The sequence below is a fragment of the Mauremys mutica genome, chromosome 2 (genome assembly GCF_020497125.1).
Source record: "Mauremys mutica isolate MM-2020 ecotype Southern chromosome 2, ASM2049712v1, whole genome shotgun sequence".
In the NCBI taxonomy this organism is placed as follows: domain Eukaryota; kingdom Metazoa; phylum Chordata; order Testudines; family Geoemydidae; genus Mauremys; species Mauremys mutica.
In genome coordinates this window covers 192,325,394-192,902,109 of record NC_059073.1, presented here as the reverse complement: position 1 = coordinate 192,902,109, position 576,716 = coordinate 192,325,394, and the positions used below count along the sequence as shown (strand labels likewise).

The 576,716-nt window shown below is 41.8% G+C and overlaps 1 protein-coding gene and 2 long non-coding RNA genes across 3 annotated transcripts; all 3 read right to left on the bottom strand.

Moving 5' to 3' along the window:
* Nucleotides 1–126,733: 126,733 nt before the first annotated feature.
* On the bottom strand, nucleotides 126,734–200,492 carry LOC123364706. The gene is made up of 3 exons (XR_006577237.1): nucleotides 200,411–200,492; nucleotides 154,307–154,442; nucleotides 126,734–126,864 (listed from the first exon to the last, which is right to left on the bottom strand). It is a non-coding gene; the product is annotated as an uncharacterized LOC123364706 (long non-coding RNA).
* Nucleotides 200,493–210,421: 9,929 nt separating this feature from the next.
* TNS3 (tensin 3) lies at nucleotides 210,422–565,748 on the bottom strand. Its single transcript, XM_045003918.1, has 33 exons — nucleotides 565,729–565,748; nucleotides 503,261–503,305; nucleotides 473,438–473,549; nucleotides 447,932–447,969; nucleotides 418,320–418,358; nucleotides 398,031–398,072; nucleotides 379,534–379,586; nucleotides 377,348–377,519; nucleotides 373,604–373,654; nucleotides 371,852–371,974; nucleotides 368,378–368,442; nucleotides 362,499–362,582; nucleotides 358,603–358,715; nucleotides 356,773–356,833; nucleotides 356,549–356,624; nucleotides 348,230–348,359; nucleotides 347,371–347,436; nucleotides 344,685–344,789; nucleotides 310,823–312,082; nucleotides 285,802–285,971; nucleotides 285,283–285,409; nucleotides 285,102–285,185; nucleotides 239,811–239,982; nucleotides 237,074–237,726; nucleotides 236,288–236,374; nucleotides 232,647–232,778; nucleotides 229,761–229,856; nucleotides 225,148–225,225; nucleotides 223,305–223,382; nucleotides 217,479–217,647; nucleotides 215,819–215,887; nucleotides 215,672–215,698; nucleotides 210,422–214,290 (listed from the first exon to the last, which is right to left on the bottom strand). The coding sequence occupies exons 1-33, from the start codon at nucleotides 565,735–565,737 to the stop codon at nucleotides 214,146–214,148; spliced, it is 4,731 nt and encodes a 1,576-aa protein (XP_044859853.1). The 5' UTR covers nucleotides 565,738–565,748; the 3' UTR covers nucleotides 210,422–214,145.
* On the bottom strand, nucleotides 514,855–515,893 carry LOC123363118. Its single transcript, XR_006576710.1, has 3 exons — nucleotides 515,699–515,893; nucleotides 515,117–515,176; nucleotides 514,855–514,991 (listed from the first exon to the last, which is right to left on the bottom strand). It is a non-coding gene; the product is annotated as an uncharacterized LOC123363118 (long non-coding RNA).
* Nucleotides 565,749–576,716: the final 10,968 nt, after the last annotated feature.

The following is a 576,716-nucleotide window of genomic DNA, read 5'->3' as shown; positions in this document are numbered from 1 at the left end:
AAAATACAACATTCACATTGTGACCATGCTGTTGATTTAGAATTTACAGCAATCCACAAGACAACTAGAAAAATCAGCAAATACTGACAATTTAAACTACATTCACTGTGCTTAATTTAACTTGGCACTCTTCTGGGATAGAACTTGATTATAAACAATTGCAGGCAGAAGAAGAGAGATGTTCTTTATTTGGTGATCTCAGCTTGCTTCGATGCACTCTTCCTAAACAAAATCAAGGAGTCTTACTTTAAAAACAGCTCCCCTGCCTTGAGCAAATTTTGTTTTAACTAAAACACAATACCGTTAGTGTCTCATATGCTTCTTTAATAAAGAACACATTCTACCATTGTGCCCACTGTACATTTAAAGAAACAGCACAAGATAGCATCCATCACTCTTGACAGTATGATTTTTAGCCAAAAGTAAAATTCCGTTGGTATGAATTTAAAAATTAGAGGTTTTTTTTCTCCATTTACAAATTAAGCCCCCAGTCCTTCATTGAACCCTACATGGTCAGACTCTTGGTTTCACGTGAGTGAACGAGTCTGATGGTATGGAGATCATTGCAGGACAGGAGCCTAAATCTAACTACACTCAGCAATGCTGCACTGAAGAAATGGGAAGCGAAATTGCTTATGTACAGCAAAGTTCAGCCTTCAAAATGTTTTCCAGTCATGACTGTTATATGGTGTTAGAGACTTAAAGTGAGTTGTACTTAGACTTTCATTGGTAATTAATAATGATACTTTGTACTTACACAGCAACAGCCATCTAATGCGCTTGGCAAGTATTAGTTAATTAAATCTCACATCATCCCAGTGAGGTAAATTAAGCATACTGCTCAACAGAAAGTTTAAAGATAGGTACAGTAAACAGACACAGATCTGCCAGAGATCATTCAATAGCAGAGCCAGGAACAGAATCCAGGGAAGAATCTGATGACATAATTAAAGTCATGAGAGCCTGGTTCTTATCTCCCCTACACTGGTTTATGAACTGGCACAAACCATTTAGTCCGGTAGAATTGCTTCTGATTTACCGCATGTAAAAACAGGATCAGGCCCAGAAAGAGCAACTCACCATATGGAAGTAAAGATGGGGGAATCTCACAAATTATTCTTCAGATGTTTTGAAGTTTGCTTATCAAGGTTGCATTTTGTGAAAATCTGAACTATTGTGGCCTGGCTAACCCTGGCTCCCATCAGAAAGGGAAGTGAAAATGAGAAGTATACTTCTTTGTTCCTAGGAGGAGGGGAGCTGTCGGCATCCCACAAAGCCCCTTTTCACCATAATTGGCCATGGGCTCCCCTTTATTTGTGAAGTCTTTGTGGAGGTCTGTAGCTTACCTCATCTCCTCTGCTGGCTTCCCTCTGGTTGCTCCCTCCCTCTATCTTCCATTCTCAGGCACCTACGGAGAAGGCTTATTGCCTTCATTGCAATCCAAGGAGGGGATCAGATGGATGGAGAAGGAAGAAAAAGTTCTTCTCTCATGAGCACTTTAACTCCGTGCTTAATTTATGCCAGGGCTTACCAGGGCTCAGCCCTGGCACCTCTAGCCGCTTGACAGTTCAGATCCCCGGCACCTCCAGGCTTGCTGTATCAGTTATGAAAGTTAAAAAAATTACTTGATCCCCAGCATCTCTCTCATTCCAAATTAAGCACTGCTCTAACTTGCCAGCATAGCTTTCCTGTTAGCTCCCCGGCATAGAGTATAGGGGGGAGGGTACGTGTGGTGTTCTGTCAAGGCCTAAATGAGTCACAAACTTCAAAAGGTTTGAATTCTGCTCCTACTTCTCTCTTTCACTCACACACTCACACCTTTGAGTCGGTTCAAAATCAGGCCCACTAAGACCCCCCCCCATGCTATTCATAAGACTGGCACAGACAGGAGAACTGCTTACAGCAACTGCTTTATCACTTTTGTCATTTGACTCCTCAGTCTTCTCTATCATCATATTATTTGGTTGTGATACCAGCCATTACATTTTATCAATCATTTATTTCTCCAAAATGTTCTCTCTCCACTTAGTGACATTACAAATGGCTCTCACACCTCCAGCTATCAAATGAATTCATTTTTAAAAACCTAACAGAGGTACTGAGTGGTGCAATGGCAATTTACCCAGATTACAAAACAGCCAGACAAATTAAGGTTTTTCCTACCCTTGTTAGCATACTGCCATAACTGAACTGGGCTGAAATTTCCTTTCAGTCATACCACTTTTGTACTGGTATAACTCCATCCTCAGTGGAGTTGCTCCTGATTTGCACTTTGAGAAGTAAGAGGAGAATCAGGCCCCCTTGTCACTTTGATTAAGTCACAGTTGACTTCCCTTACTGTGGCTTCTGTGTCTAAGTATATGAATGTACTGAGCCACCTATAACCCTAACATAAAGAAAAAATACTTTAAAAAGTTATGGTAACAGCTGCTAAGCAATGTAAAAATTCATAAAGTTATTTCAATGTAGTAATATTGCTTTATACAGTACCATTTTCCAAATTAGCAATATTTTGGCTCAAACTCCTTTGCATATTCTTCAAACAAGTTCTTAAACTGAGTTGGCTGATTTTAACCATTTGTTCCAAATTGTCATGTGACTGCATAGAATGATCTCAACTGTGAAAATGTCTCCTGCAGTTTGCTCTTTTGGAACATTCTTGGCCAAGTGTCAAGATCATTCCAACTGGGACAGAGCAAGAAAAAAATGCCCATTGTCTTGGCTACGTTTACAAAGCGAGATGGTCCAATGTATTTTGAACATTGTGAATGTCAAAAATGATAGAAAGATCCTATCTAAATTAAACACAATTAGGCAATATTAGTGTTTAAATTATTAAGAGGGGCAGCATGGTCAGGGCACTGGACTGAGACTCATGAGATGAGTGTTGTATTCCTGGCTCAGCCATGGAACTGTGTGTGACCTCAGACAAGTCATTTAATCTCTCTGTGCTTTTGTTTTGCCACCTACCCTTTGTCTCTCTTGTCTATTGACAGTGATTCTTCAGGGTAGGGACTGGCTTTCAATGTGTGTGTATGTGAATTATAGCGTATTGATCTCCGCTGGAACCGCTAAGTACCACTATAATGCACATATTAGTAAAAATATCCTGTGTCACTTGGTAGCATGTTGCTCTAAATTATAAACAGCTAGGCCACTCCTGGGCACAAGTTAAACCTGACATCATTATGCAGAAGGTCTCTTTGGAAGAAGGGATTTTTATATATTACTTAAGGAAGGAGAAAATACTATACAATATGCCACATTTATGTTTATGCTTAAGACTCCTTAAAGTTCCTTCCTGGTCCTCAGCCAGATACAGGAAAGGGCTGTGGGGAGGCAGCGAAGTCAGTGACACTCCCTTAGGCCTGATTTCCACTTGAACACCACCTAGCAAGTAACCTGGAGAGCCCATGTCAGCCTGGGATAGTAATCAGCTGAATATGCCCAACATCAACATTTTCATAGGCTGTAGGACAAGGGGGAGACAGTGTAACACACTGGGGTGTCGGGTGAACAAAGGGGATAGGAAGTACTTCTTGGAACTATTCTCTTTACTGCAAGAATAAGTACGGTCTGAAACACAAAATAGAATATCACCTCTCCTTATCCAGTAACTGCTATCATGAAGGATTCAGTGAAGGGATGATTAAGAAAGATTTTCTGCAAACAGCAGTAACTGTTGGAAAGTTCTCTACAAGTTTCTCACCTCCCTTACCCGCACCAGTTGTCCACTGATGCCAGCCTCATCTATCCATTTGTCACCCAATCTTCTCCTTGCCTTCTCCCACACGCCCCTTTGCAGCAAGGAATGCTACCTCTGAGCTCATCCAAGAGGCCACTACCTTCTCTGTAGGCACATTGCTCCTGAAGGGCTACTTCTGCTGTGATAACTATGGGAAACTAGCTGAGGAATAGTGGCAAGTTTGAGGGGTAATTGGGAATAGTTTGCATACCCTTAAACATGAGCATAAGCTTATATTACCAAGTCATGGCTAATCAATACCTTAACCCTTATACCTATATGTTGTAACCCTTCCCCTCTCTTTGTCTATGATGAGTTTTTTCCTGCTGAGAATGCACCGAGCATTGTATGTAGTGGGCATTATCTGAAATAAACAATACATTTGCTCTTTTGATAGGTAGCAATCTTTCCAGTTACTCAAAAGCACAAACGTGTAAATATTGGATCTGCACCAACAGGAGCTAAAAAAAGCGTTAAAGTTATTAATATACCAGTTCCTGTTCTATTTTGGTTCTATGTTTGAGGAAATCGTGAGGGGAAATAGGGGCTACCCCTTTCTACTTCTTTGAAAAGTGTCCTTTGATTTCACCTTCCCTCCAGTAGACAGCATATACGTTTGTTTGATTTCTTAAGCATTCCTGCAATCAAAAGGATAACACTAGAGGAGTTGAGATGGCTGCTGTTATAATAAACATATCTATAGAAGGTTTATGTGGTTTCTTTACATTTACATAAAAGTTGCAAATTTAGCCAAGACCCAGCACTTTTGTAACTCTCCTTCAGCCTTGTAGCTAAATTCAGCTTCTCTTTGGCAGAACTGTTTTTAATGTTGCAAAATGCAAATGTGCAAACTGAAAAGTATTTCATATGTATTCATACTATTTCATTAAGCACTGACATCTCTAATGCATATGTCGCCATAAAGAATTTACTTAAAGGGAGAAAAACTGGATAAAACTTTGCAGTTTAGATTCATAAGGATCTGTGCAAATCCTTCCCCTCCCCCTTTTTTTTTTTTTGATAGTTTCAGTTCATGTGGGTTGCATCCCTTGAGTTTTGCTTACATGAATTAAGAAAGCAGGATTCTGTAGGTTCAGCTGACCTGTGCTGGGCAGAGGGCCAGGAAAAGTGATTTCATGACACCCTTGCATCACTCTAATTCTTGGGTTAGCTAGAGCCTGATTCACCTCCCTGCACAACTTATAATAGCCTAAGGCTGTTCTAAATTGCACCTTGCTGCGCACAGCCCCATGAGGCCCTACTGTATGAATTTAGATGGCATAAAGGGGCCCAAAGAGTCAAAAATGTGAACGTGTTACTGCCTCTGTCCAACATTAAAGAGAGTGTTAAACAAGTTTCAGGGTTTGGTAGGCCAAGACCTCAGCCTGCTTAGTAAAAGGCAAACAATTAAACATTATTTTAACCTTTTATTAAGGATACAGAAAAGGAGGAAAAACAGGTAAAGTGTTTAGAATATAAAGTATTCGGTAAGGATTTTGTTTCAACAACATCTCTTGCTTCCTTCTCCCTTTAGCTGCAAAGAGGTTTTAAGGATAGTAATAACTGTCACTTTGGGGAAAGAGAAAAAAAAGTTAGTTCAGAGGGGCTGGAACTGTTACTAGGAAGGCCGATTCCATTTGCCACAAGACAAATACACACAGAAGGGGAAAGAAAAGAACAGACAAAATACAAAAATGCAGCTTCTGTCTGTCACATGCAACCTCACTTCTAGAATGACACAGGCACAGCACATGGTTTTATCTGCTGCTGCAAGATCTGGCAGATTTGTACCAGCATTGGGCCGTTTAGGGCATTGCTTATAATTGCTTTTCCGGTCACAGGCAGTGTTGCAAAATATACGGTCTTGGCCAGCTAAGCCAGACTGCTATTAAAAATAAGGCAAAAGGAGAGGGATAGGAAAGAGAAGATATAAGATGGGGAAGGAAAAGGATACAAAGGCAGGTGAGGTGTGGGCAGGATGAGAGAGAGTCCACATCAGGTATTCAGGATTTAGCCAGAGCCTGTGGAGATGGCAATATCTTCTGGCTTCCTTGCTCTGGCCCAGTCTGGTCAGGACCTCTCTCAGGATTAGGACAAAAAAGGCACAATGGTGACACACTGCATCCTGGGGCTCCAGTAGTTGATGGTGTGGCAGCCACGATGAAGCTCACTCCTTCGCTTTCTCTCATCTTTCAGTCAGCCAGCATTCACATCTATTTGTCCTGCAAAGTTTTTAAGGACCCCAAAAGGGAGTGATGGGCAGAATATTCCATTATCTTATATTTTGTACACCAATTAAGTCTAATTTTGAACACACCAACTTTGGTTCACTGATTTCCAGGCCCACACTTCTCTTATTTACCAGGCATGATTGCTACACCAGTGGTTCTCAAAGCCGGTCCGCCGCTTGTTCAGGGAAAGCCCCTGGTGGGCCAGGCCGGTTTCTTTTACCTGCCACATCCGCAGGTTCGGCTGATCGCAGCTCCTACTAGCCGTGGTTCGCCGCTCCAGACCAATGGGGGCTGCGGGCAGGAGCGCCGGCAGCCTTTTTGGCGCCCTAGGCGGCAGAAGGTCCTGCCCCCGAAATGGCACCCCCGACGGAGGCGGTGGAAGGTCCCGCCCCCAAAATACTGACGACAACTGGGGCGACCGAACATCCGGCCGCCGCGGTCGCTGCCCCCCAAATGTTAGCGCCCAAGGCAACCACCTAGGTCACCTAATGGGTTGCACCGGCCCTGGCTGTGGGAAGCGGCGCGGGCCGAGGGATGTGCTGGCCACCCTTCCCGCAGCCCCCATTGGCCTAGGGCAGTGAACTGTGGCCAGTGGGATTTCAGGGAAAGCCCCTGGTGGCCCAGCCCGGCCCGCCAGGGGCTTTCCCTGAACAAGTGGTGGACTGGCTCTGAGAACCACTGCTCTACACAATCCTTGAGTTATATCAGGAGGCCCTTTTGTCTGCACTAATTCAGTTTTCTGTCCATTTGCACCTTTTCCCATCAACATTTATTGTTATAGATTATTGTGACACTTAACTGTCATCCACTTTTTAGCTCACAATTAGTGTAAATTCACAGGCCAATCATCACTATAGGCTATGCTTTCGGTTTGCCAGAGCACAGGGTCTGTTGGCTTCAATCTCATTATGCCTCAGTGTGCCCATCTGTAAAATGGATATATCAATACCAATTTCTCAGGTTGGAGGGTTGTAAGATTAATTTATAATAGTCAAGTATTTGCTATGTGAAAATTATGAATACACCATAATGAGTACCACAGTCAGAAAAAGATCCTATTAATGGCATGAAAAAATTATAGACCATTTGGAAAGTAATCTTATAATGCCCAATGGGGGTTTTCTATGTTGTATAAAGACAAGATTCTGCTATGTTTTTTTTCTTAATAAAGGCACAGAAAGTGCTTATATTTGCATGTTTTTCTATCACCTGCATTAGCATGGAACCAAAGATCATCATGAAGGGCCAAATCATGCTTCCCCAGAAGATTTCCACTGTCTTCAGTGGAAGCTGGATTGGCCCATAGTTACCGACAGCTGTTACTTTTCATATTTAGTAGTTAGCCCCTTTGCTCTGTTTTTCTTGACAACCAAACATCAAGAACATAAATCCAGAGTTATTGTTGCTGAGAATCACACTCTAAATATTATGCTTTACTGTCGAATTAATAAAGTGTGAATGGAACATAGAATGGAATCTAGATATGCTAAATATATAATGTAAATAATGCCATGACTGGCTTTTTAACAAGGGAGGAAAACTAAGTCTATTCTATCTGCAGACCTGCTGACTCACAGGACATTATGTACCCGCTCTTGCAGACAACTTTCCAAAAATGGCACAAAAATGTCCAAACTAGCCGAGAAATGATGTTTTAAAGAATGAAAACAGAGAGTAATTCAAAAAGAAACTTATTTCTATCAAGTGAGAACCATCATGGAGAACCAAGGTTTAAAGTTAAAATACATATCACAACTGAGTCCAGGAACAGTTGGAATTGCCACTTCTATTTTAAACCAAGTTTTTTTGAATTGGTAGGTTTATTAAGAAAATTTGTACAATGCTTAATATGGAACAGGACCTGGACCTGTAGATCTTTGCTTAGGCACAACTCACAGCTGACATTGGAAATTGCTCTGGTGCAACTGTATGGAGAGCTTGGAAGAGACAACTAAGAGGGGTTATGATAGAGGTCTATAGAATCATGACTGATGTGGAGAAAGTAAATAAGGAAGTGTTTATTTACTCCTTCTCATTACACAAGAACTAGGGGTCACCAAGTGAAAGTAATAGGCAGCAGGTTTAAACAAACAGAAGGAAGTATTTTTTCACACAAAGCACAGTCAATCTGAGGAACTCCTTGCCAGAGGATGTTGTGAAGGGCAAGACTACAGCAGTGTTCAAAAAAAGAACTAGATAAATTTATGGAAGATAGATCCATCAATGGCCATTAGCCAGGATGGGCAAGGATGGTCCCTAGCCTCTGTTTGCCAGAAGCTGGGAATGGGCAACAGAGGATGGATCACTTGATGATTACCTGTTCTGTTCATTTCCTCTGGGGCACCTGGCATTGGCCATTGTTGGAAGACAGGATTCTGAGCTAGATGGACCTTTGGTCTGACCCAGTACGGCCATTCTTATGTTGTTCCTAAGAGCTGAGGGATCAAGGCTAGTTTTTCAACAGTAACCTGTTGCAACAGCATAATCCTCAAGTGCACAAAAAAGCAAAACTTAACACTTGGAACAGAAAAAAGATGGTAAAAGGAAAGAACCTTCATATTTATTGTGCCAAATTCTGTTACCATTTTCATGCCAGTAAAGTAATTCCATGGGAAAGGACAGATCCTCAGCAAGTTAAAAATGGTGCAACTCCATCAAAGAGAATGCAGCTCTTTCAATTAACTACAGCTGAGGATCTGTCCCCCATTGTTTAAGATGTTTCCCTTCTTATCCAACTAATAGATAAACTATTTCCATATATGAAGCAGCATAAAAGTTTTGTTCTGTGCTCTGGATATCATCTGCCCCTAACCTGAAGCGTGAATTAGGTGAACATCTTTGTAATGCTATTCAAATCATTCATCTTGCTATTCTAAATGCTATTTGTGATCTTGAGAAATAGGATTTCCTCACCTAATCCATCTTTTTTGCACCACTTAGATGATGTGATGGTACTAGGGACATGTGGCTGGAATATGCTGTACTCCAGCTATACTGGTTTGGTAGATGGCAATAGCGAGAAGGTGTAAAACACAGAAGTCAACAGGCAGGGGCTGGTGCAGAACAGGCACTGGGATATGGCAGACATAATTGGCTTCTTTGTTCCTACTCTGGGTGCAGCGGAGAATCTGGCCCATAGTTCATGCAACTACATTGTCATTCAGTACAGAAGACAGAAGCAGCTTATACTTCCATTATTTTTTTAAATCTCACTCATAATTATCCCAAAAGTCTGTTAATAGATCTTCAGTAAAAAAAAACTGATGGGTTCTCCTTCTCCAACTTGTCCCTTTGGGGTGGCAGTGGGTGAAAAAGTTTAATATTGATTTTATTGATAACCACCAGGTTACATTGAAAACATCATGATTTATCTGAAACCTTAATTATCCAGAAATATTTAATATGCTTTATAGAGGTGGAAGAATATTGCCAACAATTATGCAAGAACACTAGTTTGAAAACAAAACAAAAACCCTACAAGTTTACTTGGATGTCATCTATGGTCCTTTTAATTAGTTTTTGGTGAGAAAATACCCGTCTCTTGAACATTTGTACAAGAATATTTTTATCAAGCAAAAGTTTTTTTTTGACTATTCATAAGAAAATGTCTTGCCCCTAAAATTTGCTCATTGCTATTATGAGATCTCTGATTTGCTCTTCACTTGTTAATATCATTTTCAGTCATTTAGTTAGGCAGCAGATATAATATAGGTGAACAATCATGCACCACAAATAATATATCTAATTGATGGTCATTGTTCTCATACTGGGCCCATTAGCATGGTAGCTGAAAACTTATGAATAGGCAAATAAACAGATATTTAAACACTGGTCTTGTAAACACTTGTCTTGCTATTGTTAATGCAATTTGTAAAGTAGCCTTGTAATTTTGAGATATGGGATTCTCCAGTGCACTAGAATTTATACTCTTCTGCTGTGGACTAATGCAGCATGTAGATGAGCCCTCACTTCCACCAGTGCAAACCAGGAATCATTGACTTCATTGAAGTTAATGAAATTACATCTGAGTAAAACCAGATTGAGATCAGAATCAGGCCACAGATCTTTGAGTCTTCAAATATTTTTGTTTTTTCTCCATTCCTATTCATTTTGTTGCCTATTCCCTGTTTTTAATCTTTGACTACTGGATTCTGGACTTTTGATATTGTTGTCCCCTGGCGTTTTTAATGTTTTCCATATTGTTTCCTTCTTTTTCCCCCTGAAACAAATTTCAAACTTGGCCAAAAGTAACTTGTGGCAGAAATTAATATAATTTGTAGGCCTAATATTCATTCATTCCAAATGTCTTTGAAGAAGTGAGTGGATCTCCATCACTGAGACAGTTCATTTTATGAAGCTTGTATACTGCGCATACTTGTATCCACATCTGTACATCTTTAAAATTATCCTTCTCAAATTCTGCAGTCCTTGCTAATGTGAAAAGTCTTCACTGCATGTGAACTTTGAAACTTTTTTCCACCTGCTTTTCTTACCAAAGCTTGGGATCACACACTTGTGGTTGAAAAAAAATTGCTAAACATGAAAATGTTTTCCAAATCACATTGAACTATCAGAATAGAAAGAGAAAGAACAGCAGCACAAGTTAATAGCAACAACTAGAGGTGCTGCTAACCCACTGGAGGCCCTACACAGGAATATTTTGGGGAGGAGGCCTATACACACCACACTTAAGACAGACCATAGGGAGCCCCCTTGAGCTGCTCAGGGCCCTAAGCAATTGTTTAATCTGCTTATGCCTAGTGCTGGTTTTGCCAACAAGTTCTACATTATGGAAAAAACAGCTAAAAATATTTGTCCAAATCTGTACTCAGATCAGCCATTTAAAAAAAAAAAGGATAAAACAGATTTCAGACAGTTTTTGATTATGTTAGCTTGTCTCTTGGTTCCTTAAATCTTCAGATTTCCTTGGGAGCAGGACACAAAATCTGTGGGCATCCTGAAGTGAGTCAAGGAATAAGACAGCTTAATGTCTAAATTTTCCTTTTTAACCTAGAAAATGTATAAATACAGAAGAAGTAATTTTGCAACAGTGGTAAAAAACAGCTGTTTATTCCCAAGGATGTTGCAAATGTATGCTCCAGTTTAGTCTCTAGCTCCTTCTTAGAATCATGTAGTTACTTAACAAATCTGTATGGGACAGATTCTGCTGCCGTTACGTACATCAAACGGTATTTTATGCCACCAGGAATCTTACTGAAATTAACAGAACTCCTCATGTAGTAAGGCACTAGAGTTTACTTGAGGAATAGTGTCAGAATGTGGTGTGGCAAAGCACCTCCTCCATCTTGCTGGGCTCAGCACTTCCTCCTCCGGCGCGGGCATCATTTTCCCAATTGGGATTTATTTCTCACTCTTTTCCAGGAAGACTTTGGGGCAGGCCCCAGGTGTATTCCTCCACCAAACAAAGAAAAATTCACAACCCAAAACAAAGGGGAATACTTTTTCCTACCCCCGTCTCTGGGGGAGGCCTTGTTATTGGCTCTGGGGTGCCAGTCCTTCCTCTAACCAGACGGTCAAGTTGCTTTCCCTTTAGCGAAGAGAGCAGCCTCCCATCCTGGAGAAGCCTTTCTCCCTGCTGCCACCAGCCCTTCAGCAGCTTGTCTCTCCTCCTCCTCTCTCACCAGGTCTCAGCTGGCCCTTAATTGGACTCAAGTGTCCCTAGATGACCTGAGGTAGCCCCTTGTCAGCTTATAGGGAAAAGAGCCTTCATCATTCTAGGGCAGTGGTCCCCAAACTTTTGAGGGTTACATCCCCCAACCCCTGTCCACACCCACCCACCCCCAGGGCCAGGAGCAGGGACATGACTTGGGGGGGGGGGATAGGGAGAGTGGACAGGGATAAGGGGGTTGAGACTGGGGTCACAGCTGGGGCAGGAGCGGAGCTGCACCCGGACTGCACTGCGGGGCCGTCAGCCAGGCCCATGGCCAGGTCTGGCTCTGCTCCTGCTCTGGGCCGAAAATGGAGCTGTGGCCAGCAACTGAGACTGGGGGCAGGGCCAGGAGTGGAGCTGGAATGTAGAGGGGCTGGGTGGTGCTCCCTCCCCACCCCTTCTGGGGCTGGCCCGGGTCCCACCACTCCCCCTCCTCCCACAGTTGGGAGACCTCTGTTCTAGGGCTAATATACCTGCCTTCCACCACTCTTACAGTTGTTAAGTAATAGCTACTATGACAAAAATCAGGCTTATGTTTTATAATTATACTCTTTTGTATTGTAACATGGGTGCCTGTTCACAGGTAACTAAACAAAGACCAACTGATTTCACATTGGCTACTAAAGAGCTGTCAGATGGTAACTTTGGGTCAGTAACTAGTTTATACTGGATTTGAATAGGTTACTAAGAAAGAAAGTCTCTGTATTCTCTTATCACTCCTCAAAGCCATCCAGGGCCCTAATATTGTGATACACAACGAGGTGTATTGTAATGCAAAACTAGGACAGCAATAAGAAGTATCACCTCAGTGTGTTTAAATCAGGCATCTTTTATTCCAATTCAATATGATATGAAACTATTTAGGAAAAAAACAACCTATTTCTAAGTATTTATTGGAAAAGGCAGTTACTTACATCTCAAGTAGTAAAACAACTGTTGGCTTTTCTAAATCAAAATGCTGCAAAATGTCAGGTTTTTTTGTAAACTGATATCATTACCACCATTCACTTGCAGTTGAAAGTAGAAACAGTAGGGATAATATTTTCCAAAGTGACTTGGGAGCCTAGATCTCAGTAGGTTCTAAGACTTAGGACCAGATATTTAACGGTATTTAGATGCCTAAAGATGCAGGTAGGCACCTAGTGGAATTTACAAGAGCACTTGCAAAGAAATCAGAAAGATTCAAAATCCAAGTAGGCATCTATAGGTTCCTAGGTACTTCTAAAAATCTGGCCCTTTTAACATATTTATCCTAGACGCATTATGAAAGAAATGCTTGCTACAGCATGTGCTAGGCAGAAACTTGAAAATCATATCAACATTATGGAGAATAGTTTCCAAGGCTCTATTTTCTGAAGTGCTGAGCACCAACAGCTCCCACTGATTTCCTCTGAGGTTGTGGAGCCTCAGCACTTATGACACTCAGGCCCCAAACATATGCATTGTTTACATTTACTTTATCATTTTATTTTAACTGACTTTACGGCAAAATATTGGATTGTGTGGAAATAATCAAAGACCATTTGCTCCTTTCCCTTTCTAATTAAAGAGAGCATTTGTTAATATAGTCAGTTATTCTGTTTTGGAATTCAAAAGGCTGAAAGAAATAAAAAGGTGCTTCTTTGACTGTGATATGGGAGATCAGTTCCTATTGCCAGTTTTGTGTTGACCAAATGTATTGAAAATCCAAGCCACAAAAGGTTAAAGATTTTCCCCACAAAAGCTTAAAAATTAAGACTGAATGTTCATCTTCATTTCTCTCCTTTGCAGCTCATGTGAGACTATTTCTGAGCAGAAGAGCACGCAAGGTGGAGCTGGAGGTTCAGCCACTAAGGTAACAGAGGCTGGAGGCATTCTGCCATCTCAGAGCACAAGAAAGGAAGGATGGCAGTAGGGACACAGACAGCGCCAAGGCAGAGCTTACTTCACCTTTCAAAATGGGCAGCATGAATGGCACTGTCCAGAAACACCCTCTCAGTGCTACCAAGTACATGGGAAGGAGGAGAGTCATGGCCTTGGTTTAGAATACAAGGGTTGGAAGTCATCTAGTCCAACCCCCTGCTCAAAGTAGGACCAATCCCCAGACAGATTTTTGCCTCAGATCCCTAAATGGCCCCCTCAAGGATTGAACTCACTGTTTAGCAGGCCAATACTCAAATCACTGAGCTCTCTCTCCTGCCTGGGCTTCCCTTTGTGAAGAAAAGCATCATCAGCCTCACTAGCCAGCCTACTCCTTTTCCCTCAGAGGGTGTTGGCAACAACTTTCTAGCTGTCTTGTGTGTGGATACACTACAGGGGGGCAGGACAGAGACTCCCTGAAACCTCAACCCCCACTACACACCTAAAAGGGCAGCCGCAATATGTTGTATGGTGTGCAAGAAAGAACAGCCTCTGTGTTACTTTCAGCCCCTTTCCAGTCTCTCATCGCAATAAGCAGAGATTAATGCAGAGGAACACATTTATCCCTGACCTCAGTAGCGTTAAAAGGGGAGACATTTTGCCAAGGGTCTGGATTTTTTTTTTTTGCGCATTCCCCTTTTTTGTGTGTGAAAAACAAGCCAGTATAGTGAAGTGCACCTAAACTTGCATGGTATCCAAGCAGTAAAATAATAAAACAACAAGAATAGACCATAAAGCCCTTGACAGTTGTAACAATCAAAGGAGCTGCCTAAGAATAAAAATATTTCACCTTTCCAAAACATCATGGAAATTGAAGCTGACCCGGAACTGGAATTCCCATTGTATGGGAAATTCCAACATTAAAAAAAAAAATCCAAAAAGAGCTGAAAAAGAAAAAAACAAAGGAAATCAGCTGTTGCCACCAGCTAACTAAACAACATATGTACAAACCTCTTAGGGCACCACAAATCCAATCCTGTTCTTAAAAAAACGTAAATTTTATTAAAAACAAAAAGAAAGAAAATACCTCTGGAACTTAGGCTTTTGCTAGATTTTAAAAGAGCAATTTCAAAAACTGAGCACCCAAAATAGCTTTTTTGAGGGTTCAGCTTAAAAATTACAAGCAAACAAAAGCATCTGGGGTTAGCACAGAAGAGTCCACTAGCCATAACAAATAAACAGAAATAAACCTAATCATGTCTTTCTAAACATTTCTGATCTACTTACACATCTGGGGGTTCCAAATAAGTAGTTCTAGGTATGAGCTGATGATCTATGATCAGACCTGGCTTAAAGCTTCTCATAGCATTACTACTCCCTGTTCCCCTCTTTCCTGGAGAGCAACAACAGAGACAAAGGGGAAGTTTTTTTTCCCCATTTTAAAAAGTTCTAGCCTTCCCACTGGCTCTTTTGGTCAGATGCCCATTCTCTTTCCTTTACCTGGGGCACTTTGTTAACCCTTTACAGATAAAGCAAGCAGAGAATAGCCACCAAGAGGGACTTTATAGCTAGCTGGCTGTCCATAAAAGGGAACTGCTCTTCCCCACTGCCGTTCATTTATCACAAGTGTAAATGGTGAATTCTCTGTAACGTGAAGTCTTTAAACCATGATTTGAGGACTTCAGTAACTCAGCCAGCAGTTAGGAGTCTGTTACAGGAGTGGGTGAAGTTCTGTGGCCTGCAATGTGCAGGACAACAACCTAGATGTCACGATAGTCCCTTCTGACATTGAAGTCTGTGAATCTATATCACTGAAGAACCACCTTTCCTTTTTAGGGCATTGTAGTCAATGTACATAACAGAATGGCATTATTTAAAAATTACTCAAGTAAAAAATTGTAGCACATTTCCAAGCTCTCTGGCATTTTGAAGACTGGTTGAAAAAGATGTAGACAAATAGACAGAGTGTGACATTCTTGGAGATATTTCCTCAAAATTCTACATTTGAAAGGAATGTGTTATTTTGTTTTATTGGTGCATAGTATCTTGGTTTGATAAAACCAGGGTTATACAGTACAAACACTCAACATTTCTACCATTTTGACAGTTTACCAGGATTCCTCATTATGAGCTAGATTTTGACTAGCCCTAAATGATCCAAACACACAGGACTGAAGCATCAACCCACAGCCGTGCAGCCGCATAGAGGTTACTTGCTAGTGTGGCGTGCAGGGACTGTATTCCAAATCCTAATAGGTGGAGAGAGGATAGAAAGGGACAAAATATGGGTGGAGCCATGGCTGCTTCTCTCTCCTTCGTTTATGTGCTGGCCCCCACAGCTGGCTGGCCCCACAATGGGGAAATATACTGTAAACTTGCATAAATTGATTCCTCCTTCCTCACTAACTCAGAACAAGAAGGGATCACAGGAAGAACTGTAATTCTCTATATCACTGGGGTCTTCCTGAGGCAGTGCAAGTACACACCACTCCTTATGCAGGGCTACATTCAGAAAAAAATATTAAAGGTATAGGAAATCTCTCACACTGGTAAAAAAAATCATTAAGTACGAGAAACCACTATGGATAGGATTTAGATAGAGACTCAGCACATTTATATACAGGCCCGCACCAGAACACTGGGGAGAATTTTGCCCATAAGCAAAGGCCAGTAAATGTGTGTTCTGGCTTGAGATATAATGGCTCATCCCCAATATAATCAGCCAAGCATCAGTCACACTAGGGACCTTGTCCTGAGAAAACCAATCAGATCCTTACACAACTGAATCAGTATTTGATCAAGTCCTTCAAGAATCAAGAACCACAGCTGTTAAATCTTTAAGTAGAAAAAGGAGAAAGAGGAGGTCAGTTAACATGCATCTGTGCAAAATGCAGCGTTGTTTGGTTTTGGCTTGTTCCTTAAGACAGCACAATTAAATCATATGATAAGGCTATGTGTTAAATTCTAAATCTCTTCAGGATGTTTTTGCCCATTAGACTCATTTTAAGATACCAGTAAAAAGATTTATTTTTTCCCTACCTATTCAAAAGGGGAACTACCTGAAAACTGACTATACAACTGACCTCAAAATGCATTACTTTCTGTTATGAGGAGGCTGAACTCCAAGGTCTCAAGTCACTGGTAGCTGCAGATGACTTTTATATAAGGAGCAGCTTCTGTTGCTATACTCTACTTCTGACAGTTCTTGCTTTTCTATGTGGAGAATATTGGCTTTCCTTAGGCTCTCATGCCCCCGTATGTTAAGCTTTAGAATGTCAGCTTTGTATACTCCCTTAGTCTTTATTGTACTTGGAAATATTAGTGCTATAATATTTTATCAGTTAGTAGAGACATCTAAAACTTCAGCACCATAAGAGACTATTTATTGACATACAGTACTTTTTGCTGGGGATGAAACTAATTCTATGGGACTGATCTCATATATCAGCTTTAACATCAATAACTCCACTGGCTTCTGTGGAGTTCCTCCTGAGTTACACCTGAGAGCAGAATCTGGCTCTATTGGAACGGTGATCTTCCTTTCCTTTCCTTTCAATGAGATAGTCCAAACACACCTGTATTGATGAGAAGTTTTAGTCTGGATTTCAACTTGGGATTTCAACTGCCTACTATTTCTACAGTGAATTGAATCAAAGCTACCTGATAAAAACACCTCCAAATATTGGGGGGTAAAGTTTGGACTTTGCAGGTTGGGCCCATCTCTATTTTCAATTACTTGAAGCAGGGCCATCCTGAGGCATACGCAGCATACACAGCTGCATAGGGCACCTGAAAATGTGGGGCACCCCTGGGTCTTAGGGCTGGTCTACACTGGGGGCGGGGGGCTAAATGTAAGATACGCAACTTCAGCTACGAGAATAGCGTAGCTCACAGCATGGGATCAACTGCCGCGGTGCCCCCGTAGACTCCGCTCCCGCCTCTCGCCCTGGTGGAGTTCTGGAGTCAACAGGGAGTGCAGCGGGGATCGATTTATCGTGTCTATACAAGACACGATAAATCGATCCCTGATAGATCGATTGGTACCCACCGATCTGATGGGTAGTGTGGACGTACCCTTAGTCTCCACCCTCCCTCCTCTTCCTACCCTGTTCTAATCTGACCCTTCCTGCAGGCTCCCACCACAGCTGGCTGCTGCAGCCTGGTGAGTCTTCCTCTGGAGGGGATCTAGTACTTAAAAGTGAAAAAGCCTTCCAGCCTGCCAGACCTATTAGCACAACATTGAAACTGTTAAAGAGCCATTCAAGTGGTAATGAAGCCATTTAACAGGCATTTGCCAACCCTCAAGCATATACTATCAGCTTCTGAATTTACTGACAAAGACAGTTGTGCATTACTGTAATATTTACTCAGAACATGTTAGTCTACAGGACTTCAGTTTAAAATTTGCTTTAAAAATATTTCATATGGTGTTGAAGATTATAAAAATACATCTCTAAAAAAATCCTTGCATATATTTTTAGATGCACAAGCTGAGTATTCATCTTTAGTCTTAAATGATTGCATCTTCAGACAGTTTTTTTAAATAAATCCTTCAAAAGACCAGCCTTATCTAAAATATACATGTGACCCCAGGCTGCCATCAGGCATAGGGGCACCAGTTTAATAATACTGCATAAATCCTAAAGATGGTCCTGACTTCAAGGCACTTTTCCATAATGATTCATTTTTCTGTGATCTGCCTTATTGCACAGGGAATCCTCCTGTTTCTGGCAGCCAAGACTCAAAATTGTGACCATCACAGAAGTTCACCTTTGGTCTACTCCAGGGTCAGCAACCTTTCAGAAGTGCTGTGCCGAGTCTTCATTTATTCACTCTGATTTAAGGTTACACGTGCCAGTAACACATTTTAACGTTTTTAGAAGGTCTCTTTCTATAAGTCTATAATATAACACTAAACTATTGTTGTATGTAAAGTAAGTAAGGCTTCTAAAATGTTTAAGAAGCTTAATTTAAAATTAAATTAAAATGCAGAGCTCCCCAGACCAGTGGCCAGGACCCGGGCAGTGTGTGTGCCAATGAAAAATCAGCTCGCGTGCCGCCTTCCGCACATGTGCCATTGGTTACCTACCCTGGTCTACTCCATTACTCAACTATCACTGGCATTTTCAATACCCAACCTCAGTTACCAAATCCTGTCTAATAATCAGGCAGTAGAAAATGAGATTAAACTCCTTGGGCCATGTACAAGGATACTAGCAATAACCAGGGCAGTAATTTACATTGTTTGACCTTAATCAACAGCTGTTTCAATCAGCCCCGGAAAAAACTAAGCAATTTGGGACGTAGGCAGCCCATCTTTTGATCCCACAATGTTCTGCAGGCTGAGCCTCTACAACCCTATGCAACCACCACTGCTACATTACATCCAGTGAAGAGGCTTGATGATGTTAGAACCACAAATCCAGTAGCATTATTTTAATGTCGAAAATCCTCCACAACAGCCGCTCATGGCATATCACACAGTAACGCCAATGAACATAGTGGTGCCACATTTTTATGATGGTCTATTTAAGAAATTCATATTTAAGATAAAGGACCAGGGAACAGGGTTCTACATCTCAGAGGATTTGCACCACAGAACTTCTGGCTGTATTAATGTCTGAGAAAAATCCTCATGAAGTTGGTGGGCAGGTCAATGAGTGTACCTCCAGGTCCCACCCCAGGCATGGATCCTTGACCTCAGAGAGTCCTCTTCCTGAGGTCCAGGACAACAGGGTTTGTGCTGTGGAGGTAGTTGAACCCCTCTTCTCATACGGCATGGGAAAACCTTTATGCAAAGGATCTCTTCATATGCAGTCCCAGGGGAACAGCACATGCTGTTTGGCCTTACTCTCATTGGAACACAGGAGGCTTCACAAAAGGTTGTGAAATTGCAAAAGGAGTAAAGTGCTAGAGAGTATTTTACACTGATGTAGGCTTCTGAATCAAGGCAACACAATCTAAGGCCTAGATTGTGTTTTCAGCATTATTAAAGGATAGTGCAGCAGTGCACTGCCCCAAAGCAAGCACCTGGAGGCATTGTGATTTAAAGATGCTTATTGCCTCTAAGGCCTCCCCCATTGCATTGGGTGGTGGGAACAATTTTCTTCACCTGTGTAAAAGTTGTAGTGGCAAATGTGCCCCAGCATGTCTAGCCCTATCCACTGGCTGGCACTTAGGGGGGAGCCACTGCTTTGCCTTCTCCTTGTCTACTCTATCCAGTTACTCCTAATGAGAAGCACAACCTCTATTATCCCCAGAGTGCTGTGGCTGCAAGCATAGCCAGGCCTAAGATAGGGGAAGGGAAGGTCCTAACTCCATACTACTCTTTTGTACAGCTACGTAAGGGTAGGGCACAACCTAGCCCTAAATTTGTTTCTGGAGGGAATGGCATTAAAGGGTATGGTAAAAAAGCAGGAAGGTAAAGCATGAAGAGAGCAAGTATGTCAGACCAAGCTGTCTTCCTCTATTCCCATAATGGCTTGTATGTTTTATTATGATAGATTGTAAGGTCATGCCAAAGTTAATTTGTGTCACCGCTGAAACCCTAAAGCCTCAAGTCTTTCACTAATATAAAGGATCTCTACAGAAACTCCAAGGGACAGAACACTTTCCTTGGTTGGGACCAGCTGTGCCAGGCCCAAGGAGCCAATAAAAAAGAAATAGTTCCTGTCTGAATGCAAAGTCAGTGGAGACAGCTGCAAGTGTGCAACCATTGGGGCTGGGTGGGGAGAAGGAAGGACATGACCTGCACTTTTAGACTTGCATAGAGTGCGGGGGGTGGGGGAGGAAAGAGTGGAGAAACAAGATGGAGAGAGAAACCTGAAGAAACATGTAAAAAGAGAAATACTTTTGAAAGGTCAGGGATAAAAAACAAACAGCAATGTGTGACTAAAAAATGCCATCAAGCAGGTAGTGTTAACTATCTCTTGTCCTTTCCTGGAAGAATTCATACTTAAGAACTTTAGACTGAAAGGTACACACAACATTTGAAAGTGAAACTCAACAAATACAAGAGCCTGTGTATGGTAAAAAATAGCAGGCTAACAATTGATGTTGGGAGAAGATAAGGATGAATAGAGGGAGAGATTCTGATCTCAGTTACCTTAGATTTACACTGGTGTAATTCTCCTAAATCAATGCAGTTACAATGGTGTAACTGAAATCAGAATCTGCTCTACTTTTGTTTCAAACTAATTTCCTGTGGCCTACTAGAAGTTTGAAGGTTGCAGACATTCTCCCTTGTTTAGCTTCATATTCCACATGATGCATACAGCGTACAATCTAAGGGAATAAAACATTAACTGCTCTTGGATGCTTCAAACTTCTCATACTGTAGCTTTCATTATGTAACTAAGCCTATAACCTAAGAGCAGCTGCTCTGTAAAATCCATCTGCAGCCTCATGTAGTGAAATACTACAAATTTAAGCTGCAGGCATCTTTTGATGGACCAATTGCAGCCCTTTCAACATCTTATCAGCTTACAGCAGAGGCATTGTATCTCACTGATGAATAGACTGAATATGTTGTGGAATATTTGTATATGCGTTTCAGACTTTCAGGCTATAGTGTTACCTAGCTGCAACATGGCAGTGTAATGTTTTCCCTCCCAGGGGTATTGCAAACCACATGATATCATTTAGACACATGCTGATACTTATGGCTAAGACCATATGTTTGCCCAGGAGGTCAGAAGGTCAAATCTGTTTCCAATATCCTGTTGGTGTAATTGTATTTGAAATAGAATTAAATAAATTGAGTAGCGAACTAGTACAAGAAAAAAATGCCAATAGTTGAACAACATGAAGTTCTTTCAATATGGTTATCCTATGCTGAATATGCCTCAAATATTTTTGCCTTTAGAAGTTGTAAATACTCTTTTATAATTGTTACATATTTTATTAAGAAAATATTAATAGAAGACTGACAAAAATACTATTATATACATAATATTATGTAACAATGTAGCCAGTAATATTTTAAGTGTGTGGGGGGGGGAAGCTGTGTTAGTCTGTATCCACAAAAACAACGAGGAGTCTGGTGGCACCTTAAAGACTAACAGATTTATTTGAGCATAAGCTTTCATGGGTAAAAAAAACCCACTTCTTCAGATGCATGGAGTGAAAGTTACAGATGGCGAGTGTTTTGATCAAAAAATTCGCCATCTGTAATTTTCACTCCATGCATCTGAAGAAGTGGGGGTTTTACCCACAAAAGCTTATGCCCAAATAAATCTGTTAGTCTTTAAGGTGCCACCGGACTCCTCTTTGTTTAAGTAATATTTTAGTCTAATTTTTGTTGTTGGTGCTGTTGGTTGCCTATGATATACAGGAAGTCAGATTAGTTGATCTTGTGGTCACTTTTAGCCTAAACTACATTGCCAAAAAAAAAAGTCAGAGGGTCAGAGCCCAGGTCAGCTGACTCAGGTTCATGCCATGTATCTAACAAGAGCAATGTAGAGTTTCTACTCAAGCTGGAGCCTGGGCACTGAGACCCTCCCCAATTTCAGAGCCCAGACTCCAGCCCAGCAGGATCATCTACTCTGCTAGGGTTAGCTCCATACCAGTTCACCTGGGTTCTGAGACTCGCTGCTTCAGGGTTGTTGGGGGGCGGGGGGAGGAAGGGGGTTGGGTCAGTTTAGACAGACCCTAGTACTCTATATTGAAATACTAAACTAAGGAACAAATTAAAAATGAAACAGAAGTTTGTTGGAATAAATTATATTAGATTCAAAGCAACTCATTGGAAAACGAGTGATCACAAGATACTAAAGGTAGCATTGTGAGTTAAAGTCCTTAAGTGATCATAAAGATATGATCACTTGTCAATCCATCTTAGTTTATCGCTTTAAATCTCATTTCCAGGAAACGTATGAGCCAAGAATAATAATAAAAAAATACACAGTTGTTATAACAATAGAGATGTACTAACTTTGAAACAGTCCTCTCTACTGGGCCTAATCACATGCAGTTTTTCAATAATTCAACACGTATTGCATGAGATTTTCCAAATACGAACAGAAATTGAAAAAAAAATCATAAATACTTTAATACTTCAAAGAAAGTAAATGTACATAACTTGAAATTTTTCCCTCCTAGGTTACACAGCTTTGTTAACTACTATGGCCAAGACTTAAGAATGTGTGCCTAAAATTAGGTCCCTAAATCCTTATTTAGGTACCTCAGTAAATAGACTGACTTTCAAAAGCACTCCAAAGCTCCACTGACTTCGAAGAGAGTTTCTCAATGATTAGCACTGTTGGGAATTGGGGCACTGTTTTTAGAATATAAATATGGATTAGGAGCCTAACATTAGGCACCCAGCTTTTGTTTTCAGTTTCCATGTACAACAGATATAGTTAAGGCTACTGTCATTTCCCCATTCGGCGAATCAAAGACCCAAACCTGCCAACAGTTACTGCTGCTCATGGCATTACACAGTTGTAGGTGTTTGCAACATTAGACTTTATATCAATGCAGCAAAAGAATACATTTAGATCTGCAGCAGTGGGAAAGGTAAAACAAAAAACAACAGGAACCACATGTGATATTCCCCTCCGGTGTTATCCAGACCGGTGATCTGCTAGGTCACCCCAATCCTTGACTCTGGGAGCTAGCCTTACCCCGCTCTGCTGTGAGTACCCCCACTCCTGGGCTGTTTGTGCACAGCCTCTGGCATGTAAGCTGTTCCTTGGATTGTGCAACCGAATGACAGTAGCCAATATCTCTAGTCCCAGACACAACCCAAGGAACTCCCATCTTGCAGTGTCCAGTTATGTCCACTGGATGGTGCAAGCTTATGTAAGTTCATCAATTTCACAAAGAAATTGATATGTACCAGGCTTGTTATCCCAAGGGGAATCTCTGACATGCTTCAAACCAAAACACACTGCTTCAGGCAGAATAAATAAACTGATTTACTAACTATAGAGATAGATTTTAAGTGATTATAAGTCAAAGCACAACAAGTGAGATTTGATCAAATGAAATAAAAGTGAAACGCATTCTAAGCTGATCTTAACACTTTCAGTGCCCTTACAAACTTAGGCCTGGTCCACACTAGGACTTTAATTCGAATTTAGCAGCGTTAATTCGAATTAACCGTGCACCCGTCCACACCAGGAAGCCATTTAATTCGACCTAGAGGGCTCTTTAGTTCAAATTCGGTACTCCACCCCGACGAGGGGAGTAGCGCTAAATTTGACATGGCTATGTCGAATAGGCTAGGTGTGGATGCAAATCGAACTTACTAGCTCCGGGAGCTATCCCACACTGCACCACTCTGTTGACGCTCTGGACAGCAGTCCGAGCTCAGATGTTCTGATCAGCCATACAGGAAAAGCACCGGGAAAATTTGAATTCCTTTTCCTGTCTGGCCAGTTTGAATCTCATTTCCTGTGTGGACGTCGTGGCGAGCTCAGCAGCACTGGCAGCGATGCAGAGCTCTCCAGCAGAGGAGTCCATGCAATCTCAGAGTAGAAAGAGGGCCCCAGCATGGACTGACCGGGAAGTCTTGGATCTGATCGCTGTGTGGGGCGATGAGTCTGTGCTTTCGGAGCTGCGCTCCAAAAAACGGAATGCAAAGACCTACGAGAAGGTCTCCAAAGCCATGGCACTCAGAGGATACAGCCAGGATGCAACGCAGTGCCGCGTGAAAATCAAGGACCTGAGACAAGGCTAACAAAAAATCAAAGCGGCAAACGGACGCTCCGGAGCCCAGCCCCAGACATGCCGCTTCTACGAGGCACTGCATGCCATTCTCGGTGGGTCTGCCACCACTGCCCCACCAGTGACCGTGGACCCTGAGGATGGGATAGTGTCGAGGGGCAGTTTCTCGGCGATGTTCGCCGATGGGGAAGATGAGGAAGGGTTTGTGGAGGACGAGGCAGGCGACAGCGGTTACAATACTGCTTTCCCCGACAGCCAGGATCTCTTCATCACCCTCACAGAGATCCCCTACCAACCCTCCCCGGCCGTTAACCCGGACTCCGAATCAGGGGAAGGATCAGTCGGTAAGTGCTATAAACATGTAAACATTTATTTCTTAACAAAACAGGAATAAAAACTATATAAAAAGAAGGTCAATGCATATAGGGATCGAACAGAAATCCTCTTGGGACAGTTCTACGAAGCTCTCTGAGAGGTACTCGAAAAGCCTCCGCAGGAGGTTCCTGGGGAGAGGTGCCTTGTTGGGTGCTCCGTGGAAGCACACTCTTCCGCGCCAGGCCATCCTGAGGTATAATGGGAGCATCGCCTCGACCAGCATGGCAGCATAGGGCCCTGGTCTGTGCAGGGATTCACGCAGCATTCGCTCTCTGTTTCTCCTGGAGACCCGCCTCAGGGTGATCTCACTCGGCGACTGCTGCATCTAATTAGGGGAATTATTTTAATGTTACTATTGTGAATGCTTGACTTTTCCTTTGCATAACAATGACCGTCGTTTAACAGCCACGTGTTGTAGGCTGCAGAGGAAAAGCATACAGGGATCTTTCCCGGGGACAGCCGCGAGGGGCTGGAACAGGGTCAGACTTTATGCTTTCCAGATTGCCTGCAGCAGGAGGGCACTGCTATCCATTAACTGTTAAGCAGCCTAAAGTTTACGGCTTACCAGGCCTGGCTGCTACACGGATTCTGCTGTCCTGCCCCGCTTGTCCGATCTCCAGTGCAAGACCCCAGGCAATGAAAGCAAATGCCGAAAATTCGAATTTGTCCTGAGAGCACATGAGATTAGGTGCCCTGTATGGTCTTGTTCACAGAAACTGAGTAGACTGTGTTCAGTGTTCGCAAACATGTATCTTTAGAAGGAAATCACTTCCTTTTTCCCATCACACAGCTGCGGCTCTTTCCCGAACTGCCCCGGCATCCCCCTCACAGAGGCTGGCGCAGATTAGGCGGTGAAAGAAAAAGACTCGGGACGAGATGTTCGCTGAACTGATGGCCTGCTCCAGAGCCGAGGCGGCCCAGCAGAGCCAGTGGAGGGAGACCCTCTCTCAGCAGCAGCGCTCACACAGCGAACGGGAGGACAGGTGGCGGCAGGAAGACCAGCAGGCGACTCAAACGCTGCGTGGACTAATGAGGGAGCAAACGGACACACTCCGGCGCCTTGTGGATGTTCTGCAGGACCGCAGGCAGGAGCAGAGAGCCCCCCTGAACTGTATCTGCAACTGCCCTCCCCCGCCACAAAGTCCTGTCCCCCCCTCACCCAAAATCACAAGAAGGAGGGGCGCTAGGGGCCGTGAAAACTGTCACTCCACCCCAGCAGAGCGCTCATGTACCAAACAGCTCTCATTCCCTAAAGTATGAGAATTGCTTGCCTTCCTGGCTCACCCAATCCCAAATCCCAGTTTCATCCCCCAACTGTGTAGTTGAGTATTAAAAATAGTTTGCTGTTCATTACTGTTTCCGTCATGTTTCTTTGCAGAAGACTTTGTGTGAAGGGGGGGGAGGGGTTTGTTAATTGCATAGGACAGCCACCATTAACAGGGTACAGACATGGGGGCAGGATCAACAGCAGGTCACACACAGAGTGCAGTCACTAGGCACCCGGGTCACTCTGCGAGGTGTCTGCTGCCCCAGGTCAGTCTGGGAGGTGTATGTTGCCCCAGGGTCCGAGCGCCTGGCATCCACAAATGGCAAGGCAGACTGCCCTTACCATGCCCTTCCACCCTAGCCATGAACCTCTCCGATGCCCTGAGCCCCAGCCAGAGCCATCATCCCCCCACACCTACTCACCCTTCCCACACACCCCTCACCCCTTCCTGCAAACCCACCCCTTCCTGCACACCCTCCGGTAACCGTCCTCCCCCCAGAGACCGCTGTAGGAGCAGGAGCCTGTCAGTCCTCGAGTGTAGAAGCGGTCTGTACATCACTGCACACCGTACCCACCACAGTCTGTGTCCCTGTTGGAACCCTTGAACGAGAATTCGTTAGTAAAGAAAACTTTGTTAATTAAAAATGTTCCAATAACTTTATTGTTAAACGTCTGTTGGAAGGGGGGAAACCTGATGAACGGGGTATGTAACCGCTGAAAAAAGTCAATAGTAACTGAAACAGGGGCAGGTTCAGCTTCTCTGTAAAGAGACTGGACAGTCATAGGTTACCCTGCTCTCTGAGGAACTTAGCTTTCAAAGCCTCCCGGATGCACAGCGCTTCCCGCTGGGCTCTTCTAATCGCACGGGTGTCTGGCTGAGCGTAATCAGCAGCCATGCGATTTGCCTCAACCTCCCATCCCGCCATAAAGGTCTCCCCCTTGCTCTCACAGAGATTGTGGAGCACACAGCAAGCTGCAATAACAATGGGGATATTGGTTTCGCTGAGATCCGAGCGAGTGAGTAAGCTCCTCCATCTCCCCTTGAGACGTCCGAAAGCACACTCCACCACCATTCTGCACTTGCTCAGCCGGTAGTTGAAGAGCTCCTTGTCACTGTCCAGGGCGCCTGTATAGGGCTTCATGAGCCAGGGCATTAGCGGGTAGGCTGGGTCCCCGAGGATCACTGTAGGCATCTGCACATCCCCAACACTTACTTTGTGGTCCGGGAAGAAACTACCTTCCTGCAGGCGTCTAAACAGACCAGAGTTCCTGAACACATGCGTGTCATGAACCTTGCCCGGCCACCCGACGTAGATGTTGGTAAAACGTCCCCTATGGTCCACCAGTGCTTGCAGCACCATTGAAAAGTAGCCCTTTCAGTTAATATACTGGCTGGCCTGGTGGGCCGGTCCCAGGATAGGGATGTGAGTGCCATCTATAGCCCCACCGCAGTTTGGGAATCCCATCGCGGCGAAGCCATCTATGACGACCTGGACGTTTCCCAGGGTCACTACCTTCGAGAGCAGTAGGTCAACGATTGCATGGGCTACTTGCATCACAGCAACCCCCACGGTAGATTTGCCCACGCCAAAGTGGTTCGCTACTGACCGGTAGCTGTCTGGCGTTGCAAGTTTCCAGAGGGCTATGGCCACTCGCTTCTGCACACTCAGGGCTGCTCGCATCCGGGTGTCCTGGCGCTTCAGGGCAGGGGCCAGCAAGTCACACAGTTCAAGGAAAGTGCCCTTACGCATCCTGAAGTTTCGCAGCCACTGTGATTCATCCCAGACCTGCAGCACTATGCGGTCCCACCAGTCCGTGCTTGTTTCCCGGGCCCAGAATCGCCGTCCCATAGCATGAACGTGACCCATTGCCACCATAATATCCACGGCGCGGCGTACCGTGCTTTGTGAGAGGTCTGTGCCACTCTCACACTTCACGTCCTCACCGCGCTGCCGGAGCCTCCTCGCCCGATTTCTCACCAGCTGACTTTGGAAGAGGTGTTCGATAAGGTGCGAGGAGTTGACAACGGCCATAAGTGCAGCGATGATCGCAGCGGGCTCCATGCTCGCAGTGCTGTGGCGTCCGCGCTGTCACTGACCAGAAAAGTGCGCGAACAGAGTTCCCGCCGGCGCTTTCAAGGAGAGAGGGCGGGAGTGACGGTTGAATGATGACAGTTACCCAAAACCACCCTCGACACATTTTTCCCCCAGAAGGCATTGGGGGCTCTACCCAGCATTCCAATGGGAAGCAGGGACTGCGGGAACTGTGGGATAGCTGCCCAGAATGCACCGCTTCCAATGTCGACGCTTGCCCCGTTAGTGTGGACTCACAAAGTCGAATTAGTGTCCTTAGTGTGGATACACAAATTCGAATTCATCAGGTCGAATCCACAAATTCGACCTAAGTTAAATCGAACTACTCTTGTAGTGTAGACATACCCTTAGATGCTTCTCACCATAGGCTGGCTAGTTGCTTTTCAGCCAGGCTCTCTCCCTTGATCAGCGCTTCAGTTGCTTGGTGTGGTGTCTGTAGGTGTAGGTGGAAAAGAGAAGAAAGCCTAGCAAAAGTCTCTTCCTTTTATCATGTCCTTTCCTCCCTCTTGGCTTTGCCCCCCACCCCCTTCAGAGTCAGGTGAGCATTACTGAGTCGCTCCAAGCAAAGTTGAGCAATACCCCTGGTGTGGCCTCATGCAGGTGAGTCATTGCATTGTAGCTCCCTTGCTGGACAATGGCTGTTGATGGGTTGTTTGACACCCCGCCCAGGAGTTGGTTACTTTCCTTGATGTTGCCTCTGGGGAGCTAATATCTGGCTGATTTCCCCAATTTACAGCATGTTTTAGTGACAATCATATGACACAATTCTCATAACTTCATAGGCATTAATGATACACATATATGAATAGAGAAATGACTTTCAGCAGATAATAACCTTTCCCCGATACCTTACAAGACATGCTTTATACGTAAGATCACGATTATATGAAAATGAGGAATATGGGGGTTACAGCATACTCCCCCAAGGTTTAGAATGTCACACCACATACAAGGCTGAGGAATCCACCGAAAGATTCTACTTCCCCCTTAGTTGATTTTTACATGTGGGAAGATGGTTAACCACTCTGTGCATCAGTTTCCCCATCTATAAACCAGGGATAATGCACACTTACCTACTTTACAGCAATGTATTGAGGCTCAGTGAATTAAGCCTAAATTATCTGTTGGCCAAGCTCTTTTAAAATGTTCAGATGAAAGGTTCTATGTGAGTATAAAACACTGTGCTAATCCCTAATCTGTACTCTTACTGATTCAGCTCTCTCTCTCCTGTTGTTTTTTTTCTCTAGTGCACCCTCTCTCTCCTCCCTATGCCCTCATTATGGTTTCCCCCACATTTCTCTATTCTTTCTCATCTCTCTTGCATTCCACCTGGCAGCAAAATGCAACTGAGTAGAACTGTAGTTTCTGCTGAACCAGTAGACAAAACTTCAGAGCTCATAATCCTATTTGGTTTCACTTCACCAGATGAACATGAAAAGAAAGAAGTGAAACACACTAGTATTGCACTGAAACAGCATATCCCAGTGCTCCAGAGGGAGAAATTGTAATCCATTTCACTCAGCTGGCAGTGTGTCAGATACCATGCACTGTCCAAAGCCAGCTTTCCGACTTGCTTTCTCAGTACCCATCAGCATTCAGTGCCTTATTTTGAGGCTTTATTGGTCATTTATTCAGAGAGTTACTCTACCTGCTTTAATCCACATCTGTACAGTATGCAACCCAAACACTACACATTTCTCTGCAGCTGTACAAATATTTTTATCTCTGTAACTTAAAGACACCTACCTATAGGATCAGAAACAGTTGCTCTGCACCTTGTGTTGTCATTTACACATTTACTACACTGAGCGTGTAAAGTAGGTGTAAATTGTTGCCATTCTGATTTTGTAACATTTTATTTCCCCTCCATTCTTTGCACTACATAAGGTGAAGGCCACCAGAGAATATGACCCACAAAATGTTCAACAGGCTTCTGAAACAAGGAATGCACAAGAAACTGTAACACGTTTAAAACACCAAGCAACATTTAAGAAAGTTCAGAATTTACATCATTTTATGTACATTGGCTATCCTCCTCAAAACACTACCACGTTGAAACCCCTTTATGCTTCAATATGATCTTCTGGTAGAAATAAGTTAAATCATGTCGTACTTTTTCTGAACTAATCAGTTTTCATTCTTGACCCGTGTGCATCAAACTCTTAAAAAGTTAGTCACAAGACCAGGAACAGCCTACAGCTCAATGGTATCACATCACAGGGGTTGGTGAGAATTTTTATGTTTAGTTTTACTTCTTGTGGGGTCATACCCACTTTTGAGTTTGAATTACCTAAAATTTCAAAACGATAAGTTCTTTGAGGCAGGGACTGTCCTTCACTTCTGTGTTTGTACAGCACCTGGTATTATGGGGTCCTCAGAGTTTAAGGTCAGAAGGGACCACTAGATCATCTAGTCTGACCTCTTGTATAGATCACAGGCCGCCGCCGCCACCACCTGCACATGAAACCCAATAACCAAAATGAGAGCCACAGGAGAATAGACTAACGTGCTACCGGCAGAGATAGGAGGGACCAAGGCGAATAAGTGCTTGAGACCCCTGAAATTGCAGGAAAATGACAGAATGAAATAGACCCAAGTGACCCGCAACCACATGCTGCAGAGGAGATCCATGACTGAGAGTCACATGCGCTACAGTAATATAAATAAACAACAAACATTATACGCTCAGCCTAAGCCACCAAGTTTCACTTGGTGTCCACCTGAGAACACAAATAGGTAGATTTTCATAGGAACCTTGGAGATCTGTGAATATTTTGGAGAATCTGGCCCAAGTTTCAGGTTTCATATTTTCCCTGGATTCAAGTCTCCAGTTTTAGCCTTACTGTTCTGGCCAAATTCCTTAAATGTCACTAGGACTCTTTATTTATTGAATTTACACTGTAGGAAAACTTGAACTTTTGTTCCAAGTATATCTCCAGTGTTTGGATTTCCCCCTGCCCCCACTGTTACATATTTGGTAATTTACATGTGTGCGTTTCTTTTAAAATCTTCATGTCAGATTGCTGATACTCAAGTATGAGAAAGTCAATGAATTAGCACTTTATAATGAAAAGTGTTGCATCCATTAGGTTTGTGTCTAGTGTAGAAGTTCTCAAACTGTGGGTCAGGACCCCAAAGTGAGCCGCAACCCCATTTTAATTGGGTCACCAGGGCTAGCATTAGACTTACTGGGGCCCAGAGCTGAAGCTGAAGCTGAAGCTCAAGCCCCACCGTCCAGGTCCCTGGCCCAGGGCTGAAGCCCTTTGGTTTTGGCTTTGGACCCCTTGCCAAGGGCAGCAGGGCTCAGGCTTCGGTTCCCCACTCCTGGGGTCATGTAAGAATTTTTGTTGTCAGAAAGGAAGTCGTGGTGCAATGAAGTTTGAGAACCCCCCATTTCATGGGATATGAAATTTCCAGTTCCTAATTTCAAAGACGTTTACAGGAAAAATTCATCATAATTGGATCTTTACAGGGACCCTAGGTAAAACTTCCTACATGAGAACTTTTTATGCTGCATCTGTGGCTTTTTAGAAGTGTATTATCTTATTCCTACTGTTCAAATCCAGTTGAAGATTAGACTGGTTCATTTAAATAGCAGGAGACAGTGATTATTATTTATTTTCATATATGGTACAGTTCATCTGAGTTTAGTTTAAATCTTTCAGTCAAAGTCTAGACCATCTTTAGCTCTGCAAATATACTGAAATTAAAAAATAACCACATTATACATGTAACTTTTCCAAGGAGCATAGAAGGAATGGCTTTTAAACTCAGAACACTGTAAAGATCTTTTTGAAAAGAATAGCTGGATTGAATTAAATTCAGATTGGGTGAACAAGTTACAGTTAAATAAGAACTGAACCTGTAAATCCAAATAATAGTCAATTTCAAGGGAAGACTGATCTCTCGAGACTCCTATCCTGATCTCCAGACCAAAGCATCTGATAATCTGGATTTTATCCAAACCAAGCACCTGATCCTGCATCACTGATGTTAATGAGAAATGTCATTACATTGGAAGCAGGATTGGATCCTAAACCTCTGCACCTTCTCAGGAATACTGATTCTTATAACACAGTACAAGCAAAGCCTTTGGACACACCTGCAATGTGTCTATAATTTATTTGATTGTGGCATTCCTTATTGCTTATACAGTGACTAGCACAATGAAGCCTCAAACCTGAGTGGATAGAATGGTACTGCAATATAGATGCTAAATAGTAGCTTAGTAGCTGGCTAATAATAGTTTGAGGATTTCTTGATGGTTGATAAAGGATAAAGCACAAGCTAGACACTTCCCTCCAGCAAAAAACAAAAACAAAAAACAATTTATAGTACTTCTCCCAAAGTTGTGCAGCTTTTTAAAACACATTGGTCCCCTTGGTGGGATGACAGCTGAACAGAACAAAATGGGGGTGAACCCAGTATTCTTCATGTCTCTTGGAAGTGTACAGGACTACACATGGAATCTCAGACTGTACCCAAGGATTCCACTGCTTCCAAACCATTTTTGAACCTCATAACAAAGGGAGCATGGCTCTCAAAGGTGTCATACTGTTACTGGCTGTCTCCCTCACATCCCATCACCAGCATGCTGCCAAACTTCCTCATGGTGAAAGCCACAACAGGGGAGTTACTGCTGCCCATGGCAGAAAGAACATATAATGAAAGTTGATTCACATTATGAATCATTTCTGGGAGAACATGCTGCTATGAGTGCCTATTCTTCCCTCTGTTCCTCCCTGCTTTGTCTATTTACACTTAACCATAAAGAGGCACATTCCAAAAGGAAGTCTACAGACCGCTACATCCCAGAAAGAGTACTACCAGATAACTGTCCTTGCCTCTACATACCCCTGAAAAACCCAACAAAACCCATTTGCGCCACTCTATGGCCACATATTGTTTACATTGCTAGCTTTGTGCGTGTGGAGCCACAGATTGTTGCCCTCAATCCCCCTAACATCCATACGCAAGCCTTGAGACATGTGACTGTGGGTACATTGAACTCCAGCTGGTATGCTTGTCATGGGTTGTCATGGGTCAGAGCACATTCTGATCTGTAATCTGCTTCCCCCTTCTTCCCCTCCGCCTACCCACTTTACGGGTTGGAGGTAGCAAGTCTAGATAGTCACCCGCTGCTATTCCCACTAGACCCTGTATGTTCTGAGTTCTCTGCCTACTCACGTTCCACTCACTCTCTGATGTTCAGTATGGTACACATGTCTCACACCCACTGTCATCATTCTACAAAATTCATGAGAACATTGTTTCAGCTAAGTGAAAATACACTTCAACAGCTCATTTAAGATAAGTAAACCAGAGAGAAATGACAATGTAACCTTGCTCAGAAATCAGTAACTGAGTACTTCATGTACATCATCATCTAGGATGGCATTCTTCTCAATTCCACAGAAGGGGCCATACTGAAACACCTACTTCATACCTCAAAACCCTTCATGATTGCCACAGAGAAATTCAGCACTGAAAAAGCATAATTAAACCAGGTCTTCTACGCATTCTCCTGTTGAAGAAAGAACTGGACAAAATGAGGGAAAATTCAGCCAGATCCTTCCTTACATCATAAGAACATAAGAACGGCCGTACCGGGTCAGACCAAAGGTCCATCTAGCCCAGTATCTGTCTACTGACAGTGGCCAATGCCAGGTGCCCCAGAGGGAGTGAACCTAACAGGCAATGATCAAGTGATCTCTCTCCTGCCATCCATCTCCATCCTCTGACGAACAGAGGCTAGGGACACCATTCTTACCCATCCTAGCTAATAGCCATTTATGCACTTAGCCACCATGAATTTATCCAGTCCCCTTTTAAACATTGTTATAGTCCTAGCCTTCACAACCTCCTCAGGTAAGGAGTTCCACAAGTTGACTGTGCGCTGCGTGAAGAAGAACTTCCTTTTATTTGTTTTAAACCTGCTGCCTATTAATTTCATTTGGTGACCCCTAGTTCTTGTATTATGGGAATAAGTAAAAACTTTTCCTTATCCACTTTCTCAACATCACTCATGATTTTATATACCTCTATCATATCCCCCCTTAGTCTTCTCTTTTCCAAGCTGAAGAGTCCTAGCCTCTTTAATCTTTCCTCGTATGGGACCCTCTCTAAACCCCTAATCATTTGAGTTGCCCTTTTCTGAACCTTTTTTAGTGCAGGAATATCTTTTTTGAGGTGAGGAGACCACATCTGTACACAGTATTCGAGATGTGCGCGTACCATGGATTTATATAAGGGCAATAATATATTCTCAGTCTTATTCTCTATCCCCTTTTTAATGATTCCTAACATCCTGTTTGCTTTTTTGACCGCCTCTGCACACTGCGTGGACATCTTCAGAGAACTATCCACGATAACTCCAAGATCTTTTTCCTGACTCGTTGTAGCTAAATTAGCCCCCATCATGTTGTATGTATAGTTGGGGTTATTTTTTCCAATGTGCATTACTTTATATTTATCCACATTAAATTTCATTTGCCATTTTGTTGCCCAATCACTTAGTTTTGTGAGATCTTTTTGAAGTTCTTCACAATCTGCTTTGGTCTTAACTATCTTGAGCAGTTTAGTATCATCTGCAAACTTTGCCACCTCACTGTTTACCCCTTTCTCCAGATCATTTATGAATAAATTGAATAGGATTGGTCCTAGGACTGACCCTGGGGGAACACCACTAGTTACCCCTCTCCATTCTGAGAATTTACAATTGTCTTTGTATATTTGTCAACAGTGAGATCTTTTCCCTGCAGGGGAAGAATCTCAAAAAATACTTACAGCTTATTCCCCACTTCCCAGACAACCATTACCCACAGATATAGAAGGTTACAGACAATTTGTAATTGGTGAAAGACATTTGTGCTGTCAATTGACCAGTCTTTTAATAAAAGTAATGCAGGGACACTACAGGAATAAAGCCCCATTTGGCATCTTCTTTAGCAGATAAGATGACCATACTGTACAACCAGGCCTTGGCAGACATAGAAAACATTGTTAACACTAATTTCCTCAGTGATCTTTGAGGCCAATTAACTGGAACAGTAATGTATTGTTCAGCTTCCATGGTGGACAATTACTGAGTAGAAAAGATCATTGGCATAAAAAAAGTCTATTGTTAGGCTAGCATTCCATGGAAACAATCTCTTTAATACCTGCAGTTATAGACATTAAGTAGCATGGCTCTACGTTCTCTACAGACTTTTTGGAAACACAGTTTAGTTGTGTAAGGAATGTGAGCCTTGCAAAACCATACTCTGCAGCTTTATCTATTTTAAGAAAAACGGAACAATGCCCGTTTTTCAGATCTAATCTTGGGTAAATTAATAAATGCAAAAGATTTCCTGAATTTGCTTTTGGTGTCTGAATTTTAAAATGTATTTTAACTGAATGAAAGAATACACATATTAAACATTCTGAGAGGAGATGGGGGCTCTCCAATATTTCCAATCTGTACTGTGGAATAAAAGACTGAGATCCCATCATGGATGCCTCTTCTTCCCACCAATCAATCACTCGAACCCAATACTGCTTAGATCTCAACAGGTTTCCTTCTGAATAGCAGAAAGGAGGGATCTGAAGTCAACTGGTGATGCATTGATCAGAGTTTAAAAAAAGACCAGTGTAAATTGCAAGAGTGATTTTCAGAGTCTTTAGGGACAAAATCTCCATATGGAAAACTTAGATTTAAGAAAAGATGCCCCATTCTTTAACTCTGATTGTTGCAGAATTAATCAAGGAAATGTAACACCAAATCTGACAGCATAAAAGTAAAGGAGATGAAGGATGACAAGTGCATGGCACTAATGTTGCTAATGTCTTTGGCCCAGTGTTAACGTGTATATGATGACACTGTAGGATAAACATTAAAGCAGTTTTTCTCTTTTCTTTATTAATCATGGACTTATAGCAAGATATTTAAAATCACCATCAGCAAAATTTGTCAATGCGAGGCCAAGGATTCAGTACTGAAATAAAGGCCTATATCCTGGGTGAAACCCCATGACGGTATAGAACAGACTAAGAACTTATTAGCTACATCTATTGCCCGTGACTTAATTCTCAGCCAGAGAGAAGTACGAAGAGGCATTAGGGATGACTTAATAAACACCTGAGTCTCTCAAAAGGGAGAGAGCTTAGTGTGAGAGGAAGAACCACAGGGACTTTTGTGAAGGGGCCTAAGACAGAGTCTGCAGGAGAACAGACACCTCAGGAAGACTTGGTCTGAGGGCTCAGAGCTCCATATCAGAGCTGTAGAAGAAGACTCCAGCAAAGCTGAGAAAGGAGAAAGCTGGGCTCTGAGAAAGACAGAGCCCAGAGGAAGGACTGGTTTGATGAGACATTCTGGACATTAAGCTTGAACTACCATTACCCCAACAAGGATCTGAACTAGATACTTCACCAGGGGACTGATCTGCGTTCACAGCACAGCCTACAGGGGGTGCTGGAGATGCAACATTGCACCCTGCAACATCAAACCCTGATGCAAAGGGGTGCTCTGGTGGTCATCATAGCCTCAAAATAAGAAAGGACAATAAATCCATGAAACAATAGTTGATGCCAAAAGGGCTCAACAAACCAGAAAGTTAACATTTCTTAATATTCATGCCTGTCTCTGACTTATAATGGGAACAATTTTTAAATGTTAGGCATGTACGTTTTTCTTCACTTAGGGACCAAATCAAATGAAGGCACCAGCAGGTTAACTGTGGATCATTTCTAATGCTAACATGTAAAAGCAGGATTTCAGTGGAAGCCAGATGTACTGTGATGAAAAAAGTGTGAACATTCAGGAAAGCTGTACACAGTAATTCTACCCTCAGATGTGAGAGTCTGGCAACTAGTGGAGTCACTGAAATTTGCCTACATGCATCTAAGAGCATAACTTCATGAGAGCCTTTTCTATAGATATGTTCAAAGTGGCCAATTTAAAGTTTACATAGGAGATTAAGTTTTTACATTTCCACACTTGTCAGTTTTTTTACTATCTATTCTTAGATAGTATCTAGATACAAAATTACTTTAATTTAGGATCATAAGAGAGACTGGTTCCATAACAGCCATAAGAACCTCAACATACTATATCCAAGAATTCGTAAGAACTGCTCTGTATGCAGAGGGACAAAACTGACCAAAACAATTCATAGTTCGGTTTGAAGGGCTTTTTGTTGGTTGGTTTTTGTAGCCTAGTGTTACAAGTAACGACTAAGAGTACTAGAACTGAAAGATTAGAGGACAAAATTGCAGAATTGAAGAGTGGTGGCCTGAGTTAGGTCCGAGTCCCGGAAAAAGTCTTCTATGTGTGCTTAACTGTATGCACAGTGAGTAGTCCCATTAAAATCAATTGACTTATTTTGTGCATAACATTAAGCATGTGCATTAGCTTTTGCAGCTTTTCTGTTTGTGGATAGGTCAGGGTAGGGGGTCTCCAACACAGCATCATATGAGAGAGAGAGAGAGAGAGAGAGAGACATTAGCAAAACAGGAAAATGTGTCTGTAAAACCAAAGAAGTGGCAGGAAGATGCAGGGGCCAATGTACAATATGATCTTTCATATATTTACAGAAAGAGATTTTAGTAGCTTTTCATGCATTAGAAAAATCTTCACCTGCCCCCCACATGCTAAGTCAAAGTTAAAGAAATTCTATTAAAATTCCTTTGGGAAGGATTTATTTGATTGTAAATTCTATTTTCATAAAATGGTAACATTCTTCCGTATTTTGGAGCGGGTTTTTCCTCCTTCTTAAAATTTTCATTAAATTGATAACATCCTGCCCATGAGGAACAAATTTCATCTTGTGGTTACTTGTAAATTGCGGATAGATGTGTTCCTTCACAAATATCTATCAAATAAATACCAGGCATTATTTCACGGTACATAGCAATGTACACAGCCTGTCTGAAAATTCACCTTCCATGGATTACAGTTCTCTCCCTTGTAAACCAAGAGACACAAAGTCTGAAGAGAACGATATTCATGGATTTTTCACCTCCAGGAACTCCATTTTGTTGTCTTTTTCAAATACAGAGGGATAATATTTCTCTTTTTTAAAATGGCTGTTTCATATTTTCCAGAAGAAATGATAACTAAGTGAACACGAATCGATCACTTTATGGGCTACTTGTAATTTATGCATTCCCCCAAACCTTAGGCAAATTAGATCATCCGTGACCTTTACAAAAGAGAACTTTGATCAAGCAGTGTTTGAATAACAGTAGTTCACAACATTAGATATTCATGCCTATTTTGGGAAAGAAGAGAGTATATCAATTTCACACTCTAATTTAACCCACCTGGAAAAAATGACTGAGCGGATCACTGCAGACTACACAGCTCTGAGAAGGATAAATGAGTTTGGGGGACAAGTGGTGTTCTCATCCATCCTCCCTGTTGAAGGAATAGGCCCTGGCAGGAACCATCGAATAGTAGAAGTAAACACGTGGTTACGTAGGTAGTGTTGGCAAGAGGGCTTTGGCTTTTTCAACAACAAGCTCATGTTCCAGGAAACAGGATTACTGTGCTGGGATGAGCTCCATCTGTCAAATACTGAGAAGTGCATCTTTGAACATTCTCTGGCTAAGGAGAGCTAGAAACTAGGTTCTGTTGAGGATGGTGACAAAAACCTAGCCAATGCATATCTAGGCTCAAATAATGAAGACAAGGGGATGGGGATAAATTCTGGAGAAGGGACTAGAAACCACAACTGCATTAAAGAGGCAAGAAGAAAAACAGGGCAGTCTGCAAAAATATCTTTGATGCCTGTATACCAATGCAAGCAGTTTGAGGAATAAGCAGGTTGAACTGAAAGTCAAGTTATATGAAGAAAATTATTCCTTAATTGATATTACAGAGAGACTTGGTGGGACAACCCCCATGATTGGTGTACCAGCACTGAGGGATATAGCTTGTTCCGGAAAGATAGGTATGGGGGGAAAAGGAGGAGGAGTTGCGCTGTATATCAAGAATGTACACTTGCTCCGAGGTCCAAGAAGAAGTGAGCAGCAAACCTACTGGTAGTATCTGGGTGAGGGAAAAAAGGAAAAAGAATAGTAGTGATGTTATGGTGGGGGTCTATTATAGACTACCAAATCAAGAAGAGGAAGTGTATGAGGTATTCTTCATGCAGGTAACAAGATTAACTAACACATGAGCTGGTATTAATGGGGAATTTTAACTTCTTTGATATCTGTAGGAAGACTAATACAGCAAAACATAATATAATATAGCACGAGCCTGCAGGGACAAAATCAGGACAGTCGGACAAAGAATGAATTTCAACCAGCAAGGAATGTTAGAGACAACAAAAAGGGGTTCTACAGATATGTCAGACAAAAGAAAGATGAGGGGTAGTGTGGGTCCACTGCTCAATAGAGAAGGTGAGCTAGTAGCAGAAGATGATAGGAAGGCAGAGCTGCTTAATGCTCACTTTGCTTCAGTCTTCTCACAGAAAACAACATGTGATCAGACAACCAACACAGTTATCATGGACAATTAAAGGGGAAGGGATGCACATCAGGACAAGTAAAGAACATGTCAAAGATCTTCTGACTAATCTGAATGAATTCAAGTAAGCAGGGCCTGATGCTATTCACCCGAGGATACTGAAGGAATTAGCTGAAGAAATCTCAGAGCCACTAGCAATAATATTTGCAAACTCATGGACAGAGGAAAGGTTCTGGAACGTAATACCCACCTTTGAGAAGTGAAAAGAGAGGAGCAGAATTGTAGACTAGTCCGCCTGGGAAGGTATTAGAGCAATGTATAACACATTCAATTTGCAAGACACCTGTAGGATGAAGGTGTGATCACTAGCAGCCAGCATGGATTTACTAAGAACAAATCATTCAGCTTGGCAGTAGATGTGTTGGCAGTAATTTGCAGTAAGATAGCTCCCCAAAAAATGCAGTATGACACTCAGCATCAAATGATATTTTCGCACTTCAGAAAGCAGGATATGGAATACACGTAGCTATTTATTTTTTTAAATATAAATATATGTTTTTTGAAGAACTTCATATCAGCTGATCTGAAATAAATGCCAAAGTCAAGTCCAGGGTGAAGCTCAAGCATCATGGTTATCTGCCAAAATAAACATGGAATATTTAAAACTGCACTTCCTATAACCAGCCGCTTAAAATATATTTGTATACACTATGGACCTTCCAAAAAATAAAAGAAATCCTGAATTTCTCACAAGGGGTTTTTGCTTTGTGCTGGGAATATCATGTACATTACAAGCAAATGGGAAGGTGATAAATTTGGCATCCAATGTCTGTTCCTTGTCCTTTGAGCAACACAGGCCAAAATATGGCTCAGCTTAAAGGAAAGTTATTGAATATTTCATAAACTAATTTTCAACTAAATTACCCCAAAGCAAATTAGCCAGATTTTGAGAAGAGCTCATCTCTCATTTTATACATGTGATGAAGTGGACATTTTTTCTACAGTGTCCAATACCCAACAGTTCCACTGTTCTCAGTGGCAGCTTATACAAGCTGAACAATGTTGAAGACCTGCCCACTTCATTTAGATGCCTAAACAAGAGCTGTTGGGTGCCGCTGCTGCTTTCTATTGGAAATCTGGTGTGTGGTTTCTTCAACATTTCTAATAGAAATCAGAGATTCCTAAAAAACAGTAATGAACATGAAACACAAATTAGTCAGTGCTGGGGCAGAAGGCTGGGTTTTGATTTTAAGCTATTAGCCTGACTAGTCTGAGCCAGTTCTATGCATCTCCTGAAGCACCAAGAGCTGTAAGAGCTGTAAGAGAGAAATCTTGCATAATTCTTGATTTTAAAAAAATATTGCTTTTAAAGTATGTTTTTATTGTGGAAGACATGCACAAAATTGGGAGAGGTTTACAATGATTAAAAGGTACAGAAAATTGTAAGCATAATAGACTGACAGAATTCTAGGCCACTCTAGTTTGGGGTTTCAAAACAAAAATCTCCTTCCCAGGTTAGTGTTTGCGTATAAATAGATTCATAAATAGACTGCAGTTTTCAAGTTCTTGGTTATGACCAAATATGCAATTTTGGGTACTCAATGACAGAGACCACGTTGAGGCCTCTTTGAAGAGTTGGCCTTCAGTGTAGCTCCAAAATAACAAATAGGTGCCAGCACCATTGACTATCCCAATGGAGAAATTTCAGTTAGTGTCCTGGACTCAATTCTGTCCTCCCTTAGCCAATAGGGGCTGGAAGCACTGAGGAGAACACCGAGATTGAAGGAGAAGGAAGGGAGTTCCTGTGCTTGGCCTCTAGTGACTGCCTTCAGTCATCTGAGGAGAGGCATTGAAGAGCTCTGAAAAGGGACCACATAGCATGCTGCAGCCAAAAGGAAGGGTTTCCTTTGAAGGTGATGTGTGGCAAAGTCAGTGATTGTGCAGCTGGAGTGAAACTTTGCCAGAGGCTCAGGTCAAACAAAAATTCAAAACCACACCCTTTCTGGGGTGGCCAGGTTTATTTTACAAGGCTCTGGTTCAACCAAAAGAACACACACACACCCCAAAAAATTCTCTGTATGACCACATTTTTCTTATGCATCTTAAATACTGAAACTCAAAAACAAATTCATCTACAAATACAAAACAATATAAAGAAAGCATTTTTCTGCCACTAGCACTCTATTCTGCCTACTAGAGAGTAAATTCCCTTTCCCTGGGAAATATGAAGATAGCCCAGTCCATTTTTAAAGTTCTGAGCCTAACTATGCTCAGCTGTATTTGATTAATTCATCCCAGGGAGGTATTCCCAGCAGGGACTTTGAAACCTCCCAGAGGAGGTAACTCAATACACACATACACTGCTGCTTAGCAGGATATCCCTCCTCACACCCTCCACCTGAGGGAACAATGACAGTGTTCATCATGATGATGAGGGTACAGAAAAAACTCATCATATGGGATAAAAAGAGGAAATGTGGATCCCAAAGGATTTCCCCAAATCCTCCCCCATCACACACACTCAGCTTTATAGGACTATAATTAACCATTGGTTGTCATTCTGGAGAAATGTTTAGTGTAAAACAAATATTAAAGCTCTCCATCAAGCTTTATTTCATAATTTTCCAGGGTCACTACATAATTTGGCAGCACTTAGTATTACCACTAAATATTTAAATACTGTAATATTTTTAAATACAGTCTGATGGGACGTTTGAAGAGTACAGGTGGAAAGGAATACAAGAAAAGGGGAAGAAATAGACACAAATGTCATCATAGAAACTTTGCGTATTTATATGGGTCAATTGCTAAATACTATTCCTCTTCCTTTTGTGATTTTTTACATCGACATTTGATATCAAACTTTCGAGTTTATATAGGAAACGAAATGGGCTGAAAAGTTTTGGTGGGATTGCAAGCACCAAGTATATTGTAGGTTCAGTACATTAAGAGTCAGGTCACATTTTAGGAGCAAATTGTAGTGTCTGTTACAGTATGGTCAAGGTGATGACATTAAGATGCAAGTAATAGAAACAGGCATGTTCTCCTCAAGGGAGCTTCTGAGCCCCCACACTCCACATTTAATATGTGCATAAATTCCTTTATGATATTTGTTTGGCTGGATTTTGAACGCTAAAAAATGTTAAATAATTAAAATTAACTTTACATTGAATCTTGCAGCCTGTATCTAAGGCAGAGTCTTAATAGCTCTATGCAGCATTTTGAAGAGGTAAAGGGCTATGTAAGCAAAGTATTATTAAAATCATCTTTATCAAAAATGTTGATTGGAGAAAATTTTTCCCAAAAGATATATTATTTTCTCATTTTCTTGTACATATTCCCAAAATATGGTGAAAATAATGACACCAAGAAATCAATCCAGCAAATACTTATACATCATCTTAACTTTAAGCAAACAGTCCCTTTGATGCCTCACTTTTCTCAATAGGACTACTCACGTGCTAAATACTAGCATGCATAAATGCAAGATTCAAAGCCCAGTGAAGTCAATGGAGAGACTCCCATTCATTTCAATGGGCTTAGGGTCTAGCGCTTAATTTGCGGAAATTTTAATATGTTTCTATGATTTGTTTACTCTGTGGAAATTGTAACTCATTTTCCCTCCAATGTATATTTTTCGCCAATTGATTTTGTTTGATTTTAATCATAGAATCATAGAATCTCAGGGTTTGAAGGGACCTCAGGAGGTCATCTAGTCCAACCCCCTGCTCAAAGCAGGACCAAACCCAACTAAATCATCCCAGCCAGGGCTTTGTCAAGCCTGACCTTAAGTAGGAGATTCCACTACCTCCCATTCCAGTTCTTCACCACCCTACTAGTGAAAAAGTTTTTCCTAATATCCAACCTAAACCTCCCCCTCTGCAACTTGAGACCATTACTCCTTGTTCTGTCATCTTCTACCACTGAGAACAGTCTAGATCCATCCTCTTTGGAACCCCCTTTCAGGTAGTTGAAAGCAGCTATCAAATCCCCCCTCATTCTTCTCTTCTGCAGACTAAACAATCCCAGTTCCCTCAGTCTCTCCTCATAAGTCATGTGCTCCAGACCCCTAATCATTTTTGTTGCCCTCCGCTGGACTCTCTCCAATTTATCCACATCCTTCTTGTAGTGTGGGGCCCAAAACTGGACACAGTACTCCAAATGAGGCCTCACCAGTGCTGAGTAGAGGGGAATGATCACATCCCTTGACCTGCTGGAAATGCCCCTACTTATACAACCCAAAATGCCATTAGCCTTCTTGGCAACAAGGGCACATTGTTGACTCATATTCAGCTTTTCGTCCACCGTAACCCCTAGGTCCTTTTCTGCAGAACTGCTGCCCAGCCATTCGGTCCCTAGTCTGTAGCAGTGCATGGGATTCTTCCGTCCTAAGTGCAGGACTCTGCACTTGTCCTTGTTGAACCTCATCATATTTCTTTTGGCCCAATCCTCTAATTTGTCTAGGTCCCTCTGTATCCTATCCCTACCCTCCAGCGTATCAACCACTCCTCCCAGTTTAGTGTCATCTGCAAACTTGCTAAAGGTGCAGTCCACACCATCCTCCAGATCGTTAATGAAGATATTGAACAAAATCAGCCCCAGCACCGACACTGGGGGCACTCCACTTGAGTGATAATGATAATCCTCAGCCTTTATATATCACTTCAAGTATATATTTACTGTAATTAACCCTCACAACAGTTGCATGAGGTTGGTAAGTATAGTATTTTGTACATTTTTACCCAGCATCTCTCTCATAGAAAGAGCATAGACCATGTCTTGTATTAAAATTATGTGGAAAAGATTTTAAACCAGTGTCAATAAAAATAGAAATAATTTATATATGAAAATTGCAGTAGAGAGAAACTAAAGGTAAGTCAGATTTCTCCCTGCTACAATTCCAGTAGCTTCAGTGAAGTTACTTCATTGATCAACTTGGCCTACTATTAAAATTTAAGTATTAGGTTAATTAAGTTTTAGTTACAATGTGATGTATTGTGATTACTACTTGGCTCACATGCAATATTATGAAATTGTTTTGCTTATCTCTGAAACAGCACGTCATAAGTCATATGGGAAGTAAAGTAACATATCAGATGGACCTTCTGGGCCTGATTCAACCCCCAATGAAGTCAGTGAAAAGACTTCTGTTAACTTTAAGGGACATTGGATCATGGCCTCTGACTATACCAATGGGAAATTCCCTTTGTTTTAGAATAGGTGATAGTCAAATTCTACATATCATTAGATACTTGTACCAGAAAAGACAACTACAGAGTGTTGGACCCAAGCCAACTTGTATTCATTTGCATAATGTTCTAAATTGCCAATATTTCAGCCTTCTAAGTCTATAAGATTAGGCAAGCCCTCATTTACCTCTAAGTGTCAATAATTTTGGAACCCTACAGACAACTATATACAAGAAACCCATGGATCACTGGACTTAACCTCCACAGATCCACTGGACTTAACCACCCGGAATCACCATGTAATCAGTTAACTACATACAGCCAGGCACTCAGATATTACAGAATTTGCTCCAAGGAGAAAGTGCAGGATACACACCTAAACACGCTTGAAACTGCCCTCCCCGGACAGACACTCCAGAAAAATCCATCACAACATGGAATGGGCCATCAAAATATCCTGGGAGAACCCTGCTTTGATAAAGGGAAAAAAATGTAATTTTACAGACCTAGTTATAAACCTAACACCCCTCATTAGAACCCATATGGAACAAACAAACAAACAAACAAACTACAACCCATACTTGATGGGTACTACATCCTTCCTGAACCCTCCTCTTCTGTCCTCCAAACAAACTTCCAACCTCACCAAGCTTATCATCAGAACATAGCTCCCCACAAACCAGGACACATCAACACACAGCTGCACCAGATCCTGCCAGAACAACAATACACAAACCCTGCAGACATATCTCCACTCCTATGATGATTAACACCCATCCCCATGACACCTTCCAAGATCCATGGGTCCTACACATGCCTGTGACATGTAAATACCTCATACAATGCATCAAATGCCCTGACAGCTATGTAAGGGTGAAGACAGTCAATCACTGTGATCTTGAATGAACTCTCATAGGAATAAAGACAAACACACAGTCACCCACGGGTGAACACTTTTCAGAAAGCTATCACTCCATATCTGATCTCTCAGGCCTCATCCTGAAAGAAAGCCTGAACAACACCTTCAGCCTGGGAACTTAAATTCATAATTCTGCTGGACACCAAAAACCATGGGCTTAACAGAGATGCTGATTTTATGGCTCTTTACAGCAATTTGTCACACGCTACTGCCTGCTAACCCTTAATTGCTCATTTCAAGTGGTCTTCTAAAGGCTTCACACATGCCCATATGCTTAACCATCAGTCCCACTTTGTATTTAGCTTGGACACTCCAGTTACCTTCTCCAAACATGAGGAAGAGCTCCTGGAAGCTCAAAAGCTTGTCCTGTCCAACAGATGTCAGTCCAATAGGAGATATAGCCTCATGTACCCTCTCTCTCCAGTAACTAAGGGTTTTTTTTGTCTGCCAACTAACTATTTAAATGATAAAGTGTAAATGGATTTATATTTAAACTCTTTCAGACCCAAATGGGCTTTGTTTGGACCATGCAAGCACAGTGTGAAAAGGCAGTATCATGGATGCAATTTTATGCTGTGTGCTTTGGAAGACTTTAGTATTGGTGCACAGTAAATGGAAACATCAATTGAACAATATGTGCAGCAGGACAATCTTCTACACAGTCTGTCTCAGGGCATTTGCAATATCTACAACGAGGCTTCTCTGAGCTCTCACCACAGCACTGAGGCCCTGTTTCAGAACTCAGAGCCAGAGAGGTTTGTGATTCTTTGCCCTAACCCTTAATAAAACTTTTTAATACTATGACTTAATTACAGTGAAACAGATTTACTGGTGGAAATACTTCATCCTTTGCAGGAATTTCTGACATTCCAGGTTTCTGATCTTCCACAGACAGTTTTAAGTAATAAGTAGTAGCTGGTAGGATTTGCAAAACAAAATGCCATCTTCAATATAAGACTATTTCAAGATTTCAGCTGCAAGCTGCACTCTGAACAATATAAGAAAAACATGGCTGTTCACTAGCTGCCCTCCCCAAAATAGTAACCAGTTTGGCAGCCATTGGATCCTGGCTAATCTTGCACCAAAGTATGCATTATCACAGCTAGCCTAATAACTGGCTAGACTTCCTGTGTGCACAGGACACACAACCACCACCCCCGGCAATTGACAAACCCCTGATAAAAGTGAACCGGCCAGCTGAATACTGAATATCAAGTAACCCAGCATCTGAAATATGGCTCAAACAAAAGGCTAAAGACAGATTTTTAAAGTAAAACTATTGTAATTAATGGCTGATACGTGCTTTATAAATACCAGATTGCACATCTCAGTTTTGTGGTATATTGACCCACAGTTTTGATCTGACCCAATTTCTGATAAATGTCAAGTACTGTAATTAAGTAACGTACTCTGCATTATTGTTCATTTGTCCCATAGTAGGGCCTAGAGGGCCTAGATAAGATATCCATTGTGCTAGGTGCTATGCCTATTCATAGCAAGAGACAGTCCCTCTCCGAATTATACCTTGTTTTGTCATCAGCCTGGCTTGTCAAAAGGTGGGGTAGATCACTAAACATTCTCTCTTCTATAATCAAAATACATAAACAATATGGTAATTTAACTACATCTACATGTCTGGTAGTGAGAGAGTCAAAACAACACAAACTGGCAAGTAGCAGGGTGAAGACAACTGAACTAGATACAGAGCCAGGAATGGTCATTCACTCACTTCTACGTGCCAATTTATTCACATTGTTTCCATGTTCATGGATGTCAATGTTCTTTTGCTGCAACAGAGCAAGAAATGATATTACAACATTGGCAGCAAAAGGCAAAACAGAACCAAATCTCAGTCCTCCATCCCAGGGGGAAAAAAAAAACAGAGGGGGAGATATATGAAGCAACTGTCAGTACAACAACATTCTCTGTGGGCTAGATTCTGATACTACTACAACATATCACCTCACTCCATGAATAAGTGCATTGACTTCAGTGGGACTATTCATAGAGAGGTACTATTAAACTGGAGTCCGGGCATCAGAATTAGCCCCTTGGCAATGTAACCGTGTCGTTGTTTTTCAACATTATCCTATTGAGATACATCTTTGGGGATTGTTTGCTTGTGTGTTTTTGGAAGGGAATTGGGGGAAGAAGGGAGGTTAAGTAGAGATGGGTGGGAAGTGGTTTTCACATCCTCTGTGAATTTGAGATTTCAAAAAGTAAAAGTTTCCTGTCCCAAATTAGGACAAATTCAAAATATTGAGAATTTTTGTGAACTGATTTTTTAAAAAAATTTGAATCAATCAAAACATTTCATTGAAATAATTCCCAAAGGTTTCATTTCAATTTTGCTTTTTTTAGTCTAAATTTACTTTAAAAAATTTAAAAGGTTTAGACTTGAAAAACTGAACCTTTGTCAAAATGGAGTTGGTTGACAAATTTCAAAAATTTTTGAAAAATTTTGGAGTCAGGAGATTTGTTGAAACTGGCTGTTTCTTGAACAGTTTCATTTTCAACAAATTGCCCTTTTTTTTTTTTGGTGGAAAAAAATTGTTGGTTGAAAAATTCCCAACCAGATCTAAGATAAGCAATCAAACTTTATACTTCTTGATTTCTTCAACATGAAATCACTGGACAGGGTAATTATCTAACACTACCACAACAAATGTTGGAATTACAAATGTAGGGCTATTTAATGACTTAATTGTACATGTGTATCTCACTGAGGTCAATGAGAGTTGAGCAAACAACAAGGGTAGCACATGGCCTCAACAGTTCAGTTGGGCTAAGCAGTCTCAGCACTTTTGATAAAGAGTGGGGAATTAAGAGGAATGAAAAGAATTAACTTGAATCATATAACAAGAGGTGGATTTTATAATTTTGTATCGTTTTAGGAAATTGAAACAATTTGGGTGAAGTATGCAAAGCTGAAATACCCAAAAATGTTTTGGTATAAAAAATGTCTTCAAAGAGAATTTCATGCAGCTATTTAATGAGCTGTTGAATTACAAAGACATGTCAGCACCAAGGACGACGTTAGATTTATTACTGTGGAACAGCTAAAAGACAGTGCTATCATTGCTCATGTATTTTCCTTTTTTATTTTCCTCCCATAACAGTCCTAAGCAATTATGTAAATCCCTGTACTGAAACAAATTTTTAATTTTCCAGCAGCCAATCATTAAGTGGCTCCTGAGAGTGTTAAGTCAGTTCCATACAGGGTTGTTTTCATTAAACTAATCCCCGACAAAAATAAAGCAGCAAAATAGAACCATCTGGAAAGACTGCTTTAATTGCATTAAAGCAGCGGTGGGCAACCTGCGGCCCATCAGGGTAATCCACTGGCACGCCACCAGACAGTTTGTTTACATTTGCACAGCTGGCTGCAGCTCCCAGTGGCCACAGTTCACCATTCCCGGCCAATGAGAGCTGCAGGAAGTGGTGCAGGCTTCAAGGACTTGCTGGCCACTGCTTCCAGCCATTTTAAATGATACAAGGTTAACTATTTACATATATACAGCGTCTGTCAAGATGTTTTCACATCACCCACCCAACAGAATTTTATTCCCACACAAATCTCTTTGGGGCTTCTCTTTCCCTGGATTTCCCTTCTGTGTGCTTCTGAGGTATGTCTATTGTTTTGGTGGAATTTGCTGCCTGAGGCAGACTCTGCCCATTCTGTTGAGTGGCAGACTTATTACTGTCACAACTTTCCCAGCCTGAACTTCCATTGTCAGATTCAGGGAGCAGGTAAACTGAAATTCAGTCCTCTGATATCTTCTCAAAATGATCTTTATGGGTAATTTTGGGTTTACTCCTGGCACCCAACTGTATCCTGTACACCACTTCATTGATTTTGGGCCTGTACTGTGTAGGTAGACTTGGAGAATTAATTAGATTGTCTTTTGTTTTAGCTTGTGAATTTTCCCTGTGCTAAGAGGGAGGTTTATTCCTGATTTTGTAACTTTGAAGTTGAGCCTAGAGGGGAATCCTCTGTGTTTTAAATCTTATTACCCTGTAAAATTACCTTCCATCCTGATTTTACAGAGGTGCTGTTTTTATTTTTTTCTTTATTATAAAGTTCTGCTTTTAAGAACCTGATCAGTTTTTAATGTCCTAAAAACCCAAGGGTCTGGTCTGTGCTCACGTTGTTAACCTATTGGTTGATATGTGATTCTCAAGCCACCCCAGGAAAGGGGATGAAGGGGTTTGGGGGAATATTTTGGGGAAATATCCCACCTTTTCCTGAATCTTTGTCTAAATCACTTGGTGGTGGCAGCAATACCGCCCAAGGACAAGGAAAGGATTTTAAAGGGAAGTTTTTAACCTAAGCTGGTAGAAATAAGCTTAGAGGGTCCCCACATCTGTACCCCAGAGTTCAGAGTGAGGAGGGAACCCTGATACATCCCTCTTTTAAAAGTTGAGGCATATGACCATACATCATGTAGACTCTGGCAAAATGAAAAGGCTAACAAATTTTCCTTAGCAAAGGTGTGAACTTATTCAGGTTTGGATTGTAGGGTTTCTCCATAGTCCAAATGGTTGAAAGGCCTTTGTTCCCCTTCAGGAATTCCATACAGGTTTGCTGGTGGTTTTGGCTCATACACAAATGCAAGGAGTGCTGGGGAACACTTTGTGCTCTCATTGACTGTTGTTCTATAAGTCATCCAAATGACTAGGATATGCTGGTCCCAGTCCCTTTGGGGCTTATCCTACAAATGTAGCTAGCTGAACCCCTAGAGTCCTATTGAAACTTTCTACCATTCCATCAGATTGTGGGTATACTGGGCTGGTGATAGTTTTGTGGATCCCTCGACTCTCAAACCCATTGAACATTTTAGATTCAAAGTTTCTTCTTTGATGTGTGTGTAACTCACCAAGGACCTCAAATCTTGTGAAGAATTCTTCATTAAGAATGAACTAAGAATTCATACATTCATTCACACTTGCTACTATCACAGCCTTTTGATTTCTTATTGGGTAAGCCTCAGGTCATTTCATGAAGTAATCCATAGCCACTAGCACATATTGATTGCCAACTTCTGTCTCAGGCAAGGGCCCAAGAACATCAATGGCAATGCACTCCACTGATGCCCCCACAAGATATTGTTGCAAGGGGTTCATTCAGTTTTGGGGGGACCTTCTTTGCAATGCGAGCACCATATTTCCTGCAACAATCTTCAACATCCTGCCTGATTTTTACCCAATGGAAGTTTTCCCTTAGCTTAGTTAAGGTTTTTGCAGCCCCAGAATGTCCAGCAGTTTTAAGATCATGACCACCTCAAAACCTCCTATACTGGGTACAAACAGCTGGTACCTGTACCCATCACCTCATGGTTTCTACCAGCTCCTATGCAGTAATTCATCTTTATACTCCAAGCTTTCCCACTGAGACCAGAAAGCTTTTACTGTGGTATGTGAGGGGACATTATATTCCAGGCAGGGCCGGCTCCAAACACCAGCCCAGCAAGCAGCTGCTTGGGGCTGCAAGTCCAGGTCTTCGGTGGCAATCCGGCGGTGGGTCCCTCTCCCCATCTCGGAGCGAAGGACCAGCCGCTGAATTGCCGCCAAAGACTGAAGCGGCGGCGGTAGAGCTGATTGCAATCGCGGCTTTTTATTTTTTCTTATTGCTGCTTGGGGCAGCAAAAACCCTGGAGCCGGCCCTGATTCCAGGGTGGCTGTTTGCCCATTGATTTTCCAGTCACACTCTATCTTGATATTAGAATCCTCTCATTGGGAAGGTTTTAGTTGCTCAGAAGCCCTCCTCCCTTGGACCGGTGGATTAGCCAGGAACATGAGTACTTCTGCACAGTAGAGGAAGAGGCACAGCCATCCCCTTGAGTAACTAATTCCTTACTCTCCTGCTTGGGGCAGTGTTTACAACTGCCTTCCCAACATGGCCATCTGCCACACTGATAGCCAGGCCTGTATGTGATGGAGAAACTACAATGCTATGATTTCACAAACCATCTGGCAAGCTGTCCCTCAAGATTCCTGGAGCCATCGAAGGGAAGGATGGCCTGCCCACACCATAAATGTCCTCCAATACAAATAGCAGTGATAATGTTCTATAGATTTAACCACTGCCAGGAGTTCCTTTCCGGTGGTGCAATAATTTCTCAGGTAATTTAGACTTTTACTATAATAATCTATCAACCTCTCAAGTCCCTTGTGTTAGTATTGCCATTAAAAACTGTAAGCCCTACTGTTTGTGTTCAGTATGAAAGGGGTTTTGAAAATTGGATAGGCCAAGACAAGAGTGGGCACAAGAGCCTTTTTTAACTCTGAAAATGCTACATTTCATTCTTTTGACCACTGAAATGGTTTTCCTTTCTCACCCAAGCTATGCAGGGGTTTTGCAATATTGTCAAACCTACAAATGAATCCAATAGAGCAGTGAGCTCCCAAACTTGTTCCGCCGCTTGTACAGGGAAAGCCCCTGGCAGGCCAGGCCAGTTTGTTTACCTACCACGTCCGCAGGTTCAGCCGATTGCGGCTCCCCCTGGCCATGGTTCGCTGCTCCAGACCAATGGGAGCTGCTGGAAGCAGCGGCCAGTACGTTCCTCGGCCCGTGCCGCTTCCAGCAGCTCCCATTGGTCTGGAGCGGCGAACCACGGCCATTGGGAGCTGCGATTGGCCGAACCTGCGGACGTGGCAGGTAAACAAACTGGCCTGGCCCGCCAGGGGCTTTCCCTGCACAAGCGGTGGAACAAGTTTGGGAACCACTGTAGTAGAGCTCTATAAAACTCTAAACATCTGAGTGTGTCTGGGGAGTTGGCGAGCTCCACACAGCCTCAAATTTTCTTTTTGTCAGTGGAAATACCCTCCTTCCTAACTGTGTGCATAAGGTAGTTTACCACTGGTCTGAACTATTTAATAGAAGAAAAAGCCTCTGATCTATGCAGTTAGGTTGCTCATCATCTCTTTGAACTGTCTTGCCATTCCAGCCCAGGAGCTTTGCAGCTGGGCTTCCCAATACATCTGGACACTTTATAGTCTGCTCCAACAGATGTCTGGCCTCCACCTGCACAACCCTAACCATTTTCTTAGAATCCTCCAGATGCTGCTTTAGTTCCTTTTGCAAAGCCTCCCAGTTCCTGTTCTAATTCCTGTTTCAATTTATTTTCACCATCTTTGATTTCCGCAAACATTGCCATCCGTTGCTCCAGCTTGGCTCAACAGGAATAGCAGTTCACAAGTTCTGTCCCTGGAAACTGGATCCCGCTGCTCACACCACTCTTGCCCTTTTTGACCTGAGTGGCTAGTCGGGGACTGCAGATATTCCAATGGGAATTAGAAATTGATCGATTCTGGTATTTATTTTTGATGGGGTTTTGTTTATATACAAAGACTGTACAAAGTCCTGTGTCTCTGAACACAGAAAATTAATAGGACACAGCTTCTTTTGTTCACAGCACCATAAGCACAGTTTTCAGCCTGTTTCTCTGACCCAAAAACTTCTCTCCAGATTTCTTTCAGATTCAGCCTTGTACTTTCACTTTCTCTTTTATGTTCTGCCTTTCCCACATGCCCTACCCAAAATACCAGCGGGAATGGGAACAAACTTTCCTTTTGTCTTAGGTGGGGGGGATTTACTCAACCCATAACAAAGTTCCACCCAGCTCGTAATATTTAAGTTTCCAATAAGGTGCATGTAAGCTGGTAGAAATCCCTCCCTGTCCCAAAAAACCTACACGTTTCCTTTTCCAAGAGAGCCACTCCTACTTTAGAAAGTGGAATCTGACGAACCTAGCCTGTCTCAGTGAGTCAGCAAAAACAAGATCCCAACACCGGCTAGAGGGATAGAGTGGCTGGAGAATCCTACTACTCTGCCACAGTGCCTTCTAAACATTGCATCCTGAATTTATCTACCACCCCCCAGCAAGGGAGTTTCGGGCAGACCCACCCCCAAAACCATCAGGTCTATTTGGCCTTTCCCCCTCCTCCCCACACCTGTGTACATACTGACTGTTTGCCCAACCCTTTCAGCAGCTGCAATACCACTAAGTTACAGCCTCCCCTCTTCTAAACTTCTGCAGATGAGTCCCAGGCAGCAAGGAGTCCCACACTCCATACTGTTGCCCTCCACAAATACTATTTTATTTGCTCGAGGGTGCTCCACCCCCCTGTTCTGCACCAGGCCCTGCCCCCACTCCACCCCTTCTCCCAATCCCTCACCCTCACCCCAACTCTTCCCACACCCTCTCTGCCTCTTCCCACTCCATTCTGCCCCCTCCCCTCAGCCCCTCCCTCTTTCCCTCAGTGACTCCTGCATGCCGCTGAACAGCTGACCACTGGCGGGCGGGAGGGAGGAGCTGATCAGTGAGGCCCACCATCAGGCAAGATGCACTATGGGGGAGGGGGAGGAACTGATCAGAGGGGCTGGTGGTGGATGCATAGACACCCCCCCCCCGGAGTTGGCATCTATGGTTCTAATTAATAAAACAGACACCGAAATGAGAAACTAAGACAACCACAAAAAGGGGCAAGATGGTAGAGGAAAGCATAGCTTTTGGCTTCTTTATCTGGCCTCAGGATTAATACAAAGAATGGTGGACATCTCTGGAATCTATCTGTAGATTTTATCCTGCCATCCATCACCATAGTATCTGAATGCCCTCCATGTACACTCAGTAGCAATAACAAAGTTTCTTCATGGAAACTTCATGGAGTCTCTGGCACTTCTCCCTTTTCAGAATGAAACCTCTATTTGTGGTAGGGGTTTTGTCTTTGATACTTTAGACTCAAGTTATTTTTTTTGTTTCTTTAGGCTGTTTTGTTATAGGGTAATTTTTGGAGGCAGGGTATGGGTGTGGGGGAAAGGATGGGGGTGGGGAGTTGGGTAGAAGACCGTATCATTCTTATGGAGGAAATCATTATTTTGCTGGAAGCATTATTGCATATCCTGAGGAAAAAGTAGACAGGGAGGGAGATCAGCAATTTATAGAATTTATATACAAAATCAACTGGTCTCAGGATTTAATTTTATAATTTTTCATAACTGAAGTTATATCAAATTAACATTCAATATTAAAAGCCACAATTGAAAAACTCAAATATTTTAAGAAAAAATTCTCACATGAGTCTTCTGTCATGAGTATAGGGAGCTAAATAGATTTAAGAAATTATTCATAGAACCCTCTGGAATATAGAATTAATTAATATATGTCTCTTACCTTTTTGGTCTTTAGGTACCATGTAAGCACCATTATTCCACACAAGTTGTTGCCTTGGATATAAAAACACACATGGCATTGTCCATAGCAACCCATGCCTATAACAGTCAGTTATGCTGCCTTGTTAGCATCTAACTCTAGCTGAACTGTAATTAGTTACATAGCAGTTTGGAACCCAAAATAGACCTGGGGATGGATTGATGCCATCTCTGATTTTATAGAATGTGTTAATATTTTTGTAAATGTTGCAAGGTTTTAATGTTTTAAATACTTTTTAAAAAATCCTTTTAACTTTTAAATAATTTTTTGTGTCAGAGGAGAACAAAGTTTCCCATGCCGAAAACCATAGTCAATATTGGGAATAAAACATGGCAAGTGAAAAAAAGTGCCTCCTGAGCTCCAGAAAAGGTGGTCAGCTACTCCCAAGCACAATATTGACTAATAACATTCCATGTAGTCATCCAATTTTTGTTCAAACAAATACATATTGATTCCACCACTTCAGCAGGAAGTTCATTCCGCTTCTGTAAAATAATTTTTCCTCGAATATTTCTTATGTATTTTTCCCCTTAACTTAGATTTATGGAGTGAATTCCTGGCCCCACTGAAGTCATTAGGAGTTTTGCCATTGTGTTCAGTGGTGCCAGGAATTCATGCGTATCCTCTAGTCCTGGTCTAGCTAATGTGCTCAATGAGATAATTAAGCATATCTTTACAACAACTTCGCTGCCGTAGCTTAAATACTGCAGTATCCTTCTCCCAAACATGGTGTTTTACAGCTTGCATAATGATCTTAAGGTGAATATAGGCCAATTCATACCAAATGGACTCTCATATGATGCTGATGGGTCCATACACATACCTAGAGGAGAAAAAGATCCCAACACACTCTACAAACTTATCCTTATATACCAAACATAAGCAGCCAAAATATATCACCCCATAGGATGGTGTGTGAATGCTAAATGAAGACATCTCTGTATAACAGCACACAGCATAACTACACATCAGTTTAAAGTAGGGCTGTCAAGCAATTAAAAAAATTAAAGGCAATTAATCACACTTAAACAATAAATGATTCTATTTAAATATTTCTGGATATTTTCTGTTTTCAAATATATAGATTTAAATTACAACATGTAATACAAAGTATACAGTGCTCACTTTATATTATTTTTATTACAAACATTTGCATTGTAAAAATAGTATTTTTCAATTCATCTAATACAAGTATTGTAGTGCAATATTTATCATGAAAGTTGAACTTACAAATGTAGAATTATGTACCAAAAACTATTCAAAAATAAAACAATGTAAAACTTTAGAGCCTACAAGTCCAGTCAGTTCTACTTCTTGTTCAGCCAATCGCTCAAACAAGTTTGTTTGCATTTGCAGGAGATAATGCTGCCCGCTTCTTGTTTACAATGTCACCCGAAAGTAAGAACAGAAGTTTGCATGGCACTGTTGTAGCTGGCATCACAATATATTTACGTGCCAGATGGACTAGAGATTCATATGTTCCTTCATGCTTCAACCACCATTCCAGAGGACAGGCATCCAAGCCAATGACGGGTTCTGCTCAATAACTATCCAAAGTGGTGCGGACCGATGCATATTCATTTTCATTATCTGAGTCAGATGCCACCAGCAGAAGGTTGATTTTCTTTTTTGATGGTTCGGGTTCTGAAGTTTCTGCTTCAGAGTGTTGTTCTTTTAAGTCTTCTGAAAGCACGCTCCATACCTCCTCCCTCTCAGATTTGGAAAGGCACTTCAGATTCTTAAACCTTGGGTTGAGTGCTGTAGCTATTTTTAGAAATCTCATATTGGTATCTTCTTTGTGTTTTGTCAAATCTGCAGTGAAAGTGTTCTTAAAACGAACAACATGTGCTGGGTCATCATTGAAGACTGCTATAACATGAAATATAAGGCAGAATGCAGGTAAAACAAAGCAGGAGTCATGGAATTCTCCCATAAAGAGTTCAGTCACAAATTTAATTAACACATTTTTTTTTGAATGAGCATCATCAGCATGGAAGCATGTCTTCTGGAATGGTGGGTGAAGCATGAAGGGGCATACAAATGTTTAGCTTATCTGGCATGTAAATACCTTGCAATGCCAGCTACAAAAGTGCCATGCAAACGCGTGTTCTCACTTTCAGGTGACATTGTAAATAAGTGGGCAGCATTATCTCCTGTAAATGTAAACAAACTTGTTTTTGTAAGCGATTGGCTGAACAAAAATAGGATTGAGTGAACTTGTAAGTTCTAAAGTTTTACATTGTTTTGTTTTTGAGTGCAGTTATGCAACAAAAAGGTCTACATTTGTAAGTTGCACTTTCATGATGAAGAGATTGCACTACAGTATTTGTATGAGGTGAATTGAAAAATACTATTTTTTATTTTTTACAGTGCAAATATTTGTAATAAAACAAAGTGAGCACTGTACACTGTGCATTTTGTGTTGCAATTGAAATCAACATATTTGAAAAGGTAGAAAAATATCCAAAATATTTAATAATTTTCAGGTGGTATTTTATTGTTTAACAATGAATTAAAACTGTGATTATTTTTTTTTACTTAATCGTGAGAGTTAAGTGTGATTAATCAACATCCCTAGTTTAAAGTAACAATTTAAGCATGCTATAGCTAATTGAGATGTTAGACACATTAGCAATAAGCAGTATATTGTTGTCTCTTGGCCCAGGTGCCTTAACCCAATATTCAGGGGCTTGCTGGATTGTTTCCCTCAGAAGGAGAAATTCATTAAGTGAGACAGGTATATTCTTTGGTACAATCCTGTGTATTTACAAAGATACACTAAGTCCTGTTTCCTTGAACACAGTAAGAACAAACAGCAGACAGTTTCCTGGCTCATAATATCCAAGTCCACCCTTCCAGCCAGTTCTGTGCCCCAATGAGCTCTCTTTGCTCCCTCAGGACCCAACTCATGACTGCTTCTCATGGCCTGCCTGCTTTCTAGTTGTTCTTGGCTTCTGAGATGCACACACACACACACAGCTGCAACAATTCATGCCCCAGCCATTGAATTTGCAATCAGCCCCAACCTCTGCCTAGGCCTTGCATGTGGCTTAGTGACTTGGGTGGTAGCTTCCACTGTCTCCAGCTATCCTTCCATAAAGGAGTTTAATTGCTTCTTCTAGTTAGCATGAATGAATGGTAGCTAGCATGCCCATCAGCTTTAATAAGGTCTGTGATTGCCTATAGATCAAAGACATATTTGTGGCATACTTGATCTTTAGCAGTAGACATCAGGGTTAAAATCAGGGGCTGTTGTAGGTATTTTGCCGCCCCAAGCATGGCAGGCAGGCAGCCTTCGGCGGCATGCCTGCGGGAGGTCCCCAGTCCCGCGAATTCGGCGGCGTGCCTGCGGGAGGTCTGCCAAAGCCGCGGGACCAGCGGACCCTCCGCAGGCGTGCCACCGAAGGCAGCCTGCCTGCTGCCATTGCTGTGACCGGCAGAGCGCCCCCCGTGGTTTGCCGCCCCAGGCACGCGCTTGGCGTGCTGGTGCCTGGAGCCGCCCCTGGTTAAAATGCCTACCCTAAGAAATAATGGCCTGAATCTGCTCTCAGTTATAGCAATGTAGTTGTAGAATACATTCATTAAAGTGAAATTTGTACAAAAATAGTATGCAGGATATATAATGTGGACTCAATTGTGTCTTTACCATGAACCACGAGCAAGGGGCAGCATGTTGTTGCACTGCTTCTTAAGATGATTCAGAGTCACAGTCTGACTTTAGTAGTCACCATCTATAATTTGGGTCCTCCCTTGGAGCAGGGAGACTATCCAGAGTCAAGTCTATACTGGGGCAACATACTTTCCCTAGTGGGTTTCCTCTGCCCACTCTCTACTCCATTATGCCCACTTGTAGAGAGGAGGAAGAGCACAACAGCCCTTTGGAGGCTACTTTTCCTCCAGTCCTCAATTCTGGTAGCACACACAAGCAAGGTCACAATCTGGCCCTGTACATGTAGAGTAGAGTGCCTGATGATAAACCCACACAATTTAGGTGGCTAATTTACTGCAAGGGGAAATGCACACACACAAGTTTTACAAGGAATCTTAAAGGAAGCAGGACAAGAAGTTTCAGCTACACCAGTTTAAATCCAGGATCTTCGTTTAACTTCAGATTATCTCCGATTTACACTTAAGTAAATTAGATCTGAATTTGGGTATATGTATGTATTACTTATCTCAAAAATATATTAGAATTGGACAAACCCCAGAGAAGGGCAACACAATTAGGGATATGGAACAGCTTCCATATAAGGAGAGATTAAAAAGATTGTGACTCTTCATTTTACAGAAGAGATAACTAAGGGGAGGATGTCATAGAGGTCTAGAAAATCATGAATGATGTAAAGAAAGTCATTAAGGATGTGTTCTTTACTCCTTCACATAAGACATGGGTCACCCACTTAAATTATCAGCAGCAGGTTTACCAGACATAAGGAAGTATTTCTTCACACATTGTACTGTCAGCCTCTGGAACTTGTTGACAACAGATGTTGAAGGCCAAAAGTATAACTACTTTTTAAAAAAAGAATTAAATAAGTTCATGAAGGTAGGTCCATCAATAGCTATAAGCCAAGATGGTCAGGGACACAACCCCATGCCCTGGGTATCACTCTGCCTGCTAGAAGATGGGACTGGACAACAAGAGGTGGATCACTTGATAGTTGCCCTGTTCTGTTCACTCCCTCTGAAGCATTTGGCACTAGCCACTGTAAGACGACAGGACACTGGGCTAGATGGACCATTGGTCTTACTCAGTATGGCCATTTAGCTGTATGGCAACTAAAATGATTAGGGGTTTGGAACGGGCCCCATATGAGGAGAGATTAAAGAGGCTAGGATTTTTCAGCTTGGAAAAGAGGAGACTAAGGGGGGGATAAGTTAGAAGTATATAAAATCATGAGTGGTGTGGAGAAAGTGAATAAGTGAAAGTTATTTACTTGTTCCCATAATTTAAGAACTAGGGGCCACCAACTGAAATTAATGGGAAGCAGGTTTAAAACAAATAAAAGGAAGTTCTTCACACAGCGCACAGTCAACCTGTGGAACTCCTTGCATGAGGAGGTTGTGAAGGCTAGAACTATAACAGGGTTTAAAAGAGAACTAGATAAATTCATGGAGGTTAAGTCCATTAATGGCTATTAGCCAGGATGGGTAAGGAATGGTGTCCCTAGCCTCTGTTTTTCAGAGGGTGGAGATGGTTGGCAGGAGAGAGATCACTGGATCATTACCTGTTAGAGTCACTCCCTCTGGGGCACCTGGCATTGGCCACTGTTGGTAGACAGGATATTGGACTAGATGGACCTTTGGTCTGACCCAGGATGGCCATTCTTATGTAGACTCATCTGTTACCACAGGTCGTTGAAATAGGCGGTTTGGAGGGGAATTATAAAAAGGTAGGAGTTTGCTGGAAAGAGGATGTAAAATTTGACATGCCTGGGTTTCAAGTGGCTGGTTACACTGCAATCTGCTGTTGTAATTGAGTTATGCTTCGGTATCAGGTTTTTTTTTTGTATTGTTAAGTAATGGGAAGGGCTTCTAGAGAGGTCTGGAATTATGGCTGGAAGTTTCACAAGAACTGGTTTTCTCATGGGATTTCCAGTACTCTGTGGTTTCTTTAAGCCAAACATAGAACAAGAATAATATTTCTTAAGGTATTTAAGTATATCTGCTTCCAGTCCTGGTCAAAACCAGGAAGGAAAGAGCCACAAGAAGAAATTAAATACAAACAAAACAGCCCTATAATGAACTTCACACAAACATGAAATTGAACTCAAACATTTTTTTTAGGAAGATTCAAGTTGGTTCTTGATTTTTCCAAACCAGTTTATGTACATCTATATCTAATAAAAATGATGTACAACAATGCACAAGATTTCCAAAATGATCAGTGATTTTTGGAGCCTAACTTAAGATACCTGAAAGGGATATCTATTGACCAAGCAGTGACCCAGGGCAGCAAGTCTCTAATCCCAGGTTGACAGACTCAAGCTTGCAGAGCTTGTGCTGCTGTCCTAAAAATGGTTGTATAGACAGTACTTTTCAGTTTCAGATCAGGCTGGAGCTTGGGCTTTGAAGCCCACCTCCCTCCATAGGCTTCAGAGCGGCGATCGATGCAGTGAGGGTCGATTTACCGGGTCTTCATTAGATCCGCTAAATCAACTGCAGAGCACTCTGATTGATTCCCATACTCCACTGGAATGAGACGTTTAAGGTAAATTTATTAGGAGAGCATCTACCGTCGATGCAGCATGGTGCAGACACTGCAGTAAGTCGACCTAAGCTATGTCGACTCCAACTACATTATTCACTTAAGTCAACTTACCACAGTAGTGTGGACAAGGCCTGACCCATAACATCTACACAGCTATTTTTAGTGTGGTAGCGTGAGCCCAAGTCTGTCATCCTGGACTTGGAGGTTCACTGCCACCGGCTATGTAGGTGTACCAAAGAGGCCTTATTTATATGAAATGCTGAGCACTCATTCTCTGAAAATCAATCCCCTTTAAATTGGTTCAAATTGGAGCATCCTAAAATGGAGGCACTCAAAAGTGTTTAGACACTTTTTAAAAAACTCGACCTATAGCTATAGGTCAAAATTTTCAAGAGCACATAAGCAACTCAAAAGCACAAAATCCAGTTGGAGGGACTTGTACTCTTAAGTCACTTACAGTCAGATTTTTAAAGTTATTTAGGAGCCTTAGTGGGATTTTCTAAGAACACCTAGATGCTTTACGTCCATTGCTTTCATTGGGAGTCAGGTGCCTAGGCCTGGTGCATATCTGCATTTTTAGGTATCTAAAAACCTTTAAAAATCTGGCCAACAGTCACTTTTGAAAATGTACAGCTGCAGTATAGATATATTGGTATTACCTGCATATGAGTACATAAAGCTTTTCAAAAGGGAAAGTGGTAAGGTGTGGATTTGAAAAATATCTTTAGAATCAGGATAGCAAACAAGAGAAAGATTGCTTCTGAGTTATAATAGTAAGGGCACCAGGGAACAGGAAAGTGTTACAATGATCATGTGCCCAAAACACCTGTGGGAGAAAAAATAGTGTTAAATATGCAAACCAAAAAGGAAAAAAAAATGAATCTTCATAAATAAATTTACTCACTTCATTGAGAAACTAAGAGTGCTGCCCATTTCCTCTCACCATTGGCCTGCTAATTGATGGTTATGAAGCAATGAAGGTCTCCTTGTGTTTCATGGTACACAGAGAAGCTCATTTTTTCTGAAACTCTTAGACTGAAGGAAATATATTTCCTGTTTGGTCTTGGTGGAATGTAACAAAAAGTGCTGGCAAGAGCTTAGTTATGCCAGGAATTACATCTGTTTAACAGGGTTTTAAGAAGTTGCAGATGCTAAAGTGTTTTGTTATTGTATAGCTGGACCTTGGCAGTGATGATAAATTTAACAGCTAAATAAAGATGTAAATTCTGTAAAATTGGCATTTCCTTTACTATCTGACATACCAGAAAGTTTTATACATTTTCCTCCTAAGGTTTTTTAAAGCATCGGTATTGTAGCAAACAGCTCTTTTTAAAATAAATCACACTACAGCATTAAAAAAAGAGGGCTTGAACAACAAAAGATTAATGCACACAATATGATAAACTAATAGCTGTTTTCAAAACCCATCACTACGGTATATTTAGAAACACCATCGTTTTCTTTGACCCTCACACAAATCTATTCTAATTTTAGTTTAATTTCCTCTAAGATCCCTTATAGCATACAAGTGTGTGTGTGTGCGTGTGCGCGCGCGCACACACACGGGCGTGCACGCACACACTTCTCCATAAGTTTATATTATAAAGTTCAGGCACAAAGATCTACACAGAGCTCATTGCAGAATCACGGCCTAAACTGCATGTATGTAGGTCCTGATTCAGCGAATACTTACCATTAAATGCATGAGTATGAGAGTAGTTCCATTCAAATCAATGGGATTATTGTGTTTAAAGGGTAAGCACTTTTGTAAACATTTGCACAGTCAGGGCTTTATACTGTAAAGTACTCTGCACATGCATGATGCATACTGTAACTGTAATTCTGAAAAGGGTTTTGCATATTAAGTTCCTGACCAAGAATATTCTCAATAGACTAGCCAAGGAATAAAATAGAGAAAAAAAACTATTGATTTATTGCTTAACACAATACAGCATATTAATAAAAAAATCTAGCAACAATGTGGTGAGAATTAAAATGTTGATATTTACCATATGAAAACAATTAACATTCCCTGGTTTTGTAAAATCTACACAGATATGCAAAAGAAAACCTTTGACTTTGCAGTTAGAAAATTTGTCTCTGGGTATAGGAACATCAATTCTTTTTCCAGCTAAACTCTCTATGGTCACAGAACAAAAACAAAGCAAGTGTTTAATTTCAATTGCACTGTCATTTCTGGTTTCCCTCTAGTCAAAAAGGATTAGTGATGAGGTAATTTGGACACTTTCTAGCATACTTATTGCTTTTAAATTTTATTCTTCCTGAATTTCATTAAACCTTTTGGATATTAACCGTACTGTTGCTCTTGTTGTAAAGTACTATAGTTGTACTTTTCTAATATATATATTTTATAGTATAATTTATTATTAAATAGACAATCATACATTAAAATTTTAGTACTGTATACAAATTGAATTCTTTGCTCAGTTTACTTTTTATCTCAATGTCTATATCAAAAGTCTCATTGAAGTAATGTGTTTTCAAAATATAAATGGACAGTTTCTGCCACCTTTACTCATGCAGAGTATGTCTGGCCCTGACGCTGCAAAGACTTATGTGCATGCTTAATTTTACACACTGAGTAGTTCTGTCGACTTCCTGAGCTTACTCACAATACATAAAGTTTAAAATAGGAATAAGGCCAACTCTACACTAAAAAGTTACATGGACCCACCTATGTAACTCAGGAGTGTGAAAAATCCACACCCCTGAGCAGTGTAGTTAAGCTAACTTAATACCCAGTGTAGACCGCGCTAGGTTGACCTCAGGGAGGTGGATTACATTTGCTACTATAGAGTTTCAAGTGTAGATAAGCCCCGAATCTTTGTAGGATCAAGGACCTGCTGTGCCATCTGTCCCATTGATTCCAATGGAACTAGTTGTATATGAAGGTTCTACTCAATATGCTCTCCTTACTTGCAGTTGGCCCACATGGAATAGGGAGAGAAAGTGGGCCAGGATGAGGGGGAAGAAAAGCAGGGTGAAGTGTAGCGAATATCTCCAATACAGCACTAACTGTAATTACTTTAAGTGGGTAAAACTCTATTGAAGAATTATGATTCTGAAACAATAGTTTAGTAGGTATAAAAAAATGGTATGAGCTCTTGAATCCTGCTAGGCTTTTTAAAAGAAAATATTGATTGGTATATAAAAATATCAAATACACACATTTATATATATATATTCTATTATTATATTTTCTGTGTATACATATATATCTATTTACCTAGGAGGAGAACAAAGCAATGGGTACCATTCTTAAATATACTATGAAAAGCATTACATCTTATTCAGGAATCAAAGAGCTAAGTTCCTGGTCTTCTAAACCCTTATGCATGTGCTTAACTTTAAACATATAAATACAATGGGATACAAATACAATACTACTCTCCTGATTAAAGTTAAATTTATGCATAAGTGTTTGCATGATTGGGACCTAAATCTACAGTAATGGAACCATTAACAGGATACAATATCAAAGATCTATCCATAATAAAAAAGGTGTTGTTTCTCTCCATTTCTTCTGAACAAAGGCTCATGGAGTGGGGTAAGGAAAGAGTTTGCTTTTTGGTCATGTGTGGTGGTGTTGTTTATCAGCATCATTCCTGAGTAAGGCTCCCTTAAAAAGGTTGTCCTATACCTGGCTCTAATCAGTTGTACTTGCATTCCACTAGATCTCTTCTGGAAAGGCATTCAAGAGGCAGACTTAGTCAGAACTGGTAGAAGGTCTTCCAAATATCCAAGGAAACATTTTGTCAAAAACATGATTGAAGAGTGTGAAACATGATGAAAATCTGAAGATTTTTCAACCAGATCTAGACAGAGTTCTGCCGCCAAGAACACTCTTTGAATATTTGATAGTATAGACTTCAGTTTCTCCAGCTGCTTTGTCCCTGCAGAGCAAAGCTCTCTTACAGAGTTGTGGAGTTTAAGGGTGTCTGAAGTAGCCAAGTTTCAGTGCATTGTAGATTAAGACCAGCAATTTATGTTCTGTTCAGAAATGAAAGGAGATTCAGTGATGGGATGACTGAAAATTGAAAAGGAAAAAGAGAAAAACAATTAAGCAGAGACTGAAAGGTGCTTATTAAGGTGTTGTTCCATATCAGAAGTCTGTATCTTGATGCTAACAAAGTGAGGACAGAATAGTTTAAAAAGTGTAATGACTCGTATCGAAAATTATCAACATAAACTGTAGCATGAAGTGGTTCCAAGAGTTAACTTTCAGGTAAAAGCACTATTAGGATAAAACTTACGATGTGATATCACCCAGAAACTCTGCTCTCTTGTTTCTGATCCTCCTCTCACTCCCTGCACTCTGCCAGACTCCCACCAAATGTCAACACACTCTACAGACCCTTCTCCCACTTCAAGCTGTCTTCCATTCTGCCTTGTATGAAGCAGTCTGCTCTTTCTCACGTATCAGACAGCCATCCTCTCTTCATTCAAATAGCTCTTTAAAACATTCTGCTGCAAAACCTTTCAACAACAATCTAGAGAATTTTTTTGTAATTGTTCAGCTTAGAGATATTGCCACTACATCTACTAAACCCATACAGCATGAAGCCAAATCTTCCAGCCCAGGTAAGTGCCAGAGAAGTTTTTGAACATATTGCACCCATCATTGGTTCTCTGCCTATGATAGAGGATTTTTAAATACAAAGACATTTCCCACACAAATTGTCACATAATTTTGACTTATTTCTCACTGTTCGAAATTGCATGATGAATTATTTTTGCAAATATATACATGAGGATTGCTCACAAACATTTGAGAAGTGAGTATTCAGTCAGTCGTTTGAAATTCAAAACTCATTGGTCAAACTTTGAGACCTGGGATTGTTTCCATCGTTTGATTAGATGGTGGAACTTTCATGATCTACTACTACTTCCATTTGAAATATATTTGGTTTTATCGTTAAATGAAGTTTATTGCTTGATTCAACAAATCCCAGTGATGGGCTCAAAAATTCACTTTCTGCCAATGTTTGTATACAAAAACCTCCAGTCATGCAAAGCAAACAAACACAGATTTGAAACAGGCAGAAATACAAACTCAGTTTCCAATTTGGCAAATTGTTTATCAACAGGTTGTTTCACTATTCAGTCATTTCTAGTTATGAACCTAAACCTCAGATTTAAGTTCCACCAGGTTCTCAAACTGGACAGAGTTTCACTCAGGTTGTGAGTACTGGAGGGGCTTTATATCTTTATGTCAACCTAAACAAGAAACTCAAGGTTTCTGCTGAGTTTTGTCTTCAGCTTATGGAAAATAGAAATAAGAAAGACTTCTGATTTCCTAGTTCATCCCCCTGCCACTGTTGGTTTAACAGTAACAGCAGTAGTTTTCATGTGTTATACTAAAACTTTCTCCTACAGTATATGTTGAGTAATAGGTATCTTGCTAACAGTAACATCAGGAATTCATATTAACAATAATTCAGGAAGTGGACAATCTGGTCAGCAAACAATTGGCTGTCCAAATTCTTCTAAATGCTGCCTGGAAGAAAAATCTTTGCCATCTGAACAGCAGCATGTATTTTAATTAGACGGGGTGTGTTCCTTTCATTTCAGTGAGCCACAACCATTGCATTATGTAGAACATGCGACACCTCTACCTCGATATAACGCGACCCAATATAACACGAATTTGGATATAACGAGGTAAAGCAGTGCTCTTTGGGGGGGGGGCTGCGCACTCCGGTGGATCAAAGCAAGTTCAATATAACGCGATTTTACCTATAACATGGTAAGATTTTTTGGCTCTTGAGGACAGCATTATATTGAGGTAGAGGTGTATTATAGAACACAAAAGCAATGCAGTACTATATAATTAACCCAGATGTGATGGATTTCATCCAATAATGCTGATTCAGCACACTAAGGGCACGTCATCAGGCAATACTGAACCTGTATTCAGGCCCAGATTAAAGAATTTTGGGGACTTGTGTACTATGGAAATTGAGCCCCCCACTTCTTTAAAGCACCATACCCCAACACCCCTCCTATCCCCCCATACCTCAACACTCCACCAGCCTCCACTTATCCTGACAGACACACATCCCAGCAGCTCTGACATACATCCCACTCACCACAGCTCCTAACACCTCAGCCCTACTGGACACAGCTCCCAACACCCTGGTCCCCAGCATCCTCCACTTGCCCCCCAACTTCTCACCCCACTGCACTCCCCATTCACTCCATAGCCCACCAGCAACTCTCCCTGAGGCCTCACCCACCACCCACAGGACCTTCCTGGCCACACACCACTGCCTGCCCCTCACCCAGGTTAAGGCACCTTCTCCCAATCCCAGCCACCCAGCTCCATTCACCCCATGTGAGCCAACGTGCTTAGGGTAGCCCACACTGAAAATGCAAAGGTCAGGGCAGGCTGCAAAAGGAGCATATTCTTCCAAAACCGGTGGTTAACATTGTAGTTAGATTCAACAACAAGTCACAAAATGTGGTCCTAATCCCCCAGAGTGGTTATCAAGAAGCTAGAAAAAAAGAAATCACACAGCTCCCTTTATTTCATTTCAGTTCTCTGGCTCTCAATCAGCAAATCGGTCCAGTAAGGTGAGAAGTTATTTAAAAACTCTGCTCACTATGCAAAATGTTCTTCTGATCCCCAAAGGGCCACGTTACTTGATCAGTAGTTTGCATCTTACCCTAAACAACACTGCCAGCCAATCCTTTAGTATTGGAAACTAAAAGGTTTTATTTAAAAAAAAAAAGAAAAAAGCAGAGAAGAGTTGTTAAATGGTCAAAGCAGTCAGATACATACGTATGTTCTTCAGAGTTCATATATCCGGTTCTTAGCAGCACATTGGTAAGTTTGCTGGCTTGTAGGGTCTCTCTGGAACACATCCAAAGCCTGGATAGGTCTGTGAGTCCTTTGTTCAAAGTTTCAGTTTGTAAAGAACTTACTCCAGAAGTGAGAAACAGGATTGAAGACAAAATGGAGAAAATGCAACTTCCTTTTATATCCTTTGCCATGTGACTTGTACATCCTTTGTCCCAAACACAAGCTCAAAGCACATGGACATGAAAAAGCACTTGAAGTCCCCTGTCCATAGGCATGTCCCTACATGTCCCTATGACTCATAGGTGTAGCCCCAGGCTTCTTTCAATGGGTTCATTGTATAGCTGGCTTCCCTCAATAGGCCAATAAGCAGGCTGGATAGTGCTGATGCCAATCTGTCTGGGGGTGTCACTCAAACACAGCACAAGTTTGACATACAAATATACCACACATTTATAACTCACAACACAAAGATGATACATACATATACACGACTGTCATATTTAGCAAATATGAACTTTTCCACTGATACCTTACATAGCATATCTTGTAAGATTCATTGCAATTTTGTAATATTGGTAACAATATTGTAAGTGGTCACCCATATTCCATACAGCGTCACACCCCGATCACATGACAAGGGGGCGGCCAGGCCAAATTTGAGTGACTGGTTTTGTGACCTAGTTTGCAGGGTTACAGCACCAGTACTTCGGTTTATTGCTGGTTTTTTGTTTGTTTGTTTTGGTTTTTTTGAGTGGACAAGAGCCATGTGCAAGGGCACCGAATGCACCATGGTTAATCCAGGCCTGCCTGTATCCCTTATGTTCGTAGTTAGTTGTATACCCCAATGTGCTTTATACCCAACATTTATAATATACTACTTTATTTTGTATTAGAAACACAGACTTTCATTTGCAGTTTGAATGTGAAATTCTATATTAAAATTCTCAATGCATCTGGTTTATTAAAATATATGTTCCTTGAAATGATGGGGGAAAGGATTGGACAGTTTGAAGGAAGAAAGGTTCTCAAAGAAAAAAAGATGCACATTTTAAATCTTTGTTTTTGGCCTACGTATTTTTCAGTTTCTTTAAATACACTAGATAGCAAATGGAAAAGCTGCAAAACTAAATCAAAGTCCTCACCAAACGGCTGCCAGAAGTACCAGTTACAGCTGTACAAGTCAGAATAACTTCTTGCATCACTTCAAGCTGTTTACAGGGACACAATTCATTATTGTGCATTTGTGTTCAATGTTTCCAATTATGTTTGATACATTCTCTCCTCTAAAGCTCTCAAATTGGCCACAAGTTCTCTAATGTTTTCAATACATCTCACATAGTAAAAAAGAGTACAGTCAAGTGTGTCATAGAATACCAGGGTTGGAAGGACCTCAGAAGGTCATCTAGTCCAACCCCCTGCTCAAAGTGGGACCAAATCCAGACAGATTTTTACCCCAGTTCCCTAAATGGCCCCCTCAAGGATTGAGCTCACAACCCTGGGTTTAGCAGGCCAATGCTCAAACCACTCAGCTATCCCAAGTCATAAATCAAGACCCAGAAACACAGTAAAAATAGTTTGCATTGGTGTTCATGGAATCTTGGGTCTTTCCCCTCCTAAGTCTCAGAATGCACACGGTACGATATAACCCAAATCTCAAGAATTTGAAACAAATGTAGAGATAATGGGTATTAAAAACTGAACACAACGGCAACGAGAGCTAGAAAACAAAATAATAAAAGATAAGAGGGCAAACAGAGTAATTGAAACCCCTCAACCTCCACAATGAGCACTTCTATGTAGTAAGCCACTGCTCAAGGCTTTCTGTGTTTCTCAGAAATGTGTCAGATCCTCAGCTGGTGGAAATGGAGATCAATGGAGATACCTCATCTTACATCAAGTGAGGATCAGTGCCATAAAACTTGTCTTTTATGACTACTAGGTGTTATAGGGCCTCAGACAGGCCACCAACCCCAAACCTGTCCAATGCTGCCATAGCATTGCCACTCACGCATTAATATGGATCCCAGACTCATGGTGGGAGCAACTTCCTGAAACGTCTTCCATGGGAAATGAGTAGTAGAAACTTAGTGTTCTGATCAATAGCCAGAATATGCCAAGATCAAGGAGTATGCTACATTTTAACAAACTCCACAGCCAGCTGAGTGTCTCCAGGGGACCAGGTTGGTAACATTCACCATATAAGCCTCCACTTGATCGCCATCCAAAACCATCCTGCTTTCCTCTATAACTCCTCACTCCATAAACTAAATGTTCACGAAAGAATTCAAGGCAATGTCTCTAATGAGCTCAGCTGTTCAGCTGAAGGAGATTTGCCCCCTTTCCCCAATTTAAAATGCAACATGCTGGGTTCATGTTTGTTTGTTTTTCCGCTGATTATTTTGGCTGAAAAATATTACAGATATATTCTGTTTCTCAGTTTCTTATTCTGTTTGGACATCTTATGACTGATCCAACATCTCTCCAATAATATGGGTAACATCAGGTAGAAGATATAAGAATTACAGCCACATATATCATCTAGCTATAAGTTTTATCTGGAAGCTAACTCAAAACACCAGAAATTTGTTAAGGTTTCCTTATCCATAATTACCCATAATTCCCTGGGATATAGATATATATTTTAAGATTCGCTACAAACTAGAGATTTTTCCTCAATCTGAATGCTTCCCATGCCACCAGCACACAAACAAGGCTCCACCCTTCCTATCTTTTGTGCTGGTTGTAAAATTGGCTACTGTATTATGTTTCTACATTTAACATTTTAAATGTATTTAACTTTTTTTTTTATGAGGATAGGTCATAGACCTATCATTCAACCCCCAACTTGGAGCACCAGTGGACTGCTTTTTTTTTTGTGATCTCTGCTTTTTGATTTGTCTAGCTTGGATGATTTTACCATGAGTTAAACATCCTGCTTGCCGTACTGTTGGGGTCATTTGAACACTCGAGCTTTCCCACCATGTCAAGGTGCAGACCCCAGGGAATATCTTTAGAACAGCTAAAACTTAACGTCACAGTTAACGTCATAGCCAAGGATTTTTAGAAAATGGTTAGAGAGTAAAATGCATTCAATATTATTTCACTGATGCATAAAATCTCTCTCAATGTGTCATGGTGCATATATGAAATGTAATAAATACACACATCCAATAAGCAAAAGGGCAAAGAATGTTCCACAAAATGCAATCCCAAACCTTCCCCGCAAGCAAACACTTGAGGAAGACAGACCATGCAATGTGCCCTAAAGGTCAGACTTTGGGCATTGAAAGATTCCTGCCACCAGGTCCTAGACATTTAAAACTAAGTCTGAGTCTCTTACCCCAGTGCCCCATCTTACTTTCCCTGCTGATGCAACAAGTGGAGACAGAGAGATGGCCTTCTTGAGAGCTAGAACCCACCTCACTATGTAGGGAAAATAAATAAAATCCTATAGTTAGAAAGTAATATGGGCCTGAAAGAGTCCCTTTGACTTTGGATTGGACTCTAGAATTGTAAGTACCTGGCATCAAGGTCTATTTATATTAAGGAACGTGTCCTGTAAGTTAGTGATGGTATAAGGTGGCAGAAACATATATGTATAGGATACGATTTTTAAAGACTCAAGCGTGGTTTGGTCACCCAACCCCATTAACTTATATTGTAAGTTCACATGAAAGCCTGTGCCAGGTATCCTGCGTCTCAATCCTTAACCACAAAAGCATCTTTCTTGCTTCCCCACTGCTTAGGTTATTCACACCAAAGCAGAGGTGAAAGTAAGCCGGTCCGGTCTGGTACGGTGTACCAGGAAGAGCCAGTACACCATGCCAGACCGCATCAGCTTCTGCGGCAGGGATTTAAAGGGCTCTGCGGGGAGCCCCGAGGCCTTTAAATCCCGGCCCGCAGCTCCGGCGGCCGGGCTGGGGCCGGCATTTAAAGCACTCCTCCGAGCTTCCCACTGCGGCGGGGAGCCTGGAAGAGCCCTTTAAACCCCGGCCTTGGCCAGTTCCGGCGGCCAGGCCAGGCAGCGGGGAACTCAGAGGAGCCCTTTTAATCCCAGCCCCGGCCCACAGCTCTGGCGGCCGGGCTGGGTCCGGCATTTAAATGGCTCCTCCAAGCTCCCCACCGCAGTGGGGAGCTCGGAGGAGCCCTTTAAATCCCGCCTGCAGCTTTGGCAGCTGGGCTGGGGCTGGCATTTAAAGGGCTCTTTAGTTTGCCCCAGGGGCTACCAGCCACCTCTGCAGCTGGGAGCCCCCTGGGTGATTTAAAGGCCACAGCTGGTGCCCCGGGGCCTTTAAATCTTGAGGCTCCACCTCTTCAGTTGAGGCCATGCCTCTTCCAGACTCCAGCCATACCGGTAAGTCCTGTGAGTTACTTTCACCTCTGCCCCAAAGTCTCCCACATTGGGATGGGAGCTAGTGTGAGGTCCATTGCTGAACATATACCACAAATAATATATTATAATAATAAGAAGACTAGTCTACAACTGGAAAAAATAATCAATGTTATCAGCAAGAAGGACAAGCAGTCAGTTGTCATGAGATTAGCAAGTGCTATTCAAATGCACTTTTAAGGGTGCTTCCTATTCCACTGAAATGAAGATGAAAAGATTGATCAAAACACCATGAGTTCTGCAAGTTGATGTTGTGCAATTAATCAAAGTATTAAAACAACACTTTGTACGCATGCCATACCTGAGGAATGTCAGATCCAAAGTAAATGTATCAGTTTTTAATCCAAATAGCAACACTTTACTCACACCAGGAAGACATATTTTACCTGACCGATGACTTTCTCTGTAAAGAATATTTTAGCATAAAACTTCTGGAATATGTCACTAAACCAGTCAGATCCCAAGTGAGGCAGTTAACGAAAGGCTAACAGAAATATTTCAATTATCCCAGTTAAAAATTTTAATTTACTCTTTTTAATAACACTATTCTGAATGTTGCCAAATACACTGAAACCTGACACGCCTCTATATAAATAGATTAATTGTTCCCTTGATAGCCAACTACGCTAACAAACAGAGCAATTCATAAAAGCAGCTGGAAGACCATGTTGTATTTGAATGCTTAAAATAAATTCTAAAACCCAGACAAGCTTGATCCAAAAATAATCTTTTAATAATAATCAATATTTTGTTTGCTACAGTCTACTGACTTACACCAAATTTGATCTTAGTAATTGTACAGCTGTTCCTAACTATTTTATACAGATTTCAGCATAGACAAGTGGAACTCCATTTGCAGTTTCAGTGTGAAAAATATCTTTCTGGGCGCTTCCTATTTAAAAAATAAATTGATGCACATAACATTTATTCCACCCATGCAACATATTTCAACTGGCTTGAATTTCTGTCCAGCACGTAAACATTTCCAATTAAAAAGCGACAGAGTACTGTGGCACTAACAGACATATTGGAGCATAAGTGAATACCCACTTTGTCAGATGAATAGCTCAGTAGTTTGAGCATTGGCCTGCTAAACCCAGAGTTGTGAGTTCAATCCTTGAAGGGGCCACTTAGGGATCTGGGGCAAAAATTGGTCCTGCTAGTGAAGGCAGGGGGCTGGACTCAATGACCTTTCAAGGTCCCTTCCAGTTCTAGGAGATTGGTATATCTCCAATTATTAACTTTAAAGTGGGTATTCACCCACAAAAGCTCATGCTCCAATATGTCTGTTAGTCTATAAGGTGCCACAGGACTGTCATTTTTTACAGATCCAGACTAACGCGACTACCCCTCTGATACTTGATTTCCAATTAGGGCTCCAGAACAAGCATCATTGAATTAAAAGAGCCACACTGTACACATGCCATTTTTTGTAATGGAGTAAGACAGCCTAATCTTTAACTGTGTCTTTCCTAACTTTGTCTTTTCTTTGTTAGATGCTTTATAAATGTCCTATAAGTCCCTGAGTACCTAAAATTGCTTCACCTCCACTTTCGTTTTACTTGCAAGTAATAAATATTTCAAAGATTCAGATAGGCAAGCAAACAAGAGGATTCAGTAGTGGTGACAGAGCAAAAATCCACTCCCCCCTCCCTTCATAAAAAGGTTAGGTATCAATATAGGCTGTAGAGCATACCGTACATATGAGCAATACATTACATTAAAACAGACATGGACTAAGTTAATTTCTTCATGGCCATTTTCAAAAGAGTTGAATGCCTAAATCACAATGACCTCAGTTAAATTTGGACACCTAACTGCTTTAGGCTCCTGTGACAATCCTACCCAAATTCTCCTAATTTTACCTTAATTGCAGACTAGTAGGCAAAATGGTCCAGTGGGTACAGCATTGATCTGGGACTTGGGAGACGCTGTCCCTAGTTCTGCTACTGACCAACTGTTGATTTTGAGTAAGTCACTTCCCCCTCTCTGTGCCTCAGTTTCTTCTCTTTTTTTAATCTGCCCTATTTAAGATTTTAAGCTCTTCACTGCAAGTATTGTCTCACACAATGTACTTCAAGCTCCTTGCACTGTGGGGACTTAACCATGTAATACAAAATTGCCATCTAATTAGAGCAATTGATGGGTATATGGTTAATGGGGGCTGGGGGTTAAGTTAAAAGGCTTCACAGACTATAAATGTTTCCAGGGTAGACCAATGGGGCTGGATCACAAATGTCAACCATCTGAGGATCTAGTCCCTAATTTATTTTGCCTTGAAAGTACAGTGTTCTTTCCATTGGCTTAGTGTTAGGGATTTTGCTTTGTCCATTCCAGGAAGGGAAGTGTCTTTGCATCTCTTCAATGTCCCTTTAACATGCTCTTGAACTGTATTTCTATGGAAGTGGTAAATGTAGCCTCATCTGAACCTAGGAGTCTGAGTAATTCAGTAATTCTTTCAGTGAGTAATTAGATGGGGACAAATATTCCTTCTCACAAAATACATCATTAGTACTGTTTCTCTGATACAAAATGATAGGGAGAAGTTGGTGTCGAGAAGTTGGTGTCTAGAAGTCCCAGCATACCATGCTGCTAAGATCACTTGAGACTCGTGTGGTAGGATCCCTTTTAAATTTAAAAAAATTCTTCCCATGAATAATATTGGAATTTAATCCTATTTCTGTGTGTCTGGTATTAGGTTCTCACCTTCTAGAGGTTTTAGCCAAGAAAAGAAATGTGCTGGAACAATGTTTCTTGTAAGAGATTCCAATCAACTCTTAAACACAAGGAAGTAGCCCAGACTAAATGGCTTCCTGCCTGATTTCCACTAACACCAATGCTATATGAGAGCATACAAAAATATTTAGTTAGCAGCTCACTGTCACAACCAGTAGCCTCTTAATGTTCCTCCTAGAAAGGGTTACCAGCAGGGCTCCTCCCTTTGTCATTATATCAATTCATTGTAATTAATTCCAGAGCAACAAGCCATAATTTTTGGCGCCTTCATTCTTGGACATCCAGGTTTAGACACTTTAAAGGGGGCGAGATTTTCAGAGGATAGGAGCTGAGGACTTTTTGAAAATCAGGCCCCTTTATAACATCTCAAGTTGGGTATGCAAAGTCACTAGTCACTTTCTCCTTTATTATGACCAGGAGTTTCAGAGTTTCTCCAGTATCTCGATATCCCTTAACAAACCTGAAATACAAACATTCCTGGTATTCCCATAACGCTCACTCCCTCCAATTCACCCATCTAGAAGAATTCAGTCTTATAAAACTCATAGAAGAAGTCAAAAAAGCTATACCACATTTCCCACCTTCAAGTCCAATTTGATAAATCCCAACTGCTGGCCCCATTGGAACCTTGCAATATGACCAGCTGACCACTCATCCATTCCAAGATTTTGAAATCCTCACAATAGCTGGCCTTAAACTCAAACGAAATATGTACATGATTCCCACTATTCAAACTATCATTAATAAATACAGAGATATTAACAATAGCCGCTAAAAATGTTGGAGTCAAACACCCCATTTACTGACATTTAAATAGATGCCTATTTAGAATCTCAGATTACATCCATCAAGGGCTCAATACTACAAGCTCCAGCTTAGGGGCAGTGACGATACATACTATCCCAAGACCAGACCATAGATCAAGTTGTTAGAGTCACCATTTGGTCCCTTGTTATCCACCTTGCTACAAGCATAAAGCTGTGCCAGCCCTTTTTCTGCTGCAGAGCATTTCTCCCTCCATATATGGTGGTGAGAAGGTCAAAGCTTCCACCCACTTCCCCACTTTTATGGGATGGAGAAGTAATGGCTCCAGGGAGGCTTCTATTCCCCTGAAGTGTAACTAATGATGTGGGTACATCCCCTAACTCCCCTGTACAGGCTTATAGGATAAACCACAATTTCCCCATAATGGATCATCCCTATCATTACAAAATTAAGTACTTGTAGAATATATGTGGCTCAGAAGAATAAAAACTGGAAGAAAAATGAGAAGAAAGGACCAAATTATTTTCCAAATTATACCAGTATAAATCTGAATAAGATTACTGGCCTGATTCTGATGTCGGACCATTTTTATAATGATTTCAAATGCAGTTACTCCAAATTTACACTGCTTTGGACATAACATTAGCAGTAGGATAACATACAGCAAAATTTGGTCTGTATTAGATTAACAACAGAGTTATTAAAGAAAAGGTGAAAGGATTAAGAATAATGGATAACTTATAAATGTTTACTTTCTGCAACTCATATTGCCTCAGAATTGCCATATTCTCCTATTCTCTATAGTTATGACCTCTTTATTCCACTTATTTAAAAAAAACCCCGCTTGTCCTCTCAACACAAATGTTTACTTTTAATACAGAATTAGTAAATAAAAGATTTGCCCATGGAGAGACTGAACAAGCCATTTTGTTTCTGTGCTGTGGCCTGTAGTACTGTTACAGCATGTGTCACCAGGTGTCACTGTAACACAGCCTTCCAAGTTTTTTTTTTCCCTTTTAGTGTGCAAACAAATGTTCAGTCTTGGGAAGACCTGATGTGTTTTTGTTACAAACTTCCCTGGGGAATGCACCTTCATGTAATAGAAAGGTTTGTGTGTTCCTATGACCCAGAGAGCTATGCTGGGAGAATTTTTAACTCCTGATAAAGCCACTCAAGTCAGACAGGTCAAAGAGTAGGGATCAGACAAAAAGCAGTCTACTGGTTCTCCACCCTGGGAGTTGACAGAGAGGCAAACAATCCCTAGCCTCATAAAAAAAAATTAAGTTATAACACAACTAGGTAGCCATTCCAGTAAACTAGGGTGGTGGAGTTTTCTTCATGCTTTTCCTGATGGTACAGAAAGGAAGGATTCAGATTTAGATTTGTTATGTAAGGTTTTAGTAGATGCAGTGGTCCCAGGAGAACTATGTGAATAGCAGGACAGCTTGCTCTCTGCCTTGGTCTCTCATTAAAATCAATTGTGGAGACTGAGCTGCTCTCTGGGAACCAGGCACTGGTATTGGGCTGAGATTCCTAAAGGAAAGCATTACCCTGCCTGTTTGTGTCCAGCTCCATTCTGGGACTGGTGTATGCGTGTAATTAAAGCAAGTTACACTTGAAGCGTACCCAAACTATGTCACTGATTTCTCTGGTAGGAAGCCAACCTGCAAGGCCCTGGACATCTGCTACTGCATGGCAGAAGGTCAATGCTGGTGTCAGAAATGGACACTGGTGTCACAAAGGGCAAATATATTGAAACAAATCTTCTGAAGCCATGTGCAAAACCTATGGAAAAATTCTCCTGCTGACTTCAACTCTTTTAACCATCCTCTCAACCCAGTAGGGTCTTTCAGCTTGATCTGAATGGACAGAATTCCCTTCATATCTTTCAGCAGCACTAGGCTGTTTTGGTTTTTTAAGTTAAAATATGCATGGTGGGAAGGGAAGTAGGATTCCTGGCAAATTAATGGTTGTATATTATACTAAGCTACAGTCACTGATCATCTGTGTCAAATACACCAATACTGGCTAATACTGGCATTTTCTTTCCATTTTTCCTTACTCAGCAAAAAAAATATTCACAAGATCTTCTCTTCAGGTGAAGTTTTATGAGGGCTGGGTGGACATGGAATAATCACTCTGAACCTTGCTGAAAACCTTAAACTCACAGGAACTTGCTGAGGGGAAAAAATGATTTTTTTTTCTTTCTAGTCTGTTTCATTTTTGTTCATCCCTCCTCTTTAGGATTCTGAGAGGGGGAAAAAACTGTTCTTCCAAGATTTCCAGCCACAGCAGAAGCAGGAACCACCATCAACCTTAAGACAGGGCTAATTTTTATATGGATTTCCAGTACAAATGTGTAGACCCAAGATAAGCTTTGGATAAACATGCAAAACTTGTATGTGCTTATCCAGACTGAACCTCAGAGGTAGTGGCACTAGATACACCAACAGCTGCAACAGTAGACCAGCTGTAGCAGCAACAGCTTGTTTCTACCACTGTCCAGTTTCCGTGCAGGGATTCTGGCAAGCACAGTAGCAGCTTTCTTGTCCACTAAGCTGATTCTATCCTGGACTTTTTAGCATTGCTGTAGCTGACATGAATCACACAAAATCCCACAAACAGAAGTTATCTCTAGTGACAAGTGCACCCAAAAGGAAAAACAGATCCATTTGTTTGTGTCACTTTTTTCCTTCATTTTCAATTACTGCTACTCAACTTCACTTCAGTAACCGAAAACTGTACAGACAAACAAACAGGAACTGCTCTTCCAATCAAAAGGAGTTACCTGAAAGCACTGTCATTTTTCACTCCAGGGTAAAAATTCTAAAGGTTTTGTTCAAAGCAGCATCCAAAAGCACTGATGCTTAGTCAGTCTAAAGATAGGCTTGAATCACAATGTTCACATACAGGTCCAGATTTTTCTGAAAGTTCAGCGGTGTTAGGTGATCCAGTGTTCTAATTCTGACTTATTTCTAAAGCAAATGCCTTGAGTCCGCAAACTTGGACTAGAAATGTTGTGAGAAAAAGCTCTCACAAAATGCCTGATGCTTCTTGCTGGTTTAGAAGTACAGTCAGAACAGTCTCTTACTCAATGTCTGAAGTTGCACTTTTGGTCACAGATGAAATTCAAAAGTACAGAAACATGTAAAAATAAGAGATGGAGTGTGTAAGTGCCTAGGTGCAATAATCCAAACTTTGAGCCATAAAGTTTCAATTAATGTTCGGGGTGAAGGTTAGAGAGGAAATTTTTATTTTATTAGAACCAGTTTGACCATCAGTAAGATTTGCCCTTGACACAGCTTTTTCTCCCTTTAAATGATTCTCGTACAGGCTTCCATGGAGAATGGCTGACATCTGCAGATCATTTCAACTTTATCGGGAGATTTAAAGCAGGGATGAACAGGTGAAAGTACACAGTCTGCAAGCTAGTAAACCTCTCAAATTTACCATGGTTCAGTCACTATTTATTAACCATTCAGTTCTTGTCTAGTTCTGTTTTACTGCATCAAAAGGAATCAGAAAATAAGGGGGAAATTAAAAAAAAATTAGCCAAGCTGTCTCTTCCTGAGCAGAACACGCTGTACATTTCTTGGTCCCTTGCTTCTCCCATTCATTCCCTACTTTCAACTGCCCTTGTCCATTGTTTCCAAGTCTCCTTATTTAACAGCAACTTGAACTCACATTTGCTTTCATGTGTTTTTCCTTTCTCCAATCTTCACAAACAATTGTTGGCACCAGCAGTCTGCACTTGCAGCAAAGAGAGAGAAAGAAATAACCCAACACTCCAGTCACTCAGTCCACAAAAGGGGTTAAGCCAAAGTGCTTCACATGCCTCTTCCCAAGAGGGTGCTCAAGCATTGAGAACACACAGCTAAAAATTTCACACATTGATCAGTCAGACTGCAATGGATCAACTGCTACAATGTTCAATTCATGCCCAGACAGGTGTTGAGTGGTGGCAGGTTTTTAGGCCATAGAAATGTTTTCTTTGGCATTGACCCACACATTCTTAATTCCATCCAGCTTGTTTTCATTTGGAACAGAACAATAACATGCTGCACCAAGCAGCCAGCTAGCTAGCCATGAAGGGCTGCATTTACTAGGAAAGCAAAACATCTTTATCACATATTACACTGCTCCTATATCCAGGTCGCGGGGGGGGAGGGTAGATATTGTCTAATGTTTTTTTCCTATTGTCCAGCATGTTTGCTTAGAGAGCTGTTGGCTCATTTGTTCTTACACTGGATATCTGCAGTGAGTCTATTCAGGGCCAGCCCACAACCTTTTGACACCTGAGGCAGGGAGCAAAAATGACGCCATCGATGCTCCCTCGCTTGGGCAAAATTTTGAAAGGTCTCAATTCTGCCTTCTTCATGTTCTAAGCCTCTCATGGTAATGCTCTACTACCTACCCCAATAAAGGAGAACTAACATCCTATAATGCCTTGTTCAAAAATTTTAAGCAACACTTAGCTTTCAAACGCCTGAACAGCAAATGTAACTTTTCTTGTCTTGCATAGTAAACACTGGCATTTTTATCTGTTGGAATAATCAAAGTGGTACTTTCCGTGCCTTCTTGGTTGCAAATATTTGAACTTCTTCCTGCTGAAGATCCACAGTCTGGGCCAGTTCATACTCTATTGAGATGGTTGCAAGGCCGACCAGCCTCTCCTGTGTCACTGTGGAGCGTAGATGTGTTTTTATTAACTTCAGCTTGAAGAAGCTGCGTTCTCTACTGGCAACTATTACAGGAAGCGTTAGAAGTATGCGCAGAGCAACAAAAGCATTTGGAAAGAGGGCGGTCATCTTATTTGTGCACATATATTCCAGAACAGCCTTTGGAGTTGATCCTGCTGAAATGCATCTTGAAAGAGCTTTCAGTTCATCACCTAAATCACTCGCATCAATATCGCGCATGTCATTGTGTGTCAACAATGTCTCTAGTGCCCTGCATTGCTGGTGTAGGTCTTCTTCAGGCATACTGAGGAGTTTTGGAATATCATACAACATCCTAAATATACTGCTGTGTTCCTTGAGCTGCATGAAATGTTCTTCAACTGACTGTATTGCACAATCTAGCACCTGGTTAAAGAATTTAACTTTGAATTGTTGTTTGGGGTCTCTTATGGGATTATCCCGTGCCTCGTAATCAAAATGTCTTCTTCTTCGATGACTCTTGTATTCTTGAATGGGTGGGAAAATAGCTTCAGTGTGAAGTTCCTCTGCCAACTTCTGTGCCCTCTTCAGAACATTTTGAAATTCCTCATCTGACCAGTAAGACTGTAGGTATGACTTTGCTTTGTCCAGTTGTTCCATTGCTGCAGATATCAAGGTCAACACCTTGGAGTCTCTTGCTTACAACATTTATTTCAAACACTACGTCATGCCACAACACTAAGCCACACAGAAATTTGAAGTTATGTATGTTTCTGGTGATTCCATTTCCCTCTGCCACTGTTCTTCCACGAACAGTTCCTGTCACAGCATTATCCTCCATAATGGCAACTATGGCATCATCTATCTTCCCAATTTGGTGTTTCATAGGCTTTATCGCCTCCACTCGACTTTCCCATCATGTGGCACTCAATGGTTTCAGTGTCAGAGAGGATGCTCCCAAATGTTGCTTCAAAATTTGCCATTGATGAGTTGATGCAGAGAAAAATACATAGATGCTTTGAATTACATAAAAAAATTCAGCAGCCTCACTAGAAGCTGATGCTGCATCACTGACCACCAAGTTCAATGAATGAGAACTGCATGGAACAAAAAAAAGCTTGAGGGTTGAAATCTCGGATCTGTGTCTGCACTCTCCTCTGTTCTTTCCTGTCATGTTGGCACCATTAGCGTAGCCCTGACCTCTCATGTCAGCTATCGCAATTCCCGTATCTTTCAGCTTTTTAAAAAGCACATTTGTCATAGCAGCTCCTGTAGTATCGTCAATGTAAATATTCTAGAAAATACTCTGACAGTCACCATTGCAGGGACATTTTCACTAGGTTCTGTTGTTGTTATAAAATGGACCATTAAAGTCATTTGTTCCGTATGACTGATGTCAGGTGTACAGTCCAGAATAAAAGAGTAATATCATGCTGACTTCAGATCTGTCACAATCTTCTGTTTGACTTTCATTGCCAGTAACTCTATGCTCTCATTTTGAATTGTTTTTTCCAAGGTAGTGGTGTGTGTACATTTCTTGGGTGGGGACTCTTCTTAGATGCTCCTGGAGTACAGCATTAAACTCAGCCATCAGCTCCACAATTTTAAGGAAGTTTCCATTGTTTGGCACATATAGCTGATCTGAAGTGCCACACAGTGCTAGGTTTTGGGTAGCAAGCTCTCTCACAATGGCAATGAGCCTTTTCAGAACATTTTGCCTGTAAAGAGACTCTGATGCAATCTTCTTTTGATGCTGATCATCTATGGAGGCCTTTAACCTTAGTCTCATCTCAAGCTCTTTCCACCTATGGAATGGTCTCTGGTGATTTGCTGCCTTCTCATGGCATGCCAGATTTTTTGCCAGATTTTTCCAGTCCTTCATTCCTGTAGAACCCAATGTGGCTGGAATATTAGACTGGAAGAGTTTGCAACAAAAACAGTATGCAGCATTCTGGGTTTTTGAGTACATAAGCCATGGCCTCTCCACTTCATCAGCTTTGGGGATTTCACACCAGTAATGTGTTGGATGGAAACTTCTATTTTCATTGTCTTTGGGGAACATGAAGTTTTTCACTTACTGTGGCCCCTACAGTACAAGGAAGCCCTTCAGGCTACTACTCAAGTGGGTCCACAGTCCTGGATCATCTAGACTTAAGGAACTAAACTCAACAGCAGCTGTTTCTTGTGCCTCCACCACACCCTTATCTGATCTACACTTTTCTTCAGGAACGTGCAAGGTTACATCCATCTGAGATGGAGATATGGATGCTGCAGTAGCTGCCAGGTCACCTGCACTCCAACTAACTGGAAGATCAGGCATCTCCTCATCACTCACATCCTCACTGGGGCCGGAAGGCTCCCTGTGAACATTTGTGTCTATATCTCAGGAGAGCTCTTTCCTGCTTAGATAGAAAAGCTTCCTTTGCTTTCTTTTTTTTTCTGAATGCTGCCCCAGAGGGGCGTTTTCTTCTTTCACTCATGACTGCTGTTCTGCGCCAGCTATAGTGACTCAACACTCAATTGAAGGGGACAAATAAGCAGGCTGATAGCAGGGCCTGAGTGAAGGAAGATATCAGTGTCTTAAGGGCCTAACTGGCTCCTACTACTTCAGCTGACTGCCTGTTCTCCTCAAGTGGGTTCAGGGAAGCAGTAGGAAACAGGAAGCTCCCTGAGAAGCTGGTGTAAATCAGTCCAGGCTCCTGGGGGATGCTAGAGAGGTACATAAGAGACTCCCCCTCCTCTCTCTCCCTACAGCTCCTGCTGCTTTCTGTTATTCCCTCTCACCTTTTCTCCTGCCTGCCAGTTATGTCTCTTGTGCCCTCCTTCCTCCAGCACAGCACTCCACCATCTCTGTGCATCTAGAGCAGAGAGAATACATATGCACCAGCAGCAGACACAATTTTCTACACTCTGGGTCCTAGTGGTGCCCCCCCACCCACAGTCTGGCACCTGAGGCAGCCGTCTCAGTTCGCCTCATGGTAAGGCCAGCCCTGAATCAGTGCTGTCTTGTTCCAGAAGAGCTTGGATTCTAGGTTATCACTTCAAATAATAGGACTCCAAAAAAAACAAAAAACAAATGGTCAGTGTACTGAGCCTGCCAAGTGATAGACAGACATTAGAGAAGACAGTTGTGCTGGACTCACTGTGGAGGCATCCTGTACACTCAAAGCAAAATCCTCACAGGCAGCAGCAGAACATTTACTGGGTGAACCAAAGGTGCACTGTCCTCTGGATAAATCTATGAGCCCAGAGCTCAGCATATTTCAGGAGAAAGTTGGTCTTTGGGAGTCTTACAGACCAGTGTTTCTCAACCTTTCTGATACCAAAGGACAGACTTGCTGCCTTCCTAAACTGTGTCAGGAAGATCTCAGGGACAAGTGCCAGTCCATGGACCAGCCGTTGAAACACACTGTTCTAGACTGCAGTTGGAGTCAGTGTCAGAGCCAAGATTATGACTCTCAAGTTCCTGGCTTCCAAGTCTTGCACTCAGGCCACTAGATAACACCTCTTCCATAGCCAGAGATACACCCCCCAGCCCCACACACAGAGTAAGTGCAAATAATGCCCCCCTTTCTCCACATATGTAGAGGGCCTCTTGGCAGCAAAACCAGTATAGATGGGTTTTGTGGGGCACACACAGGCTCAGTCTGCACAGTTTCAAGCCTCATGTCTCAGGGAGCACACAGAGGGCACATCAAGCACAGACCTGAATGGGGGGTGCTGCGTAGCTACTTTGTCTTAAGGAGGGGATTCCTCCTCCTGCATGCATTTTCTCAACTCAGTTCTTTGGGCAGAGCAGCAAGCTAAGGATGTGTCCGAATTGGGGGTGAGGGAAGGAAACAAGACATTTGCAAGAGCATTGAAATGGTCTCAACTAGACTTTGAAAAATCACACACCTTCTAGGCAAAAAGGGGGTGGGTTCCAATTGTTACTATCACTGTTTGGCTGGAGGACATTTTCTAAACCATTCTTGTTATAATGGCCATATTTTTGTCACACAGAAAAGATAGGGGGTTTTAAAATGAAATCTTGGAGTTTCAAGAAATACCGTCGAATGCCAGTCATGCACAGAGACCCAAGATTTTTGGCAAGAAGAGATCAGAAAGGCCACAAACTTCAGAGCTTTCAGCACAAAATGCAAGATAGCCTTCCCTCAAAAGCCCAGCAGAACAGAGGAAAAAAAAGAGAAAAAAGAGAAGGGTAGTGATCATGGTGCACAGATATCACAGTAAGACCTTTAAAGACTTTAAGTGTCTTAAATTCTCTGAATCTATAAATAATGGAAGCTGGGGAAAGAACAGGAGAGTCTGCACATTAACTGCATGCAGGCTACGGTGTCTCAGAGAGGTGAGCACAATGAGCTTCATTCTGTCTCACATGTGTATAAATTAGGCACTACTCCACAGAAGTCAGTGGGGTTATATTAGTGTAAGGAGGATCAGAATCAGGGCCAGTATCTTTGGGAGAGGTGAAGGAATACGCCAGCAGTGACATTTGTGCGCCCCTTTTACAGGGTGCAGAATGCATTCTCCCCACCCCAACTGGTGCCAGCCTCACTGCACTGGCTGTGACAAAGAAAGACTGAGGCTACACGTTTCTCTAACATGCTCCAATTACAAGGTTTCTAGCACTGCTGTTAGCATTAGTGTCCCTTGATTAACACACAGCAGGAGCATGCTGTACAGGGCAAGGCCCCTTCTTGCCTGATACCTTTTAAGCACAGCAAAAACAATAGTTGATTCTTAAATAAACATAGCACAGCTGCTAGGGAGTGAGTGTAATAGGCTGAAAATGTCATTCTGGTCATATGAATCCTTTCCAAATCAAGCATTTAGCCCAAATGCCAACCCCAACTAATGAAGAAAAAATTGATCAGGATTAGATTATAACAACACACACACTAAAATGCACAGGCCATAATTTGATTTTTGAAATTAGCTACAAAGCCTCCAAAATGCTTCCCAAAATTTGGCAGAACCTAAACCTGGAGTCAGGAACTTCTCAGTATTGCCCCACCTAGCACTGGATGAATGGCACACTTCATAGACTTCCAGGGAGCAAACACCCCGCTTCCTGCTCCCGCTTACTGAGAATATGGACATTGGGAAGGGCTCTCAAGGCGGTGAGCAACGGTCTTCTTGTTGAAGGTCTCCTTTCCAGGGAAAGAAAGACTTATAGTGTAACTTGCTTGCTTTATGTTAACACGAATTTATGGTATTACATCTGAAGAGACAACCAGAATTGGCAGTGACTATAGGCAGGGCCGGCTCCAGACCCCAGCGCGCCAAGCGCGCGCGTGGGGCGGCATTTTGCCGGCAGACGGCTCCGGCGGACCTTCCACAGTCATGCCTGTGGGAGGTCCACCGGAGCCCCCGGAGCAGCAGACCTCCCACAGGCATTACTGCGGAGGGTCCGCTGGTCCCGAGGCTCGGGTGGACCTCCCGCAGGCATGACTGCGGAAGGTCCGCCGGAGCCGCCTGCCGCCCTCCCAGCGCACCCTCCGCAGGCGCGTCTGCAAGAGGTCCCCCGGAGCCGCGGGACCGGCAGCGCGCCCCCTGCGGCATGCCACCCTGCTTGGGGCGGCCAAATTCCTAGAGCCGCCCCTGACTATAGGTGGCTTATTTTTCCAGTTTCTATATCTATGCCTTTCTCTACACATAATGCACACCATTATTGATCATTTCTTTATCTGGGGCAAGTGCACAACAACATGTGCATTGTAGGATCCAAGACATACAATTTGAATCCAGATTTGAAATCTCCATATTTGGATCCAAGGTTTTTGAACCTATCTTTAGTGGGAAAAATGTGCTCTGGTGTGATGTGATTCTTCATTATCATCTAAAGATCACCCTGCTAGGGCACTCTCTTTTCTCCTCAAATGCTTAAGGTTGCTCTCAAAAAAAGTTAGCTTTAGCATATAAACTTGCTTTTCCCTTCACACCCACACAAACCAAACAATTGAGAAACTTTACACTCAGCAACAAGATAATATCTCAAAACCACTGGGTCATGGCATCCCCTTCTTCCAACACATTGTCCTCCCCATGGTTTTATGAGCACATAAGAAATGACAAGATTCTCTGCAACAAAGAAAAGTTTTTCAAAGTTCTCAGAATTGCTTCAACCTTCACAGTGAGTGCTTGAGTCATCGGAAGGGGTTTGTGTTCACAAGTGTCATGACTGTACTTACCAAAGATCAATCATACCTAAACAGGGAAATAAGATCCCCTGTGCATTCACCCCCCAACTCAGAGCATGTGGACAGAGAGCAGGCAGGGAAGAGTTGGGAGAGGATGGAACCTTGGTTAGAGGAGTGTGTAGAGCTGGCCGGAAGACAATTCCATTTCACAACAATGTTTGAGGTTTTCAAATTGACTTTTGCTCCATGTTGGAATGAAACCAACACCTTCTCTTTCAATGAAGAGACCTCAGAAACCTTCCCATCAAAGCCCCATATCCCATCTCTGCAAAACGTTTCAGCATTGCCAGCACATTTTGGCCAAAAACATCTTGTAAAAATTTTTCCGACCAACTCTAGAGCTCAGCTGGTAAGGAAGTAATTTCCCCTTAGGAAAGGGGAGGCATAGATTACTTCTTTTGGGAGCAAGCTGGGATGGAACTGTGACTATGAGTAGGCAGCAGGTTTGTCAGGGTGGTAAAAATGTCATTCTTTGTATTTGTGACTTTAATAAGAACGCCCATACCAGAGGGAACGAACAGAACAGGCAATTATCGAGTGATCCATCCCCTGTCATCCAGTCCCGGCTTCTGGAAGTCGAGGTTAGGGACACCCAAAGCATGGGGCTGAATCAATGACCATCTTTGCTAATAGCCATGGATGGACCTATCCACCATTAATTTATCTAGGGGTTTGTTCGTTTTGGACCCAGTTATAGTTTTAGCCTTCACAACATCCCCTGGCAACAATTTCCAGAGGTTGACAGCATGCTGTGTGAAGAAGCACTTCCTTCTGTTTGTTTTAGCCCTGCTGCCTATTAATTTCATTGGGTGACCCATGGTTCTTGTGTTATGTAAAGGGGTAAGTAACCCTACCTTATTCACTTCCTCCAAGCTATTCATGATTTTATAGACCTCCCCCCATCCCGTCATCCCCATGCTCCAAACTGAATAGTCCTAGACTTTTTAAACTCTCCTCAGATGGAAGCTGTTCCACACCCTTCATTTTTGCAGCCCTTCTCTGTACCTTTTCCAAACAGTGTGTTGCCGGCCCAATGCAGAAGGGAGGTTCCAAGGAGAGGAAGCTGGAGAATAAGCCTGCCCTGGCCCACTGTGGAGGGTAGGCCCTGAAGGGTGGTGGGGGTGGAGATCAAGCCTGCCATGTACTCCCCCTGCAGCAGTGGCTACCAGCTCATAGGGCTGGGCCCGCCTCCCAGTGCAGGAGGCTGCAACTTGGCATATGGGGGGGTCACAGTACCACTCAGATTGGGCCCAGTGCTGTGGCCTCATGCACTAGGTTGTAACACCTGGAACGAAGAGCTGGGCCCAGCTCTGCATGACAGAAGCCACCAATATTGGGGTGTGTGCAGGGCAGGCTTACTGTCCTGTCTTCACCCCAGCATGGCCACCCCATTTAAATGGTATTCTCATGGCTTTACCCACCATTTCCCCCTAAACTTGTGACTTTTACTAAATTTATTGTGAGTGCTCGATGATTTGATTAAAAAAATGCCATGACAAATCTGTATCCCTAACTATGAGTCTGAATTGCAATTCCCTTCTCAGGACTCTTCCTGGCATGGTGCAACTAATCACGATCCATTAGAAGCAGAGGTTCAGGCTAGCTCAAAGTGTATGAAATTTGAACAATGCACATTATCCAGCTGAGGATGGGAACATTACTAAACAGTGTATTTACATCCCAGTACCTTGCATGCACAGAATAGCAGATCTTGATAAGTTTTTATACCTCTTTACCAATAATGCGCTGTTTTCCCACAACAAGCCCTGGAAGATCATGTGAAATCAAGTTACTGAAAAGGTCAGAAAAATGTCAGTTGAATGTGCAACCATCTTTACATATGGCTTAAAGATTCTTCCTTGCTTCTGATGTGGGCACAATGTTGTTTACCTCAGGGATTCTCAACCTTTTTTCTTTCTGAGCCACCCCTCAACATGCTGTAAAAAGTCCATGGCCCATCTGGTTTTCTGCATCTAAAAGTCAGGGCCAGAATTCAGGGGGAGCAAGCAGGGTTATTGCCTGGGGCCTCATGCCGCAGAGGCCCCCACCAAGCTACATTGCTCAGGCTTAGACTTCAGCCCCAGGTGGCTGGGCTCAGAGGCCTGGGCTTCAGCCCCATGAGGCAGGGCTTTGGCTTTCTGCCCTGGGCCCCACCAAGTGTAATGGCAGCCCTGCCTGGGGACTCCCCTGAAACCTCTGGTTCAGAACCACTAGTTTAGCTATTGTATAAAAAATAAGATGCTATTTGAAAAACAGCATGTGCCCTTTGAAGCTGTGAGCATCAGTCACTCCATCCTAAAGGGGAGTTTTAGGTATGTTAAAATTGGGCATGTATACCTAATTTGAAAAAGGCAGGTGTACACAAGGAAGCGATGTGACAATAATGTTAAAAACAGCCCTCTCACCTAGCTATCTCGGAATTTCAACAAAAAACAAATTCAAACTTAATGGAGTGAGTCCAAGGCAAGTTTACTCAGCTTTTCATGAGAATTTATAAGGCATCTTGCCTAACAATATAAAGCAATTTTTCCTCACTTTACTAATTCCATTCAGGTACATCAAGTAAAGATAGGTGAATCTTCTTAAGGGGGTGAGGGGTTAGGAGCTAAATCTCATTTTCAAAAAGAATTTAAGGAGTTTAATCTCATTAACTGTTGATGGGATTTAGATTAAGTGCCTAAATCCCTTTTGAAGGGAGAGTTAGGCTCCTAAATAAATTATCTATTACAGTGTTGAATGCAGCAACACAAATACCTTTAAAAACCTGGACCCAAGTGACTTAGGAGGAAAAGTCTGACTGAGAGCCAATGAGACCTTTCCTCCTAAGTCTCTTGGGGCCACATTTTCTAAAGGAAGTTGGGGGGGAAAGCACATTGTAGGTTACATGCCTAATTCCCATAGAAATCAACGTGAATTAGGCATCTAACTTGGTTAGGCACTTTTGACAATCCCTAACCAGCTGCATCATTAGGGGTCTAAATGCTTTTGAAAAACTGCACTTTAACCCTTTAGAAATCCCCACCCTGTATTTTTAGAATTCAGTTCAGTGGCTACTCCTGTTAACTTTCTACTTAGCCATTTCTTAGATGAACAGCAACAAATGCTAATCCCTTTGGTGACCCATGTCTCCAGACTGTATGTGGAAGAATGTAGCCATAAAAAGAAAAGCTGACTTGACTGATTGCCAGCACACTTGCAAGAACTATGGTATTCATGCCAAAATAAGAGAATTTTCCTCTCTCGTTCACTCCAGTTTTATTATTGTGCAAAGATGGCACCTGTTTAAACAAGTTCCATTTTATATTTCCTTATTTGATATTTGGCTCCAACAGGAATGCAATTAATACTAAGAATGTCAGTATCACTTTGTTCTAATAGTGTTAAGCCAATTATTATTATTATTAGAACAATCAAAATATTCCTGTATAAGTGTGTTTGTTTATTTCTCTTTCTACATGAATCACTTTGTGATTTGAAGAAAACCTCCATTTTAGGATCAAGATTCTCCTATAATTTGCACCAGTGTAAGTGACAGCACAATCAAACCCTCCATCCCAGCACAGTTTAAGATCTGTAAACATGGTAGGGGAACTCAAGCCTGCCCTGTACTCAGGGTTCCAGTCCAGGGCCCTGTAGCAAGCAGTTACGGTCTGCAGCTACATCTACCTTACAGCTCTTGCCCTTGGACTACTTCCTACTGTGCTTCTCCAAGCTTTTTTGTTCTCCAGCCCTCCTAGTCAGACCCTTCTCCCTTAGACCTACTAGGTAAACTCTTTCTCATGGGTGCGTATCTCCCCCTTCCTCATCTCATGGAGAAACTCTGCAAGCTTCTTCCCTGCAGCCTCCCCATTACCAGCCTCCTAACTTTATAGAAGCCCCACCTGTTCCCTTACAAGTGAGCTTCCTCCTAATTAGCAACCTCTACACAGCCTAAATCTCCTGTTTGCAACTTAATTGGCTGATTGGACCCATCTGGTCTAATTTAACTCTTTCAAGAACCCTTTAGGGAGTATATCCGATCACATGTGGGTAGTCGGATCTGCCCTTTATCAAGTAATTAGTTAAGTGTTGTAGGATTAAAGGCTGGGATTTTCAAAGCAACCTAAGGGAGTTAGGTTCCCAAATTCCGCTGAAATTTAATATGATTTAGGCAGCCAACTCTTAGTATCCTTTGAAAATCCCACCTTCAATGGACGTCACTATCTAAAATTTTAAGTACTATGAGCAATAAACATTATTTGCTTCAGTTTCAAGGGAGTTCAACTTTCTATATCTCTCTATTATTAATGTTTGTGTTAGCCCAATACATCACTCATATATGGCAATTAAACAAGAAAATACTTTCAATAGCTTTTTTTGCTTGTCTAAGTATGTTCTCCTTTTCAAATGGCTTAGTTTTGTTTACTTTGAATAAATGTATTTTAGTAAATTTTATTTTTTTCATAAATCACAACAGTTTGCAAATCTGTTCCAATTATAAAATTAGACAGCCAGCCAAATACTTGGAAAACATATAAAGGGTCTGACTCCCCATCTCCCAGTCCCTGACCACTGCTCCACACACCCAATAAGCAAATAGTCCCATGATGCAGAGATATTTTTTAACTACTCACACTTCATACAGAAATACAAGCAGTCACATGACACAGGGTACTTAATGAAGAGGACCAATGCAGTAATTAACCTGGAAATAGTATCAATGAAATCTTTGAACATTGTGTGTGTGTGCAGGGTTTTCAGTCACAGTGTGAAGAAATGTAAAAGCTTTGATTAAAAGTCAAGGCTAACTGGAGCCACAGAAAACCCACCATTAAAAGTGCAGTTCTATTTTGAAAATTGACCATAATGGTAATAATGGCACCTTCTTACTCAATGGATCAGTTCCCTGCATATATTCAGGATCATATCTGCTTATTTCTCAAACCAAAAAAAAGTGTTTACTTCCTTTTTACTCCTCTTAACATAGCACTGCTAAGGGAGAGTGAGCTGGATTGAAGCAGGAAGGGTGATGCAGTGGTTAGGTTACTTACATGGGAATGTGGGCTCAATTCCTCACTCTACCACAGACTTCTCATGTAACTTTGGTCAAGACACTTAGTCTTTATGTGCCTCAGTTCCCTGTCTGTAAAATGGGGCCATAAAAATCCTGAAATATCTTCTCTGAAAAAGTTCTATTCTTCCTCATGAATCATCAACAGAATTTTTAACTGAGTCCCTGTTGTAGAATCTGTGCTAGTCTATGTCTTCACTAGAAACACTGCAGCTGAGCTTCACGGCAGCTACCACTCCAGTGTAGATACTCAGTACAGTGACAGGAGGGGTTCTCCTGTTGCTGTGTAATTAATCCACCACCCCCAGATGTGGAATTCTTCCATCAACCTAGCACTTTCTACACAGTGGGCTTAATCATTTTAACTATGTCTTTCCAGGGTGCAGATTTTTTACATCCCTGAGCATTGCAGCTGGGGCAATCTAACTTTTTAATGTAAACCTGGCACTAGCTATGATGAAGCACATGCCAGAAAGATTTTCACTTAAATCCCATGTTCATTTTGCATGGAGAGTGGTTAGAAAAAAACCCAAAAAACACAACCATCTTTTTTCCTCTAAACTAAACAAATTCAGTGTGGAAGTCTTTGAAAGACAGTCATGGGATCCTGCAGGACCAATCCCTAGGAAGTCATCTCTCAAAGTTTAACTGCACTTTAAACAGTCATGGAAGAGCCCTTAAACAATATAATTAACAATAAAAGATGTAAAATAACTTGGGAAAATGCCTATAGGCTTGGCTGCAGTGAGAAATAAACCATTCTAATGCAGGGAAGAGTGACTGATTATGGGCTATACTGTTTCAGTCTCGAAAAATCAGTGCTCAGAGTTCAGCAACCATTTCACCCATGATCACAAAGACCGCGGTGGTCTAGCACCAAAAGCAGCTTCACATATTCTAACAGCTACTGTCTGCCCCCATTCTGCACTGGCCAATGAAACTCACCTGGCCACCTTGGGGGCCTGCCTCCTGCTCTAGCAAGCAGTGTCATAAGGCGCTTAGAAGCATTCTGAATTTGTAAGAAAAAGTACCTCTAAGTCTCCATTTGAAGCACATATGGACATCAGAAATCTGATTGTGTTTCTCTGGCTAACAAATTTGAAACAATAGCACCTCAAAATGGAGTAACCAGAACATCACCCAAGTTTTTTTATATATATATATATATATATATATATATATATATATATATACACACACACACACACACACACACAATTTTCTACACAGACAGCAGACTTGTTTTCCTCCTTTCTTTATGAGAAATTACTGAGAAAAGAAAAGAAATGAAAAGGGCTGTGCAATTCCTTTTGGGTGCAAGTTTAAAAAGCACTTCAACACTCTGTAATATGTGCCTTCAGTTAACTGGAAAACCATATTCGCATCCTAAGTTTACCAGTGTGCATTTATTAGAGCCACAAAAAACCTCTGCAATTGCTCTTTGTAAACGTTTGTGTGAAAAATTTCAGAGAGTTTGATTCATGAGCGTGCCCCTCTCAAATTTGTTTTGATTTTCAGGTTCAAACAAACTCAAAATATCAAAGTAAATCTCAGTCAGAACAATAGAATGTCACTTTTGTTTGTTTGTTTGTTTGTTTTGGGGAGAGGCGTTTGGATTTGAAACCACTTTGGACCCAAATTATACAAACTCTACCCAGGCTAACTTAAAACTATGTCCATGTGTGCTCAAAAAATGTCACAAACCTTAGCAAAATGTTGATGAATCTGATCTGAATGCTACATTTGTAAATAAACTCAAATCCAAGTGAGGTTCAGATTGTTTTTCAGGTTTTCCTACAAATATGAGACAATATAATTCACAGTGTCTAAATGCATTAGAAATTCAGAGAAAGAAGAATAAGAGAGTATGGGGGAGAAGGAGAGAGAGGAATCTGTTTCAAATGGAACTTTTGTGGGTAGGAATCTGTGACTTAAATAACTCGAATTAAATCAGGGTGGAATCGGTGAAGTCTAACTTGTCAAAGTATTAACCTGACTGTTATACTTTATTTGGTATTTTAAAAAAATATCATATAAAAGAAAGCCGATAAAAACATCAGGATTGTTCACTCTACCTCCTCTGCAGTATAAAAGAAATTTTCTGCCATACAGTCTAAAATCCCATGATAAAGCATGAATGGGATGTTAATGAGGACAGTATGTTTTGGCTTTTTAATATGGGAGGATATTTCCATGTCCAGAATAAAATATATTGCAAATCTGTTTTTTGAAACTCAGCTTTCCTTAAGTTTGTCTAGGAATCAGAGTCTTAAGTGTATGATTCAGAATATTAGTAACACCAGGTTCAGGCTGTATCAGTATTCAGGAGCTCTTCTTTATATTTCCTGGAATGCTTAAATTAAAGCCAGACACAAAAAGGCTAAGCAATGACTCAACACACAAGGGGCTACCATAGAGATTGCACAGCACTTGAGGCTGGGGCTACATTCCTGGCACAGGTGAAGGGCCAAGAAACACAAGTCCATTTCCAGTGAGATGTCCAGATACTGACATGCTAAGCAAGAAAAGTAGACAAAATGCACAGACTGAATTGGGAAACTGGAAAAGATGACATTGCCAGCATTCTTGGCAGAGTCCCAGCGGAAAGCCATTTCAAATAAGCAGTGGGTATTAGAGTAATATTTCTATCACTGGGAACATCAGCAACAGCAGCAAAGCCAAAACAAGAAAAGGAAAAATATAACAGAATTTTAATAATGTAAAAAAAAAAAATCACTGTGTATTAGCTTCATGCTGATGTTATTTCCCATATAACTTTCATGTGCAGGGATCATGAGGCTGTTTGTTGGAGTTTTGTTTTTTTTTAAGATTATTATTGATAAACTTAAATGGCACTTTTGCAATACAAAATATGCCTGCTCGAAATAACTGTAAGCAATAATTTATAGTGCCTTCAACAGAGGCTCTCAAAGCATTTTACAAATATTAGGCCCTAAATTTAACTTTACGTCAGCATGTGCTTCAGAGTTTTACTGAATCAGGGCCTTAATCCAGGCCAGATTTTCAGAAGTGCCTAAGAAACTATGACAAACATCCATTGGCTTTTACTCTCGAAATTTGGGCATTGAAAATCCCTCCCATAAGCTGCACAAACGATAAATATCATCCCCATTGTGCCAATGGAGAAACAGATGTAGAGAGAGGTTAAGTAATTTGACCAAGGTAATACAGGAAATCTGTGGCAGAGCTAGAGACAGATTATTTTTAATGTGTTACAGTTATGTTCATTTCTCCAAGATCCTGAGACATATCTTGGAATAAGTGGCTGTCACACTGTTTCCTTTATTCCCACATTAATGACTTTTTAAAAAATGTATTCAGATGTGAGTAGTGGTAACTGACCCACAACAAGTATTGCTTTGGAGAGGTTAAAAAAAATCTCAATAATCTAAAAGAACTGTCTTCTTATGAGACAATAGGAGCTTTTCGGGTTACCCAATGGCAGCTTTCAGAATGATGAAAGCACTGTAAAAATGATAGAGGTTATAGGACTCATTTCTGCTCCTCATTGGTGTACATCCAGACTAAATCCACCAGCCTACTAAAAACTTCCCATTACTTCTGGCTAATAGGTGTTATATTTCCCCTTTATTTTTACTTCAGTTACTCCAAATGTACAGTGGTGAAACTGAGGGGGGAATTTAGTCCACTGATTGCCAGAGTGGTGCAGGCCACAGTACTTTGTTGATTTCTGACCCAATTACACCTGGCTGACAATTAACAACACCATTTATGTCTGCACTGAATTTGGCCTAGTGAATTTCACTGCCCACATACTCCTGGCTGAATTTGGCTCAAAGAGTATGAATGACTTTGAGGGAAACCTAGCTTTGTTTCTAGAGGAGACAACAGAGGAAGACAAAAGCAGAACAACCGTCCTGTGGTTAAAGCACTAGCCTAGAACTCAGGAGCTCTGGGATGAGTCCCATCCTGTGCCGCAGACTTTCTGTGACATACCGGGTGTGACAGAATATACCCCTGTGTTTGCACCCTACACGCTATTGTAATAATTTTTGTACAAAGTATGCCTTGTAAAATAGCATTTGAAAACTCAACTTGCTGGTCATTACTGTTCAGGTAAAATATGTGCGACAACATTGTATGTGAAGTTCTAAGATTCCCCGGTATGGTGTTATTAACACATGTTCCAAACCCCACAGCCCTGCCAAAACATAAGTTGGCAAACTGGTCTGTCCTAAACAAAGGAGTGTTTTCTCTGCTTAATTTTTATTTAAGCAGTAAACAGAGTCATCAAGCAGGAAGAGAAGACAAAGAAAGTTCAAACGGGTGAAAAAGAAAAAGCAGGGAATATCCTTCCACATAGACTCTACCATTTCTGACTTTTATGCCTCATTACTTGTACTCACTTAAAATCTCTCTTGTAGTTAATAAATTTTACTGTTTTATCTAATGCAGTGTGTTTAAATTGAAGTGTCTGAATAACTATTTGAAATAATAAGCTGGTATATTATTCCCTTTAAGGGAGTAACTGACAGGGGCGGCTTCAGGCCCCAGCACGCCAAGCGTATGCTTGGGACGGCATGCCGCGGGGGGCGCTCTGCTGGTCGCCGGGAGGTCCACTGGAGCCGCCTGCCGCCCTTCCGGTGACCAGCAGAGTGCCTCCCGCGGCATGCCGCCCTGCTTGGGGCAGCAAAATGTCTAGAGCCGCCCCTGGTAACTGATTTAAAATACTTGTACTGTCCAGGAGAGGGCTGAGCAGCACTAAACAAACATTTCTGGGGAAACATCTGAGAATGGGGTGCGTTGGGGTGACCCTGTAGTATAACTAAGGCTGGTGAGAGCCAAAGTGTAACCCAGGTATAGCTGGCAAGCTGCAGTTATACACAGACAACCAGGGTGTAGCTTGAGCTAATTCAGCAAGGCATTGCAGGGCACCCAAGGTTGCAGGAAAGGGGTGACAGTACCCCACTGTCTGGACTGTACCCTGGCAGGTCACAGTGGCACAGTAAACTAGGGTTCATTCACGGCTTGTTATTTTAAATGAAGTTTACACTTTAAGCACTGGTCTCGACTGTACCCTGGTATGTCACACTGGACAAGTCACATGGGCCCAGATCCTCAAAGGTATTTAGGCACTCAACTCATTGATTGCAATTGGAGTTAGGCACCTAAATACCTTTGAGAATCTATGACATGATCTCTTTCTTGAGGTCAGACTACAGGATTACAGTGGTCTCTCTCGGCCCTTAAAATCTCTCAATACCGGAGGAGGGGGGGAACACCCACACATGTAGACTGGGTGAGGGAATGGAGAGGGATGGTCAAACTAGTTTGTATAAAGTAAGAACTACCTTGAAGCTTTCCCCCTTCCCTTGAAAGGAGAACTCAACCTTCTGTGGTTCAAAGGTTCAGTACATTTTTTAAAAAATTGTGTGTGCTTCAGATTTTTCTGCTTTCAGCCAGGACAGTGAGAAGGAATGCGTGAATACCACAAGAAAGGCTATTTTTGCATTATTTCCAGTGCAGCCAAATCCAAGAAGTACTGGAAATCTCATGACAAATCTTGTTCTCACAAAATTTCCTGCCCAATTTCCAAATCAAAGAGGTTCACATAAACCTGTCTGAACTTTGGATTAACATTCCTACTTTGACTCTTTGTCCAAACAAACCTCCAAATAATTTGCCTATCTCACTAGCTAATATGAAGTAAAGATTGCCAAGGACCAGGTAGGTGAATTCAAAATCTTATGCTACCAGCCAGTTATTAACAATGTGTCGACCTGAGCTGACGATCTCCTCACAGACCCTTCAACCCTTCAAACTTTAATTGTTTTCTGGGAGGGGTTGATGACCTGACATCCCCTCCTATTCTTTTCTGGAGTCTTTATGGAATGTAGTGTGGCCACTTCTGCTACCTCTTAGTTTCAGTAGATTTGGCGGATGAGGACATCAAGAACAAGTAAAATCTCCTAGATCCTGCAACCACCAGTTGCTAAAATAAGAGCTGTGGCTCACAATCTCCCTAACAGCACTTGAGCTACAGAACCACTAGAGAGTTGTTAGCAACTGTATAATAAGGATTATGGAGAGACCCAACTATGAGTGTGCAGTCGCTAGGAAACTCACTGTGACTCCCTAGCTATCACACTATCTGCACAACCCAAACTTCCTACTTTCTCAACAGCACAGTTTGATGTGACTTTGGAAGTACAGTACACAGCTAAGTAGGGTAAAAATACAACCCTCAGCTAAGTGGGATGGATCAACAAGAATTTGTTCAGACTTGCGGGATGAGCAGATCAAATTCCAGTGGCCATCTTGGGCACCCAGGTGAGAGCAGAAAATATCCACTCCCACTTGGGGGAAAAAATGCAAACGATTTGTCTGGCAGGTTGAAAAATAACTAATTTGTGTTTCCAGATGTTGTTTTATTACTTTTATAAGCATCCCAAATCACTAAGAAAAGCTTAGCATAGTCCACTGCTAGCAAATAGGGCCACGATGAGCTTAAAAGAAACCCAACCAGACACAGAGCTCTCAACATTCCCATGTTGGTACCAGTCCACAAAAAAAATGGACAAGATGCCCAAATCCTGAAATGTGTGATATTAGCAACAGATTTCTATTCAGTTTTAGGAAGAAGAGCTTGTTTTAAAGTTTTAGCATTTTCCCCTCAGATTTACGATGTTATCCAAGTCTTCTTACAGCATCCAGACATCGGCATATTAATGTTTGCATAATTCTAATAGACTAATCATGAGACAACCAAATTCTCAATCTTGTCTAGTGACTTCTATGAAAGGTCTACTTACTTATTCCAGGCTGAATTTGTCCCAAGCTATTCATGTCCCCTAGGTTTCCATGTATTTCCTTCCAAAGATAAGAAATGCTACTAGTAAAGTAACAGATGCTCCATTTTAAACTCAGAATGGAAGAGAAAATATGGTAGTGGTTGGATAAACCAAGAGCAACAAAAGCAAATAGGAAATAGCCATTCATTAAAAATAAGTCATTTTCTATTTGGTCAGCATACTGCGGATTTCTGTGGCAATCAAGTGCCCTATAAATCCTGTATTGCATCTTTGGGTCCATCTACTGGTCATATGTGTTATTACATGCAGTACTATACTAGGTACAGTACTTAATAAAATTATCTTTAAAGTCAGCTGGTGAATATGTTTGTGATGAAATAACCAAGTGACCGAGGTAATAGTCATGAGTTTGTGATCTCTTATATGCAAATTCTTATGTAGCTCACACCGCTAGTACATATGTCTGATTAATGAAAGCCACTAGCTACATGAAAGATTTTGGGCTAAGCTTTTTCATTTATACCCATGCAACTCTGCCGATTGTCGCTGGAATGTACCAATAAAACAACACAGAATTTTTGGCCCATCATTTCTGTTATGCTTATAATTCAGATGCTATCTCCAAAAATTGACGGCCAGGTAGATATAGCATCCAATACACTCAGAACAGCTAAAGTGTTCGCACCAGGATGATCAGCCATGTTTGCTTCATTCCTAACATTTTATGGAATCCCACCGCATGCTGACAAAATTTCACATACCATTTTAGGGTGCAGCTATTGCTCCTTCAGCAATTATACAGAAATTCTGTCAATGGAAACTATCTTTAATCCAATAAGAACTCTTCACCTTTTCTCCACTGTTGTGTCCACTTCAGGCTGGATTTATTTAATGTATTGGATTTATTCAAATTGTGTATTAAAAATGTTAACAGATTCAAAAATACACCCCCTACCCCGCACACACACAAAAACCATTTAACAATCAAAACCAATATACTGAAATGACCTGCAGAAAAGATAGGAGGAAAAGGATCTGATTCTGATCTCATCCCAGTCATGTCACTCTCTCTCAGTTCTCTATAATGTTCATTATTGTCATACCTAAGCTGATTTAAGTAAAGTGACTCCTAATTTACATCTGTGTAAGCAAGTTTCTAACCCAACAAAACCAAACACCCTTGCCCTGCCTCTTCTCCGAGGCCCCACCCACTCCATCCCCCATCTCTACACCTCACTCACTTGCTCATTTTCACTGGGCTGGGGAGGGTCCCTTTTCAACCAGATGTTCCAGTTGAAAACCAGACACCTGTAACCGGTAGGAGGGATGAGGAAGAGCTCTATCCACATGTAAAATCTGTACTTACAACCAGAAAAGAGCATGAAAAATAATTTCTGTATTTTTCTAACATATAATGTATCATAATGCTTTGTACTAAGTATACATATATATTTGTCTGTGAAGAAACCTTGCCAGGAGTCTAATATTGAGATTGGAGAAATAACCAGCAAGATTCATTTTTGCAAACTTTGTCAGAAACCAGTATGGATCAGCTTTATAAAGTTGCTCCAAAAAGTTGTATTATTATCATTGAACATTCATAGTGGGGTATGCATCTGGAGGCTAGTCTTCTGAGATACATATGCAAATAATGTTGTCAGAAGGCATTGATACTAGAGCAAAAGTGCAGATAACCAGCAGGAATGTTACAGACATTCACAGATCTGATGCAACCACAGAGTGTATATTGCATTATCAGATTACATACAACAAATCATGTTCTAGCTCCACCTTTTAGTCCCAGCTTACATACTGGAGGAACATTTTCCCTGTGTGTATCTGCAGGAAATACTCCCAGTTGCTAGCTACAGAAAACAAGGTATGTATTCCATTCCATGCTGGATAATATAACCTCAACCAGCATTAAATTGCACTAGAATTTGACTCCGAGTTTTTATGCCACTTTCCAAGATTTTCTGAATGATTGCAAAGAGCTTTGAGATCTTTGAAAGAAAGGATTGTTATTTTCATTTCATTTCCCACACCATATATGCATCAGTGTGGCCACATCAACTAATGAAAGGGAATGTGAGATCAGCTTTTCAGAGTTCCAAGATGTATACAAACAGTATCATATCTTGTATGTACAGAGATGATTTTGACTGAGTACTTATAATTTTTATGCTGATCTTATGAAAAAAGCTATTTTCAAAGATGCTAGTGCCAGGACAAATAATAGCAAAAAGAGAACAGAAAGCCTTGTTTATTGTCTCTAGGAATGAAAATGTTTGATAACAACCCCATTCACACTAAGACTGAGATAATGTCAAAAATATACATATCCTCTTCCCTATGATACAGCCCCTGCCACTTAATCATGAGAGTTGCTGAATGCTAAATGACAGTGGATGGAAATCAAAGATATCATAGATTATAGATTATTAGGGTTGGAAGGGACCTCAGGAGATCATCTAGTCCAGGGGTCGGCAATCTTTCAGAAGTGGTGTGCCAAGTCTTCCTTTATTCGCTCTAATTTAAGGTTGTGTGTGCCGGTAATACATTTTAACGTTTTAGAAGGTCTCTTTTTATAAGTCTATAATATATAACTAAACTATTGTATGTAGAATAAATAAGGTTTTTAAAATGTTTAAGAAGCTTCATTTAAAATTAAATTAAAATGCAGAGCCCTCCGGACTAGTGGCCAGGACCCTGGCAGTGTGAATGCCACTGAAAATCAGCTCATGTGCCACGTTTGGCACGCGTGCCATAGGTTGCCTACACCGATCTAGTCCAACCCCCTGCTTAAATCAGGACCAATCCCCAAATCCCTAAATGGCCCCCTCAAGGATTGAACTCACAACCCTAGGTTTAGCAGGCTAATGCTCAAACTCATTTAACTTTGGACTACCACATAGAATTTTCTTGTGCATTATATAGTCCTAAAGTTCATAAATTCGGATGTACTGAAGAAAGACAATGCTGTAAGGAGATTTTTGTAGGGCAGTGCCAATGCAGACAGATCTGACCGCACTCCAAAGCTATACAGTTTGGTTCCCTGGTTGCAAGGTCCAAGTTTGAGGATGTGACCTCTGCTTCAAACTTCTATGGTCAACTGCTACAAGTCAACTAAGAGAAAGGGGTTCTGTGTTTGTGGAGTGAGTTAGGTGACCCAGCTCTCAACGTGCAACCTTTACCTCATCTCTGAAAGTGTCACCACTCCTGAATTCATAGGAGTTAAATCAGCCATGGATGTTCCCTCATTGGTATTAAATTGTCCCAGCAGCTTTCCAATTACTAACCGAGCAGCAAAACCTGGATGTGACTGTTATGAGTGAGGACAAAGAACTTCCAGAACTGAACCTAGAAATAGGAAGTCAGAACACCTTCCCAATTAATGTTCAGCACCCCTGTTTGACATTGGAAATTAAATGTCCTCACAGAATTTAGGGCATGGCCTAGTTGTCAAAATACTGTTAAGTAAACAATAATGAAGGTTCTCACTATAGGAAGTGCTTAGAAAATATTTCAAGGAGTGCTTAGAAAATCCAAATTCAACATTCCCCCTTTCCCTAATGTTTGACCAACTTCAGTATATTGTTTTTAAATAGTGGGCAACATTCTATGAGCTTTCTGTTTTGAAATTAGGAAGAATTAGAGGGTTTTTTGGGGGGTGCTGAAGGGTGGTTAATGAACTTCATTCGCTTAGACTGAAGGAACAAACTAATGACTAAGAATAAACCCTTTCCTTAGGAGGTGTGGTTAAATAAATTAAGAAAAATTATGTTAGAACAACGTACAAGATCATAAAAAAGCCTGGAAAAGAATACCATTAGACTAGATGACCTCACACGGTCCCTTCAAAGTCCTATGATTCTATGATTATTTTAGATAACTATTTTGTAGAAGAATTTGATGGTTCAGGGAATTATCAAAAGTCCTCGAGGCTGCAATTTCAGATTCAGACCATGTTATCAGTCACTGGGAATTTTTAACATCTGTTGTCTAGTGTACAGCCTCTATGTTTTGGTGGTCTCTGTCCAGCTCTGAGTGAATAAGTATCCACATCACTAATTGTCAGTATCAACAGAGATTCTCCAGAATCTCAAAGAGACCAAGGGCTAAAGGCTAAATGACCCTAGGCCACTACCATACTTGGAGCTGGTACCTTCCAGTTCAGACTTCAGGTGCACTGACAGAACACGGTGGATAACATACACTGTCACTTCTTGTGCTGTATTAGTGTTGGTGATAAACAGAGATTGCATGGGGGTACATAGGCAGGTTACTGCACATAGGTCTACATTCTCAAAAATGGCTGCTTACATTTTCCTAGCAAAACTGGTAATGGCTTGTGCAACTCGGTTTTATATGCACAGTTGCTACCTGTTTTTTTGAAAATGAAGCCAAAAATGGGAAGGACAGTTTATGACCAAAAACATTTCTGTACTTTCAAACACTTTCCAATGCATACAGTAACAAGAAACTTGAACTGTTAGATTTAAAAGATGAAAGTGAGTGTGAATGCACAGTGATATACTACTACTGAACTTTTATTAACACATTGTGGGCCAATTCTGCTTTAACTTTTACTAGGATAAACCTGGAGTAATACTATTGAGGTCAGTGGAGTCACACTCCAAATTTACATCAGTGTACAGCAGCTGAAAGTGGAACTTGGCTCTGTGAGTGTGAAATCTTTATTAAAGCCTTGATCCTGCAAAGAATTATGCACATGTACCTTTACTGACATGAGCAGTCTCATTGAAGTCTGTGGAGCACTCAGCCAGACATTTGAAGCCTTAGTTATCAGCTTGCACTTTAAAAACAAAAGTATGAGGGATAAATTGTACAGGTGTATAACTTTTGTGCAAGACAAAACTGTGTTGAACAGCAACATTTATTGCAAATTCTACAATTGCTTCTTATACTGATTCCTGTCATCCAACAGGACTTTGACCTACATGCCCTTAAAATAAATAAATGAATTAAATACATCAAAAGCTGACTAAAGTCTTTAAAATCCTGTTGCTAACAGCTCCTTTTGAACATTTGTATGTAAATCTCAACATGCATACGTCTGCTTAATTTCAGATATTTGCCATTTACAATGCACTTGTGTTACATGACATATAGAAGTTGTTGGGCTCCACATTCTTTGCTTACACTCCTAAAACTTAATGGGAATGTACTATTTACATTCTGTTCACATTGCTCCATTCAGCTGGTCTGGTTGAAAAACTGTATGTGGCACTTGTTTCATTTCGGGTATGTGTATGGGAAGGAGGGGTGAAAGGTAGAGATCAAAGTGCAATAGACAGCCTGTTCATTGGTCAAGAAAAACAGACAGACAATCTCATATGCTCTAGGATCTCCCAATCATATGCTGCATAAGTGCCTGAATGCTTTTCAGTCCTAAGATAAGGTGACTGAAGTAGGGGCTAGGAAAGCAAGCGAGACTAGCAGTAAGGGGCTTATGTGTTTCCCTCTCCCCATTGTATGTTTCTATATTTGCTGAAGAAAAGGGTGCACAGGAACACTATCTCTTTTCATGTTGCCTGCAATTACCCATTGCACTCACATTCCAATACTTATATCACACCACTGCGCATTCGCCCAGTCATACCCACTTATTCTCCCAGTCATTATGCATCTGCTCCCTGTATACAAGAACTTTTACATCAAAATTAGTAATGGCAGCATCCTTATCCTCTTTAAATCCCTCATTACAAATCTACTTCAGTTGTGACCTCTACTGTGGCGCCTCCATGTGGCTTATCTGGGGATTAGCTCACCCCTAGTTTGACACCTCCTCTTGAAATTTCTTGGGCCCCGTGTTCCAATCTCTCACTCAGTGGCTTTTCTCACACACCATGAGCTGCAGCATTTCCTTTTCATGGTTTGGCCTCCGGCCAGGTCACTACAGCTTCCTCCTCTCCACCTCCCCCACCCCCAGCACTTTTCAAAGTCCACTGCCCTATCCAGGCCACTCCCGCAGTGGCTGGTAGGAGAACCCAGGCCCACCCTCTACATTGTGTTCCAGCCTAGGGTCACGGCAATCAGCAACTAAGGTCCATGAGGTCTCACCCCTACTACTGTTTTTGCCAGGCTGCTTCCTACTCCTTGCTCTCAAGCCTGAGAGTGACTGTTGACTCTCTCTCCTTGCATCTTCTTACTGCTCTCCTCTCCCTGGCTTTATACAAACCCAGCCTCTTCCTACCCAGCTAGGCTTCAGGTTCAGTTATGGCGGCATATCCAGCCTATACCTCAGGTGTAGCTCACCCTGTCAAGTAACCCCTTCTGAGATGTTTTAACCCCTTTCAGGGATGGTGTGGGCTGCACATCTCATCACATACCCTCCCACTCAAGTCTACAACCCTCAGAGGTATGGATGTCTCCTGCCCTGCATTTGCCTAAGCTGGGCCCGTGGGCAGATCATCCTTTTACTGCGCCAGGTCACCCACCAAGAGAAGCCGTTTACTCTTTTCTTCCATGTCATCCCAATACTTTTTTTCAGGAACAGCTGCTAGTAAAGCCTGCTCTGTGGCTACCAATTTTTGATATAGTCCTTTTCCATGTTCTCCAGACTCTCCCAGCACCCCTTCCCCCAGGGTCTGAGTTTCTACTGTCTCCTGGTTAGTATCTGTATTTATCCCAGTATGTTTTAATTTTATTTTATGGGAGTCTTTGTTCCTTCCAGATTCTCTCCTCCTTCCACCATTATAGTCCCTTTGGCCTTCTCCACCACCTTTGTGCCCAGGTAACAGGCTTCTGGCATTTCTCCCCATTCCTTTTGCTCAGTCTGGCCCTTCCTCTGAGGGCCACACCTCTTTACATTTCCTATTTCTCTGCAGGAAAAACATGCACATCCCCTTCCTGCTCTCGTAGCAGGTGGGATCCTTCTGGGCTGCCTTGCTTCCCTCTCTTCAGGACAAACTTTCTTATTGTGAGTCATATAGGGGCATTCCCTTATCACGTGTCCCCTGCTCCCACAGCTGTAATACTTTCTTGGCCAGGCCTCAGGCCTCCTAGCCATGAACCCTCTTCCCCATTTTTGGCCTCCGCAACCTCTACTAATCTCTGCCCAGAAGATCCTCAGCTACCGCTGTTTTTTGGCCAACTCTCTCAATAATCTCCCAGGTATAGCTGCATTTCTCAGTGTCTTTGCTGCCACAGTACGGCCTGAAACCATTCCTGTTGTTTATCAGCCCCCTTTAATGGGAGCAGCAACTCTTGAGTCCAGCCTGGGAAGCTATAACTGCCCTCTGCAAATAAGCTTCCATGCAAGGCGGCTTCATAGTCCTTCTTCCCTGTTCTTTGCTACTTTTCCTGGTTTCCTCACTACCTGAGTCTCTTCACTCCCCTTCTATCCATTAACTAATGTCTCACACCCTTGCATTGGACGTGATCAAGTGCACAGTCTCTCACACTCCCCTTGTTTCAAGGGTGACCATCATGCCAGTTTTCTCCACCAAATGGTCCCGGGGTTCGCTCCACGCACTGTTGTGGCGCATCCTTGTAGCTCATCTGCGGGTTGGTTCACCATTGGTTTGATGTCTCCTTTTGCAGTTTCTTGATCCCCATGTCCCACCCCTTCACTCGATGGCCCTTCTCAGACTCTGCAAGCTGCAGCACTTCCTCTTCATGGTTTGGCCTTCCAGCCAGATCACTAGAGCTTCCCTCCCTTTTGGGGGTATCAAAGTCTCTAAACAAACCCCTCAGGCAGTCTGCAAGGTCCACTTTCCAGTCCATGCCACTTCCCCAGTGGCTCATCAGGGAACCCAGGCGCACCCTCTACTCTGGGTTCCAGCCTAGGAACACTACAATCAACAGCTAAGGTCCATACGGTCTCAGCCTTGCTGCTATTTTCCCTAGGCTTCTTCCGGCTCCTTGCTCTCAAGCCTGAGAACCACTGCTGACACACACTCCCTGCAGCCCCTTGCTGCTCTCCTCTCCCTGGCTTTATACAGACCCAGCCTCTCCCGGCCCAGCTGGGCTTCAGGTTCAAATTAGGGATGTATATCCAGCCTACACCTCACCCAGGTGTACCCCATCCTCTCAATTTGACCCTTCTGAGCCATTTTAACCCCTTTCACCGGATCACACCTACCTACAAAGCATCTGCCAGTCCTATGACATGGTGACCTAGGGTTATCTTCAGCACTGAGGTTTGCACACACTCATCTTTTCTAGTACCTTTGTCCCTTAAATGTTCCAAAAACCAATTAAGAACAAAATGGAATGTATGCATGAATTTTAATTAGTGTATCCCTCATTGCACAGCAGCTTAATCAAATCAAATTATTTGTTTTGTTTTAGTGTAGCAACCAAAAAGTGGGAAGAAAATAGAGATTTTTCTTAGAGAGATTTTTCATAGATTTTAAGGCTAGAAGCTACCACTGTAAGCAATTAACACTGAAAAGATAAGATTTTTTTTTCCTGGAAATGAAGTAAAGTTAAAACTTTAAGGGAACAAAAAAGCACAGAAGATTTCTCAGAGATCTTAAAACTGTTGAACCTCAATGATTAGCTTAAAAACTTCTGAAGAGGGTTTTCACCTCCAAATACACCATAGAAAGTGTTCTTGGTGGCATCTCTTAGATTTTATTTTCTATGTTCACCCCCTTCTCTACCACAGCTGTTCAAAAATCATAAGATTTTCCTCCTCTTTTTAGTGTGAAAATTTTGCCATCCCACCACCACCACCATTTCATTTCTTCATGAAATTTCAGGAGGTTAGTTATTCAGATAAAATGTGAAAAGGCAGTACCAGCAGTACCTTAGCGAAAAAAAGAAAATGAGAGGAAAAGCAAAACTGGTTCTTTTCCAGTATGGAACTCCTGCAAAATTAAGTTTATGATATGTGCAAAGAAAGGTACATAGACAAAGCCATCATCTTGCATAGCAGGCACCATATTATCCTCAAAGTCTGAGGTCGTGAGCACAGGGAAGAAAAAGAAGATGGTCAACCACTCATCTACCACCTCCCTCAGCTTCTGCAATAGACTATGTGGCAGTATGTGATTTTTTGAAAATGCCTATGCACTGTGGCATCTTGCTGGTGGTGCCAGCTGCTGCAACAATACAGGTGCTCCCTCCCAATGTAAAGCTGATCCAATAATTACTCACATATAAGCTGTCAGTCATCAAACAGCTGGTGACCACCAACTGGTGACCTATGACTGGCCCAATAAGTCTGTCGTGTCTGTGCTGGAATAATCTTTCTCGTCCCTCTACCCCAAAAATGGGGTAAAAGGGTGGCAACATTTTTGTCAACTCGAGATTCAACAAGAGGGGTATATGAAGTGGATAGAATGAATTTAAGCCAGGCAGAATGAACACAGAGAACAGCAGCATTATTCTGCAGAAATAATCAGAAGCAGCAGATGCAACAGGATCAAAGGACAGACAGAGCAAGAAAGTATTATGCACAACTGCACACTTGGAATAGCTGGAGCAGTGGCAGCAGAGCCTCAATTTTGTCTCCGAGCAGCATGACAAAAGTAATGAATCTGACCTGCACAGAGTGCATACAGTCACGTGACTAAAGATGAGCATGCCACTCCTCCCAGCTGCTTTTGTGATCTCAGTGATAGGGGTGAAAAAGAGAAAGCAAAGAAAAAGCAATGTCTGTAGGAGTAGTTTGGGGCATATGATGCTGCTGCAGTGCTCTCTGAGCAATGGAGACACTTACCATAACATGGTGCCAATGGGGAGGTGGATTTTACTCCACCCACATCCTTTTTCTGGCCACTAATGCTGGATCACCATTTCTCATCAGTACCATAGTATCAGACCTCCTGACCATTAGCCACTACACCTCCCTATCACTAGCAATCTTGGGGTCTGCAGCAACATGATGATCTTTTCCAGATGAATAGACAACAGAAGAATCTTCCTCTCCAGATCTGATAGCATTGGCACTGCCAGAGCAATAAATCGGGACATCTGAATATTATTAATAATGCTATTTTAGACCAAGGTGTTTATTAGAACACTGTAAGACGTGTAGCAGGAGGAAAGAGTTTGAGGAGGGCACCAAGAAGTTAGTCTGTGTGCAAACAGCTGGAATGCTAGATGCAGTTGCAGCATCTCTGTAAATAGTTTTCTTAATAAGCAACACATTTGGTTTTAGAAACATGGAGTCCTCTCATGTTATTACCGAGAACGCAGTACATGAAACAACAAAGCAACAGTTCCTAAAAAATGAAGTATACCAATCCATAAGATGTATCCCAAAGAGATACACAAAATACAAGGTGGGTTTTGTTTTCTCTTTTTCTTGTATTAAACAAAGAGCCTCAGAAGGATAAACCCCTCAGCGCTTTTACTTGCTTTCTACCTGGTCCTAATATCTAAGCAGCCACATTCTTCCTGTTTGCTCTCTTTTCTGTTCTCCCCAGGATAGTCAAGTGAGTCTACATCTATGGCTTCTAGACTCTACTTTTATCCCAGTGTGCTCTAGAGTTTGTTACATAATGAGAAATACCATGCTGTGTCCTCCCCTTCCCTAATATCAGAGTAGCTCGGGGAAGCACTAAGTGGCTTATTTTTCCACATACTGGCCTGAAAGGCTAGGCTACTCTGCTCCACAAGCTTAGAGAAAGGCTAAGAGGAGCTTTGATCTCCCCACCTCACAAAGTTCTGTTCTGAAGGCTCTAGCAAAACACATATTTAGAAAAACAAGACTAGCTTGTTAACAAGCACTGTGTTCTCCTGAGTCTCCTAAACTTCAGTGATAACTTGTCCTGTCACATCTCATCTGCCCTGGTAATAACCTGCACCCCATCTACTGAGCTGTGCCTCCTTTGCAAAATGAGCATAATTATTATATTCCTTATACCAGTTTTGTAGGACTCAGTTAATTCATGTTCCTAAAATGCTTTGAAGTACTGAGATGAAAAATCCTGTATATATGTGCAAAGTATTATTAAATGTACAAGATTATGGCATGAAACTAGACATTTCTAGATAACGTTTTTGTGATTGCATATAAAAAGGTATATTTATTTAAATTACATGATAAATATGTAATGATGTCCATAACACACATTTTCTGTGACAAAAAAATTGAACTGTATGTCATGTACATTTTTTATATGCAGTGACATATTTGGACAAATGTATAGGATTCTCTCCACCCCGCTCCCTGATGAATCTAACCTGGTAATACTAATTTTGCTGAATATTTTCCAACCACAGTCATTTAGGCAGACAAAAAATAAACACCTATTTCGTGTAGTGAGCTGGAGTAATGTACATCCTGTACTCATAGTAAAGGGGACACTTTGGAGCCCAGTTGTTTTTCCTTTCAGTAAAAGTTTACCACTTCATCACTTACACAAGGTTAATATAGGCTCTATACACCAAAATATACTGTAGTGTCCATAATTTGCATGTGTCAACAGATGCATCATACAAGAGCCTCCAAGAGCAATTAGTCTATTTCCCAAAAGTTCTTACCTCGCAGTCACTGGCAGGCCTGGGAACCATGGCTTTAAACAAACGTGAACTACATTTGTGGAGTTTAAATAACAAATCGATTTATTTTTGGCTTGTGCAGCACAGCCGCTAAGTAAAATTTAGCATCTGTAAATGGCCTCTGTGTCCAAGACCCAACTTAAGGGGAGGAAGCTTTATGGTTGGCCTTTCTCCAGAGTTTGAGGCTTCAGGCTACATTCCTGGGATTTGCTGTCCATGGACCCTTTTTTGCTCTGATTAGGTAGGTCTCTGTTAGAACTCATGGCAGCAAATCAATGTCCTTTTCATATTACTTGCTTTGCTTTTTTAACCTGTCAAAGCTCAAAAGCCAGAGAGGGCCATGTTTCATTCCAGCTATATATCATACTGGTAATTTCCCGTCGATTAACAAATATGCTACTAGTGTTTACTAGTGGTCCTACCCTAATCCTTAAGTTCATTCACCACTTCCTGCCTGGCAGAGATGGCTGTGTGATCTGTCCAGGGAGCAGACCAGACATGTGCTCGTGGGTCAGCTAACTCTGGCAATTGTAAGACATAAGTACAAGGGGATAAAAATAGTACCATGCTGGGAAAACTCTTCAAACTATGCAGCAGCTAATGTACCTTCCTAAGGAATAAAATAATCAGGTATTTCTTTTTGTGCAGAAGGCTTCCCAGTCTTTGAGCAGAAACTTGCAAAAGCAATTGATTTGTCTGCAGAGCAAAGCAATATCCAATACCGCACTGAATAGGCACACTGAATTGCTTTTTATGAAACAGAGTAATGAAAAATAAAATAACCATTCATTCCTTAAGGGTTTGAGGGCAGTGGTATAGCGTCTCCACGTGGGTGTAAGGTGATTTCACTTGTGTGCCAGGAGTAGAGGGGCTTGTATAAACTCTTCTAAAACAGTAAGTAGAAAGTGTTACACAAGGCAGAAGTGAGCTACTTTAAAAAAAACCCAGTATGTCTGAGAATTACTTAGAGTTGTTCAAATGGGTATTAAAATGGGAATAAATTGGACATGAATAAATTTAGGCTGGAAATTAGAAGACTGTTTCTAGCAATCAGAGGAGTTAGGTTGTGGAACAGCCTTTCAATAAGGCTACTACTCCGAACTAGTTTTATAATGGAGTTTGAAAACTTTATGAATAGGATTGTATGATGGGATTGTGTGCAATAGGAAGCTGGACTCAATGACCTTGGAGGTCTCTTCCAGTTCTACATAGCAGTTTTAGGATCTGATCTTACAAAGGATCCTGTACCTGTAACCCACAGGTGAGCGTGTGTTACAAGTCCCCCTCCATGCTCAATCAGCACAGGATATGAGACCATTACACCACTAGCTAGAGAGCTTTTGCTCAAGCTGTAGTAGCTCACGCTTTTAGCTCTGGAGGTGTCCAGTTATGTTCCCAGTGTGTCAGCCAGGATGGCAGCCATTATGCACACACTAAACATTACACGTGTGAGTGGTCTAATTGGGATTATGTAATGTATAAAGTTAAGCCAATATGAATAGTTTTGCAGGATCAGGGCCCCATTTTGAAGAGTTGTGCCTGTAATTATTGAAGAATTAAGAACCCAGAGGCACAAGACATGTTTTAAACCTTAAAAAGTTAGAAGTAAGAATAGCATAACACAATGGGTCATGCCATGGTTCCAGAAGGATTCGCTGAATTACAGAGATAAGATAACAATTAGCTTGTTATTCATTATTAGTTCACACATCTCAGGCTAAGACTGCTATAAGCAACAACCTCCAGAACACATGGGCAGGACTTAACTTCCTCCTAGCTCATCTTTGCCATCAAGACAACAGCATAATATCAAAACAAGACAACTTAACACTAAAGATTCAGCAACACTTGCTGATGGAAGTGCTGTCTGCACTGATCATTACTTTTAGTTTTTAGAGGTGGCCTGATTTTCACAGGGTAGCAGGATTCTTCTGTTGATTCATATTACTAGCAGTATTTAAACCTTCCATATAAAGTAAACCTGTTGAAGTCCTGCTGGTTCATTATAGTAGGTAAGCGCTCACTAACTCAACTGTGACATAAGGGAAATAGAAGTGACTCAACAGAATGAACTCAGGGGCTAGTACAGAGGTACTGACGTGAAAATTTAGGGATAGCCAAACTCAGAAAGGAAGCTTAGACGGAGGCTTATGTTGCATTATTGTTTTTTATTTACAAAAGCAAGCTACAGAAAGGAGTTGAGTTTGGGCCCTAAATCAGAGTCTTTATGCTCTGTTGAGGAGACTCAGCCCATGCAAATATAATACATCTCTTGTGTATACAGCACCCAAACATTACAATGGCTAGAAATGAACAAAATTCAAAATATTTATTTCGCAATATTTGGAGTGAAAATTTGAAACATTCATGTCAGTGAGCCATCAGTTCATTGTTAATTGAAATAATTGATATGTTGCCATTAATATTAGTGAAATTCTCAGTCTAGGGTTACCAACCCTCCAGGATTGCCCTGGAGTCTCCAGGCATTAAAGATTAATATTTAATTAAAGATTATGTCATGTGAGGAAACCACCAGGAATAAGTCCAAGCAAAATTGGCAATCCTAGCTCAATCACCTGGAGCCTGCAATCAGTGCTCAACGGGAGCCCTCAGCCAGCATACAGATCTTCAAACAACAAAACACTCTCATTGTAATCTACAGGAAAATCTTGCACAAGAAAAACACCTCGCTTAAGAAGAAAACAGCTGGAGCCTTTGAGTCAAGGATATTGTCCTCTGATATTTTCCTGTCATTATCTGCAGTAAGGGAGATGAAAAGCCACTGCATAGGCTGACATAGGAATCTAATCAAGAAAAAAAGATGGCTTTTTGAAGCACACTATAGGCCTGATTTTCAGAATCACTGAGCATCTACAGCTCTCACTGGTTTAAATTGGATTTGTAGGAGCTCAGCAGGTCTGAAAATCAAGGCCCATCATTCACATTAACTGTTGGCTCCCTCTCCCCAAATCTTCTTAGCAAAGATTTGATAACAGAGTGCTATAGTGAAGTGTTATTTTTGAATGCATGTAACTGATAGCAGTTAACTTTTAAAGCATTTCAACCCGTTAGCTAGTCTACTGCTAGCTGACACAGCTGATATTTTTCATCTGGGGGAGTATTTTGTGTGAAAACTGTCAGTTCAAAACATTACACAAGTGTTTGCTATTATTTTATCAATTTTGCCATTCCTTCTCCCCTCCTCACCCTCAAAAAACAAAAAAAAAGTTTTGAACCTAGAACACCTGTTTTTCTTTTGGCATTTGTCATGGGGGGGGGGCGGGAGGGATTATCCAATAGGACAGCAGATAGTTACCTCAATGTCTCTAAGGGTCTTTAGCGTCAGGTGGTGTTCAATAGTGTAGCAGAAGAGGGTTCAAGAAACAGTGCCCCTCAAAGATAAAATGAAAGATTCTAAGTGGGAGAGATCATTTTTCCCTGTCTCACCAATTTTTTTTTTTGTGGTGCTCCATTCCCATTAGTAGCTGCTATGTGCCAGTGGAGAAGGGCCATGGAATGCACCTTAATGGCAGGGGTTGCCTGCCAACATGTGAAGCAAAGACGCTCTTTCCTGGCTATTTATGAATGAATGAGGGAGGGGCTGGTGGGTGCAGCTCCTAGGTCAGAGCAAAAGGGGCTTCTTATTTAGCCCTTTGCATTAGATCAGACTGCAGAACGCTGCCCCACAGTTTACACTCTTTTTAACTTCCTCTTGCCACATATTTCCTTCTTCCATGCAGTGTCAAGCCCCTTTTACTTACAGTACTGTGTAAACAGCAACATGAGACCCCTGATTGTCCCTAACTGACTTAACTGTCATCCAGTCAACCAGTAGGGCAAACAGGATTTAAAAGGAGTCTACATGGTGGGAACTAGTGGGGCAAAAAATCTTTGGCTAGACAGCAAGAAGGGTTCTATCTATTTATCTAGTTAATTATATGGTCTCCATCACTGTAGTATCTCAGCACGACCCAAATATTTCAAAATAGAAATAAAAATAACACACTTTCTCTTATTTTTTCTTCCTACTCAGCATGTAAGAGAAATAGCTTGACTAATTTATGGGGGGAGGGGAGGGGGGAGAGAGAGAGAGAGAGAGAGAGAGAGAGAGAGAGAGTGTGTGTGTGTGTGTGTGTGTGTGTGTGTGTGTGTGTGTGTGTGTGTGTAAAAATGATTGAGGGTAAGCTAGGTCAAACAATTGAGTTTTTTTATTTAATTCTGAAAGTGGTTAGCTCCATGATTGTTTTTCTAACTGAAGTTACATCCATACACCTCCTGCAAGTCAGAGTAACAATGCATATTTCCAAGATGTGGCTTCATAGTCTGGGTCCAGTTGTGTGAACATTCTTGTCTCTTGCACTCCCAATCCTCCCCCACATCAGGTCTACAGTTTCATTATTCTAGAGGAAAGCAGCTGTCGTGGCTGCCACTGAGGGCTTTTCATATCAGGACTGGGACCTTGAACAGGACTCTGTGCTCAGTGGGGACCCAGTGCAAAGAGTAGAGTATTGGGGTGATTTGCATAAAACCGCCTCAGTTGCGAAGTAGATGCCAGCTTGTAAAAGTTGGAGCTTTTTCAAGGTGTGTTCCATCTTCCATAGATATAGTCTATTGCAATAAGCAAGCCTGCTTGGATCACAATGACCCATTTTGCATCTGCTAGTTTGGGGCTCAATCTTCTGGCTATTTGCAGATGGAAGTGAGTGGGAGATTGGGGTTGCCACTGTGTTATCTGAGTGTCCAATAACCATGAGGTGTTGAAAAGGACCTGAAGTCCTCCGGTTGATTTAACAGTTTGAGGCTGGGCGTCCTCAAGACCTCATTGTGATAAAGGACACAAATTCTTCAAAGAGATTCCTCTCTTCCTACCAGCATCTCATCAGTCTTGCTTGGGTTCACTTTTAGACAACTGCTCTCTTAATCCAGGAATTTATTTTGGCTGAACAATGAGGGAGATGGTGCTGTTTATGACTGATGTAAAGGAGATACGGAGCTGAGTGTCAGCTATGTACTCCTGCCATTTTGTCTCATGTTGTCTAACATTACTTTTACTATGGCTTCATACAGCTGTTGTATAATAAGGGACAGTCTGAGCCTTAGGGAACTCTGTATGTGGAGGAACAGTTGCTCATAATGACCTTCTAAGTCCACTCTGAGAAGGGCCTGAGGCATTTCAGAGCATTTCCATTCCCTCCTACAGATTCTGGGAGATGGGGACTATCCATAGTATCAAATGCCACTGAGTTCCAGCCGGATGAGTATAGGCACGCTATAGCCAGTAGGAGATTATTCAGAGAAGCAAGTGCTATACGAGTGCCATGCCCTGGCCTACCAGTCCCTGGGATAATACTGAGACTGAAAGAGTGATTCAGATCTTTGTTCACCATGTTAGTCAGTGTCCTTCTATAAAGTGATCAAAGGCAATACCATATCTAATCTAACACTCCCTCCTCCCCCAAGATTGTGTTGGTTCAGATAAAATGGAAACTGGATCTTAATTATTTTGGGTTTGCAAGGGTTTCACTTTTATTAATCTCATTTTAGTCTCACACTTGCAGTAACAATGATATATTGCTGTATTATTCTAAGTGTTGCCATAGTAATGTGACTTTTTGAAAAACTGTTTCTGATTAGAAATTCCTTGATTAAAACAGAGTTAAAGGATTGGTGCTGCTACTCTCCAAGTATGGTGTATTTAGACTACATTACTATTCACTATTCTTGATTCATCATTACTTTTCTGCTTCTCCAGGCACTGGTGAAAATAAATATTTGTACATCCCCCCCAAATTTTTCCTCTCCTAAATGGAGTACTAAGAAAATGGTTTTCAGTAGCAGCTGAATGCATCTTAATATGCATGACTGCACCAACTGCTTATTCTTGTTTTTTCCCCTTTAAGGTGTTTAACATGGCTACAGCTGTCAAGCAATTGCTTTGCCAGCCAATTGCTTTGCTGTTTTGTTGTTGTTGTTGTTTTTTAATTATGGATTTTTGTACACTATCGAAAAACCCTGTTAAATTAAAATAGGGTGGGATGGAGAAAAGAGGAGTCTCTCAAAAAACTAAGAGGACAATGTTTTCACATTGAAATCTCCTAATATATATTATTAATGTGTTTTAACAACATTGATGTGAACTGATGGTGTAATAAAGTGATCTCCATTCAAAGGGAACTGTTTCAGAATAAGCTGATTTCATTAGGACAATAATGTTAGGACTATAATGTAAGTCCTATGATAAGAAGTACTCTGTTAATGGAAAGCACTGCAGCAATACAAGTCACTGCCCCTGAGTAGGTCTATTGTATACCTGCAAGCTCTAAACCTGACCACAGGAGTCAACTGAAAGATGTTCCGTTGACTTCAATGGTGTTTAGATGAGGCCCCAATGGGAAATTTAATTTTGTTCTTTTTGAAGCTAAACAGGATTCAATACTTGAAGGCGAGCCAAGACACTGGATTCCCTTCATTCTGAGTTCCTTAATATATGATGTCAAGTATCAGAGAGGTAGCAGTGTTAGTCTGGATCTGTAAAAGCAGCAAAGAATCCTGTGGCACCTTATAGACTAACAGACGTTTTGCAGCATGAGCTTTCGTTGGTGAATACATCCGACGAAGTAGGTATTCACCCACGAAAGCTCATGCTGCAAAACGTCTGTTAGTCTATAAGGTGCCACAGGATTCTTTGCTGCTTTTAAAATATGATACAATGTGTTGATTCATTTGTTGTTTTAAGTTAGGGAGAAAAATTATTACAGTGGTAAAAAAAATAATTTGTCCAGAAGGACTCTAGATATTGTCTCTTTTTATCTGAGGTTTAGCTCCAAAATAATAATTTTTGGATTCTTGGGTAAGGAATGCCACCTACTGGACAAAATAAGTTTCTTTTGGAAAATGGAGAATCCTCTACTTGGAGTCTTCCATCACCCGGGGAAACTGATCACAAACATGTAGCGGTTTTTCAAAATTCTTTGAAAAGGTACAATGTGTCCAGAGCATTTATTTATGTCCCGCCTCAAAATCCAGAGTCAAAACAATTAAAGTCTTTACACAAAGCAACTAAGCTTGGGCTACTGTAGTCTCCTCCCTCTTTATTCTTCTGTCCAGAGAACAATATACTACATAACTGGACAGAGAAAGGTCTGTTTTACAGAGGATTTTGATATTTCAGAATTTGGGTTCATTCTTATTTGGAACAAAACCCCAACATTTTGAAATTCTCCAAGAAAGGGAATGGAGCCCCGGCTTCACAGTAGTCCATGAGATCATAGAATACCAGGGTTGGAAGGAACCTCAGGAGGTCAGCTAGTCCAACCCTCTGCTCAAAGCAAGACCAATCCCCAGACAGATTTTTGCCCCAGATCCCTAAATGGCCCCTCAAGGATTGAACTCACAACCCTGTGTTTAGCAGGCCAATGCTCAAACAACTGAGCTATCCCTCCCCTAAAAGAGAAGACCTCGTAGCCTAGGTTCCCTGACTCTAAGGCAGTCTGCCTGGCAGACTGCCCTGGATCTGTGGACCTTTGTAGCTCTGAGGTCCCAAGCAGCCAGGTGCCAATTCTGATATGCAAAGCCCTCAGTGGCAACCATGAACTGCTGTGGAACCAAGCAGGCAAGCTGAAACCAGGCACGTTTCCTGGTCACTGTCAGAATTTCAGCCAAGATCAAATCATTCTGCAAAGACCATTCACAATTTAAATGTTTCATCTTAATTTTTTCAGTCAGCTCTAATACTACATAACATTCAAATTATAAAACAAAGACCAAAGCAGTCAATATAAGGCACCAAATTCATCTGTGAGGTAATCTTCATTTACTTCAATGGCGTTAGAACCAGCAATTAATTCCAAGTCCCTTCCCTAGTCTGTCTGATCCCCGGGTCTACATTTTCATAACCTTCCACCCAAATAATGTATTTTTGCACTTTTCTATATATATCACTGTGGCTTGCATTTTTATTTACTAATATATGTTTTATGGCTATACACCGATAGTCTTTACATTGGTTTGCAGCTTCAATACTCATATGGTGCTTCTGCAACCCTTCTAGAAATTTCACAGCTATATCAATGATGTCAAGCATTTTATTCCCATTGTAATATGACGTCTCTTGAACGGAAAACTGAACTTGGCATGTCAGTAATGCACCAAAGCAGCTCAGTCATGCAGCATCTATGACTGAATCTATTTTGGCTGGTACCCTTGGAATGATACTCATAAAAACAGAATGCAATCCACTTATGTAATATACACCTTGGTTTCCATTCTCAAGGTTCTGAACGAACAAGTGCCGTCACATTCTTCTGCACTGAATTTAATGATCCATTATTATTGAATTAAACTACATCCACCAGGATGTCCCTTTGCAAGCATAACTGTTTATGATAAACCAATTACTGTGGAAGGTTAAAATTCATTTTCCTGACTCTTGGTTTCATGTGGGAACTACCAAAACAAGGGGTACTTTGTAGGTTCTTAAATGAAAGCTAGTAGTCCTTATCACTATAATCTCAAAACCCTTTTCTTACAACATGAAGACTTATAATAAACAAATGATGAATGACCATTTAAAAAAAAAGCACAACTTAAAAAAAGAGACGTCCTTATGATGTTAACTAGGCTATATGATCTATAAATGAACAGTTTTATATAAATCTCATTTTGACTACATTACAATGATCAACTCCAGTCTCTTTCAGTAAAAATATATTGTGCCAAATTCTGCTCTCACTTACATCATGAGAGTCTGGCATGGTGCTGTTGAGTTATGAACACTACATCTTCCTACATCTGAAGGACCTTTGCTACAAACTGAAGCTCTGAACAATGGACTGAATGACCCATCCAAGCTGTGGGCGTTTTCCAGAGACTTGACTTAAGCCAGCATTTTATTCCATCACTGCTACAAGCCTGAACCAAGAACTTTGCCATTACTGTATGTAATTGATTCCTTTAACCAATTTTAACTCTCACCTTTCTTTCTTTCTTTTTATAAATAAACCATTAGATTTTAGATACTAAAGCAGGGGTGGGCAAACTATGGCCTGCAGGCCGGATCCGGCCCACCAGCCATTTTAATCCAGCCCTTGAGCTCCTCTCGGGAGTGGAATTTGGGACTTGCTCGGCTCCAGCCGGGGAGGAGGGTCAGGGGCTGCTTCGCACAGCTCCCAGAAGCAGCGGCATGTCTCCCCTCTGGCTCCTATGCATAGTGGCAGCCAGCAGACTCTACTCAGCATGCTGGCCCTACCCCAAGCGCTGCCCCTGCAACTCCCATTGGTCAGGAACCATGGCCAAAGGGAGCTGCAGGGGCAGCGCCTGCAGATGGGGCAGCATGCAGCAGAGCCGCTTGGCCGTGTCTCCATGTAGGAGCCGGAGGAGGGACATGCCGCTGCTTCTGGGAGCCACTTGCGGTAAGCACCGCCTTGAGCCTGCACCCCTGAGCCACGCCCCAATCCCCTGCCCCAGGCCTGATTCCCCCTCCCACCCTCTGAACCCCTTGGTCCCAGCCCAGAGCACCCTCCTACACCCCAAACCCCTCATCCCCAGGCCTACCCAGAGCCCACACACCCCAGCCAGAGCCCTCACCCCCCCGCCGTACCCCACCCCTCCTGCCTCAGCCCAGAGCCCCCTCCTGCACCCTGAATTCCTCATTTCTGGCCCCACCCCAGATCCCACACCCCAACCAGAACCCTCACCTTGTCCCAACCCCCAACCCCGATTTCGTGAGCATTCAGGGCCTGCCATACAATTTCTAAAGCCAGATGTGGCCCTCAGGCCAAAAAGTTTGCCCACCCCTGTACTAAAGGATTGGCACGAGCATGATTTTTGCGTAAGATCTAAGTTATATATTGACCTGGGTGTGTGGCTGGTCCTTTGGGATCAGAAGAACGTATTATCTGATAAGAATGGTTGTAAAGAACCACTCATCTCTGAATCCAGTGCTTTTGGTGGTGATATAAGAACTAGAATGCCTGAGGAAACTGCCTTTATGTTTTCTTGTTAGCCAGTGTGGTGAAACAGGAGTTTATTTTTGTGTCTGGTTTGGTATATCTTATAAAAGAATAATCACCACTTTTGGGTTGTGTTTGCCCTATTTCTCAGCAGTTCATCCTGAATTTGGCATTCTCTGTTATGACCCACTAAGGCACGGTTACATAAAATGTACTATGTTATTCTAAAGTTATGTCTCAAAAAACTGTAGCAACATTCTTGTAAAGTTGCACTGCTTTGGGCTGTAACTATAGGGTTGTTTTTTTGTTGGTTTCTTTTTTTTGGAGGGGGGGGAGAGTATTTAAAAAAAACCAACAACAACAATGGACTAGATTGTTCCAATATGGGCCACTGGGTAGAATACAGCCCTCTCTGATACCACTTCATTCTGAATTTTAACTGGCTGAATCAGAGGTGGAAATGGAGGCCACCTTTTGTAAACAAATTCTCACAGAGAAAGGAAAAATGTAGGATGGATGGGAAGAAGGTGCTTCTTCTCTCGTCATCCTTGGGAAGCAAGATGAAGGTGGGATTCTCTTAGATTTGTAAGCAAGGTCTGAATGAATGCTTCCCTGACAGCCAGCTGGGGGTGGGAAAGAGACTCTAGGGTGTGCTTATGTAAATACAGTTTGCTCCTGCCTTGCTTAAATTTGCTTGATATGCAGCTGATGGAGCAGTGTTTTGCTCATTTTGCTCAACTTGGCTGGTGTTGGGTCACAAATTATGTTAGTACTGAATGTGAGGGTAGTGAAATTATGGTTATCAATGTTTGTAATTATTGTGAGACAACAGAAAAGGAGGACTGTGCTTAACCTGTCCCAAAGGAGGGAGTCACTTTCAATTGAAAGAACCTTGGTAAAACAAGGGCTCAAATGTCCGAACCCTATGAAAGGAAGAGTGGTGGAGGCAGGAATACCAGCCAGGAGGTTGCACATCCTCAAGGGTCCTCCCTAGGCTGGTTTAACCTATTTCATTCACCCTCACCCAGAAAGAACAGAGCTAAATAGGCTTCATTAGGAGCTACTTTTATGATGTTAAATTGTTCACTGAGAGCTGAAATTAGTTGTGGTGAGACTGTTTCTGTACAGAGGTGAAATCACTAAGATCCCGCCGGCGGAAGCAGTGAGCAGGCTGCCAGTGGGAGTGGCCAGAGATGAGCGGCCAGCAGGGCGCCAGTGGAGAGGTGTGACAAGTGGCCAGCAGGGCAGTGGCAGAGAGACTGACGAGCATGTAAGATGCCTCTTACCCCTCCGCTTTGCTCCCCCACCCAGGGTGGGAGGTGAACTCTGCAGATGCACCTCTGAACTCTGGGTCTGCACTGACCAAGGGCAGTGAGTGGGGTGCAGAGAAGGGTCGGCCTGTGAAGGGGACTTTTAGGTTGCTGGACTTAAGAACCTGAGGAGAAAAAGACACTGCCCAACCTACTTGGGGTAGGCCTTTTACTTATGGTTTATGTTTATGAACCTTGTTTGTGGTGTTTTCCCAAATTAATGCCAAGTTACTTCCTTCCTTTTATTAAAAGTTTCTTTTCTACACCCGGTCTCTGTTCTTGCAAGCGGGGAAGTATTGCCTCTCGGAGGCACCCGGGGCAATGTGTAAATTTCCCAGGTTACTGGGTGGGGGCTCATGCTGGTTCTGTGTTGGATTGATGGACAGGAACTCCTAGATATTGAACCCAGCCCTAGTTGCTGCCGGGTCCACCTGCCAGAAGGGCTACAGATTTATGAAACAACCAGGATATTATTCTCTCCTCCTCTATAATGTGCTTGCTCACCACATGTTGAGAGAAGAAACAGGGCCTTGCATCTGAAATATTTTTAATTGCTCTTCCTGGTCTTACTTTCCAGAGCCAAAGACAGCCAGAGTGCCAACAAGGATGCACAGCTGCACTCTGGACCCTTAGTGTCACTCAACTCCCCAGCATTACTCATGTTTACCTAAACCAAAATGTTACTATTATTGTTGGTATTTGGAGATTGTTGGTATTGTATTGTTGGTATTTCTAACACAGCTCTCATTGTGGTACCTGAGTACAACTCCATTAGAGTCATACTATTCTGTTGCCCTGTATTATACCAGGTATTATACCTTAACATTGCAGTTGTCTCTAATGGTTCTGTATTATTTGGTCAAGTTTATCAAACTTATCTACAATCCCTTTCTGCAACAGGTCTAGGGTGACCAGACAGCAAGTGTGAAAAATTGGGATGGGGTAGAGGGGTAATAAGAGCCTATATAAGAAAAAGGCCCAAAAATAGGGACTGTCCCTATAAAATCGGGACATCTGGTCACCCTAAACAGGTCTCCCCCACTCCCACAAAAGATACTTGACAGGAATGCACCTACCAGCAGGCGCTCTCAACAAATTCAGCAGAAGTATGCCCACTCTGCTCACCCTAAAGACACTGAAGGAGAACTAAGAAAAAGTCCATTGGCTCTTTCCCCCAGAATATGGGTAAAAGGTTAGGGAGAACCCAGCATTTTGGAAGGAGTCCTATGGAGAGAGGAAAATTGAGAGAGAGCCCAATTTGGCCCCCCAAAAAACCCAAGATAGCATCAAATCCAGACCAAAACCTCCCCCTATGTTCACCCAAAAGATCCTTGGTAAGATTCAGGTTCACCACAAAATTCTACTCGCAAAGGCAATCTCCAAAGTTATGAAACAGTAGTTTCTCTTCTCACTGGTCTCATTTCATGTTCCTGGCAGGGGTTCTCAAACTATTCCATGGTATGGAAAATATTTTAATTAATGCAGACAGACCACCTGTTCTCTCTATCCATGATCACGTGGACCACCTCCCCACCCACATTCATTATTGAATGAAATTCCTGTGGCAACTATGGTAATTCCTGCAATGTTATCAATGACCTGGAATAAAACATAAAATCATCACTGATAAAGTTTGCAGATGACATAAAAAAATGGGGGAGTAGTAAATACCAGAGAACAGGTCACTTTTACAGAATGATCTGGATTGCTTGGTAAACTGGGTGCAAGCAAATAAAATGTGTATTTTAATATGGCTAAATACAAACGTATATCTCTAAGAACAAAGAATGTAGGCCATATTTATAGGATGAGGGACTTCATACTTAAAGTGGTGACTATCAACCAGTGTCCCCAGGTATTTTTCAATCAGCTGTACATGATCTCCTGATGCAATATTGTGACCAAAAGGCTATTGGCTATTCTTAGAATCATATAATCATAGGAGTGGAAAGGACCTCAAGAGGACATCTAATCCAGTTCCCTGTACTCACGGAAGGACAAATTATTATCTTGGTTGCATAAACAGGGGAATCTCAAGTAGGAGTAGAGAGGATATTTTACCTCTCTATTTTGCCATAGTGCAATCACTGCTGGAATATTGTGTCCACAATTCAAGAAGGATATTAATAAATTGGAGAGGGTTCAGAGAAGAGCCAGGAGAATGATTAAAGGATTAGAAAACATGCCTTGTAGTAAGGGACTCAAGGAGCTCAATCTATTTAGCGTTTCAAAGAAAAGGTTAAAGGGTGATTTGATTACAGTCAATAATGGGGAACAAATATTTAATAATGGTCTCTTCAATCTAGCAGAGAAAGGTATAAAACAATCTAATGGCTAAAAGTTAAAGCTAGAGAGATTCAGACTGGAAATAAAGCACACATTGAGAGTAATTACCCACTGGTACAATTTACTAAGGGTCATGGTGGATTCTCCATCACTGACGATTTTTAGGACATCCTATGGCCTGTATTATATAGGATATCAGACTAAATGATCACAGTGATCTCTTCTGGCCTTAGAATCTATGACTCTTTAATAGCTTATGTGGAACAGTAATATTAGGAAAATATTTAATACATTTTAACTGTCTTTTAATGTTTTTTTTTTAGGTGGAGCTAACTACATGACCTGCTGGCAAGTGTTCCAAAGATCACCAACAGTGGTCTATGGACCACAATTTGAGAACCTCTACAGCAGTATTGAGGAGACAATACTTATTCCACATCAAGCAGCTATTTTATCAGATAAACATTCACCTTTAATATAGAATTGATCAGATTCCCAGGCACTTCACGGTTACTCACTGACCTACAGCAAGTTAAAAGATAAGGATTACACTCCCAGAGATTGCATTAAAAATAGTATTTTCAGGTTTAAAATGAATTTTTCAGTCATCTCTCAGTGAAAAACAGTTTTTCCCCAGATAATAGTTATAGACTCTTGGTTATCATAAATATGATAAATGGCTTTGTAATTTTGTTAATAAACATTTGTGGTAACTTAGTTGAAATGCATTTGTGAATAATGGCTATTCAGTTGCTATTTTTTTAATGTTGTTGTGCAAGGAGGAAAGCAACATCCTGGATAATCTCACTCAACTCTTGTTAGCAGATAATATTTCATTCATTTTGACTTAGTTCTTTCTGGAAGACAGAAATAATAAAATACCAGATCTGTTCCCAGCTGATGTACTATGGATGGTCACACATGAAAAACAAACACTAATTTAGAGGGAGGAGATATGCAATGATATCCAGTGAAACACTCCATGGAGAGGGGGTTGTTTGAGAACAGTAGAGGAGGTTGTATCAAACTGAATTTCCCTTATGGAGTGACCATGTGGAGAAACCACAACCAAACAGCTCAAGTTTCCATTTTTTTTTTTTATTAAAGGTGATTCATTTGTGCAGCATAAAATGCTTACTACTGTCGTTTTCCAACCCGACCCCACTGGATTTCAGATATTTCCATTTAGGCTTTGGTTTCCTACAAGAATACAGAGTGTTGGGGCACTGTTAGAGACCTGGAAAACTATTCATCAGATATTCCAGTGGAATATTTCATATTGCAAAGTAATAGATTTCCAGCTCTGATAAGAAGTGTTGAAATGTCTGTCATTTACACCAAACCAAATCAGAGTCTTTTCTTCACTTGGACAAGTCATCTTGAGATAATCTGCTTCCCCTACGATATCCAAAAAAAATGGACTGAGCAGTGATTGACAAGCTATTGAGTAACTTGGTCATTTCTTTTATAACCGTATGTATTTTTCAAGAGATTGAGTAGAGATGCTGCTTTTTCCAATAAACGAAATGCTGTATTCCAACAGTTTACTTTTACATGTTTTCTCACTGTTAACATGAAGAGCTCATTTATTAACCATTTTATATATTAGTTATAAATGTACACCTAACATCAAGTGTGACTGCTATGGTTTCAGAATCACAACTGAAAGATTGTCTCGTAAACATAATCCTAGCAACACCTATGCTGTTATGAACATTCCTTGTATTGGCAGTAAGGAAGTTATTATACAGTAGCTGAGTGTAAGGCTCACAACAAAGGCAGCTGAAGAGACTGTTATCCCTATCAAAAAGAGCAACATTTTGAATCCAAAGATGGAGGAATCCAAAGAAGTCCGAGCAACATTACTGTATATTTGTAGAAAAAAAGAAGAAAGCAATTGCAGGAAATATGGCAAAGATGACTTTTAGAATTTCATGTAATAATTAATAAATAACAGTAAAGTATGCCACTGGGAGAAGAGCACTGACACTCCTCAAACCTACAAAGCCACCACAACCACTAACATAACCTAAATGTCCAAGAAAGGAGCAAATATGTCTGATTCGATTCATACAGAAAACCACCCTCAGTGTTTTTCTGGCTTAGAGTACTGATTCCTCCTCTGTGCCTCCTACTGTATCTCCACAACAGAATCATCATCCTTATAAATGTATGGTGCACCGTCTCAGTTTCTTTTATGAACTCACATCTTGGATCCTCAACCTTTAGCAAAAAAATGCTTCTCTCTAACCATGCCTCAATCACCATCCATCAGTTGAAGAGTCAGTTGCCAGGGACCGTCAGCATTGTACAAAATATTTTTTATTAAGAGTCAACCAGCATCTTCAACCTTTAAAACAGTGCATAGACTACTAGTTATTCTTTTAAATCCACCTGTCCATCTACCTGACCCTAAAAATAAAGACAGGGGAAACTTTTCCTACCCATTTTCATAGATTACAGGGCCAGAAGGGGTCATTGTGATCATCTAGTCTGGCCTCCTGTATAATACAGGCCATAGAACTTCCCCAAAATAATCTCTAGAGCACATCTTTTAGAAAAACACTCAATCTTGATTTAAAAATTGTCAGTGACAGAGGAAGTACCCTTCATAAATTGTTCCAATAGTTAATTCCTCTCACCGTTAAAAACGTATACCTTATTTCCAGTCCAAATGTGTCTAGCTTCAAGTTCCTGACATTAGATCTTGTTATATTTCTCTTTGCTAGATTGAATAGCCCATTATTAAATATTCATTTCCCATATAGATACTTATAGACCGCAGTCGTCACCCCTTAACTTTCTCTTCATTCAGCTAAACAGACCGAGCTCTTTGAATCTAATGCTAAGGCACTCAACAGAAAATTTAAAATCTTTACTTCACTTAAACCAAATAAAAATCACAATGAGAAATCTTATTCAGGATATACAAGCCAGAGAGAACATTATCTTTATCAGAAAGCTGCCTTCACATAGTAGTAAAATACTGTCTCTCCTGTCAGACTGCATCTGAAAAGCAGGGGTCAGTCTTCTGGCCAGTCACAAATGATATTGGAGGACCGAAACCACCACTAACTCTGAGGGTACGTCTACACTACCCGTTGGTTGGTGGGTAGTGATTGATCTACCAGGGATCGATTCATCACGTCTAGTGTAAACATGATAAAATCGATCCCTGCTCTGCCGTTGACTCCAGAACTCCACCACGGTGAGAGGCGGAGGCGGAGTCAACAGGGGAGTGGCAGCGGTCGACTCACCGCCGTCCTCGCAGCCAGGTAAATCAACCTAAGATAAGCCGACTTCAGCTATGCTGAGAAATCCAAAAGTTGTGACTTAAGACCAGTGTCATCTGAGGGCAAATGCCCTCAGTAGTGGAGAATGTTATGAAGGACATATTCCTCGAGGCACTTACCTCCTCCTCACGGTATCACTTCAGTCTTGCCGGGGGTGGGGAGGAGGATCAGCTTCAATAGTTTCATCTTCATAGCTACGTGAGGAATCTGAGATGGTGCTGTTTATATTGCAGTGTTGTTTGCTTTTAAATGCCTTCTGGTAGAGACAAAGAGAGAAAGAATATTGAAGAGTTTTGAATTATGGTGATATCTTATTTTTCTTTTACTTAACATAGAAACTGGGGGTAAAATTCTGACCCCATTGTAGTCAATAGGAGTTTTGCCATTAACTTCAGTGAGGCCAAGATTTCACCCTGTGTGTTTGGGGGATATTGATTACCTCTATCAAAGAGCAGGAAGGAAAGTGAGAGAGATAAATGGATGCTTAGGGCTGCTTGCCTAATACAAAACCAGTGATATGCACCCTGAAAATAATTATATTACAAGTCAAACTGTCCAAAAGATATTACACAGATGTGTCACCGATGGACTGAAATGGACATTTAGGACAGTCTTGAATAACAAGACTGAATGTGCCATCAGCACAACATTCAGTATGAAATAAAAATAGAGTGACCAAGTTTGTTTGTGGTGTCTGTGGGGGTTCAGCCTGATAGGGTTGCCAACTTTCTAATCAAACAAAACCGAACACCCTTGCCCCCCCCACCCCATCACACCTGCCCTGCCCCTTCTCTGAGGTCCTGCCCCCACTCACTTCACACACCCCCTTCATCACTCGCTCTCCCCCACCCTCACTCAGTTTCACTGGGCTGGGGTGGGGGTTGGGGTGCTGGAGGGGGTCAGGACTACAGTTGCGGGGGTGCAGGCTTCGAGGTGGGGCCAGAAATGAGTGGCTCTGAGTGTGGGAGGGAATGAGGACTCCAGCTGGGGGTGCAGGCTCTGGGACGGAGCAAAGAATGAGTGGTTTGGGGTGCTGGAGGGGGCTTTGGGCTGGAGCCAAGGGGTTCAGATTGTGGGAGTGGGCTCAGGGCTGGGGCAGGGGGTTGGGGTGCGAGCTCTGGGAGGCACTTTTGGGTGCAGGAGGGGGCTCAGGCTGGGGCAGGGGTCGGGGGTGGGAGAGGGTGGGGGGTGTGGACTCCAGCTGGGTGGTACTTACCTCAGGCAGCTCCCAATCAGCAGCGCAGTGGGGTTAAGGGGTCCAGCTCCTAGATGTAAAGGCAGCTAGGGGACTCTCTGTGCAGTGCACACTGCCCATAGGCACCACCCCCACACCTCCCATTGGCCACAGGTCCCGGCCAATGGGAGCTGCAGAGCCAGCACTCAGGGCAGGGGCAATGCGCTGAGCCTCCCTGGCTGCCCCGGCACCTAGGGGCCACAGGGACATACCAGCCGCTTCCGGGAGCCATGTGGAGCCAGGGCAGGCAGGGGGCCTACCTTAGCCCTGCTGCACCACCAACCAGACATTTAATGGCCCGCCAGGGTCCTTTTTCGACCAGACATTACAGTTGAAAATTGGATGCCTGGCAACCCTACCTGATGATGTTGCACTGTCTTGGGGGGGGAAAGTGAGGAACTAATTCAACCTTTGACCCAGATCTAGCTGTTGACCAGGCAAAGAAATTGTTTGATGTAGAAATATGGGCTGATCTGTAATGATTCAAACCACTGCCCTCCTTGCAAGTATACACTGCAACATGAGGAACTAACATTGTGGCAGAAGGGAAAATGAATAGCTTTTATTGTTTATTTTCTTTAACTGTCACTTCCAGTAAACTCTATTATTTTGTTCTAAACAGAAATGTATGAACTGACTGAAATAAAGTAAGATGCAACCTGATCTTATATCCAAAACCTGAATCAAACCTTTTGGGATTCAAAAGAGTTCAGATAACTTCTCCATCCCTTTTATTATTTTTATTTTTGGCATGCTCTGCACTTCCTGGCTCCAGCTGGAATGGACTGGAAGTAATAGTACAGTACAGGATGTTTCAAGAGATATCCTGTTCTCACAAGACTTTCAGTATGGGCAACTCTTCCAGACTTGAGGTTAAGATAATTCTTCTAATAAGGTTCAGAAAAGTATCTCAGCTTTTGGAACCTCTTTGAAGTTCATCCACCACAAGTGATCATGCAAGTAGGCTCTGATTTTTTAGTAAGAAACTTAGGCACATTCAGTGCTCATGTGTTTAAAGTTAAGCACATACTTTGCTAATTGATGCCATGAACAGTAAATGTTTATTTTGTTTTCAGATACCCACTAGAAACAAACTTCACCGATTTTCCTTAGTTTGCAACCTACCCCACCATCACCTCTGCTCTTGACAAAGATTTTCTAAAATATGAGTCTAAAGTTAAGCTCTTAAACTCATATTTAGGCATTTAAGTGTCCTAATGTTCAAATGTTCTAAGCAATCAGCAGCTGCAACTGACTTCATTGGCAATTACTGGGGCTCAGCACTTTTAAAAGTAAGTCCACTTATTAACATGCCTACTTTTGGGTTTGGGTTTGGGTTCCTAACTTTAGACTCCTACTTTCACAAATCTTGGTCCCTGTATGTTAGAAAACGATGATACATCAGGCATTATGTCACTCTGATGGGCAGTAATACATCCTCTGTCCATAGACTGTTACACATTTTTTAGTGTATAAAGAGTTATTCATAGAGCTAAAAGAGCACCCTACAAGGTTGCATCTCTCAACCAGCCTACATCCAAGCAGTCAGGGGCAATGATTGGAGGTCTGAGTGCAATATCTGACTTTGGTTCTGAGATATCATGTCTACTCAGATCAGGAGATGGAAAGGAAAACAGTTTCAGGGAAACTGAAAGGACATTCGCAAGAGGACCAACAACCAGAATTGTCTAGGCCAATATGGAGCTGTCATATGAAAGGCACATAAAAATCTTAGCAAGCACTATAATAGAAATGCATCTGATGAAGAACTCTTTGGAGCAGAAGTTTGGACATTTGTTGTCTTCTGTGGTGACTAGCTCTATTGTGAGAGTCACGCATTGGCAAAATATTGGTTCTCTAATGGGCTTTTGCAGTGGTTGGTTGCTGCATGCCTGCTTAACAAGTCTGCCAGGTTGTTGCTGGCTTCTAAAAGGAGGATGCTGCATGGTAATGACATCAAGTCTCTCATAGAAGAGAAAGGATGACTGAACATCTCCTTGTTTGTTTATATAATTCATCACAGATGTGTGAGGTCCAGGATGTTCATACATAGCTTCAAATAAAGATGGTTCAGGTGGGCACCCCAAGCCATCCTTAAGCTATGTGTGTCACCGCTGAGGAGGAGGCACAGAAGAGAATCATCTTTCACACATTCTCAGGGACCAGCCACAAAGGGAGTTCTCAAAGGACTTGGGGCAGCACTGCAACTCTTGTTCATGTGATATTAGGATGGGGAGTTCAGCAACCCCAGCCATAGTTATAAAGGTTACAGATGGAGACTGACGAGTAGTGTCACATTTATACAAGAGGTATCACGTACATACATGCCTAGTAGCCCCACACATTCACAACATCGGCTTTGATTGCAGGTAGTTTGTCATTGGTTGGTGAGATCAGAAGCTGTGTTCTGGGAGGTAAGATCTTGCTGATTGAGAGTCTATCTTGGCTCCTATGAACACTATCATAGATGGTAGTATAATAGGTAACTTCTCATAGATCACAAGGTGTCCTAATTGCGACTGTTTGCAGCCTCCTACTGCGACCAGCTTTACTGATAGCTAGTCATCCAGGTACAGGTAGACATGGATGCCCAATGAGGGCAGACCATAATAAGTTCAATAGGGCCACACCATCATGACATATAGATATGGCTGGCTTATCTCATACTAACCAGTCCAGTGCCATTCCTGATGTGATAATGGCTGAGCCCTATAGAGCCCGCTGGTCTGTCTACAGTGTCAGCCATGGATCTCGGGGGAGAGTGGTTTCTGCTCGAGGAAGGCAAGAATGTGTGCCCCGGTGATGGAGAGGAGTAGATCTGTATAGGCACCAAGGTATCCATCATTCTGGGATCCCAGTACTAAAGCCATTTCCAATTCTGCCAGGGGCACACTGGATGGCATTGGGTTCATTGCAGATGTTAGTGTCAAAGGATGTTTCGCTGATACCAGGGTCAGAGCTATGAAGTTTTTACTAGGTGCCACGGTGGTAGGCTAGCCGCAGTGTGATGTGGGCTTAGTGGTTTCCTGCCCAAAGGGTTTGGGTTCTGTCCCTGCTGGAAGGAACTGAGCTCCATCTAAAGCAGGGGTCGGCAACCGGTGGCTCGCGGCTCGCCAGGGTAAGCACCCTGGCAGGCCGGCCCGGTTTGTTTATCTGCCGTGTCGGCAAGTTCGGCCGATCGCGGCTCCCACTGGCTGCGGTTCGCGGTCCCAGGCCAATGCGGGAGGCAGGAAGCGGCGCGAGCCGAGGGATGTTCTGGCCGCGGCTTCCTGCCTCCCGCATTGGCCTGGGACCGCAAACCGTGGGAGTCGCGATCAGCCGAACTTGCCGACGTGGCAGATAAACAAACCGGGCCGGCCCGCCAGTGTGCTTACCCTGGCGAGCCGGGAGCCACCGGTTGGCGACCCCTGATCTAGAGTATCTACCTTTATGTTTGTGGGGGACCTACTTTCAGTGCCAAGCTTCATTACTAGCATTGATTTTAGTGCTGATGTTGCTGGTTTCAGTGCCAGAGGTGAAAATGTTGGTGTGTCTTTTCTCCATTGGTCTTCAGCACTGAGTGTCTGCTAGCCAGGGTGCTTGACAAAGTCAGAAGTTAGTTTATTTGGTTCCTGACTTCTGATGCCAGTCTTCTTCGGATCTGAAGAGCCTTTTGTAGATCACTGCAGTAGATGAAGTTTCATCTGGGCATCTCGTAATTTGCACATCCTCGATGAAAACGACCAGCATAGCAAGCACTTATCTGATATATGGGTATCTCCATTGCAGGAAGGGCCAGGCTTGAAACCTGCAGATTTAGAAACAGCCAGGTTAAGGTGCCCAGTACAGGAGGATATATACAGGGGATCTGAGTGTCAAAATTCAGTCCAGATAAGGAATTGTCATGAATGAAATTGGACTATCGGTGGATAAGAGAGTTCTGGAGGTTTTGAAAAAAATTATGAAGTTTTAGCCAGAACTAGTGGCTCAGATGTTCACCATGCTCCGTTTTGCTGCCACAAAAGGAAGTGCAAGAAGGAACTGAGGGAAAGTCCCAGATACTCTGTCCTTTATGCCTTGGCATGGGAGCACAAGGAAACAGGGTATATGCATGGCCCCATCAGATATGGCAGTACAAAATATTCCAATCACATGCACATAAATATGCACACCTACTGTAGGATACGCACTAACACCTTTTTGAAAAATTATTATTTACTACCTACTTGAAAACATGTCAACCACCTCTCTAAATTATTTCATATCACTCCACTGTTCCAGACTCTTAATGGATCATTATCATCACAGCAAAGTTATGGAGTAAATATTAACCCATTTTCCATCCTGGAGGCATTCCTGAAGTGAGCAGTTCCTGAAAGTTCAGAAAAGGGAGTCTATATAATGTAAGGAGATGATAGATATGAAAAGCTAAATCCTACTACTGAGAGTTTTTCAAGTAGACTTGTTATTGAACAAGCAGGAGGGTTCACAATTATGTGATTAGTCATGTGAAAGCACCCATCTAAACCAGGAACTGTCAGATAGAAATACAGTAATGACTTCTAAGCCTATTAGACATGAACATGAAAGAAAGTCTTGATAACTTTCCCTGTAAAAGGAGCATCAAGTGAACCTATTCCCTGGTAATGAAAAGTCTTCTGAGTAGCCCAGTTACCTTTTTTAGGATTAAAATTAATCCTACAGCAATAAACTCGACAGAGAGAAGCAGTGTAAAGAAAGAGCCATGGGGAAATGCAAAGAAATCCTGGATCACAAGAAAGAGCCATGGGGAAATGCAAAGAAATCCTGGATCACAAGGAAAGCAGAGACAGAAATAAAATAAAATATGTAATGACACTCTCACAGAAAGAAAGGTATTAGTGGATGCCAAAAAGAATGATAAATGGACCTGATTCTGTTCACACTTCCATTTGCTCTTGTAAATCAGGAATAATTCCACTCAAGTCAGTGGAGTTACATCTGTGCCAGGAGGATGCAATGGAGATCAGAATCCAACTCTGTCTCCTATTGTAGTCACCTCAAATTTAGCTATCGTCACCATAATGGATAGTGTCTCTTTGTAGTTGAGTATCAGAGGGGTAGCCGTGTTTGCCGCTTTTAAAGATCCAGACTAAGAGTTCTGAGGCACCTTATAGACTAACAAACGTATTGGAGCATGAGCTTTCATGGGTAAAAACATGCATCCAACGAAGTGGGTATTTACCCACGAAAGCTCATGCTCTAATATATTTGTTAGTCTATAAGGTGCCACAGAACGCTTTGTAGTTGATACCCGTACTATTTGTATCTGGATTAATTAAATTTGTATCTGGGTAAATCCTTTGTATTTAATGAAAGATTGGCACACTTGACAGCAAATTATGAAAGACTTTCAATCTTATATATTTCAACAGCTTAAGTTTTCTATTTATAGAAGTGAACTTGTGCCCACATTTGCAACTGTATGTTGATGTCTGCATTGCCAAAAAACACAGAATCTTTGCAGCGTATGAGTATTCATTGTTGCCGCAATTAAGTCAAGGTAGCAACTTCAGAGAAGATTGTGATTCCTGACCTAATTTGTTTATCCTTCCAAGTTAATTGACTCAGTTACATCCATTAATTTCACCTTTGCGTCTCATCAGGATGGATAATTAGGTTTTCAGTTCCCAGCCAAACCTTACCTAAATTGCTTATGGTCATTTAATTCTGGTAGTTTACTTGGACTACACATTTCCACAACGTTGGATCTGGCAATGAGGAGATATTACAATATTTGGCAGTGCAAAGTTCCTGATAACTTTTAGGCACCATCTGAGCTAGATTAAAAGGAGTATGGGGCCACAGAATTTTTATTATCACAATGATGAAAAATATAGATCATTTGAATTTGGAGATCCAGAGAGGAGGAAATGACAGTTAATTTAGTGCATTCTTGAAAAATGTGACCAAGTGTTTTTTACAAGCCAATGAGTTAGACATTGGCAGTATAGTGACTATGTAGACAAATATATACATAAAATAATTATATTTCATCTGACTGACAAAGGGCACCAATCCATAAACATTTTATCATTCAGATTCTGATTTGTTTAACAGATTTATTTAGCAAAGAGTGAAGAACTTATCTGCAAGTTCATTTTTCAGCTGTCTGGAATAACAGATGTGGAATGGGTTTCTTAATCCTCATTTTGACCATTACTAATGGATTTCAAGCCCCATGAAAAAGGGTGAAAGGGTTATTAAAACAAGCAGATGTCTAAGCATGTCTAATGGATTTAAGCCACCAAGCTGAGAAGCACTGTAGCTGGGTCTCTGAGCATCACTAATGTCTTGTAGCCATTTCAAGTTTGGACATTTTCCAAAGACACCCTTCACTTCAGAATTTAGCTCTAATTTTCAGAGATGGTTAATTTTCTAGGTAAGATGTTTTGTCAGCTTGCTGATTTTATAATAATTGTGATTAGTAAAGTCTCCTTCACAGTCTGTTCTACCACAAGCTGAAGACTAACTGGGGGGAGGGAAGCACTAAAAAAAAGCTCTTGCTGTGACACTGACGCAGTGCCTGGTCCAACAGAGATCACCACCACACTGCTGCAGTTTTGTTTTCACTTACTTTTCCTTTTAGTTTTGCTGTTCTGCACATAATCTGGCCATGTGGCAGTAATTAGAGCTGTGGTGAACCCTAAAACTTATTCCTTACCAATTTCTTGCCAGAGGACTCAATATCTTTGCTTAATTGGGTCAGCTTACATTTGCCAGCCCTCCTCCCACCAACAAAGGTACTTGGAGCCAGATCTTCCAGCTCAAGTAAGGGCAACGGAAGAGCTTGGAAGAAGCTCCATGGAGCAAGAAGGCAAGACTCCACAGGAAGGTTCAACTGCAGTCGCAAGTAAAGGGAACTTTGGGATAGGGCAAGGGTATTGCCAATGGATCCATAACTATACACATCCACCAGTCAATTCCTTCCTTTCCTGCATGATTCAGAGCAAACATGGAGATTACTGAGGAACATGAGCTTAGGAGACAGACAAAGAGTGAGGGGGCAAGGGGAAGATATGATTATTTTGTTCCCCCTTCCGTCCTTCGGACCCAGCTCTTTTACACTGGCTTTTCCCCGTTATTGATGGTGAATCAACATGGTGCTTCAAGATGTACAAGAATGGTGGTTAAAATATGATTTTTTCCCCTCAAGTATTTAGGAACTCTACTATTTAAGAGAGAGAAGATAAGTGTCTGTCTGTCTGTCTTTGGGGAACTCACCACCTGAATGCACCTCCCAGCAAGACCTGACATTACAACAACTCTGCTCTGTTTCCCTCTTTGGCTCAGGTGGACTGTTCTGTTGATTTGACCCTCTGGCCAAGCCAAATTCAACTCGGTCCTGTTTAGGGGCGAAGGGATGGAGGTGTAAGCAAAGAGGCCAACAAAACAATCTTCATATTCAGCGTAAGCCAAAATAGTTTCCCATCACTAGTGGGCTCAATGCTCAGTCCTTTTTTTGTGGACTCTCAGGCTTCTTCCTCTCTCAGAGTCCAAACTTAGTCAACACACAATGGGCACCTGCTTCCCACCAGGCACAGCCATCCGACTTTCAGGGTCTGCTCTACCTCAGCTCCAGCTCCAGACCAAGGGTGGGTGGGCGGGCAGTCAAGCTCCTGTTGTGCGTGTCCCCCTTCCCCCCTTCCCTCTCACATGCACCTTGTAGCTCTTCTCTTACCACCTAACCTCCCTCAGACTTATGTACAATCCACACAGCTTCCTCCCAGCAAAGCCCACAAATGAACCCAACCCAGCTAGTTCCCAGCTAATCAATATCATCCAGAGGAGGCAGCTGAGCTGACACAGGGGTGGCTGAACCTGATTAACCTTAAAGGGCGTGACAGCCAATGACGATCATTTTTTTGCTTTTAGTATTAAGATGCCTTTTAAACGTCTGTCATAAAGGACGATGTTTCAAATTTGCTAAAGCCAGACAAAGACAGCTACCTTGAGCACTGTCTCACATTTGAAGCTTTTCCTTCAGCAATCCCAGCAACTACCAGCCAATTTAATTTAGTTGCATGGTGAGACTGAGAGGAGGGAATAGTTTTGCAATCAGAACATTTCAAAACCAGAATTTGTCAATTTCAAAATCAAAAGTTCCATTTTTAAAAATTTCCATATCTAAAAATGGGGAGGAAATTGTTCAAGAAATGCTCACTGAACTTGCACATGCCCTCTGGCACGTTCAGTGTTTTTCAGTAATACGGGACACCATCTATTTAAATCCTATATGCCTCAGTCAATTAACTGATAAACACAGATGAAACACCCCAATACAAAAAAAGTGAAACTAGTGCCTATCCAATAAACATCAGAAAACCACCAGAAATGGTTACTTGTATATAAGGGCTTGTCTCATGCAGCAGTAACAGACTATGGGGATGTGATTTCCAAAGCACGCTAACATGTTGCACATTAATTGGTCTGTGCAAACCAGATGGTGTGCACTAAAAATTCCCTAGTGCAGTGGTTCTCCACCCAGAGTATGTGTTCCCCTTGTGGTATGCAGAGGTCTTCCAGGGGTACATCAACTCAACTAGATATTTGCCTCGTTTTACAACAGGCTACATAAAAAACATTAGCGAAGTCAGCGCAAACAAAGATTTCATACAGACAATGACTTGTTTATACCTCTCTATATACTTACTAGACACGGAATATAAATATTGTACTTGCATTTCAAATTAATTTATTTTATTATATGGTAAAAATGAGAGAGTAAACAATTGTTCAGTAACAGTGTGCTGTGAGGCTTTTGTATTTTTATGTCAGAGTTTGTAAGCAAGTCATTTTTAAGTGAGGTGAAATTTGGGGTGCACAAGATAAATCAGACTGCTGAAAGGTATACAGTAATCTAGAAAGGTGAAGAGCCACTGTCCTAGTGCACTTTAACATAGTGCTGTTTGAAACAGTACTACGTTAAAGCGCACTAGGCAACATTACAAAGAGATTACTCATTGCAGTATATATAAAGAGAAATCCCCCCCGTCCCCAGACTCCAGACTTTTGGTCAGCTATATAAAAGTCAGATGAGTGAACCTGAGTGCCTGGTATTAAATTATGATATTGATATAATAGGCATCACATAAAATTGGAACAATGATAAGCAGCGGGACACAGTAATAACCGAATACAAAATATATATATAGGAATGAAAATAGGTTGTGTTGGTGGGGAAGTGGCAATATATGTGAAAGAAAGTAGAGAGTCAAATATAGTAAAAATCTTAAATGAATCAAACTGTGCTATAGAATATGGTTAGAAATTCCATGCTTGAATAACAAGAGTATAGCAGTAGGAATGTATCACTGACCAGGATGGTGATGGTGACTGTGAAATGCTGAGGGGGACGTCAGAGGCTACAGAAACAGAAAACTCAGTAATAATGGCGGATTTCAACTATCCTCATATTGACTGCATATATGTCACCTCAGGACAGGATGCTGATAAAATTTCTAGACATTAACGACCAGGGGCGGCGCTAGCTTTTTTGCCGCCCCAAGCACAGCAGGCAGGCTGCCTTCGGCGGCTTGCCTGCGGGAGGTCCGCTGGTCCTGCGGCTTCGTCCTACCCGCCACCGAATTGCCACCAAATCCACAGGACCAGCAGCCCTCCTGCAGGCATGCCACTGAAGGCTGCCTGACTGCCACCCTTGCAGGGACCGGCAGGGCGCCCCCCGCAGCTTGCCGCCCCAGGCACGCACTTGGAGCACTGGTGCCTGGAGCTGCCGCTGTTAATGACTGCTTCTTGAAGCAGATAATCTTGGAACCCCAAAAGGCAGAGACAATGCGTGATTTAATCCTAAGTGGAGCACAGGCTCTGGTCCAAGAAGTAAATTACACAAAAATAAGAAAGCTAGTTAAATGGAAAGGAAAAGGAAAAGTTACAAGAGTGAAATGCCTGCAAATTTCATGGAAATATTTTAAAATCATCCTAATAAAGACTCAAACTAAATGTGTATCCCAAATTAAAAAAAACAACAACACAGGACCAAAAAATGCAGAATGGCTAAACAGCTAAGTAAAAGAGGAAGTGAGAGGCAAAAAGACATCCTTTAAAAATTGGAAGTCAAATTCTACTGAGGAAAATAGAAAATACTTTGTCACATGCTCAAGGTCTCCCTAAACATCTGACGGCCAGAAGCTGGGACTAGACAACAAAGGATGGATAATTTGACAATTGCCCTGTTCTGTTCATTCCCTTTGAAGCCTCTGGCATTAGCCACTGTTGAGAGACAGGATCTGGGGCTAGATCGACCATTTGTCTTATCCTGCATAGCCATTACTTATGTTCTTAACATTTTAACGGTCACTCAGTAGTTGCAGAACGGTAGTCAAGTGTGCATTTGGCTGTTTGAAAGGTGACTGGCACTGTTTATGGACTAGGTTGGAAGGTGCCAGAAGAAAAAAAAAACATTTCAGGCATTATAATTGCATGTGTTTTTTAAAATGTCTGTGAGAGCAAAGGGGAAAGCCTCACTGATGGGTAGGAGGCTGCAAAGTCTTGCTCAGAGGTTCAAGCAGCCAGCAAGGCATCCCGTTCAGAGCACAAATATGAGGGTGAATGCTATCAGGGATGCTTATTGTTCATATTTTGAGTTCCATGCCTGAGCTTGGTAGAGGGAGTATTATGAGCACAGAGGTATGGTGTGTAGCTGGTTAAAGTTTAATGTTCCCTATGTGCAACTGTAAAACCCTATGAATGATTTCAGCTTTATTTAAAGGATTTTCTGTGTTAAATGCCATGATGACCCACAATGGATGTGTTATAAATAGATTTATTATGAGAGAGCAATAAAAACCCAATAAAGTTTTAATGAAACCAATGGAAAAATATCTTTGTATCTGGAAATACATTTAACAAACAAATTATGGGACTGCAGGTCCTGCTGACCTAGTAAGTAATATTTTGCAGGATGGCATTTTGGCTCAGGACAGTGTTCATGAGTTGCCTTCACATCTCTGTCTTTTTCCGTGCTCTCCTTTGCCATGGTGATGCTGTTGCTGGCCACCGCCACACTTTCTCTGGCCACTGTGACCCTGTCCTTGGCCACTTCCCTGAGCTGCTTTTCTTTCTCCCTCTGGGTCCTCATAGCCAGCCTCTCAGCCAGCCTGGTTTTCCACAGGGACTCTGTCATGAGTTCTGCAAACGTCTCATCCCAAGTCTTCTTTTTTCTGCCCCTCAGGTTGGCCAACCTGTCAGCAGTACAGAGACCCTGTCCTTGATGGTCTGGCTGTTGCAAATGCTGTGACTGTGGGAGTAGGGGAAAGAACAGTCATTTACTGTTCACATCCCAGATAAGTCGTGATAGAAGAAAAAAAACACACCTTAAAAACTGTGTGTATGTACATTTACCTCCTTGAGATGCCTATTCGCGCAGGTAACCTCAGAAATGGTAAGTGGTCTGCATGTACGGTAGGTGCTAGCTGTATTTGGATTTCAGTCATCTTTGCCTGCTTTCAGAGTGTTACAGATGATTTTGGGTGGTTGGAGCTATGTTCCAGGTTTGTTTTTTGCAGTTTGGTTTATGCGCTGGAGATGCCACTATGGTGTCAGAGGTGTAAAGGGAGAGTTATGGGGGACCTAGACAGCAAGCTGGATAGTAATCCTCTCTACATCCCAACTATATGTCTAAAATGATGGGGTCTAAATTAGCTGTTACCACTCAAGAAAGATCTTGGAGTCACTGTGGAGAGTTCTCTGCAAATATCCACTCAATGTGCAGGGGCAGTCAAAAAGGCTAACAGAAGGTTGGGAATCATTAAGTAAGGGATAAAGACAAAATATCATATTGCCTCTATATAAATCCATGGTATGCCCACATCTTGAATACTTTACTCCTCATAACACAAGAACTAGGGGTCACCAAATTAAATTAATAGGCAGCAGGTTTAAAACAAACAAATCACACACTGGAAAAGCTACAACAGCGGTGTTACGTGGATCTCATGGCAGATTTTATGCTGCTGTGTGCATGGTGCATTTCTGAGTGGGTGAGGAGCAACCCACAGTCAACAGGGCAAAAAGGTCAACAGGCAGATGGCAATTTAAGTTCTGTTAAGGGACCAGCTGAGGTGTCCCCCACAGGAAAAAAAAAGTCTGCTTTTGAAATTTAACTTATATTAGTTTAGTTATTTGACAAAAAGGCATAGTCTGAGCTCAGGACTCAGAACTACCTAGTCCTGGGTCTGCAACCGTGGCCAGAACACTTAAGCATTCTGCCTCTGTTTTCCTATTAATAAAAACAGGGATAACAAATACATGCTCCAGTGAATGTTGTGATCTTGATAAGTGTGGAATACCAATAACTTTCACTCCCCCACAGACAGCTGGGCTTATCACTACTAATAGCCTGTGATTTCAATAGGAACTGCAGAAGCCATGCATATTTCATATTTAAGTATATTTTAAAGATGAAACTACTATATAAACTTGGTTTTAAGTACCATGCACAATTCAAACTAGGTATGATATTCAAAAGAAAATTCAAAAGATTTGTTCCCTTTGAAGCTAATGATAAAACACTCATTGACTTCTTTGGAAGCAGAGTTAGGCCAACATTGTGTGCTTTTAAAAATCATGCCCTATATTAATAACAGGAAGTTAAAGTTGAAATAACATTATGTTCTTTATTCTCCACTCAATTCACCCTGCCTAATTATGACCTATAATTTATTAGCTGTTCTCACCTCAGCAAGATCTTCTTTGGACTTAGCCTGACAAAGCCAATGCCACCTCATTTTTAGTCTCAAAATGTTGCATGATGTTTGCCAGTGAACATTCTCATTGTCAGTATAAAGCTATTTGTATCTCAACTCCATCATGATTAGCAAGGCACGCACTCAGGCCCTGTATTTCTCACTGCAGTCGGTGCTGAGCCTTCACAAGCACTCCAGTCAAGTTAGTGATGCACCTGAGGTGGCATGGGGAGAGGCAGACATAAATTCTGTCTTCTCTGAATGAAGGTTTCATCCTCTTCTCTGAATACTGTTAAATGATCCTAAAAAACATGCTAGCCCTCAGAGGCTCATAAACAATGTTTCTGAGAGCCCATTTTTTAGCTAAGGAATAATACTGAGTACAGAAAGTGTCCAAAAACCCCAAAGAACCTCTCCGATGTACTAATAGGTCCTCTGTTCCCATTCCTTCCTCCATATAAAATTACATAAATTTAACACAGCTAAATTATAAATATACTTCGCATATTTTAGTTACAAAGTATAGGCTTTTCCAATCTAAATTTGTTTGCCAAAATGGTGTTGGTTATGGGAAAACATTTTTATTTAAGGGGGAGAACAAGTTAATAGATTCTTGTGTCCCACCCCATGATCCTGATTCAGCACTATACTTAAGAATGTAAAGTCCAAGGGATTTGAACAAGGGCTTAAGTGTTTTGCTGAACCGAGTCATATGAGCACATGCACATACGCCCTGTGACCAGTATACGGAATGTATTATAGGTTAAGGGATGGGGAGGGGAAGAAAGAATTTTTATGGGAACCTGTGTGACAGGCTGACAATTTTCTGTCATATCTTGAACCACATCTTATGGAACTGAGATAAAGTTTACTGAATTAAGTAATACCCTATTGAATTAAGGTTAATACCTTTGGGATACATTGTATTAAAAATGCAACTATGTGTGTGTTATTGCGGAATTGTATGTCTCCTTCCACGGGAAGGATCAATAGGAGAACAAGAGGGGATGAATAGGCAAATTCACTTGGGCTGTAATGTTTTGAAAGAAGCTGCCCCCTTGTGAAGTCTGCATATACTAGTTCAAATTCAGTTTTCCAGAGACCAACAACAAAAGGGTTTTTGAAGAGCCATTTTAAAAAGGCTCAGAGACTTCTTCCTAATCCAGCAAATGGGCAGGATCTCTGGTCCATGGAGGGCCCCAATCCTGAGGGTACAGTTGGAAGGACTGGGCCTAAGACCCCAAAAGACTTGGTGCTTGTTCTGAGCTGAAGTTGTGATGAACTTCCCTTAGGGTGGAGATTTGAAGGACTGCTCCTGCCAAAGCCAATGTTAGGGTTGGGGTTAATTCCAGTAAGCTTATTAGCATTCATGTAGGTTCTTTTATTGTTTTGAATATGTTTTCTCTGTAATGTTTTTTACCGCAAGAATAAAGTAGGCTTTCACAGGAAGTGCTGTGTGGTACCTCATAACTGTAGGAATTACACATGTTAATTATCTCTAAGGAGAAGGCAAGCAGGTTTGGCATGGGCAGCCTATCTTTGTTGGGGAAAACACAGTTTAGGCAATGAACCATGCAGCCTGAAACTGCCCCAGCCATAAGGGAGAGGGAGGCATGTCTCCACCCAGAGAGGCAACAATTGAGGACCTGGACACCTGAAAATAGGTGCCCTTGCTGGACCACCAAGGGGAAATATAGTTGCAGTTGCCCTAAATTGTGACACCCTGTTATATTATGGGCAGCACAAGAATGAGTGAAGTCCTAGGGCTGTTAAGTGTAAGATGCTCCTATTTGTCTTGTGTATTTAATGAGGCCCTTGGCCTTCCTCTAAATTCTCTGATTGTAAAGAACCCAACTGCTCGTGTATGTGATACTCATGAAAATGAGTTCAGTAACTGAGATTTCCCCTTGAGCATTCTGCATTCCCTTGTCCCCCACCTCCTTGGTAGCATTATGCTTGAGTTTCATTTCCACTTATGATAAAAACAAGTGCACTACCATCAGCAAAACAAAAAGGCTGGGATTTACCTTTGAATGAAGGGAAAGAGCAAAATTTCACTGGGTTTTGCTGTAACATGGTATTTTCTTCATGGCTCCATGCAAATTTACTGTATCTAAATTTTGCTAATCCAACACCATCTTTAATAGCTTGGTAAGCACAACAATGTTCCAAGAATAGGCTTTCAACTTTAATATGCAAGAAGGTCATTATCATAAATCAACTGGTTCCAGCATTAAAATTTTGTTCAAACTTCTGCAAAGAGAACAGCAAATGGAATTATGTAAAGATTCCTGGAAGCAGGGGAGTTGGAAAATCTATAATAAAAGAGTGGGGAATGGTTCAAATCAATTAGTTAATCATTAAGATTAAAATGTTTGCCTGACATTGCAATGAATTTTGATTAGCTTAATCTTAGCTACCACAGCGCCAAGTGAAGATGCCAACACATGGGCCTTGGCATAGTTTTCTCACAGTTGTTGTTCCTAGCTTTGGCCGCACAGCCAGCAATGATCTTTATGTCTTTCTTCCACCCTCTTCCTCATCGACCCAACATCCCCATCTTCCTTTTGTACATTGAAGGTTCTCACTTGAGACCAAAGATTTCATTTTAAATCCATTTCTTGAGAACCATGAGGTATCTGTGGTCTCTTCTCATCTGACGCCTATTAGGTCTTTGGCTGCCTCAAAAAATGCAATAACTAATTCTTGCATATAAAATGTAGTTGTGTGTCCCTTAACATTTTTTAATCATTCTGTACAGTTAAAAGTTATTTAACGGCTGAGTACAATAGACAGCCAATTATGTTCTCTAGCATTTCTAGATATCTCAAAAAGTCCTATCATAATCTGGGTGTTATCTAAAGATATGCTACTGATGCTTTATCAAGGGGCTCCCCGCAAAAATATGCTACTTAGCCTGTGATAAATTCCATACCTAGGGTGCATGTTCTAATAAAAAGGAAGGTGAGAGACGGAGAAATATTTTCTCTATTTAAATAAAAATGTTCTTGTTTATCTATAAGTAAAAAGGAGGTCGAGCCTCTTGGCAAACAAACTTTTATTAAATGCCTCAATATATTTTGCCTGAAAAATTATAAACACACTGTAAGCGTGCGGACTCACCCTGTGGCACCTCCTGCTGGTCTCTCAGGGAATTAGCTTGATTTCCAGCCCGGAGCACCCTCTGCAGGCTGGTGATCCACTACCGCTCGGCCCCTCGTGTCCCTCTCTGGACTCCAGTACCCTGTTAGCTGGCATGCTGCCCCCTGGCAGTAACCCCTTGCTCTCAGGGTCTCCCCTCCCCGGGGAACCCCCACCCATTATCCCCACCTTACCTCAGTATAAGGCTACTGCCAGTCATCGTCTAGCCCCACACCCTGGGGTAGACTGCAGTATCAGCCTACTCATCACTGGCAAGGTTGGGTTTGGACCTGCTGCCTTTGCCTACCCCTGGGCTGCTCTGTGCAACCCCCAGTAGCTGTTGGCCTTATACTAGGCCGCAGCCTGGGGCTTTCCAGGCTGGAGCTCCCCAGCTTCTCTACCTTTCCCCAGCCCTGCTCCACTCAGGTACCCTGTCTCTAGCTCCCTGCAGAGGGAGACTGTTTGGGCTCCTGGCTGACAGCCTTTTTATACAGCCAGCTGTGGCCTGATTAGGGTGTGGCCCAGCTATGGCTGCTTCCCCAATCAGCCCAGCTTTTAGAGCCCTCCCAGGCAGGAGCAGGTGTCCACCCCGCTACACACACACACACACACACGTTTCCCTTCTTTCTGAGGCAAATAATCAAACCCATGCCCCAATACTTCTTTCAGACAATAATTTCAAACTATTCAGATAAATGCTCTGACATTTACATCCATTCAATCATTAGTAATTCCACTGAAGTAAAACTGGACCAAAGAAAATCTAGTGAGAGGATCAAACCCTATCTGAATGCTAAGGGTTATAAAAAGCATGACAGACAAAACAGAAATAGAGTAAAGCTCTATAGCATATCACACTCAGATTTCAAAGCCATGAAGTATACATACTAACTTCTTGTTCACGCAAACCACCACAAAAATACTGTAAGAGGGAAAGTTGGTGTCCTGAATCCCTAGCCGCTGCTTCTTTAATTAGCAGAACCTTATGGAAAATGCACACAGCTTACTGAGTATTGATGACATCTACTTTGCACTGCACAACTTTGAAGTTCTTTAAAACCTCCTTGTAGAAAAGTGGATCTTTATTTCCCAAACTACAGTCTACTGTTCCACAAATGGCTTGTTTTAATAACATTTATATCCATATGCTAATTAGTCACATTCGCTGTTTTGCAACATAGCCTTTTGGGTTTTTTCAGAACATAAGAACAGCCATACTGGTCAGACCAAAGGTATATCTAGCCCAGTATCCTGTCTTCCAACAGTTGCCAATGCCAGGTGCCCCAGAGGGAATGAACAGAACAGGTAATCATCGAGTGATCCATCCCCTATCACCCATTCCCAGGTTCTGGCAAATAGAGGCTAGGGACACCATCCCTGCCCATCCTGGCTAATAGCCATTGATGGACCTAGTCTCCATGAACTTATTTAGTTCTTTTTTCAGAGTCTAAAATGGCTAAAAGTAAGCATGCAATTTCTGAACTTTTTCATATTAATTTTTACTACTTCATAATAAATTTGTGTCTTTTTTTAAACACCAGGAAAAAAAGCCATATTATTTTCATGTTTGGGTGATTCAACTCGTCTTAAGGGTTTTTGCAGCTCCTCAGACACAGAAAGCTGTCATATAAGCTTCCCTATAGTAACCTTACCTTGACTTTTACTGCTTTTTCTCTCCTGACAATAATAGATGGTCCTTCCTCCAGAACTCTTCATGCTGGCCCTACCCATCTCTCACCAACTAAGCAATGGAAGACTTCAAGGATCTCCTGGATGCAGAGATGGTCTGCTTGTTCCTCTCGATATTTCCACACCTAACTTCCCTATTTGAGCCTCAGCAACTCCTACACAATTACAGACTAACCCAAAACAAGAGAAGTGGGTGATGCTTTAAGCATCGACAGCCCTGAAAGCCTTTCTCCCAATGGCTCTCCATATTGGGCTTGAGAATGGAGCTGCCTTTTGAGTCACCCACCCAGACACCTGAATGCTCCCTTAATCTTTCCAAGATGGAGCTAATAACCCCAACACCTATCCACGCTGGCCCAGGGAGTGGGGAGCCTTGTCCTTCCCAATCTGCAAGGCTCCTTCTGGTCACGCTAACGTAAAGGGCCAGTACACCATTAGAGACACAAATTTCTCCTGAGTGAACAAAAACTTAGATTGTAGTCTCATTCTGATCTGTATTGTCTCAGATGAACTAGACCAAAGAGTCCATGCTCCATCTTCCCTCGAAAAATATATTGAGATTTCTAAAGATAAATAGTTACCGATAAAAACAAACAAAAAACCAGGAGCAAATCATTGAAAAACTATAACACACAAATGTCAGCAGATCTGGTGGACATGAATTCTAGTTTGCCAAAAGAATAACTAAATAACTGACCATTGTTTTTTCAAAGGGAATACTGTGAAGATACCAAAATAATGAAATCTACCAAAGAAATGGAAAAAAGTAAAATGTGGTACAGATCTTCAAAATAAGAAAGAAGACTGAACCTGGCAATTAGCACCCAGTAAGTCTGACCAGAATCCTCCATAAAATCATGGAACAAATATTAAGAGAAAAATCACTCTTACGATAATTTATATTGTACCCAAAGTTTGCTAGGGGCTTCACAAACAAGCAGAGAGACAAAGAGGGCAATTTAGCTCTCAGTTACAGGGTGTAAAACTGGAATAAGTCATCGGATGTTAATGGAGTTGCTTTAGATTAACACCAGTGTAGCTGAAAGCTGGATTTAGCCTAAAGTCCCTGTTCTGGGGAGTTCACTTACCTGGAGGCTAACAGAACGGTGATCAATAGGCAACAAGAATTTACACATAAAAACACATCTAGTGGATTAAAGGAGCACACTAGGTATAATATGAAATACATGACTTTATAACATTTGAAACAGTGTCACACAAAATTTAATTTGCAACTCTAATTCAGATTGGCTTGGATACGACACTGACTATACTGAAAACTAACTAAATGATAATTTAATAGATTTCAGAGTTTAACACCAGAAGGAACCATTAGATCATCTAGTTTGACCTCTAGCATATCACAGGCTACTTAATTTCACCCAGATACTCCTATATTGAACCCAATAAGGCTAGTTAGACTAAAGAATTTTAGTCCTCGGGAGACTAAACTATTGTGTGCCACAGGCAGAGAACAGCAGAGACCAAGACGCTACCAATGCCCGAGGTTCTTGCATAGGCAAGAATAGATGAGGTGAAGTATGCCTTAGATATACGCAACCCCACTCCCATGTCTCTGTCAATCTGACATGGGGAAAATTCCCTCCTGAGCCCCAGATTGGTGCTTAGTTTGACTGAGCAAGACACACCAGCCAGGCATCTACAAAGAGGATCTCTGTATCGCCTCAGAGCACTGGTCCATTCTACCCAGTGTCCCATCTCCAGCAGTGGCCAATTTCTCATGTTTCAGAGGAAAGCAGAAAAAAAAAATACATCCAGCCAATCATGCATGGGAGAAAAAAAATCCTTCCTACCTACTGCAGGTGACTGAGTGAAGCCCCGGAGCATGAGATTTGATTACAGTCATGTCTTCATGCTGCCAGTCACATCAAAGCTGCAAGTATTAAGAGCACGTTGAGGGCAGTGCAAGCAATCCTGTTTTCTAAAGGAAGGGGATGGACTGGGAAAGTCATGTTCACAGATAATGAGAAGCGATATATTAGATAGGAAGGTGATTGGGTACCAGCTAGCTTTATTTAACATCTTCACTAATGACCAGGAAGTGGTCACATTAAATCATTTTGCTGATGACACAAACTGGGATATGTTGTAAAGAGAGACAATTTATACAATGGAAGTTGAAAATATGGGTAGAAAATAATAAGATTAGGGAAAAAAGATAAGCTAATATAGAGGAAAATCTAGGGGAAAGTCATCTGATAAAAATAGTCATTAGGTAGAAGAAACCTGGGAAAGGGGAAGCCCCTCCAAAAAAGAGGTTGGACTTGTTTATATAAACAGTAGCACCTTGGAACTCCAATCAAGATTCTCATGTGCTAGGCACTGTACAGATAAGGGCATAACATAAGAATGGCCATATTGGGTCAGACTAAAGGTCAGTCTAGCCCAGCATTCTGTCTTCCGACAGTGGCCAATGTCAGATGCTTCAGAGGGAATGAACAGAACAGGCAATCACCAATTGATCCAACCCCTTTTGTCCACTCCTAGCTCCTGGCAAACAGAGGCTAGGGACACTCAGCCCTGGTTTACACTATGGTGTTTGGTCAAATTTAGTCGCATTAGGTCGATTTTAAAATGAATGCATCTATATAACCAACCCCGTTCTGTTGACCTAAAAGGCTCTTAACATCAATTTCTGTACTCCTCCCCGGCGAGGGGACTAGCACTAAAATCAACCTTGCTAGGTTAAATTTGGGGTAGTGCAGACACAATTCGATGATATTGGCCTCTGGGAGCTATCCCAGAGTGCTCCAATGTGACCACTCCGGTCAGCACTTTGAACTCTGATGCACTAGCCAGGTACAAAGGAAAAGCCCTGGGAAAGTTTGAATTTCATTTCCTGTTTGGTCAGCTTGGCGAGCTCAGCAGCACAGGAGACCATGCAGTCCCAGAATCACAAACGAGCTCCAGCATGGACCAAAAGGGAGACACTGGATCTGATTGCTGTACGGGGAGAAGAATCTGTGCAGGACACACTCCGATCAAAAAGAAGAAATGCAAATATATATGCCAAAATCGCACAGGGCATGTTGGACAGAGGCTACAACAGGGACACACAGCAGTGCCACATGAAAGTTAAGGAGCTCAGGCAAACCTACCAAAAGACAAAGGAGGCAAATGGTGGCTCCGGGTCAGAGCCCCATACATGCTGCTTCTATGATCAGCTGCATGGCATTCTAGGGGGAGACTCTACCCCACCACTGCCCATGGACACCTGCAAGGGGGGAGCCTCATGCAACAGGGAGGAGGATTTTGTGGATGAGGAACAGGAGAAGGATGAGGAGGCGAATGCACAGCAGGCAAGACCTTTTCATCACCCTGGAGCCAATGCCCTCCCAAGGTGGGATCCCCAACCCTGAAGCTGGAGAAGGCACCTCTGGTGAGTGCACATTTGTAACTATAGTACAGGGTTTAAAAGCAATAGTGTTTAATGTTTGTTTTGCCCTGAAGCACTGGGCTGCATTTGCGGTCAGTAAAGCTGGAAAAGTCTGTTAATGTGTCTGGGGATGAGCGGGAATCCTCCAGGGACATCTCCATGAAGCTCTCCTAGGGGTACTCTGAAAGCCTTTGCAGAAGGTTTCTGGGGAGGGCTGCCTTATTTCATCCTTCACGGTAGGACACTTTACCATGCCAAGCCAGTAGCAAGTGGTCTGGAATCATTGCAGCACAAAGCATGGTAGTGAATGGCCCTGGGTTTTGGTTGCATTCAAGCAGCATTCGGTCTGTATCTTTCTGTGTTAGCCTCGGGAGAGTGATACCATTCATGGTCACCTGGTTGAAATAGGGGAATTTTTGTAAGGGAACAGTAAAAGGACCCCACTTATGCTGGGCTGTTTGCACTTGGCTAAAAGGGATCATCCCGGAGAATAGCCACGTGGAAGAGTGAGGGGGAAGTGTGTGCTGCACATCCACCCGAAAACCACAGCCCCTCCTTTTAAATGTGAAACCCAACCAGCATGGCTTGCTATGGGAAAGGAGGGCGCTGCAGTTTGAAACCATTCCCACATGTTATGAAGGCGTTAGAAGCCAATCCCGTATACCCTTTGGCTTACCATGGCTGACTAGAAACCAAATTCTGTTGCCCAGCCATGTGTGATGTGTCACCATACCAACAGGCACTCAATATAAAAGGCAAAATGTGACCTTGTACCTAAAACACATGTGCAGTCTGCTGTGAATTGCTTGATTCACTATGAAAGAGTCTCCCTTTTGTTCTCAGGAACATATCTTAAATTTTAATCTCCCTTTTTATCCCCCCCCCGCAGGTGCAAATGTTTCTATGCTCCCCCTATCATCTCCGTCCCTGAGGTTATTGCAGATTAGAAGGCAAAAAAAAACTCACGATGACATGTTTTCCAAGCTTATGCAATCCTCCAGCACTGATATGGCACAGCTTAATGCATGGAGACATTCAGTGGCAGAGGCCAGGAAAGCATTAAGTGAGCATGATTAGCAGAGGCAGGAGGAGATGCTGAGGCTAATGGGGGAGCAAACGGACATGATGAGGCATCTGGTGGAGCTGCAGGAAAGCCACAAGACCAAGGACTCCCCCTGCATCTACTGTATAACCATCTGCCCTCCTCCCCAAGTTCCATATCATCAGGGGCGGCTCTAGTAATTTCGCCGCCCCAAGAACGGCGGCACTCCGCGGGGGGCACTCTGGCGGTCGCCGGTCCTGCGGCTCCAGTGGACCTCCTGCAGATGTGCCTGCGGAGGGTCCGCTGGTCCTGTGGCTCCGGTGGAGCATCCGCAGGCACACCTGCGGGAGGTCCACCGGAGCTGCCTGCCGCCCTCCCGGCGACAGGCAGAGCGCCCCCCGCGGCATGCCGCCCCAAGCACACGCTTGGCGCGCTGGGGTCTGGAGCTGGCCTTGCATATCGTCCTCACCCAGATGCCCAAGAACGCGGGGAGGAGAAGGGGAGGATCCGGGCACCCAGCCACTCAACACCAGAGGATGGCCCAAGCAACAGAAGGCTGTCATTCAAACAGTTTTGATTTGTAGTGTGGCTACAACAAACAATGTTGCCTTGTCCTTCTCTCCTCCCCCACCCCACCCAGGCTACCTTGTCAGTTATGTTACTTTTTTTTTTAATTAAGAAAGAAAGAATGAATGGTTTCAAAACAATAGTTACTTTATTTCCTTTGCCAGCTGTGATTGAAGGGTGGTTGGCATACAGGGAATTAAAAGCAACAAAGGGGGTGGGTTTGCATCCAGGAGAAACACACACAACTGTCACATTGAAGCCTGGCCAGTCATGAAAATAGTTTTCAAAGCCTCTCTGATGCGCAGCACGCCTAGCTGTGCTCTTCTAATCGCCCTACTGTGTGGCTGCTCAAAATCGGCCACCAGGCGATTTGCCTCAACCTCCCACCCCACCATAAATGTCTCCCACTTACTCTCACAGATATTATGGAGTACACAGCAAGCAGCAATAACAATGGGAATGTTGGTTGCGCCAAGGTCTAACCTAGTCAGCAAACAGTGCCAGTGAGCTTTTAAACTTCCAAAGGCACATTCTACCAGCATTCTGCACTTGCTCAGCCTATAGTTGAACTGTGCCTTACTACTGTCCAGGCTGCCTGTGTACGGCTTCATGAGCCATGGAAGCAAGGGGTAGGCTGGGTCCCCAAGGATAGCTATTGGCATTTTAACATCCCCATCGGTAATTTTCTGGTCTGGAAAGAAAGTCCCTTCTTGCAGCTGCTCGAACAGCCCAGAGTTCCTAAAGATGAAAGCGTCATGCACCTTTCCCGGCCATCCCACACTGATGTCAGTGAAATGACCCTTGTGATCCACCGGTGCTTGCAGCACCATTGAGATGTACCCCTTGCAGTTTACGTACTGGTTGGCAAGGTGGTCCGGTGCCAAGATAGGGATATGCGTTCCGTTTATTGCCCCACCACAGTTAGGGAACCCCATTGCAGCAAAGCCATCCAGTATGACCTGCACATTTCCCAGAGTCACTGTCCTTGATAACAGAACATCAGTGATTGCATTGGCTACTTGGATCATAGCAGTCTCCACAGTAGATCTGCCCACTCCAAATTGATTCCCGGCTGACTGGTAGCAGTCAGGCATTGCAAGTTTCCACAGGGCTATCGCCACTTGCTTTTCAACTGTCAAGGCAGTTCTCATCTTGGTATTCCTGCGCTTTAGGGCAGAAGAAAGCAACTCACTAAGTTCAAGGAAAGTGCCCTTACGCATGTGAAAGTTTCGCAGCCACTGGGAATCATCCCATACCTGCAACACAATGCAGTCCCACTAGTCTGTGCTTGTTTTCTGGGCCCGGAATCGGTGTTCCACTGTATCAACCAGCGCCACTGCCACCATGATATCCCAATTGCCACAGTCTGTACTTTCAGGAATGTCTGTGTCCATGTCCTCCTCACAATCGTCTTCATGCTGGCTTCTCTTAGCCAGGTTCTGTACATACTGCAGGATAATGCATGAGGTGTTTACAATACTCACAACAGCAGCAGTGAGCTGAGTGGGCTCCATGCTTGCCATGCTATGGCGTCTGCATGGGTAACCCAGGAAAATAGGTGCAAAACGATTGTCTGCCGTTGCTTTCATGGAGGGAGGGAGAGAGGGAAGGGAGAATGATGACATGTACCCAAAACCACCCACAACAATGGGCAGCACAGACTGTGGGAACTGTGAGACAGCTACCCACAGTGCACCACTCCGTGAGTCGATGCTAGCCACGGTATTGAGGACATACTCAGTGAACTTAATGCACTTAGTGGGGATGTACGCAATCGACTGTATAAAATCGATTTCTAAAGATCGACTTTTATAAAATCGACCTAATTTCGTAGTGTACACATACCCTCAGAGTATGGTGTTGCATTCGTGCCTATCCTGGCTATTAGCCATTGATGGACCTATCCTCCAGGCACTTATCTAGTTGTTTTGTTTTTGTTTTTGTTTTTTTTAACTCTGTTATAGTTTTGGCCTTCCTAACATCCCATGACAAAAAGTCCCACAGGTTGACTGTGCATTATTTGAAGTAATTCCATTTTTGTTTGTTTTAGCCTGCTGCCTATTAATTTCATTGGGTGATCCCTAGTTCTTGTGTTATGTGAAGGAGTAAATAATATTTCCTTATTCACTTTCTTCACACCAGTAAAGATTTTATAGTTATCTAGTTGTTTTGTTTTTGTTTTTGTTTTTTTTAACTCTGTTATAGTTTTGGCCTTCCTAACATCCCATGACAAAAAGTCCCACAGGTTGACTGTGCATTATTTGAAGTAATTCCATTTTTGTTTGTTTTAGCCTGCTGCCTATTAATTTCATTGGGTGATCCCTAGTTCTTGTGTTATGTGAAGGAGTAAATAATATTTCCTTATTCACTTTCTTCACACCAGTAAAGATTTTATAGATTGCTATGATATCTCCCCTTAGATAAGTAATAAAGGCACCAATCCCTACCCCAGAGAATTTACATTCCAGCTGTCAGATAGAACACAACTAAGAGATTAAACAAAGAAGTGTCGGAAGGTTAGGAGCATGACATAATATGACATGTAATACATAAGCAATAAATGACCCTTATAATTATGGACCGTATATAGAGATATCATGTCAAACAGCAGGAAGGAAATAGTCTCACTATATGGCTCAGCTAAGGAAGAACCAGAAGATTTAGGTTAACTATTGATGGGGTAGGGGGGCTTTGATAGCTGAGATCTCTTAATTCGTAGCATACAGAAGGAAAGCAGTAGAAACTCTGAAGCACTAGAAAAATGAATAGTAATAAATCATTCTGCACTGACAACGGTGTAGGCTGGAAGACTTACAGCATCTACATTGACTTTATTATGGCATTTCCTATATTTAGAATGGAAATTGTGCTGAAGTATTTATACTCTACCACAGTAAATGTTTTTGCTTTGTTCTTTTGGTGCCTAGGGTACTACAAATTAGAGATGGAAAATACATTAGTCTGTTCTTTCGCAGCGTGTTTCAGGAAGACAAAGACTCCTTTTCCATTGGTTCTTCCCACATTCCAAATGACTTGCCTAGAATTTCACAAGTGGCCTGTTGGCACCTACTGTGCTAGCCAATGTGGATGAAGTTACCAGGGACCTATCCCAAAACTAGATCAGTCATTGTCAGACTTGAAGCTGCTGACCCGTCAACATAAGGTATCACCTTAGACTTGCGTCAAAACCAAGTAGCTGCCAATCAGTATTGCCCAGATCCCACCAATATTTTGCAATACATTACTGACCCGGACTCAATCTGATATTTATCACAAGGTGTTATTTTTCCTTATTATCCCACATGCGTCAGATGCCTGCTCCTTTTCTGTAATCATGTTTTTCAATAGAGGGTTTTGAAGCAATCATCTATTTTTTCCCCTGCCCCTTGTGTTTTAGGGCAAGGCATTAAATCAGTGACCAATCTATAGCCAGATGTAATATAGCACATTATTTGTGGGGGAAAGTATGCCCAAAACCACAGCTTTCTAGGAACTTCAGTCACTATTCCAGGAATAATATTCACGTTATATACCATACTGAAACCATGACTGCTAGGGGCTACATTTCTTCACATATGCTCACAGCACAGACTGCACTTCTGAGGTTTTTTTAAAGCTGTGCATAATTAGATCCAGTCTGTTCTCCCACTTAGTAAATCATTTTTATGACTGGCATCAACCATAACTGCCCATTGAAAAGCAGCCTTGCTTGTCTGCCCTCTGACACGCACTAGTTCCAGGAGATGACTCCCTGTTTATGATACCTCATTGTGTCAATAAGTCACCCCTACAAAAGGCTGATATTTCGCTAAATCTTGGGAAAATTAGCTATTCAGTAATGACAAGATAAAAAGGTACAAGAAAAATGAAGAGAAAGATTGAGAAATATTTGTAATCCCTTCATACCTCATCAGCATTGCACGCAAGGTTAGGATGTAATTCTTTGGTGGGTTCGGTAATTCAAAGTGAATCTGATCCCACTGAAAGGAAGGCTTGCCTATGATTCCTCCATTCAGCATTCTTGGTCCTTTTTAGCCATATTCTGAAGAGCCAAAGGAAATTGTTTTTGATTACATCTTTGTTAAATTGAACCGAGAGAGCACCCATTCAAAATCCATCTGTCTACTTACTGGATATGGTATCCAAATGACACCAAACCATTTAATGACTTTATTTTCCACAATGCTTTCGTAAAGTAGAGAACAATTATGAACCCCATTTTACATATGTGAAACCAAGATGCAGAGAGAACTTGCACAGGGGCACATAGGAAGTTCATGGCAGAACTGGCAACTGAACCCAGATTTCCTGAGTTGCAGTTTAGTGTCTTAACCACAAGATCATCCTTCCAGTTACCACTTATAGCTGAGAGGCTATTGTGTTTATAGACATAATATTTTACAATACTTGGGACAGAACCTGGCCTCCCCTCTGTCCTCTTGGTTCAACCATAGCACAAAGGGGACAAAATTAAGTAGCCAAGTCTAGGGAATACTCAAAGTGACATAATTAACTATTTCAGACGTTCTTGGGTAGAAATGTGCAGTCAAAACTGTAGTGTATTGTGGTACTGTCTCTCCAAAATGGGCCTTCCACCAGAGAGCCTTCCACTGTGATGCGTCTCTCATGTCATGCAGGCACACTCAGGGTCTGCATGCTCAGACTCTGTAGGCGTAATCTTGTCATGTAACTAACAGAGTGTCCTTGTTATATGCCTGGTCTCACAATGAGTTCCTGAAGTACAAAGGCTGCAGCATACTCACAAGTAACACACTTTTGGCTGCCTGACAACGTAAGAAAACACAACAAAAGCTGCTCTAACTTTTGCTAGGTTTCGAACTTGCTCCCATCTGCCTCGAGAACTGAGTGAGGGAAAGGCGGCAGAAGCAACCATGTCCATGTACACTGAGCACAACTTGGGAACACTTGAAGATCTGCCCCTGTTAATGAGAAATTGGAAACAAGATTTTATAAACAAAAACTTCTCTAACATTACCTCTGTACCATGTTAGAACAAAGCATTCTTCAGAGGCAAGATGAAACGGAGCTTAACGTGTATTTTGCTGCCTAATGTGCAACAGCAAATCTGTGTAACTACATAAAGAAAAGTGAGTAGGAGAAGAACATGCAAAACCATCCATTAAGCAAATCAGGCAAAAATTAGTGCCTAACCTTTGAACAAAGTAGAAAGAAAGCAGAGATTGCATTAAGCTATGGATCAATCTGCCATCAGGCCAAGAACGTAATGACAAACCTACAGAGATCAAACCCCCAATAAAACGTGTTCTCCTAATTTGGATAGACTGTACCTACCCCGACAGATAGCTGAATACTTTCCTGTTTTACACTTCCACATTTGTAATTCAAAAATTAAATAAAATGTAGTCAGTGTCACGGAGATTAGACACAATCCACTTAAATATATTGAACTCAAGGGAGTTTGCTCATACATTGCCTGCTCCTTTCAAACCCACTCCTACAAACTTTATCGGCAACTTTCAGAAGTCAATACAAAACCCCTCTTCTTTCCAAACTGCCTTCTCTCTGTCAGCAAATCCACACTCACAACAAAGGGAGCACAGAGCCAAATGACAGCCTAGTGTTCATCAAACAGAACCTTTATAAGAGTTTCCTCTATCTCAAAAGCTCTTCTCTTGTGTATCGTGACAGGTTTCAGTGTGATAGCCATGTTAGCCTGTGTCAGCAAAAACAACGAGGAGCCCTTGTGGCACCTTAGAGACTAACAAATTTATCTGGTTTATTACAAAACCTAAACCTATTTTCCCCAATACTAATTTCCCCCTACTGTTATTCACACCTTCTTGTCAACTGTCTGAAATGGACCATTCTCATTATCACTTCAAAAGTTATCTTTCCTCCCTTGGTATCCTGCTGTTAAGTGAATTGTCTCGTTAGACTGACCTCACACTTGGTAAGGCAACTCCCATCCTTTCACGTATTTATACCTGCTCCTGTATTTTCCACTTTGTGCATCTGGTGAAGTGGGTTCTAGCCCACAAAAGCTTATGCCTAAATAAATTTGTTAGTCTTTAAGGTGCCACAAGGACTCCTCCTCGTTTTTTCTCTTGTGTATGTATTTCCATCTCTCATGGTAGCTGTTTCAGTTGGTCTCCATCTCTGCAGCTGGCAGAATCAAGAGGGAGTATTAGGCAGGAATTTTGTTTTTAACTTTAAAGTGTGGTTTCTTTTAAAAAGTTTTGTTATTTTCAAAATATTTTTATAAGAGCTATTGGTGGGGGATTGTCTGTAAGGAAATTTCTGCTTTCTTAAATGCTTCACACCACTAGCTGCCAGAAAGTGGGGGTGGAGAGGGAGGAGCACAGCTGGCAAAAATATGTACCATGGAAAAATATTTTCAGCAAATTATTAAATGATTTTTTAAGAATGCAGTTTTTTATCTTGGGGAAGGACTCAGCACTTTTTTTATTCTCAGACATATTAGTAATATCCTGGAAAGAGCCCTTCCCATATTCTAGATTGAAACAGCACTACGTTAATGAGCACTAGAGAACTTTTAATTTTTGCCAGCAGGGTCTACTCAGGACTGTTAGTGTGCAACATGTTGGTATGCTTTAGAAATTACACATCATTGCATTACCATGTAGACAAGCCTTAGATCTTTGGCATAACTGAAGGAGAGACAGTCCCTCAAAACTGGGATGGAGTTTTACACAAGAATGAGCACTTGCTGGGACAGGACTTTGAGAGTTTTAGGCCCTGCTGCTATAATGAACTCCATGGGCACAGACCCTGCATGCACATGGGAGGAAGGATGCTCTTCACTAGGACTCAAGAGACCTAGGTTCAATTCCTGGCTCTGTCACACTCTACATGCATGGTTCTGTGTGAGTCAATTAATCTATCATCTGCCTCAGTTCCCCACCTGCCCAATGAGGATACAACTTCCCTATTTCAGTAGGGCATTCTGAAGATAAAAACTGTTAGTGATTGTGGGATGCTCAGATACTGCTGTGATAAGAGCTAAAGGGATAGATAAATTGCCCCACTGATGTGTGCTGAGCATAACTCGGTGCAGGATCTGGGCGTCAGTTCCCTATGGCAGGATAGCATGTACACAGTAAAGCTGTGAACTATTTATTTTACTACCAAATCTTAGTGACTTAAATAATAGCTGTCAGAAGCCAGCAATATATTTTACCTGCCATCAGATAATAATCAAGCTAACTATGTCATCCAGATTCTAAACAACTTATCTTTGTAAAAATCCACCTTATGAATAATAGAATAGCGTGATTGTAGGTTGCACACTTGAGAACAATTCTGGAGTTGTATTAGCAACTCCACAGCTAAAGTTGTATTTTCCAGTAGAATGCTGATTTTGCCCAACTTCCCACAAATTCTTAATATAAAGGTCATTTTTGCATGAAATATTGAATATATAGTCTCCTGAAAGTAGAGACTAAGACTGTTTGAGTTACATGATGTACTCAGTACATTTCTACTTTCAAATGTTTGGCCTTATCAGAACACATTTTGGCTGGTGCAAAAGCCATTTATTTGGCAGGGTTTTATGGAAGGTTGAGGGGTTTTAAAATAAATTCTAATAGCTAGTCCTGGCCCTGCTTGCTGCCTAGGGAGCTCTGTAGGGCAGTGTGCAACTCAGAGTCATTCTGGAAAGACCCAGCCTAGAACAAGGTGAGGTAAATTGTGCCTATGTGCTTTAAGGAGCAGCCTGCTTTGTCTCTCTCTTTTTGGTTATTGTTTGTTACCTTTCTGGATTTTAAGCAAAAAGTAGTGATACGCTGCTTTCAGCAAGAGTGTTTTATGTTTTTATCTAACTTTTCTGTGTGTATGCTGTGAACACAATTATTTTGATTGAAATATTAATCAAGGGTTACTGTAGGTTTATATATCGTAGATTCGTAGACTTTAAGGTCAGAAGGGACCATCATGATCATCTAATGTGACATTGCAGGCCACAGAACCTCACCCACTTACTCCTGTAATAGACCCCTCTGGCTGAGTTACTGAAGTCCTCAAATCATGATTTTAAGACTTCAAGTTACTGAGAAGCTATCATTTACAACTAGTTTAAACCTGCAAATGACCCATATACCATGCTTCAAAGGAAGGCAAACCCCCCTCTCCCCCCCCCCAAAACACACACACACACACACACACACACACACAAAACTCCCAGGGGCTCTGCCAATCTGACTCAAGATGATTAGCCTTTTCTTCAGTGAACACTGCTTTGTTCTCCAATTTGAAGGATACAACCCTGACATTGATTGTATTTGCCATTCATTTAATTTTTGTGCAGTAGTCATTCTACAAACAAGGAGATCTGTGTCATTGTCTTACTGTTCTCCAGGCTATGGATGCTTGCAGCTGAATTGGGAAACATTATTCCATTTGTGCCTAGGGCACATTTCACCAAATACTGGAAAATACTTTGGCTCATGTTTTTGACCACATGTAGTGCCTGAGAATTTTTTCCTGTCAGAAAACCCTCCTCTTCCACCTCCTTTTAAACCATTTTATTATTTTGATTTCCTTCATTTCCAGTTTGTTCATTTAGAAAAAAATGCCACATGAACTAACTCCTCATTCTGCACTGGCTCTATGGTTCCACTCCTGCAGTGAGCTCACAGACTTCAGTGGCACTTGGAAAGGCCCTGGGGTCTGTCTTCGCAAAGTTCTTTGCAGAATCAGGGCCTTGGAACCTGAATCTGAATTTCCCTACTTTTGCTGGCTCCTTAAATTTCTATAACTCAAAGTAAGAGTAAATCTGTTTCCCCACAGCAATTTACACCTCACATAGCCACTCTGTTCCACATAGAAGCCTACTTTATTGACAAGTCAGTTTATAATACTATAGATCCATAAATTTACATTTGAGCAGGAAGTTGGTTACATATGCACTAACTGGTTCACATAGTATTTGATAGTGAAGAAAAAGCAACTCTCTTTCAAAATTCAGACTATTTTCAGAGGCTATAGTACCCCAAAGGTATCCATAAAATGTGGGCCAAATCTGTTTTATCATCTTTACCATACTATGTATGCACTGAATGACTCCAATACTGCTGAGGCTGCCAAGTAGATAAACTTTGCTTGTCTTTAGGTGCTTTCCCTGGAAATTTGCATCGAGGAAAATTCAAATTATTGCTTAAATTGATGCCAATTTTCTTTTAAATCCACCAGACACATAGGGAGTACATGCACCATCTTTGGTTCACAATAAATTCTGATAGGATATAATGTTTAGTAATCACGAAGGAGGGTAGGTTGGCTGAAGAGACGGTACAGCACTTTTATTACCTGCACAAGCAGACAGCCCAACAGAGCCTTTTGGACAAAACTAGGTTATAGCCAGAGGTTAAGCAGATATTAATGCAGTCACTCCCATGCTTGTAACTGTCCTTAGTAATTTTTAAAAACATTCTACTCGCAGGGAAAATTTAGCAATATCCATTTTTTATATGCACATCTTGCATCCACGAACCACAGCTACTGGCATTGCAAGATACTGAAAATACTTTCAAGCATCACTTAAATATTTTCAGTTGATGTTAAAATGTATACCCTGGTTGTTTGCATTGTTTGAGGTAGCTTTTGTCACAAAATGCGAACCTTTAAATCATGACCTGGCCGTTGAGGGAGAATAGCCCCCGTCCCCTCCCCTTGTACCCAAGGCCCCGTCCCCTCCCCCTGCAGGAGCCCAGAGCACGCCCACCACAGCTCCCAGCCCCAGCACCATGCGGAGCATCTGGTTTTCACTAACCACTCACTATATTAGACTTAGCTGTCTAGATGGGACTCAAGGGCTGGGATGCTTAAAGAGGACTGTATTTGCCTTCTTAGTAACCAGTGTGCTATTACAGAAGCTGTTTGGTTATTGGCTTGGTGAATCTAATGACAGAATAAACCACCAGTGTGGGGGACTGTCTGCCCTATTCTTTGCAGTTTGCCCTGGATACATATTCTCAGTGTGGCCCCTCCAGGAACCCAGTCACAGCATCTTAGAAACATCTGTTTAACATATTGCTGTGAAAATTGTGAAATACCAGAAATGTTCATTAAAACTAATAAGCTTGTAGCAAAGCTATAGACCCTCTGTCTCAGCCCTCCTCTGAGCCATGTGGATGCTTAAGTATCAACAAAATGGGCTCGATTTGCATGCACAGACTGAGCCATGTTGTAACAAGGCACAGTGCATACCATTTTTGCAGTTATCCCCTTCTCTCAGAAGCAAACGTGTTACAAAATTCAGGGTCACCAATTCTATGGTCTGACGAGGTGCCACAGGTTGGCAGAAATGTCAGTTGAAATGCTCTACCAATTGAAAAGCATAGTTGTCCTTGATAATCTTCACCATTTAAACAATTCTAACTTCAGTTTGTTCTTGGGGGGGGGGGGATTTTAATTAGTTTTCTGCTGTATTTGCAGCAGCAAGCCATTTCTTCGAACAATAACTATTAATTATTATTTTTAAGTACTGAGAGCAGACATGTCCCTCTGCAAGGCACGGAAAAAGAAATGGCCCCTGTCCTGAGAAGATTACAAGGTAAAGAACAATGCTCACAAAAGAGAGTTAGAGACAGATTTTTTCAAAAAGTATTTAGGTACCTAAAGATGCAGATAAACACTTACTGGGATATTCAAAAGAACCTAGATGCCTAACTCCTAATCTGGACCTTAGTTTTTATCCTTGACTTGTCTTCTCTCAGCCACATACACCAGGTTTCCTGACTTGCCTCTTCAGCCTGGTGTATTGCCCACTTGTGGTGGTGTTTATCTAATGCAGACTGTAAGACCCTTGGATCAGGACTCTGTAAAGTAGCAGGCACACCAATAATGGTCTATACACAGTGAGTACAATCAAGTCCTTTCCATTTGTAGAGATATTACTTGTTCTAAGGGTATTCTACATTTTCAGTGCAGGGAATATCCCTAAACCTCTAAAACTGGAAGGAAAAATAGATGCCCCCGCTCTGTGTTTGTGGTCTATAGATCTATAATTTGCAAGACTGAATGTCTGACACACACAGAAACCTCAAAAGCAGGCATCTATTTTTCCCATAGACAGTGCAGTGCAAATGATATACTCCATATAGCCTAGGATTCCAGATATTGTGTAAGCCTATGCCATGATGTAAGCACTTATAACTAATGAGGCATTAGTAAATAATGAGTAACACAACAACATGTTATATGCTCCAGGATCCTGCATTTTGGGTGCATTGAGAGGAATTAAGGCAAAGGGTGAATGCCTTTAACTGTCCTTGAATTACCTGTTATAGGATTAGACATTTATATGGACAATGAGACTATCTACATTCACATTAGGTAGGATAATATTTTTTAGAAGGTACTTAAACACTCTCCTGCTCCAAGGCATAAGCCAACCACTTGCTCTGAGGTGTTAGGAAGAAACTTTTCCTATCCTATAAATGTCTACAGTCGGGCTCCTTCCCGCCTTTCTCTGAAGCACGGCCAGCCCACAACATTTTGGCACCTGAGGCAGGGAGCTCAAATGAGGCCCCTGTGCCCTCTTGCTTGGTCTCAATTCTGCCTTCTTCCTGTTCTACTCCTCTCATAGTACTGCTCTACCACCTACCCCAATAAAGGAGAACTAACAATTTAAAATGCCTTGTTCAAAAATTTTAACTTAACTTTCAAACGCCTGAACAGCAAATGTCACCTTTCTTGTCTGCATAGTAAACATTGGCATTTTTAGCTGTTGGAATAATCAAAGTGGTACTTTCCGTGCCTTCTTGGTTGCAAAGATTTGAACTTCTTCCTGCTGAAGATCCACAGTCTGGGCCAGTTCATGCTCTATTGAGATGGTTGCAAGGCCGACCAGCCTCTCCTGTGTCGTTGTGGAGCATAGATGTGTTTCTATTAACTTCAGCTTGGAGAAGCTGCGTTCTCCACTGGCAACTGTTACAGGAAGTGTTAGAAGCATACGCAGAGCAACAAAAGCATTTGGAAAGAGGGTGGTCATCTTATTTGTGCACATATATTCCAGAACAGCCTTTGGAGTTGATCCTGCTGAAACGCATCTTGAAAGGGCTTTCAGATTATCACCTAAATCACTCGCATCAATATCACGCATGTCATCATGTGTCAACAATGTCTCTAGTGCCCTGCATTGCTAGTGTAGGTCTTCTTCAGGTATAGTGAGGATATCTCAAATATACTCCTGTGATTCTTGAGCTGCATGAAACTTTCAAGTGATTGCAGCAAAGAGTCTTGTGGCACCTTATAGACTAACAGATGTTTTGGAGCATGAGCTTCCGTGGGTGAATACCCACTTCATCGGTTGCATCCAACCAAGTGGGTATTCACCCACGAAAGCTCATGCTCCAAAACATCTGTTAGTCTATAACGTGCCACAAGACTCTTTGCTGCTTTTACAGATCCAGACTAACACGGCTACCCCTCTGATACTTTCAAGTGATTGTATTGCACAATCTAGCACCTGGTTAAAGAATTCAACTTTTTGAATTGTTGTTTGGGGTCTCTTATGGGATTATCCCGTGCCTCGTAATCAAAATGTCTTCTTCATTGGTGACTCTTGTATTCTTGAAGGGTGGGAAAATAGCTTCAGTATGAAGTTCCTCTGCCAACTTTTGTGCACTCTTCAGAACGTTTTGAAATCCCTCATCTGACCGGTAAGACTGTAGGTATGACTTTGCTTTGTCCAGTTGTTCCATTGCTCCAAATATATCAAGGTCAACACCTTGGAGTCTCTTGCTTACAACATTTATTTCAAACACTATGTCATGCCACAACACTAAGCCACACAGAAATTTGAAGTTATGTATGTTTCTGGTGATTCCATTTCCCTCTGCCACTGTTCTCCCACGAACAGTTCCTGTCATAGCATTATCCTTCATAATGGCAACTATGGCATCATCTATCTTCCCTATTTGGTGTTTGATAGGCTTTATCGCCTCCACTTGACTTTCCCATCATGTGGCACTCAATGGTTTCAGTGTCAGAGAGGATGCTCCCAGATGTTGCTTCAAAATTTGCCATTGATGAGTTGATGCAGAGAAAAATACATAGATGCTTTGAATTACATTAAAAAATTCAGCAGCCTCACTAGAAGCTGATGCTGCATCACTGACCACCAAGTTCAACGAATGAGAACTGCATGGGACAAAAAAAGCTCGAGGGTTTAACTCTCGGATCCATGTCTGCACTCCTCTGTTCTTTCCTGTCATGTTGGCACCATTATCATAGCCCTGACCTCTCATGTCAGCTATCGCAATTCCCGTATCTTCCAGCTTTTTAAAAAGCACATTTGTCATATCAGTTCCTGTAGTATCACTAATGTCAATAAATTTTCACTAGGTTCTGTTGTTACAAAACGCACCATTAAAGTCATTTGCTCCATATGGCTGATGTCAGGTGTACAGTCCAGAATAAAAGAGTAATATCATGCTGACTTCAGATCTGCCACAATCTTCTGTTTGACTTTTGTTGCTAGTAACTGTATGATCTCATTTTGAATTGTTTTTCCAAGGTAGTGGTGTATGTACATTTCTTGGGTGGTGATTCTTCTTAGATGCTCCTGGAGTACAGCATCAAACTCCGTTATCAGCTCCACAATTTTAAGGAAGTTTCCATTGTTTGGTACATACAGCTGATCTGAAGTGTTATGCAGTGCTAGGTTTTGGATAGCAAGCACTCTCACAATGGCAATGAGCCTTTTCAGACCATTTTGCCAGTAAAGGGACTCTGATGCAATCTTCTCTTGATGCTGATCATCTATGGTGGCCTTTAACCGTAGTCTCATCTCAAACTCTTTCCACCTATGGAATGCTCTCTGGTGATTTGCTGCCTTCCCATGGCATGCCAGATTTCTAGCCAGTTTTTTCCAGTCTTTTGTTCCTGGCTGAAACATTAGACTGGAACAGTTTGCAACAAAAACAGTACACAGCATTCTGGGTTTTTCAGTACATAAGCCATGGCCTCTCCACTTTGTCACCACTGGGGATTTCATGCCAGTAATGTGTTGGATGGAAACTTCTATTTTCATTGTCTTTGGAGAACATGACATTTTTCACTTGCTGTGTCCCATGCAGTACAAGGAAGTCCCTCAGGCTACTACTCAAGTGGGTCCACAGTCCTGGATCATCCAGACTTAAAGAACTAAACTCAGCAACAGCTGTTTCTTGTGCCTCCACCACACCCTTCTCTGATCTATACTTTTCTTCAGGAATGTGCAGGGTTACATCCATTTGAGATGGAGATATGGATGCTGCAGTAGCTGCCAGGTCACCGGCACTCTAACTGGAAGATCAGGCATCTCCTCATCACTCACATCCTCACGGGGGCCGGAAGGCTCACTGTGAACATTTGTGTCTATGTATCTCAAGAGAGCTCCCTCCTGCTTAGACAGGAAAGCTTCCTTTGCTTTCTTTCTTTTTCTGAATGCTGCCCCAGAGGGGCGTTTTCTTCTTTCACTCATGACTGCTGTTCTGTGCCAGCTATAGTGGCTCAACACTCAATTGAAGGGGACAAATAAGCAGGCTGGTAGCAGGGCCTGAGTGAGGGATGGCATCAGCGTCTTAAGGGCCTCACTGGCTCCTACTACTTCAGTTGACTTCCTGTTCTCCTCAAGGGGGTTCAGGGAAGCAGTAGGAAACAGGAAGCTCCCTGAGAAGCTGGTGTTAATCAGTCCAGGCTAATGGGGGTGCTAGAGAGGTACATAAGAGGCTCCTCCTCCTCTCTCCCTGCAGCTCCTGCTGCTTTCTGTTATTCCCTCTCACCTTTTCTCCTGCCTGCCTGTTATGTCTCTTGTGCCCTCCTTCCTCCAGCACAGCACTCCACCACCTCTGTGCATCTAGAGCAGAGAGAATACATATACACCAGCAGCAAACACAATTTTCTACACTCTGGCTCCTAGTGGCACCTCCCCACACACAGTCTGGCACCTGAGGCAGCTGCCTCAGTTCGCCTCATGGTAAGGCCAGCCCTGATCTGAAGCATCTGTTACTGGCCAGCAACAGTGGAAGGACACTTGACCAGATGGATGACTACTCTGATCTGATACAGCAATGTTTATGTTCCTACATACCTGCATACAACTTCAAGAAGAAGAGTTATCAGGCATAGCTATTTATTTTTACACTATTTTATTAAAGACATCTTTCTTCAAGATGAATCAGTCACCTTCATTAGTATTTTGATGAAAAAAGAATCTAATATTCTCCTTGATAGCGCTTTTCAAAAGCATGTTAGGTTTCTTTTCCTTCTTATCCACTAGGTGGTACTGCTGCCCTTAAAAATTGAGCTATTGTGGTCAAAGAATACAAACAGTGCTGGATTTTTATGGAATTTTTATAGTTATTCACTAATTTCCTCTTTCTTACAATTAATTTCCATATCCAAGACAAATAAAAAGGAACCTTTAAAAAGAGATTTAATGTTTTCGTGACTATTCCATTACTGGAGGGCAAAACTAACTTGTTAGAAGCAGGATTGAACATGAACCATAAAGTTCAGATCTAGAGCCAAACTTGCCCAAAGTTCATGCCGTTCACAGCTTGGTTGACTGGGGGTGTCCTTGTTCCCCCAAGAAGAGACTCAGGGATCTTAGAATAGCCCTCCTATTATTTACTTCCGTGTTCCCAAGATGTTGACCTGTTAATCTGTTCCTGCAAGGTGAAAGGAGGGGGCCTGCCCTAGTCAAATTGCCAAGGTTTACAAGGATCTCCCTGTGCCCTTCAGGAAACTCCCCAAAACAGACTAGATCTGTTCATCCTTATACAGCCCTCCACTCAAAGGAGTAATACCCAGGCAGCACTTTTCCAAAACAAAGTGTTTTCTTTATTTAGCGTAACCAACCTTTCCTAATACAATTATTCTAAACCTAAATTAAAACAAACACAAATCCCTTAGCACAAGGATACAAGCTTAAAGTACCCAAGACCGTAATGTCATACAGTTGGAATGGCTTAAGTGATTATGCTCTGCACATGGTGATCAGTCATACACAGGACACGGACAGCAAATCTTAATAAACCCTAAAGTTTATACATACAGAACAATGAAAGATCCATTACACGAACACACATCTTTATTAACCCAAGCATACACATTCATTAACCCTATTTCTATTCTATAGTCTATACTATGGCTGGCATGCTTACTCTCCGTCAGCTTCTCTCCCTCTGTTCTGTCAGCGTCTTTCTGCTCTGTGCCAGCAGCCCCACTACTGCTGCGGGTTTTGCTGCTACTTCTTTGCTCTTTTAGGCTTCTTCTGGTTCTCCTTCTCCTGCTCCTGACTTGACTGACTTTTGCCTGCTGGCTCTCTGCCTTATATACAGGTTTTTGCCTATTTTGATAGGCTTGTTTTTCAATCCTAGCACTGGCATATCTATCTTCTAACCTTCAGACCCTCTCTGATTAGTCGTTACTTATAGACCAATCACAACTACTAAATCTGTCTGTCAATCAAAGCTGTTACACAAGTCTTAGCATTATGGAATGTTGACTATTATGGGCTAGTGATCCTTACCTAGTTTTGGATTGAGTATGCCTGACTGACCCTTCCCTGCAGTTTTGGAGTGACCTTTACCTGACCACTGTTCACACCCTGCCCAGCAACATACCAGCCATAGGCTAACCTGCTTCAACTGCCAATTCATTGTCCTTGGCTGTATGCCAACATTGTACGCCCATTTACAATTATGAGACTTTTAAACTATAATCCACCACCTCATTTCTTTAATATATATCTTAATTGATAACTTATGCATCGTAATGTTAAGGTCCACTGCTGCTACCCTCCCTTCCCAATTTAATTAATTTTATTTTGGTTTTCCCTTTATTTTCAGTTAATAGTGGCAAAGCAATGACTTTCAATGCTGTGCTTAAGAAACAAAATAGAGCAGCTCAAAATCCTTTTCATATGATCATAGATTAGGACATTATGGAGGTGGGGAAGATGGCTGCAAAGTTGCTTATTTGGCTAGTGGGTAGAGTCAAGCAGCTCCAAAGTGGATATAATGTGGTGGCTAGTGCACTCACCAACCTAGCCTGGGTCAAATGAGACCAGAGGTTGATCCCCACTTCTGCCACAGACTCCCCCCTGCGTGCAGCAAGTTTCAGCGCCGTAAAGTGCCAGTGTAGAAAGTGGGCTCCCAGTGCTGGTAGCTATGCCCCTTGTGGAGGTGGGTTTTTTAGAGCACTGGGACTGCTCTCTCCCAGTGCTGTGCCGCGACTACACAAGCCATGTTCAAGCGCTGCTGTGGCAGCACTTTTACATTGCCAGGGTAGACTAGCCCTTAGGAACACATCAGGGGAGAGGGGAGAGCGAATGTGCTAATTAATTAGAGTGGTTACAGAGAAGGGTAAGTATTTTGTTCTGCTGCCTAGATTTTGATGTTTGACTGTGTGGCTTATCATAGTGGAATGGTAAGTAGTATTTGTGGACCATGTATTGGCTAAAATGTGCCGATACGTAAGAGGATGGTAAATTGGAAGAGGGGCTGTGGTTGAATTGGTCCCTCCTACAGTAGAAGAGTAGTTTTTACATTTAAATGGTATATTAGAGTCAGGATATACAGCTATTTAGATAAAGCCCATGAGTGCCAAGAAGGAGTTATTGGGGTAACATATTATGTGATATTAGGAATACCGATGCATGCTGAGATATTCAAAGCACTAAGGAATTTAATTATTTTCCAGTAGGAGTTGTGTAACTAAATCTCTTGGTTCACTTTGAAAATTTCAACCATAATATTTTACATTAGTAGAGGATGGTTGGGGTTATGGGTGAGAGCCTGAGTTACCATTGTTTCTGGAACCTCTTATGCCCTTGAAGTGTGAAAACTAGATGTTGATGGAGTCACTAATTTGGAACAGAGAAAACATGGGTTTGCAGCTACTGCAAATCTTATAAACTCCCTGTAGAATGTCTAAATTACATGAGATTTATTTCAGAGTACATATGCTCTGTGCGAGTTCCTGTGGTAGCTGCAAGATTTGTGAAAGTCTGCGCATTGAGCCACCAGAGTTTGTACTGCTGCAAGCCATTCAGGGGAAAAGAGATGCTCAGACAACATATCAGAGGGGTAGCCGTGTTAGTCTGGTTCTGTAAAAGCAGCAAAGAATCCTGTGGCACCAACATAGTCTGTATAAATCTATTACACTCTCCTTCTTTCCACACCTCAGCTTAACTCTTTGTTAAAGCACAGGCCAGAGTTCTCTTTTCAGGACTTTTCAAAAAGCGTTACATAGAAGTTATGCCATGCCTCTGTAGCACTTCAGTGTGGACACGCACAACAGCGATGGGAGAGGTTCTCCTGCCATTGTAGTTCATTCACCTCCCTGGAAGGTGGTAACTAGGTCAACGGAAGAAATCTTCCGTCAACCTAAAGCTGTCTATACCAGTGGTTAGGGCAGCTTAGCTATGTTTCTCGAGGGTGGGATTTTTTTTTACATCCCCAAGAGACGTAGCTATGGGCATGTATGTTTTCAGCGTAGAGCATCCCAGAGCTACCCGTCAAGGCTATTGTACGTAAAACTCTGACAGATGCACATTAACTGTTCCCAGCCAATTTTTAAGAGAATACCTAGAGCAAATGCAAAAATCAAAATAAAGCAAAAAACTCTTCTTCCCTTTCTATTGCCCCCACCCCAGCCCTTCTCATCTGCGAGGAGCGTGGGGATGTGTTCAGTGTGTGGAGTGATACGACTGAGAGGCAGAAGCGTGTGGGCGCTCACAGAAGTGTGTGGGTGGCAGTGGTGGCTCTGGCTCCAGTGGCCAGGCAAAGGGGACACAGATAACAAGCGAGATAGATGGGCACTGACTCTGCCACTCAGAGCTGCCACTTGAAGACTGAGGTGAAGCTGAGACCAGTGAAGCATCCTCTCTTCTCTGATCCCTGGGCAGCCAAGCAGCAGCAGCCAGCTCTCTGCCCCAAAAGGGGCAGCTCCCCCCAGAGTGGGGTGCAGCTTCAGCCTCTCACCAAGCCTGAGGGAACAGGAGAGCCCGTGAAGGAGGCAAGCAGGGGAGGGAGAATATAAGCGGGATAGGGGAGTGGTCCCTGGGACTAATGGGAGGTTCAATGGCAGAGGAGGAATGTATAAGAGGTGGTGCCTGGGAAGGGGTCCATGGGGATATAGAGAGGAGGATTGGTGGGGGTGCTGGAAAATGAAGTAGTAGGGATTGGGAATATCCATTGTGTCACTGAATGGCAAACGGGTTTTTTTTTGTTTACATTTCAACGTGGGAACCTAAGAAGCTGTCCAGGGTATTTTGGGGTGGCTAATTGTGGTAGGGATTGATGATAATCTCAAGGCAGGTTTGCACCTATGCAAATGTTTTTATACTGTGAGTGGTTCAATACCTCGTGGAAATTCAGTTTGCCACTAGAGATGCATGGTTTTAAAATGCCTAAGTCACCTGTTACAATTAAATGTCATAGCAATGAATCTGAGCATGAGGGGATGTATGTTGCTGTTATTTCATGGCTCAGGTAGCTAATGATTAGGGTAGATTCTGAACTTTTTATTTCCTCTGAAACATACATTGATTGTAAGCAACAGAGAAACCAAAAAAGTGTAGAGTACTGTTTTAAGCTTGTTTTTTCATTCCAGAAAGCTTTTAGTACCAGTGCATAATGCTTAATTTAAAAAAGTATTACAGAGAAACTGGAATTTATACCTGTTTTATTTATATATGGTCATTTGAGATATTTCATTAATGTAAATATAATAAAAATAAAACATTTTAAAGGGATAAAATGAAAACACAAATTTCCCAAACAAAAAACAGTTATAAAAGAAGAATTTCATGAGACTCTAAGAATAACATATGCTTTCTTAGTAAAGCAAACATTTAATGCACACAAAACACATTGTAAATTGCATACAACATTGTAAATAGTGTTTGGAAAACTCTGAATATCTATTAAACACAAGCTATTAAACAATGAATCTACCCAAGTTCCTTATACACATTTTCCCATTTCATTTTTGTTACAAACATTCAGTGTAAGGTTTCAACATAACATTTTCTATACTTCAGCACACACATCAAAACACATTCCCCTCTGATCTTCTCTCAGAGGTGATTTCTCAGTCTTTATAGTGTGACCTAATATATACTAAGTGTCACCTGTTCTCTTCAGAGCTTGAGAAATGTCATCATCTCAGTCCTTTCAAATACTTCAGAACCCTATGAGCAAATAGCCTGGGGACTCTCCACAGCTAGCAGCTTTCCAGCTCTCAGGTTAATGGTTGACTAGGCATCAGTTGCTGGTGAAACCAAAGTCTGTAGCTTGTATCTAAAGAGGCACAGGGATTGGAATCAGTATATGGGCCGCTATAAGGCTTTTAGCATTTCTCAAATGTGGCTACTGTGGCTGCATGCGGCCAATAGGGGCTTTTCTTGCAGCGGTCTCCTGAGCTGTGATGGGATGGGGGGGGGGGAGGGGAAACGACAAAGTAGCACCTCTTCTCCCTCCCTGTTGCTTCTGGACACACAACCTTGGTGTTGATTACTGGGGCCACCAGCAGGGGTTGGGCCCTGCCCAGCTCTGGAGACACCTGGAGCACCAGGCTGTAGGTGCAGGCAGATGGTGAGGTCCCCACCTTCCCAGGGGCAGTGGGACTCAGGCTTTGGGCTTCAGCCCTGGCGCGGCAGGATGGCAGGCTCTGGCCACAGGGCTTCAGGCTCCAGCCCTGGGCCCTGTCCTCTGGCCGCAAAGCTTTGTGCTATGGGTGCTGGGCTTCAGGCTCTAGCCCCCTGCTGCTTCCTCCAACCCTCCATCCAGGGCGTAATTTGTCCCCAGGCTTGCCAGGGCTGAGTAAGTCTGCTGTGAAAAGTGATACTTGCATGTTTATTAATATCACTTTTCACAGCAGTCGTACTAGCTAGCAATTAAATTACAATGATTTGGACGTGTAAATGTGCATATTTATTTGGTTTTCCTAAAGGTAATAAAGTATTTTAGGAAAAAGTGTGTGAGCAGCCACCAAAAAATTGGTCCTGAGAACCCCTAGGGCACCACCGTGCCCCCATAAGCACAGCTAATTCAGACAAAAATTCACAAACCCTCACTTCACTGAACTCTGCCTCATTCTTTCTTTAATTGCAGGAGAATCCCAGTGGAGAGCAGTTAGCTGACGGCCAAATGTAAGTTCCACAGGCTCTGTAGCCTCTAAGGGTGATAAATGTTTCCCCCCGCCCATCGATCAAACGTAATCATAAATCGCAAAGAGCTTCCCTAGTAAATAAACCTGGAGTAGCACTCACTTGTATCCAAGATGGTACAAGGAGCAGGGCAGAGCCCACACAGTACACACAATTTTTGGTCCAAAGGGCTGTTTTTAACTCCTCTATGATTGGCTGAGCTCTCAGAAGGTGACTATTGTTCGACCTTTCAGGTATGCTGCCCACAATGAAAACTTCCTATACTACTGAGTGTCTCTGGTAACTACCACACCCTGTTCTGGAAGTTGCCCTGCCCAGCAGCCCTGCTCTCTGCACTTATGCAAAGGTATGGATTATCCAACTAATATTCACGTCTCCTCCCCTCTGCTTCTCTGAAAGTCAAATGCTGCACTATCATAGGCGTGGGAAGTAGTGGTGCGGGGGATGCTGCAGCACCCCCAAATTTTATGTGGGGCCACTGGCCCTGCACCCAGGGCTCCACTCCCTAGCTCGGGTCCTGCGCCCCGCTCCCCAGCCGCTGGCTCTGCGCCCGGGGCCTTGCTCCCAGCTCTTCGCCCTGGACTCCGCTCCCCGTCCCTGCACCTGGGGCTCGGGTCCTGACCACAAGCCCCGTTCCCCGAATGCTGGCCCCACGCCCTGCACTCCACTCCCCAACCCTGCATGCAGGGCTTGGGTCCCGGCCGCCAGCTCCACTCCCTTGCCCTGTGCCCGGCAGGCCACCCAGAGGATTCAGGGGGCCTGGGGCAAAACAATTTTGGGGGCCCCTTCCATAAAAAAAAGTTGCAATACTATAGAATACTATATTCTCGTGGGGGCCCCTGTGGGGCCCAGGGCAATTGCCCCACTTGCCCCCCCCCGGCAGCCCTGGTGCCTGGGGCCCACGCCTAGGGCCCCACTCCGGGCCCGAGTCTCTGCTCCTGGGGCCCTGGCCACCGACCCCACTTCCCGCTCCCAGGCCTCCGCTCCCAGTGCCCCATGCCCAGCCCCCCGCTCTCAGGGCTCCACTCCCGGAGGCCCGTGCCTGGCCCCACAGTCGAGGCTCTGCTCCTGGCCTCATATGTGGGGTCCCAGCTGCTGTCCCCTGCTCAGGGCTCCGCCCCTGGCCCCACGCCCACCCCCAGCTGTGGCCACAGCCTTATCCCCCTTACCCCTGTCTGGGTTCCCCCCTCCTGGAAACACAGCCCTGCTCCCAGCATCAGCTTAGGGGTGGGAGACAGACAGGGTAAGGGGGCTGGCTTTCCACTACTAAATGTTCCAGCGCCACTGTGCACTACCAAGCATATAGGTTATACAGGCTTTCCAGTGGAGGTTGCTAGTATTGAAAGAGATCCTGTTATTGTCCCTCACATGGATATTCCCGAGTACTGGTTGTCCTTAATCCTTCTTAAAGCCTTCAGCTGTGGACATCTTTAAACATATTTTGACCTGGCTCCAGTATGAACTTGGCTTCCTGTAATCCATGTGTTATATCCTTGGGGCAGCCGGTGTAGGAAGCAATCACTTGAGGCCAGAGAGCAGACAGCTAACCAAAACCTCCATTTTATTTACAGACACAGAGAGCTCACTCAGCCGGTTGAAACCGGCTGAGCTATCCCTTAATAGTCTAACTCAGTTGCCATAGTAACAAAACCCATGACAACCAAATACACAACATATTCCTCCCCCCCTAATAAGAACATCCCCAAAATAAAACACACACTAAACTAGAGAAGGAGGGTAGACTGCCTCCATTCCCGGCTAAACCCTGGGGATTATTTTGCCCCATAACCATGGGTTCGCCCTAACTAAAGATCCAGCCGATGAGGAGGCCTTCTGTCTCTAGGTGGATTACGGCGAACTTCTGGTGTTGTTGCACCCGAAAGTACTAGGGGCTCAGGGTCCGCAGCACGAATAGGTGAGGAGGTGGTATCAGCTCGTGCTGGGCAAAGGGGTATCTCAGCTGCCGGTGGTAATGGAGGAGAACAGTCAGGAACAGGTGACTCATGATTCGGTGTCTCACCAGGAGGGGTGAAGTCAGACCCCTCAACTGCAGATGCGTCCTGAAGACTGGCATGACCTGGCAACAGCTGATCTACATGTCGCCGCCAGGTAAGATTCTCTGCAGTCTGGACTGTATAGGAAACAGGTCCTGTTTGAGTGATGACTGTGGCCGGGACCCATTTAGCTCTGTAAGTATAATTCCGAGCCAAAACTGGCTGTCCTGGGCTAAAGGTTCGGTCTTTTGCTCTGGGTGCCCGTCTGATGACTTGATATTGCTGCTGATGTTGCACAGTTTGTCTGGGTTCAGAAGGTTTCAGCAGATCAAAGCAAGTGCGCAGCTGTCGTCCCATCATTAGAAAGGCTGGGGAAGCCTGGGTCGTAGCATGAGGTGTGTTTCTATAGGAAAGTAAGAAGGTATCCAGACGCTTTTGAATGGAGTGTTGTCCCTTTGCTGATTTCAAAGCGTTTTTCATTGTCTGCACAAATCTTTCAGCTAATCCGTTGGTGGATGGATGATATGGTGCTGACGTGATGTGGTGTATCCCATTTGCCTTCATAAAATTTTGAAACTCCTGAGAGACGAACTGCGGTCCGTTGTCGCTCACAAGTTGTTCTGGCAGACCAAAACGACTAAAGAGTCCTCGTAATTTTTGAATAGTACTCTCTGCAGTAGTGGACTGCATTATAGAGACTTCTGGCCATTTAGAATGGGCATCTACTGCCACCAAGAACATACTTCCTTCAAGGGGGCCAGCAAAGTACGTGAATACGTTGCCACGGGTTTTCAGGCCAGTCCCATGGGTGTAGGGGTGCCAACTGGGGTGCATTTCTTACACCCTGACATGACATACAAGCTTTTGCCTTCTCTTCAATAGCACTGTCCAATCTAGGCCACCAAAAATAGCTTCGTGCAATTTCCTTCATGCGCACTATTCCACAGTGACCGGAATGTAGCTGTTCTAACATCTGTGATCTCAGGGGTGGTGGAATAATGACACGCCTCCCCCACAACAAACAACCAGATTGGACCGATAACTCCGTCCGCCTGGACATGTAGGGAACAAGGTCGGGTGAGACCGGAGAGGTTTGTCGAGATTTTCCATGCATCACCAGGTCCATAACTTGGGATAATACTGGGTCAACGCGGGTTGCCTTCTTTATCTGAGTAGCAGTGATGGGTGTATTCTCTACCTGTTCAAAGTAGAAGATTTCCTTTTGGGCACTATCTTGATGTTTGACCGGCAAAGGCAACCTTGAGAGGCCATCTGCATTGCCGTGCAGAGTGGATTTCCGATATTTGATTTCATATGTGTGCGCAGAAAGTATCAATGCCCAACGTTGCATACGACTAGCAGCTAATGGGGGAATGCCTGTGTAGGGTCCAAAAATTGATGTCAGAGGTCGATGGTCTGTAAGAAGAGTAAACTTTCGCCCAAACAGGTACTGATGAAACTTCCTAATTCCAAAAACAATTCCTAATGCCTCACGTTCGATTTGGGCGTAGTTAGTTTCTGCTTTGCTTAGAGTGCGTGAAGCAAAAGCAATAGGTCTTTCTTCTCCCGAAGGCATAATGTGTGACACGACCGCTCCCACTCCATAAGGGGAAGCATCGCAGGCCAATTGCAGGGGTAAGGATGGATCAAAGTGCGTTAGAACTTCAGAATTTAACAATGCATCCTTAGCTTTGTTAAATGCAACATCACAGGCTTCAGTCCACTTCCAGGCCTTGTTCTGCCCAAGGAGCTCATGAAGTGGTTTTAGCAGTGTGGCTAACTGTGAGATGAACTTTCCATAATAGTTCAGTAGTCCTAGAAATGAGCGCAGCTGGCTTACATTTCGAGATGGGGGAGCCTCCACAATAGCTTTAACTTTTGCAGGGGCCTTATGAAGACCTGCAGAATCGATGATGTGTCCCAAATATTCAACAGAGGGCTTGAAGAATTCACACTTGTCTTTGCGAACTCGTAAGGCCATACTCTTCCAGTCTTTGTAGGGTAGCCTCTAAATTCTTTAAGTGATCCTCTTCATTTCTTCCAGTGACCAGGATATCATCCAGATAGCACTGAACTCCTGACAAGCCACACAAGATCTGGTCCATAGCCCTCTGGAACAGGGCGGGAGCCGATGTGATTCCGAAGGGTAGGCGACAGTATCGATAAAGCCCCTTATGAGTCACAAATAGTCAACAGCTCTTGGGACTTTTCATCGACGTGCATCTGTAAATATGCTTGACTCAGATCAATCTTACTGAACTTTTGTCCCCCAGCCAGGCATGCGAAGAGGTCATCGATGCGGGGAAGCGGGTATTGCTCTGCACACAACACTGGGTTGACAGTGACTTTAAAATCACCGCAAATCCGGAGAGAGCCATCTTTCTTCACTATTGGAACGATAGGAGTGGCCCATGAGCTATGGGTAACTGGTATTAGGACTCCATTGGTGACCAGGCGCTCCAGGTCTGCTTCAACTTTTGGCCTGATGGCATATGGCACAGTTCGGGCTTTCAGATATTTTGGTGGACTGCCAGGTTTAATGTTCAATGTCACAGTGATTCCCTTCATACTTCCCAAATCATCTCCAAAAACAGCAGCATGTTTCCTTAGTATAGGGGTTAGACTGGTTTCTTCTTTAGTCATCCGGTGCACTTCTGCCCAGTTCAGCTGAATCTTCCCAAGCCGAGACCTACCCATTAAGGCTGGGTAGTTACCTCTCACCACAAACAGTGGCAATTTAGCCGCCCGTCCATTGAGCTCCACCTTAACATCAATAGTGCCCAACATGGGCACAGCTTCACCTGTATACGTCTTCAGAACAGTTTTTGTTGCCTTAAGCGGAAGATGCTGTAGCTTTTCCTTATACAGTGTCTCAGGAACCAGCGAGACGGCTGCACCGGTGTCTAGTTCCATGCATATAGGTTTGCCCTCCAATAAGGGGGTTACCCAGTATTCATGTGAGCCCGCTGCCAAAGACAAAACATGCAGTGGCACTTCCTCTTGTGAGGCGGTGTCACCTTGATCATCCTGGGTCTGCTCTAGGGTATGCAAGGTTCCTCTTTTTGTCGGCCAGACCACAGGCCTCTTTTTCTTTTGTTTACAGGCACACTCAATGTGTCCCTTTTTGCCACAGTGTCGACACACCAGGTCCTTACACCAGCATTCTGATGCCTGGTGTCCTGGCTTACCACAGCGGTAACATTCTTGACTCTGCACAGTTTTGTGGGTCGGTTCTTGTGACACTTTTTGCACCCTAGGGGGTGCACCGATGTATTGTGCCTCCCTTGTAGCCAGTTCCATGGAGACAGCAATATCAACAGCCTTCTGTAAGGTAAGCTGAGCCTCTGTCAGTAGGCGCTTCCGTATAGCTTCACTGCAGAGGCCACACACTAACCTGTCACGCAGGGCATCATTTAACATCTCTTTAAATTCACAGTGTTCTGCTAGCTTTTTTTAAAATGGCTACAAATTGTACAACTGTTTCATCTTCCTTTTGGTCTCTTTTGTGGAACCTATATCTTTCAGCAATTACCAGTGGTTTTGGGGAGAAATGAGACCCCAGGATTTCCACATTGTCACTGTAAGATTTAGTCTCAGGCTTAACAGGGTGTAGTAAGCTGCGTAGCAGAGAGTAGGTTTTAGCCCCTACAACAGTTAAGAATATTGGCACCTTCTTCGCTTCTGTAATGTCATTTGCAATACCAAAAAGCTCAAAACGCTCAGTATACACATGCCACTGCTCTGTATTCTCATCAAAAGGCTCCAGGGGCCTGGTCAGAGTAGCCATGATTTTTAGTTTCACTTTCACAGTCAGTGCAAACAAGCAGCTTTTTTTCTTTGTTTGGTCTTTACCTTGACATCTACTTCCTTCTGTTACTGGAGCAGCACCAGGATCTCATCCTCGTCGCCAGTGTTATATCCTTGGGGCAGCCGGTGTAGGAAGCAATCACTTGAGGCCAGAGAGCAGACAGCTAACCAAAACCTCCATTTTATTTACAGACACAGAGAGCTCACTCAGCCGGTTGAAACCGGCTGAGCTATCCCTTAATAGTCTAACTCAGTTGCCATAGTAACAAAACCCATGACAACCAAATACACAACACCATGCACGACTATTTGCAAACTTTACAAACTCACAGCTTGACAGAGTTCACAGCTATGGAGAAAAGGTGTCTTCAAGAAAGAATAATTGAAACTGGAACAGATGCTGAGAAGGGGCTATTAGGATGGTCAGAGGAATGAACGTGCCTATGTGACATGAGGAGACTAAAAAAGCTTGGCCTGGTCAGCCTAGCAATACGAAGGCTGAGAAGTGATATGAATGCTCTATACAAATACATTGCGGGTAAGCACCAGAAAGGGAGAAGAACTATTTGAGCTAAAGCTTGATGTTGGCACAATAGTAAATGGATCTGTACTGCCATGAATAAATGTAAGCTGGAAATTAGACAATTTCTAGCCATCAGAGGAATGGAAAAAACCTTCCAATTAGAGTAGTGGGGGGTTTTAACTAGTTTTAAGATGGAGCCTAATAAATTTATTAAAAGGATTATATGATGGCACTGCCTGGACTTGATGATCCAGGACATCCCTATTGTGGTGTTTAGATGTTGCTTGTAATTATTAGAACTGGGAGCACTGGCTGCTGGAAGTCTGAAAGGCTGCTGGAAGTCTGAGGAGGCTGAGTGCAAGTTACAGAGAGTGCAGCAGCAGCTTGGTACAGAGGTTTCCACTGTAAAACTAAAGTCCTGTTGAAGTTGTTAGTACCTTGCTTGGTTGATACACCACCTGTGTCAAATTACTCCAAAAACTTACAATCACACTTTTCCAAGATGGTTGAGCGCCATGCTTCACAGAAGCAGAATAATATCAGAATTATAGCTAACCCTTCCTTATAAACAAGAGTAAAATTTCTGGACCAAACTGTTTTTGAGATATGAGGTGAAGGGAAAAACTAGGAAACTTCTGGAAAAGTAAATAATCCTCATTTTTACACTCTCATCCTTCTCAAATGCTTTGCCCAGTTAAGTTCAAACTTTCCAGAAATACCTTCCCCGGGGGAAAATATCATGTGTGAAAATTAAGGATTAGTGTAAAACTAAAGGGGTCCCAAATGAAAAAGCAGACCAAATTTATTAAATGCTGGTTGCATGAAGGCAGGCTCCTAAATTTATAGTTAGGAACCTAAAAAAAAAATCCTGATTTTCAAGCGTGCTGAGCATGCACTAAATACACTGAGGTCAGTGACAGCTGCAGGTGCTCAGCATTTCTTATCATCGAATCTAAATGTAGATTTAAGAGCCTAATTTTAGGCCATCATGGGTTAAAAGATTGGGCCTACACATTAACCTTAACTATGGAGAGATTACTGTGATCATGCAGAAAATGATACCTAATATTCAGACGTTCATCTACTGAACGTTCACAGAAGTGTCATCCATTCAGGACTGACAGCTAAACATAGAGAGTACATCCCTTTGAAATATGTCAGCCACAGGGCAGTTTATGGTCTTCTTGAGGATACATTTAGCCATTGGGCATTATGGTATTTCTGTCTAGCTTTCCTTTAAACACAGATTCTGAATCTTTTACTGATACCCTTTTTATGTAGTTAAAGCAATGCCTAACTATATACATCATTAATTCATGCTTACCCTTAAACGGCTTCCATATATTTGGGATAGAGTCTGATCCCAAAACCCTTGAAGTTCAGGGTCATTTTTCCATTTACTGTAATGTAAGGCCCAGAGTTTCCATATGTTATGTAATGTATTAACAAAAGAGCTTGTGTCCTGGTACTATTTTAAAAAAAACAAACCAACCCTGTTTTGTGTGAATTTAAATTCTCAAATCCCTTTTTTCAATGTTTTAAGTATTTTGAAAGCTGCTCACAAATCTCCACCCTGAATATGTTTATTTTTCTATTGCTTCTGATAATTATCTCCAAAATATTATTATAAATGACATGCTCGTGTAGACTTTGCCAGAAAAGTTTCAACATACAGTTAACAAAAAGTTTAAATCTTTCTCAGGACATAGTGGATAGTACTTTCCAAATCTCTTATTTATGGAACATATTAGTTTTTTCCAGGCTCCAGAATTTTCAATCAATCTATCACACTCAAGACATACACTTAACATCCATCTTTAATTATGAAGTTGAAGTAAACATCAAGTGATGCCAGGTCTGTATGGATGTATGCAGTTCCATTCCTGCACTGTGCAAACAAGACAAAGGGGGGATGGGGATGAAATCACATCACTACCTTATTAGGAGTGCCAACAGAGTGACAAATTGTCAAAATTCATACTCTGTGATCAGGAATTACAATGGAAAAGAATTAAACGTTCCCTTTCTGATGTTTAATTTACCATAAAATGACAGAACCAAGCAGACTGTACCATCATTACTATTATTAATCTCTATTACCATAGAGACTGTAACTTGGCCCGCCGCATCCTATGAGGCACTTTGTGGTCTTGGAACATGCTAAAAGCAGCCTGCCTCAGTTTCCCCTCTCGGATTGTTCAATAAACTCTAAAACACTTTTGTCCTTTCCTATCCCTTTTTGGGTTCTGCTTTAATAAAATAACAAACATTCAAAATAAAGTTTTCAAGTCCATCCAAAAGTCACAAAACCAATGTTTCTCTTCCTCCATCCAGACCTTCCTGCCTGGGGCCTTTCCCCCTGTCTGGCCACTCCCAGGCTCTACCTCCCTGGATTCTCAGCCCTAATGCTCAGGACTCTCTGCTAGAGCCTGCTCACTCCTAGCAGTCTTTAATCGCTGAGCATTCGAACCCCCCACCCCACACCTTCACTGCGACTCTTTAGAGGGCAATCACCCTGAACTCTCTCAAAGTATGTTTCATTGTGTACTCAGAGTTGGCTAGGCACTCTGTGATAGAGCCCAGTCATGGACCAGAACCCCATCGTACTCATTTCTGATGAGATACATATTCATCAAATTGATGCACTGACAGTTGTTCCCACTTAACCTTGGAAGGAAGCAACCAACGCCTAGCGCCATATGTACTCAATATTTGTCTTTATTGTGTAATAAGTACTTTGCTCTGAGCCAGTATTGTTCAGTTTGTATTTCATTTAATAACAAAAATAGATCAGAATAAATGTTCTGGGGCTAGATTCACAAAGAGGACTCCCCTCAGCATTGCAAAGCCTAACTTTAGGCCCCCTGTTAGCTAACAGAATCCACAACCCTGAGTTAGGTGCCTAGGCTCCCTATACAATGCCCAGGAGAGTTAGGCACCTAAAAATGGGATTCACTAAAGCCAGCAAGTTAAGCAGGAAAGCTGCCTAAATTAACCAATAGGCCTATTCATTTAAGCCCTGCCCCTCTAAGGGACTTAAGTCCAGGTCAGAGGGAGGTGCCTATGTCTACTGGAGTTAGCTCAGCACTTTCTCAAGATGAACCCAAAAGGTGGTGGTGGTGGTACTGAACCCATGTCTCCTGCCTCCCAGGAAAGTTCCCTATCCATGGACTAGGGCATATTCTGGAACAGATTTCTCTTGGGCTATGTCTGCACTGCCAGCTAAGAGTGTGAGTCCTCTGCTCACGTACACATGCTCATGCTAGCCACGATAGCACTAGCGGAGGCACAGCTGACAGTGCTGATTACGTACTTGTCTGAAACTGGTGGGCATGTACTTGGCACAGCTCAGTTGTGCCTCCCCTGCCACGGCTCAGCCATTCCTCCACTGCCCCTACCAGTGCTACCCCGGCTACAGTCCTATTTATTCTTGTGCTAGTGCAAATACGTGTATACAAGTAGGGATATCACACCCCTAGACCTAGCCTCACTATCTTGTTTCATTTTTTATTAAATACTTAGATATTCATTGGAGCAAGGAGTGGAACCTAGGTCTCCTTCTTCCCTAGGTAGGTGTCCTAACCACCAGGGTATGGAGAGAGGGAGAGAGAGAGACTCTCTTTCTCTCTCACTCTCATATGTTGCAGAGACTGGCAGGAGCCAGGCCCTACGTGAAGAAAATGTACTTCCAACATTACAGTTACTAGTGAGTCTTCATTAGGCTCTGTAAATATGTTTGCGTTTTTCTGGATTTACTCAAAATTTATTCTTGTATTGTTTTATTACTGTATTTATATTTCCTTTATTAGACAGATCTAGAAATAAAGGCCTGACTTTCTTCTCTCACCAGAGCCCAGGCACCCACTTTCCCTTGTGTCTGGGGGTGCTCTCCCCCAGGCTCCATCCCTTTCTTCAAGGCCACACCCCTGCCATGCCCCACCCCTTCCCACCCCGCCTCGTCCCACCTCGTTCTTCTCCCTCCCCAGAGCGTGCCTTGTCCTCACTCCTACCCCAGGCTCCTGCATCCCATGAAACAGCTGATTGCGGCTGACAGGAGGCGCAGGGAGGGAAGGAGGAGGTGCTGATCAGCAGGGCCCGCCGGGGGGGCAGAAGGCGTTGTGCGAAGGGGGAAGTGCTGATGAGGGGCTGCCGGTGGGTGCTCAGCACCATCATATTTTCCCTGTGGGTGCTCCAGCCCCAGAGCACCCACGGAGTCAGCGCCTATGCACCAGAGTGTTATGTAGTGATAGTTTAAAAAAAAAAAAAAGAGTCACATACTCCTGACATTGATCAAATAAGGAAAACTTTATCACTAAATACTATAATTTAATAATAAGGCATTCCATCTCCTTCTCTGCTTCACTTTAAGGTACGTTTACACTTACGGTGATGTGTACAGACATCACATGCCTTGCTAGCACAGGTATGAATAGCAGTGTAGACCGTGAGACACAGCTCAGGTGAGCAGAGTAGACTAGAGAGCCCTACATGCCTGAACCCTAGGGCATGTACCCTACACAGCTCTCTACGCATCCAAACAGTGCATCCCATAGCTACACTGCAATTTTTATCAGTGTAGTGTCTTGTTTATAACATCTGTTAATCATGTATTAACAATGGATATACCACATATATAAATGGAACCTTAGTAGGTGTGACCAAGTTTTTTTTCCAGAATTTCCTTTATTAATGTGCTATACATACTATACACATGACTAAATGGGATAAGCAAATACCTCAACAGTTTCCAGAAAAAAATTCCCAAATAAAACAACATCTGAATTTACTTCGACTGGGTCCATGCACCTTTTGTGAATATTGTCACCAATGAGTTTACTAGCAAGAATGCTCAGCAAGTTTCAAGGAAATTAAGACTATTCACAGAAAACTAATTTTGAACACAAATGGAAACCTGATTTGAAAGTATTACACCTATCTAGTCAAGGAACTGAAACATACCATGCATCCTCTAGATCCAATCCAAAGTAACCATCACAGCTTATATTTTTTATTTTAAATATCAAGCCCTCACTAAGAATTGCTCACCAACAATCTAAAGACAAAGTTATTTGACAAATTATTTCAAACAAGTATATTTAAGAAAATTGATTTGTTTGTGGACACTTCATAAACAGAAAGCTAATAAGTAGGTCCAATAATTATACTTTGCTCTGTCTTCACAATTGTTCATTCTTAGAAAGTCTGACTGAGGTAAGTATTATCACTACTATTTTACAGAAAGGTAAATTAAGGCAGAAGGTTTATTTAATTTGCCGGAGGCTACGGGGGAAGCAGGGTCAGCAATGATATTAGAAAATTTAGCTCCCAGGTTGGCACACAGATCACTATATCACAGCAAACAGATATTCTTGAAAGCCTCATCCAAAGCCTATTGAAGTCAACTGGAATCTTTCCAATGGAGTCATAGCTGGAAAGCAGTTTGTGAAAAGTGGCTTTAGCCATACAAAATGGAGAAAGCTGGAGTACCTCCAGTATAAGAAACTGCTTGGCCTGGTTGTCGGAGAAACATACAGTATATGTACTTCATAGTCCACAAGCCAAATTTGTTGAGATCAAAACAATGGGGTTATTCAGGAATCAATTAGATCCAGTTCTGTGGGAAATATCGACATAGGGCTAAAACCTTAGAGGGCAACATGCCAAATGACCTTCTGGATCCTAACACTTGTTGCTATGCTCTCTTTCTGTAGGCAAGAACAAGGCGTTGCGGTGGAGATACACAGAATATATTTCAGCTTTACTGATTGCAGTAAATATGAGCATGAAACATTAAACTGTGATGTAAACAAATGACAGGAAAATTATCAAATGTACTCTCTGTGTTGGCTATTTTAGTTAAATGGTTTTGTTTTGTTTTTTTATTTCTGGTAGGGCTAGACTCTGACTGGCCCCACACATAGGGTTGCTAGGTGTCCGGTTTTTTACCAGAACGCCCGGTCAGAAAGGGATCCTGGTGGTTCCGGTCAGCAGCGCCAACCGGTCTGTTAAAAGTCTGGGAGGTGGTGCTGTGGATCTAAGGCAGCCTAGTCCCTGACTGTCCTGGCTCCACGCTGTGACTCGGAAGATGCCAGCAGATCCGGCTCGCCCGGGAGGGGCATGGGGGGGCACAGGGCTCTGTGCACTGCCCCCGCCCCAAACACCGGCTCTGCTTTCTGTGAGGGCGGTGCCTGTGGGTGAGAGCAGCGCACAGAGCCTCCTGGCCCCTCCCCCCCACGCCTAGGAATCAGACCTGGTGGCCACTTCCGGGGTACAGCACAGAGCCAGGAAAGGCAGGGAGCCTGACTTCGCCCCACTGCACTGCTGACCAGGAGCCACCCGAGGTAAGCCCCCTCCTGCACCCTAAGCCCCTCATCCCCAGCTACACCCCAGAGCCTGCAGCCACAGCTAGAGCCCTCTCTCCCCCCTGCACCCAACCCCCTGCCCCAACCCAGAGCCCCCTCCCATCCCCTGAACCCCTCAGCCCACACTGTCAGCCCAGAGCTCATACCCCTTCCCACACCCCAACTCCCTACCCCAGCCCGGAGCCCCCTACTGCATCCCCAAACCCTCATTCCTGGCCCCACCCCAGAGCCTACACCCCCAACTGGAGCCCTCACCCCCTTCCCCTGCCCCAGCCCAATAAAAGCAAGTGAGGGTGGGGAAGAGCAAGCCACTGAGGGAGGAGGAACGTAGTGAGCGAGGGGCAGGGTCCAGGGGAAGAGGTGGGGAAGGGGTGTGGCCTCAGGGAAGGGGAAAGGCTAGGGTGTTCGTTTTTTGTGCAATTAGGAAGTTGGCAACCTTAGTCCTAATGTATATATAATATAAGAATTTGGTGATGAGAAGCTCTTACAAAGATGCAACAAAGTGCAAATAAAAATAGTTGGGGGGGTTACATTTTGAGCTACATTTAGCCAAATCAGAAAAAATGTTGGGGATTTTCATAAATATTAGTCCAGTCCTTAAGAGACACAAATACACCATTTTACTGTCATGTTTGGCTTTGGCACATATTGGAAACTTTTATGCAACTCCAACAACTCTGACAAACTTCACTAGTTTGAACTAAGTGGCACCCACATCTATTAAATCACCCTTCTTTATGCATTTTAAAGATAGGACCAAATAACAAATCCTTTCATTTAAAGCACTTCTCCACAACCAGAAACATGTATATATGTACACATATGGAAGGAGAGAGAAGAGGGAACATACACAAACCACAAGCAATATTTCTGCATCAGGTTTTTAATTCCAAATTAAACATTGAGGATCTTGAGCCAATGAGAGACTATTCTCTGTCTGATGCCTGCACATAGCTACTAATATTAAAAAGGAGAAATATGTTTTGAGGCTGTCCTGGCTTCCATGGACTACCAGCTCCATAAACTTCTAACACATTTCTGTAACAACTCTCAATGTTGTTGTAACAAGAGCCAGGCAGTATTGGCATATGCAAATAGCAACATCATATGAATGTTAATTTTAAAGACAAAAGAAAAAGGACAGCTGGAGAAACACAAAGGAAATTCAAAGCTTTCAACTAAAATTTAGATGGAGACGGAGACGCAGTCAAGATATAACAAATGAGGGCTCATCAAGGAAGTAATTACAGGCAGGCCCTACTTTGCGTAATTGTTGGAGGAGCCTTTAATTTGAATTTCTCTGCTCTTATTACTTTATAGCCAATACACTGCAATACTTTTTGCTAAGTGAACTCATCTATTTTTTCCATACATAAACAACAAAGTAATTCAAGGATATCACATAGATAAATTAAGTACTAATACAAAGCATTCAATTGAGGAGTTAAAGAGTGTCAGGAAATTCCTTCTATAACTAGACTCAAAAAAATAAGCATGTTTATAGTATCTGAGGTTAACCAATTAGGTCAAAGGATTAAAGAAATTGGGAAAATGACAAGATCCAATTATTATATAAAGAACTATACTTTGTACATTTTCAAACTAGATATCAGGGCCAATACATTTCTGCCATCTGCTGGAAAAGAAGAATAAACTTTAAAATATTAGCAAACAACTTTAAGGCAATGGTATCTATTTGATAGCAAGTCACTTTTTTAAAAGGAGTTTAAAGTAGTTTTGGCTTCTAGATCCCCCTACCAGTTCTTAGGGTTGTACAATTATGGCTTCTTTTTTTTTTCTTTTTTTTTAATTTATTTAAAGTCTCTCTTATTTGTGTTGTTGGGTAAAAGATACCCAAACAAGTGAAACTGGCAGATGCCTGTAAAAGTAAAAAATAGTGAATATGACTATGCACAAAGTGCTGTCAAATGTGAAAAAAAAACTGGAAAAAAAAATCAATCATTTTTGTCGCTAGGCTCTCAGCTATAGTAAGCTTTGGTGTTCCTTATAAAAACAATGTTTTTGTTCGAAAGACATTAGCCAGAAAAGTGTAATGTAAAACCATGGAGCTAGTGCCATAATAAATAAAATAAAATAAATAATAACAACAACAAATACCCAACTCTTACTGCTTTATTTCAGCAGATCTCAAAGCACTTATAAAGGAGGTCAGTATCATTATCCCCATTTTACAGATGGGGAAACTGATGTACAGAGGGGTGAAGTAATTTGCTCAAAGTCACCCAGCAGGCTAGTAGAAAAGCCAGAATAGACGGAGTAGGACTAGAACGAAGATGTTAATCTGTCTGTCTGTCACCCCTCCACACACAGAAATGGACAGAACAATTGATCCCTCTGTGTCTGAGATATTTAAATGTATTTCATACATTGTACAGTATAACACATAATCCAATGTGCATGATGCAGTGTCTTTCACACTAGTGAATGCACTACATATACATATGATGTCCCACATGCACAACTATTACTTTACCCCATTCTCTCACTTTCCTGTGTGTTTTCCTTCTGATATTACTGCTACATGGTATACACCTACTAAAGATGGACAATTCATCCATGTGCTCACATTTTCTACTTTCATTTGGATCAGACAATATGGGAAAATATGCTAACCATTGGACACATTTGTAGTGTGTGGTCCATCATGGTATGAAAAGGTTGGTGAAAAGTATCATTCCGCTGCAAAAACACCAAAGAGGAGGATTCCCCCCCCCGTCCGTTTGAATAGCTTTATGAGTAATGCAATTAAATAGGGCATTTGAAAGAGACAAGTCTGACAATTAGACAAAATAAGGAATTTTTCAGTTCAGTGAAAATTTTGAAAAGTCAGAAGAAATTGTTTTGGATCAAACAAAATGTTTTGTTCAAACTGAAATAAAATGTTTCAGTTCAATTTTGAGTAAAACATTTTGATTATTCAGAATTTTGTTTTGTTTCTAAAGAATTAGATGAAACCAAATTGAATTCACAAAACATTTTGGTGTCTCCAAATCTGACTTTTTCCACCAAAAAAGTTTCAATTGAAAATTTTCACCCAGTTCTCTGGACATCCAGTTGCTAAGAGGCTAATACATTAAAAGCTCAGATCAATGAACAGTAACCCTGGAGGAAATCAGTCCAACACAGATTACAACTGTTCATAGATTTATAGATTAAGGCCAGAAGGGATCATTATGAATATCTAATGTGACCTCCTGCATAATCCAGGCCAACACACTAAAAATAATTCCTACAGCAGATTTTTTAGAAAAATAATTTGACTTTGAAATTGTCTCTGATGGAGATTCCACCACAACCCCTGGAAAAATATCCTACCGAGAAGTACAAACTGAAATAGAGAATTCAATAAAACATGACATTTCTGAAAACATGTCTGGGAACAGAGACATCAGAAATAGGTCTGTATGAAAATGAGAGGTCATTCCTGGGGAAAGCTGCCTTCTGACATAACAAAAACCATGAACACTCAAGGTTAAACCACCAAATGTTTTGAATTTCTCCAGCCTAAACAGAGATGGTCTATTCATTTGGGCATCACATGTTGAAAGATATTCTGTGTTCTTTGCTACAATGACAGAATTATGGGGACCATTAGGACCTGTTTTCTGTCTGTTTCTGACACTGATGATCAATTAATTTTGTAATATGGTCAGTATTTGTAAGGGAATGCAGTCCCATAGACAGAGATTGTAGAGATTGGGCCTCCTGAAATCTGGGCTCTATTCCTGGCTCTCACATCAACTCAACTGGACAGATCCAATAAAAGATACTACCTCACCCACCTTGTTTTCTCTAATATCCTGGGACCAACATGTCTACAACAACATGGCATATAACCTCTCTGTGCCTCAGTTATAAAATGGGAATAATAATGATTACAGCATCTTCATAACAAGCTTTGAAATAGAGATGAAAAGTACTATAGAAAAGCTAAGCACAATTTTTTTATAGCCAGCCCTATTCTGACATCTTGGCCTCTCAAATTCTCCAGCTGAGTTCTGTGTGTAGCAAAATTGCAGTCTATCAGGTGAAACACTAAGGGTCTAATTTTCAAAGATGAGCACCTGCAGCTTCAAAGTGCTTCCTTTGGAGTTGTGGATGCTCAGCACATCTGAAAAATCATAGCTTAGCTAAATATCGGCGTATACTACAGCATTCCTACCATAAGAGCACAAATTCTCTCAAAAATGTATTGTGAAACTTCTGATAAATAAGAAAGTTATATTAAAAAAATGGAAAAGAGCTGAGTTGTACTACAACCACCTTAGCAATGTTTGATCTGATCTCTCAACCGCATGAAAGGCTTCTCATGAGCAAAACATCTTAACAACTTGTCTCCCTTTTTACAGCCATTTTGCACGATCACTTTCTCAGAATAGCTTTTTCTGATCTTTTCTTATTCTTTTTCTACCCCAGCGCTGCTCAGGTTTTAACAAAGGATGGATGAATGGATAATTTTTGGTCATTGTCACTCAAAAAAAAAATTGTTAAACACTGATTAACACATTATCATGGGATTGTTAAAGCCTAGTCAGCTAATGATTGCAGCAATTAGGTCCATCTGCCTACGTGCAGTTTTGAATGGGAGTTGGCACTTCTCTCCATGTGAATAGCAGAAATAGGCAGCACACCCACAGCCTAATGAGTTTAAAAGAGGAATATGCTTATTTAAGATCAAAGTTTAGATAATGTGACAATATTGTTGAAGTACCCATAGAAATGCTGTCTTACCTGGAAATTGTTTGATGCTTATTATATATATTCTCCCACAATTTTAAAAAACACCTTTGTTAGCTTCAGGTTTAGGTTGGTCAAATGCATTTTCTGTTAATGAAGTCAAACAAGCCACATGCTAAAATAACTGCAACATCCACTTCCGCATACCTCACCACACAAACGCTCTTTAAGGGGCATATGTTGTCCCTCATGCAAGACACAGGTACGTGCAGCAGGTAATAGGAAATACCAAATGTACCTAAGACACATATAGCCTACAGAATGCTGGCATGAGGCAACTGAGTCTATGATGTTCTCAAGTCCTCATCCTGTGTGGCTGCTTGGGAGAAGGGGATTTGAAGGCTGAGGGGAAGTTTTAGTAGTTATATGGGTATAGTTAGATCAGTGGTTATCAACCTGCGGCCGCAGGCCACTTGTGGTCCAATCAGCACCAAGCTGCAGCCCATGCAACATCCTCAGGGCCATACAGGTAGTATTGGATGCTGCCCACAATGGTAAATAGGCTGATAACCACTGAACCACTATACAGTTATACTGGTATAGTCCCCTGGGGGGAGAATCATGAAGGCCCCACTTACAATCATTTGCAGCACATCTGCTCACTCTCCATATGACTGAGCCTTGCCCACAGAGGTATGGAATGTCAAAACCAGGGGTCTGAATTGCTGGATGACATGAGATAGGCACTGGCTATGTTTGAAGCTTCTTCTTGCCGCCTAGAGGTGACACTGAGGTTCTGTAAAGGAATTGTCCAGAGTGCCTTGTGCTAAGATGGAAATAGAACCTACATCTCCCAAGTCTCCATCTACTAATAGACCTTTCTGTGTCTCTGACTTTTCAGTGGCTATTCACCGGTTATTAGTACTGTCTTAACTCTGCCTCACTGTTATCTACGTCTGTTTACTGGATCTGCATTACCTGCTAGTCAGCAAGTGCCTGTAGCCTTATCTCTGCCAGACAGGCTAAAGGTTTGTTTATCTTTACAACTTCTTGATACAGGACCACACCCTGATTTACTGGGTCTGGCTATTCAGAGGCAGCAGCTCAACCTTCCCACAGCTCAGCCTATTCCCCCTCCCCTCATCTTCCCTATCTTGGGGTTTTGTTTATTTCTCCATTTGCTGTTCCCTACTTGTCTTTGAGAATGAAGGCACTAATCAGTCCTTACACCCCTTTTCTCTGTCCACTCCTCTCCCCATTTTTCTTCTTCTCAGATCTGCTTTTCCACCCCTCTCCACGCCTCCTTTCCCTCTTCTCTTCTAACCCATTCTCCCTGCCCTCCTCCTCCCTAAGCTTCTCTTCCTCATGACTATTTTATTCTACCCCCATCTCTTTGATCCAGGTCTCCTTATGTTGTTCTTCCACCTCATCTCTTCTTTCTTCTGTCTGCCCCCTCCCCCGCCCAATTCCTGATCTGGCCTTCTCTCTGCTTTTGCCCCTAAATATGATGTAACATCCATCTCCCCAAAACCCTGTGTCTTGGCGGTGGGGGGAGGGAATCAAAGCTCACAGAGAGACAATGTTGTCCAGCAGATCAGACACTGGACACAGGAGACCTGAGTTCTATTCCTGGTTTGGCCACTGGCCTTCTGTGTGACCATGTGCAAGTCACTTTGCCTCTCTGTGCCTCGGTTTCCCCTTCCACTGGTTGTCTTTCCTGTCTATGTAGACTGGGAACTCTGAGCAAGGGACTCTCTCACACTGTGCATATAGTATGGAAGTATACATAGAACACCTAGTGCATTTGGGCCATGATCTTGGCTGGAGTTGCAAGGCACTACCATAGCACAAATAAATAATACCCCTCCCCCGAATAAATAAATAAAATTATGTGGCTGTATAGGGGTCTCCTCCACCCAAAAGTTTCAGTGAAAGAGAGGGCAGTGCAGAATTCCCAGGTAGCCAGTTACATGGACTTTCCAGCAATTTTGTGCAGCCAGAGCAAGGGCCAGAATGACATCTATGCATCCGAAGAAGTGAGCTGTAGCCCACGAAAGCTTATGCTGAAATAAATGTGTTAGTCTCTAAGGTGCCACAAGTACTCCTCATCTATCAAATACTTTTTCAGCCAAACTGCTCCTATAACTTTATTTGATCTAGCTCTCAATGGAGTTTGAGAGAGCCTCTTAATCAACGTGAGGATTGTGCCTGCCCTGGGGTGGCTCTAGCTTTTTTGCCACCCCAAGCACGGCAGGCAGGCTGCATTTGGCGGCGCGCGGATTCGGCATACCCACCGCTGAATTACCGCTGAATCTGTGGGACCGGTGGACCTCCCACAGGCAAGCCGCCGTAGGCTGCCTGACTGCCGCCCTCGCAGGGACCAGCAGGGCACCCCCCACAGCTTGCCGCCCCAGGCACGCGCTTGGAGCGCTGGTGCCTGGAGCCGCTGCTGGGCCTGCCAGGCTGATGAGGACTGTTAAAGAGTCTCACTTCCCTTGGGTGTCCTAGAGCATTAAATTCTAATATTAAAGTGTTACCCAAAGAAGGCACTTCCATATAGGGAACATAATGCAACCAGAAAGTGAACTTGCTTCCTCAAATCTCAGAAAAATATACTATTTGGAAGATGCCTAATAAAATAACGATAGAACTTTCAAAACACATTCTACTGTGAAATATGCCACAGATATTCAAACATACAGAAGAAAAATAGTGAACTGTGCCCTGTATATAAAATGTGATCATCTTGTCTGATTGCCTGAATAACACAGGCCAAAGAACAAATTTATGGGCCACAAGAGATAAAAGGATTAACCTGTAATAATCCATAAAAATTCCATATGTGGAGCAAAGTGAGTTGAAATAGAGTTTATGTGCAACCTTTCTAGATAGAGGGGGGAAAACACCAATATCTGGAGCTAAAACTAATAATAATATACCATAAGGTATATTCTGCAGTCACTGGATTATTTGTATTACTGAAATTTTAACACAAAGCTTCCAAACAGAAGCAACTATTGCCCAATGCATCAGAACAACAGTATTAAATAAAAATAAGTTGGGCATCACATATATATAATCAAGGCACAAAGATTTCTATAGAAGAAGCACAAGGTGACAATTTCAGTAAGGCAGGCCACAACTTTTTAGACTCTACCCTGATGAAGAGTTCACACTGCTAGCTCTGTTATACCATGGACAATTCACTTCTACACTTCCATGCCTTGTGTATTCAATTCTACACTTGCATTCTTTTTTAGTCCTCCATACAAAAATGCACTAGATTACTGAATTGAGTTAATGTTTCCATATAGTAGTGGTCCCCAGACTGTGGGGTGTGCCCCCCTAGGGTGGTATGGAGGAAATTAGAGGAGGCATGCAGTCCCACTCCACCCCAGACCAGTTCCTCCTCCAACCCCCATCAGCCCCGTCCCCTGTCCTGCTCTGCCTCCAGGCCCAGCTCTGCCCTCACTCCCTTTCCACCCCCTGCTGCGCCCCCAGCCCAGCCCCAGCTGCAGCTCCACTCCACCTCCTGCTCCAGCCCCAACCCAGCAGTGCCCTCGTTCCCTTTCCATCCCCAGACCAGCTCCACCTTCCGCCATAGGCACCAACTTTCTGATTTCCCTGGGGGTGCTCGACCCTTGCTCCTCCCCAGGCCACACACACCCCTCCATCCCTTCTCTCAAAGCCCCACCCTGTCTCTTCCTGCCCCTGCTCCTTCCCCTCCACCCCAGCACCTCCTGCCCACTGCTGAACAGCTGATCAGCAGTGGGCAGGAGGTGCTGGGGGGGGGAGGGGGAGAGAAGACGGAGAAACTGATTGGTGGGGCCCACCAGTGGGTGCTGAGCACCTACTATCTTTTTACCATGGGTGCCTTGGAGCAGCCACAGAGTTGGCACCTATGCCTCTAGTCCCAGCTCCTTCCCAGTTCTGCCTGCAGCTCCATCTTCAGCTCAAGCTCCACTGTTGAGGAAACCTTGGCTGTGTAGTAATGGCGGGGGGATGCAGACAGATTCCATTATTGGTGAGGGGGGCACCACTGGAAAAGTTTGAGCACCACTGCCCTATAGCTATAATCTAATTTATTTTGTCTACACGTATGAAGTTTTAGTAGATGCGTGGTATCAGAATGCAAACCTCAAGGAACTATGTTAAACATTTATAGGCACTTATTTTAATCATCTGCCAGAAATGTACACAATGCCTCATTTTAATAATGATTGAATCATTGAGTTGCACACAGAGAAGTGTTCCTGTCTTTACTTACATCAGTGTTTCCCAAACTTGGGACACCACTTGTGTAGGGAAATCCCCTGGTGGGCTGAGCTGGTTTGTTTACCTGCTGCGTCCGCAGATCCAGCCGATCGCGGCTCCCAATGGCCGCAGTTCACTGCTCCAGGCTAATGGGGGCTGCAGGAAGCAGCGCGGGCCAAGGGACTTACTGGTTGCTGCTTCCAGCAGCTCCCATTGGCCTGGAGCGGCAAACCGTGGCCAGTGGGAGCCGCGATCAGCCGGATCTGCAGACGCAGTGGGTAAACAAACCGGCCCAGCCCGCCAGGGGCTTTCCCTACACAAGCAATGTCCCAAGTTTGGGAAACACTGACTTACATAATAGCAAGTCCCCATTAAAACCTTGCATGCAGGTGTAGAACTGAACATACCTTTTTGTGATTAAATAGCATCCTCCATGTGCTGTGCTACAGAACAAAATGGCATCCTCCATGCACACTCATGGGGCCAGACAGAATTGTCTCACGGGCCGCCATTTGGATGACACTGTAATTCTGGAGCATGTAATACATGCATAGCATATATAGATAGCATGCCCCCTGAAAAGACCAAAGGTTATAAGTCCACAATAAAGAACACTGTCCTACCAAGGAGTAACTTTTAAATATAGCCTTGTGCCAGGAGATATGCTTTTATCACTGGAAATTGCGACTGGTCACAAGTCACAACGTGTTGTTTCTTTTCTCTAATTCAGACTTCCATTCACCAAAGTATTTAAACACATATATAATCCTATGTCTGTTCAGCAAAGCAATTAAGCACACACCAGAGTGTTACCAGCTCATGATTTCATTGTGAATCTTGTGATATTTGGTATGTGTCTTAAAGCCCCAGCTCCTGGAGTCATGTGATTATGTGAGAATCAATGCTTTCATTTTTAAGTAAATTTCTAGCCTTTTATCTTTTTGGAAAAAAACTTGAAAGTGTGACCCTTAAAGGTTCAAAAAAAAAAAAAAAAAAGGAAGGCAAAGACAAAGAAACCAAAATGTATTTTTTTTTTAAATCTCATGTGGAAATACAGCTATCATGATTACCCAAGGAAACACTTTTTCCAGTGTTCAGCCAGTAATATATACAAATAGATGTGATACTGAGAAATCTGCAGTCATGCTATGTCATTACATGGGGTTAAGAGATGGAGACTGATGCTGTCCATTCCATCTACCTGCCACATAGACCTATCCATCACCATGGTATTTGAACATAGCTAGAGAAGCCTTTAAACAACAAAAGAAACGTACTAACTTTATTGTTCGTGTAGCAGTTAGATTTGGGATGACGTCTTTTGTGGACTTTAGTTACATTGTTCCTTTTTTTTCCCTTGCAATTCAGTATTGCTGACATCCAGCATTCAAAGAGCATGAGTCTGGCCACAAAAAATAATGAGATTGACTTAAAAGCCGTGACATTTTTAAAATCATGATTTGGGGTTAATTTTTATTTACCTTCTGGTGGTGGGGACATTTAGGGTTCACATTTTCAAGCTTTCGTCTACATCCCTGTTGGCTAGAACTTACTTTATTAACAATTAAAACTGAGATTCTCAGGTAATAAATCCAGGACCTTTAAGGAAACTCCCAAATTACAAGAAACTCACAATAAACCAATGAGAGCTGGCCACCTTGGTACTTTTCTGTGAAACAGCATTGTGTTCAATTGTCACAGGGTGTGTATCATGTAACTACACAAATCACTATCATGTTGATATGTTTTTGGTATTCAGTGCAAACTTTAGATAATACAATGCTTTGCTGTGCAATGTTGAGTTTTCAGTTGCTTTTACAACTGTTTAGTAAAGCATGCCATTGAAAATAAACCAGTGTCTGCTGCCCAAGGTGTAAGAGGGGATGTACCTGAATATTTAGCCTGCTAAAATGCTAAAATACAATTTCACCACTATGTGGCAGTGTTTATTCATTCACACATTCCCTTCCAGTGGAACTCACTTCATTAGAGAGAGCTAAGGAAAGTCACCACACATCACTCTAGGTCCCTGGCTGTGTATTTAAAGACGTCCTCCCACCATATGTTTCTGGAAAGTACTGTCAGAGAGAGACTCCTGCCTCTCACCCACATCTGCTCCCACTGCTGAGTGCTGTGGGGAAGAGGTATCTGACTCTCTCATCTGTGAAAAATGTCACACAGGAAGCCACCCAAACACTTGGCTGCTCTCAGTAACCCCACACAGTTAAATTCATAACAAGTGGGACAGAAGGAGCATTGAAACAATCAATCTTTATAAAGCAAAATTCCACATATTATTTTTCCTGTTACATACACTAAACATGTTTAGTTCAATGCAAATAGAGTTCAACGCATACACATACATCAACAGCTGGTTTGCAGTGAACAACTAGCACCACAATCCCTTATTCATACATTGTCAACTTTCATTAATTCAGCCAGTCCTGAACAGGTTCTATTTAATCAGTCTTTGACTGCGGCAATACTCCATTGACTTTAAAGGAAGTTGCCCCAGAGCTCCTGATGGGACTAAGTAAGGAGGTATTTCAGACATTTCACTTTGACCCCTCTTTCTGCTCCTTTTTCATTGACTCCTGGGGGAGAAAGGTCTGGCTCAAAGATACTGATTAAGGGTACGTCTACACTACCTGCCGAATCGGCCAGTAGTGATCAATCTATCGGGGATCGATTTATCATGTCTAGTGTAGACACGATAAATCTATCCCCTATCGCTCTGCCGTCGACTCCTGTACTCCACCGTGATGAGAGGTGGAAGCGGGGTTGGCGGGAGAATGGCGGTAGTCGACCCCGCGCCGTGAGGATGCAAGGTAAGTCGACCTAAGATATGTTGACTTCATCTACACTATTCTTGTAGCTGAAGTTGGGTCTCTTTGGTCGATTTCCCCCTTCCCTCCCCAAGTGTAGACCAGGCCTAAGATGATGACACTTAAATCTTTTGTTTTCCTTGTTCTCTAGCTATACCTTTTTCCCCCCCAAGCAGATGACAAGGTAATATAGGTCAAAGCAAGAAGAGTAAATTACAGGAAGAGAGGAATGCAAACATTAACAATTATTGTATTATATTTTGCAGACTGTAATAGAAGTTTGATCCAATACTATGCAGACCAGAAATGGAAACTATTTCACATAACTAAGGCCTTGGTACCAAGGGTTAATTCCCAAATCACATGATAGGGTCAGCCCCCCCTTAACATACTACTGGTACACCCAGGTTTAGTTAAGAGTGTAAAAGCACATGAAAGTTCAACATAAGCCTCAGTTCAAGAGGCCAATGAAGGTGTCTTGCATACAGTCCCATAAGCAATGTTACCAACATTCACAAATTTATCACAGCTCTCAGTGTTTTTTGTTTTCTATTCAAGCCCCAGCTCCTGAAGTCAGGTGATTACATGAGAAACTCAGCTTTCATTTAAAATAAGAGACCCTTAACCTTTATAATCCACATTAAGATTCATATTTTCAAGCTGTTCTCCACAACAAATACTCAAAAACCACAAGATAAATAAAAAGACATTTTGTATTTTAATCTCTTGATTTTTAAGACAGTCTCATTATTTTCTGAGGCCTGACTCATGATTTTTGAATGCTTGGGGTTGGCAGTACCGCATGAAGACAAAGTATAACAAATCACAACAGTTGTGAACAATCAACATCTTTTCTGTTTTGTTCAGTTTCCTGTTTATATTCATATCCATGATAGTAATTTTAAAATGGATTTATAGACTTTTTTTTGTGTGGTGCTGCTTTCTATACTATATTAGCAACTTATAAATATTAATGAATGTATCCTCACTACACCTCTGTGTCAAGCATCAGAGGGGTAGCCGTGTTAGTCTGGTTCTGTAGAAGCAGCAAAGAATCCTGTGGCACCTTATAGACTAACAGACGTTTTGCAGCATGAGCTTTCGTGGGTGATGCAAGCAGTGGAAACTTCGGATGCAAGCAGTGGAAATTTCCAGGGGCAGGTGTATATATAAGCAAGCAAGAAGCAAGCTATCTCTAGGTGATTACATGAGATAGCTTGCTCTAGCTTGCTTCTTGCTTGCTTATATATACACCTGCCCCTGGAAATTTCCACTGCTTGCATCCGAAGAAGTGGGTATTCACCCATGAAAGCTCATGCTGCAAAACGTCTGTTAGTCTACACCTCTGTGAAGCAGGATAGTAGTGTTATCACTATTTTACAGATGGGAAAGAGACAGGTAGACTGAGACCCTAGGCCTGCAAATAAGTTGACTTAACTTGACTACTGCAATTGAAATCAGTGGGGTTACTCCTGGTAGTAAAGTTAAGCATTGTACATAAACATTTTCAGGATCAGGGCCTAAGTTGTGATCAGATTTTTAGTGATATTTAGGCATTGCTCTGCTCAGTGTTACAACACCTAACAGATGTGGGAACCTAAGTACCACGGACTTTCAATGAGACTTAGGTGCCTACATCAGTTACATCTTGCAATGCTGAGAAGAACAATGTCTAAATACATTCAAAAATATCGGCCTAAGTGACATGCCCAAGGTCATGCAGGAAATTTAACTTGTGAAAGAGCCAGACATTGAGCTCAAATCTTCTGAGTTCCAGTCTAGTGGGTTAACAACATGATCCGCCTTCTTCTCTCAGGAAACTTTGCGAGTTCAAATCTAGCAAGTATTGTGAGCTTTCACAACTGAACTGCACTGCAGCATAGAATCCATTTGGAATGCGTGTCCTTTCTCCCAACCCCTTCCCAAAAATTCCATATTACATCTCACTCTGTGATGACTTACACCTCAAGCCTACAAACACTATAATTAATGCGTAACTGTACTTACTGAGTAGTCCTTTTAAGTCAATGGAGCGACTCACATGAATAAATTTATGCACATGAAAAAAGTTTCCTAGATCAGGGCTTAGCATCAGGGAGCATCATATGTCTAACGTGCTAGCCAAATATATCTGTAAGCAGAATTCTGCTCCTTTCAACATGTCATTCTACCAAGATAAAGTGTGTGACTCTAGCACAGAGTTTGTTATAGAAAAGGGCTGTACATTATTATTAATTTCAGGGGACATAAACCATACTTCTCCCCCTACCCCCCACCTTTTTCTGGGAAACACATGTGGGTACTTCTTCCAAGAAACAACAATAAAAACAAAACCAGATGTTGACTAGTTAATTAGAAAATACAAGTTCAAACACACCCAGAATGGGGCATGAACAAATGCATAATGCACTACTGTTAATCCCTGAGCACACATGCTGCTGGCTAGTCATTACTCTCAACATTTTCAAGAATCGCTTCTGATTTTAGGTGGCCCAGTTTTGAGGAGAGACAATGACACATCTTGGGCCTGATTTTCAAGAGTACATAGCCCCCAAATCCCCTACTGACTTCAGTTGATATTGTAGTTACCCAGCACTTTCTGTACATCAGGCAACAGGTGTCAAAAGTTGGGATCCAAAATTTGAGGGACTCCATAGGCACTTTTGAAAACGTTGGCTTTAGTGACAATTCATAAGAATATATTTGTGTTATTAATCACATTGATCTTTATTACAATAGTGCCCAGACTCCAACCAAAACCCACTGTGCTAGGCACTGTACAAACTAAAAGTCATAGATAGCCCCAGAGAATTTACCATTGGGAAATAAAATATCAGAAAATGTGTAGCAAAGTAAATAATTTTTTTCAAAAATCTAATTTCTTATCCTACAACAGGAACTTAAGAACAGGCTAATTTATGGTCCTCCTACACTGGTATTCTTTCTTCATTAGCGACCAATGGAGGGTGTAAAAATCCCTGCAACACACCTGAATTATCAAATTTTGTACCACAGAAGATATTTCTCACTGGCCCCAAGTGGATAGATCGGACTTTGCCCTGAAGCTTGAGAACTGATAACCCCTGTAATAGCAGCAAAGAATCCTGTGGCACCTTATAGACTAACAGACGTTTTGCAGCATGAGCTTTCGTGGGTGAATACTTGCATCCGAAGAAGTGGGTATTCACCCATGAAAGCTCATGCTGCAAAACGTCTGTTAGTCTATAAGGTGCCACAGGATTCTTTGCTGCTTCTACAGAACCAGACTAACACGGCTACCCCTCTGATACTTAACCCCTGTAATGTTATCCTGGCTACTAGAGCAATGCAGTCGAGTTTGTTTTCATATGAAATTTGCAATCATTTTTTGAAGATTGCTGTGTTGTTCACTTAAATAATATCCTGCACGGGGGGGTTCCATGGGTTAATTAAGTATAATCTAAAAAGGGAGTGCCCTTTTGTATGTTTTCAATGTGTTGCCTTTAAATTCAATTAAGTGTCCCTATGAATAAAGCAACCTCCCTCTTACCCTTAGGTGGATTAAACTGCATTTGATAGAACCCAAAACTGCCATTTTGTGGGGAAATCAGCTCAGGGGCTATACAGTAATCAGACAGGTGAAGCTCAAGCACAGTAGACTTCACACGCATTACCAGTCATGGGATGATGCCCAAGGAATGAACATACTTTAACAGCTTTCGCTGATAATAGTGCCTTTTATCACCTCACCCATCAGAGAAACACAACAGCCACTGAGCAGAAACATGGCAGCTTTTGATAAGAATATGGCAGTGTCACAAAGCAGCAGTGGGGAAGACTACCTTTCCAAAACTGATACCACAGTCAGAAGAAGTTAGGTGGTGAGAACATAATCACCCAAACTGAAGTTTGGCCAGGGATAACACCTGATTTTTGCAGAAGTGCCACGACTACTTTAATGACCATCCACAGTAAAGATCTCAGCTTCACGTCTTATTTGAACATGGGAACCTCCAGCATGCAAAGTTTCCTCAGCCATCAGACAGCATTATGTAACACTGACGCAACACATAAAGCCACCACTATCCGTTCTTCTAGCACTTTGGTTTTCATTCTAAGCCCCCTCCCTTGGATTGTGAAAGCTGCCACATTTGAAGCTAAAGGTGGCAAGATTTGCAACTACTTCAGTATCACACACTTTGAACCTACTATAAATTGACATTAGGCAGATCTTATTGGACAACAATATCAATAAGATTCCTTACAAGAGTTATTTATGCTAAGGCACTTCAGACACTGAGCTTTTTATCCAGAGGTTTTTCTTGCTCCAGCATCCTCCCCCATATAGGCAGGCATACCACCTTCTGATGCCAAGAGAAAACATAACTGAAAGCAAAATACTTACTGACTAAAGGAAGGAAGGTGCAGCTTACAGCACTCTGCCAAAAAATGGCCTCTTTAGGGTTGCAAAAGCGTGTGTCTCTGAGATTTAAAGGCCCAACCACAAAATGCTTGGCTCTCCCAGATTTAAAGGGCCAGGTGCCAGAAAAGTCTTTGCTGGAAAATACCCCTGAAAAATGCTAACAGTGGTGACTGGGAAGCTGAGGAGATTCTAATATAGCAATTAAAAGGGCTTCACTTGTTTTTTATTTCAATGTACTCACATTTCCCCTTCAGTCTCCCATGCTCTCTCATACACACATAGCATGCCACTGCCCCAGTCTCTCTGGCCCACTGGTACCCCAGCCACCAGAGAGCAACAATTCCATTTCATAGCAACTGATGAGATTGGGACATTTGTTTTCATTCTGCCCTGGAATGAAACAAAAACCTTTCAAACATTTTCACATAAGCATTACTGTCAAAATGTAAATTTTCAGAGTGAAAGCTGAGCTCTTTGATTGGAGACTGTACTTGTGTGCAGCCTTGTAGTTAGGCAACTACTTGAGGATGTGGGAAACCCAGGTTCAAGTCCCTAATACTCCTGATTCTGAGCAAAGTTCTCTGTCCCAGATCACTCTGAATGAGGCAGAATAGGGACTAGACTATGGGGTCTCCCACATTCCTACCTCATGTTCTAACCACTGGGCAGTAGAACATAAGGCCACATATTTTCTGTCGCAAAAATAAGAGCAGTAATGGGGGTGAAATCAGAACTCCTGGTTTACACTATCAGAATGGGCCTTTGGCCCCACCCGTAAATGGACTGGCTCTCTGGGCAAATACCAAGCTGTCTTCTGGGATCTCAGTTTGGGCCTGCCCCTTCTCTCTTCCATTTGCAGCATCAGATTTAAGCCAAACCAAAACAAACAGTCAAATAGCTCTGTCTGTAATATGGACTCCTAATGCACAGGATTAGGAGTCACAAGGGGGGTCCTAATTCAGGGGTGAGGCCAGAGACTGAGTCAAGGAGGTCTGTGAGCTGCATATGAAGAACTGCACTGAGGTTCTGCCTCAGAGATGCTCGTGGGAAGTGGATTCTGAAGCACCAAGTTTTTCCTTTTCAGAACTGCTGGAACATATTCCTCAGCAGGGCCTTAAATGGATCCTCCAGCTCATGCAGAAGCTAGTTCAGTTAATAGTCTCAAATCCCTCCAGCCCTTATCTACTACCCATCTCCCCAGGCTCAGCTCAGCTACCAGGGCTGGTTTTGGCTTGAGAATTTGGCCCATGTTCTCTCAATGTCTCTGAGGAGGAGGATTATTCTAGTAACTATGGAGCTGAGTATTTGCCATAAACCTAAATTATTTGAATGCATATTAAATATTTCTAGAGGTAGGGTCTGAGACCCGGATTCCTTTTGGTGCCAACTGGCAGCACGTGGGTGTACAGGGGTCCGCAGGATAGTTCCCCAAAGGATTACATGTGAGAGCAGCCCACTGGTCGTCATAATCATTGTGAACTGTCTGTATGGATAATATTTAAGAAGTTATGTATCTATACTAAAAATTGTGCTCTTCAGGCCATGGAGTTAAGACAGGTTACCAGGTGGTGACAGACCTCAGAGATGTTCCTTTCAGGCAGGAGGTAACTGACACCTATCTTCCTGTCTGGCCATATATGTACTGTGTATTGTATGCCTCACGGTATATGCCTATTTCCATACTAAGCCAAGTGCTAATAGAGAGATTGCCAAATCTACAAGAAAGGACATCTACATGATGACGCAAACAGCAGGGGCTGTCCTGTTTTCACTAAAGACAAAGAATAGGTCTGGTATATCTTGGAGTGCAGGAGGACACATAGAATCCTTCACTTAGGAGGTAAACTGACAGTGTTCACGTCTCATGAAAGAAGGGTCACAGCCAGCCTGGGTGTGCAATGCACATGGATGGCTTGCACAAACGGGGCAAACAATACCAGATGTGGCGCATCTCCCTTTGGAGGTGCACCAGCCAGCCACCTTTGGAGTACCGCCACCGGAAGCTCTCAAGAAGTTGGGGGTGGGGCAAGGAGGTCGTCCTGCCCATGCTCCACCCCAAGGCCCCACTCCCACTTGGCCTCTTCCCCCCAAGGCCCGGCCCACGCTGCTCCTCTTCCCCCAAGGCCCCACCCTTTCGCCACCTCTTCCTGCTGTGTGTGCCTCTCCACTCCCTCCCCCTTGTCACTTGCCCTTAAGGCGGGAAAAAAGTGACCGGGGGCAGAGAGGAGCGAGTGGCAGGCAAGGTGGCCTTGTGGGAGGAGGTGGAAAGGAGCAAGCAGTAGGTGGGGGGGCTTGGGAGAAGAGGCAGAGCGGGGGCATGAAGAGGCAGAGTGGGGCGGAGTTTCAGAGGAAGAGGTTGAGCAGGAGTAGTGCCTCAAGGTGGGGCAGGAGTGAAGCACATGCAGGGCCTTAGGGGAAGGAGGCCAAGCGGGGCTTCAGGGCAGAGCGGGGGCAAAGCCACAGTCTGGATGCCAGTGGCCCCCACCACTTCTAGGGCACTTTCGGCGCTTGTGCCCAACCTGCCCAAATGCAAGAATCACCCTATGTATTACCGCCTATGGTAATACACTAATAGGAATGAATGTATCCTACTAATTAAGTCTATGCTCTAGAATGCCCCTTATGATTTCATTTCCTATGATTCCAGTTGGTTCCAATACTTGCTCCTACTTGAAGCTCTGTGCTTTGTTAAATAAACTTATACTTGATTTCACTATGTACAAAACTAAGCACTGTGTGTTAAGCAGAGTGGTGAGCTGAGGTGGAACTGACAAACTGGAATGCAGTGTTTCTTTGGAAGCAGCAGATCAGTGAATACTGCCTGTGTCCGGTGGACCGGGAGCTGAACACTCCAGGTAAATGCTCAGAGCTTGAGGGTTGGCATGTGCCTATCACTAACCATTAGAGTGACATAGGTGGCCCATAGGGAAAAGCTCGTGTTGCCTATAGCTGGTGGCTCTGACCACTGGAAGGCAGAGACAAGACTTTCTCATGCTAAAGGCAGGTGGTAGCAAGGTCCCTCACAACCGTGGGCAGCATCACAGCTGTTGGATTCTGGAGAAAGTTCCAGCTCAGGTCTTAGGGCCTGATCTCCTTACTCTACTAGGTGCACAACTCTCATGACTTCAGTAGAAGTGCTTCATGCATATGGCTTCTTGGATGGGACTCTCTTTTCACTAAGCTGGTATGAAAAGGTTGGGAACTAGCTTTCAAATGTATGAAACAAAAGCATTGTGCTGCTACGGTGTTAATTCATATTGCTGGGTTATTCTTCTGAGAATAAATGTTTAGGTGGACTAATTCTATCCCATTTTACAATCTCTGCCCAAAATGCATCTTGTCTAACAAGAATAATATTATTTGCATATAACTTCTCTCCGCAGCACACCTGTCATGTGAATTATGAGTAACTCAGCACTCTCGTACCATGCAAGTGATCACAGGAGTCAGCCCATAATTTAGATTTAACAAGGCAGGTTTTTCAAAACTATAAGCAGCTGCTAATTAAAACCATTTGAGGATGAACAGTTATGCCCCTAAAATAATCTTACAATGTTATTATTGGAAAACACATACAGAGCTCATTTTGCTTTTTTCTAGGAATCTAAAGTTCGAAACATAAGACTAGCACCCCAAAATTAAACTGCAAAAATATATTAAACGATAAAAACTGAAGTGCTTTGAGGTGCTGCCACTGTACCCCAGGCATGTAGCCCCTTCATGCTGTAGGAATTGTGTAAGGCACTTGAGAACCAGGCCCACAAATGTTTCGCCACACGCTCCACTCTGCACAGGAGACTTTTACGTGAGGGGAAGCTGGGAATAGAGTTTGCAGTTCTGTCAGACGTGGATGTGGCTTCACCTACACCAAAAGTTGCGGACTGGCAGGAAAAAAGAGCAGTCAGTCAGGTACATTTAGGTGGGTGCAGTTTCCAGTCAGTGTAGGAGATAGGAAAGTGGGAGTGAGAGAGACTCATAAGGGAAGGGAGCGGGACTGGGATAAATGCCAATGAGAGAGAAAAAGAGAGCACGGTGCAAGAGCAATGAGGGGCATTTTTAAAAACACTCATCATTTGTTAGCCAGCAGCCTCGCTCTCCTCTCTGTGCTTACAGTGGCGGTTGGAATGTTTTCTGGGGAGTGTTCTTCAGCCTGAGCCAAGAGAGCTCTGCCAGAGACTGGAACAGGCTGATATGTTCCAGCTCAGTGGCCCACCATGGGGGAGCAAGGCACTTTATTGAGGGTAGGTGAAGGCCGATGTTATTAAACTGATTTAACAGATGGGAAAACCAAAGCCACAGAGTGAGTCAGCAGCATAGCCAAAGCTAGGCCCCCCAAACTCCTGTCGCCAGGGCGCTGCGCTAACCATTAGGTAGCCCTGTTTCTAGTATTTCTTGCAAGCTTGTCCTGACATCAATAATTAATATATGTGATGTGATCTGAGCTTCAAAAGGGAGCTAACTGGGCAGCTTAGGAATCAATTGGGACCCACCTATACCTCAAGCCTAAAAGCACTCCGTGCAGTCCCCTGCCTGATTTGATACATGATACTATCGGTAGGCAATTTTCTGTTTGCATGAGAGTCCTTTAATCCAAGGCCAACATGAATTATTTTTTCCAATAAGATTTAATGAGACACAGTATTACAAGATTTACCAAAAGCCAGCAGCCATCTTCTTTTTAAATATAACTCTCTAGGGGATTGAATGGGCAGTTCTGCTTAAAAATGAATGGCCCCAAATGTATTACTTCTACTGCACTGCTGCATCCACTAATTTCAGCAAGACAAGGTGAGTGAGGTAATATTTCTTATTGGATCAGCTTCTGTTGGTGAAAGAGACAAGCTTGCAAGGGGCACAGAGCTCTTCTTCAGGTCTGGGAAAGGTACTCAGAATGTCACAGCTAAATGCAAGGTTGAACTAATCATTCAGCATAAGTAGTTAACACATATTGTAAGAGACCATTCACACCTCTGCAGTCATAGGTCAAAGGGGAGGGGAGGGTAGTGGGTTACAGATTGTTTTAATAAGCCATAAATCCAGTGGCTTTATAAAAAACATATTTAGTCTGTTTCCTTTGAGATTGAGGACTGATAAATCAGATATAGACTGATTGCTTTGTGAAAAGTGTTCACCCACAGGTGTTTTTGTCTAGTACCATTTTCGTGTGAGTTCATTCGAGAGTGTAGTGATTGTCTGATTTCACCCACATAGTTGTTATTGGGGCATTCACTGCACTGGATGAAATGTACCACATGTTGTGATAGGAGTGTGTAGGATCCATGGATCTTGAAAGGTGTGTTGTGAAGTTGGAGCAGTGGACCTATGTTTACAGGTTTTGCATCTGGTGTTATGGCAGAGTCCGGTGCCCCTGTAAGTGAATGTGTCCAGGTCCCAGCGGAGTTTGCTTCTGATGATGAGCTTGGTGAGGTTGGGGATTGTTTGAAGGCCAGAAGAGGAGGTTCATAAAAGATTTCTTTCAGGATGTGGTTCCCCAGTGAGTATGGGTTGATACATGACAACTAGGGTGTGTGTGTTTAGCGGTGGGTTTTTTCATATTGAAGCAGTTCTCTTGGGATATTTGAGTGCCCCATTCCATGATGTGATCTACTTCTCTAGTGGAGTGTCCTTGTTTGGTGAAGGCAGTTTTACATGTTCTAAGGTGTGTATCCTGGATTTTCTCTTCTGAGCATATTTTTGGTATCTGAGTGCGTGGCAATAGATAGATTCCTTGGTGTGTTTGTGGTGGTTACTGGCTCTGTGAAGGTAAGGGTCTGTGATCTGTGGTTTCTTGTATATAGTTGTCCGGGGGGTTCCATTGTTAAAGCTCATCATGATGTTCAGAAAGTTTATGCTGGCGTGAGAGTGTTCTAGAGTGAGTTTGATGGATGGATGGTGGACATTGAAGTCTAATAACAGCTATTACCTCACCCACCTTTTCTCTCTAATATCATAGGACCAACATGGTTACATCACTGCAAATCCACTAATTCTGTAATCCAGGATTACCAGGCTGATGCATAGCAGTGGTCCATCTAATCCAGTATTCTGTCTCCAACAATGGTTAATAGCAGCTGTTCAGAGAAAGGAGCATCAAACCCTGCAGTAGTAATAATGGGATAATCTACCTCCAGGGAAAGTTTTCTTCTGATCTCAATAATTAGAGATAGACTTGTACCCAGAAGCATGAGGATTTATATCCCTTTCAAAACTTGTGTGTATGGGTTTTTTAAATATTCACTATTATAAATATGGACGTTCTTGTTATAAATATGATGCCCAGGGTATTTTTTTTATATAATATGTCTAGGCTGTTGGCTTCATGCGATCTTGTGACAGTGAGTTCCACATGTTAATCATTTGTTGTGTGAAAAGGCATTTCCTTGTACATTTTGAAATTGCCACCTTTCAGTTTCATTGAATGTCTCCTTTTTACATCAGTCTCTGACCAGATACTTAACACAATATTAACAACAAGGGGGGAAGAAAAGCAACCCCCAAATAAGGAAAGAACAGACTAAAGAATATTCAGATAAATTAGATGTATTCAGGCCAGCAAGGCCTGATGAAATTCCCCCTAGAGTATTTAACACCTATCTGTAGCAATTTCAGACCATTAACAATTATCTTTGAGAACTCATGGAGGATGGGTGATATCTCAGATGACTGAAGAAGGGCAAACATAGTATCTATATTAAAAAGGAGACTATAGAGGACCTGGGGAAGTATAGACCATCAACTTAACTTCAAAACATGGAACGATACTGGAAGAAATTATTAGACAATCAGTTTGTAAGTACCTAGAGGGTAATATGTTGATAAGTAATAGCAATATAAATTTGTCAAGAAAAAAACAAATCATGCCAAACCAACCAAATTTCCTTCTTTGACGGGGTTACTGGCCAAGTGGATGGGGGGAGCAGTAGAAGTGATGTATCTTGATTTTAGTAAGGCTTTTGACGTAGTCCCACGACATTCTGAAAGCAAACTAGGGAAATGTGATCTAGAATTACTATAAGGTGAGTGCAAAACTGGTTGAAAGACCATACTCAAAGAGTAGTTATCAATGGTTTGCTGTCAAACTGGGAAGATATGTCCAGTGGGATTCCACAGGGGTTTGTCCAGGGTCCAGTAGTAGTCAATATTTTCATTAATAATTTGGATAATAGAGTGGCAAGTATGCTGATAAAATTTGTGGCTCACACCAACCTGGGAGGCATTGCAAACACTTTGGCAGATAAGATTAGAATTCAAAATGACCATAACAACTTGGCTAATTGCTCTGAAATCAACAAGATGACATTCAATACGAATAAGTGCAAAGTACTACACTTAGGAAGGAAAAAATCAAATGCATGATTACAAAATGGGGGATAACTGGCAGTAGTATTGCTGAAAAGGATCTGGGGTTATAGTGGATCACAAATTGAATGTCAACAATGTGATGCAGTTTCAAAAAGGCCGATGGCATTCTGGGCTGTATTATCAGAACTGTTGTATGTAAGACACTCCGCTCAACACTGGTGAGGCCTCGGCTGAGATATTGTTTTAGTTCTGAGTGTCATACTTTAAGAAAGATGGGGATAAACTGGAGAGAGTCCAGAGGAGAGCAACAAAACTGAGAAAACCTGACTTGCAGTTTTTTTAACCTTTCCTTGTATATGTTTAATCTTGAGACCAGAAGACTAAGTGGGGATCTGATAAATGTAAGGGGTGTTAGAGGGAGTATGGTGATCATTTGTTCCCCATGTCCACAGAAGGTAGGACAAGAACTAAGCATCTTAATTTGCAGCAAGGGAGATTTAGGTTAGATGTAAGGAATAACTTTCCAACTAGGAGGACAGTTAAACACTGGAATTGGCTTTCAAGGGAGGTTGTGGAATCTCCATCATTGAAGGTTTTTAAGACCAGGTTGGACAAACACCTATCAGGGATGATCTAGGTTTACTTGGTCCTGCCTCAGTGCAGCCCTACATTTCTGTGAGTCTATGACTGATCTTTATGACTAGGGGGAAAAAAAAAAAAAGGAAAAAGAAAAAAACCTCTAGATCCAGGTTAAGTATCTCTGCAATACCCTTTCTGTTGAAAAGTGATACAGATTATTCATTTAGCTCCTCAGCAAGGTCCTCATACTTCTTAATCACTCCCTTGTGTCCAGCTCACCCACTTTGTGCTTCTGATATACTTTAAGCATTTCTTGCTATTTGCATTATACCTTCAAATTCTGTTTTAGCTCTAGTCCTCATTTCCTTTATGTAGTTATAGCCTACTCTAACTTATGACACCTTCTGCCAGGTGTCAATGGCAGCAACAAGCTAGGTTCAGTCTGTCCAGGGGGGCTTAGCATGCCCCACACAACAGTTCTCTAATCCAGGGGTTCTCAAACTTGATTGCATCGCGACCCGCTTCTGACAACAGATATTACTACATGACCCCAGGATGGGGGACCAAAACCTAAGCCTGCCCGAGCCCCACTGCCCCAGGAGGGGTGGCCAAAGCCGAAGTCCAAGGGCTTCAGCCCCAGGCCAGGGGCCTGTAACCTGAGCCCTGCCAGCCTGGGCTGAAGCCCTTGGGCTCTAGCTTCAGCCCCAGGCGGTGGGGCTTGGTGTTCAGCCCTGGGCGGTGGTGCTTGGGTTTTGGCCCTGGGCCCCAGCAAGTCTAACGCCGGCCTTGGTGACCCCATTAAAACAGGGTCGCAACCCACTTCGGGGTCCCAACCCACAGTTTGAGAACCACTGCTCTAATCCAAATTCTCTCTAGCTCACACAGAAGCAGCCTGTGATCTTCTTAATAATCCAGCCATTCACTTTAGGGCATTGCATTGAACTGCCTTGACAAAGAAAGGTTTTGAATTTCTTTTGAGTCTGCTTTCAAAGACAAAAATTATTCAGGTCAAGCTATTGTCCATGGAGTAGTCTGGTTAACGCTGACAAAGACCTTTCATGATCAGTTCCCAAAGCCCTTATGCCTACATTTCACATCTGTCCTGAACGACAGTCATCTGCATTGAATGAAAAATTCCCTCCATTCTCTTCCCCATAGAAAGGGCATTATCAACACTTTTTCTCATTGCCTCAGAAATATGGAACTAGAGCTTCTACTTACTGGATTATTAAATTATATGACAAGTATCAAATAAATACATAGCTATATTTCCCAGAAGGTCAGTTGGTAGCTTAAGTTACTGAGTACAGTATAGTTCAGATACTGATTACCTTATAAAGAGCAATTCCTAAACCCTAATGAAAATGTAATGTATAGCAAGAGCCAACAAATTAACAACTGCCCTGACACTCCATTGTGCTAATTGGAGTCTTCCTGAAATACAGGAGTCTTTGTTGATTCTAAAGAAAAGGCTACTCCAAACTGTACTTTTAATGAAGCAACTGTGTTCAGCTCTCCTGGTGTTTTGTTCTGTTCTCTTTCACGTTTATCTTTGGTTTATTTTAGGGGGAGGGTGGAGGTTCCAAAGAAATCCCTGTCACATTCATTTCCCCATCCCCAGCATATATCTGATGTGAGAAAAATAGTAGACAAAAATCTTTACTTAATGTACAAGTCACCCCCAGACATAGTGATTCTAATTTGGCTGTTCCAATACACTCTCATTATTATAGTGCCATCTGTAGTACAGAAGGCCATAGAGTGGGAAACTAGGGGTGGGATTTTGACAAGAACGGCATTGGCCTCACTGCTCCCATTGAAGTAAATGGTAGAACTCCCACTGATTTCAGTAGGTGCGGTACTGGGCCAGCACTGAATGGTTTGAAAATCCTATTCCCCTGCGTTAGGTGGGTGAACGATAGTCTCAATTAAGCTACAATTCTCTTTGGCACAGGTCCTATGCCATAGTGACAGCCTTGATTGGGGCTTATTGTGACAGAGGACACTAAACCTTGGCTCAAAATGCCCCTAGTCAGAGTGAATAGCATGAAGCGTATCATCCAAGGAAGGTTATTCAATCACTTTAAAATGGACCATTTTCACACCGTGCTGTGAGATTTCAAATTTATAATTTTATTATAATCTGAATAGAGGTGATATTTAAAGAGCAGAGAAAATGACTATACAAAGAATTTATAGAACATTCATTTACATACTGGATACTTTTTGTTTTTGTATTTTACAGTTTCAAGAAAAAGGCAAAAAATGTTCACTAATAGGTAAGGCAGAGAAGGAAACATTAAAATTTTAATGATACTGTTGGATACATGGGAACCATTTAATTAAAAACCTTTAAAAACATGGCTTTCGGCATTTTTGTAGTTTAACACTGTAAGATTATAGTAGCACATTTAACAAGCAGGTTAATAGGAGCGAGGCTAAATACATGTGGCAACTTGCTGGCATTACTTATGAGACTGCATATACACATCTATCAAAATCCTTAGAAGGAAAGTGCTATACTATTTAGTCATGTATTTACCATGAACCAAAGTTTTATGAATGTGTTTATGTATATACTACACAATTATATTTACTGTACTATTTTGCTTTGTGTTTTTAAATATATTCCATATGAAAACAAAGCATGTGATAATATACCATAAAAAGGAACACACATTAGAGAGGGTCTCTTAGTAACTATGGCAATTTCCTCCTTCCCATTACTCAGCACAACCTAAGTTCCCAGGTAAGCACCTTGAAGAGCCCAGATCTGAATTCCTAGTGCTCCTAAATGCCCACCAAATTCAATAGGCATTCAGATTTCACAAGGAATGCAGAATAAGGCCCACAACTGCAAAGCCTGTTTACTGAAATCAAACTTTCCATCCTCAGCAGAGTGGGGCCAAAGACTGTGCAGCAGTTGACACCAGCTTTTATGGAGACACAGTCAAACTTAACTTATTTCACACAGAATCTGAGAGCCATAATTCACACAATGGGTTAGACTGAGTGCGGGTGTGACTCCACTCATGTCCCCAATGAAGAACCTCCAGCTGGAACGTAGGAGAAATTTCAGTTGAGAATATTCAGTAAGTTCCAGCTGGCCAGATAGGTTTCAAAATCGAGTAATGGATCTATTAGCCTTCTGGTTCCTGAGGATATGGAAATGAAACCAAAAGAGACCAACAGTAACCAACAGAGACCAATTTGTTTATTCTAATGGAACCCACCAGAATTCCTACTTGGGCCACTGGTCACAATGTTTTTGAAAGAAATGAAGGTTACCAAATAAACAATCTCACTGAATTCTTTTTAGATGGTACGAAAACATTGTTTGATTAATCAACCTGTTTGATGGAAGAATGAAAGTATTTGGTACAAATCAGAGGCACTTGCCATTGTTGCTTGAATGGTAGCTTTACTTTGAACTGCCTAACCTTTCTATATACATACAATTCTCACTGTTACTAATGTAAGCCACTTGTAATTTTGCCCAAAGCCCCCATACAAAAGTATACAATTATTTACACTGAATTCATGGTTATACAAATTATTTGGTATCAAATTTTGTCCTTGGCCCCTGCATAAGGTGCCTGTGGTTCTTCTAATTCTAAAAAAAGAAGGCTGTTAATAAAAGTTAGAACAACCTGTGTGTGGTGGGAGGGGGGGGGGGGCTGCGCACTGCTGCGTATCAAGGAAAATTCCATATAACACGGTTTCACCTATAACACGGTAAGATTTTTTGGCTCCTGAGGACAGTGTTATATCGGGGTAGAGGTGTATGTATATTTATGTTATAAAACTAACTACAGAAACACACACAAATGGGTTTTGGATCAGGATAGGTGGGAATTTGTTATTTAAGCCAACTCTATAATTTTTCCTATCCCGCCTAACTATCGTCTGGTAAAAAGAGATTGAAGCAATTTAAGTCTCAAAATGGGGATAGTTACCACTCAGCCCACTGTGTCTTGTGACTGTGTGCACAGAACACTGCACCATTTTATACATCAGATCACTGATGTGTAGATTTAGCCCTCAAACCGAAGGAACAGAAATGTTTGGCATGTCAAACAATTGGGAATTTCAGTTGTCTGTAACTTCCAATTCCTGTTTCTGGGCCTGATCCTGTTCCCTTTGGGTGAATGGGAATTTTGCAATAGACTTCAAATGGGCCCTCCGCTCTCACAGAAAATTACTACAAGTCACCTACCCTACTATACAGTACACCTCTACCCCGATATAACGCGGCCCGATATAACACGAATTTGGATATAACGCGTGCTGGGGGGGGGGTGCGCACTCCAGCGTATCAAGGAAAATTCCATATAACACGGTTTCACCTATAACACAGTAAGATTTTTTGGCTCCTGAGGACAGTGTTATATCGGGGTAGAGGTGTATGTATATTTATGTTATAAAACTAACTACAGAATAACATTTAGTTTTATAAAATACAGATGCCACTATGTTGGCTTACTTGGTCATATGAAGGACACGTGTGACAGATTGTCTTGGACATGGGTAAGAGTAACAAAAAATATTCTTTTCCCTTTTGGATTTCTTGACTCAAGAAATGATTTTAAAAATTCACCTATAAAATGTAACACCAATTCATACAAATTGAATAACAAAAAACAAAACCCCACCTTTCATTAAAAAAAAACTGTTGAAAAGAACCTATGTATGGAAGAAACTTTGAGGAGGGAGGACCGATTTCATAGTCAAAGCATTATTTCAGAGATACATGAGCTGGGAAGTGGTTTAATACTGTAAAACAAGAGCCTAAATACGAAACTCTATTCTATAGAAAGGCACATGCGACATACTATACTTATGCAAAATAAAACTAAGAAGGCAAAGATCATAAATGGCTTTACTATAAGAACACTCATATAATATATCAAGATTTGATATCTACTATAAATAATCTGGCAGAGGCAAAAATATAAATTATATAAAATCATTTTCTTCTTTGCTTTTCCCTCATTTTTATCCTGTGATTATTAAAATACAGCATCTTTCCTGCTTAACTCTTCATATAAAAATAATAACAAAAACACCATTAACAGAATACATCAATCTTTCTCCACATGACTCATTTTAGTTATCCCTCTCCCATTTAAAATTATACAAGCGAAATAAACTCAGCCTTCTTTATACTAAACGTGGAGTAATCTCCCTGAAAAATCCATGTCTCTGCACGCTTCTTAAAAGAAATCAACCTGCACTAACCTTCCCTAACATACATCTTCCCCCTTCTCAGTCAACTCCCACCATTATCATATAAAGATGAAGGGAAGAGCAAATGGTCCTTCACAAACCACCACTCTCTTAAGAGCATCGGTTTGCCAGGGCTATAGCTACCACTGATGCAACTGTGGCAAGTGTCTAAGTAAGAGACTGCATGTGGTTCTAATAAATTTTCCTACAGAAAAAAAAAAAAAAGCATGATCTAATGAGTTGGCAAATTCTTCCTTTTCTGATACAAGATGGAAAATGGTGCGTGAAAATATAATTAAAACCCTGCACTATAAAGCCTGTCTTCTCTGTTTAATTCAGATATGGATTATGCAGGTTTTGGTGTCATCCATCTGCATTCACTCACAATTTGCCCTTTGATGTAAAAACACAATGCTTTGATAGGTCAGAGGCATCTTCAAAGAAAGGATCACACTCTTTGTAACGTTATGCAGATGGAACATCCTCTGCTTTCCTTCTTGGGAACGGTTAGGTTTGGATAATGTAGCTGCAAACTCCCAAGAATGCTTTTTCTCCCACGCTGCTTTCCCTCAAGTCAGTGAAGAGCTCTGAACCAAAGGCTAGGAAGGATTCAGATTTTCTTTTGGGAACCAATCATGACCTTTGATACAAAGTTCACAATGGCACTGGCAGGTTGCTCTGGATCATGCTCTGCAAACAGGTGGCACACGTTATCTGTGGCGCTGCCTTGCTTCCTTGCAACAAATCCAAACACTCTGCAGGAGGCAAAAACAAAAACATGTTACAGAACAGATGGCATCTTATTTCAAAAAGCAAAAGGTTTACTTTCCTCCACCAAACATTATTTTTTTGAAAAAGAAAGTACTTTGCTGCAGGGTTCCAGTAAATGCAACTACTTTTGTCACACCAGTTTACAGCAGGGGTCTCACACTCAAATGACCACGAGGGCCACATGAGGACTACTACATTGGCCCGAGGGCCGCATCACTGACACCTCCCCTCTGCCGCCCTCGGCCCCGCCCCCACTCCACCCCTTCCATGAGGCCCCGCCTCTTCCCACTCCTTCCCTGCCCCCATTCCAACCCCTTCCCCAAAATCCCCACCCCAACTCTGCCCCCTCCCTGCCCCCAGGGGGGGCAGGAGGGGTGTGGGGTGTGTCAGGGGCTCAGGGCAGGGAGCTGGGGTGTGGGATGCAGGAGGGATGAGGGGTGCGGCAGGGGGTCAGCGCAGGGGGTTGGGGTGCAGGAGGGGTGCGGCAGGGGGCTCAGGGCAGTGGGTTGGGGTGCAGGAAGGGTGCAGGGTGTGGCAGTGGGTTCAGGGCAGGGTGTCAGGTGCAGGGAAGGGGGTTGGGGTGCAGGAGGGGTGCGGGGTGCAGCAGGGAGTTCAGGGCAGGGGGTCAGGGTGCGGCAGGCAGCTCAGGGAAGGGGGTTGGGGTGCAGGGTGCAGCAGGGGGCTCAGGACAGTGGGTTGGGGTGCAGGAGGGGCTCGGGGGGGTGGGCTCTGGCCCGGCACGCACAGGGGGCAGGGCAGGCTCCCTGCCTGCCCGCCCTGCCCCCGTGCTGCTCTGGGAAGCGGAACGAACATGGAGGAAGAGAAGCGCAGGAGCGTGTGTTGCTGTTGCTTCAGGCACCTCCCCCAGAAGCTCCCTCAGTCCGCGCCGTTTCCAGCAGCTCCCATTGGCTTGGAGCAGCGAACTGCAGCCACTGGGAGCCGCGATCGGCCGAATCTGTGGACGCGGTAGGTAAACAAACCGGCCCGGCCCACCAGGGGCTTTCCCTGCACAAGCGGCAGAACAAGTTTCGAAACCACTGCTATAGCAATTATTTTTAACTTAAAATTCACTAAACTATTCAAAGTAGGAATCAAGAAACTTTTGGAGCTACTCTCCCTCAACACAATACCCTATCCAACACAGGGTATATTATTTCCACCTTACTGTGTTTTATTCTTTAGGTCTCCAATAGTTCAACATTTTAAATACATTTGGTTAAGGATTAAAATAGGATCTGGAAACTTCAGAGAAAACTTGAAGCACATCTTCAAGTCTGAAGTAGTTTCCTAGGCTAAGAAGCCGTTCTTTAGTTGAGATTCAATATAACCACGTAAATACACAGACTAGGACCACTATCAACTTACTTTGCAGAAGGTCCCTCTTTCATCCATCTTGTTGCATAAAGGAGGGGAGTAACAAGAGGTGAGAAATAAAAAGGAAAAAAAGCATTAGTTTGTTATAGGTCATCATCATCAACAACATCTATTAGAAACAGTATTCATCGTCCTTACTTTCTGTCCTGTGGATCCAAAGCACAGAAGATAACAGAGTTCACTGGATAATGTCTTCGGAAAAAGAGTCTGACAGAAGAGAATAAAAGAAATTTTAAGCAACTTTATGACTCAAGGAATAGACTAAACTCCCTGGGCCAGATTGCCAAAATCTCAGCTCCCATTTAGATATCAAAATAAGTAGCCAGATTTTCAAAAGTGTTCAGCACCCAGGACTCTGTCACAATAGGAGTTGCTGGGTGTTGAGGGCTTTGGAAAATATGTCCGCATATGTTACACAAGAGTCAATCTTAAGCGTTAATCCTTCCAGGTACTCAGTGCTGTTGAGTGCCTTCAACATGTATGGTACAGCTGTTGAAGGTAGCAGTACCTTTCAGGAAGCACTCAGCAGCTTGGAAGATTGAACCCTCAGTGCAGAAATAAGACTCATGGTTATGGTTCTATTTATAAAGCATACCACTGTTCAACCACTGGCTCATTTAAATGTCTCAGTAATGAAAGGATCAGTAACATAAGGATGGAACTTAATAACCACATATTTTTAAGTTTAGTAGCTTATTCTTTCCTTTTTGGCTTCTACATATTAGCAGAAATCAATCTTCTGCCAGAGCAACAGGTTAAGAGACGAGGAAGCATCCCACCACACGAAAAGAATAAACCCATGCTTGTTTTCCCAATAGCTTAGACTGATAATATAAAGATAATGGCCCATGAGAGACAGGCCAGAAAACTCCCTTCCAGTGTTCGACTTGGTGCCAGAATTCTCAAACCTGTGTGTCTGAAATTGGATACCTAAACAGAGGTGACTTGAACAGGAAATGCGAGAACACAGCACCTCTGAAAATCAGGCTATGTTAGGTATCTAAAGTTATCAACTCACATTTGAAAATTGTGGCTTATGGTTTGGCTTTCCAAATTCAGACCTAGTACAAATGACTGCAGCTCCATTGAAATCAGTGCGTCCAAGTTTGGCCTGTAATTTTAAACTATCTTTCCCCCCTTATTGAGCAGTTTTCAAATATTTGGAAAAATTCAAAGACTGTGCAGCTACCCTAGTAGTATTCAGCAAGTGAACATAATTTTTAATACAACAGTTTCCATGCACTAAGCACACCAAAGCAATGTCTTGAGTACCGATGGTGCAGTGTCCAATTAAGCCAACACTGCTCTGCAACAGTGTACATTGGACATTACAGTCTGATTCAGTGAGCAGGATGGGTGGGGAGTGCTGGCCGGGGCATTGGAATTACCCTGTATTCTGTTAGAAAATGTTATATGAGATCATTAAATTCCACCTACAGAACATCAGGATGTAGAAGTGCCGTTTGGATGAAGTGTTAATAGCTCAGTATCACATCGAGCCCAATCTGATGTGGGACTGTACTCTACTTATTTAGATCAAAGAAACTGTGTTATTACTATATGAGCCATATGGAGAATGTGGAAAGGGATTAGGAAGAACAATTCCACAGCAGTTTTATTAGTGTACAGCAGTTAGGGTGACCACAAGTCCCAATTTTACATGGATAGTCACAATATCTAGGGCTTTGTCTTATATTGGCACCTACTACCCCCCACCCCCGTCCTGATTTTTCACACTTGCTGTCTGGTCGCCCTAACAGCAGTGTCTGGCCAGAGATCAATACCCCACTTCACTTACTTTCTTTGATTATCTGTCAGTGTGATCCCCTGAGCAGACACCTTGAAATGGACAACAGTAGAGATGGGAGGAGGATCTTGCATCAGTGTTATGCTCAGGGCTTTCTGCACTGCCTGATAGCCTGTGAGGGACTCCATTTCCACAGAGTTCAGATACCAAACATTGCATGCTGTAAAGAACAGAGGATAGGATTCAAGAGCTAGGTTTGGTTTTGCTTAGTTGAGTCTTGTTTGATTCTTTTTGTGTAATGAACTTCACAATTTTCCACCTTTGCCAACAGTCAGGCTAGTGGTGAAGAACAATTACTAACTAATAAAATGTTCTTGTTCCAGTGTCCCATTGTCATCTTCCCTTTCTGTTTGTCTTGTCCCATGGTTGTGCCTTAACACAAGATTGTAAATTTTGGGGGGTAGACGCTCTCAATCTTTTTGCTTACATTTAGAGACAATTTGCTTAATTTAGAGTATCTAGCCCAATGATCCCTCATTGGAGCCTTTAGGTACTTCTGAAATCCAAATCATGAATACAAATTGATAAAACACAAATCACAGCATTGAGAGATGGCACTCCTGGGAATGATCACAGCAACCATTCAGCTAAGGGAGGAGGAACGGAATACCTTGGCCTTAAAACTCAGTGACTGCAGTTAACACGGAAACTCCAGGATCCACGTTTGCAGGGTCAGTTCACAGGTGTTCACACTTTCAAACAGTGTTTAAATTGCATGCAAATGAAACTATTCACTTGTTTGGCAAAACAACAAGAATGTCTTCTCTCCACATAAAAATGACAATTTTGTGTAATTCTACTTCTCTGTACTTTCAAAGGGGTTTTTGCATGTGTTATAGTTTCAGTTCAAAGCAACTTTAAGAAAAATAAAAATTATTATTTCATATCTTTTGGGTCCAAAATTTAAAAAACTGGCTCTACTTAGGGTGTGCCAACTTTTGGGAAACCAACTTGAGTTCTAAAGCGGTATCTATAATTCTATGAAACCATAGGTAAAAATCTAATCTACCATCCCACAGTGTTTCAGAGCCTATTGCTATTAGTTTCAGTGTTTCCGTATGGTCAGTGGTTCACAGAATTTGACATCTTCCAATAATTGCTCTACAGTTCACTGAGCAATATCTCAGTGTACATGATACCTGACCTCTTGTACAAAAACGATAATGGGCATTCAAGCCCTGATTCAGCATGCTGTGTAAGAGAACTACAGTAGAATTTCAGAGTTACGAGCACCTCAGAATGGAGGTTTTTCGTAACTCTGAAATGTTCGTAACTCTGAACAAAATGTTATGGTAGTTCTTTCAGAAGTTTACAACTGAACACTGACTTAATACAGCTTTGAAACTTTATTATGCAGAAGAAAAATGCTGCTTTTAACCATCTTAATTTAAATGACACAAGCACAGAGTTCCCTTATCTTGTCAAATCTTTTTTTAAATTTTCCCTTTATTTTTTTAATAGTTTAAATTTAATGCAGTACTATACTGTATTTGCTGTCGCGTCCCCCCACCGCTCCCCATGGCTGCCTGATTGTGTACTTCTGATCCCAAATGAGGTGTGTGGTTGACTGATCAGTAACTCTGATGTTGTGAAGGCCAAGACTATAACAGGGGTCAAAAAATAACTAGATAAATTTATGGAGGATAGGTCCATCAATGGCTATGAGCCAGGATGTGCAGGGATGGTGTCCCTAGCCTCTGTTTGCCAGAAGCTGGGAAAGGCCGCAGGAATGGATCACTTGCTGATTACCTGCTCTGTTCATTACCTTTGCTTGGGGCACCTGGCATTGGCCACTGTCAGAAGACAGGATACTGGACTAGATGGACCTTTGGTCTGACCCAGTATGGCCATTCTGATGTTTGTAACTCTGAGATTCTACTGTATACACATGCTTAAAGTTAGGTGCATGCTTAAGTACCTTGCTGAATTGGGACCTAAGAGACAAAGGATTAGATAATCCAGAATAATTTCTTACAACCAAGTAAGAACCTTTGTGGAACCATAAAGCATGTTTAGTCCTACTCTTCAGTGCAATCAGTGCTGGTTTCACACAAATACTAATAAAATTTGTGTCCTGACACAAACATCATGCAGCCGTCATGCTAGAATTTAAAGTTAGTTAACACGTGTTGAGTAGTATGGATTAAACACTACTGAACAGTCAAATGTCATACCATACCTACATGATTAGGAGAGCAAAAAAATAAATTATATCCAACAACTTCTCTTTTCATACTACTGCCCTGTAATTCAGGCAAAGTCTTCTACATATTTTCCACTGAGAATACATGGCTCTTTCAAACTACAAACTTTTTATATAGACTGAACAAGCTTGTGATTCCAGCAGGACTATCAAGCAAATTTTCTGCATATTTGCAACCCACTCACTTTAACTTGGGATGTAAGTTAATGAAGAATTTGGCCCAAAGGTGGACATTCCAAGTTAAAAGATGAAAAGGATGAGAAAATACAGTGATGTGAGCCAATTATCTGAATTTAAATTCCACTTGGTTCAACTTCTGACAGCCAGAAACAAATTTCCTTATCACGAATGAAAAAAAATCGTAAACCGTATTGCTGCTTTAGCCTCAATCATCTTTGTTTGAATTAATTATAATTTATTTCACTGAAAGAGAAATTTCAGGGAAATGAGGGAGGGAGAGTTTGAAGGAACATTAATTAATGAATTCCTCTCTATAATTTTATCTTTCCAGAATTCTAAATATCACTCCAAGTTACAAACCCTCTGTCTTTCACATAATTACTCTACATGTTTGCAAAACTATAGATTTGAACCAATCAATAGCTTTTCCTCACAGGAAACTAGCCTGGATTCATGGTCGCATTTCTAATCACTTGTGATGTTCGCATGGAGAGATTCCCTGTCTTTTGCAGCAGACATTCCATTGGTGCTAACAGCCTCATATGCTTTTGTTCCTAAACAAAACAGCTAACCTTTTTGCTGTGGATAAGTCTCCAATGGGATTTTACTGCCTTGCTCTAAAGTCTGTCCTCATTTACTTTCTCTAGACAGAATAAATAATATATCATCCACTTCCTATACATTTTGGGAAGCACCAAAAGGAATGTAAAATTAAAGATAGTGGTGTATCCTTATAATTAATACCGCTTTTTGTGGGAACAGACTGGAAGGAATCCCTAATTTTGGTGCATAATATGTGCTTTTATCTGATATGTGGCACAAAGGGGAATCAACGGTAGTAATCCCATAGAAATTGCGTTGGGAGCAAGTTGAAAAAACAGATGGTTATGTGATAGCATTCTCCCTACAATGTAGTTGTCCTCTCTATATTCCAGGGGTAGGCAACCTATGGCACATGTGCCGAAGGCGGCACGTGAGCTGATTTCAGTGGCACTCACACTGCCCGGATCCTGGCCGCCGGTCCGGGGGGCTCTGCATTTTAATTTAATTTTAAATGAAGCTTCTTAAACATTTTAAAAACCTTATTTACTTTACATACAACGATAGTTTAGTTATATATTACAGACTTATAAAAAGAGACCTTCTAAAAATGTTAAAATGTATTACCGGCACGTGAAATCTTAAATTAGAGTGACTAAATGAAGACTTGGCACACCACTTCTGAAAGGTTTCAGAGTAGCAGCCGTGTTAGTCTGCACTTCTGAAAGGTTGCCGACCCCTGCTATATTCTATAGTTGCTACTTTGGAGTCGCAACTAGTTGAGCTGGGGAAGAGAGCTACTCAGTATGGCACATTCTTGAACTTTATTGTAACTTATGCTACTCCTGGTATGGTCATTCAGTGCCATTTGGAATGGACATTCCCACAATGGTTGTAATATACTTTGGAAGGAAAATGCATGTAGATTGGGAAACATGCCGAGCAGGAGACAGTGCTACCAAGCACAGAGGAAGGCTGGGAGGCCAATGGAATAAGGAGCTGCCCATGGGGAAAGCCAGAGATCTCTGTAAGTGGCTTCTATAGATTCCAGACCTCCAGACTTGTGGGGGTTCCCTAGTCTCATATCTGCACTGCCACAGGGCCTGCCCCCCATGTGGAGATAATGAGATACAGCAGGCACACGATGGAAGCCTCAAAACTATTTGAGAAGCAAAAGATTTGGCACTTAGATTTTGTACTGGGATAATGGATGGCATCGCTCTTCTCATTTAGCTATAGAAATGGTTAACCTAGAAGCCCGTATTTTTGTTTGGTTTGGGTTAGGGCAGTAGTCGGGGATCGCATTTGCTTTAATCAAACCATAGTTGTTTAAATAAAAGCTTGGTTGCTTGAATATCTGTTTAGAGTCTGGGCTTTCATGCTGAACTCCATCTAGAGAATGTTTGTGTGATAGGAGAGAAAAATGTTTGAACTAAACAAAGTCAATGTGAAGTGTCACAGGCTACCAACTCTGGGACAAGACACTCTAAGTGGTAGGGCAAAAATGTCATGTCCCTTCCAACTTTCCTATTCAAGTCCTAAGCCCCTGTTTCAAAATTAGGTATACCAAGATGATTATTAAATTTCCATTCAGTCAAATTATCTTTGATGTGACATTCCCCAGATGCAGCTGCCTGACAACTAGTCCCCAGATGAATAAAAAAACCCAGCTATTATTTCTTTTTCCCTAGGAAGGTTACATGTCCTGGATAATGAGAACCCAGCTAGATCTTAAGAGGAAATGTGTGCCTATTATGCTGAATCTATTTATAGAACTTTTCCTCTTAAATTCTTCCTCCTTGGCTCCAAGTCTAGTGGCCACCACACCCGCTGCAGTGGTAATGGCAAACAGAAATGCCAATGCGTGCTTGCTTCCAACATAGCCTAGCCAAGACTGACCATTGCCTCAGCCACACATTCCTGCTCAATTATATCATTTAAAGTGCCACTTCACTTTTAAAAGTCAAAACAAAACACATAGCTGCATAATCACAGGACAACACTCTCACTCCATAGTTGCTTGGAATAGCACTGCCCTTTGCTAAATGCTCTATAGTGTATCAGAGCAACTGTACAGCGCTCTGACAGCTGAAGACTAAAAAACACTTGGTCAAGATCTTTTGGTCTGTGGCTTCTTCATCTGATGAAGGTCAGGGAGGTGGTGGTAAATATAGCACCGCCTCCCTTAACTGTTGGGCCACCAGATGCCAATCTGATCCCGTGGTACAACTTAGAACAGCCTGAAGGCCATTCTAGCAGCCACTGAGATGTGGGAGTGATCTGGTTCCTTTCCCCAGAGCATGGCCACTGCACTTGGGGCTGAGAGGGTGGGGTAGTGCAATGAGTCACTATGGCAGCTCTGTGCATCCAGGGACTGCTGCATGCTAAGGAATCCTCTCTGTCACCTAAGCTGACCCTAAGAGGTGGTTTTATTTTGCTAGGGTGGCAGGGAGCTGCTGCATCACAGCGAAGAATAAGGGCCCTTAACAATAAAACAGGAGGACCAAGGAATCAGATACTTCATTTCTTTGAATCATATTGTCTCCAGTGAAGAATGAGCATTTTTAGGTTTGGCTACTAATTTTCCAAATCTATGTGCTGCAGACAGTCACACACACACGCAGACACAGGACTAAAAACCTGGTCCTTCAGCACAGGTCTCCATCACTTCACTGGCAGTAATAGCACATCCTTCACTCTGTGGGCCAGGCTCTATAGGGCAACATTGCACCCTCACTCACATGAACAGATCCGGTACATTACATACTTCTCAATGGCATTTTAATTTACCCAATTCCTTTTTTCATCCTCAGCCTCCTCTTTTTTTCCTCCTGCTTGTAATGTACATTCGGTAACAACTGTAATTTCATCAAATGGAAGAGAAATGTACTAACCTGCACCCTGCTTTAGGAGCTCTGCTGCCGAGTTTGCAGCAGTCTGTGGAGCTGTTTCTGCAATCTCCTCCAAGGGATCTGCAAATATGAACCATCACACACATTTTTATTGTGACTTGGATTGAGAGGTCAGTCTCAAATAGGAGTCAAGGTCTTGAAATTATGACCTCATATACCGGACTCTTCAGCAGAAACATTAAAAAATCCTGCAGTGCACAAGACCATCCATGATGTGTGATTACTGTGCTGCACAATTTTTTTGGGTGCTAGTAGCAGAGCACTTATAACCCTGTGGTTTCATGCTAATCACAGATAGTTATGTATTACTGCTGAAAGAGACATCACTCAAAATGCATGTCAAAATGCTTTTTTAATTAACCTATTTCCTCACTCATGTTACAAAAAAATCCTCTTATAATTTTAAAATTAACTTAAAGAACTATCATTTATACTAATCACTTTAGCATAACACATTGCAACTTGATCAGTAAAATTGATCTAGTCAATTTCATTTTTCTTGTGTCAGCTTCTGAATCTACATTTGCAAGTACTCATGGCACCACCAAATGGTGCAATGTGTAGACTGTAAATACAGCACTGGAAGGTTTGTTTTAGAATCTTTCCGCCAGAATTTAAAAAAAACAAACAACTCAGACACATTTTGATTTTTCAGTCTTGTAAAAGTTTGTATAGAACCTATATTTGAGGCTGTATGTGGGTACGACATGGTTTCTCTTTCAATATGATCAAGAAAAAGAGAGGCCCTGATTCACTGCTTACCCTCAGACTACTCACAAGCTTACAGTTAAGTACATGTTTAGTGCTGTATGAATCAGGAGCAGAATAAGAAACCACAGACAGTTCATGCTTTAACTCCATCTTTACATTAAAAGGCTTGATTGTATCAGACTAGATCCATTCATTTCACTACAGTAGGTTCGTGCAGGGTAAAAAGACAGATGTTTCAACCCTGAACTTTTTGCTAGAACCAAAGGAACTTCCAATTTTATTTGATAAGGAAAGGTGGCACGAGCGCCCCCATCACAGTGGTTTTTCTATCCATATATCTAAAGACAGATCTCTGATCCACATTCTTCCATGGTATGTTATTGTGCTTCAGTGTCTCCATTCAGATATTTCATGGAGTTACATATTTCAAATGTTATGTTAGAGTACAGACATACAGCCTTTAGGAGTAGAAAAGTTTAAGAGTTCAATGGAAAACCGCAAGAATGTTTAACAGTTCAGTAATACATCTGGTGTTTGCTTTATAGGGGAGAATAAACAGACAACTGAATTATGGGCCAAAAATACACAGAAGCTTTTTGTTGCTGTATTAGAGAAGTTTATGGAGTCACCACAACCCAAAATAGAATTATATTCCCATAATCCATGTGCTTTTTAATATTTATTTATTGCAATATTTAGACTTGCATAAACTGCTGTTTCTTTCCCTCAACTACACCCTAAAGTATCTGCTTTTTTTAAAATCCAACTTTTCCCCCTTAGAGAACTCTTGCTACCTATGCTTGAGTAAAGATTGGTTGAATCTAACTATACCTGGGTGTCATGTCAAATCTGCAAAATACATTTTTTTAAAAATATTGGATTGCAGTGCTAATCACCATGAGATATATATGTTTATTACTGAGGCATCACAGTACTAATCAGTTCTGAACTGCATCTTGGACAAAAGCTGCTTGGCAACAACGGTCTGACATTCTTTCCTATGCATTCTTGTTCAGATCTTTACCTTGACATGTTCACCTGCCTTCAGATATAGCTATTTTGAAGTGGATCTCTGGTTGCGTATCACTTTTATTTTGTATTTTGACTAGCATACCTCTGTCTGGGATGAGTAGTTTGCAGGGTAATGCCAGAGGAGTAATGGAATGTTGATACACCAAAGCTGTCAAACTCCCTGTGGTTAAAAGAACAAGACAGGCAAGATTACTTTTTGTGCACAAAAAGAATGCTTACGAGGTATGTTTGCTTTTCAATAGTTTACAGGCTAAAGATAACCCTTAAAACATTTTCTCTCCTTGGCTCCTAAGACACTTTAACAACTACCTTTTTTGGTAATTTTTAAAAAATCCATCTTCTCATCATTTCTTGTGTCTAACTCCTTTTACATGAACTGCAGTCCACCACCCCCCGCCCCTTATTAAATACTAGTTTACTTTAAAGAGAAAGATGACAATGATAATGTGCTTTACAAATATTACCTTATTAAGTCTCAACACTCATAAGAGGCAGGTGAGAACAGACAAGCTAAGCAATCTGCCCAACGTCACACCATGAGGCAGTGGAAAAGCTGGGAAAATAACTCAAGAGTCCTAACTGCTGGTCCCCTGCTTTAACCACTAGGCAGTCAAGTCAATTTGTGTTTTACTGGTAAAAAGAACAGCCAGAGGAATTTCCCACCTCCCGAGGTGAGGCCATCTGCATGGTATCCCACGTTAAATCATGCCTCCTTCTAATTAGTGCCCCGAGACACCATTTGCTGTAACTATATAGCAAGGCGGAGATTCTCAGTTCCACCTAAGGGATCTGGACCCTCTGTTCCCATTAAAATGTCAATGCACATTTTACACTCTATATTTGGAGGAGTGATTGGCCAGTCTATTAGTGCAAAAGGAAGTTGCCTTTAATTCCAGACACTGAAAAATATTAACAAATAACCCAACCATATTTCAGTTCTGGAGAAAATTATAGACTGGGTTGTTTTTTTATTATTATTATTTTCTATAGACTACCAACATCTGCTGTAAAATCAGAGCCCAGGGCCCAATCTTACAATTGCTGAGCACCTTCCTTTCCTGTTGATGTCATTGGGAGTTGACGGTGCCCAACAGTTCAAAGATCTGAGTCCTAATGAGCCCTCTGTGTCATGAAGGGGGCAGGGAATGGCTGGATGCAGAAGTGGGGGGTGGCATCACAGGTGAACTTGGAGATGGGAATTAGGATCCTCCATTGTGAAGTATCCCCATTATGGGTAGCATCTTGTAATGGCAGCAAGAGTAGTCTGTGAAGTAGCTATATAAACATGTCGCCACTCCACAGCTCAGGCCGGGAAGATGCCTCCCAATTCAGGCCCCAAATCATCAGTCTAGTGCCTGACCTGGCTACTTGGGATGGTTGCTGGGCAGCTGATACGTGTCTGTCAACATAATCAAAGCCAAGAAATTTACAATGAAGTATACCAGGGTGCATTAGTACAGGTCAATAGGTGCCAGACTGTGCTTAGATACCAGTGCATCCTAAATAGTGATGTTCCTTGTTAACACATTACACTTCTGCAGTGTAGATTCTGATGGGAGAAATACTGAATGAAGGTAAGGATGCTGCAACACAGCCTATGCAAAACACTAGCACAAACTGCCACATCATTTAGTAAATAAGAGGAGCACTGTAGACGGATAGTCCAGTGGCTAGTCTTTAGCCAGGGACTTGGGAAATCTGGGTTCAATTCCTTGCCTTAGCACAGACTTCCTGACTGATGTCGAGAAAGTCAGTTAAAGTAAAATTTTCATCAGTACTTAAGTGATTTAGGACCCAAGCAGGGGTGAGCTGCAGCGGGTTCGCACGGGTTCGCGGGAACCCGTTGTTAAATTTAGCAGCCATTTTAGAACCGCTTGTTAAGGGCTGCTAAATTTAACAAAAGTTCCCGCCCACTCCTCTCCTGCTCCGCCCCCTTCTCCTCCCCCTCCCCTGCTTCCCGCGAATCAGATGTTCGTGGGAAGCCTGAACAAGCAGCATGGAGGCAGACAGCAGGTAAGCTGGGGCGCGGAGGGGGAGGGGAGGTGCGGCTGGCTCAGCAGCTCCCGGTCCCAGACCGCGGCTCCCTCCAGCCCAGCGCCGGCCGGGGGAGTCGGGCCCCGCGGCACCGGTCGTGGTCCTGGCAGAGTGGACCCGGTCCCCAGGCAGTGTGGTAAGGGGGCAGGGAGGGGGTGGGTTGTGGGGGGGGTGGATAGGGGTCAGGGCAGTCAGAGGGCAGGGAACAGGGGGATTGAATGGGGGCAAGGGTCCCGGGGAGCAGTCAGGAAAGAGCAGGGTTGGATGAGGTGGTGGGGGCACTCAAGGACAGAGAGAAGGGGTAGTTGTATGGGGTAGGGAGTCTGGGGGGCCATTGAGAATGAGAGGAGGGGTTGGGTGGGGCGGCAAGGGGCAGTCAGGGGACAGGGAAGGGGGGGATGGGTCAGGGGTCTCGGAGTGTGTGTGTTAAGGAACATGAGGGGTTGGATGGGGCACGACCCCCCCCCCACGGAGGGGGGGGAAGGAGGGAACCCGTTGTTAAAATTTTGGAGGGAGGAGGGAACCCGTTGTTAAAAATTTGGCAGCTCATCACTGGACCCAAGCAGTGTTCCCTCTAATCTGTGAGTCAGTCAAGTGCTGCACACTTGATTAGTAGAACTGCGCACATCCGGTGACTTGTGTTGAGGTGTCCCTCCCCCGGCTGCTCCTGCCCTCCGCCTTGAAGCCTCTGGCCAGCTGCTCCCGGGACCTTCCTGCTTGCTGTGCAGAGTGGGGAGGCGTTGGGGGGGGGACGTTGATGTCAGGGTGTCCCCCTCCCCCCATGTAGCCCATCTCTGCAGAGCGGGGGAGGAGGGACGAGTTAGACAGAGCTGCTAGTGGCTGTTCATGAGCCTTCAGACTGGTGAGTGCCACTGTGCTTAAAGAGACAACACACGGTCTCTCCTACACTTCCCCAGCAGCCAGCACATACACACACATTCTCTCTCTCTCTCTCTCTCTCTCACACACACACTCTCTTTCACACACACCTCCCAACACATACTCAGGGCCGGCTTTAGGCACCGCGAGGCCCGATTTGAAGGAGCTGACGCCGAAGTCCTGCCGCTGTCTTTGGCGGCAGCTCAATCGCTGCCGCAGAGGAAGGTCCCTCCGCTGAAATGCCGCCGAAGACAGCGGCAACAATTGAGCTGCTGCCACCGACAGTGCCGGGATTTGGCTGCAGCTCAATCGCCTGCCAGTGCCTTCGGTGGCATTTCGGTGGAGGGACCCTCCTCCGCAGCAGCGATTGAGCTGCCACTGAAGACCGTGGTGGGACTTCAGCGGCAGCTCCTTCGGGACGTTGCCGGGCCCTCTTAGGGGCACGGGGCCCAATTCCGGGGAATCGGCTAAATCACCCTAAAGCCGGCCCTGCACATACTTGTGTTATTGTTGTTACTTCTTGCAATACACATATATACTCTGTAATTTTATTCTTTCAGAGTGCTGTTATTTTAGTTTTTTGACTGGTCTATGCATTTAATAATTTGATTTCTCTGTTATTCTTAAATTTAATTCTTTGCGTGGTGAGTTCTAAAATGCCTAACTTATCCTGGCTGGAGTAATTATCCCTATGGTAACTTTTAAAAATATATATATTATATCTAGGTTTTTGTTTCTACTGGTGCCGCACAGTGCACATTACCTCGATATTGGTGCACATAACAAAATTAATTCCGCACATGGATGCAAAAAATTAGAGGGAACATTGGACCAAAGTCCTATTGCAAGTCAAAAAGAAACTAGTCTTTCTGTGCCTCAGTTCCCCATCTTCAAACTGGAGGTGACAGGACTTATCTATCTCACTGGGGTGTTGTGAGGATAAATCAATTAAATGACTGTGAGGTGCTCAGATATTATGGTAGTGGGTCATACAAGTACCTTGGATAAATGCTTCAAGTTAGAGGCAGGACTGAACTAAAACCTCAGGTTTGAAATACCTCCCACCCCAAACAGTGACAAAGTTCAAATCCTTTTTTTAATTTTTTTTTTTTTTTGCTTTGGGGTCATCTTTACTTCAAAGAGAAGCTGCAATTAGTACATCTAAAAGACAGTCCAACAAAAGTGATGTGCTTCCATCACATTACAATGCCCTAGTTCAGAGGCGGGCAAACTTTTTGGCCTGAGAACCACATCCAGTTTCTGAAATTGTATGGAAGGCCGGTTAGGGGAGGCTGTGTCTTCTCAAACAGTCAAGCGTGGCCGGCTCCCGCCCCCCTCCGCTTCTCACTCCCTGACGGACCCCCGGGGACTCCTGCCCCATCCAAACCCACCTGTCCCCTGATGGCCCCCCCGGGACCTCTGCTCCATCCACCCCTCCCTGTCCCCTGACTGCCCCCAGAACCCCTGCCCAACTGCCCCCCGCCGCCCTATCCAACTCCCCATCTCCTTCCTGACTGCGCCAGCCCCCCAACTGCATAGTTTGCCCACCTCTGCTCTAGTTGGAATGTCCTCTACTACAATGTGCTTTTTTTCTATGTGGTCATATAGATTGATATAGAAGGCCCTTATCATGACAATACTAGAATAGGTTCCTGCAGAAACCATCTCACAATCTTTGCGTGACATTTCCTCTCATATTCCATTCCATTCTATGCTATGAAGCAGTCTGGCTGTATGCAAAATATCCTCATTTTTCATGTCCTGTTGATGTACAGCACTTACCAAAATATGGCTCGTTAGGACATCCTTTCAATCGCACTCCTTTATGGGTGCATTCAATCAGAAAATGCCTGACAAGCTCATTTGACAAATCCCCAGCTGTGGAAAAAAGGAAAACAAACACATGAAGTAAGCCAATGAATAAGAGATGGGAGGGTCACAAATTAAAAGGTGTTTATGATAGCTGCCTTCCTTAGAACAAGTGAATGCTCAATACACAGCATTCAGACAGTGCACTAGCTATTCTACTGCTGTATCACCATCCACAATGAAACAGGCACCGTATAGCACGTTATCTACAGATAATCACTTCCGGCCTGTAACAACTCTGCCTCTAGTTGACACCTAGATGGGTACCAGTGTCCAAAACATCCAGGATGTGTCCCAACATTTTATAGGAACCACTAGGTCAAAAAAAACCAGCTGGTTGTTTCTTTTTCTCCTGAAAGTAAGGGAAGAAATAGGTGGGTCTAGAAATCAAGTCAAGACAAAAAAATCAATAGCAGCTATGAAAAGGAAATATGGAAGAAACGAGGTCAGAAATTCTGATGTACTCACTAATGACAAGAGCTGGCAACTCCAGTTTATGTAAGACCAGGAGACAGACCCATTGGTTCTGTCTACAACAGGCTTTTTAAAGTTTCCCACTATTGCTACCATTGGTGCAGCTCAACCAGTGTTAGCTAGGGTAGACAAGTTGCCAGTGGCCACCGGTACTTGAACTACCGTATCATGTAGGCCTTCTCAGGCTCAAGTTAGACAACATGGTGGTTAAAATACCCACAGCCAGCTTTCATTAGAGTTCTCAGTTTTGCGATCACCAGTGGAGCTTCACTGTCTAGCACAGACAAGACCAATGTGGCTGTTAAGCTGCTGTTAGGTGACAGAAAACAAAGAGGAATAAATGGTAAATTTTCCTCAAGGCAAAAGGTTAACAGCAGAGGGTGCCTCAAGGTTCTGTACTAAGTCTTGTATTGTTTCACATATTTATTAAAGATCTAGGAAGGGAGGAGCAGTAGTGAGGTTTCAGACGACACAAGGTTATTTAGGTTAGTCAGGATTGGAGAGGACTTTGAGGAACTAAACAAGCTAGGTGAACAGGGAACACGATGGTAAATGGAGTTCAGTGTCAATAAATAGAAAGTGTAAATTGGAGGGAAACTCCATATGGCTTACAGGGTTCTAAAGTAACTGTATCAACTCAAGAAAGGGATTTAGGTGTCATTGTAGACAATGGAGACCACTACTCAGTGTGCAGCTCAGTGGGGTCACCAAAGCAAAAAAGATATTAGGATACATAATTAATGGAATAGAGAATAATACGGAGAATGTTATAATGTTGCTATATAAATCAATGGTGTGGCTCCATCTGGAATGCTATGTGCAGTCCTGATTACCCCATCTCACAGATACTATAGAATTAGAGGGGGTCAGAGAAGGGTAACAAGAATGATCAAAGGCCTGGAAAAATTACTAAGAAGAGAAACTGAAAAGATTGGGATTGTTTCTTTTAGCAACAAGATGAATAAGTGGTGATGTTATGGAAGTGAATAAAATACTGAAGACTATCGAGAAGGTAGATCAAGAACTACTGTTCTTCCTGACTCAAACACAAGAAGAAGGCGACTTTGAATTAAATTAAAATGTGGCAAATCCAAAACTTATAAAAGGAAATAAATTTTACCCATCATGTAATTAGACTCATTGCCCTAGGAAGCTGTTGAGGCCATGAACTTAGAAAGATTTAAAAAAAAAAGGATTTTTAAAATATGTTTATCAGAGTTATATTAATGATAAAATTTTGGAAGGTATATTAAACCTCATATTTCAGGATATGTGCCAATCTCTAATTATTAAAGATCAGCATGAATGTGGGAAAAACATTATCCCACATCTGTCTATTCCACTCCAGGGTTCTTATATCTTGCTCTGAAGCATCTGGTACTGGCATTATCAGAGGCAGGATATTGAACTATACAGGCCTTCAGTCTGATCCAGTGAGGCAATTCCTATGTTCCTATGCTCCTTTTAAATCTGGAATAATGAAATCCAAGCGCCAGACCAAAAGTGCACTTGAAATAACTGGAAGAAGGAACAAAGGACAGAAACGCTCCAAACAGACATTAACAGCTGCTGTTTTTCAGTCAATCTAATTTCCTGCAGTTCTTTACCTCACTGGGCAACATTTACCAATAGATACAAAGGGTTCTGAAATAGAAGAGTAGCAGCAAGGAGGTCAGTAGGCATGATCAGAGCCAAGAACACGTCTTAGACTGCCTCCTGAGTTTCCATACGCTGCCTGATGCATTCCATATGCCCTTTTCATTTTCCCCTTCAGGACTGACAGATATAAGTTATATGTTACAGCACAGGAGCCTGAGGGAACACATCTGCCACACTGCTTCTTGTTTAGCTACGCTAATTTTTCTCAGATTTATTTCTGATGTACTGTTGTCTCAAAACAAATTCCCAGGCCAAAAAAGTTCCATCTTCCATCAAGGCAAAAGTTGTGCATGGTGGTATTTGGCATCACACTGAGCCTTAGATCAAAACCAGACTTCTAATAACCGAGGAGGCTCAGATAGTGAGTTGGTGCTGGATTCCTGTTCCGACAACATTGTACAGTACATGCATATCCAAGCTGTGTATATAATTACCAACCTGTGTGTGAAACTACCAAGCACGACACAAACATGTTCCACAATCCCACTGGGAGAGATTCTTATTCACACTGCAAGGAATCCAAATTGAGACTTCCGATTTGATCGACTCAGAATTGCACCTCTTGACATTTTAATTATGGAGACGAGGGGATTTCTCTGAATTCTATATAGTAGTTAGGTCTTGCATACTCTATGCGACAAAGTAAAGATGGGAGTCATACAGTACCTTTCTTGTTTAACTGCAGCACTGAAGGAGGAGGTGTAGCAACTTTCATTGCCAGGCCATAGGCTCCCCTGAAAGAATGGCTGTCTCGAACAATGAATGACCCTGGTTCCTTGTCCTTCAGAACGGCAATGGCTGCAAAGGATTCAGAGATTGAGAAAAGTGTTTCAGTTCAAGTAATAAACATAAAGGTACTGTTCCAAATCCTCATTTAAAGCACTAGTAAAGAATGCCAGGTTCTTTTGTCTCCCTCCCCACTGCCTTGGAACAGAATCAAAACCTTGGATCTTAACTCTGGATATGATTTTGGTATCTATAAAATGCGCAGATAGCACCAGATTGTGAACCCCTTGCTCATACTGAATAGTACCTTACTACATGTGTAGCCTAAAGGGCTCACAATCTCACCCACAGTGTTTTACATGTTCAAAGCACTGTACACACATAAATTAACTAATCCTCATAATATACATGTGAAACAGCCAAATATTATGTAGTAGAGACCAGGCAGAATCAAAACCACAGATCTCTTTTTTGGGGTGGGGCACACTTTCAGGCTGGCAACACTGATTTTAAACCTTGATATAGAGTATGTTACTATTAATACTATTTGCAAAAATGGAAAAGGCTTTATAGGAAAACATCCTTTAAGAGACAGAACCATCTTCTCTTTCTGCCTTTGAGAGACCAATTCGGAGACAACTCAGCAAACAGCGGCTGGCAAATTGGCCAACACTGTACCTGGACTGAACATGCACTAACATGTTCACAATTCCCGGCAATCAGAGAAGAGCCAGCACTTTCCTTCTCCAATGCTCTATCCCAGCATGCATGTGCTTTTAGGCAAAGAGGAAAAGTTGATTCCTGAAGCTATTTTGTTTGCTTGTTAAAAAGCGTAACCGGGAGTATGGAAACGCTGCTTTCTCTTCTACACAGCCCCAACAACAAGCACACATTTGTCATCATCCACCAACAAGACAGCCAAGTGGAGGGTGGAGGAAGGTGTTGATCTGCAGGGTCCGCTGGCGGGCAGGAGGCACGGGGGATGGGAGGGGGCATAGGGGAGCTGATGGGGGGGCTGCCAGCCTGTTTAATACCTGTATTAAATTGCTTGTTTAAAATTGTTTAAAATGTATATAATGCCTTTTGTCTGGCAAAAAACAAAAACAATTCCCTGGAACCTAACCTCCCCTATTTACGTTATTTCTTATGGGGAAATTGGATTCACTTAACATCGTTTCGCTTAAAGTCACATTTTTCAGGAACATAACCAGGAACATAAAGTCACATTTTTCAGGAACATAATGTTAAGTGAGGAGTTACTGTACTTCTCATCTATAAAAAGATGTAAACATGGAGGTGGGTGGGGAGGAGAGAAAACGAATAGATTACTGCACTAATATGTGTTGAGGCTAATGTGGTGAATATGCAAAACTGCAATTCAAGAAAGTGTTTGCCTAATCCTTCTAACTACATACTAGATCACCTTTTCCATCTGTCATAGGATTCCTCCCTCTGGCAAAGGAAAAAAAAAACACCCACACCTCCCATAATGTTGGTATTTTTTAAAAGGGGAAGAGAGATTATATTGGATGGACAAATGTGAATATTAAACTGCTGGGAAACATATTTTTAACTTGTGCAAGCAGCAGCCTGTTAGTTTTATTCCTTTCCTCTTTGGGCTCAACAAGTCAAGAGTCATCCTTTGACCATTCAATTCACTAATGGGTCCTGGACTAGTAAATCCTAAACCCAAGAAGTGTAAATCTTCAGTTTTTTACTATCTTCTTTTCCCCTGTGCTTGTGCTTTTAGCTGCACTGTAAGAAGCTGCAGACAACCTCACAGTCTCAGAAAGTATGCACTAGACAGATCCAGCAATTCATCATTTGCCAATAGCTGAAGGCTATGTTGACTGTGGTTCAGTGGGACAATGTTAAAGGCCTTCCAATCAGAGAAGACTATACTTTGACTATAAAAATTATGTCTGATTCCGACAGCCTCATTTTTGCTATCTGACATGCAGTCCTGATCTGGATCGGTCATAGAGCTGTCATATTCCATTAAGTAGGACTCATACTAATTGAATGTTACAATTTACTTATATGTATGCACGGATTGTCTAAAGCACACAGCACACTGTAAGTGCTATTGCAAAGAGAGAAAGAGAGAACGTAATATATGTATTATTATATTGCCTTAACTCTGGGTGTGCCTGTAAAATGGAAATGGGAGTTTTCCTTGGGGAACAACCACCCAGGGACATCCAAATACATAATAAACTGTTAGAATTATAAACTTCTCCAAAGTTCTGCAGCCTGAAATTCTGTAGCAACAGTCTGAGGCAACCTATATTAATCTTAAACATCACTAAAATATAATTCTCTGGGTGCTGCATCTATATGTACTCAGGTGAAGCCTCTGACTGTCAGATGCTATGACCAGACAACAGGAGATGGATCAATTGATAATTGCCCTTTTCTGTTCATTTCCTCTGAAGCATCTGGCACTGGCCACTGTCAGAAGACAGGCTACTGGGCTAGATGGACCATTGGTCTGACCCAGCATGGCTGTTCTTATGTCTCAGAGTGACATAAGTGAGGTAGAGGGTTTTTTGGGGAATACATGTGCATGTAAAAATTATATATATTTATATAAATACTCCCCAGAGGATTATAGTTTATTGATATGAAGGATTAATACAGGCCACCTGGGACAGGAGTTGCAGAATTCCAGACTGCCAACTTTCAGAGACGTTTCTTATTCTGGGTAGTTTATCATTTTTTAGATGTCCCTATCCTGCTGATACCCAGGGAAAATACTTTCCATTTCCCCTCCCCATTGTACAAGCAGAGCTACAGTTAAGGCACTAAAACCTGTAACTTGTGGAATGAGCATAGGAAGTACAGAACCATCGACAACTGGCAGTTAGCTATGAAAACCAACTGTAACAGTTGCAGGCAGTGGCTGAGGTATCTTGGTAGATCTGCATGGGAGAAGCTTAATCTGTATTATATTTGGTTTTCAGTAACAGTTCTCTGAACTGTTAGCATTAAATTCACACACACTTAAAAGACATAGGGCTGACTCCATGCCAGATGAGCCCTCCGTTACCTGAGGAGACGACAGGTATAGGTAGCTTTTTGCCCTGCCTCTCCAAATCCTGGAGGTCAAATTGTCTTGCCAGTGCAAGTTAGAGGAGGCTTAGGATAACTTGTACTGGTGAATAATGATCCCCTTAGCCAGGATCACCAGAGCACATTGTACTTTCCTCCTCTCTGCATTCCTCCAGCATGCCCTGGAAAGCTGCCTAGTGCCAGGGAGAAGAGACTGGAGCGGAAAATCTTCAGCTGCTGCCATTATGACCCCTGCGGGTCATTCCAGAGGGGCTGAAGATCTGGCCCAAACTAAAACCAAAGTTCTTTGTCACTTTCTCAAGGGTTATTTAACAAGCCTACAAATTCAGTACTCCTATTAAACTGGGTGTTTTGCCTAAGGGCCTCAAGTCCTCCTATTGCTAAGGCCAGAATTATTTTTACATTTCTATGTAAGAAATCTAGACTCCAGACACCAGAAATTTATACAGAGCACTCCTGAACAGCCCTTCTGCAGCTGAACACCCCGATGCAGATGATATTTGGTATACCTTGTTCTCTTGAAATATCTGGCTTGTACCAGAACTTGGATGTATCTTGGACAAATTTTACAGTCACGTGTTTATCGCCTGGGTTTTCTGTTAAATAAAGGTAAAAGAAAATTAAAAAAATAAATATACACCATAACTGCAAAGGGCATTTCCTGCTGTTAGCTCTCACTTCGGACAGTGAGGTGCTGATTAATTTGGGAATTCAGAGTTCAACCACAGGAGGTGGGGGGAGAGGAACCCCATAATTAAACTAGTGGTCTGGGGGAGTTCTGAAGCTGCTCTGAGAAATAAAACATACATCACATGATACTTTGACCAGTGCTTTTAAAGTTCCATTTCTCACAAGCTATAAAATATGAAAACTCAGAGTTATAAAGCTATATTAAACATCTAGCTCCTCAGTAAGGTCTGGCTAAGTCTGAACACAGACCAGAAGACAAACAGCCACATTCAAAGTATTCTTGCCATGAGCCTAGCAAGGATGCAGGACAAAGCCAGCCGTTATTAAGAGGAATTGGCCCAGTCACCACTTACTTGTGGGTTGGCAGCAGAGAGAGGGCTGCATTTGACTGACACACCCAAAAAGGCTCAGAGAAAGCACTCTGGAGTTTTGTCTTTAGAAACAATACATTTAAAATCAGTGAAGTGTCTCCTCTTACTACAAACATTCACTTCATTCGCTATTGAACATCCACTATTTTATAATGTATCTAACATACCACCCTCCTCCCACACTCATATAAAAGTGTCAGTTTAACTATAAATACATCCTGGCATAAAACCTACCTGGCAAAGGGGAAGTGCTTAAAATTTTTGAAAAGTCTGGAAGGACATTTGGGAATGGAATGCTGATCGTGCTCCCACTATGAGGGCTGGAGAAGCCACTTGAAGAAGGAGAGATGGAGCCAAAAGAACGGTCTCCCTCAGAAGTCCTCTTCTTCTCTGGAAGAGGTGGCTGTGGGTGCAGGTTCATTCCATGGTGCTGTTGAATTGTGCTGCTCTGGCTATTGTGTCCAGAGGCCATTGTAAGCAAGTTGTGGGCCAAAAAGCCATTGTCCGCTGTACTTGCCAGTGGTGAGCTCATAGTTTTGGGAGAGCTGCTAGTATTGGCCATGAAAACAGGTTGTTTCTCCTCCAGTGGTGGGCTACTGCTTACGCTGGTCCCACCATAGTTCAGGTAGGCCCGGGCACTGGGATGGGCAGCAGGTTCTTGTTGCTGGTCTAAGGACGAATCCTCTCGGCTGTTCAAAGAGATGACTTGCAATCCTGGGGATTGGAAATGGGACAAGAGCGAGCTGTCCTGAATGGGGCTTGAAAATTCTGAGGACACAAGGTAATTTCCTGTAGGCCTGATGTTCCCCTGTAGACCAGCTGTGAGCTGGGGTGAAGCGGTGGACTTAGCGTTGCTTTCTAGCCAGTGGCATTCAGTTGCAGAAGGGCTGTTCAAAAAGAAAATGTCACAATCAAATCATTCCCATATGCCTTAAAAACATTTCATTGCACAATGCCTTTATTCCAGTCTTTAGCAATAATCTTTAATAGCAATAAATAATCATCTTCACCAAGACAACAAAACCTGACACTTCTATAGCACTTTCCACACACATAGTCTCAAGACACTTTAATTAATTGAGCCTCACAGCCATGTAAGGTATGGGTGATTATCCTCATTTGACAGATAGGGAAACTAAGACACAGTTCTAAAAGTCTACTGTACTGAAGCTATGGCTGAAAAATATATTCACAAGTACTTGTTATAGAGAGGGGGGTTAAGGGTGGGGCTAGGTTGGCAAGGGAGAACAAGGCTGCACTGTATAAATGAAGGGGAAAAAATTGAGTTAAAAACTTAAAAGCATAGAGAAGGAATTTAGTTGAAAGGGCACAGTGGAAATGAATGTCAGATCTGCACATGCCACAGAAACTGCACAATAACACAAGGAATGGAAATAAAGAAATGAAGACAATTAACAAGTTGAAAAGCTCAGGGTATTTTGAAAAAAAATGAGCAGTATTAGAAAGGAAGGAACAAAGTTTCAAGATGAACTTTAAAATGAGGGACTTACAATTTGATTTTTTAATGATTTCACATTACCAGCCTTAGCAGTGCCTGATGCTGAGGTCTTAACTCTCTATTTGCAATTTATGGTTATTTATAATGACAAGTCGCATTTTGTCAGACTGCAGTTCTAAAATGTGTTATTGGAGATTTGTAAATATGATTCACAACTTCTCAGGCTGGAAATATCCTCTCTCTAAGCACTGGTTTTAAAGGAAACCAGCAGAAGGGAAAAGAAACCGAAAGCATCAGGATGCTTATTAAGAGCTTGACACTTCAGCCAGCTAGCATCAGCTAACAGAAGGGTAGTTCTGAAAACTACTGTGAAAAAGAAGCCAATTAGCCAAGAATAGAGATGGTAATTAGACACACAGAGATGTGGAAGGTGAGATCAATAATAATCAAACAGTGCAGGGACGGGGGTGCAGGTGAAGACAGTAGCTATCCACCTAGGAGTCTGGGAACAGGAAACCCTATTTGGGATGGCTAGGCAGCTGAAGTGCTGTGAACTCTGCTATTGGGGCTGTTCATAATCTTCTCATTGTTACGCTGTAGCTTCTCCCCTGTGTGCTTGTTGTATCCACCTGTTCTCTCTCATTTTATACTTAAATTCTATGCTCTTTGGGATAGGGATCAGCTCTTTTATGTCCTTATACTATGCCTAGCACAATGACACCCTGCTACTTGATTTGGGCCTTTGATGCTACCACAAAACAAGAAATAATTAATGATAATGAGGTTTCTGAGGCAACTGCGCACTTGAAAAGGAAATCAATTGTAGACCCTTGTTTTTGCTCTGTCCCTCACAAAAATGTTTTCCCCAAACATCTTAATTATTAGAAGTATATTTGCTAAAATGATAGCATGATACACATTGTAAACAGTGTTTATTTGTTCTGCACCAATATGTTTTCAATATGAAATGTTACGGGATTTTCCCTAAATCAGTAAAAAATATCGAGAGCTGTTAGCACTCTGATAAGTGTGTACAAACTTGCACTGACAGATAGCAAAGCGGTGAATTAAAAGAGATTGTGATCTCTTTATGTACTTTGATAGCTAAAAATTATTCTCAGCTAGATAAACCACCTCTATAATTACTTCTAAAAATTTTAAAAGCCACACACATTCCTTCAATACATGCACATAATAGACCAAAGAACATACTCAACATTTCTGAAAATCAGGCAATTACTCTCCAATGACTTATCTTCACTGCAAAGTTACCTTGGGTTCTTACTCAAGCGTTCCCCCTAACCTGAGTCACATCTGTCCCCCAAAACCTCCTACTCGAATGTGGCAGTTCTTTATCCTAGTTGGCTGGCCTGATAGAGGATAAAAGCTAAAGTCTGAATGTGCTAACATGGTCATTCTGCAGTGTGGACACAGGCTTAATGACGCAGCTGGAGATTGATTTTATATGAACCAAACTTCCAGGTAGAAGAAAAAGCCCTGGCAAGTTCCCACCTTTCTCCGGTTGGGATGGGGCTATTACTGGAAATGGCGCATGCAGATACAAAAGGCCGCTGACACGAAGGAGCTGTCTTCATGTCAGTCCTCAGCAAAGTGGGATTGGTGCCCATGGTGCTGTCAGTCATCACAACCGAGTGGTTAAGGCCTTCCGTGTAACTTCGAGATTCTGTAGTAAATGAAATGAAACACAAAATATTTGAAAAACTCAAATTCTTTGATATCTCAGGTGCAGATTTCATTAAAAAACTGCATAATAACATACAGATTTACTGTTCCCTTAGCCCCTTCATTTAACATGCAATAGACTTTATTTAAAAGTTGATCTGATTTAATGAAATTTAAAGGTACAACACTGCATTGACTGTTGTAAGTTTCTAGCAAATGAACAAACGAGAGAGAGGGCGGAGGGCACAGAACTTCACTACTCAAGTTGATTGATTAACTCTCCAGGGTATGTCCTCTAATTCTTAAGATGTGAAGAGATAAAATTGACTATTTAAAATTCTTTCTCTCATTCCTCACTGCCTGGTAGATGTAAGACACAGGATAGGGAGATGTGTAAGCAAGTTTCACCTGGATTCAGCACATACAAAATCCATTCTCCATTCCTTCACTCACTGAATATCTAAGCTTCCTATCACTTTGGCATTTATATAATGCCTGCATCTGTAACTTTCACTCCATGCATCTGAAGAAGTGGGGTTTTTTTACCCACGAAAGCTTATGCCCAAATAAATCTGTTAGTTTTTAAGGTGCCACCGGACTCCTTGTTGTTTTGGCATTTTAGGTGCTGATCATTCTCCTTGCTGATCATTTGTTCAGATGGAAACAGAAAGGACAAAATTGGGGTTAAAAGACATTCAAGTGGGACTGGGGTGATCTGGGCTTAGTTGCTGGTGCTGCTGCAGACTTCAGGTGTGACCTTCGTCATAAGACATGCACACAAGCAAATTTGCAACCCTCTTTATTGGACTAGTTTAGTTAGGTCAGCACAAACCTCTCCCCAACCCCCCAACCCCAAAATCAGTTCCTAAACTGATTTAGGTCTGGTCTACTTCATTTTTGTACTGATTTTAAATATATCAGCTAGCGGGGTGATTTGTTACTGAAATAGTTAAAATCAGCACAACTCCTAATGAGGATGTGGTTAAACTGTGCTTTTAACTGGTACAGTTTATTCCTCTTAGAGGAATAAGCTATGGTATAACTGTGTCCATGCTAGGGCGCAGTACTGCTTTAACTATGCCAGTTGCAAACCATTATCATTTAAAGCAGTACAAAAACTGTGTGTAGACAAGCCCATAGTTCAATCTGTACAATTTTCTCATGTAGATAAGGCCTTACACTCTGATCCTGCAAACACTTAAGCATTTGAATAACTTTGTGCACATGAATAGTTCCATTGACCTCAGTGTTTGCAGGACTGGAACCTAAATAAGGTGATTACAATGGAAATGTGATGTAATTACTATCCCTTCAGTTAAAACACTTAAAAGAAGACTGAACAAAGCACAAGAAAGCAGATTGTAAGGGACAACCCTGCACTGGCTCTGGGGAATAGCTAAAATGACCTAATGGGTCTTTTCCATATCTAACATTTCTGATTTTGTGAACAGTGAGCTGTATTGGAGAACAAGTCTAAAGTGAGGCCTTGCTTTACACTTCACAGGAGGCCAGGCAGTTATATAGTTTGAAGAGGGAGTGAGTGAAGTATTTTAAGACAAATACAGGAGATAACAACATGGGCAAATCAATGCTTAGACTGAAGACTATTCAAATTCCTTACATAGCACACATACTGTAGGGAGTAGTAGTATGTCAACCACCACAAATTTAACTTGCAGAGGGAAGAATTAGAAAAAAAAAAATCAACTTCCGGCTACTGTCCCAGACCTACAAAGTAAACTAAGAAATACTGTAGAAAGGACGTATTTTAGAAAGAGAATCTGGAGAATGTGAATCTATATCTACTGTAGAGTTGCAGGGCCTGATTCTGGGCTCACATTGGTGTAAATGTGGTCAAAATCAGGCTCGCAATGTCAAAATACCACAGGACCAACCCTCAACTGCTGACTTGGGCCAAGATCAATGGGGGCTTCTCTAAACTAGGTTTTGGTTATGATGTTAAAGCCTAAGGACTCAAGCCCTTCAGTGCATGCTAAAGTACAATGGCTTTTTTCTTGATTGGAGATTTAGAAGTGTTAATTAGTTTGAGCTAGAGCCTGACATCACACCTTTAACGTCTAATCTAGACCAAGGAGGCTACCCACCTTCACTTCCCTAGGCTGTTGTAGGCTGTACAGGGCTGGCACAAGGCAAATACTCTAAGAAGGTACTTGGCATGCATGCTGGAGAGCTACTCAGGACTAGGGAGCCTATTTACATAATTTCTCCTCTTCTTGCCATACCTCATTTCTACATGGAACCGGTGGGTCCTCTCAAGCTCTGGGGTGATCTGCCCTGGGATCATTTTGCAGACAGCATATACAACTGGCTGGGGCTAATGCAAACTTCACAAAACCAGAAGCAAGGCGAAGGATTGACCCAGTATGATTATTTATTTGCATTTCTGACAAGATTCACCTTGCTTCTGGGTTTGCTCCTTAACTGTAAAAGGACTAGGTAGGTACAATGAATCTCGGGGGGGGGGGGCAGTGGGGCGTTACCTTTCACAAACAGTTGAAAGCATTTTACTGAATCTCAGCTCAATTCATAAGAGCCAATCCAAATTACAAGCAACACACACACAGCTTTATTTTTTCTGAGAACAGTGTTATTAAAAGGGATGAATTAGGGCTTGATGCGCCGCTGCTTCAGCCGTCATTTGCACCGTGCAAAGGGAGGACATATTGGTGGGTGTAAAGCACTGTCATCCTGATTTAAGTAGCATTTTACAACCACTTGATACGGGCATAAGGCAGTAGAAAACCAGGCACTCTCTCCCGCAAAGACTAAAGTGAGGTCTCTGTTCAACTACCCTCCTGCCCCATACCAATCTAGCAAACTAAGCACTTCCCATGAAAGCAGCTTTGTTTATAATCAATTAAAAACAAGCCTGCTGAGTATCCTGGCTGTGTCCTCTATTGTCTGATTTAGTGTCTACACTCACAGCACCAGCTGTTAACCCTTTAACACAAGGAACCACACATCTATACAGTATTGTAGATTCTGTGGATTCCCATACTCCTGGGGTTACATCATGATAGCATCTGTTCACCCCAACACATTGGTGCTTCTAATCAAGTGCACCTGCTGAATCTATGCTACTATATCTCTTAGCACAGTGACAAGTTAAAGTGCAGTTCTACTTAGAAAAATGACACTGAAAAATTGAATCATATTTATTGTCTCTCAATGTCTCCAGGTCAAATCTGCACATCTTACAAGTAAATGGATGGTATTCATAATTACGAGTCCTGCAAACTCATCCTGGGATCTGAGAGCCAAACTAGTACACATCACCCGTAAGAAAAACCTCTACATTTAGAACTTAGATAAGAATTATGCTGCTTTGTGAGCCAGAACAGAATTCAGCACATGTACCCCTTGCCCCTGCAATGCTACCAAAAACTCAAAAAGCAGTAGGCTTCTTTGTGTTACAAGTGTAAGCAGGTGACTCTGAATACACACAGAGAGATCTACTGAGTAAGAAGGTGCTGTGTTTCACAGTCACTTTTCACAGCAGAACCATACTTCAAACTGAAACCATTCAATCTACAACAACACTGCTTATAAACCTCTCTGTTAAACAACCTATAGTGACTCAACCCAACGCAGTGATCAGTTACAAAGATGTGGTGATCCTAGCAGCATTTGAATAGCAGGGCTGTTACTACTCCAGCTTTTTGAGGACGGGGTCCCACGATGACAGGGGAAAGAAAAACCCAGCCAGATTCTGCCACCCTTCCTTACGCTTTAACTCTTTGAATAGTCCGTTTCAGTACTACTCGGTCTGAATATGGGTGCAGAATCTGACCAACTGAGGCGAGTGGTGGGGAAAAGGGATCTAAGCCATGCCACCTTTCTGCTTCCCTGAACTTGGGCTGGCTGAGGGCCTAAATGTCCCTGGCGCAGCCTAAGGGCTGAATGGATGGGAGTTGCATCCTGGGAGTCGGTTAAAACCCTAAGCAATGAAACTACTACCAGCTTTAAAGGACTGTACAGGGACATGAAGCCCTGTATGATAATTGGCAAGTTTTGGCAGTCAAGTCCATTTCTTGGTCCGTCCTTCATCCATCCAATCAGGTAATGGTACAAAAATTACAAAAATACAGCCTTATAAATGAGTCACAGGAAACCATGTCAGAGGATATTTACCCAGAATATCCCCATATCAATAGCTTCAATTCAAAAGCACATAGAAATGTGTTCTGTAGCTTTATTCTTCCACTACTCACATTCAAGCTGATGAATCCATTCTTTTAGATAGATTTCCTGCCAAACCCTCATGCACAAAGAATAAATTTAAGACATAAAGAGTGTACCAGAAGAGCTGGGTTGGATCAGATCCTGTACCCTGTAAAAGTCATTTATTTTTTGGACATTTGTGTTCCTTTAAAAAAAAAACACACACACACACACAACACTCGCCTTCCCAAGCACAAAGGGCACATTCCATGAGCTGATATTTTTTTCTCCCAATACTCTTTCTGTTAATGAAGAAGTATTCTCAGACTTTCTTTCTCCCTTTGAAACGGTATGAAAAAGGAGCACAATACTCCTCAGTGTTCAGCACACAGACTTCAGATCATTTTGCAGCTTGCTTTCCAGATGGCTCCAGCTCCCAAATGGCACTGCCAATGTGCGGAGCACAACTGCCATGTGGAGATAATCATGGAAGGCAAGGGGAGGCAGGGGAGACTACTTTAAAATGGTATGTTTCAAGTCTCCCTCCCACACCTGGGAATGTCAGGAATTTCTATGACAGCGTTTCCTATATCTCTGCTGACACAACTTTTCTTTACCCAGGAGACCAAAAGGTTACAGATGGTCACATTCTCTCTCCAAGATCTATTTTTATTCTTCATTCAACAAATTACTGCAAAGGATTATCTGAACTTCTTGTGGGAGGCTTTGACAGGGCTGAAGTGTTGATGTGTGATGCTTACCAATTATTTTTAATACGCCATAATAGAGGAGGAAATGTATAGCAGGGATTCAGACGTGCCAGGGCACATTAGCTCCATTTGCTGTTTGTAATTAATCAATGAAACAACTTACCTAAGGATGTGGTGGATTCTCCACCACTGCAAGTCTTTAAATCAAGACTGAATTTCTGTCTAAACGATATGGCACAGCTCACACAAAAGTTTGATGCAGCGATTACTGGGTGAGGTTCTCAAGCCTTTTATGCAAGAGGCACAACCAGATTATCAAAATGGTCCCTTCTAAGCCTTAACATCTACTGGGGAAAGAAGGAGATGTACTTACACCAGAGAAATGAGAAGGAGCTGGCTGCACCAAGAGAAGAGGAATAGTAGGAGAGAGGAGGCAGATATGCTTGAATGGATCTCATTGAAAGACCAACGCCTACCTAGACAAGATACTGCTAACGGCTGGGGGAAAGGGAAAAGAAGGAAAGTGTTTGCGTCTGACAAAGTGGGTATTCACCCACAAAAGCTTATGGTCCAATACGTCTGTTAGTCTATAAGGTGCCACAGGACTCTTTGTTGCTGTTTGGATAGTGAGGTTCATCATGCATTGTTTCAGTTCCATAAGGTATTTAAATTGTCTAGCATCTATTTTGCTAATGCCTCAGTGAAGGGAAAAGACTAGCTTTTGCAGGCCTTTTAGAACTTGTGCTTTAAGGAGAGGTTGGAGGTGAGACAGGAAGAAGATTCCAAGTGCTGGGTGTGCACATCATGGAGATAAGAGTAGGAGAAGAGCTAGGAAGTGGCAATTTGGGCAAGCGGACTGGACAAAGTGAAGGAAGTGAGCAGAAAACAAGTCTATAATAACATTGTTCGAGGGCATGTCTACACTACAAACTTAAATCGACCTATGTTAGACTGACTTCGAGCCATTACTGCGGCGGTTTGTGTCAATACCACCCTCGTTCTGTCGGTGGTGTGTTTACTCACAAGGAGCGCTTCCACCAACTTAAGAGGGTTGGGCTCTGAGCTCCACCTGCAGCTCCCCGCTGGGATCTCAGCTGGCCCCCGTGGCTCTCAGCTTCTCATTGGGAGCGTGGCTCTTGGCTCTCTGCCAGGAGCACGGCTGCCCTGCAGGCTCTCGGCTCCCCACTGGAAGCCCAGCAGCCTCCCGGCCTCCTGGTGGGGAGCAGGTAGCCTCAGTACAGCTGGGCTCCCAGTGGAGAACAGGGAGCCTGGAGCCTAGGGCATTAGGGCTCCCAGCGGGGAGTGGAGAGCCTGGGCAGCAGCCTGGCTTGGAGCCGGGAGCTGGAACCACCAGTGGCATAATATAATAATTGGAGATACACCTATCTCCTAGAACTGGAAGGGTCCTTGAAAGGTCATTGAGTCCAGCCCCCTGCCTTCACTAGCAGGACCAAATACTGATTTTTGCCCCAGAACCCTAAGTGGCCCCCTCAAGGACTGAACTCACAACTCTGGATTTAGCAGGCCAACGCTCAAACCACCAAGCTATCCCTCCCCTAAGCAGCCCATCTTGGAGCGGGGAGCACAGATAGCAGCCCGGCTGAGAGCAAGGCTGTAGTGCAGACACGGACATAATTAGGTCAACGTAAGCTGCCTTACATCACCCTAACTCTGTAGTGTAGACCAGGTCTGAGTGTCTGTGTAGTGGCAGTCCTATATTTAAGATTTCTGCTTCACCCAGCTTGTGCTATGTTGTGAAGCGTAACAGCAGAAACAATGAATTAATGACAAGAGGATTTTGCCTCCCAGAACAGAGTTCTTCTGAAAGCTGATACAGTGCTAAAAACAAAATTGGCGAGACTTGGTTTTTTTGTTAGGCTAAACAGCTCCTTAGCAACCCATAGAAAGCTCACAGGGAACACCAGAATTAAGACTGCAGCATGAATGGAAATAGGTTGGAAAAGTTGTGTGAGTGTAGGGAGAGATCCACTTAAAAGAGACTGGCTGTATCATTCACAAGGCAGCAGATTACCAGATACTGTTATTCTGAAGTTCTTCTGTTGGAGCCATTTCCTATTTTATCTTCTTTCCTGTCCTCCAAACATCAGAATGTTAAATATCTGAACACACTGGACTACGTTGCAAGCATCTCTTGTTTGTGCCAGATTCATGGGTCAGATCCTCAGCTGGTGTAATCAGATTTGCTAATTTACACCAGCTGTGGACTGTCTCCATTTCCCAACAAGATATAGTGTGCCAAATTCATCTCTGGTGTAAGCCCTGTTGACTTTGGTCTCTTCTATATTTATAGCATGGAAAACTGTGACACATCAGCTCTAAGAAAAGATGCATAAGGTCTTTTCTTTTAAAATTCCAGCTGTCAGGGAATGGCTTTATAGCCTCTCCAGCATAACATGTGTTGTTCAAGAGTCACCTTTTCCCATTTAAGTGGCTTCCACCTTTCATTCAGAACTAAACAGCCCCGTCTGGCTAAAGTGCTGTTGTCAGCCAGCTTTCATGCATTATTTGGAAACGTTATAAACACAGAAGAGCCTCTGAGCAAAAAGCCTCTCCTGCTGAGTGCAACAGCTAATTTACTCCTTGTGGTCAGTGGAAAAAAAGACATGGGTGAACCTGAACACCACTGCATTTTCCAGCTCATTGTCCCCAATAATAAAGTTAATTGTTCCCTAGTCTTCATCTTCCCAGAGATTTTGATTTTTGAATGTTTTCTGAAAGGCTTATAAACAATCACCTGGCAGGATGCTAACCAAACTGCAACCTTTAGATGGTCAAGTTTTGAGATCCTTAGCGTGGTTTTCTCTCGAGCTAAGCGCCCAGTGAAGCTGCCACTGTCTGAATAAAATTCAAGTGAGTAAACATCTCAGTATTTGGCCTACTGTATGTAAGTTCATGATAGAGGTAGCTATGATGAGATATGTGAATTTATCACACTATTTATTCCTAGCTGAAAAACAAGCACCCAATAACCTCATAAACACAAGTCAGATTTTATGACATGACAGCCGGATATTTTATACTTCAAATCATGAGGGCAGCAGAAATGAAAGATCAGCCTTTATCTGATTTTATTATTTAAAAAAAAAATTGAAAAAAAAATCAGGTCTACAAGAGCAACACAAAACACGTTTTTCCCCCCTTAAACAAATGGTTTCGTGTTCACTAGTAAAACACTCTATAAATGTAACTCTCTCTTTGCTTACTGTTCGCACATCACTCGCCAAAGACAATGAAAACAGAGAAATGAGATGGAGTTCAGTGTAAGATCTAGTTTTGCTTAGCCAAAAAATAACATGTAAACATTACTAATTCACAGGAAGATTTGAACTCTGATTTTTTTTATTTTTAAACAAAAGTGAAATTTTGAGGATTAAACTAGGGGCCGGTATTTCTAAATTAACAACTTTATTGACTGCCTAATTTATTCCACGTTGTGGAAGGATAGTTTTACAGAGAGATGTGGGGAGGAAACTGTGGCTCTGCAGCATGCTACCTCTTCCTCTGAATCCATGAGAAACCCCTCCAGCCAAATCCCATAAATTCTCAGGGGGCATAACGGATGGAAGTGTAACATACTTAGGGCATGTCTATTACGTTGACAATCATAAGCCATTTTAATTACATCAGTTGTGCATGTCCACACAACGCTCCTTGTGTCAGTGGAGAGCATCCACAGACATTGCTCTTACATTGACAGAGAGCACGTTGCATCATGTGCAGCTATCCCACTGTGCAACTTGCCCCCCTCTGCTGCTGGGAGCTCTGGAAATGGATCGCGGTGCATCATGGGGGTGTGCTCGCCATCCCATGATGCAGTTCTTTCATCCCATCATTCCATGGGCTTCTGACTTCGTTTCCTGCTGTTTTTCAACAGCCATTGTAAACTGTGTGCCCCTCATCTCTTCCTGAAAGCACAGATCCTGAACTGCTGACCAGTCTGGTGATGAGAGTTATGAACACAATATGGCTGGTCCTGCAATATTTCATGAGCTGTGAAACAGAGAATGAATCAGTGGTGCATGCCCTGCTGTCTGCTATGGAAACAAACAATTCAAGATTGCTGCTGGCATTCACCAAACAGCTGCACATGGCGGACCATTGGCACTGGGCTCAGGAAACAAGCACTGAGTGGTGGGATTGCATTGTGATGTATGTATGGGATAACCAGCAGTAGCTGCAGAACTTTTGGATGCACAAATCCACCAGTGCAAGGACAGCAGAATGAGAGTTGCCCTCGCTGCTGAAAAGCAAGTGGAGATCACTGTGTGGAATCTGGCAACTCCAGACTACCGCTGGTCAGTTGCAAAATAGTTTGGAGCTGGAAAGTCCACTATGGGGGCTGCAGTGATGCAAGTATGTAGGGCCATTAATCGCCTCCTGCTACAAAGGATGTGACTTTCAGTAACGTACAGGAAATAATTCATGGCTTTGAGACAATGGGATTCCCTAACTGTGGCATGGCGATAGATGGAACACATATCCCAATTTTGGCCCCAGACCATCTTGTGACAAAGTACATCAACCAAAAGGGCTACTTCTCCCTGGTCTTGCAGATCACTGGGACTGTTTCACTGACATCATATATTATTAGGGTTGGAAGGGACCTCAGGAGATCATCTAATCCAACCCCCTGCTCAAAGCAGGACTAATGCCTAAATGGCCCCCTCAAGGATTGAACTCACAACCCTGGGTTTATCAGGCCAATGCTCAAACCACTGAGCTACCCCTCCCCCCACAATGTGAGGTGGTCAGGGAAGGTGCAAGATGAATGCATCTTTTGGAACACCATACCATAAGATTCCAATGGGGGATGTTGAAATACCCATAGTGATCCTGGGAGACCCCGCCTACCCCTTGCTCCTGTGGCTTATGAAGCCTTTTACACCAGGAACCTAGACAGCATCAAGAAACACTTCAACAACAAGCTCAGCAGGTGCCAAATGACCATTGAATGTGCCTGTGACTGAATAAAAAAATCACTGGCATGGCATTTTTGGCCAGCTAGACCTCAGTGAGGAAAATATTCCCATGGTCATTGAGGTCTGCTCTGCTCTGCATAATATTTGTGAAGCAAAGGGGCAAAAGTTTCCCCAGGGGTGGTTGATCGTCTGGCTGCTGATTTTGAGTAGCTGTACACCAGGGCAATTAGAGGGGCACAGTGGGTGGCTATTCGAATCAGGGAGGCTTTGAAGGAGCATTCTGACAATGATTCCCAGTAATGTGTCTAAGCATCCAGCCAAGCAACGTTTACTTGTCACCTTGAATGACCCCTGTACTGCTTGCTTCCTGAGCTTTAATTGTGTGAGCAAATGTTCCTGTCTATAGCCACTGTGTTTGAATGTTAGCACCAACTAATGTGTATATGACCTAAATAAAGAGTCAATTTTTATCAAAGAATAAAGTTTAACAACAGGACATAATACAAATGTTTTGTCAAACAAGCGACATGGAAATGAGGAACAGTCTCTTGGTTATGGCTCTCACAGCTGAGTGTAACTGCAGCTTTCACTGTGAAACCAGACCCTAGAGGTGGAGTGGAAGGGGTTCTGTGTGGGACTTGGAACATGCGCGGAATGCGGTGGGGCATGAAACGGACTTCTGTATTAGCTGCAGGATGACCCAGGCGTGAATGTGATCTGACCGCAGCGTGAAGAGGGACTTGAGCATCTCTGTCTAGCCCTCCAATAACTTTATCTTCTGTTCCTGCCTATCTATCATCAACTCCTGCCCCATCTCCTTTCTAGGCTATCCACCCTGAGTTTTTCATTCACTGTCTCCCTCCACACTCTTTTTTCTCTATCTGCTGTATCCGTTGACTGCAGCACTTTGCAAAACATGTCCTCCTTACTCCTGATTCATCACCTTATCTGACTGAGGCGCTCCACCGGTGTGGAGGAGTGGGTCCTCAAGGGCACATCTGCAGAAGCCAAAGAAACAATGAACAGAGACAGTATTTTGAGTGTGCTCACAGTCGTGAATCACAAGATTTACACACACCTTTTTCTCACTGTCCCTTGGCTAGCACACAGGTCAGACCCAAATATGGTGAGTTCGGGGGGAAGAGAGGAAATTGGCAAGAAGGGACAAAGGGTCTGGGTGGTTCGCGAAGGGGGTTACTACAAGTGCCTAGGAAGACTATCCTGCATATTGATACCCTTTTTCACAGGCTAGGGTAATCTAACCTGATATCTCACTCCTAGGGATGCAAGAGTACCTCTCCTGCATTCGTGTGGCTTCAGACCAGCTTCATATGCTGCTCGCCTGTGTGCTGCTCTGGTCTCTGCAGCAATAATTGCCTTGTGGCATGGCAAAGTTTCTTCCCGGAGGGGGAGAAAGAAGGCAGGTCTCCCAAGGAACCTTTGGCAGAGGATTGCAGAATATCTACAGGAGTTTCCTGAAGATCTATATGGAGAATTCCCAAGATATCCCCATGTACATTAACAAACTTTTCTGCCGGCCCCCACTATATAGATGTACAGGCTCTGTTAATTTCTGTCCCTTATCCCTTCTTTACCATATAACAGAATAAATGAGAGCTCAATTTCCACACCCCTCTCTTGCATCATGTGTGCCAGAGTGGAATGCTGGGACTGGCTAGACCCCTCCGGAGTGGAGAAGAGGTCCTGACTTGCCATGCCATTGGATGACTCTGCCGTGTGCTTCACTTCAGCCTCCAGCTCTACTTCCTCCTCCACTACTTCGCCTTCAGGGTTGAGTCTGCTGGTCGCTGACTCCAGTCCCCCCCAAGTATTCGCGGGGCTCTTGGTGGTGGAGGTGGGGTTACTGCCGAGGATGGCGTGCAGTTCTTTGTAGAAGTGGCAACCTCTGCTCCTTGATCTTAGCATGGCACTGCTGTGTTTCCCTTTTGTGCCCCTTCTCCTGCATGCCACTAGCCATCAGCCTGGAAGATCGAAGTTCCTACGGCTGGAGCGAAACTGCGACTGGACAGCCTCCTCTCCTCAGAGACCCAGCAGATTCAACAGCTCTGATGGACTCCATGCGGGAGCACGTTCATTGTGGAAAGCCAGGACAGTCAGCTGGGAAGATATTGTGTGAACTGTCCAGGCCGAGCAAACAGGTATAAGAATTTCAAATATTCCCGGGCCTTTAAAAGGGGGAGGAGCGCATACCTGTGTACCTTCAGGGCAGCGGAGTTCAAACTGTTTACCAGTGGTCAGGATAGACATTGTGGCCTGGAAGCCAGTTAGGGTGACATAACCAAGCCTAGAATCTACACCAGTGGTTCTCAACTCATTACACATTGTGGGCTGCATACGTGGCCCACAGTGTGTTACCTGGGCTGCAGGTGCTGGGTGGCATGGCAGGGGCAGCCCCGACCCTTGCTGTGCCAGGTGGCTGGCTGCCCACCCCGGTCCTTGGCATGCAGCTGCCCCAGACCCGGATCTCGTGTGGCCAGACGGCTGCCCTGCACCCCTGCAATGCGGGGCAGGCTGGCTGCTTGTCCCGGATCCCGCAGGGTGGGCCAGCAGCTCCAACCCCACCAGGCAGCAGGGCAGCCCAGCTGAACCCCTCCATGCCAGGCAGCGGGGCAGCTGGGTGGGAACCCTGCAGACTCTGCCAAGTGGGACTGGGTGGCTGCCCCAGACCTCCGCAATGTGGGCTGGGGCGGCTTCTCGCCCCAGCCCCCAGCCATGTCACTGCCCCAGACCCCGGAGCTCACCCAGCGCAGTGGGACAGCCCAACTGGACCCCTCTGAGTTGGCAGCGAGACAGCTCGGACACCCCCGCGCTGGGCAGCTGGGAACCCAGGACTCGGGGCACGCAGGCGGCCTTTAGCACACAGCTGAGCTGGACTGCAGCTGTGTGCTAACTGGGCCGTGCGTCCCAAGAACCCCTGGTCTATGCTGACGCTGCCTCACTCTATGTCACAAAAAACCCTATGAGGCTCGTCGAGGTGGTTTTATATCAGCGCAGCAGGGGAGTTACATTGACGGAGGAGCATTTCAGCGTGTACACCTCCGCTGATTTGTCGGCGAATGCTGACTTTTGTTGATAAAACTGTGTAGTGTATGCAAGGCCTTAGTGAGAAGCTGCTTGCTGTGTCATGCTTCTCTTAATAGCTGTAAGATGCCATAGGTCAGGGTTTCTCAGGGCAAATTTAACTCTTGCTGGTGGCTGCTCTCACACTTTTTCCTAAAATACTTAATTAGCTTTAGGAAAAATAAATATGCACATATATACATCCAAATCGTTGTAATTTATTTATGGCTAGCTAGTAAGTCCACTGTGAAATGTGATATTAACAAACATACAAGTATCACTTCACAGTAGACGTACTTAGCCCTGGCAAGCCTGGGGACAAATTAAGCCCTGGCTAGGGGGTGGGGGGGGGAGGAGGTGCTAGGGGAGGCAGTGGGGGCTAGTCTGAAGCCACGCAGCCGGAGTCCAGGGCTGGAGCCCGAAGCCCCACAGCCAGAGCCTGCCATCCCAGAGCTGAAGCCCAAAGCCTGAGCCTCACCGCCCCTGGGAAGGTGGAGACCTCACTGGCTGCCTGCTCCTCCAGCTTTGTGCCCCAAGTGTCTCCAGAGGGGGGTGGGTCCAACCCCTGCTGGCAGCCCCAGCAACCAACACCAAGGCAGGCATCCAGGAGCAACAGGGAGAGGGAGGGGCCACTACTTTGTGCCTCCCCCCCCACCCCAAGGCTGTGGCCGCAAGAAAAGCCCCTGGTGGCTGCATGCGGCTATGGTGGCCGCATTAGAAAAATGCTGCATAGGTAATGTTAAGCCTGGTCTACACTAGGCGTTTAAATCGGTTTTAGGAGCGTAAAACCGATTTAACGCCCAACCCGTCCACACCAAGAGGCCCTTAATATCGATATAAAGGGCTCTTTAAACCGGTTTCTGTACTCCTCCCTAACGAGAGGAGTAGCGCCAATATCGGTATTAACATATCGGATTAGGGTTAGTGTGGCCGCTGATCGACGGTATTGGCCTCCGGGAGCTATCCCACAGTGCACCACTGACCGCTCTGGACTGCAATCTGAACTCGGATGCAGTGGTCAGGTAGACAGGAAAAGCCCCGCGAACTTTTGAATATTTCCTGTTTGCCTAGCGTGGAGCTCCGATCAGCACGGGTTGCGATGCAGTCCGAAATCAAAATAAAAAAAGAGCTCCAGCATGGACCATGCGGACGTGATCGCTGTAAGGGCAGGCAAATCCATTCTATCAGCGCTCCGTTATAGAAGATGAAATTCAGAATCATTTTTAAAAATTCTCCAGACAGAACCCGGAAGTTCCAAGGGGCGGGGGAGGCTGCGGGAACTATGGGATAGCTAGGGAATAGCTACCCACAGTGCAACGCTCCAGAAACCGACGCTAGCCTCGGACCGCGGACGCACACCACCGAATTAATGTGCTTAGTGTGGCCGCGCGCACTCGATTTTATAAAATCTGTTTTACAAAACCGGTTTATGCAAATTCGGAATAGTCCCCTAGTGTAGACGTACCCTTAGTCAGACAAGAATTTACCATGTGTGGAGGGGATTGCAATGCACCTTCAGGAGCTGAAACTATGCTACCAGGAGGGAGGTTTCTGTTTTTCTCTGTTTGGGGGGAGGGGGGAGAATAGCTACTCTATTGCTCTAATCTGGAATCCAGTGTTTTTCATGCATATTCTCAAATCTTTCTGCATGGCTGCATACTTACTTTCACAGAGGGTGATATGTCACCACCCCAGGATGTCCACTGTGTTTTTCTGTTTGATTGTTTTTAAGTAACTTTCCCATTCCACCATATTTTTCCTGTCAGCAGGGCAATCAGACCCTAGATCAGGGATACAATACCTCTTCTTGATCCTTGCATAAAAGATTAGCATCAGAATTAAGTAGCTCCCGAGTACTACTTTTCTTCATGCCAGCTTCAATGTTACTTGTGAAAGGAAAGATTTAAAGCTAACTGCAAGCCCTGCCCCAAGAAATGAAACACTCCTGTGTGATGCACATCCGTCTCCTCAGAAGGGCCACCAAAACTAGGAGAACCGTGGTAAACACAGGTTTAATAGCCACGAAATAACCACACTGCACTAGCAAGACCTGCTGCAGTAAAGATCTTTGACTTCATGTTATTATTTATTGTGTGCGTATGTGTGTGTAGAAGCGCCTAAATGTGCTAGGAATGTTCCAAACAAAGTCAGGAGGAGGAATAGTCACCTCTGTCTTATGCCACAAAGGGGGCTGTAGGGCCCCTCAAAGGAATGGTCTTGGCACAGCCCCTAACCCCCCCCCCCCCAGCAGGTGCAGAGCCAGCATAAAATGTCACCTTCCACATGAACCGCTAGTGAAATGGGGAGGGGGGCAGGCATAGGGAAAGAGTGGGTGTAGTCGGGGCACTCCTATTCCCCAGTTATTCCTGGGTGCTGTAATGGCCTATTGGGCTGATACCAGCCAGGAGCAAGTTAGAGCAGCCTCTGAAGCTGTTCTAACCTGTATGGCCCTCGATGGCCGCAGGATCAGAGAATGCTTTGCCTTCCTCCTCAGTCCCTGTCTGCACTAGTTTGAGCACCCTCACAAAGATGAAACCATGCCCCTCAATAGTCCCGCCTTGAACAGTTTTCAATCCAATTTTTTCATTGATTAAATAAACCTAACACTGATAAATGCAGAAGATACACTACTTACATCGTTTAACTTTCTTGTAAATCACAATTACTGGACCTACTGTACTATAGATTTAGACTAAAATACCACAATACCATGAACTGTATTATGTCGACTAAAATAAATACAAATGCAGAGTATGATCCAAAGCACAGCATCTTTAAAGCATTGCACTGTAGCTTACTTTCACTGAAGTCGCTAATTTTAGTTTTCGCCCAAACATACACTCACTCTCTCTCTCTATTACAAAAAGTCCTCCCCAGAGGCTGAAGCAATCAGCTGCACACCGTTTGCTCACGCATTTGAAAGGAGGCTTGCAGATTGTGAGCTATTAATTTAAGTGCAGCCTGGCTGTTTTAGGAATGCAGTCAGCTGCCAAGGCATCTCCCTGAGTTGCCTAGGACCTCGGTCACTACTTCATGTCAAATGTGATGTTTACTATAGCACTCCTCATTAAGAGAGGGCCACTTGAGCAGCTGCCAGTCTATAGTGCAAAAACAAAATCAGTAATACACTGTTCTTTATTCAGGGCAGATTATTCCTATTTGAGTAGAGATTAAGAAACAAATTGGACACGATAATTATTAACATGCCTGCACTAGATCTTTACCAATCAACAGCTCAAACTAGCCAGCTACCCTAAGAAACGGCAGGCTCATTCCATTCTTATCCTTTTGTATTTTACATTGGAACTTCACATCGAACCACATCACCAGTTGAGTGTTGCCACATTGCTTCAGAGCTTCCAGAACCACATAAAGACTGAAACGGTCCTTCAAGTGTTCAGAGGGTTGTGAATTAACTTGCCCTAGCCTTAGGGGGAAAAAGAATCTAGGAATCCTTCCTCATACATGAACGACAAGCCCACCTGAAGTACCGTACAATATCCAGGCTAATTCTGCTCGGGTCAATCCCATGCAACCTGTTCACTTCAGGGGGGTTCCTTGGGTAGAAACAAACAACTGAATCAGGCCTACTCTGGGCTACATTTTCAAAGAGGCAACAGATTTTGCATGCTGCAGTTTTGGTGTGCTCTGTATGAATCACCGTGGTTTCTGCAGCTGGTCTCCTAAAAAGGGGAGGCACTGATTTTCAGTGGCTGCTTTTGAAAATTCAGGGGTGAAACAATAAAAACATACCTTATTTCAGTTTACATTCAGCCCTGTACAATACAGGAACAATTCTGTATTGGCAAGGAGATGGACCAGATGAGCTAACAGATCTTTTTTGCATATTTCTAATGTCTGAGATTCTGTGATTCAATCTTTCCTTCCTTCTGTGTTTACACTGGGTAAGATCCTGCAGTCCTTATACAGGCAAAACGTCCACTGACTGACTAAAAGTTTTGCTTGAGTTAGGACTGAAGGAGCAAGCCTTTTTTTGTTTTGGCTAATTCTGCTCAGTGATGCCCCTCACGCCACTAACCAGCAGCTCACCAAATGCCCAAACACATCAAGGTTTCTCTATGTCATGGTGAAGAATTGATATTTGAAGCCCGGAAATAGTTACACAAAACATTTTACACAGAACTCTAAATGTAGTTGAAAAGCTGGATGAGGTCAGAAAAATTATATCAACATTTTAATCAAGAGTTGGGGCAAAAAAATTTCTCTTTATGATGAGAGAGAGAGAATAATAAATAAGGAACATGACTCATTCAGGAAAGAGGATGAAATATCTACACCTATGTTTATGCACTTGTCATGTTTTTTAAAAAGTCAGCTCACTTTTCACTTCTTTGAAGAGTAATTCAACACTAGTATAATCTTGCTAGGGACGCCTCGAGGGAGGGATTGGAATCAGTCTGGACAAAGTTTTTGTAAGTACTCAGCAATTATCCCTGTTCCAAACAGTCCTTGTTTTTTTCTGCTTAGACCAAAAACTGGTTGCACAAAATTAATTTGTAGTCCCTGGGTTACTCCATTGATCTAATGGACTGTTGTTTGTTGTTTACATTGACGAAGGATTTTCAGTCATGAAACTTCACAACTATCTCAGTGGATTCCAGATATCACCACAGAGGACTGTACATTTAAGACATAACTCTACCCCTGGTTTTGTTTTTGTTTGTTTGGGGTTTCTTGCAGTTTGCTAAAGATCTTGAAGTATGCTGTGTGTAATAAGCGCCATACGATCCACACAAGCTCTTGCAAATGCCTGGAAACTCATACAAAGTGTCACACAATACATAACTTAACCAGAGTTGCCAAAGCCCTCTCTTTCCCCCATCCCCACTCGCATACATACATATGCGCACTACCATGCAGATCATATTTCAGTGCCCGCTGCGCAGTTCTAGGAACTTAGCCAATGGAAGAAGCTGGACAAAATGCATTTTTGGACAGAGGGAACAAACTGAAAAGCAAGCGGGAGAGGAGGAAAACAAAAACCTACCTATGGAAGCAGTCATGACAGATTCGCGCGGTGGAAAACTTTATTGGAGAAAGAAACAACAAGGAGCTCCCTTCTGCTGAACCAATCTCTTTGCATTCTTTCTTCGCTTTAAAAGAGGGCAGCAGGCAGGCTAGCTACTCGAGTAAGCAGAGACTCCAGCAAAGATACTCCCCATACAATCCAGCAGTGCCTTCCCATTTTCTTTTCCCAATGCAATAACCTTTACGGCAAAGAGGATTCCAAGTCCCAGTCGGGGGGAAAAAAACAGGCTGTTGATCTAAATCAAGTCATTCAGCTGAAGACAGACAAGACAGAGTCCACTCCATCCAGATGGAAAATAATTCACTGATTGTTCCTGTTAGCTTTCCTGCTTGTGTCCCAGCCAGACTGCCCATTCAGTGCATTCATGCTCTGGTGACTCCACCTCATTTGAATTTGACTTTTTTTTTTTTTAAATCTCTCCCTCCTCCCTCTCCAGCTGACACACACATAGCTTTGTTCCTCTGCCTCCCAATCTACTTCCTCCAATCGGCATGCAGCATTGCAGGTCAAAGACCAAGATGGCCCTGTTGGGATTACTGCTCCCTGCCTGTTTCTTCACTGCCCCTTGTACACAAACCTTAAGTTGTTTTTCTTTATTAAATTGACCCCTGGTTCCCTGCCCCACTTGACTTGACAGGCACAACTTTGTTTCTTCATTGGAAGTGTAGGGGTTACTTTCAAAATACAGCTGGCACCTACAGCTGAGTGACTAGAAAAATCAAAGCCCAGCTGTTAAATATTACCAAGTTGACAATGATAAATTTAGCACCACGAAGAGCTCTGAATATGTTTGACTCACTTCCCAAGATTTCTCAAACAAAACACCACGTGTAATCCTACCATGTTAGCATCTAATGTCACCTTATTATTGTTCACTGCAGCTTTTTATTTACAGACCAGGAAGATCAATGGGAAACAGTGCAGCGCTGCAATGGGCAACACACTTCCTCCTTAGATTGTTCTTCTGTGTCCTAGGGCACCACATTTTCAGAAAGGATGACTATAGGAAATGACTTGATGGGGCAGAAACAAATATGAGGATTTGAAACTTTCCTGTAATTAATCACTCAACTGCATTTGACTGGTATAGAACAGCATATTTTCAACATACTTTTTAGTCAACTTTGATAGTCTAGAAGTACACAAATGGCTTGATATGTGGGAGTTTTGTCTACATAAAGGCAAAAGGAATGGACCTAAAATGTACCATTTTCTTGCAAGAATACCTATGATTTTTGAATCAAGAATACCACAGCCGCTATTATTGTTATTACTTGTATTGTTCTAGTGTTTAGAGGCCCGCAGAGATCTTGGAAGTATACAAACAAATAACAAAACCAAAGTCCCTGCTATGAAGAGCCTAAGTATAAAATGAGGGATGACAGACAGATGCAACAAAAAGGTGAGGGATAGAGGAGGAGGAATGCACAAGTTAATCATTTAGCAATTATTGACAATGTCATCAATGACTTTGGTTAATGACACTTTCATGTCTCTTTGTTTTGGATATTTCTTGACTAATATAGCTGAATACACTTCAAATTCCTATAAACAGAAATTATTAATGAAAATTTCCCTTTGTAGAAAATGTTCCTGGCTTTGCATGAAAAGCTTAGTATTCACAGGGAATCTTTGGCTGTACTGTTTCCTTCCTAGTTTTCAAGTGCTAGAAAAGTCTTAAGTATTCTGAAAGGTTTAAAAATCCTTGGAAACCCTGCTTACTCAGCTAATCATGAGCATCAGGCTTAATACAATGATGCATGGAAGGTGAAATTTAGACTGAGATCAGTTTTGAATTTTTGTGAGAGACCACCAAAAGACTGGATTTGTGCAGAAATGGTTGGTCCTTATGGTGAGGGACAAATGTAAAACAAATTAAAAAACAATATTAGAATTACTGAAATATTTCATACACTACTAGCATCGCCTATTACTAAGGCTGCCCGACACTTCCCATTACAAGACCCTTTTTCCAATTAACTTTAGTTTGTATGTTTGTTTGTTTTCAGCTATAACTTGCTGAGTGTCAGACTGTTTTTGTTTTGTTTGTTTGTTTGAAAATTTCAGTCAAAATGATTCCGCCATTTCCAAGAACAAAGCTAGGGAATAATCAAATCAAGTGAAAAGTATAATCAAGTGGTTGAAACCATGTTAAAAAATTTTGGCAGTCTTTTCTTTCAAACTCCTCCAGCACTCCATGCTTTAGAGAAGGGACTTGAAATTTTGCAGGGAGGAGTCTTTTGTATCATGGCGGTGCCCTTTGCTATGCCCATATCTGGAAAAGTTATAAGATTTGAAAAATTACAATTCACACATGCTTACTTGAGACTTCTTTGATTTTAACAGCTACAATCTTTGAAGATTTCATCCTCACTGAGCATGCTCTGTCCCCACACAGCTCCGGTGTGTGGCTGGACTGTTCATGCATCATCTCCAACAGAGTGAATAAGCATGTTACATCCAGTTGAGGGCTACAGGAGCAAAGCTGAATTTCCCCTGTGACAGCTGCTCCCAGCTGCTTCACGCCAGAGTGGGGCTGGGCACAGGAACTGAGCACAGGGAGAGCCTGTCTCTCACGCACTAAAGTGTATGCATTATGATACAGGTTGGGTTTTTTTTTTGCATAATCACATACTTTTTTTTCCCCTACAGGACCTCTGTGGATCATGTAATTAAAGACTGTACCATAATCCATACACACAAGGAGGGCAAATTAAGGCTGTACAGGCAACCTTAATTCTGGCATTTGCAAACTTTTGAGTGCTTGACATTGCAAATTTATTAATGTTCTATTAACTTTTTTTTAGTATATATCTCTATATATACAGCTTTCATATAAAGTTCTCAATGTGCTTAATAAAAGCTTCACAATGAGGGAAATATTTTTATTCCCATTTTACAGACAGGGAAACTGAGCCGCAGAGTGGTTATGTGAGTTTCACATGGCCACCCAGGTTATCTGTGACAGAGCCTGGAGTTCTAATTCCTTGATGCTGTACTCTAACAGTAAACAAAACTAGGCAGAACCATCAGTTGCTGAATGCTCACAAATAACTGTAGTAAGAAGGGCATTCAGCAAATTAAAAAAACCTTAACTTTTAGTCATGTCTACACTACAAATTTACATCAGTATAACTATGCCACACAGGTGTGAAAAATCCACATCCCTGAGCGACGCAGTTATACCAACCTAACCCCCAGTGTAGACGGCGCTATGTCGACGGGAGGGCTTCTCTCATTGACGTAGCTACCACTTCTCGCAGAGGTGGATTAACTATACCGAGGAGAGCAGCTCTCCCATCAGCATGGTAGCATCTTCACTGAAGCGATGCAGCTATGTCTCCGAAGCATTTTAACCTGTGGAACTCTTTGCCAGAGGATGTTGTGAAGGCCAAGACTATAACAGGGTTTAAAAAAGAACTAGATAAATTCATGGAGGATAGGTCCATCAATGGCTATTAGCTAGGATGGGAAGGGATGCTCCCTAGCCTTTGTTTGCCAGAAGCTGGGAATGGGCAACAGGGTTGGATCACTTGACAATTACCTGTTCTGTTCATTTCCTCTGCGGCACCTGGCATTGGCCACTGTAGGAAGACAGGATACTGGGCTAGATGGACTTTTGGTCTGACCCAGTATGGCCATGCTTACGTAAGTAGGGATAGATCTGTAAATCCAACACCATTAGCCAGACCTAATACTTAACCATAAAATTACACATGCAGCCTTGAATTGTGCAGACTGCAAACTTCCTAAATAACATTAATATTTAAAGAAAGCATCCTTTTGAAGCAGTAACTTGTTTAAAGAGCATGTTTTTCCCCACTGTCTTTCCAGTAATTTCTTCCTCCTTCAACTTTCCCTCAGGCTGCATGGTTACCTGAGATGACACAGAGTTGCTCAAAGTGTCACATCACAGCAAGAAGTCTCTTTGCAGAAAATCTAGGGAAAACCTCCATTCTTTGCAAACCACAGCAAAGGAAACTGTGATTTCCATGTATTTTTGTTGAATATAAACCCTAAATGTAGGGATTTATGTAAAAATGTTCATTTTTTGTGTCTGTTTTATGGTCACTTCACAACCAAGCTTTGTGACTTGATCCCATCTTTATTCTATCCCCCTCTATCAAGTGGTCCTCATTTGTGGTTCCTCACATCCAGCAACACCAGGTGTAAGTGCAACAACAGAATTCATGCTATAATGTAAGCCCCTATGAGGGATCATGTTCTTCTTGAGACTGTGATGTGGAACTACAAAAGGGAATGTCCGTTAAAATACAAATCTTTTCAGATAGCAAATTGTTTAGATAAAAAGCAATCATCTGACACTTATGACCTGCAAATTGCCTGCTTTATCTTATCACATGATTTTTAGAGGAGGTGAACACCTACAACTGCCAATGAAGTTAATGGGAACTTAGTGCGTTCAGCACCCTTGAAGATCCTGGTGTCTGTCTCTCTTAGTCTGAGGCTTATTTGAAGTATATAATAACTGCAAAAACACCCACCAAGCTATCCCTGATGTGTTTTCCCCCCTGGTATACAAGATAACCATGAACAACTTTCATCTGAGAAAAGCTCAGCACTAGTCCTTCGAGGCTGGCCTTCTTTTGCTCATCTGTTTGCCTTTCTACCTGCTGCCTTATGGATCCCTGGCTTAATAGAGTAATGTGCAAGATGCACTCTTAGCAAAATACAAGGCAAGTCTCTGGCCTGGTCTACACTGGGGTGTGGGGGGGTGTAGATGTAAGATACGCAACTTTATTCCCGTAGCTGAAGTCGAAGTATCTTATTCTGAGTTACCTCCCATCCTCACGGCGCGGAATCGACGTCTGCGGCTCCCCCGTCGACTCCACTACCGCCGCTTGCTCTGGTGGAGTTCCGGAGTTGACGGGGAGCGCTTTCGGGGATCGATATATCGCGTCTAGATGAGACGTGATATATCGATCCCCGATAAATCGATCGCTACCCGCCGACATGGCGGGTAGTCTGGACGTACCCTCTGTTTGGCAGGTCTCCTCTAGCGACCAGGTATGAAGTGGACTTTTTTGACCCCCTTTTCTTCCTCCGTGAGCTAATAAATTATAGCTAATAATTTGACCTATAGCCCCCCAAATACAGTTGTTAGTCCAGAATAATGCCTGAGAATAACTGCTGGTGTGCAGACCATTGTGGACTTTTCATTGTGAATATTTGATAAGCAGTTTGCTAGATCTGTTATTCTGGCATTCAAATAAGTGGCCACATTTTCAAAAAGGTTCAACATGGCAGAAATTAAGTTCTTTCTCCACTATGATGCTTTGATTTTTCATATAGATTTTGGGACTTGATCCTGTGGTCACTACCCTAGCAAGAATGTTCATTAACTTCAATGGGACTTTTGTCCCAATAAAGAGAGCAGATTGGGCCCCTTCATTTTTGTCACTCAATTTTCATTGCAGTGCACAGATTAAGTATACCTAACTGGTAACAGGGTCTCAAAATATGTTTGCACAGAATGAGAACTGATAAAAAAAAAATCAGCTCCCAAAACTCAAAGTAAATCTTTACGGTTCAAAAGAATATGGTTAATTTCTTTTCTTTTAATTTCAATTTTTGTTTCTGCTGGAAATAACAAAACACCACAAGAAAAAAAAACCTCTCATGTTACTTCTGACCCATTCAAAGCCACTGAGTGGTGCAAAACTTAAAAGAAAAGCTACTTTTGAAAGATTTTCAGTCGTTTCCAGAACAATAAGACTTTGATAAACTTCAGCTAACGTTTTGCTGTGATTAAGTGTGGTATTAGTTTCATATTCAACACATCTTCTCTTGGGGAACTACATTTTACATGGTGAGGTTGTTGGATCCTTAAAGAGATCTTAATTCCCCACTGTTTAGTCAAGTGTTTCCGCTACACAGATTTTATTAAAAAATAAAATGCTTAGATTCTGTCGTCGTTTACAAGTATGAAACTCTCTCTGGATTCAGTGAGAGTAGCATCTGTATAAGTAGAATTTGGCCGAAAGCATTTTAAACAGTCCGAATGAAAATTCCTTCCCCTCAGGTTTCACTCACTCAGGGCTTGGCTACACTTGAAAGTTGCAGTGCTGGTGGAGGCTTTCCAGCGCTGCAATTAGTAACTGTCCACACCTGCAAGGCACATCCAGCGCTGCAACTCCCTGGCTGCAGCGCTGGCTGTACACCTGGTCTGGTTGTGGTATAACGAGTGCAGTGCTGGTGATCCAGCGCTGCTTGTCAAGTGTGGCCACACACCAGCGCTTTAATTGGCCTCCAGGGTATTAGGAGATATCCCAGAATGCTTTTAACTAAATTACTCTCTTTGTTTTGTTATGCAGCCTCTCTTTGTTTTGTTGTGAACTCCAAGCTCTGCGCGGAGCTCCGTTGCTGGTGCTGCTTATCTAAAAAACAAACAGAGCTCCTGTTTGCTGTGATCAATCTGTACCTGGCTGTAAACAATCAAATGAGAGGCAGGCAGGGAGTCGTGTTGGATGCAGGCTGTTTGCAATTAAGAGTTAAGGATAAGGGATCGGGAACATGTTCTGATTTTTCAAGGCAGGAAGGTAACACACAGTGTTGGCTCCAAAAATCCACTCTCTCTCTCTCCCCCCGCTCCCTGTCACACTAGACCCCACTCCACCCCCCTCTTTTGAAAAGCACGTTGCTGCCACTTGAACGCTGGGATAGCTGCCCATAATGCATCACTCCCAACAGTGCTGCAAATGCTGCAAATGTGGCCACACACCAGCGCTGGTAGCTGTGAGTGTGGCCACACACCAGCGCTGTTCCTGCACAGCTGCACGACCAGCGCTGTAACACCCAGCGCTGCAACTTTCAAGTGTAGCCAAGCCCCCAGTACTAGTTTAGATCCTATAAACCAATTTAGTTCTTGAGTCGTCCATGAAGGATAAAAAGGGTAGACAAAACCTGAATTTCTAATCTAAAAGAAACAATCAGAAACCAGGCCTTTCAGGGCAAAAATCCAGTTTTATGTTCCTGTGTAGGTCATTTGTACATTTCTTTTTGTTATACTATAATCTTTGTTTCATCCAATTTAGCAGGCATTTAGAACTTGCTGGTACCTGTACTATCATGTTCTGCTGCTGCATATGGTTGTGATGAAGTCTAGCAGTGAAGCAGTTAAGGTTTATCTACTGTCTCTTCTTTAAGGTTCCCAGACAAAAAAACAAAACAAACAAAAAAAACCCTGTAAATAACATTAAGGCCATGACACAAACCAATAAGATCCAAAAATTCAGTTAAGGTCACATTTGCACCCTTAACACACCCTGCTGTGAAAAACAAAAAATGAATGAAGGCACGAGCTACTAGTAATGAAGGAATGTAGACACTGACTTCCTGAATTTTGTTATTTTTGTGCTATAGATCTTCATCTTAATTGTATTTAATCTTGATGTTCTTCTCTGAGTGGGGTTATTTTAATAATTACACAGGGGTTGAAGCAGAAATAAAAAGGCAAAAGAGTATTCCACTCAGGCTCATCTCTCCATACTATCTTTTCCTAGCAGTTCTTGCTCTATCATTTCCCTTGCTGTTGAATACAGCAGTCCTCCCTCTCCTCAGCCTGTCTCCTCCTGGCTGTTTGCTGTCACCTTTTCTCTTTTCATAGCAGCTGCTTTCCCCTCTCCTGGTGGTTGCTTGTAGCAGTCTGTGCTATTTCAATCCCCTTTTCACATTTTCCTCCTTTAACACACACCAGCATGAGAGGAAGAAGAGGAATCCCTGCAACTCAAAAGTTGAAGATGTAAGACAGTGCTTCCATCACATATGGTCCACAGAACTACGGAGAGCCCTGGAACAAACAACATTACCTAGGCTGCCAGTTCCACTTGTGTTGCTTTTGTAAATGAATCGTAGCCACAAACACCCTCAGAATTCCACCTGAGGACTACTGAATGAACCTGAGGCCTTGAGCACCAAAGGAAAAAAATCTTTCTACTTGAGAACTCCATAAGCTGGAGTACAGTCACGGGGACCAGCCACTAGAGGGAGTCATGATCACAAGTGCTAGGTCAGTTATTACAAGCCTCCACAGTTAAACAAGTCTGACCCAAGCATCTGAGGTCCACAGGAGTAAGAAAACCATTCAACTGTGGCTACATACACATGTAGACCCCACAGTCATTAGTCAGAATTTAATCCAGGAATTCCAGTTCCAAAAGCATAACCTTCTACTACTTGAGCTAATGGGGAAATAGGAGGAGTCATGACAAACATGAGGCTTGTGTATTACACCTGCTTCCACACTCAATTGCATTAGACACCACAAGTACAGTTAGAGAGATGGTAGGGACACCTAGAATGAAGCACCCATATATCGACAGGCAAGCTCACTGGTTGGGAAGGTGAAACTAAAGCTCCCAACCACCTAGTCCAAGCCCTTTCCCACAGGCTTACTTTATTTAACAGGAGATATAAAACAAGGTCCAATAAACTCACAATTCTGATCACCAGGGCGTTATCAGTTTCAATCAGCTGGAAAGGGAAAGAAGAGACACGACACACCCCTTCCTTTAGGAATTCTAAAGTTATTTCAAAAAAAGAGAAATCCCATATAAACTTAATTGACTGCAATTCAAATAAATGCAAGTTAACTCTGCCTATCTACAAGGCTCTGGTGAATTTTCTGATCTCTGGAAAGTCTTGATTTAGGATAATGGATAACCAGGGTTCAGATAGCCAGCATTTACCTGCATACTTAAACTGGAAATGCTTAATTGCTCAGCTTAGTACTTCCATTGGTCAGACAAATTGTTTCTGTAGTTAATGCAGGGAAGCTTCACTATCACTTCAGCTGCAAAAGGAAACACTAGAGTCTTAATGTTCATAATGAGATTCTTGAACAATCTATTTTCTCAATATGCTAAGTATCCATAAAATATATTTAAATAGAAAGCTTTCATTGGACCTTCTCAGACCAATCCAATTACCTAACCAACTTCCTCTGTGAAAATATATGGTTTTTAAATATGAGCCTGGTATCATGTCTGGCAAAGATCTCCAGGGAGAGCCAGTGGGATAATCTTTATGAGTTTTACTGAGCATAATAGGAAATAATAACTCATGCAATATTTTATTTTTATGGAAAGCAAGAATACACATTAAGTTACATACCAAAAGCTAGATTCTCAATTAGATGTGCACTGATTTATGTGCATAACCCTAATTCAAATGGATTAAACAACAAAACAAGCATATACCCCTGAGGAGGGATATGATAGAGGTCCATAAAATCATGAATGGTGTGGAGATATTAAAGAAGGAAATGTTATTTACCCCTTCACATAACACAAAAACCATGGGTCACCCAATGAAATGAATAGGCAGCAGGTTTAAAAGAAACATAAGAAAGAACTTCTTCACACAGCGCACAGTCAACCTGTAGAACTTGTTGCCGGGGATGTTGGATTAAAAAATGAATTAGGTATGTTCATATAGGATAGATGGCTAATAGACAAGGTGGTCAGGGACTCAACCCCATGGTCTGGGTGTCCATAAATCTCTAAGAGCTAGAAGCTGGGACTAGACAACAAGGGATGGATCACTTGATAAATTGTCCTTTTCTGTTCACTCCCATGGAAGAATCTGACACTGGCCACTGTTGGAAAAGAGGATACTGAGCCAGATGGACTACTGGTCTTACCCAATATGGCCATTCTTACTTTCATCTATACTGAAAATTAATTCAGGATAAACATGAGAAGAACAATGTAAATACTTGTTAGCTGGTAATATTAAGCAAGTTGAAGCTTGTTGTGGAAGTCAGGAAGACAAGAAAAAACTTCCCAATAGAGTCATATATAGTAAGACTTAGTTTAAAGTAGATTTCCATTATATCCAAATATGGTTAATAGGCCTTTATGGTTTGTGATTTATAAACACCATATGGATAAGATACTAGAAGCAGCAAGAGAAAAGGAGAGAAAGGTGGCTAGACTGGTGGCTAGATACATCAAGGTGTGATGTCTGGGACACCAGATCAGCCCTTTCTTCTATCTGCAGCTCTTTATGGTTTTCCTGGGTTAACCAAGGAATGCATACATTGTATGTATACTTATATTGGCTTGTGTAAGATAGCAAACACAGAAAGCCACCACACTTTCATTGGACATTTCTTAAACACTCACCAAACTTGCAGCACTACATGGCACACCTTGCACCAAATTCTGCCTTCACACCCTGCAAAAGTTTGGTCCAGTGAGCCTTAAATATGTGTTAATGTGAAATACATTTTGACTTGTCATAAGGTTCACACTATTGGTGTCTGATTTTGCTGTAACTGCAGTTCTTCGAGATGTGTGTTCCTATGGGTGCACATCCACCTCTCAAGTCCTTGATTGGAGATTTTCAGTTAGAAGTGTCCGTTTGGCCCAGACATCCACCCTATGTCTCCTCATGCCCTGTGCTGAGGCTATTTAGGGGTGCACGGGCAAATCACCCTCAGATCCTTTTCCACTCAAATGTCCCCTTAGGAAAAGTCCGAAGCAGAGAGGAAAGAAAGCGGGTAGTGGAGCACCCATACAGACATGCATCTTGAAGAATCGCAGTTACTTCACAAAGTGAATAACCCTTGCCGTCTTCTTTGAGTAGCATCTCTGTGGGACCTGACAGCATGGGGGACCTGACAGCATAATGTTTTGAAAATATATGTACTGAAGCCCATGTGGCACCCTACATATTTCAGATACTGGTACATACTTCAGTAATGTTGTATTACTGACAACATGCTGTAGCTGTTATAGGTAATCTAGCTGAACATGCTATCACTCTTTGAGGGAGGAGGGGGAGAATACCCGCAGCATCGTAAGAACTGATAATACATTCATATATCCATCTCAGTAGTTTGAGTAGAGATTGAGGATCCCATGGATCTAGCCACAAAGGAAACATAGAGCATAGGTGACTTCCTAAATTGCTTGGTCCTATCTAAGTAGAAAGCCAATGCTCTTCTAACATCCTAGGTAAGTAAACAGGATTCTGTAGAGAACTATGTGGAACAAAATGGTAGATGGATGGGTTGACTATGGTAGAACTCTTATACAACCTCAGGTAAGAATTTAGGGTGTTGATGTAAAGAGACTTTGTCCTTGAAGAACACCATAAAGGGAGGATCTGCCGTCCAGGCTCCAATCTCCCAGACCACATGGGCTGATGTGATGGCTATCCTCTTTTGTAGACAAATGCAACAGAGAACAGATTGTCATTGGTTTGAATGGAAGTCTCATAAAGTAACTAAGTAGCAGGCTGAGGTCCCAGGTAGGGTCTCTTATCTGGGGATAGAGATTCCCCAAACACTTAATAAACCTAGACAATACTGGCTGAGTCAATATGGTGAACCCTTCTACTGGAGAATGAAAGGCTGATATTGAGACCAAATGGACCTTAATCCAACTAATTGATAATCCTGATTTCTTTAGATCCAACAGGTAATTCAGGATGACTGAAAGTAGCACCAAAGCAGGCAAGAGGCAGCGACAACACCATCAATAGAAGAATCTCTTCCATTTCTGCAGGTAAGTAGATCTCTTTCTACTATTCAGTAATACCTGTTGTATTTCCATAGAGCAGGAGGATTCTAACCTCCTAAACCACTGATGAACCACACCCTGAGGCAGAGAACCACTAGGTTGGGATGAAACACATGACCTGCATCCTGTGACAGGAGATGAGGAATGATCGGGAGCATGAGTAGTTCAGTATACCAGGCTTGTCTTGGCCAGGTCGGCACTATAAAGGTAACTCTGGCTCTGTTCTCTCTGATCTTGTTCATCAGTCATCACCCTTAGTATCAGTGGCATTGAAGGAAATGCATGGAACAGACCCTTCTTCCAAGATAGAAGAAAGGCATGTCCTAAGGGGTGGTGACCCAACTCCCTCTTGAGCAGAAAAAAGGACACTTCCTGTTCCTGGAAGTGGTAAAGAGATCCACTTCTGGAAATCCCCACTTTGGGAATATGCTGTCGAGAAAATTTAGGCGTGAAGCTCCCATTCATAATCCTGTGAGAAGTATCTGCTGAGGACATTGGCTGTGGTATTCTGAATACCTGGGAGGTGGACTGCTGAAATTTGGATCTGATTGGCTATGCATCAGTTCCATAACTTCTTGGCTTTGGTGCACAGGGAGGGGGATCTTGGTCCTCCCTGCTTGTGATATAGAACATGCATGATACACTGTCCATCATGACCCTGATTGATTTGCTCCGATGAGGGATAAGAACTGAAGGCAAGTGTTCCTGACAGCCCTGAGCTCCAATAGGTTGATGTGGAGACTGGTTTCTTGCGTTGTCCATCTGCCCTGAGTTGTGAGGGGATTGAGGTGGGCTTCCCATCCCAACATCTTTTGTTAAAGGAACAGCTGCACAGACATTGAGTTGATCTGTCCACCAGCCTAAGGAGTTTCTGATTTGTAGAGGAACCATCACCCGTCTGTCCAAGGTGTCTCTGACTGGAGAATAGGTCGTTCTGAGCCAACCCTAGAAGCAGCAGAGACATAGACTTGTTTGATCTGTTACTAAGGTGCAAGCTGTCATGTGTCACAGGAGTTGAAGACAGCTCCTTATTGTGGTTCGAGGGCTCCCCTGAATTGCTCATATCAGACCTGACAAGGGAAAGTAGAGACTGGCTGTTAACAAGTCCAAATATGCCCCTATAAACTGTATCTTCTGTACAGAGATTAACATGGATGTTTTTATATTCAGCTGCAGACTCAACTCCTGCAACAGAGCAAGGGGCTGTGTGAGTGGAAGACAGAACTGCTTCATAGGAACAGCTCTTGTGCAGCCAGTCATTGAGGTATGGGAAGAGTAGGCTGCTTCGGGTCTGAGTTAAGCAAGGACTTTTGAGAACACACTTGGGGCTGAGGAAAGGCCAAAGGGAAATACTTGGTGTTGAAAATGATCCTGCCCTATAATGAAGCATAGATATTCCCTGTGCAGTGAGTGTATCATTATATGGAAATAAGCATCTTGCAGGTTGAGGGTCGAAAACGAGCCCCCTTTCTCTAGTGAAGCTATTACAGCAGTCACCATCCTGAACTTTTGAGACTTTATTAATGTGTTTAGAAGTCTTAGATCTAAGATCAGTCTCCATCCTTTTTTGGCACAGGGAAATAATCTGTCCCCACTGTTAGGAGAAGGGACCAGTTCCATCGTTCCTAGTCAAAGGAGAGAGTTCACTTCTTGTTGGAGAACCCTGAGCAGAAATAGGAGACTGATTGGAAGTCTCCATTATCCTTTTCCATCTCAGCCAAAGAAAGGATCACCCGCAGAAAATGGTGCAGAGTACTGTGATACTGGAGGATGGTAGTCCAGAGATCAGGGTCCTGGCACTGAGAGAAGCTCAGTACCCACAAGGAGTGGGGATACCGGTTCATCTGTTATCAAGAGCCCCTTACTATATCTGACCTCCTGTGGTATCAAATAGGGGATTGGTACTGATGTGGTAATCAAGGCCACAGTCGTCGAAGCCGACGGTACTGCTGACGGTGGGCATGCTGAAGTAGATGGTGATGGTATCTGACGCCATTACTTGCTTGCTGCCAAAGATGTTGCATGCATGGGTACCAATGGATGGACTGAATGCACCGGTACAGCTGGGCTGAAGTTGATGGTGCCAGTCTTGAGTGTGTCTATGTTTGCCTTCCTTGCTGGTAGAAGGTACTGAGGACCTATTGGAGCTGTCTCTCTCCTTCAAGCTCCGGGACCTTATGGACCCACCCGTACCAGAGGAGAAGTCCTTTTACTCAGTGGTACCGAGCTGAGAGGTCAAGGGTTTGGAGACCGTATATCTCGCTGGGGACCTAAACTTTTTTGGAGCTGGCTCTTTAAGATCAGAGTTCGCACTCCTCTTTTTGGAAGCCTTCCCTGAAGCCTCCAAAGTTTCCCCTCTCCTAAGGGAAGCCTTAGCTGAGGTAGAAGGGACACTGGATCTGTTTGGACACGGATGTATGGGGTGGAGGGGTCGGGTCTCTTGACCTGACTCAGAAGCTTGCCGCAGGGAACATTCCATCATTAGCTGTCTGAGTTTAATCTCCCTGTTTTTCCTTGTCTTGGGCTTGCAGGGCAGGCAGAAGTAGCACTTCTGGGAGACATGGAACTCCCCCAAGCAAAATGGACACAATTAGAGTGGCCATTGCTCATAGCTATAGTCTCTCAGAAAGAGCGTCAACATCTGAAACCTGACAAGCCAGGTATGCCCTGCCAGGAAAAAAAGAAAAAGGCTCCCCGAGGTGAAAGAGAGGAGTAAAACAATCCTCTCACTACTTAGCTAACTAACAACTATAACTATAAAAAACATCTCAACCACTATAGAAATATCAGAAAAGCTGAGGCATGGTCTAGGTGGACACGCTAGGGCTCTGTTTCAGGTGGAGGCAGTTGAGAAGAAACTGAGGGTGGTTTACCCACGCACCTCTACATAGACTCAGTGTCAGGCACGAGGTTTCATAGGGAGCATGCACAGGCCAAACAGACACTGCTAACTGGAAATCTCCGATCAAGGGCTCGAGAGGTACATGTTCACCTGAAGTGGAGCACTCATAGGGATGCTACTTGAAGAGGGCAGCCTCCATATGGTCCTCCCTGTTAAGTGCTTTTGCATGACCCATGCCATCAATGTGTCGATGGAACCCTGATCAACAGCCTCACGGTGTAAAAAGCAGCTCAAGTAACAATCTCCAATTTTGCCCTCAGATATAGTATTGGATAGAACCTAAGTTATGTTTCTTTTTCATCTAGCTATTTTTCAGATATCGCACAATACTTCAGGCTGGAGTGTGCTTAAGATAACCTCCTTTCTTACTGAAAGTGCAATAAGTAGAATTAACTTAGTGGAATAAGAGAAGATTTCTACAATGTTTGCTTTGTCCAATCAATATGGTGTGTGTGTGTGTATGCGTGCGTGCACTGTTCATAACTCTGCCTGCAAGCTACTATTTACAGTAGTTTGTTAGGGAAATACCAGGAAAGTTATTCTCCAGATCTTTCAGTGCATTTCTCTGAAGACTGACAAAAGAGGATTACTTGATTGATACCTGCTTTGCTCTGCTCTGCTCTTCACTATCATTGCATGCTCCTTCCTGGAAAATCTGACACAAGTATTCCATAAGCCTTTGCTTCTCAGGACATTAGAACAGCACCCATTTTTATTTATTTAATGTGTGTGCACATTTGTACATTCCTGCAGCTGCTCAATCAGACTTCCTTGCATACTGAAAGATACATTCTAAGGAGAGGGCCTATTTATGTTTGGTTAGTTTATTTTCTTTCCTCTCGCATGTCTCAATGAAGTTTTTCGTTCCTAACTGAGTGACTAAAAGTAGGTACAGATTTTGAAAGCCTCTGCCAGGAAATAAATCTTTAGTAGCTCTAAACAAAAACAGTAACTTGCTGCAAAAAATGTCAGATATGTCCACTTGCTACCTCAATCTGTTCCAACACCACTAGCTCCAATGGGTAGTTATGATAAAACAGAGAATAAAACCTTGTCAGGTAATGTCAAATTCAGATTGTTTTTTGGGGGGTGGGAAGGAAAGGGAAGCACTCATGGAAACTTGACATAGATTAAGCAGTGACAATTGTAAGCTGATCAGCGGACAGGTGTAAGTGGCAGAGAAGCATCAGATGTAAGAATTTGGCAGTCAGTAAAAAGAACAATACTCACATATTAAGGGAATATTAGGAGGGCATGGAACAGAAAAAAAAACATTAGCAGGAGGGTTTAGGACAAAAGGGTGAGATCTTGCTTTATCTTAAACCTTCCTATTAGTTGCTTTTTCTGTTACAACCCTTACTCCCACCCCCCCAAATGAGGCACAAATTAGTGTAAGCTGTACCAAAGTCACTTTCTGAGCAACTTACATTACCACTTTGGTCACTGCTGAATTTGGCTCACTGGGCTGATCTTTACACAGTCATGGAGCTGTAATATTCCACCTATACTGCAAGGTATTTCCTGCTCTGCATGGAGAATTCCATTGAAAAATACTGAATTCCAGTAAAAAAGGCAGGGTAGGATCCAAAAGTTCTGAGTCTGTACCTTAGTGTGCTGTGTAATCTTGGTTAAACTCAGAGGTGCAAAGTGCAAGTTTTTTCTGTAAGTCACTGCCAGCAGTGACTGAAATACTGATGGTTTGAGCTTGTTTTGGCATGACACCCAGTAAGCTCTGACATATATGCAGTAAAGGGTTTATCTCCAGACTAGTTTTATTGAGTTGAACAGAGCTTAACAGATGTGGTGCAGGGCAGAGGAGATCTGGTACAATACAGTCATGGTCTATTACGTTAATTTCAGTGGAGTGGTGAATTTGACTCCGTTTGTTTATGATGGTGTTTTGCTCTGCACTTTGTGCCCCTCTTCAAAGAATCATCTTAGATGTTAAATTAATGTTGGCGGAGTCACTGTGACACAGTGAGAGGCAAATGTCTCATTTTCACCGCCTCCTCTCACCTACTGAGGCTGTCTCTTCACTGACCTTTTAGCATGGGATAACTATAAAGACATAGTGGAGACAAGGCAGTGTAGATTTACAGTGAGGTAAACATAGATGAGGTCAATCAAGGGTAGAAGATATAATGCTGACTTCACCTAGCTATCTTGTGGTAAACAGTACAAGAGCCTTGTCTCCTCTTCGGATTTTTATTGCACATTAGTTAACTTGCTGGGGGAAAAAAAAAAAACCAAAAACCCCACGTCACATTTGTGTTTGCAAAGACAAAGCCTGTGACAAACATCCACTGAAGTGGAAGCACTGATGTATAGAGCAAAGAAACACAGATGTTCAGAAAGGTGCCAGGCCTGTCATGGCTTATTGTTTTTTTTTCACCTTGGACATAACACGTTTTCTGTGTGAAGGAGGTGAGGAAAAAATTAAATCCTTCAGATTGTGGAGATTCTGCTGTTCATCCTCAAAAACAACTGTCATTTCTAATGCAACAGCGGCAATGTTATGTTGCAGGTTCTCTCCCCACATAGTTCTCCCCTTTGCCACCTTCTGATTCAGTATCTCTTGGCACTTTTCCTTAGTCATTTCCCCCCAAGATACAATCTGTAACCAGAGAGGGTTCATCAACTAGCAATAGGATATAATTAATAAAAGGAAAAAATAATGATCAATAATAGGAAAAACTTAGTAACAGGGCAAACTATTAGATTGTGATATTGTCATCAATGGAGAGTGGTGAAATACACATCACTTGACTAGACAGAATACATCTTGAACGCGCTGTCAAGAAGAACCCTGCACTGGCCAGGGGCTGGCCTTGAAGATCTAATCTGTCTTTCCCATCCTTAACTTACATGATGCTAATTCCATTTCTCCATCTCAGACAGGGTGACCAGATGTCTCGATTTTATAGGGACAGTCCCGATTTTGGGGTCTTTTTCTTATATAGGCTCCTATTACCCCCCACCCCGTCCCGATTTTTCACACTTGCTGTCTGGTCAGCCTGATCTCAGATAAACATACAGGGCACTATCATGTCTTTAATACAGAGTCCTGTACTGAAGGAAAGGAGAGGACACCCCACCCAACAAGGAGCACCAGGACCCTTTGGGCCTGGATGGTTTCCAAGGGAGCACAGGGCAACACAGCCACTGTGACACCCTTGAAAAAGGTGCAGCCTGCGTACTTGGCCCATCTCACTGGCCAATATGGAAGGGGAGCAGGGCTCAGCCATACCTACCCACTCTGAGGCTCAGCACCAGCAACTAACTGGCACTAACTTTTCACAGTTGTGGTGCTCAGGGATATACAAACACCACACTGCATGGATCATATCCAGGGAAGAAGACAGGAAAACAGGCTGTTTGTGTCTATTCCACCCCTATACATGGGCGCAGAGCAGGGGATAATCTGACCCTTATTCTATAGGCTCTCTGGCTACTGCCATTGGAGCAGTGTCAATCTCTTTGAAAGCTGTGTGGTCCTATTTTCAACAGATCGGTATTATTCTTTGGCCAGGGTTGACAGTGGGGGTAAATCTGCTAGTCTTCACTTAGCATCTGAGGGATATAAGGCAAACAGTCCTGAGCCTGGAGGGGCTTATTAGCCAGAATTCAAATCCCTGTCAAAGTGTTCACTACAGTTTTATTTGTTACTTGAATAACAAATTACACAGAGGGACCTCGATTAGCTGTATGTAGCATGAGACAAAAGAGCCTTTATAAACTTCTGAATGCCATACAGAGAGGACCTCTGTTCCTTCAGTGCTGTACAGGAACCTCCTGTTAGATAAATAATGGCTCTCATGCTACCATGAAGGCTGTATCTGTGCTCCTACTATTTAAACCCCAGTTTGGGGAGGTTTGTATAAATCTGACCGATTTATAAATTGCTCTGGGTGGAAACTCAGTTAATCCTTTTTGATCAAGGAAACAAACTGTTTTTTATTTTTATTTAATGAACTGCCTAAAAGTTGTATCGCTTACTAGAGAGGTGAGGAAAAGTGATACTGATATGCTGCACCATGTAGCAGTATATGACTTTGGAACACTGGTATGCACAAGGAACTGCAGATCTGAACACCGCAGGAAGAGGGGTAAACCAATAAGCATCTTTCTTTTTTTCTTGCTAGGGTAAGGCATCCAATGGGAGTCTCACACTTGGAAGCAGTTCTGAACTTTGTTACAGCTGGCAGGTAAAGAGGAAGCCATGCAGAAGCTGAGAAGGACCAGCTAGGGCACAGCCAGTGAAAAGAGTCTGTATGATGATGATGAATAAAGTCCTATGGGTTGGGTAGAGGAAAATGGCACCACAGCATACAGAGAAGGACAAAATTAATATCTTTGATACCTAAAATATCACCTCCCCCCGATTTTTTGTCTCAATTTGATCAGAAACATGTTGGGAAAGTGCCCGTTGGTTGAGCAACGGGTTAAAGAACCACCAACACTTGGATGCCAACAGTATAATAGAATCATAGAATCTCAGGGTTGGAAGGGACCTCAGGAGGTCATCTAGTCCAACCCCCTGCTCAAAGCAGGACCAAACCCAACTAAATCATCCCAGCCAGGGCTTTGTCAAGTTTTTCCTAATATCCAGCCTAAATCTCCCCCTCTGCAACTTGAGACCATTACTCCTTGTTCTGTCATCTTCTACCACTGAGAACAGTCTAGATCCATCCTCTTTGGAACCCCCTTTCAGGTAGTTGAAAGCAGCTATCAAATCCCCCCTCATTCTTCTCTTCTGCAGACTAAACAATCCCAGTTCCCTCAGCCTCTCCTCATAAGTCATGTGCTCCAGCCCCCTAATCATTTTTGTTGCCCTCCGCTGGACTCTCTCCAATTTATCCACATCCTTCTTGTAGTGTGGGGCCCAAAACTGGACACAGTACTCCAAAAGAGGCCTCACCAGTGCTGAGTAGAGGGGAATGATCACATCCCTTGATCTGCTGGAAATGCCCCTACTTATACAACCCAAAATGCCATTAGCCTTCTTGGCAACAAGGGCACACTGTTGACTCATATTCAGCTTTTCATCCACCGTAACCCCTAGGTCCTTTTCTGCAGAACTGCTGCCCAGCCATTCGGTCCCTAGTCTGTAGCAGTGCATGGGATTCTTCCGTCCTAAGTGCAGGACTCTGCACTTGTCCTTGTTGAACCTCATCATATTTCTTTTGGCCCAATCCTCTAATTTGTCTAGGTCCCTCTCAAATATCAAGAGTTTCAAAAAAGATGCTCTTGGAAATGCCTGAGAAATAAAACACAAAGTTCCTCCTTTTGCCACTCATGAGACATGCTGGAGAATTTCACAATTAGTCGATTTTTAGGACCAAAGAATGTAGGCTTAAAGGGTGTGGGAGGGAACGTACCCTGGAAAACAGCAATTCTGGTCACCAACTGAATGAGCTTCCAGTGTAATGCTGTGGTTGAAAGGGCTAATGTGATCCATGGATGTATAAAGAGGGGAATATCAAGTAGGAATAAGGTGTTAATTACCGCAGTATATGGCACCGGTGACATCATAACTGGAATAGTGTTCCATTTTTGGTGTTTTCACACTTCAAAAGAGATACTGAAATATTCAAAAGGTTCAAAAGAAAGAGCTACAATAATATGAGGACCGGAAAACATGACATAGTGAGAGACTTACAAAAGGTCAATCTATTTATCAAAAAGAAAGTTAAGAAGTGACTATATCATGATCCAGGGGTAGGCAACCTATGGCACGCATGCCGAAGGCGGCATGCGAGCTGATTTTCAGTGGCACTCACACTGCCCGGGTCCTGGCCACCGGTCGAGGGGGCTCTGCATTTTAATTTAATTTTAAATGAAGCTTCTTAAACATTTTAAAAACCTTATTTACTTTACATACAACAATAGTTTAGTTATATATTAAAGACTTATAGAAAGAGGCCTTCTAAAAACATTAAAATGTATTACTGGCACGTGAAACCTTAAATTAGAGTGAATAAATGAAGACTCGGCACACCGCTTCTGAAAGTTGCTGACCCCTGTCATGATCTATAAGTATCTACAACATGGACAGAAGATATGTAATAGCAGAGGACTCTTAGTATAATAGACAAAGGAATAACAAGATCAAATCAATGGAAGTTGAAGCTTGATAAATTCAAAGGGAAAATAATTTACTGTAAAATATATTTTACAGTAAGGATAGTTAACCACTGGAACAATTTACAAAGAGCTTTAGTGGAGTCACCATCACTTGAAGTGTTTAAAACATGATTGGATGTCTTTCTAAAATATATTTTTTAGTTCAACCACAAGTTATTGGGCCTGATGCTGCAATTACTAAGTGAAATTCTATTGCCTGTCTTATACAGGAGGTCAGACTAGATAAGCATAATGGTCCCTTCTGGACATAAGATCTATGAGACATAGCTAGGGTTGTAAGGATTAGATTTTTAAGGGTAAATGTGAGTAAACATCAATTGCACTGCATACACACAAATGAATGAAAAAGTACTTCCATTGATGATTTACAGATATGCAAAGTAAGAAAAATGCTGCTTGAGAATGTATTAGAGTTTGATTTAAGGATATCTACTTTGTATATTTTGACGTGTGATGTTAACAATTTATGTTTCAATGATTATAAAGCTTTACATTTTTTTTATCTGAATGTCCACTGTCATTAAATAGTTATGAGCCCCCCAGAATTTTCTTCAACTGTGAAAATTTGAATAGATAAAAATGGAAAAAATTGCTTAAAAATCTACATTGATATTATCTGTTGAAATTATAAAAAAATAAAAATCAAATTCTGCTTAGACTAAACAGACATTTAAAGAATTATTTGCTTCTGCCATAGCTCCTTATGCCACTGCATTGACTCTCTTCCTCATTGCCTATAGGACAACAGATTTTTGTTTCTAAATATACAAATAGTCCAGTGTGTTATTCTGCACTGACATTACGTGCACTGACGGCAGTCTTTCCAGCGTGTTTTTCTCAATAAGGAAGGAAGAAAAAAAATAATACTGAAAGAAACAAATCAGACAGCTACAGACATGCTGAGTAACATGAACTATGGGAAATCCTGCATCACATCTAATAAAAAATTAGGGGTGGGCCTAAGAAGCAAAGTTGAGATCTGGAAGTAAATTTTTCCCGAGTTCAGGGGTCTTTGAATTGGGTCTTCTCTTTAAATAATAATTTTAAAATCTTACACTCTCACACCACCTTTTTTCTGAGCATCTCAATGTACTTTACAAGGAAAAGTAAACATGATTACCTCTATTTTATAGATGGGGAAACTGAGGCAGTTCAAACTTGACAGTGGCCCTTGCACAACAATGAACGATGCAGCAATTTAAAGTGTGGTTCTATTCTGAAAAGTGACTGTAAAAATGGTACTTTCTTACTTAATAGTTCTGTTTTTCATTCGTTAGCCCTGCAGAGCCACAGAAAAGTATTGGGGGAGGGAGAAAGAGAGTGAGTCGTGGGAGATTCCTCCTTTGGCACATTCAATAGAATTTTTACTAAGTTCTAATCAGTGATGCCTCTGCAAAACCCTTTACAGCAACACTGAAGGCCTATTTTTGCCAGCAGAACCTGGATTGTTAGCTATGGTGCGCAAGAAGGAGAGGACAGAATTTGACTTTCTGAGCTATTTGCATATTGGCAGTCAATAAAATGAGAGTACATTTGATGTGAGTCAATGAAAGCCAATATACTTGGAGTCCCACAAAGCCATTTCTAAAGAATCCCTTTTTGGAGCAGAACCATTTTTAAAGGAAACTTCGTTTATTTAGCCAAATAGCAGCAAATTTCACAAGTTCAGAAGCATTATGAAATGTGTATTTATTTCTTTTTTGTCTTTAGCTTTAGCATTTGACATTGCTGAACTTGCTACATGTGATCTCATGGGGACACTGTCATTGTGCAAGTCTGCTGCAAGAGAATGCTTCCACCTGGCTTAAAACTGGTTCAAGAGTTGTGATACCGTAATAATACTTAGCACTTACATATAGTGCTTTTCATCGGTAGATGCTAAAGAACTTTACCACAGAGGTCAGTGTCATTATACCGCTTTACAGAGGGAAACTGAGGAACAGATAGAAAGGCCATTGGCAGAGCTAGGTACAGAACCCAGGTATCTTTAGTACAGGGCCAGTGCTCTATCTCGTAAACCACACCACAATTTAAACAGAATATTACAAATTAAAACATTTCCATTGTTGGCTAAAGCCTTATTAGTTCAGGTTGGGCTGTCTCACTGCCAGTGTCACAATCGATGTATAGCTGCAGCATGTAGGCTGCATCTGGCCCTAAGGCAGAACTGCCACATATACAAAAAATAAGTTCCACTTTACCCAGTGACAAGTTTTTCTTACCGTGGTGAAGTTTTAAGTAGTTGAGCAGTGCTAGATGGGTTGCTCCATAAACACTTTGCGTCCGGCATTGATCTCAGTTCATTGGCAAAACTCTAGAGTAACTTCACTAATATTAGATTTACTCCGCTTTAGTAAAACCTCAATCAGGCCCCTCATGTACCAGTCACCACACGCTCAGAAATTAGAAATAAAAAACAACTACAGCATGAGATTGTTTAAGTTGACCCACCTACCAATGTCAGGTGTTACTTCAGAACATCCCTGCCCAGCGATATCAAGGGAGGGCAGAGAGGACAAGACCGAAGGAGAATGGACTGTGATAGGCTGGGAGAGATAGCAGCTGGTGAAGCAGAAGCCTGGGGCAGCTGAGTAGAGGACAGAACCAGGTGCCAAGGTGTATAGGAGCAGAAGGATGGTGGCAGAGGCAGGTGCCTAGGTGGAGGTAGAAGAATGGGGAGATGAGGGCAGACTCCCACCAGATACACTCCTTTCCAGAACCTGAAACTGAACCCAGGATTCCTCTGTCTCCAGATACTTTTGCTGTCAGTAAACAGCTGTGAACCCCATAGGCAAGGTGTAGGTGTGATTCTCTACCAGCAAAACCACATGGGATTGATTTATCTACTCCTCCCTATGCCCAGAATGGGATCAGGAGCACAGCTATTTCATGCCAGCCAAAAAATATCCCATTAATTTTCCAAAAGATTTTATTAGATACGGGGGGTTAGGGGTGGAGTACAGACCTGGATCAGAAGTTCTGCAGAGTTGTGGGGATGTGTCTGGATCTGGGTGAAGATTCACATCCAATTTTAGGAGTTTACCCCTGGGATTTTCAAAGGAAGCCTAAGGGAGTTAGGTATCCAAATAAGTGTCCCAATGACATACAATGGATTTTGGATGCCTAACACATCAGTTATATTTATTACAGTAGTGCCTATGGACCAACAAGAAAGAGGCCCCATTTTGCTAGGGACTGTATAAACACAGAGCAAGAGACAGTCCCTGTTCTCAAGAGTTTACAGTCGAAAATAGACAAGACAGACACAGGCTTGGGGAAAGGGTAGAACACACAAGCAAAATGAACAAGTATGCCAAGGTGAATCCTAAACATGGCCCTTTTAAAAAGCATTCAGTAGACGAAGACAAGGTAAATAAACTGTAATTCATTTGCAGAAGCTGACCCCGGGAGTATATTTACCTTGGACTGGATTCCTCTGAAACTATTTAAGAGTTAACTGAGTAAAGGGCAAAGCCACTGCATCTGAATCATAAATAGGAATCTTGCACCCTGTAGCAGAATTGCTTTATTACTGTAAATATTATTATAGCGTGTGTTGTTGTTATTGTTTGCTACTACTTAAATATTAACTAGGCAACACAGAAAGTCCCGAATACCTTACAAAAGGTAAAGGACACAATACGACTGCTCAAATAGTTTCAGCTGTTGTTACACAGCAATATAGGAACTAGCGTACTGGATTAGAGCAGTGGTTCATGTAATCTGTTATTCTGTTTCTGACAGTGACTAATACCAGAAGCTTCAGAGGGCTTAGGCCCTAAAACATGAGGCGTCATAGCCCTACTTTTTTCCCACCATTGCCTACCTAATGCAACTATGGATGTTTTCAGTGTCTATACCAGGGGTCGGCAACCTCTGGCACACGGCTCGTCAGGGTAAGCACCCTGGCGGGCCGGACCAGTTTGTTTACCTGCAGCCTTTGCGGGTTCAATTTATGAGTGCGCAGCCAAGAAGTCCTATCATGCAGGAAACTGTCCAGTTTACCCAATGCCACCTGACTTACAAATAGGAAGACTGAGGAAAAGAGAAGGAATTGAGGTGGTGGAGATCTGAGATGACCTAAGTGCTTCAATTTAAAAGCTGCTGTGCATTAAATTTTGTGTGTTTGTGGGGGACTAAGTTGGCTAATGATCTCAAGCGCATAAAGGTTTCAGTCACCAAATTTCTCTACTCTCTGGGCTCCCTATCTTGACGAAACAGCGCTGGACAAGTGACGTCCATTTATGAAAGCCCTGTTATCTGACACCAGATTGGGAACATGACTGTGGGGTTCTGGATAACTGAACTTCTGATAATGGTGGATGCATTGTATGAAGAAACACACTTAGTCAAATATGCTATCTTGTTGGTGTAACTCCCACTGTTCAGAGAACACTAGAGGTTTGATAAAGAGAAGCAAAACCAAGTTTATGCAATCCTACACCATCATCCAAACTACCTGACCTACAAACTGTTGTATGCAAAGTTAGGCTGGAAATCTCATGATGACAGATTATCTCATGAGATTTTTATTGGTTCCTCTTAATACTGCGGTACTTCCACTTCCGGACCCCACGGACATCAGGAAATGTAAAAAAATAAATCAACCAAAATATTTCAAATCTCAATAAAGGTTCAGACTGAAGTAGGATAAAGGTTTTGATCAGGCCTTATTTTCTATTAACCCATTTTGATCATCCTAAGTAACAAGTAATGTAATAAGGATGCAGAGTTCAATGTATTTTCAGCTTGATTTTCACAAGTGTTGAGCACCTGGGGCTAGTGGGAGATGTTTGCGATAACCATCTCTGAAGATCACCGCTTAATCCTTATTTCTTTTCTTGAAGGAACATACTTAAACCTAACCAGACCCAACTTATTTTGAGCTTTCAAGAAGTAGCATCTGTTTGATTTTTAGTTTTTGACAGATTCTCTGAACCCCATGTTCCTTACATGACCCAAAACAGAAACACCAAAACACATAGGTTTTGCTTGCATTATTCCCAACTTAGCCAAAACAAGGAGATGCTGGAAATCTTACAAGGAATATTATTTCTAGCCTGACTTCCAAAGTGGATAGTTCTCTATAAGCATCAGATAAACAGCCAAATCTTTTCCGTGCTTATCTGAATGAAACCAAACTTCTTACACTTTTGTGGTCCACCCAACTTATACAGCTAATAAGGAAAGAATTCATAAAAGGATGCAGAAAGACAAGGTGGATGGACCAACTTCTGTTGGCGAAAGGGACTAGCTTTTCAGCTACACAGAGCTCTTCTTCAGGTCCAGTTGGTTATGTGTAAGGAAGGCTCCAGGAGACTAATCTCAAAGAATCCTTGGTTCCTGGCACAGTAACTGGATGAAGAACAATGCTGCTTGTTTACACTAAAAGCTATTACATTTTCTCTAGTTTGCATCTTGTTTACATGGACAACTGACTGCAATAGGTGCATAAATGTAACCAAGAGTATCATCTGACCCTACGTGACTATATCACATCACTTTTTCCCTATGAAACATACAGAAATTAACTTGTGTAGGTTAGGTCAAAGTCACAGCACCATGTGTCTGCTCCGCTCCTTTATGTACATTGGTAGGAAATCAGCCGAACAACCCAAAAAATATTTTGTTAGTTTAACTAATCTCTTTACATTTTTATGCATGTGTAAGAAAAAACATTCTGAAAGGCTGAAGTCATACAAAATATAATGGTAATGAGATAGGAAGTTCTGTTTGGTCTCAGACAAAACACTACATTAAGTTGGAGTTCAGGTTGAGAGTATACATCAGTAAGTTAAGGGTAACAAAAAGGTTACAGGTGTTGTAACTTGGGAAAATTCAGATGTTAGGCTGAACTTAAAAGAAATCCAAATATAGAAAGATATAAAAATGCACCGGTAAGGCCCCAAAACAACCTTAAATAAGAGACCTTATGACAGTGGAGGCCTGGCACAGCTCTTCCCTGCTGTGCCCTTGAAATTACTCCTGTGCCAGGGAAGATGGGGGCACCTCTTACAGGAGCAGCTTACAGCAGGTTTACATTAGCAAAGATTTATGGCCAACCAAGAGGATTCTCTTCTGGTCATTTATAACAAGATCACACTAGACAGACCCTCCCCCTTTCCCTATGCAATCATCTATTGGAAACAACCATGCAATATGAAAATTGTTTATTTAACATCTATATTATACTGCAACAACAAACTCATAATAATATCCTTGAACTGACTAGGATGCGATTTGACTTGAGCAAAGCCATCCCTTGCGTCACTTGACAGAGGAATGACAATTATGGTGCTCTCCTCACATGCAGCCAGTGCCTAAATAAATTGTAAAAATCATATCCAAAAATCTGATAATGCTATTTTGATAGATTAGTAAATTCTCTATTATTGTGCAGGCACAATGATGACAGTGCATTATCAATTGCTTGCTCTGGCACCGCACAGAGGTACTTAATGAGGGTGAACTTTATCTCTCTCTGCAGATGATCTGCACAAGACCACATGAGGCACATTGGGCCTTTGGGAGTCTTCTAAAGGAAAAGCAGAAGTATGGTTCTTACCATGCCCAGTTCTGTACATCTCAGGCGGGCTACTGATCTGTTGGCCAGATGGACTCATTTGGCGGTAATGTGGGGGGCATTTCACTGGAAGAGAAAGAAAAGCAAATAACCCTTTTCTATAAATTTGAGAAGCTAAAAGTAAAACATTCATTAAAAGTAAATGATGAAGACGTTTCCTCACCATATGGTGTCTCTGGTGACACTGGAAAAGCTGGGGTTGGTGGAACAGCTTCATTCTCATTTTTGGTTGGTGAGAAGATTCCCCTGTCTACTTCATCTAGGTCTTCCTGGTAACGTGCCACATCCATCTAGAAGAGGCAAAAAGCAGCAAAATGAGTGTGTGGTAAACCCCATCAAGTCTCTGCAGTACAGTGGGCCATTTTTCATCAGATTATACAAGTTTTCATATCATCTGATCCACTTTTACAATGGAGAGATCTCAGGACGGACACACACACACACATACACACACACACACACACGTGCAAGTCTATGTTAAAGCCTTTTTCTGATGAATATGACTGTTCTGTTCTTCTTACATCCAGTGACTGTCAGGGATGGCACATCATGCACAAAACCTCATAATATGCTCAACTTCCGCTTATCAATGTGGGAATTTGTAATCCGACTGTGCTCCTGAATTTGGGATTCTATGCTGGCCAATCATTCACCCCATCTTGAATAATTCTTTCTTATTTACCTCTTTGGTCTCCCCTACAGCAATTAGTGATCCTGGATTTACAGCTTGGTCTATAGCAGTAGATTTCATCCAGCCACACCTGGTATATGATGGCTGCCCTGGAACGTCATTGTCATACTGTCCAAGACTTAACTTCCTTATTCTTCCCCCTGACTCGTCTCCTGGTGAACCTGTTGCAGCAAATAAATAAATAATACAACAATAAATAAATAAATACACAACATCTTAGTTTCATTAGGCCTGCTTCATGGTGCCAGTCAAGTAATTTACCACAATATCTTTAACAATAGTGATTGACAGTCTTCAGTCACTCGTGAGGTTTCCCAGTTACTTGCCTATAACCACAGAGGAAGATGCTTGATTAGATTCAGCCTTGCTGGCACAGGTTGCTACATATTATAGTTTCAAGGTGCTCTGAGTTCTAGAAGGCTGGGCAGTATTTCCACTGCTGCCCTTTCTAGAAAGATTAAGCTGGGAGAGGTCAGTTTTATCTGTGGATGGAATCCCACCAGTAGAGGTTGTTTAGGGTATCCAACAGCAACAACTTCTGGACATGCTAACCAGGTTTTGGAGGTGAAGTCATAGCTGCTGCCCAGGGCTGTGATCTCCCAGATAAACAGATTTTTAGCCACTAGAGGCCCTGTGCCCTGCTGATACCAAGGGTGAATCTAGCTCTTATGTATATAATCAAATATGGTGCATTTACAGTTTTTGTACTAAAAATATTCACAATAGTTACCCTATTATGTATGTAACAAAGAAAAGTCACATCCTTCTGACAATTGAGGAATGGAACATTGCAGAATAAACCAAGACAGTAAAATGATAATAGGGGGTGAAGGAGGAATAGCATCTGTCTAAAAAAAAAAAATTCTGAAAGTGGCTATTGGAAGCAATCCCTATTTCATCATTATTGTGGGAATTCAAGACACCAAAAGGATGCTGCAGGAGTTGTTGCTGATTAGTCAGCACAAAAAGTATAAATGTCTAATGCAGTACTTGAGATACTACTGAGTGCTGCGACTGAAATGGCATATACTCCTAAAAAGTCTAAAGATGTCTCTTAAAATACTTCATAAAACATTCCTGAATTTCCAAGGGAGCCTATTTTGATTGTTTTGCATCATTTGAGATTAAGCTTTTCTGTGATAGTTTCCAACTTTAATCTAATTGCTTGGGGCAAGAAAGGACTTCTAAAAGACATCCTAAGCAGTGAGCAGTGCCAGACTCACACTGGGATTTGACACAGTGCATTACATCTAAATGAGCAGTTGGATCTGGAATATGCATTCTCCAAACAGAATGCACTTTATGGACACATCCATTTTCTAGTCTGAAATTGCTGGCAATAACAGAAGTATGAGATCCAGCAGACAGCAGAAAAGTTTGAACTACAACATATCTTAACTTTCATTAGGGTAGCAAGGCGTGACCACAGTGCATCCATACACATTTCAAAAAAAAAAAAAAAAAAAAAGCCAACCATGGCTGATATCACAAACAGGTGTCTACACAGGAAAAGAATATTTTACGCAACATTAAAACATTGACTGGGCTCCCAGTGCAATACATAAGGAATTAAGAGTCGGTTTCTGCTTAAATATACACGTGCAGCTCCTGCTGACATCACTAGAAACTGGAGGCTGATAATCGAAGGCAGAATGTCTCCCATAAGTTATACCGGGAGATTTGCACAAGGGCTTAGCGTTGCCCAACTCTGCTCCCATGGAAATCAATGAATGTTTTGCCATTGACTTCAGTGACAGTAATTAGGTCAATGCTGACCACTTTTGAAAAATCCTACCCATACCATATAACTTCTAAAATTAGCAGCCAGGCTTACCCAAAACATTCTAACACACACAGCTTCATCTCATCTATATTTAAATCTGAAGATTCTACAACAAGCTGTTTTTTAAATTCAACTTTAAAAAATAGTTAAGACTTTTTAAAAAAATGGAAATACTGCTCACATTTTAAAGATCCACATCACAAAAAGAATGTATCCATTAAACTCAAAATTTTAGAAACAAACTTGCTCTCCTCGAGCTAGAATCCATGACTATAGAATTGCAGAAAAAAAATATTTTTGAAAATCTCCCTCTACAGGCCCAATTTCCCCTTATCATTTACTCAAAGGCAGAAGGTGCCCAATTCTCATTGACTTTCCAAGGCACCTAATTTCCCTTTGTGCCTTTGAAAATCTACAACTTCACAGACAGGGAATTATAACCACTTTGCAGACTAATCTTGAGTGATGCTAAGTGCCCTCTGAAAAATCCCAACGTGTCCAAAATTTCTACTGGAACCAGAGCCAGGGCTAGGCATAAACAGACTAAGCAACTGGTTAAGGCCCTGAGCAGGTCAAGGCCCCCCCTTATTCGCTTTTTATTATAAGAATTTGCTTGTTTTAGTATTGGAGGTGGGGTGGCAAAATATTCCTGCTTAGGGACCCCAATGGGCTAGCACCAGTCCTGACTGAAACTATAGGGGTGCTCAGCATTTTGTAGGATCAGACTCTCCACCAAATAAGTCATTGTCATTCCTACAGAGCATTTATGCTGCGTGGTGCCCCTTCTCTATTCCAGCCATCAACTAATTAGTTAAGGAGTTACTAACGTCACTCTAGAATCTGAACATATTTTTTGCACTGGAAATTTCCTTGTTTTGTTTTAAAAGTTGAATGAAGGGTGGTTTATGTTCATTTCACCTCAAAACGGCTGAATGGATTTTGCTTAGAACCTTAACAAGAGCTGTATTTCATCAGGGACGTTCCATGAGATTAATAAGGTAACTTCTATAAAGCCATAAATGTGGTTTGCAGAGGGTCACCTGTGCATATCTGATATGAACAGAGACTTCATAGAAGTTAGACATTTTGTCAGCATAACCTGCAGAGCTTGTGAGTGTCATAAAACCCATACATTATAAACTTCCCCAGAATATCCAATCACAGCGGTTACAAGCTCTTCGTCTGACATATAGCTTATAGGTCTTAACCTTCTCGCAGAGCTATGGGTTTAAAAAGAAGAAAAGATTGCAGTGAGATTGCAGTTTTCCAGAGTTGTTCTGTGAAAACTATTGAAAAAAAGACCCATTTTTAGTCTTCTCTACCACGTGTGTCCAGAACTGTGAAAGATCTGGAACTAGGTAGGTAAACTCCAGGGCTCCACCTTGCGGAACATGAGGAAAAATTCTACATGGAAATGTTTGCTATTTTTGATTAAAAGTGATTTAATGTTATGATTGATATTAACAAAACTTTATTTAAATTAGACCAGAGGGACAAATGGAGAGAGATGGGGAGTAGAATGCAATGGGAGCTAGCATGGATCTTGAATTTAATGATGAAAGAAAGGAAAAGCCATTGAAGGAATTTACAGGAGCAATGTGATCAGAGCGTGCAGCAGGAAGATGACCTGTCCTGAACAGTATTATGAAGCTTTTCGAAAGCTGCCCCATTTAAGGCATCAGGCATTTGTTTATTTATGATTATCTGTTTAAAAAAAATTGAATTCTTCAATTAACATAGTGTAAAATGCTCAGAGTCAAGAGCTGCTGGAATAATTCTTCCTTTGGTCACCTCATTTACTGTTCTTCCTTATAATTTGTCTTAAAATCTTGGCAGAGCTTCAGACCTATCCCAGGAGTGTGTGTTTATTTTCGAGAGTGCTTTTTGTATACTGTTTGTCTCCCACCCCCCACCACACACACAGTTAGATGCAGATATTATTTATCTTTGTAAAGAACAAATAATCGTGTACCTCGGAACTGGCACCAGACCAGTGCCAGATGGTTATCATTTTGCTAAGGCTACATCTAACAGTAGGATGGCTCGTGGTTAAAAGTTTATCTGTGGTATTTTAACTGCTTAGCTTTCTTGGAGCACTATCAAATGGCATTATGGTCATTTAAAAAAACTGTCTGAAAGGCTGGTGAACAGCGTTGCTTTACTTGATGCATTAGTAGTTATCCGGGCTAAACTACAAGAACTGTATTCATTCCATAGTACTAAGCTAGGTTTCTGTTTTATCCCATGTACAATTATCACCATTAAAAAGTCAACATTTACTGTCAGTTACAGGTGAGTCACATCATACGCGCTTTTAACTTATGTGAATTCAACTATACGCACTTGGCAAAAAAAAGAAAAACAACAAGATACCTATCAATAGTGCGGGTGATTCCACCCAATGAGTGTATGCCCCGGAGTGAGCATGAGATGGGAGACATGAATCTGCTGTTCCCTCAGTTGGTCTCAGTTCCCGCATGCCTCTCAGTGTGAGCATCTCGCCACGCTGAGTGTGATTCTAGTGTTTAAAGATATGTATTTTTCATACAACATGGCCCCTAAACGCAAGCCAACTACTTCATCTGGTGCTCAACCGAAGAAACAGCAATCTGTTCCAGCGCTGGAGGAAAAACTGGCTCTGTTGGACTTATTGAGAGATGATATGTCGGTCTCCAATGTGGCACGTAAATATGGCAGCAATGAATCTAGCATCCGTGCCATCAAGATTTGAGAGAGAGAAATTCGTCAAGCCGTGGCATCAAGTGCTCCAATAATTGCTAAGGTGATGAGCCAGGTGCGTGATAAGACTTCAGTGAAGACTGAAAAGGCATTAAACTTATGGCTGGAAACATAAACCGTAAACTTGTGCCTATCAATGGCAACACGTTGAGAGAAAAGGCTCTTAGCCTCTAAGGCTGTTCAAACCTCCTGCTGAAGAGGGACAGCCTTCTAATGAGAAGGAATTTAAAGCCAGCCAAGGTTGGCTTAACAGTTTTAGGAACCGCTTCAACCTCAAAAAACGTGCAGACTACTGATGAAGCTGCATCTGCCAATGAAGAGGCAGCAAAAGCCTACCCCGAACAATTAAAGAAAATCATAGAAGAAAAGGGCTATCTTCTGGAACAAGTTTTTAATGCTGACGAGACTGGGCTCTTCTGGAAAAAAAATGTCCAACTGCACTTACATTTCGAAATCAGAAAGACAAGCCCCTGGTTTCAAAGCAGCTAAAGACCATGTCACTGTGTTATTTTGTGGCAATGTGGCTGGATATTTAATAAAGCCGGGCTTGCTCTAGAGGGCTGCAAATCCCAGTGCCCTAAAAGGCAAGAACAAAAATCTCCTGCCTATGTTCTGGCAGTCAAATAAAAAGGCTTGGGTGATGGCAGCATTATTTCTAGATTGGTTCCACAAGTGTTTCATTCTGGAGGTCAAGCGGTACCTCGAAGAGAAAGGACTTGACTTTAAAGTGTTGCTGATTGTAGACAATGCTCCTGGCCGCCCTGTGGCACTCCGGTTTGCACATAATGACATTGAAGTCGTCTTTCTCTCGCCAATACCACCTCCATCCTCCAACCTCTCGACCAAGGCGTGATTCGCTGCTTCAAGGCCATGTACACGAGGCTTACGTTTTCACGGATACGTAGCACTATGGATGCTGATCCCAATCTTAATGTGATGGAGTGTTGGAAGTCCTTCAACATTGCTGATTGCATCACTTATATTAAACAGGCAATGGATGCAATCAAGCCTGAAACAGTCAATGCATGTTGGCTAAACCTATGGAAAGAATGTGTGAATGATTTTAAGGGTTTCCTGACCATTGACAAAGAAGTGAAACGCATTGTTCAGGTGGCCTGGCAAGTGAATGGTGATGGCTTCGTCGACATCCTTGAGGAAGAAATTGAAGAATTAATTGAGAGCCACAGAGAAACATTGACTAACGAAGAGTTAGAGGAACCGATAAAATCGTCTATAGAAGACAAAGATGATAAGGATGAACAGGAAGAGCCAGCAAGTTGGAATCTTCATACATTTGCTGAAGTGTCCCAAGCAGCAAAACACTTGAATAATGTAATTTCTGAATACAATCCCTCTATGGAACAAAGCCTCAAAATCACATGTAGTATTACGGACGATTTGAGACATATCAAGAAATATTTGAGCAGCTCAAGAGACAACAGCGACAGTTGCCGATCACCATGTTTTTCAAGGAAAAACAACCAGCAGCAGATGAGCCTACGCAATCAACTTCTCGAGCTGAACCAGAGCCAACCACTTTGTCTACGACTCGCTCTCCATCACCCAAGCTCTCCATCACCTCCGTCTCCTGGATTGACATAAGCCCTGACGACCCCCTGTAATTATCCCCTGTAATTAAAAATGCAGTACTGTAAAATTATATATTGCATATGTACTCTTTATTATATACTGTACATTACTGTATGCATTATACATATTACTGTACAGGGTTGTATACACAAAACCATGTACAGTACTCTGTACTTTATGGGCGATTTAAGGGATTTTCAAGGGTAATTTTGACTATTCGTGATTTTCGCCTTACGCACTTGCATTGACTTTAGAACCTAACTCCCGTGTAAGATGCCACTCCACTGTACCACAGCGACAACTGAGATAAGACAGAGCCTGTTTGTTTCCCCTTGATCCACAGGGTCTGTGGGCGAGCCCCAAAGATAGTTCTGTACAGGGGTGCAAGGAAGACAATACTGTCACCTTTGGATGGACCTGTTCAGGAGGACATTCTTCAGGAAGACCCTTGCAATGATTTTTTCTCCCTTAGGTTTTCCATTGGGAGGTAGGGGAAGATAATCACGAGGTCCAAATTGTCCTTATAGTTACAACAGGAACTAACTGTGGATGACTTTTTATTAGTGACCACTGTAGCTGGCAGTGGTACAGCTCAGCGGCACAGAGCATCAAGGTAGGGAAAATTTAGTTCTGCCAGACACCACCAACTTTTAAAAGCTTTCTCCTGTTTATGAAAACAGTTAACCAACAGCCTGACCTAAAGCCCAGAAAAGTTAAGAGGAGTCCTTAACTTCAGTGGGCTTTGTGCAACTGTATAAATTCATCTTCTTTGTTCTGAAACTGGATTTTTGGAACGAATCATTAAAAAGAACAAAGCTGGGTGAAAAAACAAATTTTTATTCATTTGGGGGCGAAATTCATTTCTGCAGAGGGGTCTGTACCCCTTTTAAGCCCTATTTTGAGGATTTAAATGGGATGTGAGTGGCACATAGGCCTTGTGTCACCCCCCTGCACAGGGGATAATTTCCCTCTTGGACACTAAGCATTACATTACTAAGTATCACTTTTCCCTTTCTAAAAATCTTTTAACAAGAGCAATTTATCAAAGGAAAGCTAATTACACCTGATAAAGGGCACTTTGAACAACTGTTTTCAGTATGTTTGGAACCAAACCACTCACACGGGAATCAATGGCATAACAGCATTTCTTTTGTTGAAAATCGCTTAATGTTCACTTTCCCCGGGTTGCCACTACAAATAAATGACAATAATTTTTAGCCATTATAGAGAATTTTCCCATCTGTAGACCCCATGGAATAGGACCCCTTTGTGCTATATTCCAATTCAGCACCTTTAATCAGATGACAGGGTTTCCCCTCCCACTTGTGTACACATACCACACACAAATATAGACAGTGACACACACACTCTGTAGTTTTCCAGTTAAGGACATACATCTACATTAAATTATTGCTTATAAAATATATATGTAAAAATAAAAAGACTACCAACTTCATTTCCAAATTCAACTGTAAAACTGTCTTTAATTTATATTTTATTTTTACAAAGCAAATTACAATAGAGAGGTTAAACTGAGGTTATTTTCCTTGATAAATTTTTACCAAAGGTTACTGAGCAGGAAGAAGGGGGTTCAGAATCTTTCTCCCAAATTATAAAATCTTTTAGTGGTCACCACTGTGGAATGAAGCTATAGGTCAAATTAAACACACAGAAATAATGCAGGAAACTCCCTTAATCTTGCTTTTTTTATCCAGTCACAAATAAACAAACAATCACAAATCAAGTTTTTACAGTATAGATGAATTTTGTTGATTTATACTTAGCCATTAAAGTTGTCAACTGTCTTTAAATTTACAGTCATCTCAAGGAAACAAAGCTGTATTTGGTTCAAAGTTTTAAACTCTGCCATAATTATTAAGTGCTCCTATGCCATATAATTCAGCATATGTGGTTTATGTATTTAACAAATGTGTGTTTAGAGTGGTTTCTTCATTAGCACCTTTCAGGCTGTGTTTTGCACAGCTGGAGTGCATTAAGTCTTTCTTGACATAATAAAATATCGTTGATTATAAAAAATTACAGGCTTAAGCTAGAATTGACAAGGCGAAGAAAAAAATCAACATTAGTGCTTTTTGCACAGACATGAGAGACCTTCTCTCCTGACACTGTAACTCACTGCCTAAATGAATTCCTGAATGGTGTAAACGGAGACTTACTTCCAATACTAAGGCACTTACATTTCCAACGGAGACTTACTTCCAGTACTTCCTCTTCCATAACTATTGTACGTGGCAATTTTTGGTTCAAATCCTTTTTTAGGTATGTGATGCTACTGTGGAGGAGATCTGACATATAGCATGAATTGTAATACAATACAGGGAACTTGGTGGTGTTTGCATATGAAGGTTAATTTAATTGAGAAATCCAAATATTATTAAGAACATGCTCTGCTCTACAACTGCCTATTTATACTTCTTCATCTAATCCGACAAAATGCAGTTTCCAGGGTAATAATTCCACAGTTGAATAATGTCATCTTATTCTCTGAAGATATTTAAATCTTATGTTGCTAAATGACAAATACCATGTTTTGACAATACTAAAAGCATTGAGCCTCAAGCTATGGAAATATAGCCAGTGACATGAAAATACCATGGTCTGAGCCTTACATTTCAGAAGTTTAGTCACTTTTTTGTAAAGTTATTATCCTTAGTAATCTAACCTTCCACTCACTGAAAGGAAATAATCCATGGAGCTCTATTCCCACAAAGGACTATATACATACCCATAGACAGTTGGAAAGATCTGAATGCCTATTATTGCTATTATAGGAGGCCAACTGACAACTCTCCAACACTACCTACTATAAAGAATTCAAAGAAGACCCCAACACCACAATTTACTGAGGAATTTAAGGATATCATCAAATCCTTCTCCAAACAGCTTCAAGAGAAACTCTACAACAAATAAGAGAAACTCTTATTCCCCAAGAACCCATCCCAGGGACGTTCTACATGCTTCCCAAAATACACAAATAATGGAACCTAGGCAGACCCATCATATCTGGTCACAGCACTCTTACTGAAGGAATATCGGGACTCATAAAAACCATTCTCAAACCACTCACTGCACAAAGAGCCATCTTCCTCCAGGACACACCCGACTTCCTCAACAAACTCCACATTAACAACCTCCCTCAGAACACCATCCTTCCCACCGTGGATTTCACTTCCCCATATACCAACATCTCTCATAATTATGGTGTAGCTGCCTATCTCAAATATTTACAAGACAATGGACAGCCCTCAGATATTCCATCCTCATCAATAACAATTTTACATTCAACAACAAACACTTTGTTCAAACCATGGGAGCAGCCATGGGTACTAGGATGGTTCCCCAATATGATAACTTCTTCATTGGACACCTTGAAGAAGAATTTCTGGACAAATGCATTATGAAGCCAATTATATACCTGATACATCAATGACATTTTCATCCTTTGGACAGATGATTTAAACTCCCTGATAGATCTCCACCACAACATTAACAATCACCACCCATCCATTAAACTCTCACTGGAACACTCCCACACTACCATCAACTTCCTGGACACCATGATCAGCTTCCGCAATGGAATCCTACAGACAACTATTTACAATAAACCCAAGGATCACCCCACCTACCTTCATAGACCCAGTAACTACCCCAAACACACCAAGAAATCTTATCTATGGCCAGACACTCAGCTATCACAGAATATACTCTGAGGAGAAAGTTTGGAATATATACCTCAACACACTAAAAACCACCTTCACCAAACAAGGACACTCCACCAGAGAAGTAGATCACACCATGGAATGGGCCACCCAAATCCTCTGGAGAACCTGCTTCAATATAGAAATAAAACCCTCTCCGACCGCACACCCCATTGACATCTACCACCCCACATTGGAACACATACAAGGTATAATCAAACAACTACAACCTATACCCATAGGGACCCAACCTGAAATAAATTTTTCCTTAACTTCCTCTTCTGGCCTTCAAACACCCCCTCCCCTCCCACAACCTCCAAGCAAAGCCCTAAGAATATGCAATGATTTTTAATTTCAATAAATGGATTTTTACCATATATATATATATATATATATATAAAACCAGGCACTGTTTAGAGATAAATAACCAGCATACAAATTATTACATTTCTCTATAGAAAGCAAGCAAGAAAGCAAGCAAGCAAAAAAGGACTTTCCAAGCCTACTGTGGCCCCAAAACCTTGTAAAAGCCTTGTAAAAGTCATCATCTAGAATCATTACTGAGCATCCCTAACTGTGTTTATGTGACCCCTTAAATAACATTTCCGTTATCAGAGTGGGCATGATATTATGGGTCTGAGACTGGTCTCACTGACACAAGCAGTAACCAAGAGTTACCCAACTGAAATTAATGGCATTACACTGGTGTAAAACTACTCTAAATGAAAGCAGAATCTAGTCCAAAGTTACCCAAGGCTAGAATTACAAAGAAACTTAGGAACCTAGAAAATCACTGGGATTCGCAAAGCCTCAGTTTGTCACTAGGTTCTGCATACGATGAATGTGGGGAGAGAGACGGGTGCCTCAGAAGGGATTCACAAAAGCCAGCATGCATGGCAGTGCCTTGCCTATGCTAGCTAGCCAATGAGAGATGCCAACATGAGGAGTGTGTGCTAAGACCCAGAGATAAGCCTACATTCTCAGCTGCTTGCTCTCTCTTTGGCCCAGTGCTGAAGCTGTTCCACTATGAATAAATTAATGAAAGAACGACTGGACCAGAGTGAAGGTGTAAGAGCAAACATGAAAATGTCTCCGCACTCACCTGGGCAGTGGGAGACCCAGGATCCACTCCCCTTGCTCTATTTTAAAAAAAATCATTTATCCACAATGCAACAGCTTCAACAAGGGAGACTGAAGGAACCTCACAGCAGCATATTCCACAGCCCAGTGGTTAGGACACTCATCTGAGAGGCAGCAGATCCATGTCCAAATCCCTTCTCAGTCCAGGGGGGGGCGCTTGTGCTAGGTGTTGTCCTACAACCCAGGTGAGGACCCTAGCTACTGCTACTGGCCTGCTGATCCTGGTCCTCCAGCACAGCCTCATCTACTTCCCCTGGGAAAAATTCCTGGGTCCTAAAAGCCAAAATTTGGGTGAATAAAAATTGGTAGAATCTAAACACTGGCTTTTTCAAAACCCTGAGCATCTTTCAGGGAAAATCAGTAAATATGAAACTGGGTATGCTTGTTAGAGTTTAAATTAAGAGAAAACCACTTTTTCACAAAAGAGGCTGCTATATCCCATGAAATCACCAATCACATCCACACCTACCCAGAAAGGTAGCAAGACAGAGATAGAACACACCAAACTTGTGATACAGAGGAAAGGAATCTTGACCTGTAGACTAAATATCAAGAGATCCCAGAATCTGTGTTAGTGAAAAGTCTGGACAAAACTGTGCAATGTGCATCACACGTTAGAAAAGAGTCCAGACTGACACATGTACTGTAAACCTGACGTTTAGAGGACTCCCAACCTGGCTTTTCTTTTTGTATGGGATTCCCATTATGCAGGAACAAAATAAGAAGGCTGTATCAGATGTATGAAAAAGAAATTAAATTGGTTAAACAGACTGTGTTCTACTTCCATAGCCAAAATTTGGAGTTTTAAACTGCATTTTCTAACACATAATTACTTAATCCTAAAATTAATTTCAGTGTCCACGTGATTTATCTTATAATGAACAGCTGCTAGAAAAAGCAAGGTGTTTTAGTATTTAAGCTGTGATCTGTGCAACATACAGTATTTACTAGACGTTCTGCTTTTGCTTAACACAAAGTTATACCTACTGTTTGAAATGCAGAGATGAAAGCAGTTCAATTTTCAGATCTGGCCTTTAGCCAATAGCAAATCAGTTGTTACAAAGCTAAATGACATTAGCAGGCTTATAAGAGCAGTAAGAACTTACAGTGGAACCATGAAGGTAAAGCTTTCACTTCCAAACTGTAAGAGCTAACACATTTATTCTCAATAGTAATTCTAAACAGAAGGCAGCTTTACATCAGTTTCAATCCTTAATGAAAAAACCACAACGGTTATTATGTCAAATTATAATGCTAGAAACATATATAGGTGGACTGTGCTATAGGCCAATATGAGGAGGTATTAGCACTTCATTATGTGCTGCTGCTTGATAGAAAAGTATTTTTGTGTACAGTAACGCCTCACTTAACGTTGTAGTTATGTTCCTGAAAAATGTGACTTTAAGTGAAACAATGTTAAGCGAATCCAATTTCCGCATAAGAATTAATGTAAACGGGGGGGGGGGGGGGCTAGGTTCCAGGGAATTTTTTTTTTTTGCCAGACAAATGGCATTATATACGTTTAAAACAAGCAATTTAATACAGGTATAAGTTTTAAAACATTTTAAAGAAACAATTTAATACTACAATCATCACTGTTGAGTATGAAGCTTGGTTGAGGTGGTGGAGTCGGAGAGTGGAAGAGGATGGATTGTCCAGCTGCTCCCCTTGCTGTTCTTGCAAGCACAGGCACTGACTTTGCCAAGGGCAGGGGGCTCAACCCTTGGCCCATCCACTCCACCCCTTCCCCCAAGCGCCTACCCTTGAACCACCTCTTCTTCTCCTCCCTCCCCCTTTACTTCGCACACTGCGTCGTCACTCTTCCCCACTCCCTCCCCTCCCTTCTGAACGCTGCAAGCCAGATGATTGCCACGGGCAGGAGGCGGAGGGGGAAGGTGCTGATCCTTGGGGTCTGCCGGTGGGCGGAAGGCGCTGTGGGGATGGGGACGAGGGCTTAGGGAGGCAACCAGCTGTGGAGAAAGCAGGTAGCCAAACATAAGAGTGGAGCATTGCACAACTGTAAATGAGCGTGTTCCCTAATTGATCAGCAAAGTAACAATGTTAACCGGGACAACTTTAAGTGAGGAGTTACTGTAATTTTAAAGTAAATGGCAAGGTGAACAGAGCTTATGTACATGTGGTGCTGGTTTATTCTAAATCAAAAGAATAAATATATCAAGTCCATGGTCCCAGGCACAAATGGGATGTAACTGATTACTTCTTTGGACAAGATACTCATTCAGCACATAAAAATCATTTGCTGTCTGCCCTGTTGGACAAAAGTGTGAAGGGCTGTATTATTAAAATGTCAAGGTGATAGATGGATTTTGGAGTTTAAATATAGCAAACTAGGATTAATAAAAGTTAAAACTGATAACTCCTTTCTGATGGAGCTCAGGAAGCCTTGTCCACTGTTTCAACAATGGGTTCACTCAGTACATTACTTTTATTTCTCAAGCAGTATTCCAAAAATAAGTCTCTCTGGAAATTTTAAATAATTTTAACACTGTCCTTTCACAACAGACAGTGGTAATGTCTAACAATTAATATTTTTTTTTGGCAATAGTGAAACACAAATGAAAATTTATCTTGACATCTGTTTGACTACAATCAAGCAACAGAACTTCTCACAGGAGGTAGTATATCAAAAACCTAAGATGTGGCTGCTTGTAGATAAATATCAATTTACCATGTGCCCTCAAGTTCAAACACACACATTTTGGATGACACCCTTACCCCCATTCCAGCCCCTATATACTGAGTAAAAGGGCCAAAAAGTATAAAGCGGCGTAGGAGCCTCTCTGCACAGGAAGCATGGAAGACAGCCATGTGGCTGCCTTCTGAGGACCCCTCACAAGCTCTGGCATAGAGGGATTATGTGGGCAGAAAGATCATGTTAGGGGGCATGGCTACTGCAGAAATTCCAGGCTATAGGGCTGTTCAGAAAGGATGCCATAACTTAGGCCCACAGAACAATCTAAAGTATGCTGGGGCCACTACCAGACTTTGGGGTGGGGTCAGTCTAACGAAGGGCTTTTACTAATAGGTAAAGATATTGTTTAACTGGAATTCTCTGTTTCTCTGCTCTGTGCCAGGTTTATCTGGGCTCACAGGAGATGGATGGAATATCTGACTATGTCTTTGGTTAATTATCCCCAACCCCCCAATTTATTAACTTAATCACTGAACCAAAAGGCAATGAAATCTCTCATTGAAGCCTTCTGACTTCTGAACTCCAGGTTTTCCTGGGACAAGTTTGAAGGAAAGGCTTTGTTACTCATTGAGCCAGTGTGTTCAGACTCTATGGCTGGGTGTTGCAAGGTTTTTTGACTCCGTGGTTTCAAGCAAGAAGCTGTGTGAAGAAGGGACAACATTCTTCAGAGTGCATCATGCTGCCTCTAGCGTTGATTTCAACACCTGGGAAATGGGGAAAAAACCTGCCAGGGCTGCAGATTGTAAAAAAGACCCTCTTTGGGAATGTTTTCAAGAAATTCCGGTGCCCCTGGGTAAAAGAGGTACATGTGCAAAATGTAAACAGTGCACCAAAAGAGATGCAAGGCCAGGGTGTCAGAATGAACCAACAATATGAAAAATGCTCCTCAGAAGGCAATGACTTAAGATCATGTGGACATGTGTGGATCAGTCAGTAAACTTATTTTTCTATCATTGTTACGGACTGCCTACTAAACGAGTAAATGATCACTTAGATTATTGTCCTACATTTGTGTTTTGTGTGGATTACTTCTGAATTTCAAAATATAATGTGCATGTTAGTTTGTTGTGGCAGCATTTAACAATTAAATTTTTGCTGGTACTGCTGGACTTCTGAAGTGATTTTTTATTGCTCAGTATAATCACACGACCTAGGTGAAGAGTTCATGTTCCAAAGTAAAGTTTGATTAGGCATTTATGAATTTTAACCATTAAAAAAAATGCCATTTTCCCTCCCAAGCTGTTTGGTATGTTGCTAGAAATAATGGTTTCAATATATTTAGATCGATAACCCTTGTGATTTATTTAATTATTTCCCCTATAAAGCTGGGTTTGGAATAAATTATATCCTTTAAACTGTGGTACAAACAGATACAGTAAGAGGAACCTTTCATGTACAGTCTCCCTTTTCTAAAGCAGTGCAATGAGTAATATTTAGTGAGAGAGTGATTTTTTTTTCCATTTTGTTTCAGAGGCCAGCATAGCCACAAGGGATGATGACATCCATCATCTCAACACTTACATCTGTCAGCTACCGGTACCACAGTAGTGCGGCAACTAAACATACAATAGACAATGAACTACTTTAAAACAAAACAAAAAACAAAAAAAAGAGTTTCTTCATCATCCAGTAAAACCATGGATGAGTTCATAACCAGGACCAGCAAATTCCATCAAAACTCCATAGATTAAAATACATTTTGGTTCATTTATGCAACAAATTTTCCCCTTTGTCTTGTTCAGAACAAACGTTTGATTGACATGGTTAGTTCATTATGACCAGGCTACGCTTCAGCAGGCTGAGCAGACATTACCAGCAGGTTGCTAGATACAGTTTATGAGAAGGAAATGGAACAAACGTGCAAAAAACATTAATGGGAAATTAGTTAATCTGAGTCTTGATAGCTGGAGCAATGTACACAATGATTCAGTAACGTGTACTTGTGTGACAACAGAAGATGGGGTTGTCTATCTTACAGTAACAATTGATACATCAAGAAATGCCCACACAGCAGAATACTTAAAAGTAGCAGTAAAGGTTATAACAACCTGTGAACAAAAATTCAAGTGTCAAGTGTGTAGCTTTGTAACAGACAATCCTGCAAATATAACAACAGTGAGAAGATGATGATAATGAAGGGAACTTGAAACTTATATGTGTACAGTGCTCATCTGATGTAACTTTTAGCCAAAGACTTAAATACAACTGCAGGAATAAAGGAATTGTTGTTGATAGTGCAAAATACTTCAGAATACAACCACTTTGCTTCAAATTCACAAAAGAGAACAAGAGGATTTCTCCCCCATGATGTACAATGGAATTCAGGGGTTGACTGTTTTGAGCTACATACTGAGAACAGGCCTATTCTGATGATAACTTGTGAAGAAAATAGTGACAGAATAGATGGAATGATCACAGCCAAAGTAGTCAACATGGGACTAAAGAGAAATGTAGAAGATCTGCTCATTATACCGAAACCTATTTCCCTCGCCTTGGACACCCTGCAGAAGGATTGCAGCTGTACTACTGCTGCTGTTGAAATTTGGAAAGAACATGAAAAGCCATTGAAGAAAGAAATATTGAACGACAAAGTTAAATTGCAGGCAATAAAGAAGTGGATGGATCAAGTCCTTATTCCACCTAATTTGCCTGCCAATATTCTCAAGCCAAAGTAGATGCCTAACTGCTGAAGAAGAAGATGCTGCTATGACAAGATGCTATGCATCTAAGAATTACCCATCAATAATGCCAACCATAACAAATTTCAGGGCTGGGGGTGAACCATTCAAGCAGTACATGTTTAATGATGATATTTTACAGAAAGTCACCACTGAACTGGTGGAAGTCACTAGCTGAACACCTGGAACCAGAACCTGTTGAAGTGCTAAGCCAGCTTTTGACAGCAATAGCCTCTTCTGCATGCACGGAAAGAGTATTTTCTTCATTTGGACTAATTCAAAGTTGAGAAATCGACTGGAAGTTGACAAAGCAGGAAAACTTGTCTCTCTTTTCCAGTCCATCAGTGGTGGGTAACCTGCGGCCCATCAGGGTAATTTGCTGGTGGGCTGCCAAACAGTATGTTTACATTTACATGGCTGCCCAGAGCGCCCATTGGCCACGGTTCGCTGTTCCCGGCCAATGGGAGCTGCAGGAAGCGGCGGCCAGCACGTCCCTGCAGACCACTACTTTTGAGATCTAATTTTGAGGTTTTCTGCTGTGGGAGTAGATTTACCGTTGTTGGCAAAAGAGCTGTGCTGCCAGGCAGCTGCTGCTCCACACACCTGGAGAAGGAGAGGTTGCAGTAACTGCCTCCACATCAACCTTCTTCCACAGTGCTCTTTCTACAGTGTATGGCCCTGCACACCCTTGCTTGTGCCAAAAGATAATAGTCCATTATTAACCTGGAATAGATTCCCAAAGTCTGAAGACTTCACTATCGTCTTTAGACATTAGGAGTCTATTCCATCATCTATCCGTGCAGCCACAGCAACTCATCATTAAGATGAATGGGAGTTACTCATGCATTCTGAAAGAGAACAGATCTCTTCATTTCAGATAAGATTGAAAGGATCAAGCCATTAATATATACATTGCTTAAACACTAAAATCTCCAGATTCACACTGTCACAGAGAAACAACATCTCAAGCATGGATTAATCAGGACTGACTCTGTAGAAGTGCACATTGCACTGTGTCTGTGAAATATGTATATAGGTTTGTGATAATCTTTCTAAAACTGAACAGTTTATGCCATAGCCGGAAATCTATTTTTTTCTGTTTGCACTTATAAAAATACCTTTAACACAGTTCATAATGATTTGCAAGTCAAACTATTCTTTCTTATTCTACACCAGGACTCTGTAGACAAGGATTTCACTAATCTGAAATGTACCAGGACCAATTTTATGCACAGGCAGGATATGTCACAGTGGCTAGTAAACAGATATACAGTACTGGAATTTGTGTGTTACTAACAAGTTTAATCAGAGGAATGCCTATCCACCTATAACAGACTGTACAGTGGTTGCCATTTAAGTCAACATTTATAATCAGTTAGCACAGTCATATGCAAGACACCACAATTATGATAGTATATTAAATAGTACAAATGGATTCTACTTTCCTGTATCTACAAAAGGAAATAAATGGGATAACACAGATAGCACTGTGTTAAAAAAAGATAAAAATCAGCATGTACTAATAGTAAATTATAACTACTGCAATCTCTAAAATCTCTTTACCTTACTAAAGTTAATGTGCGGTCTTATTTAGTTGTGTTGATCTTTAAGGAGTAAATCAATGACCAATATTTGCATACTTACACCAAATGTAAATCTATAGTAACTCAGTTGAAGTCAGTGGAGTTCAACCGTTGTAATGTAGGTCAGAATCAGGCACCAACATTAGTTAATGGCAGGGATAGGCAACCTATGGCACGTGTGCCGAAGGCAGCACGCGAGCTGACTTTCAGCGGCACTCACACTGCCCAGGCCTTGACCACCAGTCCAGAGGGCTCTGCATTTTAATTTAATTTTAAATGAAACGTGTAAACATTTTGAAACCTTATTTACTTTACATACAACAATAGTTTAGTTATATATTATAGACTTATAGAAAGAGACCTTCTAAAAATGTTAAAATGTATTACTGGCATGCAAAACTTTAAATTAGAGTGAATAAATGAAGACTCGGCACACCACTTCTGAAAGGTTGCCGACCCCTGGTCTATGGGATGTGTAGTATCTCAGCATTTGTACGGTAACATCCACACTCATACAGAAAGCCTTAGATATCATATTTGGACATTGCCACATTCTCCTGTCACTTTGAAAAGCCTTTCAGATGGGCCAAGCTGCTTTTCCATTACACATAACAGAGTAAGAAGGAAACATTTGGAATAGCTCAAAACGTTATTTAAAAAAATACAGATATGTGAAAGGATTTCTCTCTCTCTACTGTAATAAATACACTGTAGCAGGATTTATGACACAAAGATTTGGATTACCTTCAAAGCTATGTTTTTCCGTTATCCAAAGGCCTCTGAAGATGTTCCAGACACAGGTAATCAGATGATTAGCTACTTCATTATTATTCAGTTTGCATCTAGGTCAGGGATCGGCAACCTTTCAGAAGTGGTGTGCCGAATCTTCATTTATTCACTCTAATTTAAGGTTTTGTGTACCAGTAATACATTGTAACATTTTTAGAAGGTCTCTTTCTATAAGTCGATAATAGATAACTAAACTATCGTTGTATATAAAGTAAATAATGTTTTTAAAATGTTTAAGAAGCTTCATTTAAAATTAAATTAAAATGCAGAGCCCTCCAGACTGGTGGCCAGGACCCAGGCAGTGTGAGTGCCACTGAAAATCAACTTGCATGCCGCCTTCAGCACACGTGCCATCGGTTGCCTACCCCGATCTAAGTTTTTGTTTTTGAGAGGAGGATCTGTTCAGACAATCCAATAGTACGCCATGCTTGTCTCTGCTGTCACCACCCATTGTTTTCTTTAGTTTAAACTTCATTTTCTATTTAATTAGCTGCCTCACCTCTCTAGGGCTTCTTTAAATTCTGACCTTTGCAGAACCAAGCTAAGTAAAAGTTCCCTGGGAGAGCAAGAAGTCATACTCCTCCACTAGTTACACATGGCAGGCCCACACTGATCAGTCAAGGCCGACTCCAGGAAATATGCTCAGAGAAAGCAATAACCCATATATGGGGAAAACTGTTATAACTACATTGACAGCTGCTCTATAACATCCACCCTTAAAAGGGAGTGCAGTATACTTGTTTTTAGTTCATACCTGCCTACACATGGTGACAGGCACAGAAATCTCTCTCAATCATGGTGATCAAACCCAGCTATTGCATTCTTTTCCCTGGAAGCTGACTGTCAGTTAATTCTTAAATCATTTTTTAAGTAGAAGAAACCATAACATCTTACAAAAGAGATATGGAGTGAGTCAAGTAAGAGGCGAGCAAGAGTTTGCTTTTAATTTGGCTGAATAAAGCTAGTGAACAAAGAACTTAAATATCTGTAAAGCAGTTTGTATGTGCACAAAAGAGAGTACATGCGTCATGTATGAGAAAGAAAGTACCCCAGGATAAATAAGTGAAAGTGTGAGTGTGTCTCAGTCCATGAGTGTGTGAAAATGAATTTAGAGAAGTGTGTATGTGTATGTGTGTGTGTGTGTGTGTGCAGGTCAGCCCCCACATCCAAGATCACCCTCACGTGCTTTTTGACATGCACATTCTCTTTTTCATGCACACTTCACACCTGTTTCTCATACATATGCCAGACGCACCCCTCACTTACTCTTCACCCCCCCCAACTCAGTCACACAAAGCCCGGCTCTGCCCCATTCACCCCTGCACTTGTTGAGTCACTGCATATTCTCAGTGAGTCATCCTTCCAGATGTCCAGTCAACCTCACTCAGTCACCAGTCAGTCCTGACTTGTCAGTTCTCTCCATCCCAAATCAATCGCTTCTATTTCCTCTCCTCCTGTCTCTCCAGATTTGTCTTCTAGGTCTTTAGAGGGAAATATTGGAGCCTGGAAGGGGGCTGGGTACAACAGCAGTACTGAACCTGGACTCAGACAAGATGACAGCAATTAAGGAATAGGCCTGCCTCAGTGTACTGTGATCCTGGAAAAATCACTGATCTTCAATCCCCCCCATGAGCCTCGCTAGTGGGAATCAGAAATAATCAGAGACCTGGGGCCCATGCAGCTTGTTCTGCTAAAGTATAGTGAGTGGTGCTCTCCTTACGGGCCAGACAGCATAACAGAAAAATTCTTCTTTTGGCTTCGTTGCAGCTACACTACGGGGCTTTGCCTGCATAGGGATAGGTATGTCGCCCTGGGGTGTGTGAATTTTTCACACTCCTCGGTGATGTTGCCATGCTTGCAGAAACTGTAGTACAGACAAGGTCTACATCTGGGTCCAAATTTGTATGTCTAGTCTTGAAGGCAGAGGCGTGACCATTAACCCTTTTTATCACCCAGATATTCAAGTCTCCTGACCCACACATGGTGACTCAAAGCCTATAGTCAACGGGAGTCTTCCAAATTAAGGGAATGAAGATCTAAACAGCAGTTCAGTCTCATTCACTGGCCAATAAATATTTGGCCTTTTTGCCATCCAGTTTTGCTGTGAATTAGTGATGATTTTGAATGTGTTTATGTACTGGAGATAAAGTGTGCTAAAGTAGCCAACTCATTTCACAGAGTTAAAAGAAGAAAGATGTTAACATCTTTCAGTCACTACATATATGGGCCGAATTTAGGTCAATGAGATAGAAAGTCTCTGGCCATTAGCAGTCTCCTGAGCCATCCAGTCCCTCTCCTGCTTAGGTAATAGGTAATAATTGGAGATATACCAATCTCCTAGAACTGGAAGGGACCTCAAAAGGTCATTAAGTCCAGCCCCCAGCCTTCACTAGCAGGACCAATTTTTGCCCCAGATCCCTAAGTGGCCCCCTCAAGGATTGAACTCACAACCCTGGGTTTAGCAGGCCAATGCTCAAACCACAGAGCTATCCCTCTTGCCGCATTTCCATCAGAACAACCCATTTAAATAACACTAAGTGATGATCTGAAAATCACTCATTGATCCAAAATCTGAACCCACAACAAAAAAAAGATAGTATCACCCGGTCCCAGCTTTGCCAACGAATCCAGAAGAGTGATGAACTCTGAGACCCAACATAATTAAAAATGATAATGTTTCAGGTAAGTCCCAGTTCCAAAGGGTATTTTGAAAGTCTTTTCTAACTCTCTGTAAAGGAAGATTTGAGCAGCTATTGATGCTGAACTATGAGAACTTGAGGATGAATTCTCTCTGAAACCTTGACAGAAGTTTCAGAATTAGACCTCTCAACTTTAAAGTCTTATTTCCTGTTCTTTTAAATATGAACAAATGAAAAAGAAAAATTCTAGATCGCACAGAAAATAAATTCAGTATTACTAGTTCTGTAGTAAATTATACATAAGTTTTGTTAAAGTACTTTGTATTGTAATCATGACGTTGGATTTCTGCAATATGTTCTACTTGGTGGAGTACATGAAGACCATTTGGAAACTACAATAAGTGTAGAATATTATAGAGGTAAGCACTGCCCAGAGCCTGCACCTCTCCCACCCCCCACATCCCACCCCTGAGCCTCCTCTCGCACCCAAACTCTCTCCTGGAGCCTGCAGCCATCCTGCACCCTAACCCCCTGCTCAGCCCTGAGCCCCCTCCCACTCCCAAACTCCCTCCCAGAGCCCGCACCCCCACCCCCTACCCACCCTGGTGAAAATGAGTGAGTGAGCAAGGATGGGGAGAGTGAGCACTGGAGGGAGGGGGATGGAGTGGCCCTCAGAGAAGGGGCGAGGCAGGGGGTGAGGAAAGGGTGTTCGGTTTTCTGAAATCGGAAAGTTGGCAACCCTAGCACTACAGAACAGTTGCGATCAGCTGGGATGCTGATGCTGAGGCTCCCTAGTCTGAGGACTAGGGGCAATGAAATTACTGTTCCAAAGAATGGCATTCACTGACATTCAGGGCATGCTGCAACGAGTATTTACCCAGGCTTTGGCGGAGATGGTTGTTTAAAGAGAGTTTGTGGGAGTTGGGTTTGGCAGGTATTTTGTTTGCATTCCGATAACGTATTCTTTTATTGTATTGTACACCTACCCCTACATTTACAACAGATATAAATTGGGAGAAGAGGGAGAAAAATCAAGTTTCTGTTTGAGGAGAGGTCAGGTCTAGACACGCACCCAAATTATTCATGACACTTATTTTGGCCCTATCAAAGAGAATTAGAAAGTCAAGAATTGTGAAAGGTGGGCACAGCTGATCCTGTGCAATTAGAGAAAAAAATTCCATACTATAGAATATCAGGGTTGGAAGGAAACCCAGGAGGTCATCTAGTCCAACCCCCTGCTCAAAGCAGGACCAATCCCTAAACAGATTTTTGCCCCATATCCCTAAGTGGCCTCCTCAAGGATTCAGCTCACAAACCCTGGGTTTAGCAGGCCAATGCTCAAACCACTGAGCTATCCCTCCCCCCAAAACATGCTCCCTCCCTGAAACAAACAACAAAACAGATACACCAAAGCTATTCAATATTTGACTATTCTGTTTACAGTTTGCTAAGGTGTTGAACACATAACAGAACTGTGAACAAAATGCTAGATGATACTCTTAAATGTGTCTGATCACATGAACACATATTTCAGGTGGAATGCACAGAATTATTACTTTTGGGGTGTAGGTTGAGGTTACAGAAGGAAATCAATGAATGCCAAGAACAGCTGGATTGTAATAACAATTAGCACTTATGCAGCACTTTAAATGTGTTTCTTTTAGTTTATAAATTGTGCTTACTAGAACAGTCTTATAGGAACTGATTAAATTCTCATTTAAATCAACTGAAGGGAGCCTTTTCATTGGCATGCTTGAGAAGTGGATTACAGCCTCAGTACATATAACTGTATGTTCAAAGCACAGTATAATACAAGCATCTAATGAGGATGTACAAAATCTGGAGAGGTAGCTTAAAAATGCTTTCTTCATTTAGACAAGGCAGAGAAAAATGAATTGCTTAGAGGCATGCATGTTAGTGTGGTAAAGCCACGATTATGAGTTTTCTGACTCCTATCACTGTGCTTATTCTACTAGGCATCTTCCCTCTTTGTAACTACCTATCAGTGTGATTTCTATAAACCTAAAGTAACCATTGTGCTTAAACTTTTCATCTTTGTTAATTGCATGTCTACTTCCAGAACATGTCCCACCAAAGACTTCACTTCCACCAAGTACAACCTGTAGTGGGCAAAACGCTTATCTGGTTTCATAAATGTGATGCAGTGATGATGACTCCTTTTTCCTTTTTGACAGTACTAGAAGTCATGAGCAAAAACCAAACAATTCTTTCTAGGCACAAATGTTTAATCAAAGGATAAGAATGGGTGGCTTATTTTATGCTACTCTCTTTTCCCCTTCACTGGCTCCACTGAATGTCAAAGGGCAGCATAGTTTCTAATGGGCAAATCTCACTTTTAATTTCTGCCACTGAACTAAGCATTTAAAGATTCAAGTCAATTATAGACAAATGTATTTCAGTCTAAGATATTCCCTGAACAAAAATTCTGCGTTGAAATCTAGTTAAAGTTGCTCAGGTAAATTTTCCACCAGCACAACCCTAAAAAAGCCAAGAAATCCCTAGTCTTCAGCCAGCCCTTGTAATGTGCAACCATGACTTCATCTCCTCCACATTACCTCATCAACACCCACCCCCTAAGAAACAAATTCCTCTGCCCTCCACGCCCACACAAAACATGTAACACTGAACTGCAACTACATGGAGTCGCGTGGTCATTTTTCTAATTGTTCGGAATACCAGACTGGGCTTAAACTAAAGTAGATGGTTAGTGTGTATTGTGTAGATTTTTAATTGACGATTACATGTTTAAGTATTGTGTTAACAGAAGGAATTAGTTGGTTATTAAAAAGAAATAGGCTGTGATAGTGTTTATCATTTTGCAAAGTTGTTTATTCTAGTACTGTTATTCAGGTGATATAAATGAGGAAGAATGGTGTTGTATTTTGTTCTTTCAGTAACTGGTTTTTGTGGTCACGTTAAGGTGAAAACCAGAGGTAATACACGGGGTTGTTAAACTACTGGAAACCCAAAGAAAAAAAAAACAGCTAAATTTCAAAAAGGGAGCATTTTAAAATATTTGATCTGCAGAAGTTATTAGGCTATTTTAATGAAAATATTCATAGGAAGTTCAGTTGTGGTATGAAGGGTTATTGTGCCACATTTGGAGATGAAATTAATTCAGAAATACATAAAACCGAGGAATTTCCATTTCATTTTATGTGGAAATTATAATGTAACCTTAACTCCAGTGTTACTGCTGATGACTCCACAAAACTGCCTCACATTGTAATTAATAGGATTTTCCATTTTTTTAATTCTCCCCCTTACAGGAGGAACAGCAACAATCACTCTTGTGGCTCTTCCACGGAACTCTACTGAACAATTAGGTTTTGTTCAGGAGTATTACATTAAAACAAACAAACAAACACTCAGAAGAGCAGCCTCCTAAGGCACTTATGATCTTGGGGGGAAAAAAATATTAAAAAAAAAAATGAATGATTATTCAGTTTCATCCCCTAATTCCACAGATCACTATGAAAAGAGGGTACCAGAGATAATCTATCTCACACTGGCAATCATCTGAAAGTAATAAGCAATGACCTCTGTTCCTGCTGTGCGATATCAAAAGAAAAAATGCTGGGAAAAGCATTACATTCATGTATTATTAAAATCACTTACCATGCCGGGAAAGATTCCTGTTTGTGACCTCTCCTTTCTCACGGAACCCAGGGCTCACGCTGAGCCCTCCCACATCCCCATCAGGGCTGGTGAAGCCATTCACTTGACTCGTGTCCCTGGAGACTGTGTTCATGCGGGTTGGGATAGGTTCAAATGTAGGGTCCAGTTCCAAGATCAGCCGATTCAGCTGCTCAATTGACTGATCGATATCAAGAGTAGGAGAGGATGGCAGGTCCTCGACATTCACTCCTAAAGCCAGGCCATTTGTGTCTTTCTCAGCTACTAATCTGGATTTAAAAGCCTCAGGCACTGGGTGTTCTGCTACTTCACTGGAACTTGGCACAGTCCCTATCCCCCGCTGCACAGCGTCTCTGCTGCTGGATCCCCGGGTAGGTGTGTCAGGGATTCTGGGTTGGCTCTGCACATTGCCTGAATTCTCTACAGTGCTAGGAATGCCAAGCCTTACTTCACTCTCGGGGGAGTAGGTGTATTGGTGAGCAGTGACCATCTGCTGTTGGCGCACCCAAGTCTGGGTAGAGTAGTTACTAGGGCCATAAGCCTGAGGCTGAGCGGAAACAGGAGGATTCCTTTGCAGCTGCTGGGATTGCTTAGGCTCACCACTTCCAAATGATCTTTCATACAGGGGGTCCACACCTATTCCCAGGTCTGGGGCCAGAGCATTGTGGTGGTCCTCTCCAGGGTTGCTTCCAAAGCCATCCGAGAGCAGCGAATTCTGACTGCTCTTGTGGCAGCTGAAGTTTCCAAGGTGGGCTGAGTGCTGCCCTTCAGAGGAGGACAGTGTCCCGATGCTGTCCACACTGTGAAGGTCATGGCTGGGCATCTCATCATCCAGAATATCCGTCTCCCTATCCTTCAGTTTGGTGTGTCCGTTCACATGAACCTGAGCTGGCACTATGTGGCGAGTCCCACTGTACTTGCTTTGGGCATCAGTCATATCCTTGAGGGGACTGACTGAGTTTTCTAGGCCGAAACCACTAAGTAGCTGGTCCAGCTCTGCCTTCTCTTGTGGGCTCAGGCCCCGTTTGATTCCCGGTGCTGGATGCTCCTCGGTCTTGTCCGTCCTTATAGAAGTTGTTGAGTGTCCTGAATCACTGCTGACAGAGAGAGTATGGTCACTGTGATCCGGGCTGCTGATCACAGGAACCCCATGGGCTCCACTGGGGATGCTAGTATCTGAAGAGCTCTTCTTCCTCACTTTAGCATAAAGACTGCCATCAATAGGACCCTGGGTGTGGAGCACTGTGAAAGGAGAAGCAACAGGGTCAGGGAAAGAAAAGGACAGAGTATTAGATAAAAGCGCTGAACAGCATTACATTACATTGCAGAGGTACTGCTGACAGCACACTCATTAATTTTCTTTGTAAGCATATGCTCGTTTTAGAAACCAAACATCAACCAAAAGCACTCTCTTGCCTTATGGACCACATTTCAATTTACAGCAGGGCCCTTCAGACAATGGTATGAAACAGGTGGAGAAAAAAACAGTTATGTACATGACCTTGTAGCAAAATACAATTCTCTACTTTTATACTTTCATAGAAGTGAAATCATGGCGGTGCAATAACAAGACCACTGGTTTGAAGACCCACACTATTACGTATCTGGCATTTGAGAGACATGACTGGGATGCATTCCACTAAGACTGAACAAGGGTTACTGGAAGTTTCAAGTTGTGCTCTTAGCACGTTTTGCAACTGCCAGTCTGCCAGCTCCTACTAAATATGTTAAACATATTACCACTGATCAACTGCTATTGTTTTCTTTTTGGTAGCCCACAGAAATGACAGGTACTTAATCAGAGCAGGAGTCTGTGTGCAGCGTATCAGAACATAAACATTATCTCTCAACAGAGGCATGAACACAATATCTAACTAGCTTTGTATGATACATATTGTATATACAGGGGGCACCTTTAGTGGGTATTTTCTTTTAAATTTTAATAATGTCAAGGCAACTATTTCTCACAAGTCAGAGTATGAAACACAGGGATAAAGAGAATCAGGCTAAACCTCAACTCCACAAGAAAGAAAGAAAGAAAGAAAGAAAGAAAGAAAGAAAGAAAGAAAGAAACCTACTGCACTTGTATAACATTTGTCATGGAGTATGAGCATCCTTGATTTTGTCTCTGATCTGCAAAAGACTTTAATTAAGAAGTTCATATCTAGTCAGACATGCAGAAATTGTATAAGCAGCAAAGAGTCCTGTGGCACCTTATAGACTAACAGACGTTTTGGAGCATGAGCTTTCGTGGGTGAATACCCACTTCGTCGGATGCTTCCTCTCTGATACCAGAAACTGAGAAATTTTATAATATGCAACAATTGGGGTGGGGGGGATACAAGAGAATGTATCCACTCAATTTAATAGTGTAGAGTGTGGGAATGGACCAAATTCTGCTCCTGATTACACCAGTGCAACCCTTGTAATGTCACCGAAGTTGCAGCATTGTAAATGAGAGTCTGTGTGAATCAGGTTTTATAGGAGTGTCTGCTAACTTCTGAGCCAGGTGTCACACTATGCCTCCAAACACCTGCAAACGTACTCTACCTACAGTATCTATGTAATATAAACAGATTAAAGGGACCGGTCAATGGGACCGCACACATACTTAAGATTACGTGCATGCCTAAATGCTTTGTTGGATTGTGATCAGAGAGAACACAGGTAGCCTCTTCAACAACTGAAGTTTCATTTCAAGTTTCCAAATCCCTTTTGTGTTCAAAATGTCTATATTTGGCCATGCCCAACATAAAACGTTTTATTTGTTTGTTTGGAAGGTTTCAGCAAACTTGGTGAATTCATTTGAGTTACTTGAACATTAAACAAAACCACTCTTCCCACATGTTCTCTCAAAAACTTTTGGACTTGTTTAATTCAGAAATGACTAAAACTGTAATCCTGAACTTGGCTTGTTTTTTATATTGTTCGTTAAGATTTTTAAAAAATACTCGTAATTTTGAAGAATATTGGCTCTGTAGCTTTAATGTTATAAATACCTGAAGTTGCTTATTTCATGCATAAGATGTACCTTTCTACCATTCATTTTCTAGGATGTAAACTAAGCTCACGCAAACTGAGAGCATCCATATTGAGACTTACCTAGAATGCAAGTGATGCCAAACTAACAACTACAAAAATCAAGACAAGGAGATCTAATGTCATATCAAACACATCCCATTCACAATCCAACATATTCTAAAGGAGCTTCCAAACTCAGACCACACTTTAATATTCATTAACAAAGGTTATTCCTAAACCAGAGCATCCCAAGGCCGCAGAATTCAAAATGTCTGAATTATCCTCACTATACGAAATAATTGAGCATAATTGGAGTAGGAGGTTGGTCTCACATGGAAAGCAAAAAATGTTGTCTAGAAATCTGCAAAGCCTATTACACATGGCCATAATTCAAAAGCATACAGTATATTTGATTCTGAAATAGCTATTGTTCTTGGCACTGATGTCATTGTACCTCATTATGATAGAAACAATTTTCACTGTTTTCTCTATATTTGTTTATTTTTAAATACATTTATTTTAAAAAGTTATACAATAGAATTCAGATGAATTCCAAAGCTAGTATTAAGCTCTCAACCTCAACACTGCCCCCTGGTGCATATTCCTTAAAATAAAGTTTTCATCTCATATATAATTTGTCAAATACAGTATACTATTCTGCAAACAGGAATATTTTACACGTGTTCACTACACATGCATCATGCTGTATTACTCCATTAATCCCACTAAAGAAAGAAATAGTTTTAAAACACAAACAAGTTAGGTGACTGAAAATGCCATGACAAACAGACTGTCAGCGTCTCATCAGTGACTCTAGAGAAAATTTGTCAGAACCAATTTTTACATAAGATTCTGAGGACTTCCTAATCAGTTTGGATTGGAAATAATAGTGTGAGAATAGCCTCCTCCATGTTATTTCAGCACTAGCACTTCTGGTAATAGACAAAACCAAGAAGCAGAGAGAACATTTTAAAGCCTCAAAAGAGTTTTGTTTGGCCCTGTAGCAGGGTGGACCCTGCTCCTTCCCTGAAGGGGTTTAGAAGTGGCCTGGCAGGGCTTGAGAGGGGCTGCTCTCAAGGCTGGGCTGATTGGGGAAGTGGCTGCAGCTGGAGGCCACGCCCCAAACTGAGCCACAGGCCTTATAAAAAGGCCAGGGAAGCCAGAAAGTCTCTCTCTGGCCATAGAGAGAGATGGGCCTAGCTGCTGGGAAATAGAGACCAGGTACCTGGGTGAAGCAGGGCTGGGGACAGGCTAAGGAGCTGGGGAGCTCTGGCCTGGAAAGCCCCAGGCTGCGGCCTAGCAGTGGGCCAACAGGTACTGGGGGTTGCAGAGGGCAGCCCAGGGGTAGGCCAAAGCAGCAGGTCCAAACCCTCCTTGCCAGTGATGAGTAGGCTGATACTGCAGTCTGCCCCAGAGTGTGGGGCTAGACAGTGACTGGCAGTAGCCAAATACTGAGGCAAGGTGGGGATAGAGGGTGAGGGTTCCCTAAGGAGGGGAGACCCAGAGAGAAAGGGGTTACTGCTAGGGGGCAGCACCCCATGTAAGAGGGCACTGGGTCCAGGGAGGGACACGGGGGGCCTGAAGACAGGTGGATCACCAGCCTGCAGAGGGCGCTCCAGCGCTGGACTGAGCTAATTCCCAGAAGCACCAGCAGGAGGCGCCGCGGGGGTGAGTCCAACCTGTTACAGGCCCCATCTTATTTTATCCAGATCACTTCTCCCATCCCTGTTTGTCAGGGTTCACTAAAGGAAGCTTTTGATAGTCTTCTAGACATTTTGGGCCAAGGAGAATAAATGAAGCTGTTACTATGTTTAAGTGGGTACATATTCTGACAGTTTAGGGAGTAATTCTGTTGGGTTTGTTTATGTAGCGTCCACTGATTTCAAAGGGGCTTGTGCAACCATAGGTAGACTAAGTCCCTTAGCTATTACCTAATTCACAAACTGAAAGTGAATCCTCCTCTTGCTTTGAAGAGCACTCTCACAAAACTCTCCATTTGAAAGTGCAATTTTCTGTTGTATGCACAGCCAGGAAAGTAAAATATGTGGTTTCGTTTTGGCAGGATTCATGGCTCATTTACAAGAAAATTTATATTAGGCAGGAATTCCTGAAGAATCATTTGTTACCAACATTTGAGAGTAGTTTGATCATGAGGAAACTACAGCATTAAAATTTAGGTCCAGACAAATCTTTTTTGAAGGCAATGGACAATTTAGTCTGTATACTTGACGTTGCAAGGTCAGCTGACAGATCTGATACACTCACAGATGGGATGCACTATAACAAGTACAATCTCTTCATGGCATGCTTAAAATTACACATTGGTCATGAAATTTTCTGAAATTACTGGTTAGTCTTTCTGACTATTTTCTGATTTCAGAAAGGGCCTTATTCATAAAGCATACCCATGATGATAATGAATTCATCAGTTTATAATAGCAGGAAAAAATATTTGGTTGGAAAACACATTACCTGTAAGGCACACTGCCAAATTTCCTCCAGTTAGAGCACAGCATACTGAATGTTATGTGAGAGGTCTAATAGGTTTCAGTCAATAAATAAAGGACAACTTTCTAATTTTTTTTTATTTATTTTTTAAGAGACCAGACATTACGAGTATGTTTCTATTAAGAAAAGAACCGCACAGAATGTCAAAAAATAAGGTTCTGAAAGAACAACAAAAAGCATAAACCCATCGGGCTAGAACAAACAATTTCCTTCCCCAAGGCATTTCTCTGTGTACTGATTGTTACAACTCTGCTGAAGTTTACACTGGTACAGAAAAGGGCTTCTATTCACCAGGCTGAATGCATCACTGATAGGTACATACATGAATGTGTCACTGTACTGTAGCTTGGGGCTTGGCTACACTTACAAGTTGCAGCGCTGGGAGTTACAGCGCTGGTCATGCAGCTGTGTAGGGCCAGCGCTGGAGTGTGGCCACACTGACAGCTACCAGCGCTGCAGTGTGGCCACACTTGCAGCACTTTCCAGCGCTGTATTGAGAGGTGCATTGTGGGCAGCTATCCCACAGAGCACCTCGTCCCGTTTTGGCGCCGTTTTGGCGCTGAGTATTGTGGGAAGGGGAAGGAAGTGTGTGGGTCATTCCGCTTCCTGTTCCAACGCCCCGTGGTGCATCGCTTCACATCCCAGCAGTCTGTCTTTCTGGCAACGTTTGGCGCCATTGTGAGTGTCTTTCTGCTCTGTGTGTGAATCGCGATTTCTGTGGGAAATGGAGCCCGAGCTGCTGAGGACTGTGCTGATGAGTGTCGCCAGCACAACACGTTTGGCAGTCGAGCTATTCCTTCAGCTCCAAAGTGACAGTGAGGAGTCTGACGATATTGATATCGATTCTCCTGCCGCGTGTGACACTAAACTGCTTGTGGCATTCACGGAAATGCTCAGCACCGTTGAACGCCGCTTTTGGGCTCGGGAAACAAGCACTGAGTGGTGGGATCACATCGTCATGGAAGTCTGGGATGACGAGCAGTGGCTGCAGAACTTTCGTATGAGAAAAGCCACTTTCATGGGACTGTGTGCTGAGCTCGCCCCCACTCTGCGGCGCAAGGACACAAGATTGAGAGCTGCCCTAACGGTGGAAAAGCAGGTGGCCATTGCAATCTGGAAGCTGGCAAATCCAGACAGCTACCGGTCGGTCGGGAACCAGTTTGGAGTGGGAAAGTCGACCGTTGGAATCGTTTTGATGCAAGTTTGCAAGGCAATTAATCGCATCCTGCTAAGAAAGACCGTGACTCTGGGGAGCGTGCAGGACATTGTGGATGGCTTTGCACAAATGGGTTTCCCTAACTGTGGAGGGGCAATAGATGGGACGCATATTCCTATTCTGGCCCCCCCCCACCTGGCATCAGAGTACGTTAATCGTAAGGGGTATTTCTCTATGGTTCTCCAGGCGCTTGTGGATCACCGCGGGCGTTTCATTGACATTTACACAGGCTGGCCTGGAAAGGTGCATGATGCACGCATCTTTCGGAACATCATGCAGGCAGGGACTTTTTTCCCAGACAGGAAGATCACAGTAGGGGACGTCGAAATGCCCATTGTGATCCTTGGAGACTCCGCTTACCCGTTATTGCCTTGGCTCATGAAACCCTATACAGGGAAGCTTGACAGGAGCAAGGACCGGTTCAACTACAGGCTGAGCCGGTGCCGAATGACTGTGGAGTGTGCTTTTGGCCGTTTAAAGGCACGCTGGCGTTGCTTGTATGGGAAGCTAGACTTGGGTGAAAGCAGCATCCCCGCGGTTATATCCGCTTGCTGTACCCTCCATAATATTTGTGAAGGGAAGGGTGAAACATTCAGTGAGGCATGGACCACCGAGGTTCAAGTCCTGGAGGCTGAATATGCACAGCCAGAGAGCAGGGCTAATAGAGAGGCCCAGCACAGGGCTTCAAGGATTAGGGATGCCTTGAGGGAAGAATTTGAGGCTGAAAGCCAACAGTAATGTTTGCTGCCTTGCATGGGAGTGAATTGCACTGTTTACACTGTTATTCTATTATCCCTAAAATGATTTGCAGTGCCTCTTTCTTTACTGGGCTAAGGTATCTTTCACTATCTGCTATAATAAAGACTGTTTTCAAAGCCAAGAATTGTTTTATTGAAAAGAAAAAAACTTCCTTGACAGACAGACACACAACATTTCATGAACACAAGAGGGCAGGGGTGTGGGTTGGTGAACTGTACAGTCACAAGTTTGCATATGTCCTGTCTGGAGTGCTGTTTAACGAATCCTGCACTTCAGGGTGCATATACTGCATGGTGATGGGGGTTGAGTGCAGAGGGTAAGGGTGGTAGGTATCAGGGCTGGTTGGTGAGCGTACAGGTGTTGGAGGCAGCTGGTGGTGGTAAGAACCTGAATGCTGGGGAAAGGTGGTTTGAGCTGACATTGGGGCACAAGGCAAAAAGCTTTGGGACGGGGGGGGAGTAGCACGGTAGTGCTCTGCTTGCATGGCAACGAGTGACTCGATAGAGTCCGCTTGGCGCGACAGGATGCTTAGAAGCTGCTCTGTGCTTTTCCTTTTGGCCACTGCATTTCTCTTGCGGATCCTGCTTTCCCTCTGGTGGATCTTGCTTTCCTTCTCTCTCCACTCCTTCAATTCCTTTCTCTCTGTAGCAGAGTGATGAAGAACAGTTTTCAGCATGTCCTCTTTGCTCTTTCGGGGATTTTTTCTCAAATTTTGAAGCCTCTGTGATGTTGAACATCTGGGCAGTCCAGTAGTCAAGGTCACTGTAGAAACACAGAAATGACAACATTTAACACGGGCAGCATTGTATTCACTATCTCCAGACATGAATTGTTACACTGAGGGAGTTCTCACTTTAGCATTCTTTTCCCAAACGCATAACACAACAGAAGCCACGAAATGGTGAGTGAGGGGTGCTTATAGAGGGAGAAGTGGGGCTTGACTGATAGAGGGGAGCTGGTTGCTTCGGGTAATCTGGAGTGCTAGAGGGGTTGAGTGAAGATGCAGCTGCAGGGGTGATCTTATCTCCCTATCTCTTCACTAAAGAGTCTCCCAACATTTTTCACAGGACTTAATCCTGGAAGATGTCTCCTTGCTGCGAGTCACTAGGGAACAGCGGGAGGCTCTTTTAGAGCAATGTGGATTCCGCCCGGGACCCTACGTGGCTTGCCTGTGTTCAGAAATGGTCCCCCCACCACTGGCAGCACAGTGGCGCGGACGCGTCACCGTCACTGGGACAAGGGACACAGTGGCTCTGCCTATAAACCTGCGCAGGCATATTGCCCACGCTCTGGATGAAACTTTTGCTGAGATAACTGAAGCAGATTACCGCGACGTGATAGACCACATCAACGGGCTATTCCACATCTAGAGGCTGGCATGCATGCAGCCATAACCCCCCTTCCTCTCCAGAAACATTTCCACCCAGAAAATAAAAGCCGCTTACCGGTAACCCGCTCCTCTGCTTGTCCTTCTGCAACTGCTGGCTGCTGCGATTGGGTACTTTCCTCCTGGCTTGAGAAGAGCTCCTGGCTGCATGCCTCCAGGGACTCTGGGGTGTCTTCCCCCATCCCAGGAGCTTCACTCGCGGTTTCCTCTCCCCCCGCCGCCGTCTCCGCCTCCTCCTCCTCCTCCTGTCCCCCAGCCTGCTCAGAAGTGTCCATCGTTATCCTGGGATTGGCAGTGGGGTCACCCCCAAGTATCTCGTCCATCTCCCTGTAAAAACGGCAGGTCGTGGGGGCAGCTCCGGATCGGCGATTCCCCTCTCGGGCTTTGTAATAGGCACTCCGCAGCTCTTTAACTTTCACCCTGCATTGTAGTGCGTCCCGATCATGGCCCCTATCCAGCATGGCCCTTGATATCTGCTCAAAGATATCGTAATTCCTACGGCCGGAGCGCAGCTGTGCCTGCACAGATTCCTCACCCCAAACACTGATGAGGTCCATCAGCTCGCCATTGCTCCATGCTGGGGCTCGTTTGCCACGTGGAGGCATGGTCACCTGGAAAGATTAACTGATTGCACTCCACACCTGGCTGCAGCAAACAGGAAGGAGATTTTTAAAATTCCCGGGGCATTTAAAGGGCGGGTCACCTGAGGCAAGAGCAGTAGAGTGCAAACTGATGAGCAGAGTGGCTGAACAGGAATTCTGGGATAACTCCTTATTCCCTGGAGGACACTTAAAGCGCTGGTGAGTGTCCACACCTGCTGAGCAGCGCTGGATCACCAGCGCTGCACTCCTTATACCCCTGCCGGGATGGGTTTTCAGCCAGCGCTGCAGCCAGGGAGTTGCAGCGCTGGTTGTGCCCTGCAAGTGTGGACGGGGTGTAATTGCAGCGCTGGAAAGCCTCCACCAGCGCTGCAACTTGTAAGTGTAGTGTTGTTGTAGCCGTGTTCATCCCAGGATATGAGACACAAGGGGGAGGGAGAGGGAGGTGTGAAGTAATATATTTTATTTGACTATCTCCTGTTAGTGAAAGAGACAAGCTTTTTTGAGCTATGCAGAGCTTTTCTTCAGGTATTTATTGGTCCCATACCTCACCCACCTTGTCTCTCTCACTGTACTCTATACAGATACTCAAGTACAATACATATGGCTTAGAGAGCTTTGTTATAGGAAAAATCACTGATTGATGGTTTCTCAACCTCTTGGATGCCATGCTCTGTCAGCAGTCCTCATTGCTGATAGATATCCTAAGTTGCTATTGGTGCCTGTTGATCAAAGGTTGGAGAGATTGTCATATGGGATTCTTTACTATTGTAACTACAGTTCAATTTAATGTTTTGTTGCTAAAAGAAATCAAAGTGTTTTGTTTTTTAAAATGCAACTGTGGGAAAATTATTTTCTGTCCAGCAATCATTTCCTTGTGGCTAGTTTCCAGTATACATATTAAAAAAAAAAAAACAGGCAAACTTAAAATACTGCTTTGATTAGTATGGTTAGATATCACAACCCCATGATCTAAACAGATTCAGGAGCTGGGGAAGAACTCATGGGGAGGAAGGTGTAAAACTAATATTCTTTTACTGATAAAAAAGAACTCCTCCTGACTTACTTTTCTCTGTTTTCCAAAACTGAACGTAATACCCTATTAGGTAAATTATCACTACTGTAAAGCCTTCAAAACATGCAAGTAAGGCACAAATACACACCCCCCGATGAAACATTCCAGCACATAGATTTGGTGCTTCTTATAAGATGTTAAGGACAAAATCCTGCCCAATGTGGGTGGTTGTTCTAGGAGGGTAAATAATGCAGGTAACCTTTCCTGCATTTGCATCACCAGCATAGCACGTTACTCATGGTCACTGGAGTGCTAGGCAGCGGTTACAGCAAATGTGCTTCCTACTCTGCCAACAGGTCATGGACTGCTGGTTTGGGGGCAAGGCTAGCACCTTTGTGCTCCGCAGAGAATATTCACCCTGTTTCTTCCTGAGACATTCTGTACTTACGTGAGACTGGCCGTCTCATGGCCAACATTGCTTGCATTATTATTAATCATTTATAATAATGCCTTGCGACCACAATCTGTTAGGGACCTCACTGTGCTAGGCACTGTACAAACACATAGTATGAGAGAGCCCCTGTGCCAAAGACCCTACATGAGTAATGAGTAAGAGGATTTTGTCCTAACCACTTACACCACAGGTTCAGTAGTGAAAAGAAAACAAACACAATCATTTGGTCCTGCATTTTGATATTTTCAAATCTCATAAGCTAAATGCAAAAATCGAGGTGGCCGTGGAGGGGGCGGGAGAGTTGGGGGGTGGGGAGTTGTTTTCATTTGAAAGAGAAAAAATGCTGTTTGGTCCTATTATTAGAAAACTGGATATATTTTTACATAGCCACATACAGCAAGAAAACAAAACCACAAAGATGACTAGATCTAACTCAATTTTTAGAAAAGTTGGGGTACAATATTGTTCTTCAATATATTTCATTTCTGTTACTAATTAGCACCTTAGATTATTAAAATGAAAAGGACTTTAAATCTCATTTACTTTTCACTATTTGTGCTCTTTGTTTGTGTGTTGCACTTCAGGCATTGAAACTACATTGCTCAGTTTCACTTTCTTCATAGTGCTTTGGAGCAGGCAGTAAAAGAACAGTACTGTTTGGTTTTCCAATACTTCTCAGGGTTGTTTTATGAAAAAAAATCATTTTTCACTTAATTAAAAGAATTACAATGTTTCTATTCAGATTGGGTTATGCAAAATTATAGAGTTGCAGCTTAAACTACTTGGGGGTAAAATGAGTGTCCCCACTCATTTAAGTAAGTTAAAAACATCCTTTTGTTATGAGTGTGTAAGTGAAAGGAGTGGTTTCAAACTCTGAAAAGATCCTATTTCTTGGCTAAGACACTTAATTAATGGCTATTCAAATCCTGGTTCTCATCAGACCTTCAGCCTGAAGTGAGGACTAAGAAGCTGGACAAGTTTCAGGTTTCTTTGAATGGCCAACATTAACTAATAAGCACCAGGGAAGGGTGTAGCTCCAGGAATGTTTTAGATGAAATCAGATGAAGAATAAATTCTGCAAGAAAAATCCCTCCTCTGACTGTCATGCAGATGAATGAAAACTTGTTCTGCCTTTTGTACTTAGAGCTTTTCAATTTTAAAGTACAGTTCTACTCAGACAAATCACTCTGTTGAAGAATGACACCTTTTTACTCAAAGGCGGCGGTCCATTGGAAACTATTGAGTCTTTCACTGGGGTTTGGATCATCAGGCTCCAGCTCTCCTATCTGTATTTATTTATAGGGAGTGAAACCTGCTAGGTTAGTGCTAACACAGGGAGAGAGGATGAGCTATTGTATTCTAGCTCGAGCATCAACAGAATGATAACTAAGGAAATGATCCAAAACCCATGTAAAAAACCTCTCATATAATTCAATGGGTTTTGAGTGCTAATTTCTAGATGCAGGGGTAAATTCTGCTCTTGGTGGTTGCACAGGTATAAGGTAGGAGAGTGCAGAAATTGGCGTGCAAAAATTTTATTGCTGGTAACAACGCACTAATCTTCAGATCTCAGGCTGTTTCCAGTCCTGGCAGTTTACCTGTAAACTGAGCAAATCTAATCTGCAATCAGTGAGAGACAACAATATTTTTTCTTTATAGTCAAGTTACTAAGCAGAACTTCAATACAGTAACTTATAATTTCTTTCTTTACACAGTACAGTCACACAGTATGAGAAGCTAAGAGTTGCAGGATATTAAGTAAAAAGAACAGGAGTACTTGTGATATTTAGTCTCTCTTGCAGAGGGATCAGCTACCACAGAATGTCAGGTTGGAAGGGACTTCAGGAGGTCATCTAGTCCAACCCTCTCTTCAAAGCAGGACCAATCCCCAGACAGATTTTTGCCCCAGATCCCTAAATGGACCCCTCAATGATTGAACTCAAACCCTGGGTTTAGCAGGCCAATGCTCAAACCACTGAGCTATCCCACCCCCATAAGTTGCTATTCAACCTCAGACCTCTGTCAGGGTTTGCATCATGACAGATAGGATGATGTTTCAACATTGGTATCTTTGTGACTTGTTCTACCATTGTAAAACAGGCAACTCAGTTTCCTGGCATTTACTGTTTCACTCCACAACCTCCAAACTGCCAGCACTAGAAGAGTAAGCGGGCTAGAATCCCTGAACAGCTGCAGACAGTGTGAACTCTATCTTATGGCATCAGCGTGACTGGACTGCCTAGCTAATTCACTTGTTAAGAAGAATTCTACAAAGAAAAGATTAGAGATAAGCAGCTCAAATAGTTTAATACACTGTACATGTATTCTGTACCTTTTAATTTATTTTTTTCTGAATAAGAAAGTGTATAGGGTTTAATTTTCCTGAGTGGACAGCTAAACAGAGCTCCCGAACCTGTAGTGGTAATTTAAACCACTGTTTAGCCATGTAAAACAGGTATTAGCATGTCTCAAGAAATATGAGATCTGGATCTCCAACCTAGGTACCTCCTTTTGCCCCACTGTCAAATTTTAATTATGGACCAACTCCAAAATCCCATGGTCAAGCTCTTTTTTAAGTGATCACTTCAAAGCATCGGTACTGTATGTAGTTTAAAGATATCACAGTGATAAACTCCATATATAAACACCTGTGATCAATAGATAAATCTGAGCACTTTCATTCCATGTACAGCTCAACTCTCTCTTTCTACTAGGCAGCTGACTGTTGCTGGTCCCTTAGATGATTTCGGGATGTGATGGAATCTCCATCCTTAGAGATTTTTAAGGCCCGGCTTGACAAAGCCTAGGCTGGGATGATTTAGTTGGGGTTGGTCCTGCTTTGAGCAGGGGGTTGGACTAGATCAGTAGTTCCCAAACTTTAACAACCTATGAACCCCTTTCACTAAAATGTCAAGTCTCACGAACCCCCTCCTAAAAATGAATATTTCCAGGGATTTTCTCCTTTACCTGAGTATAAATTATAAAAACAGTGATCTTGGAAATATAACATTTGTTTTTATGACATGCTTATTACACAGTATTTATTATTAATTATTATTTATCATTACAGTATTTTTATTACATTATGAAAATGGCAACACTCTTCCAAGCTCTCACTTTCTTAGCTTTTATCACTCTGAATAAGCCTGTTATAAGACAAGTTTATGTTTCATCAAGGAGTATCAGATGTGAAACAGCATGAGGGTATTTAAGAAGCCAACTCAAAGAGTTCCTCCTACACAAGCATTCAGGTCTTGAGCAGTCTAGGCAAACAACGCATGTTACAACAAAGTTTAGACATGTTCTTCATAATAATTTTAAAAACAATACTAGCTGCCTATTTAATTTTAAAAACAGCAAAAAATATCCACTTCCCTTTCCATTTCTTATACGGAGTCTTGAAGTTTAAATCTCCTCAGTGTGATAGATATGCTTGCTTTGATCTACTTAGCTCTTGGAAGTCCAGGAGCTCCATGCTGCTGGCCCCGTGCTGCCCGGGGGGTCCCTAGGGACAGCTCTGTCCGCCATTAGGAATTTTTTTTTCCAGAGAACCCTCAGTAACATTTCACTAACCCCAGTTTGGAAACCACTGGACTAGATGACCTCCTGAGGTCTCTTCCAACTCTAATCTTCTATGATTCTATGATCACTTAAGAAAGGTGTCACTGTATTGTATAGATAAGTGAGAGATCATCAGAGATGGGCCTGAACCAAAATCCAGATCCTACCCATATCCCCTAACTGTAGCAAAGGTTGGATGCAGATCCAAACTTTGCAGCTCTGGCACACATGTCATGTTATGATAGATACACTAGATAATGTAGTTCAGGAATAGTGTGTGTGCTCATCACTGAAGAGAGATTATAACTGCATCTCCTTTTTAGTTGGGGAAATAACAACGGATGTATTCGTTATCTATTTTTCAATTTGAATAGTTAGTTCTAGTTATAAATTTTGAATTCTCACAATTATCCATAGATGTGCCATTTTCTTGCATATATAAAAATTCTCACTAGAGGTACTTGTTGAAAGTCAATGAATAATTGGTAGGAAACGGATTGCAATTTAATTCACTTAATGGATGTGAAAGTTAAAAATCTCTGAAACCCATTTCCTCTTTAAATAAAACCTCTCCCTTTTTTGTTTTAAAGGTTCATCTTAGATGTTACAATCTCGTAAATTAACCTGTGTAGCTCTAGGTGACATTTATAGTAAGAGTTTTAATAATCTTAATTCGCGCAGAGGGAGATTTCATAGGCACAAATGGCAGTTAGGCCCCCCAACTCCCATTGAAAGGGAACGGGAGTTAGGTGCTTACCTTTGAAAATCTTCCCCACACGGCCCATTATGGCTAACCGCATTAAGGTCTTGGTTTCATTCTAGTCCCATTAAATATATTTCTCTATCTAAACCCCACATAACGCCCAAAACTTGGCCAAATTCAACGCCATCTCTGCTTGCAGTATCCCTATAAAGTGAGTTTCAGAAGAACATTGCACACCACACTGAGCAGAAGCATCTTTCTATTCTACAGTATGCCAACGCTACTGAGGAATGAACTGTACTGTACCGCAGTCTGTTGGAATAGCCAGCATTTACAGACCACACACGATAGCCAATCATTTGTTTTACCCAAATTACATACTGGTCCATGGAAAATGAGGCAATAGAATGATATTGGTGAATCCTGGGAATCTAAAGGTTACTCTGAAGCTATTTCTTTTTAACTGAGGGCTTGTCTACGCTTAGGGTGTGTCTTCACTAGCAACGTTAAAGCACTGCCGCAGCAGCGCTTTATCATGGCTGTGTAGTCGCGGCACCACCTCCGTGAGGGGAGTAGCTACCAGTGCTGGGAGCTCAGGAGGGTGTTTTTTCACACCCTTGAGCGAGAAAGTTGCAGCACTGTAAAGTGGCAGTATAGACAAGGCCTTACAGAGCTGCAGCTGTAGCACATAGTGAAGATACCACCTATACCGATCAGTGAGCTTTTCCCTGAGAGGCAGCAGCTACGCGGATACTCACGTCAACATAACCCCCCCCTGTAGACAGCACTAGGTCTGTATAACTCAGTCACTCGGGGTGTGGTTTTTCTACACCCATGAGCGATGTAGTTATACTGACATATGTTCCTAGTGGAGACCAAGGGGATCCAGTGTGTACAGTGTACACACAGGGAATCCAGGCAGGTTCTGCATATCCTGACTGTGATGGGAGTTGAGAACACTTCGTGCCTCTCAGGAAGTGCAGAATTCAGATAATTTTGACATATGAACTAGGATGAACGAAATCTTGGCTATTTTTTCTAAAATAGAAATAAGGAGATGAACTGTTACAATCCCATGAGCTTAAAAAAAACAAAGCTTTGGCATACTGCCCCTACACTACTTAACCACTAGATTTTTTTTCTTCCCCTTAAGAGGCTTTCTTGGAATAGCTCTGCATGAAGACTTTAAGGATTCACAATATTTCAGTCTTGACATTTTTTTTTAATTTCCCACTTCTTTAGATCCATAAAAGTAAAATGATACCCAGCTCCTGTTACAAAAGTAAATACGTATACAGAGAGAGAGAAAGAAAAAAGTTTCTTTTCAGCAAAGGGAAACTGGCAGATACACTACCAAAGCAAAGATAAATACACCTTGCTGAGAGCTGGCATCACAAAAGCTGGCTGTATGGAATACCTCATTTCAGTGCAAAGCTCAGCCATGCTCTCATTTTTTCCAAGGAAGCAGCTCTGTTTCGCCAGTATTTTACAGAGTGCTGTCAAAAAACAAGGGGAGTTCAAAACAGTGGAGATCTAAGCAATGTTGAATTCAGTTACCCAAACTAGAGGGTCTGACCTCCCATCATAAGAGCTAGTCTGGCTCTTCTTCAACTGCCAATGCTAAAACCTGGCAAAATGCCAACACCGACCCTGAACTATAGACTGGTATCAGACACTCTCTTCTAATTGAACGCCTCAGACTGGAAGGTATTTTCATGTCTATAACTAATGTACAAAGAGCAACATACATAAAAAGTGGAAGCTGAAACACTAACACATATGAATTCAGCTCCCCTCCAAGTCTGCGTTTCCTGGCACTTCCTTTCTTGAAATCCAAACACCTGAAGGCAGGCTTCTGAGTAAAAAGCATTTCTGTCTTTTGACTTGTCCCCACAGCTACCCCCTTTCCAGTCCTTCACCGCTTGTGAAAACACACACAGATGCAAGCCAGCTAGGTAAACACATGTACCACAGACCCAGCAACAACAGTTCTGACCCAGTCCACCTGACCAAAAGGAAAAAGGTTACAAATACAAACTCATACACAGGGTACTATTGATCCCTTTACAGCAGGAAGCATTGTAAGAGACCAGGATTCTTTTTCAACCTTACATATAAATATTTCTTCCCTCAGGCAAACCTGGACAAGTCCAGAGCTGCATTCCTTGCAAGGTTAAACGTCCTTTTTTGCCTGTGTGCATGCTTGTCTTTTCCTTTCTCTTCTAAGTACAAAGCCCCACTCCTTGCAAGCTCTTCCCATACATATAATACAAACAGAAAGGCAGGTGGGTTGTATTTCCAGCTCTCAGCCATAAAAAACAAAAGAATCTCTTACCTTTCACTTGACAATTTCAGGAAATTTCTGCAGTAGTCATTGGCTTTATGAAAATCAGCTAATATTTCCCTAGCTAAAGGCTACAAAAGAGGAAAGGAAGAGGCATTGCAAGCCGCCAGCTCACAGGGACACACGACTTCACTGTTCCTGCTGCTACAGCTGCTGCTGAAGGTAGTTGGTCTTGCTGGAAAAGCATGAGACTTGATTCAGCCAAAAAAAGGCCAGTAAAAATGTAAACACAAGGGAGGAGCCTAAGGGCACAATCAATGAAATTTGAACTCCTGGAACCAGGGAGGAGTGGAAATGTGTTGTTTGAAGAGGTAATTCAGTCTACATGCTAGTTTTTTCCACAGTGGTCCCGTTCCCTGCCCGCAGTGTGAATTCTACTCATCTGAACTGAAGCTGAGCGAGCTGCAATTCCTAGATCATTTAACGACACGTTTCTTTTATGTATTTGAAGTTTTTTTTCTAAAGCAAACAGCCCACAAATAGTTACTGTTGCTTCCCCACTCAACCCTTTCTCCCCACCCCCTCATGATTTCAATACAACTTTTGTGCTGGGGGGGGAGTGTGCCCAGGATTCTGCAGCATTAATCACGCTTATTTTTATCTAGCGGCTGCTGCTGTCAAGACTCCCCCCCCCCCCCGCCCCAAAATCCCAGCAAGCACTGACCCCTCCTTCATCTCTGGAGTGAATCAGCTCAAATTAGGTGGAGTCAGCCTGCAAAGAACCACCCTTGGCTCCTTGAAGTCTTTACTCTTTTAATAACAGCTGCATCTCACCACACTGCAGCCCACAAACCTTTACTCTAAACTGTATGACAAACAATGTGCAAATGCCTATGCATCACTACCAAATAGCCATACCATTAGAGAGCATTCATTTTCTGCTTCAGAGCCTGTCACCACTTCATCAGTCTCAGTGGGAGAGAGAATAAAAATGGGTCTCACTTACCCACAATATGTATAATGTTAAAAACAAAACTACCCACCAGCTGTTTACAAGACAATAAGAGTTTTAAGTTCAACCCTATAGTAAAAATAAATGATGTACATCTGTTTACTTGATGTAGTATTTGTGGATCAGTAAAAGATTGTACATTAAGTGGAGTCAGCCTTTTCTTTTACTATCTTTTTCAGACAATGATGGTATGGGGGTGCAGGATCCTGACAATAAGAAAAAATGCTCCAGGAGAAGATGATTCCATTGGGATTGGATGTTGTATTTTAGAGCAGCATTCTGCCTTCAGGTCTCTTCTACTTAGCCCTACTTTGATGGGGCCAGGAGAACTGGCTCTCTTTTTCTTAAGAACATCCAGAATGCTGTTGACAGACCTTGTGGGACGATAGAAGTAACACCCATCTGAAAAAATGCCCGAAAAGCACACAGAAGGCCCACCACATTGTCTTAACTGGTCACTGGAGAAAGAATGGTTCTGTGTTGCTATGTGATCAGAAAGCTATGAACATTCAGAAATAGTAATGGTTAAATCTATCTAACAAGAGACAGGATGTCAGGAGGGGTCAGACCTTTAGCCTACATTTTATTAATTGGGTGTATTAGTTTGAGGGCTTCTTTGTGGCTGGTTTTATTTTTTATTTTTTTATTTATTTTATTTATTTGTTTTTCCCAAAGGGAAGCTGTAACAGTAGCTGCTGAAGTCAGTGAATGTTGATCTCTGCCAAATGGTGGGTATAACTTTTGGCAGAAGAAGACTAGCCAAGGGGCTGAAGCCATAGACTAGGATTCAGGCAATAGCAGTTCTAATCTTGCTTCACCCATTGTCCTGCTAGGTGACCTCAAGCAAGTAATTTTCCCTCTCTGAGCCTCAGTTTCTCCATCTCTAAATGAAGATAATGATGTTGACCTCTTTTTCAAAGTGCTTTAAGATCTATTGATGAAAACCCTGGTCTTATTAGTATCTCTGTAACCCCAACTCATGTTAGCTGACTGGTATCACACAATAAATATTTTCCCTGTGTTTCCAAAGTTCCTCAGCCTTTATCACAAAACTTTGGAGAAGCTATTGAAAGTCTGAATCAATTGCATATTGTAATAATGAAAATGTGCAAATAACGAATGATTTGAAGATAAAACAACTGGTTTTATGCATAGCAAAATCCAAGAAAGCAGGAGCCCCATATACAGCTAGATCCACAAACCTGAATCTTTTCAATGTGGTTTGCTGCAGAACTAAAACAGAACTCAAAACACAATGCCACCTCTGAGTTTCAGAAAACAATATTTCTCTAATCCCCTCCCCTCCAAAAATTGTATTCAAATAAAGTTTACTGTTGCAGACTTAGAGGTACTAGCCTACACATATTTACATTTAATTGGGCCACACCATTTGCTGCACATACTTTCAACTTCATCCTTTCCTCCTGTTTTTGTTTTTGCTTTTAAACTTTTGAATGCTTCCTTGTGTTCTGAAACGTATTCTAATACAGAATTTTGTTTTCTTCCCATTTTAGTGTGTCAAATCTTTCACTGTTATCTGCTAACAGCTTAAAAGTGTACTGGGCATGAGATTCATCAGTACATTCTGATGCGCACACACTTCAGAGCCTGCATGCATGTCTGTTTATTGTGTGTATCTTCTAGACTAACACACAGTCTTACTTCAACAGGCAGCTTTGTATATGTACACTAACGACTAATGTATTATCATGTATCTCATGCAATGTACTGTATTTTCCTAATAAAACAAATTATTTTTATTAGGGCTGTCAAGCGATTATAAAAATTAATCATGATTAATGGCACTGTTAAACAACAATAGAATAAAATTTATTTTAAATATTTTTGGATGCTTACTACATTTTCAAATATATTAATTTGAATTACACACAGAATAGAAAATGTACAGTGCTCACCTTATATTTATTTTTATTACAAATATTTGCACTGTAAAAAACAAAAATTGTATTTTTCAATTCACCTCATAGTGTACTCTCTTTATCATACTGTAGTGTAATCTCTTTATCATGAAAGTTGAACTTACAAATGTAGAATTATGTACAAAAAAACTGCATTCAAAAATAAAACAATGTAAAACTTTAGAGCCTGCAAGTCCACTCAGTCCTACTTCTTGGTCAGCCAATCACTCAGACAAACAAGGATGGTTACAATTTGTAGGAGATAAGCTGCCTGCTTCTTGTCTACAATGTCACCTGCAAGTGAAAACAGGTGTTCGCATGGCACTGTTGTAGCTGGCATTGCAAGATATTTACGTGCCAGATGTACTAAAGATTCATATATCCCTTCACACTTCAACGACCATTCTAGAGGACATGCTTCCATGCTGATGCTGGGTTCTGCTTAATAACAATCCAAAGCAGTGTGGACTGACATATGTTCATTTTCATCATCTGAGTGTTGCTCTTTTAAGACTTCTAAAAGCATGCTCTACATCTCATCCCTCTTAGATTTTGGACAGCACTTCAGATTCTTAAACCTCGGGTCAAGTGCTATAGCTATTTTTAGAAATCTCACATCGATACCTTCTTTGCATTTAGTCAAATCTGCTGTGAAAGTGTTCTTAAAACAAACAACATGTGCTGGGTCATCATCCGAGACTGATATAACATGAAATATATGCAGAATGTGGGTAAAACAGAGCAGGAGATATACAATTCTCCCCGTAAAGAGTACAGTCACAAATTTAATTGACACATTATTTTTTTAACAAGCATCATCAGCATGGAAGCATGTCCTCTGGAATGGAGGCTGAAGCATGAAGGGGCATATGAAAGTTTAGCATATCTGGTGTGTAAATACCTTGCAATGCAGGCTATAAAAGTATCATGCGGACACCTGTTCTCACTTTCAGGTGACATTGTAAATAAGCAGCAGCAATATCTCCCATCAATGAAAACAAACTTGTTTGTCTTAGCAATTGGCAGAATAAGAAGTAGGACTGAGTGGACTTGTAGGCTCTAAAGTTTTACACTGTTTTGTTTTTGAGTGCAGTTATGTAACCAAAAAAAATTTGCATTTGTAAGTTACACTTTCACAATAAAGAGATTGCACTTCAGTTCTTGTATGAGGTGAATTGAAAAATACTATTTTTGTTTATCATTTTTACAGTACATATGTTTGTAATAAAAAATAATATAAAGTGAGCACTGTGCACTTGGTATTCTGTGTTGTAACTGAAATCAATATTGAAAATGTAGGATAACATCCAAAATATTTAATACATTTCAATTAGTATTTTATTGTATAGTATTTTAAGTGCGATTAATCGAGATTATTTTTTTAGTTAATTGCATGAGTTAACTGCAATTGACAGCCCTATTTTTTATATATTTGAATGATACAAAAGTAGGGTGAAAATCAGAAAAAAAATGAATTCTACTTTATGTAAAACCCAGGAATTTTTCTGTAAAAATTGGTCTAAACTGAAAATGAAGGAATAGAACTGCAATGGTAATGCACTAGGCAAAGCATCCAACTATTAAATGTACTGTGAAATCATGAATTCATTTCAGCCTCTTCCTTTTGTCTGTTTCAAAAGCAAAGCCAATCTCTGGAAATACCCCCACAAATCTGGCTGTTGTTTATTCCAAGATTAGGAATGCATTTTTTTCCCCATGGTTGCTACAGCAGCATCTTCATCTTTGATTGGGTGCTTGGTGCCTCTCTCGTTAGACATTTAGACTGATTGCAATATTAGTTATAATTATGATCGTGAAGCAATGGAAGGAACTAAACCCACACAGACAACATGATGCTGCTGCTCATACAAATGTACAGTACAAGGCTAATTGGTATACAAAAGGGCAATTTCATAAGCTTAGTCTTTCTTTTGAGTGTGAAGTGTGAAATTTATTCAAAGATGGCATTACCATCCTATAGAAAATCCTTGAAGATGTTCTCAATTTGCTTGAATACATCTTCTGGAATACAAACGGGCACTACACTGATTAAATATTTAACCTGGGGGCTTATGGTCATTGTGTGAGATTTTCAAAAGTGATTTAGGAACACAAGTGTGGGACTCATGTTTCTATCACCAAGAACACTCAGCTGCAAGGACCTGAATATTTTACTCTGTGTTCCGCCACATGGAGTGTCCCATGTTAGGGAAAAAAATCAAGATGGATACCAGATTGAGGGACAAACCTTCGAAATTAATAGGACCTTGAAGATGATCTGAAATAGGCTGGGGAACCAATAAAGAGTATGAAGAACTAGTGTGACATGCTCTAGTTTGTCTGCAATACCTAATAGGTGGGCTGCTATGCACTGGACCATCTGAAGATTCCATAGGCATCGCAGCTAAAATGCATTACTTTATTCTATCAGTAGGATCAAATGATGAACGCATGGATCTCAGTGGGCAAGTGTCTACCAGGAAAGGGTGCAGTCCCTAACCAGCCAAAAGATATTTCTAACAATTGCTGCTGTTTGGGTGTCTGGAAACAGCAAATAACCCAGGAGAACCCCAAGACTGCATGTTGCCTTGGCAACCACAGAGAAGATGCCTACAATGAGAGTGGAGGTCAGAGTTCTTGCCAGATCTACAAAGTACTTCCCTCTTCTTATTGGAGGTGACAAGGCAGCATCACCTCTGTTTTAGCCAGACTGAACTTGAACAGGTTGCTTTGTGGGGGGCACAAGCATGTCTAAGGGACTGCATTGTCTGTGTTTGATGAAAACAACATGAGGAGCTAGGTATCATAAGCAAATTGTTAGAACTGAAGCCAGTACCATCTCATGATCTCTCATGGTGGTTAAGTATATTCATTAATGGCCTCGTCCAAAGCCCACTGAAATCAATAGGAGTCTTTCCATTGACTTCAAAGAGCTTTTCATCAGCTCCCAAACAGGATGGAGCACATTTAGGACTCCACAAGTGAGAGCTGTTGGAGTGAGGGTGAAGGTGGAGGAGCCCATGATGACCCTTTTGGATTTATCCATGACAATTGAATGGACTCAGTTTAGTGCTATTCCACTTGCCAAAGCAAGGCCTCATTGACAAACAAACAGTATCCCATGGTTGATTAGCCCAAAGGTTGCGGATAGGGCTAATATGGACATTTTTCCACTGTGGATAGCTATAAGGACCTTAAAATCTGATGCTCTACAGGTGTTTACTTTAAATAATCCTTAATCCAAGAAATGGTTGTAACAGAGTGTTAATATGAGGCATTCATGTATCTCTAGGATGTATTCTGTATAGACTGTCCAGTGTAATCATAGAATCATAGAACTGGAAGGGACCTCGAGAGGTCATCTAGTCCAGTCCCCTGCACTCGTGGCAGGACTAATTATCTAGTAATGGGTCTGTCTTAAAAAATGAGACACTGAAGTCTGAGTTGTGGCACTCAGGAGGGTTATTAATATATCCTACTCTATTATTAACAGGGCTTAGTAAATTCATGCAAGTGAAGTGGGAAAAAATCTTTATTACTTTCTTCAGTTCTCTAAAGAGAATTGGTGCTGGGAGTAGACACTTGCCACAGACAGGCTTTCAAGAAGTGCCTGCTTCCTGTGTTTCCATTCCGCGGTGCAATTGGGCCATGTGTGAGTCACTTTGTTAAAGATGAAAAATAACTGAACTCAGATTCACAATTCTATTTATTAGACAGGACACTATCAGGATAGTTGTAGGCCCAAACTGTTATGCAATTTTCCTTTTTTTTTTAAATATATCTGTTTGTAAGGCCTTGTACCTTTTGTGTATAAAAGAATGTTTAAGAGTTCTTCATATTGTTTCTCTGCTGGGATCAAGTGGGCAGGTTGCTCTGTTATAAATCTCACATGATCTGAGGTTTGCCAGTCAGAGGTAACTGCATTACACATCACTTGCAAAGATGGAAACATGCAAACATGGAAAATATTGTTGACCCCACTGATGACACTATGGTCCTGTTTTTACACTAGTATTGCCCCTCTGCTGTGCAGTAGCAGATGTCCTGGGATTTTTAGATTGGTTTCCCAGGAGAAGAGAAATCAGTGATATGGAGCCTGCTTCATTCACAGTCCTGAAATGAGATCGCCAAAACGCATGCAGGGCAATCCAGTCTTCCAGCAATCTCAGCCAGCATCAGTGCCCAGATCCCAGGGAGAGGCTGTGCCTCAAGAATGGACACTAATCAGTGTCCAAGACAGACAGCAAACTTCTACAACCCCAACAGCTCCCTTCTCCCCTGCAGTTAAGCACAAGAAACCCAAAACTAATTCCTCAGCATGTCCTGCCAACCATCAAAACCTTCTTGCACACTAAGAGAAAAGAATGTGTAATTCTATGTCTAACAGCACCACCTGGGGACTCCCGCCATAACAATATAAATGGAGTCGCAGCTTGGGGCTCAGTGAAGAAACTAGTCAAAAGCCCTATAGTGAGATCAAAAGTTGGGAAGGCTCTTTGGGAGTTATGGAGCTGGACAGAGATGAGGGGAAATGAGCACAATGGAAAACATAAATAGCAAGGCTGGTTTGTGATGGGGACTGGGCAGTAGTAGCTCTAAAATAGGGATACTCCGTCAAACCGAGCTTATCCCTTAAAGATTCAGTTAGTTGGGATAAAGACATTTGGGCCAGATGTGTTCTGATTTTGTGGAGTATTTTTTTAAACTAACTGTTTAAACCTTCCCTAATTTTAACCCTGCGTGTACTAGTGTTTCTGGGATTGTAATGTAATTTCATCTAAGAAGTGTTGTAACCAGTTTCTCTTGTTGACATTCCCTCGTGATTGAGGATATTCTCTCTTCCCACCAGCACCACTTCCAGAAGTGGTGAGCACACTAAGAAGCAGTATGCAAAGGAGAGCACAGTGCATACATTCAGAGAGGGACAGAGAAAGAGAGAAAATGAAACGAGCTGATTACTTCTCTTCCTTGGCCTTTCCCCACCATTTCTTTGAAATTTATAGAAAACCAAAGTTTTGGTGCCAAAGATCAAGCACCCACAAGACCGTTTTAATCTGCACAATCCATACTTACATGTTCAAGATCTGGCACTGTTACAGCAGTAATACTGTTATGCAAGTGATCTGCTGTTGAGCAGTGTGTCCAAAGAATATGGCACAATCAAGCATCTATTCAACTCGGTTGCTCCTTCTACTTGGTTTTAAATATTCTGCTGAAGCAAACCTAGGTTGGATTGTTCTGTCCACTTCCACAACAAACAACAAGCAGCGGGAAAGCTGCTCAGATAGCTCCTAATGGGGAAAAGGCACATATCATTGCCTCTCCCTCCAAGAACCCCATGGAAGCTGCACGGGGGTCGCTCCGGAGAGTTTGGCCCCCACTGTTTTTAATGTAATGGGATAAAGAAGAGCCTCTCTCTTTGGCAGGGGTCGGCAGCCTTTCAGAAGTGGGGTGCCGAGTCTTCATTTATTCATTCTAATTTAAGGTTTCGTGTGCCAGTCATACATTTTAACGGTTTTAGAAGGTCTCTTTCTATAAGTCTATAATATATAACTAAACGATTGTTGTATGTAAAGTAAATAAGGTTTTTAAAATGTTTAAGAAGCTTCATTTAAAATTAAATTAAAATGCAGAACCCGGGCAGCGTGAGTGCCACTGAAAATCAGCTTGCGTGCCATCTTTGGCACACGTGCCATAGGTTGCCTATCCCTGCTCTATGGCATTCTCCTGTCCCTAGGTGGGAGATGTCAATGTGGACATCGATCTCTAAATTGATGCTGTTAAAAGTAACGAATAACAGATTTTTCTGTTTGCTGGCAATTAAAAAAAATTGTTGGGGTCAAACCGAAACCAAACTTTTACCACATTTTCAGCTAACCGAAAAGGAAAAACTAAACATGGTGGGTCCCATGTAATGGTTACATTTTCAACATTATTTTTAACTGTTTAATAAAATTGCAGGAAATTTCTAAATGAAAAGTTGTTTCAAACCACAAGAAAAAAAAAATCAAAACATTTCATTTAGGAAAGACTGAAACAAAATGTTTTGACATTTTGGTTTTTTTTTTAAAAATGAACAATTCAGCAAAACAGACACAAATTTGTTAAATGGTTCAGTGTTGCTGATTCTGCATTTTTCACCTACAAGGTTTTAGCTGAAAAATTTTGCCCAGCTCTAGTTAATGAAAACATTCCTCTGCGGGTGTGGAGAAGGTGTGAATACACCGTTTGGAAAACAACATCTTTTGCCTATTACCAGCCAGGGACTGATTTCAATTGGTGACTTAGGGGTGGGGGAAAAAATCCAAAGCAAACAAATGCTTTTAAAACCAAACAACTTTTTTTTTCCATAGTAGTGCTGAATCCATGTATTTCTACTCATAAAAGGTATTCCAAAAGCATTATTTTTTCTTATTCATTATCTTTTAATTCTTTTTTTTAATTCTCCACTTGTAGTTTTCCTCTTCCTGATAAATTGTTAAGTCGGACAGCAATTAGATGCCCCAACCAAGATCAGGGTCTCATTGTGCTAAGTGTAAAAGGTATGCATGGTAATAGACAAACTTAATAATCTAAATAGACAAACAGACAAAGGGAAGAAGACAGAAAATGTTATTGTACCCATTTGAAAATCAAGCCAAAAGCATTAGGAGTTCAGGTGTTCTGAAAATCTGGCCCCAGTTGTGAGTGCTAAGCACTTAAAAATCTGGCTCTAATTGACTTGGCCCAGGGTGATACAGTATGTCTGTGACAGAGCCATGAGACTAACCTTTCTTTTTCTAAGGAGAGTCATCACAAGGAACATGCAGATTACAGACTGGAACAATCTCAGTCTAACTATCCAAATACAAATCTAAGATACGCCAGCCTGAACTTGTACACTTTCCACAATGCATAGATACACAACAGTGTCAGGCGTATTTAAGCCACAAGTTTCTATCATTATACGGATGGACACTGTTGAAGGGGGAAGAGGAAATGGGGATCAAAGTCTGCCTATCACAACACATGTGGAAATAAGACACTTAACCATATCTTCATATTCAACATTACTGAAGACCAAAATAAACCAACTTCCATTTACTTATCTTCAACTTAATGACAATCTCCTGTTCAATCATAATAATAATAAAAAAAATTCACACATGACACTAGAAGAGAAAAGTCTCCTCTGAAAGAGGCACAAATGAAGGCAGATATAAAGACACTGCTCCACATTGGCAGTGTTTTGTTTGATAAATCCAATCATTCCGTGTTTCTATTATCATTGCCAAACAGGGATGGAGGGGAATTGTTGTAGTACATCATTTTTCAAAGGTAAATAAACTTTTTTTTTCTTGCCTGCCAAATCTCTCGCTCTCTGTCTTTTAAACAACTTGGTATATAGTTCAAGAATCAAAGTTGGAGTTCATTTGATCATGACCAATTTATACTTCAGTTTCACTTACCAGAAATGGCACCGACCCCACTGTTTTTGTTGGTAGGCATTTGCATTCCTTTCGAGGCACCAAAGCCAAGCAGTTTTTCTCAGCCCTTGAGTTTTGCAATACTGAAGGGGCCCTCTGGGAAAACAAGTGTTTAACTATGAGAGAGGGCAGCTCCCCATTCAACAGCTATTTACTTTGGGTTGAACAGGAGAAAAAATTTCAAATAAAAGTCAAACACCCCCATCAAATCATGTCACATGGGTGCATTCCAGAAAGCCAGTTATTGCTTACCTGGAAACACTTCTCAGATGTTTTTCTTCAGAAAAAAGAAAAGGAAGGAACAAGCAAGTTTGTAAACTTTTTGGCTATTTCTAAATATTTGACTATTTGACTATTCTTGGGATAGATATGGCAATTTGGACTGATTGTGCCCTACAGGAGTTTGGCTTGAATGTACACATCCCTTTGCCTCCCAAGCCACTTCTTTTGTGAGCCAGACTTTCCCCAATTTTCAGGCACCGCTGGCAAACATCACAGTTCACTTACTATGAAGCAAACAATGGGAATCAGATGGAAAAACATTTAAGGGATTCTAACACTGCAGACCAGCTGAAACACTTGCATTTTCAAATGTCATTTTAAGATAATTTACAGTGTAAGTGTGTGTTCTTTCTCTCCCACGGGTTTTTGCTAGCTAACTGTCACCTTGTGGAGGGATTTAGAGGTTACTAAATAAATGAAACACTAAAAGTGATAAAATATTTAACAAGAATGGACTAAATTCATCCCTTCTGTAAGTCCACTTTCAACCAAGTTGTACCAGGCATTAATTTGACCCATTATTATGATCTTTGATGCTGGGCATGATGGTTTTTTTCTATCTAGCGTTGCTGCCTACTAAACTAAACAGTGTGTGTGTGCAGGTAGCGTACTGGGCACTCTTGCTGTGCATCATGCAGTCTTCTTCGGATGACAGACCTGATCATTCACAACTTGTTGCAGTGATTCTATCCCTGGAACAATCTCAGCATACAACCAAGAATGATTGTTACTCTGTTCAAACTAAAGCACACTTCTGAACAACCCTAATACGTAACTGACAGCCAGGCTGTCCTCAGAGTTATCTACATTCACTAGCAAGAGAAACATTTGCTCCTTTGCAGTGCATAAGTTGGACACTCCTGGTTAGCACTGATGCATATTGTGTCATATAATAATCCTGCATACTATAAAGAGTTGAAAAAATAAATAATATAATAATCTGTCTAAACTTTTTAAAAATGGAAAATGGCCTTTTTCATAACACGATTTTCCCCACTGATTTTTGATGAAAAACTGAAAAAAGTGGAGGTTAATATTTTTCAAAAGCATGACACATTTCCATTAATGGTTTTTGAAAGAAAGAAAAGTGTATTTCTTTTTAGCTGAAAATACTTACCATTTCCCAAATCGCTTTTGTAAGAACAGCTGTTGTGGAGACAGACGAGAACTAAAGAATCTGCAGAGCAGGCTTCAAGGGGCAAAAAGCTGGGTGACAGTCCAGGAATCCCAAATCATGGTTTGTTGTTATTATTAATTATAATATTATCTTCTATTATAGTAGCATCTACAAGCTCCATTCGGGCCCCATTGTGCTATGCACTGTTTAAACACAGCATAAAAGATGGTCCCTTTCCCTAAAGAGCACTCTAAGCATGAGAGAAGACACAAGTGGGTTTAACAAGTCTTAGGAATCAGAAGAGAAAGAGTGGATGAGGGTAACACTGATAAGTAAACTGCAAAAGATGCCTGAGAAGGAGTAAGTTACTGAATTGCCATGGTACTCACCTGGAGTGGGAACATTAAAATAACCAGAGGTAATGGAATACACTACAATCTGGTGGGTATTATACAATGTACAGTAGCAAACCTGTCATAGACATTTTGCTCTCTTTTCTGGAAATGAGTACATTTTGGGCATCTCACTGCTATCTACAAACAGTATCTCTACTGTACTATGCTGCTGTCCTCAAACTGAAAAACAGCAATCATGATTAACAATATCATCATTGCTGGTCCCTTCCTCCTCTAACAAATGTGGTTTGAAAAGATAATCACCCAACGCTGTAGAGACCACAGGAACAAAATGGGGAACTTACAGTAGATGATACCATCTCTACCAGTCTAACGACAGCACAAACAACTTCAAGAATTACAGTCCCAAATACTGTTCTCAGTCACATATTTTGAACCATTATAGTAGAAGACTCCAAGGAAAGGTACTACCCAGTTATGGGGGAATGTGATACTGACTCAAAATCAGGGACGAGGAAGCTGTTTCTAAAATAGTATATCCATTATGGAGGAAGTGTGTTAACATGATCTAGCATATAAAGTTGCTCATTGGGGGCTCTTAGATGAAGAAATTCACAATGTTTTTTCAATCACTTTTTCCTTCCCCAACTACCTAAAAATTCTAGACCTTTAAGGAGAAAGGAAAGGGAACTACAGCCATGGGGAACTAGCTGTCTGCAGACGACTCCTATTCTAGACATATGTAAACACTGTTCCACTAATCACCAGGGATACTAGTTTTCTGTTATAACCCCTTGAAAATTCTCTGATTAAAAAAAACCCATAAAAATCTGAGTTTTTCCACAATTAAAATGAAATGCTAGTTTCCCTAGTCAAAATATAGAATAGCAGGGTTGGAAGGGACCTCAGGAGGTCATCTAGTCCAACCCCCTGCTCAAAGCAGGACCAATCCTAAACAATAGCCCCAAATAGCACCCTCAATTGAACTCACAACCCTGGGTTTAGTGGGTCAATGCTCAAACCACTGAGCTATCCCTCCACTCATAGGTATCAGTTGAACACAATGATTTATTGATATACAGTAGAACCCCATTTATCTGAGCATCTATTCTCCGGCTCTCCATATTAATTGACCCACCAGCCTCTCAGGGCTGACTGCCTGAGCCCCAGCCACCCAGGGCTGATTGTCCAAACCCCAGATGCTGTCAGCCACAGGTGGCTGCTGGTTTGGTTAATACGGAGAGCTGGATAATGGAGGGTCAGATAAACAACGGCCTACTGTATGTGTTTTCATTTGTTCACAGCATGTAAAAGAGTCTCTGGAAAAACGCAAATTCTGCATTTTTCTGCGTTTTTCCATGGCAAACAGATTTCTTGAATCCCTGCTAATCACCCAGGAGGTCAGGAACACTTAGGAGGCAATTCTCTCTCTGCAACAGGTCGTGAGCCCCCTGCATCTAGCTATTTCAAACCAATATGGGAGAGTCAGAAAAACTGGGTCCCATTTTACCGTACCGGTTTTCCTTTTTATCACCTCTTTCTTAGTTTTGTACCTTCAGTCACAATACGGTGCTATGGAGTGCAATCCCTCTGTGCATAAAGTGTCAACAAGCACAAAATGGGTCTCTTTCAATCTCAAATTATTCATTTTTTTTTAAAAGGCAACCTGAAAAGTTACGAAGTCTGTCAGTTTCACGAAGCTTGCGGTATCTGTGAATGGCCATGCAGGTTTGATATCATAATTCATTACTCCCCAGTTCTTAATATGCACAAAAAAGCAAGGAGGCGTTAGTGTGCATACTATATATAGGTCATCTACTGCCATCTAGCCACGTACATTGCGCCTGTTGATTTCAATGGGAATTATGTGTGCAGGCAAAAGCCCATGCCCTAAACAGTTTGAATTGAAGAATTTAGCTGAAGAAAGCTACCTGTAACCCCATCAGATGTAAGAGACTTTAAAGAAAGCTGCTGTCACAAAAGCAGCAGAACTCTTCCTAAGTCTCTTAAGTACATATTACACACTAAATATATTCAGTAGTGGAAGGCATTTCTAACAGCAGCAAATAGCATGACGTCAGATTCTATTCCACTTGATCATATCCCACCCACAAGGCTTATATAGACATGCGTATCATACACTTTACATCAGAACTACTTCCCCTCCAATGTTTCTTTGCTTTTCTGTAACTTCCTGTATAGGTATCTCTAGCAGTATAATGGAATGAATGAGTTTTTATTTATTGATCGCAACACTGAAAGTCATTTACAGAATCAGTTCAACTGCTTGCTTGGGGCTAGGTCATGGCATTTATACTATGGCCTGATGTAGGGAGCAACACAGTGCTGGACCACCCAAAGAGGAGATTTTGCCTCAGCTAAAGCACAATCTTTTCTGATACTGCTCCTTGCACACGAGTGGAGTATGCGCGTGCATGTACACACACAGCACATCTCATCTCTGTTACCCCTACACACACACACACACACACACACACACACACACACACACACACACACACACAGGCTTCTCTCAATCTATACTCAATACTGATTCTTAAGGATTAAAAAAAGATGCAAGCTGAATCAGATCATGGCTGATAGTGCTCTAACTTTACTCCTTCCTTGTTTCTTCCGGGAGCTTTGTGAAAACAGAAATGTTGGCATTCATTCAGGCCTTATCTGCTCCCCTCATGTTTTTACTTGCAACAGAGTCAGGCTTGTGTGTGTGCACATGCAGATGTGACATTCTGAGCTTTCACATGAGAAATACACAAATCAAGAACAATTACTTCTTTTGCCATGTACTGAGCCAACATCAGGGAACCATGCAAATGGGAACGAGACTATGATGGCTGCTTTTACACTACTTTCACCCAGACCACACTGCACTGTCAATACCAATAGGAAGGAAGGAAGGATAACTTATGGAATAGAGGGTGACTGGCAATTTAAAGACATAATTGTACCAAGGGAAATGCCTGTCTCTATTCCATTGACTTGGGCACCCCTTGCTTTATAGTCTTGCACATCTTCTGCAGAGTTACAGGCAATGTAGCATTAGTGCTTTAACTGAAATCTGTGAATTTGCCACAAGATGTAGTGACTATAGGTATATATCGAGATTGAAAGTGCCAAAACTATTTGTAAAAGGATGACCGGCCTTTTAAGGGGAGATAGATCCAATTGTGACACACTCAGATTGTTAAAAATGAGCACTTTCACATGACAGGCAGATCATGTGGCGAAATCAGGCCTTTTGGGATGAAAATAAAACCAAAAGCCTACAGAGAGCAGGAGCCAGCTAGGAAAGCTGGGGTGTGGAGATCAAGTCTGCCTCAGCAGGGACAGGACTAAGGGCTCGTCTACACTACCGCGTGGGGTCAATCAAAGATACGCAACTTCAGCTACGTGAATAGTGTAGCTGAAGTCAACATTCTTAGATCTACTTACCGCAGTGTCTTCACTGTGGTAAGTCGACAGCTGATGCTCTCCCGTCGACTCTGCTTGCACTTCTCATTCTGGTGGAGTACCAGAGTTGACGGGAGAGCACTCAGCGGTTGATTTATCACGTCTATACTAGACGCGATAAATCGACCTCCACTGGATCTATCACTGCCCGCCGATCCGGCGGGTAGTGTAGACAAGCCCTCAGAGATGTACCAAGAGTTGTAGGCCAGCTTGAAGGCTGGGTGGGAGTTTGTGTGATTCCTTGTGAACTTTGACCCCAAGAAGGGGTGTTTCTCAACACATGAAAGCCTATGTTGAAAGTATTAGGGAGCTCAAGAGAGGGAAACTGAGTCAACAGCAACCCTGCCACCCCCAGGCCTAGCAGGTGAGTAGTACTGCTATGCAACAATTAATACAAAAACCCTTTCTAGCCCACATCTACCCAGCATCTAATTCATACCAACTAGCTCTCTCACACCCAAATGTGCCACTCCTCACAAAGCAAGAATCCTATCCACTTCTATAACCATTAGATCTTTCTTCCCTCTAAAGCCACGCTGCCACTGTGGCTAGATAGAGAGGGACATAACAGTCAACAACTCCCTCAATGGTATAATTGCACTGGTTCATGTAAGGGAGCTCTACTTCCTCCCCTTAGTAAGTATTTTATAGTTGCTAACAGTTTAATATTGGTCTGTTATGATAGAACCCTGGGGACAAGCTTGCTCTCCTCACCTTCACCATCAGGGCTCATGTTTTCATAGGAATCCCAGCGGATCAGTGGATCTGAGGTATTGTAGTCAACTATCACTCCATGGTCATTCTTCAGGTGTTCACATCCTGAAAAAGTAAAGTCTTGGTCAGAGACAAAGTGGAGGAGTAATCCTGCTTTCATCTGTATCTACACATACATCCATCACTGACAATGTGCTGCTTTAGTGAATGCATTAACCCCATCTTCAGAAGCGTGGGAAGAAATGACAGGGAAAGACAGATCAACAGCCACACTGAAATGGACTATGTAAACTAAGATTATATTAATGTTTCAATACAGTAGGAACAAACAGAAAGTTGAACTGGAGCCTCTGACTATAGATTAGCCCTTCCTTAATAGCACATCCACACACACACCCCCCCACCCTCCTGAATGAGAGAGTATGCAACGTTCGGTAGCCATGTATGACCAAAGCTGAAATGACGTCTCAGAATACCACAAGCATCTCCACTGTCAGTTAGCAGTTCAACTATTGCGCAAAGAAGAAACGATGTAAGGTCATGTTTATTGTTGGGGTCACTATCATTCTGATATCAGAGAAAGTTTATTTAGTAGTTTTATTAAATACAAATGGTGTATGTAAATGACAACAGTGCTCCAATGAAAACAAGGTAACAGCTCAAAGGCAAAGTTGACTTCTCAGTCTTAAACTTTTGGCTGTTTTTCTCCAGGATAGCATATGTGCTGCTATTCCCATACACTAACATTACACTGAAATCAGTGGAATGAAAGATTTGCCTGGTGCATTTGGCCTCACAGAAAGTGTGCTCTGCCAGACATATATGGAATTTTCAGCAGTAACCAAGGAGTTAACTCACACGTTTGTTTCACCCTTAACATTTGAAAATTATAGCAATGAGGGATTTAGCTGTGGTCCAGTGTCATGAACACAAGACAGGAGCATCAAGAACTCCTGACTTCAATCTGGGCTCTTACGCTGATTTAATCTATGACAATAAGCAAGTCAACTTGCTACCTCAGTTTCCCACCTGGAATAGGGGAGGACAATCCTTATGTACCTACTCTACAGTGGCGTTCCGAGGGGCATTTAATTAATATTTGTAAAATGCTTTACAGATTCAAAGTGTTATATAAGTGCTATTATTAGGCCCACTTTTCAAACAGGTATCTAAAGCTAGGAGACTAAAAGTCTGCATTTATGCACCTAAGTAACTATTTAAAGACACGTAAGTACTGATTTAGGTCCTGATCCTGAGGGCACAATAAACAGCAGGGCTCCGTGTTGAGTGCCACAGTCCAGCCACGTTCTCACAACACAGGACTGGGGCTTTAGGTGCCTACATAGATATTTAGGTGCCCACATGCAGATTTAGGTTTCTAATGTTTGCCATGTGAGTTTGACAAGTGGGTCTTATACTATTAAACTGTAGCAAGGGCTGGAATTTTCCATTTTAAAAATAATTTCTCAAATACTGAGAAACTGTAAAATTAGTCTCTTCAAAAATGGGGCAATGAGACTTTTTCCCCTATCCCTTTTTGCACTCAGATAACTAAGCTGTGAAATAAGTTCCAACTCTGAGCACCTGCTGAAAATACAAATCAGAATCATCCTCTAGGATACCAGAAAAAACAGAAGTAATAATGAACAGATTTTGATCCTTTTTCAGACTGACAGACTGGCTACTCTTCACGCAAACCAGGAACTTTACCATCCAGGAAAAGCATAGATTAAGCTTGAGAAGCTATTAAAATTGAATTTTCTTATAAGGATTCTCAGCAGGCAAAAGTAGAACCATGCGCTGGACTGGATAGAAGCCAGCTTTTTACTGGCTGCTACTACTCCTAGTCTCCAAGTAATTAGACTGGTGAAAAATGCAAGGGAGAGATTTCCAGGACACAGTATATGTAACACTATAGAAAAGATTATTCATGGCACATGGAAAGAACTATATTGTGAAAAAAAAAATTTCATCATCTCAGACAGAATCAATATTTACCTTTGGAAAAGCAATAAATACATAGTAGGAGCAAATTGTTCACAAACTATATGATATTTTTTTTCATTTTGGATATGGGAAGTTCCATATTATTATCGCCACAATCCTAGATTATAATGTATTTGAGGAAGAGTACAAGGTATAACTTGCGAGCCAACTTCAGACCTGGTATAAATAGAAGTAGCTCTACTGACAATGAAGTTCTGTTTGGTTACAGGTCTGAAATTGGTCCAAAGTTTGTCACTTGTTTAAATGAGTTCATGTATGGCACCTGGGTAACAATGAATAATACCCGTAGCATTATATATAGACCACTGCTTAGATTAGGGTTTTGAAGGATTTACTTCTCTTCAAATGGTGTTATTTTAAATACTTGGCAGTATGTGATTTTAGAGCATTGTGGTCACTTAATCTACATATGCCATAGGTATCTGTAGAATAGTATACTATATATGTTATCTAATAGTTATCAGCAACCACTCCAATATACTTTTATAATCAAATTCTGATCACAGTTACACTAGTGTAAATTCAGAATAATTTTATTAAATTCTTGTATACTAAGGTAAACTGCATTCCACAGTTTCTGCACTACAGCCTTCTGGGATGAAATTTAATTTTCTATCTGCACTTCAATTCTGTCAACTTCCAAAATAAACAGAGATCATTCTACATATTGAATGCTTACCTTGGATTTTCTCTGGGGTTCCTGAAAAAACCAATTCAATTTTCCCATAATCAGGGAAGCGGTCATCTGAAAACACAACAAAATATCTCAGCAAGTTTATTTCCCAGGGAATAGTAGCAAAAGAAGTCACAAATCAAGATTTTACAGTAGAATAAATACAATGTGTATATTTGCTCTTTCCCCAACTGCCTTCTAAAACAGCAAGATTCTCCCCTCCCCCCATATTCTCAGTAAAAGACCACAAAAGCAGAAGTCAAAGTTTGGTTTACTTCCCAGAACAGTCAAGCACAAGCACACAGAAAAGAAACAACAAATAACAACAACAAAAACCTCAAAAAAAAACAAACAAAAAAACCCCTAGCTCTAGTGCTCTATTTGCATTGGTTTCATAGCTTAAAAAACCCAACAACACCAACCCCTCCCCCCAAAAAAACAGCAAAACAAGAATTCTTGACCACTAAACAAGTATAGATAGATAGATAGATAGATAGATAGATAGATAGTAGATAAAACAAAAGTAACACGTTGGGAAGCAGCAGTACAATACCTAGGCCAGGATTTTTAAAAGTGCCTAGTGATTTTGTCCCTGAATTTTTGGATATACAGAGGCCTGGTTTTCAGGAAATGCTGATCACCTACACACAAGCTAAGAATACACCTTTCTTCCTAGTGAATGAGCACCTGTAGAATGTCCAATTAAGCTTCCAAAATGGAGGCATCTGATATCACTAGGCGTTGTTGAAGACACCGACTTTGAACACAAACACACATTAACAGACACACACACACATATATCCCAGTATACACAATAATGAATCCCCTCCTCACCCCACTACACCCTCCACAGAAGGAAGCCTACCTTTGTTAGCATTGTCCAAGTCCTCTTTGCCAAATACCAGACCATAGCCCTGAACGGCACCTGTGTGAAACTGCAGGCGGAAAACGACATCACGGGTGGCCGATCGATATTTTTTGTGATAACACTTCAGCTGAACAGACAAGAAAGAGAGAAACTCCCCCAATAAGTCCATTCTTACTATTGTCAGTGTTTATATATTGCTCTTTGAACAAAACCAACAGTGATGCAATTTACTGCGGATTCCACCAACACTGAAACAAGGAAAGTAGCTTACTCAATCATTGTAAAATTATACAAGCCCAGAGCAAGTTACTTTTTAAAAAACGGATCAGTTAAAAAAAGTCATTAATTACTCTTTTATCACCATCAGTCATCATTTTATATAACTCAGAGGCAGATTTGTAGGCTGGCTTACATCAGTATTTTTGCAAGGCACCAAAATGCATCTTAAAATAAAGCATGGGTCTAAAGCAACTGAAGAACAACACACAGAGGCTTTCTTTACTTCAGCAGTAAGATAGTGAGCTGACTAAACTGTTTCTGGTAACCTAAAGTTAGACCATTGTAACCAAGAAATCCTATCTGCAAGGAGGCCATGTCCCTTTGGAATCTGCCAGGATGAAAGCGAGGATTATTTTTAAAATCTTCATAGTCATTCTACCAAGGGCAGGAGCTTCCTTTGAGCTAAGGAGTACAGTTGCCAGAATTTGGGTGTACAGGGAACAGCATTAAAAGTGAACTTCAAAGCAAGGTGCGTGAAGATTGTGTATGTAAGTACATCTGCCAAAAAGCACAGGGAAGGAAACAGAGTTATAGCAAAACTGCCTTCTGGGTTAGTCCATGGGGAGGAAGGTGTCCACAGTCACAGCCTACTGTACATGTTCTCCTGTAAAAAAAAACACTGACCATGTTTGGCTGATGGATTGGTGCGGAGGACAGGGTAATGCAGGAAAGAAACACAGGTTGAGCCAACTTGTTGGAACAGTAGCTCATGAGAGAGCACAGCTATTAAATGCTGTCACTCACCTTTGTTTCTTAAACAAAGGAGGATTTTTTATCTTTTTGTACACAGGGGTGGCTCTAGACATTTTGCCGCCCCAAGCACGGCGTCATGCCACGGGGGGCGCTCTGCCGCTCGCTGGTCCCGCGGCTCCGGTGGACCTCCTGCAGGCATGCGTGCGGAGGGTCCGCTGGTCCCACGGCTTCAGTGGAGCAGCGGGACCAGCGGACCCTCCGCAGGCATGCCGCCGAAGGCAGCCTGCCTGCCACCTTCCCGGCGACCAGCAGAGCGCCCCCCGCGGCATGCTGCCCCAAGCACATGCTTGGCATGCTGGGGCCTGGAGCCGCCCCTGTTTGTACACCATCTCCATTGTTATCCTTTCACGGTTAGATTAAGGCCTTTTCTACACTGCCATTTTACAGTGCTGCAACTTTCTTGCTCAAGGGTGTGAAAAAACACCCCTCTCCTCTGAGCACTGCAAGTTTCAGCACTGTAAAATGGCAGTGTAGACAGTGCACCAGTGCTGGGAGCTGCACTCCCAGTGCTGGGAGCTACTCCCCTTGTGGAGGTGGTGCCGTGACTACACAGCCACGTTAAAGCACTGCCGCAATGCTAGTGAATGTTGCTAGTGAAGACCTACTATGTTTGGTAGGATGGAAGCAGATAATTGTTTAAACACCCCATAGAATATTTCCAAACACAGATTTAGCAATCAGATCCCCTATGTGAACTACAAGGCTTTGTTATTGCTTTTCCTTTCTTGAATCTGAAGACTCATGCCCTTCCAAAGATGAAAAGCAAAGATAATAGCCCTTAAAGACTTATTTGAACCAATGGCACATTCTTTCCTTATTATTCATGCATTAGTACTGTGTGCCTTCAAGCAACTGCCCCAGGGGCCATCCTGCAAAACAGTCTAAACTTCAGTCCCGTTACCTCCTCTCTCATTTAAGGAGATTAGTCATCCACCTAAAACTATTTTTATTTTATTTAGATGTCGGAAGAAGGTGGAGGATGAAAACAATGATGCATCAAAACTGATAAGCTTGGTCTCTCTGCATTATTATGTCTTGATTTTCAAATACTGTGTAGCTGTTGGTCCCAGGATATTTGGTGCAGTAATGGGTGGGTGTAGTAATATCTTTCATTGGACCAATTTCTGTTAGTGAAAGATACAAGCTTTTGAGATCCACAGAGCTCTTCTTTAGGTCTTCTTCACCCAGACCGGAAGAGCTCTGTAGAGCTTGAAAGTTTGCCTCTTTCGCTAACAGAAGCTGGTCCAATAAAAGATATTACTGCACTCACCTTGTCTCTTTGATTTTCAAAAGCAGATAGGTCTGAATTGCCAAGATGAACCAATTACAAAGCCCACTGAAATCCATGGGCTTTGGGTCAGGCCCCTACTGAGACATGGAGTCACACCAGTGAGGGATATTTGTTAGAGTTTAACTAAGTATATTTTTGAATGAATGAAACTAAAAAGCATCTAATGAACATACTGGGTCTGAGTCTCCTCCCACTCACACTGATTTTACACCATTATGCTCCTATTTCTTCATTGGCATTATTGTTGAATTGCACAAGGACACCCTTCTCTGGGAGTGACGTTATAGGAGCAGTTTGTACGGTAACAGTCTGATGATGTATCTCTCAAATCTATACAGAGATGAGGAAGGCTGAATGTGTTTATTATGTAAGAGAAAGAGGGAGTGAACACAGACAGTCCTAAACTTATTCTCTCAACTAATCCATTTTTCTTATACAGCAATCAGAGTGTAAATACCTGAAAGCAAGTCATCTTATAAAACTCCAAATCACAAGACAAGTCACATGAAAGAATTAATGAACACCTGTCAATAACCCCAAAGTGGACAAAAATCTCAATCATTTTTCAGTAATTTTTTAAAATACTTTTCCTTATTTTCCATTAAATCTATTTCCCTTTACACCAGACAAAAGCCACATAGCTCAAACTGATCACAGGATACTGGACCGGGAATTAAAGAGACCTGGATTCAATTCAGCCAGACTCCCTGTGTGACCATGGATGAGATGATGTACCCCGTGGAACACCTTTGCATAGACCCGGGGTACTCATACCCCTGGTTGAGAATCACTGCCCAAAGTGATGGATAACTAAATTGTCTTTTTGCTCAAGAGCCAGGAAAGATTCTTGGGGTGCAGACTTCACCAGCATGCCCATTAAGCTGCCACTTGTTAGCGTGATTGTTTTGTTTACCTTATATGTATATGTACTTTCACTGTCCTGTACCTATAATCAAGCCAGCCAGAAAGGGAACTCCACATTTCTTTGTCTAGGGCAGATTCAATGTATTCACTACCTCCCAAACACATTTTAAGAACATATTTCCAGCACACATATATAACTCTTTGCACCCAACTTGTACATACATCACACAAAGATTTTTGGGGCCAGTTTACATATAATACCTTCCATGACACCCTTTAAATACATATTATGACAGTGTATTGGGGGCAGTGAATGTGTGTCAGGCCTGATAGGAATTATCGTATAGTGGGCCCTCTGCCAGTGGACATTGAGAGGCTCTTAAGGTCACAAATATGCATCTTTGTGAAGAGCATTGAGACTCTCAGAGAACAGAGCTAAATATGTTTATGTTAGAAAGAAAAAAAATAAAAAGAGAAAAGGAAACTAAGAAGAAGAAAGTTCCCCAGAACACATTAAAAAGACTAGGAAAGATGTTTATTTTATTCTACTTAACAACTTGAATACTGGGCCATAGGACACAAACTCCTTTTCAGTCAAGAGGTTCCTTTATTACACTTCTTTTAACTCTCAGACAATCTGTGGCCAGGGCCAGCTCTGGCTTTTTTGTCGCCCCAAGCCAAAAAAAAAAGGGGGGGGAGGGGCAGCCGGAGTGGCAAAGCAGGGCGGGGTGGGGGGGGGAACAAAACAAAAACGGTGCGGCTGGCAAAGCAGGGGGAAAACAAAACAAAAAACCCTGCAGGGTGACAGGAGCCAGGGGCACTCCCTGTGCTGCAGAGTGCGCGCCCGGTCTAGTGCGGGGGAGGGAGAGGGAGGGAAAGAGAGAAGGGGGCGGCCAGCGCTTCAGCGAGGCACTCACCCCGCGGCCCCGACCGCCGCGCCGCCTGCCGGGAGGGCTCCACGCCGCTCCGGTCGGCGGGGAGGGAAGGACAGGGGCTGCCCTGCCGAGTTTGCTGCAGGGTGCTCCCCTCCTCCATGCCGCCGCCCCCTCCAGGGCGGCCGGAGCAGTGAACAAATAAATAAATAAATAAATAAAAAAGCGGCTGTGCCGCCCTAGGATTGGGCGGGATGCCGCCCCCTAGAATCTGCCGCCCCAAGCATGAGCTTGCTCAGCTGGTGCCTGAAGCCGGCCCTGTCTGTGGCTGGTGATAATTTACTCAAACTAGCACCATCAGCTAGTCCTCTGATTTTACAAAACATAAGGCAGGATTGCCATCAGGATGCTTGAACTCAGGAATAAACAGCCTACTCGTTATATGCCAAATCCAGTAATCCTTACTCAGGCAGCCTGCCATCACACATGACAGTAATTTGCCTAAGGAAGAACTTCAAGATTTGGCCCAGCATAGTAAAAAATGATGAAAGGTTGACAAGGTTGACAAGAGAGTGTATGCAAAAGACAGAAACGACCTGCTCCAAGTTTAAGGTCAGACTGGAGCTGTAACTATCATTCCATTCACTTTTGCTTTGTGAGGGAAAAAAAGACCTTCAGAGACTATACAACTCATTTTGGATTAAACTTTAGGGGATCATTAATACTGAAAGAGTTAGAGGTGAAGACACTGGCTTTCCTGCTCTTGAAAATATTTTAAATGGCACATCATTTTCATGAAAGAGTCATGGGCGAGACTTTCTGCAGATGCAGAAAGTTAAAGACTTGCAAAGCACAAGACATTCTCCAGACCTTGAGAAGTCTGACTTTGCACACAGACAGAACCCTCCTCACCTAACTGACCACTGAAGAGAGAGAACCCATTTTCAATAATATCAACACCTTTACAATTTTTTTTGTTCCCCTCCCAGAAATCACTTACATATTTCCAAGTTCTTCATTTTCTGTGATCATAATTCTGACCAGAATATTCATTCCATTGGATGGAAATCCAAAACCTTGTATCACCAGTAAATCGGAATATTTTGCCTACTTATAAAGGTACTATAGGCTACATTCTGGTCACAGATACAGAGGTTCAAATTTGGCGTATATGTTGACTTCAGTGGAGTTACTCCAATTCATCGCTATGTAGTTGAGATCAGAACACTACCATGCATTTTTAGGAAGAAAGTTACGCATATACACAACCTTACGCATGGGGGTAACCACACTGAAGTCAATGAGATTACTCATACGTTTATAGCTAAGCATATTTAAATACTTTACTGAGCTGGAACCCCAGATAGCATCCCCCTGTTTGTGGGTCCTACTCCAGAAACTGGTGATAGAAAAAGGATTTTTTTTTTTAAAAAAAGAAGAAACATGTTTGTAAAAACCATAATAGTTGACAGGGAAGTGGAGGGGCACATGTATTACCTAAAACTACTTTTAACTTTTTTTTTTCTTCACTAGATTCTAGGTTGACATGGACAAAATCACCTTTTCTCCCTTATTATTTTTCAATCTTCTATTAAAATCACAGTAAGACACATCTTAATGAAGTAGCTGCTGATTTGTGTTAATGTGTCCTAAGAGGGAAATTACACAGATAATCCATTATGTTGGATACTTGGGCCCTGCACTTGCAATGAGCTCCTCTTGAGAGGATTCTCAGGGGGCTCATTGAAGGATTGGGGCCTGGATTATGGAGGAAAAAAAACAAACCCTCCTATTCTTGGTTTCTCAGGTATGCATAATATTGCTCTCATTGTTATGTTCATCCTCCTGCCCTTTCCCAATTCATTGTGACCATCTGCAGATCCACCATCACTTGTTGCTATAGACCCAAAACCCAAATCTGAACAGGCCCAAACTATGGGGTATTCTAAATCCAGATATGAATGTGTGTCATAAACCCATATCTGCGAGCATTTAAGTGTAAGGACAGCAGCCAGAAGGCAGAATAAAGGGATTCTTGAAGATCAAAATTCTTTCCTCAAGTACAATTCTCTGAAAGTGACCTACCTGAAAGCAAAATTCCTAGGTTCATGTATTAGATTTTAAAGCCAGAAAGCACTGTTAGATCATCTAGTCTGACCTCCTAAATCTAGTCTCTCAACTCAAACCCAGCTTTCTCCATATGCAATTGTGCCAAGAGCTAGCAAAGAATCCATTTATATCCATCTTTTCATACAGGAATGAACCTCAGACAAGGGAAAGTTAGACTAAATATCAGGAGACACACAGATCTTTTAGACTGGAATAGTCTCTCAAGGGAAAAGGTGGAAGATGTATTCTTTGGGTCACAAAACAGTTGATCATATGCTATGAAGTAAATCTTGTCTTGGCTAGATGGATGCTGAACAGAGGACCTAATAAAGGTCGCCCATCCTATCGCTAACATATAGATTTTATAGACTGGGATAGAGTACTATATGGTTGTATAATCCATCTTTCTAACTCAAGATATCCCAAAGGGCTTAGAGATAAATTAAACATGCATTAAAGTGACTGTGTATGTCGAACTGGCAGCTGTGATTAGCAACATCATATATATGATTTGGGGCTTTTCTACATGTATAATCTGGCATAAAATAGGGTGTTACTGTAAAGTGGATCAGCTGTCTCTGATTAACTCCCTGTATGGATGCTCTTATTACCAAATAAGAGTACCTCATTATAGTTTATTTTAAACCACTTCCAAAGTGGATTAAGATAATTTGGAATAAGGGATTTATTTTCACCATTAGAGTGTCCATACAGAGAGTTAATAATGAATAACTCCCCAGATAGACAAACCCTTAGCCTCTGATTTGAGAACATATGCAGAGTACATTGTATAATCTTGCAGCTTTATCTTCTGTAAAAACCACTAACGCAATAAATCAGTTACTTCATGAGCCATTGGTTTTTTAAATCCTTATACTTAGAGATGCTGAGCCTCATGGATTTCATTTTCTGAAACCACTGATGGTTTTGCTCAGTCAAATCTAAACATTCAGACCTTGAGTTCTTGCCTTGTTTAGGAAATAGTACTATTTGGAATAAAGCATTGACTTCCTAATAAAGTGGCTTCCAGTATGATTAACATTTCTCAAACTTGTGCACATAATGTGTTACTGGTTTGTGTCACAAGCCAATACACTGGGAAATTCAGAACGAAGTTGGTTATTCTCTGTATAACCCAGTGGCTTATGTCCAGGCATTGAGGTTCATATGGTAAGTAGTACTACTGCTAAATCTGAAACTCTTCCAGTACCTAGAATGTGGGAGGCACTTTAGTATAAGACTAAAAATATATATATTTTCTGTTGGAAAAAAAAGTGGCGGAGGGGAAGACTTAAAAAAAGTGAGAAATAGAAAAAAAAACCAAAAAATGTTCATCTCATTTCAAACATTTCATTGAAAATTGAAAACATTCCTGAAATACACTAGTAGTGCTGGGGGCCTGGGGCGAATTTACCGTGGGAGAATTATACTTGGTTATGACACACACACACACTGCCACCATGTAGGTACAATGAAACAAGTTTGGAAGAGATGACAACCATTTTTTCTTGTTTTCTTTTCTTTTGTTTTCCTCCATTTTTCAGCATAACTGCCTAATTTTTAGAAAGTTGTGAGTAAGTGAAGAATGGATTTTTTGCAACATTTACTATAATTATACTTAGTATACATACAGTATATATTGTATGTAGCGGGTGTTCTATATTGTATGCCTGCAGAAACCAAAGGCTTTTTATCCAGTACCCTTCTTCACTCCCTTACCCCAAAATACAACAGAACACTGATCAAACCACTCTTTGAAAGTAAAATGAAAGAAGTAGTTCCTTGCTGCTAAATTACAAGCCAAAGAAAATGTTAAGGCTGAGTGAAAAAACTTTCCAGAATGTGTTTTATAATGGAAATACTATTATAAACATAGCCATACTGAATATCACTATAATGACAGGGGAAAGTTGGTAGTAATGGTTTGTTTTGTCTCCATGAAATGGTAATTGCTTGAAGCAAACTCTTGCTTAACATAAAAACTCAAGAGGCTGAGTAAAACTAATTTAATTACCTACCCACTCATGCCTCAGTGACAATTTTCTCGTTCTCTTTCTACAAGAGTGCAAAAATGTATGATTGTCTTTATTTTTAAATCACCATCTAGAAGGCACAATTAATTATGTGGAATCAGAATTAATTACTTACCATAATATCTCCCTTCAATAGCTGGGCTGGCTCAATAGCAATGCAGATTCTGCTTTGATTTTCTGGCCCTACACTGCTTAACAGGAAAGAGAAGAAAAGGGGAGATGGTTAAATAATAGTTGTGCTTTTAAACAATAAACTCATGAAAAAAAAAAGGTTTAACTTTTGTAACCGAAAGGATGGAGAACTACATTCACGTAGAGATGAAAATAACTAAGACTTACTATATTCCTGATGTATGAACTGGCTGCATAGCCTGGTAGATCTTTAGAAAGGGCCGACAAACTGCAAAAATAGCCAAGAGAGTCATGAATTCTTTGTTAATTCTCTGTAATTTTTTTTAAAATACACATTTAGTGAGTTTCCTGAACATACAAGAGACACACTGGACCACATTCAGACCTGGTATAGGTGGATGCAAAGGCTAGAGATGGTTGACATTTTATTGAAAAAATAATTAAGGAAAAATAGATTTTTGATAGATGTGACATTTTAATTCTGTTGAAAGTTTTCAAGGCCATTTTTCAAAATGGAACAAAAAAACCCAACCTATTTCATTCTGAAAAAAGTCTCTCTTGTTTTTTCAATCTTTCCACCTTTTTTTTCCAATGGAAAAATAGCCAGGAGAGGAGAAAGTGGGGAGAAAGTTTGAAAATGAGAGAAAGTAGCACTTTGCTCACTTTTTAAATTCTAATCCCCTATCTCCTACTGGGGGCGGGGGGGAATGAATAAATAGGAGAAAGTGGGGAATGACCAAAAGAGAAAGCAAAAATAAATTTAAATGAAACATTTTGTTTTGGATTTTTCTTCCATTGAAAAAGTTCCTGAAAATTTGATTGAAATTAACAATAATTTAATTTTTAATCATATTTTTGCAAAACTCATAATAAAAAACAAAACATTGTGGCCAGTCTAAAGGGCAATGAAGTCAGTGAAGCTGCACTTACTTAAGTGCAGATTTAAGTATCACCCACTAGTGTATCTTGTGTAAATGATTAAAAGTCTAGAAAATATGACCTATGAGGGAAGATTGGAAAAAATGGGTTTGTTTAGTCTGGAAAAGAGAAGCCGGAGAAGGGACATGATAACAGTTTTCAACTATGTAAAAGAGGAGGAAGAAAAATTGTTCTCCTTAACCTCTGAGGATAAGACAAGAAGCAAAGGCCTTAAATTGCAGCAAGGAAGGTTTAGGTTGGACATTAGGAAAAACCTCCTAGCTGTCCGGGTGGCTAAGCACTGGAATAAATTGCCTAGGGAGATTGTGGAATCTCCATCATTGAAGATTTTTAAGAGCAGGTTAGACAAACATCTGTCAGGAATGGTTTAGATAATTAGTCCTGCAACAAGTGCAGGGGACTGGACTAGATGACCTCTCGAGATCCCTTCTAGTTCTATGAAGTAACGTCAGTGGCCTGCTACTTTTTCTCCTGAGCTTTCTTGCTGGAGTGTAAGCTCTAGAGTGCTTTTTAAGATTTAGAACAGCAGATTCAGCAAAATGCTCTTGCTGGCCGCATGTCACCGCCCAGAACAGCAGATCTGAGCGGACTGTAGAAACAGGCTTTCAGGCCACCTCCTCAGGAGGCCCAATAGTGGAGTATGAGGAAGAAGATCACTCTAAATAGCCAGAGGTAACCCTTACACTGGAGTGGGATAGCAGGACTGAGACTCCCATGTAAGGGGAACATAGCTGTTTGGATGTCAGGGAGATGATGGCAGGACTTGCACAGGAAGTCCCTCAGCCCACTGGAAGGAAGGTAAGAAGGAGGTGCTATCTCTGCATTTAGAAGAACTACAGAGTTGTGCTCCTCCACTCTCACTCTGACACTAGCCCTTGCCTAGATGTTTCCTCATCCCTTGGTTTGCAGGAATAGTTAAGGCAAGGAGTTGTTCCTTAATGGAAATTCTCCAAACCTCAAGAAAGGTCTGAGATTGTTTTGAGATTGAGGGGAAGTTTTAGGGAGTTCTCCTCTGAACTGTACAGTTTTGCCCATCCTGATAAGAGTGCAGTGAAACAAAAAGAGCAAGGCTTGAAAATGGCAAGTGAAATAATGTACCTCCTCCAGCATCAAAGCTTGGGATGCCATGAAGGATGACAAAGTGCAGGAAGAGTGGGGTCGTGTTCATTTTCACAGATCCAGATAGAAGGCCACTTAAGAAGTGCACATATCTGAAAAGATAATGGACCACAATTAGCCAAGAAGGAAAAGATTGTTTTCATAATCCCAGGGAAAATGATCTGCTTGTCATTATGAATATAACCAATACAAGGGGGCATATAATTGCTTCATTTAGTCTTAGAGTTTAAGTGGAATAGAATAATCTGCATCAAAATATGAAGAGAAGTTTCTGTTTATCAAGTTTTTCAATTATTGGCAAGGATGTTGCTCTAATGGGTAATATTTGTACTACAAATATTTATTAGAGAATAGTCCACCTAACAGCTTTGAAAAGGAGATGCGTGGGTGACTCAGGAGGCTGGTAAAGGTCACTTTCAGCTCAATTCCTAGTGAACTGGTTTGCATATCAATAAAGCCACTAGAGTAGGTGCCCTTTTTGTAAGTGTGCGCACACATCACAAGTTGTTTCATTCCCCCTAAATACCCTAAGATAGCTTTCCTATGCCTCTTGCACAAACACACGAATGGCTGGCAGGACTAACAGCTGACATTCAAGTAAAGCCAGTTTGTGCTTAGAACACTGGAGGAATTGTTCCCGAACAATTTATCCTTGTGGTGATATGAACCTCCTCACAGGAAAGCAAAGGTCAATGAGACTTAGGGTTATTTGCTCTGTATTTGCCTTTCCCACTTAGGGAAGTTTTAATTTATAACTGCATTTCTTCCCCACATAAGTTTTTCATTCTGTACCCTATATCCCTTCCCTTCTTTTAAATACCCAGCTAATTTCCCCAAGATCAGCCCCATTTGTAAGAAATAAAATATACACATCCCATAAGTGGAATAAGATTAAAAAATAATAGTCCCTCTTGTACAAAAGACAAGGAGGGGCAAGATACATTCTTCCCTTTTCATTTTGCTAGTGATTTCCCTGATTTCAAACACTACTTTTCGCCCCAAGTGGTATTAAATTAGTTTAATATTGCTCTTAAAAATAAAATATATATCATTAAAAAAACAACTAACACACCCCATGCTGCAAATTAAGCGGCAGCAAGATGGGCAATATCACAGCTGTAGTGATTCCCCCTGACAGTGATAGTTCTACTGCCCTGAGTCTGGAGTTGCTGGGATTATTTCTTTATTAGATTTGTTTTAAATACAAGTAGCAAGGGTTGCTTTAACACATGACCTTAGAAAAGGTCAATGTTGCTTCTTGTTTTCCCCCTCCAGGCTCTCTGGCAGTATTTGTTCAGTCAGCAGCACAAGTACAGGTTATTATAGCTGCCTGGCTGCAAGAACTGGAGTAAGACGTTACTGCACTGATGGCACAAATTTTAACACTTTTTCTTTCTCCCACCATGGGTATGTCTACACTGTAACCGCAGGTGTGATTGCAGCCTGGGTAGCCATAACCATGTTAGTTTTAATCTAGCTAGCCCAACCTATGGCCTGTACAACCTATGCCAAAGCCCAAACCACTGTGTCTTCACTTCATTTTAGCCGCACTAGCTAGATTAAAGGTAACGCAGCCATGCCTACCCTGAGCTGGAATGACACCTGTGACTAGAGTACAGACGTACCCGTTGTCTCCTTAATGACCCCAAAAGTTTATCCCCTTCTCTAATTTAAGTCCTGTTTTTCCAGCCAATGCATTCATTACTGCGTTTATAGCTGATTATTCATTTTTGAGGCGATTAAACAATGAAGCTTAAAACACACACACACAATTCAACTTTCACATATAGAGGGCTCAGATCTGCAGTTCCTATCCAGGCAAAACTTCAGTTGAAGCCACTGAGAATTTTGCCCAAGTCCTGCAGGACTGGAACCCAACGTGAGATTTCTCAGATTTTTGAGCCATGTGGCAGGTAGAAAGTGAGTGTGTATTTTCATATTTTAAGATTCACCTAGATTATATACTCATAATCAATTGAATGTCAGTAAGGATCTGGACACCTGAATGTCCAGTAATAATATTAGTAGATAAGAAAGCTAAAATGGGGTTATTTAATTACATACTTTAGAGGATCAGCTAGGATCAAGTAGGATTGTAAAATTAGCCAGGGGCATTATGGAGTTGTTTCACTTTCCTCTGCAATAACAAGCATTGGCCATTGCTGGAGGCACAAGAGGCCAGATTTGGATTATGGCATATCCTACATTTGTATGTTCTGTGGGCAAGAGGCAGACTGAGTACTGCAATCTGACAGGTTTCAGAGTAGCAGACATGTTAGTCTGTATCCGCAAAAAGAGCAGGAGTATTGGTGGCACCTTAGAGACTAGCACATTTATTTGAGCATAAGCTTTCGTGGGCTCAAATACATTTCTTAGTCTTGAAGTGGGCTGTAGCTTATGCTCAAATAAATGTGTTAGTCTCTAAGGTGCCACAAGTACTCCTGTTCTTTTTGAGTACTTCAATGTTGTACAAATCAGTAGAAAAAAACAAAGAAGCTAATTCCACCACTCAGGAGGTGAATTAGTGCCTCCCAGAGGCCCTTGGAGAAACTAAACAAATATTGCAGAAGAGCATGTCAGACCAAACCCTGCATCATACAGGTATTTTATTTTGGCTTTAGGGCTCGCACACTGTACGTGCAAGCCAGCAGCTACTGAAACTTCCTGTCAGCATGGCTGTAATAACTGCCATGAGGCACAGGTCACAGATTCTGTTGTGAGGCCTGTTGGTTCTCATGGAAACTTATTTGCAGAAGGGAGAGACTTACAAGTCAGAGCTGTTTATACTGCAGAAGGCATCCTGATGGGAGCATTGAGACTGTCTCATTCCTTTTGCTCCCACGGTGCATGCCTCTGTGTCCTGCAGGTGCCATTTACAAGTGTCACATTTTAATAATGCAAGGTTTATTTGCAGACATGGAGCCGAATGGATAACAAGCTCCCCAGGCTACATTTTTTTTAAAGTTTATTTAAAGACTCATGGGACTGTTATTTTTCATGTCAACAACAGCTGGGTAGGTCACTGGATAGGTCCATCAAGGCACTGGGAAAGCCCTTCCCCAATCAGAAACAGAGCTAATTTCCTGACCTTCATTATTACTATATGACTTTGTTTTTTTTAGTTACTGAGGAAGCCTTTTTTTCTTTAACAAAGTGCTAAAATTCTTACATATCTGTTGATGAAAGGGAAGGGTAATCAGTGATACCAAATCAAGTCCCTGTGTAGATATTTTACACATCCAAATGAAGATTGGTACATGAGAGTATAACAATTACCTAGTAGGCATTTTCCAGCTGCTCCCTTCTTTTCTGGTACTGAAACATCCACTAGTTTAATCCTAAATTGCACAGAAGTCCACACATATACCTCAAGACCATTTCACATCCCAAAACATCAACTATCTGCTCTAAGTAATGTCTCACCCTCACTTATAGAATAGAGTATATAACAGTGTAGTGTGATATAAAGATTTTATTGTCATGACTCAGATGGCCATCCAAAACAATGTCAATAAAACCTTGATATCACACCACACTATCATGTACTCACTAAAATGTCATATGAGATAGAAAAACTAGTTTACATTTCTTTTCCAGAGGTTTTAAAGTGTTTTGGGACTGCTTTGTTGTCTAGACATAATGCAGTACAAACACATATAGATAAAACTTTTGTACCATACCAAAATATTATCTAAGTGTATATAAATACCCCCAAACAGAGAGAGAGAGAGAGAGAGAGATCTCCTTCAAGGAAGATTGCTACAAAGTAGAGTGTTGAAGTGGGAGAACCTCAGGGAAATGTCCTCCACTGTATAGTGAGGAGAAACCAAGGCATTTGCTTATTTAGTAATATAAATTAGATACAAGTTAAATACCTTTTTTGGGATGGCTGCATTAAAGTTGAAACTTTATCATCGAAGAATTTCTTCATAGCAAATCTGTCTAGAGCCTGATCAGCGCTATCAAAACAAAGAAGTAGATACCATGTTATTCCATTTGGGGTTGGTCGTGGATCCACAGGATGAGTGCTATGCCCCACCTTTGGAACAGTCTCTTGGAGAAACCCCTTCAGTGTGCCAGACCCAAAAGGAGCCTCATTCTTCCTCCAGGGTCGGCCATGTGGACTCATCACCTCTTTAGACTGAACCTCAGGGGATCCTGCTCTCCTACTTCACACCTGGGATGGACTCCTGGTAGAGACTTGTATGCTCCTCAGGGATTAATACACCTCACCAAACATTTGCAGTCAAACAGTGTTGTCAAAACAGTACAATATAGGAAGTCCTTAGTTTAGCATAGAGAACTGAAGGTTAAGGCATAGCCTCAAGTCCATTCTGGTTAGCCCAGAGCCCAGCCAAGCTGTAGTGAACCCCATTGTTCAAGCTCTGTCCATCTTTTGGTCTGACCTCCTTCCTCAGAATCCAGGTGAGATCCCTGACTTCTTCCAGCAGCCAACTCTTATCCTCCCACCTCTCCAGTCCTTTGTTCTCAAGCTGGGGAATTGTGCTGAGCTTCCCTGCTGAGAGATGGAGAAATCCATCTCCCTCTGGGCCATTGGTTGCTAGGAGTCAATATGCTGGTGATTGGATTTGCCATTGTCTTTTTGGATTCTCCACTGATACGGGGTCAGCCTCAGCCAGTCCTTTTCCAATGACTCCTTCAAGCTCAGACAGCTAGGTGACATTCATACTCTTAGCCTGCCCTGAGAGCAAACACTCATTTTCCACCCACAGGGTAATAATGCAATATACAGGGAAATCTGAGGCACACATAAGAATCATAAAAATCATTGCCAACAATCCTCTCTTCACCAAAGGATTATCTTGGAAATGCAGCGGTTTACTGCTTGAAATGTGCCAAACTACTACAAAATGCCTTCAGTAATTGCCAATCCACCTGCTCACAGGTCAAGTTGGGATAGTTTTTCCACTGCCACCTTTTAATTCCACTCCAAAGGCAGTTTCCTCCCTGAGACAAAGCACCTACTTCTCATGTTTAATTATCAGGATTTTGCATTTCTTACATGAATATGCAACATTCACAATGCAATGGATTTAGCCACGCCTGCAATGAACAACTTGCCACAATTTGCTTTTAGCCCCATCAATACAGCTTTCTCTGTGGGCTGCATAGGAGGGTACCTGTATTCCCTCTTTAATATTATGTCCCAAAACCTACAACAGCTAATACTGAAGAGAGAAAAAGAAAAACAAAACAACAGAGTTCTGACTGAACTAACGGACATGAAATTACTGTAAGGATTTACTCAGTCCTGGTTTCTTGCTATCTGGTTTATCAGAGGAGGGTGTGCTACAGAAGCAGAACAATCAGGCCTTGGGAAAGAAGTGCGTTGTGCCAGTCAACCATGAACCCCCGTAGATGATTATGGAGCAACAATGGTAGGCTGTGAAAGAAGTTTGGTTTTATTTTTGTTTAAGATGAGAGTGGCTCTAATGTGGATATTGGGCATATGGGAAGAGAAGGCAGAAGAACACAGAAAAAATGGGGTCCTCAAGTATCAGACAGAAAGCCATGACGATCCCAGCCCCCAAATGAGGGAGACCGTTCCTAATTATTTGATCCCAAGTATCAAGTTGTGCTCCTTTTGCTGTATATGGGACAAAAGCATAATCATCATATGAGAGTAAATGGATCTGGTAACTGATGCTAATTAACATCCATGTATAAGGTCTGAAATGACTAGACCCCATGGAACCACAAGTTAAAATCCCATCAGAGTTGGCTTAGCCCTGTCATAGAAGACTTTAAAAACTAAGGAACCCCCAATTGCCTTCAATGGATGTTGGATCAGGTTCTGTCTTCTCTTCATTGATATTAAAGATCCCATGGCAGGACTACACAACATTTTCACCTCCTTCCCTACTCCCTGCCACTGGGTACTAGTTAATTTGTTGCCCTCCACCAAGGAGGTGATTGCATTTCATTGCTGCTCTATGTGCATAGTGTCAAATGCTTTGGGGTAAGAGGTATTACATTACATTATATTAATGTGCACACACACACACACACAAATCACCATTTATGGCATAAAAACAATGAGGAGTCCAGTGGCACCTTAAAGACTAACAGATTTATTTGGGCATAAGCTTTCGTGGGTAAAAAACCTCAGTGCTTCAGATGCATAGAGTGAAATAAAGATACAGGCATAAATATAATGACACATGAAGAGAAGGGAGTTACCTTACAAGTGGAGAACCAGTGTTAACAAGGCCAAATTTTATGGCATATTATAAGACAACCTGAAGAACACTGAACTCTCTTTTTATTCTTTGTTAAAAAGGCTGTACATATTGTTCCATCAAATTTTATGTAGAATTTCTATTCCTTTCATTAGGGAGATCTGCTTAAAAACTGATGGTGCAATACGGACTAAGTGATTTAGAGGCTTGTGGAAGAAATCTGTTCCTTCCATGGCTATCTACTGCTGAATCACATACATGATCATTTTAAGATTGCTGTGTTCTCCCCACTACGTGCTACTTATTTAAAGTGATAGATAAATACAAATACAATTGTCCTTCACATTTCAAATTCATCTTAATTGGCAAGACAGATGTTCAGTGTGTTTTGCATTATACATCCTCACTAGTCATGCCACCAGGGATCTGAGCATCAAACTCTCATTTTGCAAAGGATTATTTATCCTTATCTGGAAGAACAAAGCTTAACATCTATTAAAGAGAGCATGGTTTACCCCAATTAAATATGGCTGCATGTAATCTTTCTTGAATTAGAAAACTGGGCATTCATGACCCAGACAACAAAGGCATGGCAACCATACAAATGTTGTCACAGAACTTTTTTTTGTTTTCACTTAGACAAACACTTCAGGAAAATTATGGATAATGTTTCTTCCCCTAGCTGAGGCATATTCTGGGGTCTGGGCCAGGGTGGTGGTGGTGGTGAGGGGGCTCGGTCATAGATGTAATTTGACTTCTATTTTGGGTGGGCAGGGGCCAGCAGGGCTTGAGCCAGCTCTGGATGGTGAGGTCCATGGAGGGAGTGCCACCTCCATCCCCCAACTCACCTCAGCACGCCACCCGCCTGTCTGGGTTGTATGCGGGTGTGTATGCAACCAAAAATTATAACTCAAAGGTGGGGGACTCAGCTCACAAAGTTTGAAAACAGCTCAGGGTGCAGGGAGGAGGTAGCTGGGGCTGTGTGCGGGTGGGGGGGGGGTAGCTCAGGATGCAGGGAGAGGATAGCTCAGTGCAGGGAGGGGGGGTAGCTCAGGATGCAGGGAGAGAGGTAGCCAGGGGCTGTGTGCCAAGAGGGCTTCCCTGTGGTCCCTGTTCCCCGAGGGCTCTGCCAGCCATGAGGCCAAGGCCCCCACCCAGGCAGCTCTTACCAGCTGTGGGAGCAAAGGGGGCTGGGAGCAGAGAAGCAGCTTCAACCCCCTGCACCAGCAGGAGATGAGGGAACGCCACTACTGCCTGCTCCATGACACCAGCCAGAGCAGCAGCTGTCCTGTACTGCCCGGCTCTGGCTTCCCACCTCTGACCTGGCCAGGGGGCAGGGAGAGAAGGAGGTGGAAGGGGTCAAGGTGTGTGGAGTTGCCCCAGGACTGCCATGCTCTTGCAGTGTAGTTTTGAGTGGGGAGGAGGGGGTGGACAACACCCTCGTGCCTCCAAACTCTGCCCATGGACTCAGTGCTTCTGCCCCATGGAGAGCACCGGGGCTCGGGGCTGCAACCCCACAGATCCTGGCTTCAGCCCCGTGGGAGATGCTGGGGCTCAGGCTTTGGGTTTTAGCCATGGGGCCCCACGGCCCCCCTGTTGAGAACCACTGCTCTAATTTGTTTCCTGAAACACCATTTAAAGAGTAAAGAATGCTAAACTGTCACCCCCAATATCAACAGCATCAAATTACTATTGTATAGCAGTAAAGAGACCCAGTGAGTAGAGCAATAAGAAACTAGCATATTTGTTTTATGAGTAAAATCAGAACAAAATTTAAAAAAAAAAAAAAAAGAGGAAGCCCCCCCAAAAACATTCCCCCAAATATGCCATTTGTCACCAGTGCTAAGGATTTCTCACACAGCTTGGACCTGTTGACATATGTACAATATTGACAACCTAGAGATGACTAGGGACTTCCTAGAGCACTTTCACTCCCCCTAATTAAATATACAAGAAGCAAGATTTGTGTGGGAGTTGCCATCTATCCTAAAATTCATAGGAAAGTTTCCAGTCTCAGATTCTGCAACCGAGTTGAAAGAATCCTGAATTTACTTCGGGGAGAAAGCAACATCAACTGTTATGCCAGGACATCAGACCATTGCATCAAGATGCCGTGTTGTTGTGTCAGGACACTACTTTGTGGTTTCTTGAGGAGATGCCATAATAATTTGGTGTAATATCACAACACAGAGATCAGAACACAGCACTGCAGTATCCTCATGACAACTCTTTTGTCTCACAGGATTAAGATAGTTGAAGTGTTGGTAATCCTTGTCCTGAAGATTAGTTACTCCAGAAACAACTGTATTACTTCATTTTCTAAAGTATACCATTGTACACAATGTAAATAGTGGCATTTCCTAGTCATACTGGGTTATTTATCTGTGGACCAGGTTAATGGGAAATATATTAGGTCAAATCATGGCTCCAGTGGAGCCAATGTGAGTTTTTCCATTGACTTCAATGGAGTCGGGATTTCATCCATTTTCCACAAATTGAACAGATAACTTGCAGTGCTGGGGCTAGATTCTAATCTTTGCCAGACTGATTTAAATCCAAAATAGCGCCACTGAGATCCTGCTCGAGTTATGGTCCCTGTGAATTACTTTTACAAATTTAAAGACAAGAATCTGGCCAATTTTGATTGAAAGGCAGAAGTAGAAAATTATGTGTGTGTTCTATCCTTTAGATAGTATTTACCAAATTTCATTTTTTTTTTAAAACAGACAACCAGAATTTCACAAATACCAAGCTCACACTGCAAATCAGTGGCAGAACTAGGAACAGAACCCAGGATTCTTGACTCCCAGTCCTTTGCTCTGGTAGATGCATGTTCCTTCTTAATGAGAGGTGATGAGATGCGGTTCTTGAGATAACCTCTTTATTAAGATGTGCTCTGCACTTTGGAAGAGTTTGGGGATCCCTGCTCTGGTGTGAATATTAGGTCCAGGTTCTGATAACTTTATTCATAGTGAGTAGCACCTATTCCAGAAGTAACTCCAGTAAGAGGAAAGGTAGTCCAGTGGTTAGGACGCTAGCTGGGCCTATGAGAATCCTGCTTTACCACAAACATTCTGTGTAACCCCGGGAAAGTCACTTAGTCTCTCTGTGCCTCAGTCTCCTATCTGTAAAATAGGGATAATAGCACTTCCCTACATCACAGAGTTGATGCAATGATAAATCCATTAAAGACTGTGAGATGCTTAGATATTACAGTAATGGTAGCCATGTAAGTCCATAATATGGATAGGCAGATTCAAATGGGGATTACTCATGGAGTAAGGTACTACTTAAATGAGTAAAAGTGGAAGAATCTGGTCCTAGTCCAAAGAAATGCCATTAATTTTTTTAGAATTTATAAAAGGAAGGCTTGTAACAGACTCTCATCCATAATGAATATTTTTGAGACACTTCAGCACCATCTGATTGAAAGTGGCATAGGTGACAATCGGGCAACCATTGGTTACTGAAATTAAGGGGAAACTTTTAGGGTTTTTCCCCAGCCTTTAAAGATATATAAACACATAAATTCATTTGCGTTGTTCATCTCTTACCTGGCAGAAACATTGGTGAAGTGCATATAGGATGATATCACTACTCCTATCCTTCCTTTTCCACCCTGTAGAAAAAAAAAGAAACCATAGTTTCTATTATTTAGTGTTTACATAGCACCATATGTGGGACTTTGCTGAAAGAAAAAAAAAACATCAGTTCCATCCATTGTGCACATGATGGAATGCTGCTTCACTCAGGTCCTATGCTAAGTTGCAAACAACAATATTTGCATATTACTTTGGCAGTTCTGGTGACTATAGGAGCTCAGGCCTGTCCTTTGTTGCAGTGGTGGAGGATAATGATGGTCAGTGGCTTTTAAAGACCTTTTAGTTGCAAGCTGGTTGACTTGCCACATTGAAGATACCGAGTGAGACTTGGGTGTTGGGTACCCCACTCCTACTGAAACTCAGTAAGCACTGGTACCCAAACTGCTCTGGTGCTCTTTAAAAGTTCCACTCAGCTCCTGATTGACCAGTAGCATGTTAAGAGCAGAGAGCCCAGATAAGCTGTGGGCCAGCCAAGCAGGACTTTTTTATTTTTATTTTTTTGAAATTCAGGATTTTTTATATTTACTTTGAAATCAGAAATTAGTGGCTTCATTTTTTCCCCCAGTTTACCCTAAAAAAAAGATTCCTGAACTAAAGCCCATGAATCAGTTGTTTTATTTCCCTTTCTTTTTTTACTACCTCTTACATAGAATGCATTTGTTATAGATGGTATTTTGTGTGTATACCAGGACAAAGCTATAAATTAAAATAAAGAAAACTATGAACAGCAGCAATAACATTCTATCACTTTTTGTTTTGGGCTCATCCAAGACAAGCCTAGACAACTTTGAAATTTCTGGCATAATGTGCTATAAACTATGAATTCTGACAAGTATCAGCAATTTTTTTCTGACACCTGTGATTTATAATAACTACCGCTTAGTCTTTATGGAGTATTTTCATAATGTTTCGAAATCTTATTAAATAGTTTACATGACATATGTACAGTACAAATTACTGATCAGTCATTCTGGCTAGTTTTAACATGCTTCCAGATTATTCAGCCAACACATTTTGGCTATATCCAGGAAGGATGGTGGTGGGAAGCTTTTAAGAACCCAGGGAAGAAATTCATCAACAGTTATTTTAGAGGAATTTATAACAAATACTCATTGGGACATTTTGCTTTTTACTTCTGGTGTAGCTGTGTTCAGAAAAGTATCTATGTAAAAATGAGTCCAGCGTAGTGAAGATATCATTTCCTGTGTCTCTTCCTCACTATGGTGCTATCATCAGACAGCCCTGTCTGTAGCACCCTTCTGCAGCAGGCTGCAGCACGACATGTGCCTGCCTTGGTTTCCCTTTCAGGTAACCCAAGGACTCCCCATAAGGCTCTCTTGCCTCAATAATATCCTTCTTTGGGGCTGGTTTACTACAAAAACATTGTGGAAATAATCCAAAACAGTCTATTTATCACCCCAGTGCATATAGTCCTTAAAATCTCATGACATGATTCTCTCCATACCACAGCTAGGCTCCTCATCAGTCCTCTTCAGATCCTCTGCCAGGACAGCCACCCCAGCCCTCTGAGCTGGAGTTTAACCCCAATCATCATAGCAGGAACCCCCACAGCCTCTCTGCTGAGAGATCACCCTCACCAGGGGAGCATCACTCTATTCCCCATCCCGATCGCTGTTCAAGCCAGTAGGCAATCCTCCTCTGCTGCTGTTGCCACCACTTCCTTCAGTCCTCCAGCCCTGGCTTGCTGGCTTGGAGCAGACAGCTGTTAAACCACTCTTGCTCTCCTGCCTTTAGCCTTCCCCTAGGAAGCACCTTCAGGCTCTGGCAGCTCTCATCTCCTGCCAATCTCTGCCTCCCTAGCAGCCTCAATTCATCACATCTCACGCTCTCAGATTCTGGTCCTTCATAGGCCCCAGGTACTGCCCCGTCCTCTTTCTTGGCCAAATGGGAGCACTTGTCTTGGCACAGGGGAGCTAGACCTACTTCATTTACTGGAGCAACCCACCCTGTTACAGGCCCCATTTAAGGCTCCATTCCTGCAAATGACAGGAAATCAATGGGACTCCACACAGGCACAAAGTTTGCCCATATGCTATCAACTACAGGACTGGGAGGAAATATCAGTGGGAGTTTTCCAATGATTTCAATTGAAGCAAGATCAGGTTCCATATCTGATTAATTTACTGTCAATGAATACCGGCACTGCAAAGCCAGTAAGACTCTAGATGTATTTGCCTCGAGTGCCATCAACAAACCTGCCAACTCACTTCTGATCTCAGGATTATTTACTTTATCTTTATTTCTCTTCTCAGTGAACAAATACCGAGAAGGGAAAACATTACACAACAGTAATAGCACATTAGAGTATTACAATTATGCAGTTAGTTAGGACCTGTCAGAGCCCGGTCAGTCCTGAGTGCCCTAATTTTTCACTGGCTACAATGGCAGTATGGGATAGATTCACAACAAAATTTAAGTGTTGAGATACTGAGTGTCAAGACATCTAACTTTTAGGAGCCCAGAAAATCAATGGGATTCACAGAAGCCAACATGCTGGGCAGTTCTCAGCCTAAATTAGCCAATGGGAGATGCCAACAAGAGGGGTGTGTGCTAAGCCCTGGCCCCTCAGGGAGTTCCGTGCCTAAATCCAGGCTGCAGGCAGATGCCTCCTTCTTCCTGGGATTCTTAGCTGTGAACTTTCTCTGGGTGTGCACAAATTTAGGCACCGAGCAAGTTTAGTTCACCTTTCAGCAGAAGCTAAGTGAAGTTTTGTGAATGTCAGTGGGGCCTGATTCTGGGATTTAGGCACCTAAAGTGGCAATTAGGTGCCTAAATCCTTTTGTGAATATATCCGCATGTCTATACAATATTATTCTAGTCCAAATGGAATGAATAATTCCATTGTAATTGCTGTATTATATATTCAACAACAAAGTGCCCACTTTTCAACTTGGGCATCTAAACTAGGTGCCTAAATCCCAGAGATGGAGAGTCAGATGTGCATTTAGGTGATCAAATGCCCACTTTAGGCAACTAAGTAGAGATTTGGACATCTAATGTTTGTGCTCTTAGTGCCTTGATTCAATTGACTAATGGTGATTCTCTGAGGTGCTGTGTGTCCTCAGAGTCCACTAAAGTAAATGAATGTCATATATTATAAGAGGATCCTCAAAAGTTTGACAAGGAGATGGACTAAATACACTCAACAGTGGTGTTCCCTTTGATGTATATACCTCACTACATATTACTTCTAAGCACGCAAGCCTGGATTTATCAGGCCAGAGCATTGGCTGGTCTAACTCAGCATAGTTAATGGCTTTAGGTCCCTTTATATCAGCTAAGCATCTAGCTCATTATGTTTTCAATATTAAAATGGCTGCAAAACTGTTAATTATAACTTTTCTTGTTATGATAAAGTATAAAAAACTGAACGTCATAAATACACTCACTACATTGCACACTTACTCTGCAATGGATCACCACCACATGCTGAGGGTCGCTGTTCAACCATGATTCCATAGCCTTGCAGATGGTGCACATCTTATCAAGGGGAGGTGCATGAAGGTCAGGCCAACCCACATCCATAATCTGGAATCAAGCAAAACCACTTCATTTTCCATTTACAAGGTACTCTTTAAATTATTATCATATACAATCCTACGCCAAAATGTGCTATGATGGTAAAGGTTCCTTCTATTTTCTAACAGAAAAATCTGTGCTTCACAGAACCATGGTGATATTTTATTATTTAAAATGTCTTTTTGTCATATAAGCAAAACATCTTTACAGACCTCCCAAAACAGCAGGGGGAGGAGAGATAAATAATAGTAATATCTTTCCATGCAAGTATTAACAAATCTTATTCAACACTACAGCTGACTGAGATTTTTTTTCCAAAATGTATTTTGATTAATCAAAACAAACTCTGTGTAGGAAAGGGTTGGCTTTGTGAAATTTCCCATTGAAAAAAATAAAACAATTGTCAAAATGTCCCACTTCAACATTTTCTAAACAAAAGTTCTGGAGTTTTTTTGGTTCAAAATTAGTTTTCATTTGGAAATTCACGTTCATAGTAAAAATAAAATAAAATAAAAGGTCAAAATAGAAGTCTTTAGAAATTATTGAAACAAAATGTTTTGATTAATCCAAACTTTTTTTTTTTGGTGGTGGAGGGGTGAGGAGGAGGGGGTTGGTTTGTGAAAGTGTCAGACTTTTCATCTTGATTTGGGATAGGAAAAAATTTCAAAATCTTAAAATTTCCTGGGATAGGAAAACTGTTTCCTTCCCAGCTCTATTAATAACCTGTATTTCCTGCCTTTAAAGGAACTAGTTTTCTTTTGGTCAACTTCTCATCATTATCTGTGTATTTATCTTGTTCAAATTCCAAAAATAGTAAGCCAACTAAATCCTACGCATTCATTAACATGTGATAAAAACTGCCTGTGTGTTAAAAGATCAGACTTCAAATGTCTTAACTATGTTTTCTCAGCAGTAATCTGAACCCCTGCTAGGTCCAAACAATGTTGCTGCTGTGACTGTAGGTCTGTGATGGTATGGGCCAAGGGTGGCTGTTGAAAGTTGAAAGTTTGGCTGTTGAACCTGCCATAGTTCTAAAACATGGGAATGAGCTCAAGTCTCAGACATATAGTCAACCCCTTACACCTACCAACTCACTCCAAAGAAAATGTCATAACAAATGAGGATAAAAATGGGGGGTGAGGGGCTATGAGGAAGAACAAAGAAAATGCCAACTACGTTTGTTCTCCACATTGCCATTGTTCACAGATGCAATTGTGAAGAGAGGAAGGCAAATCCACAAAACATGAGGTTATGTTGAACCGTGAGTTCATCATTTTCAGTACATTAAGGTTTACATAGCAAAGGAGCATTATGTGGCTATAAATATTCCATGGGCACACACATAATGTAGACCTGACATTAAAACCACAGAAATCAATGGGAATCTTTTCATTGACTTCAATGGACTTTGGATCAAGATCTTATGTGCAAAGCCAAAGAAAACAATGGAACCAACTTTGTAAAGCATAGCCCTGACATGCAAGAAGTCACAACACTCAAAATTAAAGGGGAGGAGTCTTTGGTTTTCTAAACTCTTCCTAAAATTGTCATTTCATTGTGTACATCAAAGCTTGTATAGTTTGAAAGCTCATGTAATTAAGTCTAGCAAGTGAGGTATGTTATGATCAAAACCAGTACCTTTGGGTTAAGCTTGGTAAGGTCATATCTTTTTTCAGAAAGGTTTAACACCTGTTCAAGAAGAAAAAAAAAAGTATGAGATCTTGATGTTTAATTTCTTTTGTGGTAAATCACTGTATCCAAAATATGTTATAAGAAAGTTAAATGACAGGGGAGGGCCTTCAGATTTTTCAGTCACTTAAGATAACCAAATTATTAGCTGAAGTTAGATAGGTTTAGCATTTGCAGTATTCGGGGTATTTCCCATAGTAAATTCAGGAAAATATAATGGGAAACTACATATGGTGAGGAAATGCCTACAATATGTAACAATTAAAATTTTCAAATTTATTATAGTCATTATATATACAGTAAGATTATATATAGTATTAGGCCTTATGCTTAGCAATCTTATGATACTACAAGAGTTTCTCTGATTCCTACATTGTGGGTTATTTTTTTGTTTGTTTGATTGGTTGGTCTTAAAGAATTGACCAAGATTTTTAAAAAAATGGGTGCCTAAAGACAGTTTCCTAAGTCCATTTTTAGGCACTTAAGTGCCTTGACTTTCAAAAATACTGAGCACCCAAAGAGATCTCATTAAAGTAAGTGGAAATCTTGGCCATATATTTTTCTTACCTTTATTTCAATATCAAAATATTTTCACGTAAGAGAAACTGTTAAGTTTAAAACTAGTTCAATTTATGTACCAGTTGATAGTGATTAAGAACCTAAAATAGTTGTTTTCTTGAGAATTATGCTTTTCCTATGTGTTGGTACAGTGCCTAGCACTTTTTAGGGAGTATAACATACATAAATAATAAAACCATTAATAACAATGTGCACTTTAATAGAATAAGTGTAAAACTTTGCTTATATACTATGAAATAATGTATGCATGTGAATTAATGAATATGTGTCACTAATGATACATATATAATGTTCTTTTCTTCTGAAGGATTGTGTGTTGTATTTATATTTTGAAATTACTGATGAAAAATAGCACTTATTTAGGGTCAGGACTGTGGTTCTTTTGTTATGATGAAATCTGCATTTCTTTGTACTTGATATGATTTTTTTTATTTTGTAGGAAGTATAAGATTTATGATTCCTTAACTATTCATTTTCCTGGCTTTTAAGAGCTTGGGTATTTTAAGGATGTGATAGATAAGTACTTGTTGTGGAAAGAAATTGTCAGTGTAATTGCACTATGTACAAGCAATACATCAGCCCGATATTGTTTCTTTGGTCACTGAGAAGATTCATTGCTGACAAGGCTGTCAATATAAGACACCCTTTCTATTGGTTCTTTCTTTTCTCCCTAGATCCAGTGATTCCTGATTCATGTCTAGTTTTCAAATAATGGCAATTTCTTACACATTTTATTATTTCTGCCTTTGAAACATCCTTGTTGCATCAACCTGTCAAAATCTATTAGTGTTTATAAAAACGTATTGTCATGGGACTGTACCAGACCACTGTACGTGAATTTGAAAATATCATTGAGGTTGCTGGGGGATAGTTACTAAAATCTACTTATGTTTGGAATTTTGTGATATCAGGTGATTTCACTGAGCTGACAAAGGGGGGCACACAAAAAAGACACTTCACAGAAATTTTAAAAGTGCCATTTTTTAACTCTTTTAATTTTAAAAAAGTACTTTATTTTTTTAACCATTTTGGAACAAATTTTATGGATACAAAGTAGGGCCCAAATCAGCCTTCGCTAAGGAGATGCTATCAGCTCTCCATAATAATTACAGATGTGCAGAGCTGGGACTAAAACCCCGGTCTTTGATCTCCAAGACACAAGTGTCTGCTACTTGAGCTAAAGAAAGAGGGCTGTAACTGTTAACTATAGAAGGACCTTCCCTATTCTTTCCAATATGCAACAACTGAATAGAGGACAACTTGCTCATGCAAACATACAATACTCCATCCTGGCCCCCATTGACATTAATGGCCAAAAATTCCCATTGGCACTAATGACAGCAGAATGGAGCCAATAACTCATAAAGAAATCAAAGGGAGGAAGATTGGGCTCAAAACTACTTTGCTTACATTTCTACACATACAGGCTCTGTTACCATCTGTCTTGGATGGTTTAGACACAACAAATCCTGCATCTTGGCAGGGAGGGTAGATTAGATGACGTTTGTGGTTCCTTTTAACTCTATGATTCTATGATACAAGAATGTGCTTACGCATATGTTTAACTTTAAGCATATTAGTGCCCTCCATGACTTCACTGGGACTATTCACACGCTTAAGTGTTTTGCTGGATTGGTGCCATAGCTTGAATGCAAATTTTCAAGGATATTCAACAATATAGAAAATTTGAAGGGGTTCAAAGAAGCCATTTTTGAAACAGAGGGAGACAAAGAAACCTTAGACAAAAGTGGTAATTTTATAATGGACTACAACTGCAAAATGGGTTGCCAAATTTTCTTCAGACTTTGCAAATACATTTTCCTTTATTTCCAGAGGAAATCTGGCAATTTTCCAACTAAACCAATACATTTCCCAAGCCAAAGTTATAGTAAGCCTAAACCAATGGGTAATTGTTGGCAACCTTAGCTATGGAGAGGTTATGGCCCTTTCCTAACACAAAATGGAATTAGTATAAATGTAACAGTGGGATTTTTTTGTGTGATGTGAACACATCTAATAAGAGTTAGATAGCTGGACCAAGACCACCAGCCTATTTCACATATATCAAAATACAGCATCACATGACAATGACAGTTGATCTGGGCTGACTTTGAAACATTGACTTAGGTGAAATGCTTTTCAAAGCATTACAATTTTGTGTTGTCTTACAAGAAAGTTGATGTGACCAAAGGTTCAGAATTGGTAGTACTGCAAGCACAGCCTGAGTCCAATCATTGCTATACAATGCAGTTGGGATAAATAAATGTGGTGTGAGTGAATGAATGCAGAGGGCTGGCGTTCTTGGGATGGACTAACAATGCAAGCTAGCTGCTGCAGTAATTTTACCCTCCTGAAGTTGTGGATTTATTCTAATAGTTTACACATGTCAACTAAAAATAACTTCAATTAACAGCAGAGATTTTGGCCCTGATTTATAAGCACAAAGAGAGAGACAGTGATACCACAGGGTTTAAATGTGCTAAGCAGAAAACACACACAGCATGAGAGAATAACAGTTTTGGTCATCATAAAAGATCATGCATGTGAAACCCATTAGAGGTTTGTCCAGGACCTTATATTTTTTAATAGAAAATAAGTAATGGGGAAAAATGCATCTAAATCAAGTCAATGAAAGAGACAAAACACACTAACAGCAACCTTTATGTGCTGTTTCACAATCAATAGTGGAGCCAGTCAAAGGGGGGGAGGGTCAGAGATCATCAGAACCCAAGTTGCAGCTGCTAGAAAAATGCATTCCATAGTGAGGCATCTGGATCCTGTAGGAACGAGTTTTACTCAGTGAGAACTATCCCTACACTCTTTCTGTTGCAAATGAACATGATGCTCAATGAGTATACTGCCTTGCCATCAACAAGAAGATGGCTTGCATCTGTTTCCTTGTCTGACTGAATGTAGAATGCTGGGCAGCTGTCACTTGCACTTGTGGAAATGTGAACTAGATAGGCTTTGGTGGAGTTACATCCAATTTACATTGGTGTAAGTGAGCCTATATTGGGCTCTGTTATTAAGGATATCAGATCAGCCATCGTACAGCAAATAGGGGTAAAACTGAATTACACATAGCATATCCAAACAGGATTAATCTGCACTTACCAGGTAATTATCTCCATGTTTGGATTTGAGCATTCGGGTTACATCTTGCAGGTTGTGCACATATGTTTCCTCTGAACAGCTGGCAGGGAAGGATACAGCAATGATCCGCTCAGTGATGTAAGTCAGGTCAAGTTCATAGCCCTCCTCCATAATGTGATCAAAGTCTGCACTTCTGCGAAGAATCCAATGTGGCAGTTTGAGGAGCAGGGGAGAAGGGTGAGTGTGACAAGAAAATAGAAAGTTAATTAGCAGAAATTTTATCCTGGACTCATACTAGGGAATCAGTCAGTATTTATAGTTCCTGATATTTTCATAGAAATTGCGGTTCATAAACAGCTTATAAAACAAAATTTATTCAGGTCTTTAAGCAACTGGCAGCTGGCCAAAAGAGAGTTCATTACTGTGTCACCTATAAAATCCCAGGCATATATATGCAGTGTTATGGAAAGGTAGAAGAATGAATACAATTGAATTTGTTCTATCCCCAGCAGGAGAAAATCCAGGTGTTACAGACATACAGAGACTCATGGCTGCAATAATCTCTCGCTCTTTCTTTGGGGCATCACAAACACTGTCTTTAAGTGGTCTCTAAAATCACTCATGTATACAACATGATTAAATCTGCCCTAAGTTATACAGATATGAGTTTAGAAACTGCTTTAACTTCGAGAGAGTAAATGAAGTCAGAATTAGGTTTCGTCTCTCCAGTAGTTTGGCCTACAAGTACTTCTTTACTGTCATAAACCATCATAGGAAACGATCCACATGTTTCTAATGAATAGAGTTAGGGGCACCTTTTTTGAATGCCATGTCCAAACAGGCTACAGAAAAAGCACTGGAGTTACAGCACACGTTGTTTTGTTCTTGCCATTTATTTACTTTGAACATGGATCAGAAAGAATCATAGTAAAGAGTATGTAAAACGGTTAAAATAGCCTTTCCTTCTCCTCACTGCTTTGGCCCAGTTTAATCATGAAAAGGGTTGTTGCCATATAATGGCTAGTTAGCAGCTGCAGCTAAATGATACTTAGGACTTGTTTAGAGATTTACATCTTCAACACATTAATACTCTTCACATGCTCGTGAAGAACAGAGATGAATATCATTAACCCTCTTTTACCTATAGACTTGCTCAAGGCCACACTGCAAGTCAGGGGGAAGAAGGAGGACTAGAAGTCAGGAGTTCCTAGCTCCCTACCAGTATTCAGCCCAAGCGAACAGATGCCCACACTATCAAACCTACCACCACAAGAGGGCACCCTTCTTGGGGAGAGGGATAGCTCAGTGGTTTGAGCATTGGCCTGCTAAACCCAGGATTGTGAGTTCAATCCTTGAGGGGGCCACTTAAAGCTCTGGGCCAAAAATTGGTCCTGCTAGTGAAGGCAGGAGGCTGGACGTGATGACCTTTCAAAGTCCCTTCCAGTTCTAGGAGATTGGTATGTCTCCAATTATATATTTATTTATTTTTCTTGGCAGCATTTCAGTCAATAAGCTTTCTGGGACAGCTCTTCCTAAGTCTGTAAAGTGCCTAGCACATTTTAAATGCTACTGTGATGCAAATACTAGGCTGAGTATTTGCTGGCCATGGAAAGTGAACTCTCTCTTACCCCTTAGGGTGGGTGCATTTACTGGATTGGATTGAGGCACACTAGCAGAGTGGGATATAATCTTGGACTGCAGACCTGTGAGCAACCTGGTCTGGATAAACAATTTCTGTGGTGTCAGTCTGTCAACTTCCATGAGTCTCAACTTTACTTTTGGTGAAAGACATCCCTGTGCAAAGGCCCAGGACAAAGTCTATGCAGAACTTAACTCCCACTTGGGCCCTCTGTAAAGGGTGAATTTTACCCTTAAAGAAAACAATCTGCCTTTAGATCTGTGTAATTAAAGTTGTATTGAAGAAGCAGCATGAAAGATAAATGAGAAAAATACGGTGCTTAAGGTGACTTATGGTAGTTTTACCTGTAGGAAAATACTCAGCTTATCTGGTACTTTGCATATGTCCAGTAAAAGATCACTCTACAATCTTAACAAGAAAATGTTATGGCCTATGCCTTTCATAGACAACAACTGGAATGTCTTTAAATATGACTTTAACCTGCCAAAGATGCAATGCATAGGAGCAATTAAAAACAGCACAACAGTTTTGTGCGATAATACAGCAAAACCATTAAAGAAATACTTACTGTGATACTTTGTCACAACAGAAAGATGAGCTTTTTGAAAAACTGCCGGAAGTCTGAAACAAACAAACCAACAGAGTGATCAGCTCAGTAATTTCCGTGGTACGACAAAATCAACATGGCTACTTTTTAATTTCACAAAATGAAGTTTCCCGCTATGAAAAAAATAAGAAAATTATTTTGTAATAAACAAATCTCACTTGCAAATGGGAAATCCATTGAAATTCGAAATTGGAATTCAGGTGCTTAGTCGCCTTAAGATCCTTTGAAAATCCCAGCACAAAGGGCTAAGTGCATCTTGTATGGCTTCAGCCAAAATGATACTTAAACTATTATGAGGCCCTCAAAAATGGTACAGCATCACCATGCTCCTCCTACTTTCCCAGCAATGATTTACAAGAGGACTCCCAATACATCTTCCTTCTATAGAAGCAAAATGAATTTATTCCTGTTTTGGATGCCTTTATTTTCATTACAGAACATGGTGCTCAATGACAGTCACAGAGGAAGGTGAATTTAAATCACAAGAGTTGCATAGTGTTAATGCATCTATCTTTAGAGATCTGCCTGGACAACCCAACCACAAATTCACACAATACTCCTCCATCACCAGAATGATAAACTACAGTAATAATGGGATCAAACAATGCTGCCCCCCCACCCCGCTTTCTAGTCCATTGCCAAAATATGTCATGTCATAATATGATTTGAAGCCTGTTTTGACCATAATTTCAAACATAACGGAAATGTACTATGTACTAAACATTACCAGGGCATGTCATAATCCTTACACAAACCCTTATTACTTCACACAAGTTGCTCCCCTGCTGAAAATGAAGGCTTGTTTGCCTTACACATTCAGAATCTCTGGTAGGGCTTAAATTGTTGCAGAAAGATTAGAGGAGTTTAAAGACTGGAAGTTTGGATTTCTATTTCTGGGGTGCTAGAGCCACAGTTTTGGTACGAGCCCATTGATTGCAAAGATATTTCCTTGTTATCAATTGTTTCATGGAAGGGATGATATGAGCAAGAGGAATATGTTATGAATAACTCCCTTATAATTGTTACATACATGTAATATGTATAAATTAATTTAAAATAAAGTGGTCTTAATCAAATTTGCTTTGCAGGAAAATCCACACCTTGAGAGATGGCCCCTTCATTTGTAATAATAAAATAGTTATACTGACTAGGTACTAAAGTGTCAAATTATACTTCTAAGTTAAAAATTATTTGTTAACATACAATAATTATGAAATAAGAATATATGGAACAGTTCAGACTTTGTCTTGCCCTTATATGCATGACAGCTTGGGATAAAGTATATGAATCACTAATAAATATGTACAAAGCAGGGGTTTCTCACCAATCTCCTGCCTTTGATTTGCATGTATAGTACAGAAGAGTGCACTATAAACCTGTGAGTCAGGATACAGACGGGAATTCAGATCACCTGAGCCAATATAACTTTTGTATGCCCAGTACTCGTGAATAGATTGATTTATGCTAGGATGGGTTTGTGGCTGTAGGATCTTTTATAGAAGAAAAAGACAAAGAAAGAGTTTTGAGTCACCATTCCTCAGTTCAGATGCATCACATAACAAAAGCAGGTAACTTCCAACACACACCCAAATATACATAACTGGCATGTGTCTTTTCCAGAATTCCTAGTGATGAGCTGCTTTGAAGAATTTTAAACAAGTCTGAATAGTAGCGTACTGTGTATCTCTCATACACATTGACACTTGGGACCTGATTCTCTGAGATGCTGAATGCAACCTGTGATGTACTGAACATTCACACCTTCCACTATCTTCAGTGGTGAGAGCTGAGACAGTTTAGCGCACTGCAGGCCGCTCTCAACCCCTTTCAGAATCGACCTTTTAACACAGATATTCTCAATTAATGAGTGTTTTGAAAGTGCCTAGTACACAGTGGCTGCTACCATATGGAAATGATAAATAATCATAATAATAGAATCCCTGCCCGCAATCAGTCTTTCAAGTAGAGGAGACATTAGCTGAATGTGTTTCTATTTCAGTTGCATGGCTTACTGACGGTCAGCCAGCAGGTACACTGAGCACCTTCCTGAGTGTTTCTGCCAATTTTGGTAAATGTAATAGCTAGTCTCACTTAAATATGAATGGTCAGTTAGTTATGGTTTCATTTCTCTGTATGGGGTTTCCTTTGCTAAGAAGGAAGTGATACAATGAAACTTTATTCCACTTATTTGTAGCATATAAACTGGACATTAATATAGCTCTCACAATAAAACAAACAAACAAACAAAAAATCCCATTAGGGACATCTGTACTTAATTGCATGCATGCTATCAAGCTGAAAAGCAGTTTATTCCTTTCTGCAGCATGCACCGTATTGGCGGTTTGTGCCAATTTCCATAACTTAACAGCTGGAATTGCTTAATATGTACATTTTCAGTGCAGTTTGTAAAATTCTCTCCAAGTACCTATAATGTAGTTTATTTTTTTTTAATCTGACTGACTCTCTGTTTAAAACAAAAGCTTTTAAAGTCCTTAAATTTGGTCTGGGTATCATGTTTTATTGCACAATATAAGGAATTGTGATACCGTATAAGCTGTCATGGTGGATACATAAACATAAGAAATTGTGAAAACTCCCCACATTCCCCTGAATTGTCAGGCAGAGACTCCAAAAGAGATTTCAGTTCACCATGTGAAACTTTCCATCATTTTAATATGGTGGACAGCATGTGATAAATTGCTCTTATCCATTTACAATGTCAAGGTCACCCTGTACATTACATGTTGACTCTTTATAGTCAATGATTTGTTTGAAGATGGCAAGGAGCCAGGGAAATACCCCCACATCCCTATACGCCCTGTAACGTATCTTTTCCTCCAGCATTATTCCCTGATACAATCATTTCTGAGCCTTTCCCTCACGTTTCTATTTTTCCTACGGTCTGATATGCTAAATATATTATGACACACTGCATACATTGTTCCACAACTGAGACATTTTTGTGGTTACCTTATTTCCTGGGATTTCACAAATTAATCTCTGTAATACAGAACCTCAAGAGCTATCCTGAATTTCAAAATACCACGAGGGCAAGATATTTATCAAATGGTATGGCAGGCAAAGCATACATCTTGGAAAATGTGCTATTGTGCTCAGACACTAATGAAATGCACAGATTTGTCAAATTTTGTAGGAATATGGACCACACAATCTGACACCAAGTAGATAAGGATGTTTTACTAATCTGATTTCTTGACAACAGATGTTCTGCAAAACCAGCACTGCTGTACTATACCCTCTGACCAAATCTGGACTGAGTAGCCAATTAAACAAAGCACTTGAACTTATGAAACAGATTTCTTTCTTTTTTTTAAATCTTTCTTTTTATTGTTTTTATATAAAATCTAAACACAGTGAAACAAAACCCATATAAATACATGCTTAAGATGGAAATACCCTATAAATAACAAAATTCAGTGTTTATTATTTGTTAAACCTGGAAAAAAACCAAACCAAAAAACGAACAAACAAACCTGAACCCATAAAGGTCATGTAGGGCATCAATTGTTGAAGTGACTAAACAGATAAATAAGTGAGAACATAACCTATGAGTACTGGGGACTAATATATACACTAAACTGCAAACTTATGCAAGAGTTTCATATTTGACCAGACATCTTCATATTTTTTCCAAGCATTTCTATTAGACTAGGTCATTGATTCCATTAATACAGTAGTAGAGAGTTCACTAAGCCAATCTGTGTATGAGGGAGGAATTGTAGATTTTCTCAAAATAACTTCTGTGCACTAAATTAGTTACTGCAATCCATTTCTTAATGTTAACTGGTAATACCAACTCATTCAGCATCACCAACATACACAAGGTTGGAGAAGGAAAAATAGCAACACAACGTTTTTGAGAGAGCACTGAATATGGTATTCCAGAACACATGCATTTTTGACACGTATAGAGGATGTGTGAAAGGTTGGCATAGGGCTGTTTGCATTTCCAGCATTCACTGTGTGTTGCTAATCTTGCCTTAATATTCTGGAGTCCAGTAATACCTGTTTATTATCTTGTTCTGGAAGAATCACAAGGATAAAGAACTTGAAGCATCTTTCACATTAAGCCAGATATCCTCCCAGGCTTCTGTTGTGATAGTAAGGTTAACTTCTCTTTCCCATTTTTCTCTGAGATTCAGATTGGGAGGGTAATGCAAAGTATTAAGCCACCTATAAATAATTCCTACAAAGTGACTTTTGTTTCCATATTTCTTAATATGTTCTTCTAGAGGTTAGAGAGTTGAAACAGACCAATTGTTTCCTACCCTTGCATGAATTCTTGAGCATAGCTTCTGAAAAAAGGAACTGAGAGACTGCGGTAACTGATATTTGTTGCACATGTAATCGAGGGAGACCAGTCTATAATCTTATATTATATCTTTAATTTTTGTTAATCCTTTTTCTATCTTAAGTGTGATGTTTGCCTTGATCTTGATGCACAGGTACATAGGGGTACAAGAAGAGCAGGGGCGGCTCCAGGCCCCAGCACGCCAAGGGCGTGCTTGGGGCGGCAAGCCGCAGAGGGCGCTCTGCCGGCGCCGCCAGGGTGGCAGGCAGGCCGCTTGCGGCGGCTTGCCTGCGGAGGGTCCGCTGGTCCCGTGGCTTCGGCGGACCTCCCGCAGGCAGGCCGCGGAAGGCAGCCTGCCTGCCGTGCTTGGGCCGGCAAAATTCCTAGAGCCGCCCCCGAAGAAGAGAATTAGTAAGATCAGTAGCTATAATCATCTTAACGCGTTTCATCTTGTAGGTACAAAGATTAGATTTTTCCTTAAGGGTGTGGGTAGCCTCTTAAGGTATATAACAGAAAAGAGGGAACCAAATGGTTTAGAAAAGTTTGTTTCTATCTCAAACCAGGCCAGTGTGTATACAGAGCTACTGGAGGAGAACCATTTTCTTCAGCATTGCACAGTGGGAAAGTGTCAAACCAACAAAGCACCCAGTAAATGTTAGGGCTCCGACAAATCCACAGGTGCAGTGCTTGACTGACCACCAGTAAGTCTATTTTCATTGGACGTTGAATGCAAACAATGGGATACGTTGACACTGCTGTGACAGACAATGGAAAATGCTCTGTAGCCTTATTATGAAATCTGACTGTGCATCATCATTCAGGAGGTTCCCAGAGCCTAGGATATTGGTCTAAATCAAGGGTTCTCTAACTGGGCGTCGGGACCCCTCAAAGGGTCGCAAGGTTATTACATGAGGAGTCGCGAGCTGTCAGCCTCCACCCCAAACCCTGCTTTGCCTGCAGCATTTATAATGGTGTTAAATATACAAAAAAGTGTTTTTAATTTATAAGGGGGGGGTCACACTCAGAGGCTTGCTAAGTGAAAGGGGTCACCACTACAAAAGTTTGAGAATGATAAAAGAGAACTGGATAAATTCATGGTGGTTAAGTCCATAAATGGCTATTAGCCAGGATGGGTAAGGAATGGTGTCCCTAGCCTCTGTTTGTCAGAGGATGGAGATGGATGGCAAGAGAGAGATCACTTGATCATTGCCTGTTAGGTTCACTCCCTCTGGGGCACCCGGCATTGGCCACTGTCGGTAGACAGGATACTGGGCTAGATGGACCTTTGGTCTGACCCGGTACGGCCGTTCTTATGTTCTTAACCACCTTAAATTAGGACACATTTGGAATGCTGGATAATATAAATACAAATCTGGCAACCCTATTTTTAAGGATCTTGTGTGACAAGCAAAACTGTTTTTTATCCCATAAAATCGTACGATAAGCCTATTTATTCTAGCAAAGAGCAAGGGAGAGAACTTTAAAGGCAATAGGCTAATGATATAGGTCATTCTTGGGTAGATGTTAATTTTGGCTATTTCTATTCTCCCTAGAAATGACAGAGGGAGGAGATGCCACCTCTCCACATCCTTGGAAATGTCTTTTAATACATAGTCCATATTCATAGAAGCAATTTTTGGAAGATTAGGACAAATTTTAACACCTAAATAAGTTATTTCCTTGCATATTTGAAATGGAAAATACCGAAGCTGAGAAGAAACTGGCCTTTGATATATATCCATTGCTTGTGATTTCTGAAACAGTTTTCAATGTCAAAAGTTACAGCATATTATTAACATCCTTTGGTTTGATTTTGTCATATATAAGTTGATACTCAGACAATCCTAGCAAGCAGGAATCTTGCACCAGTTCAGATGACTGCAACAGTGGAGTCATGTCATACATACAGAAGACGGTACACTTTTAAAGAAGGTTTACAGAGTGGAAGTTGAAGAAAACAGTGAGCTTGGAAGATGCAATTTTGAAGTATTTAAGAAGCCTAAATCTTCTCATACTGACTCCTGCCAAAGGAAGAAAACATGCAAAGGACCATTGAAGATGGAAGTCTATTCTATATGCCATCATGGCTATGTTCCAGCCAGGTGAATCTGTTGGTGCTGCTGGAGCTACACAATTTATGAAAGATACCTCTCTCCATTTTCAAATTAGGCACACAGTTCTACTCTATGGTTTTATATTGACTGAAGTTACTTCTGGCTTACATTGTTGTGGAGATTCTTCTTTTTATTCAGGAAAAGAATCAGGCTATATGTCTAATTCAGCAGCATAGGAGAGCACAGCCTAGTAGTTTACAAAACATGAGGAAAAAATAGCAGAGAATAAGGCTACCCAAAAAAGTAAAACTGCCAGGGAGGGTGGGTTAGATTGTCACGTTATGACCTGCCATGAGCAACAGGCAGCACATAGTTGTGCTGTCCCAGGAACAGCCCAGGAAGCACTGTGGAGCTCTGAGTCACAGTGTGTCTCCCAGCAGTTTTCTGGAAGAAGTAAACTGTGCTGGGCGCATACCCACTGCAGTGTATGCCATATGGTATGCTTGCACAGCTATGATGGCTAGTGTGTTAGAGAGATGGAGTCAATACTTTGTGGCAACACCTGAGTGTTGTGAAATGGTGGCTTTGTTGAGCCTGCTTCCCATTGACACTACAGTCTGTGGTACAGGTAGACCATACAAGAATGTAAGTGGGCCCCTTAGTCTTCTGCACTTTCTTTCTATAGCTGCCTTGGGCTAGTAACAATCAAGGCTTATAGTTGAATAAACCATGCCCTATTTCCTGTCGGCAGCCTCCACTCTGCTCAGCCTCCAGCAGATGTTTTGAATGACAGTTACAGTAGCAGTGAATTGAACCACCATCCAAATTACACCTCTAGCATGCTTACTTACCTCAGAGGCCACATTCAACTGTCCTGAAGCTCCATGCGAGTCCACAAAGTTTTCTTAGGGATCAATTTTGCCCTGGGTGAATTCATCTGAATCATTTCACCAACCTTTAAAGTAGAGCCCTGCACAGATACAAAATTTGTCTCTGTATCCGATCTGCAATCCACAAACATGGTCCGCAGCTACAAAGCAGATATCTGCAGATTTGCAGGGCTCTAGAAATAAAATTTGGATCCACATCTGCGATCTGCAAACATGGTCCACAGATGCAGATCTCCACAGATTTAAATTATATATCCGCAGTTGCAGGGCTCTACAGAGTTGACAAATCAAGCCCAGTGTGCAATTAAGAGCTGGTCTAATGGCTTCTGATGACCAAGTAAAACTAAGCATTAGGGCAACACGCAAAGTCAGAAACATGAATTAGGGTGAGAAGTGTTAATGCACCAGGCTTGCAACACTGGAGACTGGATCATAAATGAAAAACAGTTTGGTGGTCTCATCCCATCCCAGCAGTCTCTGGCACTAAACTCTCACACAGTGTAGAAATGTCTGCTGAAAAGCAACTTAGCATTCAAAAATGACGAGTACTGAGCTGTCTGGAGAGCACTGTATGAGTAAGCTTGCATAGAACATTCATGAACTGTGCCTGGCTTAGACAGTGTTGGTTAAGGGTCCTTAACTCCAGCATTCTCTCCCTAAAATTGTACCTACCTTGGATCTCTTAACCTTCAGGGCATGTCAAAGGGCTCAACTATTTTCTTGGACTTTGGCTGAAGGGATGTGCTATGAGGGATATGGAATAATTTAATGAGGGGAAACTATTCTTGTATGAGAGGTTAATTAGATAAGCAATGTTTGAGAAATTAGGTCATATTAAGGAAGGTCTTTCTATTTTTGGATAAAAATACTTTAATTCTGTATATTTTTAATGGTGGTATAAACACCTAGAATTCTGACTAGATACTTTAAAAAAACACATTTAAGGTAATAAATATAAAATTAAAGATATTTTACACAATTTATAACTAACCTATGGAATTCACCGCCATATGATTTTATGAGGCAAAAAAACAAACAAAAAACAACTCCACAATTGACTAGACATTTATATGAATATGAACCGAGTCTGTCATAGAACTAGTTAGAAAAAATATTCTAAAGATTGTCACAATCCTTGTATTTCCAAGCCGACGCTGATCACCGTCGTCAGGAAGAAATTCTCTATCTCTTTCTATGACATCATACTGTAGTTTGTACATACCGCTGGAGGCTACCGAGTAAGACAGGACAATGAATTACAATGACTACTAGTCTGTTCCATTATGGTGACTTTCTATGTTAGCAGTGGCTTTCAGAAGCTACAGAGCAACACATGTTCAAATGTCTTGTGTCAGGACTAAACTTTGAATAATCTTCTGGTCTCCCTCGTTTCAGAATTATCCCTAATGAAAAAAAGGAGAGTTTCCTGCCTACTAGATACATGATAACACCGTCAATTTTGTATCTATTCCTGCAATAATTTTTTTTTAAACCACTTAGCATGACTCTTTGGGAGCTGGCTTCCTGGAGAACATGAATTTATAGCTATTTCTTCTGTAAGTAGCAAGTTATTGCTTTGGCTGTACATTTTTATTTTGGTTCTGTACAAAACTGTAAAAAAAAAAAGTCTTGTTTTCTCATTCACTGTAACAGTAAGTGTTCCCAGGACAGTTAGGTCTTCTATCCATAAAGTGCACTGGAGCTGAAGCACTTTCTGTCAGGAATTTAAAAACAACAACAGAAAGGTAAGCAGCAAGCTTTTGCTGCTATCAGGGGCCTCGACAGCTATGACAACCGAAAGCAGAAACATCCAAAGTCCATGTTTAAATAAGAAGGATGAGCCACGGGTGATTTTTATTTCATGATTATTTTACAGCCATGAATTTTCTGTACTATTTACAATACAATGCATATTCTCAAAGCTTGATTCTGCAATGCCTCAGTGCAGAAAACTCACAGCGAAATCAGTGAGTTTTGCAGGATCAGGCCTTTAGTGAGTAGTCTAGGATTCAGATGAGACTGTTTTGCCAGTGAATAAGAGCAGGCTGAGACCCCAGGGAACATACTGAGTTTGGTTCTTCAAAGCTGAATTCCTTACATGCAAAATGAAATTTTCTTTTATATATTTCTCATCACCACATCTCTAGAACAGATATGTTATGGTCTTTAGAATCACTAAATTGCCAAACTTAACAAATAGTTACATTGAATAGTAATCTATTTAATTTGATTCACAAAAATAGAAAAATGTACATAGAGTTTTGAATAATGTTTCCCATTTATAGGAACAAGCAAACATTTATTTTAAACAGCAAATGCATTTCCAGGGGAGGCTACTTTTGAGGATGGTAGTCAAACCATGTCTGTTAATATTGTAGAGGGCAGGCATAATTGGGCAAATGGCAAGTTTGCAATTTCAAAATAAAACATTTAATACAAAATTCTCTTGTCTTTGTATTCTTCTAAGGTTACTGGGAAGTAGTTGGGCAGGAAGGATGGTCTAGTGCAGGGGTCGGCAGCCTGCGGCTCCCGGCTCGCCAGGATAAGCACCCTGGCGGGCCGGCCCGGTTTGTTTATCCACCGCGTCGGCAACTTCGGCCGATCGCGGCTCCCACTGGCCGCGGTTCGCGGTCCCAGACCAATGCGGGAGGCAGGAAGCGGCGCGAGCCGCGGGATGTTCTGGCCACGGCTTCCTGCCTCCCGCATTGGTCTGGGACCGCGAACCGCGGCCAGTGGGAGCCGCGATCGGCCGAAGTTGCTGACGCGGTGGATAAACAAACCGGGCCGGCCCGCCAGGGTGCTTACCCTGGCGAGCCGCGAGCCACCGGTTGCCGACCCCTGGTCTAGTGTAAGGTTCTCAAACTTCATTGCACCACGGCCCCCTTCTGATAACAAAAATTACGACATGATCCCAGGAGTGGGAGCAGAAGCCTGAGCCTGCCTTAGCCCTGCCGCCCTGGGTGGAGAGGCCAAAGCCCAAGTCCAAGTCTCACCACTCCAGGCTGGAGGGCCAAAGTCAAAACCTGAGGGCTTCAGCCCCAGCAAGTCTAACACTAGCCTTGGTGACCCCATTAAAACGGGGTCATGACCTACCTGGGGGTTCTCAGCCACAGTTTGAGAACCATTGGTCTAGTGGTTAGGGCGCTAGGGAGACCTGGGGTCAGTTCTCAGCTCAACCACAGCCTGTCTGTGGGACTTTGTTTAAGACCCTTAACCTACCCCATGCCTCAGTTCCCCATCTGTTAAATGAGGATAGTATGTCCCTACCTCATAGGGGTGATTCTAAAGATAAAATCTATTCATGAGAGAGGTGTTCAGGTATTACAGCGATGTAGGCCATCTAAGTACCTTGATAGATTTGCAAGTACAATAGTGACAGGACAAATAAAGGTCCCATGCCTGCCCCTTGCTTTTTTGGTAGCTATTATTATTTCAATATTATTATTATAAAGTGCTCCTCTCTTGTAAGCTGACAGGGAGGTAACAAGCTCTAAGAACCACAGGTGAATGGAACAGTTTTTGATATTGTCCTAACAACTAGTGAAAGTACCTTGAAAGCATGATATCAAAAACACAGACCTAAAATACATATTCATTCACAACAAGATTTAAAAAAATTAAATAAAACAAAATCAAGAAGTTTCACCGTAACACATCTAGCCTACAGAAATGAAATGGCATCTCCTTTTTTATAAAAACAAGTGTTACAACATTCAGACAATCAAGTAATCTGGATGGCTGGCCAGTCTTAGGTGCTTGCTATAATAGCCATTGATATGAGGTAAGTTTAGGGCCGGTGCAACCACTAGGCAAACTAGGTGGCCGCCTAGGGCGCCAAGTGGTTGGGGGTGCCAAAAAGCACGCTCAGGGGAGGCGGTGGAGTGGAGGTGAGCTGAGGCGCAGGGGGGTGAGGGGAGGGCTGCCTGCAGCAAGTAACGGGGGCAGGGCCGCCCAGAGGATTCCGGGGGCCCGGGGTCTTCGGCGGCGGGGGGCCCTTCCGTTCCGGGACCCGCCGCCAAAGTGCCCCGAAGACCCGCGGCGGGGACCCCCCGCCGCCGAATTACCGCCGAAGCGGGACCCGCCGCCGAAGCGCAGCCCGGTCTTCGGCGGTAATTCGGTGGCGGGGGGGGGTCCCCGCCGCGGGCCTTCGGGGCACTTCGGCGGCGGGTCCCGGAACAGAAGGGGCCCCCCGCCCCCGAAGACCGGGCTGCGCTTCGGCGGCGGCGGCGGCGGGTCCCGCTTCCCCGCCCCCGCCCCGGCCCCAGCCTCAGCCTCAGTCTCTTACCCAAGCGCGTCTCCGGCGGGGCCTGAGCTCCGTCCCGCTCAGAGCCGCGTGGTGAGGGGGCGGGGCTGTGAGCTCCACGCCGAGCGGCGGCAGCTGCCCCGCCCCCTCCCCACGCGGCTCTGAGCAGGGCGGGGCTCAGGGGCTCCGCCGGAGACATCAAGCGCTGAGGCTCCAGGAGAGGGGCGGAGGCGGGAGCCTCCGCTCTTCTCTTGGGGGCCCCTGCGGAGCCCGGGGTCCGGGGCAAATTGCCCCCTTTGCCCCCCCCTCTGGGCGGCCCTGAACGGGGGGGGGCGTGCGCTCTAATTCTCCTCCCCTCCCAGGCTTGCTGCGCCAAATGGCTAATTGGCGCCACAAGCCTGGGAGGTGGGAGAAGTGGAGCGGCACCAGCGTGCTCAGGGGAGAAGGCGGAGCGGAGGTGAGCTGGGGTGGGGAGCTGCCGCAGGGAGGGGCGCCGCAGGGCTGGGAGTTGCCGCAGGGGGGGCTCCCTGCCTCTTCCCTATGGCCCCCACCCCTGCTCCGCCGCACTCCGCCTCTTCCTGCCCCTGCTCCACCCCAGCCCCGCCCCCACTCCCCTGAAGACTGCAGCCAGGCCCGACCCTGCACTCACCGCATGGTAAGTGGAGTGACCCGGCCCCAGCCGCGCTGCCGGCGAGTGTTGGGGGGCTGTTCCCCCCTCCCTCCTCTCCCCAAGCCTGGGAGCCAGGGGAGCAGAGCTGGCTGGGGCCCCAGGCCTCCACAAGGGAGAATGGGGGGGGCTGGCTCCAGGCCTCCGTGGGGGACGGAGGCTGGCTACTTCCTGCGGGAAGTGGAGTGACCCAGCCACAGCCTGCTCTGCTCCCTTAGCTCCCAGGCTTGGGGATGAGGGGGGAACCACCTCCCCACACTCGCCGGCAGCGTGGCTGGAAGCCAGGGGAGCGGAGCAGGCTGGGGCCGGGTCACTCCACTTCCCACAGGAAGTGGCCTGTCCCCCTCCCCCCTGTCCCCCACGGAGGTCTTGGGTCACCCCCCCTCCCATGGAGGCCTGGGGCAGGGCCCCACACAGCCTCTCCGTGGAGGCCTGAGGCCAGCCCCCGCGGGGGGGGGGGGGTGAAGGGCACCAAAATAGCTAGGGACGGCCCTGGATCCCCGGGCCGGAGGGGGGGGGGCGCAAGGTGGAAGTTTTGCCTAGGGCGCGAAATATCCTTGCACTGGCTCTGGGTAAGTTGCTTCAACAAGAGATAGCTGCACTCATGTGTCTCCTGCTACAGCAGGGTCTGGCAGCTGCTCAGACACTAATCAACAGCAGAAATAGCAAGGGGAAGTTTAAAAAGTCACAACGGGGGAGTCACTGCAAGTGATATGCAGTCAAATTTTCAAAGTGCTCAGCTCCCCTTTAGGCACCAAAATGAAGAGGTCTGAATTTCAGATGGGCTCAGCACCCAGCAGCCCCTATTGTTGTTAAATGGGAACTGCAGTGTGCCTAGGACTTTTGAAAATTACCTAAATGAAAGGTGCCTAAATGAAAGATGAGCTCTTCTGAAAATCTAGCCTGGGTCCCTAATTAAGAGGTTTAGTCACTACTGCTGCCAATCTCTTTACTTAAAGGGAGAACCTGACAGTGTCATCAACTACTGTATTTTCTCGTGAATGCTATCGGAAAAGTTGCAAGTCCATTTTCACTACCAGTTCCCCAATACTTATTTCTGCACACTCATTACTGCCAATTTAATTTCTGTTTCAGTTGAGGGTTTTAAAGTTTGAATAAAACTTATTCAGCCATAGCTGTCAAGTGAGTAAGACAAAAAGCCATAATTGTGATGTGTCCAATTTTTAAAAACATGTTAAGAATTTCTGCAGAATGCAAAAATAACTCAAAGCAGCTGAACTTTATGGTCATATTTGAAAAAAAATTTTACAATGGTCTTTTGTGCACAAGAACTAAAAACATTGTTACACTATTGCCTGTGTTATTGCTGTTGAGTTGCATAATTCCACAATACCAAACCTGGATATTTTCATGGGTCTACACAGCAAAAAATCTGCTATTTTTTTGTACAAGAAATTAAATTAAAAAACTCTAATCTAATGTTGCATTATGGGCCATAGATTTTTAAAAGGCTTTGATTTGTAGGCCTGCAACCAACTACAAGCAATTGTGAATGTAAACAGCAGTATTTATATGTTCAACTCCCAGGTTACAGGTGCGACTATAGAGGCCAGGTTGAGGCCCCTTTAAAGATTTTGCTCATAATAGCTGTACATTCAAAATAAAAATTAGAAGTCAGAAAGTGGAAAGTTACCCACAATCCTCATAGTAATGTCAGCCACCTTGCACATCCCAATTTCAATTACTTGTTAGGCAGGTCAGTGTCTTTTACAATATGTGCAGCTGGTTTTCATGTTTAGTGCATTGTTTTGGGGAGCCCTGGAAGAATTCAACATGATTCTGTCATCTAGTTTTCAAACATGAGGCCTTCTCAACCTCCCTGCTTCATTCTTACACACACTCTCACACGTATTTTGGCCAAGGAGACCTGGATAGGATTCGCTCCCTTAGGAGTTAGTCCAGACTACATTGGTGAAGTTCAGTTTTGAGAGACATTGTTAACCTGTCCCTCTTTCCTTCTGTGTCTGTGTAGCATCCTCGTCCCAGGTAAAGGGGATGTCATTTCCCTGTGCTCCCAGCATTTTTTGTTTTAATTCTTTGTTAATTTTTGAGCTCATGCATACAAAAGGAACTGTTCACAGACAAGTATAGCGTATGCAAGCAATGTGCTCAGTCAACATTCCTAATGTACTTCCATCGTAACTTGCAGGACCAGTCCTTAGGCTTCTCTTGAGCAGAGACTGACAATGACAAAGGTCCTAAAGAGAGTCTTTGATTATTTGCCAGGAAGGAATGTGCATCTCCCCTTACTACACAACATCCATGCAAAACCAGAGAACCCATATAAGTATACAGTCTAAATCCCCACTACAACTCAGTCCAACAAAAGAGAAGTGCAAATATTCACCAAACAATGTGAAGATACACTCGGCCACTTGTCTCAACCCACATCACAGGAAGACAGACTACAAAGAGAATAACTAAGATACCAGGAGATTCAATCCAGACATAAAACAAAACTGCAACAAGATTCTCCGGCACCACAGTATTGCCAGATGATTGCTGGGGGAACTAGACAAGCACAAGCTGCAATCTCCAAAGCTCTTGAGAAGAAAACCAACAGTCACATGGACAATTTGCTATCCCAAAGCAGATCAAACATTGGGTCTATGCTGGCTTCCGTTATCAGGGTTCCCAGAATCTCTCCCTCATTTGAGGCTTGAGAAGTGTCAGGAATACTCCAAAAGTGACCATGGCTGGGGTGGCAAGTGCTGATTCAGCACATTCCCATTGGCTTCCATGGAATCCTTCCTCACAGGCACAGTGGGACTCTATGGTGCAGGAAAGAGCCATTCCTGCACCAATAGGGGGTAAATTCAGGCAAACTCTTCTACAAACGCGGACAATATCATTTTAAAAACACTCTGCACTTGGCTCTCCATGGCAGCCAAGGAAAGTGCTGACAGGCTCCCCAATTCTTAGCCACCAAGCCTCAGCGTAAGTGAAAGCTGCTGCTTTAAAGAGGCAACTTTCATTTATGCCACTTGTGGAAAGTCCCTCAGTGACATCATGCCAGTTGAGAGCCTTGCACAGTGGTGGTGGAGCTGGCACAGGAGGTGGCATAGCTGCCTCTGCCAGCCTTACTCTGGCAAGAAATTCCCCTGCACAGGAAAAATTCATGACGGGAGCTCTCTGGCTGGTTTAAATACACTTTGCACTGCACAAGCAGAATCCAGCCCTCTTACACCCTCTGGCCAAAAGACTAAACTTTTGCTAGTAAACAATTCTGCTCTCAGATCTGCACTGATGTTCATGGAAGTTCTGCACAAGTGTAGAGAGCAGAGTCGCAGAGCAAATCTGAGCACAAAATGCTGCTACTGGATTTAGATGTGATCATGTTAAGTAGCATGTTAGGAGTTATCAAGCTAGTCAGCTATTTGAAACCAAACACATTACCAGGGTGAATTAAACAGTGCTATCTGAGGCTCCAGTTGTTGTAGAGTTCTTGTTATTACTCCAGAGGTTATAGGCAGCTTCCTGAATACTTACTAACCACAGGCAACCTAATTCATCACAAGAGACATGACAGGGTATAAACTCTGCTGCATTAATTCAAAACTGGTGTGGTTTAAGGATGAGACTGTTAACACAACCACTACACAGAAGGTGTGAATCTAGGGTGACCAGATGTCCCGATTTTATACGGACAGTCCCGATTTTTGGGTCTTTTTCTTATAGAGGCTCCTATTACCCCCCACCTCCTGTCCCAATTTTTCACACTTGCTGTCTGGTCACCCTATGTGAATCAGTGGTGTATAAGCACATTCCTTGGGTCCTACAGTGATTATTACTTTTGAAAAAATACATTCATATTGTCCAATACAATGGAAAGAAGCAATATTTGGTGGTTTGAACAGAGGACTGGAAGTCAGATCTCTTGAGCTTTGCTCCTGGTTCAATCACAGATCTGTTATGTGACCCTGGGCCTGATCTTTTAAGAGTGCCTAAATTCACAGACATGCTCTGAGGCTTAAGTCATTAATGTTTGTAGAATATTGTGGGATCTTTCATAATATCAATAAATAGATAGCACGTGATTGAGAGTTTTATTGCCAATGAAGTGATGGCACATAAACTGCGAATAGGAAAACACTTGCTATCATGGCTTGAAATTGCTTTTAAGTCAAACATTTGCATCCCACCTATTTTATGATAAAGGAGTATGCACACCAAGGCAGGACTTGAAAAACTGAACTAGCAGGTAAAACTTTTCCTGTACGCAAGAAGCCTGATTCAACAATTTCTCCAGCATTCAAACTTTCATGTTAAAAAATCAAGGTTCTAATCCATATGGTTGTGAAGATACCTTTTATATGTAAGAAAATGCAGTGCTGTCTTCCTGAGGTTGCAGGCAAATGTCACAAGTTTCTCATCAGCTGCTCATAACTTTCCCAAACAACAGCTGAAGGAAATTAACCAGACTCTGGTCAGCTTCACAGGTGTCATTCAGAACCTTGTGAGCAGAAGTGACACTGTCATGAATCAGGCCACATTTTCTTAGCTGCTGTTCATAGCTTTCCCATGAAGCTGCAGAGGCTGCTACTGAAGATATTCACTCAGCAGTCAGGATGCTAAACAAGAGAAACAGACCTTTTCCCTTCCTAAGAGTTAGGAGGCACTGAAAGAAGGTGAGGAAAATAGAAAGAGAATTTATACCCTTCCAACACAGTTTATCGTACATGTACTAGTTAGACGATCATGTAAAAGACTCATACCAACACAGGGTCTAGGGATAGCACACTGGTATCGATCCCACCATCTTTCCCCTTTCTAAAATCTGCACTGAGGGTTAGAGTTTATGCAATAGTGATACAACCAGAACTGTCTGGTGGTCAGACCCCTTTTCATCTTCCATGTCAATCACTGGCTAGTAGGTATAGTCCCATGGATGGTAACAGGGGACTTTTTCATGCAGTGAACTAATGGGCAATTTCTTGATCCAAGATACTATTCTATGTGAAGGTGAATACACCAAAAGATTCAGTTTGAAATAGTGTGGCCTGCCACTTTAATTATGCTCAAAAATATCTGGCTGTGCATGAGTTACCATACATACAAAGGAGGTTGACCTTGGCTCATCTAATAAGCAACTAGTGCAAACATAAAAACCCTCTGAAGTTAACAGCTAGTTCTAACAATAGAAAGTAATCTGTAATTATTTTTACACAGTTTATCTTGTGATTTTGTTTCATATTAGTTATATTAGGGGAGATTGTTCATTCAGGTATATGAATTTGACAAGAGGGCTATTCCAGGCGTTTTTTCTTAATGTTAGGTAATCTGTCCAACTAAGAATGGGGGAGGGGGGAAGTCTGGGAGGAAAATTAAATATTTTAATTCACTGAAATGTCTTGTCACCGGATAATTTAGCTGCTTCTTAGTGTTCCAATAATTGCTATACCTAGAATTCTTATCAATGCTCTTAGACAACACAAAGTGAAACCCTTTAAAGATGCTAGCTCACTTCATTGTCTCATTGAAAGACAAAGCAAAAAGGGGTTAAAATGGCCTCCAATTCTGACCCAATTTGTGTTGGGTACGTTTTCCTTAGTACTCCAGGTTTAGTTATTACATCTGAACCTGGACTCATGCTAAAGGATAAATGGGGAAGGAGGGTGCACTTACAAGGTTTGCAAGTATTGATACATACAATATTATTCAGTTCACATATTTTTCCACAGCATTTACCAAAGAGCAGCATCTCCTCATCTTCTAACTGCACTTGAACCAAAGCTGAAAGAGTGCTTCAGTACAAAACAATCACAAGTCTTCATGAGTAATATGCATACATCTTATTTGATGCCCACGATATCTTTCATGTATATAGCACTTTTATCCCAAGATACTTTGCCAACCACAGATATATATAAAGAGATAAAGATATGAATTGTGCATTGCCAAGAACTCAAGGATTAAAAAGCACTCTTACTCCTGAAAAAGTGCCATAGGATCTTTGATTTCCTTTTCAGAATAAAAATGTGAGCATGTGTGTTTTTTCTTCTCTTCCCTGGAAAGCTTTTGTGTGATAGAAGGCAAGAAAGGCCCAAGTCCACTGCAAAAGTTCCTGGAAAAACTGCAAAAAAACCCCTTTGGCATTACCACCAGTTATCTTAACCCAAACCTGCTTTCCTTAAATATGCTAATTGCCTGTGCTTTGAAGAACAACTAGCAGTAATAGTTCTGTGAAGATGTAATAAAAATGTGCAACCACAGACTGAAATATGAATCAAGTTAAGCAAATCAAAAAGACTAATCAAAATGGATTACTTACAGTTCTGGTTACATGACTCATAAAGGTCTCAGAGTTATCAGGCTGTTAAGAATAAAAATAAATGATTAAAATCAATTTAATCTTTTCCAATATTTTTTAAAATTCATGTTTAAAAAAAGCTTCCCTCATACCTCTCCCACCGAACAAAATAAATCATTCAGGCACAGAAATGATCTGCAGTGTTATCAACAAGCAAATGTCACTGAGACAGACACACAAATGGAAATTAATCTTACATTGTGCGAGCTTCTGAGTTCTACTAACTACAGGGGCTCTCGTATTCCAAAGTTCTGGCATACAGTTACTTGTACAATAAGAGAGGACTAACATGTTGTAGACAGAATAACAATGTCAAAGAGTGAATTTCCATTATGGTATGCGTGATTTAGCTGTGCAACTCCCATTTTACCCTTTCACCTTCTCATTCTTTGCTACCAGATGCAAAACACATTTATACGTGCGTACTAAGGAGGGAAGTTAGGTGTTACCCTTTAGGTGTTCGTGGTGCTAAATCCCACACACAGCTTTGAAAATGTAGAGATTCATATCTATTTTAGTTTAGAAATAAACTCAATTAGCAACATTTTTATTCTTTTTTTTTAAATAAAAATTAAAGCTAGCCTATTAATCAACATGTACAAAATTCTGCCTTGACTCAGTGGGCTTGACTGACTACACGCATTACTCCAGACTTATGCCACTGTAATAATCAATAGAGTTACACTAGTCTGCAACTAGGGTAATGTAGTGGTGATCAGACCCAATGACTACAATGTGTTTGCAAAGGATTGCATTCAGGGCAGAATTTGGCCTCTCAGGTGAGAAGATACATCGTTTAACGACTTTGCAATATGAGGTTACAATAGGATGGCAGCAGAAACATTTTATTTTGCTAAACACACAGCAGAATTACTAGAGCCAAGCAGCCTTCACATATTAGAGAGAGAAATTTACCAACTTTTAAACTAAACTAATAATGCCTATGTACAAAGAGCCCATCATGCATAAAACAGCAGTCAAGCTTTAAACCCTGGAAAGGCTGGATTCTGCGTAAAATCTGCAAAGTCAATTTTAGACATCTGGCAGAGAAGAGCTCAAAGAAAAGGTGAAGGTAGATATTTTGCTTTTGTAATAAGAGTGTTATAATCATAGTTTATATTCATCTGTGCCTTCTGTCCTAAGGGATCCAAAATCACTTTCTAAACTGTAAACCTGATATGCAAATGCTATACAGAATAGGGATCACTTCATCCATCACTGAAATGCTGTCACATCTGGGGTAAAATATGGCAGCTATTAAACAGCACTCAGCAACACTACACAAGACCTTAGGACAAGAAATGCAAAACAATAAAATATCCAATTGCAAGTTCAGTTTTATCCTCTCCAATTAAAGTACAGACTAAAGGGACAGGGAATGAGGAGATGAAAGTAGACAGCACAACCCTTCTTCTCACCGTCATAGCACTTGCGGACACTGAGCCATGCACTAACTCAGTGTTGAGTAAAGATAATTCAGTCTTGAGACACTTACTTAATCTGAAAAGAGCTCTCCAAGAAAAAAGGTGGTTTCATTGCTCAAGCACATCTCCACTGAAGACCAGTTCCTGATGCTGGGAAAACACTCAGCCCAGTTTAAAATGGCACAGGCACAGTAAGAAGAAAAAGAAAATGTGATTCCTTCTGTTGAATCACCTTGCTGACTGGGGTGAGTTTAACCTGCAACTTCAAGGCTTTGAACAAGTTTGCAACTTGATCAATGTTAACTATAAAGACTTTGCAAAATGTAAACACACGAACACAATGTTTGCACAAGGCTAGGAGTACCAGCCACTGCCCAAGAGAGATTAGAACTGCTCCAATATACTCGCATGACCAGGAACTTGTGCCACTCGACCAAGTCATAAGAGAATCAGAATGTGAGAGAATTGCAAATCTGACTCCACGGATTGGCAAATGAGAGCAGCTGTGACCTGGAAGGTGCAGTTTTATTATTTTCTGTTCTGTTTGCTGGGCAGTCACCGGAGATCAGAGTCTTCTCTCATTAGAAGCAGAGTTTCTACCATCTTCAGGAAAGAGGAAATATTATCCTGCTGGAAGTTCAGATTTTATCTCAACTTCAAATGCAGTTTAATGCCTGAAGTACGTAAAATACACTTATTAGCAGTACCCACTTAATGTGCCTGCATAGAATTTGACAGCACATACATCCTGCACTAAGCCATAACCCCTCTCACAGCTCGATAAAAATTAACAAGGAACACTTTGATACACTGGTAACAACGAGGATAACCAGAATCATTATGATTAAATAATTATCTGAATTAGTATTAAAAAATTAAATCCCTAACAGAGCAGTCATTGTACTGAAAATTCATGCGGAAATAGTTCTCTGTATAAATGCCTAAAAGCCCCCTGCCCCTCCACTTTCAGCATAATGGTGGCTAATATGAATAGGAACTGATGCACAACAGCAGCGACAGAAGCTTTTTATATACAGGAGATAGGCGGGGCAGGGCAGCTGTAACAGCAAGGGTGTCTTTTCATTGGTTTTAAAATTCTATTTTTTTACAATTCTTCCTTAGAAACATGAAACTAAAATCAAGGTCTTCTCTCGTAAACTAAGCATGTCCTAATGTATGCTGTCTGCCTATGGTCCCCTACAGACCATATACTAGCTGAGAATGGTGCAGTAGCCCTCTGGCCACACCCGAGTTTCTCCAGAACACCCCTTGCATGATCTCTGTGTTGGATCCTCCAGGAGCAGGGAGAGCCAGCTGTGCCAGCTACCAAACTCTGGAGGAATCCCCAGCTGGGGAGTGCTCTGGATTGTTTACAGCATCTTTGTGCTCCCAGCTCAGTTCCAAAGGGTCAGACCGTGTCATGGAATCTGTTCCTTTAGATAATGTGTTGAAAAATGATTGGGCACTATTTGTCCGAGATTCTCTTACTCTGGAAACATGCCAGCACAGACTTATGTGTCAAAGAAATCTACTTGCAGCCATCATGCCATTAATAATTCAGCACTGGACACCATGCAGCAATTATGGAAGTTTGATGTCCTTATAAGCAAATGAAAAAGGACATTTAGAAAAGAGACATACAGCAACCTTAACCATATCTGTTGATGTATACCCTAGCAAAAATGCTCATTCAGAAAGAGACAGTAGGGAGATGGAAATGTATGTTGATCTGCAGAGATAAACAGGCACACGTCAAGGTTTTAGGAATGTGAATATGCAATTTTTGTGCTCACACTTTTTTTTTCCAGATCTCATCTTTACAGTTTTGTATTTACATGACATATGCCACTAGTCAAGTGTTTGGGGAATTCCACCATCTGTTTTGCTCTTCCCATCACTAGAATGATACCCATACCAAAGTCAGTACTGACCCTCTCATAATAAAGAAGATGTCTTTGTGTGTGTGTGTGTGTGTTGTCGTATGTGAAACAAGGCCAAAAGTCAGACTTGCCAAATGTCTGACAGTTCATGGGAAGGCCTTGCTGTTTGGCCAGTGCTCCCACATAGTGAGCATGACATTCATGGCTTCCGAGCCAACTGTCAGAGGGGATTTTTAATGTTTTGTCTGCTTCTAAGCTTTTGAGCAGCCAGCTTTTGAGCATCCTTACTCATTGCGCTCTCTCTCTCTCTCTCTCTCTCTCTCCCTCTCTCTCTGTGCGTTGCATTGCAGAGAGGGAGCAGAGAAGCCAACAAAGGGTGTGAGCAACTTCCTGGACTATCTGCTTCAGATGGCAGCATCAGAATCATTCCCTCTAGCCTCCTGGTTTAATGGGGAGAGAGTAGAGAAAGGACTGCAGGATGTGAGACGGAAAAGGCGACCGTGGGAACCAGAGTGGTGGAAGAGAGACCTTAGTAACAATAGAGGAAGTGATGAAGAGCGAGGCAATGGAATATAAGGGACAGCAAATAGAGGACAGAGTGACAAGAACAGAGGAACAAGGGTAAAGAGACAATGTAGCACTGGAGAGAGCAATGGGGAAGATAATTAGCAGAACAGAGCCAGATATAAGGCTCAGAGAAGAATGAGAGGAAAGGAGATGCATTGCCACTGTTAGCTTCAAGTGGTAGCAATCAGACTTTGGTATCTGTCATCCAGTAGTCATCAACATCATGCAAATTAGAGAGACCTGCTTCACACAGACAGACAAAGGGGATAGCTTGGCTCCATTAAAATCAACGGGAGTTTTGCCATTGACTTCAACAGAGCTAGGATTTCACCCTAGGAATTTAACCCAAGATTTTCAAAAAGAGCTAATGATTTTGGATGCCCAACTTTAGATACCTTAAGAAATTCTGAGCATCTGAAAATCAGTCCCCTTAGTCTTAAAATTCACACCCAAAAGCAAGGCCTCTAAAATCGCTATTCACTTTTGAAAATTTTGGCCTTAAGCTTTATGCAGTAGATAATGACAGTTCTGGCTACTATCAGATGTTAAAAGAGAATTGCCCCTCTTGCTGTAATAGGCCACTCACATTTATAGAACTAAACAATTCAGTACCTCGATAGGGTAATACAAATGTCTCAGTGAATAGCTAATTTGACATCTCAAATATATGCCAGTGTTGTCCTTTCTAAGAATATTAAATAGGTTACTTCTCAGATAGTAAATAGGTTCTGGCCAGATCCAGTTGTGCAGACAACAGGGGCATGCTGAGGGCCTCACAGCGGGAGTTCAGGTTTGCCATTGGGTGGGTGAACAGCAGGGTTAGGTTTTGATTTGGGTCTCAGTTCACTCCTTCTCAATGCCCACAATAGCACCAAGCCTTGGTGCTTTTCCCATAGTTTCTCTTTGATGCAATTCCCCCACCTTCAGACACCAGACTTTCATCACCTCCTCTCACACTCTGACTCCTGTCTTAGACCTCACTAGCATTGCTAAACCTGTCATGAGGAGCTTTCTTCTGCCAGTGCTTCTGAATCTCTCTGCTGACCCTAATATTATTCCAGTCACGTCTCATATGCAAACAGTCAAATTCTGGAGTTGTCCACGTGGAAGCCCCAGACTTGAAAAGAATGAGGCATTAGTGGCCAGCCCTGAGACAGAGACCTTGTCAGATATGAATCCCTTGGCCACGGGATCAGTAGTCCTCCTTAAGGGGAAGCCACCTTATCTACAGTCTAAGAGGAGGTCAAGGAAAAGAAGGGTTGTCATAAGGATAAGTAGCTATGATCATGTCTGCAGAAGCCAGAACATGGAGACGTGAACTGAACCAGAAGGCTGAAGCAAGGAAGGTGGTGTGTGAAAAGAGGATGTTAGTGAAGGATTTTCAGGAGCAAACCAGAAGTTTGAGGTGAGCTGATGGGTGTTTGTGGATGGGGGAGGAAGCCTAACAAGAAGAGATGGCAGAAAAATGCCAGTTTCTTTGTGGGAAATGTAGGGGAGATGGGAATTATTTTTTTTTCAAAAAAATTCATGTTAGTTTTTTTCATTTTTTCTACAAAAAAAATGAAACCAAAACCTAAAACCTTCCCATTTTTCTCTAAAACCAAAAATGTTTAACCATATTTGACTGAATATTTGGGGAGTTTTGGTTGGTCTTTAGAAAAATTAAGATATTCAAATAAAAACTCAGAATTAAAAAATAAAAATACATCATGTTCCATAAAAAAATGGTTTTGATGGAATATTTTCAGTCAGATCTACTAAGAATTCAAGGGAGGGAGGGAAGTTGTTAGAAACTTAGAGGATAGAATTAGGTGATGGGTAGAGGAATTGCACAAAAGGGATCCAGAATTTGCTCAATGCAATCCAATTAGTTCAGATTATTTTTATATACCCCAGGTATTTATATGGCCTCCATCACCATAATATGTGAATACCTCAAAATCTTTAATATATTCGTGAGGTAGGGATGTGCTGTTACCCCCGTTTTACAGTTGGGGAACTGAGGCACAGAGACACCAAGGGCTTATCTACACAAGACACTCAGGCGAGTTAAGGCAAACTAAAGGTGTCAAGTCAACGCACATAAATTAAAGCATGTTAAACCCCCATATGTTTGCTCTCACTCAGGAACAAAGTGATCTTAGTTCACTCTAACTTAATCCTTGTAATCACACACACCAAAAGTACAATATTTGTACATTCTTCCTATAATGCATTATCTGTATTCATGTGCACCCGTGACATGCTCATCACCAATAATAGCATTTCAGGAGCAGCAAACCCAATCCATCACTTTTTTCCTGTACAAAGTAGATTCAAAGGATGGTTAGATTCATATTCAGTACAAGATTAAGCAGAGCTTTGTTATGTGAAGTGTGGGATGAACAGAAACGTTTACAAGGCAGAGACTTGTTCAAGAGTAACATTTCAACTCCCTATTAAAAAAGCCATCTGTTGCTTCCTGTCAACAATGCTTAGAAAAGACCAACAAAAAAAAAAGTTCCAGTCCTAAAGGAAACTGGCTAATGAAATCAAAAGAATGGCTCAAGTTGACTTAACCACAATCAAAGACACAAAAAATTACAACAAAAGAGAAGATAAGACCAAGGAATGCGCATCCACTTTCAAGTGAATATAGTAGGAGATCTCCTGTCCTCTTTGTTCATTTGAACAAATAGAAAGTTCCCTCACCTTTGTTAATATTTAGATGATCAATAGGATTAACTTTGCATTTCCTTTTATTTGACTACTGCTTTAAAGACACCTGGAGAGTCAGGGAAATACAGCATTCTCCATCACTACATGGTTAACCGTAACTTTTAATACTACGATCCTTTTCAGGAAATGAACATGAGATTCAATCTTTGTCTGATCAGCATGTGATGAACTGGAGCAAAGACAGTTAAAGCAGACCCACTAGTCCAACTCTCCCCCCTCACGTACACACTCCATGTTAGTAAAGTTTATTTGTATGCAATCGTCTCCTTAGAAACTAGCCAGAAGGACAAATCAAGATTTATAAGTGTAGAGAAGTCAACTAGAGATCCTACCCAAGGTTAAAAAAAAAAAGAATAATTGGAGATCTACCTATCTCCTAGAACTGGAAGGGACCTTCATTGAGTCCAGCCCCCTGCCTTCACTAACAAGACCAATTACTGATTTTTGCCCCAGATCTCTAAATGGTCCCCTTAGGGATTGAACTCACAACCCTGGATTTAGCTGGCCAATACTCAAACCACTGAGCTATCCCTGGGCTTGCTGAAAAAAAAAAGTCTGACAAGTTAAATCAGCATGTGACCGCTATCAAGACACTGACTGAGGGCAGAGAAAGTGGAATAAGGTGGCATTGATTGAGGGAATCATTTTATGATAACACCGAGTAAAACAAAGCCACCAGTTATACAATAAAGGAGTCATCGCTGAGCCTAGCTAGTCAATATTTAATCTGAAGTTAAAATATTAATCCATTCTTAGCTCCCCCAAGTAGAAGGTTAGGAAATGTTTTGCTAACAAACACCAATGTTTATTAAACAAATTTAGACTAGAACAAAACTTGCCTCCAAAATTAATGCTACAGAGGTTGGTTTTATTTATTGAAAGACAAGTAGCAGCCCTCCTCGGCACTGTAATGTTTAACTCTGTATTTACTGAGTATCTATGAGAGTATATTTTGCTGAAGTTAAAAAAAAAGCCACAACACAGAGTATGGCTGATGTATATTTTATAGACTTTATTGGGAAACTGAGACAGCTTTTCCTCCCCATACTTCAGATGCTGTACTCATTTGAAAGTACTTTAAAAGGAGGGCAAAAAATATGCTTAAAAAGCTAAATCCTCCAATCGATGTTGCAGTTCTGTACACAGAACTGTCATTGCCAGAAAGGGAACCTCTGCACATGGACTGATTGGAGAATATGCTGTAAAAGCAGAATGAAGAATTTTGCCTGGATCACACATGCTTCTTTTCATTCTGAATGGTTCATGGACAGCAAACCAGAGAGCATGTAACTCTATTTGCATGCCCATTAAAGGCAAATGTACATGAAAGTTTCCTGTGGCAAAAGAATATGAATGCCACTAAACAGTCTGAAACAAGTTATTGTTCCATGCATAAAAATGCTTCACACCCCAAATGTTACCATGAAAACGGAAAGGGGGGAGGACATGCACTGTGTCTAGTGACACAATCTTTAACAAAGACTGTGAATGGCTAGCCAACTACAAAAGCAGTTTCTTCTCCCTTGGTATTCTCACCTCAACTGCTAGAAGAGGGCCTCATCCTCCCTGATTGAACTAACCTCGTTATCTCTAGACTGATTCTTGCCTGCATATTTATACCTGCCTCTGGAAATTTCCACTACATGCATCTGACGAAGTGGATATTCACCCACGAAAGCTCATGCTCCAATACATCTGTTAGTCTATAAGGTGCCACAGGACTCTTTGTGTCTAATGAATGCATCATATTGCTGGATTTAGGTTTTTTTTTGCAGACACTTTAACTGAAGTGTAGGAAAATTCCTTTTTTGTTGTTATAGTTGTTGAAGAACAAAGCACACATACTGAGTCTGATTTTCATTGCATTTTGGATGCACACTGGAATCTTGAATAGGATGCATTAGGACATGCCAATATCAAATACAAAAACTTTTTTTAGATGTAATTTTTGTGCAGACACTTTAACTGAAGTGTAGGAAAATTCCTTTTTTGTTGTTATAGTTGTTGAAGAACAAAGCACACATACTGAGTCTGATTTTCATTGCATTTTGGATGCACACTGGAATCTTGAATAGGATGCATTAGGACATGAACACATGGGACTTTATAGCTGCTACCTTTCATTTTTTTATTAAATTCTCTTTGCAATTCTCCATATATTTCTATAGCTTTCATGGAACAATATTGACTCCCTCTGGTGGCCAAGGTAATACATGTCTCTAGTGGATATAGACTGTATGACATCTTTCAAAGGCAATACACTGAAATCTTATTGGGTTTTTATTTATAGACCAACAGAAATTTAAGAGTGGCTTCAGGCTAAGAGACTGAAGAGCTCTTTTAGCTCAGGTAGTAGAATCTCATGTTTTTAGATCAAGAGTTCAATGCCTGCTCCCAACAACGTACCTGGGGTGTGGCATTACATTTATTAAACACACATCATTGTAATGTACAAAGAGTGTGGTTTCAGATAGGGGAGAAAAAAAGCCAAATTAGACTCATAGACTTTAAGGTCAGAAGGGACCATTATGATCATCTAGTCTGACCTCCTGCACAATGCAGGCCACAGAATCTCACCCACTCACTCCTGTATCAAACCTGTGTCTGAGCCATTGAAGTCCTCAAATCATGGTTTAAAGACTTCAAAGTGCGGAGAATCTTCCAGCAAGTGACCAGTGCTCCACACTGCAGAGGAAGGTGAAAAACCCTCAGGGCTTCTGCCAATCTGCCCTGGAGGAAAATTCCTTCCTGACCCCAAATATGGCGATCAGCTAAACCCTGAGCATGTGGGCAAGACTCACCAGCCAGACACCCAGGAAATAATTCTCTGTAGTAACTCATATCCCATCCCATCTAACATCCCATCACAGGCCATTGGGCATATTTACCGCTAGTAGTCAAAGACGAATTAATTGCTCAGATTAGGCTATCCCATTATACCATCCCCTCCATAAATTTATCAAGCTTAGTCTTGAAGCCAGATATGTCTTTTGCCCCCACTACTCCCCTTGGAAGGCTGTTCCAGAACTTCACTCCTCTAATGGTTGGAAACCTTTGTCTAATTTCAAGTCAAAACTTCCTGATGGCCAGTTTATAGCCATTTGTTCTTGTGTCCACATTAGTACTGAGTTTAAATAATTCCTCTCTCTCCCTGGTATTTATTCCTCTGATATATTTATAGAGAGCAATCATATCTTCCCTCAGCCTTCTTTTGGTTAGGCTAAACACGCCAAGCTCTTTGAGTCTCCTTTCATATGACAGGTTTTCTGTTCCTCAGATCATCCTAGTAGCCCTTCTCTGAACCTGTTCCAGTTTGAATTCATCCTTCTTAAACATGGGAGACCAGAACTGCATACAGTATTCCAGATGAGGTCTCACCAGTGCCTTGTATAATGGTACTAATACCTCCTTATCTCTACTGGAAATACCTCATCTGATGCATCCCAAGACCGCATTAGCTTTTTTCATAGGCTCATAGTCATCCTGCGATCAATCAATACTCCGAGATCCTTCTCCTCCTCTGTTACTTCCAACTGATGTGTCTCCAATTTATAACTAAAATTCTTGTTATTAATCCCTAAATGCATGACCTTGCACTTTTCACTATTAAATTTCATCCTATTACTGTTACTCCAGTTTACAAGGTCATCCAGGTCTTCTTATATGATATCCCAGTCCTTCTCTGTATAGGCAATACCTCCCAGCTTTGTGTCATCCGCAAACTTTATTAGCACATTCCCACTTCTTGTGCCAAGGTCAGTAATAAAAAGATTAAATAAGATTGGTCCCAAAACCGATCTCTGAGGAACTCCAGTAGTAACCTCCCTCCAGCCTGACAATTTACCTTTCAGTATGACCCGTTGTAGTCTCCCTTTAACCAATTCCTTATCTACTTTTCAATTTTCATATTGATCCCCATCTTTTCCAATTTAGCTAATAATTCCCCATGTGGAACTGTATCAAATGCCTTACTGAAATAGTTCCACATACAGAAATGGGAAATCTGGGGGGGGGGGAAAGATTGTTAGAGAAAGGTTAAATGATCAAGTCAAAAGTACTGCTATCTCTGTTCCCTCCTTAATTCATAACTACTGTATGTAGATATGTGCATCCCAAAAGAGCGACCACACTTTAACTGTGTCATTTAATTTGAACATCTAGTATGTCTGGTTTTCTGCTCATCACATCTTTATATTGCTCAATTTGTTTTTCTATGTTGACTTTTATGTATGTGTGAGATAGTCTGGATCACATTCACTTCCACACTTACAATAGTCAACGACATAATAATACTGATCAATAAACACAAAAATGTTACCACCTCAGATAAAATACAGTGAGCCCCATGCTTGGAGCTACATCAAAGGGGAATATGACCCCTCTGTGACATGCACTCCGAACACCAAAGAAAGCCTTCCATGGAAGTTTTGGCAGTAGGGAATTGATGATGACAAGGTAGGCACTGGAGAGGCAAATCTAAACTCTGTCAGATATCCTCATCTCCATTCCCACTCCCCAAACCCTTCAATCAAACCACAGAACGCAGCAACATTACTGCTGTTTCCCTTTCCATGCTGTAGACCCTCTCCTGGTAAGGCATTCCAGGGTCAGCAACATGTTGAGGGACTCCTTGGCAACATGGCTCTGGAGAGACTGGTGCTGTCTTGCAGAACAAGAAGACAAAGGCTGGGTACCTGTGCAGAAGTAAGGTACCTTTGCATGGATGCCCTCTGCCTCTAATGGATTACCTAAAATCTGTGATCATCTCAGGGAATCCACAAACTCAAGTAGTGGAACCCCTCAATTTTTTTGAGGGTGGAAATGGAGGAAACAAAAGAATCAGAATGAACCTGCAAGTGCAAACACATGGAGTTTCAACTGTCCTATGAGGGTTATGGCCACTTACAAGGGCACTGAGCCTAGTACCTGGAAGGGGGTTGGAATACAATACTTCCCTATCAACAATATGGTTAGTTAGACCGCTCTTTACTTCTCTGTGCCTAGGTTTTTCATGGCTCTAAAATTCTCTTACAGAAAAAAAGAAAAAGAAAAAGAAAACAACTATAGCATTGAAGGAACAAACAAGCCATAGCTGCTTCAAATTCAGTTCAATCAAAAGAATTTGATACAATTTTCCAGTGACATATTTACTGATTTCAGCTGGAATCCAGCATCACATCTGGCAGAGATGAATAGCTGCTCATTTTCAGTTTTAAGTGCAGCTTGGTCACTATCATCATACTCCAGAGGATTTGAAGGTCACACCCGATTAAAGAAAGTTAATGATCCCACATCTTCCAGTACTCAGATCCCACTTAGAATGAAATCGGAGAGGCCAAAACTTTAGCTGTAATCTGAGGCTATCACCATACAACAAATAGTGCTTCAGTCAAAACGTACAAAGAAAATCTGTTTCAGGGTCGTATTAAAAATGGACAGACTGAAGTCTATCGGAATGTGGGAATGCTTCTGTATTTTTCATGGGAAGAGATAATTTAAAGTAAATTACATGGAATGAGGATAAAAAGCCTGACAGTCATAGCTGTTCAAAAAGGGGAAATGCAGGTGATCGGCAATCAGTCAACAGTTTTGGGAGGCAAATAGTCACATAACCACATGGAAAGCTGAGTTAAGAAGTTCTTGGTAGAAACAGGCAAGCTTCCCTTAAGCCATAGACACAAAATAAAATTCTCCCTTGGGTTTCTCCCCCTTTCTTTTTTTCCCCTTCCTAGTCTCTATTTTAACTCCTATATCAGAACAGGTTTTCACTCAGAGTAACTTGAGCTGGTTTTGTCACCGTTTTTAAATGTTTCACTTTAGTTTCTCTCTCTCTGTCTCTCTTCAAGACATTTTCTGTTCTCATATGGCTCTTCTCCCCCAATTATTTTTATCTTTCATGTTCCGTGCCTTCTCCTTTCCTTTCTCTGTCCCATTCTTTCCCGCTTACTTCCCCAATCCTTTTGGGATGAGACCAGAGCCCAGGTTCTGTTCACCGTCCAAATGGGGGCGATTATTTTGGTAAGTAAGCCTGAAATTTGAAGGTGCCACCCTTCAAAGATGGCCAAACTGGCAGCACAGATAAAGAACTACTTAAGTGAGAAAATCGGGAGAAAACAGAAAGAGAAGGCACCAAAAGAGTTAACTTCCATACAAAAAATAAAGTTCCGTCTGTGGATAGGTTATAATAAAGCATGCATAGCTGGGTCAGTGCACTCTCAGCTTCCACTGTTACAACAGCTATTTATTACAGTGATGTCAAAATGGCAACACTGCAAGGTATGTAGAATGTTTTGGCAACTAGCTGAAAAAAAGATGAAGGGTGCAAAAGTCAAGTCACGATTTTCCTGGTAAACATCACTGGTTAACTGTGCCTTAAACCTGACAAGCCAAACAGTGATAGAGCCCATTTAACTGATGGAGTCATTTTAAGATGTGAGCGGATGTGCGCCTCAAGGTTCAAGCTTTAAGTCACATTTAGTTAATGCAAGACATGCAACAGGATGTCTGAGGGGCCTCAGAGGTATCAAGTTTTGATTTTTTTTTTAAAGCTACAGTACCCTGGCAAGCTGTTAGCAAAGGACAACAGAACCACTGCAGGGGGAGGATGAAAATTAACGTTCTCAGTGCATCTTTGATTATTTTAAAATACCTCCTAGAATCCAGAAGTGATCTGGAAATAAAATCATTCATTTGATTTCTTTATTTTCTTAGCAATGGGTGAACTGAACAATCCTTGGAGCTTCAAGTAAAACCACAGAATGTTTCAGGGCCAAAATTTCCCTTTCTTTTCTGTTGCACTACAGGCCATATTAGGCAGTACACCCATGTATTTGGGCTCCAGACCAGACTGACCTATTCTGGGGATGTCTGGGCTGGGTCAAGGGAGCAGAGAGCAGCTCTGTGCTCAGGACACGCTCAGAGCCCCTTGAGATGGCAAGTGGCTCATGCCAAAAGCTCCCTGAGCGCCCTCTTCTCCCTCTAGAAGCTCAGACAAGCTACAGGCATCAAAGATCCTTTACCACACTGTGCAGGGCCAGGGCAGAGGAAAGAGAACTTCTCTTAGAGGGTAGGATGGTTGGGAAAGTGCTAAGGGGCTATGCTGTCACTTATAGGCGGGGCAGAGGGGAGATCCTAACTGAGCCCACTGTCCCTTGCTGATGGATGGATTTATACAGTGTACATAGATACTCCCCTTTCTTCTGAGAACAAGACTTTCTGGACACTGATGTCAGCTAGAGAGAGCCCTCACAGCCAGAGATGACCAGTGCCTGGCGATAGTGGCGGGGCAGAGTGAGGTCAGCTGGATTCAGCAGTGTTACTGAGCACGCTCAGTGCATGTGAACATGCTCAGTAGCCAAGCAGCAAATCTGGGGGAGGGGGCATGTGACCCTGCATGCCCCCTGCCCCCAAGCATCATCTCTATTTGTGGCTGAGGCTCGCTGATGTACATGGGAAGGAGCTGTGCTATGGAATGGTAATAACCCCATTCTGAAATGAATTCCTAGACAGAATCAACTTTGCTCTAAACTCCAGAATAGCCCTGTACATCTCCTCTGAGCAGGTAACCCATATATCAAACTAACCCCACCTGAACATAAATGCTTTCTTAATTCAGAGTGATATGGACACCACTGGAGTCTAAATTCCACCCTCAGTGTTCATCAGCTGTTCAGTAACTTCCTTCTGAAGCTTCTAAGATTTCCTTCAAGCAAGCTGACAAGATGGCTATTAATGACCAGTGTGACCCAGACGCCCTTTCGTGCCAGCTGGCATATGGTTCACTGTTCTGTAACAGCAACTCCTAACAGGCCTGAAAAACTCACTACACCTAGCACACCACTTTCATAATATTTATTCATAAAGAATATCATATGAGGTTTTAAATGAAAGCCGTGTCAAACTGGTTATGAATAGTGTTGTAAAATGTATGTACCGAAACTATGCAAGGAATTGTGTACATATACTGGAAATGTGTTTTTATAGTCTGTATTAAGGCAAAGTTGATAAACAGTTTTCTGCCAGAAAAATTCACCTATCTCCGTTCACATGCAGATTAAGCATTGTAAGCTAGTTCTATGGAAGCTCCACTGACATGTGAAGTGAACAGGGGGATGGGAAGCCAAGGGTAGGGCTGGCTCTACCATTTTTGCCGCTCCAAGCAAAAAAAAGCAAAAAAAAAAGCTGCTCAGACTGTGCTATCACAAGAATGCTGCCCCTTAGCATGTGCCGCCCCAGGCACATGTTTCCTCCGTCGGTGCCTGGAGCCGGCCCTGGCCAAGGGGGAGACCAGATACTGGAGAGGAAACCACAGAGAGCTGCCCTGTCTCTGGAGCTGTCCCTGTCTCTGGAGCTGTCCCTGTCTCTGAACTTTTGGGGAATGTAAAGGGAAGACAAAAAGAAAACCTGTTATTCTGCACCAAGGAGGTAAACAGACAGCATGTTTACATTCATGAAAATGGGATCCCAGCTATGCCTTGGTTGGAAACACTGCAAAGGACATTTGGGGTGAGAACTTAGCTTAGATGCTTATCCCTGTTAAAGTTAAGTTGAGTCTCTAGAAATCATGTTATGATTTTGTTTTATATGTAACCTGTTTCCACTATCCTTGCTCACAGTCTTAATTTTTGATAATAAAACTTATGCTTGTTTTCACTATAAATATAACTCAGTGCTACGGTATTGGTCAAGAAGTGGATCCTAGGCTGAATCAAACAAGCTGGTGTGTACACTACCCCTGGCAATAGCAGACCTGCTATTACTATGGGTGTTCAGTGGATAAGGGGCTGAATACTACAGTGGGAAACCTTCAAAGGGGCTCAGGGGCTGAGATACACCTACTGTTAACCTGCAAGTCAAAGGAAGGGCTGGCAGACCCCAAAGGAGATTGTTTGGGTGGCTAACAGGCTGGAGGTATCAGGGAGCTAGCACCCAATTAAGCACCAGCGAGTCTCCCTCTTGCTGGAGGCAGGGGGGAAAAGGTGACTTTCAGTTCTGGGCACCCCAAGAACCTTCACAGTCAGACAGGATACCAATTCCTAGACCTGGACATACACAAGAACATACAATAATTCTGTAGCTCAATATATATTCCACTGACTGTTGTGTCAAAGCGGTTCATTTGGTTATACTTTTGATTTCCCTTTACAGTAAACACAAGCTCTTCTCAAAGGCAGCACAGAAGACCATCTCATTCCTTGGTATCATTTTGATTTTTAATTTATTTTCTTTTCATTGGCATCTTTCTCTCTCTATTCTTTTCTCACTTCATCCCTGATCAATATTCTTTGTCCATAACCTTTAAGCCAATTACTCCCCATCACAATGCTCTTTCCTAAAAGCAACTGAACAAAACCTCTACGTAACAGCTTAACCACTGAGACATTACACTCAGATAAGATTGTACCAGTGCACCAGCACAGCTCAGGTAGGATTTTCAGATCCCTTGCATATGTGTGTGCCAAATTGCCCTCCAAAGACTGGTTCAGAACCCTTGCATTGGGCGAAATGCTGCGCTAAGAGGCTCTAAGAGGTACTGAAGAACAGAACTCACAGCACAGGGAAAGGGGGAGCTACGGTGGCTTTATGCCACCTTGGCACCATCCCAATCCTGAGCTGCTCCCAAGGATGGAGAGGCTGGTGGCCTATCTAAATTATGGCTGCCTTGTAGGTCGCAGCACTGCACAGAACCTCTGCAATGCTACATGCTGTGGACCCATCCCCAACACATGCCTCCTAATCCCCTTCTTGTCTATATGCTGGGGATCGCCATGGGGTTCTTAGAAGGCAGTGCCTATGCTGGGGAATCCTCCCCCGGCTACAACTAGGGATTTAAGGGTCCCTTTACTCTGCTCCTTTCCCCCGATATAAATGGGCCAGAATAAGAGCAAGGTTCTCACCCATAATGTATATGGCCATGCATCCTTCTGATTCTTTTTTAATTTTAAATCTTTTTTTTTATAAAATTCAACTACATTTAATTTTCAAAATAAACAAATAAATACAATGAGACCACTCAAGATCAATTTTAATTCCTACCATCCATTATATAATGTCTCTAAAAAATGTAAGCAAAATCAACTGTGTCAAATCTAATCCAATTAAATAAAGCGCATAAAAGAACAGTTATTATTTGACTTGGATTATAAGAGCTATAGTAAAATCTCTCTTTTCAAATCAGAGTAACTGAAATGACAATGTAAAGCAAGTAGTATGTGAACATCTAACAACAGCTGGCTTATATTTCAGCTCCTGAAACTCTGAACAGCTGCAGCGAGTTGAGGGCCCTGATGTCATTGCTAAGCTTCAAGATGCCTGGTTTATGAGAAACGGGGAAAAAGAGCTTCTTTGGAAACAGACATTCAAGATGAAAATACTCAATAAAATCCACATTCGGAAGAAACAAAATGTACGTAAATTTCATTGGCTTCAACAATCTACCAGCCAATACGCCACTGAGAATTGAATTTCAGTACTCAGTATAAACCACCAGGAGGATTATGCTGGCAACAACTATGTTAGGTTAGATGGATTTAATAATTTATACTATAGCCATGAATTAATTACCTCTATGTGGGAACCAAATGGTTAATCCTGGGGGAATTCTGCGCCACTCCGCAATGCAGAATTTTGCAGAAATTAATGTTGGTCACACACAATTTCCTTTTTTCCCCACCGAAATGGGTTGCAGAGATGTTGGCTGCCACTAGGGGCTGCTGGACCCGGCAGAGCCCAGCTCACAAATAGAAGACAAGGCAGGTTCCCAGCAGCTGCAGTTCCCAGAATGCCCTGAAGAAGGAAGGAGGAGGTGGCAGCATGCAGGGAACTCCGTGCTAGTCTGGGACCCAGCTGGTCTCTGGGGTATGAGTGGGGTCTGGAGGGTAGGTGGTGTGAGTGTCTGTGCTGGGGGCCCCTGCAGGTAGGGGCTCTGTTGGGGGGTGGGGGGAGAAGGGATGTGAGTTTCCAGAACCCCAGCTGGACTCTGGTGGAGAAGGGGGGTCAGAAAAACAGGAACTGGGTTGTCATAGGGATTTCTTTAACTCTCTACCCCAAGGGGAATTTTTGTGTGTGTGTCTGTATTGTTAGACATAGTTGCTGATAGGTATTTTAAAATAAATTACCAAAATAATTGAAACTGGGGTGATTATATAGTGTTATTTTGACAACATTTGCAGAATTATGCAGAATTTTAAAATATTGTACCCAGAATTTTTAATTTTTTGGCACAGAATTCCCCCAGGAGTAAATAGTGTTACTAAAAACTGCATATCTTGAAATAAATACAGATAAGTTTGTGTTTAAGTGGCAAATCATAAATTGGCAAAACATGGGCTACTACATCCTTTCACTCATTACATCTCAAGTTTAGGATCTCTGCCAAGTGCTCTGAAAATGGGATTCCTAAAAAAAAAATCACGTAAAGCGTGCGATCAGTACATAAAGTAGACAGCTCTGCTCCTCCTAAACAGAATTGTTTACTGCATTGGTAAAACTTGTTTGTGTAGGAAACAGAACTATAAAAGTCTGAAATTGTGCTGCAAAATCCTGCAGGATCTAAAAACCATCATAGACTTCACCACTTTCCATTCCAAGTGCAAGATGCAGATCTTATCACTTCTAAATTACTGGATAAGATCTTGTGCTGCAAGGTATGTGTTGTAACTATCTTTATTTTTCACTGAGTTCAGTTTCATGTTTGTACCACTAACTGGAGAATTATCTTAGAAGTTGTCCGTTACTTATTTGTATTATGGTAGCACCTAGGGCCCCATCATGCTGGGTGCTGTACAGATTAAAAGAAAGTATCTGACCTGAAGAGTCTACAGTCTAAATAATCCCACTGAGTGTTCACCTCCCCTAATCCAAATAAAATCGGAATCTTCTACCTGCTTAATACCAGTAACAGTTACCTTTGTTCCAAGACTGCACTTTTGTGTCCACTTGAAACAGAAGCAGGCTGAGCTGGTATGACAGTTATATAGAGAGGTAACAGAGAAGTAACTGCTTGTATGTCACTTGCCTTAATGTTCAGAGAGACTATAAATTATGAGGGGTATTTCCAAAATCCTTTCAGGGACTTGCTTTGACGAAATATTTGTCCTAATGAATTATTTCATACAAACCAACAGACTTAAGGAGTTCTGTCCCCTGCTTCCCAATACCCTCACCCTTTCATAGAGAAAACAAGGATGAGAATGAGTTAATATAGGCCATACCTGTACCTATATGGATCGGGAGAATCTAGTAGAGCAAGCCCAATTTGCAAGTCAGTGGTAACATACCCCAAAATGATCAGGAATATTGCTAAGAACCAGAACAAATGGAAGAAACTGCGGTTAGTCTCATTTGCCTGGACCAGGAGAGTTTCGGATGACAGTGCCATCTCATCCACCTCAGATGGGATGGCATAATGAGCCAGGCCCACTATGAGGAGGAAAAAAAATCACTTCTGTTAACACTTTACTGTGTAAACAAGGGGCGCCAGCTCACATTTAGTCTCTTTCTTCCAAGTCCCATCAATCTGACACACAAAAGACTGTGCTTAGAATTTTTATTGATTTCAACAGGCCTTACATTAGGCCAGGGACTACAGAGAAATGGACTTCCTAAAGATGGCATGGCACCTTTTAGCGGTACCACCACGGATTAAAGAGCCCCTCATGCCATCACTAGTAAATGTTAAACTGCTGCTGCATGAGGCACACACAAAAATCAATGGAAAGCCAGGCATTCAGAGAGATTCTTGATTCCCAACTGCACAGCTGGGGATCCCTGAATCTTATGCCTGTATGAGATTTAGGAGCATGCTACAGTATTCATGTTTTGGCTCTCAACCCTTCAGGTTTGCTCAGCAATTTGAGAAAGGCTCGGAGAACAAAATATACGAATAGATAAGAAGCACATCCACACTCTCACAGACTGACATACAGAAACTGACTTCTCATGTAAACCTATATCCCCAAGAGCAGTTAGCCCACTGATGCTCGTGATTGGTAATCCATTATACAGATGGTAGTTCAGAAGTAACTCCAATTCACTTCACATTTTTAACACACACAGCAACAAGGGATTTTTTCCCTTCAAATTTTCCAATTATGCATAAAAATACAAAAGAAAATAGCATCCAGATTCTGCATTCTAGCAACTAAAAGATAGTCTTATGATGGCGGGTATCATGACAGATGTTCAATAAGACTAATATTGTAAGCTATAGATGTAAGGTAGGAAGGGGCTGCTTTTTTATTGCAATACTTTTATAGATTTTTATAGCAATGTTGTGCAGAGTCCCAATACCATAGCAGGGGATTGGCTCATAAATAAAATTATTGGGCCAAATCTAGAGTCCTCACTCAATTTTTATTAATGCCTTTGGTAACTGACCCAATGAATCACCAATTCAGTCTTTAACCATTTGACTATAATGAAATAATAATTAATAATGAAGCAGCACTTCTACAATGCTTTTTACCCAATTAGGGGTAAATATCATTATCAGCACATTACAGAGGGTTAAATTGAAGCACAGAAGTGAGAAGTGATTTGCCCAACCTTACGCAGCAGGACAGTGGTAGATGATTGTAAGGTGTGGGTGGGTATGAATACTTCTGCTGGTCTTTTAATTGCACTCTCCCCTGATTGATATCAGTACTGTCAGATTCACTTACCAGTTCGTAGTTGATTGGCAGGAAGCAGGGTTTCACCACCTGGAATAAAAAGAATAAAATAAAGAAATAAGATATCTCTCTCTTTGAGGGCCCAATTCCATGAGCTTTTCAGTTGCCTCAAATCCAACTGAATGCAGTGCAAGTTGAAAGTTCTCACCAAATCAGGCCCAGAACAAGGAATCTTATTTATAGGTAAATTTTCATATACGGCCAGACTCAGCCAAAGGCAGGAAACACAAATTAAACTCTCCTTAATTGCAAAGAAAAGAGATCTATGTTTGGATCTGCCACAGTGTTCAAAACCAGAAAGTCAGCTTGACCTGAATTGGTACGTCAACTCCACTTATACTGAAGTTTAAACACTTCAGATTAAGGATTCTATGGCCTATATGTGTTACACAAGACTTGTTCAATAATTTAAATACCAAAATGGATGGAAAACCAGGAACAGTGTGACCACATCAGACTATACTATCAGTCATGAGAAACAATTTTTAGTGGCTTTCTATAGCTATATAAAGGCTACTTCTATTACTTATGCCATAAAGCTTCTATTTGAGAGGACACAAATAGGAAGCTTTATGGAAACTACAGACCAATTAGTTTAACTTCTGTGCCAGGAAAGATAATGGAGCAAGTAATTAAGGAAATCATCTGCAAACACTTGGAGAAGGTGGTAAGGTGATAGGGAATAGCCAGCATGGATTTGTAAAGAACAAATCATGTCAAATCAATCTGATAGCTTTCTTCGATAGGAAAACGAGTCTTGTGGATAAGGGAGAAGCGGTGGATGTGGTATACCTAGACTTTAGTAAGGCATTTAATACGGTCTTGCATGATATTCTTATCAATAAACTAGGCAAACAAAACTTAGATGGGGCTACTAAAGTAGTAGTAGTTATTAAAGGTTCCCAATCCTTCTGGAAAGGTATAAAAGTGGGGTTCCGCAGGGGTCTGTTTTGGGACCGTCTCTGTTCAATATCTTCATCAACGACTTAGATATTGGCATAGAAAGTACGCTTATTAAGTTTGCAGATGATACCAAGCTGGGAGGGACTGCAACTGCTTTGGAGGATAGGGTCATAATTCAAAATGATCTGGACAAATTGGAGAAATGGTCTGAGGTAAACAGGATGAAGTTTAACAAAGACAAATGCAAAGTGCTCCACTAAGGAAGATACAATCAGTTTCACACATACAGAATGGGAAGAGACTGTCTAGGAAGGAGTACGTCAGAAAGGGATCTAGAGGTTATAGTGGACCACAAGCTAAATATGAGTCAACAGTGTGATGCTGTTGCAAAAAAAGCAAACACGATTCTGGGATGCATTAATAGGTGTGTTGTGAGCAAGACACAAGAAGTCATTCTTCCGCTCTACTCTGCGCTGGTTAGGCCTCAACTGGAGTATTGTGTCCATTTCTGGGCACTGCATTTCAAGAAAGATGTGGAGAAATTGGAGAGGGTCCAGAGAAGAACAAGAAGAATGATTAAAGGTCTTGAGAACATGACCTATGAAGGAAGGCTGAAAGAATTGTGTTTATTTAGTTTGAAAAAGAGAAGACTGAGAGGGGACATGATAGCAGTTTTCACGTATCTAAAAGGGTGTCATAAGGAGGAGGGAGAAAACTTGTTCACCTTAGCCTCTAAGGATAGAACAAGAAGCAATGGGCTTAAACTGCAGCAAGAGCGGTTTAGGTTGGACATTAGGAAAAAGTTCCTAACTGTCAGGGTGGTTAAACACTGGAATAAATTGCCTAGGGAGGTTGTAGAATCTCCATCTCTGGAGATATTTAAGAGTAGGTTAGATAAATGTCTATCCGGGATGGTCTAGACAGTATTTGGTCCTGCCATGAGGGAGGGGACTGGACTCGATGACCTCTCAAGGTCCTGTCCAGTCCTAGAATCTATGAATCTACGACACATTATTCCTGATCATCCTCCAACTTTCTGATGTCAGCCAAGGCCCTAGATAAGTGAGAGATGGTGTTGCCTGCATCTGATGTGGAGCTGATATAGAGCTGGGTTCATCTTATGCTAGCTACTGTTGGAAACAGAATACTGGACTAAATGGCACACGGTTCCGATCCAGTCTTCCAATTCCTGCATTCGCTGGCATTTTAGTCCATGCACTTTCACACTCTCTTGTTGTGGCTTTCATAGATGCTGAACAAAATGGGGGAGAGGATGGATCCTTGTGGCACAGCACAGGCCAGAGCTCTAGAGGCAGATGAGTATTACATTATTTCCTGAATAACAAATGTACACAGACAGCTCTGCTTTTAATTCTGGGTTTATAATTTCACAACAGTATACCTGATTCCTGTGAGGTCTGAGCAAGATGAGCTGCAGAGGCTGTGACACAAGCTGAGAACAGAGGAGGGGAGCTGGAGGGCTGATGGAAGAGCTGCATCGTGAGGTAGGAGCCACATGGGCTTGTCTGCACGGTGAGCGAAGGACAGAGCAGGGAAGCAGGTTGGAAAGAAGCTGAAGAGCTGCATGCAGAGTGGGAACCCTACCAAGGGAGGAAAAGTTGCAGAGTAGGCTGTGCGTAGCAAACATTACATCTGGATTCAGGTCTATGCAGGAAGCAGCAAGCGACACAGTATAGAGGAGCCTGAAGAGAACTCAGCAGCTAGTTCAGTATCTTAAAAGAACAGAAACCAGAAGAAGGTTACTGCAGACAAAGAACCAGAGTCACTGGGGGAGTGGTCAGTATGTTCCATCCAGGTGTTAGCCCTTTCTTTTGGGTCTGTTATCCTTGTAAATAACAATTATATACAGGCAGAGACTGCAGGGGACCTTACACCTATCTGGAGCCACATGCTATCAGGAGCTGCTCAGGAAGTACTGCTGCACAGGGGAGAGACCCGGCCCTGAACATTAGTGGAGCCGGGCCCCCAGGCTCTGAATATTCCTGGAGCATGGGCACCACAGGCCCATATAACTCACCGCCCCTGCTGCTGAAGCAGCAAAGAGACTATGCAGAGGGGCACTCAATGAGACACACGATATATTGATCCTGGCCTGGAAATCTGTGAGTTACTTATTTGCCTTTAATAGACTCTCAGACTTTCAGGCCAGAAGGGACCATTCATGATCATCTAGTCTGAACTCCTGCACACTGCAGGTAACAAAACTTTGCCCACCCACTCCTGTAATAGACCCATAATCTCTGGTTGAGTTACTGAAGTCATCAAATCATGATTTAAAGGCATCAAGTCACAGAGAATCCACCATTTACACTAATTTAAACTTCCAAGTGACCCATATTCTATGCTGCAGGAAAAAGCAAAAATCCCAAGGGTCTTTGCCAACCTGACTCAGAGGAAAATTCCTGACCATCATATTTGGGGTCAGGAAGTCGAACCTTGAGCATTATGGCAAGACCCAGCAGCCAGACACCTGGGAAAGAATTCTAAGTATTAATTCAGAGCCCTCCCCATCCAGTGTCCCATCACCGGCCATTGGGGATATTTGCTACTAGCATTTGCAGATCAGCTACATGCCATCGTAGGCAGTCTCATCATATCATCCCCTACTTAAACTTACCATGTACAGTCCTGAAGTCAATTAGATTTTTTGCCCCACTGCTCCCTTTGGAAGGCTGTTCCAGAACCTCGCTCCTCTGATTGTTAGAAAGCTTCCTCTAATTTCAAGCCTAAACTTGTTGATGGCCAGTTTATATCCATTTGTTCCTGTGTCAACATTGACGCTTAACTTAAATAATTCCTCTCCCTCCCTGGTATTTATCCCTCTGATGTATTTAGAGAGTAATCATATCTCCCTTCAACCTTTGTTTGGTTAGGCTACACAAGCCAAGCTCTTTGAGTTTCCTCTCATCAGGTAGGTTTTCCATTCCCCAGATCATCTTACTAGCCCTTCTCCGCACCTGTTCCAGTTTGAATTAATCTTTCTCAACATGAGAAACCAGAATTGCACACAGTATTCCAGATGAGGTCTCACCAGTGCCATGTATAATACTAACACTTCCCTGTCTCTATTGGAAATACCTCACCTGATGCATCTTAGGACTGCATTAACCTTTTTCATGGCTGTATCACATTGGCAGCTCATAGTCATCCTGTGATCAACAAATACACCCCGGTCTTTCTCCTCCTCTGTCACTTCCAAGTGATACATTCCCAACTTATAGAAAAAAATCTTGTTGCTAGTCCCTAAGTGCATGACCCTGCACTTTGCACTATTAAATGTCATCCCATTTCTCCAGTTTTCAAGGTCGTCCAGATCTTCTTGTATAATGTTAAGATCCATTCTGAGGAGCCCGAACTCTCTACTGGAGTGCCCCCAGTGGCCATGCTAGGAACAGCTGTGTTTCACCTGAAGTGTTGCACCTTGAAGCTTCCATACCTAGAACATTTACTTTGCCAGTTCTAGTAAAATACCCTTGCACTTAGCCATGTAACTTAGTGCTCACTGGGATCTATCTGTGCTAGCACTGCTAGGGCCTCGCAGCTGAAGCACCTACACCATTTGCCTCTGAGTCCTGAGACAGCTGGCGCCCTGCTGAGTCCCATAAGCGGTCTAGTGTACCACAGCACTGCACAGCCGTATTCATTACAATCTTTTAAAAAGCAAGACTCAATTTATGCAACATTGTAACCTGCAGAAATGAAGAGGTTGCCAAGTCCTATGCACACTGGATGGTGAACAACACAGGTAGAAAGAAGCAGAGTTGACTATATCAAACAAAACCCACTCAGGTCTCTTAACTCCTGTAAAGCTTCCATTCTAGAATATTTTTTTCTTCCTCAGTGTGGAAATGGCGTTTGCCTGGATAGCTGAGCCTTTGCTTGGGAAAGAGTGGTTCTCAAACTTTTCCGTACCAGGAACCCCCTTTAAAGCTGAAAAATCTCAGGACCACCCTGCCCACCATCCTCAACTCTCCCAAGCTAACTCCAAGGAAATGGACGCTGGCTTTCACCACCTGAAGCCTTTCTGTGACCTCTGAGTTTGACAGTCTATGGACTAAGTGATATGCAGACACATATTTTTCGCTGCAGATTTCATCATGGCTGCTGCTGACTTTTGCTAATCCTCTCTGTCCAACTGAGCAAGCGTATTAAACAGGTGGAAGATGTTAATAAACTGTCGTGATTAAGATTCCAGTTGTTTGCAGTGAAGACAGCTTTCCTGCCTCCCTGGCCTTCTGCCTGACATAGGCACATACAATTTTATGTAACACCTTCACTCAAAGCAGCCGGAGCTCTACAAAAGTTAAAGGGCTTAATCACTTCTTTTACAGCCACAGCTGCGCTGGGGTGAAGTGAATAGTTGCATTGCATGAGTGATGATGTCTGGAAGCCTTTCCCTGCAGACTCCAGGAGCTGTCATATTGCCTCCAAGTGTGCTGGAGAAAATGAACTCCCTGGGAATCCTGTCTAGGGGGATCCATGCCCCTCCCACCTGTCCCCAATCAACCCTCAAGCCACCAAGTGGCACACAAGGGGCGGGACCCCACCTGTAAGGAACTGACCCCTCTTAAAAGAACTAACAGAGTCTACCCGCATGTCTGGAGAGCAGGAGACTGTATTATGGCTGCCATCTATGTTGGAGCAAAGGTGGGGAAGGGGCTCCCTGTATTGTTTTCCCCTCTCATTCCCTTGCGCAGTTGTGCTACAGCAGCCAAAATTTGGTCCAAAGCATGCCCATTTTTCTAAGCTCCTGTGAGCTTGCAATTTTAAAGGGACACTCTCAATAAAAAATCAGACTTCTACCTACATTTGTGCTTTAGCAATTATAGTAAAGGTTATACTTTAAAAGAAAATAGGGGAAAACCCCCTTTTTTCCCCCCAGTTTGTCTACTTTGCCCACTTCACAGCACTTTATAAAGAGTTTGTTTCCCTTGCCCGTTATGTGGGTCTTTCAAGGCACAGTAGGGGAATGAAAAACAGGAATATGTGATTGTAAAAGCACACAAATTTGCAGGAGGACTTAGAAGTAGGTGTCGTACCTGAAACTAGTTTTAACTAACATATTTAAAATGGACCAAATTTACTCAAGTTGGCGGTGTCCCCTTAATCTCTATTATTAAATGCTTTATTTTTCAAACCACTTCAATGCTCAAAATATCAGTCTGAAAAACTTTCTCAGTATCTTGATTAATGTTATATTAGTTAGGGAGCCAGTGTGGGCTGGTGGATAGGGTGGGGGACTCACAAAACCTGAGTTCAATTTCCAGCTCAAGCATTGGTTTGCCAGGTGACCTCCCTGTACTTCAGCTTCCCCATCGGTAAAATGGGGATAATGGTACTGATCTCCTTTGTAAAATACTTAGAGATCTATGGATGAAAAGTGCTATGTTAAGATTATTTTTATAGTACAGACTGTGTTGTAATTTCATATTTCCAAATAGAGAAATAACTTCATACAGGATAAAGAATGTATGTGTCTTCCCAATTAAAAAGTGTTAAATTTTCCATTGAGTGACACATTTACAAAGAGAGTGCTTGCTTAAAGCTTGTCTATGACTTTACAAAATGATACCTATCTACAGAAGAACACAGACAGGTTTTATTCTCTTCACTAGACACATAACTCAATTTTTCCCAACTATAGTGCTAGAAAGCAAAGTTGCAGGGCCACTTTATTCAAATCTAATATTACTGCAGTGCTGGTAACTGCAGGATCACTACCATATTCAACTGTTTTATACATTACTCACCTCCTATTATATTCTCTAGTGCAAGTGGATATAACCCTAAAATAATTTTCCTGACCACTCCAGAACTTACATTTACTGGTAGCTATAAGGCTGCCTAGTAATATACCCTGGCAAGTTAGAGTCACTCACTTGTCTACTTCTTCTAGTATGTTTATTCTACTAAAAAGTACATTAAATAATCATTTATAAAATATCATATTTAAATATTAACAAAATGTTTTTCGATATCTATACATTTAACACTAATTATTATGCAACAATACTATAAAAATGCTTAGGTTAACTTTTCAAAACTAGGCACCTGCTCTGTGCCTGCAAAATACATGCACGTGCACCTAGACATATAACCACACCCACAACATATACAAATTACACATGCGAAAAATAGTGTGTAAACTACATGTTTTTGCATGCAGAATGCACAGTTTGTAGGCACAATTCTCTGCTTGTGCAAGTGCACATATACTGTGGATACAACAGGCCCCAAAATTAAGGAAAAGTTTAACAACTTTAATTTATTGACTTAACTTAAATATTATTGACTTCAATGGAATTTAAGCATGTGCTTAAAGTTAAGCACATATTTAAGTGCTTTCCCCAAGAAATAATGTCTTCCTGAGCTACGGCCTTAGTTTTGAGAAGTCTTGCATTGATGCCGACAATATATTTAACAAAGAATTAATTTAACAACAAATTCTGTCTCCAGTAATTATTTACATTTCCTGAGAAACCTTGGGTAAGTGTTTCTTTATCTCAGAGCCATGTAACAGTGTGCAATCAGTAACCAGCCATCACCTGAGATGACAAATATATTAACTTTAAAAAGCTGATAACTCGTTATTTGTTGGCTTTCTAACAGTGCACATACAAAGGAAAAAGTACATTACCGCTTGCTTTAAGAGCTGTACTATAGTGCCCCCCTCTGTCGTATTACAGCATCACTTGCTTGGACATCCGATGTTTGCATTCTACCATTACCTTTTATACAGTGCACCATTCCACCTGTACTCTATTTTGATCTTTTTAAAATTTGTGGCTGTGCCTCCTCTACAAGCCTTCTAAGACAAACAGCTTTCTACAAAGAGTGAGCCAGACAGCTCCAGAGCTTGGTTTCAAAGCTTCAAGCTCCAATATCAGTCAATGCTCTCCTTGAAAATCTGCACACCTTATTTGTTTAGTTATATTGCAGCATTCACTCTGAACAACAGGTACCACCCAAGTAAATTATAGATATAACCTATAAAATTTTACAGTAGATGTGGGATATGACTGCAACAGGGTCCTATTCATTGTATATAAAAGTCCATGCACAATATAGACAAAATTTCTTGTTCAAGTAAAGCACTTTCACCTGCTAAGAGGCAGTATGTTTCAGTATATTAGTAATTGTTTTTAAAGGATGGTAGATAGAGTGAAAGGAATGAAAAATATAGGGCTCTGATAGTGCTATGTCTAGCAAAGCTTACAGAATTACAGTGATGTAAGAAGAGACTGCTGACTTTTTGCTGAAACGACAGCAAACAAAGACTAGATTTGGCGAGAGTTAATGGAATTGTTTTAGAACCTTTATTTATTTATTAACAGCTCCAGATACACATTAACTTTCTTTGCTTGGAGTTTATTATTGACTCGAATTCCTTGAAAAAAGCACTTTGATAAAATGACCGAAAGGCTGTGTGATTTCACTTCAGTGTCTGAAAATAATGGTACCGTCTGCTAAAATACTGCTATTTGTCAGTGACTACATTTTCAAAACCAGGACATTTTGTGGTGCCATTTTTAGGATCTCTAAATAAGCATAAAACAACAAAAGTACATCTTGTAATAAATGCGTACTACTACCAACTTCTAACTCAAACACATCCATATTTCTCAGAATGGAGGCTTTATTTTAGTAGCTTAGTGTTCTAAATGAGTTTACCAGGAAACACTGAACAAGTGCTATTAGAATTCACAATGGCCAATAGATACTATCAGAGCTATTCTACACACATTCAACTTTTCCCTCCAAATACTTCACACTTAACACTCATTCTACTGGACTGTTTATTCCTGGTACACATAGCAAATGCTAGTCATTATAGTCAGTATAGAAATACTGAACAAACAATTTCTAGTTTATATATATGGGCTGTCAAGCAATTAAAAAAAATCATGATTAATCACGTGATTGATCACGATTAATTTTTTTAATCGCACTGTTAAACAATAGAACACCATTTATTTAAATATTTTGGATGCTTCCTATATTTTTGAACATATTGATTTCAATTACAACACTGAATACAAAGTGTACAGTGCTCACTTTATATTTAATTTTTATTACAAATATTTGCACTGTAAAAAGCAAAAGAAATTATATTTTTCAATTCACCTAATATAAGTACTGTAGTGCAATCTCTTTATCATGAAAGTTGAACTTACATATGTACAATTGTGTACAACAAAATAATTTCATTCAAAAATAAAACAATGTAAAACGTTAGAGGCTCAGTCCTACTTCAGCCAATTGCTCAGACAAACAAGTTTGGTTACAATTTGCAGGAGATAATGCTTCCTGCTTCTTGTTTACAATGTCACCTGAAAGTAGAACAGGCGTTCACATGGCACTGTTGTAGCCGGTGTTGCAAGATATTTACATGCCAGATGAGGTAAAGATTCATATGTGCCTTCATGCTTCAACCACCATTCCAGGGGACATGTTCCAGAGGACATGATCCAAAGCAGAGTGGAACAATGCATGTTCATTTTCATCATCTGAGTCAGATGCCACCAGCAGAAGACTGACTTTCTTTTTTGGTGGTTTGGGTTCTGTAGTTTCCGTATCGGAATGTTGCTCTTTTAAGACTTCTGAAAGCATGCTCCAAACCTTGTCCCACTCAGATTTTAAACAGTGCTTCAGATTCTTAAACCTCGAATCGAGTGCTGTGGCTATTTTTAGAAATCTCACATAGTACCTTCTTTGCATTTTGTCAAATCTGCTGTGGAAGTGTTCTTAAAATTAACGTGTGCAGGGTCATCATCTGAGACTGCCTATAACATGAAATATATAGCAGAATGCGGTTAAAACAGAGCAGAGACATACAATTCTCCCCCAAGGAGTTCAGTCACAAATTTAATTAATGCATTATTTTTTAACGAGCATCATCAGCATGGAAGCATATCCTCTGGAATGGTGGCCAAAGTTTGAAGGGGCATATGAATGTTTAGCATATCTGGCACGTAAATACTTTGCAATACCAGCTACAAAAGTGCCATGCGAACGCCTGTCCTCACTTTGAGGTGACATTGTAAATAAGAAGCAGGCAACATTATCTTCCGTAAATGTAAACAAACTTGTTTGTCTTAGCGATTGGCTGAACAAGAAGTAAGACTCAGTGTACTTGTAGGCTATAAAGTTTTATGGTTTTTTTTTTGAGTGCAGTTATATAACAAAAAAACCCTACATTTGTGAGTTACACTTTCACGATAAAGAGATTGCACTACAGTACTTGTATGAGGTGAATTGAAAAATACTATTTCTTTTGTTCATAACTTTTACCGTGCAAATATTTGTAATAAAAATAATAATATAAAGTAAGCACTATACACTTTTGTATTCTGTGTTTTAATGGAAATCAATATATTTTAAAATGTAGAAAAACATCCACACATTTAATACATTTCAGTTGGTATTCTATTGTTTAACAGTGTGATTAATGACAATTTTTTAAATCACAATTTTGTTGAGTTAATCACTTAAGTTAACTGTGATTAATTGACACACACACATATATAAACCCAACCATTTTGACTGATGAAATAAATAAAAATTGAGACATTTCAGAAGTCCCCAAAGGAGTTACTAGGAGATCACATGCAAAAAAAAGCCTGTCCCAGTACAATCTGGACCTATGGTCACTTCAGCTATTTGTCACTTCCTATGAAAATTCTCCTCAGCAAATTATAATTTTTAAAGGGAATTTTCCAGACCAAATTAGTGTATGGAAATTTTAAAAATTAAATTGAATTTTATAAAATTAAAATTAGGCTAAAACAGATTTAACACGTCTGGGTTCATGACTGTGTCTGTAAAAACCAACAAAAATCATTCTCCAGCTCCTTCAAAGAGCAATTAGAAACCAAAACATATTAGAATGGCCTTCAAATAAATGCAGTCTCATACATTGCATTTTGCGATGCCTAATTCTATAGTAAATTTGCTAAAGGGAAGATTGAGGAAATACAGCCAGAAACTCTTGAGTTCTAAACCCAGCTCTGACAGAGACTTTTTCTGTTGCCTTATTAAATTCTCTGCTTCAGAGTTTTCTGTCTGATAAAATGAGGATAATACTACGCTTACCTACCTCAGAGAGGTGTCATGAAGGATTAGTTAATGTTTGCAGAACTCTTTGAAAGTAGAAAGCACTGCCACATATAGACACTGAGCATTATGATGTCTAAGCCATGAGCCAGTTCCTACATTCGTGACACAAGGAAAACTCCTTGTTGCCTCATTTGGGATTACAGAGCAGCGCCCTATGTTAGCACCTTAAAAGGAAAGTTACATTCCTTCAGAAGACATTTATACTTCATTGCATTTAAATACACACAAACTCCTGTGCACAAAACACCCTTGAGGCAATAAAAAGAGTTGTTTAATATTAAATCATTGGAACTGTTGGAAGAGAAACCCTCACTAACAACCTGGAATGTGTCTATTCTAAGAAATAAAAACGTATTGTTCACATTTCTTTGCCACCTGGAAGCTTGGTTTTTCTCTCCACAGTGTCGTGTTTGATTTGGCAAGGTCACACACTTGACCTATATTGAGAAACCCCAAAAAGAAAACTGTGAATACGTCAGCTTGCAAAAGGAAAGAAAAAAAGTTTCTTGTTTCATAAATCAAAGTCCACCTACAATTATCTCAAGGGGCATACACAGGGAGAGACATTTGGTACCTAGCTCCATATGGTGCATTTGAAAAGAACAAAAGAGAAGGAACTCTTCAGAGCTACCAAAACCTATAGGGATTCCTGGATGCAGTAATGGAGGAGCTCTCCAGTTAATCAGAGACAGGTAATGACAGATCAGCATTTTCTATGTCAGCTAGCTCTCGAACTCAGATAATTGGCTATGCCCCAAAAGAGTCCAGAGGCAAAGAAATATTTACAAGAAACTAAAATGGAGTCTTGGGAGAGCATACAGTGATTAGAGCCAGTGACAGGGTCCAGGACCCTTATATTTTTCTTGACTCTCCCACTAACCTGTGTGACCTGAGGCAAGAGCCTAATCCTATCTGTGACTTAGTTTGCCCATCTGAGCGAGGGGTATACTACTATTACACCCAAAAAGGGCTTTGGGAGGCTTAATTAATGCAAGATTTGTAAAGGTTTGAGATGCTTGGGCAAAACATGTTATATACATGCAAATTTTTATTCGGAATATCTTGGGTTTTGTTGGATTTTTTTCTTCAAAAGAGTGAAAACAAAAAACCAAATCCACTTTTTTGTCAATTGTATTTACTTTTATTGAGAGCCTCTGCTTCCTTTGTATCAGGTCTGACCTCTTAAAGCTTAATTAGATACACATTCCACAGTGAACTCTGTTATCCTTTTAGGATTACAGACCTATTTATTTTGGTATAATCCCCATGAGAAAACATGCTTCATTTACAAAGTCAAACAGATCTTACACACTACCAGAAGGGGCTCTGGAAAGAAGGAGGGAAATGGCTCCATGGAAGTTTTCCTCCCTCGAGGGAATAAAATACAAGTACACACTGAATTTTCTTGAGAGAAAACAAACCAGATGTACATCAGACCTGTCTTATCTCAGGATTTTAGCCTGACACTCAGACTTTGGGGAGATTTCCCAGGCTCTCTGGTCTGCTTCCAAAATCTCCGTACTTTTGTTGCTACACTATCAGTGAGGGACATCAGTGCCATAACTGCCATTGCTGCAGTGGGCACAACTATGAAAGTGGCATCAAAAGAATTTGAGGAGGAATCAGTCCTGCCATGATAGACTGCAGTGAAAATAGTTTTTGGAACCTGGACCCTCACTTGTCTCATAACTCACTTAAAATCAGTAACAGATTATTTTCCTGATTTGATATGTTAAAAATATAAAATGATTAATTGTACTTTTAATGGGAGAGGGAAACCAGAGAGGAGATAGAAGAACTCAAGCCAAATGGAAAATGCTATGCTTTTCAATTTCCCATCATAGGCAGGTATGCTGTACTCCCCTTGTTGACAGAAGTCTTATGCTTGTCTTCCAAGTACATTCATCACTATTTTGCAGTTGTAACCCAACCTTACACAGGGTTGCTTCCCCCACCGCCTCTAGTGGCTAGTTCTAAATACCATATATATGAGTCTGCTGCAACCTATGAGCTATCGATCTTCGGTTCTTTATGTCGGGCAGTAGAACATACATTAAGACCCAGAAATCCTGGGTTCAGTCCTCATGGACAACATCAAAGGGATGCTGTCATTTAAGTCTCTTCCATTGGCATGGTATAGAAATACTTTAAAGCAGGTGGGGGTTAAATAGCACTTCAATATTGGCCACATAAATAATCTGTTAAAACACCCTTCCTCATAATATACACCAGATGTAGTCTGTTCACCATCAGATCCACAACACGGTGCTTCCAATTTACAAAACACTTTCAGAGATGAAATTTAGTTTTGTTTTCACTTATATCATCCAACTCCACACTTCCCCATTCCTATATTTTTATTGTGAAGAGAATGACAGTAAAAAGGAGGTTTGTGCCTTTGATGACACAATCTGTTTACTATATGAAAAGATTTACCTTTAAAAGCTACTCCTCTAGAGTAGAAATCTAAGGAAGATGGGATGCTCTGGGGAGAAAAATCCCTGTGAGGATCTCCTTGTGGAAGTTCCCCCCACTATTCAATAAGGGAACAGGATTTACCCCATTCAGAAAAAGATGCATCCTGCCCCACATCCAGTTTCCTTGGTGACATGGTTCCAGCTGTGGCTGCTCAGGGCCTCTCCTTGGGTTATGCAGAAAAGGGAATACAACACAGCCTAAGGATATAGTTCCTTTCCAGGTAAGGCCTACACAGATGGTGGAGAGATGATATGCATCCCCTGGCCCTTCCCACCTTGAACCTCACAGAGAATCTCCATCAAACCCAAGTGGGGGGTCGATGCCAAGAAGGTGACTGAGCCACTCCCTCGCTTCACATAGGGAAGGGAAGACAGCATGGTCTGATGGATAGAACATTGTATTGAGATTAAGGAGACCTTAGTTCTACTGGTAACTCTGCCACCGACCTGTTGTTTGTCACTTCATCTCTCTGTGGCTCTGTTCCCCCTTCCACTCTGTCTCTCAGATTATAAACTCTGGGGCAGGAGCTATGTCTCAGTATGTGTTCACATAGCACTTAGCACCATGGGGCCCCCAAGCATGATACTGGCCTCTAAGGGCTTTTCTAATACAAACAACAATAATCTGTGCATGGAGAACTCCTCTATGTGCATATCTGGCATATCCACTACCAGTCACTGGGCAGTGGCACCATTAAGGGGCAGTGAGAGGACTGACTGCCTGGGACGGTGAGTCCTGAGAGACTTTGACATGCCAGAAGGGAAGGACTACTCTGACCTGGCCGGAGGTCCAAGCCATGAAGCGGGAGCAGTCGAGTCACAAGCAAGCGAGATGGGGAGAGTGACAGAGTGAACAACTGCAGGAGGGTTGTCGGACTGGCATAGCTAATCCCCAGATGTAGACAGATGGAGGCACCCTTAGCGGTGAGTAGAGCACTGAGTGACACTAGTCCTACACTTTTACCTTGGATCAATATTTACCTCAGGAAATTGGGGCACATTTTAAATCTCATTATAGTCAGGTAACTCTGTTTCAAATGCAATCTTTAAGGGAGGAGTGTGGGATACAGAAAAGTAATGCCGAGCAGAAGGACTGAAGCATTGACTGAATAATATTGTTGGTATCATTTCTAAATTAATCACTTTTGCTGGGCTCTGTTACAATCACCATGTTGCCCTAGAACGTCAGCATTCTTCTAGGTTTGTTTGTTTGATCCTTCCTCAGTTGCAGAGGGTTGGACTTGATGACCTCTTGAGGTCCCATGCAACCCTACATTTCTATGATTCTTTTATTCCAAACCGTTGATGTACCAAGTAAGTTGGACAAGACTGGAACTGTGTTTGCCCCTACCTGTGCAGTGCATTCAGTGGCATTGACATGGTTAAATTATTTTACTCTCCTAAAATTACTGCTATAGGATTTCTGTCAACAACGTAACAAAAAATGGCATAGAATGAGAAGCCTTGATTCAGCAACATACTTAAATGCATGTCACACATCAAACAAGGCAAGAGGTCCCACTGACATGTTGGGCATGTGCTTAAGTGCCTTGTTGAACTGGAGCCAGAAAAGGCAAATGAATGCCCAGCTTGATATTTTTAGGTAAAACCTATTATTTCTATACTTGAAAGAGTTGGAGCAAAATTCTCACTTATAGTGTATGCACCTGCTGAACTCACAGTTACAACAGAGGCACAAAAAAGTACCTCCATTCTGAGCTGGTAGCAGCAGATCCCTTCATCTACTCTCTTCCATCTACTCTGATGCAGGAATGATCATCAACAAAGAAAACTCTTCTGATCTTCCCATCCAACAATGCAAGGAAGGATGCCTAGTCTGTTCCATGATAGTTCTATCCTTCATCTTCCACAGAACATGTGAAGGAGCTTTTCTTGCCCTTCCTATCTAGTTATATGTCAGCTTGCACAAGAGAACAGGTGAAGAGACTGTCATTGTCTTCCACCTGGAATTGGATCAGGGCTTTGAAACACAGGGTGCTTCCCCCGACTGCACTGCCAAAGCTCAAGTTCTTCCATCATTGGTTTCTATAGTTATTAAAAGGTCACCTTTACATAGGACTTACAAAAACAGACACAGAAAAATTCTAAGCATATTCTTTTAATTTGCAGATCAGCCTTTGCACATAAAATTTCCTGGTGTGATCACAGAAATACTGGGCTTTTGTGTGAGTGCACATGTGCCCCAAGAAATTTTGAAGAGGCATTTTTAGAGGCCTGCTGAAAATATAGTCCTAAAATGTTTTGCCTACTCTCATCACTATAAAATAATGTACAACTGATTTGATGGAGCAAATAAATATTTATTATGTACTGGGGATGAACTTAAAACTGTCCTGGGTCCACCTGTTATGAAGCAGTGGTTTAAATGACCAAATCTGATATATGACAGAATTGATCATTCCAGATGAGAGGAAAAGAAATATGTGTTTAAGCAAACTCTAAATGGTATTTACAGAGACAGCTTTCATCCTCTGTTGCAGGTCACAAGTTAAAAGTTCAGACTTACATTGAGCTATGAGTCTTTTCACCTTTATTTATTATTTTATTCCTTCCATAAAAAACTAGATATTATTACAATATACCTATTACAACACAGCATCCGTATAAGGGACTCTATAGATCTCTGACTTGTCCTTTTTGTTGAGATGTAATGTTATGTACACAGTATCTGTGTTAATGTCCCTAATCGAATTAAATGAAAATTTCATTGAATGTCATTCAATTCAATGTCATTGAAAATACCATATCCAGTAAAATACATAATAAAGCCTTATGTTTTTACAGAACTTCTCATTTCTTTGGGTGGTCCAAAGCACAGACCAGCTTGCAGGATTGAGGACTAAAATCTCCCATCACTGAAATGCAGCCATCTCTGGGGTAGAATGCAATTGCTGATTAACAGTACTACATATCAGTTTAAGAAAGGAAGCAAAGAATAATTATTCAGTTGAAACTGAACCAGGCATTAGTGGGAAATAAAAATAGTTGTTCATAGGCAATGAGTATGGACACCAGTGCTAACATTGCTTCTCTTGAGAAGAACGCTATGGGAGGACTAATGACTATGTGCAATCAAGCCCCATTTCTAATGTTTTACATCTCATCCCAATGATCTCCCACAGCATGGTGCCCTTAACCTCATGCTGCAGCACTAGTGGGCTCAGAAGGAAGCATATCCTGTACTAAGTTACCAACACCACTCTCTCAAACTCCATGGAGTATCCTGATTCAGGTGTTGCTCATTTTATGAAATGAGTTCACAGCCCAAAGTAATATGGCTGAAAAATGGTGTGATATCAGGATTGTAATATAAAAATGGCAGAAGTTTGTCGGTTAATTCAGTCATTTCCAGTGTCATAATCTCAGCATCCAACAATGCTGCATCCCATGAAAGTCTTGGCATTAAGTTTTATATGTTTAAATGTGTCAGTTTTTAACTCCTCAAGCTTTTCAAAAAAATGTGACTGTCACAAAAAAAGAGACATAGGAGGGTTTGGGACAGAGGGTTATGGATATGTATTTTTTTTAATGGTTTTCTCCATAAACATTGTTTGTTTTCATTGTGTTCGCATGTTAGGTAAGGTAATAATTGGAGATATACCAATCTCCTAGAACTGGAAGGGACCTTGAAAAGTCATCGAGTCCAGCCCCCTGCCTTCACTAGCAGGACCAATTTTTGCCCCAGATCCCTAAGTGGCCTCCTCAAGGATTGAACTCACAATCCTGGGTTTAGCAGGCCAATGCTCAAACCACTGAGCTATTCCTCACTATATTTACTATATATACTATATTTTTACATTTTTGTGAAACACTTAAAACACTATGGGAGGATAAGGGGAGCAGCCCTTTAGAAAAAAATAGTAAAAAGTATATACAATTATTATTAAAATCCTGTGTTACGATACAAAAGAGTACAAGTAAACACTGATAAGGCTAAATGTACAGCTCAGGCTTCTGATAACGGAAATCTTACAAGCTGTAACTCTCATGGTGTTTATTGAAATCACTGCATGTGTATTTATAGCTTCATACACGTGCAGTATTCTTTGTCTGCCAGTACTTTCCAACAATGTTATTACTCATGTTTTCTTTAGAGTACTGCTTTGATTCCCTTTCATGAAAGTGGTAAGACATTCCCACACAATATAATTCTGAAAGTTATTTGGACTGTTTGAGTGTTTCAAGTCCCTCAGCCCTCAAACTCATGCCCTGTCCAGAATATTGTCCAGGTTGTGATGGAGTCCCCCAGTAGCTTGTTATGTTCACCTTCGTTAAAAAAAAAAGTCTACAATATAACACAGTAATGGTCCAAATGCTACAGCTTACCATAGGATAGGGTCTATTGCTGTAGATAACTATAGGAAGATTTTCACAAGGGCAATTGCCCAATTACTGTCACCATTGCTCTTCAAGAAGCTGAGGCCTTAAGAATGGTAATAAAAACTCATGAGTAAAGCTATGAGTATATGTGTACTGTAAGAGCAAGCCACTCTTAAAAAAAAATAGCAAAAGGAATGGCTGGCAGAGAGCTCCAAAGTATTCATTGCTAGAAACCAGGATTCAAATGTGACATGGGTTATAACACGCCCTAAGTGATTGTTCTAGGCAACATCAGTGTGAAACACATAATTTCTGCCTTCTTTGATCCCACGTGATGCCCTTTATAAGATTGACAAATTCTTTTTTCCCCTGTGATAAAGGATTCCTGCTTCATGAGGGAAGCTTGTGTTAGGTCTCCCGTGTCTATACAGAGTGGATTAGAGTAGGACAGAAAACAGAAGGGTCAAGGAGGAGATCCTCCCCTAATTCACCAAAAACAAAGCAGTTTTCAGACAGAGAAAATGCGTAGGTGTTGACGACAGATCCTTCATGTTGGAGAAAAGTAAATTCAAGTAATACACTTAAATTTACATGAAGAAAAACGAAACCATGCAGTTAAGACTCTTTTCTCCCCAGCTATGGGATTTAGGAAGGTGGTGTTGTTTTGCTGATAAAAAGCCAAGAAATTGTACACTTACTGGTTAGGCCTTTACACAAAACAGCCATCTACTGTCTTAAAAAGTGAGATTAAAACTTATTTTTTATCTAACCATAATCTGCTTTAAAATGTTTTTTTCAATCTGAGGAAAGCACAGCAACCGACTGTCCAATGTACAACCCCAGCATGGCATATCTGCTCATTTAACAATACAGTCTTTATGCCCATAGAAAGCTTTTTCAAATCATTATGTCACTCTATTGCCGACAGTTTGTGGTCAGCCAGAACAGTTCATTAGAATGACATTAAATCTAATGGAGGACAAAACATTTTGCAGATAGTGGAATCTAGTATTACCTTTCAGAATCACTTCTAGGGGCAGCCCTGCAAAATCCAAAGACCATTTACAGCTGGAGTAAAATTTTGTAATCCTCTGAGTTTATGCCCAATAAGAAATAAACATAATTTCTCACTCAATCCCAAAATCTTAAATACTAACCTGGTTTTATATTTGTAATAAACTCCAAACCACAGGGTAAAAGCCCTTAAAGTTTGTAAACCTCATTGAATTTGTTCTGATTGATGGAATCCTGTTGAGACCATTCAAAAGTCAGAGTTTCATGTGGCTTTCACTTAACAGCTTTGGGCAAGCCTTCATCTGAGTTTTGGATTCATTCTAACCCCAAACCTAAAAATTGTAGCATAGGCGAAAGAAGGGGCTGAACCCCTGAGTATTGAAAACAAAGGAAAATGTCACACAAGTCTTTGAGACGCAAAACCTCCATGTTTCACACAATTCTGCTGTTAATAGCTTTAATCTGACCTGATAACAATTGCATATATGGAGTAAATGAAAACACTGTACATTCCAAATGATGCTAAACCAAATTTATTTTCAGTTTAACCAGCTCTTAAAGAAAAGTTATTTTAAAACAATAATAAATTAATGACAGTTAAAACTCAAGATGACTTGCATCCGAAGAAGTGGGTAGTCACCCACGAAAGCTCATGCTGCAAAATGTCTGTTAGTCTATAAGGTGCCACAGGATTCTTTGCTGCTTTTCTAGTTAAAACTCAGTGAGGGTATATTGAAAGGATTCTCTAGTTTGAATCTTCAAGTTCAAATTACTGGTGTTTTAAAATGTCTCTTCCAGAAAATAATCATCTTTGTTGTGCTCAGCACAATTACCTGAAATTTGATGTGGGAAGAACTCTAAATTGTGAAATGCTACTAAATATAAACTGTGAAACAAAGGTAGAAAGCTTTTAGTTAAAACTGGCATTTGATTCTATTGTCATTACAGTAGTGGCCTTCTTTCTGAGAAGCAACATATGGTGTCATTTGAGCATAAAAGCTTCTATACCAGAGTCTATCCTGCCTTTATATTTGTTTAAACATCCAAGAAAGAACTACCGTATACTCTTCTTTTTCCGCATACATACTATGACTGCCATTAACATTGACAGGAGCAGTACACATATATAAAGGGAAAATGTACTCTGCACTCACGATTAAAAAGTCAAAATTTATCAACACAGTGGCATTCAAGACACAACACTTATTTCCATTTCCAAATAATGTACTGCCCACAGGAACATACTGGGCCAAATTCTGCCACTGCTTACAAGCCCACAACTCCAGAAGACTACATGTGATAAATGTAAGGAAAATGGATGTGGTTTCCCAGATCATCGAAAACAATCTGAACACAGACAAAACTAATATAATCTTCCAAAGGTATCCATCTATCCAGTGAATTTAGGATCATCTCTGAAACCCAGACCATGATCCCATTAGATCTGATCTTATCTCTTCTTGAGTATCTGAAATGTAAGGTGCCTCAACCACCTCTCTTTTGGCAGTCTAGCCCACAGCTCAATTGTACCTACTGTTAATAACTTTTTCCCTTAATTTTTCCTTCCTGAGGTAACCTAGTATATTAACAAGAGATGGATTAAGCTTAATTTATTTTTCCAATCCCCTTCTTTAGGCAATATTGCCAAAGTAAAAAAACCTTTCATCACAACCATAATTGAAGGCTAGAGAGTTGTTCCCCCATTGTGTGCTTCACCAATGAACAAATAAGTATTATAGTCACCTGGGATATATAATATACCATAGCTAGATAATATGTTACCTGGGATAGATAGTGTCTGACAGAGCTGAAAACTGACTACTTTCTGTTTGAGAAATTCATGAAAACACAGAACAACTATAAGCACCATCCCTGGATTGTTGCACAGAGCAGATATAAAGGACGAAGTCTACCAGGAGAAGATAATTGCATATGCAAAGGTTCTATTGAAGTCAATTGGAGCCAAGTGTGCGCATCTGAGAGCAGGATTTAATCCAGACTGTGGGTTGAAACAGAAGGCTTAACAGTATGAAGAAAAAGAAATACAGATTCATATTTCTGAAGGCAAAAGATGACAAAAAGTAAGATACTTGTATGCAACATATTTCTATTTATACTTTTTTGTTAGTTGGGAGAAAAGACCTGCAAATACACGAACGACTACAAGTTAAATAAAACTAATGTTAATATTAGAACAGTAAGAATACAGTTTATTCTTGATAGTTACCTAGTCTGTGCAAATTATGCTGTGGAACATGCTTACAGTTAATTTGTTATGGTTAAGATAAATTGAAGATTCAAACTCTTCAAAGAATTATAGTGGCTATAGTGGGTACAGTGAATTATAGTGCATTATAGCAAACTTTTGTTTAGAGAGAAGTCATTATGAAACAATGACTTCATCATAAAAGAGAGTTCCAGTGTTTGTATATAAATACATTACAGACAGATAGAGATGATCTACCAACCACATGCTAGGAACTATTTAAGCTTACTTTGGTATTTTTATGTAATTTCATGAAGATAATCTAAGGGATAAATCCTGCTCTGTGTTGCTCAGGTGCTCTGACACGGATGGTAGGGGAAAAGAGAGAATCAGGAGCCACCTCATCCCTGCCAGGGCTGGCTCCAGACCCCAGTGCAGCAAGCGCGCGCGTGGGGCGGCGTGCCGCAGGAGGGTGGCAGGGGGCTCCGGTGGACTTCCCGTAGACATGCCTGCGGAGGATCCGCTGGTCCCTCGGCTTCGGTGGAGCATCCACAGGCGTGCCTGCGGGAGGTCCACCGGAGCTGCGGGACCAGCGACCGCCAGAGCGCCTGCCGCGGCATGCCGCCCTGCTTGGGGCGGCGCAATTCCTAGAGCCGCCCTTGATCCCTGCACAAGCAGTAAAGCAGGATCTTTCCATCTGGCTCCAAAAAGTTCCAGGAAGGGGCAATAATTACCACAAGCCCCCCTACCTAAGTGATTTAGGACCACAAGTCCCTTTGAAAGTCAATGACAATCAATGGGATTTGTACTCCTAAATCACTCACACTCTTTAGAAAAATCCCACCCATATTCTTCTAGCTTTATTTTATGCAATTCTTTATTTGCAATAGTAAAGCAATTTGAATTTACAACAGCAGATCCAACACAATGTGATGACTGGTGTGTGCGTTGCCTTCCTCCTCCCTGTTCCTGTTTTGTTTCCTAGTTCCTGCTCCCTGGACTCAGTGTTCCTGTTCAAGGCTGCATGTGCATATGTGTGTACACACTGCTGGGTGTGGGCAACTAATCAGGGCCTGCTGCTACATATCTGCCATTCGTACTGTTATCACGGTTTATGCACACTGCTGCTGACCTAACCAGTTCATGGTTATTGCATGTTTTGATTGACAACCTAACTGCGTGTCATGCATCATTTTTCTTTTCGCTCTCTCTCTTTTTGGATTGCTATTCTGGGGTACAGCAGGGTGTAATAAAATAAAAATCTTTATTTTACTATTTGTACTGCTTTCTTTTCCCTGCATTGTGTTGTTTGTGCTAGTTTTATTTTAATTCATGCTACATATTATTTTTTGTTTGTCTATTTCCATAATTTTTTTTCTCTCAAACCCCTACCCCCAAACAAACAAAAAAACCCTGTGTCTTTCCTGGGTCATTAAAGGGTTTATCAAGTGAAAACAGAACATAAGGTCCCTAGGGATCAGGGGCAGAAAACAAGGCCTTCTTCCAACTCCCTTTAGTCACCAGCATAAACAGAGAAAAAGGAAAGGAAAGGAAGCGTCAAAGGAAGAATAATGTTTTCCGAAATACATAACCCTGAAAAAAAACTATTACAAAAATGCGACCTTTGACAAAAATGACAAGAGTGTCAAGTGGGATTCTGAATGTTTAACTTTTATGATTTTTTGATGGCCTGTTTCAGAAGGAGTCAGTAGACTCACAGTATAGATTTAACATTTCTGGAAAGGAAAGGAAAAATAAACCAAAAGGTTTGGAGTAATACATTGTTTGGTCTGGCTTTGGCTATGGTAAAGTGGCTTGCTACAGCTCAGGAAATTAGTCTGAACAAGGATCTTAGGTCATTAATACCAAATCCCAGAGCTTTGATTTAATCTGCACTCCACTGAGATGTGTAGATGGCTTCCTGAACTGAGAAAAAAAGGAAGGCACGTACAGTTGAATCCCTGGACAATTAAAATAAACTAATCTACTACAAAGTATTTGAGAAGCTATAAAACCATCTGCATGTGTATAATGTTTGTGTCATTGAAACATAATATGGAACTGGCAAAGAACCAAAAATGAAAAGGTCTTTTGGACAAGTCTTCCAGCTTTTACTGAAGGGCATAGGCGTGGCTTTCCAAGAGAGTTCAGGTGTTCACCTGAAAGTTGGCTTGTAGTACACACTACTAAGACCCTGATTCAGCAGAGCATTTGAGTGTGATCTTAACTTTATGCAAGTACTTAAGTTCCATTCATGTAAATGAGATTTAAACACATGCTTAATCGAATCAGGACCAAACACACCTTCTACGGTTCATGGTTACTTTGGAGTTCCGACTTATAGGACAACAGAAGTTGGAAAACAGATTTTTTTTGTCTCCAAAGGGTACAGGGTTGTCTAGTCAGTGCTACTAGATGAGGCCTTTCAAGTATCTGCAGCTCTGTATCACATGTATGCACAAGTGAGAGTGTGAGGGAGAAAAGAAAATGGTGTCCCAGAATGGAGGGTTGGGTGAAAGGCTCCTGACCTCACTGGGACAGATAAATATTGCCAGGGGCGGCTCTAGACATTTCGCTGCCCCAAGCAGGGTGGCATGCCGTGGGAGGTGCTCTGCAGGTTGCCGGTCTTGCGGCTCCGGTGGACCTACCGCAGGCGTGCCTGCGGAGGGTCCACTGGTCCCGCGGCTCCACCGAAGCCTGCAGGAGGTCCACCGGAGCCACCTGCCGCCCTCCCGGCGACCGTCAGAGCGCCCCCCGCGGCATGTTGCCCCAAGCACGTGCTTGGCGTGCTGAGGTCTGGAGCCGCCCCTGAATATTCCTATATCTCTGCCAGAGAGAAGAAACGCTCCCAACAATACAACACTGAAGAGAAACAAAGAACTGAAAATAAAAACCCAGAAAAGAGTTTGGGGACACTACTGAGCCTAGCTTCTGCATCTGCAGCAAACTAGTTCACTATGTATATCTGAATAGATAGCCATCTGGAACCACTTCCAAGTTAAACATGTATAGACTGAGGCAATACAAGAATCTAATTATCCTAATTAAACAGGATGTGTACAGTAAAAGCAGCAGAATATGTTCTCTGGATAAGAACTGAATATGAGGCTCTCTTTCAGACTGTACACAATAAAGGGACTTTGATAGAGCCAGCTTTAATACACAGTATATGTATATTGGTAGTCGATACTCCTTCATAGAGCTAATTCTTTCCCTCATCTCCCCCTCTCAAAAAATAACCCAATCCCATGAAAATACCTAAAAGTATATAAATAGCAGGAGCTATTCTCATTAAAAAAAATAATAGAGTGTTAAACTATAGGATAAAATAGCAAGTTAGGAGGTTGTGGTTAGTTCTAAAAACATCCTGTTGCAGACAACTGAATGTTAAATCCTACATGAGATGAGCCATAAGTAACTTCACACATATGTGTACATGGGCTGATCAGAAATGGTGCTACCATTGTTTGTCAGCCAACTCATCCCTCTAACCCCATTCAAAAAGTTTCTAAGGTAGCAAAGGATTTTCACCAGATCCTCCTTGCTTGGTAGTAAGGAAAATGGGAAAGAGAAACAGTTTGATCGAAAGCACAAGTACCCAGCTGAGCAGTGGCGAAAGCACAAATGAACAATAATGGCCGGAGGAGGAAAATCAGCATGTCCTGAGTGATATGCAAGTAGATGTCATGCAGCCATTACAGCTGCTGCAGCACATGTAATCAATAATGGTACAAACTCCATGGGCCATGTCTTCTATTGTCCGAGTTAAAGGTGCCGGAGGAAACTTTAAGCTTTTCTCGCCTAACGCCCATGCACCATTAACTTTTGTGCAAACGTGCATCCTAGGGCAAGAGTATGCCATGTAGATGGATCTTCCCTTGAACCACCTTCTTTCTTGTAAACCAGTTCCACATCTTGCTGGCTATGTGACTGGTGTGCACTGCTGTCCCAGAGGAGTACTACAGAGGGGCATTCTTGTTCCCATGTGTTTTGTTGGCCAAGCTGTACATACCTTGTGGGTCACTTGTGCAGACTCATTTAAAGAGACAATCAGAAGGGTCTCTAAGATCTGAACCAATATGACCTATCAAATCAAGCTGTATTATGTCTAAAGCCAAGTGTTCCCACATGCCTGTGTTCACTTTGAGATCTGCAGCTGAAAGATGCTCTATTTGTGGAGAGATAGCAGAGAATTTTTTTTCCTAAACCGACAGGTTATAATAGATTTCCACAAGGGTAACTTCAGGAACATATGCGATTTTTGAAAACAAGCCACTTGACTATTCATGGAGGAGTCCTTTTTGGTGCTCCGTTTCCCCCCAGGATAGTATTAAATTGCTTGAGTCCTGAGTAACCACACTGGTTTTTGTCTTAACAAACTTGTCTGGGAGATCAATCCACATATTTGCTGCTTTCTGTATGAAGAAGTGCTTCCTGACATCTGTTCTGAATTTGTGGATACTTAATTTCCATTAATGCCCTCCTCTCCTATCTTCAGAGCTGAACTGAAAATAGTAACTTGACAGATATGCATATATCACTTAAGATTTTATATACAGACAGCCATTAAACTCCCTCCTACATTTGTTTTTCTTTGCTACATTAAACAGAGAAGAATTTTTTTTAGCTTGGCATTTACAGCTCAGACATTTTAGTACTGAGATCAGCATCATGTGCTTGCCTTATTCTGTATCATTTCATGTGTTACAATATCTATTTTAGAATGAAATAAGATGCACTGAATGTGGTAGGCTAAAATTACGATAATCTAATCACAGCTCACTTACATCTTTTGCAGTTTCAGGGTCATTTACTTCAGTTGGTCCTTTATGTTCTAGTACGTTTTTTTCAGTGCTTACTTGCATTTGTTATTTTGTCCTCAGTGTTGTGTACTTAATAACTTTATAGCTACTGTGGAACTTGTTTAGAGTTAATTTGGATATAGTGAAACTAAAGCCCCACATAAGTTCAACACTTTGTAACATGCAAAAATTGCAACTCAACTTAGAGTGACATTGGTCTATGAGGGGAAAGGGGCAGTGGGTAGAGGGGACAGATCCTCAGCTGGTGTAAACTGTCATCACATCATTGATTTCTATAGAGTTATGACAATTTATAACAGCTGATGATCTGCACAAAGTCTTCAATGGGAGATGGATCTTCAATGAGAGATCTCCCAATCTAAGAGACTAGTCCAGATGTTCCATTCCAGAATGTTGCTCTCAAACCTTCTTTTTCCATACCAAGGTATTTTCTGTGCCTTCCTGTCACCTATACTTTACGCTCTCCTTGGTAAAATGATAGAGCCAGATCATATTTCTAATGAAGCTAATGTCAAAACTGCGGGTAATGTAAGTGGAATCAGGATTGGGCACTTACTCCTTTCCTCAGATAGTTACAGTCTGAGCAAATGTGGGCTGTATGGCACAACTACATCTACTCCACTTCAAGGGATGATTCTGACTGTTCAGATACCAAAAATATCACTATTGAAATGAAATTCTCGGACAACATCACAATGTCAATTTTCATTAATTTACTGGTGAATGCTTTGTGCTGTTGTTTTTAAATGATTTTTTTCCCAAACATTATTTGGTTCAGTAAGATGCTGTGTAGCTTGAGCCACTTATAACAGTAACTTCGCACAGGTTCCATTGTCTTCAATGGCTTTGGATCAGGCCCTTGGTGTGTGCATACATTATTGTCTTCAAAACAGATTCAATCATAACAAAAATACAACTGGGTCTGCCCGCATGCACTCCTTTCCCATGCAATTTACAGCTGATAAATTGCTGATGTTTTAAATCTTGTGGCATGTTTCTCTATTGAAAAGAAGGTTGCTAGAGAGGTACTCCCAAAACATATAACCTAAGGTAGCACCAAGGGAGTTACATATCCATCAGCATTTAAGAAGCCCATTACCATTATATAATATATTTTAACCCAGACATCTAGGCTATTACCCTGATCATGCAATCATATCTTCATGGGTGAAAGCTTACGTTCATGCAGAATCCCACTGAAGTCAATGGAATCCTACAGAGGTCTTCAGGAGGAAGGATCTGCAGGATCAGAGGCTATACACAAGGATCCATTTATCCATCACTGAAACCCAACTACTTCTGAGGTTACCAAGTGTAGTTGCTCAGAAATAATACTTTAGTTGCAGACTTATATTAATACTGATTTTTTGTACTTTTCTATTTCATTTGAAATAGCAGCAGCAGGAATCACACTTTGCACTTCTGTGATGTGTGACACTGGCAGAGATTTCCAAATGCACAAATAACAGTTGGACACCTAATGGCCTTTGAAAGTCTATGGGAGCTGGGCACCTAACTTTGAAAACTTCCCCTATTAATCTGAAAAATGTCTAATATTCAGAACATCAATTTTCTATGTCATTTGAAAGATGACACCTCCAGCAGCACAGCACTCAGAAGAGAACATGCCACCTACTGAATCATTGTTACTACTTACTGTAATTGCTTGAAAGTCTACTATCCGAGCACTAACTTAACCCATCCCTCCTCAGCTTAATCTGATGGGATCACACTAAATCAATGGTGGTTTAGTACATCTTGTATTTCCTTATGGCAATTAATTTTACAGGACATCTCTGCAAATGTGAAAATGCCTTAATAGGGCTAATTTGCAGAATTATTTTACTCCATAAAACTAACCAGATCACGCAAAAAAAAAAAAAAAAGGCAGCAAAAGAGAAGTGCAAAATGGAAGTTCATATTAAGAATCATGCTGTAGGGGAAATAAGTCAAATGTTTGATGTTTCATTCACTTCTCATTAATAATAATCATCTTCAGGAAAACACTACATTAATATGACATAAATCCTTCAGCAATGAAATAATAAAAAAATTCTAAAGTTTAAGTACTGTAATGTTAAACCAAATTAATATAAGTAAATGGCAACTTCATCTGTCACTTATGTTGACCTGTCTAAATAGTGGAGCACATTTTATATGTTCAATAATATCCTTGCTTACAAACATCAAGACGGAACGTAACATAGGATGGTGTAACACCTTGGTTTTTAATCTAATTTTTCCTGCTATGTACTTAAGAATGGAGGGGCGGAGGGGGAGGGGAAGGGGAGGAAAGTTCTGAGTGCCATCCTTAAATTTGAATTTCCTTCCAGATGTCAGTTTCTTACAATCTTAATAGTACTTTACAATATGCCAAGTATTAGCCCTTAGCAAAATTGTTAAAAAAAAAAAACACTTTCGAGCAAAGGTATAATTATGTACACATAAAATCCTTATACTACAATCATAGTAATAATAAAATAATAATAATGTTTTTGATCTTGACAGGTGTTCTCTGTATGAAAAGGTGAATGTGTTGATTATTAATTTGCTCCTCATACAAAGACATTTTAGGATTATGTAAGTATGTGGCACCTTGGTGTGCATTTTTTCTTTTCCCTTTTTGCCCTTCAAAATTAGATTTTCTCAACATGTCATAGATTAGTCCCCTGCCATCCAAAACAAATGAAAAACAGCCCTTTTTCAACCATGTTGGATTATGCTGTCTTGATGTTCTGTTGACGTTCACCATCTGCTTTTAGTGCCAGATTTAACAATGAAACAAAAAGCTCACTCTGGGCTTTGGAAACAAGAGTGTGGGTGAATATATTTAGTTTAATCCAATAATTAAAAAAAAACAACAACCCTCTTTAAGGTGAGCACAGGATTAAAGCCAGAAAGAAAAATTAAAGCTAGTGACATTGTATATTTGGAGATAAACTAAGTGGCAGTGATGGAAACAGGATATTGCCACTTGACTTGTTGGGGAGGGGGGCACTTAACTTGTGGTGGGGTGGCTTAACATCTTCATTACTGTTCCTACACTCAAATCTTTGTGCTGCCAATGGAACTTCTATTTGTCTCTTCATCTGTATTTCTATCTTTGACATTTCTAAAGCACCCATCACTTCTGCATTTTGACACAGAACAGCAGAATGTACTGGTTTACTGGGCATGTTTCCTCTGTAGCTTATAATCAATCAGGTTAGAAAGCAGTTTTCTACTTGAACCATGCCCTCTTGTGGGAGGAGTAAGGTACTGAAACCACTGATGCTTTGACTATAAAGGATGAGATGCTGTGCCCTATTGAAGTAAATGGCAAAACACTCATTGGCTTCAGTGGAAGAATTATTAATAAGATCTCTCTCTGATCAAACTAAAGCTACCATAAGATATTATGTAAGTTCATCTACAATTAAATGGAGATGTATGAAGTGAAATCACTATCCTGTTCCCATTGAGGTCAAAGGTAAAATTCCTGATTTCAGTGGTGTGGGATCAAGCTGTTAAGCAACAAATACAAGACAAAATAACAGGAAGGAATTTTTAGAAGTGAAAGCGATTAACTATTTCTTAACAGCTGAGCATCTGGTTAAGCAATCCTCTTATTTTGATTAGCTGATATAGTCTTAATATCTACCAACCTTCAAATAAATGGAGACTATTATCAAGCAGAGAAATGAATATCTGGAAGGTGCTTACCTTTGCTTCACATTTCTTGTGGCAGGCATACTTGCAAACTAAAATAAAAGCAAAGAAAATACATAAGCAAAATACTCAGTAATTCCTCCACCCTCAACATCTCTTTAAAGCTGCCTTCTACCACACAGCCTGTTAAAGCCCAGGTTCTCCACCGACGTGTTCTTCATTTCTTTACAATAAAAATTCCAATAAACAAATAACAAATAAACTGCTAACCAGGTATCAACAGTGCCACCAGGCTTTAGTCTGTTTATCCTTATGTGCAACTATGCAGCCTGCCCTGAAAGATTCATTAACTGTAGTAATCCCCTAGCACTCTTCATGTATTCTGTCCTTTTATTTAATTATATATGTTTAGTATAATGTTAGGGTCCAATCATCTTGATACTTGCCTTTACAGCTCTCCACACACCAGAGGTGTTATGAAAATAGTAGGTATAAACAGCAAGGATAATGATGCTAATTTGTTTCTAACGAATTGTCTGAAGCACTAAAAGATCTGTGAATCAATTCAGCAAGTCTAGAGAACAAAATGAGTCAGAACTTTCCAGTCATGGTCACTTGAGAGTCAGGGTAAGATCATATGTTTCACAATCCAAAATTGAAAGTCCTTTGCACAATCCTATGAAAAGTGCATCCAAGTAAGAAGTTAAAGTTTACAGCTCTTTAAATTACTAGACTAGATGAGATCAGGATGACTTGGGTTATAAAACAGTGGGTTTGGGATTTATAAAAATACTATTTTTCTTAAAGGACAATTGGAAGAGCATCCAGACAGACACTGAAATAACTGAAAGGCAATAATATTGCATCCAGAAATATTCACAGATATAGCCTGATAATGAGGTTTGCATTGTGTGTACCTTTTCATTTACTGTTTAGTTTTGATTTATTTTCATGATATGTCCAGCCTTTTGTTTACTGAGAGTCTTTGAGAATTTTAAAAAAAGAATATCTTTGTAAATTAAATATGTTGTTGAATACCTCACAGTTCCATTTGCAATAACTGTCAAGGCAGAGTAAGTCAATGTTCAAGAATCTTGCATTTCTTAACTCTGAGGCTAATGTTGCTTTCCCAGCAAATCCAGCCAGAAGAAGTAATATACCCAGAGTAATACAGTTTGCTGCAGTCTGCACCCAATTACTTAGTGCCTCCTGCCCCTACCTTCACAGTATTATAAAAACAAACTTCCTAAATTGAGCACCAAAGGTTTTTAATCACAAATGGGCATTAGTAAGTGCAAGTCAGTGAGGTTCTCCAGTTTTCACTTGCTCTTGTATTTTCCATCAGTTCGGAATACATACAGTGCCAAATCTTGACTGGTCCTTACATGGTCAGCCATCTTCTAATTCTGTCAGGATGCCCTCAACACTGAATGGTTGTCAAGGTCATAAATCAATCAATCAATCTCATTAAATTCAGTAGTATGAGGCTTAATCATCTGTTATCTTATCTGATCTTGTCAGATGCCTAAGTGCCCACCTCATTCCCAAGAGGTGAGACCTTTTATTCTCTTGGTAGAGGCCATAAAAATATACAGTCCTGACTACCAGCAACACTTGTATGGGAGCAAACATAATGATATGAGTAATTAAAAATGATTCAGTCCTAAAACAAATGGAGGATGAATTTTGACAAGGGGAAACTTGATTTTCTTGCCTGCTAACACTGGGGATCACTAATCTGATTAGCTTGAATTCCATGTACGAGGAATAAATATTTGTGAGAATTAAAATTTTGGAGTCTTTTGATGCCGTTGATACTGTAAGGGGTTAAAAGTCATAGTTGTTTTCCCCTAAATTATCCAGTCCTTTTTAAAATCCATTTGAAGACATTCTATGAGAGAAGTATCAAATATGGCACAGTTATACAAACAATACCCTGGCTCTGCAAGTCTGCAATCATTAAATGATCATTACAAACACTAAATAGGGAAAAAAAGCTACTGGGAAACCCTGCTGTTACAAAGAAAGGCCTATTTGTCTGCTTTGCTTGTGAATAAGCACGAGTGGTGGAAGGTATTTTGAAATGTAAAGAATGAAATTATATTTCATTCTAGGATGATTACAATTGTTTCACAGCTGGTTCATGTGCTTCCGAATCACAAAGGTTACATAGCATGCAATATATATGGCTGTGGGCACAACCTGCAGTTCTTATGCAAGATAAATAGGCTTGGAAGGATTAGATTTTTATCGATAAATGTCAATTTCACCAAGCACAAACCAGCAAAAAATATTTCCATTGATGATCATCAACATTTACAGATAAACAAAGTAAGCACAATGCTGTTTGAGAACTTATTAGAGTTTGATTTAACACTAAAGTTTTTACTGAGGCAGAGGGATAGCTCAGTGGCTTGAACACTAGCCTGATAAACTCAGGGTTATGAGTTCAATCCTTGAGGGAGTTATCTGGGGGAAGGGAAAAAAGAAACAATCAGAGATAGTACTTGGTCCTGTTAGTGAAGGCACGGGACTGGACTCCATGATCTTTCAAGGTCCCTTCCAGCTCTATGAGATAGGTATATCTCCATATACAGTGTTGACAGTTTATGTTTGAACACTTATAAAGCTTTAACTTTTTGAATCTCAATATCTACTGTCATTAAATAATTGTTCCCCTCCTGCCATCTGACCATCCACAATTTCCCACAACTGTGAAAAATTAAATAAACATCAAGAAAAATGTTTAAATATAAACGCTGATATTATCTGTCAAAATTAACAATAAACTAAAAACAGAATTCAGCCACGCCTAAGGATAAACATCCACTGAAGTGAATTGGGAGTTTAGTTTGAGTAAAGACTGCAGGGCTGAGCCTTGCATCATCACTATCAGAAATGCTTATGACAAACACTGCATCAAACTGAATAATTCCAGTAACATTCCAACTCTGCACAGAACACAGGTCAAGATGTCATGATAAATCACTGTTATCTCTATGAGTATGTGATTTACTAAGAACAGGGAATAAACAATCCAAAGTAACTTGCAAATGTTACAAATCAAGTGGAGCCTTTTAGTTCAAATTCATTCGATTCCTTTTTCACATATTTTACTGGTAAAACACTGGGATTCTACATGTACAACACGGTAAAGTATTAGTCTAGCTTCCCTGACAGCTTCATTTTCCTCAGAGTCCATAAATGCTCTCATTCCCACCTGAACTGCCGTACTGCTAAGCAGTAGACCCAAGGTAATTCATTACTTTCTCTTACTCACTCTATAATATCACTAATAATAATAATAAAGCTAGATAAAAATAAACACATTGAGAATGAGATCACTGTCTGTCCAGATGCTGTGAGCAAAACAAGCATTCCTTTGTGTTCTGAGGTAGAAAGGAGGCTTTCTGTTTCATTCTGGGATGAAAGTCAAAATGTCTGTTGCACATATCAGTGCTAAATGGCATATCAGAAAGACCCAGTAATAGTAGCACATATACATCCCACAGCAAAAGGGCAGATATAAACACCACATAGCCTTTGAAGGTCCAGATTTCCAAACCAGATCCATAATTGGAATTTAATTCCCTGGGAGACTAAAAGCTTTTAATTCACACACACACAGTTGGGAATATTCAAAATTCGGATCTGGATTTTATGGTTTAAGGGCATCTCTAAGAACAATAACCACCATCTACACTTCTATAGCAATGTTCATTCAAGGAACCGAAAACAGTTACGTCCTTGTGAAGTAATATGGTAATCACAACATGCATTTTACAGATGGATAAACTGAAGCACAAAGATACTTAGGGACTTGTAGAAGAAGAATAAATAGAAGAGATTAGAATAGGACCTGCCGTGTGTGCTAACCACTTGGCCACACAACCACGTTATGCATTTCTCTGATGCTGCTGACATTGCCGCTTGTACAGATTAGTATTTCAGACACCGGGGAAGTATTCTGCTAAAACACAAACATTTTGCCAGCAGTGCAGAGCTGACAGACTTGCTGGAGCAGGTATAGAAAAAACTAATAAGGCTCCACACATGGGACATTTCCTGGGAATTAGCAAATAGCTGGGAGAAACTGCACCTTGAACTGTAAACTCACAGCCAGTTATCAACCCAAGAAAGTGCCTCACGCCAATATTTCAATTGCTATTTTAAGAAGACCATAAAAAATAAACTCAAGAGTAAAAAAAAAAAAAAAGTTGTAGAGCCGGCCAAAATATTTTGCTCAAAATGCATTCAATGAAAAATGGCCGTTTTCCAAAATGAATAATTTTCTTGGAAATTTTTCCTTTGTTAAAAAAAAGGTGTGATTTTTTTCAACTAAAAAAAAAAAGAAGGAAAGAACAAAAATCTAAAACAAAGATGTTTATTTTTAGGTTTCTGTTGTTGTTATGGGGGTGAAGGGCCATGGAACATTAGGAGTGGGGGCTAGTGATGAGGAGGAAAAAGGACTGGAACACAAAGCATAAGCCTGGGGAATGGGGAACGGGAGGGAGTGGAGGTAGAACAGGGGGTAGAACAGGTAAACATGAGTTTGTAGCCACACAGCGTACAAAAACTGTAGCTGGCAGAATCAAAAAGTTGGATAAATGCAGGCTCTGATTTGGATAAATGCAGGCTCTGTAACAGGAGGGAGTGTTGCCTCTTTTGCTGCTGCAACTCTGCGGAAACTCCTGGGAGAGCTGGAGGCTTTAAAGCCTTGTTGTAGGTGGCTATGTGAAGCACAGGGTGCTGCCAAGACGCACTGCCTCTAATCAGTTACTTTGTGACCTGGCACCTGTAGGAGAAGCCAGGGACAGAGAGGAAGCCAATTTGCTCCCGCCTCCTCCACATCTGTAACATTATCCAGTCCATCTCCCAGACAAGGCAAGATGGTTCCTTATGAAGCAATTCCAGTGTTTTGTCCAGTCTGGCTATAAACACCATAAACAATAGGGGGTTCTACCACTGCCCTTGGGAGACTAACCCAAGCCAAAAGACGCTTTCACTTTCCTAATATTCATCCTAAATTATCCTTTTCTTAATTTCATCCCATCATGCTTAGTGATCCTTCCTTTGCAGCACCCTCTAGAATTCCCCCTTCCTTGATGCGTACACCCTCTGAGTATCTGTATAGAAAGATGCACAATGCAGTTCTAGCTGATACATATAGTACTTTTCAAGGGAATGAATACCTCAGAAACCAGACAATCAGATTACATGAATCATCTCTCGACTTTCCATTAACTTTATAGTAGCCACTTAATCCTAGAGGGTATTTCTTTTAGACAACTTCAGTGGCAAAAAGCCAATAATGCCTCACAGTAAAGGGGTCAACAAACATGAAAATGTAAAAAAATCTTTGACAAATACAACATATTCATAGCATATGAGCTGTTAAGGAAACAAAAATGACTGTGATTTACAGTAAAAAACATTACATGACTTACAGTGAAAAGAACTCAACGAGCAGTTTTTATCAAACCGTGACATTCTTCAGAACCAATTACAGGTGATATACCAGCCAACTCGTCTCTAGACTATGGTCTGTCTGTTTCCTTGTATTATCACAGTTGATAATTGTCAGCAGGAATGAATCTGTTTGAAGCAGTCCAGCAGATTTAATCAATGTCACACTCAGCAAGGCTGCTTTGGTTCCTCAGCTCAACAGCTGAAGGTCTGCATTCCACACATCAGCTCTGTTGTCAAATACAGGCCTTTCCAAATTTGTATTTAAGAATTTTGGCATCAGTTCCAAGAACAATTGTCTCTAGCTGGCTGACACTGAAGTGTAGGGCATGCCATATTTAGTCTAGTAACTATATTTCAAAAAAATCTCCTAAACAATAGCTCTGAGCATCTAATCTATACAATCACATTTCTTTTGCCCCAGTTCAGGTAAGTGTTTTTTGGAAGTTAACAGGAGTGTTGCCACAGTGAGGACTTTGCGACGAGGCTTAGTCAGTATAAACCTTTATGATAAAAGTTTGGAAAAGTCATGAAAAAAAATCTAACAATAAATCTTATTAAACAAAAGCTCGGTCATTTACAACACATTAGAAACTGAAAGCCCATGTGTCAAACAGGTGTAATTTGTAAAGTCAATGTGACAGTTTATGGTTTTATGGTAAGTACCAGCGAGGGTAGGCGAGTGTGTGTGTGTGTTGTGCTGGTAGATTTTTCTTGCTCTCTGTGTGTGGCAAATGAGAGCTGTGTGTTGCTGTGAGTGGCTGTGTGTGTGTTTAGTGTTACTGTATGTACTGGGAGAGTTGTGTGGAGTTGTGGCTGGCACATGAAGGGGGTATGCTGTTCTGAGGGAGCTACATGTGTTTGGGGTTACTCTGTGTGTTTGTCATGTTGTTGTGGGCATGTGGGTAGCAAGTGGCCAAGTGATTGAGAATTTGTGCAGTCTCTATGTTATTTTTGATATCACAATGGTCTAGTACTCTAGGCATGGAAAGATGCCTTGCTGTCACATGGGTATAATTTGTAAAGTCAAAATGGCTGAGAACTCTCCTGACCTGCTCAGTCTCCACCCCATCGATCTGGGTGGATCCTAGATGTGCAGAATACCATCTGTGGAGTCCAGAGAGATGGGGTATGATGGCACCTGTAACAGGGTGTACTGGCCCATTAAGCCTGGGAGGGGGGCACGCAAGAGTCCATTCCAAGAATGTTGATGTGAGCACAGGATATTGGTGTCAGAAAATGGCTGAAACTGGAAGAGAGAAGGTGGTTCCAGGGAGTTGGCAGTGGCATGGGAAGATCTCAGGACATTGTCACTTTAAGGGTCCAGGATCGGGAGTTCTGTAGCGTAGAGTGGAGCAGAGCCTCACTCTCTCCCAGCCAATCAGGGGAAGCTTTCAGGAGGAGGATAGTATATACGCTGCCTTCCCTCTCGGAACGGTGTGAGCAAGGACAGAGAAAGAAAACCTGAGCAAGAAGGCTGTGCTTCTAATGAGCAGAATAAAGTCTCTATGGACAACAATAGAGATGGAGATGGGTACAAACTATGGGATTTACTATGATGGACCTTGCATCTGGGACACTGAGGACTATTTTGAATTACTCTCAAAACTGGGTGACTGGGCAACAAAAGGGCAGATGAAATTCAGTGTTGATAAATGCAAAGTAATGCATATTGGAAAACATAATCCCAACCATATATACAAAATGATGGTGCCTAAATTAGCTGTTACCACTCAAGAAAGATTTTAGTGTCATTGTGGATAGTTCTCTGAAATCATCCACTCAGTGTGCAGTAGCACTCAGAAAAGCCAACAGAATGATAGGAACCATTAGGAAAGGGATAGATAATAAGACAAATAATATATTTGTCAATCTATACGTTGATGGTACACCCACACCTTGAATACTGAGTGCAATTCTGATTGGCCCCTCTCAAAAAAGATATATTAGAATTGGAAAATGCATAGAGAAGGGCAACAAAAATGGTTAAGGGTATGGAACAGCTTCCATATCAGGAGAGGTTTAAAAGACTGGGACTATTCACCTTTGAAAAGAGACAACTGAGGGAGGGGAATAATAGAAGTCTATAAAATCATGAATGGTGTGGAGAAAGTGAACAGGCAAGTGTTATTTACCCTTTCACATAACACATGAACTAAGGGTCACCCACTGAAATTAATAGACAGCAAGTTTAAAACAAACATAAGGAAGTGCTTCTTCACACAATGCGCAGTCAGCCTGTGGAACAGGTTGCCAGGTGTTGTGAATGCCAAACATTGCAGGATTTATTTGGACATAAATAAATAAGAATTCAAAATAGGGTTAAAAAGAATTAGGTAAGTTCATGGAGGATTGGTCCATCTATGACTAGTAGCAAGACAATCAGGGATGCAACACCATACTCCGGGTGTCCCTAAATCTCCAACTGCCAGAAGCTGAGACTGGACAGCAGGGGATGGATCATACAAAACTGTCCTGTTCTGTACATTCCCTCTGAAGTAGGGTGACCAGATAGCAAGTGTGAAAAATCAGAATAAGTGTGAGGGGTAAGAGGTGCCTATATAAGACAAAACCCTGAATATCGAGACTGTCCCTGTAAAATCAGGACATCTGGCACCAGCCACTACCAGGAGACAGGCTACTGGGCTAGATGGACCATTGGCTGTACTGGCTCAAACCATTCTTATGTTCTTATAAAGCAGGACTGTGTTTAGAATGATTTTATGGCACTATCTGTTATACCACTCAATATTACTGGAGAGTTATTGCTAGTTTTAAATTGATTGTAAAGCACAATGAAAATTTATTCGTGCATATATGTATTGCTAAATCTTAAAGCATTCATACAGGCAAATAAAGCCTGCAATTATAAACTAGAACAAAGTAGGTCTTTCAGAAAAAACAAAAGTTTTCCCAGTTATTTCCCATTCAAAAACAAAACAACAACTAAAAGAGTCTTTTCAGCTACAGATGGACTAAAAGGACATGAAACAATTTTGAATCTTTCCACTTCCCACTGACTTTCAGGAAGACAAGCTCTAAAAAACCAAATAAGTAACTAGTAAGTCTGAGTGCCAACAAGATATATGTTGAATTACATAAGGCTGTGGTGGATATATATGTCACAGAATCATAGAATATCAGGGTTGGAAGGGACCTCAGCAGGTCATCTAGTCCAAACTCCTGCTCAAAGCAGGACCAATCCCCAACTAAATCATCCCAGCCAGGGCTTCGTCAAGCCAGACCTAAGAAAGGAGATTCCATCACCTCCCTAGGTAACCCATTCCAGTGCTTCACCACCCTCCTAGTGAAAAAGTTTTTTTCTTAATATCCAACCTAACCCCTCCCCACTGCAACTTGAGACCATTACTCCTTATTCTGTCATCTGGTACCACTGAGAACAGTCTAGATCCATCCTCTTTGGAACCCCCTGTCAGATAATTGAAAGCAGCTATCAAATCCTCCCTCATTCTTCTCTTCTGCAGACTAAATAATCCCTGTTCCCTCAGCCTCTCCTCATAAATCACGTGTTCCAGCCCCCTAATCATTTTTGTTGCCCTTCGCTGGACTCTGTCCAATTTTTCCACATCCTTCTTGTAGTGTGGAGCCCAAAACTGGACACAGTACTCCAGATGAGGCCTCACCAATGCCGAAAAGAGGGGAATGATCACATCCTTCGATCTACTGGCAATGCTCCTACTTATACAGCCCAAAATGCCATTAGCCTTCTTGGCAACAAGGGTACACTATTGACTCATATCCAGCTTCTCATCCACTGTAACCCCTAGGTCCTTTTCTGCAGAACTGCTGCCTAGCCACTCGGTCCCTAGTCTGTAGCAGTGCATGGGATTCTTCCATCCTAAGTGCAGGACTCTGCACTTGTCCTTGTTGAACCTCATCAGATTTCTTTTGGCCCAATTCTTTAATTTGTCTAGGTCCCTCTGTATCCTATCCCTACCTTCCAGCGTATCTACCACTCCTCCCAGTTTAGTGTCATCTGCAAACTTGCTGAGGGTGCAGTCCACACCATCCTCCAGATTGTTAATGAAAATATTGAACAAAATTGGCCCCAGGACTGACCCTTGGGGCACGCCACTTGATATCAGCTGCCAACTAGACATGGAGCCATTGATCACCACCCATTGAGCCCGATGATTCTATCCACCTTATATGTCCATTTTCCACTCTGTTCCTCTCTTAGTCACAAGCACTTCAACTGAGTTAAAAAAGAGTATCCCTGTTTTCCCTACATATGTCCCTATTTATAGCTTTCAAATGCAGAAATGGGACTTACAAAATCCAGTTGACTATTTTTCCAGCTGAATGTGTGACAATTTTTCTCCCCACTGTCAAGATAAACTCAAAAGGCACATACACCTTTTGGCATTTCAGTCATTTCAGCACAGGTAGGATTTAAAGCAACTCCATGATATACAAGAGCCTAATTCTGATTCCACTGATTTTTGCCATTGATGTCAATGGGGGCAGGAAGCTCCATAAAGGCAGTGTGCCAGTGTAATGATTTTTGCATCACGTTTGTGTCATGAGGCACAGAGACAATATGCTGCACTTCCCAAGGCCTAAGTTACTGGAAAGCTAATGTACCTGCTCAGTTATTGTAGAAGGCAGAAATGATTTCTGATGGATTCTAGCCTACTGTAACCCCTGGGCACAAGGATAAACAAACTTATTTAACATGGAGGGCTTGGGGTGGAGGGGGTTAAAGCAAGGGGCTGGGCCTGGGGAGCCCTGCACAGTTTGTGTGGGTGTTTTTTCCCTTTTCTTTTTCTTCTGGCTAGATGATCAGAAAACATGTTTTTCTCATTTTGCTGAGTTTTTTCAACCAGCTCTACAACTAAACAGCAGCAGTGACATGAGATAAAGATCAACAATGAAAGACACGAAAAATAACTGTGCAGGAACCATACAACGATAATTTACAATAAGAGTAAGATGATAAATGAGTTTGGGTGCGCCAGAGGCATGTTTGAGTCTAAAATGAGAGAGAGTCCCCTCGTGATGAAAGAGAGCAGAAGTTTGACCTTGATAGCAGAAAACGAGGATTCTATTTTTAAGAAATTATCAGTCATATGCTGATGATGTTGCAATACCAACAGCCACTATAATAGCAACATCAGCTTGTTCATTTCCTGTGCCCCAGCACTGCCTCCCTAGATCATTTTTGTTTGTTTTTTTGTTTTTCATTTAGCACAAGACCTCTTTCTATTTTTAAACTCCAATTTAAAAACAAAGATAGTATTTGATGGATCACACACTATTGAACAAGATGCACAGGGCCAGTATAAGGCCCTGCACAACACTTAAGACTAGTACAATGGGTAGAGAGGTGCTCTAACAGAGCACTCAGACAGGAGTGCCTGTATATCCCATTCAGATCTCTGCTGGCAAGTGCTGAAGGCCGCTTTGGGAGCTGCTAGGGAGAGAGGGACCATTTCCATGATCCAGTGATCCCATAACAAGATGTGGAGAGGCTATAGGCACTATTTCAACCCACATTCTGGAACAGCAGCTGTGGGGAGACCATGCAGCTACCCTGCAACTTGGACTTGTGTTGGGGGTAGATTTTATCCTCCCAGCACACACCCGTAACACTCCGTCCATAACACTGCATTCCATCCATAACAGAGTATTTGTGCTTTATTGTGGGTGGACTTTGATGCTAGCGTAATTTTTTTATTTGCTACTACTGTGGTAAATGTAAGAATTGTGTCCCCATATCTACAGCATTCAGAAAATTAAATTCAGAGTAAAATATTGTGACATTATTATTGCAAGGGCAGAGATCTGTTCTCCTCATCTAGATCCACTTGCTTCCTGTGAGGGGAACAAAGTGCTTGTAGAGTTTTAGGCATTGACTTTCAAATGAGCCCAAAGGTTTTAGGCCTGGTCTACACTACAATTTTAGGTTGAATTTAGCAGCGTTACTTCGATTTAAGCCTGGACCCATCCACACAACGAAGCCCTTTTTTTTTACTTAAAGGGCTCTTTAAATCGATTTCTTTACTTCACCTCAGACGAGGGGATTAGCACAGAAATCGGCCTTGCCGGGTCGAATTTGGGGTAGTGTGGATGCAATTCGATGGTATTGGCCTCTGGGAGCTATCCCAGAGTGCTCCATTATGACCGCTCTGGACAGCACTCTCAACTCAGATGCACTGGCCAGGTAGACAGGAAAAGGCCCGTGAACTTTTGAATTTCATTTCCTGTTTGGCCAGCGTGGGAAACTGATCAGCACAGGTGACCATGCAGAGCTCATCAGCATGATTTGCACATTGCCGGGGCACATTGCCCAGCCCGTACTTTGTGAGAAGTCTATGTCCATGTCTATGTCCTCATCACTCTCGTCACCGAGCTGCCGTCGCCTCCTCACCTGGTTTTGTCTGCCGTTGCTCTGATGGAGGGAGGGGCGACTGATGACATGGCTTACAGGGAATTAAAATCAACAAAAGGAGTGGCTTTGCATCAAGGAGAAACACAAACAACTGTCACACAGAATGGCCCCCTCAAGGATTGAACTCATAACCCTAGGTTTAGCAGGCCGTTGATTTCACAAAACAAATCGGGTCAATTTCTTGTTTTGATCCATCTATCTTTTACATTTTAGGCTGGCAGCAGATGGTGCAGTACGACTGCTAGCCATCGTCATCTCCTGGGTGCTCAGAGAAGATGCTGCATTACGATTGGTAGCCATCATCATCTCCTGGCTGCTTGCCAGAAGGTGATGCAGTACGAGTGCTAGCCATCGTCATCTCCTGGGTGCTCGGCAGAAGATTGGAATGACCTGGCTGAGTCACTCCCATGTCTGCCCAGGCGCCCCTGACCGTTCTCACCGAGGTCGGCTAAAAGAGCACCCAGGAATATGACGACGATGGCTACCAATCGTAATGCACTGTCTGCTGCCAAAAGGCAATGAGCTGCTGCGGTGTAGCAATGCAGTCCCACGTCTGCCAGCACCCAGGAGACGTACAGTGACGGTGAGCTGAGCGGGCTCCATGCTTGCCGTGGTATGGCATCTGCTCAGGTAACTCAGGAAAAAAGGTGTGAAACCATTGTCTGCCGTTGCTTTCATGGAGGGAGGGAGGGAGGGAGGGAGGGAGAGGGGGGCCTGACAACATGCACCCAGAACCACCCACGACACTGTTTTTGCCCCATCAGGCATTGGGATCTCAACCCAGAATTCCAATGGGCAGGTACTGTAGGATAGCTACCCACAGCTACCCACAATTCAACACTCCGGAAGTCAACGCTAGCCTCGGTACTGTGGATGCAGTCCGCCGACTTAATGCACTTAGAGTATTTTGTGTGGGGACACGCACAATTGACTGTATAAAAACAATTTCTAAAAAAACGACTTCCATAAATTCGACCTAATTTCGTAGTGTAGACATACCCTTAGCAACCTCTTCCCTGCTCCACCTCTTTTTAAATTTGCCATGGGATTTGGGCACTTAATTCCCTTAGGCTCCTTTGAAAATTCAGTTTTATTTTGTATTCCCTCTGGGTGTTGATTTAACAGAATATTAGGGTTTGGTGGGTTTTTTTTGGAATTATGATGATGTTCTCATTGTATGGTTGAATATAAGAACTGCTGAATATAAACAATATGAAATGGCTGTGATGTGATGACTTCAGTCTTGTGTGAGACGATTCATTCTTAATCCAGCATAGAACTGGGGGCTATTTTTAAATATTGTTCCTCTAATTCAACAGGCCTGATGTTGCTATAAAGTGAGTTTGTCCAGTTTCAGGTAAGTTTCTCCTTTAGCTCTTCAGACATACTAGTGACATACAGGACTCTCTTTGAGAAGGACAAAACCTTGTAAGCCAAGCAAAGGTTGCAAACAACGTGATCCTCCAAAGACCTACTGAGGTCTGTGGTATCTGGACCATGTTTCAAGGACCCTCTTATTTAATGTCATTTGCAATGTCAAGAGGCTAAGCTAGCACCCTAGTCTTTCACCTCTTTAAACCTGAATTCAGATCCTGTGTGGGTCATAAGTGAAATTGAGTTTGTGGTTTCAACCTAGTCTCTGAAGCTTCATTCAGCCCCCAGGGATGTGTGGTATGGACCCTGCAGCATCACTTCCAGGAGGCTTACTCACCTGACACCTCTTATTTGAGCTTTGGGAGGTTCATTTTGTTATGCTTTGTTTCCTCTGGGTTATTGTTTTCTCCCATAAATTGCCCCTTTCTATTTTTGTTTTAAAAGCCATCTGTAAAAGCAAATGTGGCTTTTAACCAAAGACATCTGAAACCTGTTTTGTGGCTCTCTCTCACATGTGGTACCTAGAGTGGTGTGTCACATTGGTCATACGAGGTACCGGTACTACAATATGCAGTGAATGCATACTTTAGGGTTACACTGAATTCACCTATTTCCCATATGAGTCACACCTGAAGATTGTGCATTTTGGGTCCATTCACACCTGAAGATTGTGCATTTTACCTACATTTCTGAACTTGTTATTAGTAAAGAACAGAGGCTATTACCTTAAGGGAGAGATCTTAATGGTCTGAACTTCAGCTTGCAAATACCTACACGCTTTATAATCACAAGCACAAATCCTGGCACGACTGATTCAGCTGTTACCATTCTGAGTTAAATGAATTTGAGTTTTATGGTGTTTACCACCTGGAAGCTTTTCTCAAGTGATCATAAAATCTGAGGTTTGTGTTGGTTGATATGAATGTTCAAAAACGTTTAATAGGATGTTTAAGAACAGGAAAGTATCCCTGTATGCCTGGCCAAAACTCTCCTTCTTGCCTCCCTCCCAAAGTGCTGTGTAAAGGTTACTCCTCTGTTATCCTCAACCCCAGAGATGGTTGCACTTTAGTGCTGAAGTTTGTATATCATTTGTGAAGTGCTCTGCGGTCCTTTGGTATGAAAAGATATGCTGGGTAAATATAAAACATTATTATTTTGTTCTACTAATCATAGTGGCTCTTTGTGGGTCTCTGTATATTCTGGTGATTCTTTGCTCAGTTTTCCATTTTCCATCTCCCTTCAATTATGCATAGGTACGCAGTACTCTGTAAGCCAAGTTCTGTATTGAAACATTACTGCTCAGATGATTAATTAGTTTAAATAAACTTTGTTGGACTTCTGAGAAAGGGACCATATCCTCTGTATGGTCGTGCTAATTAGTTGCCTTTTTATTAAATCTGTGGAAATCAATGTTGATTATGTGTACATTTGGTCTATATGTATCTGCAGTTGCTCTCATCATAACTATAGTTTATAGTATCATTAAATGTTTATTAACAATGGGTAATCAAAAATGTATAACATGGGCAGTCGGCAATCACCAGCCATACCTTCGCAAGCCTTCCGAACTCCCAACTGGATTTGATTAGCAACTTCCCTGTATTTGTTTATAAGAGTGATCTAAACAGTAATCAGTGTTTGCGTTCTTTAGACCAGCGAAACAGCAACTGAGCCATGTCCGGCTATGCCATTGGTAAACACCATTAAACCCAGAACCTGAAAACACTTATCCACATGCTTATCTTTAAGCATTTGAGTAGTGCTATTGAAGTCAATGAGATTTGCTGGTTCAGAGCTTGAGAGAGAGAGAGAGAGAGAGAGAGAGAGAGAGAGAATAAAATATCATGTGGAAGTGGAAGTAATAACTATGAGCCTGACCAAAAGTCCATTGAAGTCAATGTTAGTTTTTCCATTGTCTCTAAAAGACTGTGGATCTGCCCTATACCCCTTTTTGCTCACAAATTAGGATAAATGTACAGTATGTTCATTTACCACAATTTTTATTTATATATTCATGAACATACACACTCACACACCACATGCTCACCATTCAGATTCAACAAAAAATCACTATAATGCCACTGACCCTGGCAAGGCCCAAATTCCTTTGATATTTCCAGCTGACAATCTGTGCTCGCCTGCTAAATCCAAAAGCAGACACAAGGATGCTTTTCAGATTATATGCCAGGCTAATATCACTGGAATTTAGCTATAAAAGTATTTGAAACCACTTGCTATTCAACTATATTACACAGTATTCTTAAAAAGCACTAGCGACAGTTTGCCAAGTCCAGATCAGACCCACTATAAAAATACATTTGAGCTTGCTACTAACAAAGGCTAAAATTCATCACTGTGTACAGAGCTCCATGCACTATAGATGTTTGACTTCCACTCTAGCCCTCTTCTATGAGTTTATCACAGGATTTGCGCAGGCTCTGGGCATAGAGAGGAATTTCACAGAGAGACTATCTGGCTTCTAGAACACAAAGCAGTTGTCTTAAAAATCCCATCTTGTGGTCTCATTGGTCAAAGGCTCTGGATTCATTATGATCTAGACTTGCACTTGAGGTGCACCTTCTAGTAGTCTAATAGTCCCCTTGAGTCCACCTTCTAATATTCTCCTAGACCCAGAAGCATAGGCACCCACGGGGAAAAATTGGTGGGTGCTCTGTACCCACCGGTAGCTCCCTGCCCTGCTCTCTTGCCCCAACTCACCTCCACTTCTGCTCTGCCTCCTCCCTGAGCGTGCCACGTGCCCACTTTTTTCCCCTGGCTCCCAGCGCTTGTGCTGAGAAACAGCTGTTTTGCAGTGGCAAGCGTTGGGAGGGAGGGGGAACATGGTGCACTCAGGGAAAGAGGCAGGGCCTGGGCGGGGATTTGGGGAGGGGTCCAATAGGGGCAGGGAGGGGGCGGAGCTGGGGCAGGGACTTTGGGGAAGTGGTTGGATTCGGGGCGGGCAGGGGTGGAATCCGGACAGGGCCGGGGGTGAGGGGGCACGAGCACCCACCGGCGCCGGGAAAAGTTGGCGCCTATGCCCAGAGGAGATAGTCCTGGGCTTGTTCCATTGTGGTCACCCAGTCTAAGACAGGGATTTTAAAATACCTGCAGCCCTTACTTTGGAGGCCTGGTTGCCTTTGCCTGAGGGTCTGTGGAAAGTCAAAATGCAACTTTTAGCAGATAAATGAGATTGGGGCCTACCATGCTTGACCGTGTCCCGGTCATATGCTACCCTAAATGCACACTGCAAGTCAGGTGCAACACCAGTGGGTCACTTAGGTTGTACATCTCACAGAATTTGGCCCAATATAAGATGGAGCACTTTTGTCTATTTGTACAGGTGTATTCATGACTGATTTAGATTAACAAAGGGAGGTTTGGCTTGGTTTGAACCACAATTTTTATGCTCATCTAAACTGTTATTAAGTGCCTTGGTCTGGAAATCTCACACAACCAGATTTTTTTAATGGTCATACAGTAAGAGCAGTCTTGCTTCGGGTATTTGGTGTATTGAAGACTGACGTAATAATAAATAATCACCACAATAATCAATTTATAACATAATAGCACCTGGAGGCACCAGTCAGGCCGGGCTTCTTTGTGCCAGGTGCTGTACAAACATATGGAAAATGACAGTTCTTGCATCCAAAGTACATACAATGTAAATTTAAACTAATGTTTCAATAGTTTAGAACATTTTTTTCAAATAATAAAAGAGATTTGAATTCTTGGTTAACCACTACTTCACACACCCATACTCTATATACGAGAATTAACACAGTAAAACTACGGACCTTTGTTTCTATTATTTTGTTTAAAATTTCCCAGGAATTTATCAGTGTTTATAACAAAAAATTTTAAAAAAGGATGAAAACCGGTGCCAAAATTTAACTTCACAATATTCTGGATAAAATATTGGGGTTAAGACTGGGGACATGACGATAGAAACAAAGCAACAAATGGAGAAATGTAAGAATATTAAAAGTAAAAGGAGTTTAATACTATGGTTTATTTCATGAACTATACATTAACAGTACATATATGTGTGCACTTGCATGTGTGTGTTTCTTTCACAGTGTTGCCTTAGTTTAAACAGACAGGGCTTTGCATTTACACTTAGATTAACATAAGCACATCTATGTAATGTAACATAGAATTTTCTTAACTTAATCAGTATTTTCATGTACTAGAGTGATCTAAATTTTATGTGAAAAATCAGTAAAAAAACAAATAGCAGCTTTTGTAAATTCCAGGAATTTTTCAGTAAAAATGTAAAAGCTGAAAATGGATGGCTTTAAGTATTGCTTAGAAAAATTCATGCCTTCCCAAAGTGCCTCCAATTTGATTTGCATCTGCAACAGAAGTAATTTGCAGCAGCTGGAAAAAATCAGAATATATAATGTGCCTTGGTGTATTGTTCTACAGCAATCAATCATTTGACTGATGAAAGATTAAGACCACAATATAACAGCCAAAACAAACAATAATTGTTTTTTAAAAACCTACCTGGCTGTAGTAACTGATTTACAAAGGAAAAACAATTAATGTGCCTTTTCAGTAATATGAAAATCAGCCACCAGAACGATAAAAAACACAATTTAAAAAGAGACAGAAATAGAACTGACTTTATGATGAGGGTGTGACACTGGCAGACCAGATGCCACCTCTTGCCCAGTCTGCAGGCATTAGCTAAGAACTGACAAACTCATAGCTGGAGACTAGACCTGTTCACCTGTATGTTAGTTTTGTGCAAAACAGGTACTAGTCTCATAAGATCGTATTTAGTGTTTAGACTCTATGAAATGCTTGTTATTTGCTGCAGACATTAATGTCACTTGTAATGTCTATATTCCATGCTATAAGAAAATATGTAAGTTTTGCTTAATAACTTTGAAAACGTTCGCTCTGAACTTGTGAACCCGGGCACGAGAATCATCCTCCCTGGCCCACCCAGGAGAACTGTCAAAATTTAAGTGGGCCATTATAAGACAAAAGCTTTGTTAATTGCCCCATGTGCCCATGGAGAAGTATGTGCGGAACGCCTCATCCCATCGTTCTGAATGCTGGAAGAAGGAAATAAAAATAGCTGATGTGAAGATTTTTCATCTCTTTGCTGTCTGAACTCTCACAAGGCCAGAGACACCTAACTGAAGCCAGAGATCCCCAGTGGCTGCCTTCTGCATCTGCCCTGAAAGACTTCAAATTAATAGATCACTATTGAAGAAAATCACTATAATGCCACTGACCCTGGCAAGGCCCAAATTCCTTTGATATTTGATATTTCCAGCTGACAATCTGGTAAACCAAGTTCACATTTGTTACTGGCGTGGTAAAATCTAATTATAGAACATATCACCATTTTGAGGTATCTGCTCTGTTTTTGACAGTCTGCCCTGAGGCAGGCACTCATAGTCATTAGCCACTCCATTCAGCTTGACATATGGATCATAGTTAGGCAGATCTTTTGGTACCTAAGAAAGTATAAATGGTTAAATGACTCTGATCTCTGATTTGAAATGAAGTAAACTGAAGAATCTTGGGGGAAAGGTTTAAGTTTCAAACCTGAACTCACAAGGCTGATTTGCATATTGCAGAACCATTATTTGCAAGCTTTGAGACCCCTCTGTTATGACTAGGAGAGAAAAATAGCACTCTGCTTTTTGAAGAAATTTACAATGACTGTAAAATTCAAAGCTTGATTGCTCCTTCATGTTGAAATATGGTATCAAAGAAATATTTGAGCCATGATTCAGTTTACCAGGTATGCAAATACACAGTAGCTTAGTTATCTAACTCCCCCATTGCCCCAGATCCTCCTTCCTTTTGTATTACTTTTTCAATAGAGGCCATTAAAATCACTGGAACTGAATATGCTTGTCTGAGGAGGGCTAAAGTTTACTAGGACAAGGTGACATCATCACTCATGTGCCCCTTTGTGAGTCAATCATTCACTTTTCAGAGAGAATTTTTAGACACTCCATTCAGAGCTGGATCCGAATGAAGGACACAGTGCCTTTAAGAAAAGACAAAAAACGCACCCTGGCAAGCAGTGTGCCTTGCACCAAAGAAAAAGTTATCTGATCATTACAATACCCAATTATGGCTGTTTCCATACAAAGAACAGATGATTCATTGCTAGATAAGCACAATAAACTACACACAAGTCAATCTGGAGCTTTCCCCCTGCCCTCATTTTTCAGACACGTAGCTTTCTTGCAGCTGATAAGATATTACAGGCGGGAAAGAACTTACAATCTGTACAAAGAGCTATTATTTTCTCAAGACAAACAGTAAGAAAGTAAGATTTTCTCATCAATCCACAAAGCCACCATCTTATAAGTGAAGCCATTTCTTTTCCCCCACACCAGCTTCACAAGAGGCCTCGTTCACCTTTACTTAGTGAGTTCACAGGGAACCGATCTGAGTCAGAAACCCAGGATTTGGCCCCGATTTTCTTTTTTACTTCACCGTTAATGGAGTTTCACTATTTCTGAGTTAACTTGTCAGGAGGGAATGGCTGGTTTAACCTATAATTCTAAGCATCTATCTGTTTTATAAATTCCATATTATAAATTGAGAGAAAAATTGACTCTCTTCAAATCTTCGTCCTCGGAATCCATCCTCTACCCCGACCCCCACCCCCAGACCCACTCTGAGGCTTCTCTCACCAAGAAGCACCAAGCAATTACAAAGCCAAAGGTAACACACAGCAGTGAAATTGGATGGCGCTGTATCTGTTAACTTTGGATGGAATTCACTTAACCCTCATAGAGCTTCCTGCACGAAAGCCTCAGCGCTCTGGATGGGCTGCTTTAACTCTCCACAAGGAGAGGCAGTAGAAGAGCAGCCCAGCAAGTGGGCCTCTGCACAACGTGTGCAGCACATAGGGGAACCCAAGGTGGGTCTCGAATATAGTGGCACTGACTGTGCAGTTATGTAACTCCAAGGGTCCCAGTCTTTGTCCAAAGAGGTAAGAAAGGGTGGCAACTATTGCCTCCCTGAGACTAGAACGCTGTGTTGCCACCTCTCGGGATTCATGAGTAAGGAAAGTCTGGCCCCTGCTGAAGCCAGTCTGCCAGCGATGTGAGGAGCTCCCGCCATCGTTTCATCTGTCCAGGGAAAACCCACTCTGGTTCATTGACCTTCTTGAAGCCTGGACAAGAACAGCCAACCGCAGCTGCTGCAGGTGCAGGCAGAGCTTTCTTTGCCCTTTCCTCCAGGATCTGAGAGGAGTTTTGGATAATGAGGTAAGGTTGTGCAGAGGGAGCAGCTGTATCATTTCCATGAGGGAGCAGCAGACCAGGGCTGCTCTGCTCCCCACTCCCCTCCTGTGAATAACAGGTCAGCTCTTCTCTGCTCCTCTCGCCCTCGGGCTATTTCTAACTCTGCAACACCAGGCCTGGGAAGAAGGAGAGGACCCCTTGGAGCTGCCCTACCTTGGAGGGTTGAAAAACCTGCATAACTTCAGGAGGAGTAAATGTGGGGCTGGAAGCCAGGACATTAATTGATTGGGGCCTGAGGATGCAGAGTTGAAGCAACACTGCCAACCCCCAAAGTTCAAAATTCATGAGCTTGGCACCCAAAACCCAATGCATTGTGTTTTTTGGTCACACTCCCAGTGTGTGTGACAATTAGTGTTCCCAACGCTCCCAGATTTATGGAGCAAGATGATTTTGGCCCCTGTTGCCAGAGTTCTCACTGGTTGACTAATGGGGTGGAGCTTCCAGCTTCTCCCCAAGACCTCAACATTCTAATTAATAAATTCTGTCTCTCCCCCACAGCCCGCAGATCAATTCTGTGACATCCCTCCCCCCCCCCGAGTCTCCACATCTGCCTGACCCCAGTGCCATCGATCCTGCCACACATCAATTTTCCCCAGCCCCACTGCTCCTCTCCTGCAGCTCCAGGGCTTCTTCAACCCCCTCCCCTTCTTCCCAGTATGGTGTTGCAGGGAGAAAGATAGGCAGACATCAGACTAGCCCACTGTGCAAAGGAAGGGAGTGGGGTGGAGGAGGCAGGGATACCCTGAACTGCTGGGCTCCTACTCTACCCCAAAACTCTTTTGGCTACTGAGGGGAGGGGGCAGAGCTCTGTCTTTCTCCTACAGCAGCCTTGATTGGCTGCTCTTCCCCAGGAGATGGGGAATTGGGGAAGACAAACAATCAGAGGGTTCCCCCCCAGACAGGACTGAAATTTAAGAGAGGGCTCAAGCTTCTGGCACCCAGAGTAGCTGCAGCCCCAGCCAAAATAGCCTTCCTGGCAAAGAAATTTAGAGAGTTGGCAATGCTGTTGAAGTAGAGGCTGGAGCACAAAATTAATTGACACACTAAGAATAAGAATAATGATGATGCAGGGCTAAGGTGGCCAGAATCATATTTGTCACTATGCATTGGCAACATTATTTGTCATGGACAATCTGTAAGCTGGGTAGGGGGAGTTCAAAAATCAGAAGACAGCTCAAAACACAGCATTATTTTAAGCTCTCATGTTGTTGGACCAATCTCATGAATGTTTTGGGTCTGACTTATGATTTTTGCATTCGGGGCTTGGCAATAGTGGAATAATAGCGGTGGGAGGGACTATGCTGCCACCCAGCAATGTGCCCAAGGGTTGGTGTGGTAATTCCACCTTTCATGGAACCTTAATTATGGGACAAGCACCGTGTAGAGCAGGGGTTCCCAAACTTGGTGCCCGGCTTGTTCAGGGTAAGCCCCTGGCAGGCTGTGAGACACTCTGTTTACCTGAGCATCCACAGGTATGGCTGCTCGCAGCTCCCACTGGCCGGGAACGGCGAACCGCAGCCACTGGGAGCTGCGAGCGGCCATACCTGCGGACACTGAGGTAAACAAAGCATTTCATGGCCTGCCAGGGGCTTACCCGTGAACCAAGTTTGGGAACCCCTGGTGTAGAGTAAATGTATGACATTCCCCCCTCTCTCAACCAGGGGCAGCAGGTTTGTATAATTTTTGGTGGTGCCCAGAACAGGTCCCAACCCCCCCCCAACACACACACGCACACCTGCCTAAGGCTCTAGGAGGACGTTTGGGTGTGGGGTCTGGGATGAAGTTTGGATGCTGGTGCAGGATCTAGGCTGGGGTAGAGGGTTGTATGGATGTTCAGGAGGGGGTATGGGCTCTGGGAGGAAGTTGGGATGCAGGCTCTGGGAGAGAGTTGGGGTGCGGGCTCTGGGCTGGGACGGGGTTGGGGTGCAGGAGGGGTTGCGGGGCATGAGGCTGGCCGGGGATGAGGAGTTTGGGGTGCAGCAGGCAGGCTACCCCGGGGCTGGGGGCCAGAGAGGAGAACTTGCCCCAGCCCTCTCCCTGATGGCAGCAGCAAGCTCCTGGGGAGGGGAGGACCCCTCCACACGTGCCCCCCCAGCACGACACTCACCCAAGCCCCCACAGGCTGCTCCTCAGGAGGTCCAGCCAAGATAAGCGCCCCCCAGCCCCGAGTCGACTCAGAGTCGCCTGCCGGGGGCGGGGGGGGGGCTGCCATGCACCTCCTCCCCTCCTCCCTCCGCAGGCACAGCAGCCACCTCAGCCTGCCCCCGGCTCCGCTCCCTTGTAGCCGGCAGCAGCTAGTGAGGGAGCACAGTGCGGAGCTGGAGAAGGCAGCCGCCCGCTGCCCAGGGCAGGCAGGGATGCTCGAGGGAGCTGTGTGGGGGCAGCAGGTGGGGCCAGGCGATGCTCTGAGGGGGTGGCACGCAGGGATGGCAGGCAGGGCCAGGGGAGAGACCCGGCCCCGAACACTGGTGGAGCCGGGGCCCTGAATATTGCTGGATCCCAGGCACCATGGGCTCATATAACTCGCCACCCCTGCCCCCAACAGTATACATGATGAGTCATTGCTTAGGTAAGTAGAGCAAAAACCACACGTGAACGCTGTGGGTATGTACCCAACATGGCTGGAGCCTTTCCCTGCCACAGGGAATGACTCCAGCAGTGGGGAAAGGCTCTCCCTGCTGCTGATCCTTTCCCCACTGACTCTCCCCTGCCAGAGCCTTTCACTGACATATGTAGCTCCACATCACAGCGTGGACACAGCCTGCTTTTCACTGCAACATGTAGCTACACATACCCTACACGCTGCTGCAAGACGTGTGAAGTGTAGATGTAGCCTTAATGATATGGAGGTGGGAGAAAATGTTATTTAAACATAATCAGGCATAATTTTGTGATCGGCCTGAGGGAGGTACAACAAAACACTTGCTACCTAGGGAGAGGAGAGGTAAGGTAAGGTGGCAGTAACCACCATTGTGCCTTTCTGAGGGTAGGTCTACACTACCGGCTGGATCAGCGAGTAGCGATCGGTTTATCGGGGATCGATAGATCGCATCTCATCTAGACGCGATCTATCGATCCCCGAACGCGCGCCCGTCGACTCCGGAACACCACCAGGGCGAGCGGCGGTAGTGGTGTCGACAGGGGGCGCTGCGGCCGTCGATCCCGCGCCGTGAGGACGGGATGTAAGTCGGAATAAGATACTTCGACTTCAGCGACGCTATTCCCGTAGCTGAAGTTGCGTATCTCTCATCGACCCCCGCCCCCTAGTGTAGACCAGGCCTGAGTCTGGGCTGCCACAGGGGCTGAAACAGTGCCTAAGCTACAACCACCCAACCCAAACTGTCCATGGTCCTCTACAACCCTACTGGCATTCCCCCTCCAGCCACTAGTCCCTGTACCAGAGCTTATGGAGTGGGCTTTGTAAGATAGCCTGTGGCTGTCTTATTCAGTTCCTGCTTGAGGAACTGTTCCCTAACCAGATCCATGGTTCTTTTATGCTGCTGGATCCCAAGAGGGAGAATCCTCTAATTTTTTTTTTCCAGAAATGAAAACAATGAAATTCTAGGGAATGCCTCATTAGGGATTAAACCTCTTCAAAGCTGACGGCAGCTGTATTATTTGTACATTTTCTGACATTCCTGCTATTATAACAAAATGCCTTTGAACTAATGCTGAACAAATGGGATATTATTCATGTAACTGTCCATTTGTGATGTTTATACCTTTAAGAACGCACGTACGTACACACAGACACACACGCACACCACTTAATCCTGCATTCTTTACATACCCAAATCTCCCATTAACCCCTAATGAGAGTTTTGCAAGTGCAAGGAACACAGAGGCTGGGCCTCTTGGTGAAAGAAAGGAAGAAAGAAATCTCCATTTCATTAGAAAAATGCCACTAGCACCAAGCAGATACTTCATAAAATGAAATTATTGTGTATATTTAAAGTGAGGGGCAAGAAGCATTTGCTTATATTAAATGGGTAGATTATATGTGCATTTGTTAGAGAGACAGATTTATTAAGGTGGAGTAACAAGACATTGTTAAACATTAACCAGCTGAAATCAATGGAGGGATCAAATCCGCTCCTAGGGAAACCTGTGGGAGAGGCCCTAGAAGGAAGCAAATCTTGAGCTTTCCCCAAATTGTTTCATGGCAGAAGGAAGGTAGCACTTGTGGATCTCGGGGATCCAGGCAGATCTCAAGGTCTTTTATGCAAAAGGCCCCGTGCTTTTACTCTCCTGTTTGGCTGACAGATGTCCCAATAACTACCTTCCCTCAGGCATGATTCTCTGTGCCGACAGAGCACTGTGAATAAATGAATGAAGCCTCATGAATCCACATTTTGAATATATTTACTGCTTGTATACAGAAAGGGGAAAAGGTCTCTTTCTTTCATTCCCCTCCCTGCTACATTTCCTGCATTTTCCCCGTGGGAGGATCTCTGGACCCACGGAGGGTCCTCTGTACAATGGAGAGGAGAGAGGGGGAAAACAGTGTCAGAGGCAGCTGACTCCCCTCTCCATTGCATGTGGAAGCACAGGAACGAGACCCCTCAGTGTCCGTGAGAACGATTAGGCTGAATCACAGGCTTGAAATACAAGACCATAAAGCAACTGTAAAAAATAAATGGCAGCTCTTCTGAATTTCAGGAAAGAATTCATGCAGAGAAAGCTTTCATGCCTCAGTGAGCTCAGGGTCACTTCCTCATTTGCAGGCTAAATTCCATAGGCATCTATCAACTCACTCATTCACACACACATGCTCCTAACAGAGCTTGCACAGACAGTCTTATTCTGGAACCTGCCTGAATAGCATAGCTAATAAAGGCACATATCTATACAAGTCCAAATAAAAATTAAGTCTAATGCTGAACACACAGAGCAAACAAGTTAGAGTCTATAGACATTTAGCACAGGGGGAATTCCAAAATTATTGATTCCTAGCTCTTCAGCACTAGTCTAAAATGCTGTGTTTTAAATAGCAAGACAATAAATAGGCCACAACATATTACTCACCTCTGCAGGAAATGCCTTGGCTGTCAATGGCTTGTTTGCAGATACTACAGTCTTTGGGTTTTTTAAAGGTCTTGTTTTTGAAAGTGTGAGAACTCGAAGCGAGGTTTTCAGGCTGGAATAGAGGAGAAAATGTCAGAGCTCTTGTCAACTTTTGAATGTTACTCTTTAAATGTAACAAAACAAATGAAATTTATAAATAGCCAAAACAACCGCCACTTATTACATTATTCAACAGTACTCACTCAATCTCCCCAAATGCTGCATTATGGTGTAGTATTTTGAATAATTACTGTAGAATTCTTTATTACACTAAAGAATTAGGGGCCACTAAAAGGTAATTTAAGTGAGATTAAGCATCTGTCTACTAACCTAATGCTTCTCTACCCAAGACAGTTCCACTAGTTTAACTTAAATTGGTTTTAAGTCAATTTATGTAATGTAAGTAATGCCATATTGGCTATTTAACTCATTGGTGCCAAAAGATGTTTGGACATTCTTCTTTCACTAGCTAAATTGAAGTATGCTTGGTTTAAATCAAAAGTGTCTACTCTGTCTTTTGTACCAGTTTAACTATATCCATTTAAAATCACACTTAAATTAAATGAGTGCACCCCCTTTCTTGTGTAGGCAAGACCTTCATGTTTGTCCTTGGATTGGTCCCACAATTACTGAAATAATTTATTTAAACAAATAAACAAACACATAAATAATCAGGGAAGGGAAAAGAGTAGACAATCCATGAAGTCCACTGGGAACTTCAATATGCAGACTGGGAAGTGCATAGATAATACAATAGTGAAAGCTATTGAAACCCCAAGACGCAAAGAGAGAGAGAGACAACTCCCAGTTCCTCTCCAAAAGCCTAACATTCAAATACATTAGCAAACTTTTAGGAAGCATCTCTTAATTATCTTAAACCCCTTTTAAAATTTAATAATGGAAAATTATTTCTGTCTCTTCTTCTGCAATACTGGATATTTTCAGAAACCAAGAAAGACTGCACCACGAACTAGCAGGTAAAAATTCCGCCCCTCTCTCATCACTAGACAAAGCATGTCTACTGCAGAAAGGCAAAGCAGCAATAATGCCATGTTGGCTGCAAAATAGCATGGTTGCTGGCTGAAGTCCTACTTTAGAAATGGGAAACAAAATTTGGTATGTATTTAAAAAAGGAACAATGCCTTGGACAATGAAAATCTCAATAGAGTTTCTATAAGCTCCTCCTTCATGCACGCACAAATCACTCTCCTTAGCTATTAGAATACAGTGGACATGTTTACTTTTGAGCAATTGCACTGCACTACTGCTGTCTAGAATCCCTAGTTGGAAACTTGTCCCTCCATAACAGATAACCTAACTTGTAAGTATAGCTAGGACTCATGAGAACAATTTACATACCCCTGAAGGGTGCAAACTTTCAAATGTGAGAGACAGCATGTTGCAATGGACAAGATTTGGGTTCTGTTTATGGCTCTGAAATGGTTTATTCATTGTGTGATATTGTGCTTTGTTTTCCCCATCTGTAAAATGGGGATCATGATATTAACCTGACTTTGCAAAGTGCTGTGGGATCTCGAGATGAAAAGTGCCAACTCCTAATATTACTATACATATCCAAAAGGAATTATCTGAAGTGTAGAAATAAAATTTAGGCTGAACTTCAGGAAAAAATATCTGATAGTGAGATGTATTAAACTGTGGAATACTCTTCCTAGGGAAATGGTGGAAGATCCTATTCCTTTGGAATATTTAATACTAGACAAAACAGTCGTGAATAAAGTTGTATTGCATTATTATTATGCCTTATTAATTATTCAGACTGATTGCTAAGTGTATTCCTATAAAAGCTGGAGTCACAAAACTTCCTATATGTTTGAGGTATTTCTAATCACCTTGTTGCTTAGGGCTACTTTACCTTTAGCTGAAAATCATGACCATAGTTATGATGCATATTAAAGATGAACTGTAAAGAACATAAGTGCATTTGTGCCATTTTCCATTCTTACACGATACAGGAACTGGCACAAATGATAACACCAAGTTTCTGCTCAAAGATCTTTTCTCTGCTTCCTTTTTTTATATCAGAAATATGGAGGGAGCTTTTCAAAAGGCCTAAGGAGCATAAGTCCCAGTTACATCACTGTAACTTCACTGATTTCAGTGGAGTTACCTCTAATTCACAGTGCGGTTATGGAGGGAGCATTGGGGCCATTGAATTTTAGAGCTGATGTTCTATGTTAGGGTTCTACAGTGTTGCACATCACCATAGTGTGTAAGCAACTTCCACATAAAATCACCATAGCAAAAACAAAATTCCTCGTGGACTTTGTGGAGTCTCCCTTTTCCAGGCAAGAATTCTGGTTGGGGAGGTATTATTGGCTTGGGGTTTTTTAGATGTTATTAATTTTCTCTTTTTTTGAGGTTGGTTGACGTTTACAGGTAGAAGGCGTTGTTAGCATGTCAATGTCATTCCTGTGGTTGAAAGGCCTTCTCGAAGAGGACGTTTTTGTAAGATTTCCTAAAGACAGTCAGGCTGTGGATTTGCCGGGTCTTCCTGGAAGTTTACTCTACAGCCAGATCCCCTCCACCAAGAATGTTTTATCCCCATGCGCTTTACTCTGGGCGTGGTGATCTGCATTTCCCAGAGGAGTACAGATATTGCTGTTGTTTTCAGAGCAAAATTCAGTCTTTAACATGGCTAGGGCTTGATCCATTAACTAACCAATTATATTTTATTTGTCATGTAAAAATCAATTTTTTTTTGTGGCAGAGGATATTTGAGGATAGTTTTTGGTCAGTATTATTAATCAAGTAATGGAAGGGCACACAACTTTTTTTTTTCATTTGTTTGTTTTGCTGATCAATTTTATACCTATTCTACAGTTAGCTCTCCAAGGAATTCATGTAATAATTCACTTAGCGGCTGGAGTAATAATATTTGCCCATGCATTATCAGTACATAACACTTCCATTGTGAAATGCGAGGGAGCCTGGATCAGGCTTCCTTTGTTATCACCTGGAATGGCTTTCTCAGTTCTCAAATAGGGATGGTGCCAAGAGGGAAACACGGGGAGGCAACAACAATACTCCCACTTTCATAAGGTTCAGGGATGGAATCTAAATTGCATTTAATTGTTAGGAGCCAAAATTGGAAGAGAGAGTGCAGCACCACAGGTTACAGACTGATTACCTGCCTGAGGGACAGGCTGTAATTAGTGCGGGTCTTGATTGCTGGCATTATGCAAGTTCTCTTTTTCAAAAAACAATCTCTCTCTCTCTCTCTCTCTCTCTTTTTCTCTGTTTAAACCACACAAGGAAATAGTCTGGGTGAGGAATCCAACAGAGCCACAGTGGAGTTATTCTAGATTTGCACCAGAATAACTGAGAGCAGAATCTGGGCCTCAGTGTGGAAATTCAGAAGTGAATCCTCAGCTATGCTGACTTCAAATATTCCTCACAGCTCACCATTTTTACTATGTAGTGACAGCACAAACAGCTATACTGTCTTCCACATGCCATCAGATGTAAATTTACATCAGTATTCAAACAACAGCCCAGGGGATTTTGGGGACATATGAAATTATCATGGGGGGAAGAATTTAATCCAAAAAATGTGAACGATAATTGGGAATCATTTAAGAACACTTTCCAGATGCCCCAAAAGCCACAATCCCACAACTGAGGAAGAAGGCTGTGCTGGTTAAAATAACAACCTACTTTAGAGCGGAAGTGAAGGCAGCTATGAAAAAATAGATATAACAAATGGAAGAAAGGGGAAGTTGATAGTGATGAATATAAATCAGAAGTGAGAAACTGTTGAAAATTGATAAAGGAAACAAAGACACTCAAAAGGAGAAATCTATGGCCCGCAGAGTTAAAGACAATAAGGAGGTGTTTTTAAAATATATTAAGAACAAAAATAATCCTGATCCATTACTAGATGGAAATGGTAAAATTATCAATAATAATGTAGAAAAGGCAAAAGACTTCAATAAATATTTCTGTTCTGTATTTGGGGAAAATAGATAATATAGTCTCATCAAATGGTGATAACACTCTTTCCATTGCAGTAATATCTCTGGAGAATGTTAAACAGAAACTATTAAAATTAGACATGTGAAAAATCTACGTGTCCAGAAAACTTGCATCCAAGACTTTAAAAAGAGCTGGCTGAAGGGCTCACTGGACCATTAATGTCAATGTTCAGTAAATGTTGAACAATGAAAGAATTTCAGAAGACTGGAAAAAAAGCTAGTGTACCAATTTTTAAAAAATGGAAAGACCAGGATAATTATAGGCCAGTCCTAAGAATATAATAATGGCCATCCTGGGTCTCTCTGCCCAGTAGTGTCTCTCTGACCATGGCCAGTGCCACATATTTGTGGCAGTTGGAGGTTTAGGGACAACCAGAGCATGGGGTTGTGTCCTTGACCTTGGCTAATAGCCATTGACAGACCTATCCTCCATGAGCTTATAAGTCTTTTTTGAACCCAGTTATACTTTTAGCCTTTACTGCATCCCCTGGCAAGGAGTTCCAGAGGTTGACTGTTCATTGTGTGAAGTAGTACATCATTTGGTTTGTTTTAAACCTGCTGCCTATTCATTTCTGTGGGTGACCCCTAGTTCTTGTGTTATGTGAAGGGGTAATTAACTCTTCCTTATTCCATTCACGATTCGATTAACCTCTCATATACTCCCTTAGTCATCTCTTTTCTAATCTGAACAGTCCAGTCTTTTTAATCTCTTCTCATATGGAAGCTGTGCCATACCCCTAACCATTTTTGTTGCCCTTCTCTGCACCTTTTCCAATTCTGATATATATATATCAATCTTGGGCAAAATAATGGAATGGCTGAGATGGGACTGGATTAATAAAGAATTAAAGGAGGGTAATGTAATTAATGCAAATCAACATAGAAAATCAATCTTGTCAAACTAACTTGATTTTTTAAAATGACATGACAAGGTTGATAAGGTAATCATATTGATATAACATACCTCGACTTTTCTAAGGCATTTGACTTGGTACTAAACAACATTTTGATTAAAAAAACTAGCACAAAATCAAATTAACATGGCATATATTAAGTGAATTAAAAACTGGTTAACTAATAGGTCTCAAAATGTAATTGTAAATGGAGAATTGTCACTGAGTGGGTGTGTTTCCAAGGGCTTCCCCCATAGGGAATGGTTCCTGGCCCTATGCTATGTAAGATTTTTATCAATGACCTGGAAGAAAGCATAAAATAATAACGGATAAAGTTTGCAAATGACATAAACAACGGGGGAGTGGTAAATAATGAAGAAGACAGGTCACTGATTCAGAGCAATCTGGATCACTTGATAAACTGTGCATAAGCAAACAATATGTAAAGGTATACATTTAGGAGCAAAGAATGTAGACTATACTTACAGGATGGGAGACTCTATTCTGGGAAGCAAGAATCTGAAAAAGATTTGGGATTGGGGATGGATAATCAGGTGAACATGAGCTTCCGATGTGATGCTGTGACCCAAAGAGCTAATGTGATCCTGGGATGTATAAACAGAGTAGGAGTAGAGAGATTATTTCACCTCTATGTTTGGAACTGGTGCAAGGACTGTTGAAATATTGTGTCCAGTTTTGGTGCCCATAATTCAGGAAGGATGCTCATAAATTGAAGAGGGTTCTGAGAAGAGCCATAAGAATAATTAAAGGAATAAAAAACATGCTTTATAGTGATAGCATGAAGGAGCTCAATCTATTTATCTTAAACAGATGGCTGAGGGGTGACTCGATTACAGTCTGTAAGATTGTACACAAGGAACAAATATTTAATAATGGGCTCTCCAATCTAGAAGAGAAATGTATAACACAATCCAATGGCTGGAAGATGAAGCTAGAAAAATTCAGACAGGGAATAAGGTGTAAATTTTTTAACAGTGCCGGTCATTAACCATTGGAACACTTTACCAAGGGTCATGGTGGATACTCCCATCACTGGTATTTTTTAATCAAGACTGGCTGTTTTTCTAAAAGATCTGCTCTAGGAATTATGTTGTAGAAGTTCTCTGGCCTGGGTTATACAGGAGATCAGACTAGATGTTCAAAATGGGCACTTCTGGCATTGGAGTCTATGAATCTCAATCCTAAGATCTTAGTAGTTTATAGCTATATCCAAGTACAAGAAACACTCTCTAATTTCAGTTAAGATGAGAAGAATGGACCAAACCAGTCAGGGTATCTGACTTGGTTGACAGCAGCACTGACACAGCATTTCAGCCTTGGCAGAGGCTTAAACTGGATGATTACAATTACATCTATGGACGATTACATCACCTAGACAGACTCAAATACCAGGCCAGGGAGTAACCGTCATTATTTACTAAAGGACAGAAACAAACAGCTTGTGTACATTTTAATTGTAACAATATGTTCCCACTATCAAACTGCAACAGTGATATAGCATGTGTTTTTTGAAGGGTACAACGGGCTTTAGATCTTTGCATCAAGGGTTTAAGTAAACACTTTCAAAAAATTCAGTACAGATAATTATCTTCTTGAAGACAAAATCCTAAAAATGTCTAAAATTTCAAAATTTTAGTTATATATATGTTAGTTATAAATGTGTATACACACACACACACACACACACGTACATGCAATCTAGCTTGAATATAACTAAGCCATATGTTACTTCTAAATTGATTATTTTTCCCCACTCTACCCCAATAGCGTAAATCTGATGCTATATGACTCTATAGTATTCCTAGGAAGATGTAAAGAAAATGTATCCATGTGTGTTTATAGAATCAACATTTTGTATCAAACTATTAGATGATTTTTATTTTTTCCTCTTTTGGGATAAGCACTATCCAAGTGCTACCCCCCGAAACAATCCACTGGATAGCTCCAGTTAATAGAAAACTATAAGCAGGGGGTCTATAGTGCCGTAAGAAATTCTGCACTTCAAACCATTCAGAACTATATTGAATTTTACATGCACAGTGAAAACCTCTTAGCACAGCAATAGAACCATATCAATCCAAGATACTTTTTTGCTCACTTCTTGCCTAAAGTCAGGCAAATATAATCCCTCTCCGTTTTCTTTAAAGAACTTACCGACCAATCCTGCAGTTTCCTGCGGTTCTGCCTGATCATTCTTGTACTGTCCAAGGTAGTTCTAAATCCACTATCCAATGCAAGAATTTCTCTTTTTCTTTTTTAATACTGGAAAAAAAGAAGCTAAGAGCAATGGGTTTCTCAAGTTGCTGCTCCCACACTGCACGCACACACGTACACACACACACACACTCCTGCTGCTGCAGCAGCAACCCGTCAGGTGGGAGAGACTGAAAATCTTGGTAATTATGGCTCCAGAAGCACAGACCCCCTTTCAAGTTATTTTTTTTATGGGCTAAGGAAATGCCCTACTTTGACCTCTTCTTATGGGAAGCCCAAAAGAAAAGTTCAATTAAGTGATGACTGAAAGAGTTCTTTATGATGAGGCTGGGCTCCTGGTTACAAAACCTTTGCAGAGTGCAGCCACATATCTATTTCTGTGGGATGGCAACCAAATAAACCAAACAGCGAAGGGGAAAAAAGTAGTCAAGGGAAATGCAAGAGAATATATTCCCACCACCACCACCTCGCCTGATATGAACTATTCATGCTTGCTTTTGACACTTTCCTTCCATTTCCCACCCCAGTATCTATTATTTAAATTCTGTGCCGTAAAGTTCCATATAGCAGCCAGTTACTTACAACCACAGCAAAACAATCATGGAAGAAGAAAATTGAGGCGCTTTTTGCTCTATCCGACTGGAATTTCCAAATGTTGGTATAGCCATGACTGGAAATTACTCCGCCAAACCCAAAGCATCAGAGTTGCTTTTATTCCTGCCTTGAACTACTTCAGATAGTTTCCCCCAATCGTAAACAATGTTTTCAACATTTTGCTTTCTAAATCAGCACACCATCTTCGTGTCAGGTTTCATGATCAGAAAACTGCTTAACATTACCCTCTGTACAGAGGCCAAGTAATGGAATATTATCTATCTATAATCTAAAATCGCTTTTAGAACAGCAGCTGGTTTGACTGGCATTTTTAATAGCTGGAGGTAGTGACTGTACCAAGATTCTTACTCAAAAATACCCCTTCACAACAAAATAGAGTGAATAAACTAGGAAGCATTTTCCAAAAACAGCAAACACACCAAAAATGCCTACAAGCATGCAGTTCTTTTATGATGATATTAATGTAACTAATCTGCTAGAAAATGTGCTACTGACTCATACATTTGAAACTATATATAGTATTTGATCTCACTGACTTCCTTTTTAATGTAGCGTGGTGGTAGGCATGTCCAAGTATATACATACATGAGTAAATATATAAAGCTGAGTAAATCTCACTATATGACAGAAGTTGCTCCTGCTATAATAGCAGTCAGCATAGAAATCCAGAGAATTTTATGTGTACTTAAGTCAAGGTAGTCCCTTTCTTAGTGTCATTGATTATTCCCATAGCTACCGGTATGGAACATATATCTCAACAGTGAAATAAATATAAATTGTGATGTAACTGGCTGATAACTTATCATTGTTGCCTACTATTACAAATTAACTTTGGAAAGATGGACGGTAATAATAATACTTAGCACTTAATATCCATAAACCACAAAAGCACTTTACAATGGCAGCTAGGTGATCTGAGATGGGGAAAAGACTTGGCTGAAAGTCACACTGCATGTCAGTGCCTGAGCTGGGAACAGAACCCAGCTCAGCTGGCTCCCAGTTAGTGGCCAGGATACTGTGGCTTCTCCACTGTGATGTCTGTGACTCAGGCTGGGACATGTGTAGTATTTTGAGCTGCTCCACCAGGTGAGCCAAAGGGAAATCACTATCCCACTGAAACAACAGCAGGTGTGCTTAGCCTTTATGCTTGCAAGCCACTCATTGTAAGCAGGGCTGTCAATTAATCACACTTAACTCACATGATTAACTCAAAAATTAATTGCGATTAATCGAACTGTTAAAAAATTGAATACCAATTGAAATTTATTAAATATATTCAGATATTTTTCTACATTTTCAAATATATTGATTTCTATTACACCACAGAATATAAAGTGTACAGTGATCACTTTATATTATTTTTATTACAAATGTTTGTACTGTAAAAATGATAAAAAAATTGTATTTTTCAATTCACTCATCTATGTATTGTAGTGCAATCTGTTTATCATGAAAGTGCAACTTACAAATGTAGATTTTTTTTGTTACTTAACTGTACTCAAAAACAATACACTATAAAACTTTAGAGCCTACAAGTCCGCTCAGTCCTACTTGTTTAGCCAATTGCTAAGACAAACAAGTTTGTTTACATTTACAGGAGATGCTGCCGCCTGCTTCTTATTAACGTCACCTGAAAGTGAGAACAGGCATTCACATGGCACTTTTATAGCCAGTGTTGCAACGTATTTATGTGCCAGATATGCTAAACATTCGTATGCCCCTTCATGCTTCAGCCACCATTCCAGAGAATATGTTTCCATGCTGATGATGCTCGTTAAAAAATAATGCATTCATTAAATTTGTGACTGAACTCCCTGGGGAAGAACTGTATGTCTTTGGCTCTGTTTTAAACACATTCTGCTAGAAATTTCATGTTATAGCAGTCTTGAATGATGACCCAGCACACGTTTGTTTTAAGAACACTTTCACAGCAAATTTGACCAAATGCAAAGAAGATACCAATGTGAGATTTATAAAAATAGCTACAGCACTTGATCCAAGGTTTAAGAATCTGAAGTGCCTTCCAAAATCTGAGAAGGATGAGGTTTGGAGCATGCTTTCAGAAGTCTTAAAAGAGCAACACTCCGATGCAGAAACTACAGAATCTGAACCACCAAAAAAGAAAATCAACCTTCTGCTTGTGGCATCCTACGCAGATGATGAAAATGAACATGCATTGGTCCACTCTGCTTTGGATCGTTATCTAGCAGAACCCATCATCAGCATGGACACACGGCCTATGCAATGGTGGTTGAAGATGAAGGGACATATGAATCTTTAACGCATCTGGCATGTAAATATCTTGCAACGCTGGCTACAACAGTGTCATGCAAATGCCTGTTCTCACTTTCAGGTGACATTGTAAACAAGAAGTGGGAGCATTATCTCCTGCAAATTGTAACCAAACTTGTTTGTTTGCCTGATTGGCTGAAGTAGGACTGAGTGGACTTGTAGGCTCTAAAGTTTTACATTGTTTTATTTTTCATTGCAGTTATTTTTCTTACATAATTCTACATTTTTAAGTTCAATTTTCATGATAAAGAGATTGCACTACAGTACTTGTATAAGGTGATTTGGAAAAAACTTTTTTTTACAGTGCAAATATTTGTAATAAGAAATAAATATAAAGTGAGCACTATACACTTTGTATTCTGTGTTGTAATTGAAATCAATATATTTGAAAATGTAGAAAACATCCAAAAATATTTAAATAAATGGTATTCCATTATTGTTTACCAACACAATTAATCACAATTAATTTTTTTAATCGCTTGACAGCCCTAATTGTAAGATATTTTAAGTTGGAGCCATACTACTGGGTGACATCAACAGGACAAAGGAGGCAAAGAAAAGGAAAAACAAAGGCAAGTATGTCCCGTGAAAAGTTGCTTTGACAAGCTATTGTTTAAACAGCATGAGAAAACATCTTAATTTTTTAAAAAATAATAGAGGATCAGCATTCTTTATTATTAATTATTATTATTATTAATTATTTCAATGACACCTAGGAGCCCTAGTCAAGGACCAAGACCCCACTATGCTGGGTGCTGTACAAAACACAGAACAAAAAAGTCCCTGCCAGAAAGAGCTTACAATCTAAGTAGAAAAGACAGTGGCGGGTCAATGGCCAAACTAGGAACAGAACCCAGGTCACCTGACTTCCAGTCCAATACCCTATTCACGAAAATACATTACCTCCCAATTGAAGTGTTATGGTTGACACTGAGCTTTTCAATTATACTAAGAATTAAATCCCTTTGTTGAGCATGAAAGCCAATGTGTATCCTCACCAAACTACTCTAAGCGCACAGCTGAAATGTTCTGGAAACTTACAAATAAGTCTACTTAACAGTTTAGGAGTTGGCCACACTGAGTCAGACTAATGGTCCATCTAGCCCACTATCCTATCTTCTGATAGTGGCCAGATTCTTCAGAGGGAATGAACAGAAGAGGTCAACTTATCAAGTGATTCATCCTGTCATCCAGTCCCAGCATCTGGCAGTCAGAGGTTTAGGGACACCCAGAGCATGGGGTTGCATCCCTGACCATCTTAGCTGATAGTCAATAATGAACCTATCCTCCATGACCTTATAAGAATGGTCATACTGGGTCAGACCAAAGGTCCATCCAGCCCAGTATCCTGACTAGCGACAGTGATGAATGCCAGGTGTCCCAGAGGGAGTAAATCTAACAGGTAATGAGCAAGTGTTCTCTATCCTGCCATCCATCTCCACCCTCTGACAAACAGAGGCTAAGGATACCATTCCTTACCCATCCTGGCTAATAGCCATTAATGGATTTAACCTCCAGGAATTTATCTAGTTCTCTTTTAAACACTGTTATAGTCCTAGCCTTCACAACCTCCTCAGGCAAGGAGTTCCACAGGTTGACTGTGCGCTGTGTGAAGAACTTCCTTTTATTTGTTTTAACCCTGCTGCCCATTAATTTCATTTGGCGGCCCCTAGTTCTTATATTATGGGAAAAAGTAAATAACTTTTCCTTATTCACTTTCTCCACACCACTCATGATTTTATATACCTCTATCATATCCCCCCTTAGTATCCTCTTTTCCAAGCTGAAAAGTCCTAGCTTCTTTAATCTCTCCTCATATGGGACACATTCCAAACCCCTAATAATTTTAGTTGCCCTTCTCTGAACCTTTTCTAATGCCAATATATCTTTTTTGAGATGAGGAGACCACATCTGTACCCAGTATTCAAGATGTGGGAATACCATGGATTTATATAAGGGCAATAAGATATTCTCTGTCTTATTATCTATCCGTTTTTGAATGATTCCTAACATCCTGTTTGCTTTTTTGACTGCTGCTGCACATTGCATGGACATCTTCAGAGAACTATCCACGATGACTCCAAGATCTCTAAGAAGTAATGGTCTCAAGTTGCAGTGGGGGAGGTCTAGGTTGGATATTAGGAAACACTATTTCACTAGGAGGGTGGTGAAGCACTGGAATGGGTTACCTAGGGAGGTGGTGGAATCTCCATCCTTAGAGGTTTTTAAGGTCTGGCTTGACAAAGCCTTGGCTGAGACGATTTAGTTAGTGTTGGTCCTGTTGCCATTTTGTTGCCCAATCACTTAGTATTGTGAGATCTTTTTGAAGTTCTTCACAGTCTGCAAACTTTGCCACCTCACTGTTTACCCCTTTCTCCAGATCATTTATGAATAAGTTGAATAGGATTGACCCTTGGAGAACACCACTAGTTATCCCTCCCCATTCTGAAAATTTACTATTTATTCCTACCCTTTGTTCCCTGTCTTTTAACCAGTTCTCAATCCATGAAAGGATCTTCCCTCTTATCCCATGACAACTTAAATTTACGTAAGAGCCTTTGGGGAGTGACCTTGTCAAAGGCTTTCTGGAAATCTAAGTACACTATGTCCATTGGATTCCCCCTTGTCCACATGTTTCTTGACCTCTTCAAAGAACTCTAATAGATTAGTAAGACATGATTTCCCTTTACAGAAACCATGTTGACTTTTGCCCAACAAGTTATGTTCTTCTATGTGTCTGAAAATTGTATTCTTTACTATTGTTTCAACTAATTTGCCTGGTACTGATGTTAGACTTACTGGTCTGTAATTGCCAAGATCATCTCTATTGCCCTTTTTAAATATTGGCGTTACATTAGCTATCTTCCAGTCATTGGGTACAGAAGCTGATTTAAAGGACAGGTTACAAACCATAGTTAATAGTTCCGCAATTTCACATTTGAGTTCTTTCAGAACTCTTGGGTGAATGTCATCTGGTCCTAGTGACTTGTTACTGTTAAGTTTATCAATTCATTCCAAAACCTCCTCTAGTGACACTTCAATCTGTGACAATTCCTCAGATTTGTCACCTACAAAGGACGGCTCAGGTTTGGGAATCTCCCTAACATCCTCAGCCGTGAAGACTGAAGCAAAGAATTCATTTAGTTTCTTCGCAATGACTTTAAGTGCTCCTTTTGTATCTTGATAGTCCAGGGGCCCCACTGGTTGTTTAGCAGGCTTCCTGCTTCTGATGCACTTAAAAACATTTTATTACCTTCTGAGTTTTTGGCTAGCTGTTCTTCAAACTCCTTTTTGGCTTTTCTTATTACATTTTTACACTTAATTTGGCACTGTTTGTGCTCCTTTCTATTTACCTCACTAGGATTTGACTTCCACTTTTGAAAAGATTCATAGATTCATAGGTTCATAGACTCTAGGACTGGAAGGGACCTCGAGAGGTCATCGAGTCCAGTCCCCTGCCCTCATGGCAGGACCAAATACTGTCTAGACCATCCCGGATAGACATTTATCTAACCTACTCTTAAATATCTCCAGAGATGGAGATTCCACAACCTCCCTAGGCAATTTATTCCAGTGTTTAACCACCCTGACAGTTAGGAACTTTTTCCTAATGTCCAACCTAAATCTCCCCTGCTGCAGTTTAAGTCCATTGCTTCTTGTTCTATCATTAGAGGCTAAGGTGAACAAGTTTTCTCCCTCCTCCTGATGACACCGTTTTAGTTACCTGAAAACTGCTATCATGTCCCCTCTCAGTCTTCTCTTTTCCAAACTAAACAAACCCAATTCTTTCAGCCTTCCTTCGTAGGTCATGTTCTCAAGACCTTTAATCATTCTTGTTGCTCTTCTCTGGACCCTCTCCAATTTCTCCACATCTTTCTTGAAATGCGATGCCCAGAACTGGACACAATACTCCAATTGAGGCCTAACCAGCGCAGAGTAGAGCGGAAGAATGACTTCTCGTGTCTTGCTCACAACACACCTGTTAATGCATCCCAAAATCACGTTTGCTTTTTTTGCAACAGCATCACACTGTTTACTCATATTTAGCTTGTGGTCCACTATAACCTCTAGATCCCTTTCTGCCGTACTCCTTCCTAGACAGTCTCTTCCCATTCTGTATGTATGAAACTGATTGTTCTTTCCTAAGTGGAGCACTTTGCATTTGCCTTTATTAAACTTCATCCGGTTTACCTCAGACCATTTCTCCAATTTGTCCAGATCATTTTGAATTATGACCCTGTCCTCCAAAGCAGTTGCAATCTCTCCCAGTTTGGTATCATCTGCAAATTTAATAAGTGTACTTCCTATGCCAACGTCTAAGTCGTTGATGAAGATATTGAACCGAGCTGGTCCCAAAACAGACCCCTGCGGAACCCCACTTGTTATACCTTTCCAGAAGGATTGGGAACTATTAATAACTACTCTCTGAGAACAGTTATCCAGACAGTTATGCACCCACCTTATAGTAGCCCCATCTAAATTGTATTTGCCTAGTTTATCTATAAGAATATCATGTGAGACCGTATCAAATGCCTAAAGTCTAGATATACCACATCCACCGCGTCTCCCTTATCCACAAGACTCGTTATCCTATCAAAGAAAGCTATCAGATTGGTTTGACATGATTTGTTCTTTACAAATCCATGCTGGCTATTCCCTATCACCTTACCACTTTCCAAGTGTTTGCAGATGATTTCCTTAATTACTTGCTCCGTTATCTTCTCTGGCACAGAAGTTAAACTAACTGGTCTGTAGTTTCCTGGGTTGTTTTTATTTCCCTTTTTATAGATGGGCACTGTATTTGCCTTTTTCCAGTCTTCTGGAATCTCTCCCATCTCCCATGATTTTCCAAAGATAATAGCTAGAGGCTCAGATACCTCCTCTATTAGCTCCTTGAGTATTCTAGGATGCATTTCATCAGGCCCCGGTGACTTGCAGGCATCTAACTTTTCTAAGTGATTTTTAACTTGTTCTTTTTTTATTTTGTCTTCTAAACCTACCCCCTTCCCATAAGCATTCACTATGGTAGGCATTCCTTCAGACTTCTCAGTGAAGATGCCTTTTTATCTTTCAAAAGATGCATTTTTATTTTTTTAAATAATTCTTTTTTGAACCCAGTAATACTTTTAGCCTTCACAACGTCCCCTGGCAATGAGTTCCACATACTGACTATGCATTATGTGAAGAAATATTTCTTTTTCTTTGTTTTAAACTTGCTGTCTATTAATTTCATCGGATAAGTTACATAGCAGTTAGTAGTTCTGCAATTTTATATTTGAGTTCTTTCAGAACTCAGGTGAATACCATCTGGTCCTAGTGACTTATTACTGTTTAATGTATCAGTTTGTCAAAGCTTTCTCTACTGACACCTCAATCTGGGACAGTTCCTCTGATTTGTCACCTAAAAAGAACGGCTCATCTTTGGGAATTTCCTTCATATCTGTGGTGCAGGCTGATGCCTACCATTCATTTAGCTTCTCTGCAATGGCTTGTCTTACTTGAGTACTCCTTTAGCCCCTCAACTGTCCAGATGTATGTAGTTTTTGTGTCTGTTGCAAGTTGCTCTTCAAATTCTTTTTTGGCCTGCCTAAATTAGACTTTTACACTTGATTTGCCAGAGTTTGTGCTCTTTTCTGTTTTCCAGTATCTGAAATAATGCCTTATTTTACAAGGGAGTGAAAAACTTTGATCTCCAACCAGAAAAGGCTTGGACACAGTGAGTTTTAAATGTAGCACATATGATAATCTAAGTTATCCCTGGCTTCCTGGACCCTGAGCCAGTTTCAAATCCTTCTTCCCATGAAAGCTGGTTGCCCTACATATGGGTGGGTGGTGTGGCATTGTCTGAGCAGAGGCAGTGAGCAGGACAGCCAGATTCATGCTGATTCGAGCATTCCCTGGGCAACGCCTTGTGCCTCTGTGGAAATTCAAGTTGCTCTCCCTTTCCAAGTCATAAGGGACCATCTTCTGTACTTGAGATGAAGCTCCCCCGGGAAACAGCTGACTCAGAGGGATGTAATTTATTCTTCCCCAAGCTAGCATGAGTGAATAGTCTCATATGTTTCACTTTTCCCTTTGTCAATCTCAAATACTATTGGCTGTTCATATTTTAGGCCACAGCTTTTGTTTCAGATTTTCATTCTACAAATCCTCATGTTTTAAAAAATACATGGGCTTGTATTAAAAAATTCCAGATATTGGAAAAATCTCTGTCTCTATCTCATCATCATCCCATTGGCAAACTAGCACTTGTTCTGTGTGAGTCAGATGCACAAGAAGTGCCTGAAAAGAGTCAAAACTCGTTGTCACAAGCTGCCATTTCTTTGTTTAATGAACTGGCTTTGTCATCTCAAAGGCTGAAATCCTGCATGTATAAGAAGTAAACTAATTTTTTTTAAAGTTAGTGAGATGCTATACACCCATCCAAATAACAAAATTTGGTCCTTTGAATATTGGAAAAATGAGATTGAGTCTGATTACAGCGGAGTGAGTTTCATCTTTAATTTTACTTTTCTTAGAAAAGTATTGACATAAACATTGGAAAGCCAAAATCCACATACGCACACACAATTACGCTTTAAATGGTCAGAATTTCTTTTATTATAATCCTTCTGCATCCAGAATCTTTAATCCACCTCTGACCACTGTAGGTTTATTCTCACAGCTGCATTAAAACACCAAACAGGCAAAGCATGTGCTTCTCTGGCCGTATTTAGATCCATGCATATTTCCTCCCTCAACCATTGATAGTCCTTAATGAAGTTGCTCATGGAAGCAGGTAATGTGGGGGGACAGGGATGCCAGGGGCGGGTCAGGATCATACAGAAACCTTCCAGCCCAACTTTCTCTTCTGTGCTTCCATGACCCTGTGCTGCGACTCAGGTGGCTCAATACAACAAAGCCACCAATGGATGCCTCTTATATTAAGCCACACACCCAGACAAGAAAAAGGAAGGGGAGAGGGTGGTCAGGAAGGGGGAGAACAGAGGGAAAGAAAGAGAAAATGAACTGATACAAGGAGAGCTACAGCAGCTGTGTGCCAGAGCAATGAACAAAGTGAACAGCTGAGGGGGCCACGGATGCACATTAGTAAACTAATCATGGAGAAATGAGAGCCCAAAAAATATGATTAAGGATTTTAGCAATCTCACCAGTTACTAAGCTGTTTCACAACTGGAGTCATATTCAATCCAGCATTCCTCTTTGGGACAGATGTAGCACACTATGTTTACTACATATGAAACTAATTTTTCTGGGACAAGTTTGTGGAGGAGGTTCTGACTATTGCTTTCTTGTTTCTCTGAGTCCATCTTTTCACCTCATTCCCCCCCAAGGATGAAATAGAGGAGAAATATAAAAAATGCATAGGCATAAAAGCTTAGTAAATAGCATTTGCTCTGTTGTCCTGTGCTCTGTACAGGAAGTGCACCCATCAGCTCTATGACTAATGAAAAGTACACATTGAAAGTTCATAAATCATGGAAATATTTGCCTTGAATCAGATGCTACTTTCTCAGTGCTTTTCCTATCCAGTGAAAACCTGTCTTAAGTGATCACTCCAGAGACCATAATGTTCGGTTTTCTGGAATTAGAAAGTTGGCAGCTCTACCTATGCATTGAGTTCTAGAATTTGTGCTGGTGAACTTCAACTGTGGTGGATATAAATCGTTTAAGGTCTTTTTGTTTTTTCTGAAAACTGTGATTTCCAGTGAGTTTGGTGTTAGTTGAGTCCGTGAGGTCTGTGTAAAATAAAAAAGAATGTCTGAGTGTATTGGGAGGATAACAATTTTTAGATAATATTTTCCTATTTTCTTGATGCCCCCATATCTGAATTCTTTACTGTTAAGGAGCAGGGTCTCGGGGAAAGGGTGGTGTGGGGGCGGGGGTCTCAGGGAGAAGGGGTGGCAGGGGGTGGAGGCTCAGGGGTGGTGCCAGGGTGGGGCCTCAGGGAGAAGGGGCAGTGCAATGGGTGGGGCCATGGTTTAGGTGCCAGTGCCCCCCCCACACACTTTTAGGGAGCTTCTGTCGCTCCTGGCTCTGGGCAATTATTATTAGTTAACAGCTTGTAGCTCACCAGCTAGGTGCTGTGCAGACAGAGACAGAGAACTTACAGGCTAGGAAGTGTACAAAGTAATGGCATGAAATGGGGGAAGTTCAGTGATATAAGGCAGTGCAACTGAAGAATGAAGTTAAGCACATGGTCTGTTAATTTCACCTTATTAAATGTATTTTAAAAAAATTGCCCTTGCACATCTTTTTCAGTGAGTTAAAAGCTAGTACCTCTGTGGGTGTGGGACAGGCAGGCTAGGCTTTATAGTTTCTAGTTACAAATGTAAGGCCCCATTCTCATGGAGTTTAAAGCCAGAAGGGACCACAAGACCATCTAATTCAGTGATACTCAGACTGAGGCTTGAGAGTCGCAAGTGGCTCTTTAATGTGTCTCCTTGCAGCACATGATATTGAAATCCTGCGTGATTTAATGATTAACCAGCCTAAGTTATTAACCAATCAGGATGCTTTTACTGTTATTAACCAATTGTGTTGATAAAATAATAATAGTTGGACAGTCATTTTGCTTTGAGAATAAACTAAATATTTCCCCATCATACTGTTTAAATAGGAATATATAGTACTGTAGTAAATGAAACAATGAATTCATGACTGTGGCTCTTTTGGGTAATGTTGATTGCTAATTTGGTTCCTGAACCACTGAAGTCTAAATATCACTGATCTAATCTGAACTCCCATATATCACAGGCCACCACCACCACTCAGTGTCTATACATTTATCCCAAAAAATGAAATGAGACCAAAGGAGACTAGACTCTTATGTGCCAGAGAATAGCGAGGACCACAGTGCACCAGTGCTCAAGGACCCTGCAATGGCAGGGAAATGATGAAGTGAGTTAGTGAGATATACCCAGATAATCCCAGCAAGTGCAGGGGAAGGTGAATAATCCCCCCAGGTCTCTGCCAATCTGACCTAGGGAAATATTTCCTTCCCAATCTAGGGTGACCAGACGGCAAATGTGAAAAATCAGGACGGGGGGGGGGGGTAATAGATAAGAAAAAGACCCAATATAAGAAAAGATCCAAAAATCATGACTGTCCCTGTAAAATTGGGACATCTGGTCACCCTATCCCAATCCCACACATGGCCATCAGTTAGACCCTGAGCTTGTGAGCATACATTCTGCTTCACTGAAATCAATGGCAAAGCTTTTGTAGGCTTTAGTCAAGCAGAATCAGGTACTATGTTCTTTTATGAAGTAACTATCTGTACACTGGATGTTATTCTTAGCCCCTTCTTTCTCCCTAAATTATAAATGCAAACATGATGCTTACAAGAAAAAATGGTCATCTAATTTCAATAGTGTAAAAATTATACTGATAAATTGGAAAAATCATAAACCATCAGTATTCAATAACAGTATGAGTTAGAGCTGTTTAGCAGTAAAACCTGGTGGAAAAAACAAACATGACAACAATATAGCATGTTTCGTGGCAGGTTGTGCTATCCGTTCTTCACGTCTGATATTCTATCTACAATATGGGCCACTGCCTGGTGCTTCAAAAGGACCTAACTGAAATCTAAAATTCACCTAGCCAATTATTCAGTGCAGTACAGAAGGGAAAATTTCCCCCTCTTACCTGCCTGCAATCTGCTTCTGCCCTGAAGAATATTTCATTATCCTTATCTCACCTTGCATAACAGCTGCTGCTAAGAGCAGTAATCAAGACATGTATGTGTTAAAATAGTCCTGTATTTCTGAGAATTTTGATTCATCATCTAAACTAAAGTTCACAATATTAATCACTTCGATTTTAAGGGGAAATAACATGAACCTTTCCTCTCCAATGGGCTGAGTTAGCTCTTTTTAAATTAGCATTATTCTTTGTAACTATAATTACATTGAAATCATTAGAGTTTCCTGGGAAGGTACAGTTTATTTTCTTCATAATTTATACACTGCAAAACTCAAAAAATGTGTGAAAATAAACCATTATAAGCTTCTAGAGCTATATTGTTATAGCACATTATAGAGTATGGTGCTAAAGATTCAATAGCGAACAATTATGGGAAAGGTAGATTGTTATTTTTAAAAGATTAATATCATGCTTCCACAACAAACTTATCTGTCTTTCAAATTAACTGATTCATAAGAGTTTGGTTCTTCTAGCTAACCACCAAAATTTAATGTGCACCACAGGATTTTTATGTAAAAATTGCCATAGTACTTCAGAGCAATGGTCCATCTATTCCAGTATACAGAGGCTTAACAGGAAAGTGTTAAGAAAAAAAGGGGGAAATAATCTTTCCACAAAAGAAATCAGTTAGTGGGTTAGTTTATACCCTGAATCCTGAGATTTTACATTACATGTAAATTGTATCTAAGGTTCATAGATATTAAATCCCTGGTTTGGTTTGGGGATCGCTTCCTACAATTGAGAATTTAACCAACAAGTAAACATTGCATTCCTTCAGCTTTAATTCTGTTACTGCACCTTACTCATGTGATAGCCCACTGATTTCTCATATAACTAAGTTTTGTAGCTCCCAAGTTCCACTTTATTAGATTAGCAACATTTTACTACTTGACTTCCACACAAACCTGCTGAAATCTATTTTACTGGAGAAAAGAATCACCAAAGTCATTATAAGAGGAATGAAAGATTTTCCTTTCAACATTCACAGGTAGTTCCCATTATTAGTCTTACAGCCTCTGGGCTCAAGCCCACTAGTCAAAATATGTAGTCAAAAAGTATCCTGCATGGAAATGCTACATTCCTAGAGTATGTCTACAGTACAAAATTATGTCAACCCAAGTTACATCAACGTACAGTCGCTGCAGAATTAAATCACTTTTGCATGTCCACATTACACTCCTCGTGTGGGCCGTGTGCATCCTCACCAGGAGCACTTGCACAGACTTAACTGTCAATGTGGCTATTGTGGGATTGCTTCTGGAAGGCAACAACAGTCGATGTAAACAACACGGTGTCTACACTGACACTATGTTGACCTAACTACATAGATGTCAACTCTACACCTCTCATGGAGGTAGAGTTATTAATTTCATGTAGTGGGTGAGTTATATCGGCAGGAGCGACATTTTAGTGTAGACACTTGCAGAGTTAGGTCAACATAAACTGCTTTATGTCAACCTAATTCTTGTGTAGACCAGGGCCTAGCTAACAGCCTCACCAAAACTGTTCACATATTCTTTGAGTCACAAACAGTAGATAAAGGATTTTATTTTTCTTCCTGGATGACCTGAAAAGCTTCTGCAAATCTTTGGTCAATTTCAAAACTAATCAAGCCATCAAAATACTTTAATTACATCTCCCTTGCAGAATAGGCCCAGTTTAAAAATGCTTTTTACATGCTTGTTAAAGCTTTTTATCCTCTGGGTCTGCCGGGTTAACGTTCCCTAAAGGCGGTTCTAGGAAACTAACACCACCCTATAGGATCAAAGACCACTTTTTTTCTTTAAAGATAAAAAACATTCCATTAAACAGAGCTTCATTACAAGGGTAGGAGAGACAATAAAAAATACAGATCACTTTTGTTCTTAAGGAAATAAAAATAAAACTTTGATTTTCTTCATTTTCAGAGCCTGTGTGATCATATTTACAACTAGCTAAACATAGCAGAGAAATCAATTAATCAGAAAGTGTAATATGACCTACATTGGGATAGTCTCAGTGAACAGAAAGAAACCTTCAAATTCTTCTGCAAAGGAAGAGAGGGAAAATAACTAAATCTGAACATATTATAGACTTTTTAAACTTGTGTGTGACCAGCTGAATGAAAATGGTGAATCTAAGGTTGCCATAGAAATAGGTTGTTCATTAGTATCCCTGATAAAGCAATGGTGAAGAGATGCATGCTAGATTCTAAATTTGGTTCACAAAATATTTTGTCCTTTTCAAAGCTCATGAAAGACAATACAAATCATTGGATGGCTCTTTTCCCTCATCTCTCTTGAGAGCAACAGTCGATCTTTTAAAAATCCATGGAAGTAGTGATATACTACCTGACAGTGACACTTCTATGCCTTCATGTGATCCACAACAGAAATAGTGGAGAACAGGACTTCTTTATCAGAAATCGCAGAGGTGGGGCTGAATTGTAATCTGAAGGGGACAATAATGTGTTTTAAATGTTTGCCCCTTCGTATTTAGGAAGTGAACTATAGTCTATATCAGAGAGACAAGTCCTTCCTTTCTAGAGATAAATTCAGGACTACCAATGTCTGCGACCCAAGAAGTCCCATCTGAACTTGTTCACCATGCTGCTCTCTCTGCCAGTCCATTCCCCTGTGTATGGCTGGGATTGGAAGAAATATGAGTTAAAAAGATATTACACCTCAAAAGCATGGAATTCATTACATAAGCCGCTATAGTTAAATGTGCATTCTTTGTATGGATTAGGAGGCTGTTAGTGATAGTGATTTTCATATGAAACTATATTGAAAAATGTGTGACTGAAATTTTACAGCATTAATATATGATAGGAAGTATATGTTCTTAAACTTATTTACTTCCTTGTTTCTGAAGTTTTGTATTTTAATAACATATACTAATGGAAGCAACCTTAACTAATGTATAACTATATTTTTTATTTTAATTGATATAAATTAAATTCCTTTACTGAATCTCACTAAACAGGGGTACTCAGGATTATTCTCTATTTAAATGTTTATTTCGAGACTAACTGGGAAAAACTAGGCAATTAAAATATTGTATTGTGTGCATTTTTTTCTACACTGAGAAAATGAAGCTGTATCTTGGCTCAAAAAATCTCTAATCTCATAATACACTAGCAAGAAATTGTGTATTTAGCAACTGGGTTTTCATTGTTACTCCCTTGCAAATGTCACTTCAAGCCACAATCATTATAGATAAATCAGGTTAAACAAAACTATTTCATTAACTACCACAAACAAATTCTTTAGATCATAGATTCATGTCTCCTTTAGAAGTTAACTTTAGTGCCACTTCTGAATTCTAAAGTGCAGAGTTACCAATTCTATCCTAGAATACAATTACATTCTTCTCACTGGTCATTGGAGGATTTGTGGTATCTTTGTATTTTTTCCCGTTTTTTCTATGTGGTCTTTTAAAATGAACCCATGAGAGCATGTTGATGAATAACATTTTACTTTGCCAACAACAATTTTTTTAATGCATCACCTATTCCTTTTTCTCTCATATTATGAGATTAGCCATCCCTCCACCCTGAGGACATATACCACAAAGCATTTATTAAATAGTGACATGGTTTATTGGAGCAGGGAGGATTCATACATACATATTTGTGTTCTTCTGCTGTTATTAACCAGGGACCGAATTCCATGCTATACAATCCTTGCTATACAAAACACTCGCAGTGACATCGATGAGAATTTTGAACAAACAAGGACGGTGGAGCTGGGCACCAGGTCGTGTTACGTTTCTACTGAAATCCATAAACAAACAAAACAACAAAACCAAGTGTTTATAGTTCAAAATATTGTTTGTCCAACAAAATTGCTACAACAACTTGCATCAATTTTTAAAATGTTCACAGGGCATCAGTTTTAGTTTGGTGGCAGCGGACTTGCCAGGCACTGCAACAACCAGGAAACTAAGCCTCTTATTCTGAGCTCCGCGTTCCTTCCTTTTCTCAAATTAGTAGGTCTAGCATCCCTGCCGTTTGAGCTCTGGCAGAATTAGTGCTATACCGCACAAGCTGTTCAGGCCCTGGCAGTGGCATCCACATGGCAGAGCAGCGTAGCCCAAGCTGTTTCAGAGGAACATGACTATAGTGAAGCACGAGCAAAGCTGAGCTCTGGTCATGCGAGAATTCAGCCTCTGCCTTTAAGCTGCAGAGGGCTCTCATACTAAATTTAATGCATTAGTTAATGTTCAGCTGACGTGTATGATCTAATGCTTTCTCTGTACTCCCAGGGGATTAGATAATTGATTGGTGAAGCATGCCGAGTTATAGTAAACAACATGTCTGCATCAGGACAGCCATCAAATTGTATTTACTTCTATTCGTCAACAACTTTTTATAGCCAAAGCCCTTGGATTGTTTGAAACAGGTTGTTTTGAATCTCAACTCAGCTGCCTCCTTGCCACCCTTAACGATATCCATTTACAAAAGTCACTAAGTATATTGGGGAGGTGGGATAATGCCTCTTCTCTCATAATGAACTCCACCTCTTTTATTATTAGCCACTCCCTTCCAGCCCCTTTTCTCTAGCAGAGGAGGCAGAAAAACAGCTGTCTTCACAGATGACATCAAATCTGTTCTCTGGCTGACTAGCAGAGAATGCTGATAATTGGGGCTGTCTGCTCCAACTCATCCAGGAAAGCAAGAGCTTCTACTAGCCTGAGGCCTACACACTTGAGTCCTCCCCTGCCAGCTATCTGAATGAGCCAGGATAACGCAAGAGAGTTGAATGTGATCGTCATGCTTAAGCTAAGAGTCTAATGCATTTATAGAAAGAGAAATCAGATACGATGGACACATTTATAAAATGATTATACATCCCTTGCTCTGTCAAAGCTTTGCTGTATGACCTGGGCAAGTGTGTTAAACTGTGATTATTTTCAGAAAAGAGATCACATAAATATGGCACCTCCTTACTCAACCAATCTACTCCCTGCTTGTTGCCAACTACACCTGCTCACTTCATGACAAAAAAAATATGATTTTAAATATGTAATTAGCTGCTATTACCCTATGAAGCCAACACAGCAACAGGAGAGCTGGATTCTGTTCTGGACTGCCCATCATCAACACACTTATTAACTAAGAGTCAAAGTCTCCTGTGAGTTCCGTCAGTGTAAACATGGGTGGCAGGTATCATAGGCTCGGGAAGGCTGTGCCCCCCCAAACAATCAGGTGTGGCCCCGCCCATGCTCTGCCCCCAGACTCCCCCTCCTGCTTCCCGCTCTGTGGCTCCCCCAGTGTATTGGCCCCAGATTGGGCTGCACCGCCCACACTCTTGGCTGGGAAGATTGGGGCCACGCCGCCCGCTCACCCAGTGCTCCAGGGCTGGAGCCGCACTGCCAGCCCTCCCAGACGCTCCAGGGCTGAGGAGCCTGCTGCCATGCCATCTTCCCTTCTGATGCTCTGTGTCGGGGGCAGGGGGAGGAGCTGCGGCCGCGCCCACACTCCCGGCACTCCGGGGCTGGGGCCACACCGCCTGCCCTCTTGGTGCTCCGGGGCTAGGAGTGCTAGCTTGGGGCGGCGGCCAGCGGCCGCGGTGGAAGGGCTCTGGGCTCCAGCGGGGAGAGCAGTACTTCGGGCCAAAGGGGCCAGACTGAGAGCTAGCCTCCCCCAGACAGCGGTTCACATACCTCCCATGAGTGTAAATCTAGAGTAACTTAATTAAATGTGATATATGCCATCATGTGCCGCAATGCCCCTCTGCCATGTACATGGGTCAAACTGGACTGTCTATGCAAAAGAATAAATGGACACAAATCAGACGTCAAGAATTATAACATTCAAAAACCAGTTGGAGAACACTTCAGCCTCCCCGGTCACTCAATAACAGACTTAAAAGTGGCAATTCTTCAACAAAAAAACTTCAAAAACAGACTCCAACGAGAAACTGAGGAACTGGAATTAATTTGCAAACGGGACACCATCAAATTAGGACTGAATAAAGACTGGGAGTGGATGGATCACTACAAAAACTAATTTCCCCATACTGTTACTCACACCTTCTTGTCAATTGTTTGAAATGGGCCACCCTGTTTCCACTGGCCTCATTACCACTACAAAGGTGATTTTTCCTCCCTTGGTATTCTACTGTTGAGAATAGCCCACTTCCACTTTAACTGAATTGTCTCATTAGCACTGACCACCCATATTTTCATGTACTGTCTATATATACCTGCCTACTGTTTTTTCCACTCCATGCATCTGATGAAGTGGGTTTTAGCTCACGAAAGCTTATGCCCAAATAAATATGTTTGCTTCTAAGGTGTCATAAGTACTCCTCGTTTTTTCATTAAACTCAACACTGAAGAAACAGCTCAACATTTGCTGCACATTTTCAAATGCAATGTGTTTAACTCAGGTTACAGAGTAGTGTAACTTAACTGCATTCTAAGTATAGTTATCATACACCTCAGCTGCACCCAGATTGCTGGTGATAATGAGCAAGTCAGAAAGAAAATCTCTGAGGGTTTTGTCCTGAAATCTTACTTCAGATTCTACCTGTGATCTGAAAGGCAGGATCTGAAAGGGCTGGCAAAAACCCATTCATTTACCAACTGAGCACATATTTGGTGTGAAAAACATCAAGCCACAAACATGAAATGCAACTTTTATTTCAGATAATTAAAAAGGAAAAAAAAACAACCCTAAAACTGTGTCTCAGTTTCCCCTTCTGTCAAATGAATAATCACACTTAGCTACTTCACAGGGACTGCTGTGAGGGTGAATAAATGTTTGTTAAGTACTGAAATTCTACGATCAAAGGGACTATGGAAGTTCAAGGTCTCTTTGCTTTCTCCTTCTTCCTCTCACCTTCCTCCTTCCCAACACAACCAGATCCTTCTGTTTTCTCCTCACTTCATCCTTTCATTCCTTGGACTTCCAGCTCCTCCTCTGTGTGCAACACACCAGTACTTCTCCTACAGGATCCCCAATTCCATCTTTTTTCAACCCCTTAAACTCTTAAATAATAATAGGAGATATACCAATCTCCTAGAACTGGAAGAGACCTCAAGGGGTCATTAAGTCCAGCCCCCTGCCTTCACTAGCAGGACCAAGTACTGATTTTTGCCCTAGATCCCTAAGTGGCCCCCTTAAGGATTGAACTCACAACCCTGGGTTTAGCAGGCCAATGTTCAAACCACTGACCTATCCCTCCCCCCGCCCCCCACTTGATAATCCAACTTTTTCATGATACCTACCAACATGCTCTATAGACTTGCTCATTCTCCCTCATCAAAGGTAGGTGGCTTTGATGGGGTCACATTATGAAAATAGAGGGTCTCAGCTCTGGAACTCTTCCTCTTGGGCATTGAGTAGCATCTGTATTCATATTTCACTTGCTCTGTTGGTCTCTCAAGACAAAGATGCCCCAGCATAATTGCCTCCTCTCTGACTCCAAGGAAGCCCAAAACACTTGCAAGAAAGTTGCTGCAAATCAAATAGTTTCTTAAATGATTAAATGCCTGGTTTAATCTAATGCAGGGGTTCTCAAACTTCATTGCACCGTGACCCCTGTCGAACAACAAAAACTACTACACAGTCCCAGGAAGGGGGACTGAAGCCTGAGTCCTGCTGCCCCAGGTGGTGGGGCTCGGGCTTTGGCTTCAGCCCTGGGGCTCAGGCTTTGGCCCCAGACCCCAGCAAGTCTAATGCCAGCCCGGCAACCCCATTAAAACAGATTCGTGACCCACTTTGGGGTCCGACCCACAGTTTGAGAACTGCTTATCTAATGATTTGTATAGTCCAGCCTGTAGACCTGACAAATATCAAATTGCAAGGTAAGTGGAGAGGAAACTTTTGATATTTATTAAGATCTCTGGAGAAAAAATGTCTCCCCTCAGTCTTCTATAGTCAGATGCCATGATGAAATCAGGCCCCTCAAAATAATGAGACTGGCTTAAAAATCATGAGATTTTAAAGAATGGTACACTTTGGGTTCTTTTTATTTGCATTCTGGGTTTTGAATCGTTAAGAGTCATGACCCTGAGGCTAGAAACTTAGTTCAAAAAAGAAAGAAAAAAGAAAGAAGGACATAATGTGAGAGTCACAATAAAATCATGAAAGTTGGCAACACTGATGCATTTAGGCCTGGTCTACACTAAGGGGGGGGCGTCGAACTAAGGTACGCAACTTCAGCTACGCGAATAGCGTAGCTGAAGTCGAACTACCTTAGTTCGAGCGACTCACCCGTCCAGTCGCCGCGGGATCGAAGTCTGCAGCTCCCCCGTCGACACCGCCACCGCCGTTCGCAGTGGTGGAGTTCCGGAGTCGACGGGAGCGCGTTCGGAGTTCGAACTATCGCGTCTAGATTAGACACGATAGTTCGAACTCCGAGAAGTCAAACTCTACACGTCGACCCGGCAGGTAAGTATAGACCTAGCCTTAGAATGGGTGCACTCCAAATTTCATATCAGTTTCAGAGGTGTCACTGTTCTAGCAGCCAGGGCCGGTGAAAGGATGTTTCGCGCCGTAGGCGAAACTTCCACCTTGGGCCCTCCTCCCCCACCTCCACCCTGAGGAGCGCCCCCGCGGCAGCTCCCCCCCTCTGCCCTGAGGCGCCCCCCTTGCAGCAGCTCCCCACCCCCCACCCTCCTCCCTGAGGCACCCCCCCCCCGCCTCAGCTTAGGCGCCGCAAGCCTGGGAGGTGGGAGAAGTGAAGCAGCCACGGCGTGCTCGGGGAGGAGGCAGGGCAGGGGTGATCTGGGGCAGGGAGTGCCCCTGCATGCCGCCCCCCCCTTACTTGCTGCAGGTGGCCCTCCCCACGCTTCCCTGCCCCAGCTCCCTCCGCCTATATGCCGGGGGGCGGCCGGAGATCCAGCCACTGCAGTCCCTGCCGAAGAAAATGGTGCCCCCCAAATCCTAGTGTGCTAGGCGACCGCCTAGGTCGCCTAAATGGTTGCACCGGCCCTGCTAGCAGCATTCCTTGTTAAACGTCAGGAATATTGCTGGAATCAGTAATACCTCTAAAACAAGAATGAACTTTTGAAACGCATCCAGTGTACTTCCTCATCTCATAAGGCTGCTGAGGATTAATTAACTGATATTTTAAAAATGTTTTGGAGATGGAAACTGATATATAAGTGTTAAAATGCTGTTACTGGCAATAAAAAAAAATGCCTTTCCAATTCTTGACCCTATGTCTGTAATGAAGAAAAAAGGCCACAAAAGAAAGCTTCTAAGTCATGGCCTAATAAGTTAAGAGAAACACTGAGTCAGCTGTATGCACTGGCAGAAAAAAAGTATACAAAGTATTTTGGACAGAACTGAGAAATCAGTCAGCAGTTTTAGTCTTTCCTTGAACTTGCAAACTGGTATTCTTCACAAGCAGGAACCCACTGAACAAAGTTAACAACTGAATTCAACAAATATACTACACTGTATCAATGGTATATATGGTATTGCATGTATTTCTTCAAGCATTTTTATGTCTAAAGTTTAGAAAATAGCATTAATATATAACAGCCTTTAATTCTGTACATTACCATTAATCAGGGGTATAAAGCTTTTACAATTTTTAATTTTATTTACATTGCCTCAAACTATCTCTCCAGATGAATGTAGTTCCCTCTCTCAGAACAGATCCACAGTTCTCAAGCATGGAGCTAGTCTGGCATGGGGTGACCTTTGGTCGCCAAACCACAGCCATACAGTACATGGCCCCCTAGGACGCGAGTGTTCCAGATGGCCATATTAATTTTGGTCTCAGTAGGAAACCAATACATGCCCTGCCTATCTAACTTGCAAACATTCCCTCTGCAAACATTTACAATCCATGCATTTTGCTATCCAATCACTCTACGTGCCTTCCAGTCATACTTGTGCCTATAATATATTTCTTTTATTTGGTTCATTTTCATTACACACAGAACTCAGGCATTAAAACAGAGTGAAACATTTTACAGCCTGCAACCCACAGCAGCACAGAAACCATAATGAATTCACAGATGTGATTACCTTCTTTTAAGTTAAAAGCATTACTTCAGAAAGGTCATTTCATAAAATGGGTTGATTTGCTGAAGAATGAACATACCTCAGCTTGTCCAACAGCCAATCCTCCAGACGAACTCTTGTCAGCCTGGTTCAAACAAAGGGTTGCTTTAATTAGTGAAATATTACCAACTGATGGGGCAAATTCCAAAAATACTTCACTACAATTAGGAAAGCTTTCCTTCTATTCATTACTACACAGCATTTAAGAAATAATATTTAACTCCTTGACAGCCATATAGGTATACCTTTAGTAAGCCCCATGCAGTCTCTCCCAACTGTCTCTCACAATACTGGCTACCGTGCTGTGGAAAAATCATTGCTGCATCAGAAAGGCTTCTTGCAGATATTATTAATTACAGTTTTCAGTTTCTATTTTTATTTGTATTTTTGGCTCCTTTACCAAAGTGTAACTTCCTAGAAAATTCTTTCTTTACAGATTTATTTTGGTGTGTTTATACAGGTTTATTTATACAGAAATTTTGACCCCATACATTTGATCAAAAATGGGTTGCTTCAGAGCAATGCAATAAACACAAGAGGTTTTTTGGAAACCTCATACTGTTTTTAATACAGTTTCATTAATTGTTCCTACCCTGTATGTAATCATCTACATCCTTACACATTGGAGAAGACCTCCGTGTTAGACCGAATGCTTGTCTCTCTCACCAACAGAAGTTTGTCCAATAAAAAAATATTACCTCCCCCACCTTGTCTCTCTAATATCCTGGAACCAACATGGTTACAACTCTACAAACATATATTACATATGCCCTTTACAGCCAAATTTACAAACATAGGCACTGAAACTCTGCATGCATATTCATCCTCATTGCATGTGCATGTGCAAACACTTGTTGGCTTGTTTTAAGATTAAGCTAAAGTGTCGTTATGACATACCATGGCTCATAGTCAATATAAACCAATCATTCCTAAATAAGGAGCTTACAGAGACTTAAGAGGTATTTGCTATTACCCTTACTCTGCTCTTTATCAGCTCATGCCTGTATTTATCTGACCCATATCTTTGGTCAGAAATTATGAGTCTTTTAAATGGCAATGGGTCAGATCCTGCTCATTTTTCTTACGCGAGATGTACCACTGACTACAATGGAACTATTTATGTGAACAAGGCTTTGACTCTTGGAACCCATCTTCTTCAGTAATTCTGATCCTATGTGAGCAAGATAACTTATGAATTTTTCACTGAAATTACACGTTAGGTGAACTATTCCTTTTATAAACATTACCCTATAATTTGCTCCTGTCTTTCTATTTCCTGTTATTTATTGTAGCCACAGTTTATGCTATATCTGGATGCCTTTAAAAACTAATTTTACAGCCAGCATCTTGTTGTATAACCTATGGCAAGGTTTACTTATCATCTAACCTAATGTTCTAATTTTCTACAATCTCAACCTGTTTAAATCCAACAATTCACTTTTTCTAAGAAAAGATAAGTCTCATACATATGTCATCTCAGGAGGATGTGTATTTGGTTTTGCATTATAAGGGTCATATATTTACATCAGTTGTAAATTTGTTCTCACGAACCCCACTTTTGTAGATATAAGTGGTTACGGCCCATATTTTGACAGTCAATGGGATTTAGGCTCCTAAATGTCTATGCCACTTTTGAAAATAAGACTTAGGATCCTAACTCACTTAGGATGCTGCTATGTTGAACCCAGCAATGCCTAAATACTTTTAAAAATCTGCGGAACATGTATGAGAAAACAAGCATTTTTGCAGACACAAGTTGAAAGGGAGCAGCTGATAACCTAGCCCTCTAATAGGGTTTTGTTGTTTTTAATAATTGCTTCATATGAATCTTCAGCAGCCCAAGCATCACTGAAAGGGAAATTTTGGGACCTAAGTCCTTTTCCCTGCAAAGAATGTAATAAAGCCTATACGTGTCCTTTAAAAAAAACCCACAAAAGCTGAAAATACACAGTTGTATTTCAGCTTGATATCAGTCGGTAACTATTTTATACAATAGTTAAGCAATGTGTGTGTGACTTCTCTTAGCCCATTGGACTTTCTTCAGCTGTCAACATGTGTGTGAGTACAGGGCAGCAATTACCAAGCCCCACAGAACATACTAATGCAAGTTTAATAAATAATAATTATCCCTTGTAACTCATTAAACCAGTGGTTCCCAACATTTTATAATGATGGCAAGCCATCTGTGGGGAATGACCCAGCGTCTCAAGATTTAAAAGCATGAGCCTCTAGTACTTGAGTCAAAGAACCAGGTCTAATATTTAGAAGCAATAGCTGACTTATAAACCTCTATCAGAGGTTCAGCCACTAGAGGGTGACAAAGAGCCACACTGTGGTAGCATGGGTTAAACATCTGTAGTGAGTCTCTCTCTTAAAATGGCTTGGAGAATGGATGTTTCCTTGTGCCCATTTGCACCATGCCCTGGCACCATTATCTTCTTTTTCTTCACTAATAAAGCCAATGCTGTACAGAAATCAGTTCATCCCACCCACAGACGTATAGCATAAAGTGCAAATCTGGCAGCCATATTGAGCCAGCAACTCTATACAACTGCTCTTAGTAGAGGGGGAAGGGCACAGTGCCATATCTAACTAAAATTACAGGGGGGTGTTGAGATAGATAGAATGCAATTACTCATGTTGGAATATGGCCAGGATACTTGGCCTAGAACAGCAATGCTCATTAAAAGTTCTAAAGGACCTTTAATACCCAAAGAGATAGTTGCAACATTCAAAGCAAAAGCCCCTCAACTACTACAGCTGAAATTTATAAGCAACACAGAAATTATTCAACTGAGACCACAGTAAAAGAAAGCTTATAAACCTGTTCTGGAATCAGTTAGGGTAACAGAAATGTGGAGTGCCAGTCATTAAATTCTGCTATTTAATATCTTCAGCGTCAAATGCCCACAACTTAACATACAGTAAATAAACAGGCTTTACCAATTTTCCATTGTGGCATGTTGTACATGAACAGTATTTCAAAGTATAGAAAATAATGCACACAGCTATGTCTTTCTGAAGGAACCACTAAGGAAAAATATGAATCAAAATCTGCAGTACCTGATAGCTAGTAATTCTGAAGCACAACTCTGTGGTAAATTCCATAGCCAAGAAATTCCAGCATACAAGGTGCTCTACCTGTTTCATCGGATAATTTTAGTCAATTCTGGTTCAAACACCTGCTTGACACATGAACCATTTAGGGGAAGAGGAATATAATATGCTTGTCATCCACAAATTTCAAAACCCTTAAAAGGGTAGATGAAAAAACTGAGACACAGGTGGATTTAAGCTAAATATTTCAAATGTAAGAACCTAATGTTAGGCATCTAAATAAAATGACTGATTCTCAGAGATGCTTAGCATTCAGTGACTTCAAAGCAACTCACAGGAACTCCCATGCAATATGTATTCTCATGATTAATTACTTGTACTGCAGTAAAAACACTCCAAAACTGAGATTCGCACTGAGTTTAAAACCAAGCTAAATAACACAAGGTGTAAATCATTTTATTTTCTGTGCATATAATTCATTGAAAAAACACCTGTCTGAATTTACTCAAAGCTTTCAAAATGTTACTATTATACAGAATACTGCGCCAGTTTCAATAGGGAGTTAGAGGGGAGGGGCTTACTGCAGAATCAGTGTCCCACAGTATACCATAGAATACATAGCACTCTGAATGCAATGAACATCTTTCAATGGCCATTTTATAGCGAACCCATGGCCAGATCAGGAATTCTGCTGCTCTTTCTCTGACAGCATTTTCCTCTCTGCTTTGGAACTCAAGCTCAGCAGACAGAGAAACGTCTTCCTGCAGGCAAGAATGAACAATCTTGCCCAATTACATAGCCATGTGTGGGCTATGAGCAATTTTCCAAACATAAAAGGCAAAAGGGAATTTGCTATCCATATATTAACAAGTTAAAACATGCCACCTGCAGATGGAAGGGATCAAAGTGTCTATTTGAGTCACCTCAAAATTAATCCCCTCCAGGAATGTTTTTCTCCCACTGTGTTCCCCCCCCCCAAGAGCAGAAAGCCAAGCTCAAAGAATGTCCCAGCTTTTTTATACAAATATGATATTCCCTAATACACCACACCCTCTTCTTTCTGTAAAATAATATGTTTTTCTCCCCCACAATCCCCAAACACACAATGCAGCAGAGAGCTGATTTCATATTTTTTGTCTATCAATCATGAAGCCATGTTTTGTCAGAAAAAGATTCATTGCAAGTTTCTGTTGGGAATGGCATTTCCTTGATAGAAAGGCTTTCTTCATCATAGGACAGATCACACTCTGGTTGCAACTTGAAAATTCTTCCAGAGTGCAGAGAAGATGGACAAGTAAAATGCATTGCAACCTTTAAAACACAAAATGCAAAACGTGGAATCCTTTTTACAGACGTAAATAAAATGAGTGAATTTGATGAGGGCAAAAATGTAGGAGGTAAAAAGAAAAAATAGCCAGCCAGTATGATGTGTAGACTTAATATCTATGGTCAGTGAGAAATTTACTCCTGTTCAGAAAAGACCAGGTTAAAATGTATACACCACTGAAGCTCCATGTTGAGGGTTTAAGTAGAACCAGAATGTTGCACAAGCCTTGCACTGCTTTCTCTGCAAATGGGGTGGACTTCACACCCAGTGGCCAAGCTGAAAATAATATAATAATAATTATGATTTGGAGGGGGCTTGGAAAGATGTATCCGTTCTTTTAAACCATAGACCAAAAGCAATAGTCTTCAAAATAGGCGTTGGCAAGTTTTTACCGTTCCCACAAACTGCCCAATTCTCCTCGCACTGAAGCAGGAACAAAACCCATAATATACATTTTAGTAACTGGTGACGACAGGGCCAGTCCTAGGTGTGTTGTCTCCAGGACTAGGGTTGCCAGCCCTCCTGGATTGTCCTGGAGTCTCCAGGAATTAAAGATTAATCTTTAATTAAAGATTATGTCATGCAATGAAACCTCCAGGAATATGTCCAGCCGAAACTATCCAATCCGGGATGGAAAACGTTTTCGGTGCTCCCTCCCCACCCAAAAGGCACAAGCAAATGAACAAAACAAAACAAAAATATCAAGATTTGGATCCCCCAAATGTTGACTCTAAGGGCAGCCACTGTGATGGCTCACCATTAAGACCAGTGACGAGCCAGCAGCAGCAGCACCCCTTCTACTTTCAGTGTCAGCATGCTACTGAGAGTCTGAGAACTGCGTAGGAGAGAAATGTCTTCTTCTGTTTATGATCTTTACTACTACTAATAATAATTTGTATAACAGTAGTGTCCAGAGATCAAACTGAGATTGGGCCCCCAATGTGGTCTGCACTGTACCAACTAAAATGCAAGAGTTTTTAAAAAAATTAATTGATCCTTATCCAAAATATATTTCCGCTTTCAAAAAATTTTATGTTTCAACAACTGGCTTATTTTTGAGTGAAAATAGGCTAAACGTCACACAATTTTGATACAATTGGACTAATTTTGAAAAATTGGAAGGAACTGCAAAAAATTGTAGTTTTTGAGGTTCTCTCATTACATTTCCAGTATTTCTTCCTTCCTCCCTTCCCCTTCCCTCCCCCCCCCCAGTAAATAAATAAAGTTCTTAAAAACAACAGTGCTCAGGATAAACACTATTTCAATCATCATCATTCCATTTTAGAATTGCTATGTTTGGCATCAAATTAAACAACTCTGGAGACCTTTATTTGTTCACAATACAGGTAACGCATCCATAGCAGGAGTGCCAACCTCCCCCACTAAACCCTGATATCGCCTTTTGTTTATATTGATATGATAACACCATCAAGAGCAGTAGTTAGAGCCTATTTTCATAGTGCTTTTGGCAAGAGGGACAAAAGTTTATTAGGAACTGGATGGAGGCCATGAACTTCTTTCATATAGGCCACTGAAGAGCTATCAGATGGTAATGACTTGGGCTTTATGTCCATTTCAGAGTCATAAGTATGTTCCATAATTCAGAACAATTCATAAACATCAGAGTTAGATCTAAACGTTAAAATAAGAAGCACACGAGATCTAAAACATCTGAATGTTGTAAAAAAAAAGTAATAGACTGTTTACAGTGGATTCTGCTTATTAGCAGCCCCTCAGCTCGGCTGCCAGCAAAAAGTTGCTATTATCTGGCTGTTGCTAGTACGAGGAAGGCAGGTTTGAGAGGCAGCAGACAGGGGAGGAAGTGCTGGGACGTGCCTTCCCTGGCTACAGCCTTGCAAATCTGCCTGCAGGGAGGATGCAGCCTGGATGCCAGGGCTTTCCACTGGGAGCAGGGGCGCTGGGGGCTCACGTTACCCTCTCCAAGCATTAGGGCTCAGCACATCCCAGTGCTCCTTTCCTGTGTGCAGTCCTCTGAGAGGGCACAATCCAGAGAGCGCAAGAAGAGGTACGGTGCAGTTCCAGCATCTGGGCTGCAGTTCCCCCTACCCCTGTCCCGCTACTGCTCAGCCCACAGCCTCCCCTCCCATCTCACCACCCCTTACCTCCTGTGCAGTCCCTGCACACAGGCCAGTTTGACGGGCTGCAGCCCCAGAAGGAAGCACTGGTATGGGCTGACCACCAGCTGCAGGCAGGTTTGCAGGGCTGCACTTGGTCATACACCAAGACAGGTCCCAGCACTTTCTTCCCTGGGTGCAGCCCCGCAAACCTGCTTGTACGGGGTGCTCAGCACGTCTCGCCACTTTCTTCTAGGGCTGCAGCCTTGCAAACCTGCCCTCAGGTAGAGCCTTTCTTCCAAAAATTATTGCTAATAACCAGCATGCTGTTGCCAATATCCAAATCCCATTAACATTAAAATCAATGGGACGGGATTGGTTCCCAGATAAATGTTGCTATTAACCAGAAGTTGTTAATATCTGGGTTGCTATTAAGTGGAATCTGCTGTACTTGTTCCAGGTAAGAAGGAATGACTCACAGGAACAGCCTGTGTTACTATCCAAATAGCATCTTTTATTACAAATAAGGAACAACAAATATATTTAAGAAAACCATGACCAGTTCAGCAGTACCTATGTCACTAACGGTAAAATGTCATCATCAGCCAAATATTCTTATGCTCATTGATTAGCACTTTACTCTTAGAGTAGCCTCACTAATGAGGACCCAACCAAAACAGCTTCTTACAAACAGTTCACCCATCTCTATACATAGGAATAAGCAAAATACTTGCAAACATTTAAAACAAGTAAGAAAAGCTTGCTTCCCTTCAGGGAAGATGGGGTCTCACAAAATAAAATGCTCGTAAAAAGATGATGTTAATATTTGCCAAATTTTAATCTCCAAGAAACACAAACACAGCAGTACAGGCAGTCATCATGATGTTCTACAATCCCAAAGGGCCTCAACACCTACATTTGCCTGGAATTTTATATTCAAGCTCTCATACAGGTTGAAAGTATTACAAAAAAGTTCACGCTCCTTCCTTCACTCAGATTCCATAGAACTTCTATGTTGCTTTTGTCAATTAGTATTTTCACTTTTCCTCTCCTATTTTTTTTTCAGTGAATACCTTTTCTCCTGCTGCAAGCTGTTCAAACATAGTTAAAGCAACCTGGAAACTCTCTGCACCTTTAGGCCACTAAAGCGTTCTCTGAGGGTTCAGATAATTCATTCAAGTGAGTGAGGGAGTTTTCCCACTTTATTCCATCCCCAATGGGAGTCACAGCAGTATGGAAGAACTACCACACAGAAGAAGAACATTTTGGACAAGCACATATCAACTAGAGTTAGGCCTGAATTAAAACTTCACATCTGAATACCTGAACTTTAGGGTGTATGAAATCTGGATTCAAATTCTGTAACTAATGTAATTTAAAAAAAAAGAGGTGCTACAAAAAAAATCACAATATTAAGGAACAAATGTTTCAATCTTTCATTACTTTTGCCCTGAGAGTTGTCAGCGCTACTTACAGTACAAAGGAAAACTATGATTTGCTCAGCACATGCCCTTCATTTCTCCTACCGCTGAAGTACAATGAAGCAAGACATTCTATCTGCTTAAACAGTATCATTTCTTTCTAAAAGTTCTTCCTTCTGCAGCTGTACAGGTCAACACACCAGCTAGTCATCAGGGATTTGCTTCAAACAACTGTAACGGTACCCACATGAATGAGTCAAAGACAAAGAAAGTGAGTTCAATGTCTGAAGAATAAACCTACTATACTCTAAATGCTAATCAGGCAGAGCCCTCCTGTGCAAATAATTGAGAAAAGTACCTGTAACTGAAGAAGTAATGAGACAGCTAAGGAAAATAAATATATTCCAGGATGTATAGGAATATAATGAAATACTACATCATATAATAATAAAATAATTTGCAAAAATGTGTTGCTCTCATCTGAATTTCTGAAATCATTTTACAAAGATGGATATTACTAGAGGGAATACTGAGGCATGGAGAATCTAAATGGTTTGCTCATAGTTACATAAAGAATCATTAGGAAGAAAATCTAGTTCTCTTGACTTTCAGGCCTGTGCTCTGAGCACTAGTTAACACTGCCTCAAACATTGGATTAAAAACATATGCTTTACAACAGTTTCTTTTAAAAATCTACTACAATCCTTTAAAAGAAAGTATGGTCACTGAGAGAACACACTCTATATAGGTTCTGTTAGCTTAATTTAACAAAGGTGTCTAACAAGCAGGATAATTACACCTTGAGAAATTCCTGCATCAGTGGGAATACAGAATTTCATTAGAAGTGTATGCTTCGAGTGTTACATAGATCCCCTGAACGTTTATATGAAATGTTATGATTCCCCAGGAAAGCATGAACCATTCAAAGCCAACAATCATAAATGCCTTCTACTATCTGCTGTTTCCTTCTGGTAATGTGTTTCTTTAGCTTCATATCACATACTACTTCCAAACCATTATCTGAAACATGAACCTGAACAGACATCTCAGCTATTCTCATTCGGAACCAATGCTCAGTACTTACAGTCTCCAGAGGTCATTACTGGACATAAAAACTCTGGTCTTTTAGATGGTAATATTTAGTGCCGGGACTGTCATTTACTACATTGATACTGCACAATGGGGCCAAGACCTAGCTAACACCTCTAGACAATACGGCAAATCAACGTTTGATAATAATATGAAATACATAATTTATTCAACATATTTCACATTTTTTGAGGAAATGATTCGTCACAGGGTTCATTTAGAGTTGGCAAATAGTACAGCAGAGGCGGGTGTTTAGTTGCAGATGACTACGTTGACAGCATGAGCAGCTGTGCTGGGCAGAGGCTTGGCAGGAGGATAAGGTGTTTGAAGTCTGTTGCAGGATGAAGGAAATGGAGGGATTCAAGCAGCAGGATTCACAGGGATGACTTGCTGGTCTCAAACCTGAAAGGAAAGAAGCCCCTCTCCAGCTTCTGGGAAACAAGGTGAACTCTGGTTTCTCTCTTTCTCTTAACGGGAGAACGTAGCTTCTCTTCTCACCCTTCTCTCCATTTCCACTGAAACGCTCCTCCTTTCTCTTACTTTTGTGCCTCATGTTCTCAAATGGGCAAGGGCTGCAGGAAAAGCAATCCGTGTGTGACCTACAATCTGCCATCTCTGCAGGGCTGCAGTAGTGCCAAGGCCCTGCATAAATCGGGTGGGTGGAACGAAGCGTTTGAAGCATTCAGCTTATCAGAGGACTTACATGGTTTTCATACACACAGTGATAATGAAGCAGTCCAGCAGGGATGGCATTGAAGAGACACAGGTGTAATAACCAAAACAGAGGCAAAACTAAATGATCTCATATGGAAAACTGCAGCGGATACCAGGCATGCATCAATGCTAAAATACTGGTGCGTGGTCTTAAGTTCAGGGAAGAGGGTAACTGAGTAGTAGAAAAGCTATCTGCAGAACAGGCAAGCCAGATACAAGTAAAAGTTAATATATATTACACAAACTATCATCAAATAATTTATAACTGCAGGATATTTTCAGACCATAAATGGTTGATAATCATGCCTGCTCACATCACCAAGAAAAATAATCCACAAGACTCAAAACTCCAGCATCCAAACTTTTTCCAAATGCAGTTATCTTTAAACAAGCAAGTTTGCCCTTGAACTCTTACCCTCATCAGTAAGTAGAAAAAAAACACATACCACTATGGGCTGTTCCTGATCTCATTTGCATTAGTTTTGCACCAGTATAACTCCATTTGCCTTCAGCGGAATTATCCTGATTCACAGAAATAAGGCCCCTTCAGCACATTTAGGTTTTTCCTCTTTCTGCGTGTTCCCAAGATGTCAAACATGCTCATACACTCAGAATTCTGCTCTCTGCTCCTTAGAGAGCTTGTTACAAAAAGCAGGGTGTTCATTTTAAAAGGTTCTTCCCCAAGAAAATGACATGTTACATCACACCATTATCAGAACTGCAGGATAAAGACACATCAGAAAATGTGGTTCCTTATGAGTTTCAAGCAGCCTGGGGAAAAACAACCAAAATCACGGTTTTCTGTTACCGATCTTTCCCACCAACAATCTATGGCTCTGTAAGTCCCTGCTTAATCTAGCACCATTGAAACTAAATTGATAGCCTCCCTCATTTTATGCTATCCTCATCAGAAATCCTCTTATCCACTTCTGGCCTTAGCTTTTCTCCAGTCTTCTGATCCTTTTCGAAACTCAGTTCATCTGCTAGTCTACATGGCTTCTTTAGCCTTTACTGCTGCCTCCATCTCCCATGTTCTCTCTCCAGCCTCCCAAAACTTTCCCAACCTTACCTTGCTTGTAGATCTGCAGCTACTCTGACCCTCAATGTGCTAGCTCCCAGCATATCTCTAGTCTTCTATGGTTTTCCCATATATAGGCACCTATTACACCCCCACCCCCATTCGAATTTTTCACAGTTGCTATCTGGTAACCCTACAGGGAAGGTTTGGGGAGAGGGTGAGGGGTCTGAGGTTTTCTGATAATTGTGCATAAATGGCCATAGGGGACCTATCAGAGTTTCCCATGGAATTAATGAGCTTGATCTCTTCACATACACAATTCAACTGGGCTCCCAGAAGGTCTTTCAAAATCTCCCACAAGCCACTGCTTGAAGGAGCACTGATAGGAACTGCAAGATAAGGCAGTCTGATAAAGGTGCAAGTGTAATGATGTTCTACAGTGCAAGTAAGGGTGTGGGCAAAACTGCGACCAAAAGAAACAGGATGACTAGCATAGGCACACTGCACAATTGGAGCCTTCACGACCGCAATCCCACCAGTTCAATTCTCTAATATAAATACCGCCTAGGACTCATGGTATTTCTGTGGTACAGTTCGTACCCCTCCACCTCTAAAAATCAGCCTTTGTTAATACATTAACATTCAGAAAGGCTGGAAGTTAAATTTCTATCACAAATGTCAAAGGCTTGGAAAGCTCAGTAGTCAAACTATTCCATTGTTTCCCACTGAAAAGTATTTTGAACAGCATGTGTCATTTAACCAAGAAAGACTAATCTAAATCTAAGAGTGAGATCAATGAGTCTACTCATGCAAGTAAATGCTGTCACACAATCAGGCTTCAGGTAGACAACATGTACACAAAGAAGTGAAAGAAAGGTTGCACAGCAATTTTTTAATAGTTATGGTACAGACAGGAGAGAGAGAGAAAAAGACCTAACACAAAAGAGGGATATTTGTTTCAGTAGAAATATTATAGAAGACAAGAGGGCCTTCAGACTAAAGCGAAACAGCTGGATACAAGGCTGGAGTGATGCCACTGGATTTTCTGCTGAAAAGGAACACCTGCAGCCCTATAACAAATACAGAATAGAGAGCTTTTTAAAATGAACATCATAGTGTTTATTAAAGTCAGACATTTCTTTCAAAAGGCATAGCGTGCCCAGAGGGTGTGGGTGATCTGTCAATATTTGCTCACCTGTTTTATTTAGGGATGGAGGCAGCATGTATAGATAATAAATAGGTGTGTCATCAACACCTGAAAGACATGGCATAACGTTTCCAGGGATCACAATCAAAAGCAATAACAGCTCAGCGAGATCAGCAAAGTTTACATGCTTCTAATTTTAGAAGTATTTATTCAGAGATTTTCTTTAGTAAGAAAGAAGTGAGCAGAGCAGGGCCTTAAAAAATAGCAATCTAATTCAATGACACACACATAGCTACTCAAGCTTTCCAATCTCAGTGCTTTGATTTATTTATACTAATCTAATTCTACTACTTGAAAGTATGTTGGTCTATTATTTAAGACCCAAAAGTTTGATCTTGCAGTTCTTACTCAGCCAAAACTCCCACTGGAGACAATGGGAGATTGGCCGAAGTAAGGATTGCAGAATCAGGCCAGAAGTCACCTGAACTTTGGTTTCTCAAATCACATTAAAGTCACATGATCAGGAAAATTAAAACAATTCTGAAGGCACAGGATCTATGACAATTCACAAAATTACCAGGAAGAGATAACATGCACATAAGTGGCCCTAAAATACTATGAAATACTTACATTTAAAATAGTAGCTGCAGGTAACTCGTGTTAAAAGGAAGCATTTTGGGAGGTTTTTTCAAGCAAACAGGTTTTTGTTTGTTGATCAATCAATTAATCAACAAACATAACTGTGGAGCTAGCCAGGTCACACTTCCTATCCATAGCATCTGGATTTGTGTTTATATATTAAAATTAGATAACATCTCATTCTTCAAACCCAAAAGGAACAGTCTGTTACTGAAGTTTAGGCAGAAGCTGTTCTATAGTGGCCTTGTATTATGTGATAGTGTAGAGCAACATACTCACACCAGGCAAAAAAAGCCAACAATTTGAAACAAATTATATTGGGATTGCAGAAGTCCTGGGGAGGCTGAGATGTATCAGTTAAATTAAAAATAACGTGTGTGGGGGGGGAGGGGGAATTGTGTTCCCGATGGTTGTGGGTGTTCAGTACCCACACTGTTTGAGATATGGTTTGGGCTCTCATTAGCTATTCAGCATCTTAACTATCAAGTAAATGTCCTGTAACAAACCGCTGCTATCCCCTAATTGTTTATTTAAGGGTGTGAAACATACCAGTAACCTGGACACACACAGCTGATTATTGTAACCTTGTGTTGCCCTCAAACAGCCTCTGCTGCCAGGGTGATATTCAAATCCAGGTACAAGCATACGGCCTAGGCCCCAGCCTCTTAACTCACACTTATGCTCTATTTTGAGAATTTAAATTGCTGCATAAGCCTGTGTTGTCCCTCTGTGTCAGGGTGAATTTAACCTTATGTTATTATGCACAGCTTTGCACTTTATAATCTAGTTTTTAAGATCTTGGGGGGGGGGGGGGGGGAAGAAGGGGAGACTGTTTCTTGTTTTGGGCTAGACTGTGGCTTTTAGGTTCAGCCTTGTATATGGACAGTGCAGAGCTGCACAACCCTAAAAAAGGCAACTGAAGAGTTTCTGCCTCTAGTAGGCACAATCCCTCTTGACACACTCTGCTCCATCAGTTGTACCACCAGCTTCTACCCTCCTGCCCCCTTCAGCCAAGGGGTAGCAAAGCACAGCATCTGTTACTGCAGATCACCCTTAGGCAAGCATGTATAGGAAGCGTCTCATCCAGTCCTCCATGGCCAGGCAAGGGCTGCAAACTGTCTAGCTCTTTATGTTTGTACAGCACCCAGCACAGTGAGAAATTATTCATTATTTTATCAGTATTATGGTAGCATCCTCCAGATTGGGTCCCCATTACACAGAGTTCTATACAAACACACAGGAGGAGAGAATCTCTTCCTGGAAGATCTTATGATCTAGTTTCAAATGAGATGCAACAAGCGAAAAATAAAAACAATGGAGGGAACAGGGGAGGAAAAAGGAAGGTGGCAGTAACAGGGACATTTAGTAAATTTCCCGATCTTTATATTATGTATAAATTGCAGTATAAATAAATAGTAACATTAGTGTTTGTAATCCTTGTTGGCCATCTGCCTAGCCAGTGATTTTTTCCACCTGCTAAACATTATAGTTTCATTATAGTTAAAAATAATTCAAGTAAAAAACTAGCGATAAAGTTCTGTGCTCAAATAACAAATCTGAGCACATTTAAGGGATCTGAAAATATTCAAGCAGTGGGCAGATAAGTGGAATTTTCACAATTGTCCACAACCAAGCACGTTTGCTGTATATTCATAACATAACCCCCCCCAATTTTGTTTTTAAATATATTACTAGAAATTACCCCTTTCCTGTAAATAAATATGGGCCCAATTCAACATGATACTTAAGCACTTATGAAACTTTTTAAGCACAAAAATTTCCCACTTGAGCAGAATTACTTGCATGCTTAAAATTACATGCACACTTAAGAGTGCCTTACTGGGTTAGGTCCATAATTATTCTTTACATCGAGATGGGATATTTTTCTAGAAGATATGCTATAGAAATTATGGGCTTAATACAGAAATTACTGGGTGATTTTCAATGGCCTATATCATGAAGGAGGTCAGAAGAGGTGATCATGATACTGCCTCCTAGCCCTAGAATTTATGAAAGTACTGAATGTAGACCAACTTCTAAGTCTGGTGTCCATCTGTAGACAACAACATCAAATTGTTGTCATCTTTTAATGAGGTTTTGCAACTGATGAATAAGAAGTCCCATAAGACATGTAAATCTCACCTTTTTGGACCACAACAGGGAACAATATGCAGCTGCAGAGTTTTACTGTTGGAGTAAGGAAGACTTTCCATCTTTCAATATAGCATTTTTATTTAAAATATTGCACTGTAATTAGTGTGGTATTTACTGAAATTACAATAATGATACTCAGAGTTTTACCTACAGCAGTAATTTTCCCGCCCTATTTAAACAAAAATATTTTATCGTGATAATAGTGTTGGAGATTGCAAACTTAACTGAATTTGAATGAGATGTTCCCTGGACTAATCAACAGAGCACATGGAGCCACAACTTCCAGGTTTTATGGCTGGATTTGATTGCCAGTGACCTGCTGTGTGATCTTTTACAACAATCTTAATCGCTGTGTACCCCCTCTGTAAAATGGAACACCAATACTTTTTACCAAAATTATTTAATACCTTCAATTTAAAGGTTCTATAGATGTATTTATTATTCTTATTATTGATGTTCCATCTGTCTAATACATTTCATCCAAAGTAATGACAAATTATATTTCAGACTACATTTTTATGGACTCACCCAGCAGCCCTTATTTAGGTAAAATTTCCAATTAAGTCAACAGGAGTTGAATAAAGACTCTAAGTTTGGACCCAGTAGTCACTTTGGCCCAGATCTTCAAAGTCGAGTTAAGCTGTTAGTTGCCTAAATACTTTTGAAGATCTCGGCCTTTGCCCACAGCTGAAATGGCAACCACTTCTGGGGTGAAATTTGGCTTTTTTTGTTTGTTTTTGTTTTTGTTTTTTTAAACACAGTATTAGACAGAGCAATACTGTGCAACAGTTTAGGACAGGAAGAGGATACCACCATATCCAACAGAAACTGCAGGGGGTATCTTGGTGCAGAGAACATAATTACCCAAATTGGAATCTGGCCAGAACATTTAACTTTAACTTTTTAAGGTATTTTATTAAATTTGGCTGGGATGGAGTAGGGTGAAAAGATGCAGGGGAGAGGAAAACAAAACAATTCTATCTTCCCAAACAATATATTTGCAAATACTGCTCTTTCACGAATCTGTGGGACTATCTTATGGGTACAGCCAACAAAATTTTAGTGCATCGAACATACAGGCTTAAATATCCTGGGGGGGTGTCGGATGGACTTTTAACACACAGTTTAAGGCATTTCATATACAAGAGAAGAGTGGCAAGAGCTAAATGCTCCATTATATCAATGGTCCAACATGTGATTTACAGACTGAACTGTTTATCCAAATTAAAACCACACTCAAAACAAAATCAAACCTTTAACATTAAAATAAAACCAAATGACCCTGCAGGCATGTTTTTATGGAAGTCCCACTCCCTTCATTTTCATTATGCAAGATCCATTCAACTGGTGTGGCAAAGAATGTATGTTCAATCACACTCCTTCTTTTGGTTTCCTCAGCATGGGTTAGTGGGCACCACACCCATCTTTGTCTGCCAGTATCTGAATGCAGCAATGATGGGTTAAACAGCAAGGCAGAGCCATGGAGTAAGTACCCAGAATGTGATCCCACTGCAATGTTCTGCTCTCCAAACAATATTGGTTTCTCTCTCGCTCGCTCCCCCCCACCCCCGCAAGCCCCCAAGACTGCAGAGAAATACATTCCTAAATGGATTACACTTCCGCTTTCTGCTGCCCCCAAGCTAACAGAGTGTCCATGTAGCTTAAAGAACTAGAAAGACAAACACTCAACCTTAATAGCATCCTCCCTTCTCCTGTGTCTTATGCTACTTAATTCCTCAGATCTTTTCCAGTGGAGGTGGACTGGAAACAGGCTGCGTCAACACACCTGTCTATTAGATTATCACTGCAAATCAATCTGTCACCTCAAGCCTCAAGCAATTCATTACCTCAGTCCTGTTATCACATAGGTCTGTACCCTATGGGTAATCAGATAGCAGCAGGGTCAGAAAAGAATGGTGAAGACACAGTCCCTGTGAGGAAAGGCAATGCTAATTTCATATCAACAAGAGATCACTACAGTAGACACTGCAGGCTATGGAAATTCTGTCTTACTTTATGAAGAACAGAGACGCAAGCCTCTACCACTAAACCCAGAGTCCTGAGTGTTCCAGCCCAGCTATGATCATATTTTTAAACTATGCACAAAATTAGCAACCTTGAGAGCATAATTACATTATGAAATATATAAACAAAGGAGATGGATTAGCAAGTAGGAAGAAAATGCACTTTAGACATATAAATCCATTACCATGTCACTTACTATCATTTTGGACTCTCCTAATCTGCCATAAAGATAATCTGAGCATACTTAGCCTTCTTCAACAAGCATAACACGTTGTGTTTACCCTGGAAGTCCACACGCTGGAGAGACTAAAAGATTTTAAAGGCCAAAATGGATACAGGTAAAAGTACACACCTGGCGTGTTCCTGGGGAATGGTAAAGGGAGCAGGGCATGAGGTCCTTCATTCTCAGCTGTGAACAATCATCCTCCAGGCTGCCTTTTTGCAACTCTTTTCACTCTTTTAGCAAAGTGCAGGCCTCACTTAGGGAAGGCTGCTGGCCAAAGCTTTCTTTAACAGCCTCGACACGGCCAAGACACAGTGCTTGCTTTCTTCAATAAAATAGTTTACTGTTAAACATCTGCATTTACTTAAAAGCAAATCCTAATCCCTGAGCACAACAGGCTGTATGAAGGCAAATTCTGAGGAAGATAAACTGACCCTCAATAGGCAACAGAATAGAGACTGTGGGCACCATGTGCCCTTCCCTCCACAGGGCTGTTGGAACAGTGGATATCACACAATCCAGGGTGATATGAGCAGGGTGCAACTTCACTTGAATAGGCTCCTCTGTTCTTGCTCTCCCTTCTCGGCTGCCAAGCAGGCCTTATTCATTCCTTCATTCAGGCCAATTGGCCCCAGTGCCATTTAGGCCTGATGTTCCCAAAGTGAAAGGGGTGGGGTCACAGTGCCATCCAAGGATCGTAGAGCACTTCATAAATGTTAATTAATTCTCACAGCAGCCCTGTGAGCAGGGGCGGCTCTAGGAAGTGCGCCGCCCCAAGCAGGGCGGCACGCCGCAGGGGGCGCTCTGGCGGTCGCCGGTCCCGCGGCTCCGGTGGACCTCCTGCAGACGTGCCTGCGGAGGGTCTGCTGGTCCCACGGCTCCGGTGGACCTCCCGCAGGCACGCCTGCGGATGCTCCACCGAAGCCGCAGGACCAACGGACCCTCCACAGGCACGCCTGCAGGAGGTCCACCGAAGCCGCCTGCCGCCCTCCCGCGGCATGCCGCCCCAAGCGCGCGCTTGGCGTGCTGGGGTCTGGAGCCGACCCTGCCTGTGAGGTAGGTAAGTATTATCATACTCACTTAACAGGTTATTTTACAGTTACACAGAAAGGGTAAGAGTGCCCTGCCCCAGGTTACCCTGTGAGTCAATGTGAGAATTAGGGACAGAAACTAGTGGCCCCGAATTCCAGTCAACTGCTATAACGATTTAGGTCTACTTCCTCTTTGGAGGGAAAAATGTACCAAAGCTACGTCTATGTAAAACTTGTCCACGGAGTACATCACACTCTTCACATCATCAGAACAGGGCAAGCTGGTATTCTCCAAAACAGCAATACTGAAGCTGTGTCAGTCCTGATTCCAAATAACAATACCAAATTTTCTGTAGAATTTGCAAAGCTGAGGTGGTCAATTACTTCATCCTCTCACCTGCAATCACCTTTAAGATGGGATCTACTCCAAGAATCTCCAGTAGAGATGGAGCAATCAATAAAATAAAGATCTGTCTCCATCTGTCCACCTAACATCCTAGTGCATGGTCCAAATGTTTTGGTTCAGGCCCATCCCTCTTTTCAAGGCTTTAAATGGGGATGAAGGGATTCTTCAAGCCCACAGTCAATAGACATCTTGATTCTGCAATTGTTGCTCGGGCAAAACTCCCACTGAAGTCAAAAGCAGTTTTGACTGAATAAGAAATAGATTACTGAGCCCTGAAACAAAGCACCAGCTCTATCTGTGTAAAAGTCTTTAAAAGGATAAAATTATATGTTTTTTAACTTTTAATACATTTTTTGAGACTTTTAAAAATAATTGTAGGATTGCTCATTAATTTGGTTATTGTCACTGTTTTTGTTTTTAAAAGAGCATGTATGCATTTATGATTCAAAACCACAAAGAAATACATTGGCAAATTCAATGATCTTAGAAGAATTCTATAATAATGAATATCTCACAACCACCTTGTGAGGTGGTTATTATTAGCCCCATTTTACAGGTGAGGAAACTCGAACACAAAGAGATGAAGGGACTTTCGTAGATGTTTAAAACCAGGAGAGACCATTATGATTCTCCTGCATAATAGAGAATCTCAAAGTGATAGCTGCATAGCCCAACAGCTGTTGGCTGAACTAGAGCAGATCTTTCAGAGAGGCATTCAATTATGATATAAAGCCCAAGGGTTGAAGAACTGCCCGAAATCACCCAGCAAGCATGTAAAACAGCATCAGAAAAAGAACCCAGAACTTTGAGTTTCATACATGTCCTAACAATACACCTCACCAAAATGACCGAAAAAATAGGTCCGTTACAAGTACCCACTTTCTGAGTAAAAAAAAAAAAAATCCCTAACATTTAGTTGTGAAAGATAACAGGAAATGTATGAACTGCATGTAGGTAGTTCAGATTAATTTGGAAACTGTAATGGCTGAATTGTTGAGGCCACTATGTTTAAATAATTGTTCTTTGGGGCATATGCATGTGTATTAGGAAACTTGAATGTGCTAGAATTTGACCTATGGGAAATCCTTGGAAATGAGATGTTGATTCTTGAGCACTTGTACCTAAGCTATCAAGGAGTTAATAAGCATTCCACTAAGCATTAGCTATTAAATTTAATTAATTCTGTTTGAAACAAACAACCCCTTTCTAGCTGTGTAATATTAAGAAACACAATTACCAATACTCCTATATTCTATGACTCCACATTCTGGGACTATTACTGCTCCAGTTGAAATCAACGGCAAAAATCTCATTGGTTTCAATGGAAGCAGGATGGGCCCTCTGTTAGATTGACGTACACAATAACTATGATTAATTTCCAGCAACAGCTTTTTTTTTAATATAACAAACATAGACAACTGAGTATTTAGCAATATGCAGAAGTAGCCTACCAAATTTCAAATAAATAGGTAAAGTATGCTTCCTTATATACAGTTCTTTTACCTCTTCTTGTTGCAAAATTCATACCATATAAAATCTAAACACAGCTTTTACAATGTAATGACCACTTCCAGGCACTGCTCAAAGTTGAAAAATCACAGACTGCGTAACATATAAACAGTATTAAAAAAAACAAAGTATTTTGAATGGTACAAAACGCTGTAATTATCACCTGATCCTAGGTTTTAAAATAAAATATTTGAGTTGAGTCATGATTTCTCACAGCTAAAAACAAACTCCAGTTAACTAGAGATCCTTCCTCTAGAGCCAAGGCTGTCTAAGGTACATTCTTGCTTAACATATATTTTGAAAGCTGTCTGTCATTTTAGATAGTTTTCAAGAGGCAGAGAAGAGATTCTGGGCCTGATCCTGTAGTGCTCATGGGCAAAGACTCCCAGTGACTTCTGTGAAGCACTGGACAACTGATAAAGTTATAACTGTGTCCACACAGAACAATAGCTTAGTACAGTGCATAAAGTATCACATAACTGTTTAACATATTGCAGACTCGGTTTTGCTTTTCAAATGTTCAAACTGTAAATGAAAGTTTCGTCACAATTTATGAAGTCTGGGAATGAATTGTTTGAAGGCTGATTTTTCTCCTTAACCAACATACACATTGAAATTAATGAAACTGGGGAACAAAAATCATATTTCCCTCAATTGATATGTTGCTATCCCCTGGAGAATACATTCTTATGCAAAATGCATAAGTTTGTCCTGATAGAAGCCTGAATATGGACTGGGTCAAATTTCATTTGCCCAACCCAGCAGCATTGTTAGCAATGTATTTTTAAAATATGTCATGGACCAAAGTCTGTCCTTTATTACACCTGTACAATTTCATTGACTTCACTAGGGTTGTGTTCACATATAGAAACCACTGAATATTTTCCATTATGTTAAAGGAAGTTCCCTCCTCCTCTCACCCTCCCACAAAACAGAACAAAACAAAACCACAAACCTTGGATTTTCACATAAAACAGCAGCAGCTAGCATGTTTATTTCTCAAACTTATTTTTTTCCCATTGCAGGGAAAACGGTATAGCAAAATCTCATCAGTAGGTGCTTCATAAGGGGAACCTTATGCCATTCATCATAATCCCCTGGCTCCTAACTTCATTGAAATTCATTGTGTACTCCCCTTTCCCAGTGATCTACATGTGCAGGAAAAAGTAAAGCCTTGGCTCATAAGAAATGCTTCAAAGTGTGGCTCTCAACCTTTCCAGACTATCATACCCCTTTCAGGAGTCTGATTTGTCTTGCGTACCACCAGATTTCACCTCTCTTGAAAATGTCTTGCTTACAAAATCAGACATAAAATACAAAAGTGTCACAGCACACTGTTACTGAACAATTGCTTATTTTTACCATATAATTATAAAATAAATCAACTAGAATATAAATATTGTACTTACATTTCAGTGTATAGTATATAGAGCAGTATAAACAAGTCATTGTCTGTATGAAATGTTAGTTTGTACTGACTTGGCTGGTGCTTTTTATTTAGCCTGTTGTAAAACTAAGCAAATATCTAGATGAGTTGCTGTACTCCCTGGAAGACCTCCGCATATCCCCAGGGATACACGTACCCCTGGTTGAGAACCACTGCTTTAAAGAGTGAAAGAGCACTATTAGTCCTGATTACGATTAAATCCTTCTGGACTATGCATTTTTTTATTTCCTCGCACCTTTTGAGGGTAGATTTACTGTGATTTAAGTTGACTCAAACATAAAAATAGATGAAATGCCAGGAAAAAAAAAATTTAACCCTGACTTAACCTTTGGTATTTAGAATATAAAACCCACACATACACATAAACACACTCCATGCTTATGTCAATGTATTAATGACTACACTGGAAAGGGGGAGTTGAAAGGCAGGGTAAGTGGGGGGGTGGACTATCTTAATCCTCTAGAAAAGGGACTGACCCTCTTACTGCACATGTGAAAGCTGAATCCCATGACCACAAAAGATTTCTCTTCTTAAAAACATTGTTCAACTGCATGAGTAAATCAGCCGAATGTCTTGAGTTGACAGAGAAGGCATGAAAACTATTAGATTTCAAAGTGCATTGTTCTACAGATCACTCTCAAAACACTGAGATCACAACTTTACCTACAACAAGCCCAGCCATAAGTAAAGCCCTGTGCAATATCCACCTACAATGCTATCACATTAAACAAGAGTAATGTTTTCAAATCAGGAGTAGATGTATTGCTGAATTTTACCTTTCTGCACAGCTCCCAAATATGCACGCTGCTTCCTCATCTACCAAGCACACCAGCTACAGGAAAGCAACTCGGCAAAAGGAAGAAGAAATCCAGCAGAATTAAACCCAACTTAAAAAAAAAATCTTCTACAGTCTCTCTGTGGGCAAAGAATCTCCAGATTTTCCAAAGCAAAGTTGAGAGGGAACAGGGGTTGGGACAGAGTTCCGATACCTTTCCAATCGTCTTTAGGAAAAGTCTGATTCTGAAAGCAGCAACGGCACAATCAGACAACCCCCTGGCTTTGCTCTGATCGCATGGCACTTCTATCCAGCAGCTGCAGCCCCCTCTAGGAAGCTGTTACAATCTCTGGTCTCACCACCCCACCCCTAGGCCTCTCTGATTGCTTTCCCAGTACAGGGGCCACTCCAGATAACACAGGCAAACAAGCATGTCATAAATCAGACAAACTGCAAAGTGACGTTGTTAGTTCTTTAAGTTATTACCTGAATCTTTCCTTGACGGCTCCTGATAAACTCTCTCCTTAACATTGTATTATCTTTCATTATGCACTTGGTTAGAGGACACCACACATTAGTAAACGCAAATTCTGTATATCCAAGGAAACCTGTGGAATGTATTTTAATATTCCGTAGAAGAGGACAGGATTAAAGGCACTGTAGGTGTTCCCTGGTTTCTTGTTGCTTTAGTTCTTGTTGCATTCATTAACCACTACTACTACTGTTATACAGAACGGGTAATATTTTCAAAAGTGCAAATGTGCCATTTTCAAAAGCACCTGAGTCATTTAGCATCCTCAGTCCCAAAGACTTTCAGTGGAACGTAGCCTTCTAAATTGCTCTAGTGCTTTTGAAATTTTACCCGTAATATATATGAATTATGAACTCAGATATGTGGAAATGGGTGCTATGATGAGTGAATGGAAAACCCCGAGACATGTCAGTGTGTTTTGTACTAGACCAACAAGGAGGGAGATAGAGTCCCAAGAACATTGTCGTCTCATTCACATAGGAACATAAAACTTGAATGGCCTTCTGGGTCATTGAGTCCATTGCTGTAGCATCCTATAATCATGTTCATAAATTTATTAAGCTCCACCTTAAAACTAGTTAGGTTGTTTGCCCCCACTGCTTCGGAGGCTGTTCCAGAACTTCACTCCTCTGATGGTTAGAAACTTTCTTCTAACTTCCAGCCTAAATTTATTCATGGCAAGTTTAAGAACATAAGAACAGCATACTGGGTCAGACCAAAGGTCCATCTAGCCCAGTATCCTGTCTTCCAACAGTGGCCAATACCAGGTGCCTCAGAGGGAATGAACAGAACAGGTAATCATTAAGTGATCTTTCCCCTGTCACCCATTTCCAGCTTCTGGCAAACAGAGGCTGGGGACACCATCCCTGCCCATCCTGGCTAATAGCCATCGATGGACCTATCCTCCATGAACTTACTTAGTTCTTTTTTGAATCCTGTTATACCGATTTGCTCTTGTGCCAGCATTGTCCTCTAAGTTAGAAAACTCTTCTCCCTCGCTAGTGTTTACCCCTCTTAAGTATTTATAGAGAGCAATTATATCCCCTTTCTCCTAAAACAGGCCCTCACATTGCCCTGGTCATCCCAGTAGCCCTTCTCTGCACCTGTTCCAGTTTGAATTAATCTTTCTTGAACATGGATGACCAGAACTGTAGTCAATATTCCAGATGTGGTCTTATCAGTGTCTTGTATGGTGGCATTAATATATCTTTATCTCTACTGGAAATACCTCGCCTAACACACAGTAGGATTGTATTTTACAAGGGCAAGACAGCAGCTGGCCTTTGTGTTGGTGATCTGGAGGGACAGGTACAAATGAGCCCCATCATGTGCAGACTCTAGACAAAATCAATTACTGTGTTCATCCTGTTCTATCCCTTCTCTCCACCAAGAGAGGGAAAATAACATATTACAACCACTTCAGTGATGTAGTAGTATCAGGGCCTGCTCCAGCGTTTTTGCCGCCCCAAGCGTCGGGGGAAAAAAAAGCGCTACGATTGGCAGTACTTCGGCGGCAGCTCTACCGCCACCGCTTCATTCTTCGGCGGCAATTCGGCAGCAGGTCCTTTCCTCCAAGAGGGACTGAGGGACCCACCGCCGAAGAGCCGGACGCGCCGCCCCTATCCATTGGCCACCCCTAAGCACCTGCTTGCTGCGCTAGTGCTGGCCCTGAGTAGCATATATACTCCCATGGGCACCTCAGAGCTCTAGGAGATTGTGTGCAGTTTCTCTTACAGCTCCTTCTGGAATGGTGCAGTTCAGTCAGACCCCACAACACGGACTAGGCCTAAGTAACACAGAAGAGCCTCAAATCAGCCAAGACGCTCTGGGAATGGGATCAATCTTTTGATTAGCAATGCACAGGCACAACCAGCCACTTCAGGATGGTGCCGACTGTAACACAGTCCTGGAAGCATATGATTGAGAGAATTTTGGTTTTCATTTAAAAAAAAACACAAAATGTTAGTTTCTAGACCTCCCAATTGCAAAGAAAAGCTGGAAAACATGAACCCTAAGGACTTGAACAAAAAACAGAAGGCAAATAAAGCAACACAAAATCTATTATTCTTAAAAATTTCATGATTTTAAGTCAATCTAATGATTTGCAGGGGCCTGACTCATGATTTTTGAATGTTTGAGGTTGGCAGTACTACATATATGCAAATATCACCACCAAAATACACATTTTTATACAGAAAATGCAAAAAAGCTAGTGTTCATTTTTGTTAATTTCTGCGTAATTCTTCAAATAAGCAAGTATCAGGAAATTAAAAAACTAGGGTTGCTTCTTAAAAAAAAAATTACTTTTAACTGCCTCCACACACCCCCTCATTGGGCTAGATTTCAACTTGGTGGTGTCCCTTTAACAAGGAAAGCCAAAAAAGAAATTAAGTAACATTTGAATATTTCAGTCTAAACTTTGCATTATGAAGTTGTTTTTATCTTTAATTTTCCTGGTTTAAAAAAAAAAGTGTGTGAAGGGGTAGGAGGGGAAAGGATGTAAAAAAGGTGCATCTATTTGGTTTGGAAAACTTGGAGCAAAAGAGGAGAGCTCGTTCATGAGTGTGGACTTATCTGGGATCCATTTGTCAGCCAGAACCAAGAAGGCTTGAGAGGTGGCCTGTAAGAGAACAGGCTGAATCTGGAAAAGATGGAGGAGCTAATGTGGTGGCTGGTAGACCAACAGAGAGAGATGGAGAGGACATTGAAGGCACTCTTAGCAAACTAAACAACAAACTATACTGGGCTGGCAGGTGGACCAATAGTGACTGTTTCAGGAGTTCATGAAGCAGTCGATCCAGGTACAGTATCAGTTGTTACAAAATGTGGCAAGTCCCATTAGGCAGAATGGAAGTTGCAGGGGATCTGGGACTCTGTAAAATGGATCCTGACACGGTCCTATTGATTTTGGAGAGAATCACTCCTAGTGCAGGGTGGGATAAAGGATTATGGGCCCTATGGTTAGCCCCTTATCTGGCAGGAGATGCACAACCACTAATGGGCCTAATCTGCAGCAAGGGAGATTTAGGTTAGATTCTAGGAAAAACTTTCTGACTCTAAAGAGAGTAAAGCTCTGGAACAAGCTTCCAAGGGAGGTTGTGGAATCCTCATCACTGGAGGGTTTTAAGACCAGGTTAGATAAACAGCTATCAGGGCTGAAGTACATTCCCTCTCCAGGTCAGTCCTACATTGCTCTGATTCTATGCTTTTTCTTCAGTTTTGAAGAAAGTGACTCCAGATCCCCATTTATGATATCACATACAGTACGTGATTATCAATCAACTGCACTCCTGCACTGTTTACAGAGCTGCTATTGCCTATGCCGTTTTGGGCATTAATCCATCATTTCATATGTTCCAAACTAGTAACTGATTTGGTGTTTATCTCTGTATTATACGTTCTGGGAATTACCCGCAAGACCAATGTTCTGGCATTAACTTAAGCATACAGAACCCAATGTCTATTTTTATTAAATCCACTGACTATCAACAAAACCAAATTATGGATGCAGCAATATGAAATCAAAACCTACCAAAAATGACCAACTGGTAGAGTGCAAAAGAAAGTTCTCTAGACCATTAGGTGTACATATAAATATCTTGGGACCTTCAAGGATGATAAATCTGTCTACTATCACCTTCAATATCCCTGCAATTTCTTCAAGACAATCAATGTTTCTCAGTACTATTTCGTATTTAAATTCATCATGAAGATTATTTGGATGTGAGGGCAAGTTTATTATTCCTGGTTTTTAATTTACAATGTTAGTTATTAATTTGTAAGGAGAAACACAAAACTAAGTATTTGTGTAATACAATTGTTAGTACCATACAATACAGTTTACGGTCATCTAGAAAACACTTTAGTACTCTTCAGCTCCCTGCAACTATTCCTCTTTTTGTTTATCTTGAATGCAGTAAAAGCAACATTAAAAAGAAAAAAAGGTACATTGGGAAATAGGGGAATTTGGAATCGCCTGCCAAGTTAAACTAAAAGTTAAAAATTAAAAGCTGCCCACTCGCCTCCGAGGCACTGACGAGCGTAGCAACAAGGCAAGTGCTAACAACCCCCACCTCCCCAAGTGCTTTTTCAGCAGTAGTTTAGCAGTAGTGGATGAGTCAAATGGATATAGTGACTTGGTGAGGAGACTGGCTGGAGGAGATGGTGGAGAATTAAAAGAAAAGTATAAAGGAGTGCAAACTTAACCACCCGTTCCCAGATTTGGGCTAGATCCTGAGAGTTTCCTACAGGACTTCAGCTGGAGCTCCATACACAGAATGATTCCAGACGATCTCAGCACTCAAGGAGCGACATTCATGACTCCTCTGCATTTCTTGTCATCATACACCAGTGCAACATTAGTGTAAAAAAAAACTACCATTCCAATTTGGCAGTGTTTTACACTCACTTTGAACAGGTACAGATGGCTGCACAAGGTACGAGGCAAGGGAGAATCAAGACCAGGAAGAATAAAAATCCAGATACTAGTCAGCTTTAGTATACCACTGTTTTATATCCTATACCAGGGGTCGGCAACCTTTCAGAAGTGGTGTGCCGAGTCTTCATTTATTCACTTTAATTTAAGGTTTTGCGTGCCGCTAATACATTTTAATGTTTTTTAGAAGGTCTCGCTCTCTAAGTCTATATAACTAAACTAGTTATTATATAACAACTAGTATTGTAAAATAAACAAGGTTTTCAAAATGTCTAAGAAGCTTCATTTAAAATTAAATTAAAAAAAATAAATAAAATAGGTAATAATTGGAGATATACCAATCTCCTAGAACTGGAAGGGACCTCAAAAGGTCATCGAGTCCAGCCCCCTGCCTTCACTAGCAGGACCAATTTTTGCCCCAGATCCCTAAGTGGCCTCCTCAAGGATTGAACTCACAACCCTGGGTTTAGCAGGACAATGCTCAAACCACTGAGCTATCCCTCTTGCCACATTTTCATCAGAACAACCCATTTAAATAACACTAAGTGATGATCTGTATTGTTGATCTTACTCCGCGGCCTGCTCAGCCGGCAGCGGGCTGAGCAGGGCTTGTGGCAGCGGGCTGAGCGGGGCCTGCAGGCTGAGCAGGGCCTGCGGCTGGGACCCTGGCTGGCAAAGGTCCGGCAGCCAGAACCTCAGAGCGTCAGCAGGCTGTGTGGGGCCAGCAGTCGGGACCCCAGACCGGCTGCTGGACCCGCTCAGCCCGCTGCCGCTCAGGGGTTCCATCCGCCGGCTCCTGCCAGCCAGGATCCCGGCTGCTGGATCTGCTCAGCCTGCTGCCAGTCTGAGGTCCCCGCCTTGCCCACATACAGTGGGTACCTACCTTCTCCCTGGTTCTGGCCCATTCTCTTCCTCTCTCTGCACTGAGCTGAGGGTGGGAGTGCACTGAGCACAGGGCTGGGGTTGAAGGGTCTGGCCAGGAGCTAGAATGAGGGAAGGGGCTCAGGGTTGGGGCTGGGCAGCTCCCATTTGGTGCGAGGGGTGTAGGTGGGAATGTGGTGGGGGAGCTTGCAGGAGCTCCCGTTTGGTGCTTGGGGTGGGGGTGGGGATGTGGGGGGGTGCAAGAGCCAGGATGTGGGGGCGTGCATGAGGTGTGTGGGGGGTGCAAGAGTCAGGGCACAGGGCTCAGGGCACAGGCCTGTGTGTGTGGTGGGTGGAGTCAGGGCTCAGGGCAGAGGACTGGGTGTGTGTGAGGGGGGCTCAGGGCAGAGGCTGGAGGAGATATGCCCCTATTCCACACACACACCTCTTCCCCAAGGCCCTGCCCCCGCTTCTTCTCTGCAGACCCCGGGACTCCCATGCCCCATCCACCCCCATCCCCCGCCCCTAACCACATCGCTTGGGATCCCACCCCCTATCCAACCCTGCTCCCTGTCCCCTGACTGCCCCCCCTTATCCAGCCCTCCTGGCCCCGGACCCTTTACCATGAGGCTCCTAGCAGCATGTTCTGCTCCAAGCAGAGCCAGACAGGCTGCCCCACGGGAGCGGGCAGTCCCGCCCTTCAGAGCGCTGCGCGAGCACTGGCATGGCTCCAAGGAATGGGGGAGCGTGTCTGCCTTCCCGTGGAGCCAAACGCTGCCCTGAGGGAGCGCGCAGCCCCGGCTCCCAGAGCCCTGCACACACGGTGACATGGTTCCAGGGGAGAGGGGAAGGTGGGGGAGGTCTTGCTGCACCGGGAGAGTGGGGCCATTTGCCCACCCCTGCATTAGGGTGTGCCTGGGCACATCCGGCACACCCCGTGCGCACGCCTATGCTTCTGCCCCCTGACACCCCGCGGGGCGGGGGGGGGGGAGCGGAGAAGAGAAGGTTGGGCCAGGCTGAGCAGGATTTTTAATGGGACACTGCTCTGGCAGACAGCAGCGTGCCATTAAAAATCGGCTCACGTGTCATCTTTGGCACGCGTGCCATAGGTTGCCAACCCCTGTCCTATACTATCATTTTTACGCTTGGAAGGATCAGATTTTTATTGTTAAAATGTCACTCAATGTAGTTTTCACTGCAAACACAAACAAATTATTTTTTCCCATTGATAATAATAGAAATTTACAGATAGACAAAGAAGAATTCTGCTTCAGAACCTGAGTTAAAAAGCTTTAATTATTTTTGAATGTCAATGTGTCATTAAATAATTGTCTGATCCCCTCATAATTTTGTACAACTGTGAAAATTAATAAAAATAGAAAAAATGCTTAAAATAAACATCAATATTGTCCATAGAAATGGTAAAAAATAAAAATCAAATTCTGCCAAACCTAATCACATTCATCGGAAGGAGCAAAACCAGGGGAATGTTTGTTTTTTAACCTGCTTGGCCCAGAAAGGATAGATAGATAGATAGATAGATAGATAGATAGATAAAATGAAAACCTTTAAATAAGGTCACAGCATTTATATACTATAAATGAAGAATCCATTTGATCTGTGGTGTATTATTAGCTTTAGATAGGTATTATTTGTGAAATCACTGTGTGCTGAGCTCTCTGGAAGGAATAGATCCATAATGTCTGCCCCAAAGAGTCTATATCATACTCCTGTTGTTCCATAGTTGTACAGGGTATTTATTTTTACTATCTGTTTTCATTTTGGTGTAAATTGTACCAGGATGCTCAGGATCTGATGACCTCATCTATCATTCATTTGGATTACAGGGCTAGTAGTTTCTCTCCTCAGGGGAGCTGATGTCTATGCTCTGATTCATGATGACATGATTCAGGGGAAAGCCCAACCTCTAAATCTACATTATGAGAGGGAAATCCAGCAAGACCTTTTTAAAACTATTTTTATTGTTAAGAACTTCAAAATCTCTTCCTGTTGGTTGACACGTGTCAGCCTCCAGGGCTCAGGAACCGACGCTGATGCAGAGAAAAATCAGAAATGTTTTCTTCTCTGTCACCTATGAGCATCAAAGTTTCTAAATCAAATATTTCCTCTCATCCCTCCCCGCCCCAGCATTTTTTTCTCTAGGCCCACACTACCCTCAACTCTGTGGGGCTGAATTCTGTTCTCAGCTACAGTGCTGCAACCCCAGTGACTTCAGTGGGGTTACAACAGCATAACAAAAGATGGAATTTGGCCTCATATTTTTAATGCCAGGAAATTCCCTAAACCAATTAACTGTAAGAAAACTGGACAGAGGAACAACATAAGTGCGTATGAACAAGGGACAAAACAATGATGGTGCTGTCTTTTCATGGCTGCTATTTGATCCTGCAAAAGAGATCTGTAAGGCAAACCAAAACCAGGAAAGATTTAAATGACAAGGAAGAGTTTTAGTCAGCATACAATAATGCCACTGAATTCATAGAGGGAAACATGCCAAGCAGAATCTATAGAGAGAAACAAAGATTTTTCTCTCTACTGCTAGGGGAGGGAGCATTCTAACGTAACTTTACTATAACTTTCTTACACAAAATCTAGCTTAATTAATGCATTTAAATGGAGGGGGGAAAAGACTCTCTTCTCGCTGATTAATTATTCCCCACCAGGAGGCTCTAACATACTGCTCTGCTGCTTGCTGTCTCTGAGGGCTAGCTTCTCACTCACACTGATATATCAGTGGGGCTAAGTTACTGCTCAAAATGAGGACGCATGGTGGCATCTAACACAAAACTTGCCCTTGCGCATTATGGGTTGAATTGAGACTTGGAGCCAGATTCTCACCTAGTGTAAATCAGCATAGCTCCACCAACTTCAATGGTATATATACACAAACTGGGGTGGTGCGGAGCTGTGTCACCCGAGGAGCAGCCCAGAGAAGAGAATTGTAATTCAGAGTCACCATACCTTCCCTGGTTTCTCCATTGCTCCAGGTAGGCCCATCATCACAGATGCCAATTACTCTCCCTTCTGCATTGACTCAGCTGTGCTGAGCTGGTGAATTGGAGGTGAGGGAGGAGTCTTGGCTCCACCCATTCCCTGCTCATCTCTGCCCATTCCTTGCTCACCTGTGCTGGGGAGAGTAGGGGCCCCAAGGACTGTGCTGTTCCCCCCCAACCTGCAACTGACAATGCAGGGCTAGAAGGGAGTGACTTACACCACCCCATAGGCTTGCCCTATATGCACATGGCATATTATGCACATATGGCACACGTGCCTTTTAATTTATAGAATGGGAACAATTACTGAATCATAGGGTGCAGGCACCATATTTTTTTAAAAAAAATATACTTGTCACAAACAAAGCCAACTAAAGGAAAGACTCCTCTGAAGCAACTGACGTACCCCATCCTGTGGCTAGCCTCAGCCAGGATAAACACCTGAGAAAAGAGATAGATAGACCATGCACTAGGCCATAAAGGTTGACAGACCATGGTTCAAACCTGGATCTACTACACAGTAGTAGAGGAAAAGTAACTGAGTTTAGATTAGGCTTAGCTAACACATGCTAACTAGTCCAGCACTCCATCCCCAACTCTTCTAAACCATGAGCCAACCCCCCCCGAGTTACGTGATTGAGTCAACAATCATGAGAGGTTTTTAAAATGTATTTGGAGTTCCTTTTCTTTGCCCTTTGGTTTCGGAACCCGGGTTGGTCACACTTTCAGGCTTTTCTCCACAACCACGAAGGCTAGAAATTTAATTTTTAATTAAATGACAGCTGAGGTTTTTGTGTATTTAATTAACTCCTGGAGCTGGGGCTTTATGACAAACACTGAATATTGTGAGACTCATGGTAAAATCACAAGAGCTGGCACCACTGCAAACCCAACCAATACTCACCCACTTTTCTTACTCACAGCAAATGGTTGCCTAGGGCAGTGGTTTTCAAACTTTTTTCATTTGCAGACCCATAAAAAAATTCCTTTTCCTTTGGAAAACTTAGACATGGTCTACAGAGCCCCGAGGGATCCACGGACCACAGGTTGAAAACCACTGTTCTATAGTAATGATAATCTTTCACAGATCCCATAGACATAGTCTGCAGGTCCCCAGGGCTCCACAGACCACAGGTTGAAAACCACTGGCCTAGGGCATCAAAAATACAGCAAAAGCTAAAAGTCATTGTGGTTCAGTCCTGTTTGCCTGGTAGCAAAATCCACACAGCACAGCTGACGCACATCAAAACTTGTAAAAGATCTGAGCCTGCTACCCTCTTCACATTATTACCTTACTCCATGACTAGCCCTGTTGAAAGCAATGGGATTACCAGAATAGTAAGGTGCTTTTCTGTGAGAGTAAGGGTGGCAGAATCAAGGCCCCAAAAGTAGGGAAGTTAACCCACTCTCAGTTCCCTTGAGCTATAAAGTAAGTATTTAATATTTCAGATACTGGGCTTGTTGCTATTTTGGATGTTCCTCTGCTTACAGACATTACAGGCAGATGTACGACGCTGGGCTAACTATACAATTCAGACATTTGTGGTTTTCTTTTTTCCAAGTCATATTCCCTCGTATCACATTTAGTATTGTAATGTTCATTTGTTCAGAAGATTTAGGGGGAACAAACTAGCTGCCTTTTAGGGTTATGTCAACTCTCTGCATTGCACAGGTTTTGTCTTGAGCAGAAAGAATGGATGATCTTAGGTCAGGCTTAGCTAACACATGCTAGCTAGTCCAGCATTCCATCCTTATGTATTCAAAATCATGAGTAGGGTCCTACCAAATTCATGGTCCATTTTCGTAAATTTCACAGCCACAGCATTTTAAAAATCTTGAATTTCATGGTTTCAGATATTTAAATCTTAAATTTCATGGTATTGTAACAAAACATGAATACATATTTAAAAATGGCAAAATATAAACATAGAAAGCCCTTGAGACTCAGTGTTTCTCAAATTGGGGGATCCAATCCAAGAGGGAGTCATAAGGCTATTGTAGGGGGGTTGCCACCCTTACTTCTGCATTGCCTTCAGAGCTCGGTGACTGGGGAGCAGTGGGTGCTGGCTGGGTGCCCAGCTTTGAAGGCAATGCCACCACCAGAAGCAGCACAGAAGTAAGGGTGGCAATACTGTGACCCCCCCTACAATAGCCCTGCGACCCTCTTTTGGATTGGGAACCCCAGTTTGAGAAATGCTGTGTACTTTTATATATACTTTTACCCTGTAGTATAGTATAAAAGTCCACAAAAGACCAAATTTCACAGGGGAGACCAGATTCTATGATTCGTGATGCATTTTTCACAGCCGTGAATTTAGCAGGGCCCTAATCATGAGCCCGCCCCCCCAAAATCATGTTTCTTAATATAAATTTTGATTTCATTTTCTTTGTCTTCTAGTGCCTGAGCCTGGAAAGGTCATATTTTAAAGCTTTTCTGCACAACTGTGAAAGCTAAAAACTTGCTGTTTATTTAAATGAAAACTGATATTATCATTTATCTAACTCTTGGAGATCGGGCTTCATAAAAAACATTAACTATGGTGAGACTCAGAATAAAACCATGAGTTGCTAATACCATGAGTTGCATTTAGGATTACCTTAACTCTCTTAATATTGCACAGGTTTTTGTCTTGAGTAGGAAAAGTTAGTGAAATCTTAGGTACTGAAACTCAAGCAATTTGAAATGCATCTAGTCCTATGCAATGTGCTGTGAAATCACAGGATCATTATCAGGACACCCATCAAGCAAAGCACTTAAACATGTGCTCACATTCAAAGCCAGGTAGCTCCCTTAGGTGTTTTATCAGTACCTACAACTGGTTGGATGCTGAAAAAGTATTATTCCCATTCACGTGTTCAAATGCCAAATGGTCATTTGGTTTGACCTGCTTTGCTGTAATGAGCACTCTTGTGAATGGGTTTTTGTTTAGAAGGAATGAATGAGGAATGGTTGTTCTTTGACTAAACCGGTATTCACATGCAATTCAATGTGTGTGTGTGCAAACAAGAGTAATCCCTATATGTCTGTTAGTTAGTTAATTAATTCATTGTGATGATATTATCTTCAATTTAAAAAATATTCAGTCATCCAGTCAGGAAGCAGAAAATATATCATGTGACTTAAGGGTTCAATCCTTGCACCCATTGAAGTAAAAAGTAAAACTCCCATTGACTTCAGAGGTGCAAAATCATAATAAGTGTTTAGAGGGGTTTTCAGTCATGTTCAGATACCTTGACTGAGCTAACACGTCTAAAAATCACAGCTTTTTGGCACATCAAGGTAGGACCTCACTGTTGCTTATGCAGTAAATTACAGCAGGGCAGCTTTTGCCCTTTAATGATTCATTCATATTTCTGCCTTAACAGAGAAATTCAATCCAGAACTGTTAAGCAAGATTGCAAAAAAGTGACCCCAAAGGAAAACAATACAAAGCATTATTGTTTGCAACTGTGGCCAAGAAAACCCCTTGTTTCCACTCCTTGCAACCTCCATTCTTGTACCCTGAGGAGTTCTGCTAACCACTGCTCTGCACTTTACATGTACCGGAATGAAGAAACAATGTGGTCTCGTGCACATTATTTTGTCATGATATAGCTGAAGCCAAGTAAAGAAATTCTCTTGTGGGAAGGAAGGTTATGGACCAGATAGAGCATGGGCAATGGCAACGCGAGCTTCCCCACACTGCCTTACCCAGGTGTCTCAACCCTTCTCAGTGGGAGCTATCTGTAGATGAGAGAAGGGAGAAACTTAGCGGCTTGCCCTTTCTACTGAAAGTGCTAAATTAGGGCCATTTGAGTTGGGGTTTGTGACCGAGACACCTGTTCAGGAGAAACTAAGACCACAGCTAATTTCAGATTGGCGAATGGTATTGATATAACAACCATGTTTGCTACCGATCCCAGGCTGCATTAGAACTCAGAATGAAAGCATTTGATCACAATGCCAGTGCTTTGAGGTGGAATGAAATAATTTACTCTTTCAATCCACTTATAATTAGAGCACCCATCCATTGCTTTGTGGGCTGTCGCAATAATTAAAAATACACATTATCATCAATAAAAAGACCAATAATATAATGGACTGGTCTCACAACTCCATTCAATATATTTCCTGCCATAATAATATTAATCATAACAGACCCATATCTTACCATCCCTGGTTTCATCTACATCCACTATGCCATCTTCCCCAGGGACATCTCCCTCTTATCTTCAGCAATGACCATCAGCTATGTGACGGACACTTGCCACTACATCACCCTGTCACTCTCTGATCCATCTGGCTGTAGCACTTGCCTTGACTGTCAGCTTCTGACTGCATCATAATATCTTCTATTAGATACTTCAGAGACCGAAATCTTCCTTTTGGAATGACTCCTATCCTCTCTCTTATTCTGCTGTCACTACCCCAAACCCCCTTAGCTCAAGCCTTTACTTTGTTCCAAAAGCCAGAAACTGGAGAGTCATCCTTGAACCCCAATTTACCACGAAGAGAAAGCACCATCTCCAGAGTTATACCAGAATTCATTTTTCACCTGACCTTTCTTCCGCTGAAGTCCTTCTCTGTGGCTTAATCGTTTACCTTCAGAATGACTGCACTTCCATCTTTAATGATCTTCTTATACCCCTACTCTTTTGACTTCAGGGTCCATGGCAGATAGACTATAGCCTCACCTCAGACGGGGCCCACATTGCCATTACATATCCTGTGACACCTTCTTCTCCATTTTTGAATCAAGTTAAAAAATCTTTCCTAGTTTTTTTTTCTTTTTTATAATTTTTCCATGAATTTGCTCCAAGCTGCATCTTTGGCCATGTTCCATATTTGTCTATTCCCCCAACACACATACTTTCCAGCCCCTTCAAAGGGCAGGACATGTGTGTACAGTGCCTAGCATGTGAGGGCCTTGGGCACATAGCAACACAAATGAAACATAGATATGTGTCAGAGGAAGGAAAACAAGAGAAAAAAAAACTGAGTTAAAGATCCCTCAAGAGGATAATGCTGCTTAATAACCAGTTATCTCACTCTACTTAAAAACAGCAAAATAGAAGGAAGAACTTTTCTCTCTTGGGAAAACCAGGAAGAAAAAAAAGCCCACTTGTAACATGGTCCCAGCTCCTGGAAACATCTGTGATATGGCGTTACCCATACTAGCTACTTCCCAGTTAATTCAATGGAAAAACCACTGATAAACGACCCATGGCTGCGATATCAGACAGAATCAACAGCTGCCTTTTGTACACTGGAAATATAGATAATTACTGCCCGGACATGAGAAAAGAATCTCTCTGAATGAAGTGTTTTATTTTTTCCTTTTCCAAATCAAAACACGAAGAATGACAGCTTGGATGCTTATTCAAATCATCCTAGAGCTGCAAAGCTGAGCTATACATTTTGACCTGACAAATTTTGAACTCCTGCATGGTCCACAAACACCAGACCCTATCAGTCAACTGCCTTCTCCTCCCCTACATATAAATGGGGAAAAAAACACCTGCCATGGGTTCTCTCAGGGCCTCACGTCTTGTCTATGTTCTAACCTGTAAGCTCTTTAGGGTAAAGCCTTCTCTAGGATAGTGCTTATTTGGGTTGTGTACACTGTGGAGTATATTGCCAGTGCTTTATAAATAAAATAGTAGCAAGAAAAACCTCAGAAATTCAGTAACTGCCACTGTGATCTATTCCATTATTTAGTGATTCCTCCTGATAGCACCAAAGTATGTGGGACACTAGCACAAACTACAAAGAATTAAAACAAAACTGGTCCCAGTGGCCCAGGAAAAGCAGCTTATCTGCCAGAAATAACCATAATAGTCAAAAGACAATGATGAAGTAGGGACTGGCCTCTACAGGACAAAGATTTCACACCAATATTTAAAGAAAGCTGGGGGAGAGCAAAGGTTGGCGGTCATCAGGAAAGCTGGTCTATAGATGGTACCTGTAGCGGGGTAGTCACCCCGCTCCCGCCTGAAGGAGATAAAGCAGCCCTGAAGAGGGCTGTCTTGGGGAAAGCTAGGCTGATTGGAGAAGCAGCCACAGTGGTGGTCAGCTTAATCGGGGCCCAGCTGGCCCTTATAAGAGGGCTGTGGGCCAGAAGGAGGACTCTCTCTTTAGCCTTTTGAGAGAGGAGGACCTGGCTGCCTGGGAGCTGAGCAGGGTACCTGAGGTGGCACAGTGCTGAGGAAGGGCAGAGGGAGCTGGGGAGATCCAGCCCCAGGCTGCAGGCCTAGTTAAGGGCCCACAAAGGGGTACTGGGGCTGCAGAGAGACAGCGCAGAGATAGGCAGAGGCAGCTGGTCCAAATCCCCTTGCTGATGATGAGTGGTTTATAGACTGCAGTCTGCCCGAGGGAGTGCGGGGGCTTAGATGGTGACTGGCAGTAGCCACTGAGGCCAGGTGGGGATAGAGGGTTGGGGGCTCCCCTGGGTGGGGAGACTCAGAGTGTGGGTTTCTGCCAGGGCAGAACCCTGACACAGAGGGACACTGGAGTGCGGGAGGGACACGGGGCCAGTGGCAGGCAAGACACCGGCCTACAGAGGGTGCTCTGGGCTGGAAAGAGCTAAGTGCTGAGTTGACCAACAGGAGGAGCTGCAGCAGTGCGTCGTCACCCCACCCCAGTGCCCCATAAGCAAGAAGATCTTGCCATTGACTAGAGACAACCTAAATGATAAATTAGTGCATAGTGGGAGAGAGAGTTATTCAACCTTGGGCCTAAAACAGTCAAGGTTTGTGCTGCCCTCTATATCCACATGACTGAACCCATGGTAAATTAAGTGGAGCATGGGATGCCAGGTAAGTTTTTCTTGATTTTTCTCTTCACCCATATCCACTGTGGAATGCAGCACAAACATAGACTATGGCTCTTCTTACCTGCATCAGGAATACCCTAGCAGAGAAACAGGACACTTTCCAGGCCTAGGCAAGAGACAATAAGTTTTGGCAGCAGACTAGAAACTTTCTGTGACATATTCCCATCTAGGAGAGAATGAAGGGAGGGGGGGAAAGCATGTGGGGAGTAAGAGAATTAAAGGGACTTTCAAAGCAGCTAAGCTTTTGCTCTGACAATAAGACAAAGATCCCAAAAGCATTTTTCCTGCATTAGGGGCATCCAAGCTAGAATACGTTTATCACCAAGGGATGGTTATTCATTATGAAAACAGGACACAAATCTGTTGAATTGACAGTTATCCATTCTTTAAAATTCTGCTCAGTGGCACCTGACTTGTTTGAAGTTTGTTAATGTGCCTGTTACACACCGTCCCATGCAGAGCAGCCGGAGCATTCAGACTCAGCTTTGGCTGCAGCCATTCTTTTATTCTCTGACATAATGCAGTTTACTATAAAAGGCACACCTGTATAGTGCTGGGACAAGCTAGCAGTTCATAGCAAAATGTTGATGTGAAACACTGCTGATCATGAAGGGATTTACCGTAACAATCCTTGTAGGGAAGACAATACGAGCTACAAGAAAGCAGGTGTTGGTGGCCTTCCAGGCTGGTGATACACACTCTTGGCTTTTGTTTTTCGTACTTTTTAAAAATATAATCGCTCACTTCTTTTCCTTCTTCCCTAACTCAAGTGCATTCACCTCATCACCCTCCCCACGGTCCAAGCACACAGAAGGGAATCTAGGACAGGACATCTAGAGCAGGAAAGATGATGTACTTGTTGGACAGGAGCTCAGGTGTGTCCCTTGCTGCCTGAGCTACAAAACTGGCACTCCTGCAACACTCAAGGAACAGTGCAGTGTCAGGGTACAGGTAACCACCTGGCCCCTGGACAAACAAAAGGTTTAATTCAGTCTGTTCCTCCCTCTCCTCCTTCCTCAGGGGGAGAAATTATAAATTGGCTGCTTGGGGGACAGAGAAGGGAAAATATCTGTGACAAGGCAGACAGGGTCATAGGACGGAACCCTCTGTTGGGGAAAGTTTCTCTTTCTCCCTTTTTGGTTATTTTGATTTCTGGTTATAAACATTCACCTTTGAAGGAAATCCTTGCTGACCCTTTTTTGCTTTTGCTGAGCCAAGCATCAACTCACGTGCACATCTAGAGGAAAGAAGCTCTTATGTCTCTTACCTAGTGTCTCTGGGTTATAGTGATGCTCTGGCAATTGAGGCAAAGAGAGTCTATATGCCACTGAGGCACGTGCTCACTTAGAAATTCTATAGCATTAGGACAGGGGAGGCTTCTTATTCTAGGTTTGTATAGCACCATGTAAATTTGCTGACTTGGGAAAGGGATTTTCAGTAGTAGGCACAGCAGAGTAGAGAAGCCTCTGAGTCCTTTGTTTCCTGCTGTGTCAAATGGAGCCCACACAGTTCAGGAGTTAAATGCTGGCCCTGGTAACACAGGGGAAGTAGAGATGGTAGAGATAACCTTGGGAGTAATGCCAGCAAGCTGGGGCTCTCTCAGGCTGCAGACTGGAAGCTTGTGTAATGCAGTACTAAATATGCAATGAGTAATGCTTGACACCTGACACCATCCCACTCAAGCGTGATCCCGGGTTCACAGAGTCAGAAATGAGGGAAACCAGATGAAAGCAATAACAAAATAGGAATATCATACAATAGATCGTTGTGCTGGAGGAGCTCACAATTCAAGCCACGGCCAACTGTTAAGATTTTTTTAATCATCAATCCAGTATGCTATGATGCGTTAGAAGCACTTTATGGAAATAGGGCCTGACACCATGAGCCCTCGCTTCCTACTGAAGTCAGTTTTCAACCTGCCTCTTATGAATGAGTACTGCATGTAAGAGAGATGCTCACTAAACCAAGAGCGGAGTACATAGCTACAACTACAGCTAATACAAGTGTTTTGATTCCTAGGGCTATTTTCAATTGCTTATAGCCTTTTTTTTAAGGCTGCAATTTGGTAGATTTATACATAGCCCAGAACCCATCCCTCTCCACCCAGTTTTTGAGAAATAAGTGAATTAAATAAATATACATTTTCCCAGTTATGACTTTCTTCATAATAGCTGTAGCACCTTGGAAGTTTGAAATCTATCAGAAGCAGTCCATAGATCACAAATGTGCCTTTTGGTGATTTAGTGAAAAACGTTTATTAGTGAAAGTTCCAAGGATTTTTTAAAGAAAGGTCTTTACAAGTGCAACCTTAACATTGCCAGTTCCTGACTTTTCTATACACCACACTGCATCCTTATTCTTTAACACAGCCATTTTGCACAGGATTGGATTATGCTTTTATTTTTTCTTTCTGCTGCAATAGTTAGTAAAACAAGACATATTTGTAAAAAAATAAGTGGTTAAAAAAGCAATAGAGTAAGTGTGGGAAGAGGAGTAGGTAGGGGGTTAATGGAGGAGGACTGCAGGGACAGATAGTAGTGGAAGGAGGCAAAGTTACAAATCTTTCATAGTAACCACCTTTCAGCCAAATAAACCAGCAGTAGGGAATGTGAAATGAGCTGAATAGATGAAATGCCGTTTGGGTTTTGTCCGTTCCAAATAAGCAGAAGTTAGTTTTTAACACTTCATCTCGAAACTTCAAACCCTTCCCAGAAGTGATGGTCAGAGCCAAGAGCACATTTCAGAAATAAAGAAGAAAGTCGCTTTCACAAGATATCCTTTTTTCAAACAAGATGCAATCCCCTATATTTCTCTATCGCAGTGGAACATGTGTACAAGCCATCTTAATAAAAGGAAACTGATGGTATTTTTCCACAATATTTAAAATACATTTTTATGCTTCTCTTTTTAATATATTGAAGCCCATCTTAAGTGACTACTCAAGAGACCAACAAACATAATCAGGTTAACAGAAGTGGTCTTCAAATAAAACTGAAGATTACACTTGGGATGGTCTCTTAAGACAGAAGGCAGATCAATAAACTTCTGCTATATACAGATTTCACTGTAAATGTATAAAAATTGACATCTAAATGCTTCCTTAGTGAGTTTTTCTCCTCCCTTTATGGCATGACATACCATCTATCCTAAATAATTCGACAGTGATCATCAGCACAGCGCTGCATGTGTTACATGTATTTTCACTGACATGTGTCAGTCAGGAGAGTACACATGCACATCCTCCAGAATAGTTGAAGATTATAGCATTTGTTTTAGAATATTCCTATAAAACATAATAGGGATTGAAACCAATGGGGTTCTATAGGAATTACTCTCAAAACTTATAGAAAGGTTTTCATTCTGTTATGCTCTATAAGGATTTTTGAGCCATCCTATAGAATTCTGTAACAAGGATATTATAATTCTATATTCAACTCTAAAGGGTAGTTCAATAAACCTGTAGTCTATAATTTTTATTGAATTCTTTACTCTTCCAGAAAGACAGAAAAATAGGCACAAAAAGAAATGAATGAACCTAGTTTTAATTTTGTTCTTCTGTTTTCAAAAGTGATGGACAGTGTCCCTTTCAAATTCAGATGCTACTTTTTGTATAGAATATTTATCTATATCTTCATTATGTATGTCAACACAGCTAATTCATAAATGCCTGCAAAATTGGTAGATTGTGCTGCCCTCTTGTGGGGAAAGTAATCATTAACCCAGGTCAGCAGCAAAGTTTACACCCAGAGCAGTTCATTCTATTTTGTTTTTTGGATCTTAAGTTGCCAATACTTGGAACAAAAACTCAAAGATATTTCTCTCCTGAATGCATCAGTGGATTCACTGATACTGAATGACAAGTTTCTATTACCACAAGGATCAGAGCAAAGCATTTACTACTCACTCAGATCATTTCCCTGACACCTGGAGTGATATCTCCTGCTCCTCCCCAATCTTTTACCCTTTCTCTTTGCCGACTTTTCCCTTTCTCTTCTTACCCAGACTTCACATCTTTCCCTTCCTGCCTGGATTATCTCCCTTCCCCTGCACACTCAACTAACCATCTCTCCTTCCTACCATCCACAGATCCCTCAACACCGTCGCTCCACTTCCTCAAGACTTTCCATTTTTCTGTCCCCCTTTTCCAACCAGTCTCTCTCTCTCTCTCTCCAACCTCCCTCCTCTGACATTTCTTCTTCTCCTCCCCACAGTCCTATCTCTGTAGGGTAAGTGGGGGTGTCTTTCACTCCCTCTCCTAAAAGCTTCCTCTGAGATCCCTTTAGGGCAACTCACCTATCCCTCATTTTTTCATAGCTTCCCATCCCCTGGGATCCCCCCCCTTTGGCTCCTCTTGCCCCTCTAGCCACTTGAAACTCCTTCCTTGTCCTTCACTCCTTTCCCCCAATCACTGGAGGGTTAAACATGTGAGAGGTGAATATGAGGCAGCTGCCTCTCTGCACAGGGGTGGTAGGAAGAAGCAGACAAGGATAGAAGCAGCAGCAGCTTCAGACTGTATAGAGGCAGCATTCATTGAGGCTCAAATCCTAGAAGTGACAACCAAAGAACTGAAGATTCTCAGGGTGGAGCCAGGACCAGCCATCTGAGGAGGCTGTGAGAAGTAGGGAGATAATGCTGCTTACTGCCTCACTGCAATGATGGCCCTGCTCATTTATCAGTCTTGCTAGCCCCTCAGTCAGTATTATTTATTATTATTTTTAATACGATAGTGCTGAGAAGCTCCCGCCAAGTACCAGGACACCATTGTGCTAGGCACTGTGCAAACAGCTAACGATAACTGTGTTACAGTTGTGTAACTTCAACAAATGCCTTCTTTTTGTCAACACTTTGCATAATGGATTTGCTTCCTGGCAGAAACTTCCCCATAGCAAGGCAAGTGAAAATGGAGAGGTTTAGGATAAAACAAAAAATTGATTTCATAGACTTTTCCCATCTGTACACCTACTACTCTTACCAACCAGTCTATTGATTAATGAAGAACAAGACGCCCACACCTCCCACCATTGACAGGTTATCCACCACTGCTCCTGAGGCAGATACAATACAACAGACTCTGTATTTCTCTGTGTACTAGACTTGTTCCCTGTCCTTGTTTTGGGGGATCAGGCATTGCACATAAAGACAGACACCCTACCCAGCATATTTAGATCTATAAACAAAGCTTGTATAATCCAGATACGGCTACAGGGATCAATAATCAAAATGTGCATATGGCTCCTGAGTGCAACCACTGTCACCTTGCAGTAAAATTATCTTCCTGGTCTAACTCAGGGTGTGGTTAAAGCAGCTGAGAAAAAGAAGGAAATGATGAAATCGTTTCTATCTACTAGGACATTTCAAGCCAGCAGGATAGGGATGTTTTTAAAAGACTATACCAATGAGAGGCTCAAAATCAATAAAAAGTGGGAACATGGACAGCTTTTTCCTTTTTGTTTGTGACTATGCTGTAGATTCAGAGTCCTTTGTGAAATAGATAGTATTGCATCGCTTGTTCTAAAATGGGAACTGCAAGCTCTGGGGTAAACGGCAAGAGTTTGGGCATAACTTCTCTCAGTACTTCTCATAACTTCTCTCTAATATTTTTGAAGGTATATTTTTATAACTTCCCATAGCAACTCATCAGTAAATCACAACAAATATCCCTATGACAAAAATGTGAGGGGAGGGGCATGGGAGGTGGCGAGGATTGTTCTGTTTTGTTGTTCTTCATGAAACATCCATGTCCATTTGCTAGCTGGCCAGGCCTGTTTGAAATGTGTAGAAGACTATGTGTTTCTACTTCTGTGGCTGATTACTTCATCATTTCAATCATATTTCATTACTTCATCATTTCATCATATTGGGTGTTAGGAGCCTAACCTGCTTTTGAAATTTCCCAGTAGGTGCCTATCTGCATGTTTAGATGCCTAAAGACCTTTGAAAGTCTGGCCATAAGGCCCCTTTGAAACCTCCCAACTTTAATTTCTGTAGAGACTGCTGGACCACCACAGCGAGAACGTTTTTTCTGACCCATTCTAGCTCAAAAGGCATGACTGAAGGTCTTTTCATTAATTCTAATCCTACTATGTCAGCACTTGGCTGAAGAGCAAAATCCTCATCAGAAGGGCCAGGGGCTTTAAGTTTTCTAAATTCTGTCCCCACTGAAGTCAACAGAAGTTTTGCCATTAACTTCAGGAGACAGGATTTCACCCCAAGGGAGTATCCACCCAGTAGCTCTGACAAGATCTAAAGATAAAACAGTCCTCACCTCCCGAAAGCTGTTTTTTCACCTGCAAAAGGACTTGTCTCTCAGGATATCAGGATTTGTGTGAAATGCACACAAGCAGAAACTCAGCAGCCACTAACCAGAACATCTCTCTCTAACGCTCTGACTGCTAAACTCCCAGGGATGGTTTCTCAAGGAGGATGCAGTGAGTGCAGTAAAACCAGCATCGTTGACAATCTAAAACTGCTACGTGGGGTTTTTCTGAAATCTGTCAGAAAAGCAAGGTACAATGTAGCTTTTACTATCAATCAACGGCACTGTATTGGGCCTCAAAAAGCCTCAACTTGTTTCCTGCTGATGGGGGTGGAGAAAGCACTCCAGCCAAATCTGGTTAGCATCCCACTGTTTGAATAGGAAGAAAATGTGTCCTTTGGGGTGACTGCTGGGTGCACTTTGCCACCAGCATTTATGGCCTACAATTTCATTTGTTTTCTCTAAATTCACCTTATGGCTGATGCTGTAATTATCACCCTTTTTTCCCTTTGGCACTTTAATCTGAGGTCTCAAATGTCATCCATCTGGCTCAAAAGAAACCTCCATTTGAAGCAGGCTTTCTGTTTTCCCATGTAGTCATTGCATTTAATGATGGGAACCTGGTTAACAATGTTTCTGTGGCCTCGGGGCCGGCTCTGGCTTTTTTGCTGCCCCAAGCAAAAAAAAAAAAAAAGAGGGGCGGGGCCACCAGAGCAGCAAAACAGGGAAAAAAACGGCGCGACTGAAGCGGCGAAGCGGCAAAGCGGGGTGGGGGTGGGGGTGGGGGGGTGGAACACCACACGGCTGGTGCGGCAAAGCCGGGGGCTCGGGAACAACACAAAAACGGCGCAGCTGGAGCAGCAAAGCGGGAGGGGGCAGGGGGCGAAACAACGGCGCAGCCGGCAAAGCAGGGGAAAAACAAAACAAAAAACCCTACAGGGTGGCCAGAGCCAGGGGACTCCCTGTGCTGCAGAGTGCGCACCCGGTCTAATGGGGGGAAGGAGAGGGAGCGGGGGGGGAAAGAGAGAAGGGGGGCGCCCAGTGCTTCAGCAGGGCACTCACCACGCGGCCCCGACCGCCGCGCCGCCAGCCGGGAGGGCTCTGCTCCCCTCCTCCGTGCCGCCGCCGCCCCCTACAGGGCAGCCAGAGCAGCGAACAACAAAAAAAAAAAGCGTCTGTGCCGCCGTAGGTTTGGGCGGAAGCCGCCCCGTAGAATCTGCCGCCCCAAGCATGAGCTTGCTCAGCTGGTGCCTGGAGCCGGCCCTGTGTGGCCTGTAACAAATCATTTTCATAGCCAATTAAAAAAAAAACACAACAACAATGCTGCCTGTTCATCCCACATGAAACTACTGCTTATAACTTGTCCCACTCCCATAGACATCTGCTTCCCTTCTGCAGGTTTTTACTGGGCATCACAACAGTTGAAGATAAGGAACACTTAGATCAATGGAAGTCAGCTTGGGAGAGCCACCAAATAATCAGGGAGCAGAAACCTCCCTGACTGCATAACAACAATCACATCATGAAGTTGCACCCTGATTCAATGTTACAATGCTGATATTGTGGTATAAATCCAGAACACACAGTACCATAATTATATGTGGTCTCAGCAACTCTGTTCCCTACAATACATTTTCTATTACTTCCTCATCCCGGCTCTGGCTTCTGGGAGGGAGGAAAGGTGTGGTAGAACCTTGGCAGAATCCAAAAAGCTCCACTCAGATCAGCGGATGCTACAGAAGCCTCTTGCCAATGCCAGAAGTGCATTAAGCCAAGAATCATTACACTAGGTGATTTCCATCCCCCGAAAGGGCAGAATGCAATCTGTATGTAGAGGGCATCTCAGTTATTAAATTGATACTGAGACCCTGTGTAGTATATCTGAAATGTTCACTATAGAGACTGTAGCCAAAGATCTGCGGGATGTGATTCTAGTTACAGTAACTACAAGAAGGATTTTTCTCTTGGAGGGGGTAGAAGAGGGATAGATGGGCCAGTTAAAGGGACCATACATATTTTTTAACATATAATTCAGCCACAAACTACAGGTGTATTCTGATTTCAGACATTTCCCTACCACCACCCAACAAAGTTCAGTGGTAGATTATGATCTGAGGGATCATAAAGTTCAGGTCCAGATATTCAACCATCTCCAAATCTTTGCATGAGGGGGTAACTCAGATTCATAATTCTGGTACCTAGTAATTAGATATACACACACATTGAGATATAATGTATTTGCATTTACTAACACACATCAGGAAATAACAGGTTTATTAAATAAGGGAGCATAAAAATCTCCTCTACTAAACCAAAGAAATCATCTGTGGTGGGTCTTTTGTAGTTTAGACTTTCATCTCAGGCCATTCTGTCATGAAATAGGGTTAGAAGAAACCACAAGGGTCATCTAGTGAAGTCTAACCCCCTGCCAAGATGCAGAAGAAGCCTTGTCTTCTAGAGTGCTTTGTCTTCCAACAGTTCTTGGCATAGTAGAGTTAGAATGGACTGCACAGGGCACAGCCCATAGCTCAGCAAAAAGGTCATGGAATTATTCAGGATACTCGTTAGATTGTGATAGCAGCAGCAGCAGCAAAACTACAATACACACTTATACTGGGAGATGTGGGCAGGACTTGAGAAATCTATAGATAAAATCTAAATCACCCATGCAGTGTCTTTCTGGATGGACTGCTGAGCCCCATATTTGTCATTACCAGGCAGCAATAAGTCATGTGTATTAGCCAAGCCATCTTTTCTCTACAACTCCCGTGCAGCATGGGGAAAAGGCACAGTTTAAGCCTGAAACAGGCCCACACAGTCTGTGTCTTTCTCTCACTTGTTATAATGTTACTGGGTCATTCCCTGTTTCTCCCCATACACACTTGCTGAACGACAATATTTTTATTGTATTTATTTAGACTTTGATGAAAAGAAAAGAAATTCTAACTCATGTTTTGCAGGCACCAAAACTAATGAACTTTTCCCCAGAGGACTTTTTCACTTACTTGTTGTGTGTAATTAAATACAATTCACATGTTCAACAGGATCATGATGGAGTGAGTGGTGGCAACATGTCCTGCTCCATATATGAAACATTACTGCAGCTGTAGTCCATTAGATAAACATTTCATCATGAAGAAAAGGGCATAAATGCAAAAGCAGCTTGTATGGAGCAATCAAAAGTAATTTATGTGGAGAAAAATGGCTTTGAAAGACAACTTTTAAAAACACAATTAGAATTATTAATAATCCAATTTATTTTTCAATATAGAGGGTTTTTTTAAAAGCTAATTTTAAGCAAAACCCAACACACACATGCAAAACAACATTAAAGGATACTAGAGTGATTAAATTATAATTAAAAAAAATCATCTGAGTTTCATAGTCAAATTCTGCCTTCAGTTAAACAAACACACAGGAGATAAAAATACATAATGGAAATTTGATTTTTTTAAATTTTTTTACCCAAATACATCTGATGAAGTGGGTATTCACCCACGAAAGCTCATTCTCCAATACGTCTGTTAGTCTATAAGGTGCCACAGGACTCTTTGCTGCTTTTAAAAGTTTATTCAGGATCCTACAGAGTATGAATCCACAGCCTTAGCCACAACTTTAAGCTGTTTAAGATGAACTGAGTGTTCTGTGCTTTCACAGAGCTTTAGGCTTCAATATGAAAATAATTAATTGGGCAAGCTTTAAAATGACATGAGTAATATTTTTCAGCTTTCTACCTGTAAAATTTGTTGGCAAGGTTTCACATTTTATCTTGCCTCCCATCTTAAAAACAATGGCCCATATTGCCCCTTCCCACAGAAAATGATTTGAGGGGAAGAATGTTTTCTGAAGAGTTTTCTCTGAATTATTCACACAAAAGCAAGGCTTGCCTCTTCCACTCAACCATGGACCAATCTACCAAGGGATCTGCAGGAACTCAGGGCCACAGGCTACCCATAAAGAAAGACAGACAACATAACGGATAAAAGCTTTTCAACTAAATGGAAATCCCCCTATCCTTCAAAAATGCTTTTTTTGTCAAAATCTTTCTGATTTTTGTTGACACCCCTCAGTTTTTTCCAACTCCTAATTCTGTTTTTGATGCACAAGCTGACTTCTACCACCCTCCTTCATGCCAGACGTGACAAGTAGAGAAAGGACTGAACAGCGATGCATGACTTGGATACTATCTAGCTAACTTCTAAATACTATGGACAGGCCCAAATCAAAGTTCTGGCTTCATATATTGAAGCCTTGAAAATTCCCACTTCATATTTTTCTCCTCAATCTGAACATTCAAACTTTTGAGTAAGTGCTGATTTGGATATTTGCCCCGTTGTGTTTGGATGGGTTCATATCCTTGGTTAGGGTTGTACCCATGTTAGAGATACAAAGGAGGTAAGACAGGAATCAATTGACAGCTGTCTTCATTTATTTAAAAATGACTGCAGTCATTGCATAAGACACTGCATTTATCATTATTATAAGATGTAACATTTGTAACCACTGCAGTAGAATGCTATGCCATTGTAATTTCCCTGAGAAATGCTTTGATACTACAGCAGTGGTCATATAGACAACTCTGAAAAAGCCAGACAGAGGTAGCATTTGTATTTGTTTGTAATCAAGTTTAATAGAGAACTTCCCTTATGGAAGAGTCCTATAGAATATATCAGAGATGAAACAAAAAGGGTTCCACAGAAATTTAATAGGGTCCTACAGAAATTACCCTAAAATCTCATAGAATTTAATAATGAACAATATCCTTTTTAAAGGTTTTGTAAACCATCCTACAGCAGAGATATTAAATTTCCTATTAAATTCTATAGGACGGTCCCAGAAAATTTAATGTTTCTTTTCCAGTCTTGTGTAACAGTCTTTCTGTTTGTATAAGCAGTTGGCATTGCTTTGAGTTGGAGCTGAAAGAATTTAAATAAATCTGAAGTAGAAAGACTGTCCTCTAGTGAGCTACACCAGTTATTCCACTTTTCATCTAAAGCCCTCCAATACTAGTGCTGAAATCAGGGTTGGTTTCGATTTTCAAGACTTTAGAACCACATCTTGGAATTTTCATATTGACACTAAAAGCTTCCATAGAACTATCAAATGTAAAGCAAATACATGAAGCACTGAGAAATATGCTCACGAGCAACTGTGGAATAATAGCCCACCCAGAACTGAACTCTAGTCATTTGAGAAGAATTTCTGGTACTTGTCAAGATGGGAGGTAGTTTTCAGTGAAAACGGGCCGCTTTAGTTCTGGCTGATGAATTCCACATTGCTTATGAATATTTGGTGCAAGTGGCCTCTTTCCCTGTGACAGACAGATTACAAATGGAGAACAAGATTAGAGTAAAACAAATATCCTTTGTATTTGGAGTGTGTGGGTTGCAATAATGGTATTGCTCCTTTTAGAGGCACAATCCGTTGCTCATAAATACATTAAGAATACATTTGTTTTTCTTTGAAAAATTGTTAAATGGCACAATGTAATGGCTTAGTGTTGGCAATGATATTTAATGCTTGTTTGACTATTCTGTCAGCCTACCTTGCTGCTTTGAGATGCAACTCAAGAAAGTACTTAAGCACATGGTTTAAGGTCTGTCCCAAATAAGGATGCTTTTCTGAATTAGAGCCATAGAAAGAACTGCCCCAGGGAAAATGAGCCACATACAGTCGTGAAGTGGTTCAATGGTGAACAGCTGTAATGCTTTCTATACCTAGGTCCCTGATTCATATCTGACGAAAGACTGAAAAAAGTGACTTGTGTGAATAAAAGCAGGGAGTTCTTGTTACTATGATTCAGTGTTTTTTTCTTTGCCCCAACAATTCCCTTTCCACCTCCAAAGAGATTAATTTTACAGAGAAAGTAAAATTAATCTCTATAAAATTAAGCTCTTTGAAGGTGCAATGGGAATTATCAGTCCTAGATCAGCAAAAGGCCATATATTAAATATCTTATGAACCCTTCATAGAACTGCCTACATTTTACCATTGGAGAACAGTGAAACCTCCTATCCTCCCTTTCAAAGAGGATACAACAGTAGTGCACACAGCTAGCAGATCTTCTTATACTCCCCTCCACATGGACCAATTCCTCTGCTTGGTACAGCGAGGTGGGTCATGTCACTAGTAAAATCTAGTGAATGTTATACTTGCAGTTCTTGCTCTCAAAGGAGCACAAGTATTGCTGTTGTGCCCAGCACATGTGAACAGCATGAGGTGCCCCTTCCCTGGTCATGTAGGGGTCAGGAGCAATCAAGCTCAATTTTTTTTCAAGATGCGCTCAAAGGGAAAGCCGTGTATTGAAACACCACTGAACTTTACAGTGCCTGAAATTCAGATTCCACACATTAAGCTCAATCTTTGATATCTCCATATAAAAAACGGATATAGGCCCCAATTCAGCAACACACTTCAACACATGCTTAAATCTTATTGAAGGCAATGGGATGACTCATTCTTAAACTTAGCTATGTTCTTAATATCTTGCTGAATCAAGGTCTATGTATGCTCAGTTGCACCAAGTCACCATAAACTGACAGCACAGTAAACTGTAACACTGGGGAGAGCTTTCAAGGATGAAGGCTCAAATGGTTTTAATTTCCCTTTAAGTGACAGCGAGAGTTAATACCAGATTTGGCAGGAAGCAGACATTCCATGCCCGTTGGGTTTATATGGACATGAAAAAGGGTTTATAGTTGACATTTCCCTTAAAATATAATGAAAACCTTTTGCTCTTTCGAGCACCAAACTTGCACTGCTTCTGTGAGTCTTTAATCGCTTTTAAAAATCATTTTGTGCTGCTCTGATTGCTTGGATGACTGACAAAAAGCATGAAGAGTAGGATTTCCATTAGAGTTTGGTACTTTGACAACAGAGGATGGGGAACAATAGAAACAAGACCCTGAACAGTATTTCCCCCCCCCCCCCCCCTTGGAACAGTTTGTGATAAACAAAAAGCTGTTAATGGCACCATGCTCTGATGCATTACTGGCAGTGCTGAAACATTTAAAAAAGAGGAAGAAGATTATGGAATATTTCTACGTTGCCAGGGTTCTAGCCAATTTGCCCTCTCCTGAGTTAGTTTGTGTCTTTTCCCTGTGATGGAATAAAGAGCCCTGCCCCCTGGGCAGGGGCCAGGCAAAATTCACTATCTTTGGTCACAGAAAAGAGCACGCACTGTACTCTCCTTAAAGGGCAGAACAGTCACTTTTCCCGTGCAACACAGAGCTCCTGGAGACAAAGGACCTTCTTTAGGCACAGTGAATCCAATTTACAATTGCTCTGCAGCCCCACCACCAATCCCCCTCATATTTGGACCCTCTGGGGGTAGGAAGGGTTGTTCTGGAGTGGTCCTACACCCCAAATATTGCTCACTTCTCAAGGCACTTAAGCACCCTGAGCAGCTAGGCAGAAGTTAGGGCAGCTCCAGCACCAGGGGCTAAGTGGATCCTGGTAGCTCCAAGGCTGCGGAAGCACAAACTGCCTCCTCACCATCCCTATGCTGGGCTCTGCACTGGGACATGGGTAAATTTGACCCAATACTTCCTGGAGCTTCTGCTCGAATGGTGCAGTTGCACACTACTCCCTATGCAAGGCAGTGTGTATAAGGCACAGTAGAAAGACCCCTAAGATGACCACAGGCAGAGCCACAGACACACATACCGTATTTATCGGCGTATAACACGCACAGGCGTATAACACGCACCTTCATTTTAAGGGGGAAATTTCAGGACAAAAACTTAAATTTCAAATAAAGGACTTTGAACTCCCCTACCCTCTCTCCAACACCCCCTCCCTGCCCCCTTACCGCGCTGCCTGGACGTGGCCGGGCCAGGACAGGAGTCACGCGGCCGGAGGATGCAGCGGGAGCCCAGCGGCCGGAGCCAGGTGGCTGGCCGGGTGGAGCCAGGGAGGGCTGCGGCCAGAGCTGGAGCCGGGCAGCCGGGGCCGCCGCCACGCGCTGCCGGAGCCCGGCCTCCTGGCAAAACAGCAGGGGCGGCTGGAGCCACGGGGCCAGGCCGGGCTGGAGGTGGGGGGCCGTGTCCAGAGCCGAGCATCCCGGTAGGTGGGGGCACGGCAGGGCCGGGGGGGGGGGGTGCGGCCGGAGCCGGGCGGCCGGGGAGGGGTTGGGGGGGTCGGGGACGCGGGGCCGTGCCGCAGCCGGTGAGGGTCGGGCGGGGACCGGGACGGGGGGGGGGCAGGGCCGCGAACGCGGGGCCGGGAACGCGGGGGGGGGACGCGGCCAGGGAGGGTCGGGGGGGGACCCGGGGACTGGGGGGGGCCAGGCAGGGCCGCGGGGGGGGGGATGCGGCCAGGGAGGGTCGGGCGGGGACCCGGGGGGGCGGGTGGCCGGGCAGGGTCGCGGCCGGGAACGCGGGGGGGGGGGTGGGTACGCGGCCAGGGAGGCCGATGAGGGTCGGGCGGGGACCGGGGCCGGGCAGGGCCGGGAACGCGGGGGGGGGAGGACGCGGCCCGGGAGGGACGGGCGGGGAGTCGGGACCCGGGGACGGGCCGGGCAGGGCCGCGAACGCGGGGCCGGGAACGCGGGGGGGGGAGGACGCGGCCAGGGAGGCCGCTGAGGGTCGGGCGGGGACCCGGGGCCGGGGGGGGGGCCGGGCAGGGCCGCGAACGCGGGGCCGGGACCGCGGGGGGGGGGAGGACGCGGCCAGGGAGGCCGCTGAGGGTCGGGCGGGGACCCGGGGCCGGGGGGGGGGCCGGGCAGGGCCGGGAACGCGGGGCCGGGAACGCGGGGGGGGGGGAGGACGCGGCCAGGGAGGCCGGTGAGGGTCGGGCGGGGACCCGGGGACCCTATTGGAGGTTACTGTCATAGCTCCCAAGGTTATATCGGCGTATAACACGCACACATCATTTGCCCCCTATTTTCAGGGGAAAAAAGTGCGTGTTATACGCCGATAAATACGGTACACACTTTTTAAAAGACAAACGTTCTCCTCTATTTTTTTAAAAAAGTGTTTTTATAGTCACAATTAGGGAGTGAAGGTTCAAAGTGAATATTATTACTATGCCCATGATTGAGATCTAGTTAGGGGCAAAATTTCCTAAATCACCTATAAAAAAGAATGAGGAGTCCTTGTGGCACCTGAGAGACTAACATTTATTCTGGCATAAGCTTTCGTGGGCTAAAACCCACTTCATCGGATGCATGGAGTGGAAAAAACAGTAGGAAGATATATATATACACACAAACAGAACATGAAAAAATGGGTGTCGCCATACCAACTATAAGGAGACTAATCAATTAAGGTGGGCTATTATAATTGCTAATAATAGCCCATCTTAATTGATTAGTCTTGTTATAGTTGGTATGGCAACACCCATTTTTTCATGTTCTCTGTGTTTGTTTATTTATATATATATATATATATCTATCTGCCTACTGTTTTTTTCACCCCATGCATCCAATGAAGTGGGTTATAGCCCATGAAAGCTTATGCCCAAATACATTTGTTAGTCTCTCAGGTGCCACAAGGACTCCTCATTGTTTTTGCTGATACAGACTAACATGGCTGCTACTCTGCAATAAATCACCTATGTGACTTAGCAGCTTAAGGCCTGGTGACGTTCCATGGGGCTTAGGCTCCTAAGTGACTTAGAAGGTCTTAAAATTTTACCTTCAGAGCCCAGGACCAAAGAAAATTTAAAAAAAATATTCACAACTTACCATCGGAAATGGCCACAACTTGAAAGGAACTGTTTCCAGTGCCCCTGATGCCCTGTGGCAAGCTTTGTCAGTTCGATAAGAGTCCTTACGTGAAAGTGTTGGATGCCTAGATAGAAGTGCGAGTCTTGAGAGGCTAAGTGAACTTGACTTTATCATTTCGCTCTGAGGACTTCATTTTGTGGTTAAAAACAGAAGCTGGCTAGGCAGATATTTATAGCACCTTCTTCCTCGAATTAGCTTAGCTCACTTTGGCAGAAAGCCCGCCAGAGACTTAGTGTCTCTTAATCCAGACAGATACAGTACAAAGACTGATTTGAGGACTTCAATAACTCAGCCAGAGGTTTGAGGTCTATTACAGGTATGGGTGGGTGAGGTTCTGTGGCCTGCAATATGCAGGAGGTCAGACTAGATGATCACAATGGTCCCTTCTGGCGTCTAAGTCTATGTCTATGAGTCTAAGGCAATACTCTTTTTTTAACAGGATGCATGTCCTAAGAGTCAAAACAAATATTCAGGCATGCATTACCCTGCAAGGCAGAGTAGTCTGACGGTTAAAGCAGGGAACAGTGAAGTTGGAAGAACTGCATTTTAATTCCTGACTGCACCACTGACTTGTGTCTTTGGACAACTCACATTTATGTGCTACAGATTCCTCATCTGTAAAAAAGGAATATTAATAATTACTCACCTTTGTAATGCACTTTTTCAGTGTTGGCAGCTTGGTGAAAAGCTGCAAAGTTGTAGCACAGTAAAGAAAAGGGCTAAATCGCAAAATCTGAATGCTGACAAAGGCCCCAAAGTTTTTAGTGTGTTCACATCCAATTAGTGTTTGGTCCATTATATAAAAAGCATTCAGCTGTGACTTTCAGATGTGACGTTTAATTTCAGATGCAGTAGTGTAAAGTATTAACTATTACTAATTATTGTTGGTGTTGATTTCAAAGAAGGACTTTCATGCCACAGCAAGTTTTTTAACCTATCAGACAAAGAATAAACAAGCCCATGTGCTTTTGACTTGTTTTTCATAATTATTCTTGCTGCACTTGCTCTAGTGAAAGTATTTACACTTGCACCTTCTCAACCAGTCTTTTCTTACTACTTGATCCTGCAGCTGTGAAATCATGATACCTGTGGTATCACAAAATACTATCACAATGATTTGTCTGCAGGATTAAGGAGAAACAAATTGTGTGTGTGTGTGTGTCAGGAGGGGGAGGGAAATAAAATTCTGATCTGAGCAGAAGTATCTGAAATAACAGAACAGAGACTATGGATAATGAATTCTTATAATGTTTAAATTTGCTTTAGTGTAAAAGCCCTTCTCTTAAAGCTGAAAATGGATAAACTTCCAAATGCCACTTCATAAAGTATGTCTACATTGCAAGAAAAGGTGTGTTCACAGCAAAGCAGGCATACCCATGCTAGCTTTAATCTAGCTAGCATGGGTAACAATAGCAGTGAAGACACAGCATCACGGGGTAGCAACCAAAATACAATTTTCATTGGGGACTCTGGGTATCTCTTGAGGTTGCTAGTGCATGCCACTTTCCTTGGAGCTATGAGGGACAGCCATACATAATGCAAGACAAAGGGAATCCCTACCCTTTGCAAACGCTGAGCGCAGTCCCGCACACACTTCACATTAGCAGGCTCATGCTTCCTTTTCACCACTGTAACCTGAGCGCAAACAGCTGGAATGCACAATAATGTCTAACAAAGACTGGGCAAAATCTAATCCTGTTTATTTTGGCTTTTTGCATTAAAAAGGGGGGCAGGGCAGAGGAAGGAAAGAGACAGGAATCAAGACACGATGCTATACTTTAGCAGTCTTTAGAAAAACCCATTTAACAATTTTTTTTTGTTCACTTGGCAGGGAAAGCTTTTTCCTACAAGTTATCAATTACAGAAAGTCACAGGTCACAAAAATGAATTCATTACATAAAGGCAGTTCAAGCCTACAGCCAGTGGGGGTTCAGGCTTGTCATTAAGTAGTTCCGATTCACTGTACAGCAAGTCTTCCTCTCTACCAACTGTCAAGCCTGGATAATAAAAATTCAAATAAATAAATAGAGGGAGGGCATCACACTGGCTCCCACAATCTCTTGGATACTTTTGAACTGGCTTCAAACTTAAAAAAAAAACCAAAACCATTTACATATAGGGCGGTGACCACCAAGCATGTTGTGAACTACAGCCTCTTGCTAAATATGAAAAGCAAAACTAGAGCACAGGTCCAGCTCTCTGCAGGGCTTCTGAATTTATGAAGCAGAATAAGAGTATCATCATCCTGAAGCTCCCACTTCAGACCTCCTGCAACTTGGAAAGTCATTATCACCCGGTATTGCATTGTATTGAGCTACAAGTGAGCACTGGGCCTTTCTTAGATAAATGTGAGTTTTACACAGAAACCAGCACCTCTATTCTAATGCCACAATTGGGTTTGCAGATTTTCTAATGAGGGTTTGATCCTGTGCAGGTGAAAGTTTTGCCTCTATGGAAATTGATCCTGCACTTCTCAACACAGCAAGTGCAAATGCTCATGAAAATGTAGGTCTCTTACACCCAAACCTTAAAAGGGGCTTGGTTTTCAGTAAGTGCTAAGCACCCAAATGCCTAAGGCCACTGCAAAATGTATCAACCTAGGCTCCCCAAATCATTTGTCACTTTGGAGAATGTAGACCAAGAAAAACATTGCTGAGTGGGACTCAGGCTATGGCTACGTTAGCACTTCAAAGCGCTGCCGCTGCAGCGCTCCTGCGGCAGCGCTTTGAAGCACTAAGTGTAGTCAAAGCGCCAGCGCTGGGAGAGAGCTCTCCCAGCGCTGTCCGTATTCCACCTCCCTGTGGGGAATAACGTACAGCGCTGGGAGCCGCGCTCCCAGCGCTGGGGCTTTGACTACACTGGCGCTTTGTAGCGCCGCAATTTGCAGCGCTGGAGAGGGTGTTTTTTCACACCCTGCTGCAGCGCTGCAAATTTGCAAGTGTAGCCATACTCAGAGAAGCATAAGGAAAAGAAAGATGACTACAAGGAGGAAGTAAGTCCTAACAGTTGCAAGGATAAAGAAAAAAAGAGAAGTGTAAAGGGCACAAGAGTAAAGTAAAATAACTTTATCTATTTATCAAGTCATGGGCTGAAGGTGTAAACACAAGTGAACTCATGTAAAACAAAAAATCACAGGTACAATTTCACACATGGGCGTTATGGGAGTCATTAAATCAAACCAGTGAGAAGAGATGCCACAGCAGGTTGGAATGCTGCCCAGCTAGGGTATCTGAGGCAGAAATGCAGCTAAGGGAAATATCAGGTAGTTTTCTAGTAGTAGGAAGTTATAATGGGAGCTAATTAGGAGGGTATTTGTGTGACGACCACTCACTGTGGGTCATCAGTGGGGATTAAACTCTGGACCTCTTGCGCTAAGGCCCTAATTCAGCAAAGCACTTAAGCAGGTACTCAGTTTTAAACTCATAGTCAAGTCAATAAGACATAACTGCATTTGCTGAATATGAATCAGCTTGAGCCCATACTCAACATTAACAGGCCCAGTAAAGTGAATGATATGGGCTACCCCTAACTTGACCCCTTTTCTCCACATTTTGCAGGACTACCCATTACTTTGGAAGGCACTGGACTTAGGGCTAGGTGACCTGGATTCTATTCCTTTTTCTACCACCAACTACCATTCTTTGCATTTCAGTTTCCACATCTGTAACACTAGAATAATGTTGTCAACCCTATGCTGACTGATGGCAGATGTTAGGACCATGCAGGTCAGTTTGCCATTGGAGAAAAAAAAAATCAGTGACATGGCCTCTGAGCATGTTCTTACCGTAACTTTTTTTTTTTCTTCACGATACACACCAGTGCTTAAACAATGTGCTCACAAACTTCATGCAGGCAAAGCCCTCTTTCAAGTAACTCAGTCCAAACACCAATGCCCAGTTCCCAGGAAGCAGCTCTGCCCCAAGAATTGACTCCAGTGAGAGAGATGTAGCTGTTTGCCGCAACTCCCTTAAAAGAACCTGGATCACACAAAAATCTCTAAAATACATAATTTCTTCAAGAACTGTACTTTGTCTGCATGCTCAGAAAAAGAACCTATAAGACATGAAACAATGCCATCTGGTGAGTCCTGCCATAACAATACTCTTCCACCTCTGTACAGTACTTGGAGATCTCTGGGTGAAATGTACTGAAAATATTCATTATTATTACTTCTAGAGCTGGGTGAAAACCAGGTCTTCTGCTTCACATAATACCTGTGCTTTTTTTTAATTCTGTTTCAAATAGAATAAAAAGAAAAATTCAAAATTTCCTATTAAATGTTATTCAAGAAAAAGAAAGAAAGAAAGATCTCATTTTGAGTTAATCAGAATGTTCCAGTTTGATTAAATTGAAAAGTTTCATTCTGATTTGGACTTTATTTTATATTATATAAAATTTGAAGAAAAAAAGAAATGAAAAGTTGTTTCAAAATGGGGAAAAAACATTCAATTAAAAAAAGTCAAAACTGAACATTTTGATCTTACTGTAACACATTTTTTCCATTTTTCAAGGAAATTTTTAGTCAAAACAGAAACATTTCTGCAAAACATTATGCTTTAAATGAACTGGCATTTTCCAGTTGAAAAATATTCTGTCAGAAAACTGTCAACCAGCATCTACTACTTTAATCCAACTAATATCTCATATTGAACCTGATCTAATTCAAGCTGATTTTATACCAGTGTAATTCCACTGACTTAAATAGACACTATAAAATATCAAAATCAGACCCAGTATTAAAAATTCTTCATTAAAGCCAAGTCTACATTTTTTCTTCCTTAGCTTCTGGCTCATTTTCTCACCATTTTCTGAGACAAGGATGTAAATGGCTAATATTGATATTGTCTGAACTGTGAAGAAAAGGAATGAAAGTGAGATGAACAAGAAAAGAGCAATAGAAGGAAATAAAGCTATGCATAAACGAAAGGAAAATGATTTAGAAGAAATTGCTTTAAAAAAGTTATAATAAATAGTTCCATTAGTCTCCTATATCTGAACATGCAAGTGAGGGGCATATTAATTAAATGGAATTCAAGTGGTCCGTAGCATGGTTCTGTTTCACTAAACATTATGGTCCTGAACACCAGTCAGAATTTTTCCAATGACATTTTACAGGTAAGTAATAGCATGTACCAGAACCTGTGGCTGTTATAACTATCAACCTCATGTGCATGGGCCAAGGGCAATATCTGCTGAATACAAACCTTTGTAACCTCCTTGCAGCTCAAATTTTGACTTCAGCTCAGCTGTGAGGAGCAGACTAGAAGGTTTCTGTGGCTTTTTTCAATCAGACAATTTCTCCCTTGAGTTGCTATGAGTGGTATTCATCTTGAACTACAAAGACATCAAAAGGCTTTGCCCAGCATACAATGTGGCCAAAGTTGAACCTAGAACCACCATGGAGAGTCTTGGGCAATACATAATTGATATACAATACCGGGCCATTCTTAAAAAAACCCAAAACTTTAAAATCGTGACTTCGCCATCAGATACTGCTACAGCAATAGTCATGGCACTTCTGTACAGTCATATAGGAAATACCTAAAGTGTACTGCAAATAGTGAGGTGATGTTAATTAGTTACAGTCATAACTGGAATGTTTATAAGGAGGCCAGAAGTAGCGTCAATTCAGGTAGTCATTTAATTGAACATCATCCTGTTGGAAGAGAAGGATTAAAATCAATACACAAATACAAAAAGAGTCCTGTGGCACCTTATAGACTAACAGACGTATTGGAGCATAAGCTTTCGTGGGTGAATACTCGCTTCGTCAGACACATGTAATGGAAATTTCCAGAGGCAGGTATAAATATGCAGATCCAGACTAACACGGCTACCCCTCTGATACATTACACAAATACAGAATCTTAAAAAATATTTACTTTCTGGATTTTGACCCATTCTTTTTAGTTTTTTGGATAGAACAAAAGCTAATGAGGTTAACACATTGACTCGTGCGTTTTCCATTGCATAACAGCAGTATAAGTTGGAGCCTTTGTTAGCTACATAGACTGCTCCCTCCTTCAAACTCATATTATAACAAATATTTTAAGAATTATTGGCCCTGATATTCCTGTCTCTTATGTAATTTCACTGAGTTCAGTGGAGTCACTCTTGATTTATACTGGTCTAAATGAAAAGAGAATCAAGCCCAGTTTTTCATATAACTTAATAAATTGTTTAAGTCTAAATGATTCTTTAGTGTGGTGGAGTCCTGCTCAGTCCTTGCAGCTCCACAATGGAGCATGCTCAGTTGCTTTAAGGGGATGGCACATGACCAGTCCAGGCACAAGTAGGAGTTGAGGGGATGAAGCATGCTCAGTCCAGATCTAATCTTTGTAAATCTTGGCTGATAAACTCTCATAGTCATAAGTCACTACTGAGCAGGTGCAACCAGAAGATTTGTAAATTTTTAACCATACAGTAAACACTTAGTATATGCTCAGGACCACAAGGATTAAAGTAGACTGGATCATGCTAGAGTTCAGCTCTGCCTCCTGTCTAGGTGGAGTAGATTGGGTTCTCTGAAGCCCAAGTGCAGCAATTGTGTCATGCAAGAGATCTAAATGTCATGATACTATGATGAAACCATCTCAAGGCATGGCATCTAAATTCTGTCCTGACTTGTTGGAGATATTTTAGCCCCTGTGTTACAAAGCCCCTTTTACATAATTTCACGTGTAAAAAGTATTTAACATAATTTTTCCTAGTCCCATTTTTTTCCTATTGCATCAAAGTGTGATTTTCAGGTGACGGCTCCTATGACATGAGAGAGAGGAAGAATCAGCCCATACTAAATATGATGGTCATTTGTCCAATGTTATACCACCTGGAGGGAAATTCCTTCCTGGCCTCAAGAGTGCTCTTTCCCTGGTTCAATAAACTATTGATTATCTTTCATAGGGGCAAATCATAATGACAATGAATGATCATTGGGCTAAGGAAAGCAAATGAGAAAGACTATCACCTAGTGGTTAGGGCACTCACCTAGGATGTGACAGGCTAAAGTTCAAGTCCCTGCTCCAATGACTATTTGATTATTTATACACTGTAGCACAGCTTTAACAGGAGAGACATAGAGACCTCCAGGGACCTTGGGTATATCCCCTGGTTACCAGCCCATCCACCATATCTACACTGCCATTGTTATCCATGCTAGGTAGAATAAAGCTTGCACAGGTATGCCAGCCCATGCTACCATCACACCTTTCACTTGCAATGCAGACATACCCTCTAGAGTGACATGGAAGAAGACACGAAGATTTGCTACTCTGCAATCCTCAAAGGTTCAGAGTGTTAGTGTGGTTAGCAAACCAAAAATATGGATGCTTCTCTGAACCTCTAGAATCTGCAAAGTTGGGCTGAAACTCTCCTAAGAACAAGATTTCTACTAAGACTCCTGGTATTTCCAGCACCTGATTGTGCCTGAACTACTGAGAAATAACCCTGTCTCCTGAAATATTGGTGCTTTCCCTTCCAGTCCTGTCCAGATCCAGAAAGTCAAGGGGAGCACAAAAATGATTTTTTTTTTAGAAAGCTGAACAAACTTTTTCACAAAAAAAGTTTGAAGTGAAGTGAAGTCATGTAATCCAAAATGATCCACCCATTTGTATTTACAGTTATCCTTGCCATAGTTTCCACAGAAATCTATTGCAATTCAAATGCATATTTCATTAAAAAATATAATGTTGAATAACTGAAGAGAGAGTGGGCCAAATGTACCACTGGGTTCAGTTTTATGCCAGTGGAACTCCACTGAAACTGGCAGATGCACTGGTGAAACCATGATGCGTTGATGAATCAGGCCTTGTAAAAAGTATGACAAGTATCGTTCAAGCCAGCACATTATGGTAAATAGGAGAATAATATACATTTATTAACATTATTATTGCTGAATGGAACACTCAAGCTTTGAAGTGGGTCAGACCACAAATCAGTTAGAAGGAAACTTTCATCTTCAGTTAGAAGCCATGTCAGCTTTGTTCTACAATGCTAAGAATTCATCAATAATAGTCACAAAGCACACAGAAAAGAAATCAAAGGACCCACAAGCATGCCCAAACCTTTCGCTTTATTAAATGTTATGAACAAATTAAATGATGGTTGTTATCCACATATTCTCTGGTGTTCATACATCAGCCAACTGACAAGCTGTTTTCCGTAACTAGGCAACTGGCCCACAGCCAAACTGAATACACATATTTGCTGCTTGCAACTTTTGCCTTGTAGGTGATCATATAGTTACAATGAATGACATGCTACCACATAATGCTCAAGTTACCACAATCACAGATACAATGGTTTCATTAATGTATTGCTTTGTATAACAGTACAGTTGCTTTATACAATATTCCTGGAGGTCTTTTAATTGCCTTTTTGTTTGCTCACTAAACCACAGAATTTGGTAACCCACAATGTGTCTTCCTGTGGTTACTGTGGATTAAAAAAGTTCTCTTGTAGATTTCGTATTTGAGTTTGGACCCTGACTACTGGATACTAAAATGGATTTTTTTTTCTTTATGTGAAGACATAATGGAGGGAACGGGATAGATTTCAGCACCTCAGACTTTGGCAGGACTTCTCTGTTTTCTTTAATTAAAACACTTTTGCTGCACACACCCAACCTTGTTGTACAGAACCACATAATAATAAATCATGTGCAGACTATAGGATCTCCGAGTTAGAAATAAAGGACAATTGCAGCTTTAAACAGTGCTGGGAGCACAAAGTAATCTGGCAGTCTCCTGTTCTCTCCCCTCAACCCCCAGCCTTGGCTATATTAATTCTTCGGATTTATATACAGATTCTACATACCTGAATCATGATCTCAGCCTCGTCTTGTATCAAATGATGATGATGATCCAGTGGTACTGTGCAAAATTCATTCCCCAGGCAAGCCACACTTACTCTACAGCCCATCAGGCACTGTTGGCACCTGATATACCTGCAGCCTCAGCCTCTTTAATCCAGTTCAGTGAATGGGACCCATCAACTCCACTTCTCTGCTCTCTTTCTAAAGAAGCAGCCCCAAATTTGCTTTGAGCCTGCGACCCTTTGCTGAGAGTCAACATCAAATGTGAGCCAAAATCTGCCTGTACTTGACCTTTTGCTTCTTGGAGCTGAGGCAAGCTGAAGCCCTTTTGCCGTCACCGGTTCTGCTGTTCTCAAAGTCCTTGCCTTTCTGCCTTTTCCCTTTTCTTATCAGAATCCCGTGCTGGCCACATTGTGCCCCCTCGGAGGCTGGGACAACAAATAGGAGTGCTAGTGTCTAAAGCTGTGTCTCCAGCTGGGGAAACTTAGCCTTTCCTATCCTGGTGGGAGGGTTTTTGGATCACTGAATGGTATGGATACAATAACAGGGAAACTAATAACTTGGAAAACAGTCTGCTTTGAAGGGTGTGCTCCTTTTGGAAAGAAGAAAAGAGAGCTATCCAGCAATCTGTCACTAAGGCAAGCTGATAATACCAAAGTAACTCGAGAGCAAATAATGGTTATTTAAAGTCGACACTAAGAAGGACCTTGAAAGCACAATTTTAGAAAGGGAGGAATTTCCTGCTTCTTTGTGTAGTCTCTCTGCCTGTGTACATTAATTAATTCCCCTTGGCTTTTAACATAACTTACGTTTCCTGCCTGCAAAATGATGCTAGCTGCTAATGGGGAGGAAGGATAGTCATGTGGTTCAGGCAAAGTACTGGGAGCCCAGAGAAAGGGCTTTGATTTCCATTTCTGCCAAAGACAAGCATGATCATGTGCCAATCAAATTTTCAAAAGGGAATGCAATTTTGGAGGTCTTAATTTTTTGGATCCCTAGATTTAGAAAACAAAGCCTATTTTCAGAGGCACTGAGTGCTGGCAGCTGCCACTGAAATCAATCAGGACATAGGTGTCTAAAACTGAGCACTCAAACTTGATTAAGTTATTTTGAAAATCTGGTCTGTAGTCTCTCTGTATCTCAGCTTCCTCCTCTGTAAAATAAGGATAATATACAATACAATACTTCCCCACCTCTCTGGAGCGTTGTGAAGTTTAATTCAAGTTTTGAGACATTCCGATACCATAAAGATGATTGTAACTAAATGGTGGTGGGACTTTGTGATATATTTCCCAAACTAATAATGTTTGACTCTATGTCAAAACAACACCGTCTTAAAACAGGCCATTAGTTTCGTCCCTTCCCACAATGCCCTCTGTCAGAAAAGGTTATAAATTAATCATTTATAAACATTTTAATTGAACTGAAATTTTTCATTTAAGGGCTCAACTCAAAATAACTTTTCTTTCATTTATTCATTAAAAAAATCCTATTCAACAGCTTTGTATCACGATTACTATTTATTTGGCTTGCAATAGTGCCTAGAAGCCCTGAGTTCTGAGCTCCATTGTCCTAGGCACTGTATGCTTCTGTAAGGTAGCTCAAGTCACTCAGCCTCACACCTCATAAAATGACTCCAGGCATAATATAATTGCCTAGACATTCTCTGAATGTCATGTGTTCTGCTTAAGTGAGTCCAGCATCCCCACAGAAATAAATATGACTGTATGTGTTGGGCACTTGGGCCCTTTTGAAACCTTCTAACAGCAATTTTGACTTTCCACCTGATGTCGGAACTCATTTATGTGTTGACTGTTTGTCAAGGTGAGGGTTGCAAAGTACACTGGGGCAGTTTCTGTGATGACTTACGCAGTGAAAATAGGTGCTCAAAGTCTCCCTTGTTGTAACTTGCATGTTCTGGTCACACAGACTGAATCCCCAAAGGGGATTAGTACCAGACAAAGAATAGATTGAAGGAGGCAAGGTCAAAAAGGGTGGATTGTTTTTCTGTTTGTTTTTGGAATTTTTTTTTAAAGTAAAAGTATTATTCAAATCTAAGAATATGGAAGAAATATTATTGTGTAAGCGCTTCTTTCTTAGCATATGTGAAACACCCCTCAGGTGGCACGGGACTAGGACTCATCACCGAATTTGGTCTGCTGGTTGGATCATTAGTTTCCCTGGCCCATCCTGGGTACTGACAGGGAGTGTGACATGAACACTGAGCCATGGGAAGACCCAGATCATGGGGCGCTTGATTGTATGGTACCATAGTAATGAAATTACTTCTTGTGAAACTTCTTTAGGCCCAAAAATCTTTAGTTAACCTTACCCTCAAATTGATTGAAATGCGATTATAGGAATATATATGTGGAGGTCATTTTTATATGATACTCCAAGTCAACCCCCTCAACTAACTGTTGAGTTGTCCAATCAAGTCAGCTGGAGTCAATTCAGCTGGGATTCTGACAAAGAACATCCAGTCTCATTTACCACAAATGAAGAAGGCTCTAATGCAGGGGCAGGCAAACTTTTTGGCCTGAGGGCCGCATCAGGTTTCGGAAATTGTATGGAGGGCTGGTTAGGGGAGGCTGTGCTTCCTCAAACAGCCAGGAGTGGCCCAGCTCCCTTCCCCTTCTCGCCCCCTGATGCCCCCTCCCCGGACTCCTGCCTCATCCAACCCCCAATACTCTGTGTCCCTGGAACCCCCACCCTGACTGCCCCCCACTTTCCCATCCTCTCATTCCTGACTGCCCCCCCAGGATTCCCCCCTATCCAACCACCCCTTCTCCCTGTCCCCTGATTGCCCCTGAAACCCCTGCCCCGACTTCCCCCCCGCTGCGTCATCCCACCCCCCCTTTCTGACTTCCCCCAGAACCCCTATCTCCATTCAACCCCCCGTTCCCCACCCTGTGACCGCTCCGACCCCTATCCACACCCCCACCCTCTGACCACCACACCAAACTCCCCTGCCCTCTATACAACCCCCCCTTCTCCTGCCCCCTTACCACGCTGCCTGGAGCACCAGTGGCTGGCGGTGCTACAGCCGCACCACCCACCTGGAGCCAGCCAAGCCACTGCACAGCTCAGAGCACTGGGTCAGGCTGGGCTCTGCAGCCCCACTGCCCAGAGCATTGTGCTGGTGGCATAGTGAGCTGAGGCTGTGGGGGGAGGGGGAGCAACAGGGGAGGGTCCAGGGCTAGCCTCCTGGACCAGGAGCTCAGGCGCCAGGCAGGAGGGTCCTGCGGGCCGGAGCTTGCCCACCTCTGCCCTAATGTGTTAGAAGAACAAGGGTGGGGGGGAAGCTTGTGTGAGAGAAGAATCAAACTCAGTAAAATTAGTTTGACAATGTAGCAATTTAAATTCCCTACCCAGTAACTAATGATATGTGGTTTATAGTGCAGCTAAAGTAGTACTGACCCGCTCTGAAGTAATTTCTACCATCTTATTTCAATTAAGTTTTCACTTCCATTTTTTTTTACCACTTTGGCAACACTACAAATTGGCCCAGCCACCAACCAAAGATGGCTTAGCTTTGCCAAATGCTTAGCAAACCTCAGTGACCCATGCCCAAGTTTCAGACATCACTTGAATATAATGTCACATCCCTGTCTGCAGCAAGGATTAAACCTGAAACCCACAGATCTAAAACCGTGAGCTTCTGTTGTCTGTGCTAAAAGAGAAATTCATCTTAGCTCAAAGCACTATCAGATTTATAAACCCCTACGTACTCCAGCCATTAAAGTTGGACAGAGACCAATGAGGTGTAAGCATGGGTTTCACTTGCTTACACGTAGCTATAGCTACAAAGTACTGACTGACATGTCCACATACTACAGTTGCCCTTTACTAGATGGAAACTCCCCAAATGTTTGTGAGCAACTCACCTTCCAACATATACCCTAAAAAGAGGCCATTTAAGCCTTCCTACAACTAACAGAAGCTAACAGAGATAACAACAAAGGTTGTTTCTGGAGCCAGCAAACGTGAGTTCTACCCTCTCTGGCTTGTGTGTGCAGCTCAGCGAACAATTATGGCATCTGGGCCCAAATATAGACTGATGATTACGTAAAAAGCAAAGCACACAGAGTGCAGGAGATCTAGATTTAGGTCCCACTCCTACAAGGTGCTGAGCCTCTCTTGTGAGACACTGCAGGCCCTCAACTCCTGTAAAGCAGGAGTTCAGGTTGCTCAGCATGGTACAGTGTCAGGCTCGTGGTCTTATAACTAGGTAGCCAGGTGTGTAAATTTTAAAGAAAATATTATTAGTCAAAAGTACTTATATTTATATGACAGCTGGACAACGTCGCTGATGAGTTGCTTCTTTTTAAAAAAAAACTGTTCAGAGTTTCTTGCTTTCATGCATTTACTTAACTATTCAATATTCCTCCAATGCTGATACAGTTTAGGAAGGGTTCTAACTTTGTCCTTACCAAAAACAGAATGAGGGTGGGGGAAGTCAGACACTAAACACCAAAGCTCTAATGCACAATGAATTCAAATTAACTAAGTAATTGTGATCGAGGCCCAGGTCACTTCCTGGAGAATAATGACCAGCTGAGAGAGCTAATGGCTTGAGGCAAAGCAGAGAGTCATTAGCACTGAGCCTGCCATTAACTCTCCAGGAAATGCACTGGACTGGAGTCGTTAATGAAATTATAGTAAATCATTTGGTGGGGGAGAGATTATTCAACAAAATAAACTTTTCCTTTGCGGTACCATTATTCTTACCAAGCATCTCAAGAATGAAATGTATTTAATATCCCTGCTTCTGTGCTGGAGCATCTAGAGAGAAAAATGGCTGGCACGGCAGCAATTCAGAATTCTTTTATGGGTTCATACTGCTCTCATTGAAGCCAATGGGATTTTTGCCATTGCCTTCACTGGGAGCAGGAACAAGTCCTAAATTCCTCACATTTTCTCAGAGTTGTGCCACTCTCAGCCTTCTGTTCCTCATCTACCGAACTCCCCTCAGCATCAAGCAGTCTTGTTATTCTACTGTCCTGTTGCCAAAAGACGCCAACTAACCATAGCAATAAATATTTGAGGCTGTTTTTTATTTTACAAATTCTTTGAACATGAGGGAAATTACTCCTTTTGAGGAAAAAAATGGCACGTCATTCATTCTGGCAGGGCACAGAAGAAAATGAACCTTAAATGTGAGAAATCAAGCTATGATTTATTATGAGCCAACAAAGCTCAGTCAAAAGTGTTTTGCATGGGGCATTTTTGGCTGTAATGGTTAGAGCTACTAACTAGACAGAAATACCAGCATTGCTCAACACAGTTCACAAACATTAGTTAACCCACATCTCAGCCCCATTGAGGTAAGTAGCAAGGCAAATGAAGAAACCAACAGCTCTATCCTTCAAGGTGCTAAACACCGGCTTGGATATGCTGAGCCCTATCTGTTCCCAATAACTTCAGTTGGAGATAAACCAGCGACAAATTTTCTGCAATCACTCCAATAAATGTATCATATTTACTGACCATCTGTGTAGGGTCAATATTGGTGTTGATACTTTTCCAGAAGCTCAGGTAAATTATATCCACTTTGTCTCAACAGTGTTTGTTACACACAATCTTCTCCAACTGTATTCCAACCTCAGTACAGCAGGTCTGATTCCAATCTCACTTGCACTAATTTTATACTGGTGTATCTCCACTGATGTCATTACACTTTTACTCCTCATTTATTTGGGCCTGTTTTTTCTTTCTAAGCCTGACTTTCCACAGGCACCCAAGCAAGCAACACTTTCACACATATTACTCAGGGGTGTTCTATATACAAAGCAAGCAGGGGATAGGGTGGTAAATACAACTGATTCCTCCCCTTTTCCTTCTTTGTTTAAGATGAAGAAGACAGGAAATCATCCCAAATACTCATTATGTGCCTCCCCTCTCCCACTCATATCTGGAGTAACACAGATCATCCCTCTCATCATGGAAGTTCTTATCAAAACCATGCTGATCTCCATCTAGAAGGGGGGAGCTAAAGCAACCAACCCAACCCAGAGCTAAGTACTGCACCTAGCCAGGATCATAGCAATCCTGCAGCATTTGGTTCACAAACTGAACCCAAGGAAAGGACATAACCCAATCTCTTCAGGTTAGCTTGGAGATGGAGTTAGACAAGCTTTAAACTTCAAGAGGAACCTCAACACAGACCGATTTTTCTCTCCCTCCACCACCTCTCTTAACCTCTCCCCCTGCACCAAACAAGCCTTAACTATCAGCCCTGAGTTTTTTCCGAAGGGGCGGATTTCTCATTATTTTAGCAAGATAAACAGTCACAGTTACAACTATGTGAAATTTTTTAATCAAAACTTACTTTTTGGTGAAAAGCGCAGATTTGGCAACACAGATAGCATGTGAACTTGTGCTGATTTTGCCAAATTATTTAAGTCAGAAAAAAACCCCAAACATCTAACTATTTTTTTTGCAATTGCCAGAGAACCAAAAATCTATTTGCTCAGTTCTAGTCATAGTGTCCCTAAACTGCTATGTATTTATAAACAGTCCCTTGTGCTGTACAAAAGGGTGCTATTCTCTTTCTCATGGCTGAAAATGTGGGAGGTCGTGAAAGGACAGCCAGATGTGGCCAATTTGGCAGTCTTGCTGCATCTGGAAAACAAAATGAACAGACATAGAGAAACACGTGTTTTATAATCCCTGTGAACATGCATGGAAAGGTTAGAAGGGAAAGAGGCTCTCTTAAAATTCAAACTCACTACTCCCCACTTCTAATTATGCCCTCATTACTGCTTTGTATGAGTACTTCTCATACCCCAAGACAGACACATACACAAACCCCATCAAAATACACAAACTCACAATCATACCCTGTATTTGTGGCAACCTTAAAGTGGGACTCAGTCATGAAAGGGCAAAGCAAACTGCATATGTAAACCTAGATCTTTACTAGTTTGTTTGATTTAAAATCATTTTAGCCACTCACAAAGAGTAAGAACAAACACCTAAAAATTACTGTGTTATAAGGATGAAAGGATTCATCAGAAAACATGCCTCTTGAAATACCTTAAATCCAAAGAAAGAAAGAAAGAAAACATTACATAACCATGGTGGATTTCCAATAAAAATATACAGCCACTCAATAGCTGACTATTGTCTGCAAAACTGCTGATTTTTTTTCCAATATGCCCTCAGGGATCCATTTAATATTTTCCAGGCATCTTTCCCCCACTGCAAAAAAACAGCAATGAAATACCAGGAAATGGTCCCCAGCTGCTGTAACATTTTCATTTGACAGGCGCTAGAGATTTTGAACTGTTAAGCAGCCCCACTGTGCTCTCAGCATTCCAAATACTTGCAGGTGACTCAGTTTTCATCTTTGCCAGGTCTGCATTACTCACCACCAAACTTGGCGGGTCTCTGTAGCTTGCCTTCAGAAAGAGATGTGCAAATAATTGGTCTGCAGTGGCAAATGAGAAACAGTCTATAGGAGCTGCACACTCAGAGAATGCAATAAACTCCACAGAAGAAACACTACCACATACAACCTCTTTCTGATCCCGAACCCCATCCCTCCCACTGCTAAAAAGATGATTAAAAACATCCCTTTTTCAGAAGCATTTCCTGCTTTAAATCATTGCCAAGCCCTGTGGAGGATCCCTCACCCTACTTTTCAATGAAGGCACTTTATTGGGCTTTCAAGGGTTGAAGTCTTTATGGGCCCCATTATCTTGTGAATGACAAAAATTCAGGGATCCTCATACCATATAAAGCAAACCACCAATATGGTTACCAAATCTTAGGGAATATGTACAGCCTTAGACAGTGGAGAGAAGAGACAAAACACTGCACAGAGAAGTTGCCACACATGAAATCAAGAAACAAGTCCACATGTTATGATATGGGCCCCTAATCTAAAAACACTCATGCTATATGCAAAGATGTTCTCAGGAATAGCCTTCAAGTGAGACTACTAATGTTAGCGAAGTCACACGTGTGTGTGTCTTTTGCAGGATTAAGGTTTATGTGACTGGATGCTTGATATGGTCATGGAAGCAATCAGAGGCAAATGCCAGAATTTGATTAAATCTGGAGGCTGCAACTTAATTAAACAATTAATACCTAACTGAGGTAAACCACCCAAGACAGTCTCAATGCAGTCTGAACCAAGGTTCTTGAAGTACTATAAGCCTGTGATGGGGTGTGTTCCCCACACAGACCTTGAATGGGCTAGTGTAGGCCTGAGAGGACAACATACCAGGCTGGGGAGCCAGGCTTAACTGATAATGAAGCCCAGCTGGGTAGGAACAGGAAGAAATTTTTTGCAGACAGGGACTGTAGGGCCAGAGGGACAAATCTCACAACAGGCAGCAAGCCAGTAGGAGGCACTGGAAATGAGGCTTCCTTGCTGCATAATACCCTCACACATGGGGGAGCTATGGGTGATGAGTACATGACATTAAAAAGCCTAAGAGAGCCTAACAGTGAAGGCTATGCCCCGGCTGCACCTTCAAGGCTCCAAAGGGATCCTGACTAGTGGCCAAGTCTGACCCCCTCTCCCCTCCTCACCAGAGGAAGGAGAGTTGAGATGAAGAGAGCCATATCTGTACCACCTATTGAGAATCTCGGGATGGGCGAGTGCAAGCCTGGCCATATCTGAAGGTCTGTCCTCCCGGCCTTAAGGAGGAGTTACTGAACCCAGATCCCAAGTAAATACGGGGGACAACAAATGATAAAACAGGAATGGGAATGAGGGTCACATGATTTGAGTGAGGAGTGAAAATATACCCTCACAGTCGCAGAGCACCTCCCCATCCAATATCCTCCTCCTGGTGTGGTGGACAGCCATGTTGGCCAAAGCCAGGAGGAGATGACTTTGTGGGGCCACAGATATGGTGTGCATAGAGCAGAAGGTGCAGGGAGAAATGCAGTAGAAGGTTCTAGAGGAGCAACTTGGCATGCTTGAAGTAGATGCGGGCCAGGGTCTTCCTCATTCTGCAGAAGGGGCAAGTCTCGGGGAGGGGGGTGAACTGCACCAGGCACATGCCCTATCTCCACCAGATCCAGAGGCACACCTCCTCACCTGCCATGCTCAGTGTGGCAGACATGATGAACACAGGCCTACCCTGAGATTATTATATTCTACACTAAAATCATGAGAACCACAAAAAGTCATTATATTGAGATAGGCCAGATGGTCTGAGTCACAGAATAGTCATCGCCCTTTGTACCAATATAGGTAATGTGTATTTGTGTGCTCCTGGATCATTAGGGGATGATTAATGCAAAATCCCAAGGTTAGCTATGCAAATACCAGCCTGTGAAGCCTAAACACCTGGGGAAGGGATAGGAGAGGGATTGGTTTAATCTATTTTCAGGAGACTGGGAGAAAAAAATATATAAAAAGTCTGGGTTTAAACAGATTTGGGGAACTTCATTTTGATTCAACAAACAGACATGACTTTTGTCCAAGGAGAGGCCACCCCATTGAAGGCTTGGAAACACTGGAACGTGCCAGGGTCCCCATAGGATTGATGGGTGACTTCTGGTACATTTACTACACATGCAGATCCTTTTATTGTTTTTATATATTTTCTGTCTGCTTTTTTATCCCTGAATAAAGGTACTCTGTTTAGGAAGGCTGTCTGGTCACTGGTAAGAACACTGTCATTGTCCTTGGAGGGAAACTAAAGAGCACAGGGCTGGGCGTTCGTCAGACATGCGGGAGAAGAAAGAATCACCACAGTCAGATCAAGGGGACTGCAGCCTAAAATCTTGATCAGCAGGCACTGTGACATGGGTGTCTGCCTAGAGAAACATGATGCCTAGAGGCCTGGGACCTTGAGCAGACCATGAGGGTGGACTCAGAGGTGCAGTTACACTGAAACCAACACTCAGGACCAATGCCCAAGCAACTCCCTGTGTTTAGGGTTCTCAGCTGGACCTTCCTAATCTACCAACCCTACAAGAACCCATGAAAGTGACTTAAATTCCCTCCAAAACAGACCTCCTGGATGTTAAGTGCCAGATGAGAAAGCCCACACAGCAGCTTGCCAGTTTTGCCATAGTGAGGAAAATCCCTTTCAGACCCCCAAAACTGGCCACCAGCTGATTCTCTGGTAACACAGGAGATCCAGCATACTAGAGTAAGATCAGAAAAGCTGGGCCCGAAAACAACCCATGTAATTTAATTTTTTTTTAGTTTGTTTACACTTCATTTGCAGCAATATGTACATGACCAAGTTTTGCAGAAATGGGGAAAATGATAGTCATACTCTGCCTCATTTTCCAAGGTTTCCTCCTCCCACACCAAATTGTGAGACCTTGAAACATACCCAGAACACACTCCATGGCCCTCATCCTGCAACTGAATCCGCTAGTGCAGACCCGGGTGTGGGATTGCAGCCTGGTGCATTTAATTGCCATTGCCACAAGAACACCTCCAACATGATCCTGAACTACTTGGTCCTGTCTATCGTGTCACATTTTCAGGATTTTTGTAAACAGAAGATTGATATTTAGTAAATCTTGATTCTACGCACTAAGTCTTTGAGCTAGCGAAGCACTTAGATACATGCTCAACTATAAGCATATGAGTGGCCCTATTAGAATTAACTATTCACATGCTTAAAGTTAGGCAGTATGATAGAAATTCTGTTTCATGAAGGATTTTGAGACTTCACAATTTGGCTTCATTCCAAATCGAAACAGAAAACCAAAAGTTTTGAAATTCTTAGTGAAGGAAAATTATGGGGAAAAAATTGTTTCAGGTCATTCAAAACATTTTGTTTTGAAGTCAAAATGTTTCATTTAAATGCCACCTTTTTCTATTTTGCATTATAAGATAGTGACAAATTAAAAACAAAAAACAGTTTTTTTAATGAAAAATCAAAATATTTCATTAGAAAATGTCAAAACAGAACATTTCAACATTATTTTAGTCCCCATTTTTCAAAACAAAATTCCAGCAAAATTGACTCGATTTCATGTGTTTTGATTGTAATGGAACCACATATTC

What these genes read in the sequence shown, in the direction of transcription:
- TNS3 (XM_045003918.1), bottom strand. An exon ending in TTCACCAATGTTTCTGCCAG is followed by an intron (nt 362,583 to 368,377) that starts GTAAGAGATGAA and finishes TTGTTTTGATAG; the next exon opens with CGCTGATCAGGCTCTAGACA. An exon ending in AAGCACTTCCCCTTTGCCAG is followed by an intron (nt 236,375 to 237,073) that starts GTAGGTTTTATG and finishes TTTATTTAACAG; the next exon opens with AAAACCCAGGCGATAAACAC.